The sequence below is a fragment of the Mirounga angustirostris genome, unplaced genomic scaffold (genome assembly GCF_029215605.1).
Source record: "Mirounga angustirostris isolate CCGP_5_RB_7025 unplaced genomic scaffold, mMirAng1.0.hap1 SCAF_12, whole genome shotgun sequence".
Taxonomy (NCBI): Eukaryota; Metazoa; Chordata; class Mammalia; order Carnivora; family Phocidae; genus Mirounga; species Mirounga angustirostris.
The window spans coordinates 45747000-46199308 of record NW_026991720.1 but is presented as its reverse complement, the minus strand read 5'-3'; the positions used below and the strand labels follow the sequence as shown (position 1 = coordinate 46199308).

The 452309-nt window shown below is 43.7% G+C and overlaps 6 protein-coding genes, 1 long non-coding RNA gene and 1 pseudogene across 11 annotated transcripts; 5 read left to right on the top strand and 3 right to left on the bottom strand.

Annotated features, from left to right (window-relative positions):
- Nucleotides 1-76046: 76046 nt before the first annotated feature.
- Nucleotides 76047-159314, top strand: WIPF3 (WAS/WASL interacting protein family member 3). Of its 2 annotated transcripts, XM_054505246.2 has the most exons (9): nucleotides 76049-76322; nucleotides 94897-95061; nucleotides 132825-132957; nucleotides 135040-135171; nucleotides 140155-140901; nucleotides 143032-143181; nucleotides 144147-144248; nucleotides 154887-154963; nucleotides 157010-159314. In XM_054505246.2, exons 2-9 carry the CDS (start codon nucleotides 94954-94956, stop codon nucleotides 157031-157033), a joined length of 1473 nt encoding a protein of 490 aa, XP_054361221.1. In that variant the 5' UTR covers nucleotides 76049-76322; nucleotides 94897-94953; the 3' UTR covers nucleotides 157034-159314. The 2 variants fall into 2 exon arrangements, with proteins under 2 accessions (XP_054361222.1, XP_054361221.1); XM_054505247.2 differs by lacking the exons at nucleotides 154887-154963; nucleotides 157010-159314 and adding an exon at nucleotides 146876-147494 and having other exon boundaries at nucleotides 76047-76322.
- A 4276-nt stretch (nucleotides 159315-163590) lies between these two features.
- On the bottom strand, nucleotides 163591-243014 carry SCRN1 (secernin 1). 2 transcript variants are annotated; one of them, XM_064575106.1, is made up of 9 exons: nucleotides 242898-243014; nucleotides 207709-208053; nucleotides 202476-202635; nucleotides 188185-188366; nucleotides 184351-184553; nucleotides 180845-181039; nucleotides 178468-178633; nucleotides 168955-169135; nucleotides 163591-166415 (listed from the first exon to the last, which is right to left on the bottom strand). In XM_064575106.1, the coding sequence occupies exons 3-9, from the start codon at nucleotides 202632-202634 to the stop codon at nucleotides 166257-166259; spliced, it is 1245 nt and encodes a 414-aa protein (XP_064431176.1). In that variant the 5' UTR covers nucleotide 202635; nucleotides 207709-208053; nucleotides 242898-243014; the 3' UTR covers nucleotides 163591-166256. The 2 variants fall into 2 exon arrangements, with proteins under 2 accessions (XP_064431176.1, XP_064431175.1); XM_064575105.1 differs by lacking the exons at nucleotides 207709-208053; nucleotides 242898-243014 and adding an exon at nucleotides 226551-226684.
- Nucleotides 206064-206950, bottom strand: LOC123835441 (MICOS complex subunit MIC26). The gene has a single exon (XM_064575109.1). The coding sequence runs from the start codon at nucleotides 206877-206879 to the stop codon at nucleotides 206283-206285; it is 597 nt and encodes a 198-aa protein (XP_064431179.1). The 5' UTR covers nucleotides 206880-206950; the 3' UTR covers nucleotides 206064-206282.
- Nucleotides 238026-250606, bottom strand: FKBP14 (FKBP prolyl isomerase 14). 2 transcript variants are annotated; one of them, XM_064575107.1, is made up of 5 exons: nucleotides 250126-250606; nucleotides 249719-249939; nucleotides 246567-246718; nucleotides 242898-243025; nucleotides 238026-240465 (listed from the first exon to the last, which is right to left on the bottom strand). In XM_064575107.1, the coding sequence occupies exons 2-5, from the start codon at nucleotides 249913-249915 to the stop codon at nucleotides 240307-240309; spliced, it is 636 nt and encodes a 211-aa protein (XP_064431177.1). In that variant the 5' UTR covers nucleotides 249916-249939; nucleotides 250126-250606; the 3' UTR covers nucleotides 238026-240306. The 2 variants fall into 2 exon arrangements, with proteins under 2 accessions (XP_064431177.1, XP_064431178.1); XM_064575108.1 differs by lacking the exon at nucleotides 250126-250606 and adding an exon at nucleotides 250092-250110.
- Nucleotides 250607-251589: 983 nt separating this feature from the next.
- Nucleotides 251590-308126, top strand: PLEKHA8 (pleckstrin homology domain containing A8). Of its 2 annotated transcripts, none has more exons than XM_045864499.3 (14): nucleotides 251590-252292; nucleotides 269074-269190; nucleotides 270179-270334; nucleotides 271714-271838; nucleotides 275290-275448; nucleotides 276483-276523; nucleotides 278017-278174; nucleotides 280039-280198; nucleotides 280578-280663; nucleotides 285864-285922; nucleotides 286307-286437; nucleotides 287058-287128; nucleotides 297130-297191; nucleotides 302225-308126. In XM_045864499.3, exons 1-14 carry the CDS (start codon nucleotides 252253-252255, stop codon nucleotides 302420-302422), a joined length of 1563 nt encoding a protein of 520 aa, XP_045720455.1. In that variant the 5' UTR covers nucleotides 251590-252252; the 3' UTR covers nucleotides 302423-308126. The 2 variants fall into 2 exon arrangements, 1 of the variants encoding a protein (XP_045720455.1); XR_006788739.3 differs by having other exon boundaries at nucleotides 251835-252292; nucleotides 286307-286396; nucleotides 302225-302303.
- LOC135362091 (uncharacterized) lies at nucleotides 252323-258529 on the top strand. The gene is made up of 2 exons (XR_010406447.1): nucleotides 252323-252788; nucleotides 252878-258529. It is a non-coding gene; the product is annotated as an uncharacterized LOC135362091 (long non-coding RNA).
- Nucleotides 308127-340231: 32105 nt separating the features above from the next.
- MTURN (maturin, neural progenitor differentiation regulator homolog) lies at nucleotides 340232-367501 on the top strand. The gene is made up of 3 exons (XM_045864498.3): nucleotides 340232-340629; nucleotides 350049-350171; nucleotides 362095-367501. The coding sequence occupies exons 1-3, from the start codon at nucleotides 340468-340470 to the stop codon at nucleotides 362203-362205; spliced, it is 396 nt and encodes a 131-aa protein (XP_045720454.1). The 5' UTR covers nucleotides 340232-340467; the 3' UTR covers nucleotides 362206-367501.
- Nucleotides 367502-447791: 80290 nt separating this feature from the next.
- Nucleotides 447792-448730, top strand: LOC123836140 (peptidyl-prolyl cis-trans isomerase A-like; annotated as a pseudogene).
- The last annotated feature ends 3579 nt before the right edge of the window (nucleotides 448731-452309 follow it).

The window sequence follows — 452309 nt, the reverse complement described above, 5'->3', positions numbered from 1 at the left end:
ATGATCCTGGAGTCTCGGGATTGGGTCCCGCATCGGGCTTCCTGCTCGGCGGGGAGTCTGCTTCTCCTTCTGACCCTCCCCCGTCTCATGTGCTCGCTCTCTCTTTCTCATTCTCTCTCTCAAATAAATAAATAAAATCCTAAAAAAAAATAAAAAAAGAATGCGGTATTCTGACATCATTCTATAGATTCAAATAAGCAGCCAAGAGAGCACAGATAGTCGAGGTCCATGTCTCTGGAGAAGAGTTCTGTAGTGAATAAGAGCAAGGAATCTGGAGCCAGATCATCCTGGGCTCAAATCCTGTCTGTGTAACCTTGAACAGCTTATTAACCTCCTTAAGTTTCATTTCCTCATATGTAAGTTCTGGATTCACTTGAATATCCAATGGCCACCTAAAACTCAGCACATCAAAACTAAATGCTCTATTTTCCCTCACCCCAAAATCAGCTCTTCCTCCTCTGTTCCCAATTTCATTAAATGCCAGCCTTGCCTCTCCAGAAATCAATAGCTGGTACTTGGCAATACCTTTCTTCCTCGCCCTCCCTCACACTAACACCGAAGCCTACCACATCTGCATCCTAAATGCCTTGCCAGTCAAATCACATTTCATCCACTGCCATGTCATTCCCCAAGTGTCGGGCTAGCATCATCTTTTTTCCCAAATGACTGAGAGCTAATTTGTTTTGTTGCCAACGATCTCGCCCCCTCCCATCATTTATCTGCACAGAAACAGCATAATCCATCTAACATACATGTCAGGTCATGACACTATCCTCTCTGATCCCACGTTTCCACTCCTCAAGCGTGGCTTTGATGAGCAACCCCAGCCCAAACTTCCCTTCCAAGCTTGCGTTTCCTTATCTCCATGTTTGCATTCTCTGCTTCTCCATATTGAAAATTTCTCAGTCCTTTGAAAAAGTCATGCCGATTCTACCCTTTGGACATTTCTTCATGCTTCAAGATTTCTTCTGAGAATGTTCTTGACCTTTTTGTGGCTAACTCATACTGTTTTGATATCAGTTCATCCAGAGAGTCTTGTGTGACCCCCAGCTTCTCCTTATGCCCCCAGTAAAATCTGTGCTTCCACGACAGCCTGTCCTTCCCCATCACATCCCCCACCACCCCATACCCTAATTGTTGATCTGTCTACACCACGTCACTACCCTTCACCTCTGTAAGTCCATGGACCGCGCCTCCTACATGCGCTTTTGTACCTCAGGTGCCCAGCAGTGTTAAGCACATAATAGCTGCTTAACAAATGTTAGCTATTCTCATCATCATCACTACAGTGATTGAATAAACTCATGGTTTTACATAAAACGTTAAGCATGATGTATAGTTGATAGTAGCAAATAATAGTTTTGACTACTTAATATTTTTCCTCATTTCTTTCTCCAAAATTTAACATTTCTGAGCACATTTATTATAATAGAACTCAAGGCAAAACACAATCACATGTCTTTGGTATCTTATCATAAAATGACAAGTAATAACAATAGAAAATACTTAGCATCCACAGGTATACATGGATGTTCTGGTGGCATTTTCTCCCCAGATTCACTGATGTTCTTGAGGAGGAGCAAAAAACTTACTGGCAGTTCTCTGGTACTTGTTGACTCAGTCTAGTAAAGGTCAAAGATTATGTGTTTAAAAAATTCTTTCTGTGAACAAATCATTTAAACTTCAACCACACCCTAACTATCCCAAGAACAGAAACATTCTTAGTCAATAAAAAGCTGATAACAGGCATCCTTATCTTCCCTAATTCCCTTGTTTGAAATACACTGAATGGCAAAGGTCTTATTGTAAGTATTGTTCCTCCTTCTATAAAGTTGGGAGAGGCAAGTTAATTACAATTGAGTTTTAAGATAATACAAGATCACACATACTAAGGGACTCCATTTAAAATAATAATTCTCTGAAGCAGAAAAAAATCAGCTAAATTGTTCAGCAAAATCTTGTTTTCTTTAGACTAATTCTAGAAATATACTTAAGACAAATCATTTTGTTTCTGTGGGGGATAAAAACTTGAAAAGACTATTAAGTTTCCTTCTGGATAAATTTTAGAAGGAATTGTTGATTTTGGATTCACAGTGAATGTCATAATGGGTTTTTTTTCCTAATTAGTAAAATTAAATGAGAACCATGCATCATAAAAAGCCATCTCTATACAAAACTTATTTAGTTTCTTTCACAAGAAAAAAAATAACATGTTGAATATTAATGTTACATTTTTTATTAATGTGATTCCATGAAGTAAGGTTACGTAGATATGTGGTCTTGTTCTTTAATACCTGGCATCCTAAGCAATTAAAATATTTCTTAACCTCTGTATTTCAATACTCCCAGGAAACATTACTTATCAAAGCTGTATATTTGTAGATATGTCCCAATGTAATACACTGTAAGTTAGAGAAAGGTCTGAATATACAAAACAGATGACTTATGGACAGAAATTATTTTTTATTACCAAAATATTCTACAAAAAGATTTGCCAACAATATTCTTGAACTCAGAAATAAGTGTTTGTAAGTGCAAAGAAAATGAAGGGGAAAGACTAAAGATTTGGAATAAAATTGAAGGTATATTTATGAGCAAATAAAAATGGTTTGACTTTACAATGTAAACTGATGGAAAAATATGATTTGCTTTGCCAAACACTGATTTATATAAGAGATAGTATAAAATGTAATAAAAGGAAACATGAAATTCTTTACTTAGCAGATTATATATTTGGAAGATTTTGCCTCTCAAAAAAAGAAACAACTTTAGTCAGGGTAAAATATAAACAGACTAGACAACATTAGCTAAATTGGTGCATAGAAATGCCACCAATGTTAATCAAGCTAATCATTTATTTCTGCCTTATCTCATTTCACAGAGTGTTGAAAAGCTTACAAAAATAACAAAAAACAATAAAGTAAATGTTTAGACACCCAAAGCAAAAGAAATTACAGCTTTATAGTAAGTTACCTAATAAATATTTTAATAAATGTTTTAAACTTAATAAACATTTTCTGATGTATTTGATAATTAATCACCAAAAAGAAAAAGAAAAGCCTATAATCTCCAGGACAGAAATGTGGGGGTGAGCTGCTTGGGAGGAGGGGGAGTCGTTTTTATACTCCCTAAAATATCTCTAGAATAACTAAAAAACGTGATCCCAAATAACTCAGCTTGCCACACACAATTTCTTGTGTGGTAAAATATAAATAATTCTATATCTTTGAATTAAATAGAAAACCATTTCTCGCATTGCTTAAAATGTTGGGCATATTTTAAAATAATATAATTTGATAGGGTATTGAATTATTAACCTCCTTAAAGCACAGAGTTATCAAACTCTGGACACCCCCCTATCTTGGTTTGGCTTAAGAATGGGAACTATATCTTGTTTTCTATGTGCCTACAACATCGTAGGGCCTCAATAATATTTATTGAGTGCATGATTTAACAAATTAACAATACTTATGATCTCTGAGGATGACATGGAGGAAAACTAACATCTTCAGCCAACTGAGACTGAACGGGACAGTTGTCAGGTTGAATATGATGTGTAATGTTTGTTTATGCATTTTTCGGGGTCTAAAGCACATAGAAATCTTTCTCTTTTTTTTAAGATTTTATTTATTTATTTGACAGAGAGAGACACAGCGAGAGAGGGAACACAGGCAGGGGGAGTGGGAGAGGAAGAAGCAGGCTTCCCACAGAGCAGGGAGCCCGGCGTGGGGCTCAATCCCAGGACCATCAGGACCCGAGTTGAAGGCAGGTGCTCAACCAACTGAGCCACCCAGGCGCACCCACAGAAATCTTTCTAAAGTCAAGATGATCTGGAAAATCCTAACATTATCCTGAGGAGTCCAGCTAGAAGCATAGAGTCTAGCTATTGTTCACCTAAAGGGGAGATTTTACAATCTCCACGTTTGCAGATAAGGAGATCTAGGCCTAATTGAGTCACTTGCCTAATCAACATAGGTAATCAACATTATCAGTGGAAATAATACCTTGTTTCCCAGTCCAGGGCTCTTTCCACCACACTGGCCGCTTTTATAATTTAATTAGGGAGATGATCAAATAGGAAACATCCATGTTGTCTTAGTTTGTACTGTTTTTACTTGATTTCTTTCCTAAATTCAAGATGCATTGAAACTGGATCTGAGCATTGAAACTGGAAAATAGGGAGATGCTGGGAAGCTCCTGGGAGCAACTGGGGCAGTAAGATAAATGAAACTGACCAACACCTTGCTTCACTCCCACATGGCAGCAGGAGGGGAGTGGATTTGGGAGGATTCAGGTTTGTCTTTGATAGGGTCTGACGCAGTCAGTTGTTGTTGGTTGAGGATACTGTCTATGTTGACATAGCCAAAGAGATCTGGACAGAATATTATGTCCAAAAATCCATTTATCAACTAGATAACAAACTCTTGGACAGATTTCTGGAGTAAAAATGTTGCTTGGAATGTAGTCTGTATTCCAAGTAAGTGCTTTTGCAGTAACATTCACGAACCGTTATAGCCCACGTGTGCTCACTCTTCCAAGCAGTAGCTCAGCAACATGATCATGCCGGTGCGATCAAATCATTGCTGATCAAAATTAGTGCTCACAAAACAAAAGATCAATTATAGGACCGTTGAGCCCCAATTCAGAAAAATGTACTTTATTGTATGGTAACAGTTTTCTCCAAGTATCATTTCTCACTAAACTACAAAGTTGTTTTCAGGGCCTCAGTGAATTCGGATAAGGCTCTGCACAAATACACACACACACACACACACACACGCATGCACATACATAATATGTATATAAGCATACAGTGTGTTCTTGTTCGTCACAGTAGTTATGGTCTATAAAGTCACATGAACACTGGGTTAGTATATATTGACCCATTGCTCCTTAGGGAAATAAAGGGATAGGTTCCTCTGTGCCTCTGGGCACAACACTTTCTTGAATTGATCAATGCATAACCTTGTTTTCTGTGTGATTCTGTTTAAAGACACTTTATTTAATATATACTGTTGCTTCATTAATATTGAACTCATGACCAACAGCACTACGAACTCATGCCTGAATGAAGCTTATTTAACACATGTATTTTCTCTGGAGGTCAAACCATTGCTCCATGTGTGCTCGGGAACACTAGATAGCACTTCAGATACTTGGAGGTCATTATAAACAGCAAAATCATCAACAACAAAAAAAAAGGGGGCACTAAATAGACCATGAAAAGGACACTGGTTTACCAGACGAGAGCTGAAACAAGGAGCCAGCACGTCGCCATGTTCAGCTCAGCTGGGAAGAAGGCACATATCAGGGGACTTGAATTTTTCACTGCTCTCTGCCTACCTGTGAATCACTGCCAAAGTGCCCCGAGTATGGATTTGGGGGGGTGGGGACAAATACATTGGAGCAGATAGGTGGATTCACAAATACAGATTCTGTGAATAATGAGGACCGACTGGACACATAAACTACATGCATCCATGTGTATGTGTATGTATTCGTGTGGGCGTTTCTCTGATGATCAAGTAAGTTCAGTCCAGTGTTGTTGGCAGTTGTGACTATTTGCAGTCACAGTGTCGTTTCTATAATGTAACAAGACCATGCTTTTCCTACAGAGCAGGTTGAATATATAGGTAACCCTGTGTTCAGTGTGTGGGGGGGGCAGCTCTAAATTTCCCATCCTTCTTATTTCTGCAGAGTTAGAACTGTACCGTTTCTTGAGCCTTTCAAACACCACCCTATTTCTCTTTGTTATGCTTGAATGAGACAATACTGAGGTTCCTATTTTGTTGAAAATAGAAGGAAATTGGAAACTTGGAAACCTCCCCTATCTTTCTGGAGGAGGGAAGAGTGTGAGCCTACAGCTTTGCCCCTGTTCAAGAGCAAGCAGGCCTCTTGTGTTACTTGGCACAGATCCATGTAGAGAGGAAGGGGTATAGAGACTTTAGATCTATTTATTGCCTGGCTCTCTTATTTTCTGTGTGATCAGCATCTGTAAGATGAAAATAATAGTGTCCACATCGTGGTAGTGTTATGAGAAGTAGAAATCATTTCTGTTAAAGACTTTGCATTTTGTTCTCATTATCATTAATAACAGCAACAATAATCATTGTCATCTTACACATGGAGAATATAGCAACTTCAGCCCCAGAAGAGATACGAGGCAATTTAACGAAATAAACATCTCCCTAGTCATACTAGATTTGGGTCTGCTGATTTGAAAATACAGCACAGCTGGTGTGTGTCCCTAGAGAACCTTGTCATGATAAGCCTGGGCCTGTGGCAGGACTGCTTTCTCCAACATGCTTGTGTGCCCGTCACTCCGGGCTGTCCAAGCCGTCAGTTGTCCCCAGAGCATTCATGGTCGCCCCACCCTCCGCAGAGCTCTGGTGTTCAAGGTCCATGTAAATGATTCCGCAAGAGAGACCTGATCTTAGCTGAAGGCCAAGGGAAGGAGTGCTCAGCGCTAGTGAGGCTTCTGTGCCCCTTTTGTCTGCCCGTCACTCTTCTGGGTTTTGCTGTATCTTCTGCCTCCTCATCCCAGCTAGTGAGTCTCATCTGCTACTGCTACAGCATAAAGAATAGTAGAAAATTCTGAGGTTAAGGCGCTGTGATAGGAAAAGAAAGTTGCCTGAAGAAAGATAGAAATCAGAACAGAAATGTATATCATAGACATATGTTAATACATATATTACATATCTAATACGATATGTGTAATATATAGAGATCCAGACATTTGCTATAAGCAGTTTTCTGGAAACAAAAGAGTAAAATTACTAAAAGTCACATTTTTCTGCACAAAAAATGGGAGAGGTCCACAAAATCACCGCAGCTTTACATGAGAGTGAGTTACCTAACACTTGAGATGACCAGAAAAGACCAGGTGGCAGTTTGTCAAGTAAGCAGCAGTGAGTGTTGGCTCGCTCTCTCATGGAACTGGTCACCAGTTCAAAGATGCAGAGCGTCTGTGGGGTGGCGGGTACTGCGGGAAGCGTGGCAGTCTTTGCTTCTGAGGAGCTCGTTGTCCAGAGGAATCATTCAGAAGATCTCCCAACTCAGGGATTCTAGAATTCTATATCTCTACATTCAGGGCTGACACGTAGCAGGTACGCTCTAGGCTATTAAAATATTGAAACCCTGTTGGCTACAAAAATACTAAAATATTTCCATTCTGGTTGGTAAACAGCCACTGTGGCAGCAACTTGAATAAAGGACTGAATGAGAGGACTCTGTGGGCTCTAGAGGAGGAGTGGGAGAGCCTTACTGTTTTAAAGACTCTTTGCTGCTAAGGAGTCGATCCCATTTACAATTGCACCCAAAACCATAAGATACCTGGGAATAAATCTAACCAAAGAGGCAAAGGATCTGTACTCAGAAAACTATAAAATACTCCAATGGAGGAAGACACAAAGAAATGGAAAAGCGTTCCATGCTCATGGATTGGAAGAACAAATATTGTGAAGATGTCAATGCTACCTAGAGCAATCTACACATTCAATGCAATCTCCATCAAAATACCATCCACTTTTTTTAAAGAAATGGAACAAATAATCCTAAAATTTGTGTGGAACCAGAAAAGACCCCGAATAGCCAGAGGAATGTTGAAAAAGAAAAGCAAAGCTGGCGGCATCACAATTCCGGACTTCCAGCTCTATTACAAAGCTGTCATCATCAAGACAGTATGGTACTGGGGCGCCTGGGTGGCTCAGTTGGTTAAGCGACTGCCTTCGGCTCAGGTTATGATCCTGAAGTCCCGGGATCGAGTCCCACATCGGGCTCCCTGCTGAGCAGGGAGTCTGCTTCTCCCTCTGACCCTCCCCCCTCTCATGTGCTCTCTCTCATTCTCTCTCTCAAATAAATAAATAAAATCTTAAAAAAAAAAAAAGACAGTATGGTACTGGCATAAAAACAGACACATAGATCAATGGAACAGAAAAGAGAGCCCAGAAATGGACCCTCAACTCTATGGTCAACTAATCTTTGACAAAGCAGGAAAGAATGTCCAATGGGAAAAAGACAGTCTCTTCAACAAATGGTATTGGGAAAATTGGACAGCCACATGCAGAAGAATGAAACTGGACCATTTCCTTATACCACACACAAAAATAGACTCAAAATGGTTGAAAGACCTCAATGTGAGACAGGAGTCCATCAAAATCTTAAAGGAGAACACAGGCAGCAATCTCTTCAACCTCAGCCGCAGCAACTTCTTCCTAGAAACATCGCCAAAGGCAAGGGAAACAAGGGCAAAAATGAACTACTGGGACTTCATCAAAATAAAAAGCTTTTGCACAGCAAAAGAAACAATCAACAAAACCAAAAGACAATCGACAGAATGGGAGAAGATATTTGCAAATGACATATCAGATAAAGGGCTAGTATCTTAAATCTATAAAGAACTTCTCAAACTCAACACCCAAAGAACAAAGAATCCAATCAAGAAATGGGCAGAAGACGTGAACAGACATTTTTCCAAAGAAGACATCCAAATGGCCAACAGACACATGAAAAAGTGCTCAATATCGCTCAGTATCAGGGAAATCCAAATCAAAACCTCAATGAGATACCACCTCACACCAGTCAGAATGGCTAAAATTAACAAGTCAGGAAAGGACAGATGTTGGCAGGGATGTGGAGAAAGGGGAACCCTCCTACACTGTTGGTGGGAATGCAAGCTGGTGCAACCACTCTGGAAAACAGTATGGAGGTTCCTCAAAAAGTTGAAGATAGAGCTACCATATGATCCAGCAATTGCACTACTGGGTATTTACCCCAAAGATACAAATGTAGTGATCCGAAGGGGTACATGCACCCCAATGTTTATAGCAGCAATGTCCACAATAGCCAAACTGTGGAAAGAGCCAAGACGTCCATCAACAGATGAATGGATAAAGAAGATGTGGTATATATATACAATGGAATATTATGCAGCCATCAAAAGGAATGAGATCTTGCCATTTGCAATGACGTGGATGGAACTGGAGGGTGTTATGCTGAGCGAAATAAGTCAATCAGAGAAAGACATGTATCATATGACTTCACTGATATGAGGAATTCTTAATCTCATGAAACAAACTGAGGGTTGCTGGAGTGGGGGTTGGGGTGGGAGGGATGGGATGGCTGGGTGATAGACACTGGGGAGGGTATGTGCTATGGTGAGCGCTGTGAATTGTGCAAGACTGTTGAATCACAGATCTGTACCTCTGAAACAAATAATACATTATATGTTAAGAAAAAAAAGAAGAAGAAGAAGATAGCAGGAGGGGAAGAATGAAGGGGGGGAAAGTGGAGGGGGAGATGAACCATGAGAGACGATGGACTCTGAAAAACAAACTGAGGGTTCTAGAGGGGAGGGGGTGGGAGAATGGGTTAGCCTGGTGATGGGTATTAAAGAGGGCCCGTACTGAATGGAGCACGGGGTGTTATGCACAAACAATGAATCATGGAACACTGCATCAAAAACTAATGATGTAATGTATGGTGATTAACATAACAATAAAAATTATAAATAAAACAAACAAACAAAAAGACTCTTTGCTGCTTATGCTCCTTACTTTAAAGGAGTAACTGCAGAATTTTTCCTTGGAAGTGATTTTTCTTTTTTAATGGGAAAACGTTTTAGTAGACTTTAGGCTTACACTCAACCTGGGCGGGAGTGGTTTGGACAGAACAAGGCTAAAATTTCTCTATGGAAAAAAGCTACCTTCCTTGGACAGTGATGCACATTTGTTGTGCCGTGGGCTCTTGGGGTTTCCCCCAACTGGGTAAGAGGCAGCATGGGGGACCAAGGAGCGGGGACTCAGTGAGAGGCAAAGATGGGAGAAGAGGCTCTGGTTTGCGGGAAGCAGATGCCAGTGATTTGCAGAAAAGCCCACCTGGGCCAGGAGAGAGGCAATATTTGTGATGGTCATATGCTGAGACCACACTACCTTCTGCCAGTTTTCCTTTTCTGCATGCAAAGCCCCATGCAAACCCCAACCTTCAGTCAAGTCTCTTAGGCCAGCTGCCTCATTTAGTGATCCCTGGAGGGTTAGGAAGGGACTGGGGAGAGAAGTCTTCAGCTCGCAGGTGATGGCAAGGACGCCAGGGGTAACCAATGGGAAATCAGGAGCCGCTGAGCAAAACAAGACAGGATGGGCAACAAGCAGAAGCTCCAGGGAAGAACGTCTAAGATGAGGGCTGAGGCACTGTGCTTAGATCTCAAAGGCTGGAAAATGTGTGGAAACTTGACACAGTCCCCTTTTCTTGGTAAATATCAAATTGTAGTAATGTTTAATAATTTATTTAGGAGGTTATCTGTTGTACATAACTACAGTCTTACATAAACATGAAATCTTCGGGAGTATGTATCAGTCACCCAGAAATACCAAAGCCATAACCCAAATCAAAAGACTTGCTTTAGTTTGTGTCGGCCAGTGGCCACCAGAGGACTCTTGGGGCCTCCCAGAGCAGCGTGGACTCCACAGGGACCGCCAGCTCCCTGCCTGCTTTCTCCTCACCCCGTGCTCTTATAGAGAGTTCCATCCTGACTTAGGGAGCCGTTGTGTTAACATATCTCAGGGGCTGACCACCAGCACCCTTGAAGGCACAGAACAGGACCACCGTTAGAGGTCAGTCATAATCACAAAACTATAGCATCTTTGTCCATTCTGACTACATAAGGAACTGTGCTTTATAGTAATTCCAGAAAATATTAAAATTTACCAAGAAAGTTTTAACATTACCTATAATGTCACCTCCTCAAATCACACTAATATATGTGTGCATTTCCATCCGCCCAGGCTTTTGTCTATGCATTAAAAAAAAAACCCAGGGCACCCGAGTGGCTCAGTTGGTTAAGCATCTGCCTTCGGCTCAGGTCATGATCCCAGGGTCCTGGGATCGAGTCCTGCATTGGGCTCCTTGCTCCACAGGGAGCCTGCTTCTCCCTCTGCCTCTCTTTGTCTCTCATGAATAAAAAAAAACCCAGTATGATATATTATATACAATTTTATATTATTTTATTTTCACTTACCATATAATGAATGTTTCCATCATTAAAAATCCTTTGAAAATATAATTTGTAATGACTACATAATATTTTTGTATGAAATTTACTCAATGGGGGCACCTGGGTGGCTCAGTCGGTTAAGCGTCTGCCTTCGGCTCAGGTCATGATCCTGGGAATCCTGGAACCCAGCCCCTGGGGTCTCTCTCCCTCTGCTGCTCCCCCTGCTTGTGCTCTCTACTGGCCCTATCTCTCAAATAAATAAATAAAAATCTAAAAAAAAAAGAAAGAAATTTACTAATCATAATGGACAACTCAGTTATTTCCAAGTTTTTAGTGTTATAAACAGACCCAAAAGAAAAATAGGCAAATGCCTTGAACCAGGAGCTCATAGAATTTGAAGTGTAAATGGCCTACAAACATGAAAAGATACCTCAATTTATTAATATTAAAGAATGGCAAATTAAACAGAATAAGATATTATTTTTCCTTACAAATTGAAAAGCATTTAAAACACTTGATAACCCCTCACGTTGGTGAGGACACAGAGAAATAAACATTCTCAAAAATAGCATGTTCTAGGGCATTATGACTATTGCAGTATCGTTTGTAACACAGAAAATTGGAAACAACCCAGATGTCCATTAATAGAGGATTAATTTGATAAATTATAGTAAGTTAATACAAAGAAATATTATGGAGCCTTTGGAAAAAATGAGATAGATTATAAGATTATACACATGCCAACATAAAGATGTCCAGAATGTATTGATGTTTTATGAAGTTAAAAATTAAAATGATACTGTAAAATAACTTTGTACTCTATACACATACTCTGTTTAGTGAGGGGGACTGATTAGTTTCTGGAAATGGGAGCTCCTGCTGAATCAGCCGGTTATGCAGGTCATTACAGCCCTGAGCTTAGGGGGTTGCATTCTTACATTCAACACTGGCAATTGCTTCTCCCTGCTCCTTAAATTCCTTGAAATAGTTGCACAATTCCAGCTACAGTTTATGTAATTGGAGGCCCATTATTCCAGGCTAAGGTGTTGTTTATGATGACCTTCATAATGTTAAAGTGTTCCCACAGTCACCAATTGCCTATTAATCTCTATCCTGTTTCCTAGACCATTGTCATTAAAAGTACCACGAAGGTTCAACACTTTCATTTTAACTTCTAGGCCGATTCTCTTGTTTCTTCGCGCCAGGTGCAGCACCATATTACCAGCAAATGTTTCAGCATTTACTGTAAGTGTTAAGCACCAGTAAACTTTCCGCTAGCCAAGAGTAGGTTAAAGTTTCTTCCAGAATTCAAAACAAACAGCACAAAGAAAAGCCACAGGAACACAAATAACATGGATTGCGTAACAACCTGTAAGAGACCTGTGGAACTCTCACTGGTTAAGGGCATTTGCAATATGGAACATAAACCCTTACTGGCCAAAAATGTGCAATTGAATCTGTTCTATTGGCTCTCATTAGGGTGAGAACAGTACACAGTATAGAGAAAATAGAAAATATATGGCAGTAAACTGTAATAGTATGCTAAATGAGTATGTATTTTGGATAATATTCAAGAGACAAAAGATGGAATTTCAAATCATCATCATTTAGGTGAATTAAATGAAATGCTTCTATAAGCCCATTTTTGTGAAAAAGAAAAAAGTATCGCATTAGTAATAATGCAAATATATGCAAAGAAAGCTATTTGGAGGAAATTACAGCAACCAGTTAGCAACGTTTATTTCCAGAATATGAGAATATGAGACACTTTTAGCTTTTTCATTATACGTTGACGTATGTGCATGCATGTCAGGACCATATCATTTCTGTATCCATGGAGAAAAAAGTTATTACAGTGGAATGAATCAGACTAATCCGTCTTACTTCTGCTGAACTAAGTATCAATAAACAATAGAATTCCTAGAATTTTGAGGTTTTGAGTTAAAAAAAATGTGTATCTAGACAAGTTGTCATTGGTCTGGAAAAGCAATAGATATGCAAGGATTCAGAAAATGTCTCACCTGAAACAATTCCTTAAAAATGATGCTCTGAGAGGTCACAAATTGAGAATACAAGAATAGAAACTCTTAATATCAAGAGGTTAGTGGTGGCCTTTGAAACCCTTGAAATATATCATTGAATCTAAATAGTCATTGTACAAATTGGTTAAAAACAAACACAAAGGCCTAAATCAGTTCTTCATAAAAAAGATATTTAAAAGATAGTTTAATAACAACATTTAGGTTCGAAATACCAGTATATATGAACAAATAAAACATGACGGAGAAGAAGATGATATGAAATAAAATGGTAAAATAATGACATGTTTTGATAGACCCAGTGTCAAAAAGTTTCATTTCAGTAAGGAAGTTAGTAATTCAAGAGATATAAATTAAGGGTGCCTGGGTGGCTCAGTTGGTTAAGCAACTGCCTTTGGCTCAGGTCATGATCCTGGAGTCCCAGGATCGAGTCCCGCGTCGGGCTCCCTGCTCAGCAGGGAGTCTGCTTCTCCCTCTGACCCTCCTCCCTCTCATGCTCTCTGTCTCTCATTGTCTCTCTCGCAAATAAATAAAATCTTAAAAAAAAAGAGATATAAATTAAGTAATATTGCTATAACTGCTAAAATTCAAAGATGCTAGAGTAGATAAAAACAAACAAGATACAGTTTGTATAGTAAAATGGCCATAAAGAACAAAGAAGTATTAAAGAAAAGCATAAAACAGTATGATAGAAATAAAAGAAACCTGGATAATTGCAACAATAAATATAAATGAATTCAATTTCTACATTAAATAACAAAAACTGTTAGTTTGAAATTTTTTTTTAAGAGAGAGAGTGCAAGTGGGAAAGGGAGAGAGAGAATCTTAAGCAGACTCCACATCCAGGGGAGAGCCCCACTCAGGGCTCGATCTCATGACCCTGAGATCATGACCTGAGCTGAAATCAAGAGTCAGATGCTTAACCGACTCAGCCACCCAGGCACCCTGACAAAAACTATTAGTTTGAGTTTTAAAATGCAATCACAGTTACTGCTTCTAAGAGACTCAAAACAAAATGACACAGAAGAAAGAAAATTTTCTAAAACAAAGTTAACAATAGAGAGGAGGCAGTATTGTGGATGCTGGTTGATGTTCATAGTCCCTGCCAAATTTCTCGCACATTCTGTGTATTTTTCGTGCACAGCACTGCCACCTTTCTGGCTATCAGGCCTTATCTTGACTCTTACTGTTGTTCATCAGGTAATAATTGTGCAATAGAGAGATGGCTGCCTGAGTTTCTCCTTGGTAAAGACTGTTTTTCTGAGTGGAGGGCAAAGAGATGGGACCCTACCCAAAGAAACTTCCTGCTTCATTTTAGGCTTGCTGGTTTACTCTCCCAAAGAGCAGAGCTCTAAGAGCCTTTAGTTAGTGTGTATTTTGGCCATTCTGTCAATACTGAGACTAGTATGCTTGGTTTGGGGTCATTTTCTAAGTTCTTTTCTTTCTTTCTTTCTTTCTTTCTTTCTTTCTTTCTTTCTTTCTTTCTTTCTTTTCTTCTTTCTTTTTTCTTTTTGGTCTGGGCATCAAATTTCTTTATTTGAAGGATGGGACAAATGAAAGAACTTAAGTAGATGTTTCAGGATGGTCATTTCCTAAGTTTTAATGAGTAATGGAGCAAGGTGGTATCAAGGATTTCTAGGCATTTTAAGTCAACAGCTCTTTTCCTTTGTTTTGAAAGTGAACTGACCCATCCTCTCATCTGACTTTCTCGTATCTGTCCTGTACGCCCACCCTCTACTCCCCGCCCCCAGCAGCCTTAGAGTGCATTGGCATCCGTGGATCTAATAGTCACAGATTAAATATTGGTAGTTTCAGCCTTTCTTCAGCTATCTCAATGGTACATAACACATAGAAAGCTGTCATTTGACTGGGGCACAAATGTAAATTGTCTGCCACCAGGCTGGCGTGTGGGAACACTAATACAGCTACTGAATGAACTGGGTGACTGCCCAGTCCTCACATGCCTGTGACTTGGCTGTCTGCTACTCACTAATGCACACCCAGCATTTCTGCTGAAATGACCTTTTTCGTTGCTTTTCTTCATGGAAAAAGAAACTGCCATTAAGTGAGAGAGAATTTTAGCAATAATTGAAACGGCCTGTGATATGAAGTGTGCAAACAGAATATATGAAGGAAACAAACTGCATGAGAAAAATAGGAGGCTGCATAAACATCTTTGTATGTGCAAAGTTAGGTATTATAGAAAATGTCAGGCCCAGCTAAACCCCTAGGGCCCAATACAGTGTGTAGCATAGATCAGTTAAGTTCCTGATTAGTTATTTTGAGTGGAGGTTATGGGAACTGTAAAAATCTCTATCCAGTTCCACAGTTGAAGAACTAAAGCTGCAGAAAATAACGTGTGAACTGAGCAGTCTTTACCAGTATTCTCACAGCTACCCATTACTGAGCCTTTGCTAAGCCCATGGCATGTGTTAAACTCATTTTATCACTTAATCCTCAAAATATATCCATCGGGTTTGTATTATTATCTGCAGTTACACAGAAAGAAACAAAGGTTCAAGCAAGTTAAGTGTCTTTCCAGGGCCACCCAGCCTGACAGGAGCAGAGTGGAAATTTGAGCTGTTCTAACCGTGACACCTCATGGCCTCCCTCCGGGGTACTAACAAGGCCCCTTAAACTATACTCCTACTTACTTATGGGAAAAGTCTCTAATGGGGGATCCATTTTGTCTATAGGTCCAATAAGAGTAGGGTAACATGTAGTGCTTCCTAAGAGTAAGGTAGTTCGTCCTGTTCAGGCTACTTTGCAAAGACCAAGAGAAGGAACCAGGCGACAACATGGCCTGCAATGATGCTGCCCTGCAGTGCTGGACTATGTACAGAGCAAAGTCTTTTACTCTCCCTTATCCTATCACAGAGCTGCACCCAACTGTTGGCCCTCTACACAGATGTTGAGAATTACAGAGCTGGGAGCAAATTCAGAGCTCCTCAGGTAACACTACTTCATTTTATGGGTGAGAAAACTCAGGGACAGAAGTACTAAGGAGCAGGTCCAAGGCCACAAGACTGTTAGTGAAACAACCAAGACTAGAATTCAGGCCCCCTGACTCTCACCAGGGCTTATCCCACGGTCCCATGTGAACAGCTGTGAAAAGTAACCCCTTGCTCTGTTCTACTTTTGACGTTTTCATGAAATCTGTGTCAAGTTAACAGCTGATCGGTTAATTCTTCTTTGCATGTAAGGAGCAACATTCTACTAGGACTACTTCCCAATCTCAGAAGACGTAAACGAAAGCCATATAAATCAAATGCACTATTTGAAATGAGACATGTATAGAAGCTGTAAGGAGCACACACCTATAGCACACAGGGTGACTCAGAGGGCGTGGTGAGGGAGGAGAAACAGAAAACTGATGATCACCAGGCAGGCCAAACAAAGCGAATGCCATAGAATCTCTATTCTTCTTGCTCAGGGACAAAGGCTAATAGGCATCTGGTGTTCCGAGGCTGGTAGTACATCCCCTGCAAGGAAGAAGTCATGAACAGAAGAGCAGAGTACACAATGCTGAACACATTGCACTCACACCCTCTGCTGCTCTCCTCTCTACCCTTTGGCCCTGCTTTGGGGTAGGCCTGGGCTCTCTCAGTTGGAAATGGCCTCCACATCATTGACGGCAGGTAGGGATTTGTCAGATCCGTGCTGATTTGTCAGGTCAAGCCAAGTGGGTAATACCTCTCTATATCTTACAGGACAAAGTCCAAGCTCTCTAGCTTAAGACCTGACGTCATCCAGACCCCGGCCAGGCTGACTGAACTCCCGTTTTCCCCACCATGAGTCCCCATCCTATTGGTTGGTCTTCTCGCTGTGCCCCAAGTATGCATTATACATTCCTACCTTTACTCCCGCTACCTGAAATACTCATTCTTTTCTCTCCCTCTTCTCCATGTTTCTCTGCCCTTCCTAAACCACCAGACCCTTCATGAAGCTTTCCTTGAGCGTCCTAGTACACCATGTTAGTGACTCTTGGGGCTGCCGCTGCTGATGGAAACAGATAAGACACATTGCACGTTCCTATGCCAGACACTGTCCTAAATGCTTCCCCCTGGATTATCCCATTAATCTACACAACAGTGCCGTGTAGTAAGCATTGATTTCTTGGTGGTGAGCGGTAGGAACTCCAACTCCAACTCCAACTGGATTAACACATGAATAAGTTATTGTCCCACTTAAGTGAAAAGTCGAGGGAGAGAGATGGCTCCGGTGATGTGACCAGGAGCCAGGCCTTTCTCCGTGTCTTGCCTCAGCTTCTACAGAGTGGCTCCTTTGTAAGGCTCTGAGAGGGGACGCAGAGCTTCAGACTCTCATCTCTCAAAACCCAGTCCAGAGGAAGTAGGAATGTCCAGAATGTGCCAGAATGTCCCGCAAAGGTCTCTTACTGCCTCCATGCTTTGAAGAGGTGATTTGGCCATCTCTGAGCCAATTGTTGTGACCAGAGGAATGGGATTTGAGCCTGACTTTGCCCAGTCTCACGTGTCCCTTTTACCAACCCCTCTAAGCACACAGGCCAAAACTGGGGAAGAAATGCTTATGTGAAAGGAAATAGAGTTGCCAGGAAGCCAAAAACCACACATCATGTGAGTCCCATGAAACATTTTGACAGTGAAAAAAAATAACTGCACATTAAAAATAAAATGGGTCCCGCTTATCTAGACAACATGGGAAATATCTTTATTAGTAAGTCCGAATGACAGAAAACCATTTGGAGGTTGGCCATCAGCAAGTATTTTCTGAAAGTTGTCTTTGGTTGGACCAGAAGATGAAAACCATGAACTCACTTTCCAAGTCAACGCACAAAGAATTGTCTGAAATCTGCTAGCATAAGATTGCATTTTATTATTGGAACTAAATGGACTTAAAATTTGTTCATCTTTCTCAAAGAATTATTAGGCTGGTAATCTGAGTAACTTTGCTGTTATTGGTTCCAACTGACTCAGATATTGTGGTAGCCAAGTGCCTGCTGAACATACATTTTCATGTGGAGCATGGCTACTTAGCATACGGTGGTTGAAAAGCAAATTTACACGCCCGTGTTTTGCTGCTTACTCTTACCATGAGATAGCAGCTCTTTCTTCTCTTCTTGTGTGCACTTTAGCTTCCAGCTAACCCAGCACCATAGCAGATCTATGCTATGCTTAAGCCAGTTTGTATCTCACTGTACAACTTCTTATCTCTGCCTTGTAAATTGCCTTTCGAAATTAATAGTAAATTGACTATAAGAAAGCATACAAATTCATTCACATGTTCATGGCCTGGTATATTCTCTAAGCCTCCTTTTGAAATATTGCAGAAACGCCAAAGAAATTTCCTACATTATAATAACGTAACACTAATAGGTCTGTGTCAGACGCTGGACTGAGTCGTTCGTGTTCTTTCATCTACTTCTTACAGGTGCTCTGTGAGGCATGAAAATAACTTGGCTCCATCGAACAGATGAAGGAACTGAGGTTTCGCGAGATTAGCAAAGTCAGTTACCCAAGGCCACTGGGCCAAGATTCAAACCCAGACACTTTACCTTCAAGCTCCTTAACAAACATTCTAGAGAATGTGTTATTGACAACTAAGCAGGCTTTCGCAATAATGAACATGCACTAAAATAATAACATCAGTATAATGGTGAGGATAACAGTGAAGGAAAGAAGCACTTTGATTATTCATGCACTGGCGCAGTGAGGCATGTATCCCCCCCAACCTCAGGAGAATAGGTACTTCATGCTCTTATCTTAGACTGAGTCAATTGCAAATATTTAGTTAGACTCACATTCTCAAAGGGGCAAGTTCACAGTCTGGCTCCCTTTTAGTTTTTCCCCTCTGTGGACCACGCAGTAAATGCCAAGCCCTCCTCCCCTCTCCCACCCCAACACAGAGGAGGTGAAATCTGCAAATGTTGGCCTCAGAGGCAGGAATGTTTACATCTCACCTTAAATGGTTGTTGCCTCGTTCCCAATGCCCTCCTGCAGCCCCAGATTCAGACAAAGTGGGCGGGATGTGGGTAAGGAAGGCTAGGCAGCCTGCCACAGCTAGTCCTGTTTTTCTTGTTTTTGAGAAACAAGGCGGCATCAGAAAGAACTCTGAGGGCCATCTGGGAGACCCTCTTGCTCAGTGCAAGGCCCCTTCCCATCCATCCCCAGCATCTGAACAGGTCAGTATTTAATGTGTGCCTGACTCCTCCCAGTGACAAGCAGTTCACTGTCTTTTTTTTTTTTTAAGATTTTATTTATTTATTTGAGACAGAGAGAATGAGAGAGAGAGAGCACATGAGAGAGGGGAGGGTCAGAGGGAGAAGCAGGCTCCCCGCCGAGCAGGGAGCCTGATGTGGGACTCGATCCCGGGTCTCCAGGATCATAACCTGAGCCGAAGGCAGTCGCTTAACCAACTGAGCCACGCAGGCGCCCCAGCAGTTCACTGTCTTGAAGAATTAACTCGGAGCCTAAAAAGTGCTCATGTCCCATGAATAGCTTCTTCCTGAATGTCAGAGTGAAAAACCTCAATGATGGGTACCTTCCCTCGTACTCCAAAGCTCTCAGTAGCCCTGAGCTATGTTCCCCCTTATCCTACTTCTGCAACTCGGGGAGAGGACTCCTTTGACAGGCAGAAGGTAAGTGGGCATAGTGCCAGTCTCTGCCCAGTTTTTATGTATCCCCCGCATACAGAAGCTGGGCAGCCAGGAACATTCACCTGCTCCGTGGACACAGCCCTCAAAGCCTCTTGGTTTACAGAGGAAAGGACGGATCTCTTGGCTTCAACATGAGAAACAAAAGCAAAGCCCTCCCCTTTTTAGTCAAATATTAACTCACTTCCCCTTTCCTTCTCCCAGTCTCAGGTAAACATTGAGGAAATGCGATGGTGGTGAATGCCCAAGTGCTTTTAAGTGGTTGCTGCAGGAGTCTCTAAATTAGCGCCATCTGCTGGTTTGCTGGAGTACCACCCAAGTTTCTCCCAAGCGTCTAAGGGCAGAAGGGGGTTGAGAGGATTAAGGTAGTGTTCACTCACTGTGCAGCCCAATGTGTGCTGGGCAAGATAATGTTCGTCATTGTCTTGTTTAATCCTCACAACCTGGTGTTGGAGGTGGTATAATCTCTCTGAATGAGGTTCCAAGGGATTAAGAACCAACTGGGGCTGGGACATTAATCCTCACCTGTCTGACACCAAAGCCAATACCCTTTCCATAACACAACCCAAGGAAACCATAAAGCCGCCTAGATGTGGTTTATAGGATTCGGACACCAGAATTTAGTAGCGGTGATATTGACTTTTTCATGATTTTGAGTAGACTTTCTAGTTTAGTGGGGGGCAGGGAGGAGGGTGTTTTGTTTGTTTTTCTTAGTTTAGACTTTCGGTTAGACTTTTAGATTTAGTATATCTTTAGTCTGGAAGAGGAAAATTTCATAAATATAAAGTTGAACAGTAATACACATTTTAGATATGTGGCTTTCTGTTTCCATAGTTGAACTGATAGAATTTATAAGATCCACTTCTGTTTCTATTAAGACTATGCCTTCCCTAATTCTTCAGTTTTCAAATGGGAAGCGTGTTTACATTTTGGTTCCCAGAACTGTGTTAGGTTCATTTTTTCATCAACGATAAAGAGAATGCACCATCTTCATCATCGTGTTCTTTGAGACTACCAAGTTCAATTAAGTGTCAACATTTCCCACATTATAACCAACCAAAACCAAATTTGGGGCTGTTTTTGATGTAATATCATTGAAGTTTATTACATTTAAACAGCAGAATCCTCTCATGGAAATCCACAGAAACAGAACTGAAGGTTGCCTCAGAAGAGCCTCCTCGGGATGTGTAGGCGGAGTCCAAGGTCGCCGTGGTCGTTGAGCTAACCCTGATATTCATTGATCCAGGGGACTGACCTGAGTTGAAAAGGGACACTACATACCTTCTAGGTGCCATCATGGTCTCTCAAGGGCCTTTACCTTGAGGGCCTGTCTCTCTACGACTGTGTGGAGAAGCACCATTCTGTGTGGCTACCAACAGCTTGATGCCTATGTCCCCAACCTGGGAGACAGCAGGAATGGTTCTTTCTCTCAACCAGCATCACACAAGCCCTGCTAGGTTCCCAGTATATATTTATGACTGTCCCTTCTCCCACTATGGGGGGGGGGAAGAGACGTCTTCCTCGCCGTATTTTTCTTTTCTTTTCTTTTCTTTTCTTTTTTTAAGATTTTATTTATTTATTTGACAGAGAGAGACACAGAGGGAACACACGCAGGGGGAGTAGGAGAGGGAGAAGCAGGCTCCCCACTGAGCAGGGAGCCCGATGTGGGGCTCGATCCCAGGACCCTGGGATCATGACCTGAGCCGAAGGCAGACGCTTAACCATCTGAGCCACCCAGGCGCCCTTCCTCGCCGTATTTTTGTCAAGAGAGCAGAGCACCGTGGTTTTTCTTGGAATGGAGAGTCACTGTCAGTCATGTGGAAAGTACTTGTAGATGAACTTCTTTGGGGCTCCAGGTTTTCTAGGACTCCTACCCGAGTGACGAGAAGGTTCTCTGAGAAGACTTTGTTATGTAATGAAACAGAGGTTATTAGCTAACTTCATTTTTCTAAATTCCTGTGAAACTCAGTCCTGATTTATTAATGATCCTGCAATGTCTCATTTCAAATTAACTATAATATTTGAAACAAAGCTCTCCAATTTCTCGCCGATGTATCAAAGAGAGAGAGAATCCAAAGACAACAATCCAACTGACTCATGAAGTCCAAAAAAAAAGTCTTTGCGGGAATGAACAGAAAGAAAATGTCTTGCACTTTCCCCCATCCTCTAGGCAACAACTGATGCATGTTTGTGTTGAGGACTCATGGAGACAGGTGCATCTACCCGGACACTTGGTAAGTCAGCAGCTGGTTGGGAAGCCCTTGAGCAACTTTTGCCTCCACGTGCAGAAGTGGCAGAGAGAAAGAGAGCAGAGGAAGAACAGACACAAGTGGGAGACATGGGGGAATGGAGAAGGGTAAGAGGGAGAGGGGTTAGGAAGGAGGGAAAGAGTAGAGGAGAGGAAAGTATGAAAGAGAAAAGGAGGATGGGAAGGAAGGGGGAGAAAGAGAGAGAGCTGAGAAAGAAGACAAAGGGGAAAGGAGAAGCAAGAAGAGAGCCAAGGCCCATGGCATCTATCCTTCCAGCCTCACTTGACGAAGAGACAGTCTCCTGAGGGGAGGGCAGGGCAGCGCCCTAGTTGCATAGTAATGAAGCCAGGGGGCTGAAAGTCTCTGTGTGCAAGGCTGGGCTGTCTCTGGTTTCCAGTCTGGCTGGCCAAGCCTGGCCACTGGGGGCCTCTGGGACCAGGCATGTCACCTGGTACCTGCTGTCATGGCCTTCCCTTACTCTGTTTGCAGGCAGGATGGACAATCCATGGGAACGCGGTGGAAAATCCCCCCGGGAGTGGATGTGGCTTCCCGTGACACTGTCAATGTCATGAGAACCTCAGTGCGAGGGTCGGGTGTCTAGCCCTTGGGAGGACAGCAAAGAAGGGGAAACACAATGGTGAGGCTGGCTAAAGGGAAGCTTCTGTGCTTGGCTGTTTCTGTTTTCTTCCAGGCAGTGAGAACTCCTTTCCCCCTTTTCACTTTGCTTTGTTCAAATCGGGGACAGATGCCGCTCCGTGCTGGTGTACATGGAAACAAGAACTTTTCTTTTTCTTTTGGCTTCCCATGCCCTCCCCCTGAGAATTTACAAGAAAGGTTGACTCCAGCCTTTTAGAAGTTTATAGAAACCCAACGTTGGCTGTGAATCAGAGAAAATAAGACATTAAAAAGGAGAGAGTTTAATTAGAAAAAGAAAGAGAGACTTTTGGAAGGGTCAGGAGACATGGGTTACTTGCGTTTCTGGTACCCCTTTAGCCACCTAGAAAATGAAGCAAGAATCGAGGGGGCACATTTTCCTCTATCTGTCTCCTGTGTGCATGACATCTCCAGCAACCATCCCGTCGGAATCATAAGATTCCCAAACTGAAAGCGATCGGAGATCATTTATTTGAATCTTTTCATTTTCAAGACATAACAACTGAAGCCAGTGAATTAAATCCCCTGTCCTGGGCTGACCAGCTTGTCCGTGATGCTGGCAGTGGCCTGGGATGCTCCTTGAGTTGCACAACGCACGCAGCTGAATGGGTCACTGTGCCAGGGACAGTGGTGTTGAATTTCTACAGAGACCACTTCCTGCATTTGATACAGGCAGAGGGAAGAGGGAGAGGCTGGTCTATTCACCATGGGCTTTTTATTTAACAGCGGAACAGCATGAGAATCTGCCTGCACTTTTGTAGTTGAACTGGATTATTTTACCCAGCGCCATATCTGGTGCTGATGGAAGTACAAAGAGAAAAGAGCAAGCATCCCATGCTCTGTAGACCCCTTCCTTGGTGGCAAAGAAAATACTAGCACCACTTTCTGCAGCATCTGACCTTGGGGAAGGCGCCTAACCTGTCTGGGTTCAGTTTCCTCATCTGTAAAATGAGCCCACTGGAATTCCTGCATGGGCTGGACTTCTTTAAATTGACATTAATCCAGGACATGGCACTCTAACTGTTACGTAAATACTAAACATTTAATCTTGGTGCTGTTAATGTGTATCAGTGTTGTGAGGGCTGTTTTTACCTCCTGTGACCAATAAATGCTTGTGGAATGGGGGAATGAATGAACTTTAAAGTTCCTAAGGCCAAGTCACTCCAAATCGTACTCTCTTGTTTTTAGAGACGTTGAATATAACTAGTACTCTGCTTTCGCTGTGTCCTCACAGAACAATTTGGCATATGGCAAAAATTCTTATACTATGGAAGAAGATGGAGGTCAATGCAGCCTCCACTGACTCCTTTTCCACTGGAAATAAAAGCTGAAGCCGTGAAAGTGACTTCTAAGGCCCCGCATGACCTACAGTGCCTCCACCCTGACCTCCTCACCTGCTGTTCCTCCCCTGCACTCTCGCTGTTCAGGTGACTCTGGCTCCTTGGGCACATCAAGCAGGCTTCCACCACAGGGCCTTTGAACTTGCTGTTCCCTCTGCCAGAAATTCTGTTTCCCCATTCGCTCTTCTCTCCCTCACTTTCAAGTGTCACCATATCAGTAATGCCTCCCAGGAACATAAGATTTAAGATGGTTCCACCTTATGCCTGCCCCTGGCACTTTATTTTCAGTTGTGGATCTCATCTCTATCTGATAGACTGTATATTTTACTTATTTATTTTGTTGATTGTCCCTCCCACCCTCACCTCACCAGAGGGCAAAGAATTTTGTCCATTTTGTCACTGCCATTTCCCCAGCACACAGTGGGCCCTTAGTACATATTTGTAAAATTAATGAATCTGGTATTTAAATACTAATTTATGTCTCACTCATATCCTTTGGGGATCCGGTTGGTAAATACGTAAGTAAGTAAATAAATAAATAAATAAGGCTCTCATTTACTAAGCCCTTCCTAGGTGCTTCTTCTAAATATTTTCCATGTGTTCATTTATCCCTTAAGACCTATGAATTAAGAGCCCTCTGAATTAAGGTCTGTTATTTCCATCTTCTTGGCTGGTCCCTCTTAACGCTAGTGGGTCTCAAGATCAGTCTCCGAGCCTCTTCTATTCTGAAACTGTACTCACTTCCTAAGGCCCCTCTTTCCTTCCTGTGGGCCTCAAATATCTCTTACATTTTGTCTCTTATTAAATGTACATCTCCCACCCGAGACCTCTCCCCCAAACTCCAGAGCCGTTTATCCAACTGCGAACTCAATACTCCTGTTTGGCTATCTAGTAAGTATCCCAAACTTAACATATCTAAATTCAAACCCTGGGACTGTAGCTCTTCTCTCGCCCTGAGAAGGGCAATTCCATTCTTTTGGTTTTTCAGGCAAACATTATAGGATGGTGGCAATGGGTTTAGAACTGCATGAATTGGTCAAAACTCTTAGTGCTGTACAGTGAAAGGGTGGATTTTAGTGTATGGAAATTAGACCTCCGTGAGCTTAACTTTTAAAAGGGGGCTGTTGAGAAGCTATAACTGAAAGACCTTATACTGAAAATTTTGCTCCCATCTTACACCGATGGTGGTTTCTGTTGTCCTGGAGAGCGATACTCCAGTGTGTCTCCTCACTTTTGTGGTAGGAGGGAGTTGCGATCAGGGCCGCGTTGTGACTCTCGTGGGCCCCCTCCTCCATTAAAAAGTTGTTAAAGATGGGGCACCTGGGTGGCTCAGTCGGTGAGGCGTCTGTCTTCGCCTCAGGTCATGATCCCAGGGTCCTGAGATCAAGTCCCACATCAGGCTCTCTGCTCAGTGGGGAGCCTATTTCTCCCTCTGCCTGTCACTCCCCCTACTTCTGCTCTCTCTCTCTCTGACAAATAAATAAATAAAATCTTTAAAAAAGAAGAGTTGTTAAAGATGATATTTTATTACTGTGTCAATGTAACTTTTTCTTCAGATTTTAAAAGAAATTTAAAATTTATTTTATTTCAATTTTATTTCAATTTTTAAATTTAAATTAAATTTAAATTAAATTCGAATTTTAAATTTTATTTCATAGATTTCCTTCAGATCTTAAAAGAGATTAAAACTTTTTTGTGGGCCCTCTGCCTAATGGAAAAGTTGGCCCTGGGTGTGACCCAAGCCTGCCGGAAAGGAAAATCAGGCTAATCATTTCCCACAAGTGAATGACCAGGAGTAGAAATTATGCATTTAGTTCCTACTGCAGTCATTGATTTTCCAACAGTTTCAAACAAGCGAGTTACTCTCTCTGGGTCTCAGTTCCCCAGTGTGTGAAAAAAAGGATATCTAACTCAGTACTCACTTAAAACCTGCTCCTAGGGTCCTAAATATTAAAAATTCATTCAACAACAGTTTATTCTGTACCAGGTACCGTGTGGAAGATGAGGAAATCTGGATAAATCCCCATACAGCCCCTAACCTTGGTGCGCTGCTGAATTCCCATGAAAGAACACTCATTAAATATGCACAAAATAGGAGATTCTTGAAAAGGCACTAGCTTTTCCTTTGTCTGTCTTTTTTTGGGTTATTATTTCAAATATCGATTACTCTGCATATATATCCAGGGAATGGCTTGTAACCACAAGGGTTTAGTCACAAATAAAAATTTTGAGGAAATGATGCATTTCCAGTGGGAGATTTCTATCAACAATTCAAGTGAGATTCCTGCAATGTATGCGTCTCTCTACTGTTCATGAATGTCTCCCTAAGTCAGTGCATGCCACTTTGAACTTTTCTTTGACTCCACTCCAAGAACTAAGTTGACGATGGTGGTGGTGGGCATATATAACACGGCATAATTACCGGAAAGACCCCTAACCAAGAAACATTTCCCCTGCTACCCTTCTACCCATGCTTGATGACCTCCTGCTGACTGTTCCTTCCTTCAGGTTAAATGTTGCCTTTCCCCTATAAGATCTCTTTAAATTTTCAAAAACTCCCTTTACTTGTGAAGTCAAATGGTTTTCCACTGAGGCAAAGCAGGCACTAGGAATCAGGTAGAGAGAGCAAGACTGAAAGAGGAGAAAGTACATGGGAGGAATCCTCAAGACAACCTCCCACTCCACTCAACCACCATTACAATTTTACCCTAGTCTTGAGAGAAATTCCCTGCCAGTAAGTCAATAAATATTTATCTAGTAGCTCCTGTGTTGAAGGCCTGGGCTGTGAGGGGAAGTGTCTGTGTAAATCTTGATTAAAACTCTGCTGTCAATGTCACCAATAACAAACTATCTCAAGTGTCACCCATAATACGTTGGTCTGTTTTTGGAAATGTACTATGGATGTACTGCTTTCCCCATTTCGTGTCTGATTTTGTTCTGGCAATCATGGCCTCCGAAATACTTTGAGTAACACCACTCAATTTCCCAAACAGGCAAGACCTTGAATAGTACCCATACGGACTCTTTCATTATCCTAATTTTCTATTTAATTATGTTCCCCTTGATAACTGATCCCTTTTAAGCTAATAACTTGAATGCATCAATCACTCATTTTAAAAATTATTCTTTTCTCTGCCCACTAGTTCCTCCTTCCTTGACTCCGAGAGGTAAAATGGGATGTTGCTGATGCCATTTTGGAGAGTTTCATTACACTTTCATTTCACTGGGACTACATGTTGAAACTTTTAGCAAAAAAAAAAAAAAAATTAAAATAATATTTCTCATCGAAAGAGTTTTATAAGCCTAACAACTACCAAGAGTACATATTTAGCTCTTTCTCCTTAATATAATGACGCTTTATATTTCTCTATGCTCTTCTTGATTTTCAGGCATATGCATACTTTTTGCTTCTGTAACCTGAGCTTCCCAGGTCATACAGGACTGGGCAGACAGTTCAGAGGGTGTGACTTACTCTTACAATAGAGCCCCTTACAATCATATCCCTGATTTTGAGCTTCTTCCCATCCTGTTCCCTCCCCAGCAGAATAACCTGATACTCCAGCCCTTTTCCCTAAATCCGTTTGGTCTCTTAGAATTGTCTAGTGAGTGAGGTTGACCTGTTCACGGGCTGCCAGTGGAGGTCTCCTTTCTAGGGCTGGTGGCACCAATATTTGTTCTCTTGGTCAGATAACTATGAAGGGGAGCAGATAATGAAACTGTCAGCTGCTATTGAGGGTCTCATTGACTATTGAATAAGACCAAAATCTAAAGAGGTAAGTACAGTCAATGAGGGAAAGCCTAAGATCACATACTGGAACAAAGCAATGACGTGAGCTTGGGGGAGGAAGGAGATAATGGCTTGGGGATGCTAGAAGGCTGAATAGAGGCACTAGGTCATTGAGTAGACCCTAGTCAAAAGGATACACTGGGAAAGACCACTGTAGGCCAATAGTTCCCAACCCTCTCTGAACATTAAAATTACCTGGAGAGTTTAAAAAAAAAAAAAAAACAACCAACGGAGGCAGGAGTTTCTGATTTAATTGGCTTGGGTTGGGGCACAAATAAGGACATTTTAAAATGTTCCCCAGGGTTACATGAGTGTGTTCACTTTATGAAAATTCATTGAGCTGTACAGGTAAGATTTGTATACTTTTCATATCTGTTTTATGCATCAATAAAAAGGTTTAAGAAAATGAAAAAAAATGTTCCCTAGGGGAGGCTAAAATGAAGCTTGTGGTGCTGGATTAGAGTTGAAGATATTAGTATGAATTTGTGTTTATTTTCCTATATTTACAGATAGGAACATAAGAAATATAAGTATGTATGTATTCTTGGGTTATTATGCATCCATTCCTAGATTTGTCCACTGGGAGGACCTAGAAGCAATGATACACCAATAATAATGAACATACCTAACATAGGACCTTAGGTTCTAAACGCCATTCTCCAATAAAAGGAAACAGGGCTCCCCAGAGAAATGATGAATTCTAAGGCCTGAAGTGGGGAAAATACAAGATAAACCTGGAGCATATTTGTAGCACCAGAATAAGACAGTATTGTTTAAAAAAAAAAAAGTGGGGGTGGAGGATGAGGGGAGCACGTCCCAAGGACAAAGGGGCCAGTCTGAAGTAGCCCCCAGTGGCCAAAACTGGAATAATTTGAGCAACAAAATAAAGATAGTATTAGATTATAACACAAAGCATGGATAAATATCCACCAGTTCATACACAGTTGAATCATTAAATAAGCAGGGAGAAGGGGAAAATCGGCTTTACATAAAGAAGTCCAAATAATAAATACGGAAGAAATGAGGGATACAGAAAATCACTCAGAGAACACCAGAGTAACAATTGCTGGGGCTAAGACCCATAGATGGATGTTAAAATCAGTGGGCAAAACTGGATATTTGCATAGCCTCAAAATAATCCCTCAAAATATTTCTTATTGTGGTGGTTTTAATGTATGTCCACATTTTTAATGTACTTTTCCCTCCAAAAACTGAGGCTTAATTCCCTTCCCGTGAGTGGAGGCTGGACTTAGTGACTCTCTGACTAAAGGTACAGAGAGAGAAAAACAGTAACTGTATGGTGGAAAACTCTGGTGGGATACCACCTTGACCGAACGATCAAGGTTAACATCACCAGAAATAAGTCATATGTGGCGCCTGGGTGGCTCAGATGGTTAAGCGTCTGCCTTCGGCTCAGGTCATGATCTCAGGGTCCTGGGATCGAGTCCCGCATCGGGCTTCCTGCTCCTTGGGAGCCTGCTTCTCCCTCTGCCTCTCTCTCTCTGTCTCTGTCTCTCATGAATAAATAAATAAAATCTTTAAAAAAAAAAAAAAGAAAGAAGTCATATGTGCTATCACGTGTCCCCTGATAGGAAGCAACAAGAAAGGCACACAACCTCTGTGATATTCTTCCCCCAAATCCATAACCCCAGTTTAATGATGAGAAAATATCAAACAAACCTTAGGAACTTTCTACAAAATACCTGACTAGTGCTCTTTCCAAGGGTCAAGCTCCAAAAAAAACAAAGAAAGAAGTTTTTGCAGATCGGAGGAGACCAGGGAGACATGTTACATAAATACGATGTGATTTCCTAGTTTGGATCTTTGAACAGACAAAGGCCATTAGTGGGAAACGGATGAAATCCAAATGAAGTCTGCATTGAGTTACTAAAGAGCCAATGTTGATTTCTTAGTTTTGATAAATGTACTGTGATAAGATGTTAACACTAGGGGGAGCTAGTGAAGGGCATATAGGAACTTGATGTACCATCTTTATAATTCTTCGATAAATCTAAAATCACTTAAAATTAAAAAAATTGAAATATAAACACATAAAAATTTTTTTCAGTGTTCTCCAGGTGATGTTCATGGGTGGTCAGGGTTGGGAAACCCCTACTCTAGGTAAAGGCAGAAACTTCAGCTGAGTCACAAAGTGATAAAATATGAGCCATTTGAGGGAAATGATGATATGGAAATATTTTTCTATAGTGTACGTAATAAGGGATGGTGGGGAATGAGAGGAGAGAGGTAGTTGGGTTAGATTATAAATAGTCTTTTTACCATACAAGATAAGAGATCGGTCCTTTACATTGTAGTTCTTGGGAAGTCATTATATTTTTTAAGCAGAGTGAACTTAGAAGTCGTATCTGGGGTTAGTTTTAGATAACTCTACTGTCACTTAAATGCTTTATAACAATAACAATTACTTAAAAATATCTTGCAAATTTATTATTTGAAGGATGTGGAATTATGTGTGGATGCCATACAAAAATTGTATTTTTTTTTTTTAATGTCCTTGTGCTTCCCTTTGTGCATTTCTGCATTATGCAACACACTCCCTAGTTAGGCTTCCTAGGCAGGACCTGGGAAGAGCTAGGATCGAGTAGCAGAAATACAACGGGAAAGTAAGAGTTAAAGGTCAGCTTCCAACATGTAAAGTAGAATTTTACAGGAGGTAATTTGCAAATGAGGCTGAGCCAAGCCTGATGGGACAGACCATGGAGTTCCTTGCAACTAAACTCCAGACCAGAAAGAAAGAAAAAAGGTAAGTTCAGCCCTCCAGCCCCAGGAATGACTCTTCAGTAGTTTTAAATTTTTCCAGAAATAGATCTTTATTAGAGGTGGCATCTTCCTCAGAATCTTCTGGACAATGTCCCTGTAGGGAAAGACAGGCAGGATTGTCTGGTCAGTGACCCTGTGAGCTCAGGTTGCCCAGAGTGGGCTCACTGGGGCCAGGCAAATTCAGCTTCTGGAAGGAACAAGGGCTCCCTTTCCTCAGGCAGCTTGAAACCTGTTTCTTCAAGCTGAAAGCTTACAGTTGGTGATGTCAGACAACTCCTTGCCGAGTTGGGGTGTCACCCAGAGTGCTTAGTGCCTATGTTCCGAGAGCTTGTTACCTATATGCAAGGTGTTCTCATCTTTGTAGTGTAAGAAAATAGGCAGTCAGGGGGACAGAGGATCTCCCCTAAAAAAAAAAACCCACAGCTGCATTTGCCTGGCCCTGTCTAGTTGATAAAAATATCCATCAAAAGGGGAGCCTGGGTGGCTCAGTATGTGGATTCTTGATTTTGGCTCAGGTCCTGATCTGAGGGTCATGAGATGGAGCCTTGCGTGGGGCCCTCACTCAGTGGGAAGTCGGCTTGAGATTCTCTCCCTCTGCCCCTCCCCTTCACAGGCAAGCTTGCTCTCTCTCTCTCTCTCTCATTCTCAAATAAATAAATATTTAAAAAATATATATCCATCAATGGAAAAACAGTTAACTACCTTTTGGGGCAAATATGCAATAGAATACTATGCAATCATTACAAATGATGACTGGGTTGTATAATTTTGACTTGAGAAGATGTCTATAAATATCTTGAGTGATTAAAAAATAAATTCAGCTTGAGCATGCTCTAGTCTATGAAAATAATAGTATGTAAGTCTATGTGTGAGAGGGCATGTCTGCATGGATGCACAGAGAACTATATGGAAGGATATTCATTAACTTAACATCTTTTATCTCTGGCAGCTGGTGTTCTTTTATTCTTTTTTCTTTGGGTTTTCTCTGTTGCTTCAGTTTTTTAATTTTTAATTTTATTTTTATAATCAGAAAAATAAATTATTTTCATTTTGCAATAAAATAAAGTATTTGTTACACCTCAAAAAGCTCATTGTTCTCTCTGGGTATTCCTCATGTTGCTAATTACAGCTTCAACTATTACATTTTGGAAAATTAAATTAATAATTATGTTAAAAATAAATAGCTAAGAGATAGTATTCTTCTGGCTATACTATAATTTATGCAAGATGTCTTTCTCTAAGTGTAGGGACATTGGGGTCATTTCAAATTTTTGATAAATTAATGAATAAATATCTTGATATATAAATCCTTATACTTCTGACTAGTTCATTAGTATATGGAGGAAAATTTAATGAAGCAAAGTAAACTTTGACAAATATCCCAAATTGCTCTATCCAATGATCAGAGAGTCTTTATCGAGTTACATTTGTGTCTTGTCTTTTTAAAAACTCTTTGCCATTTAATAATTAAAAGGAAATAATCTTGGGCGCCTGGGTGGCTCAGTTGGTTAAGCGACTGCCTTCGGCTTGGGCCATGATCCTGGAGTCCTGGGATCGAGTCCCGCATCGGGCTCCCTGCTTGGCGAGGAGCCTGCTTCTCCCTCTGACCCTCCCCCCTCTCATGTGCTCTCTCTCTCTCTCAAATAAATAAATAAAATCTTTAAAAAAAAAAAAAAGAAACAATCTTGTTTTCATTTAGATTTAGTTAGTTCCTAGGGAGACTGGGCACTTTAATATATTACTTGCTATTTTCATAAAATGTTAAATTTATGAATTGCCTTTTCATGTCCTTTGTTCGTTTTAATTTAATTTGGGGGGAGAGGTCCTTGTTAACAAGAACAATGAGTTCACCTCAATAATAATTTTGTAAATATTCACTCACTTTTATAGTTTTATTTTGTTTGTGGTGGTTGTCAAATACATATACAGAGTAATACATATTTTATGTGGTCAAATCTATTACAAATGTTACTTTTTAAATATTTTTCCATTGATTTTTGTAGCTGAAAAGTCCTTCCCCATCCCAAACTCAGATAATCTGTTACTGAATTCTTTACTTTATAGCTTAATCATTTACATCTAATTCTTTTAGTTCATCTGGAATTTAGTTTGATGTATGATATGAGGATCTAAATTATTCTTTTTCCCAAATGGCTAACCAACTATTGAGATACTAAGTTATGACATCCACTAAGATCTGCTACTTAATTGTTGAACCAGTTAGAAAGTTCGTTCTTCCAGAATAATTTGAGGCAGTTTGTAATTCATTGTTTGCTAAAAGTAAGTATATAGAAATTAAAACCTCTGGCAACTACCACTCTGCCCACCTTCCCTGGTTTTACACCTGCATTCCCCCACCCCACCCCCCAGCCCTCCTCCTCCAGGGGCATTGCCTTACTGAGATTGCAGCCCTGCAGTACAAGGAGAGAGAGAGGTGTTGGTCTGGGGTGAAAGGGTCTTCACTGCCTCACAGAGCTGTCTCGGTGCTGTAGAGAAGTAACCGCCAGGTGCTCACCTGTGAAGGCCCCATCTCTCTGGAGCCTCGGGATACATGGAAACTTCCTTACAGCATCCTGATCAGGAGCCTCTTAAACACTTAGTTAATAAAACTTCTCCGGTTTCACCTTAATAAAACTTCTCCGGGAGTGAGTCAGAGAGTTGACCAATGAGTTTAATCCCCAATGCGTTGTAATTTACAACTGACTTCATCAATCATTTTCAAAAGTGTGTATATGGGGGGGGGGGTGATAAATTAGGTATCTTGCTGCCTAGCAGCCTTCTTAACCCAAAGTCTAGTAATTATTTCTATACTTAAATTATTTATTTCATTGGAATCAACCCCTTAAGGAGGACTTCAGACTTATCAACCCACTGATTATGTAATAAATTTGTAATGTATATAAACCATGTAAAGCATCTTACAGTGCTTTGGCTCACTATCTTTAAGTTTGGATTTTTTTACTTGGTATTTTTACTTAAAAGATAAGTTCATTTTAATACCTACAGCCATTGTAATTATTATAGCAAAGAGAAAAAGGAGAAGAGTTTCAAATCAAAACAGTAATATGTTTTATTTCCGACAACCTTCTCTTACCCAAAAACTCTTCACCATCAACTTTCCCTACACTTTATATTTTGTGAAAAAATGTGTGTTCTATTTTAATGCAGTTCTAATTCTTCATGTGTCTTCAATAATTATACCTCATTCCAAAATACATTGCCAAAAATAACCCATTAGCAGCAGCCAAAGCTTTGTCTCAGCAGGATCTCCCATACTTTATGGCTACTTTTACTCTGAGAATAGCACACTCTTCCTTAGTGAATTAATCTTTTAATAGAATTTCTTCTGCATTATTTAGTGAAACGACCCCACTGGGGGCTAACCCACCCTCTATAAGTAATTAGAGGTAAGTATGTTTAATGCATTTCTGAATCTTTTACTCTAATATGCTCTTCAGTCACAAATAAGCGGCTGAATCAACCTGCCTTTGGGGCTGTTGAATCCAGATTTAGAACTACACATATAATTGTGTAGCACCTGACCCACCCGACTGCACGGTGACTCAAATTTACCTTCTAAAGGGACAGGAAACAAAACAGCCAACAGGCTCTCCTGACATTTCAGATCAGTGGTGAGTTTCCTTCTTCCTCACACCAAATGTTAAGAAACTTACCTGAGTTAGAAAAGTTGCTTCAGCTACTCCCTCCGGCAATGTTCTGTCCTCCATAGCTCCATTTAATTAGGGCTCTACTTGATTTTTTCCCTGCTCTGGCTCAAGTTGCATGTCTGTGACTCCATCCACCCCCGTTTAGCACATGTATCCCTGCCTCTGTTCCGGAGTCTGACTAGTCATCCACCCATGATAGTCTGGCTCCTTCAAGGTCAATCCAAACCCTGGTAAAGAGGCCAGAGATGCTAATGGCCTTGCTGAAGCTAGATTAGGATTCATTTTTTTTTTTAAAGATTTTATTTATTTATTTGACAGAGACAGAGACAGCGAGAGCAGGAACACAAGCAGGGGGAGTGGGAGAGGGAGAAGCAGGCTTCCTGCTGAGCCGGGAGCCCGATGTGGGACTCGATCCCAGGACCCTGGGATCATGACCTGAGCCGAAGGCAGACGCTCAACCATCTGAGCCACCCAGGCGCCCCAGGATTCATTTTTTAAAAATAGATATGTTTATTTTCTATTATTTAGAAAAGAAAGAAAATTCAAAGTGTTTCTCAAAAAAAAAAAAAGTATACCCCAGGATTCTCATTAAAAGAATCCATAAAACTCTGTAGGACTAGACTTGCGTCATTTTCATTTTCTTGACCCAGGGGGAGCTTTGCATAGATCCTGTTGTTCTGGTCAGGGATAACCAGTGTGCCTCACCGTTTTTCAAATTACATTTGGGATCATGGACATATTCCTGTGAAAGGCTTGGAGTAGTCCTGCTCAAAGTGTGGTCCACAAACTTGTGCTTGTCCATGTTGAGAAACGTATAGAAATTGAGACACGATCTACCCTGTTGTCAAGGATGTGGAACTCTCTCTCCTACATTGCTGGTGGGAATGCAAAAATCACACAAACATTTTGCAAAACAGTATGACAGTTTCTTATAAGGTTAAGAAACTTTGTACACTTACCGTACAACCTGGCATTCTTACCGTGAAGCAAGAGAATTCACATGTGCCCACACAAAGATTTGTGTGTAGCAGCATTATTTACAGTAGCCAGAAACTGAAAACAACCCAAATCTCTATCTGCTAGTAAGTGAATAAACAAACTGTGGTACAAACATATAATAGAATATTATACATCAAAAAAAAAAAAAAAAGAATGGACCGATATATACAACCACATGGATGAATATCACAAATACTATTTTAGGGGAAAGAAGCCAAACACAAAAGACGACCTACTGTATGATTCCATTTAGGTGAAATTCTATTAAAGGTAAAACTATGGGGATAGAAAGCAGGTTCATGGTTGTCTGGAGCCGGGGATCAGGATGGAGGGAACACTGCAAAGGGACAAGAGGGAATTTTCAGAATGATGGAACTGTTCTATCTGACTTGGGTAATTTTAATGACTTAAAATTTATCAGTGTGCGTAGAGTGAGTAAATTTTATTGTATGTACATTAAACCTCAATAAAATGAGAGAAAGGGGAAGGAAAGAAAGAAGGAGGGAGAAAAAGAAAAAGAAAGAGGAAGAGAAAGGGAAGGAAGGGAGGGAGGGAGGGAGGGAGGAAAGATGGAAGGGAGGGAGGGAGATAAGGTCAACAATAAAAGGTCTTTATTCTAGATGTGGTACATATATACAATGGAATAAGCCATCAAAAAACACGAAATCTTGCCATTTGCAACAACGTGGATGGAACTAGAGGGTATTATGCTAAGTGAAATAAGTCAATCAGAGAAAGACAAGTATCATATGATCTCATTGATGGGAATTCTTAATCTCAGGAAACACACTGAGGGTTGTTGGAGTGGTGGGGGGTGGGAGGGATGGGATGGCTGGGTGATGGACATTGGGGAGGGTATGTGATATGGTGAGTGCTGTGAATTGTGTAAAACTGTTGAATCACAGACCTGTACCTCTGAAACAAATAATACATTATATGTTAAAAAAAAAAAAAAGAAGAAGAAGAAGAAGATAGCAGGAAGGTAAGAATGAAGGGGGGGAAATTGGAGGGGGAGACGAACCATGAGAAACTATGGACTCTGAGTAACAAACTGAGGGTTCTAGAGGGGAGAGGGGTGTGGGGATTGGTTAGCCCGGTGATGGGTATTAAGGAGGGCACGTTACTGCATGGAGCACTGGGTGTTATACGCAAACAATGAATCATGGAACACTACATCAACAACTAATGATGTAATGTATGGTGACTAACATAACATAATAAAATTTAAAAAGAAATCATATACATATGTTTATATATATATAAACAATATAAAAATAATATAAAAATAAAATTTAAAAAAAGAAACTATGAACTAATAAAGGAGTGTTGTTTGAAGTTAAAAAAAAAAAAAGATCTTCATTCTGAAAGTAAATAAAATGGTTTGAAGGGAAGAAATAAAATTTCATTTGCCCCCCCCCACACACACACAAAAGACAAGTTTGAGCCACAACCAATGACTCTGAAGTGGAGGTATTTTTATTTTATATTATTCACACTGAGTTCTGAGATTCCTCTGTAAGCGGGGTGCAGAGGGACAGGACCAGCATCCGCTGCCAGTCTCGCTCCGTCACATCAGCCGCTGAGTCAGGAAGCAACTTAGACCTGGGGTAAATCTGAATCTTTGCTATACACACCTTCAGATCAAGTCTTCAGAGTGTGGTCCATTGTCTCTAAAGACAAAATGTCATTCTTTTTTTTTTTTTAAAGATTTTATTTATTTATTTGACACAGAGAGAGTGAGAGACAGAGAGAGCATAAGCAGGGGGAGTGGCAGGCAGGCAGAGGGAGAGGCAGGCTCTGTGCTGAGCAAGGAGCCCAATGTGGGACTCGATCCCAGGACCCCGGGATCATGACCTGAGCCGAAGGCAGACGCTTAACGACTGAGCCACCCAGGCGCCCGACAAAATGTCATTCTTACTAGAACATTTATTTTGTTTTTCTTTTTACCAGCACCTCAGAGAATAGCATCAACAGCTTAATGTTTACTTCAATGAATCAAGGCTGTTTCCATAGCAACACCTCTAATTCTCTGGAACTGCCATTTTATGTCAATTTACTATTAATGGAAGATGAAACAAAGAAAGCACACAGAAGAGAGAAAGCTTAGTGCCTAAGACTGACAAGCAGAACGAGGCGGAAGGAAAGTAAATGCGTCATTGGAAGACTTTCAATACTTAGTGAGCTCTGATGTTATTCAACAGATAACCATTTCACACTGAGGTTTATCTAATGATTTCATAGGACCATAGAGTCTTTGAGCTAGAATGGCCTTAAAAGCCACCTGCAAACCTTTATTTTAGAGTCCAGAACACTTAGTCCCAAAAGGCGTAAGGGATTTAACGAAGGTCATTTGGCTGGTAGAACCAAGAGCAGAAGGTCATTTGGCTGGTAGAACCAAGGTCATTTGGCTGGTAGAGCCAAGAGCAGAACACAGGATGCAGAACTGATGTCTGGGGCTCTTTTGGGGCACAACATGATAATGTGTCTTTTACCTGATAGTCCACTAGCTTAGGCTCAGCTAAATACTTTTTTTGTAGAATCCATTGTACTGAATACCAAGAGTTGCACTACCTGGCCTACCAACAAGGAAGGTGAGGCCATCAATTGTGGTTACCAAGGCCATTGCTTGTAACTGAGAAGTAAAATCAGATGTCGTGTAGCAAGCACGTCTCAGTCAGAATCCAGCTGCAAGAAGTAGAGACCACCCTAGGGTTTTTATGCAGAACGTTATTTAATACAAGGAATCAGGTGCTTCAGAAATTGGTAGAAGGAACAGAAGACTGTGCTGTAGGCTAGATCTCCAAAAATGATGCCCAGAACCATGTGGAACTGACCCACCAGGGAAGCTTTCACGTCTGTCCCAACCAGGAAGGTGGAAAATCAAGAGGCTGCCACTGGAACTATTGGGTCCAAGAAAATGTCAGCATGAAGAAGATCCAGAATCAAGTAGCTGGTATCCAGAAGTTACTGGTACTCTCACCATACATAAATCTGGAGATTGGACACTGGACATAGGTTATGACTCAGTAATCCCACCTATCCTTTTCCAGCCCAGAGAAACAGCTGCACACGTGCATAAGGGGGTATGTATGAGGATTTGATTTAAGATCATGTGTAACAGTGCAATATTTAGAAGTACAATCATATTCATCACCAGGATAATGACTGAATAAGCTATAGAAAAACCTTCCTAGAGAATTAAACATAAAAGTTAAAAAAAAAAAAAAAGGATGATCTGTACTGTCATTGAAGGATCTTGAGGACATACTGTAGAAAGTTTTCTGGGTGCATAATTTAGCTGCTGGAATGATTGAGAGATAATCCCATATGAACAAGAAATGGTCTGCACCAAATTTCTAGGCTTTTGACCCCCTCAGACAGTGGAAGGGTATAAAAAGAGGTCAGAGTGATGAGAAAGGGGATTCCAGAGATGTCTTCGGGAAAGATTTCCAGGAGAGGGGAGAATTCCTGTTACCTTCTATTCAGGTCTAATGAGAGGGGCTCTGAGGGAAAACCTGGTAAAGTTGAGGAGGGGACAGCACGGATGGGGCCAGACTCCTCCCCAGGAAATCTAAAGGGTGGACAATGGCTGGTTTAGTGCTTTGTGTGGGAGCCAGAGAGCACCACTGTGCTGAGAAAGGCCATCTCTCCCAGCACGCAAGAGGTAGAGGATGGGTAAGGTCTTCTTTGGGCTAGGGCAGCCATGCAGGCCTGACACCCACAGTTAGGTGGCCTCCTAGGAACTACAGTTGGAGCAGGCATCCCAGGGGATCAAACACATTTGCAGCAGAAGGGGAGCATCCCCAGGTTGAGGGTTAGGACTTCAACATATTTGGGGGTGGGGGTGGGGCAGAATTTAAACTACAACACAAGGGAATTGACTAAAGCCATGAATAATCTGTTTTAGATCAACCAGGGAAAGAGCCCAAGATGTCCCAGCAGGTGAAAGCTGTCTAACCTTTCCCCCCATTCTCACTTCCTCTCTTCTGCCTTGGCCTTGGGAGGCAACAGCTAACAGTTAACTAACAGTGGGTAGGGGAGGAGGTGGGCAGCAAGGAGAAGGACACATCTTTCCTCAAAAGCAGACAGTCACTACCTAAGTTTAAGCTCTAGTGGGGAAAAGAGGTCCTATCTTTGAATGAAGATTAAAGTGTTGATTGATATCTTGGACTGAACATTTTTTTTGAAACTTACTATTATGGAAACTCAAGCATACGAAAAGTAGAGAGAATAGAATAATGAATTCCCTATGTACCCACGGCCCAAATTCAATGAATATCAACTCAAGGCCAGTATTTTTTTTTTAATCTACACCTTCCCAAGCTCCCCCTTCCCCAGATTATTTTAAAGCAATTCCCAGATGTTGTAGAATTCCATCCAGAGATATTTCAACATGTATCTCTGGAAAATAAAAACTTTTCTTAAAAATAAAACATAACCACCATATCATTATCATATTCTCAAAATTTAAAAAGAATCCCTTAATATCAATTATTTACTAAATGTTCAGCTTTCTCCATTTGTTGTATAAAAATTTTCACATACTTTCTTTATTCACCTGAGTAGCCAAAAAAGATCCATACATTTCAATGAGTTACTATTTCTTCTAAGTCACTTTTAATCTATAGGTTTCACTCTCCTCCCTACCTTCTTTTTTCCTTACAATTTTTTGTAAAGTAACTGGGTCTTTGTCCTACAGCATTTCCTCTGGCCTGATTTTTGCTGCTCACATCCCCATGGTGTTTTTTACCATGTTCTTCTGGCTCCTGTATTTTCTGTAAATTGGAAGTTGGATTTAGAGCTGTGGTTCTCAAAGGTAGCCCATGGGGATCATCCAGGAGATTTTAAAAATCCTGAAGCCCAAGAGAGTTCCAAGTCAACTGCATCAAAAACTCTGGAGGTGAAACAGAGACACTGGATTTTTAAAAACTTCTCAGATGATCCCACTATGCAGCCAATACTGAAAATCACTTCTCTAGAGTTCTACTCATATTTAGCTTCAATATTTCCACTCTTTGACAGGAGATGTTTGTTGTATACTTTACACTGGATATTCAAAACTTCCAAAGTGACCTTTTATTTTACAACCCCGTGAATGTAGAAGTGTCTATGACCTCGGACTGATCAGAAGAGTCTTGAGAATGGCCCTGTTTTTCATCAGGCAGCAAGCGATGATTAGCCCCACTGAACAAATTCTAAAGGGACAACAGGAGGAAAAATAAAGGATGTTGGATCATGTCACAAATTGTCCTTGAGGAATGAGCCAGTCACATGTAACTGGATAAGAAGATATCTAGGAGAGCACCCACAAAACTCATAGCCAAGGTTACCTCTGGGAAGTGACTGAATCTGGTGTGGCAGCAGAGTGTTTGTGTATGTGTCCATGACAGATTTTAGTCTTATCCCCAACATTTAAATTTTAGATTGAAAATAAAATCATGTGTTAATTGTGTAAGCCAAGTTCATGAAAAGGGAAATGATAGTGAACTTTTTAACATTAAAATTTCATACTTTTCCATTATAAAAGTATTATATTTCCACTAGAGAAAAATTTTTAAATGAAGGAAGGAGAAAAGTAAACTATAAACTATAACTTCCCCACTCCGACTTATTTTTATGTATTTTCAAAATTAGTTTGTTATGGACAAAATGTCTTCCCTTGATTTTTAAACTTCCTCCCCCTGGCCTGGACATAGCCACCAGATGCCCATCTATTAATGTTTTTTTCTGCTTGAAAAATTTCATATTTTTTAAATTATAAATAAATTACATATTATAATAATTTATATTTATCCTAAGCACTCTATCAGCTATTGTTCTCACAAAAACTGGATAATGTGAATTCTTTTATTGTTCTCATTTTAGAGATGATAAGGGGTTTAGAGGAGATAAAAACTTTCCCAAACATGTGGTGATGTCTAATCTTTTCTTAGCTAAGAGGCTGGGATGAAGCTGGCTAAGAGAGTGTCTTCTCTGTGAAGTTGCAAATATTTCAAAATCAAGAAATCCCTACAAAGTCTTCAATTAAGCAGTGAGCCAACGGTGATAAATCAGAGAAATGGGAGAGCTCAGAAACTGATCTGGAAGCCACAGAACAGAGCCAGGGAATCTGCAAACTATAGAGATACAGGCAGGGATGAATGCATGGAAGGGGTGGACGTTTCCAGGCTGACACCTGGGGGAGTGATGCACTCATGTCTATATTTAGTTTGCTGAGATGGGTCAGGTATGGGAAGGCAGTCAGGATCTGGGACCAACCGGGTTCATGTACAGCTTAATACAGAATGTCAAGCCAATGCATCCTTGATTTTCTTGAGTCACTGATGCCACAGAGTTGTAGGGCATTGACTGGTCTGCTCGCCCCACCCCACCCCCTGACTACTGTCCCCAGAAATAGCCAGCACAGTTGGTTGTAAAGGTCAACACCTTTACTTTTCCTGGGTGCTCTGGAACAAATAAAGCCATTTCCTCCTGCCACTGTAAAGAGTTGTTCTTGATCGGGTAGTCATAGCCCCTGACCTACGGATTTGTGAATCTAAGGAGGGATTTATTTTATTTAGCTGAGTTTGGAAGAAATGCTCCTAATTGCATATTACATCATTATCCCATGTCTCTGTTTCTCAATTATATTTGTATTATAATTAACCACTGAAAAAATAAAGTTAAATTGAAAGATGTAGCAACATGGCTTTCTACAACACAGAAAAAAATCTTAAAGTTATTTGAAGAGACAAATGTGTTATTTATTCAACTATAGTTTTGTTTTTTTAATGTGATTTTTTTTTTTTTTTTTTGGTAATAGACAACAGCCAGACAACCTAAGAGCCTTTTTAACGTGTTTTTCTTGGTATTGACAGAAAATCTATTTTGTGCAAGTGGCAGCAGAGGGCGCTCTTCCTACAGATTCGTTTCTATCAGACCTTTTCTTCCTAAAGGAAAACTGTTAAAAATGTCTGTATGTTAATGTTTATGGCTTCTCCTAAATATAACACATATAATTTTATTTATATGTATATGTATAATATCTGTTTATATAAATATATATTTATAAATACATTTTAATATGTAAATCAATGTATTTGTATATTTCAATTATGTATATATATGTTTAGAAAGAGCCATAAAAGTAACATACACAAATACAGACGGATAAATAGATTACTTTTATGGTTTCTCCCCATCCATTAATACTAAAACCACATGTGATTATGTTCCCTTAAGTAATTACCACTTTTTTTTTCCTTAGGCATGTTAACTTCCCGTTTCACATTGGGAACTCAATCTTGAGCACAAAAAATTGGGACTTTGGGGTACTGCCCTCTCATCCTCCAGTTTATGTACTTTTTCTTAGGGTCCTCTCTGGAGAAGCAGAAGCTGTTTTGGGAACACGTCCAGAGAAAAAGGAGGCACGTTTAGTTTCTCTTGTGATGGCTTTGGTTATGCTCTGCTGTGACTGGGCTGCAAACTCTTCCAACACTCCTTCCTTCCTTTCTCTTTTGTCTCCCCTCCTCTCCCATATCCCTGCTCCTCCAAGCCTTTCTTCACGATTACATGCTTCTATCATTGTCCTCCATCTCCAAAGCCATAGGCATCACTATCTGAGCTACTCACTTGTAGCCAGTCTCCCGGGTGGCGCCAGTGATCCCTGCCTACCTCGTATGTGTAACGTTAGTGCCCTCGGGCATCCAGCAGGGCTGCCCTTTGTACCCACTAGGATACTGTGGGAATGCTGGTGTGGGACTTGCACAGCTAAGGTCACAGAAGACACATGGCTTCCACCTCTCCGTGTCTTGGATCATTGAGCCAGCTGCCATGCTCTGAGAGGCTCAGGTAGTCCCATGGAGGGTCCTTGTTTCAAGGAACTGAGCTCTCCTGCCAACAGCCTGCAGGGGTTTAGCCACGGGAGCGAGCCACCTTGGAAAACAAATCCTCCAGCCCTAATAAAGCCTTCAGAAGATGCAACCCTGGTGGCCACTTGACTACAGCCTCATTAGAAACCCTGGGCCAAAATCACCTAAGTCACTTCCGAATTCCTGCCCCATGGGAAATGTGAGATCATAAATGTGTATTGTTTTAAGATGCTAAATTGGGGGTAATTTGTTATGCAGCCATAGAAACGAATACTCTCCTTGTGCCTGATGACATGTTCAGCACTCCTGGCTTGTGATTTCACATACTGGTGGTGTATGCTCTGCAAAGGCTCATCACTGATTTCAGGATAAAATCCAAATCCCTGACACGGCCTGAGATTGAAAGACGACTTCAACCACCTCCAATTTGCCCTCAGTCTGTACTTTCAAACTGATTAAATTCTTCTTTCCAGCTTATCTCTTAACTTAGGCAAAAGACCCTTCAGGCAAAGCAACTCTTGAGGAGAATGGAAACTGCCCCCTCAAGGAATAAGGGCTACGCTGGCCAGCAAGACCCCAAGACAGCGATCGCCCGACCCTTACGCCCACCTGCATGTACCCAAGAACATTTGTCCCACATTTTCCTTATACAAACCTGGAAATAACTTTCAGCACTTTGGAGACAGTCTTTAAGACGCTAATCCGCTGTCTGCCCATGTCAGCCTCACTGAAATTAATTCCTTTTTGGTTTCACCACCACTCATTTCTCTGCCTTTGGATTTTGTCCGCAGTGAGTGGCTGAACCTGGTCTGTTTGGGACCCCAGGGCCAGGTGCTCTTACATCCCTGTGCCCTGGTTACAAGATCTTCTACGATCTGGTTCCTGCATGCCTCCCAGCCTCACCCTCTCTTCCTTCCCTCCCCCCCCCCAGGGCCCGCTACACAGAAATACCTTCATCTCCCTACATGTGGATGGATACCATTGACAGATAAAATACAGATTGCCCAGCTAAATTTGAATTTTAGATGAACAACAAATAATTTTTCTTGTTCTACCCTATTTGGGACATACTTATACTAAAAATATTGCATGGCACATACTTATTCTAAAGGATTCTTCACTGTTTATCTGAAATTCAAATTAAATGGGTAGGGCATTCTGTATTTTTAGTTGCTAAATCTGGCAACCCTACAGATGTGAAATGCTTTCTCTGAGCTCCTGCCTGGATCACTGCACCTCCCTCTAACTTGCTGTCCTGCAAGACTCTCAGCCCAGACATCCATGCCTCTAGAAAGCCTATGCTGACTGCCTCCACCATGCACACACCCAGAATGGGTTAGATGTGCCTGCTGCACATCTCAGGTCAAGAAGCAGCTTTGCTTCTGGATGGCTACCCCAGGAGAAACCATGGTGCCCTCCAGGAAATGATGCACGCTCACTCTCAGGCTCTGCAGCCACGGATATTTTATAAGATTTCTCCAAATGAATCCAGTGGGCAGCCAGAGTTAAGAACCAATCTCCTGAGGGACATTCTTAATGGATAGATTAAGCTTTAAAAAGAAATTCCTAAGACTCTCATATCAGAAATCTATCTGGATTAGTGTTTGCTCCTCCCTCTCCAAGGAACAATGTGCACAAATTGGAGGTGAGGACAGCTCATGGAAGGTTTCAGAAGTTTTTGTTATTCATCTACGATGCCTGCATTATAAGATTGGTTCACTTTAATGTAGAAGTGTTTCCCTCAGGCCTTAAGGGAAAGACTTTCCCTAGGTGCCTGCCCTGCATTTGCATGAACCCGAGAGTGAGCGCCTCCTTCAATTTTGCCCCCGAGGCATCACCCTTGACTCATCCAAGTCTTGACTCTGGGAGAAGTTCTTAGCATACTCTGTAATGTGTAAGACAAGTAGGAAAAATATAAAGTGGCTCACACCAATGTATAATAATAATAATAATAATAATAATAATAATGATTGCTCTTTCCTCTGTTCTTTGCTCACTTCTTCAGCCCATTCCATCCCCCCCTTCTTCGACAGCAGAATGTGAAAATCCCCAAAGGTGATCCGAGATGACAGTTCACAGTACAATCTGCTTATCTGTGAAGATCAGCTGAGAGCCAGCTAATGTGACCAGCTTCTTCTGCTTTTGTCCTTTCGTGACTTAGAAGTACAAGTACCCTGAGTTACCCTGAGGACTACGTCCTCACCTCTATCATTGCTTGGCCCAAGTTCTTGCCCAATTTCTTCATCTGCTGACAGTGGCCGTTTTCAGTGAATGGAAAGACAGGATACCCAGTTAAATTTGAATTTCAGATAAACTGTGATTCATTTTTATTTGTTGTTTATTTGGAATTCAAATTCAACTAGGTGTCCTGTATTTTATCTGGCACTCCTACATCCACCCACTGTGAACACACTTGCTGCTAGGCTTCCTAACAGCAGCCCTGTCTAGCCCAACAGGACCCAAGATGTGAACAGGATTGCTTCTGTTGAGCCATATATGCCAAGCCAAACACAAAGTACATTTCCTGGCAACATAAACCCACAAGATGCTTGCAAATTACAGATCTGTGCTCAAATACATTGGGGAAACTCTGCATTCCCTTCAACTCCAATCATGTCCATCCCAGTTTAGAGATTATTCTTGTCTAATATTTTGGTTCCATCTTTTTATTATCTATATAATAATATTATATACATTACATGTAATATTACATATAGCACAACATATGTAATATCTATGTAATAAATGCATATTTCAAATATTAACCTTATACACGAAAGTTTATTTAGATTTATCACCTTTTTAAACCAATTTCCTTGCTCACCACTTATATCTGAGACCTTTCCTCTGGGATCAGTTTTCTCTTCCTAAAGGACACCCTTTTTGTGAAAAAGAACTAAAAGTTCCCTTTAGTGAAATCTTCTGATGGCAACCTCTCAGTGTTTGTGTGTCTGAAAATGTCTTCCTTTTACCTCTTTCATGGAAGATGGTCTGATTGAGGACAATCCTCAATCCTGGACGATTACTTTCTCCCAGCATGCCATTCAACATTCCACTGTTTTCCAGCTGTGGTGTTGTAACTAAGAAGTCTACTGTCATGCCATCAGTCACAGACATTTCTCTGTATGTAATCTGTCTTTTATCTCTGACAAGATAAAGGATCTTTTCTTTGTTTTCATAGAATCATTACAATAGGTTTAGATATGAATTTATTTTTACTAATTATGCTTGGAATTCATTGTCATTCCTAAACCTATAGATTTAGGTTCCATACTATTTCCTGCCATTACCTATGAATATTTTATCTCTTCTCTATTCTCTCCTCCTGGAACTCCTATTAGACATAGTAACAACTGCACATTTTCTGTTTCTTTTAAACTCTCCATATTTCTCTCGCTATGCTGCCATCTGAATAATTTCTTCAGATTTACTTTCTGGTTTACTAATTCTGTTTTTAACAATATCTTATCTGCTACTTAATCTGAACATTGAATTTTAATTTCGATAATTGATGTTCTTATTTCTACAAATTCTAGTTATTTCTTTTTCAAATCTACCTGTTCCTTTGTAGAAGCATCTTATTCTTCATGTTTTTATTCCCTCTTTCCTTTATTTAAATAATTTAAATACTTTTATTTTACATTTCATATCCAATAATTCCAATATCTGAAATCCTTGGAGATAAAATTCTGATGTTAATTGTTTCTGCTCATAAACTCATAATGGTTTATTTCTTTACATGTTCTGTAATTTTGAATTTTGAACTCATATTCCATGGACTTTATCTATGGAAATACTGGAAGGCTTGGGTAGAGAATGAATGCCTCCAGAAAGGAATTTTGTTTTCCTCTTCAAGGAACACTGGAGCATTATAATCTGAAATTATAATAAGTTAATTTTTTTTACCTTGTGATTTCTCAGATGATAAAGGGAGTCTGTTATTCTGAAATATAACATGAGACTTTTCCCACATAAATAACATAGCCCAAGTTAGAAGTATCCCTTATCATCTCCCTTTTCTTGAATGGATTTTTTCTAGTTTTTCCCTTCATCTAACAGAGTAAACATTTGAGGATCCTAGCTTAATGGCAGTGTCTCAGTTCTAACTTTGGTCTTCCCAGCAGCTGTTAAAACTCAGAGTGCTGGGTTTCCAAGATTGGAAAAATGCTTCCAGTTTACGTGTGGCTTTAGCACTTGCTTACTGGCCTGGTTTCTCCTTTGTATTTTTGCCCCTGAGGATTTCCCTAACTTTGCATAGCTATGCATTTTACTTATATATTTTACCCAGAACTTCTAGGATGTCTGGTTCACTACATTACTAGAAAATGGAGTCCCAAACTGCATTCTCTAGCTCACTCTTGGAGATTCACATTGCATGTCAATCAGCATATTCGGAGTCCTCACGTAAATAAACCAATGAAGACTTGTTTAAATCAGTGTTCCCGGATTTTTTTTTTTTTTTTTTACCCTGAAACCCATTGTTCAAATAATATTTATCCTTTAGAGCTAGTAATTCCTGGAACACTCTTCAGGAAATAGTGGTCTAATAATTTGAAGAGTGATAGTGAGTGAGAGTCTGTCTGCTGGTGGACAGAAGCCCTTCTTGATAAGGTTGGGGAGTGGCCAAGGAAAACTTTACCAACTAATCATTCTTGCATTCCTGGGGGCTTTTTTGCTTTTTGTTTTGGGTCCTATATGGAAGCAGAAACACTGTATGTTTGCTACTCTCTCTGCCAGCACACAAGGCTAATGTTGTCTCTCTTTTCACAAGGAAAAAAGGGAAGAACTTTCCATTCTAGCCCTTGTTTTCATGCCCAGAAATTTCCATGTTATTATTCTGGATGCTGAAATTTTCCAAACCCAGTGATATGCAGTATTTCAGTGGAACAGTTGTATAAAATCTGTTCTGCCATTTTTGAATAAGAAAACTTATTATATTTATTTTTAGACTATAAAGTGTCTATTTTTCTGACAGCTCAGGAACAACCAACATTGAAATACAACTTTGCATAGAGCTGCTCCTGACTGAGGGACAGAAGTTAAACTAGTTCTCCAAAAGTTGAAAAAAGTTTAAATGAGCCGCCTAAATGGAACATAATCCTATGATTATGTTCAATTGAGTCACAGTGAATTAAATGGACATGTCATAAAATTCTTTCACACCGGATTATAGACAGTCCATGTGTTTCTGGAACAATATTTTCCTAAGTTGTGGAGTTGCATAGTTAGGAAAATTAAGTATGTGAATATTTTCAGAGACTGAAAAGTAGAGCATTGTTATGGAAATTATAATAATGCATTGTTAAAATCAAACTTTATACAGAAAATAAATAGGAGAAATAAGATTTCTCTAGGAAATATTTTTATTGTTTGTCTACTTATAGTAAAAAATTTATCAGAAGACTGGGGTAAAGAAGTGAGTCTTTTTCAGCCCTAAGGTCTGTCTTTAAATTTCCTTTACTGCCTTTAGTACTACAGACTTACTAGACAGTCTTCTAAAACAAATAATCCAGAACAAACAATGGCTATATTATTGGCAATATCTTTCTAGGGTGACTGGAAGACATTGTACCATGTAATTGGGAGGAAAACCTGGGTAAAATGGTTAAAACTGTGTTTTATCTTCCCCAGAGAATTCTTGACATTGATAGCAGAGGCTGAGGATGTTGCTGTTGCCATTGGGGCTTGGGGCCTTGCAATGCACCATAGCTTATTCCCAGGGAACAAACAATTTTAGGTTCAAGGAAAAGGCAGGAGTGGGCTCACCCACCTCACAAAGAAAGAAAAACCAGTCTTGACGTCATATAGTGCCAACCTGAGTCCAGTTCAAGGTGGACCGTCTGCATCAATCTGACATTAACATCATTTACCCAGGGGATAAGAATATGATTTTTTTTTTAAAGATTTTATTTATTTATTTGACAGAGAGAGACACAGCGAGAGAGGGAACACAAGCAGGGGGAGTGGGAGAGGGAGAAGCAGGCTCCCCGCAGAGCAGGGAGCCCGATGCGGGACTCGATCCCAGGACCCTGGGATCATGACCTGAGCTGAAGGCAGTCGCTTAACCAACTGAGCCACCCAGGCGCCCAAGAATATGATTTTCTAAGGCAAGGGTAAATAGTTGTACCACTGCTAGGTGGAATCGACTCCTGTATCATTGTCTCAGGGAGTAGAATATTGATAAAGTCCTTTCTGTCCAGCCCAAGTTAGGGATGATATAGAGATAAGTTGACACAATAGGCCATTGCCTGAGACACCCATGGAAGGCTATTCTCCATTCCCTACCCATATCTGGAATGGAATGGAAGAAAAACAATTCACCCTCTAGTCCCACCATCTTCCTGGGTCAGACATGTTCACGTCCAACCCTACTCTTGGTTGATCCAGACCGTCTGAACTTTTCCCTCAGCAAAAGCTCCATGAGAACAGGGAGGCATCATTTTGTTATTGGGCTACGTTCACAGACCTATAGAGAAGAGGGGATCTGCTACATGTGCTTATGTCATAGCCATGTCCACATCACAGAAGAAGAGAATGATGGAAGCACAGAAAACTCAACACAAACTGTCAGAGTTGCCTGCCTTGTGGCAATAACCTTGAGATGACTTCACAGGGGCAGAAAGCACCCAAATTCACATCCATGAAACTGTTCCCAAACCAGGCAACCCCAACTGCCAGGCCACCCAAAAGGATCAAAATGGGTATGAAAAAAAGGAGGGAAGTGATTAGGTATAGAGACTCAAAATTTCTAACATGCCCAATGGGCTCTTCACACCTTCATTGTTCCTTGTACTCAGCTTCGTGAAGTTCATTCACCAGTTGTGAGCTGGTCTTAATGTACATGACATTATGCCACATTCATCTCAAGCTCCCATGTAGGAGCTCATGGTGGGTCCTGACTGCCTTGGACATATTCTCATGACTTAAAGTCCTACAATCACCGGAAAAAAAAAGGTAAAAATAAGTAATGGAAAGAAGGTTTACTTTTTTTTTTTTTTTTAAAGAAGGGTAACTTTAATTTGTTTGCAATTCTTAATTCATGAAGATAATGTTATATTTACTAAATTTTGTGAAGAAAAATCTCGGTAACTGTCAAATTTTATAGCCAAGCAACAGAAAGACATTTTCCGAAGCACTTTGAAGTCAACATTGGTAAATGGAATTCATCGTTTCCCCCTCAAAATCCCACCCTTCTCTGTGTTTCTCTTTCGTGAGTGGCATTACCATATATCTATTTTTCCAGACCAAAGATCAGAAAAGCTTTTTTCTTCCTTCCCCTTCCTCATGCCCCACATTCAAATACCAAGTTGTGTCACTTCTACATTCTAATGAACCCATTCCTTTTCTTTATCCCCAATTCTTCCTCCCTAGTTCAGGTGAACATAAACTCTCACCTGGATACTAGCATGGCCTGTTAGACTGTCTCCCTCCCTACGCTTGCCTTTCTTCCATCCATCAATGCAACTAGTCTCTTTTCTAGCCAAGAACCTTTCAAGGACTCCTTAATTTTCTTTAAGGAGTATCTAAACACTTTTTCTTGGCCAATCAGCCCTGCAGAATCTAGCACCTGCCTTCCTCCCTAGATACTTCTCTTGCCCCTTTTCTGCTCACTCTGTATCTGCCCATGCTGTCTTTGAGTTTCCAAACACACTGTGCTCTCTCCCATCTTTGCACAGGACTTCTGGCTAGTTTCTCTTCAACTTCTGGTCTCTACTTAGATATTCCTTCTTTGAGGAAGCTTGCTTAAGTCTAAAAGTCAGGTTAGATGGTACCCCATGTAATTCTATAGGACCCTGTATGTCTAGCAGAACACAGCATTTTTGTTGTAGGCTACTGGCCTAGAACTTTTCCCCAGAAAGTAAGTGCTATATAGCACCAATGTGTAGCAGAGTGCTTCTATATGGTAACCTAAACAAATATTTTGAATGAATAAATAAGTAAATGAATGAATGAATAGATGTTCAACTACTTATAAGATATACCTCTTCTATACTCTTTTTGGAAATAATGATTTAAAGATATACCTAGGCTGAATCAGAGATAATAAAGATTAGCATAGCAACAATGGGAAAATTGTAGTTCGAGAGGATAAAAAAATCTCTCCTTATTCAGTTTTAATGCCAACCTCAGGAACCCAGTTGAATTACATATTTCCAAGTAGATCCTGCAGTCTCAGGAGAAAGTTTGACCTATGTTCTTTTAATTAACTAGTCATCGTATTCCTCTCTTCCTTCCCCAGTGTAATGCTTCTTGAACCATAATCTCCACCCAACCAATCAGATGGAATCTCTTGACTTGTTTGATGACTATTTAAAACAATAACTGCTGTTGTTCTTCCAGAACTTGCTAACAATGGCTAAGTTTTAAACTCAGTTGAAACACTATGCCAGAAGAAATACTTCACAAAAAGTCGCCCCTTCCCCCTGCTTTATAAAAGCAGACTTATATGGAAAAACCTAATGGACATTTTTATGGCTGAGCAATTTGAATAATGACATTTTGGATCCTTAAATCTTATTTTAAATGATTCTGAGAAGGTTTGTTTTTTTTTTTTTTAATTGGGAAAATCTAATAAACTGCCCAGGGGTAGATACTACTCACCAGATCTCTCTTCAGAGCATCAGGATCTGCCAAAATTCCTGGGTCAACTGGACTTTAAGATACATAAATATGATCTTGACAACATGCTCTTGCCCATGTAAAGTGACATAGGAAAAAGACTATAAAGAAATATATAAAAATATAAGGAGAGATTATTTCTATATATTGGGAATCCAGGAGATCTGAATTTTCTTTTTTTCTACTTTTCTGTATTTTTTGAGTGAGCATTTTTTGTTATCATTTAAGGTGGACATTACTTTTACAAAAATCAGAACAATTTACATATGTCCATAATATTAACTAAATGAAAAAGAAATGTATAAAGAGAAAAATGGCTGGGAGGAAGAATACCAGAATTTAACACTTTCTGTATGATTTCTGTTTCCTTGCTTTTTATGTTTTCCAATTTTTTTATACTTAACAGAGCACATACTAATGCAAAAAAAAAATCACTCTATTTTCTTAAGTAAAAGGCAAGTGATTAATAGAAGGCAGTAAATGCCACTAAAAAAAAAAAAGAAAAGTTCCAATAGTAAGCAAGATTATTGGAGGGGAGTTCTCTGTGAACCATGTGAGAGGAATGGCCTCATGGGAGACAGAGCTTTTGCTAAGCCTTAAAGTATGGCAGGTGTGATTGGGCAAAGAGGAAGTGGGGAGGCATTTTAGGCCAGGAAAGGAGCCTGCTCATAGAGTTGAGGCAGAACATACTTACTCTAAGGGAGAGCTCATATAGGGCAGTGGTGGGTGATGAGTATGAAGTTGAGTTCCATTCAACTGGGGAGGGCTGTGAGTATCCAGTGAAGTACCTTGAGTTTATTCTGCAAGCAGAACATCAGCACTTTATACCATAAATGCCCAAAGCAGCCCAGGAGATGATTTGCAATTACAACTGACCATTGAACAACACAGGTTTGAACTGCATGGGTCCACTTATACATGGATTTAAAAAAAATAAATACAGTACAGTACTATAAATGTATTTTCTCTTCCTTAGGATTTTCTTAATAACATTCTCTCTTCTGTAGCTGACTTTATTGTAAAAGTACAGAATATAATACATACAACATGCAAAATATGTGTTAATCAACTCTTTATGCTATTGGTTAGGCTTCTGGTCAACAATAGGCTATTAGTAGTTAAGTTTTGGGGGAGTCAGAAGTTATATGTAAATTTTCAACTGCACAAGGTGGGGTCAATGCTCCTAATCCCTGTATTGTTCAAGGACCAACTGTACGTTCAGGTGCTTGTTTCCACCAACCATTGGCCCAGTTCCAAAGTCATCAAGACTTTCATTGGTGTCATCCCATTTCACTTTGTGACCTGTGTTCCACCTACTGCTGCCTTCTCTTTAATATTCTTCCCCTCCCCAAAAGCTCTTGATTTCCTGGCTACTCTCCCAACCTCCCCCATGTAGAGAGTTCCCTACTCTACAAAACCATTCCAAGTTCTTCCTCCCATCCACCCCATCCAAGAACATTGCTCTTCCCTTAATGTTATTGATAGTCGATGGAACTTACCTAGCTATAGTAATTCATAATAAAGGAGAAATTACTTATAAATTTTAACATTTACTTTCAAGGGGTATTGACATTTTAATAGAGGTCCTTGTTAACCCATTGTAGTAAGAACAATAGAGGAAGGGAGGTAAATTTTTTGAGATACTTGCCTCATTCTCAAACAAAGCCAATTCAACTTCCCAGAGCCAATAACTTTGGAAAAGTTGTCAATCCTTTTACGTACTTGTAAATTCAAGACTGAGAGCTGCAGGAGGCAGAGTCCAGGTGATCATCTGCCTTCAGGCCAATGTCAGGGAGTGTTGATGCTCACAACAGGTGATATTCTCCTCTTACTACACAGATAGTCAATGCAGGTGAGTGATGCAAGTGAGTGGTGGTTTGACAAAGACATACCTGCAATCTAAGGACAGAACCAGGAATTCCTTTGACTCCTGGAATTGGATCATATGTTTTCCTGTTTATCCTACTGCCCTCCTATTCAGGGCACACACCACCTGAGCCTGTGCCCACATTCAGGAAGGAGGAGAGAGGAGATATGCATGGATAGCACTCTGTGAGCTGGAAAGGGGGAGGGAGGGAGGTGATGTGTGGAACAGATGCAAGGGTTGGTTATTATTAGTGCCCTTGGTAAACAGGAGAGCAGCTTACCCAGGGATGAAATCAGCTGTTTTTGTACTGGGGCAAGTTCCAGAGATGAATGCCTCTGCTCTCTTCCCAGCTTGATTTGACTATCCCTGAACTCTGAAACTTTTTCCTGCTTCTAATTTCTTCACTCTCAATGTACTTGCTGAAGCCAGGTACGTAATAAAATAATAATGATGATGATAACAACAACTACTGTGACTATCCATCCAGGAATAGTTCTAAGACTTCATATATGTAAACTCAATTTTCCTTATAACCACCCTCTGATAGAGGTGCTATTGTTGTCACTGTTTTAAAGATGAGGATTCAGAAGCCCAAAGAGTGGTTCAAAGACAAAATTCAACTAAGTACATATAAATATCTAATTGGCTCTATTGAATCAATACATGAATCCAGCAGCAACACATCTAGCAAACAGAAGGGCGATCTGAAGAGCTGTACAAAAGGGAAGGTTTAAAAGTAGAAAGGAGCTGGGACAAGGAAGTCATAAACAGAAGAAAGGAATATTTCAGGCAAGGTCACCTTCAGTTGTGGGGAGGGTAGGGATCTATCGTGTAGATTACCTCACTAGTGCTGATCAAGTAATTCTCCATTGACTGGCAAAAGGTCACATCCCTGGGAGGGGCTGAAACTGCAATTAGGTTAAGTATTAAGTCTTGAATTGTTGACGTGTGGCTTAGCATAAGTGACTCCATTTGGAGTCTGTAGTTTCTTTGTTGACAGAGTTTAAGTCATTGTCCAAGGTCACCCAGCTGGTAAGTGGCAGGGCTGGGATTTGAACTATTCCTAAACCATTCGGCTGCACTACCCTTGTTTACCTGTCATCCAATCATTTTGGTTACTGGCTTCTTTCAGTAATGACTCTTGGTGTCTCAGAGTAACCCACATTATAAGCCCCTCTGCCACCTGTCTGAGTGTCCCCTTGGTCAGTGTTTCTCAACTTTAAATGTACTTATGGATCACCTGAGGGATCTTGCTAACATAAAGATTCTGATTCAGTAGTTGGGTGGAGCCTGTGATTCTGCATTTTTTAAAAAAAAAGATTTTATTTATTTATTTGACAGAGTTAGCGAGAGAGGGAACACAAGCGGGGGAGTGGGAAGAGGGAGAAGCAGACTCCCCCATCGAGCAGGGAGCCCGATGTGGGGCTCAATCCCAGGACCCTGGGATCACGGCCTGAGCCTAAGGCAGACGCGTAAAGGCTGAGCCACCCAGGCGCCCCTGATTGTGCATTCTTAACAAGCTTCCTAGCCAATGCTGCTAGCCGGTGGGCCAAACTTTCGATAAGCAAACTCAACATAACACCTGACTCAGAATAACAGATAACAGCTCTGTTTTCCTGTCTGCCAGCAGGGTTGCCTCCAAGGCATGTCGGTCCCCTCCTGGAGCCACCTGATACACCTATGAAAAGCCTCACATTTGCAAAAACAATCTACAATCCCAGTTACTGCCTCACCCTTCTCCACCAGCTGCTTATTTCCCCTCTCTGCCTCTCTCTCTCTCTCCCTCCTTACTCATTCCCTCTCCCTTTCCGCTTTGTATTTCTTCTCTCTCTGACCCCTAACAGCTTCAGCTGAGTAAACCTCACTACAGTTCTTGGTATTGGAGACTTCTCAGTAAACAAACACAGCATGTGCTTCTTGCCACCCAGAGAGTCTGTGATTATGATAATAACGTCTACGACAATCTTTAACCAGCCTGAAGGCTGCTCACTGCCGTGGGATGTGAGCACAACACAAAGAGGAGAAACGTGGGAAGAGAATTGGGAAAAAAAAGCTTGGAAGAACATTCTGTACTGTATATATGATTTACAAGGGGCCTTGATTATTTATTATGAACATTATGCTTCTTCCCTATAATCACAAGAGAAAAGAAAACATATTGTTTCACTTGAGGGATATTACCTCTAGGAGTTCACCAACCACACAAACAGGACGGCTGTCACGCTCACAAAGCCTGAGGAGCTAAGGAGGGCACGAAATGCTCCCATCACTAAGCCAGGCTGCCCACGCCTGACAGCCAACAAGGCCACCTCAGGGGCTCCGGCTTTATCATCATCCAACACTGTGACTTTTTTATTTCGTGGCAACTTTCGATAATTGGAAGCTGATGAAAGGAAGGGCCTTTGTGCATATAATGGCACAACCAAACACCATCTCCTTAAAATTTCAAGCCTTCACAAAAGCATGAAAAGGGGACCCTAGATTAAAAACTACCCATATGTTATGGACTGCATGTTTGTGTCCTCCCAAAATTCATGTGTTGAAGCCTTAGCTTCAGTGTGATGGTATTCGGAGGTGGGGTCTTTGGGAGGTAGTTAGGTTTAGATGAGGTCATGGGAGTGAAGCCCTTATGATGGGGTTGGTGCCCTTATAAGGGGATGAAGGGAGCTCTACCCCCTCCCCCATTTGAAGATACAAAGAAAAGTCAGCTGTCTGCAACCCAGAAGAGGAGATGTACTGAACCCAACTCTGTGGGCACCCTGATCGTGAGACTTCCAGCCCCAAGCCTGTGAGAAAGAAATTGTTGTTTAAGTCAATTATGGTAAGACATCATCTAAGAGAAGCATATTAAGAAAGACGAGTGCTGACGAAATTGTACAGAAATGAGAGGTAGTATCGTTTAGGGCAAAGGAGGACAAAGAACATTCAGTGTGGAGTTAGAAGGTCTGGATTCACACGCCAGCTCTGCCATCTTTAGGACCGCGAATTTGGGCACGTTACTTAACCTCTCTGAAGTGCTACTGCTCACCTCCCGGGTTTGCAGCAAGAACCTAACAGACTGAAGCGTGTGAAGGTAACTTGCAGGAAGCAGGCACGCAGTAAAGATTGGAGGAAGGTCCCACTCTGCCTTGGAATGCAGAGGGGCTTCTAGAAGGGATGGTTCTTTCTCAGAATTAGAGAGATCCACTTATCTGGGTCCAAGAAGAGAGGCCTTGCCCCCGCTCTTTCCCATGGCTGCTGACCAGTTCACAAGGAGGCCTGTCTGCTTCACCTGACAGCACATCCTAAGAAAAACACCCCCGTAGTTAGACTGTCCTCGGGGGCATCAGGGAGCTGAAGAAGCCCAAGGAGCCTGAGAAGTTTGCTCACAAGCACAGTTTGAAGCCCTCGGTAAAAATGCAACTCAGGACAATAGTATTTCTACCCTGAAGTGTTTTTAAAATACTTAAAATCAAAAGGTCAAGGCTTCGAGGTGCATAATGACTGGCTGTTTATCTCCATTCCCATCTGCTTCTGGTACTTTTGTGAACATGTTCTGACCTCACCCTGTGGGTGGAAATGCAGGATGGATGCTGTCTGTGCATTAATGTGAGCCTTGAAACCTGTCTAGAGCACTTCTGAAGCCCTGCCCAGATGACATAAATAGACATAGACTCCTTCCTGTCTCAGCTTGAAAATGGCACTGTAATTCTTGGAATTAAAGGATTTCAGTGTGCTTTAAGTCATGTGTCAGGTATTACTAGAAAGAGCTCGTGATGCTTAAAAGAGAAAATTTGAGGCCAATCATAGACTTAAAATGAAAGTAAAACCAATCAAGCTTCTAGAAGAAATTAGAGATCATCTTCATGACCCTCAAGAAATGCAAAGATTTCGGGATGCCTGGGTGGCTCCGTCGGTTAAGCGGCTGCCTTCGGCTCCAGTCATGATCCCAGGGTCCTGGGATTGAGTCCTGCATCGGGCTCTCTGCTTGGGGGGGAGCCTGCTTCTCTCTCTTCCTCTCCCCTTGCCTGTACTCGCTCTCTCTCTCTCTCTGAAAAATAAATAAATAAAATCTTTAAAAAAAAAAGAAATGCAAAGATTTCTTGAACAGAGCATAAAGAGAACTAATCATAAAAGAAAAAAATGATAGAAACATTTCTCTTTAGTAGTAAGACCTTTCTGTCCATCAAAAGACCCCACTAAGAGATAAGAGGCAGGGGCGCCTGGGTGGCTCAGTCAGTTAAGCATCTGCCTTCGACTCAGGTCATGATCCCAGGGTCCTGGGATCGAGTCCTGCATTGGGCTCCCCACCTGCTCAGGTGGGGAGTCTGCTTCTCTCTCCGCCTCTGCCAATCCCTCTGCTTGTGCTTTCTCTCTCTCTGTCAAATGAATAAATAAAATCTTAAAAAAGAGAGCAAAAGAGAGAGGTAAGAGGCTAACTATGAAGTGGGAGAAGATATTTGCAGTACATGTATCTGACTAAGGACTCCTATCCCACGGCGATAAAGACTACTACAAATTACGTTTTAAAAGGCAAAACCAAAAGTTTAAGTGATCAAAAGTCTGGAGCAGGCACTTCATAAAGGAAGATTCCCAAACGTCCAATGTGTATATAAAGAGGGTTTCAACATCACTAGTCAGCAGGGAAATGGAAGTTAGAAATTGCAGTGAAACACCACTGTTCAGCCATGAGAATGGTTAAAATAAAAGACTGAGTGTGGAAGAGGAAGCGGAGCAACTGGTACCCCCATATCCTTCTTGTGGGAATGTAAATTGCTTCAAACATCTTTATGGCTGACCCCTATGAAGATGGAGACTCCTGAGATAGAAGACACCTAGGGGTAGGGATAAAAATAAGGTAAATGTGGCCGGGGAGGTGATGAGCGAATCTCTCTTACACTTGAGACCACACTTATCTCCTGGTTGGTGCCCTTGGGGACTCCAGCTGGCCTTTCCACAGTTCTCCTCTCCTTCTTACACCTTTCTTTCTCTCTTACCCTTGGGCTTGGATCTCTAGGTCTGGGACCGTTGATGTGATTCCACTCTCACCATCCGCTCCCCCACCCCCCCAACCTCCCCAGTTCCAACAGTGTTTTACTCCTTCAGGGGGATAAACAAAGAAATAAGCAGCAGTTTCATAGATTTACTTCCTATTGCTGCAAAATGCTTGCCTATACAGCCCATTCTCGGGCGGATAAGGTTTTGTCAAGATACTTTGTCAAGGGCGCCTGGGTGGCTCAGTTGGTTGGACGACTGCCTTCAGCTCAGGTCATGATCCTGGAGTCCCGGGATCGAGTCCCGCATCGGGCTCCCTGCTCGGCGGGGAGTCTGCTTCTCCCTCTGACCCTCCCCCCTTTCATGTACTCGCTCTCTCTCTCTTTCTCTCTCTCTCTCTCTCAAATAAATAAAGCTTTGGGCGCCTGGGTGGCTCAGTTGGTTAAGCGACTGCCTTCGGCTCAGGTCATGATCCTGGAGTCCCGGGATCGAGTCCCGCATCGGGCTCCCTGCTCAGCGAGGAGCCTGCTTCTCCCTCTGACCCTCCCCCCTCTCATGTACTCTCTCTCATTCTCACTCTCTCAAATAAATAAATAAATCTTTAAAAAAAAATACTTTGTCAAGATACAGGCTTACTGTAGAATGAAATGTAGTCTTTTACTGTAATTATTCTTCATTAAGCATGAATGCTTGTGTTTATCATCGTATTTAGTAAATTATCCTCGATCCTTCTTCACACCCATTGCTTGGTAATTCTGTTGTGTTCCTGGTGCCTGATTCCTCCTCCCCCTCCTGAAACCCAGCCCCCCCACTCTGGCCTTTTCAACTTAACACTGTTCAGAGTTCCATGAATTTCGCATTTTGCCAATGGCATCATTTTCCAAGAACAATTTGGGAATATTGGATCACAGCCTTCTTTCACAGCCTGTGAACATTTCTATGCTTGAAGTTACGATACAGTTTTAGAGTGAATGTTTAAATCCAGACTAATCTCACTTTAGATTTAGTTCATAGTGCACTATAGTTCATGGGAATTATTTTTCTGGATGGAGCCTGATATTTGGGCCACTAAATGCTTTCATGTGTTTAATTCAAGTGGTCAAAGGAAGGACAAATTTGCAGGCAAGACCATTCCTAGGAAATTGATCCCTGAGGTTCTCATTAATTTTTTTCAATGTCATAAATGCTGCTGATCTCCATCAGTAATTGGAACTTGCAGTACAAGATGGAAGTTTCTTTTGTTTTGTTCTAGCCAGAATTATATGGATGGGTTCTCCTTCTGTGTGGCAGACACCACTTATTGCCTACTCAGTAGTCATTTCCCACTATCACCACCCCACTCCTTTTCTGAATGCAGAACCCTGATTTTGCTCCAGAGAATACTCAGCAATGAATCTACATCAGCCATGAAGAGCTCATTCCCCTTGGCCTGTGATTGGTCCAGGGAGGGCCATCTGCCACAGTTCAGCCAATGAGATGTAAGCAGACCTCTGGTTGGTAGAGCTTTTAAAAAATGGCTGCCTTCCGGGCGCCTGGGTGGCTCAGTTGGTTAAGCGACTGCCTTCAGCTCAGGTCATGATCCTGGAGTCCTGGGATCGAGTCCCGCATCGGGCTCCCTGCTCGGCGAGGAGCCTGCTTCTCCCTCTGACCCTCCCCCCTCTCATGTACTCTCTCTCATTCTCGCTCTCTCAAATAAATAAATAAATCTTTAAAAAAAAAAAAAATGGCTGCCTTCCTGGTAAAAAGGCACATGGCCCTTTGGCCCTTTGCCTTTACTCTCCTCCTTCTTCCTTCTTCCTTCCTGGAACACAAAATGTGATAGTAGAAGTGCAGTAGCCACCCTATGAGCAAAAGGAAAAGGCCAAGAGAAATGCAGAGACATCAGCCTTAATGTTGTTTAAACTGTTGAATTAATAGCAAGCAACTGCCCACCTCTGACTTAGTGTTATGTGAGAAAAATAAACCTCTAAGTTTTAAGTCTCTTTAATTGGTCTTCTGTTACTTGCAGCCCAAAGCACTCCTAGCAAATGCTCTCCTTTATCATGGTGAGGTAAAGAGGAAGTAATAACTATTGAGCAGCTTCTGTACATCAGGGATTGGGCTTATTTAAATATGCTAGCTCATTAGCTCCTCAGACAACCCAATAAAGTTGCTCTTAGCATCTCTATCTACAGATGAGAGCCCTGAGTTCAAAGAGGTTTAAGAAAAGACAGATCCAGGATGAAAGCCAGGCCTGTCCAAGTCCAGTGTCCAGGTTCTCGTCACCCCACCACACTGGCTGTCAGCCGTTGGGTCTGGCAGATGGAAGCTCCTACTTGGATGCTTCCAGATGGAAGCTGAAGTATGAGCCCTTGGGTAGTTTGAAATAAGAGCATCTGATTGTTTGTTTGGATTTGTTATTGTCTTTTTTGTTAATACCCTTAAAACAGTGTTCTACAAAGTGCTGGTCTAAAAGAGGTTTACTATCCTGCCACTCTCTTGGTTTTGTGTTCAAAAGTCAAGTAGAAGAATGTATGCCAATAAAAGTAGGTAAAGCCATAGGCTTTCCACTTGAGGAAAAATGACACAATTGTGTGTCACTGACTACTGTTTCAAGGAATTCTGTGGGAGAATGGAGGAGTCCAGTTTATTAAACAGGAGTAGAACTAGCCCTCCTTCCCCACCTACCCCACATAGATAGAAGGTAGGATTTAGGAGGTCACAGCCCAGAGATCTTCCCCACAGCCTGAGTGTCTCAAATGTTCACCATTAAAGCTACAAAATGATAAGACAGAAAAAACCCAATTAGAAGAAGCACATCTTATTTTAGGAATTTCACGACCCCACCCCTCCTCCGACCCCTGCTCTTAACACATTGCCAATTGATTATTCAGTTGGTAGTCATAAGCCTAAAAGGAAAAACAGTGGGCAGGAAATAAGAATGTGTCACAGTGAACTGAGGTACATGTGTGTAAGGCCACAGAAGAAGGAGATAAGAGATGGAATTAAAACACCGTACCATTAATAATGCTTTTATTCATTCATTCATTCAACAAATATTTGAGGCACTATTCTAGGTGATGAGTACAGAGCTGTGAATAAGATGGAGGTCTCTGTCTTCTCAAAGCTTCCATACTAGAACAGAGATATATATTTATTAAAACATAGGTAAATTTATTTTATCCATATCTTTTTTATTATCTCAGTGATAAACACCATGAAAAAATTTCTAAAGGGTTACAGATAAAGAGTGAATGGAGAATGACACTAGTAATTTCAAATAAGTCAGAAGAGCTTCTTTGAAGAGGTAATATTTGAGCAGAGTCCTCAATAATAAGAGTCAGGCCACAATGCAAAGATTGGGGGTGGGGTGGGGTGTTTCAGACAACATGTGGGAACAGCATGTGCAAAGGCCCTAAGCTGCAAATAAACCTGATGTGTGACTGATTTGGGCATAATGAACCAGGACGTGGGAAATGAAGTTGGAGAGACAGGAAGGCCAGACTGTGTAGGGGTCTGTGGGCCTTGGAAGAGGATGGAAGGCATTGGAGGGTTTTACACAGGTGAGTGACCTGATCTGTTTTACCTTTTAAAAAAAAGACTACTTTGCAGCTCTCTGGAGAATGGACTGTAGGAAGGCCAAGCATGGAGGCAGGGAGGCCAGTTGGGAGGCTGTTGCAGGCATCTAGGTGGAAGATGATGGTGGCTCAGACCCTGGGAGTAGCAGTGGAGATAGGAAAAGTTATGGCATTTGGGGTAACTTTTGAAGGCAGAACAGGGCTTGATTTGGATTCACTGTAGGGGTTAAAGGAAAGAGGAGTCAAGATAACCAGGCCCCTTGTGGGATGGTGGTTACCCTTTGCTGGGAGTAGAGAAAGCTAAGGAGGATCATTTGGGGGAGGATACTGTTGAAGGGGGTGGGACTTGTGAATCAAGAGTTCTATTTTGGACAAGTTACATTTGAGAAACTTATGAAACATCCAAATGGACTTGCTGAGTGGGCAGTTAAATAATATGGCAACAATCAACAATAACCGTGGTCATTAATTAGGCACCTGCTATGCTCAAGTGTCTTTATAAATGTCATCATGCTTGGTAATCAGTCTTACAATATAGTGTTAATACTCTCATAACCCCGAAATCCAGATAAGGAAAAGGAGACTTTCCCAAAGGTCAAGCTACTTGTCCAAGATCCTACAGTGGGTAGGTGAGCCAGGCCATGAACTCAGAGCTTGTAGTTCCAAGGCCCACGTTCTTTGCCCTGAGTCCACCCAGGAAGAGGGTCCCGTGGGGAGCTTTCAGGACCCTTTCTGAAGCTATTGTGCAAATCCAGGGAAGTGGGGCCTGCTTTGAAGGAGTAGGGTTTCCCTAGGCCAGGCTACTAAGCTTCTTTAGGGCTCTTTCCCTGGGCAGCCCCAATCCCCTCTTGAAGAGAAAGGGAAGAGATTTTTCATGGACTAATGAGATGTCACCTTCCGTCTAAGTTTATTAAATCTGAAAAGCTCTCAATTTTAGTGCAAAGATTGATTCTTTCCCATCACCTCTCTCAGGGCTTTTTAAAAGTCTGACATTACTTGACCACACAGAAAATATTCTCCAATGCACTTGTCGGAAGGAGAGAGGGAACTGCTCAATTTCTGGACTAGAGAAAGGGCAGCTGCCAATAAGAGTGCATTAAGGTCTCTGCCTCTGGTTATTTAACCTATAACGATTTCTTTAAAAGCTCCCAGAAACCTGCGTGGTGGAAAATGGTGAATCCTGTCATTACTCAAACTGAAAATAAACCATGATTCCATCTTCTGCGGGCAGCCAAGCAGTGATATTAGCAAAATAAAGATGGATGGCAGAGCGGGGGCCTCTGCCAAGGTCCTCAGAAGGAGAATAGGACTCCCAGGAAGAAAGAAGAAGGTCAGACTCAGTCATCTTATTTCTTCACACAAGAGGGTGCATGCAGGTTCTTGTGATCTTGTAGGTCTATCAAAGGATACCGGGACACACTATATACTGACACAGTATAGTAGATATTCTAGCCTTGGGGATGGAAGACACCAAATTGGGCAGCATTTGAAGCTGAGTCTCAAGGAACATTTTGCTTTTTCAAATCCACATGAGGACACAATCCAGATTTTCATCCTCTACCTCTGTCTTTCTCTGTTTTTTTCCCAGATAATTTCCAAGAGAAAAAATCTGGCTCCTCTAACAGAATGCAATAAATGGATGTTCTGAGCTTGAACAGAGCTTTGCTTTGCATCCCCCCTCCCCCTCCATCTTGCCTTTTGAGTTATATTAAACCTGACATTATCCAAGGGCTTTTGCATTCACTGATTTTTAAACCTGGTGCAATTTGTGGACAATTTCAGTAATATGTCCAATTCATTTGTGCTGGAATCATGAGAATCCAGCCCACTAGACAACCCTGAGGCTCTGCTCTGTCCATCTTTTCTCTTCTCTTCCCCCGCCCTATTTCCCTAAGAAAAGGGATAAAGAGTAACCCTGACTATTTACTGGGTTACATGTCTTATTTCTCCCCCCTCCTTCACCCGCCAATGAACTTCAAACCCAGAAACAGCCAAGCAGCTTACAAAATCACTTGCCACTGTTGGCTCAATCAAATAAACCTTCCTCCTGGAAGGGGAGTGAGTGAGGAGTAGACAAGCCACCTGGATTCATTGATTTCAACTTCCTAAAGCAGCTGAGCTCATACCGTGTGCAAATTATTATTCACAAATCGACAACCCTCAAAACAACATCGGTGTGCTATTAAGATAGAAGCCTAGAAGTTTCAATCCTAAGTGAGCACTCGCACTTTAGAAAGGGCAAAGTGGGACTATTGGTTTGGTCAGCTAATTAGCTGTTGCCTCCTCCCCTGCTTAGAATTTTCTCATGCCACTAATTCAATAACCTAATTAACACAAAGACCTTCTTTTTCTGTATTTCACATACAGTCTCTCATTTCTTTATCATAACTGTACATGAGCTAGCTTTATTATTACCCTTATTGTCTAAGTGGGGAAAACAAGGTTCACGGAGGTACTGCAAATTAAGGCAGAGACCAAATTTTAGGCTTTGACATTGAATTCTACATATGCTTATTCATTACAGGGGATCAGCCAAATATGGTCTTAAACTTGTCTTAAGATTTTTGAGTGTTTTTAAGACTTGTTAAAAGCTCAAACCAATAGCATGATGGTTGGTTTTAGTCTTTAACAGGGGGAATCCTCTGATTGCATGCCTACAAACTATTAAACACTTAAAGACAAGGAGAGGAGGGCTATTGGGAGGCTTATCCCACCTGGAGATAGCACACTTCCCTGCATAGAGTTGGTGATCTACCAATATTTAATGAATGAATAAATTTCTGGGTAGTCATTACAAACTACAGTTAATTTATTTTAAAACAAAGTTGGGATAAAATTATATCCCAATTTCAAAACATGTAAGTATTAGCAAATGCATAAGGAAAATAATCAAGAAAAATACATACCACATGTTTAACGTCTGACACAACATAATTAAAAAGAAAAAATGAATAAAAAAAACACATTATAGCATATTTGCCTTATAGTTAAGAGTGAAGCCAAACAGATCTATTTATAAATTCCAGATCCTCCACTGTCCAAGGTATGATTTGGGGCAGGTTACTTAACCCCATTATGCCTTCTTTTTCTCACTTGACAAATGGAGGTGATAATAATGTGTACTTCACAGCACTGCTCTCAGGATTAAAGGAGATAGTGCCTAGCACTCAATTAACTATTCTTACTATCATTATCATTCTTATTATCATTTCGCCCTAATTCACATTTCTGTGAGCTGAAGATCAGTGTACCATGACCCCCTTTATCAGCAGATACAATGCAGATCTGGCTGCAATTGCAAAAAATCAATAGCATTCATCACATGGAATGTGGAGCTAGAACTTTGTTTTCCCCACCCTTCTCTCTCAACCAGCCAAAAAATAAAAATAAAAATAAAAATAAATAAATAAATAAAGCAAGCAAGCAAGCAAGCAGAGGAATTGCTGAGACAATAGTTATATGGAAGAAGAAAACAATGCAACCTGCCTTCAACCCATCTGGCATGTACCAATGGCAGATGGAGGGATGGCATAAGTGCCCTTTTCTATGAGTCTCCAACCCTGTCTTATTTTCTAGCTTAGTATTGGGGGAGGAGAAAAAAGCTGCCTGCATTTTACTTACCGGGTACACTCTGGGTATTTAATGGTAGATCATTGTTCACTAACTTCCAGAGGCAAATCAGGAGAGAGGGCAGTAACAAGATTCAATATTTTTAAATAACTAAGAAAGTCAACCAGAGACATTTCAGCCCTGAGACAATAGACCCCATGGAGGATAGGGCAGACAGTAAGGGGTGGAAAATTGTAGGATAATATATAAATCCGCACACTGAACAGCAACATTCCCTTCCCCTACTCAGATCCCAGAATTTCCACAGCCAGGTTTATAATCCTCACACAGGAGGTTGGAAGAATTCAATAAACATAGACCTATCTTCAAACTCTGGAGATCATCCAGTGGATGGGCTGCCTCCTTCCCGACCTCCTGCAAGGGAACCCGGGGTCAGCAAGTCTCATCCATGAACATGGAGCTTCTGATCAGGGATGAACTTCTAAAACAGGATCTGACAACTAAAGATCACCCGGTATTTGAGGAAATCTTCTAACATGAAAAAGAGAGACTCAAACGAGCAGCAAGAGGACTTGAAGACAGCAGAAACAGTGCCAAAATCAGAAGAAAACTTCCCCTCAAAGTACAGAGATAAGAGAAGACGTTGCATCCATGAAATAAGATCACAGAAAAAGAAAGAAAATTTAAAAATTGGAAATTAAAAAAAAATGAAAGCCAAAATTTAAAAAAAAGTCAAGTAAGACTCCAAGAAAGTTTAACAGAAAACAAATAAGAGAAACAATATTAAACTTAGAGTATCAATCCAGAAGGTCTGTATCAGATGAGATCAAGTTTGGCTACATGTAACAGAAAATGTAAATGCTAACGGCTTCAATATGCAAGGATTTATTCTTTCTTAAGTGGAGGTAGGCATGCTAAGGGCGGTATGGCAGCTCCAGAGAGACTCCCATCTTTTTACTCTGCCTCTTTCAGCATGTGGCTTCTATCCTCAAATTCACATCATGATCCAAGACAACTGCTGGAGCTCTGGCCATAATGTCTGCATTCCAGCATCAGGAAAGACAAAGCCAGGAGGGACAAAGGGTACGCTTCTCAGCTGAGTCAGCTCCAAAAGCAGTGTTCCAATAAATCTTACCAACACTTTTCAATTATATCTCATTGGCCAGAATTTATTAACTTGGTCTCATCCAGCTACAAAGGAATCTAGAAATGTGTTCTTTTATCTAGGTTCTTTACCACAGCCAACCAGTAAGTGTTTTCCTACCAAGGAAGGAGAGGATGCAAATATTTAGGTAGGCAACTAGCAATCCTTATTACAGGGTCCAACTTCTGATTAATAGGAAGTCTATGAAGGGTAAACAGAGAAAATGAATCGGAGGAAATAATTCAGGGGCACCTGGGTGGCACAGTCAGTTAAGCATCTGACTCTTGGTTTCAGCTCAGGTTATGGTCTCAAGGTCCTGGAATCCAGCCATGCATCAGGCTCACGCTCAGTGGGGAGGCTGCTTGATGATTCTTTCTCTCTGCTCTTCCCCCGTCCTCTGTTTCTCTCTCAAATAAATAAGTAAATAAATCTTTTTTTTTTTAAAGGAGGAATTACTCAGGATTAGTACAAAGAAATCATGTCTCCATGTTGATGAACTGCCAATTACCACGCATAATGAGTGAGAAAGGACCCCACCAAGGCCCATCAAAAGATTTCAGATTACTGGACATAAAGAGAAGATCTAAGGTAAGTTCACAAACAAAGGATTGGGGCTAAGAACAGCAATGGATTTGTCAACCGCACCACTGGGAGCTGGAAGACAGGGAAGTACCATCAACATTTTCAGGAACATAATGTTCATCTAGAGTTCCATACCTGCCACAACTAACAATTAAGTGTGTAAAGTCTCAAGCACTAAAGCATGTGCCAGGCAAAAAGCTGAGAGAGAAGAAAATATGGATTCTAAGCACTGGGAGATCCAGCATGGGAGGAAGGGTAGGAGAATTCCCAGGAGGGCAGCTGGTTAGCAGGCCTGAGGAGGAACCAGCCCAGTTTGGAGGAAGAGAATGGAATGGATAGATTATCTGAAATTTGTACTGAGAACCTCCGAGAGGTGTAAGAAAACTTAGCCATAGAGTCAAAGAAAACTAAACAAAAAAATGAAGCAATTACAAAAGCTAAATCCTTGGGCGCCTGGGTGGCTCAGTCATTAAGCATCTGTGTTCGGCTCAGGTCATGATCCCAGGGTCCTGAGATCAAGCCCCGCATCGGGCTCCCTGCTCCACGGGAAGCCTGCTTCTCCCTCTCTCACTCCCCCTGCGTGTTCCCTCTCTTGCTGTGTCTCTCTCTCTGTCAAATAAATAAATAAATAAATAAATAAATAATCTAAAAAAAAAAAAAAGCTAAATCCTTATCCACCGTAATAGAAGTTAGATGATCATGTCTAAAACAGATCGAGCAATAACACGTAATGCATATTACTAACATGTGGACAGAGATAAAAAAAAAATCTAAAGGAGTTGGGAGTGGTTGCTTCTGCAAAGGAGGGAAATTGGAGTAAGGAAATTCTTTTTCATAAGCTTTTTAGCACTATTTTTAAACTTATGTGCATTATCACTTTGATTTTAAAAATCCATTTTTAAATCATTGTCCTTTTACTAAATCATCCAAACTACTTCAGTGGCATCCTTCACTGTAATAATTGAGAAATAAAATATTAAATGAATTAATCAATAGATTAATCTGAATTAATTTATCTTTACTAGGAACTCAATACCTCTATCAACTGATACTGTGGATTCTAAAAATCAAAGTTTCTATGTTCAAAGTCTATCTATCTCAATCTCAGCACCTATTAAAAAAATGCCATTTTATTCAGGAAGGTCAACACCAGACAGATAGACACACACACACACACACACACATACACAACACACACACACACAGCATTTCTGTCCATGTTTCATTGATTCAATTTGAAGGCTTTAGAACAAAAGATCCACAGGAATGGTTTACCAAGTACCAAACTGTTAAATTCCTGGGTCCTTATTTTAACTGTTTAACTACTGATTTAAAAAAAAAAAGCCAAAAACGTTTATGAGATAAACTGTGGAGGGAAAGAATCTGTCAAACTGAATCAGGAAAGGAGACAGCTAACATAACATCTCTGCAAAGATGAGTATTATTTGAAAACTCACTGTGCAAATTTTTCACAAGAACTCCAGCTAAAGCATTTTCCTGGGCTGATCAAGACAAGAGAATGTGTGTGTGCTCTGTTTACACATGCCAAGTAACCGGGTGTTCCCTTTCGTTCCCTTGGAAAGAGAAGTTGGTTGAAGGGTCCCAGGAAGCTTTTCTCTCCTTGGAGATCAAAAAAAACTGGAAGACTGTTAATGGGCCTTTAAAGTGTGATTGACGAGGTGAGCAAAATAAAAGTCATGTCAAGCCTCTCTCCTTGATTCTGTGCTGTCCCCAAGCAGGAGAAAGGAGGGTTTGATTCTGGCATACCTGAGTTCTGTGCCTTTCCTCTCTTGGCTCACTTGTGATTTCACTCTTAGGGACATGACTTTTTATTTTACAGGTGCAGCTTTTCTTCCATTAGTGGCTGCTAGCCCTCAATCTCACTGGAATTGAAACCCAGCTGCCCACAAGGGTCATGTCACTTTCGGGTTGACCCATCAAATGAGGAGTGAACCACAACCAAGCTTCAGATGCCTGGGTCCCTGCACTCTTGCTACTGGACTATGTACGCAATGACAAGGAAATTCATTCATGAGGTAATGTTAAGTGAGAAAAGGAGAACATTGGGGTACATATGTTATATTACATGGATGGGTATATTTGTTTCAGAGAAATACATTAAAATATTACCTCTGCTTATCTGTGTTGTAGAATAATTATGGGTTATTTGCAAATTTTCTTCTTTGTGATTTTCTAAATTTTCTCTATATGGAGCCAAGAGCATACATTACTTTATCATTAAAAAACAAAGGAAACCTTGAATAGAACTCGTTCTTTTCCCTATTTAAGGCAAAAGGAACTTCTAGCATATTTTCCACCTGTTTGCATCTTCTATGTTATAACATCACCTGGTTGGATGTGTGGAGATATACTGGGAGTTACATTTTTTTCCAGGCTAGACCACATGGCCTTTGATATCATAATCTGGCTTTCCTGCTGGGGTTCTGTTCTTCAGCAGACTTTTCCAGCTAAGTGCCTTCCTGCACCTTCACCAAGTGCTTCCTGACTCTTTACTTGAACAGCCAAGAAGGATAAATATTTCAGGCTGATTAAGATGAACTTTGATTTAGAAGCATCTCTTTTCAAATGTTTTCAGGATGCAGTTTTTTATTCTTACTAAGCAGTAGAGAGCTGGTAGGCAAGGCCCTTAGACAAGTGTGCTATCCTTTCTTTCTGCATGACATAATATCTTCCTTCAAGCTTACGTTATCTCAGATCAAAATTTACCAGTGCTGGAAAAAAATAGGAATATCAGTCTTTTTAATGACAGGGAAACACGGCTAATCCGATATCTGAACTTGCTACCTTACAGATGTGGAAAGAGGAAGACTAAGATTTCTTTTTCTGAGAAGTGATGGACCAAGACCTGGCTGTGTCATCTGGGTGACTGACCTTTCAGTCAGAGAAGCTGTCCCTCTCCTTTGTTGCCATTAAGTGAGTTTAACACCGTGTCACATGCCACCCTCTTGTTAACATCTTAATATGCAAAATTCCAGGACTTTCGAGAACAGTTGATTCTTAATCATCCTTGAGAATAGGGTGTCTCTATTTAGGCAATACAAATGCAATGAGCCCAAAATGGCAGGAAAATTTAAAGCATGTCTATTTACTCTTGGACTACTTTTTGGTTTGAACATCTGAAATGTGTAGCTGTTGTACAGAAGTTTGCACCATTTTAAACAAAATAACAAAGCCACAGAGTTGAGCTTTGACTCAGGAATTGCTCTGAGACTGTCTTTCTTATCCTACCATTCTGTTCCAACCTGCTCCATAATGTCACACCAGGAGGGTTAATCAGAGTCCTTTCTCACCAAGACAGAAATAAAACATCCACTTCAGATGACTTATTCCCTCTAAGCTGTTATTTTTCTGGTGCAGATTATTCCCTGGACAGATGAGAAAAGGAAGGCTAGATATTTTTTGATAACTAATTAATCAATTAAACATTTATTGAGTACTGACTTATTATACGACACCTAATGTGCTAGGTGCTGGTGGTATTGAGAAAATGGCACCATTTCTGCCCTTAAGATGTAACCAAGAGCTCCGACATCATGATCGAAGTGCTGCAGTACAGAAGGAGAAAGAAGGTGCTAGATACTCAGAAGAGGGGCCCCTAGTCTACACTGAGGGCTCAGAAAGCTTTTCTAAAGTAAGTGGGCACTGATATTGAAGAATGAAGAGGAGTTCTCCAGGTAGCAAAGAGGGAAAAGGTATTCCGAGACAAAAAAAATGGCTTGGGTGAAGGCAGAGTCAGGAGCACAGATGGTGAGTCCAAGGGGTCCCAGGTCCTTCCGGATAGCCAGAGCACAGCGTAATACGGAAGGGAAGATGAGGAGTGGAAGATAATGTGGGAGGGACAAATCTCGGAGGCTTTATAGGCAATACTAAGTTATCTAGGCCTTATCTAGAGATCAAACAAGAGTAATTGAAGGATTTTGAGCAGGCGAATTAGATGATTAAATTTTCCCTTTAGAAAAATCACTATGGATACAGAATAGAGAACAGTTGGGAGGAACAAGAAGAACACTGTAGTCAGAGACACCAGTTTGGAGATGGTGGCAGTAGACCAGGTCTGCCACTAAAGAAGGTGTCTGGGAGGCAGAATGGACAGGGTTTTGTGATGGACCAGGGCATGGTGGTGGAAGTCAGGAAGAAGGTTAGGATGAACCAGGTTTTTGCCTTGAGATAATCGGTGAGTGATAGTACCATTAACAGAAACCAGTGATCCAGAAGGAGGATAAATTCCACTTTACACGGCTTCTAGTATGACATGGTGGCTCTTATCAGGATGGAGGTTACATTGGCACAACCACGCAGAGATGGTGACGAGTCATTCCTATAGTCATGCATTCACTGAATCTGCTTTGTACCAGGCACTGTGCTGGGCAGAGGGACAAGAGCCCTGTGGCACAGGAGTCATTTCCTCTCACAGTTCTACTCCGTACCAGCCCGGAGACTCTCAACAAGCCCATCACGTTTCCATGTCAAAATCTCAAATATGGCGACCACACCCTCAGCTCGTTTGGATGAGCATTGTGATAACACTGGGTAAAGCCCTTGGTAAATTGTAATCACTAGAACCTGAATGACAATTTCAACAAAGAAGCTGAAAGTGGAATTTGCCTTGTAGATAATGGACCATGCTGGCTACAGAAGAGCCAAGAAACAAGAGGTGAAGAAAAACGCATCTTCTTAGCAGTGTGACAGATCTGGATAGAAGTGAGGAAGGGACTCACAGGGTCCATCACGCCCCTCCTACACCACATTGACTGCCCCTTCACCCGCAGTGTAACTTGGATAAAGGGAAACACTCTGAAATTAGCATGGGGGAGTCTGTAAAGCTGAGAACAGTTATCAGTAACATCGTTCATTTTAAATAATAATTTCTTTTAGTTGGTGTTTCCAGTAAGTACAGATTAATTTCAAATATGGTGCAGTAGAACAGGTAAAGTTCCTTCCATTCCTATAGCCCTTAGTAGTGAAACAAAGTGCTTTCAATTTTTTGAATTTCACAGAATTCACCTCTTGGTATTCTGATAATGACTCTGAGGCATGGCAGAAACTATTACACTCATTTTGTAGATAAAAAAATTAATATTTGGGGGATCTGACAAGCTAGTGAACATCACACAGCTAGTTGATGCAACCTTGAATCCACATCACTGGTCTCTGAGATGAAGACTTTTTATGTTATTTTATATATTTACATAGAAGGGTCCATAGTTTTGAAAACTTGGTGAAATGTTGTTCAGCAGATTACTTCTCAGTTTCTCAAAGAACAGGTCTGTGAAGGTACTTCGGAGAATTCCTGGCTCCATTTCCTACTCCCTCTCTTTCCTAAATCTTGAGACCCTTTTCTCTACTGGTTCTTTTTTTTTTTTTTTTTTTTTTTTTGGCCCTTCAATGTGACTTCCATGCAGTCACATTGACCATGTCTTCTCTCTGCCTGGTTTCTGTGCCCCCTTGCTCTGAGCTCTTCCTCTGCCCTCTCCCTTCTCCCCCCATCTCCTTTGTGGGCTGGCTCTTCTTTCTCTGCCTGTTCAGTAAAGCCCTATGTTCTCCATACACCTTGACCTTCCTCTCTTCTCATCCCACAAGTGAGGAAGGTAGATCTCAACCTTTTTGTGTGTGCAGCACCTTCTGGAACAGCAGAATTTGTAGAGGCAGCATGATGGAATTTAACTGCATCGTAGATGGTGAACTATCCCCTTGTTGCCCTTTGGGACAGTGTGGCTATTTAAAGGCATCGTTAAAACTGTAATAAATGCTGCAACAGAAAGTTACACAGGATTATGAGAGCTTATAATAGGAGAAGTTGACCTAGTCAAGATCCAGGCGAAATTTAGTTGAGATCTGAAAAATGAAGAGGAGGTCATTTGGGTGATATTCTCTACAAAGAAGGAATAGCCTGTGCATAGGGCCTTTGACAAGAAAGAATGTTCCCTGCTCAAGGATGTGAAAGCAGGCCCACAGGGCTGGAGAAAAGAGACAGGGGGAGAGGCTTGAGCAAGTAGTGTTGGAGACAGTGAGGGCCTTCAGACAAAGCTCAGGATCTTTGTTGTTATTATCAGAGCAAAGGGAAGTCACTAAACTACAGATAATAAGGGGTTAATAAGATCAGCCTGGGTTTCAATATGATCTCTCTGGCCACACTGTGGAGAAAGGTCTGGAAGAGAGAAGCAGCATGTTGCAGAGTGACCAGCTGGGAGGCTGCTGTGGAAGCACTGGGGAGAAGGGGCCCTGGTGCCGGTGGGTAAGACCACACAGACCCAAGAGACGAAATCCACCTTGGGGAGGAGTGATGAGGGAAAGGCAGCTGAGGAAGTTGCTGGGTGAGCCAGGTGGACAGGTGGGCAGACGGGCAACACTGAGAACAGGATAGGTTTGGGAGGAAGACCCTGAGTGTGGTTTCGGACATGTGGAGTTTGAGGCTCCTGGACCGCCAAGCTCTGTCAGACATTCTCTTCTCTGAAATGGCCTCCCTTCCCAAATTTCTGACAGGGAAAACTCCAGTTCCTCCATGGAAGCCCAGCCCAGGTATTACTGTCTCCCTCCTTCCCCACACCACACAGAGCTCATCATTTCTTCTCCTGTATTACCTCTCTGTCCAAGGCAAACTCCTCTCTCGCACAGAACTGTAAAACTCTATTTGCAAGCTCATGTCCTCTACTAAGCTGTTTGCTCCCTACAGGCAAGGCTGTGAATTCATCTTTGCAGCCTCAGAACCAGTATATTATCACCATCTAATAGCTGCTCATAAACACTTGAAGAATTGATGTGGATACATGTATAAAACATTTACGATGCCTCTAGGCCTTTCTTCTGGCAAGCTTAGGAAGTCACAGCAGATGGAAATACATGTTTACAAGTAGAAGGTATGAAAGGTGAGCTATTTCAGGCATTTGTGAGCAGTGGGAGGAGAAGAGATGTTTGCCCTTCACCAGGTCACTGTATCAGCTGGGAGTCCGTTTGGCTGCAAGGAAGAGAAAACCCAGTCTAGTGGCTTAAACAAACAGGGACTATTTTTCTCACATGGCAAGAAATTCAGAGATGGGCTGTTGCTGGCATTGCTTCTAATGCCCAGCAGTACCATGCTATTTTTCACTCAGTCATCCTAGTCATATTAGCTTTGTGGCTTCGTGTTCATTGTCTCTTAGTTGTCACCTGGTTGCAGCATCCCTAGGCATCCCATTTGTGTTCAGGCATAAGGAACATGGGAAATGGAATAACAGAGCCAGCAGCCTGTTCATTCAACTAGCTCCTGTTTGGGCCACTCAGCAGAAGCCCCAATGGGAACTCTCTGGCCTTATGGAAATGTCTTCTCTGCTAACTTATCTTTTCTTCCCTCTTGAAAGATTAGAATTCTAGCCGTTACGTGTTTAATGAGAACAAGCATTAGGGATTCGGAGGAGTGTCTTGTCTGATTATATTTCAGGTTTTTTTTAAATAGTGTTCACCTGTGCAAAATTGTTTCTGAATTTTAGCTTGAGCACAATTTTTCAGATTTTATACCCATGATCATTTTATTGGTTCTAAAGGAAGAAAGGCAGGAGGAACACAGGACAAATATGCAGGAAGCATGTACCTCATTGGCTTCCACTGACTACACATATGCCCTTATTCACCTAAATCTAACGGAAACCCATGTTCCTGACAACCTAGGAGTGAAAGACATCCGGAGTGAATTATTTATCCTTGCTATGAACATGAGTAATTAAGAAACCAGCTAAGGGTTGCGTGGGAACATACTTTGACAGCAGCTCCTACAGAATCCGAACCTGAAGATGGGTTGCAACCCATGTGTGAGATCCTTCCTGCTGGTATTAACTGCTTCTTTCCCTGTGTTCCCATGCATTTCATACAAGCCTTGGCACAACGCTGAGCACAGGTCTCTCCTCTGCTCCAGCCCAGTAGTTCCTTTAGTGTTAGAGACCCTGCCTCCCTCACCAGCATACCTTAGGGACCCTGCAGAGGGCCTGGCTCCTAGTAGATGTTCAAACACTGCAGGGCTGAGTGAACAGTCCGTGAGTATCCTCTTAGCTCCTCCACCAGTAGGAAGGTCCAGGACATGGGAGGTAGGAAATCCTCACCAAAGGAGCACTGCACCTAGAGGAACACATCCAGCCTTAGACACAAACTTTCTGCATGTTCTAGGGGGCCTGGACATGAAGTGTGATGGGGATGTGCCGGCCACACCAAGTCTTTCCGGCTCAAACATTTCAGTTTTCAAAAACACAGTCCGCTTCCTCTGCCCCTTAGGCTCCACCTGGGACAGTCTACCTCCCCACGCCCTCCTTCATCTGGCTAATTCATGCTCATCTTTCAGTTCGCTGATGTCTCTTAGACATCGCCTCCTGAAGAAGCTTTCCCTGACCTCCCCCAAGTCTGGATCGGGTGCCACCTCCGCCACCGCACCCTCTTGGTTCTGGACTGTAGTTGCCCATTAGTCTCCCTTTCTAGACCGTGAACTCTGAGAGGGCAAAAGGTGATTTTTGTTCTCTCTTTTGTCACCACAGCTGAGGACGCCTCCTGCAGCATAAGAGGGAGTCCCGATGTCGTCGAGTAAACTGGTGAAGCAGTGGCGTGTTCCCAGCGTGGCGGTGTCTCAGGCCCCCTCCGTCCGCGGCTCGGACTCGGGACGCGCACCGGGGGAGGCGCGCCCCTGCCGCTGGGACCCGCCCCCCGGCTCCAGAGCGGCCCCGCCCGCCGGGCCGCGTCCGTGCGCGCTGGGCGGCGGCGGCAGGGGCAGGAGCCCGCGGAGCAGGTGGGGCGACGGCCCCGCCTCCGCGTCCCGGCAGCCCCAGAGCCGGCGGCGACAAGGGAGCGGGGCGCACCGGGCGCAGGAGCACCGAGCTCAGCGGCACGGAGCGCAGCGTGGCCGCGGCGGCGGCGCCTGGAGCACCGGGGCTGCGGGACGGAGCCCGGAGCCTGGAGGCGGCGGCGGCGGCGGCGGCGGCGGCGGCGGGGACGTCGGCCGGAGCTTGAGTCCTGTCCGGCCCGCGGCACAGCTAGCTGCAGGTAGCGGTGCGCGCGCGCGTCCGGGTCCGTGCCGGGCTTGGGGGGTTGGGGGTGGCTTGGGGGGTTGGGGGTGGCTTGGGGGTGTGGTGACGCGCTGGGGCAGCGGCCGCTCGGGCCGGTCCCCGGGCGGAGTGGCCCGCGGCGCGGACAGGGGTGCCGAGCGCGCGCCGGTGTCCTGGGATCCCCGCCCCCCCGCTGCCCGCCGTGCCGCGCCTTCCGAGCCGGGCGGTAACGCGACCGCAGAGGGAACGCGGTCACCGTGGGGTTGCCTGGTGACTTCCCCTGACCCGACTGTCCAGTGAGCGCTCCTGGAGCCCAGGCTGCCCGGCCTGGGCTTCACCGAGCTCTCCCTTCCCTGCTTTACCCCCCCGCCCCGAACAAAAGGCTGGGGTCTCCCTGAGGAGGGGGCAGTCTCAGGAAGAGCTGGGGCGGAGTAAAGAAGAGCTAGGACATGGCAGGACTGGAGATGGCTTTGGGGATACAGAAGCCAGTCCCCCCAACGAGGAAGCCAGTCCCGGAGGTGTGAAGTGACTTGCCCAGGGTCACACAGCTCGTGCGTGGTGACCTAGCTGGCACCTAACAGAAGGTCTCAAGACTCCCCTCCCAGTGCTCATCTCCAGGCCCCTGAGGTCAGTCGCTGGCTGTGCTCCAGAGATTTAGATGTGGCCACACATGGGCTTTAAAGTCCCTTGAAGGAGTCCGAGAAGGTGGCAGAGACTGCCCCTCCCCCCAGACCCCGGAGGCGGAGGGGAGCAGGGGTGTGGGAGCGGGCACTTGGGAAGGGGGTGTGAGGAACAAGCCCTGCCCCTGTGGGCAGGCAGGCACAGGCTCGCAGGAACAGTGCCTTCTGAGCGTGGCGTGCCAGCCGCGTGGGTGTGCCTGCAGCGGGAGCTGGAGCTGGAGCCGAGTAGGGACCGAGTGTACGCTGCTCCCTGGAAAGTTCTACCGGGAGAGGCCCGGAGAGCTGTTCCCGGCTCGCTGGGATGCCCCGGCAGCATCCCTCACATTCGGGATGTTTTTGTGTTTTGTGACAGCAACATTTGGAAGCAGAGTTACTCTGTAGCAGGAAGTTGGGCTGTCACTTCGCCTCCCCGGGAGTCATTAGCTACAAAATGAGGACCTTGTTCTGCATGACCCCTGTGATTTAGAAAGTTCAAGCCCCTCTCCTTATTTCCAAAATCTTTTATTGTTTCAGAGGGAGGGTTGGAAGTACATTTCTTATGGTCAGCTGTAGGAGTTATCACTGGGACCCCAGCCTTCCCTGAGTTGGTTTGTTGTATGTTTGTTTATTTTTGTAACTTTAGGCAAAGCTAATCATGGCAATACAGGTTAGCAGTGGGGTTGCCTTTGGGCCTTGTAATGACCTGGACAGGGCATGAGGGGGGTTTCTGGGGTATTAGAAATGCTCCCTCCCTTGCCTTACTAAGTGATTCCACAAGTGTACACATATATTTATGAAGTCATTCCCTTGAGATTTGTGCACTTGACTTATGTGTTACCTCGATAAAAAAGTAAATAAAAATTTAATGCTAAAAATTCACTCACTGTGGTAGCACACAGATTAGTGCAGTTTTCCAGGCAGTGCATTTTAGAGATACATTTAAAAACTACAAAAACCCAATCAGAGAAGGAAAAAAAAAAAGGACAGGGGAAGAAAAGAAAGTTGAGAAATAACGGGAAATGAAACATGCGCTGCAGAGGGCTTTACCAAATGCCTGTATGAACATCACCTCGTGGGAGTCACAGTTCTTTAAGGGAGATATTGTTATTCTGCCAGTTTTACAGATGAGCAAATAAAAAGTCACACGCTTTTAAAATGCCCTAAATGCCTTACTTGGGGGAGCCAGGGTTAAGTACCTGGTACACAGACTTCAAATTCTGTACATACCACCATAAACAGACAATTTTCGGCTACCTGAAGCGGGGATAAGAGACTTCAGGGTTGGCTTCCTGCCCTGCCCCCTCTGTGTTCCTTTCCAGGAGTCTCTGTTGTTTTCATATAATTGTGCATGTGAGATTTTGTCACAGACTGAAGTTAGCCAGCAGCAGAAGGGATGGAGGAAGCGCGTGTGTCTAAGAACATACAGTTTTAGAAGCAGGAGAAAGCCAGCTGGCCTAGCTTGCCAACGCTCTTTTTAGGAGATTTATTGTTCAGAAACCATATAGAACAGGTTGTGATTTTATGGTTACTCAAACACACACACACACACACACACAATGAATAATATAACCTAGCAAAGGTATGAGAAACCAAAATATGATTAACTCTAGTAGAATTTTCTCCAGGGAGGAACAGTCAACTTTCCTACATCCTAGAATTTACAAAGATACTTTTCTTAACGCGTAAGTAAAAACAAAAACAATAAAAAACCACACACTCTACAGAAATAACTCGGCAGAGGAAGGAAAGTTGTTTTCTAGCCAGCATGTTGTAAATATACATTAAATCTGGTGCAGAAATATTTGAAACTTTAAGGTACAGTAACATTGTATCTAGAGAGAAATCTTAATGTGTGGTCTTCTAAGGATTTTATATTTCTGCCAAAAATTCAGACCTTAGAGAAGTAGAAACGTGTTTGTTTTACCAGCCAGTTTCATATTGCAGGGTTGAATGTTTGCCTTATTCTTGGAATTATGAGGTTTTGGTGTAAAGAACGTGGGTTAAGTGGGGCAACTAAAGAGGTATCTCTGGGTGAATCTGCTTAGCCGGGTGCCATCAAGCATGATTATGCATCATGAAGTTATCTTTAGGCGAGTTTTGCCTTGTCACAGTAGTGTTCCTGCCATCTGGCGGCTGGAATATTTAGAAAGGAATCGTAATGTTTGACTGACTTTGCTGATAGCATGACAAAACAAACTAGGAGAGGGAACGATTAACTATGAGTTAGGATTGGTGAGAAAATGATTAGTTCCTTCTTATTTAGCCACTGCACAGAACTGAAGAGACGTACTGTTCCCAGCTGATGCTGAACAGGTGCAGCACATGTTTTCTTACCAGCTTCAGCCAGTAACGCACTTGAGACTCCCGTTTTGCAGTTCTAGTTGGGTCTTAAACCTGTTCAAGTGGGAACCTGACCTGTTATGCAGCAGGGGAATCATGTAGTTACCCGCCGTGTTGAAGTGCCAACGAGATAGAGTGAAGCAGAGCAAATGTGGGGAAAATGCTGGGCGGGCATTGTGTGGACCAGGTACCGTGGAAGATTTTCAAGCACAACTTGAAGGAGTATTCACCATGTGGGGGTGATATATTCCAGGAAGATGCTGAATCTGAGATGATGACATCCGGAAAAGAGCTCCTAGGGAGAAGCTCGGAGGAAGCAGTAGCCAGCCTCAGTTCTTGAGCTTCTGAGAACATGTGTCCATATGAGTATGTGTGTGTGACAAAGCAAGATGGCCGAGCTGCTGTCCACTGTGCCTTAGGAGCTAAATGCTAACACGCACTGAACACACAGTACATGCCAGCCTAGGCTAAGAGCTTTATATGTACGAAATCATCACAATAGCCCTACAAAGGAGCTGATTCTTCTTACTCCCATTGTCAGCTGTGACACAGAGACCAAGGACTAATCTGGTCATAGAATGATCATGTCACACCCTGCTCTGGTCTGCTATCAGCCCATTTATAACCCCGAGGTACCCTTTGCCTCCCTGACTCTCGCTTATTGCAGCTGAGCTTCTGAAGGGCAGGTACTTGTCTGCTTCATCTCTGTTCCCAGAACCTGACCATGCCTGGCACATGATGAGTACTGCATGAACAAGTGAGTGAATGAATGAAAACCTCTATGTTCTAAAAGCAAAAGTCAATTATTTTTGGATTATCTGCCCTTTTGACTTTTACTGTCTCATTCCCCTCTGTTGATATGGATCATCAGGCATGACTTTAAAGACAAGATGTATAATAGATATCTCCTTTAAAGCTGACGGATGCTGAGCTCAGCCTATAAAATCAGAAGGTCTCTGCTTCTTTGAGAAATTCAATATTATTATTTCTTTTTTTGTAGAAATTTTGTAATTCAGAGTGCTTATCTCATATTGAGGGTAAATAACTTAAGATAGGTTCCATGCTGAGAACAGTACCTCCTTCATAGCAATGGTCAATAAAATAACTGCCACTATCTGATGCTTTTAAAAGTTGTTCGCCTAAAATATTTCCTATTCCATAAAGCGTTTGAGGAGTTTACAAAAACAAATAGTAAACATAAAATTAATAGAGAATGAAACCAGGGTAAAGAGAACACACACACTGGGAAGCAAGATAAAATCAAAGGTAATTTAGAGAATAAGACTATATCATAAGGTGCAGGGAGTTTCTAGAGGTAAGTTCACTATAAAGTCTAGTGTAGTTTCTGGAGAGAGGATTAAAAATTTGTCAGAACCTCCCAGTAGCCAAAACAAAGAGGACAACACAAATAGTTACTTGATCCACAGTGGCCATGAGATAAAAACAGATCAGTTGCACAGCTTTTCCAGGTCCTAAAACCTGGGATAACTTTCTCCTGGCAGGTCTTCAAAGCAATCACTGTTGCCATAGAGATCTAAGTGTTCCACGTGGTCCCTGCCATGAAGACAATAGAAGTTTTGTGGTAGAAGGCAATAATAAATGTTTCCTAGAACATTATGGACTGCAGTTCCGGAGACATAATCCCAGAGCACAGTCCAGCCAAAGCTCTTCTGTGAAGGGCCAGAAGCTGTGGTTTGAGGACATGCTATTCTCTTAGCTGTGTTCACTGAGGGCCTGGGGGAGTAGAAAGATTCTTTCTTCCACAGATTATAATTCTTGTGAGAGTCATGTGAACAATCCTATCTTTAAGAACATTCATTTTGGCTAAAGCCGTTTAAATATGCCAGCTCAGTTTACCTCATCCAGAAGGGTGTTTCATGTACATATGCTCATTAATAGAGTGTGGATTGATGAATTTTCTTAATACGGTAGTCCCATATTAGCTGCAAATTTTATCACACTATTTGGGAAAAGAAAAATCCAGTGTTCTATACTACCTCTTAAGCCCCTTAATGCTTTCAGGACTTCTTGGTAGTAAGAATCAATATTTTGGGGGCGCCTGGGTGGCTCAGTCAGTTGAGCATCTGCCTTAGGCTCACGTCATGATCCTGGAGTCCTGGGATCCAGCCCCATGTCAGCTCCCTGCTCAGTAGAGAGTATGCTTCTCCCTATCCCTCTTCCCCCCCCTCCCCCTCCCCCTGCTCTCTCTCTCTCTCTCTCTCACAAATAAATAAAATCTTTTAAAAAAAAGAATATTTTGTTTTTAAACTTCCTTTTTAGTAATTGAAATGGTCATGTCTTTATAGTCTCACTATATGTGTGTTATATACTAATATAATACTAATGTATACAGTAACACTAATATATATATTCAATATATATTAGTTCAAATGTAACTTATATCAGTTAGGATTGCATTCAGCTACCCAAAACAAACAAAACAAAAACCACATATACATCAGAATCTGGCTTAAACAGATATAAGTTTATTTGTCTTATGGAACCAGACTAGACTCCCAAGAAGGGCAGTCCAGGGCTGATACAGGAGCTCAAACAATGCTTTCTATCTTCCTGATTCACCGTCCTTAGTCTGTAGGACCTCATCTTACATCTGATTGCCTCATGGTCACAAGATGGCTGCTGTATCTCTGGGCTTACACTCAGGACGAAAAGGAAGGTGTAAATATCCAGAGTGAGCGCCCTTCCATTAGGGAGGTGTTACCTTTTTATTCAGAAAGAGATGCCCTCCCTAGCTATTACCACCTACATCTTGTTGGCCAAGATGATGTCACAAGGTTGCTGAAAATATAAAGAAGTCTGAGAAATCAAATATTTTTAGCTGGGTAAATTGCAACTGCCATCTCCCCACCCACAAATTAGGGGTTTTGCCATAAGGAAGAAGAGGGAATGGTTATTGAATAGGCAATTAGCAGGATCAGCCACCTGACTAACTGCCATTATTAGCCATGTCCCTGACTTAATTAGAAATTACAGAGGGCAACTCAGTGGTTTAAAATGTTATGCATTTCCAGATCTTCATACAATTAGCATGAGAGAATGAAACATACCCAACTGCCTTATGTAAAGATTCCTGAATCACTATCACCAGTCCTGATTCTTTCCTAAATTTCAGATCTAAATTTCCATTTGCCAAAAGCACCTCATAGGCTTCAAATTACACCCACTTCTCCCTGCCCGTCTGTGCCCCTCCCCACCAGACACACACTTTCTCCCGTCCCCCTTATTTAACACTAACTAGCTTGTCTTGGCAAGGAGCAGTGGACTTATCCTGGGCTGATTCTTCTCCCCTATTCCAGACATCCAAACTAATAGTCTTGGTTCTATCCCATTTACTGTGATTCTAGTGCAATAAATATGCACCCTCACTCCTGTGGATCCCCAGATTGGTCTACCTATTTGCTACTTCTCCCGATAATTCTCATGGGTGGCACATGTGCTGGTGGCAAAGCTTGGCTCATGCCCTCCTCACTCCCTTCAACCACGGAAGGTCTGCTTCAGAGGCTTCTTATGCTGTTTACATGTCCATTACCCATGGAAGCAATTAATTCACATTTCCAGAGCCACCATATATTTCTGTTAATATTTTTTGCCCTGGATTCTGTTTTGCCTGAAACTAATCATGTTGCACCAGTTGTTTTTTGTAACAACAGCCTTCTTGGGTTATAATTCACATAACATAAAATTCACTCTTTTAAATTGTGCAATTCAGTGGTTTTTGGAATATTCACGCAACCATCACCATCATCTAATTTCAGAACATTTTCATCAACCCAAAAAGAAACCCATTAGCAGTAACTCCTCATCTTCCATTTCCTCAGCCCTAACAACCACCAATCTAGTTTTTACTTCTGTGGATTTACCTCTTCTGGATATTTCATATAAATGGGACAATATAGTATGTGGGCCTTTTGCAACTGGCTTCTTTCACTCAGCATAATGGTTTTTGGGTTTTTCGTGCTATAGCATGTATCAGTCTTTCCCTCATTTTTATTGCCGAATAATATTTCCTCCCATGGCCATTTTGTTTATCCACTCATTTTGTTTATCCACTTATGATGGACATTTGGGTTGTTTCTACATTTTGGCTCTTACGAACAATGTTACTAGAAATACTCACATGTAAGTTTTGGTGTGGGCATATGTTTTCATTTCTCTTGGGTAGATACCTGGGAGTAGAATTGGTGGGTCTTATGATAACTGTTGGACATCTCGAGGAACTTCCAGACTTTTCCAAAGTAGCCACACCATTTTACATGTCCACTGGCAGCATGCAGTTAGCTCAGCCAAAGGGAGGAGGAACGCTCTGCAGAGAAGCTGGGACCTGAGTGTGTTTTAAAGGATCAGTAGGAATTTCTCAGGTGGCAGATGCTATAATATGCAGCCTGAATAACATGGACAAAGAGATAAATAGAAAAGGTATGTAAAAAATGTCGCAAGTGTGGTGTGGGTAAGGTCTCGGTGCGTAGAACAGAGTGGAGGATGAGATGTAGAACTTGCTGCCACCGAAAGGAGCCACGAAGGGAGCATGTGTGAAATGGGGGAGTGATGCCCTGAGGCCTGAGAGGTGGGGCCTCATGTCACTTGGCTGTCACTGAACTGTGCTTGCTGCCATAGGACAGGATCTGCCTGGTGAGAGATAAGAGTGGCTCCTTGCAGCAGATTGTCTGAGGTTCTAGCAGAACGTCGAGGTGGACAAGAGACTAGAGGCGCCAGAATCTGCTTGGTCCTTCTCTGACCCAAGCTGGAGCAGTACAAATAAGGCGAAAATACTGTCTCAGAAGTGAAACTTGAAAAGGAAAGATTTGTCTTGTAGCCTTGAACCCTGGGCCACCTCCTGTCCTCACATTATTTCCTCAGTGATTCTCAAAATATCATTTTCAGGAGGGCTCACCATCCTAAGTCAAAAGTTACCACCTTAGCCTTAGAAAGTAAAAAACACCCTCCTCATAAAATCTAACATCCTCAAATAAATTAATTAAAGAGGTGGCAATTAATTGTGTAAAATGACTCATTATTTTATAACATTGATTATGGGTTTCCATTGCATAATAAACTCCTTTTGTATACTTTTTAAAAAAATTTATTTATTCAACAGAGAGAGAGAGAGATAGCGAAAGAGGGAACACAAGCAGGGGGAAAGGGAGAAGCAGGCTTCTCGCGGAGCAGGGAGCCCAATGTGGGGCTCGATCCCAGGACCCTGGGATCCTGGCCTGAGCTGAAGGCAGACGCTTAACAACTGAGCCACCCAGGCACCCCCTCCTTTTGTATACTAAATTTTCCAAAATTAGAGATGCCCTTTTTCAGAAGCATAGCTGTTATATAAAATGAGGCTTACTTATAAATGTGTGATTAATATCATGTATTTTTAATAAGCCTAGTTCTTCTTTTAGTTCATTCAAAGGCAGCAAAAAAAAAAAGAAAAAAGAAAAACAGGAAATCAATGTTTTCTCCTTTCACCCTTGGGAATGGCACACGCAATGATTTTCATGGCATTTAGCTATAATTTAAATACCCAAGTCAATGATAAATATTACCAATAACTCCATTTTTCCCTTTGCCAAATACTGTCCAAATATCATAACAAATTCGATGAATGATCTGGGAACAAATTTGCGTTTCAGTAAGAGTCTTATAAAAGGAAACCAATTTATGAGTCATTGTAGGCGTGACTTGCTAGGTTTCATATTAGATTGTGGTTAAAGTGTGTCTTCATTTTAGAACTCGCATAGGCAAGACTGCATTAATCCTTTCAGCATTTCACCAGACACTTTTTTTTTTAATTTTTTTTCTTTTAAAGATTTTATTTATTTATTTGAGAGAGAGAGAGTGAGAGAGAGAGCCCAAGAGGGGGTAGGGTCAGAGGGAGAAGCAGACTCCCTGCTGAGCAGGGAGCCCGACATGGGACTCGATCCCAGGACTCCGGGATCATGACCTGAGCAGAAGGCAGTTGCTTAACCAACTGAGCCACCCAGGCACCCTCACCAGACACTTAACTACAATGTCTGATCAGGGCCGAGTAGATTCAGCTTCAGGAGCTGCTCTCATCAGGGCGGTGTTTCCCAGATGTTAGAACTCCTTCCCATCACCTAGGCGAGACGTGAATGGGCACTCAGCGTGGTTTCCCTTTCACGTTTGTGTGTGAGTTCCAATTCTAAGTACAGTATGCCATTTTCATGGATCCAGCCTGCTGAAGTTAAATGAATCTATAGAAAAGGAGCCTTTCAGTGAAGGACACAACTTCCAATGGTGTGGGACAGAGAGTTTCAGCATCCTAGATATTCTGCAACAGAGCTTTTCAAACTTTAGCAGGCACAAAAATCACTTGTTGATAAGATAATCCCAAAGATTCTAATTCAGGAGGTCTGGGGTGGACACAGTGCCTTTCTTACATTCTAGAACTACTTAAAATGTGGTCCCCAGACCAGCAGTGTTGGTCTCACCTGGGAACGTGTTAGAAATATAGAATCTCAGGCCCCACTCAGACTACTGAATCAGAATCTACATTTTCACAAGATCCATACTCCCACCCTCCACTGTGATTCATTCTCCATTAAAGTCTGGGAAGCATCGCTCTAGATCACTGTTTCCCAAAGCACAAAGTTTTAGGTATCACCAGGGAAACCTGAATGAGTTTAGATGGTACATAGATAGCATTTTATTTTAATAATTATTGCATTCATTTTTATTACTACCTTCTATTTATGGCAGATGATATTGGTTTTCCATTTATAGCAATAATTTAAAGTTTCTTTTGCAAAATAAAAGTATTTAATTAAAAGTAAGTTCAGGCGGTATGTGAATGTGACAAAAACTATAAAAGCCATGTGTTTTTTCAATTTTTAATTTTTTTATTTTAAATTATTTATTTAGATTCAGTTTAGTTAACATATACTGTATTATTAGTTACTGGGGTAGAATTTAGTGATTCATCAGTTGCATATAACACCCAGTGGGCTCATTATTACATCATGTGCCCTCCTTAATGCCCATCACCCAATTACCCCCACCCTCCACCCACCCCTCTCCAGCAGCCCTCAGTTTGTTTCCTAGAGTTCAGCATCTCTTATTGTTTGCCTCCCTCTCTGTTTTTATCTTATTTTATTTTTCCTTCCCTTCCCCTCTGTTCATCTGTTTTGTTTCTTAAATTCAACGTGGGTGAAATCATATGGTATCTGTCTTTCTCTGAGTGACTTAATTTCACTTAGCATAATACCCTCTAGTTCCATCCACATTGTTGCAAATGGCAAGATTTCGTTCTTTTTGATGACTGAGTAATATTCCAGTGTGTGTGTGTGTGTGTGTGTGTGTGTGTGTGTGTGTGTCTATCTCTCTATGGAGCTCCACGTTGGACTCTCTGCTTATCGGGGAGCCTACTTCTTCCTCTTCCTTTGCCTGCTGCTCCATCTGCTTGTGCTGTCTCTCTCTCTGTCAAATAAATAAATAAAATCTTTAAAGAGCCCGATGCAGGGCTCAATCCCCAAACCCTGGAACCATGACCTGAGTTGAAGGCAGACGTTTAACCGACTGAGCCATCCAGGTGCCCCTGTTTTCAACTTTTTAAGGAGCCTCCATACTATTTTCCAGAGTAGAAGCCATGTGTTTTTAAGTGACTTAAGTTAGCATGGTGCTTAAGAGCATGGACTCTGGAGCCAGATATCCCAGGTTTGAATGCCAGCTCCCCTACTAATTCCCTGTGTGACTTTGGGTAGATTTCTTAACATTTCTGTGCTTCAATTTCCTCATCTTAAGAATGGGGACAATAGTAGTATCTATCTGATTGGGCTGTTGTGGGGCTTAAATGGGTTAACATACAAAAAGCCCTAAGAACAGGATCCGATACATAGTAATGGCTGTATCAGAGCTAACTTGTTTTACTATTCTCTAGAACACAAATGGTCAAGGGTTTTTTATCCTGTGCTTTTTATTTCCCCTCCCCCTGTCCCCTGCTTCCCTGCTTACTCAGCCCAACATGCCCCAACTCCCCCAAAAGGCTAAAGATTTCCAGAACTTTTATACCATTGAGGATACATACCAGTGAGGGTATCAACTTCCCTTTGGCCTAAATGAGGACAGTGTTAACTGGGAGAGGTGGTGTGTGGGAAGTGAGATCTTGTAGGTGGGAAGCCCCAGGAGAAGGCGATGCCCAAAGAATTCACTCATCACACAATGAGGAAGTGACAGCAGAAGTGAGCACTCATAAATCATTTTCACTGTCACCTGGAGAGAAGGTGTTTTTTTTTTTTTTTAATTTTCTTTGTTATTTTCCTTATAGCTTTGGCAACTTTGCCACGTATATTTTTCGAGGAGTGTTTTATTTGTGCCTTGTATGCTCATGGGCTTGTGGATTGTGATTTCCTGGCCACAAGTCACCTTCGATAAATAAATGACTGATCTGTAGGACCCTGCTGAGACCATAATGTGAGCAATGGGTTGTCAGTCACATGGGGCTCGATTGCCTTATTAAAAGTTCAGAGGTGGGGCGCCTGGGTGGCTCAGTCGTTAAGCATCTGCCTTGGGCTCAGGTCATGGTCCCAGGGTCCTGGGATTGAGCCCCGCATTGGGTTCCCTGCTCAGTGGGGAGTCTGCTTCTCCCTCTCCCGCTCCCCCTGCTTGTGTTCCCTCTCTGGCTGTCTCTCTCTCTCTCTGTCAAATAAATTTAAAAAATCTTAAAAAAAAAAAAAAAAGTTCAGAGGTGAGGGCACCTGGGTGGCTCAGTTGGTTAAGCGACTGCCTTAGGCTCAGGTCATGATCCTGGAGTCCCAGGATTGAGTCCACATCGGGCTCCCTGCCCAGCGGGGAGTCTGCTTCTCCCTCTGACCCTCCCCTCTCTCATGCTCTCTTTCTCTTTCAAATAAGTAAATAAAATCTTTAAAAAAAAAAAGTTCAGAGGTGAGAAATCTCTGCTCGCCTCCCCCATTTCATAGTCAAAGAAATAAGAGACTCAGTGGGACAGTGACAAAACATAAAAAGTTATGAGTGCACAGAGAATTTTATTTTCTAATTCCTATTGAAATGTATTTTAAGAACCAGCAAAAGAAGCTTTTGTCAAATAGTAGCAGTAATCCTTCTTGCTTATATTTTTAAAATAGGCACATATTCTACTTGTGACCAACTGTAATCTGACAAATTACTCTTGGAAAAAAAAAAGGAGCGCATAGTTTTGACAAAAGCAACTGGTGTGTAAAATTGTTTACCATAAGCGATTTCTCTCTGAAATCACTCTGAAAAAGCTCAGTTGGTATATATACCTATAGAACTTTTTATAGTAACAAGCTGGGCAAGCCCAGTCCACATCTATTTCTGGATTTGGTGGGGAAGGAAGGGGAGCAGAGGAGTAGGAGGGAGGGTTCATCACTCACTCCCACACCCTCAACCCCACTAGCTCCTGATAAGAGGTTGCACTATGGCAGTCTTTGGATCCTGTGTGACCTGCAGGGATGTTCTGTTGGCCCACTGATTTTTAAAAATGCTTTTTGAATTAGTTACCCACATTCCAAAACTGGACTTCCCACAGAAGTCTGGATTTGGGGCCTTTGGGGGAAAACTGGGAGGATGGGGCCAATACTGGGCTTGCATTCCTTCTGCAGGGGGAGCCTCCCGCTGCAGACCCAGACTGTCATTCCTGTGAGCCAGGGCCCCTCCACACCTTGTCCATGCACTGTTTCCTCACCTCTGACTCAGTGGTCGCAAGTCGGCTCCCTGCCTGCAAGGAATGCTGGGAAAAGGAGCTCCTGGCTTCTGGCTGAGGGAGGTAGGACTCCTGTGAGAAATTCCTCAGGCATAGGAAAAACGTTTGAAAGATGGTGGATAGCCACAATGAGACAGATGTCCACCCCACCCCACCCCCGCCAAGAGAAGAGATACTTGCAGAATAGTGTAGTGTCCTTTCGGCCCCTCTGTGATTCTAGCCTTTTTCTGTCCTCCAACCACACACACAGAGCCTCCCAGGCTGCTTGCATTCTCCCCCTTCTGTATCTCTGCTTATGTGCTACTCCCTCTAACTAGAACAGCCTCCTGTAGCCACATTTTCACCTGCTGAAGAATGCAATAGCTTCTACCAAACATTTATTTACTGCCCCTCCCCCGCCCTCCTGGTGTTTGAACTGATGGCTACATTCCTTAGCGCCCCACAGCCCTCTTGGGGCAGGTGTCCTACTCCACCTTTTGTTGTAGTTATTTGTGGTGATGCAGGTGGTGGTGTGATGATGATAAATATAGCTTCCAGTTAAGGGTCTGCTGTGTGTCATGACCTCTGTAATAATACTCTTCATGTACAGTCATTGTTTTAGTCCTGATGACAAACTAGGAGTTAAGCATTCTAGATAGTTTACAGATAAAGAAAACGAGACCCCCTGAGGCTAAGTGGCTTGACCAAGGCCACACAGCTGGGAAAAGCAGAGGCACAAGTAGGACGCGGGTCTGACTCGAGGAGCAGCGCAGTCCCCTGTCCTCGGGGTCTCACGTGGAAATGGCATTAGTTCTGTTATCCTGCACACCTTCTAAGGGTGCTTGGATATCTAACCTGCATCTCAACATTGTTTTTCAAAGTTACTTCCTGAGTCGGGAGAAAATATAAAAAAGCCTTTGAGAATCTGGCTTTTTTTATCCTAGGCATTTTTTTTTAATACATTACAAAGCAGAATAACAGTTTTAAGTGTGTTGGGAGAGCAAAAGCTTCAAAGAGCTCATGGGTACAGCCTGTGACTTCCTGGAGCTCTGCATTCTTAACTGTCAGATTTTAACAAATACTTCTCTAGGTAATTGCTTAATTATTTTACCTGTCAAGAAAAAGCCTTCACAGCCATCAGTCCCACACGTAAAAATATCCTTTAATCTTAGAGTTTGAAAAATCATTCCGGTGAGTTCAGCGAGACAGAAGCCCAGTGACACCTAATTCCTCTCAGATTTCTCAAGATAAAATTAAATGGACAGCAAGGATGCCTCCATTCAGGAGAAGCAAGTGGAAGAATTATACTTACCTGTATGAGGTCCCTTTCACTTGAAGGTCTCAGAAATATTTAAAAATCTTTGCCAAATGGAAGCAGACAAGTTATATGACCTGAATGATACCAAGTTATTAAAACAAAGAAATGATGGGGCACCTGGGTGGCTCAGTCAGTTAAGCGTCTGCCTTCAGTTGAGGTCATGATCTCAGGGTCCTGGGATCGAGCCCCACGTTGGGCTCCATGCTCAGCGTGGAGACTGCTTCTCCCTCTCCCTCTGTGTCTCTCTTTCTCTCAAATAAATAAATAAATAAATAAACAAATAAATAATTTTTTAAAAACCGACAACAAAGAAATGAGGTTTTGGATCAGAGAGACCAGAGCCTTAATTCATCTCTCGTACTCTTTCTGAAATTTGGTAGAAACGAGGTAATGTCTCTGAGACAAAATGCAGTTCTCCATCATAGGAAATGCCAGTGTCTACTGTAGAGTCGTTGAGGGCATTAAACAGAACACTGTATGATAAGTACCTAATGCAGTCCTGAGCCCATCTAGGGGCTTCAAAAAGTTATAGAGTCCACCCTCATTATTCACAGATTCCATAGTTTGCTAATCACCTACTCCTGGAACTCTGCAACCCCAAAGTCAGTATTCACGGGCACTGTCATGGTTGCTGGAGGAAACGTGCCGAGAGGGGAAAAACTGGAGTCGCCCCATGCACATGCGCATTCCCAGCTGAGGTGGAACGAGGCAGGACTCTGCAGTCTTGTTCCAGCTCTTACACTGTAATCCTATGTTCTTTGCACATTCTGTTTAGTGCCATGTTTTTCAAATTTTTATGAGTTCGCTGTTTTAAATGGCCCCTCCCAAATATAATGCTGAAGTGCTCCCTAGTGTTGTTGAGCACAAAAAGGCTGTGACGTGCCTTACAGAGAAAATGTGTGGTAGAGAACCTTCATTCAGGCATGAGGTATAATGCTGTTGGCATGAGTTCAAGTTAATGTACCAACGATATATATTAAATCAGGTGTCTTTAAGTAGAAACACACATAAAACAAGATTCTATATTAGTGAGTTTACAAGAGTCTTGTGACTAGATGTCCAGAGGAGTCTGACCCTGTCTTTCTGTGAAGAGCAGTGGTTCAGTATTTGCTAGCTCAGTGTCTGTGGCAACTTCATAGAATATAACTACCACAAATAATGAGAATTGGCTATATTCTATTAAGTTCCTGTATTGGGTAACTTCAAAATTAGTGGCTCTAATAAATTAACTCCAAACTCTCCCTGACTTAACACAGTAGAAGTTTATTTTTCATTTTTGTAAAGTCCAATCGAGTGTTTGGCAGATGGCCTTAAAGAGGTGAGTCAGGAACCCAGATTCTGTATACCTTGTGGCTGAGCCCACACATCGGACCTTTCCTTCCAGCCAGTGGGTGGAGGAAGAGAGGAATGCTGTGGGTAGAAGGTCTTTATGGGCCAACCTACACGTGGAAGACATCACGCCTACCTTCATTCTCTTGGCCAGTGCTCAGTCACATAGTCACATCTAACCACAGAGGACACTGGGATATATAATCCAGTTGTGTGCTAAGGGGTTACATGAATCGTTCGGCCACAGTTTCCCTTAATTACTTCCTGTGGTCATTTTTCCTTCAATAATTGACAAAACCCTTAGGGCAGTGACCTTTAAGTTTCTAAAGTTACTTTTCTAATCCCTTTCCAGTTCTTCAAGGGAAGCAGCTCTGTCTCATCTATCTTGCTTAAAAGATATAATCCTTACATAATGAGACCTCTGTGTTTTCTCTTGTTCTGTGATACTTCAGCCAACCCTTTAATCCCTATTGTAAAGTTTTGACTGAAATTATTTTTCAGTGCCTTTTATGAAAGAAATTGTTAAAATACAAATAACTGATCATTCATATTTTTTCCAACTGAACTGTGGGCTCACATCCAACTTGCTTTAGCATTCAGCCAGTAAAACGCCAGCTTTATCTGATTCTACGTATTGTCTAATACACACAATTCATTTTATTGTATAATAAGATAACATTGACACTACTTAGAAGAAGTATCTACTACCACCTGGGACCTCTGCTCAATTTTAGTATAGTTTTACTCTCTGGACTCTGATGAGTATTATTTTTTTCTGTCTTTCTGTTCCTGTTTTACTATCAAGGAAAGAAACAGTGACACAAAAATTATCAGGTGCTAGTAACTTTGAGAGAAATACTTTATAAGAAAATCGTGGTCTCCTATAGTGATCAGCTCATGAACCTCTTTGGAACTCTTATGAAAACTATCATGGACTCTTTCTACATGAAAGTTGAACTTACATGTATATCTTATACCACTTTAAATTTTTTAAAAAGATTTATTTATTTATTAGAGAGTGAGCGCGTGAGCGGGAGGAGGAGCAGAGGGAGAGGGAGAGAGAGAATCTCAAGCAGACTCCCTGCTGAGTGAGGAACCCAATGCAGGGCTCGATCTCATGACTCTGAGATCATGACATGAGCCGAAATCAAGAGTCGGGTGCTCAACCGACTGAGCCACCCAGGTGCCCCACCACTTTAAATTTTTGTACAATTTTAGGGGGTTCTTAACCCTGCTGAAAACAGGGTAGTACCATATGATCCAGCAATTCCACTCCTAGGTATATGCCCAAAAGAATTGAAAGCAGGGTCTTGAAGAGATATTTGTATACCAATGTTCATAGTCATATTCACAGTACCCAAAAGATGAAAGCAACCCAAGTACCATCAACAGATGAATGAATAAACAAAATATGGTGTATACATACAATTAAGGAAGGAAATTCTGGCACATGCTACAAAATGAATGAAACTTGAAGACAAATAAACCAGACACAAAAGGACAAATATTATATTTAAGGTACCTAGAAGAAGCAAATTCACAATAATATAAAGTAGAATAGAAGTTACCAGGGACTAGGGGAAGGAGGAATGGGAAGTTATTATTTAATGGGTACTGTTTGGGATGATGAAAAATTCTGGAGATGATAGTGGGGATGATTGCACAACATTGTGAATGTACTTGATGCCACTGAATTGTACAGTTTAAAATTATGAAAATAATAAATTTTGTATTATGTTCATTTTACCACACACACAAAAAAATTATGTTGAGAAGAGGCTGGACTTTAGAGCCTGATAAGCCTGGGTTCCAGTCCACCAGGTCCACCCATTACTAGCTGTGTGGGATTTGGGGCAAAGTACTTAGTATCTCTGAATGTCATTTTTCTTACCTATAAAATTGGGATTAAACTACTGACCTTAGAGGAAATTAATGTGATTAGCCGGTCACATGGCAGCCACGATCCACAAAGGTAAAGAGAACTTGTTTGAAGTAAGCAAAATCCAGGGGACTAGGTTAAGAACAAAGTACCAGGTTACGTAATTGCTTTTTGCCTCTAAGAGATAAGAATATTACCATGGAATAATACAAATGCCACAGGAGTTTAAAGCTAAAGAAATGGGCACAAGCCTTGTTCTACCTTCCACTAACTACAGAGACAGAAGTTCTGAACACAAAACCACCCTTGCCTAAGTTTGATGTTTATTTCTGTTTCCACTTAAATTGTTAGATTCTCATATAGGTTTTCCTCATTCTTGTAAACTGTGGGGTTTTTCTTTAGTATATATTTTAAGCTTTTTCAGTGTGTCTTGATGTGGATTCTAAGACACACACACCCACACACACACGCTCCACAGAGAAAGACCACATTTATTTGGAGATCAGACATCCTGTAATATTAACTGTTTGAAACATAACCATATTTGCAGAATTGTGCCCCAAAGTCCTCTATGTAGCAAATACCAGATTGTATAGAAACAGTAGCACAGCAACAGCAAGCAAAGTGAGAGCTGAAAGAAGAGAAGGAAGCAGGAAAATGATTAATGCACTTTGCAAGCGTTGTTCAAGGCTGGCATCGTGAGTAACGTTGAGCCTGTGACATTCAGAAAGGTTAGATTTCATTCCATTTGCTCTGCTTAGGAAAATGGGAGTATGTACAGAATATTTTTAAATTGCATCGGAAATGGTAAAACTGAAAGTTTAATGCTAAAGAGACAGAATGCAGTTATTTGGAAAGATTGTTACGGAATGAGGTGTAGCCATTGACATATTTATATATTCTATTTATATTGAGACTAATAGCTAATCAGTTTTATCACCTAATTCTCTCTAAAGTCTAGCTACTTCTTTCTTTTAAAGATTTTATTTATTTATTTGAAAGAGAGAGAGCTAGCGAGAACACGAGCAGGGGGGAGAGGCAGAGATAGAGGGAGAAGCAGGCTCCGCACTGGATCCCAGGAGCCCGGGATCATGACCTGAGCCGAAGGCAGACGCTCAACTGACTGAGCCACCCAGGCGCCCAAATCTAGCTACTTCTTTTGTTCCTAGCACTTGACCCAATGCCTGCCTCACAGGGGGCCTTCAGTAGTTATTGCAAGAATGAATGAGAGCACGAATGAGTGAGTGGACAAGTGAAAGAAGGAAGCTATCCATTAAATGCACGTGTCTGCATGACACGTATCACCGGTGCGTGAATAAAGACATGCAGATTTAAAACTATCTCTTTTCTCCCTTTCAGGGCAGAAACGATTCTCCTGGGACCATTCAGAAGCAAGAGCCACCAACGCCGTGACATATGCCAGTGCCCCCGCCACCACCACCACCACCACCGCCGCCTCCTCCTCTGCCTCCACCTCCCCCACCCTTGGGGGCTCCTCCCCCTCCCCCACCGCCAGTGCCCCTGGTAAGCCCTGTTGTCGTTCAGTCTGGTTTACTGTTGAGCATAAGTTGCTTTGAATACACTTGAGCAGGTTTTAAACGTTGAGAACCAGCCACCACCCAGCTCCCCTATGGCAGGGCGAATCTTCGGAGCTGACTCTGGGGGCACCAAGGTCTGATTCCAAACCACCCTGGCCAGGTAGCTGTCTCCCCATTGCTCAGCAGCTCTCACCCGCTGCCTCGGTGTTGTGTACGAACGCCTGCATCATTTCTCTTCTCCTTCCTGCTGCTCTGTGCAGGCTTCCCGAGCCTAACTGCCTCTCCCATCTCACTGGAAACCTCAGGTGAGAGGCCCCGGGGAAGTGCACAGTCAGCAAGGCGTGCTGTGGAGTCTGCTCCCGGTGGGTGCTGTGGATGGTGGTCACAGTGCTTGGGCTTCAGAAGCCTAGTTCTGGGTCCACACGAGCCAAGGGTCATATGAAACATCGCAGTGAAACGTAAATCTCAAATGTAATTTCCCTATCTACACAAGACTGAAGTCAATCCATTCCAGTTTGTATTACTGGATACTCTTCTTCGGTTTAATAGTTTGGGCTTAGGAGAGGCCCAGAGGGCAGCTACTTTGCTTTAGAACAGAGATTTCTCAACCTCGGCACCACTGATATTTAGGACCAGATGATCATCCTTGTCGTGGAGGGCTGTTCTGTGTGTTGTAGGAGGTTTAGGAACATCCCTGGCCTTGACCCGTTCGATGCCAGTAGCATCACCAATTGAATCTATCAGAAATGTCTCCAGACTTTGCCAAATCTTCCCTAGAGGTGCAGTCATCCCCCTCTTATCTTAGAAGGGTATTTGTGCTTAATGCTGACAACAAACCTTTCTTCTGAGCATCTTCTAGAGCATTTCTTCCCCCTCAGCCTGACCTCCACGGGCCACCGCAGAGAGCCGGGTCCAGCACTGACCACAGCTCCTGTTTCTGGTGGAAGATGAAAGATACAGACGCCGTGTTGACGTGGCATGCAGAGGCAGGGCTGCCTAGGGATGATGAACCAAGTCAGCAGAAGCCAGCCCTCCTCCCCTGGAGAGAGTGAGGGTGTGCCTGGGTGCCGCCCCCTCTGACGTTAGCTTTGCACGCTGACCATATCTGATGTGCCAGGGACACAGACCCGCCTGAAACTTGGCTCTGGCCCTTGAAGAGAGTGGAAAGAAAACACATAATGTGAATTATATCTAAAAGCTCTCCAGCCAGTGTAGAAAGAATAGAAGTCAGTGTTGGAGTTCCACTGCTGAATCTGATCCCACAAGGGATAAAGGAGATGAAGTTTATAAGTGAAGGAAATATACATGGGACAATCATGGGGCTCTTGCATAGACTTGCCAGCAACAAGGAAGTGCCATTTACAATAACTTCAGAAACCACAACCCTGTAAACTTAGCCAGAATAAATAAACTTAACAAAACCCATGTTGGAGATTTGGGGAAAAAAGCCCTTTTAAACACTGCAGGTGACACTCAAATACCTGGGACTCAATACATGTTGAATGAGTCATTCTGGAGTGTTCTCTGGCAGAGATCAGTAAAAACCTAAATGTATCATGATTTTTCCTCTGGTTATTGAGTAGTTTTATTTTTGAGACTGACTTAAGAATTTAACCCTAAAGAAACCAAAAAGAATTTATACAAGGATGTTCACAGCAATGCTATTTATTCCAGTGAAAAAATAGGTCTTAAATGGTTTATGAGAACTAAATGAAATTTATTAAGTCATGCTGTTAATCAAAAATTGCGTTATGTCATAGACTTAATTAAAAATTATATATATAACTGTGCTGATTATGTAAAGCAGATATGGAATGATGGATTAAAAACAATGCATGTTTTGTGCATAATGAGATCAGCTGTATAATATGCATATGTAGCAAAGATCAGAAGAGAATTTTGAGTGCTGATAATAAAATTTTAAATTTCATTAGGCAGTTCTTTTTCTTTAAAGATGCTTAAGTTCATAGTAAACAAAAATAATTCTACACTTGGTCAATTTTTTGCCTTCCCTCCCCATTCCTAAATTTTTTTGAGGAGGAAAATAACCATATAAATTTTAATATTTTTAAAAAACACATTTTTCTAAATCTAGGAAAAATATGCACAATGCATATTAGAGGCAAAGAATTAACATCCTTCATATATAAAAAGCTCTTACAGAGCAATATGGAAAGGATGAATAGAAAAACGGGCACAGGATATGACCAGGTAGAAGAAATACAAATGTTCCAACCTCACTATAATTGAATAAACACAAATTAAAATAATGAGAAACCATTTTCATCTGATGATGGTGATGGTACTCTTTAAATGTTGGCTCAGATATCAGGAACAAAACACTAATAATTCTTAATAGGAACAAAACTTGGTATAATTCCCTAAAGTACAATTTGTTAATATAGATCAAAACCCTTTAAAAAATGGCTATACTCTGTGACCTAGTTTCAGTTCAAGTAATGTTCTTTAAGAAACTAATCATAGATGGAGGCGCCTGGGTGGCTCAGTCAGTTAAGCATCTATCTGACTCTTGGTTTCGGCTCACGTCATGATCTCATGGGTCATGAGATGGAGCCCTGTGTCAGCTCCACACTTTGCGGGGAGTCTGCTTGAAGATTCTCTCCCTCTGCCTCTTTCCCCCACTCAATCGTGCACTCTCTCCCTCTCTCTCTCATATAAATAAATAAATCTTTAAGGAGAAAAAAACTAATCGTAGATATACAGAAATATTTAGCTATAGGATATAAATGAAAGCATTACGTGTAATAGCAACCAAGAAAGAAAGAAAAGAAACAATCTAAAATTTCAATCCCGGGAGATTCCCTAAATAAGTGATTATGTAATCCACACAATGGCATACTAGGCAGCCATTTAAAGTCATATCAAAATTATTTTGTTACTTCCAGAGTAATGATTGGCTCAGGCAAGAATCATCCATGAAAGCTAAAACCACTCAGTGAAATGTTTTTGGGGAACCGGATGTTCACAGGATCCTAAGTATCATCCGGATTACTTCTAATTACAAAGGGGAAAATGTACCTTTAAAATGGTGATCTTAGGAGCACCTGTGTGGCTCAGTCGGTTAAGCGGCTGCCTCTGGCTCAGATCATGATCCCAGGGTCCTGGGATTTAGCCCCACATCGGGCTCCCTGCTCAACGAGGAGTCTGCTTCTCCCTCTCCCTCTGCTCCTCCCCCTGCTTGTGCTCTCTCTCTTGCTCGCGCACACGCTCTCTCTCTCTCTCAGGTAAATAAATAAAATATTTTTTTAAAAAATTTAAAAACGGTGATCTTCGTGTCACCTATAATGGAATGACCTTATATCCCAAGCCTTTTGCTGGGATGAAAAAAGAAATACATAGCATCGCCCTGTAAATATCACCTGCCAAAAATGAATGTACTCTGAGCAAGCAATGAGACATATCTAGATGTGGGATCTTCCACAATAGACGTTGGCAAACAAGAGGGGGACGCATGCTCCAGTTTTTGTACAGCCTACAAGCTAGAATGGTTTTTACTTTTTCAAATGGTTGACAAAAGTCCAAAGAAAAATACTTCATGACACATGAAAATGATATGAAATTCAAATTTCAGCTCATAAGTAATGGCTGCTTTAATGCCTCAGTGGCTGAACACCAATTAGATAACTTGTTATCCCTCCCAAAAAAATAATTTCATTTTCTCACTAGTCAGCCTGTATTTTTAAAATTATACTCAATTACTATTATTATTACATTTTTGAACTTCATCAGTGAAAATTTTGTGGACATGTGTTGTCCTTTTTTGTTATGTTGTACTTACATAACATCAATGAGTTTGCCTCTCGGCCCACACTGCCTAAAATATTTACTCTCTGGCCCTTTACAGAAAAAGTTTGCCAACACCCGTCCCAGAAGCCAGGGGCTTCCTTCAGCCTTCCTTTGGTCACCAGCAGCCAGAGATGTTGATACGCCCACCTCAGATCTTGTCCCTCCCCTGCATCGCTTTGCAGGACTTCCTGTCCCTCTCTTAACTGTCGCCCCTGCCACCTCTCACACCTCTAGTCTTTCTCCTCCCTTAGGATCTCAGCATTGCTCTTCCTTTTGTCTGGAAAGCTCTTTCTGGGCATCTCAGCTCAGATGTCGCTTCCTTGGAACATCATTTCCTCACGCTCATACTGGCATTTAAAGCACACTTTCAAAACCCTCCTTTGTAGCACTTACCAGTTTTTAGTTTTGTTTTTATTTGACTGAGGGCCACAGTGTGTGTTTTGTGATCTTTTAGTTCATACATAGGCACTCCACTCATTGAATGATGAATGAAGGAATATCTGTGTAAAAAGGTTAAGAAATGGCGCTGAACCTCTTCCTAACCAGTGTTCAGGACTTTGCACATCTATGCTCACGGAGCAATGTGGCAGGGGGTACTATATGGAACCTTTGCAAGGAGGGGGCACTTTGTGTGTTATGTCCGCTCCCTTGTAATGAAAAGCATCCTGTCAGGCTTCAACTTAGCTCTGGAAGATCTGGAGATCAGACCAGGGCTGAAAGTTTCTTGGCTTCTTCCTCCCATCTCTCACTTCTCCCCTTCCTGTCCCTCCCATCCTCATCTCCTCCTCTTGTCTGATGTGCAGCTTTTCTTTTCCCAAGAACATTAGCGTGGAACCAGGGAGAAGGGCAGATGGGGCTTGCCAAAATTTTGAAGTAGGCTTTAATTAAAAGCCAGACATGGGGCACCTGGATGGTTCAGTCAGTTAAGCATACGACTCTTAATTTCAGCTCAGGTCATGATCTCAGGGTCATGAGGTCGAGCCCCATGTCGGGCTCTGTGCTGGGAATGGAGTCTGCTTGGGATTCTCTCTCCCTCTGCCCCTCCCCCACCTCTCTCTCTCTTTCCCTCTCTTTAAAAAAAAAAAAAAGGCCAGACAGCCTTCACCAGCTTGTTCCCCTTTTCTTGCCCCTTATTCCCCTGTCTTTTGAGCTCTCCTCCTTTGTCTTAGCCCTCTAAAATCCGGTAACAATATCAAAACTGCCTGTATGGTGCATTGATCCACTTATAATGAAATTATTATTGTTGCTTTGGTTATGGGATGTAACTTTTTAAAAATCTAAAGAAAATATAATGGATTTGATTTGTGAAACACAGCAGACTTTTACTGAACTTCTGTTTTCAAATCTACTTGGACCCTTTGGTAATGTCCGAGAGAATAAACTTCTTGAGGGCCCGTGATTTCTGTTTTCTTGCCATAATCCCGTAACACTATCTACCCAAGAGGAAGGAGATACATATGTCTCTGACCAACTGATAAACTCATTGGAGCTGGGTCATAGCCACAGCACGGATGTTTATTTAAGAAGTAGATTTGTACATTTTTACAACATTATTTTGTAACGTTGCTCTTCAAGCTTAAACATCCTAAGGAAGAAACAGCGCCCCAAAGAGAAGTTGTATCTTGTTTAAAAACAAAGGGGAAACTGGTTTGACAATCATTTTTTTTACCACAAAAAGCAAAACTCTAAGTAGGAAAACACCATGGTGCCATATTTTTCTGCCTGCCTGTTCCGTGTTTAATAAGATGCTGAGGGGAAGTTACAATGAGAAGCATTTTGTGGCCCCTCGCTCTTCTGTTCCTTCCTTACCATTTGCAGAGTCTTTGCATTCAGGGAAGTCCGTAAGATCATTTTTCTGCTTGTAGGCTAAGGATTGTGTGATTTACAGGCGAGGTAGACTTTCCAGTGTCAGGAAATAATCAGCTGTGGCTTACACTGGGAGGTTTTCCCACCATCTCTAGGATGCAGGGGCTCACGTGGTATAGAAAAATATGTCAATCTAAGAAAGAAATTGTGGAAAATGGAGTGGTGTCTGAAGTCCCATGAGAGCCTTTTTCAGAGTTTTGTGTTTGCTGTGGTTAAAAAAATGCACTAGGTGGAAGGGGGCTTTAGTAGAATTGCATATTACCCTATATTCTGGAAAAGGTCATTTGCATGTTTACTGGTACATGTGGAATAACGAGAGGCTTAAAAAAAATCTTAAACACTGCCACTCAGATTCTCGTGACACTCTGTCGCTTCAATTAGTGTTGCTAATAAGGGATTGGGAACACTTACCCAGAACTGACAGTGACCATCGGGATAAGGAGAAGGCTTTTGCATTAGGCCAAGCTATTAAGAGAGAATTAAGTTGACATTTGGTCGCCACTTAACAGTTTGCAAAACTACACCTTTGTCTTCCGGTAATTTTAAAAAACCTGATTCCCTCTCTCTTGCCCATGTGCACCCACAAGCAGTAACCCTGCTTCAGTGAAAAAAAGGAGCCAGTCTTTGCAACAGATTCACTGGGTCTGTAAGCAAGAGAGGTGTGGCAAGACCTGCCGGTCATCCTTGCAAAGGGCCATTCTGGATGGTATTGAAAATGTGTTTCCTTTTTCCCAGCTGTGAGGTGGGCGGAGTGGTGGGAACAAAAAGGAAAAGGCTTGCAGTGGTGTGCTGGAGGCAAAGATTATGCCCTAATAATGCCTGGGACTTGGCTAGAGAGCCTGCAAGCTCTTGTTAAAGGCTTTTATCAAATTTCATAGGAGCCCAGGAGCGTAAGCCACTCTTCGTGCCGCGCCCGAGTCAAGGGATAAGGAAGGGCAGGTGCCATGGGGTATGAGGCCAAAGGGCGATCCTCAAAAGCCTCGGCCATCTCTTTAGCAATCACTAACCAGGGATTTATTTTACACCCAAGTCTGCTAGTTCTTTGCCTTTGAAATCTTTTAAAATTACAGTGTAACTAACAATTCCTAGAAAACTGCGAGCAGACCATTATCCCTGCACCAGGGTTGTCTTTTCATATGTATGTTGCACTTCGGGAGTGAGCACCACTGTGGTTTGGAGCCTGGGATCCTTGGTGCCATGGACCCTGTCCCCCAAACTGCTCTTTCCTTTCTTGCCATAAAAGGCAAAAACTACCAGTGTCAGGTGATCGCTGGCGGTTAGATATCCAGCCCTGACTGCGTAGAGAAAGCTGCAAGAGGGGAGGGGTGCTGGGACCCGCGAGCATATCTGTCCAGCAGGGTTTTGGCAGCCAGTAAAAGTCATGTTTCCTAGAACATGTAATGAAAAGACAGGTAGCGTGGCATGAAAAAAGCGGCTACCTAGAAGTAGTATGGTCCCAACTGTATAAAACAAAACAAAACTGCGTCTGTACGTGCTTACCCATGGTCTAACTGCTCAAGGTCTCTGCTGCTAGCAATGCTGGGCGCACAGGACACAACAGCTGGGACTGTAAATGCCTCTGAGTTCAGTGACCGCAGACTGTGCCCTTCACCTTGACCAAGCCATCGTGCAAATTTACGGGCCTTTTACTGCACAGACTTACCCAGTCTCTGCCTCTGAAGCTGGGACTGTAAATGCCTCTGAGCTCAGTGACCGCAGACTGTGCCCTTCACCTTGACCAAGCCATCGTGCAAATTTACGGGCCTTTTACTGCACAGACTTACCCAGTCTCTGCCTCTGAAGCTGGGACTGTAAATGCCTCTGAGCTCAGTGACCGCAGACTGTGCCCTTCACCTTGACCAAGCCATCGTGCAAATTTACGGGCCTTTTACTGCACAGACTTACCCAGTCTCTGCCTCTGAATCTCGGACCTGAATCCAGAGAAGTCTGGGCTTGTCATTGATCACTGCTCAGTCGTGATAGTACTGAGGGTACGAATGGTTATTGCCAGCTCAGAACTTTGTACCTTGGGTTGCTGTTTCATTATGTATTTCCTACATCTGGGATCCTCAAGGCCTCATCTCTTAAAGAGCCCTCAGGTCCTCTGAATTAGTCACCTTTCCTTCTCCTAAGCTTGCTTCTCTGAGCATCAGGCATCAGCTGTGTCTCGCTAATGCTTTGAGATCTCCCCGGAACAGACAAGTCGAGGACTGAAAGGATCACGGGGCCGGTGAGCAGTAGAGTGAGTGACTTTGAGACAGGGAGTCTGTGCCTAGGTCCGTACTAGGCACATAGTAGGAGCTTAGTGCCTAGTACTACTTCATTCGCAAGGTAAACCCACTGGGAGCTAGGCAGCCACTACTTTACATCTTACACCTGCTTAAGCCTTGGAAGCTAGAACATGTTCTATATTGTGCCAGAATAGCATCAGCACATTCAGATTTTAGTAAGAATATTTCATAAAGCAAATAGAGTTCTTTCAGAAGTAACAAATTTACGGATAGCAAAAGTGAACACCCAGGCATTACTTGAAAAGCCCTAAAAGGGCCTTTGGCAAACCGTACCCATTCCAATTTGTTAATGTTTTCAAAGAGAATAGACCTTGCCCCTTTTCTTTACATAAACACATTTGAAAACTCCAGGAAGGCAACATGGTGTACCCATTTTGTACATGAGAGCAATAGATTTCCATTTTAATAAGGTCTATTCACAACAGAGGACCGTGAATGTGTTTTCAAGCTGGTGAAAGCAGGAAGGCACCTGAATCACATACAGTATTTAAAACAGAAAGGTGTAAAAACATGCTTGTGTTCTGCATCCCCCGTCAGCACTCGTTGTGCCAAGCCGTCAGGTTAGCAGGGATCATGCGATGATGCAGCGTGGTGTGTTAAAAAATATGTATATATGGGCTTTCAAATTATACAGATTGGAAACTGAATCCCTATTGTACCACTTACTAGCTATATGATGTCAAGAAAATTCCTTAGTAACTCTGGGCTTCACTTTTCTCTCTGTAAACGGGAAAAATAATCATTCCTTCCCCGGGCACACTGCCTCGAGAGCGGAAACTCCATTTTTGTCTGTTTTGCTTATAGCGCCTCCTCAACACCTGAGCCGTTCCTGGCATGGAGTAGGCATTTGGCAAATACGCGTTGACTGCACAAATCACGGGGTTATTGTGAGGATCTAATAGGATATTGAGAGAAGCTGTTGTTTACTCTGTGCCTGCACAGCCAGTGGGAGCTACTATCATTTCAGGGCCCGGGGACCAGATCCGGGACTGGTAAGTTGAAGGCAGAGGCCCCTGTGACCAGTGTGGGGCAGGAGGTTGGACACCAGAAGAAGTGAAGATCAAGGTCGGAAGCCTGAGTTATTTCAAGTGGGGAATTAGGCCCGCGGTGTGAAAACAGTCCAAAAACAGAGGGCAGACTTGACCACTTCTGAGTTTTCCTGGGTTCCAATCCACCGTGCCAGTATCTGGTCCTGTAGCATGAGTCCAAGGAGGTGAATGGTTGGCCTTCCCTCCTCTTTTGTGCCTCCCACTGAGCTGCGTGGCCGGAGTCTGTGGGTATAGCAGGAAGTACCTAGATTCAGGGCTAGGGCTGTGGGCGAGGAGTGAGTGGAGATGTGAGAGTGTCCTTTTAGGACCCACCCCGGCGGAATGGCAGCCCGGGGCAGATATGGTAAACGTGGGGAGGAGGCTTTATTTTCTCAGCTGCTGTTTGGTTCATCCCTGTGCAAGCAGCTGGGCAGTAGCAAACCAAGCGGCTGCCGGGGGAAGGCACACGTTTCCCTGGAAGATTTAACGGTGATGCTCATGCAAGAATTCTAGATCACCTGGCTGACTCTGGGCCCCTATCTACAGCAAAGAAAGATGTTAAGATGTTCTTTGGGCTTTGTGGCAGCTTGAGGAGACTGTGATTCAGATGTTATGGCTTGGTCTCTGCCTGGCCCAAACTTTCATTTAAAACTCTATTGAATGGGGCGCCTGGGTGGCTCAGTCGGTTAAGTGTCCAACTCTTGATTTCGGCTCAGGTCATGATCTCAAGGTCCTGGGATGAAGCCCTGCATCAGGCTCCGCGCTCAGCAGGGAGTCTGCTTCTCTCCCTCTCTCTCTCTCCCTCTGCCCCTGTCCCCACTCATGTGCTCGAGCACGTGCTCTCTGTAAAATAAAATAAGTAAATCTTTTAAAAAATAATAAAACAAAATAAAGCTCTACTGACCAGGAGAATTTGAACACTGATGGGATATTGGTTGATATAAAGACATTATAGTTAATTTTACTTAAGAATACTATTGTTGCATTTTTTTCAAGATTTATTTATTTATTTGACAGAGAGAGAGAGACAGAGCACAAGCAGCAGGGAGCGGGAGAGGGAGAAGCAGGCTCCCCGCTGAGCAAGGAACCTGATGCGGGGCTCGATCCCAAGACCCCAGGATCATGATGCTTAATGACTGAGCCACCCAGGTGCCCCTATTATATGCTTTTTAATTAAGAAAAATAAAAGCCATGTAGGCACAGAATGTCTTTTTAAAATTCTGTGTGCTCACCCGCCCCCACCACCATGTAATCTGGCTCCTGTTTTTCCGGGGATTAATGTTAAAGTTTTTAGCGCCACTTCCGTGCGCCATCTCTGATCACTGGGTTATGGAATGTTTTGGTTTTTCCCTCCTCAGACTGAGCACTGATATGAGTGACTCTGAAGGGGAGTGTCAGAGAAGCAGTGAGCTGAACATCCCAGTCTCCCTTGCTACTTTTTATTTCAATCAACCCGGAACCCTGGTGGGAACAGCCAGATTACACACGGGTTTGTGATACTGTTGCTTTTACCGCCCCTGCCCTGGTACGAGGACACCCTGTGCTAGCTGGTGTTTTCTCCTCAGACAAAGCACAGAGGACATTGTGGGAATCGCTAAGGCAGAACTTTCCCAGCCAGGCAGCCCTTCTAGGCACCAAGGTCGCCCCACCCAGATAGGGAAGAATTTTCACCTTCAGCCTTGTCCTCCCTCTGCCTACATGCCACTTGTCATTGTGTTGCTGAAGGATTCTGGAGGGTGGGGACGGGAGAGGAACTTTAAAACTTTAAAACCAACTCTGAGGCAAAAACTCTGGGTGTGGAGGTAGCTTGGAAAATGTGTTAGGGCTTTAAAAAAAAACCAAAAACACCAAAAACCAAAAACCGTGTGGGTCCCCGAGCAAGTGAACAGCGCTTCTCAAGAAATCAGATCACAGGCATCCGGGGACTTCTTTAAACCTCGCAACTGTGAAATACAGACTTTTGCCCTTTGGGCAATGGAGACTGTCACATTTTTTAGAAACTACCGTTGTTTTGACTGGAAGAAGAAAAAGTACAATAGTGCTGGGCTGGGGGTCAGATCTGTGGCAGGAAGAGAGTGCAGCTGTCCCTGGAGGCTTGGCACACACAAGAGTAGCCCAGTAAAACCCATTCCTTTAGCTCAAGGGCCCCTCGTGCAAACCCAAGTGAGGACTGGTAGGTGAGCTCCTTTTTTTTTTTTTTTTGCCATTAGTTCATAACTATTGCTAAAAAAAATGTACACCGGGGGCGCCTGGGTGGCTCAGTTGGTTAAGCGACTGCCTTCGGCTCAGGTCATGATCCTGGAGTCCCAGGATCGAGTCCCGCATCGGGCTCCCTGCTCGGCAGGGAGTCTGCTTCTCCCTCTGACCCTCCTCCCTCTCATGCTCTCTGTCTCTCATTCTCTCTCTCAAATAAATAAATAAAATCTTAAAAAAAAAAAAAAAAAAAAATGTACACCGAAAGCACTTATTATATCCACAGAAAGGATTTAAAACAAAAACAAGCCAGTTGCTAAGGGGGGAAAAGCCCCACTGGAAATGTGGCATGTCTTTGCTCATCTCCTCAAAGGCCAGATTTGGACTTAGCTAGGGGAGGATGTGCCCTTCTTTCCCCAGCTGAGAATAACCGTGGAAAGCTAGGGTTAGGAGGCGGAAAAGTGGAGACTCACCACGCATGGTAGCGGTGATTTCCTGGGGGGCAGAGAGCACTGTGCCCGCTGGACACACAAGTACTCTCCCCGTGCAGTGGGAGGACCCCTGAGCAGGGAGGGGAAGGCTGCAGGCTTCCCTATCAGACGGACCTGACCCCAAGCTCAGCGGCTACTGGAACCTGAACATATCCTTCTAGACCTCAGTTTCCTCACCTGCAAAATGGAAATACCACTGTTCTATGGGTGGTAAAGGATTAATGGGAATGATGCTTTGAAAACCTTAGCCCAGTGCCTGACAAAGGCAGGCGTGCAGTTCTGTGAGTGGCAGCCCTTCCACCGCACCCCCTCCCCCACCCCCACAGTCTGGGTTAGAGCACAGTCTCACTGGCTTTCACGCTGGTCTCTCCAGGAGGACAGTAAACCCTCCTGTGTCAGTTCAGCTACTTTGTTGTCAGTCCCACCTGAGCGGGATTTGGTCCAGGAGCCTTCTGTTTCTGTGCCACGGAATGCTGCCCTCGGGAGGATCCTGAGAGTAGGGGTTGGGGGACAGAGATCATTGATTTTCCTGTCCCTGGGGCCCTACACAGCAAGATGTGAAGGTCATTTCCTAGCGTCCAGAATTCCGCCCTTGGCATACTTGTTTTCCCCTTTCCATTCCAGTAATTTCTTAGCAGCGTGCAAACTCACACATCAGTTCCTCTTTCCCTTCTTGGTGATGTCAGTTTATCCCAACTTCCCCTTCCCTATTTTGACCAAATACTTCCTTGAATCATCAATTCCTCACCCTCACCTGGGAAAAACCAAGGCTGCTTCTCCTCGCTAGGACCACACAAAAGCACCCCCTCCCTCCATTGATTTTTATGTTAACATGAATAATAGGATTTTGTGTTCAAGGCATATAAATTTTCCATTAGTAACAGGGCCAGACTTGGCCTGTTTGGCTTGGATAAGAGTAGTAGTCAAGTGACTGACATGGAAGGCTCGGTGAACTTCATGAAATTCAATGGTGTTCCTTCCTGCTGCACTTTGGCATGGAGAAGCGTGTTGGTGAGACCAGCCACGTGTCCGCGCTGGTTGGGCTCTCCCTGAGCAGGGGCTTCAGGAGCCCCGCACATCTGCCTCACCTCTGCCCTGTGTGTCATCTGGGGCTTCCCTGCCCTTCCCTTCTCAGGCTGCACAATGGGGACAGTCCTATACGGAGAGAGGTGGGGTTGCTCGCTGTTGATTGTATTTCATTTGGCTTCGTCAAGGACTTGTTTCATTTCGTTTTCATTGTTGCTAGATAATGCCTAAAAAGAAAGGCTCTTCTAAATCTTTAAACATGTTCTTCAAAGGCTGTAATACTAGGGGAGTGCAATACTAGGGGAGGCTGGACAAAGGGGACCAGTGTCCTGGAGGGGATATGAGGAACCAATGAGATTTCCTATGAAAACTCTAAACTCACACAAAAGCACACCCTCCCTTAGTTTAGCTTTTAGGTGAAATGAACAGCTCTATTAGGATACACTATTCTGGAATGTGTTCCTTTAAAGCCTAGACCCCAGGAGCACCAAGACCAGCAAGAATCACCCAAGCACCCAGTTCCTTAATTCTCTTTGATGTCCAGAGCACTTGCCCTCAGGGCCCCTCTGACCTGCTCTAACTTCTTGTATGTTGTCCCCTCCTGGCAGGGGGCCCCTTTACCCATCTTTACTTGAGGAATCAGTGCATTCCACCAAACCTCTGGTTCTGTTTGCTGCCAAAGGTAGTTGAAGTTTCTGCCACAGACCCATCATGATGGCTGAGTTACAGGTTTTGAGGACAAGCTTGGAAAAAAGGGGTGCATCCAAAGATATCTGGCATAAAAACTTTTCCAAGGCAATTATAATAGTACCTTTGTATTATTATTCAAAATAGTAATCCTCTAACATATTACTGTAAACAGCTTGACTATTTAACAACTTCTCATAGAGCCTCATTGGATCTTTCCTCATCTCCTGTGAGACTGATAACAGCATTGTCTAATTTGGGTTTCCCTAGAAGTAGACCTGGAGACACGGGTCTGGGTACAAGTAGTTTATTTGAGAGGTGATTCCTGGAAGCCCCAGCAAGGGAGTGAGGAAGCAAAATAGAGGAGAGAGGAAAGCAAGGGAAGGGTGTGTGGGAACGTGAGGCTCCATCCCGCAGGGGACCCCCGAGAGACTTAGAATCTGCCTGGATTGCACTACTGAGGGGCGAAGGGCTGGGGGCTTTATGCACCCACCCTCGTCACTCTCTGGCACTTTGGGCAGTCCAACAGGAGCATGCGTGCCCGTCCAGGGAATTCCTCTGGCAGAGACCAAGCAGCAGTTAGCATGTGGGGGGCTGTCTGGTGTCAGCCTCTGGGCTAGGCCAAGCCGAGCAGGCAGGTGTGGGGGCCCAGCAGCGTCTGCTATAGTCCTCACCAATTCATGGGGAAGAACTGAGGCCCAGAGAGGTGAAGTACTTGCTCAGAGTCACACAGCTGGCGGAGTCTCTGCACTCCTTCACCTGCATGCTGTCCCTCGCCCCGCACGGCCTCCAGGGCTGCGGTGATGACAGAGGTGGCTGGGACATCCCCTAAAAGCCCAAGGCAGCCGGGGTTAGGAGGCCCGAGAGCTGCCCTGGCAGAATGCCTTCTCTGATGTGCTTCTCACATTTCCGTTTCCACAGGGAACTTTGCCTGACCAGTTTAGCCCCTTCTTTAGAGGCAACACAGCATAGTGATGAAGATTTCTGAGCCAGCCCTCCTGGGCTCCTGTCCTGGAAATTGAGTGGCCTTGGGCAACTTACTTAAACTTTCTGTGCCTTTGTTTTGTTCTCTATTAAAATACCATCTGCTTCTTAATGGCTGATGCAAGGACTAAATGAATTAATACACGAAAATTGCTTAGCAGGGAAGAACAACCCTAAGAGTGTTAGTTGGTGTTGTTACGGTGCATGTGGATGCTCTTTTTCCTGTCACTAGCATTTCCCTGGCTGTAGGATTCATGTGGACTCGTTCTAAAATGAAAGCTCACATTTCGTCCTGTGCTCATGTCTGGGCAGCATCTTGCCAAGTTTAAACACCACGGCACTTCAGACAATTTGTTTATCGCCTGTCTTCGCCCCGCGTTGAGAAACTCCCTACCGAGGGAGCTCATGTCGGCCTTGCCCTTCACGGAGCAAGCAGTGCCAAGGGCAGGGCCTGGCCCTGGGAGCTGCTCCGGAAATTGGTGTTCGGTGAATGAGAGCGCACCCTCCCAGGGGTTCACTGGTGACGCCGAAGCTCATGTTACCCAGGCAAGCCACCTGCTGGTGGTGACATCAGTGTAAAAAGAATTTAAGAGGTTGAACCAGAGATGGACTCCTCCCAGAATTTTCTCTATATTTATAGAACACTATTCTGAGGCCCTCAAAAGAATTTTCAGCTGTGGCTCAGGTCTTTAATCCTCAGTGAGATGAAATTGGAAGCTGAGAGATGGAGGGGGGCATTCCAAAGTGCTGTATTAACATCTGCCAGTAATGATTGGTATTACTGTGTCGTTACAGATAACACTGTGTGGCAACAGATGGACTAATTTTAACATCTCTTTGACCCTGACGCACTGTTGAAATGGGTCAGGGTCAAATTGGGGGTCCTGTTTTATGTAGGAGGAACTCGGACCCGCTGTGCCGTGCGGAGGGCCCTGAGGCAGAACCGACCTAAGCCGCGGTGCTTGTTCACAATTACCAAGTTCTTGTAGGAGGTGCCCAGTAGTGGGAGGTGGGTTATAGCTGCACAGCCTAGACACCAAGTCACAGATTCAGCTTGTTATGGGCTGAATTGTGTCCCCCTCCTATTCATATGTTGACGTCCTAATGGCCAGTACCTCAGAACGTGACTCATAGGGTCTTTAAAGAGAAAAGTAAGGTTAAATGAAGTCATCAGGGTGGGCCCTAATCCAATAGAACTGGTGTTTTTATAAGAAGAAGAGAGATCAGGACACAGACAGGGAGCAGAGGGGTCTCAGAGGAAACCAGCCCTGCCCACACCTTGATAAATTGCCAGGCCATGGGACTCTGGTGGCAGCCCTAGCAAACGAGGGTGCCTTCATTCGTAGGCCCATGCAGAGACCTCTCACCGTCTCCCCCAGCTCAGGGACCACCCCCGCGTAGCTACTCCACCACGCCTCGAGGACGGGTCACCTGGGGCAAATCTGGTTCCAGAGTCAGCCAGCCCCAGACAGAATCTGCAGCTTATTTCTTCAACCCCTGCTGCATGTGCACATCCTTGCCCCCAAATTTTTGAGCTTTTTTTTTTCTTGGTTTGACTGTTTTGTTCTTGCGTGCTCTGTTTTGTCTTATTCTGTCTACTGTTTAAAAGCACACAGACTCTGATTAGAAGGGGCCTTCTGCCCCCAAGACCTTGTTTAAAAGCCTCTATAGCCTTTGCTACAAATGACCTAAACTGCTGAGGTTGCAGCAGGAGTCATGCATTTCAGAATCCATGGACCGATAGCTTCTATTTCTGGAAGCTCAGATGGAGAGTTGTGTCTATTCCGTGCAACCTTAGATCGTTTTAGCATCCATTATGGGACGGTCTTCCAGCCATCACAGAGCAGATCTCTCTGCTTGCTCGCGGCACAGGCACAGCGGCTGCTGGCTCTCTGCTGGGATCTCCTTGATCCTAGCCGGTTCTTGCTGCAATGGTGGAGGGGTTCGGTTAGGTGTAAACCTGGGGTAAGCCTCGGGAGGTCCTAGTGTAGACCTGGCTTTGCAGAAGTGCAACATGATTTCAGGTCTTTAATGGTACCAGAGAAACCACAAGAAGTGAAAGTTAATCTTTTTTTTTTAAACAAATCATCTTACTTTCCCTTTTTTTGTCTCCTTCACTTGTTCTCACTCTACCTTCCCTGTGTTACTTTGTGTCTGTTGCCAGAGTGAGCAAATAGAAGTACAAGATACCTAGATAAACTTGAATTTCAGTTAAATAGCTATACTACAACTAAAACAAATCACTGTCTTAGTATAAGCAGGGAGCAAATATGGACATACTTATACTTATATTTTTTATTGTTTATCTGAAATTCAAATTTAACTGGGCATCTTGTATTTTATCTGGCAACTCTTTGTCTCTGAATATGTGTTCTTTTGTGTATTTCTCATATATACAGGTATGTATGTACACAGAGATTTAGCTAGATAGAGATAGATATCTCCCTTGCAAGTTTTCCTTATGTCTTTTTCCCCTATAAACCCACCACACACACTCCCCTGCCTTCATTCATATGTACAGGAGTGGTTACACATATTTTTTTCCACCTTTTTTCGTTTCTCCGCATCCTCTCCCCTGTTATATTATCTCCTTTATCTGTCCTTAAAAACTATAGTTTTCCTTTCCCTAAATGATAGTCACACTTAATAAATAACTTTTGTTTCCTTCCTACTTTAACCTTTTGAGAAGTAGAATACTTGATAGTTCTTTGTCTAAAAACCAGTAAAATAAGGTCATGATCAGCCTAGATATTCTACTTTCCTTTTTGTTTTCTTATTTATATTTATTTTGCCTTGCTGGATCACTGGCTCTTTTTTATTTATTTATTTATTTGTTTGTTTGTTTATTTATTTATTTATTTTTTTAAGAGAGAGAGCACATGAGAGGGGGGAGGGTCAGAGGGAGAAGCAGACTCCCCGCCGAGCAGGGAGCCCGATGTGGGACTCGATCCAGGGACTCCAGGATCGTGACCTGAGCCGAAGGCAGTCGCTTAACCAACTGAGCCACCCAGGCGCCCAAGGATCACTGGCTCTTAATATGAAAATGGGATCATACCCTTGTACAGATTGTGGTAGCACAGGATACAGGTCATGTAGGAACCTCGTGGGCAGCATAAGAAGTTTGAGGATTTTTTTTTTTTTTTTTTTTTACTTTTGTTACATCTCATTAGTAAGTCTTAAAACCTCCCAGTCAATAGGCATAAATCCCTCTAATGTCATCTGTTTTTTTAACAAACAATTATGTAAGGCTGTGGGATTCCTAAATCAGTGAAACCCATTGGTCTTCACCCTAAGATAAGACACATGCAAAGGTAAGAATACGAAGGAATATGTATTCCTTGCAGCAGAGAATAAGGAGTGTAGGTTGAGCCAGAACTGAGTGATGACAGACCTTCATCATTAAGGGATTGGGTTAAAATGGCTGCCTTGCTCACCAGGTAGAAGACAGAGCGGGAGCACCCAGGGCGCTCACTCTGGGAACTTCCACCTCTTCTCATTTTGCACCCTACGCACCTCCCTCACTTCACTTTTGTCCTGGCTCTATCACATAGTGCAGTTAAACTTTGCTCCCTCATAACCCAGCACTTAAGAAGCTCAACCAAGGTATTTCTCTTTCAAAAAGAATCATGACACCATTTTTTCCAATTTGAGAAAAATAAAAGTAAATGAATTTATTTTTCTTGATTCTTACTTCACTGTGTTCCACCTCATGCCACAAAAAAGTTGACACGGGCATTTTTTATAATTCTGCCTCCACAAACTTTTCCTAAACCCTTTTCACAGTAGTTGGCCTCTGTGGTTTGTTTGTTTTTCTTTTCCGGTTGAACAGTTGTCTAATTCACTTGTTGACAAAAAAAATTCAAAAAACTCTGTGAGGGCATCCACCAATGCAGTCCTAAAACACACTTTCCAGGCCTCCAACTCTTGGGGACTAGCTGTTGGCCATTGATGGTTGTATCTGGGGCTTCACCACTCCTTGACCCCACCTGGCCCCCATGACTTTGATGACTAGAGTGCTTTACTATTATGATTTTCTTTAAAATAGTTCCATTTGAACCCTGGAATCTGAAATGTATCCGTGTATGGATGTGATTTATTTTTAACTGACTTTTTAAAAGCAGTTTTAGATTCCGAGCAAAATTGAGTGGAAAGTACAGAGAATTCTCTTACACCTGCTGCCCCTGCACATGCAGAGCCTCCCCCAAATCAACAGCAGATTTTTCATCAAGTCTTAAATCCTGCGTTTAAAAATTCATCATCTTTAAAACTATCTCTTTGAGGGCACGGCGACTTAAAATGAACAGAATAACCAAAGATTGGTAGCATTTTTTAAATGTGATTTAAAAAAAAAAAATGTTCATGTACTAATATTTTACAGGGTCTTACACATTTTCTGCCTGTACAAGAATTATCGGTTCCTAAACTGGAATTCAAGGTACTAGAGATCAGAGCAATAGCTGAACATCAAAGGCAGCTGATGTTTGTTGACTATATTGATATTCTCTTCCTTAAAGCGTCTTGTGACTTCCAGATGCTTTGTCATCTGAACAGTCTTTGGCCTGGGAGCCAGTAGGTGGGTGGTCTTTAAATGGCTTTTCCTCGAGCCAGGGGTGTAGCCCCTTCCTTAGGGTGCAGGGTTGACCTCACTGAGATGCCAAGGAGTGCAAAGGAAGGACAGTGGTTGGAGATACATCTCAGTTTGCAGGAGCAATTGTTACAACAGCCTACATCACTCTGATTACATATGGCCTCAATCAGGAGGCCTAATTTTAGGAGGTGTAAGACAAAAATACAGTTGAGAGAAGTGAACTAAAAATAGCCCTCCCCCTTTATTCTGTTACAATTCATTCCCTCAGATGCTGAGTCTGTTCAGTTTATGCAAAAGTCTTTCCCTGTCATAATTGTCATGAAGACTTTTGACAGTTATTAAGCACAGTGAAAGCCCACATCTTATTTCGATTCACTGCAGCTGTCAGGACTTGCAATTTATTTCTGCTGTCCTCTAGAATTCCTGGCGTTCTGTCAAACAGATGCTACTGTATTTTTAAGGGAGGGTTTGAGGTGGCCCCATTTTATTAAAAATACACAAGAAGTGTCATTAATAAGAGTATGTTGTGTGAGTCACACTTCATGAGCTCAGATGGGCCCCTTCTGTGATTCTCATGACAAAAATACTTTTGTAAAAAAAAATTTACACCAAACTTTTCACATTAAAGAACTAATTTTACCTTAGTGAATATTTGGAGTGTTTATTATATAGAAGACATTGTGCTGAGCACTAGAACAGTTGATGAAGACATCATTTCTGCCTCAAGGAACTTACTTGGGGAAGACAGACAGACGTATGTCAAGATGTGAAACATGCGATCTTAGCAACTGATGCCAAAATTCTTCCCAAGGCAGGACCTGTCTGGGGGACATATCCTGACAAACTGTGGAGGGCTTGATTGGGAGGGTGGAACTTGAAAGTAGGAATGAGGCAAAAAATAAGAATGGCTACACTGCACCACACGAAGCAAGGAGAAGGATTTGCTTCATGCATCTGTAGCTGGGCAGAGGGAAAAACAGTTCAGAAGGGAGGTGGGGGAAGGGGCCAGAACACTGGTTTGAGGAAGGTGACTAAGGGGATGCTGGGCCAGATGAAATCCTCCCGTGGTGTGATGAGCAAAGGCCATTCGAGGGCCAGTGATGGCCAGTGCTCAGCGCAGGGGTGTTGGTTCTTAGAATGGAAAGCCCTCCAATTCTCCACCCACATTTCAATAAAGTCTCCTGTGCTCATGAATGATTCGTGTGGGTGTTTAGGGGTTTTCCTGAGGGGCATGGAGGAAGAGGGGAAAGGCTCACAGAAGGCTTTGGCTTGTGTTTCTGAGACCATAAGGAGTAGAGCAGAGACAGGATGTGTGAAAGAAGGAACATGGAAGCATATGTGCCCACGAGACGTAACTTCCCCTGAAACTGCAGAAATCCTTGGGAGGCTTTGGGCTTCCCAGGGGCATCAAGAAGGGCTCTGAGCCAGTCTCCTCTAGATCTGAAGGGCTCAGGAACCCCCAGCTGATATCTGCTTATCTAGGTTAGACTGCCAAAATGTGTGGCTATTGTACAATAAGTGGATAAGAGTTGAAATTCTGAGTTGAAATTCTGACTCTTGGCGTGATATAGGCTTCTCTGTGAGAGGCTTCATAGCTAGGCCTTGGAAGATGAATGTGACTTTAGTTGGCAGAGTTGGAGAAGAGCAGAGCCTGCAGAGAGAATTGCATGGGTATTGACGTTGAGATACCAAGTGCATGACCAATACAGGGAATGGGGGATCAGGCAGGTGTAGACATTATATAAAACGTGTGGGGTGGGAGGTGGAAACATGGAATGTGGTCAGATTCTGGACAGCCTAGAACACCAGGCCTAGTGAGTTTTGTCCAGATTCTCTGGATGCCTCATCTAGATGTAAAGAAAATTGGAGAAACCACATGAAAGTTTAACTAGAGAGTGGAGATTTTGAAAGCAAGGGGCCCATCAGGAGACCGTTTAAATTTGTAACTCTCAGACTTCCCACCTCCATCTGCACACCTGAAGATTGACCTCCTCCCATTGCTGAGAATGGAGCAATGGGTTAAGTGGTGCAGGTGAAAAGCAAAGTGTGAACACAAAATGTGGTGGTGGGACTAGAAAGGGCAGCAGGAATTAGAAATATGTCCTGCAGGTAAAGTTGGTAATAGGCAAATTTGACCAGCTATAGAATATCAAGAGTGTGATATAGGGAGTTCTTGGCTTTGAGCCTACGTGACTCAGAGGATAGTGCTGAGATTCATATCACAAGAGGTGTAACAGGAGTGCAGTTGTGAGTGTGTATGTGTGCACGTGCGCTCACATGCACACACTTGGGGAAGAAGTGCATGAAATGGGGAAAGAATGAGTTCCTTTTGGATGTGTTGAGTTTAAGGTGCTAGTGGAACGCTTACATGGAGATGTTCAGCAGCAGAAACATAGGCCTGGGACCACAAATTCAGCACATTCTGAAGTGACCTGTCTATGTTGCGTAAATGCCAGCAAGGGCCAGAGGTGGATTGAGTAGATTCCAGGTGTTTCTGCTCTGCTAGCACATTTCTGAGTCTTATCCAGCCAGTAATATGTAGAAGTATCTGGCTTCCCCTCTGCTCTGTTCCTGCCCAGAGGAGATGCTCCATGATTTTTTTGTTGCTGAATGAGTGAGAGCACTAAGCCTCATTTTGACAAAGCTAGAAGAACAAGAAGGGTTTATACTTTTCTTACAGATTATGGCATGGAGATAATTTCCTAAATTTACTTACATTTGGCTTTTTGTCCATATACATGTAAATGTAACAAATATCTTAATAAAAGAAATAGAACTTTACAAAAGAGGTTTAACTATATATATAAGAAAGAAGGTGGGGAGTGAAGGCCAGATGGTCTTAATTCTGCCTTCCTGCCTTATTTCCTTTTTTTTTAATTTTGACCTGTTAGTGTCATATTTTATGCCACTTGCTGATTGTCATTTATTTTATTTTATTTTTTAAAAGACTTTATTTATTTATTTGACAGAGAGAGACACACACAGAGAGAGAACACAAGCAGGGGGAGTGGGAGAGGGAGAAGCAGGCTCCCCGCTGAGCAGGGAGCCCGATGCGGGGCTCCATCCCGGGAGCCTGGGATCATGACCTGAGCCAAAGGCAGATGCTTAACGACTGAGCCACCCAGGCGCCCCAATTGTCATTTATTTATTTTAGATATTATTTGTTTATTGTTTATTCATTTTAGATATTGTCCTCTGAAAGAGCAGCAACTTGAGGCTGTCTTTGTAGGAAACCTTGGACCACAATGTTGTGCTTTATAGTCAGTAAAGTCAAACAAAACGAATTGAATTCCTGGCATACAGCAGTCACTAGGTTTAAATGGTGAAAAAGGAAGGCATTCACATTTACCCCTCAGGGTTGCTGGGAAGCACACATCGTAATAGATATAGAAAGGCTTGGGGCACCTGGGTGGCTTAGTTGGTTAAGCGTCTGCCTTCGGCTCAGATCATGATCCCAGGGTCCTGGGATCTGGGATCGAGCCCCACATCAGGCTCCCTGCTCAGTGGGGAGCCTGCTTCTCCCTCTCCCTCTGCCTGCCACTCCCCCTGCTTGTGCTCGCTCTGTCAAATAAATAAAATCTTTAAAAAAAAGATATAGAAAGGCTTGTAAGCTGTAAATGTTTGTAATTACAGGACTGTATTAGGCAAAGATCGGGCAGATGAAAGACCCACGAGGGTTTTCAGGAAGTACTTGATGGAGGAGAGCCTGGCGTGGTTGCTGAAATGGGAGAGGGATATTATTCGGGCACTCCGTGGTTTCCACAGGTCCCCTGGGGATTGTAACTCAGAGTGGTTTCTTCTTCCCAGGACATGTTCATGTTCGCTTCTTTGCCAACAGTACCTCCTGGCCCACCCACTTTGTTCTACGAAGGCCCCGCATACATCCAGACTAGACAGTTCGCAACTCAGTTGAGGCTGGGGGAAATGTCAGCCTTCCTTCTTAGAAGAAATGTCAGACGTGGTTGTTTCTGGGTGTTCAAATTGACTCATATTGTAAAAGACTCACTCTAGGGCCATAAAGTGAAGGGTCAGAGAGACCCTGGGGTAGTAGACAAGCATGGTCACTTGGGCTGGGCAGGACCTGGTCACTTGTTGCCCTCAGGATATGTTACCTCTGTTCTGCAAATGAACAGAAATCAGCATTTGGTGAGCAGCCCAGTGGGCACGTCAAACTAATACATGCCCATGGTTAAGAAATGAGCTAGTACAGAAAGTCAATGATAACAGAAGAGCAGCAGTGTTGAGTCTGAGTATAGTTTGAGCATTTTAATGGTGCTCACTCTATGGGTGGGGGACGTAGTCTGTTTGTTTGGGATGTGTTGAGTTTAAATTACAATCTCTAAATAATATACCAACACTCTTATTTATTTGTTACATTGAGAAGTCATCTATTGACTTACTGTTACGAGAGATGAGAATTTAGCTCCCTTCTATTACCCCTTACCTCCCCTTCCCCACCGTCTTCTTTGTTTTTGATATTAGTGGCATTATTTGTACTTCCTTTGGTCATTACCTTGTGTATTAGTCAGGGTTCTCTAGAGAAACAGAACCGATAGGAGATACATGTTTTTTACCAATAGGATATATTTTTGAGGAGATTTATTATAGAGATTGGCTTATACGATTATGGAGGCTGAGAGTCACAATTTCCCATCTGCAGGCTGGAAAACCAGTGAAGCTGGTGGTATAATTCATTCTGAGTTCGAAGGCCTGAGGACCAGGAATGCCAGTGTCCAAGGTCAGGAGAAGACAGATGTCTCAGCTCAAGCGCAGGGCAAATTGGCCCTTCCCCTGTCTTTTTGTTCTATTCCAGCCCTCAGCTAATTGCATAATGCCCACCTGCATAGTGAGGGCAATCTTTACTCAGTCTATCAATTCAAATGCTAATCTCTTCCAGAAACACCCTGGAACACACACCCAGAAATAATGTTTTCCCCAGCTAAATGGGCACCCCTTAGCACAGCCAATTGACACATAAATTTACCATCACACTTTGTAACTTTAAAGAATATACTTAAACCTCTGTTGCCTTTGGTCAGCATTTGACATTGTGCTTGAACTCCCTCTGTTTTGTGAAATGAGGTCATTGGTGCCTAGACTCTTTAGTCCCATCTTTTTTCTCTCTTCCATTTCCCAAATTTTCTCAGCTGCATTTTTAATTTTGTTTTTATTTTTACAGTAACATATAACATGATTGACTTTTCTTTAGGAGAGGGTAACACCTCTCTAGATTACAACACACATAGAAATTGTTTAACCCTGACCACAATCAGGATACAGTATGGTTCCATCACCCAGAAAACTCCCTGCTGCTACCCCTTTGTAGTCCCAACCTCCCCTATCCCTAACCCCTAGCAGCCTGTGAGCTAGTCTCTGTCATTACAGCTTTGCTTTTTCCAGAACATCCTATAAATATAATCATACAGTATGTAATTTTATGAAACTAGTTTCTTCATTTAGCATAATGCATTTGATATTCATCCAAATTGTGTACCATCAAGCGTTCTTCCTTTTTAGTTCCTTTTTATTGTGCTATTGCTGGGTAGTATTTTAAAGTTTAAATCCAGGGGCACCTGGGTGGTTCAGTCAGTTAAGCATCCGCACTCTTGATTTTGGCTCAGGTCATGATCTCAAGGTTATGAGATGGAGCCCTGTGTCAGACTCCAAGCTCAGCGCGGAGTCTGCTTGAGATTCTCTCTTTCCTTCTCCCTCTACCCCTCCCCCCACTTGCATGCACTCTAAATAAATAAATAAATAAATAAAATCTTAAAAAGAAAGTTTAAATCCATTCACCCACTGACAGACATTTGGGGTGTTCTCAATTCTTGATGATTATGAATAAACATGATCTAAACATTCATTTACAAGCTTTTTGAATGAACATAAGTCTTTTTCTCTAGGGCAGATCCCTAGCAGTAAGGATCATATGTTAAGTGTATGCTTACCTTTATGTGAAACTGCCAGACTGTTTGCTCAAGTGGCTATACCTCTACTCAGTCCCGTCAATAGTGTGTGAGCATTCCAGTTGCTCCTCATTCTCATCAGCGTCTGGCACTATCAGAGTTTGGTTTGGTTTTGTTCTATGTAGCCATTCTAACAGCTGTGAGGAGGTGTCTCATCATGGTTTAAATCTGTATTTCCCTAATGGCTAATGACATTGAACATCTTTTCATGTTTTGCCATATGTATATATTTATATTTATATATCCTCCTTGGTAAAATATCTGTTTAAGTCTTGTGCCCTTTTTTTAAAACTGGGGTTTTTATTTTCTTACTGTTGAGCTTTGAGAATTCTTTAGATACTCCGGATACAAGTCCTCTGCTGCATAGGCAATTTGAAAATATTTTGTCCCAATCTGTAGCTTGTCTTTTATCCTCTTAACAGTGTCTTTTCCAAAATGAAAGTTTTAAATTTTTGATCAAGTCCAATTTGGTCATTTTTTGTAATGGGTGGTGCTTTTGATGCCTTTCCTAAGAACTTTTTGTCTACCTCCGGGTCACAAAGATTTCTCCTCTGTTTTTTTTCTAAAAATGTGATCATTTTAGAGTTTGCATTTAGAGCTATGATCCGGTTTAGACTAATCTATATATAAGGTTTAGTTTCATTTTTTTGCATGTGGATGTCCAGTTGTTCCAGCACTATTTGTTGAAGACTATCCTTTCTCCATTAAATTACCTTTCCAGCTTTGTCAAAAACCAATGGTTGAGCCTAGTTGAGGTAAGGTAACTTGCCAAAGTTATGCCACTAATAAATGGTGGATCCAGGATTCCGTTCAAGGTGAAGAGACTCTGGAATCCTCATTTTTAAGTAAGGAAGGGCTGTCTCCCACTGATAGAAGGCTAATGGTTTCCTCCTTGGGTGACTCACTCTATCAAGACCACTTAGCCACTGGCAGACTGGACTCAGATGCTCCCTTAAGTGTTAACTCAGCCAGAACAGAACTGTAAATTGTAAAACTGACCCTTGAGCGTAGCTTTTCCCACTATACCATACTACCTTCTTGCCAACTGGCCATTGAAGATGCTTTTAGCAGCCCAACAGCATAAAAGAAGTGGCCCAAGGAAAAACAAAGGATGTGAGCGGCATGGACCACAGAGATATCAGGCAGGGTGCAGAGAATCACCTGCAGGCCAAAGAAGGATCCCTTAGTTGCCAGATAGGGCGTTCCACTCTTCATCAACAGGGCCCAGAACTAGAGTGAGGTCCCAGGGTGATGACAGAACTATAGAGCACATGCACGAAGCACCCAGGTCTGGCATCCTAGGGGCTAACCAGAGAGGTGTGGAAGCAGGTTCTGGAAGGATGAGAGTATCACCAGATCCAGATGTAAGATTCTTTTAGTAGACTTAATAGGATCCAATCCACATCCAGATCCAGAGGCTTCCACTGGCCTCTAGGGACCTAGAAAAGTGACTATGAGCAAAGAAAGTCGAGATCCATTTACATTATCATCTATAATAGGTACAATACTTTGGGAACATCTTGAGCTTTCTAGAAATTTTGGAATTTCCCCCTCTTGGTTATTTTTGTTGCTTTTTTGTCCTTTCCTATTTGAGCAATGTTCAAAATCTTAATCTATTTCAGAGTCGAAAAAGGGAGGCCATACTCTGAAAACCCTGCCTTGTGCCCTGCAGCGAGCAGGGAGGTGTAAAAGGAGAATAGGGGGCTGACACTTGGAAAGAAAGAGGTGGGCCATCATGGTTGCCCCGAGGGAGGTTCCATGTTACCTGACGAGGGAGTTTCAGGTACAAGCTGTTTACAGTTGAGGGTATCAGCCTCAGAGCTAGGGTTACTCTCTGCAGTTTCCATTTTAAGTGTTTTCAGTCCTCTTCCTGCCAAGATGGCTGCTGGCTCACGTTTGAGGCACTAATCAGACTGGTCTCAGAGTCCGTCATTCAGCTCTGGCTGTCCTTGCTGGCCCTGGCAAAGGCCTAGCTAGCACTTAGCTCCTTGGGCCCCAGCCATCTCAACAGCAACATCCTCCCATCCTTTTCCTTCTGATACCCCTTCACTGCCCCTCCTTCCTGCTCTGGCTGTCACCCTCCTTGTGAAGCAACAGTTACCATGGTCCCAAGCCAGAGGATAATCAGACCATTGCCCCACCCAGCTACGGGCTGGCCATGTATTCCTGGGTTTTTGCCTGCACTATTTTCCCAGGTGATGTCATTACCAAGAGGCTGTCCAGCATGGTGACAGAGGGACCCTGAACTTACTTGCCTGGCCTCACCTTTCTGCTCTCCCCTCACTAGCAATGAACAGCACGCTTCCCCTCTGAAGCTCATCTGTAAAGTGGACATAATACTCATAACTAGTACATCCATCATGGGGCTGGTTGTTCAAGTGCCCCCTATGTGAGCTCAGACACATCGAGTACTCGGAACAGTGCCTGACACACACGAATGCCTTCCCATCTCTTTGTCTTATTGCTCTCTTTGTCTTATTGCTCTCGTCATTGTCCTCAGCCTTTGCATGTCACAGCCTCTGTACCTAGACTCCAGAATCATTTCTGTGCATCGTAGAGTAAAAAGAAGGAACCAAGTCTCAGGAAAAGCTGGTTATTTGAAATGAAAGAGAGGAAGGAATCCTAGGGGTCAGCTCGGGGAAATGAGACAAAGCCTTTAACAGAAATAGTCATGCTGCAATTGACAGTAGTGTTATTTCATTAGTTTGCAGATTAATCTGCTGGGATGAGAGCATGTTTCTTTTTGGTAGTAAATTTTTGTCTAACAAAAATGGAAGATATGAAACCTCAGCCAGTTTTTGAGACACTGTTCAAACTATGTTTTATTTATTAGCAATTCCTAGTGGCCAAGCCCTTGACTCCTAATGCTGGCCTTTTTTTTTTTTTTTTTTTTTTTTTAGTTTACAAGGTTATTCTTTCCAGGCCCAGCATAGGTTATAACTCAGGTTTTCTCCTCATTTAAATTTTAGTCTTAAAAGCCTGGGAATATTGGCATCATTGAAAAAGAGAGAAGGAGAGAAGAACCGAATTCCCATCTCTAGGGACAGGGTGACCAGAGGTGAAAAAGTGTGAAGACAGCCTGAGGAATCAGGACTGTGGCATAACCTTCAAGACAGCAGCTTCTCTTCCCACGCCTGCATATTTTGTCAGAGCAGATAGATGTCAAAGACCCAGGGGCTAAGGTTTACACAAAGTTCATTTTAATAAAATACTGATAGATTGCTCGTAGACTTAAAAAAAAAAAAAAAGGCTGGATATGCTGGTTATTAAAAGTGGAATGGCGGGCACCTGAGTGGCTCAGTCATTAAGCATCTGCCTTGGGCTCAGGTCATGATCCCAGGGTCCTGGGATCGAGCCCCCCATCGGGCTCCCTGCTCGGCGGGAAGCTTGCTTCTCCCTCTCCCACTCCCCCTGCTTGTGTTCCTGCTCTCACTGTGTCTCTCTCTGTCAAATAAATAAATAAAATCTTTAAAAAATAAAATAACATAAAAGTGGAATGGCTTAGTTTTTGCATGTTAAGAATTTCCACTCAAAAATAAGGGGAAATGATCTCACTTTCCAGAGAAATGACGGTTGGCCTTTTAGCTCTTTTGTAATTAAATCTGGATCTACCTCAAAAGAACCTTAAACTGTGGTGATAGGATGCTTTTCTCTGGGGAAAGGGGGTGGGGGAAGCACCTGGAACTCAAGTCTTGAACTTCTCTGACCAAACATGAGGTGTCCAGATGAGGAGGTTGGGCGAGTTTCATGGCGCTGCTCTCCAGTAGCTGGAACGGAGGTCTGTCGATGTAGCCACGACATGGACCCCAGATTTCCAGAGTTTCAAGAACTGCCCCTGGGACCTGAAGAGCTTAGCAGGATGTGGCAGGAACTCTGGAGCTGGATATTTTTATTTTTTAATTTGGGGACTGTTGACCTGGCTTTGAGGAAGGAGACAACCACCGGGCAGGGCACTGCCATGAGCACCATGACTGGGAATTCGGAGACTCAAGTTTTTGCCAGCGCAAACTCTGGCGACACTCTCTCCAAAGGGAACCACGTCCTGTGCCTCCTGATGACTGCCTGTTCATCTGGGCCTTTGGATTTTTTCTTCTCGCTTATCCTTAACCTCCTACTCCAACAACGAGATGCCTTACAGCCACCATTTGTCACCTACGAATTGTCCCCATTCCAGGACACCTGAATACCTGGATAGCAGTTTCAGAATTGTAAGCCAGTGCCTCTGTGGGAAATAATAGGATCATACAGAGCCCAGGGTTTCTGTGCAATTCCTTTGCCTTAATTCTCAAAAGTTTTGACTCATTTATAAATTTACATGTATCCGTATCTTTTTCTCACACAGGGTGCAGTGAGATCATTTCATTCGTTTGTAACACGGTTTGATAATTTTGTACATTCTGCATTCTTTCCTGGGAGATAGCAACTTCCTAAGTGATTATTTTTATTCATGTGCATAAGGTTTACTGTTTATGCTATAAAGTTTTATGGCTTTTGGCAAATGCATAGCGGCAGTTGCCTGTCATTGAAGTATCTTGGGAAGTGTTTCACTGATTGAACCTCCCTGCTCCAAAGAATGCCTGATATGTTTACCTTATCTCTAGTTTTGCCTTTTCTAGAACGTCATATGAAGGGAATCCCAGAGTAAAGATAAATAAATAAGCAGAAAGAACAGCATATAAAAACTTTAATATTTGAAAGACCTGAGTAGTGCTGTAGAGAATTACAGTGTGCTTTGGAGGAGGTGTGTGGATCATATAAGGAAAAAATTAATTTGAAGAAGTTCAAAAGAAAAAAGATTTTGTAAAGTAAACAGTTTTTGATGTAGAGCTTGAAAGAGAAGTAAAAGGTTGGGCTGGTAGGCAGGGCTGGGGCCAGGGGAGCATTCCCAGAAGAGGCAAACGCGTGAGCATAGGCTTAGAAGGGGAAAAGAAACACGGGAGACATCCGGAGCAGTTTTAACTCATCAAGAAATACCAAAAAAGGTTGAAAGATTCCTTGGGAAATTATCACTAGATTCCTTGATTTGGTACAGAATGGAGAGTCACTGAAGCATTTTGAGGAGAGTCAGACAATGGGTGCCTCCAATACAGTTATCTGAGGGCAGCCTTGAAGATACATTGGGATCCTAGTTGTGGAGACCAGTTCAGAGGCTCAGGTCCAGAAAAATCAATAACAAGGAATGCAGGTTTACCCCACTATCTGACAGTAGAGTTCCTAGGAAGCCTTTTGTAAGTCAAAATGTTGTAAATCGAGGAAGCTATTACCATCAATTTATATAGAACCACTTTGAGCATTCCCAAACCCAAAATATAACCACTCTCAGGCTTTTCTGGTACCTTAGGGCACATCTTGCTAACAGGTGCACAAAATAAATCGAGATAGAGCACAGATGCCCACAGATACAGTTCTGTGGGATGCTAAGATGCTAAGATGGATGCTAAGATGCTGAGCGTACTTCTCGGCGAGGAGCTTGGTGGCGCTACTCTCGCTCCGGAGCCAGGCTGCCTCTGCAAGGCTCACTGCCAAACAAATGCTGAACGCTATTTTCGCTTTTTGCCTTTTTTTGCAAAAGCAAAAATCCTTTTCTGGTTTCTTGTGTTTAGTAAAAATAGGTGCTAATGTAGGTATTTTGTAAAAGTGAAATAACATGAACTTTCAAACAGCAGAGGATCCCTGTATGTGTATATGTACATGTGTGCAATCCATGTATACACCACATATATACATAGAGAGAGAGACACACACATAAACACACACATAGATACAGTCCCTGAGAACAGGATCCTCACAGTCTTGCCCATACCGTATCCCCAACTCCTGATCCAATGGCGTAGAGTCAACACTCAAATCTTACATATTATTGAGTCATATTAATAGCCAAACAGGTTTGCCCTGCTGATTTCTATTTGCCCTCTTTTCAGGGTCCCTCTCTCCAGCAGTTTCTGTGAACTACTTACAAATTCATTTTGCTATGGTGCAGATAAAATAACTATCACATGAATTTAATGGTGTGCTTTTGTCCAGTGTCCAATCCACTATCCATCAGTAGACCGCCTTTTTAAATTCAAGGCTCTGGCAGAGTTAAGCCTAATCCCTGCCTCTAAAACCCACCCATGGTCCCTGTTTATACCCACGTCAGATCCTTCTTTCTCTGTATTTCTTTATTGCTGCTCTTTCCATTCCCAGCCTATATTCTTCCGTTTTCTTCTGATTATTCCCTACTGAAGAGACTTGGGAATTCATATTAAAATCAAAATTCTCAGTATTGCTAAAAATGAGTACCCACAACTACAGCTTGTAGTTAGGGAGGGACTGCCATACAGTGGAACTGCTTTATAACACTGGTGTGGGTAGAAAAATGCTGGCATTGATAGGTAAACTCAGGGTAGCATACGGAAGTACAGTTAAGCCCAGCAGACCATATTAGGGAGGGCTTTGCATTTTTTATCCCAAGTGAGATGGAAAAACAAACACTGCAAGTTTTGAGCAGAGTGACATGATCTGGGTGGCAGGTGCTCTGCTAAGGGCGAACATGTTGCTCTAGGAACAAGAAAGGGCTCTTTACCTGGCCTTCCAGGACTGGAAGTCTGATCCAAGAGACAACTATAAAAAGAGCAGAAGAGATTACCTCCAGCTAAGGTCCAGAAGTGAGCTCCAGCATAGAATGCCTGAGAAGTAGAGGGCCTTGCACTGTGTGCAGGGATTTGAACTTGCTCCTGAGGGCAGTGAGGAGCCAGCAGAAAGTTTTATGGTGGGGAGGGACATGACAGGTGATACGGCCCTATACAGGTCATTCTGAGAGCCGAGTGGAGGAGAGCAAGAAGATGGGAGGCATGAAGGCCAGGTGATGGAATCCCAAGGTGATTGTGGCCTGTGGGGCGTGGGGGGAAAGTTTTCCCTTTTTCCCCCAGTTGGTTCTTTGGCTGGTCTGATAATTAAATTGACGAAAGACAGAGTAACAGGAGAAAAAATGTATTTTGTATGTATAGGAGCTCATAGAAATAGGAGACTCAAAGAAGTGACCAAAGCAGGCAGCTTTTAGACCTTTTAGACAAAGAAACAATTAAGTTTGTAAAGAGTTGACAAGACATTGGTGCCTGTGGGGCTCCGTTGGTTTAAGTGGCTGACTCTTGATTTCAACTCAGGTCAAGATCTCAGGGTCGTGAGATCCTTAAGATTCTCTCTCTTCCTCTCCCTCTACCCCTTTCCCCCCACCCCGCGCATGCTCTCCCTCTCTCTCTCTCAAAAAAAAAAAAAAAATTTGGTTTTTTAAAGTATTGAGAAGACAAAGAAGTTTGGGTTTGGAATATTAAATTAGCAAAGAAGTAACAAGGTTTGTTTATACAGCCCTCTCGGCCTTGAATTCCTATCTCTGGGGCTAAGAATGTCTCCTTTCCTCCTGGTACAAGGGGTTACTTTTCATATAGGAAATTTCTTTCCCACTAACAGGGGGACAAAGGATAGTCAGTGTCCTTGCATTGGCTGTTTCTTATGTAACTTTAATTCAAAATAATCAGTATGCCCAAATGGTATATTTGGAAGCAGCCTGTGCTGAACCCCACCACCTGCATTGAGTCAGCTTTGCAGAAAAGGAGCCAGATTCTGGAGAAATCACTCAGGAAGAATCAATAGGAGTCTGTGATTGGCTATCTGTAGGGAATGAGGAAGAGGGAAGGTCTGAGATAGCCTCCCGGCCCTTGGGCAAGGAGGTAGCTGCCCGCAGACGGTAGCCAGTCATTCCAGGGGAGGAGATTACTCCAGGGGATGGACTTCTCTGAGGGTGTAGAGCATAGGAAACAGACACACCTAGAGCTCCAACGAAAGGGCCCTAATTCTGCTTTGCCGTCTGTTAAAACACAAAATTCAGCTGGGTAAACTTAAAGATCTAATAGACTTTATTCAACAGTTCAGGAATCGAGGATCATCCCATCTAGCAAATAGAAGGGAGGTCTGAGGAGCCGTACCAAATGGAAGGTTTTTGTGTTTTTTTAAGATTTTTATTTATTTATTTGACAGAGAGAGAGAGAAAGCAGGGGGAGGGGCAGAGGGAGATGCAGACTCCCCTGCTGAGCAGGGAGCCTGACGCGGGGCTTGATCCCAGGACCCTGGGATCATGACCCCAGCCGAAGGCAGACACTTAACCCACTGAGCCACCCAGGCGCCCCAAATGGAAGGTTTTTAAAAGCAGAAAGGGGCGGGGGGCGCCTGGGTGGCCCAGTGGGTTAAGTGCCTGCCTTCAGTTGAGGTCATGATCTCAGGGTCCTGGGATCGAGCCCCACACTGGGCTCCCTGCTCAGCAGGGACCTAGCTTCTCCTTCTGCCCCTCCTCCTGCTCGTGTTCTCTCTCAAATAGATAAATAAAATCTTAAAAAATAAATAAATAAAGGCAGAAAGTGGGTGGGAGAGGGAAGTCATAAAAGAAAAGAGTATTTCAGACAAGGTGAAGGGCAGGGGTCAGTCACACAAATTATCTCACTAGTGCTGGTGGGGTCAACCCAGATTGACTGGGTAAAGGTCACTCCCGGGAGCAGCTGAAACTAAAATTAAGTCTTGGTTTGCTGTCTTGGAGGGGCAGGTGGCTCCATTTTGGGCCCGTTGTGCCGCTTTCACCCTCCTGGTAAAGGAAGTGGCTCTGTGGGAGGTGGCTGGGTTCTCAAGGGAACGTCACGGTCTGTGTGCAGTTGTTCAGGAAACCAGGCTATAGAAAAGGAGGTTATAGGGTCTGTTCTTTTTGCTGTGGATTTTAATTGCATAGTTGGATTTCTGAAAATGAGACCTAACACTGTTAGACCCCAGTATCCTTCATTCTGGAACAGTCTCACTTAAGCACATTTGGGGTGTAGGGAACATTGTGTCAGTTTTCTCTGAAAATACTTCCTGTCTGTGTTTCATATCCCAGGCTCCCCGTGTTCTCCTCCCGCAAGCTGGTAGTGGCCGGGGGAGGCAGTGCTATTCAGGCTGGCCTGGGGACTCAGGTTTGGTCCTGAAATCCAAGTACCCTGGCTGCTGAGAGCTGTCTGCCCCCAAGTGTGGAAGGCAGGAGTGGGCTGAGGGCCAAGGGAATGAGCAGGCTGTGTGCCTGGAAACCTGAGAATTAATTTTAGGTTTAACAGCCCCATTGGAGAATGTACCTTTCAGAAGCTGCAAAGCTGAAATTGTATGAAGATGGTAGGGTTTAGATCATCCTTGAGACGAACAACCTGCTAGATTTGGATTAACCGACTGGATTTTTTTTTTACTAATGTTTCTCACAGAAATCAGTATGAATCAGATGCAGGAATGGCATATAATGGCAGCGTGACAAACAGCAGGACATGCGTTTCTGGGCTGGACTGCCATTCCCCGCCCCCCACCCCCAACCACACCGAACCCGGATCAGCTCATTTGCTGGGATGACAAAGGGACATGCGAAAGCTTTTCTGATTTATCAGGATGGGAGAACAGACCCTTCACCACCCTTGGCTCTGTTAGAACTGTCCGTCAGTTTTTGTCTTTGTGATCTCACTGGTTCACTTCAGTTCTTCAGCCTTTGGATGGCTCAGGGTGGGTTCATTTGCATTGCTCTTCTGCTGCTTTGCATCTTTTTGGGAGCCAAGCTATTCCATTTGGAGCTCACTATGGGGAAACTGAGTCCACAAAAGGTGTATGTGCGACTCAACAGGTTGTCACACTCAATAGCAATGTGGAGAAAGAACAAGAACAAACGTGGAAGTAATGTTTTGGTTTGCTGAGTGAGTGTGTGTGTGTGTTTGCACACGCACGTGCACACACCGTGAGGGAGGCATGTTTAGTGGATATATTACCACAGGAGAAGTGTCTAGGAGTGGCTTTTTCTCTGTTGATTATACTTTTCGTGACGTTGCTAGTAACCAGGATTTGCATAGAATAAAAGAACGAGTGAATATCTGGAAATCTCTTTTCTGTTTCTGTACCCTTGTAACCACAGTAACAAGACTTCTTGGGGTTTTTTAAGAAAGCAAATTATGAGTGAACTGTTAAAAAATATTGCAGGTGGAGTAGAAAAGACTGTCACAGTGTAATACAGTTTTCAGTGTGCAAATGGATATGTCCTTAGATGTCCTTTTGTACAAAGCCCATTCAGCCTAAATATCTAGGGTCACCCTAGCCCTGAAGTTACTGGTTCTTGACCTCGAAGGAGAGGCTTGACTGATACCATCTCAGTATCAGGGGAGGGAGAGCCCTCTAGTGGAAAGTCATCAGGGCCAACAAGTGCAGCGGGAAAGGAAGCCAAGAAGTCAAAGAAGGAATATTAAATTTAGTCCAGCAAATTGAACTGCAGCATGTACACGTGATATGACTTGCCGTATCCTCCTGCTGATTTGGAAGATGTTTATCTACACATCTGTGATGTGGAATCGTCAAGAACCTATTGAGGCCTGTGCTAAGTAGGTACTCAAAATAATTAGCCCAAGGACATATAACCTTCTTCATAGCCCTCACCTAAAAAGCTTGGGATGGGCAAGTTTGGGGAGTAGGGGATACATTTCGGTAATAAACAGTCAAGTTTAAATTCGATGAGATGACCCACTCCCACCCCAGGATTATTAGCTATAAGGTTTGTTCATGGGTCAAGCTGCTTCTTTAAGCAGAAGAACGCACCGTTCTAACCTTTGCCTTCCCCAAGGCTATCACCTGAGTTGCACCATGACTATCATCATAATTCAGTGTGTGATTTATCTTGTAACTAGGAAGAAAGCTACAAAGCACTCTGTCCCTCTAATCCCTGACCATAGTACATGTCTGAGATTGTAATGCTAGATTTTTGCAAAAATGTTTATACCCTCTTGACTAGAGTCATGATATTTCTGTTGGCTCTTTATTCTTGTCATTAACTACTTATAAATAAAATGAGAGACTTTAAAGATCTTAAAACTTTGCAGTTTAAAATTATTTATTGGGGCACCTGGGTGGCTCAGTTGGTTAAGCGACTGCCTTCGGCTCAGGTCATGATCCTGGAGTCCCGGGATCGAGTCCCGCATCGGGCTCCCTGCTCAGCTGGGGGTCTGCTTCTCCCTCTGACCCTCTTCCCTCTCGTGCTCTCTGTCTCTCATTCTCTCTCTCAAATAAATAAATAAAATCTTTAAAAAAAAAAAAAAATAAAATAAAATAAAATTATTTATTGATATTGTTTATATAGAGAGACTTTTTAATAAAAGCATGTTGTATGAGAAATTCCCTGTTGTACGTGTGCATTAATAATGCATTCTAAAAACCAGGTAATCATTAGGGTTGGGGCCCTTTGCTGATTGCTCTATTATTGACCATGGTCCATGAGCCCCCCTCAAGGGTTCAAAAGGCTTGTTTCCAGGCAACAAGAAGCGTATGCCCTTCAGAGCCTGCGGAAGATGCCTTACCATGCAGTAGAGTCAGCCAGTAGAAATGCACTCTTAGTACACTTTAGCTAAAACCGCAATTGCCCTTGTTTCTAGCCTGTGACACGGGAGAGTCTCTGACCTTATAGTCGACAAAGCTGAATTGTCCTTTTCTGAACAGAAATGGCCAGAGCAAGGATTTGTAAATCTTATCTATACTTCGAGGACCGTCTTAAAGTCTCGTATCTTCCTTGTGGCCTGACGAATATGGCCATTTCTGAACCCTTGGTGGCTTTCCTCTCTGTAGGACTTACGTCATGTGCCGCATTATGTAGTGGCTTAATTCCATGCACGTGCGTCGCGTCTTCCTGGCACGCACGCATGCCCTTGAAGGCAAGGCCAGTGTATTCTATACACCCGGGGTCTAGTTCACTCACTCCTTCATTCGTCTGGTAGTCACTGCAGATATGCCTATCTGCGGACAGGTCCTGTTACTCTCTCTAGAAATGCATTTGTGGGGCGCCTGGGTGGCTCAGTCGTTAAGCGTCTGCCTTCGGCTCAGGTCGTGATCTCAGGGTCCTGGGATCGAGCCCCACATGGGGCTCCCCGCTCGGCGGGAAGCCTGCTTCTCCCTCTCCTACTCCCCCTGCTTCTCCCTCTCCCACTCCCCCTGCTTGTGTTCCCTCTCTCGCTGTCTCTCTCTCTGTCAAATAAATAAATAAAATCTTTAAAAAAAAAAAAGAAAGATAAAAAAAGAAATGCATTTGTGAACAAAACGAATAATATCTTTTTCCTGACAGAGTCCTGTGTGGGTGGTGAACCTTAAACTCGTAACCGCGAATGGCCATTTTCCACAAGGAAAGATAAATTGATACAAGGTGATAAGAATTGCAGAGGAACAAGGAAGATGGTACCCGAAGAGAGAACACTGGGGGGCCTTCCTTAGACTGGAGGGTTAGAAAAAGCCTCTGAAGTCATGATATTTCAGCTGAAAACTAAAGACACATGGTACCTCCTATACAGCAGGTGCTAGGAAGTATTTCTGGCTTTGAGAACTGTTTAACCAGGTCTCCGTGCACATGGTATAAACCTTCTGTGTTTCCTCCTGGTTGTGTCTCCCAGTGCAGTCCTCCCCTTCCCCTTATTTGCCGCCAAGCTGCATCCGTTCTGTCTAGTGCTCCCTGGTTCTGCGATCCCATGGGCACCCCTACCATATCAGCCCAAGCTACAGCGGAAATGTTTAAAAACAAAATTCAACTGAGTAAATTTTAAAGATCTGATTTTATTCAGTGAGTCATGAAATCGGGCAGCAGCCCATCTAACAGAGAAAAGAGATAGAAAGCCCATCTAACAGAAAAGAGCCCCCAGGAGCTGTACAAATTGAAAGACTTTCGTAGGCAGAAGGGAGTGGGACACAAGGAAGTTGTACTAACAAAAAGGAGATTATGATACTGTATGTGGTTATACTCACATCCCTCTTGTTCCCTTACAGGTAGGTACAGACATTTCCAGCTTGAGAAAGGCAGACCCCAAAGATCGGAGTGCACTGTTGGCTGATATCCAGCAAGGAACTCGCCTACGGAAAGTCACCCAGATCAATGACCGCAGTGCCCCACAGATTGAGAGTAAGTGAGCAGCTGGGCCGGGCCTGCCGTGAGTCAGGGGCAGGCCATGTGGGGCTCAGCTAGGCACCGCTGACTTGCTCAGGGCAGGGGCAACACTAGTTACCCAGGACGCACTTTGGGCCTTCGCAGACTTGCATGATGTATGGGCCACGTGAGTGAGAGAGTCAGAGCTCCTTTCCAGGTCTACAGATGGTTTAGAGCATATCTTCTACCACTGTTCGAATGCTAAACAAACAAACAAGCAAAAACATGGTGGGATACTTTTTTTACATTGTGACAAAACACACATAATATAAAATTCACCATTTTAGCCATTTAAAGTGTCCATTTCAGTGGCATTTGTCATTCACAAGGTGGTTACAGCCATCACCTCGGTCTAGTTTCAGAACATTTTCGTCACCCCAGAAGGAGACCCCACGCCCATTACATGTCACTCCCCATTCCGCCCCTCCCCCAGTCCCTGGCAGCTGGTCTCTGTGGATTTGCCTCCTGGGGATATTCATGTGAATGGAATCATACAATATGTGGCCTTTTGTGCCTGGCTCCTTCACTTAGCATAATGTTTTCAGAGTTCATCCATGCTGTAGTACACACTACAGGTCTTTACTCTTTATTGCTGACTAATATTCCATCGTCTGGATATTCCACTCTGTGTTCATCCACGGTGAGATACCTTCTAAAGATCGCTTACCCTGCATCCACCTAGTCCTCAGAGAAAAATTAAAGTCTCAACATTAAAGTATGCCAAATTTTTGTGTTAGCTAGGAAAAAAGATGTATTCAGAATTCTCTCATAGGATCCCATGACTGCAGCTTTCTACGTACAGAGTAAGAGGGGCCCTGTGCTTGGGTCACATGACCCAGGCTGAGTCCCGAGTCTGCTACCAGGCGCATCTGGGAACTTCTCAGAGATTCGGTCCGCTCATCTACAAAATGGGGGAGGTAGTAATACCTGCTTTTTTTTTTTTTTTTTTTTTTGGTCAAGATTGCCGAAGGTTGAAATAATCTATGCAGAACTATTTATCAATGTCATCTGTCTTCATATAGTTTTCAATGATGCACATGATGGTAATTCTCAAAGATAGTCCTAAAAATATAATTGTATCTAGTATCTGTAATTATATATTTTAGTATACAGGGATAGATAAATCATTTTAAGAAATATTTTCAACAATTGCAATAAAAATTCGTTTCCAGTTAGACCCACTAATTGGTTAAGCCCAATTACCAGATAAACCCATTTGATTGGAATACTCACTCCCTAATCATTCCAGTGGAGAGGTAATATATATTAATACTCAGAATAATCTAAATGTATTCATCCACCAGTGGGCACTGTGCCCTGATTCCTCTGTGCAAGTTAGCTTCAGGCTGTGAACATTTCTTGCTAGAAATTCTTGTCTAAGCCGAATGTCTTCTCATTGAATGGAGTTGGTCATCACACCCACCTGGAAGGCTAGAATTAGTGACACCTCTCCCCCAGGGTTTCGCAAGCTTTCTCTTCTATAGAAGGAAAGACGCAGGGGAGGGTGCGGGGTGTAGGGAGTAAATGCTGGGGAGACTGAGAAGGAAAATGCCAAAGCACCAATCATTGCAGACCTTCACTTCCTGCTTGCAGTCCTGGGCCAGACTCTGTGGACAAGAAGTTACAATTACTGACTGAACTAAATCTGTGGGTTTTCTCTGTCTGAGCCTCCCACAGCAACAGTCGAGTTGAAAATAGGGCCAGCACTCCACCTATTTTGGGTGTTCTCATTTGAAAGGTGCTGCCAGTTCCCTCACAGGCATCTGGGGAATGGCAGCATTTAGGTCCCTTTGTTTGGGTCACTTTTCAGGGTGCTCAGCTACCGATGGTCATCGGTTCCTGGGTAGGTCCACAGAGAGTAGCAGACAGGCGTGAGCACATGAGTCTGCGGGGTGACCAGGCAGAGGGGTTTGGGAAAGATGCCCACTGGAAGGGTAAGGCTGGAGGTGGGAGGATGGGAAGGCTGCCCCAGGCGCTGTTGGATCACTGCCCCGGGCTTAGAACGGGCTGCTCAGCTCTGCTCGCAAGTCCTCATTTACTTGCCTCTTCTCTGCAAAGGTTCTAAAGGAATCAACAAAGAAGGAGGAGGGTCTGCAAACTCTCGAGGTGGAAGCACACCCCCAAGCCTGGGAGACCTGTTTGCTGGTGGCTTTCCTGTGTTGAGACCAGCCGGCCAGAGGGATGTGGCAGGTAAGAGAGAATTCAGACTGGCTACCTCGTGATCGTTTGCTCCTCATGTGTCAAACCAACTGGGCAATGCTTGTGAGCCATGAGGACTGTGACACGTTTTTAGTGAAAAGTTGTATAGCAGGAGATCTCGGATTTGGGCGCATGCCCTGGAAGTATCCATAAATCATCATCCTGTTTAAATCATCCCATTGTAATAATTGAAGAATGACTTGCCACAGTGTGTAGTGTTTAGCAGTGGTGTGATTGGGGCCCAGACTGCAAAGTACAGACAAAAGGTATAAAGCACTTTAGAAAAATCTTAGTGATGTCACTGTAATGTATCAGTCATTCTTATCAGTTGGGTATTGTTATCAGTAGGGTATTTCGTTATTATACATAACAAAATACCCTAAAACTTAGGGACCTTAAACGACTATGTATCTAGCTTATAGTTCTGTGGTTGGCAATTTAGGGTGGTCTCAGCTAGGCTCCCTCTGGTACGTACAGCTTGGTCAGATGGCTTTTGCTAATCTTGTATTTCTTTTATCTTTGGTGCCTCAGCGGAGATGACTGGCCTGACACATCAATATGGTCTCTCAATGTCTAGCAGACTATTTGGGATTGTTTTTGCTGTTGGTGGCAGGGTTCCAACAGAGAGGACAGAAGTATATAAAGTCTCTTAAGGCTTAGTCTTGGAGTTGGCACAATATTACTTCCTACCACATCCTCTTGTCCAAGTCACAGGACCAACTCGGAAACAAGGGTGGGAAAAGACACCTCACTTCTTGATGGGAGGACTGGCAAAATCGCATTTCAAAGATTACGGAATCAGGAGTGAGTGGATAATCAAGGCCATTTCTTCAGCCAATCTACTGCAGTCATTTGTGTGTTAGTGGGTATCAGATATTTTGAAAGTATCACATTAAAATTGGGCAAATATATATTAATTATGTGTAATAGAAGGGTTTTTCCTATTATTGTTCTCTTTAGCCAGCAAGCTGAAATAAACTCCAAGAATTGCATTAATCAGGGAATATCGAGCCCCAAACATTGCTGGTATACAATCTTCTGCCATGGGGTTTGCTAACCTTTTCAATGGCTCTGTGGCTGTTTGACATAATGGGGTGCATTTGCTGCTGTCTCCTACTGATAAAGTCCAGCAAAGATAAGAGCTCTAGGATGCTTTGAGATCCAATCTGAACCTTCTCAGAGGCCATTGCATTTCCTCTTTTTTTGCTAAGGGTTTAGCAAAGAGGGTTGGCATTTCCCAGTGCCGCCTTCTTTTTCAAAATTCCTGAGTGGTATCAAATAAACATCCTGTGTGATATAAAATGTCCACTAGTTTCTCTTCACTGAAGTACAGGTAGGAGAAATAGCCCCCAGTCAGTTTTAACAAGGACCAGCCAAAGGAAGCCAGCTCGTCTGCATTCCTGTCTGTCAACACTAGGACACAAATGTCCGATGCTTGAGCCACTCTGTTAAACAAGGATTAATTTCTGTAGAGGAGATGGAAATCCATAATGCAGTGGCTGATGATGCCTGCTACAGGATGGTAGCTCAAGGACAGAGCCAATAAATAGATGCATGGACTGGGTGCCATGTCAGAGTAAGACAGACCATGGCTGTCCTCTCTCTCCTTCCATCAGCTTCCTGTCATTCAGAGAAAAGGACTTCCGCCTTTGCTCCCTCTCTCATGTTGTTGCCTACCTGACTCTTGCTAGCATACACCCTCCCTTCCAGCCACCTGGCCCTCCTTGCTGTTCCTGCACACACCAGGCATATTGCTGCCATAGGGCCCTTGCACTGACTGCTCCCTTGACCGGAAACACTCTTCCTCAGCTGTCCACGTGGCTCATTCTCTCCCTTCCTTCAGGTCTCTGTTCAAGGGGCACCTGATCAACCTATCAGTGAGGCTTTATTCATCAACCCATATAAAATATCACCCTCACTCCCTTACTCCCTATCCCCTCTACCTTTAGTTTCCTTGTATTACTTACCACCATCTGACATATATTTACTGGTTTATTTGTTTATTTCTGTCTTCTCCCTCTAAATGTAAGCTCTGCAAAGGCAGGAACTATGTTTTTCTCACTGCCTTAAAAATGCCTGACGCATAGTAGGTGCTCAGTAAATATTTGTTGAATGGAATGTGGGAGTGGGTAGCATGGTTGCTTAGAGCCATTAGGCCCAGAAAGCACAGAGGCTAGTGCTCACAGTACTTCTGGCGGTCCATGAAAATGTTTGGGTATCTTTTTAAATCAGAAAAAAAAACATGAACTTTCAGAGTCAAAGATTATATTTGTCTTTACAGCAATGCAGCCATAAAATGTCTTCAAAAGTCATAATGTCATCCTGGCTTAGCATTCTGAAGGAGTGATAATTAAAAATAAGATGGGGGCGTCTGGGTGCTTCAGTCAGTTAAGTATGTGACTTCAGCTCAGGTCATGATCCCAGGGTCCTGGGATTGGCCTGGGATCACCGGGTGTAGGGCTCCCCACTTACCAGGGAGTCTGGTTCTCCCTCCCCCATTCTGTCCTTCCCCCAATTCATTCTCTCTCCCTCTCTCTCTCTCTCTCACTCTCTCTCAAATAAATAAATTAATTAATTAATAAAATCTTTAAAATAAAATAAGATAGGATGAGTAACACTACTCAGTTCTATGGAATGTGTAATGAGACATCCATGCAGTCTAAGGTCTTCTGGAAACATACACAGATTAAAGGAAGAAGACGTATTTCATCTTTTGATAACCCTCAGGCTCTTGATGCACTCGAGCTGGCCTTTCCCCACCTGCTTTGTGGTCTCCTTTTGTGTTTCTCCTTGGATTTCTAGGGTTAGCATTTGTGTTATGAAGGAAAGCCTCCTCCCTTCCCTTGGCACTTCCTTCCCTTGGCTCTGTCCGCTGGCCCCGTGCTACCGGGCTTCCTGGCCTGCACTTGACACAGTTAGTTCCTCTGTCTGTGGGTCTCACCTGAAACGCGTGCTGCCAGCCCTCTGCCGCATCCTGGAGTGGGCATGAGCGTAAGCCAAATGAGGACTTGTGCCTACCTGGCCTCTGCTGTTCATGTCATAGGAAAAATAGGTTTGCCCACTTCTCATTTGCTTGGCTGCTTAGTAAACAGAAGCTTCTGCACTTTTAACTGACTCATTCTAAGAGTTTTTGAGTCTTGGGTACATGGTGTGTCCTCAGTCACTTCAAAAGTCTGCAGTGGTTACTCAGGGGCTGATCCTGCTCCTCAAACTTGTTAGCCCTTTAAAGTTCATGGAGCGAGTAGGCATATAGGGAGGCATCGCCTTGTTAGGGACTGCCTTGGTCCTCCATCTTCATCTCGTGGACTATGGAAACAGGCTTGGAGGCAGGAATCTCTGAGCCTGACACCTGCCCTAAACCTCACATAAAATGTCTAACGTTAGAGTTGCGGGTGGTAGGTCGGTCCTGTTCTTGGAAAGGCCAGGTGGGGGGCCTTCCCTCCTGGTCACGGTCAGCCAGCTGATCCCAAGGGAAATCAAGTCAGACAGAGTGGAAGACATTGTCTCTTCTGGAACGGCCGCAAAGAAAACCCTCCACAGAGGAATGGCGACATTACCGCCCTGCCCCAAGAGCAGCCATTCCGTAGCTGAGACTTGCAATGAGTAGTGCTGCCAAGAACTGTCACCTCTTAGCCAGATGAGGGCCATCCCTGGGGAAGGCCAGATGCTGCCATCCTGCCCACTGAATTTCAGCCCCAGCGTCCCCTCCGCCACACCTCACTTTGATTGGCCTGGCTTTCGGCATCAAGTCCTCCGGGGTACGATCTTGCACCTGGTTGGGTAAACACAACTGGAGACTCATCAGCTGAAAAGCTCAGAACCGCCACCAGATGCTGGGGTTTATAACCTGATTTGAAAGCTGTGTTTTTTATTCTGCAACACCCGGGAAGCTGTAGATAGGAGAAGCAACCATCTTTTCACGTGTTCTCCACATGTTTTCAGAGGGGTAATAAAATATAAGGGTGGGAGAACAGGAAAAGACGGATTCCCCGGAATTCCATTCGGGAGAGCACTGTAGTTGTTTGCAAGGGGTATTTTAGCATGCCTCCTGGGTGGACAGTGATGCAATGATCGCAGAACTTCCATGCTTTAGTAAACGGGGAGAGGAACATTCTTCTCCATGCGAGAGAGGGACGAAGGGGCAAGGGGTAACAGTACAGTGAAGGGGCTTTGTGCAAAGAGTGACGAGGCGCCTCCTAGGGAGCACCTCCCCCCAGTCTTCCGTGAAGCACACCGAACACAGATCGCTGTGAGGAGTGTGCCATTGTTGAGTTCCAAAGAGGCATTGGTTTCAAGTTGGGGTTCGTGGATCTGTGGGAAAAGGAAGCCAGGACACCAGGAGACAGAGAACCTGTTGGAAATGGGCATGTCTTTCAGAAAAGAAATTCGGAACTTCCAGAGGCCATGGAACTGGGAGGTTCGAGGTCATTGGACCTGGATCCCCAAGGCAGGGTGTCTTCCCACTGACTTCTGAGTGACCTTATACAAGGAATGATTCATCTTCTGATCTTGACACAGAAAATGAATGTTCAAGTAATGCTGGAAATGAGGAAAACCTCCCTAGCAAGGAGCTTCCGGTTGGTACACCTGAAGATCCAAACCACGATGTGAGGGCTGGGTCTCCAACTGGATTGACCCAGTGGGTAGTGGTGAATAAGTGTGAGGGTGGCCTTGAAAATGAGGAAGGGCGAAGGAGGTCAGAGCAGCCCAGTGCCCTGGGCCGGGAGATTCCTGGGCCCTTGGCAGGTGAGGGCAGAGGTGGGATGGAACAGGAAAGTGGTCCTGCACCACAGTCTGGCGGCCTGACCTGGGCTGTGAGCTGCTGCCGCTGAGGCTTTGGGTGAACCTGCAGGATGAGAGCGTCCGCCGTGCAGTTCACGGACATCATGCTGGACGGCGTCTGTCATCACTGCCCGCAAACTTGGGTTTCTCCTTGCTGTCTCTGAGCTGACTCAGAACTTGTTTCACTTCCAGGTGGCAAGACGGGGCAGGCCCCTGGCTCCCGCGCACCTTCTCCCCGGCTTCCCACGAAAACTCTCAGTGGCCCACTTAACCCTCCTGCATCTCCCAGGCTAGGCAATGCCTCCGAGGCTCATGGCACTGCCAGGACAGTCCCTCCTCGCCCCAGCGTGCCTGCCCCACCGCCTCCCACCCCGCCTCCACCTCCTCCACCCCTACCCCCACCCCTGCCCCCTTCCTCCCCCACCAAAGCTCCACTGGTGTCCCCACCTGGCCCGCCCACCAAAGGGAACCCCCCAGGGGTTGCACCCCCTCTCCCCTCTGCACCGCCCCCGCCCCCTCCACCCCCACCGCATCCCGCAACGCCACCCCCACCCCCCCTGGCCTCTGTTCTCAGTGACAAGGCCATGAAGCCTCAGCTGGCCCCCTTGCACCTGCCACCCATCCCACCCCCACTCCCTCTCCTCCCACCTTGTGGGTATCCCGGGCTCACTGCCCAAGATGTTCGGGAGCCTCCCGCCCCACCCCCTCCGCCACCCCCACCCCCTCTTTATGCTTCCTGTACCCCGAGGTCCTCTGTGCCCATGCCTCCTTTGCCAGGAGCTAACAACAACAACAGCGAAGCCCCACTCCTGCTGCCCCCCAAGTCTCCCAGCCTCCAGGCCCAGTCACCCAAGTCCAGCGTGCAGGCCTTGCTGGTGCCACCAGCCCCTCCAGGATCCCAGCCATTCCTGCAGAAGAAGAGGCCCAGCCGAGGCCCAGGTAAGTACCAGTCTTCTGGTCCAGGGTGGCCGCATCCGAGGATCACTGAACCCTTGCCAGTAATTATGAAGGTGCTAGGGACACAGCCAGAGGCCTGCTCCTAGAGCAGAGCCACTTGGGAACACCTTGAGATGTCTTAACTCTTGGATTTTGTTTTAGAACAGAGCTATCAGTGCCCCTCATGGAGCCCAGTAAAACTTGTATGGGACTTGATGTTGTATTCGTGTTAGAGACAGGAAACCAAGGCGCAGGGAGGCTGAAAGACTTGTCCAAGATCATGCAGACCACAGGCCAGGCATTCTGGCTTTGATCACCTTGCAATTACTAGCTGTGTGACCCTAGGCAATCACTTAGCCTCTCTGTGCTTCCTTCTCCTCATCTGTAAAATGGGGACAGCAATATTTCCCACCTCTTGTGATTGCTGGAGCAGGGCCTAGCAGCACTGAGCTCTAGAGAAGGGTTATTTATTCTGACTCTCATCATTCATACACCCGAATCTCCTGTCTGCAGTGGAGGGGGCTGTGGGTGCAGTTTGTTTCCAGAACCAGGTGTCTGGTGTACTTTTTGCCTGAGTTACTACAGCCTGGCTCCCAGCCACAGTCTGCACTGGCCCTCGGCAGATTGCAGCAGCCTTCTGTCTTCTTTCTGGCATGTTCTCGTGCTGACTCAAGAAAACTAAGGGTCTGTATTTCGAGCCAAATATTAAGAATAATTCCTTTACATACCTAGCAGAGAGGATTTTGGATTGAGCATGCATGCCCATAACTGATTTCCACACTACAGGGAAGCTTCGTTCATCTCTGGTGTCCTTCCAAATGGAAAGTATACAGCCATACACACATATCCACGCCCACACATCCACACGTGCCCATAAACACCACATCCACACACGCACACCCCAACACACATCCACACTCACATGCACACATATTCCTTGGTCTTTAAGAAAATCTTTTCATGCAGAAGGTTTCCTAAATGTATTTCCTCAAATTAAAAATAGCACAAGCTCACTGTAGAGCAAATAGAAAGAAACTGACATCACCTACAATAACATCACCCAGAAATAAAAGCTGTCATATTTGGGGGTATTTCATTTTTTTTCAAAAATATCTACAGATTTATAAAGTTACTACTATTTTTGAATATACAATTTTCTATGTTGTTTTAATTTAATATTACATTATAAGCAGTTTTGTCAAGTTGTTAAAGTTTACTCATAAGCATATTAATAGGATCATCGGCATTTACCAGATTACTAGTATTAAACTGATTCTATTTTTTGTTATTGTGACTAATATTTCAGGAAACACTTTTGTAGCAATTGTCATCCACTTTTGGATATTTTGAAAGGGCAGGTTCCTCAAAAGGAATTCCTGGTACAAAGGGCAAGGATATTCTTAAGGCTCCTGGTCACAGGAGGTAAGGTTCGAGACATTCTCTTTTCAATGGACTGGTGGCCATAAGGGCCAGCGTTCGTCCCAGTGAGCCGCCTGTGATTCTGAAGTGTTCATGGGGTGGTGAGAAAAAGAAAAACAGTGCCTTAGATTTGGGGGGGCGGGGGGAGGCAGAAAGAGGTTGTAATGGTGGACATTTTGTGGTGGGTGGGGTGGATTTAGGCTGACTGGAGGGAGAAGAGAGGGTCTGCAATGCAGGGAACCCGGGTAAGCAGAACCCCGGGGACAGGAGCAAGCCCCACAGCTTGTTCGCCTCGCCTCCCTCTGCGCCTCACCTACAGACAGCCCTTCCCTTTCTGCTGACTCTGCAGAGGTTCCCCTCTTTGAGCTGTGCCTTCTATTCCTGAAGGTTGCTGTCATCGCTCATATTGTCACAGCAGCTCACATTGACTGAACCCTACCGCGTGCCACTTCACTTTACTCATTCAGCCCTCTCAACACCCCTAGAAGGTGTGTGTACTGTTTTACAGACGAGGAAACAGAGGCACAAAGAGGTTGTCATTATCTCAGCAGGAGAGCTGGAATTCAGTCCCAAGCAGCTTAGCCCCAGAGGCAGCCCTTTTATCCACCAGATCCTATGACATCCAGAGACCTCAGTACCTCACCTCTCCCAGGAGGTTATAGCATCTGCTGTCCCTGTTCCTGTATCTGAATACACTGGCATCTTTTCTATAAGGGACCAGTGGGGGGAAGCTAAATCCACCCCCAGCACCCCCTGCGAGATCACCCACCACGGAGCTTTCAAGCAGAAGCCAGCAGGCCCCAGCCTGGACCCCGACACAGCAGCCTGGGGGTCAGCTGCGGAACGGAAGCCTGCATATCATTGGTAAGTGAGCCCACCTTGTGCTGTGCTGGCTGCCGGTAAGGGAGGGGTTTCCCCTGGCCCTTGGAGGGAGTATGCCAGCCCACCATTTCAGGGTGCGTGCTTTACAAGAACAGGAAGCTCACTCTAGGGCAAAACATCCTACAAGTTGTGTTAAATAAGGATTCTCTTGAGGCTTTCTGGAAGGTTCCAGGACTCATTCTCTAACTTTCTGATTGTGATGAGAAAGACGGAAGAAAATCAACATTCAAACTGTGTATGTGTGTGTGTGTCTCTGTCCCCATGGAGAAGTCCATGCATATTGGATTACAGTAGAAAGAATAGAGTGGTCTGGAAAAGGTGAAAGGATGAATAGAAGGCCCACCAGACAGAGGGACGGTTAGGGCAAAAATACAGGGATAGGAAGGAAAGTTCTCTGGGGTCAGACCCAAAGCAGGGACTCAGCTCATAAAGAGGCCACAAGTCTCCTCTTGCAATCAGGAGCACAGGGAAAATCCTGTTTGCTTTGGGGAGCCCAGGTCCCCCACTGGACATAAGCCATGTTCCTTCCCACCAGCCAAGGTGAGGACTTTTCATCTGCTCACCCCTCCCAAACAAAGCCCTCCCCAGGGGCTCAGGACTAGCTTCAGGCCACAGAGACTCTGCTGGTCCCTTATTGCTGTCACATTCCCCACCTCTGACTCTGGACCCTGGATAGCTCATGGCACTTCTCCCTTCAGGAGTTTCCCTAAGATGTTGGTCAAAGCAAGGTGGGGGGGGGGGGTGATAGGGAGAGTCTGTTGAGTTCACGTTTCCTGATTCCCCTTGTCTGAGCTAAGCAGTAAAAATTGAGAGGTAGATGGGGGTATCTTAAGGGGAAGTAGCCCAGCCATTAAAACTGGGCAGGCAAACCTGGGTGCTCCTGGAAATTTTCAAAACTTGGGTCATCACAATAACCAGAGTAATTTTGCTATTTTCCACGTGTGCAGATGACTTTGAATCTAAATTCACATTTCATACTGTGGAAGACTTTCCTCCTCCAGATGAATATAAACCATGCCAGAAGATTTACCCCAGCAAGATCCCCAGAAGTAAGTACCACCTTGGGAAGCCTCTTGGTTTTCCCTGACCCTCCAGAATTGTGTAGTGTGCATTGATTGGCTACAGGCTGCCTAGAAGATGATGTCATGATTTCACTGTACTACTGGGAGAATACAGTGCTGTTCATACTTCTGGAAGTGTCTGAACACTTACTTGTCCTGGCCCCAAGGATTCCTTTAGAAGCTTCTTACAGAACTCCAGAGTTCATTGTTTGGCTTTGGATTTGAGTGCCTTGATTTACCACTTATCCCTCCCCTCCTAGGGCTTTTGACAAGGGAGCTAACCACCCCAGGACAACAGCAAAATGGGATACAGGAGCTTTGTATTAATAACTAGAGAAGAATCTGAAAAACCCCAGTTCCGAACCCTGGCAGACTGTGAAGTGGAGAATGTCCTTCAGTGGTTCTCAACCTTGAATACACATTAGAATGACCAGCAGAGCTTTTAAAAATCCCAAAGGGCAGGTTGCACCGAGACCCACTAAATCAAAATATGCAGGAGGGACCCACGTGGCAGTATTTTTGGAAGCTGCCAGTTGGGCGCCTGGGTGGCTCAGTGCGTTAAGCGACTGCCTTCAGCTCAGGTCATGATCCCAGGGTCCTGGGATCGAGTCCCGCATCGGGCTCCCGGCTTGGCAGGGAGCCTGCTTCTCCCTCTGACCCTCTCCTCTCTCATGCTGTTTCTCTCTCGCTCGCTCTCCAATAAATAAATAAAAATCTTTAAAAAAAAAAAAAAAAGAAAGCTGCCAGTTGATTCCAGGGTCCAGCCAAGTCTGAAAACCTCAGGCTGCTGAGAGCCTGACTTCTCCCAATTTCATCATGTGGCCAGTCTCCAAGTAGAGGCCTTCACTCTGCTTACCTACTTAGCCCCCGAAGAGTGGAAGAAGAGGCGGGCGTATCCTTCAGGACCGAAAGGGCAGGAGGCAAGTACTTTCGGAAAACAGAAAGCAAAGAAAAGCAAGGTTGTTAACCACCCAGCAGAGCTGCCTCTTAGTTCACGTGAGGCAGTTCTGGTCCAGCGCTGAAGCAATCCAGTTGGTCAGTAGCTGGTAAGCAGGGACAGAGGCAACAACATGGAGTAAGGGTGTTTCCCACCCAACAACAGGAGTCAGGCCCCCAATCCCAGACATCTGTGCGCTAGCATGGAAAATCGTCCGTGTCCTGGGATAGCCCAAGAATATGAACTGGGCTCTGCGACCCTTTCCCTTCAGAGGGACTTTGGCGAAGTCCCTCCTCCAGGGTTCAGCTTCCTGCAGGCAGACCAGGGAGCTTGAGCCTTCTCCCTGCTCAGCTCACAGGTCCTCTTGGAATCAGCCTGGGCAGGTCTTTTTCTGCTGGCCTGTGGGGTTGCACATTTAGAGAGAAGTGACCCTGTGTGCTTTTTAAATAATATGTAAAGACTACTGCTCTGAACTGAGACAGAGGAAGGAGAGAGGAGCAGCATGAGATGGAGGGCCAAAGATAGCGTCAGTCTTGTCAGCACTCCTGCGAGGCTCATTTCCTTTCCCTAAGCAGGTGTTTGTTAATTGGCCACGTTCATGCCACAAATCCCACCGTTCTCTGTTATACCCAGACTGTAACAGGTGAATGTGACACCTGGTCCCTGGAGGCTTTTCAGTTACTGACTCCTGCCCTAAATCAGAGGTCAGCAAACATTTTCTCTATAGGGCCAAAAAGGATATATTTGAGGCTCTGCGGGCCATATGGTCTCGGTCACAACTACTCAGTTGTGCTGTTTTGACTGGAAAGGAGCCATAGACAATACATAAATGAATGGGTATGGCTGTCTCCCAATAAAACTTTGTTTACAAAAAACAGGTGCTGGCTGGATTTGGTCTGCTGGCCATATTTTGCTGATCTCAACACTAAACCGTTGCAGAAAAGCAGATTCTTCAAAATCTCACTTCTGTCTCAGTAGTGTGCTATGCAGTCCTTCAACCTTCAGACTCAGTAAATTCTAAAGTTCGCTGCATTTTGAGCCCATGGTGCCCAGTCTCCTCCCTGAGAACGTAAGAGAGGCCATGCCTCGCACAGCTCACCAGGAGAGCACAGCTGACAGTCTGTGCTCTATTCCTCTCATCTCAGAGAAATAGTCAAATCAGTGTCCACACACACAAAAATAATCTGATGCTCGGGAAGATACAGTTTAAAAAAAAGAAAAGAAAAGAAGGGGTGCCTGGGTGGCTCGGTCGTTAAGCGTCTGCCTTCGGCTCAGGCCATGATCCCAGGCTCCTGGGATCCAGCCCCGCGTCGGGCTCCCTGCTCAGTGGGAAGCCTGCTTCTCCCTCTCCCACTCCCCCTGCTTGTGCTCTTTCTCTCTCGCTGTGTCTCTCTCTGTCAAGTAAATTAAAAAAATCTTTTAAAAAATAAAAGGAAAAGAAAACCTGCTAAGTGAACTGACATCCTACAGACCAGAAAGGGTATTTGCGATTTCAAAACTAAAATGTGGTTTTAGATTGATGCGGCATTGGAGGGCATAAAATCCTCCTGTGGCTTCCGAGCACAATTACATTAGCATGTTCCTGCCGTCCCTGTGAGCCGTAGGGTAGAACCTTGGTAATTCTATTAGTGTGAGGCTGATACAGTTCATGCCTGTCTGATTACATTTCTTCTTACAGTTTTCCTCCTGCTCCCCATTGACCTGGTTCCCCGAGACTGGAGATCTTCATGGTCTGGTTCTGTCGGATGAGTGTGTTCTCACGCTGTCTTGTCGCAGTTCTGCCTTTGTCTCCTCCCACTTGCTCGCTTTCTCTCTCTGCTCCTCACACACACACAGCACAAACACTCTAATGCGTGGCTTTTCCACTTCTTCTCTTCCCTGTCTCCACCCTGCACGTACTAGCTGTTTTCTTTCTTTGATAGGATGATTTTACCTAATTTTTTTAATGTTTTAAAAATGCGTTAGGTTCCTCAATAAGTCAATTGTAGAATTACCATAGGATCCAGCAATTCCGCTCCTGGGTATACACTCAGAAGAATTGAAAACGGGGGTTCAAAAAGAGCTCATGCATAAACACAGTAGCCGAAAGGTAGAAACATCCAGTGTCCATCCACTGATGAACGGATAAACAAAATGTATAGCCATGTGATGGAATATTCTTTGACAAGAAAAGGGAATGAAGTACGGACACATGCTACAACGTGGATGAACCTTGGAAACATCATGATGTGTGACAGAATGCAGACACAAAAGGCCACCTGTCGTATGATTCCATTTACATGACGTAGCCAAAACAGGCAAATCCTTAGAGACAGAAAGAAGATTTAGCAGTTGCCAGGGGCTGGGGGTGTAAAGAATGAGGAGTGGCTCCTAATGGGTATGGGTTGCTTTTTGCGGTGATGAATATGTTCTGAAATTAGACAGAGGTGATAGCTACACAACACTGTGAATGTATTCAAGGTTACTGGTGGTAGATTTTATGTTATGTGCATTGTGCTGCAATAAAGTAGGAAAAAAACACCCTATCAGGAGGAATCTTTGGGAATAATTGCATAGGTTGCAAATACTTATTAACATAGTGATGATAGAAAGAGTGAAGTTATCATCATATTGACAGATACTTACTGAGGCCCTTGCCCACTGGAGAAATTTAGATAAATGATGCCCTGACACAGCCTCAAGAAATTCACCTTTTGGGGGAGAGAGGGAGGAGAGACAGACACCCAAACTTAACATTTCAGTCTGGTGTTCCCAGCGAAACCTGATCCTGATCACAGTCAGTTCAGTGGGAAAGTGGCTGGTTAGAAATCTGTTTACATCCCAACTCCTTTAAAAATAGAGTTTTAATTGTGGTTTAAAAATGCATAACGTGAAATTTTCCATCTTAACCATGTTTAAGTGTACAGCTCAGTCGTGTTAAGTATATTCACACTATTGTGCAGCCCGTCTCCAGAACTCCTTTCATCCTGCAAAACTGAAGCTCTGTACCCATTAAACCCGTGAAATAGCAACCACCATTCTACTTCCTGGCTCTAAGAGTTTGACTACTCCTGGTACCTCATATAAGTGGAATCATATAGTATTTGACTTTTGGGGACTGGCTTTCTTTCATTTAGCCTAATGTCCTCAAGGTTATCCACTTTGTAGCATCTGTCAGAATTTCCTTCCTTTCTAGGGCTGCGTAATATTCCCTTGTATGTATGTATGACATTGTGCCTATCCGTTCGTCCATCAGTGGACAGCTGGCTTGCTTCCACCGTTGGCTACAGTGACTAAGGCTGCTACGAACATGGGTGTGCAAGTATCTCTTGGAGTCCCTGCTTTCAGTTCTGTTGGGTATATACCCAGACATGGAATTGCTGGATCATACGGTAATTTGATTTCTAGTTATTTGAGGAACCACCATACTGTTTTCCATTTTGCACTCCCACTGTTTGACATTCCCATCAGCAGCACACAAGGGTTTCTCCACATCATCACTAACACTTGTTGTTCTCTGTTTTTTGTTTTGTTTTTAAAGATTTTATTTATTTATTTGACAGAGAAAGACACAGCAAGAGAGGGAACACAAGCAGGGAGAGTGGGAGAGGGACAAGCAGGCTTTCTGCCAAGCAGGGAGCCTGATGCAGGGCTCGATCCCAGGACCCTGGGATCATGACCTGAGCCGAAGGCAGACGCTTAACCAACTGAGCCACCCAGGCACCCCTGTTCTCTGGTTTTTTGATAGTAACCATCCTAATAGGTGTGCAGTGATAGCTTGTTGTAGTCCAATTCCTATTTTAAAATAGTTACTTTACACTTATGGCAAAACTAGCCACCATTGTTCCCACTAGCAAAGAAACTTCTCCAGCAAGTGCTGCAGTCACTTTAACAGTACCGGATGGTTCATGTCATGAAATCAAAGGATGAGCTCTCCCAAGACCGAGAGAATCCGTAGACACTGCCAGTGGCCGAGCATTTATCTCTGCCTTTGTGGAGGGCAGCAGGGCAGGAAGGACCTCTGCCCTGTACTTACCTTAGCCGTTCTTCTTCATAAGCTGTCTTCCAGCATCCCACTCTCTTACCGTTATTCCTGTCCTTCTAGATTATTCCTTTATTCCTCTGAGCCGGCAAAAGTGTTGTCACATCTGTAAATCATCTCCCTTGACCTACCCTGGCCCCTTGGCCATTTCTCTGCTCCTCTCACAGCCAGTGCCGTGTCTACTTCCTCTCTTCCTGTCCTCTCAGACATTTTCCCCCCACCACGCCATGGAAAGAGCCCTTAGCAAGGCTGCCAGGGGACCTCCATGTTGCCAAAGCCAGCGGTCAGAGGTGTTAGCTAGAATCCATCACTCCCTCCCATGAAGCACTTCTTCACTTAGCTTTTCTGACAGCCCTCTCTCTCCTCCTCCTTCCACTTTGTGCTCACCGCTCCTCCATTTTTTGTTACACCCAACACTTTGGAGTCATCTTTGGCTTCTTTCTCTTCTGCTCCCACATCCAAGTTACCAGAAAAATCTTGGGGCTCCTCCTGTGAAATGTGTCCCCAGTCTGCTCTCTCTCATCTCCTCTGCTACTCTCAGCCTGGCTGAAACCACTGTCATTTCTCATCTGGAGGCTGCAGGAACCTGCTGACAGGCTTCCCTGCTCCATACTACAGGCCCCATGATTTGTCTAAAGCCCAAGACCAGTCAGACCACCCTCTGTTCCAAATCCTCCACTGAGTTCCCATCTCACTGTGTGTCAGTTAGAAATCCCCACCATGGCTCATAAGACCTACCTGAAGTGCTCACACACCCAGCCCCACTCTCTACAAAACCTCATTTTGCTCCAACAGACCACGTACAGCTTGTAGACCATTCCAAACACGCTCCCACCTCTGGGCTCTTTGCACTTACTATTCCTTCTATGGAACACTTTCCCCAGATGTCTGTGAGACTCATGCCCTGCGTCCTTTGGGTCTTTGATCTAATGGCACTTTATCAGAGAGTTCTTCTCTGACTGCTCTTTATTTAATAGTAGCCCTTCCTGCCCCATCACTTTTGTTCTCTTCTTTCTGCTTTCTCACTTTCTTCAAAGCATTTATCACCTCTTGACATACTATATATTTGCCTGTGTCTTGTCTGTTTCCCCAGTACAGTGTAAGGCCCAGAAGGGAAGGGATGACATCAGTTTTCACTCACTGGTCTATCTCCAGCTCCCAGAATGGGGCCAGGCACGCAGTCACTCGATAAATACTTGTTGAATTAATAGACAAGAATGTCGGGGTGTCTGGGTGGCTCAGTCTGTTGAGCGTCTGGTTCTTGATTTTGGCTCAGGTCATGCGCTGGGTGTGGAGCCTGCTTGGGATTATCTCTCTCCCTCTTCCTCCGCCCGCCCCCCAGCTCGTGCACGCGCATGTGCTCTCTCTCTCTCTCTTTCTCTAAAAATTGATAAGAATGTCCGTACATATATACATTGCTAAACCATTTACAGAATAAAAAATGTGAAAATAGCACAAATCCCCAACAATTAAATAAATTAAGGCATTAATAAGGGGTTAAATAAATTAAGGCAGAGCCACCAGATAGATTGCTATGCATCCAATAGTGTTGTTGAATATTCAGCGACATGAGAAAATGTGAACACAACTCTGAGAAGTAAAAGCAAAAACACCCAGTACACTAAAAGTACATAAAATAGAACTGAAATTTAATTTAAATAAAGAAATGATTTTGTGAATGGATAGAGAGGGAAAAGGAGAAGTTGACCAAATAGAAAAGAGGCTAGAAGCACGTATGCTAAGGTGTTCAGAATGGTTAGGGCTCAATGGTAGAATGCTGGGTGATTTTTATTTTCCTTATGCTTCACCATTTTGTTCAGGTTTTCTATAGCAAATATATATTACTTCTAATAATCATTAAAACTAATTTTAAAATTCTAAAAATTCCTAACTATTGGGAGAGAGACTCTGATTGGCCAACACCTGGTCTGAGCACGTGTGGAGGGCAAGTGTGGCCCCATGGTATGCAGGGTGACCCCACTAAGTTCTGTACAAGCAGGATGTGGTCCAGGAAAGAAGGAGTGGCGAGCAAGGCTCATACCAACCTCAACTATGACATGACAGTGGGGAAGGAGAGGAAAGGCCACATATGTACTTTCTAAGGTCTAGATCTGACAGATACCAGAATTATAAGTTCCAGTGAAACCTGTCATTTCCTTTGGTTAGGGACTGTGAGACGTTCCCCGCATTAGAACGGAAGGGCTCTTTGAGGTCGTCCCGCCCAACTCCTTCATATACAGCTGAAGAAACCGGGGCAGAAATAGGGTGGCTGCCCCTGGTCACAGCTGGTGGCAGAGGGGGGGCTCGGGAGGGTATTATGCTCAGTGAAATAAGTCAATCAGAGAAAGTCAATTATCATATGGTTTCACTCATATGTGGAATATAAGACATAGCACAAAGGATCATAGGGGAAGGGAGGGAAAACTGTATGGGAAGAAAGCAGAGAGGGAGACAAACCGTGAGGGACTCTGGACTCCGGGAAACAAACTGAGGGTTTCAGAAGGGAGGGGGGTTGGGGATGGGGTAACCAGGTGATGGGCATTAAGGAGGGCACGTGCTGTGATGAGCACTGGGTGTTGCACGCAACTGATGAGTTATTGAACACAGCTTCGGAAACTAATGATGTACTATATGTTGGCTAATTGAATTTAGATTTTAAAAAGATCTGCTTCCCCTAGGAGTTCAGTTTGTGCTAACCCACGTCCCCAGCCCACAGGAGTCGCACTGCAAGGCTGGCAGGAGTTGTGGGAGGCTTTCAGAGAGACCCGGCTTGAATGGCCAGCCACGTCTGTGAATCCTCTCCGGCCCTCCTCCTCGTCCTGCAGTGTCTGTCCCCCTGGTGGTCGGCTACAGAATGGATTTGTTTTTTCCTCTGACATGAAAGTATCTCTGTGCCTGGATAAAGGCACGGGCTGGCTTGATTTACAAATGACAAAAAAATAAAGTTGGAAGCCGGCTTGGCCCTCAAGCCTCTGCTCCTTCAGTCCCAGCACAGACCTTCTTCTCTAAGCCCCGCAGTTCAGAGAAGGCTTTCATATCCGGCTGCTCAGTTCAGCACCGGGGCGGCGGGGCCATCCGTGTGCCAGAGGCCGCAGCTGGGGTCACTAGGGCTGCTCTGAGGGTCCTAGGCGCGTGGGAGCGGGTAGGGAGGTAAACAGTATTTCGTAGTACAGGTTGGTGTTGGCCAAAAGTTTGAAAACCAGTGTTTTAGTGAACCTGAAACACTCTTCTCCGGAAACATAGCCCGTGTAAAGGACTGTTTCAGCAGAAGAGCTCTCTTTTTTGAATTCTACTGATTCTAGTGACATCTCATTGCTGGGGGGAAAAAATCCCCTAAGGCAGTATTTGTATTAAAAGGGGACGCCTGGGGGGCTCAACTGGTTAAGTGTCTGCCTTCAACTCAGGTCACAATCTCAGGGTCCTGGGATCAAGTTCCACGTCAGGCTCCCTGCTCAGCAGAGAGCCTGCTTCTCCCTCTTCCTTGCCCACTGCCCCTGCTTGTGCTCTCTGTCAAATAAATAAATAAAATCTTAAAAAAAAAAAAAGAAGCACTCTGAGTAACCCTAACCCCTGGCCACCCACTTCTAGCAGCAGTGAAATTTCTTTTATAGTAAGATGCGAAGTTTTCCCTCCTGTTTTACTGTTTTATGAAGAAATTGATTCTCCGTCAGCTCTGCTGTTGTTTCCAGTTGTATTTATGAAAACTAGCAGGCACCACTTTCCTACAGAGAAACATGTCTTATTGCCCAGTGGTTCTCCAAAGGGAGGATTTTGCGCACCCCCGTCCCCAGCCATGTCTGGAGACATTTTTTTGTTGTTACAGATGCTCTGGGGGCTGGGGGAGGTCCTCCTGGCATCCGGTGGCTAGAGAGCAGGGATGCTGTCCCACAGCCTGCAGCACACGGCCCGCCCCACAACCAAGAGTCAGCTAGCCCACAATATCAATAGAGCCAAGTTAAGAAACCCTGGCCTAGAGGAAGGCCTTTCTGTAGTAGACTGGAGTTTCTTACATCTAAGAAGTAATTTCAAGGCCATACTGCAGCATGGCATTAAGTCAGGGGCTGTATATCAGTGTCTTTTTACTTTTTTTAAAAAAAGATTCTATTTGACAGACAGAGAGAGAGAGCACGAGTGGGGTGAGGGGCGAGGGAAAAGCAGACTTCCTGCTGAGCAGGGAGCCCGATGCGGGGCTCGATCCCAGGACCCTGACATCATGACCTGAGCTGAAGGCAGACGCTTAACCAATTGAGCCACCCAGGCTCCCCCATGTCTTTCTACTTTTAACTTAGTTAATAAACTGGCTAAAAATCTAGCACTCCCTATGTCATTTGCCCAAAAAAGCATTTTAATGAAAATTTCAGTGTCCATTGGATTAATGTTTTACAAGTTGTAGAGACCCTTCTATGTGCTAGTTCATTTTAAAAGCTATATCTTACCATAACAGATTCTTAAGATGACTTACATGTTCATTGTACAAAGTATTTTTAAGAGACTTAAAAAAAACAAACAAACAATAAATCCAGGAGGAATCCATTCAATATATTATTTCCGTTTTTTTAAGTATTTGAGGTCATCCTATTTATACAATTTCTAGCCTGCTTTTTTCTCCTAAGTTTCAGACATCACCCCAAATTATTTTGTTTTGTAAACATTCAAACGGCCACTTCATAATCTGTCACATAGAGTTCCTAAATAGTTTTGTTGAACACAGGGTATTATCAACTTACACTATCGTAAATGATCGGAGATGAGTCGTTCTGCTTTTCATGCTGCTCTGTAAGGAACACAGCAGCCTGGATTGTCTGGAGGGCTTTGGGACGTGGCTCTTTAATTCCCGGTCCGTGACAGAGGCAGGACAGAAAAGCCTTGTACTGCAATGGTGTCCCCCCACGAGGGACACCATTCAGAATACCTGACCCACAGGAAAAGTTCTGGAATGCCTGGGAATGTGGATTTAAAACTTGGCTAAACCAACCAAACCACATAGACGCATATACACACACATATAAGTAAATGCCAGGAAAAAAAAAAAGTCTGGAGGGATAAACAGCAAGCTTCGAGTACTGGTGACTCTGGGATAGAAACTGGGATTAGGCGAAGACGAGGCACTTGAGGTTGTTTTGGGTTTTTATTTCCTATTGTCTTCTTCTATATTCTTTGAACCCTTAATTGTGAGAATATATTTATATGGAACTTGTGTAATAGTTAAGCAAAATACATTTTAGAGAATGAACTCAAGAATGAATTCAAGCTCCTAGAACAGAGCGTGATTTATTCAGCATATAATTACCTTTTACTCCCTTTTTAAACCAACCCTAGCATGGTGCTTGGCACCGTTGGGGTACTGGACAAATGAGCGAGTCTGGAGATGGTGGCTTGTTCTGAGCTAAGAAGCTGTCACATGCATGTAGACGACAGGCCTTTATAATAACCTGATCCCCTTCCGGCTGACTGGATGAGATGCCTCTGCATCCAGGCTGGGCCAAGGAAGAAGTGGGTGGAAACTCTCAGCCGAGGGCCGGGAGCTTGGAGGTTTCAGGTTGACCGGCTCCTGTTACCCTTGGTCCCTTTGCTGTTGATTTAATCGCTGGTGGAGTCTGAGTTTCCCCGCAAAGCGCACAGCGGTTCCTGGGCCAATAGATGGCAAGATCTTTCCTGTTTCTTTCAGGCCGGACACCTGGTCCCTGGCTCCACACCGAGGCGGCAGGGCAGAGCTCGGATGACATCAAAGGCAGAAATTCTCAGGTAACACCTCCCTCGGGTCTCCGAACGTAAAAGCAGGAGTTCTCCTCAGGGAGCCAGAAATGCCAAGAGTGTGCTTTCTCCTTAAAGCTTTACATCTTTTGCACAGATTCTTTTGTCCTCAGGGAAAGCCATTTGGTGTACCTTTGTTTCTAGCTAGAGTGAAACGTGTACAGTTTCAAACTCTGAAGAGGGAAGGGGGCGCTTCCCCCAGAATCCCCACCACATCCAGAAGCAAGGTTGGCCGCCCAGAAGCCCTTTGGAGTCCTTCTGCAACGGTGACCCCACTCCCTCCCCGCTCGTTCTTCCCTGGTTATGGTGGCTGGAGAGGCCTGAGACAAGGCTGTGTAATGTGCCCCACATGTAGGTCAGGGTTCTGTCTTGTCTGCAGAATACAGGGTATCTTACTGCTCCCGTGGGGGTTTTGCTCCCATCAGCACCATCATTTCTTTTGGCCAAATGTAGTCACGCTTCAAGTCCCGGTGGCTGGAGGAAGCTGGGAGGGGAACCAGACGGGTTCTTGTGGGATAAGATGGTCTTTGAAAAAATGCCCTCCTCACACTGTCTCCTAACCTGGGCCAAGATGACATCTCTCTGCCCACGACAGGGTCTCATCTTCAGAGGCCCTTTGTTTCTTCGAAAACAGGCATTTAGTCGTGCCCTGGCTTCCTCCTGTTTCAGAGTTCTATGTGGCAAAGGGGGTGGCCTGCCATTAAACTGGGCCCTCCTGCAGCCCCCTGGGACAGCACAGCAAGGGACGTGAGAAGGGCGACAAGGCCCTGGACGTTGGGGATGAGTTCCTTGCAAGAGGACAAGTACCCCCTTTTCTAACCATGACTAAGCTAAGAATTGTGATAACCACTCAGATGATCACAGGCTCAAAGGTGGCTGTCTGTTTGCAGTTAAGGGAGAAGTATATATGCATAGGGCAAAAGAAAACAGGGAGAATATACACAAAATTAACAGGCATCCACTCTGGGAAACGAGAGTTGATTTTTTTACTTTCTTCCTAGTGCATTTCTGCAATTTTTGAATTTTCTGTAGTGAATATGTTACTCTTGTGGTCAGGGAAATACAGCGATAATCAAAATAATAGTCCCTCCATTATACAGTTCTTTACATTTCTTCAGATAACTTGCAAATGTGATCTCATTTGATCCTTTTAGTAAGTCTGTGATGTAAACTGGAGCGATACCTTTAATGACCTTTTTTTCAGACAAGAGAACTGAGCTCCAAGGGATTAAGGAACTTGCCCAAGGTCACATGCCCCAACTTCTGACTTCTTGTCCAGTGCTCCTTCCCTATACCGCTCTGCTTTCCTCTGGCATTTTCCTATTACCAGGACAGGAGTCATTCTTCCCTTCAGACGTGGCAAGAACGGTCAAACATTGTGCCAGGTCTGGTCTTTGGCCTCATGGCAGGCACATACCTAAATCGCCGGAGCCTATAAAAGTCTAGTCGAGGATGGATTGTAAAGTCTCTCTTGGGCATCCCATAGTCAAGAAGATCTTTACATCTAGCTGGACACCCTCTTAATTCATTTTCACGTCAGTGAGACAAAAAGCAGTCTCCCAGAGAGATCACAGGGCTCTACACATCAGAAACTGCCCCCAGGGGGCACTCTTCTTTTACAGTGGAGAGAGCCCCAAGTGATCCGTGCACTGGTGGGAGTCCTGGGGGGGTGAAATCTGATGGCCTGAGGCCCTTTCTCTTTTCCTTTGCCTTGTCTTAGGATCTCCAGCAAGTTCTTTGTTTTTCTTGAGTTTCTGTCCAGTGCTGGTGTTTGGTCTTATGAATGTTTCCAAGGTGGTGGTAGGTCGTGGTAGGTCTTCAGATGCCATCAACACTATATGTCCCATTACATCCCTTTTCCACCTACAACCCCCTGGGTCAAAATCAGCCCCTTGCATCTGATGGGACCCTCAGACCCTGGCAGCCTCGTATGAATCACAGCAGGAAGGCTGTGGCGCCCAGCCCCAGCGTGGGTTGTCTGTGTGTGTGTGAAGAGTCTTCTAAACCCCCCCTGGTAATGTTACTGTCTCTCCACAGTTATCTCTAAAGACACTCCGGTGAGAAGACAGATGAAGCCAATATCCTGTGAGCCACCTGGGGGTCCATATCGCCAGATGGGCATCCCCAGGAGAACGTGTCTGGCCTCGCCATACTTAAGTTGTAATTCAGTTGACATACAAGCTCTGAGTGGAGCATTTATTTATTGTAAATATGTGGTTTGCACAGGCTTTAAATCAGTATGATCATCGACTTCTATTTGCATAATTACAAAACCACACCCATATTATGTTTCTCCATTTTCTGAAGATGCATCTTGGCATTCATCCGTCGGTATAGATAGAGCTCTGTCCCCACCCCATGGTGTCCATTCCATGACTGTACATAATGCCTGCGGGCTGGCCCTTCCTAGATTCTGAAACATTTTGAGAAGATTCCTTCGTTTGCAAATAGTCCCAAAGTCAGAGTACCCACAGCCGCTTCTTACTGGCATGATTCTATATTCTCATCACGCACACTGCAAAATCAAACCAAATAATGCCTTATAAACAATGCAGCTCAGAGAGAGTAGTGTGTCCCCACACCCAGACAATGCCACACAGCCTCCAGTGAACGAGATGTCATGTCTCGCTTCTGTTTTGCAGTACAGGGATTTTATTTTATTTTTGCTGCCTAATGTAAATATGACGCAAAAGAAAGGCAAGAGTGGGCTCAGCCCCTCCAATGCCAACCACAGGGCCCTTTTGTAACTGAATGCTCCTACAAGTAGCCAATGTTCTTCCTGTTTACAGTGCCCCTGGTGCCCACGTGCCCGTGGCTTTCCTCCCATCCCACCTAACTTCCCAGCTCCATCCTGACAGCCAGGGTAAGGCGAGATTCTTGAGATTCGGGTACTTTTTTCTGCAAGTTAGAAACATCCGTAACTCATTATTATAGTCAATTACATATTCTATCTCAGAGATGGGTTGTTTTTTTTTCCTCCCGGAGAGCAGGATTTTCACAGTAAATATGACACGAGGAAGTGTAGACCGAAGCCTATTAGCAAGTATCTGCCTCACCTACCTGGTGCCTCACTCCTACCCTTAGGAACCCTGGAAGCACCCGCCAGGCGAACCTAGCTCCCTTCTAAACTACAGAGAACCTGAGGGGTCTGAGAGCTCCGCCTTCCCTGTGGGGGGCGCACTTCTCTGCAGGGAGAAGTGCCCAGGGCCAGCCCCCCCGAATATGGAACTGGTCGGGAAGGGCTCTGGCTACTCTTCTCACACCCTTTTTCTGGAGCTGGCAAGGAAATGGAAGTGTGTGTTTGCTTGCACCTGACCGCAAATGCTCCCCTTTCTTGGAGGGGAAGCTGTAAGAGAGGAAGGAGAGAAAATAGAAGGAAACAGACTGCCCCCAGGTCTGTGCTCAAAATAGGTGGAGATTAAAGGAAATAGGCTGGGGGGGGTGGGCAGGGAGGTGGCGAGAAGAGCAGTGGAAAAACAAGTGTCCTTTGGAACAACCCACTCATGTGCTCAGACGTGAAGGACACCGTGCCCGGACCAAGCCATCCAAAACAGCCGGTTAGGAGGGGCTGGGCAAACGCGACTGCACACACTTAGCTGCTGTCCAGAGTAAAGACTAGGATGGCATCCCACATTACTGTCATGCTTTGTCATTCTGGAGAGGAGCCACTGAGCAAGGTCAAGTGCCCTTCTCTGGGGAATCAATCATCCCAAATTATCACTGCTAAATCAATTGGAAAAGAAGCTTTGCAGGTCATCAGCTCTGAGCATAGCTGATTTGTTTGATTGGTTCTGGAAGGTTTCCAAAAGGTCAGGGTTTTTTTTTATTATAACGGGATCCGCTCCATCTCCCTCCCAGTTGTAGGAAAATAATTACAAGGGCTTTAATTATCATGATGAAGAAGGCCCAAGACAAAGGCAAATCCACCTTCAGAGGAGACTGGCCGCCCCGATGAGGTGTTGATGCATTCACATTCCGCACCACTGGGATAGAAATTAAAAATAAAACCTATCAAGGACAGAGGGAAGGGATGAGCAGAAACCAAAAATTGCCACGAGGTCAGAAATCTCAGGAATCTGGCCTCCCATCTCTCCTCGAGACCTGTCACTGAATCCACGCCCTCGGAACTCAGGCGGTGCCCGCCTCTGGCAGGACAGACCGTTAGCCCCTTGACCATAAACTCCCACAGAGGCATCGAGTTCCAGCGCTCTTACCGCCCTCAAGTGTTCTCACTGACACCGTCTGTGGCTCCCCCGTGTTTCATATGTATTTTATATTTATTGATGTGCCCTCTGCAGACTCATTTCTTTGTATCTAATAAACTTGAATAAGTGGAAATGCTTCTGCCCGTGTCCTTGTTAAAACCCATCGAGGGTCACCGGTGCCAAAGTAAGCCAGATATTTTTCAGGGTTAGACGGGCTTCTAAGAATGATGGGACACAAAGGATACTCACACAGGACCCAACACGTGCTGTGACATGCTGTGTTCAAAGTGGGGCCTTTCTTTTCTGAGCTGACATTACTAACTAACCTACATAATGTTTTTCTAGTTTTGGGGCACCTGGGTGGCTCAGTCAGTTTTCATCGGCTGCCTTTGGCTCAGGTCATGATTCTGGGGTCCTGGGATTGAGCTCCTTGCTCAGCGGGGAGTCTGCTTTCCCCCCCTCCTTCCCCTTCCTCTGCTTGTGTTCTCTCTCACTTACTCTCTCAAATAAATAAATCTAAAAAATAATAATAATGTTTTCCTAGTTTTTGTAGCTAAACTGAACTGATGGGTATTTGGGAAAAACCACCAAAGGAAAATCTTTCTCAAATGCATTTTCTTAAAAAAAAACCCCACAACTATATCTTTCTATTCATAGAAAACAGAGTATTGCTTATAGAATGCCTCTAATTTGTGTTAAAATGAAACAAACAGCTTTCGACCCGAAGTGCAGTGATCACCTGCCCCAGCTTAGCAAACCCCTCAAAACATCTATATGAGGCAGTGTCCTCTCGCTCTCCATTGTAGTATTTTCAAGTGGCCTCTTTGGTATGTGGTGCAGGGGAAATGAGGATCAGCTGCGAGGTAAGCTGGCTTAGGGGCAGACGGAGATCTGGCTCTCTATTTTGCCTCTTACAAGTCTGGGGATGTAAATTACATAACCAGTCTGTGCCTCAGTTTCCTCACGTGTAAAACAGGGACACAAATATGGACCTAAGCATGTAGTGGTAAAGATGCAGTGATATAAGCCCTAGACAAGCCCTTCACTCTTGGGTCCCAACAGACGCAGGTATGAGCGCACGCCGCACTCTCGGGTACATCACGGGCTGAGCACCCAACAGCTCACACTGGCTGCCCCCCGCCATTCCACCTCGATGGCTACAGAGCGGCTCAGAGCGCACCCCACTGGCTCTGCTGCAGGGAGAGAACACTAATTACATTTCGTAGATGTTCCCGAAGGAAGTCTCATCTAGAAACTAATTTCAAAGTTCACTGCTACTTTGCCTCCTATTTAGTGAAGGACCTGACTTGTTTTATCTTCACTCTCATTAGCAGAGGTAGAGAGAAGCTCTTTCACGACCAAAAGGGCCAGTCTGAGTGGAGAAGAAAAACAGTAGCCCAAGATCACTGACGAAGGGGCCGATGAAGGTCAAAGCCATGGACTGTGGAGATGAAGGAGCCATAGTTTTAGGCACCCCCGATGGAGTGAAGAGGGGGGAAGGTGGTAGCTACAGGGCTGAGGGAAGCAGCTTCACGGGGAGGGCTCTGACCTGTGACCTCCAGGAGTGAGTTCCGGCTTCTCACAAGGGGCCCCAGAGGTTTGGGCGTCCTTCACGAAGCTGCTCTGTTACGGGTTGAATGACGTCTTCCAAAAATGCGTCTGCGGAAGTCCTAACCCCACACCTCAGTGTAACCTTCTTTGAGAATAAGGTTGCAGATGTAATTCGTTAAGATGAGGTCATACGCAATAGGGTGGGCCCTAATCCAGTCTGACTGGTGTCCTTGTAAGAAGGGGGATTTGGACACGGACACAGGGACAGTGTGTGAAGATGAAGACAGATCGGGGTGCTGCTGCAGGCCGGCAAACCACCAGAAGCCAGGGGAGAGGCATAGGACAGAATCTCCCCCACAGCCCTCAGAGGGAACCAACCTCGCGGACACCTTGGTTTTGGACTTCTCGCCTCCAGAACTGGGAGACGATCCATTTCTGCAGTTTGAGCCAAGCACTCTGGTATTTCACGGTAGCAGCCCTAGCAAACGAGTGCGTGCTCTGTCGCCGTGGAGCTTTGTGGGAGGACGTTATGTTTCTGAAAGAAGAGTTGGAAATAGGTTTACAGAGCTAGCTGGTCCTTGTCATATAAATGCGGCAGTCCCCTTCTCTGACCTTGACCTGAGTCACTTGTGACCAGTGACGAAGTCCTCTCGTCATGAACAAGCTACTCAGTTGCCTTTTGCCTGTCACAGTGGCGACCGAATCATGGGAGCAATCTGGCATTTCTAGGTCATGAAAGTGGGGACAGCTGGTCTTTCTCTCTAGTGGCATCTTCAGTGGCCGTGCCACGCAGTTAACATAAAGATGCTTGGCACGGATGGCACCAGCTGTTCTGGGGATCAAGACTTCCGTCTCTAGTGTGGTTTTTGTTTAATTGTGGTAAAATACACATGACATAAATTCACCATCATAACCATGTTCCAGGGTACAGCTCAGTGTGGTTAAGTATAGTCACAGGATGGTGCAACCAGTCTCCAGAATTCTTTTATCAACTTGCAAAACTGAAACTCTCTACCGCCTTGACAGCAACTCCTCGTTCCCCAGCCCCCCAGCCCCTGGCAACCGCCATTCCACTTTCCGGTTACTACTCCTGGGACCTCATCTAAGTGGAATCATACGATATTTGCCTTCTGGATACCGGCTTATTTCACTCAGAGTAACATCGCGGACACTTGGGTTGCTTCCACCTTTTGGCTACTGTGAATAATGTTGCTAGGAACAGGGGTGTAAAAATACCTCTGAGGCCTTGCTTTCAGTTCTTTTGGGCATATACTCAGAAGCAGAATTTCTGGGTTATATGCTAATTCTATCTTTTCAACTCTTTGGGGGAACGGCCATACCGTTTTCCATACCACCTGCACCATTTTATAGTCCCACCAACACTGTACAAGGAAGGGCTCCAGTGTCTCCACATCCTCATCAACACCGGTTATTTTCTGCTTTTTTCATAGTAGCCATCCCGATGGGTGTGAAGTGGTGTCTCATTGTGCTTCTGTGTTTATTTTTAAATATGAGTTTAATTCTGAGTTATCCACAGAACGGTATGCCGTTCGCCAAAACGCTGAGCTGATTGGGTTTTCTGAAGATGCCAGTCAGAAAAATATATCCCCCTTCGTACATTTTCTGTTTTGTGATTGATGCCCACATTTATTCATGAAACACAAGGACATTTATTTGTGTTGTTTTTTGTTTTTTTTTATTGTATGCTTGATGTATTTAGAGACAATTCCAAGGGCAAGCACTGGATAGGGAAGTTATCTGGTTCATAGATATTTGTACAAAAGGCTGTTAAGACTACACGGTCAGTTCCCACTGCAGGAAACAGAAAGATTTTCGTTTTTATTATTCCCTGCCCGTAGCATTTTCCAGCTCACACATTTAACTTCTCACAACATGACTGCAAACACGTACATACTCATTCCCATGAGAAATCTGCATGTGCCATTTCGGAATGTCTGAAGTCAGCCGGATCAGGCACGTTTGCCACAAGCCGTGGGCGGGGAGCTGGGACTTGGGACTGTGCAGAATGAAAGGTCACAGCCACAGGGAGGCACAGGGTGGTGCTGGGACAACACGTGCATGTGACCCGCCACACAAGAATGGCCCAGGCTCCCCTCCCTCCTCCTTCCATGTGCTTCCTTCCTAAAGCTGAGAGCTCAGCTGAACACCTCCCCTACAAATGACTTAACTGTTCTTTAGGCAAGAATGCAGTTCGTGGTTCCCTAGCAGACACATTGGTCCCACCTGGCTTCCCTGCTGGGCCAGCCAGAGCGGTGTAACACCTGCACTAAGGTGGGACGATGTAAGTTAGTGAGCAAAGTGGTTTGGCCTGGTTGGTAATTATTTTTTATACCTAACCATTCACCCAGTAGTGAAGGAACTTCACTGCTAATATCTAATAGGCATACACCTGCTCTGTTAGCTTGTAAGAAAGACGCTTCCGAATAATAACACTGGGTCTTATGTTACTGGGCACTAAAGAATCACCATAATTTCAAGTATATCCTTATTCTACCTAGAATTCTACCTAGAATTCCAAACCAACCTCCAAGAATGAAGAGCACTACTCTGCTTTGCTAATTTACTTTTATTGCAGCCTCTTTCACCTTTAGGGGATGAGGGCTGTCTTCATCTATGGTAAATCCCATCTACTAGACAAGACTAAGTAGCTTATGTTTGGTTATGGGGCATGGAAATAGGGGAGAAATTCTATCCTGGCCATGTCTTCTTTCTGCACAAAGCATGCACAGCTCCCCCATCCAAGTCTTAATGGATATTCCAATGGTATTTCGGGAAGCTTATTTACACACTGACCTTTAAACATTGCTTTCATAGTTCATCTTGAATATTCATTTCCCCACACTGTCTTTAGAAAAGCAATCCCTGGTAAAGAAATCATCCACGTAATGATAAGCATTTTTCAAAAGCAGAGTCTGTTAGGAGCATTTAAAAAGAAACATCTCGCCAACAGCCTGCTCAAAATCCAACAACATATTTTAAGCAGTTGACAACAGTAGATAAAAGTCACTAGAAGTGAGTCCAGCCGCATCAGCAGGTTCCTTACTCTCTTCTTGTCTTTCCCTACAACCCCCAAGGCACAAAGAATTCGTCCACTGCTATTATTGGGGGTTTGACTGTACACAGACCCCGTCCGAGCCGGATGGAAGCATCCCAGCCCCATTTAACTTCTGCCAGGCTGTGCCACGGAGGGCTGCCACGCCCCCTGGTGGTAAGACAGGGGCATCACAATTGTGACGTACAGTGTTAGCTAAGACAATTCTCATTTAGGGTTGACCCTTCTTTGAGATGCTGGACAAATGTCCCCTAACGGAAGCAGCCATTGTATTTCCCACTTCACAGTGGCTAGGGAACGGCGTAGGCTGGATGGGTGATCCATGACCTTTGTTTGGCCCATAACAATGAAAGCAGGCCTCTGTGTAATTTAGTCTCACTAGACTTCTTTTGGTAAAACCCCGAATCACCTTGGTACCTCAGACGTGTCCAGTCTGATGAAATGTTTCTGTAACAGGTGGAGGTGAAGCCACGTGGTGAGATTTTAGGGTGGCTTTCCACATCACCTTGTCTTAAATAACCACTGAGCAGGTGGACTGAGGAGCGGCGAAGTACCTGTGTTACGAACCCCCCGAGCTTAGCATCTGTAAACTGATGCTCTGGGGATGGCCGCTCCCTCTAAGAGGAGAGCCTGTGTTCATCAACAGGGAAAGCCCTGGATGAGACTCAGCAACTACAGGTCACCACCAACGGCTGTGGTAACTCTGTCGGCCCAAACGTCCTTCCCATCCGCTAGCGCTCACCGTCTATGCTTTCACAGACAGAATTCGCAAAGCTGCTGGCCCAAAAGCTCGTGGCGCTCTGATACCCACACCCTTAAAGGGAGGTCGGTAGAGCAAGATGTGTTCGGATAAGCCCCGTGGCCCTCCGTGCCCACATCCGTGTGTGAGACCCCGTCCCTTCCGGCCCGCCTGGCCTGTCGCGCACCGCTCTCGGCGCAGAGTCACTGACCCTAGGTCACTTCAGAGATGACTGACGCTCACAATCTTTCCACTTGCAAATTCCTACCAGTGACGAAGCATGATTGGGCCCAACTGGGTACGGGTGAGGCCGGAGTAAGGAAAGGGCCGTCCTTCCACCAGCGGCCACACCTGCTTACGCGTCTATTCATCATCTCCGCCCCCGGAGCATTTCACAGTGCTTGAGAGTTTCCATGGCTGGGGCGAAGCCCCCCTACACCTGCCCCCTGCAGCTACCTTCATTCCAAGAGCAGCTACTGGGAATAAAGGGAAGGGCGGGGAGAGCCAGCTGCATCCTACGCAGCTTTGTGGGATTGAGCAAGCTGGGCAGGAAGGCTGGGGTTGGATCGCCACCCTGCAGCGAAATGCTTCTGCATCCATCTGTCACCTCCTTGCCCTCTGTCTTCCCAATGCTGAGCCCATCTGGCCCTCACACGCCCGTCTATGCTCTGGTGGTAAGTCAAATCCTCCGTGTGAACACGACGTTGGAAACAAATCAGTTTAATTAAAGTCTCTGCTGAGATCATGTAGTCGCTGCTCAGATTCCAGCTACTTTAACTGAAATCTAAACAGTCAGGAGTTTCTCCTTTTCTTTCCCTCGCTAGCTGGGGAAATTCGCAGCCCCGTGGGGTGGAACTGTGCCACGGAGCCATTTAATTCATCCTAACGTAGATGGTCATCACCAAGCCCGAAATCGTTTCTACATGAAGCCACATCCAAGGGGGGGGGCGTGTGCAGGGAGAGCCGCAGGCCTCTGGGGAGGGCCGCGCGGTGAATCAGGGAGGCCCCGGTGTGGCTGCCTCCGAGTCTCTACCGTGGGCGCCTCCAGCTGACTCCCCTAACCAGCTCTCCTGCACAGGGGCCGTCTGTGGGTCCCCCGCACACGAGGAGCAGTGTAGAGAAGACAGGCTCTTTGGGATCACGGGGATCAGGATGAGCTGGGACCACAGAGGGGCCCCCTTTGTTCCTCCCCATTGGCTGTGTCCCTCAGCAGACACATCTGGAGAACTCTGCATGACAGGCATGCACCCATGTGAAGGGAGGCCTGGAAGCTTCTCCCTCAAGTACACACACGAGAGCCCTGGCCCTTTGGTTAACCCGGAAGAAACCAGTACTGAAAGAAAGAATAAGACCAAAAGATTTTGCTTTTCCTGCACACTTAGCACTGTGGAGCCCCCTTCCAAGGCCTGATGAACCCTTGTCCTCCGTGAGAAGGCTAATGTGTCCACGGTCACTGAGATGCAATGAGAGCAGCTGAAAATCCACAATTAGTCATACAATCGAACGACAGGCAAATGGAGACGCGTTACATTGCAAAAGAAGGGAAGCTACGTGGCAGGAGAAGGGGTTGTTGTTGAGCTTCAAGGCAGAACACAAGAGTGTGACTTTAACACATCTGAACTTTCTCATTTTACTCACACAGGAGAGTGGCTTGTTTTGCTGGTAATTTAGTAAGGTGGGAACGTTTAAATAAGAAGGGGAAAGGGAATGCTTACTTCACTTAAAGAACTTAATCTCCGTGTCAACACAGTCATAGAAAAGATCCCCCACTTCGGTGGGGTCCAGGGGGTCAGAGCTGGTCAGGATTTCTTCCATGGCCTCCAGGCCTTGCTTCTCTAGTTCCAGCATGGTCTTTCTCAGCTGGCGACCTTGCTCCTGAGGAAGGACGGAAACAGCGCGGGTCACTACAGTGGACAAGAAAGCCTCCCAGGGGCCCACCCACCCCATTCAATCTCTTTCCCCACAACTGCTACAGGGATCATTCTAGAATGCCAGGGTGGTTATGGTACTCCTCTGCTTGGCGTCCTTAGGTCCTCACTGCCTTCAGGATAAAGTCCGGACTCCTGAGACACACTCAGGAAAGGCCTTGTGTAACATACGAGGCTCTTGCTTGCTTCACCCCCTGCCATGGCCCCCACATCTCCTTTCCCTTCAGCCAGACTGAATTAACTGCATTCTTCCAACCCACGATACTGCGCCCTGCTCTTCCTCGGCACTTGTCAACTTGTACCCATCTCCAGGCTTCTCTGAACCTTTCCTCTGGGCTCCCTGTCGATGCCTTTACTTCGGCCATGGCTGTTCTTTTTCTGCCTTATGCAGGTCTGTCGACTTGCCTGCGTCCGCCATTAGACCATGATCTCCTGAGAGAACTGAGCTCATCACTATGCTCCAATGCCTGGGTCACAGCAGACATTCCCAATAAGTGTTTGTGGAATGAATAAATGGATCAGCCAATAAACACGAGCCACACCCATCCCTCAACTCACTCTCGTTCTGAGGTGGGGAGCTTTCTTCCACTCACACACGGTGGATGACCGTGAAAAGCGTTCATCCACCCAGTTCGTCCCAGAATGGAGAAGCTTCTGTCACCACACGCACCACTTCCTAACACGGCTTTGACTTGAACCAACGGTCATTTCTCAATGTCAAAGCCCACCCAACCTCATCAGTCTCATCTCTTTGACATATTGTGTAGAATAGTTCAAGCACACGGGCCTTTCTCCCTCTGCCTTCTAGTTGCCAAACAGCCATAAAACCATGCACCAAGGGGCATTTTTCTTTCTTTTTTTTTTTTTTAAAGATTTTATCCATCTTTTAGAGAGCGAGCGAGCGAGAGAAACAGCATGAGAGGGGAGAGAGTCAGAGGGAGAAGCAGGCTCCCCGCTGAGCGGGGAGCCCGATGTGGGACTCGATCCCAGGACCCCAGGACCACGACCCGAGCCGAAGGCAGAAGGGGCATTTTTCTTTGGGGCTTGCTGTCCTCCGCCTAGAAAACATGCACAGTCGGGAAGCGAGGTGGACCGCCCCGAGCAAAACCCAGTGCAGCGTGGTGGCTGCGCTCACACTTCCCGGGAAACGTTCGGCAGGCAAGGTGGACGCGAAAACACCGTGACTTTGAAACGTCCCGACGGTCGTTTCTGTGGCACGGAAAAGCAAATTCTAGGAGTAGCGAGGCCACCTTCTCTGAGATTCTTTCTGAATTCCCCTGGATTTGCTGTTGATGTTGCCCTTCTTTCTGTGCTTTTTAGAGTCCACCATGCTAAGCAGGAGAAAAGAAGCTCACCCAGTCCACACAAATGCAGGCACCAATTTCTCTACAAGGTGTCCCTTTCTTCAGGACAAACGGGACCTGTTTCAAGTTGTTAAATACATGCGTGGGAGGCAGATGGGCATTTAACCGTGCTCTTCAGCAAAACAGAGGCTTGGGTTTTATAGGTGACCCATCACTAATGGCTGCTGTGGGCAGAGACAGGGCGTGTGTCTTGTTTGAACTGAGGTCTTATAACTTCATTTACCAAAGCTTGGGCAAGGGTGGGGTGGGGTGGGGAGTTGCACACTGAAGAATAACTTTTTTAAAAAACTGGAAATTTGAGAATCTTTTTTTAAAACTTTTTTAAATTATAGGGGCGCCTGGGTGGCTCAGTTGGTTAAGCGACTGCCTTCGGCTCAGGTCATGATTCTGGAGTCCCTGGATCGAGTCCCGCATCGGGCTCCCTCCTCGGCAGGGAGTCTGCTTCGTCCTCTGACCCTATCCCCTCTCATGTGTTCTCTCTCTCTCATTCTCTCTCTCTCAAATAAATAAAATAAAAAAAAAATCTTTAAAAAACTGGAAATTTGAGAATCTTTTTTTAAAACTTTTTAAAATTATAGTAAAATACACATAACATAAAATTTTCTGTTTTAGCCAGGCTTAAGTGTACAAGGTCAGTGGCATAAGGACATTCGCCTTGTTGAACACCCATCGCCACCATCCATCTCCAGAACTTTTTGAAAGGATTACTTTTTTTTTTAATAACATAGGATTGCACCTTTAAATAAAATTTTGCCAGCTTGTACAACTTTCTACCCCCAAAAGTATACAAAGATTTTTAGACAGCAGGAAAGAAGTTATCCCTACTAGAACGGCACATTTCTGTTATTCCCAGGTAAACAGTAAATGAAAGAGGGATATTTCGAGCCCACTGAGTTCTGGAACAACATCACAAGTGGAGGCTGTTTCATTTGGATTCTAGAGACTGGCTGGAAAAATTAACAGCAGCCTTCTAGGAAAGGCCTTGGGTATCTGGATTTCTGGAAGGAGGCAAGCTGGCGAGGAGGAAAATGATGAGCTCCATAACCGCTCCCCTGCCTCCCCTCTCGAGGCCTTGCCCCTCCCCACCCCACCCCACCCCTGCGGGCCCGTTGCCAAGCTCACCTGGTCGCTTTCAATGACAGCACGTGCCCACTCGTGGGCCTTGTACAGCTCATGCCGGCGGTCTGGCTTCTCCAGGAACCGAGGCTCCTTTTTGGCAGGGTCGTTGTCCCCAAAACAAGGAGACTGTGCTTTGGGGACAAGTTTTACATCATCAACAAAGATGAAAGGCTTGAATATGGACCTGGAGAGAAAGGAGGGGTGCTTCAGCTAAACTGAGCTTGAGGCTTGAGGACACCAGACTGTCCTTTCATTCAGCAAACACTGCCTGAGCCAGCTCATGGTGGGTGGTGGGTGGTGGGTGGTGGGTGGTGGGTGGGTGCCAAGACAGAGACACCACTTCATATTTTAGTAAATATTTTAGTAAAACTGTCATTTACCAGCTGCAAGTTCTTCTATTAACAGCAAGGAGACATCAAAACAGACTTGCTTTGTTCTGGGAAGACCATTTGAGAGGCCCCTTTCAGTTACGTAAAGTCAGGCAAACAGACACATAGTGTCCAGAGAAGAGGGTGCAGTGGGCCATCTATCGGCATTGAAAGAGGTCTGCCTTTCTCTACCACGGCTCGCTGGACAGTGGCCTCCTGGAATGGAACGCTCTGAGGCCCCATCTCTCTCTTTCTTTTTAGGTTCTACCTTTTTTGCAGATGCCACAAATGTTCCCAGAGTCCCCCGAGAGGACACACTGCAGAGAAACAGAAGCCCAGCTGTGTGAAAGAGGAGCTCTGGGCATAGGAGGTGACTAATGCAAGAACTCATTCAGCTCTCTGCCACGATGGTATACCTTCGGAAAAATGGCTGTGTGCGCACACACATCTGTGCATAGCTGGGCACATGTCCACACACACAAACACACACACACACACACACAGACCCCAACAGAGCCATGTTTCTAAAAAACGGCATCCGGGGATCCCAAGCCAACAGGGCACGCGGAGACCACAGCTGAGTGTAACATAAGGAGAGAGCCTCCTCCTCTCTGCACCCAGAGCAAACAGTGCCGGATGAAAGCAGCGCTCCCGGGCCCTGAGGGTGGGCCACGTCCGTTCAGCCGCACCGTGGGGCGGCGCCGCGATAACAAGAGGAGGGAGAAGACCCCACGCAGACTCCCATGGGTACTGCTGGGATTGGGGCTCTTTTCTCCCCCCTTAGCGGGCGCGCCTCGGCCACTCAGGTGGGATGCTGACCCCCGGGCCTGAGGGGGCTGGGCTGAGGGGACCACAGCAGCCGTGCCGTTGTGTGCCACACAAACACTTCCAGGTGCGCCGTGATCTGCAAGGAGCCAGGAACCGATGACCCGCACTACCCACACTGTGTCGTCGGACGGGAGACATCAGCATCGCCCTCGGGCCCCATCCCCATCCTGCCGAATCAGAATCTGCATGTGAACAAGGTCCCCCGGGGACTCCTGACACCCCAAGTCTAAGGAGCACAGCTGGGTTTCCCCAGCTATCCGAAGGCAGAGTGTTCCTGAAGGTAGAACATTCCTCGGAAACCTCTCATAAGCCAAAGTGGTGTAAGGCAAAGAAGCAATTACCATTTCCTAAAAGCAAAAATCCTCTTGGGATTTCTTGTGGTTAGTGAAAACAGGTACCGTACTAAGTCCCTCTCTCCTAAAAGCGAAGTGGGGTAAAGCAAACTTACGGATAGTGGGGGAAACCTGTAAGGAGAAGTGACCTCTTCGATTGGTTCCCTGAGGTTATCAAGGGAAGGAGGGCTCAGGAGAGGAAGGAAGAGCCTGAAGTCACTCTGTCAGACTGGGCTCCGGCTAAGGTAATGTGAATATTAAAAGCAGTGAGACCTTCATGCCTCCCGCTGGTAAAGTGGATGGCACTGATGAGGGATAGGTGCCAGGTACCCGGCTCTCGCAGGGGATGCGGACACTCACAGGAGACTAGACCCATCTCCTGGGAAGCACACAGCACGCCAGCTATTTCCACCAGGCCAAGGCCGCCCAAGGACCCGCCCCGCCCAGGATGGAGTGGGGCTACCCCGCACAGAGGGATCACAAACTGCCAATGGCCACCTCCTACAGTCTCTTGAACATACATCGGTCCTTTTCCCTTCTACTCAGTGTTGCATGGATGACCCTGAAGGTGAAAGCAATCGATGCAAAGCTTTAAAGGGTCTAAAGCAATTCTGATTATATAACGTTGAATTATCCAATGAGTCACGCGGTTGATTCTGCAGAAGGGCTGCTATGTGAGGGGGTCACTGGAAAAGGGTAACGGAAGGGGGAGAAGGAAACAGGAGGGAAATGGCAGGAGGAAGGAGAGTCCCGCACAGAGCCATCCAGAACTAACTGCCTCTGGGTCCTTCTGGTCTCTGACCTCACAGCAGACAAGCACCCCACCCTTCAGGGCTAACAGCACGCGGGGCTCTTGAAAAGTCCGTGTGCATCATACCGTCCACCAGCTGACATTCATCTGCAGCCTCCCCGGCCAACGCAGAGACCCTTCTGTGGGAGACGGGGCCGGGCACAGCCCGGAGCCTGTGCAGTGCACATCTCAGCTGCAGGGCCTGGGCTGGCCAGAAAGGGCCAGAGCCATGACTTCCATGGGCTAACACTGAGCGATGGGGCTGGCACAGGCTCGACCTCTGGCAGGGCTTTACTTGACCATGCCTCTCAGGGCCACTCTGGCATAGTGGCCCCGTGGGCGAGCACCATGGCTCTGGGTACCCCGAGGGGCACAGTCTGGGAGATCCCAGATCTGCCTGACTCATGACAGTGAGGCCCACTGGGACTGAGGATGGGCTGGGCTCAGGATGAGGGTGGGCGTCCCCTCTCTACTCTGACCAAACATGGGGACACTTGTGTTCCCTCTCTGTCCCTCATGACTAAAATGATCTCTAAGGTCCCTTCCAGCTTCTAAACCTGTTATTTAATTTCTCTTTGTATGTTGTGCAGCCCATGAACTTGTGAGTCTGACTTCAAGAAGTTCATGGTAAGCACAGTCGTGGTCTTCCACATCCAATATCCAAGATAATAGTGTAGTAGAAGTCAGAATACTCCATGTAACTTCAAACCCATTCCACACCCGCTGGAATGTGGAGGTTAGTTTAACATCATCAGTAAGGGTGTCTGGTGGCTTTCTTAAGACAAGAGGCGCCATATGTGTATCCTTCCCATCTATCGGTTTTCTTTTTTAAAATAAGTAGTAAATATGAGGAGGTTCCCATAATACTCTAAAGCAGCCAAAGCTCTCCACGGATTTTTTTTCCCAAAGTCTGTGAGGAAGCTGGCATCCTCAACTGCTAAAAACATGAGGCATAGATTTGTCAAGTGGTTAAAGGGAGATATTTTGAGATTGAATAAAAATTACTGCTCATGTCAAACTGCAATGATACTAATATTTATTTAAGTCAGAATGTGGGAATTATAACTCAGTCTTGATTATTTGTGCCTACGTATCCAAAAAAAGCAGAATGTGGATAACTCAGTGGTCCCCAAACCTTCTGATTTCTTGCCAAGCCTTACAGAAAATCACACTAAACTTCCAACTAGGTGAGGAGAATCTCTGCCATTTTCCCACACTTAAAGCTCAAAGGGTAGCTTCTTAAATGCCCCTTGATCAAATGTATGTTCACTAATGGCCCAGAAAGTAAATGACGTGACCAAGGTCACATGTCCAGCCAGTGGCAAAGCTGAAACTGCCACCGGGGTCATGAGGCACCACCCCTCCCAGGCCACCTGGACAGGGCAGGGCACACTTCGTCATACTGTGGAGCTCTGCCAGGCTGTCCCAGGGATGGCTCTGAGGCAGGACACAGCTGAGGGGGCTCCAGAAAGCCAGTTCTGCTCTGTCCTCGGTTTCGGAGAAGCCACCTACCCCGGAATTCGCTCCGGTCACTCAGCCCCTCCACAGTGTACTGTGACAGGAACACAAGATAATTGGCCCAGAAGGGGGGAGCCGCTTCCAGTGGCAAAGGGCAGCCCCGCAGCCTGGTTAATGAGGAGGTTTATAGCTGGCTAAGCTGCTCTGAAGGGACAATCCAGCCTCATGAGGGACAATTAAACAAAGGAAGCCATGAGCAACACAAAAGAAACCACATGACCACAGCCGTCAGCTCTCCCTGAGACAAATCTCAGGTCTAAGATGCAGTCTGATGACAGGAAACACAGCAGGGGCTTCCATGGTCTGGCTCAGAGGTCTGCAGAATGTTAGCCTTGGGTGACACTTGGAGCCAAAGCCAAGAAACACGCTCCCCTAGAGGCATCTTTGCCTTATCCGTCCTTTCTGTCTTCCAAAACCTCATGATAGATGCACTGAGCCAGTGTTAAAAAAAAAAAAAAAAATCTGTTTCCCTTTCAAAACACGATTACCATGAAAACCCCTACCATTTTATAGTGTATCATAATTTTCAAAGTGCTTGCATTCACTTCTCCTGGTACTCCTATTTATCCATTCATTTACCAGTAAATATGTGTTGAGTGATGACTGAGTAGCAGACACCTGCCCTGGGTGCTAAGGATACAGCAATGAACAAGGCCGGGCAAGAATTCCCATCCCATTTTACAGATGAGAAGACTAAGGCTCACAGCAGCTAAGTGCTTGGTGCACAGGCACGTTCCCAGTCAGTGGCAGATGGAGAACTACATTCAGATGTCCAAAGCTGAGGTCAGTTTTTCCCCACTACTTCTCACCATTATATATCCTTCTGTTGGGTTTTTATACACATTGTGCAGAAAAACAGAATAGTTTCTGTGCTTTGGGGTTTGGAATTTTTATTATCAGCGGCCAGCCAGCACTTCTGACCTCAAACATGGCTCTTTCTCACCGAAGGTGCAGACAGTCCCGTGGCGACTAAGCCAGGCTTATGCGGCGCCCTGGAGTCCCCGGCAGAGCCGCGGAGGGGAGTCAGGCACACGGCGGGGAGAAGCACAGGCTCCCGCTCAGATGAATCTGCTAAACTTTCAACCAAGCTCAGGAGAACCCAGAAGAGCCAGTTTTCTCTCAATTGCAGGTGTCCCTGTGCATGGGTCATTCTGGCTCTTCACTGCGAGTCACTGTAGTTACACAGTCACAACCACACCTGGCTGAGAGCAGGACCTACCAGTGAAGAGCCTTTCTGTTGAGAGGAAGAGCGAACTAGTACTTTCGGAGCATGACAAGCTTAGGGCTGGATCCAGATACTCTGGAAGGTTTTGAAGTCAAAATTGTAGGGTGGGAGAGAGACGGTGCTGGATGGATCTGGGATGAAACTGCGGGGGGTGGGGGGGTGGCTATTTTACACGGGGGCCTCAGCTCTGTGGCCGTCTGAGCCCTGCATGGCACCAGAGCTGTATTTACATAGGCTATGGAGGGTGTTCACCAACAAAGAGGTGCCACTGGTCGCTACATTTGAATTAACCAGATGAGACAGTCTCAGTTAATCCAATTTAGCCTCTCAAGCTTAGTACACCGGGAGAAGAGGAGGAAACGCATGTGCACGCACACGTGTGCACATACTCCAGGTCCCTTGCATCTCCCCTGCTCTTTGCCACTAGTTAAAGAAGGCCAAACACCGTATTTTCCTAGAACTTTCTATTTTCTATTTCCTAGGCTTAAGTACACAGCCTAAAACAATGAGAGAAATGGGTTAGGAAATAGCCTTCTAATATTTAAAATGGAAAATTTTTAAATTTTCTCCCCCTCCTGGTTGATCCATCCAGTACGTTGAGTATTTGTGGGCTTTCTCAGAGCTGGGGGCCTCTGGGTGATGTGCCGGTCGGACAACTGTATCTGAAGCAAATAAGCCCTGACCCACGATGTCTGCCAGTTTCTGTGGTGTAACCCATGGCAAGTTCCCAGTGTGATGTCACTGAACACAGGGGTTGGCAAGAGAGGCACATAATCAGCTCTCGCTGGCTCCAGCACCCTGCGGGACTCCGAATGTCACGGTCTCAAAGTGCTAAGGGGCCTCTCTACTCTTTCCCCTTCCAATTCTTCATGTCGCTGAAACTTTGGCAAGTGCCGGCTTCCACCAAGGAAATGGCTTACAAAGGTCAGAACCAGAGTGCTAACGCCAGTCGGTGTCACAACGTGGGTGACAGAGGCACCGGCTGACTCAGCAGAACATCAGTGTTACAGAATCTGCCTTCTCAGTAAAATTAACGAAAGGTCTTTTGCATCTCCCTGTATCTCTCAATCTCTGACTTCTGCATCTCCATCCAGCTCTCAAACTTGCACAGTACCTGGTGCATACTGGGAAGGAAGGAGAAAGAGAAAAAGAGAATGCGAGAACAAATTATTTCAAGAGAAGGATCTGTAATGAATGCAGTGAGCAAAGGGCAGAGACATGCTGAAGCAGACAGAGTAGTCAGATCATATCCTTTGGTTCCAAACATGAATTGGGAGGGATAAAGAACACAGTCTTGCTCTAGGATCATAATCTTCTGCAAGCCCCCTGCTCTGAAATGATTTCCTGAAATCATCTCTCTAATGTTTTTAGCGTCAGCAGAAGCCAGCTAAAATTTCCCCGGTTTACCACTTAAAAACCCAAGAGTAGGTAATTATGTTTCCTGCTGACAAAATACAAAATGTTAAACATGCCCAATTAGAGAGACACATGGAAATGTTCAATATGTGACAGTTCTCATGGTCACAGTAAGAAATGCCGCTCACTTAGCCCTGGAAGATAGAAATGAATGTCTTCCGGAAAGCCCTTAATCTTCTTTAAGGTCTTTTCAATTAATTTAACCATGAATAATTTTCTTTTAAAAATCACTTGACATTTTCCATATGCAACAGAAGGCTATTTCCCAGCCCAAGTTTAGAACTGTACGAGACCATGTACTTCAGTCTAGGAAATGGCATTCCTTATATCAGTGCCCTGGCCTCACAGAGCCCCGTCTTCTAAGCACAGTTGGAGCAGGTGCCTGAGACATCAGAAGCAAAAGGGGTGGTACAGGCCTTCTTTGGTGCAACCCACTCCCTCAAAGGCACCTGGTCCCCAATGAACATGTCCAAAGACATTGGCAGAGCATTCCCGTCACTTTAAAGTAGGGCTCTAAGTGCCCACATGTACCCCTGTGAGCCAGCAGAGTGTTCTCAAGACGCGGCTGATCCACCAGCGATGGGAGCATGCTGAGTCAGAGTCCACGAGGGCAAGCCCAGACGACAGGGGAGGACGAACCCCAGAGCTGGTGGACCACAAAGGGGGCGAGAGCGGGGCCATCCATGAGACCAAGCATCGAGCACTGGGAGATAAGATCAAGAGGAGGCAGCTGGGATCAAACAGGAGCACATCCTGGGAGGCTGGCTGGAACACCAGGAGCTGAGGCCAGCAGAGGGGCCATGCAAGGGTGGCTGGGCTCGTTTACTGGAGGAGTGGGGGGTGGAGGAGAGACGGAAACCTAATCTACAATAGGACACTGCTTCAGGGCTCTCTGCATTTGCGCATGTTCCCTCTACCAAAATGTCATTCCTGCTTTTTGTACCCAACAGACTCTTCCTCTTTCCAGAATGCCTGGCACTCAAGGGATCCTTCCTCCGTGAAGCTTGCTCCTTCATCATCTCCTCCAAGCCACCTGTTACCTTGTACATACTTCATCCCTAGTACCCAACAAGCATGATATTTGGTATATAGTAGGTGCCTAATAAGTTCTGTTGAATGAATAGATGAATGAAGGAAAAACTAATAGCTTATACTGAATTTAATAGTCAGGTCCTGCTGAAATTGATATTGGCAGTAGTTTATTTTTATTTTTTTTTAAAGATTTTTATTTATTTATTGAGAGAGAGAGAGAATGATAGAGAGAGAGCATGAGAGGCTGGAGGGTCAGAGGGAGAAGCAGACTCACTGCCGAGCAGGGAGCCTGATGCAGGACTCGATCCTGGGACTCCAGGATCATGACCTGAGCCAAAGGCAGTTGCTTAACCAACTGAGCCACCCAGGCGCCCGATATTGGCAGTAGTTTAAAGGTAAGGCTGAGAGGCGCCTGGGTGGCTCAGTCAGTTAAGTGTCTGACTCTTGATTTCAGCTCAGGTCATGACCTCAAGGTTGTGAGACAATGCTCCGCGTTGGGCTCTCTGCTGGGTATGGAGCCTGCCTAAGATTCTCTCTCTCCCCCTCTCCTGCTGCCCCTCCTCCCCACCCTACTTGCACACACGCTCTCTCTCGCTCTCTCTCTAAACATAAAAAAAGAAAAAAAAGAAAAGAAAAAGTAAGGCCAAAAGGTCAAGAGAGGTACTGGGCTTTCCCCTGAGTCATCTAAGAAACAGTCCCTAGCTAGACACCATCACTGTCTTATATTCCTGGAACAATAAGAGAAGAATAAATACGTTCGGCTGGAAGGAATGAAATTGAACAGCTACAGACTTCCTGGTAGCAGTCAAAGATTTGACACCCAATATCCAAACAGTGATAATGGTTTTCAGCCAATGGAACCCCTAAAAATTACCAGGGAAACTACTGGAATAGAAAGTCTTCTAGAGTTTTCCAGGCTGAGGATCAGTCTTAGTTGACAGATTCCTGAGCCCACCTTAAAGATTCTGACACAATAGGTTTGGGTCAAGGCACCTGTACTTTTCAAAAACTCCCCCAAGTGATTCTGATAATGAACAGAATCAGAAACCATTGGATGGTTGTGTCTAAGCCACTGACGATGTGACTTGTGGTATACGGGACTGAACACTACCAGGGAGAGGGACTGCTGTCTGCCTGGCAAATCAGAGATAGTCTTAATAAAGAGAAGTTAAACCTACTGTGTATTTACTTGGATTATCTCATTTAATCCTCCCAACAAGCATACAAAGTAGGAGCCAGTGATAACCTCATTGCACAGTCCAGACACTCAAGCTTACAGAGGTTAAGTAACTTACCAGCCACTAAGTGAGACACATGGAATTCAAAATCCTGGCAATTTATTCTAGAGGCTGTGTTCTTAAACACTGAACAATACAACCCCTTTGCTGAAGTATGTGGGCAGAAAGCAACCCCCTGAAACACAACGTCTTAAGGAAGCGGCCAATGCACTTGACATTGCTTCCATCTGCACGGCCTCTGGACCATTTTGTCCTCTAATTTATAGGAACTGACTGCTTTGATAAATCTTGGGCATTTCTGCATCTGTCTCACTGTGTGGTTATTTGTGTTTGCATCCCTCAAATATAGCACAACACCTGGCCCATGATATCAACTCAATACATATTTGCTGAATTTAAAACAATTTGATTCCATGAATGTCATAAAAATGATGTGACTAAGGGCACTTGGGTGGCTCAGTCAGTTAAGCGTCTGACTCTTGATCTCAGTGCGCGCGGATCTTGATCTCAAGGGGCATGAGTTTGAGCCCCGTGCTGGGCTCTATGCTGGGAAGGGAGCCTACTTAAAAAAAAAAAAAAAAATTGATGTGACTAAAGCCAAGAGCTTCCCTTAGTCAAAGTTCTTTGTGCTCATCGGCCACACTGACCACAACTGAACAATGTGACTTAGCTACAGAAGGGGACATACAGTAACATAGTATATACTTATTGGATGAGCTTTCAGGGGAAGCACATACTTTCTGCCAGCACAGCTGTGTCTCAGACAAACCTGGAAGGATCTGGGGTCCCAGTGAAGTAGTGAATGCATGGCGAGCTTCTGTTCTGAGGCAGAACAGACACTACGCTGGCTGTGGTAAGGAAAGACTCGGAGTCTACACAGACTCCACTGGCTTTGTCCCGCAAGATGTCGATCATAGTCTGCACAGTGATGCTTTCTGTAAAGAAAAAATAAAAAAGACAGAAAGAGAGAAGCTATAACAGTGGCAGGTTGTTAACCAAAATCCATTCATTCCTTTTCCATTTTAGTAACAGAACCCTTGAATGGATAGCTGGGAACATTAACTGCCCAGCTACAGACTACATTTCCCAGCTTCCCTTGCGGCTACGTGTGGCCACATGACAAATCTTGACCAATGGGAGATGAAATGATATGTGCAACTTTCTCGTCACCCCCATAAAAAGGACAGTTTGCCCTTCACCTTTCCCTTCCTCTTGCTGCTGCCGAGGACATGCCTGCAAGTGGACCACAGAGGGAAATTCTGTGTTCAAGCAGAATAACCCACCAGCCCTGGACTATCCATATACATCTAGACTGTAACATGGGAGAAAAATAAGCTTCCATTGTCTTTAAGCCATATTATTTTGGAGTGTCTTTGTTGGAGCACTTAGCAATTCCTCAACAAAGGCAGTACGCAATAGAATGATATCCATAGGAAAGTACATGCAATCTATGCACACCACTAAGCAAGCTCTCTTGTACACTCTTGCTGGTTAGAGTTAATACGATATTTGGAGAATGGCCTCTGCAATGGCAGAGATTCACACAGAGAAGTATTTAGAATATTCAGAGCCATTATGACTATTGGCTCTGACTTCAATTAAACGTGTCAACAATTCCTTAACTACACAGGACCCCAGCTTTACATTTTCTCTCTCTGATTATAATTCATTAAAACACTATTCTTACGGTCTGTGTTCAGAAAGATGGAATCAAAGCATCACATAGGGAAAAGGTGTCTTAAACTTCACTAACACAACTCAAATCCTTTTTGTAAGTTTCTATTTATAATATGTCATACCTAAAAATATTAGCTATAAAAGCCTTGATTTCTTCAACTACCTAGTGTTCAAATGTTCTCATTGTCTCATAAATGAGTTTATTGATTTAAATCAGGATCCAATAGGTTAATAATGTCTCAAATCTCCCCTAATCTCTGCCTCTCGCTTTACTTCCTTGCATTTTATTTGTTGGGCCGTTTCTCCTATAGAATTTCCCACAGTCTGAACTTTGCAGATGGCACTCCCTGGTGTTTCATTTAATGTTCCCCCATCCTCTGTATTTCCTGTAAACTAGTAGCTAGATCCAGAGGCTTCATCAGATTTAGGTTTGATGTTTTGGTGGGACTATGTCACATCTGGTATTATATACTTTTATCAAGCTAGTTTTCTTTTTAACTCTTAGGGTTTTTTTTTTTCAGCTCTCATTTTAAAATGGATACTTTCTTACCTTCCTACCCTGAATCCATTAATTAAGCTCCAGGGCAAAAGTCCTTGAAGTGTTCTTCTGTATTAAGTGTCAGCAAACTTTTTCTTAAAGAACCAGATAGTAAATATTTCAGGCTTAGGGGCCACACCATCCCTGTTGTAACTCACTGTGAAACTGTGCTCCTATAACATGGAAACACCCATAGACAATTCCTAAATAAGTGTGTATGGCTGTGTTCCAATAAAATTCTGGCTGCCAACGGGTCATAGTCTGCCAACCCCCGTTCTGAATGATTACAGGTTTAACTTACAAAAGACAAAACACAAATATCACTGGCAAATATAACATGTGGCCACAGTGGCTTCTTTGGAAGGGTTTCCACTCAGACACCAAAGTAACAAGCTATCCAGTCACCACATTTACCTCAATTTGGATTCTGATTGAGTCAATAACTGGAGGGAAGACAGAGGGTTTGGGAAGAGAATTCAGGTCAACAGTTCAACTCAATACATGTTCACGGAGCAAAAGACTATATAATGGGCACCACAAGGGGATCCCACGATGAATAAAGGACAGCGCCCCACCCTCAAGGCCCAGCAAGCTAATGAGAGAGGTAAACACAGAAGACAATAAGTCAAATATACAAAGGCTGAGGTAGAAGGAAGCCTGCAATAAGTATCATAAAGACACCGATGTTTAAAGGCAAAATAATGTCAGAAGGAGAAGAACCTTCAATGGATAAGGAAGCGTCCTACAACAAGAGATACATGTCGTCACCCTGCCAGCTCCTCAGGGGCGTCAACACAGGTTGGTCTCTATGTACAGGGTCTATTGTCATCTCCTCCTCTTTGCTCACCCTCCTAAGATCAGACAAGTTCTCTGAAATAGCTACAAGACAACAGGTATGAGAGGGAGAATCATAAGGGATATGCAAACTCACCTTCTTTCTTGTCTATGCTGTCTTTGCCTGCACAGTGGTCTAGATGGTCATCAGCTGAAGAAAAAACTTGAGAAAAATTGAACTCATCCTCTCCCGTCCACCAGCCTTGACTCTGAGCATAACTCCTGAGTTCAGGGTGCTCTGCATCGATCTTAGTGGTGAGTGAAAGCTGATTGCAAATGCACTTCACTCCCTCTGTAGAGAGTACAAAGCCCCGTTAGTTGGAAATGTGCTTAGAAAGACTTAGTCAAGAAATGGAAATTTACAGGGAATCCCTTCTCTGCAATTCAACTTTAACTACAGAGAGGAATCGATTCTATTTTTGAAGACAGAAACACACAATCCTTGGTCCTCTTTTAAGGAGACCTCCCAGAAGGTTTGACCAGTCCTGACAGGGCATTACCACATTTTAAATGAGCAATGGTCACTTGATCTACAATTCACATTCAAAAGGAAATATGTGAAGCCCTCATTATGGCTAAATAAGCCCCGAGCATTTATTACTTACAAGAGAAGCGAACGGTTTCTTGAAAGAGACATGGCACGACTAACAAGACTTATGAATGTCACAACTGTAGAGTTCTCCTCCCCAATTCAGCCTTCCTCCACTTGAAGGAACACTCTACACCACCACCCTCTGCCCAAATACATCATCTTTGGAAAATACAAATATGAATACTTCTTCATTCAGCTTTTTTTTTCGAGCCCCAACATTTAGAAAAACACAATGGCACTGAGAATGAGTGCTTCTAAAAGACTGGAATGCACCTGTCAATATATCAATATACATGTCTCTGAGTCTATCAGGGGTGTGTGTGTGTGTGTGTGTGTGTGTGTGTATGTGTCCATGTATATAAGCATGGAAACTCTACGGGAATATTTTTCTCATAAAAATATAAGTATGACTAAAGAAGTCTAGAATCAGAAACACCTGCACTCAGAGCACACTGGGCTTGATGGAGGAGGGTGAGGCCAGAACTTCTTGCTCTGGCTCCTCCCAAGCCTCAGCCGCAAATACCCTGAGGACGACTTGGCCTTCAAGCTCCCAGATGTTGTCTAGAACACTAAGAAGTTATGAGTTGTAGTTCAAAAAGGCCCTCCATATTTGCTGCTTCCAGGGAGCATGCTGATCTTCTAAATTCTTGGAGAATGAAGTGGAGAGCTCAAACCACAAGCTGCAATAAAGCCATTACTGCTGAAAACCAGTTCCTAGAGACAAGGCCAGTACTGGACTGAGTTCTTCCAGTATGTTCTACTTCACTGACTCATTCTTCCAAAACAAGTATTCCTAGCGGATGGGCATTGGCCCTCTGCCATTCATCTTCTCAGAGGACAACACAAGAAGAAAACTACTTTAAAAAATTAAAAATAGGGCGCCTAGGTGGCTCAGTTGGTTGGGCGACTGCCTTCGGCTCAGGTCGTGATCCTGGAGTCCCGGGATCGAGTCCCGCATCGGGCTCCCTGCTCAGCGGGGAGTCTGCTTCTCCCTCTGACCCTCCTCCCTCTCATGCTCTCTGTCTCTCATTCTCTCTGTCTCAAATAAATAAATAAAATCTTTAAAAAAAAAAAAAAGAGTATACTACTTTCTTTTCTTATCACAAAGACAAAATATTCTAGAGGCGGGGCACGTGGGAGGTTCAGTAGTTAAGCGTCTGCCTTCCGCTCAGGTCATGATCCTGGAGTCCCGGGATCGAGTCCCGCATCAGGCTCGGCGGGGAGTCTGCTTCTCCCTCTGACTTTCCCCCCTCTCATGCTCTCTCTCATTCTCTCTCTCGCAAATAAATAAAATCTTAAAAAAAAAATTAAAAATAAAAAGTAGCTTTGGCCTAAATAAGTGATTTTGGCATTCTTCACACGAAGCTATCAAAAAAGTCTTGTGAACAACTCCACAGACAATATTTTCCTCAAGGGCTGATTTATAGTAGACGTTTGCTTTCGGGCATGTGAGCACTCAGGGGCCAGACTCACGAAATCCTACTGCTATCACACTGCTGTGGGGGGCGAAGACATGAAATCAATGAGGCCGAGGAATGGCTGGGGTTTTATGTCAATAGTTGGTGAAAGACAACACGCATTTTGAGGAGATGGATTTTCTTAAGCTATATCTTGAAGGGAAGCTAAGCTTTTGAAAGGCAGGTATAGATCATAAAGTTTTAAGTTCTACTGAAAAGCAACCTATGACGGCCTTATCCGCATGGACCACTAGCCCTCTTGATGGAACCATTTGATAGTAAGGCTTCGTCCTAGGAGGACGTTTTTGGGAAAGGAGTTTGAAGCTCTTGCGCGGCAGGAGGCTTGGTGACCCGGCGGCCCACCCGGGCCCCAGCAGTCCTGAGGGCACACGTGGGTGGACGCTGGGCACGCGGCGGCGCAGAAACTCTCCACGATCGTTGCAAGGGCGCCCTTGTGAGAATGCGGAGAAGCTGCCCTCCTCCAGGCAAGCACCGCAAGCCAGCCTCGTTCGGGACCCAACATACCCGTCGTCTGCCGCAACCCTGATCACCGCACTGACTTAGGCCACAGAAAACAACGGGCTTGATTCTCAACTATTGCAGTAGATCTTCTGCTTCTACCTCAGGTGCGACTTGGTTCCAATCCCCCCTAAGGCAGAGATGGAAAACAGGTTTCATCCCTAGCATCGATTCTGAGCAACTGGAAGAGACTGCCTTGCAAATTCAGTCGAGAAAAATACAGAGGCCAAGTATAGGTCCCATACGGGAGAGTGTTATGAACGGCCAGCTGTGTCTGCCACGAACACAGGCGGGGAGAAACGGCAGCGCCCGGTCCATGTGCTTGTCATTCAGTCCTAAGGAATGTCAGCGGGGCTTCACTGGCCAATGCGCTCCTAGAACGCCTTAGTCCTCTCGGAAACCCTCTAGCCCATTCTGGGACGCCAGCCGCTCCCCGATATGAGGGTGCTAAGTGATGAGACAGGACAACCACAGCCCCCTCTAACATGTCCTCCCTCAGAACCGTCTCAGAACAAATGCTACAGGGAGCACGGAGCAACCACTGAATGGGTACTCCACCCTTCCGAGTGCATTCCCTAGTCCTCTGCTTTTCTAGAAACACTGTCTCACAGAGAAATGAGCTTGTCGGCCCAGAGGCAGTCAATGGTCCCCACACGGATCCAAATTCCTCTTTCGGAGGAACATTCCAAGCACAAGGAGCTACGGGGCTGGGGGTGACGAGGGGCAGCTCCCTGTCGTAGTGGTTCGTTGACTGAATGGAACGGGAAAAATCACCATTCCTTTGGCCAAGTCAGAGTAGCCATTTAGGTCACGAAACTGCTGGTACTCAAAATTGGGTCCTGCCCAGAAAGCAAAGACAAAATAAGAGATGTCAAGGGTGTGTCTCCCAAGGGCTGACATCCCCGCGCCCCAGGTTTCTCCCTAGAAGCAGAGCCCAGAAGACAAGGTCGGGCACAGAGAGGGTGTGGGTCAGCGGCGGGATTCCTACGCGCCCGGGCAGCACCCGCCTCGGCCGCCACACCCACGCGGGCTCACCTGTGATCTGCTCGGCAGCCCAGTACTTCCCCACGGTCTCCAGCACCCAGGCCTCCTCACGATCCACGATCAGATACGCGCTTTGGAAGCTGTGGCAGGAGTCTGCGTCTTCATAGTAATTCCCACCTTGCCCGTGTTCTTGCAACAAGGCGACGATGACATCTAAGGCTCCTTTAGCTGTCGTTCCTCTTTCTAAGCCAAGCCTGGAGCAAGAAAACCGGAGGTATACCTCAGTCCCTTCCTACCATGTGCTTTTTGCCACGCCAACCAAAGACTGGGACGAAGCCGAGGGACAAAGCGCGCCAACACGCGTCAACACGTTCGGTCCGCGGGCCGAGACGCAGATCACGCCGCTTGAACGCAGAATACATCTCTCCCACGTTCGGCTCAAAACCATGGGGGTGTTTTCTGTCTTTGGGCACCCCCCTCCCACACAGACGGAAGAGTCAGGAACCCAGCGGCTTCTCCCTCGTGAAGGGCAGCTCGCCTGCCCTCTCTGTTCCTTTTCTAACTCTGGCTCCCTTGGCACTGGCCAGCTCAGCTCCAGCCTTATCAAGACCCCCTTTCTGGGGCTTATCCTCCCTCCTGCCTCTGGGCAAAAGGAAATCTCAGACGCCAGGTATGTGGGTTGGTAATAAAAGTGTTCCATAGCCAGCCACTGTCCTCGGTGCATATAATTTACTCAGAGATCTCACTAGGAATGGGTGCCTGGTTGGGACATCCGTGCTTTTCAACATGTCTCTCCTCCGACCTATCAGCCTCCCTCTACTGCTGTGGCTTACAGCTTCACTTATCAAAAAGTACATCCTTCTTCTGAAGTGACACAGCAGTCTCCTCCCAGCCTTCCAATTAGTTGGCCCCCTAAAGAGGGCACAGATATTGCCCTCTGCTCGACCCTGGGCGAGTTGTGTACTATATTTGAACTCAAATTTATGTCACCTGTAAGTACCTACATCATCAGGTTGCTCTGAGGACAGGTTTATGAGATAATGAATGTGAAAATATAAGCACAACTGCCCAGGCCCACGTAGGTGGTGGGTACGTTCGAGAGGCAGCCCCCTCTGGCAGAAAAACAGTGACTCAGAGAGAGAGAGAGGGAGCCAGCTTCCAATTCTGGCTGTGCCACCCACTGGCAGCATGACCGTCGGTAACCTAACCTTTCTGAAACCTGATTTTTTCATTTGTCAAGTCAAAAAGGCAGTACGTCCCTCTCAGGCTGATTCGAAAGAGGATGGCACATGATACGTGCTTAGCACACGTCCATGTATCCATCTCTTCCTCCACATTATAATTCTGGGGCCAGGAGCACAAGAACTTCGGAGCAGAGGCAGCGGTGCCTGCTAAGATGGTCGTTGTCAGCCAGTTCTCGGGGAATTGACAACAGACCAATCGTTACTAAAATTCACCCGGCTTGATTCTTTTTGAAGAGACTTTCCCCGTGCTGCCAGGGAGAGGAAAAGATTATGCTATAGACGTATTCTTGTAACAGGCTTATTTTCGTAGTCAGATCATTATATATCAATTCATTGGGCATTTCTCAATTTTAGTTTATTTAGGAAGACTTGGTGACAAACCCACTGATTTGGAAAGCTGAACCCTAAGACCTTAGGAGAGTGATAAAAAATAAACTCATGAGAAGATCGGATTAAGTAGACTTTTCTGTTGGTCAGTGTCGTCTTCTCCAAAGAGGAATAGCAGAAGCAAGCACTCATCCGATCTTGAAGATCCAGAGCAAAGAAGTGTGCTATGAGCACCTCTACAGGTCTGCCCAAGCTGTGCCCCCTTCCTCCCTCCACAGGTCCCTGGGAGCCTCTGGTCACATTGCCCCATGCATGCATTCCAAGCAGAAGCCTGTCCCCAGGGCTTCCGTAGGGCTCCCGATTTGGCCATGCAAACATGTGCTAGGAGCATGTGCTACCTAGCCAGGGGCACCCCGCCTTTGGAAGCTGTGACTTCTTTTGTGCAGTGTCTAGCTCACTGTCCCGCTGTTCCGCCTGCCGCGTTCCACCCTGAGACGCCCAGTACATGCACTTGCCCTCCCACGCTGACTTCTGTGCCCTCCACGCACAACATCTGCAAGCAGGACCTCGACACTCATCCACAGACACGACTCTGATCTCACTCTCCTACCCCCGGGCTGGGACCACAGGAAACAATACGCCTTTGTCCACCCGGCCCCTCCCACCTCGCCTCGGTGCCATGGGGCGAGGACAGGACAGCCTGCTCCACAGACTGAGAACAGCAGCGGGGTTCCATGCTGTCCGGCCCCGACGGGGGGCAGAGGTGCTAGGGCTACAGCAGTCTAGGGTCATAAGTCACCCGATGTCAAGACGTCTGTTCCAAAGCCTTTCACAGTGGTCTGGCCTCTTAGATGGGGCAGATTCATGCGATTCAAAACCAGAACAGCATCTTTCTGGCCCCCATGCCTACTTCCACACTGGCTGCTTCACCTCATTATGGGCATGACCAGGGCAGGCAAAGGGATGAAATTTACTGGGCCAAGGTTAGAGTCTCGCTCTGACATCTACCTTCGGTACAATTCAGATCCTTCAAAAGTGTGTGCTTGGTCCAGGTTTTTCTGGGTCTTGGATTTAGCTGCTCCCAAATTCAAATTCTTGTTTCATGGTAAATCCTTGGGAGAATCCCTATTTGCAGCCCATGACTCTCACACACGTATGTCAAGCTCACTGGGCCCTTTCCTGAAAGGTTAACAGACCTGTCCATCGGTTGGTGGAAGCTACAGACCACAGAGGTCTCAGCGTAAATGTGCACTTCCTCCCTACACAGCCTACAAAGGGTCAAAAACCTCTACTCCTCTGCATTAAATGTTGGCTTTGGGAGGTTCTTTAGAGGTCATCCAATCTAAGGCCTCCCTTCAAACAAATGTAGAGACTGTGGGCCAGAGATGTGTTATAACTTGGTGTATTCACACTGAAAACCAAGGCCCCTGGCTCCCAGCCCAATATTTTTTCAACTTAGTCATGATTCTATTGCATTTCACGATCCCAGAAAAAAGAAAGTCATTTCAGAATGTCATTTTATTCCAGCCCACCCTCTCCTTTGGTCATTCAGTCCAAACCCAGTCATTGATCAGCCAGCACAGGCCAGGCACACAACTCTTGGTGCTTGTGACGCAACAGAAAACGAGCAAAGATCCCCATCCCACCAAGCGCACACGTCTGCTCCCCGCTGTAACACAGAGCAGGGAAAGGGAAACAGACGACGGAAATAAAGAGGGGACAGGAGGGACATCTGTCTCTTCTTTTTTCCTTTATATCTTATGTATTTTATATGATTCCTTTCTTCTTTCCTATACTTCAGATGTATTTCAAACCATAAACTTCACCCACTTAAAACATACAGTTCAGTGATTTTTAGTATATTTGCAAAGTTGCACAGCTATCACCGCAATCTAAATTTGGGACATCTTCAACACCCCACAAAGAAGCCCCATGTCCATTAGGAATCACTCTCCATTTTCCCATCCCCAACCCCAGGCAACCACTAATCGACTTTCTACTACTATGACCTTGCCTCTTCTGGACATTTCATGTAAATGCAATCATACAACATGCGACCTTTTGCGTCTGGCTTCTTTCACTTAGTATAATGTCTTCAAAATTCAAGCATGTAGCACTTGGCTCGTTTTCATTGCTTTAATAATATTCCATTGTAATCTACTCTCTTTTTGTCCTATCACCTTGAACTTCGTATCAAAAGGCACACGTCTTCTTTGGGAGGCTTGTGTTACAAAATATGAGGTCTGGAGGAACATAAATCCTGTCCCCATTCCCCGCCTGTTGTGAGCAGTCATTCCAAAGAATCACCGTGTACCTGACCAGATCCATCCCCAGTAAGGCTTCCGTCTCTGCGGCAGGTTCTCTGGCATCGATGGCTTCATTGGCTATGCACACTCCGTGCTCGTTGGCCCCCATTTCTGCCCCCCAAAGCCAGGCAGGTCTGCTTATCACAATGGCATGGGTCCTGGGGACTTGGTCGATTGAAATGTAAGTGCACTGAAAAACGAAGACGGGAAAGAAAAGACCATCACCTGCCAGGATCCACTTAGTTTCCACCCTGGTACTTACACTGACCCACCACATGAGTTACAAACAGAGCCCCCAAAAATGAAAGGCCTCAGGAACACCAGACTTAAAAAACACCCCAAGTCTCAACGCAGCTCAAAGTGCGTTGCCAATCTGGTGTCGGTCTCTGGCTCAAGCTCAGTTTACCCACAGTGCTCACGGATCCAGCAGTCATCTTCCTCAACCAGGTGTTCAGCCAACCTCTGCCCCAAATATTCTGTCTGGTCAATTCAGTAGGCACAGAGGGCACCGGAGTTTCACACATACATGGCTATTTATTCTCATAGGCAAAAAAATCCTTCTGGATCAGTGGTTTTCAAACTTCTTTAAAGTTATAGAGCCCTGGGTGCCTGGGTGGCTCAGTCGTTAAGCGTCTGCCTTCGGCTCAGGTCATGATCCCAGGGTCCTGGGATCGAGTCCCGCATCGGGCTCCCTGCTCTGCGGGAAGCCTGCTTCTCCCTCTCCCACTCCCCCTGCTTGTGTTCCTGCTCTCGCTATCTCTCTCTCTGTCAAATAAATAAACAAAATCTTTAAAAATAAATAAATAAATAAAGTTATAGAGCCCTACTATAGAAGGAACTTTACCTGGAGGCCTAACATAGAAAGTGGATTGAAGGGAAAATGTGTTGCCTGAAGAACGGGGGTTCTTATGCCCCTGGCAATGATCCCAAGGGCTCCCTGGAACCCAGTTTGACAACCTCCACAATTGCTCTAGTGGTAGAAAAGGGAACATGATGATAATATTTAACATTTAACGAATGCATTAAATGCTCTCCTATACACTGTGCTTCCCTGTCTGTCTCATTTGATTCACACACTAAGCCTGTGCAGTGGACACGCAAGGAGACTGTCCTGAAAGGGCATGTCTCTAACTGTGGTCAGGCCTGCAAGACATACCCCTTGGTGTTGTATATCCAACCTTCTCCAGGCTGCCGTGTCTTTACCTGGAAAACAAGTGAGCTACTCTAGATCAAACGATCTTTCACCTCAGAAGCCTGCCTTCACACAACTTCTTACATAGAAGCGTGAAGACAATAAAAGTAGTCAAAGTGTGTTGAAGCAAATGGAAGATGGGGCATGGGACGAGCTCACTCAGAGCCTGGCCTGCTGGTTCATCCCTCTGCCTCCCCACATTGGGCCCATGGGAGAGCTCCCTTGGAGAAACTGGAAAACCACTAAGCTAGGTTATCCGTAAGGGGCCTCCTGACTCTGGCACTCTATCAGTCTAGGACATCCTCCGTGTGGTGGATGCAGCATGGAATTCAGGGCTCTAAATTACACAGAGCTCTTTGGCTCTCGGGGGAGAATTTTATCAGCGGCAGCAACCGTTTACATTTTAAATTGGGCACTGAAAAGCCTTGGCTCAACTGGGGCCTTGGATCTTTTTCTGCTTCAAGACCCAGTTATATCGACTGAATGCAGCCCAGAAAGTTATTTTGCATTGATTTTCCATAATCTCTAAACCTTAGGTAAGAGCTGAAACGAGTGTGGCATGCACACTCATTGATGAGGTGAGACACGTATCCTCATAATCCCTGTGGGGTGTCACTCTGCACTGGGATAATGTTGTTTCACTTGATAAATATTGGTAAACTTACAGCTAATTCAATCCAGAGACTCTCAAGAGACTCTTGAGTTTTTCATGGCAAACTGATAATAAAATACACTCTTGAAATGTTCTCCCCTATTCAGTTCCCAAAAGTTGTTTACTTTGAAAAACGATTCTGTTAGAGCAAAAACCTAGCCAAAGCAGCAAACTATGGTCCTCTGTGCTCTTCTAATTTGTAATTGAAATTTATATCTTATAATTGTGTTTTTTCATGTAAAAAGCAGTTCAGGCATTTGACCAACATTTTCCAAAACCCCTGTGCACACTGAGCTCCAGTGACAAATTCTGTCTTGAAAATAATGAGGAAATATGGAAGGAATTTAAGATTTTTTTTTAAGATTTTATTTATTTGTTTGAGAGAGCGCACGCACAAGCAGGGGGAGGGGCAATAGGAGGGAGAAGCAGGCTCCCCGCTGAGTGGGGAGCCTGACAAGGGGCTCAATCCCAGGACCCTGAGATCATGCCTGAGCCAAAGTCAGACGTTTAACCGACGGATCCACCCAGGCGCCCCTTAAGATTCTTTACAGATTTATCGTAAAGGTTTTTTTAAGGGAAGGAAAAAAGTAAAAATAAGAATGGGTTTATTTGGGGCGCCTGGGTGGCTCCACCAGTTCAGCATCCGACTCTTGCTTTCGGGTCAGTTTGTGATCTCAGGGTCTGGAGACTGAGCCCCACGTTGGGCTCCATGCTCAGCAGGGAGTCTGCTTGAGGTTCTATCCCCCTCCTTCTCCCTCCCCTTCTGGCCCTTCCCCGGCCCCTCACACGCACTCTCTCTCTCTCTCAAATAAATAAAATCTTAAAAAAAAATAGAATGGGTTTCCTTATTTGTCTTCAAATTCGTTTTTACACATTCATTTCCATATCACCATTTACAGAGCACAAACCACACACAAGGCATTTTGTGCTAAGTGCTACTGGCAGATAAGTCAGTAAGGATGCCCAATTCCTGTCCTCTCAGTTGGGAAAGAAGGAGAAGGTACACATGCAAATTACCACGGCCACCAGCCCAACCTCAGTAGCTGTCACTGAAGCTGTAACGCCTATGTCACCTAATGTAGACTGCATCTTCCCCTTCCTCCCACCTTGTACATCTGATCAATCTGATCCTGCTTTTTTTTTCACATTCCATTCCATTTATCCCTCTCCAAAATACTGTACAATTGACTCATGTACTGCATATGCTGTTCATTATGTCATCTCCCCCAGCTCCAAGATAAGCGCCGTAAGGGCAGGGAGATATCTCCGTGGTTTAGTTCACTGATATATCCGAAATCTGGTACACACTAGGCATCAATAGATCTTTTTTTGAAAGAATGAATGAAGGAATGAATGAAGGAATAAGTGAGCAGCAAAGATCAGAGGGACATAATACAGGTTCAAAGAAAGAGGAAAATTATCCAAGTGACAGAGGCTTTATCAAGTGGTGACATCTGAGTTGATCTTGAAAAATGGGCTAGACATCAAGGTATTCCAGAAAGAGGTAAGAGCCAGAAAAGAGAGAGAGATGGGGATGTCAAAGGTGTGTTCATGGTCCGGGGACACCCTCCTCTGTGACGCTCAGGGTAGCTACTGCGATGGCATTGAGTAATAGGACTGCAAGAGCTCAATAAGTACTGACTGATAAAAATGTTGAAAACTGAATCCAAAAGACCATATGGTCTTCGTAGGAGTTCAAAATATTTGCAGCCAACTTGACACTTTTTTGCCAAACTCAGAATGAGGAGGAAGAAAGGAGATGCCCAACTAGCCAGATGGGCCAAATCAGCCCCTCCTAAGCACTCGGCTGAAAGCCAAAGCACCAGATCCCCTCATATGCTACACAGCGCGTGGGTAGGGAGATGGGGAAATGGGGGGGGCAGTGCGCCCAAGCCTCAGTGAACCTGTAACACACCCCCCTTAGGGCATCTCTGTCATGGACTACAGCAGCCTGGGCCTAACAAGGACCCTTCTGTGGCTGCAATTCACACACACTCCATTGTGTTTGGAATGTGACTGATCACACCCAGGTCAAAGCAGATGGTCATGCTTGTCTCATGTAGATTGGTTATCTAAGATCCTCGTCTGGGGGCAAACCTCATAAATAGGAAACGTTTACACAAGAGGTAATTAGCTAAAGTTTGTAAAGTCAGCCATCTAGAATGTGAACTCTGCAGGCAGTCATTTCTTTTTACAATAAAATTCACCGACCTTCACAATTGCCACCTCATTAATGAGGCAGACAGTAAATGCGATTGGAGGCAGCAGGGAAGGTCTCACCAGGAAAAAAAAAAAAAAATCCAAACAGCACCTGAAATCTTCTTTCAGCATGACAAAAACAATTTAGTATCAAGTCAAAATTCATAGTCAGATTTCTAGCAGAAAACAGAAACAAGAAAGAACACGTCCACCACTCAAAAGATCAATCTTTCCAGGGATGGTTCTGGCCTCGGCTTTGGTGATGAAGCTGTTGAAGAGGTCTGCAGAGAAAGAGGAGCAAACCGGCTTGCTGCCCTACGGCCACTCCCACCCTGCCTTTAATAAAACAAATCCGTCAGCTAGCACGACTTCGGGGGCCAAGGCCACATAACAACATAAGAATGTCCAGAGTGGGGCACAAGGTGAGGCATGCTGCTCAAGGTGGGCACTGCCTAATGCTAATCGTCGAGGTTTTAAAGGGGCCGCCTGCACTGAGCCTGTCCCCCTCCCAGGGGACCCGTGCCAGGTTGGAAGAGAGAAAAGATGAGCCTTGACAAAGCCCTAGAGACAGAGACAAAAGACAATTCTTCTGCAGAGCAAGCCCTTTCTTATTTTGTGTGATTGTGTCAAAAATGAAAAAGCAAAATCAGCTTCATGCTGTCGCCTACCCTTTGCACATTCCAGCACACTCTTTCTGGACATCACCCAGTGAAAGGGGAATAGAGACACTGACACAATAGATGTTTCAATTAAAGAAATGCAACCATTGTGCTTCCTACTGTACTCAGATGGTGAACACAACCGTGGCACCACCAGTGAAAACCGCTCTGAAATGAGTTGATGAGTCAGCCAGACTTCCTAGGGTGGGGGGAAAAAAAAAGAGCAGGGAAAATGGGACGCTTTGGAGGAATATTTTTAGTTTTAGAAAATTTGCTCCTAAGGCAGCATTGCTAATTATCACTGAGGTTTTGGGGGGGTTGTTTTTGTCTTTTTTATTCTAGTGTCTTGCCTGCTACTTGACTGGTTTTTGAAAAATGTGCCCTTAAGGTTCATATGATTCCAAATAAAGACAAAAAAAAAAAAGAAGAACGTCAGCCACATTTTAGAAGAGCTGCTTTTTTATTTCCCTGAAGCCATTAGATCTTTGAGAATGGGCGGTGCAAAGGCCTGGGGTCGGAAACAGGGTTGGAAAAGGGGACACAGGAAGGCAGGCCCCTGCTAAGCCACGCTCCCATGAGGTGAGGGAGACACGTCTGGCTCCACACCAGGCTGGAGACTCCTGCCACTCCTGGGGCCAAAGAGAGCCGACAGGAAGACTGGCACATAGTCTGCCCACAGCCCTGGAGCTTTGCTTGGCTCTCTTTTATTCCAGAATAACCTGTGCTCTCCTACTGTATAGGAGAATCTTCAGAATGAATATTCAGACACTCTCCCCCGCAAAACACATGTACATCCCACAAACCACAAATATAGCTGCCATCTGGACAATGTTACTAACAATGTTACCAACTCTCATTAATGGGTAATTTTCTATTCTTCTTAAAACTATTTTTATCCAAGAAGAAAAAGGAAGTGATCTACCAAAAGACTGCCCCAAACTCTGAAAGTTATATAAAATCTCACTGGGGATACTGAACTCATACAGAACTTCATGTGGAGGAAAATATAAATAAATTAAAACACACTTTCCAAAAAAAAAAAAAAGGAAACAATGAAGACTTTAAACTTTAAAGGAAGGGGTAAAATGGAGATGGGGTTTATTATATAATAATAAGAGACTCTTTAAAGAAGCATTATGTGTCAAACCTGACTTGGCTATCAAGAATTCTGTCTCGGGGGGCGCCTGGGTGGCTCAGTCGTTAAGCATCTGCCTTCGGCTCAGGTCATGGTCCCAGGGTCCTGGGATGGAGCCCCGCATGGGGTTCCCTGCTCCGCGGGAAGCATGCTTCTCCCTCTCCCACTCGCCCTGCTTGTGTTCCCTCTCTCGCTGTGTTCCCTCTCTCGCTGTGTCTCTCTCTGTCAAATAAATAAATAAAATCTTAAAAGAAAAAAAAGAATTCTGTCTCAACTGAGGGTTGCTGGAGGGGTGGAGAGTGGGGGGATGGGCTAAGTGGGTGATGGGCATTAAGGAGGGCATGTGTTGGGATGAGCACTGAGTGTTGTATGGAAGTGATGACTCACTAAATTCTACTCCTGAAACCAATATTACATTATATCTTAACTAACTTGAATTTAAATTAAAAGAAAAAAAGAATTCTGTCTCCACAAATTGGGATATAATTATTCTCTGGGGGTATAAATGACGTCAACTTTACCTGAAATTCATTGTTTTCTGGGACAGTATTCTAATGTTGGATCCCTTGTTTCTTAAATAGAAGATTCAACCATATAAGAATAGACACACATACCCATCTATAGGCATACATGCACACACACACACATGCACACGCACACGCACACCATGCACTCACAGAACATCACAATCCAGGAAATTATTCATCTGCTTCCTTGACACTCCTATCTATAGGAAGGAGCAGGGCTTGAGGAAAAGTTGAGATGAGTTCTGTTATGCACAGTGGTACAGCATCCTCAGAGAGGACAGAGGGCCTTTCACAAATGTTTATCTATCCTACTCCGCATCCAAAAGTGACGTTGTTAAAAAAAAACAAACTCAGAATCCACAAGAGAAAAACTAAAGAACATAAAATGCTCCGATCTTCTAACTGTGCAGCTAAGCAAAAATGTGCAGTGTAATTTTAGAAACTGAGGAACTCTCCTAAAGGACCCTATTTCTTATTCTTCCAGCCTCAAGCAAAGAGAACTTGCCATAGAATAGAGGATCGATGGACAGAGTGAGGGAAGGAGGAAGGGTGGGTGAGTGGACGACCTGGAAGGGAAGACTGCCTGGAAGGATGGGCCAGCTGGAAGGGGAGGCGAGTCAGTGGATGAGTAATCAGGATGACTTTTAGCACAGAGTTATTCCCAGAAAAAGAATTCTTGGAACGTCAAAACTCAAGTATGAGGCTTCTAGGGAAACTGCAGAATATGTAAGTTTAAAATGTCGTGAAATGGCTGAGAAATAGATGGGGTTTTATGGGAACTTCTCACTCTTCATGGTTTAGAAAAATAATTTCCATATGCTAATGAGAGCTTTTATGAAAGTTACATGATACTTGTTGTGGATCATAAGCCCAGCTATGGAAAAGAACCCATCATTCTGTACTTGGGAAAGTTACAGGTGTAATTGTAAGGGAACTAAAGGGGTAAGAATAAATTTGAAAAGCAGATTTAGAACCATATGCTAAAGACAGGAGTTTGGGAACTGAGACCTGGAGTCATAGAATCTCTCAACACTAGTCAATTCTTTAAAGAAAAAGAAAAAGAACTCTTTTCACAATGTTCTCCTTAGAGTTTACAAAGTACTTTTTTTTTTTTTTTTTTTAGATTTTATTTATTTATTTGACAGAGAGAGACACAGCGAGAGAGGGAACACAAGCAGGGGGAGTGGGAGAGGGAGAAGCAGGCTTCCCGTGGAGCAGGGAGCCCGATGCGGGGCTCAATCCCAGGACCCTGGGATCATGACCTGAGCCGAAGGCAGACGCTTAACGACTGAGCCACCCAGGCGCCCTACAAAGTACTTTCAAATGTCAGTTCCCATGTGCTTCACAAAAAACTGTAAGGCAGACACAGTGGGTTTTATGATCACCATCTGGCAAATGAGTAAACTGAGTCTCAAAGAGGCTCAAAGACCCACGGTGCAGGAAATGGGGATGGCAAGATCGGAAGCCAGGACCTCTGCATCTGGGGCCCGACTCATTCCACTGGTTTCAGGCAATCGTAAATTTCCATTGATTTATAATGGCAGAACATGCATAAAGTACTACATGTTCATAGAAGGATGGCAGTCTAAGGGCACCTGAGTGGTTCAGTCAGTTAAGCATCTGACTCTTGTTTTTGGCTCAGGTCACAGTCTCACGGGTCATGAGATAGAGCCCCAAGTCAAGCTCCACATTCAGCAGAGAGTCTGCTTGAAGATTCTCTCCCTCTGCCTCTCCCCTTATGCTCTCGTTCTCTCTCTCTAAAATAAATGAATAGATCTTAAAAAAAAAAAAAAGGGAGGGGGAGGACAGACTAGAGGGAGGTGGGGATATTGGTATTTAGGCCTTGAAGGATGCCTAAGAGTCTACCAAGTAGATGAGAAGAGGGGAGAGGAAGGACATTCTTAGCAAAGGACAGAATGAACAAAAGCACAGAGAAATGCAAGTGTGTTATTTATTCAAGAAATGATGAGCAGCTCAGTGTAGCTGGAACCTATGGTACAAGCTGAGAGGGGAAAACTAAGAATGAGGATAGAAAAGTAGTAGGAAATTGTACAACCCTATGGAGGGCAATTAGTACAAAAACTTTACCCCATGACCCAGCAATCCTGCATCTGGAAGTGTATCTAGAGACTATACTTGCACGGATGTAGGATGACTCATGTTCAAGGTTCTTCAGGGCTGACTTTCTGGACTAGCAAACAGTCCCAGTGTCTACCAACAGAGGACAGACTGAAAAATTATGGGATAGCTCCACAATGGACTACTGTGCATCTGCAAAAAATAGTAATAAGGACAATCTCTGTGTACAGATGTAGAAAATATCTTTAGAAATTATTATTAAACAAAAAAAAACATTGTAGACCTTTTTCGTGAGTTTGAAATTTTATATTTAAAAAATCAAGTTTCAGGGCGCCTGGGTGGCTCAGTTGGTTAAACGACTGCCTTCGGCTCAGGTCATGATCCTGGAGTCCCGGGATCGAGTCCCACATCGGGCTCCCTGCTTGGCGGGGAGTCTGCTTCTCCCTCTGACCCTCCCCCCTCTCATGTGCTCTCTCTCTCTCTCATTCTCTCTGTCTCAAATAAATAAATAAAATCTTTAAAAAAAAATTAATTAAAAAAAATAAAAAATCAAGTTTCAGAATAGTATATATAATGTACTACTTTCATGAAAAAAGTGAGAAAATAAGGCTAAGTATTCATATTTGTTTGCATTTGCATAAAACACTAGAAGGATGTGCAAAAAATTAATAAGAAGGGTTATATGGGATGGGAATCAGAGTGAACAGCAATATGGGGGAGTAAGACTGCTCACAGTAAACCTTTTCAATATCACTTAATCTTTGAACCACATGAATACATTACCTATTCAAAATGTAAAATTACATTAAAAAGCATCTTTACTTTTTAAAAATATTCCAAATGAGTTAAAAACTATGTCCATACAAAGGCTTGCACATAGGAGGGAAGCAGGGCTAAGAAACAAAACAAAACAAGAAACCAAAAAGAAAGCAAAAAAAAAAAAAAAAAAAAAAACCCAAAAAACCTGCACACAAATGTTTACAGCAACTTTGTTCATAATTGCCAAATCTTGGAAGCAACCAAGATGTCCTTCAATAGGTGAACGGAAAACTAAACTGTGGTTCATCCAGACAGTGGGATATTTTTCAGCACTAAAAAGAAATGCACTACCAACCTGGAAAAGATATGGACGAACTCTGAAAACATAACTACTAAGTGAAAGGATCCAGTCTGAAAAGGCTACATGCTATAGGATTCCAACTATATGATATTTTGGAAAAGACAAAAACTATAGAGACAGTGAAAAGATGAGGGGTTCCCAGGGGTTAGGAAGAGATAAACGAATAGGCAGAGCACAGAGGATTTTTAGGGCAGAGAAAGTATTTTTTATGATGCTATAATGGTGGATACATGTCATTATATACATCTGTGAAAACCCATTAAAATATACAACACATAAAGCTAACCGTAATGTAAACGATGGATTTTAGTTAATAATAATGTATCAATGCTGGCTCATGGATTATAACAAATGCACCACACGAAGGCAACATGTTAATGATAGGTAAAGCTGGGAGGCCTCAGGATGAAGGGTTAATATGGGAACTTTCTGCTCATTTGTCTGTAAACATAAAACTGTGTTAAAAAAGAAAAGCCTGTCAAAAAATTTTTTCAAGATTTGATTTACTTATTTATTTATTTGACAGAGAGAGACACAGCCAGAGAGGGAACACAAGCAGGGGGAGTGGGAGAGGGAGAAGCAGGCCTCCCGCAGAGCAGGGAGCCCGATGCGGGGCTCGATCCCAGGACCCTGGGACTATGGCCTGAGCCGAAGGCAGACGCTTAACGACTGAGCCACCCAGGCACTCCAGAAGCCTATCAATCTTAAAAAAGAGAAAGGGAAAGGGAGCCCAGTGCCAGTCAGGACGAGTTCCAAATGGCATACAAATCAGCCCGGACTCTCCTCCTGTAAACACAACCGTTTTTAAACAAGGCAGTGACAGAATTGTGCTCTGAAAATTCTGGTGACCCCGAAGGCTGAAGGATCTACGAAAAAGAGAGCCAGCGACCAATAAGCCGATGATAGCAGAAGGGAGATGGGGGTGGTTCTGAATGAGCAGGGGCCCTGGGAGGAGACAGGAACTTGGGAGCGTAAGCAACAGGACTGGTGGCAGCTGTCTTCATGCATCCAGGGATGCGTGGGAAAATGAGGGTCCAAGTTTCCCTCTGGTTTCTAAATTAAACTATGTGGCAGACAATGGTGCTGACAGAGGCAGATGAACAAACGAGATGGGGAAAATGAACCTGGTGTTTGACCTGTGATGCTATTTTATTACCTGCAGAATACGGATGTGGAAATGTAGAGAGTCAGCTCCAAACACAGGGACGGGCAACTCAGAATGGAGGTCAGGTTGCCTTGGAAACGAATTCCAGTAGGTATCAAACTGCACTTGTTTATGCCAGGGGACATCACTGAACCTCCCCAGTGTAGGTGAGTGATAATGTAACATGCGTTAGCAAGTGAAAGAAACCTAGTCTATTTTCTACCCTGACTATCCGTGAAAGTAAAATGCTGAGTTATTTAGCCTATCCCTCCCAAGAGAAAACACGTTTTTCTAAAATATCTATTTCAGACATATTTATAAATGGCGCTTGTATGATGCTGTGGTCACTATGGCTACTGACAAGGGACCCCAAAATTTAGTGGTATAAAACAACCATGTATTATGCTCATGAGTTCGACGGCTCAGGAGTTTGGACAGGACGCCACAGAGATGGCATGTCTCCACTCCACAGTGTCTGAAGCCTGGAATTGTCTGAAGGGACATTCACTCACACATCCGGCAGTTGGCTATGGGCTGACACTGGTTGTTGGCTGAGGGACTTCGGTGCCTGTCCATGTGGGCCCCTCCCTATGTTCTTCGTATGTGGGCTGGGTTGGGTTCCTTCCAGCACAGTGCCTGGATGCTTAGGGTCAGATCCCGAGAGTGAGAGACTCCGTGCTGAATTCTTTTAGGACCCGGCCCTGGAGGTCACATGGCATCATTTCCACCAGCCTACACTGGTCAGAGCAAACACAAGCCCTCACCAAGATTCACGGGGGCGGGGGGGGCCTAACCCTCCCCTCTCCACGGAGGAGTGTTCATCACACTGTAAGAAGTGCATGTAGGACGGGATTGGCTGCAGCTATCTTTGGGAAATTAAATCTGCCCACATGAAAATCAAAGTATTGTTTCAGTCGGCATGACTCTGAAAAAAAGCAACATTAAGGGAAGACAGACAGGGAAAGTCGAAATAACTCAAATCTGCAAACTTCACCTACGCCCAGTGCACTCGGTTCTGAGAACAGAGAAACATTCAAACCCAAACAACATGGACATTGAAACATTAATGAATACCCACTTAAAAACCAGCACGATCGAGCACCAGCACGATCGAGCACCTGGGTGGCTCAGTCAGTTAAGTGTCTATCTTCGGCTCAGGTCATGATCCCAGGGTTGTGGGATCGAGTCCTGTGGTGGGCTCCCTGCTCAGGGGGGAGTTTGCTTCTCCCTCTGCCCCTCACCCCGCTTGTGTTCACTCTCTCACTTTCTCTTTCTCTCTCAAGTAAATAAATAAAATCTTAAAAACATGTATATTTAGGCGTTGCTTACAACATTAATAAATAAATAAATAAATAAATAAAATAAAATAAAATAAAACCTAGCATGATCACCAGAGAACCTAGCACTCTTCTCTGCCTCTACAAAAGAAAAGTCCTGAAGTTTAGGGGCTCGGACCCAGTTAGTGGTGCAACAAGAGAGGAGAGTGGTGCTGAGAAAGTCCTACGGGAGACAGGCTGTCACTGCCCCAACCGCACACAATCCATATGCCAAGTCACACTCCGTGCTGCCTGGCTGTGTCACCGCCTCTGCTCAATGCACCTAACAGCAGCTCCTCACAGAGCTCTGTTGCTCTTTGGTGCTGCTTAGTTGCCTTTAAAGGACTGAAACAGGTAAAGATTCAGATAAGAAAATAAAACACACGTTGATGAATACCCCTTTAAAACTTAGCACAATTACCGAAAAAAATCAGTTTATCTCAGAAAGCACAGAACACCAACGAGTAGAGGTTTATGTCAGTGGAAAGAGCTCATTAATTTACCCACCCCCAATTTTTTTCTCTATATTCTTCATCCTTTAACAAACAGCTACCACTGAAACACATACACACAAATAAATACACCATAACCAAGAAGTTTATTCCATGAATGCAAAGATGGTTCAATTTATCAGATAAATTGAAAGAAAAAAAAATTAAGTGATTATCTCCGTATCACTAAAAAAAAAAAACAAAAAAAAACCTTTAACAAAATTTAATACCTATTCTTGAGGGTTTTTTTTTTTTAACCACGAAAATAAAAATTGATGTATATTTTTAACATGATAAAACTATATAAATCTCAGCCCTAAAGCCGATATCTGAATGACTGGAGAATCACTAGAGGCTGCCGCACTCAGGTCAGGAACAAGACAAAGATAACCACTACCGCCACTAAATATTAACACTGAATCCAAGCTATCGGCCAATCAGACAAGAAAACAGAGATGTAAGAACAATCAGACTATCTCTGTTTGCACGTGTTGATAACAACAAACCTGGAAAACCCAAAAGGATCAATGATAAAAGCTGACACAACCAATGAAAGAATTTAGTAAAATAGCAGACGATAGAATTGACATAAAATAGCCATCGCAAAAGTTTGACAGTACACTCTGGGAATATGGAAAAACAGGCATTGTTCCATTGTTAGTAGAAATGCAAAAGTATACCACCTGTGTGAGGAAATAAGATAATATCCCAAAAAATTATACACTTATTTACTCTGTGGTCCAACAATCCCATTTTAGGTATCTATCCCAGAGAAGGATTGACAAAAACTGATTTATAAGTACTCAGAATAGGAATTGATGGATAATTTTTTAACATGATACATTACACAAACCAAGGCCAGATATTGTGACAGATACACCGGGCTATCAGTCCCTTCAAAATACAACAACGTGGGCACCTGGGTGGCTCAGTTGGTTAAGCGACTGCCTTCGGCTCAGGTCATGATCCTGGAGTCCCAGGATCGAGTCCCACATCGGGCTCCCTGCTCAGCGGGGAATCTGCTTCTCCCTCTGACCCTCCTCCCTCTCATGCTCTCTGTCTCTCATTCTCTCTCTCTCAAATAAATAAATAAAATCTTAAAAAAAAAAAAAAAATCAAAATACAACAACGTATCTGTAACAACAAAAGACTGGAAAACAACCCAAATGTCCAGCAACATGGGACTGATGAAACCATGATACATCCATAGAATGGAACACTCTGTAGCTCTAAATGAGGAATGAAGAATAGTACCTCTATTACCATATGGAGTGATCTCTAAGATATGTTTTAAGTTGAAAAAAGCAAAGTGGACAAAAGTGTACATGGCACGCGACCATTCATCTAAGAAAAGGGAAAATGGGATAAATGAGTGTGTGTGTGTGTGTGTGTGTGTAGTTTATTACATACATAGGTAACTTTTTAAATGGAAGGACAAACCAAAAGAACTTTGAAAACATGGAATATCTATAGGAGAAAAAGTAAGTAGAGTAAATGAGACAAAGCTAGATACCAGACTTCTATGAATACACCTTCTTTTGTACATTTGACTTTGGAACCATGTAAACGTTTTACTTAATTATAAAACAAGGACTATAGCCATGAGTGTAGTATTATTCCCCATGTGATCCTGTTTTTAAGGCCGCGAACAAATCTGCGTGGGCTCAGGAATCAAGAGAACCGACAAGCCAGTTCTGGCCAGTGAGCCGACTTAGGGAGAGGTGCGCTGGGCCAAGCCGGAGGAAGGGAATGCGCACCAAGGAGAGACTGTAACATGGGGCTTACCTCAACCTTGCTCTCGGGTTCATGATCAGCAGCTGAGAAATACATGACCTCCTGAACTTCATCCCTGGGCCGAGCTGAATTTTTCCCAAACACCACCAGCCCGTCCTTAGCACGCGGTGGGAAGGCCACGAAGCAGTAACTTGGAGGAGGGGCAGCCATCCTGCAAAGAGAGAGAGAATGCCAGGGGCGGCCTGGAAGCAGCTGTGACGTGGGACATTCCAACAGTGAGTTCTTCAAACACACTGCACCAGTGAACATCGTCTTCGTATTGAACTGTGTGCAGCTAGCGCATTAAGAGACACCAGCTGGGGGGCGCCTGGGGGGATCAGTCGTTAAGCGTCTGCCTTCGGCTCAGGTCATGATCCCAGGGTCCTGGGATCGAGCCCCGCATCGGGCTCCCTGCTCCGCGGGAAGCCTGCTTCTCCCTCTCCCACTCCCCCTGCTTGTGTTCCTGCTGTCGCTCTCTCTCTCTCTGTCAAATAAATAAAGTCTTTTAAAAAAAAAAGAGAGAGAGAGATGCCAGCTGGCACGTGAAGCTGGGCGCCCGGAGTAGAGTTACAGAGCCACCGAGACCAGATAGTGTTTAGTACTCCACGGGAGTAAACGAGCTCAGATTTGCCACAAACTGCAGTCAGGGGCAGCCAAAAGCTCAATGACGTAAGAGAAAAGAAAGGAGGTTATTGTTCCCGGCAGAAAACACAAACAGACTGCAATCTGTCACAGTAATAGAAAAATAAATAAATACACTTGCAACAGTGTCCCATGCAAGTGTCTCGGATCTAGAGTTGTGTGGCTTCCACCTAATGGATTTGGGGGTAGTGATAGGGAAATGGGTCTAGAGAGAAAGTGAAAGGATACTCCCCCTATTTTATATATTTTTGCTCTACCTCACTGACATGACGCTCGGGGATCTCTTGGTTTTCCTCCAACCTCCTCAGTGCTCCTGGGCTGGCTCGTTCTCTTCGACCTGGCCACTGAGCTTCCTCACTGCTTTACTCCTCTTTCCTCGTTTCACGCTCCTTTCTCTCTGGGAAAGCTCATCCATGCCCATTGGTCACTCATGTGGCTGTGACCTACACAGTCAATCCCAGCTCAGTTCTCTCCTGGAGCTTTGGACCCATAGATCCAAATGCCTTCCTGATACCCAAAGCTGATTTCATCTTCTCCCCCAAACATCCAGAACTCAAAAACTACCTTTATCATCTGCTTCTCTGTTACCTAGCATACCACCAAATTCCACCTGTTGACTTGATCTTCTAAATCCCTTTGGAAACTCACCACTTCTCCCCATCTCCACTACCACCACTCTGCACCAAGCCGCCATGTCTAGCCTGGATCCCCACGGTAGTCTCTTAAGGGGTTACTGCATAATCACTATTATGCTCCCTCCAAAACACTGGCACACGGCAGCCAAAGCGATCTTTTTAAAAGAAAAATTTGATCATGTTAGTCTTGTCACTCTGCTTAAAATCCTTCAGAGGTTTCCCATGGTTCTTAAAATTAAGACCAAAATCTGATCAAGCTCATGCCTCCTCCCCAACCTCAACTCCTGCCACTTACCATTCCACACTCTCAACTGCAGCACCCAGGCCTTTTTCCAGCCCTTCTGATCCTCACAGGGCCTTTGCACATGCTTCACTCCTCTCTCTGAGCACTCCTCTCTCTGTTCCCTATACCAAAACCATTTTTCCTAGCTAACCCATACTCCCTCATGTACCAGCTCACGTATCAGTCGAATTTACGTCACCATACTGTATGCTCTCATAGAATCCCACCTTTTTCCTTAATAGCAAATCCCAATCTGAAATATTTGTGTGATGATTTTATTACCAACAATCAATACTTGGTCTTTCCCCCCAAAGTCTAAGTTATATGAAGGGGAGAGGACCATGTCTCTTTTGTACGCCACTGTAAACCCAGCTATACACAAGGTCTTCTGCAAGGTAGCTTTTCAAAAAGCAATAAACAAGTGCTCTTTTCTTCTTTCTTAGAACTGAAGCCAACCATGCCTCTGTACCCAGGTAGAATGCCCTGCCCTTAGTCTGTGCATATCCTTCAGGATCTGATTCAAAATCCCTTTCTTTCAGGACACCTTCTATAAAGGAATCTGCCATTTTCTCAGCATCCATATGCACTAAAGCATCCAGTTTGTTCTAGGATGATGTGCATGTGTTTCTTGTAAACGTACTGCTTCGAATGTTTCAAACAAAGACCCCTGAGGGCAGGGCCCAGACCACCCAACTACAGCAGCCCCTTTCCCAACCCCCTATCATGGGCATTCAACAAACATTATCTATTAAACCAACTATCATTTTTGTGTCATCAGTTATCCGACTTAGGTGTGTTTTATTTTACGATTCCAAAATATGAATGAGAAGGAAAGCAACATTCTCAGCAAAGCCACTGGGGTTCAAAACTCACCCTCACCACCTACTACTGTGTGACCTTGAGCAAGTCACTTCACCTCTCTGGGCCTAGGTTTTCTCTTCGGCAAATGTTTGGCCCCAGCCCGTAAGTTTATCATCAGTATCAGATGACATGATGCTTGAGAACAGATTTTGCAAACTGTGGAGGCTACATGAGTATAAGGTATTTTATTTGGGTTTAGACTGTTCAAGCAGAGCAGCATCTCAACATTTCTACAGGGCAGGCAACCAAAACCAAAACATCTCATTCATAACTGGAGCAGTTGTCATTCTGAGTTTGGAACCATTTTTTCGAGGGGCCCTATTGCTATGTCTGCATCCAGGCTGCTTCATGTTAGTCTGTCCCTGCACACACACATTGTGCAGGGCGGGCCCCTCCCAGGGTCCTGAGAAGCGGGGGAGCCCATAACTCTGAAAATCACTCCCCATCTCAGCTCAGAAAAATGTCCCCCCGCCTTTGTGAGAAAGAAAAGGCAGGAAGATCAAGAAACTCCAGTTCCTTCTCCCATTATCCTTTCCTATTTCCACAAAAACGCCATTATCTTCAGACTTGAGGGGTAGGAAGCGATCAACCAAGACTCTGCACGTGTAAGAAAAACCTAGAATAATTATAAGATAAAATGCATTAATAGCGAGTTCCTAGAATTTCAGGGTGGGAAGAATTGCTGGCTGAGCCAGATAAGGTGAAAACCCAGACAATAAGGTGGAGAAAGGGTACATTCACCTGTGTCTGTCTGCCTCCCATGTGTGATAGGACTTCCCTTCCTTCTCCATCATTGGGTCATTTCAAAAGTGCTGGTGTCTCATCTATGAGCAGAACCTTACTTTCCTTGGCCCTTAAAAATAGTAGCAATCCACTGGTCTTGCATTTATGAGATATATCTATAGAAAATAAATAAAACTCGCAGGGTTTTTGACTAGCACCTATTCTATTCTTCAGCCAGGACATCTGCCTGGTTAGCAAGTCATATGAATCACGTGATCATGATCTGGATGTAGGCAATAGAAGCCCAGGGATATGTGGGCCCAGGGAGGCTGGCTTTTCCATTACATCTTGAGAAAGACTGGGAATACCAGAAGGGAGCAGAATTTTTTTTTTTAATTTGGAATTTTAATTATGTACATAAATAGCAACTTGAGAACAAGGAGTTCTAAGGCTAGACATTATCTCTAGGTGAAAGGATTTCTGATTAGTCCACTTGCAGTATGGCATCACCCAAGATAACAAAGAAGCCTAGTATAGTTTGTCCTGAAGAAGAAAGCCAATTTACTATATTCAGTACTGACTTCTCTGCCATTTCTCTGTAGAAATACTGGTTTACTGCATGGAGTTTCCAATGTTTACCTATAAGTGATTAAAATGGGCAGAGCATGGAGCATTCTATTTATTTCCAGGTGAATTCTTCACATTTCCTGGCTTTTGAAAGTTCTCCTTCCACAAATCTTCTATGACTATGTATCCTCGTAAACCCCAGTCATATAATTTCTCCCCACTGACCTGGACAAATACGATGGCTTGTTGTGGATAATAAAGAGAGGCAGCAAGTCCCATGAATCCAGGTGGATACACCAGCTTCTTTATTTTTGAACCTCTAGCCAAAAGAAGTCCAACAATGCCAGCAAAACCAATAACACCAAGTCTTGGAAAAAAACCAGGAGGTGCATTTTGGAGATATTCATAGCTGCCTAACCCCCATTGAACCAAGCTCTGCATCCTGGGCTTAGTTTGTGAGTACATTTCCTGACACCAACTTGTATATGGCTCGCAGTAATGTCGGAGATGTGAAATGCTTTCTTCAAGTGGGGTCCTTGGCTCCTCCACATATTTAGATTGACCCTCAGGGACGGAGTAGAGTGAAAGCTCATTAACTTTCACAGAAGTTTTGTGAGGTGAGTCCTTTTTAGGTGATGCATAGACTCTGAAGGTGAGCAGACTCAGGCTGGCTGGCCCCACAGACCTCTGAATTACCTTGAACATGCTGCTGGCAGAGGTGGCTCTGGCGGGGTGGGAGCAGAATTTTAATGTCTATTTTTTTTTTTTAATGCTAAATGAACTAGCAAACTGTGTAACACATCCAGTAGCAAACTAGCCAAGGATAACTGTCCCTTTATTTTTCCTGGATCACCATTCTAGACACTGACTAGCCTCAGAGATGACTTGGATCCTTTTCTACTCTCTAGATCAGTGCTGTCCCAAAGAACTTTCTACCTTGATGGAAATGTTTGATCTCCACTGACCAATATGGTGGCCATTAGCCTCATGCAGCTATTAAAGTATAGTTAGTATAATTAAGGAACTAAATTTTTATTACAAACTATAACTAGCTTAAATTTAAATAGCCACACATAGGTAGTAGGAATGCTATTGGACAGAGCAGCATTACAACTTCCCAATAAGCCCAGAAATGAAGATTTTCATAGCCTTCCAATGATCCCCAAAGTGTTTCTTCGTGAAGCCCTCCACAGATTCTAATGACAAAATATGCTACCATCTATAAAACTGAATTAGCAAAGAGGAGGTAATACACTTCCAGAAGACTGAAAACAAATGTTAGGAAGTAGCTACTAACTCACCAGGTGGACTGAGTTTAAGTAAGCTCTTTTCTCCAAAAGCTAAAGGTAGTCATAGCCCTGGATGCCAATTCCATTTCTCTTGATGTGAGTCTCATATTCCTAACTCTGAATACACCATGAGCATGTTCCCCATCGCTGCCTGCAAATCTTGGGGGTACCTCTCCAGTCAATTCCACTCTTTACCTCCTGAATGAACTTTGGAGACCTTCACTTCTCGTCAAACCTCCACCTACCTCCTCTAAGTGGACATCTCACCTCCTCCTGCACAAAGAAGAAATGGCCAGGGGAGGGAGACTGTTTCAGAGGTACGATAAGCAGCTTTGAAGGTCCTGTGGCTGGAGGAAGGGCAAGCAGCCAATAAATCAAAAAGCCAATGCAGCTGAGGCCAGAGAGAATGGGGAAGAGGCCGGAGAAGCAGGTAGACAGGCCGGTCCACGTTGAGCCTCGCAGACCACGGCAAGGGCTGTAGCGTCTATCCCGTGATGGACATGGAGGTCTAACCCCACTGAAGGCTTTTAAGTCAAGTGTTAGGTAGGGACTGGAGCCGGTGCACAGAGACAACTTTTCAAAGAAGGTGGCTTTGAGAGAGAAGAAACAGCTCATTAGATGTAAAGGAAGGGGTCAACAAGTAATTGTATTTCTATGTATCTACCCTAAGAAAAGATCAGGAACATGGACAAGTTTCGTGCACAAAAACGTTTATCACAGTGGTATTTATACAGGTGGAAAACTGAAACTTAATCGTCCAGCATCAGAGTCATAGCTTAACAATTCATGCTACAGCAATGCTATAAGACCATTAAAAACGTTTGCAAAGAGTTTTTAATGGCATGGCAAAATGGCTGGGAAGGAAGATCCAAAATGAATTACTTTAATTATGTAAAAATACACATAGAAAAGACTACAAGGAAATGTGCCCAAAATATTAGCCTGACCACTGAATTCTAATTTTTTCATATTTTCCTTTGATTTCCAATTTCCCTACAAGTATTTATACTTACATAAACACAAAAATGATTTTTTAAAATAAACGTAGTGGATAGCACCAATTTGGGAATTTTTTTATTTTTTTTAAAGATTATTTATTTGACACAAAGAGAGACAGATAGAGAGAGAGCACAAGCAGGGGGAGCAGCAGAGGGAGAGAGAGAAGCAGGCTCTCCGCTGGGCAGGGAGCCCGACGCGGGGCTCGATCCCAGGATCTCGACATCATGACCTGAGCCGAAGGCAGACGCTTAACTGACTGAGCCACCCAGGTGCCCCGGGAATTTTATTTTTTTAAAGATTTATTTCTTTATTTGACAGAGAGAGAGAGAGAGAGAGAGAGATAGGGAGGGGCAGAGGGAGAAGGAGAGAGAGAATCCTCAAGCAGACTCCCTGCTAAGAGCGAAGCCCAACGAGGGGCAGGACCCAGGACCCTGAGATCATGACCTGACCTGAAATCAAGAGTCAGACACTCAACCAACTGAGCCAGCCAGGCCCCTGGAATTTTATTTTAAAGAAAACACTTTGGCTCTACTTCTATGTCCTCATACATCTAAAGTTTCAAAACTGGCCAATTCTTATGAGTTATAGTTAGGATGACACTTGCTATTGAGCTCTAACTGACATACATTATATTAGCTTCAGGTGCATAATGATTCAGTATTTGGATACATTGATTCAGTATTTGGTTACACTGCAAAATGATCACAGTATGTCTAGTTAACATCCATCACCACACATAGTTATAGAATGATTTTGCTTGTGATGAGAACTTTTAAGATCTACTCCGTTAGCAAGTTTCAAATATGCAATATAGTACTATTAACTATAGTCACCACGCACTGCCTGACATCCCCCAAGACTTATTTATTTTGTAAGTGGAAGTTTGTGCCTTTTGGCCACCTTCAGTCATTTTGTCCATCCCTCACCCCCCCAAGGATGAAATTTTTTATTCAGCATTATTACAGTTATTCTCTGATACTTTCTTCTACTTTTTTCTACAGCCTGCCTACTTCAGTGTTGCTAAAGGAGTAATTTTCATGACTATTATGCACACAAAGGGCGGGCAGGCCTCTAACTGCGCTATCTCCTCTATTAAGGTGAAAAAAAAAAAAATAGGCCCTTCAGGAAGTCAATTCTCTGCTGACCCCAAGAGGCAATGCTTCTGAAAGTGATTCAGGGAAACTCCATTTTGTTCCTATTATCTGTCAAAATACTAGTTACCATACCAGATAGTTACACTACAAAAGAAAAAAAGAAATCTGACAAGCTGACACATCTATATACTGTATAAAACATGCATTTTGAAATCTTTGTTTACAAGATTTTTATAAATTATTAAATTGTTCATGCAAGACACCAGAATAAGATCTTTTTCCTCCCTTTCCCTCAGTAACCTGATATAGTATTATGATGCGATATCCTCCTCCACAAAGAAAAGTAAGCTAAAATTCAATGAACTCCCAATCGCACATGCTAATATAGAAACGTACTGCATGAAAAAGTGTTCACTGTTTATATTCGGCTTTGGAAAACACAGTATGACCATTTGATAACGGATTTTCTATCATAATACTCTCTACTTAAACCAGCATTAAAATGAGTAGACAGAACTCATTCAGAAATAAAGCTATGATCGATGGCTTTTTAAAAAACTTGCCTGTTTGGGGGCACCTGGGTGGCTCAGTCATTTAAGTGTCTGCCTTCAGCTCAGGTCATGATCCCGGGGTCCTGGGCCCCAGCTCAGTGGGGAGACTGCTTCTCACCCTCCCTCCCATTGCTTGTGCTCTCTCTTGTGCTCTCTGGCTCTCTCTCAAATAAATAAAATCTTAAAAGAAAAAAACCCAAAACAAAACCTTGCTTGTTTTGAGATGCAATTCGTAAGCCATTTTCTGAGTCATGGGGACCTGAGGAGGGGGTGAGGAGCATTACACTCCAGGCCTGAAATGGAACCTAGGTGGATTTAAAACCGTGTTTTCCAAACTGCATGTTGTGGCCCTTTTGAGGGTTACGAAATCATTTCAGTGGATAGGATCAGCGGTTTTTTTTGAATAGGCAAGCATTTTTTTAATAAAAGAATACAGGCATCACACTTAATAAGGGTAAGTGTTGTTACAAGAACCTTTAAGTTCGGGTATATACACATACACATGTAAGTGTGTGCATGAACTGGGTTGAGATACAACATCTCTCTTACTGTGGGTCTCATGCAAAAATCTTTAAAAGCAACAGCTTAAAGGGTAGGTCTACTGAATAAGGCTTCTTTGTGATAAATACCAATTAGGATTCTTGCCAAGTTAGCGATCAACTAATAGTTCCCATTCATGAAACACTCCAATTCAACTCCCATAGATGGTTAAACCGACAGACATTTCCTAAGATGTACTTGCTAAGAATATTTTAAAGTACATTTTTCTGTAACCTGTACTGTATATTTTCTCAAACTGGATTATTTTTCACGTTCTATGCTGCTGGAAGACTGGAGGCTGGGAGAAGGATGTGAGTGGCAATTATTAAAACATCAGGTAGCCAGTACTGTTTCTGTGGTGGAGAAAAGGAGTCAGATTATTCACCAGTTGGAATGGTAAGAAAAATTCCTTCTCCCAGCCCCCGCCTCCAGCCACATCTCTGTATAAGCCGCCCGGCTTCCTTTAGGTGAGCCCTGTCCAGGAGAAATTTCTGCGATGATGGAAATGTTCTTTGTCTGTGCTGCCCAATACAGTGGCCACTAGCCCGATGGGGCTACTGAATACTTCAAATATGGCTAGTGCACATGAGGAGCTGAATTTTTAATTAATTTAAAATTAAAGAGGCAACATTATACTAAGTGAAATAAGCCAACCACACAAAAACAAATACTGTATAATCTCACTTCTTTGAGGCTGCTACAGTAGTCACATTCATAGAGACAGAAAGTAGAAAGGGGGTTGCCAGGGGCCGGGGTGGGGAGGGGGAATGGGCATTGTTGTTTAACGGGGACAGAGTTTCAGCTTGGCAAGCCAAAAAAGTCCTGGAGGTTGGTTGCACAACAATGTGAATATACTTAACAAAACTAAACTGTGTACTTAAAAATTGTCGTTAAGATGATAAATTTATGTTATGTGAATTTCACCACACTTAAAATTTTTTTTTTTAATTAAATAGCCACATATGGCTAGAGGCGGCGGAACCGTAACCCCACAGCTTTAGAGATGGTGCTGTCCTCTGTGGTGACGTCCCCCTACGCTGTTTCTAACCACCACTGTCCTCCTTATCAAGCTGCTTTCAGGAGTCGTGGCTCCTCATGGGAACAAGATGTTCAAGCATCCCCGGGGCTCCCTGCACAGAGGCTGCATCTTCACGCTCTGGCTGGTGACTGCAGGCTGCGTGCAGGCGTGCAGGGCTGGAGCATGGTACCCCTGTAACTAGGAGACCACTTAAAGAATGTCTAGACAAGGAGGGAGGAAGCCGCAAGCGAGAGAAGGTCTTTGTCCTCAAGTCCAGTGAGTTGTTATTGCAGGGCATGAATGCTCTGCGCCTGAGTCAAGCAGGGGTTTTCTTTGCCTGACTGCCAAACCGTCTTGCCCTTTTATCTCCGTGAAGCTCCCGAGGGTCTGTCCCTCATCAGTCACCTTACCCAATAAGAAGAAAGCCTTCAATTGCCTGAGAGGAAGAAAATGACTGTCTCTATAAGCTAGAGGCTTATTAACTGTCTCGCAAGGAACTGTGACAAAGTGCTTTTACTTGCACACAAAAATGAAACCCAAATGTCCAACAAGGCTCCCTTACTCTGCAAGCTCCCAGTTTTACCAAGCGGACTGGGTAAGCTTAAATCCAGGCTGTGTGAATTACCAGCTTCCAGAAAAGCCAGGGAGACATTATTTTATACTATTTATTGATAAATTCATTTAATTATTGACATTCCTGCTGAAGTGAAAACAGGATAAAGGGTAGTCAGTTACGACTTGGTTTTTCTGTCGTAGATCTACTGTTGGGATTGTAAAGAATATATAAGGTGTTTGGGAAAGGAATTATCTAACTAGAAATTGGATGTAAATGCTAACTGAAACCGATGAAAGGGTCCTCAAAGGGTGCCTGGGTGGCTCAGATGGTTAAGCATCTGCCTTCAGCTCAGGTCATGATCCCAGGGTCCTGGGATAGAGTCCCGCATCGGGCTCCTGGCTCAGTGGGGAGCCTGCTTCTCCCTCTCCCTCTGCCTCTCCCCCTGCTCATGCTCTCTCTCTCTCTCTGTATCTCTGTGCGTCAAATGAATAAATAAAATCTTTAAAAAAAAAAAGTTTTTAAAAAAAGGGTCCTCAAGCTCTGCCTCAAAGAAAGAAAGATCCTACTAAGTGTTTTGTTGAAAGCTCAAGGTAGTAGAGCATAAGGCTTTGGGAGCCCACAGCCAGGGAATTCCAGTTTCTAATACTCAATGCCTTGAATGAGGAGCTATTTCACAGAAGAAAGACCACACAGGGTAGTAAGTAAGTAAGCAGGCTTTGGAGTCAACCTAGGTTCGAATCTCAGACCCATCACCTTTCCATGGCAGGATAATGATGAGGCTGTGGTGAGGCGAAAATGAGCTGAAACTTGCAAATATGTACCAAGTACTCAGAATACATCCGGAACACAGTAAGGACTCAGTCCTCAAGAGGATGAGAAAAGGTACGTGAGGAACGCTGTTCCTTTGTCAAGGTCTGATCTGTTCAGACTTCAGAAATTGGCTTTTTCCTTGACATATCTAAATGCTCTGTCACCTTTTGAAGATTTGGTTCATTGTCACTTGATGTCTTGGCCCCTTCTCTAATTTCAGGGGCAACACCTCCCTGTGACAGTTAACTGCCTTGGTCATCAGCACAGTCTTCAGCTGACACACCTCTGAGCAGCATGAGGTGGGACAGGGGTGGCAGGCTGTATGGTGGTTTGGTTTGGCCCAGAATGTTGTCCTAGGTAGTGTTTTTTAAAATCTGAATTAGCAGCTAGCATTTTTAGATCTAGAGCTTTTTCATAGAAATTCAGATACTTGACTTTAGAAAACTCAAAAGATCTGGCAACACTGAGTCCACATTCCTGCATGACATCAAGACTGGAGCTGAGTAGGGGCTCCTCCCCACAGTCCCCTCCACGCCCTGACACTGAGGCCAAAGACAGTGCCACCTAGCCTCATCCTAGGGCTATTGCTTTTCTCGTTCTTTCTTTTTTCAGTGTTGGGTCAGCTGTACTCATTTACCATGCCTACTTGGCCCTGCAGCCCCGTGTGTACAGAAGCAAGAGAATGATACACTTTAAGACAAACAGACTCTTGCTCGTGTCTGACTCCACCCTCCATCTGCAAGAAATAAGCAGGTTATGAACTCTCTGCACCAGAATTTCCACATGTGAAAATGGAACTAATCCCCCCTACACAACATAGCACTTGCATTTATGTGAGAGCATATGGAAAGCACCAGGTCCTGTGGCTGTATACAGTGGGCAATTAATAAATGTTTACTTTCCTCCCTCTTACTCATTGGTGATGGTTTGCCATCATTAACACCAATCCCTACTATGGCTCCTCGCCCTTTCTCACCAACAGTTTACACCTGGCACATCAGACACATGGTCCAAAGTGTAACTAAAATGTGCATAAAGAATCAAACTGGAGTGATAGAGCCTCCAGATCTTAACCATCGGTTTACAGAGAATGCAGATGACACCAGAGGGAGGCAATCAGGAAAGTCTAGACTGGGAGAAACTATAGGACAAATCTGATTTCTTCAGTAACAACAACAAAACCTGCAAGGAAAGAAAGATTAAGAGACAAAGTTACTTAAGATATATATCAGCCAACTGAATGGAATTTATTTGGATCCTGATTTAAATAAACGATACAAAACCTTTTAAGACAACTGGGGAAATGTGAACACTGATTGAATATTCGATGATATGGAGGAATTCTTGTTTTAGATATTCTGACATTATGGTTATGTCTGAAAAAAGAGCCCGTATCTTTTAGAGATACATAGTGGAATATTTCCATGTGAAATGATATAATGAAAGTAATCCAGTGTGGGAAGAAACAGTGAAAGTCCAGATGAGACAAGTTTGGCTATGTAATAAAAATGGCTGAAGTTGGGTAATGGGTACACAGTGGTTTAATATACTGTTCTATACTGTATATGCTTCTAATTTTCTATAATAAATAACTTTTTAAAGCAAAGCACACGAGGGGTGCCTGGATGGGTCAGTTGGTTAAGCGTCTGACTTTTGATTTCGGCTCAGGTCATGATCTCAGGGTCCTCTCTCTCTCTCCTCCTCCGAAATTAAAAAATAAATTTTTTTTTAAAGATTTTATTTATTTATTTGAGAGAGAGAGAATGAGAGACAGAGAGCACGAGAGGGAAGAGGGTCAGAGGGAGAAGCAGACCCCCGCTGAGCAGGGAGCCCGATGCGGGACTCGATCCAGGAACTCCAGGATCATGACCTGAGCCGAAGGCAGTCGCTTAACCAACTGAGCCACCCAGGCGCCCCTAAAAAATAAATTTTTAAAAAATAAATAAAATAAAATAAAGCACAGCACATGATGAGATGTTCAAATTTCTTTTAAGGTTAGAAATAGCACTGGACTGATCTAATACGGGGAATGTTTTCTTGGAGTTATTACTCGTAACTTGTTTGGGGCTTAGATACCTCTTTGAGGGAGGATTATTGGAGTAGGGGGATGGAAAGGGATCTTAGTTTGGTTTGGTATGTTAGTGCAATGGGGAAAAAGGTGAGCCTCTGGTTCCCACTACCCTGCCGTATCTCTTTCCCTCAAGTTTCAAGATACCTGTCTCTGCTCATCAGACTGTAATTCCCATGAAGGCAAGAACTCTTACATAAACCCTTACTTCCCTGGCACCTAGCGCACAGACTGGCACATAATACCCTGAAAAATGTTTGTTGAATAAATGAAGGGGAAGGGACATATCTATATTTTACCTTCAATGAGAGAAAAAGAGCAGGAAAATCTCATTTTGCCGACGGGCTCCCATGCTGTGGTTCCCTGCATGGTACTCATATTTGACCACGCATCAGAATCACCTGGAGAGTGTTAAAGTGGCAGATTCCTAGGCACACCCTCCTTGTAGATTCTGTTCAGTACATCTAGGCTGAGATTATAGGCAGGAGATTTCTAACAAATGCCCAGGTGATTCTGACGCAGCCGGTTTAGACTGGTATGCAATACCCACAGGTGCAGGTTATTTAACCTCTTTGCTCCTCAAAAGCATTACTCATTTTTTCTGCCTGGCTCTTTGACTGTGGAAATTTGCAATACACACGTAACAGTACCATGAACCCCCTTAAGGCATCCACCAGCCTCAAGGCCGTCAACTTTGTGCCTTCTTCTTTCTCAATTCTATTTTTAAGGAAACCATTTAATTTTAATTGAATGTTGCTCAATTCAGCAACAGCACTGGCAGCAATACTCTCTGCCTTCAGGACGGAGGGTGAAACCCATCTCTGGTTAACCTGAGAAAGCAGGGTTTCTTTTCCCTAATATGACAAATGGAGGAGTAGGAGGCTATGCTTTCCTGGTCTCTAGCTTTAACACAGGGAAATCAGAGTGCATGATAATCAGGAAGATTTGGATTGTTAATTGGTTATTTCAATGTTTTGCATTTTTACTACTTTAGAGAAGTAAAGTTTCATCCAACTCTTTAAAAATGCCTTTAAAAAAAAAAAAAAGAGTTCTTCATTGAACAGATCCAAGATTGGGCAACTATCATGACTCCTCTGCCTTGGATAGAAAGTGAGAATTTGAGCCAGAAAAAAAAGAAGAGTTAAATATAATCTCAAGTAGCTGAATATTTCTAAATCAGTAAGACGGCTAAGAAATATCCTCTGTATACTTTTTTCTTAATGATTGAAATGATCGCAAACTTAGTCGTTACTCATTCCAAACATACTATAATAAAGGTTATTAGCTAGAAGAAATGAAAAGAGTGTCTATTTAAAAACTGCAAAACTGGGGTGCCTGGGTGGCTCAGTCAGTTAAGGGTCTGACTCTTGGTTTCGGCTCAGGTCATGATCTCAGGGTCATGAGATCGAGCCCCAGTGTTGGGCTCCATGCTGGGCATGGAGTCTGCCTGAGATTCTTTCTCTCAGGTGCCTGGGTGGCTCAGTCAGTTGGGCATCAGACTCTTGGTTTCAGCTGCCGTTGTGATCTCGGGGTTGTGGGATTGGGCCCCGCGTCAGGCTCTGCACTGGGCACAGAGACTCTCTCTCCCTCTCCCTCTGCCTCTCCTTCTACCCTGCCCCCCATTCTTGCACTCTATCTCTCTCAAATAATAAATAAATAAATCTTAAAAAAAAAAAATTCTCTCCCGCTGCCCCTCCCCACCCCGCTCGCAATTTTAAATAAATAAAAATTGTAAAACCAAAATTCCAGGTAATTAATGACTATTCAACTTCATCATAACCCCTGATAATTTAATGGGCCCTGCTGCTTCATTCGCCTCCCCCAAAATACAGCATTTAGATGACAATAAGAATCAAAAAACAAAACAAAACAAACATATGATATGTAATTGGCTATCTATACATATCATGGAAAGCTGGAAAATATATAAAACACAGAGTCAACCTGGTGAAATGAGAAGAGGTCACACAAATTAAACATGGTATCATTCAAATTATGTATATTATCTAAATAGATGATGCAAAAAGATCATAAGGAAATGCAACAAAATTTTTAAGAGTGATAGTATCTCTGGGTTGCAGAATCACGATTTCTTAACCTCCATATATTCAGGTATTTTCAAATTTCCCAAAGCACAGAATTTGTAATGAAAATATTTAAAAAGAAAAAAAAAAGAAAAGGAAGAGTTGCAATCAAAATAATCTATTATCCTAACTCACTACAGGTAATAAATATAGTCTTGCAATAGGGCAGAGACCCGGGAATTGGGGAGAACCGTATAACTCAGTCATGGCAAATGAACTCATGTTTACCTTTGGGCCAAATCTGATTCTGCTTCATTTGCAATATATGGTCACAATGAGAAATATGAATAAGGCCAAATGTCTAACTTAATGATTCATGTCATAAACTAAGGAAATGTAGAGAGAGCTTTCTATATATGGTCAAATGGAATGCTGTACATCAAAATCTGCATTTATTCATAGAATAAGTTAAGTGGTAAATGGTCACTTCACAAAAGTATTCTTCAAATCACTCCAGGAATTTCTCTATAATGCAAAATATTCTAATATGATGTTTTCCAACTTATAAATGTCAAAAACTTTTCATGGAAACCCCCACATAACAGTCATTGTAGTTGGCTTTGGTAACACTTCCAATGGATTTGTATGTACTAAATGGCAAGACAATCCTACACTATTTGAAAAACAGTAGTGCAGATATATATGGCTCATTATTTAGTTTGTGTACATTCAAGGTTGGGACACATGTGAATTTAAGGACCATCTGCAAAAACTCCACCACACCCAGTGGTCTGTCCATCACTCTGGGGTATTTAAAATATGGTATCACTTACAAGAATACTCAGGGCTGCAAGATTGGCAACCATCATGACTCCTCTACCTTGGATAGAAAGTGAGAATTTGAGCCGGAAAAAAGAAGAGGCTTTTTAGGAATTTTATTAGAGTGAAGGAAAGAAGAGAGATTAGTTGAATGGCATCCATTTCTCATGCATATAACAATTTTTTTTAATTGCAGGAAAGAGTAGATAAATAGCACAAGCAAGATTAATTTTCCACTCAAGCTTGCCAAATTAGAAAAATATAGTCATATCAAGTTCATTGTAAGGAAGATGTTTCCCAATATGTGGCAGGTTGGAAGACATTTTCCATCTTTCACAGTAACACAAAGAAAGCAAACGACTTGCATCACATTAATGATATAGGTTAGACTGTGCAGTTAAGTTAATCTCTCTAAAAGGTTACATTATAGCTTCTTAAGAAAGGATCAGGCAGGCCCCAATTCCATGTACAGTTGCTCCACTTACTAAATTCTTCATCTATAAAGTGTAGCCATGATGTCCACCACGAACTATTATGGGGATTAAATGAGATAATATATATAGCATATACAGAATACAGAAACACTCAAGTCTTGCTCCTTTAACTTGTTCTAAAAAAAACAAAGTTCTTGAGACATAATGATAATGGAGACAAAGGAAGAATGTGTTTGAGGTAGGCAGGTACGTGGCTAGCTGCCAAAAGCATTCTCTGTGGGAAAGATCTGGAAGCTACCAAGCAAGCCACATCTAGGGCCCTTTCATTTCCTTCTGTTCTCATTTCTGACATTGCTGCCATGGTGTCCACTAATTTGGCAAGGTTGCTTTGAATTATGACCTTCTTATTCCCACCATCTGCTTTCATCTTCCATCTAAATAATGCATTGTCTATTCTGATCTTTTCCCACAAATGTGATTTGATACGTACCTGTTAACTCTGCAAACCGGGATTTCAAAAACTCTTCTCAATCATTCTTAAAATGTTGATTCACATTCTGTCCCTGTAAAAAAATTGGCTAACTATTCATTTCCTACAGAAGAAATAAAGTAGTAAGACTTAAATCTTGCTGGTAACCAGAGGATAACTTTATTACGTCTAGCAAAATTTGACTTAAAAACTACTTTGTAAATACCCATTAATGCTAGAGCCATTTGCTGTGTTTTACCATCAGAAAATGTATCCCATTTTATTATCAAAATAAACCTGTATTCGTATATGTGAATATATGCAGGTATATATGTATATACATATATGTATGTGTATTCATACACTTATGTAAATATAACTATATACAAAAGGGGGGAGAAAGAGAGAAAAGAACCTTGAAGGATTACTGGATTAATATCTAACTGAGAATTGGCAGTGAAAGTAAGGATGGGATACAGAGACAGAAACTTTAAATTTTACTTTATCTAGTTATGTCATTTTAAATTTATAGCAAGCTCATATTACTTTATTGGGTTTTTAATTATTTAAAAAATCCGATTCCTTTAGTGCTTAAGAAAGACATTTTAAGACATTTCATTTAATTCTTTTAGGTCACTAGGGCACTTCTAAGTGTAATTTTAAAAATACACTAAGGTTTTACTTCGAGAGGAGAAAAAGATATTCAGAGGAGCCTCTGATCACTACCTTACTTTAATAGAATTTTTAAGAAGTCAGATCAATTACCAATACGTATTTTGAGCCCCTAACCACCTACAAACACCTGTTCAACCCAAGAGAAAATGGAACTAAAACGGTGTTTTCAAGGTCTTTACCACCTAGAAGAGGTGCTCATGAACACAACCAAGAGAGAAGGGCAGCAACCCAACTTAAAATAATGATTGGAAATGCTTATAGGAGCTTTCAAGGATATGTAGCTCACCTTAGGGGAGTATATTAAGCACTGGGAGATTTAGGCTAACTATTAAGAACAGAAGAAGGGAACATTAACCTGTCTCTGCTTCAGATGAAGCTCAAGCTGGTTAGCCCTCAGCCCCCTCCCCTCCCAGTCACCCTGACTGAGTGACCTGACATTCCCTCCAGTTCAGCTCACCACCATCCTAAACATGAGGAGCTTCTAGAAGAGGGTGTGATTAATGCCTACGTCACTCTTGCTTTCTTGGATGGCAGGTTGCTCCTCCGTCCCAAAGGAAATGGGACATGTGATCTTAGCCATCTCTTTCACTACAAGAGCTTTGTAACCATCCTTAAGAGTTGCTGAGAAGACCATTCCATATAAGGCCCAGACTGGGGGTAAGGATGACAGTGAGGGTAGAAGAGACCCACAGAATGATGGGAGAGGATGTGCCTATCCCTGGTACAGGGCAGGAACAAAGTGCTAGAGGGTTGTGGCTCATCTACCTCAGAGACAAAGCAAGTACAGATCCTACCTCACCCCCAATAACTGTCTTTTACATTTCTTGGCTCTTCCATCCATTTCTTTCCCAAGTTCCATTGAACTTTTTAAAAACTTGGTAATATGTTTCCAGAGTCTCTCTGGACCTATGATCCAAAAATGATACTGGCTTTATAGATTCATTTGACAGGAGTAACTAAAATAATTAAAATCACAAAATCTTACATTATTATACATAATAATGTAAAATATGTAAAATCTTACAATCCTACATATTACTATTATTGTTAAAAGTATGAAGCATTCACTATGTGCTTAGTAACATGCTAAGCAATATATATAAATCTATATAATATATAAATAATATAATAATTTAATCCTTATAATAACCACATCACAAAGGTATTATTATTCCCCCCTTTTTTAAAGATTTTATTCATTTATTTGAGAGAGAGAGAGCACGTGCATGAGCGGGGAGAGGTGCAGAGGGAAAGGGAGAAGCAGGCTCCCTGCTGAGTGCGGAGCCCAACACAGGAGTGGATCCCAGAACCCTGAGATAGTGACCTGAGCCCGCTTAACTGACTGAGCTACCCAGGAGACGCTTATTATCCCCTTTTCAAAGATGAGAAAATTGAGATCAAGAGTGATTAAGTCTTATCCAGAGTCATATAACAAGAAAGTAGGAGAAAGAGAACCCAGACTCCAGAATGCCCTAACCATCCCAACTCTACCTGCTATCCAAAGGCAGGAAGCATGTCTGTTGGTGTGAGCTTCTAAGCCCATCAATAGAGTTCTGTAGTTTTCTTTATAGGGCTTCTGCCCATTTTCTGATAAGTTTACTAGAGAGAGATGTACAACTCCTCAATGAAGAGAACTGTAAGGCTTTATGGGGACATAGAAGATCTGAAGGGCAGGGAGAGATGACTGTGCTTTGCTGGGAAGATCCAATGCTATATGGAGGTGTCAGTCTTCCCTACAGTAATCCATGGAGTCACTAGGCAGCAATCAATCTTGGATACAACCTGACCAAAAATGATCCTGAAGCTCACCTAGAAAGGATGTGGGACATGCCAAGAAGTTTCATAAATGAAAACTAATGAGGAAAAAGTAGCCCTGCATGGTATTAAACCATGTTATGAAGTTTCAGTAATTACAACAGTTCAATACTGACAAAGAATAGACAGATTAACAGAGTAGACACTACTGAAATATACCCATATAATGTAGGAAATTAATGTATGATGAAGGCTGAATTTGAAGGCAAGGTGAAAGGATGTCTTGAACAATAAATGTTGTTGGGATAATTAACTATTTGGGATGAGGAAAGCAGGGGAGAAATCTGTGCAGATCCCCAACTCACTCTTAATCCCCCCCAAAATATTATTACTCAAAATTTTTAATTTTTAGAACACATATTGGTAGAACCACAGGAAGGCTGGTCTTTTTGTTGTTGTTGTCCTCGTATGCACATGTGTAGAAGTAAAAGTGATCTCAGGGTGTAGTGTTGTAATAAAGCAATATAAATTCTAATAAACCCTTATGTTTTAATGCCATATCTCATTCCATGGAAATCACCTAACAAGTTGGTGGACAGCTCTTGTTCATCCCATTTTAAAAAGAAGGAGACTGAGAAGTATCTTGACGAATGACTTGCTCAAGGTCACACCCTTAATTAGAGGCAGAACCAGAGCTGGGACCCTGAATGAGATGTGTTCATCTCATTTTGATGTGTTAGATATATTTGTGAAACCAGACATCTCAGACTTGGAAGTTACTTTCCAGTTGTGTCCATGCTGCCTTTCCAACACTCTGGTTCCTGTCCCACCACCACAACCTCTGCCAACCACAATTCCATTGACTTCAAACCCTGGATAACTGCACACTCTGCTTTTTCCACCTCAGAAGTCTCATAACTCAGCAGCCCTAGCACACTTCATACTCATGCTCTCCAACTACCAAGGGACCCTGAGCACTCCCTCCTGGTAGTCCTTTTCCATCCACTCTGTCTCCCTCCAGCTTCTATTCAAGTGTCTCTCTCCTTACACACCCAGTTCTGTGCACAGTACCACACACCTTGACCAACCTCCACTCTCTGTTAATGATCTAGACCGATACAGTCTAATGAAAGATAGATGCAAACCATATCATGTAATCTTATGTTTTCTAGGAGCCACATCTAAAAAAATAAAGAGAAACTGGTGAAACTATTGTTAATAATATATTCTATGCAAACTGAGTATATCTAAAATATTACTTCAATATATAATCAATACACAAATTATTAATGAGGTATTTTAAATTCTTTTTTTTCATACAAATTTTGAAATCTGGGGGTAGTTCACACATCTCAGTTGGACTAGCCACATTTCAAGTGCTTAAGAGCCACATGTGGGTAGTGGCTACTGGCTATTGAATTGGACAGCACAGACGTAGGCTCTCATTCCAATGAAAATGGCCCCAAACTTTCCTAAGGACTGATTATTGCTGGATGAAGAGATCATGGGTGACTTTCTAAAAATAACTTTGGATTATTGTTCTCCAACACAAATTGCACATGGGTAAGTATTTCCAAACCTTGTGATTTTAAATATCTTTGGCATATCAGGGGAATTTAAGTGACTGAATCTTCACATTCATGTCCTAATGCAAGTTCTTTTTTATTTTTTATTTTTTTTCAAGTTCTTTTAAACAGCATGTGTGGCATCATCATCAGTCTTCCCTTGCACATAATCATCCATACCTAGCTCCCATCCGCTTCACCATTGCAAATTATTCTTCTATTCCCTGCAACCTGCGTACCTTCTCCTTTTACAGATCATTGGGCTGAAGAAATGGAATGCCCAGAAGAAATATTTTGTATCCTCACCACTTCTGCGCAAATATTAACCCATGCACACTTTCCAGTTTGGCTGTAGTAGATCTGTGGTTACTGGTATATGACCAAGAGAATTCAAATTAAATTCTAGAAAAAGCCTCTCTATCCAGTGCTGCTTCAGAGTTATTTTATTTTATTTTTTTAAGATTTTATTTATTTATTCATGAGAGATAGAGAGAGAGGCAGAGGGAGAGGGAGAAGCAGGCTCCCCGCGGAGCAGGGAGCCCGATGCGGACTCGATCCCAGGACCCTGGGATCATGACCTGAGCTGAAGGCAAACGCTTAACCGACTGAGCCACCCAGGCGTCCCTTCAAAGTTATTTTAAAATAGGTTCCTGGGGCGCCTGGGTGGCTCAGTCGTTAAGCGTCTGCCTTCAGCTCAGGTCATGATCCCAGGGTCCTGGGATCGAGCCCCACGTCGGGCTCCCTGCTCAGCGGGAAGCCTGCTTGTCCCTCTCCCACTCCCCCTGCTTGTGTTCCCTCTCTCATTTTAAAATCTTAAAAAAAAAAAAAATAGGTTCCTTGTTTACCTTTTACTTATAATTCGACATACTCAAAAGCTATTACATATCCCACTTGGTTTCTTTTAAAAAGAAATTGACCTAATGATTCTCCACAAACACAAGCCACCCATTTTTTAATCAAAGAATGTGTTTTTCACCTTAAAGAATATGACTAAAATTATGTTTTTGGTGCTTAAACATAGAAGCAGTCTAGTCACTGGAAAATGTGGATATGAGGTGCACACAGTTTAAGAAGTTAAATGGTTTGGGGGCGCCTGGGTGGCTCAGCCGGTTAAGCATCTGCTTTTGGGTCCTGGGATCCAGTCCCGCATCTCATCAGGCTCCCTGCTCAACGGGGGGCATGCGTCTCACTCTCCCTCTGCTATTCCCTCTGCTTGTGCACGCTCTCTCTCTCTCTCTCAAATAAATAAATTAATTAAATCTTTAAAAAGAAGTTAAATGGTTCTGAATTTGGAAACTAAGATGTAGTCACTTACTTTAAATACCCATTGATTTTTAAATTCATGTTACAGTTTGCTTTTGAATTACTCTGTTTGCCATCCTCATAATGACAGGTTTGTCCCTTTTACCCAGGCTGTGAAAGGTAGCATGTGGAACCCTGACCTGGGCAGTTACGAGACCCGGATTTCGATCCTCACTGCCAGTTGCCAACCAGCTATATGACCTTGGGTGCAGCCCAGTCACCCAGATGGATTCAGCCTCCCAGGCTGTAAAAAAGGGTTGACAGCAGAGTGCTTCCAGCTCGCCATTCCTGACCATAGCACTTATCATCCTCTATTCCATTATCCCTGAAACACTTGCCTCCTCATGCATCTCCCCCTTCCTAAATGAGAAGATGGCTGGCAGACAGCAGCAAAACCAGAAAGAAAGGCTGTTAAAAAAAAAAATCCTAAAATGAGTCACCTTTCAAGAATTTATCATTCTCTGATGCCTGGGTGCTTGATCATGGAGCTATATCAGTTCTTCCATTGAAACTTGCTCTAAGAACCTGGTATTTGTTATGTACTATTCTCGGGTGAAGTTTACACTAGACACTCATTTTTTTTTTAAGATTTTATTTATTTATTTGACAGACAGAGACACAGCGAGAGAGGGAACACAAGCAGGGGGAGGGGGAGAGGGAGAAGCAGGCTTCCCGCGGAGCAGGGAGCCCAATGATGCGTGGCTCGATCCCAGGACCCCGGGATCATGACCTGAGCTGAAGGCAGACGCTTAAGGACTGAGCCACCCAGGCGCCCCGATAATCATTTCTTTTAAGAGCCACTCGTAGGTATAAAATAAACAGAAGTTATGCATCAAACAGACACAAGCAGCCACACAAATCATCCTTAGTGGAGCCTGGAGAAAATCAGATCAAAATCACAGAGAATTCTAATTAGGTCTTACACCAGCTTTCAATAAATTAGAGAAGATAATTACAGCTCCCCAAACTTCCCACTTCACCTCCCCACGACCCTACTGCCCCCTAAAATCTAGCCTGCTGCAAGAACCACTCCCTACCTCTTAGGACCAGCGGCAGCAACACCCAGGACAGCCTTCCTGCTGCCGATTTCCTCACCAAGGCTTAAGTCAGGGGGCAGCTGATGTTAACTGTGGTTTGTAGGGCTTCCGCCTGGCCTGGTTTTTTTCATGCTGCCATTTTGAATTAACATAGGTTTCCTCTGCAACCCATGGCATCTTCTGGTCAGGCTTGGAACACAGTTGGCACACACACACACACACAGACATACACACACACACACCAGGGAAGCTGGACACAAGTGTAATTCCAGACAATCACAAGTCAGAATTAAATAGCAAATCCGGAAAGCCCATATGTAAAACCCTACCAACTCAGTTTTGAGTCAGAGCGAATGACGGCTTCCTTAGATGCACTTGGGTTTAATGTAGATTTTAAAGCCCTAAATCCGAGTTCTCGTCAATTCCCTAAAAGTTCAAGCTTCCCCCCTGTTTTGCAGACCACACTAGTCTCAGACCTCAGCAGTGATGACGCCAAATAATCAGCGCCCGGACATTCAAGCGAACCGAGGACTGAAGTGCATAATCATAGGCGAAATGCACGAGTACCTTCTACCAGTAAGTGTCCTGGCGCCATGGCGTACCTGTCCTGACACCCCCCCACACACACACCCAAGAACCTCCCCGAGTGTGGCTGGGGGCGGGGAGGGGGGGATGTTGTGTCAAGTCCTGCAGCCCGCATAGATGACAGCAACAGCCCTTAGGGGAGGGCAGTCCCCTGGACAGGATTCGCGATCGCAAACCGGATGGACGTAGGCGCAGAGCCAGGTCAAGGACAGCGGGCCCCACCAGGCAGCCATGTTCGCGCTACCCGGGTGGCAGGTGCGCTACCTCCCGGCAAGGTGTCAGGCCCACTCCACCACCAGCGGTGCCACCACCGAGCGAGCTGCGAACCCCGGGAGCAGCCCGAGAGGTGGCGGGGTTGGGAGAGGGGCACAGGCACACACGCCAGCGGGGCAGCAACTTGGCTACCAGGAAATGGAAACACAGGAAAAGCACCCCGAGGTCAGGGCAAAGGATGGGGTTGGGGTGTACAGCGGGGAGACGGGCTCAAACCAGGCGGCAGTGCCCGCGCCCCGGGGTGGGGCGTCCCTCTCCTGCGCCCCTTCAACCTACTAGCCCGAGTCACCCCCACCCGGGCCGAAGCCACCTCTGCCCCGTTCCCCCAGAGACCCCAGTCTGCCCTAGCCACCACCCGCCGGGTTTCGGCCCGGGGTAGCGCTGCCCGCGGGTTCGGAGGCACAGGGGTTGGCAACGAGGCACAGGGGACGGCGATGGCGGACGCGGCTGAAACGCTCGGGGAGAAGCGGCTGCGGGCGCGCCGCGCTCCCAGCCGTGGCCGCCGCGGCTCACCTGCGGGGCGGCGGGCTCCGGGCTCGGCTCTGCGGTGCTGATGCTGCGGCCGCCGAGGGTGCGGGTGCTGCCGCGGCGACGATTACTGCGGCGACATCGGTGGCTGCAGCTGCAGCGGCGGAGGCGACCGTCGGGAGCTTCCCCCTCCCCAGACTCCCGGCGCTCGGGCCCGCCGCCCCCCACGAACAGCTGGCCCGGCTCACGTGACCGCGGGGCCCACCCCCGCCTCCCCCACCCGGGCCCCGGGGCCGCGCCGCACCCTCGGCGTCTGGGCGCTGGGGCTGCAGCGCCGCCCTCGGCCTGGTAGGGGACGGCGCCTGGGAGCAGGGGAGCGGCCGAGAGGACGACTGTCGCCGCGGAAAGTAGCTCCCTCTCGGCTCGATTTTTAGCTCTTGGTCACGGCCGGGATTGCGGCTCTCTCGAAAGGGAGAGCTCGGCCTTTACGGAGCCGGGCCCCACTTCTCCCCTCGCACTCCCGAACTCCGCAGTAGGCTTGCCACGTGCGGGCCTCGGTGCCTAAGCAAAATTTCCCCACGGAAAATTGGACTTGACTCACACACAAGTCCAAGCCGACTCCCTGGTTTTAAAGGTGCTGTCCTGCGCCATGTTGCTAAGCGAGACCCTATGCTGAGTTCATGTGGACATCGAAGCCCAAAGAGGTTAAGAAACTCGCCCAAGGTCACACAGCAAATAGCAAAGCCAAGATTCCATACCCGGGTTAATAAATCCACAGACAGGTGACAGGTGTGTTGGTGCTGGCATCGAGGTCATTGGTCAGGACATGACCATCCATCTGTTACCAGATCACAGACTCTACCTCTTACAAATGGACGAAAAGACCAACTCAAAGGATATGAAGAGATAGTTCACAAGAAAACAAACGCAATACCGCTCAGGCACATGAAAAGATATTCAGGCTCACTTAGCTGCAAATAAAATATACAAGGAAGCATTTTCCATCTATAAGATCAGCAAAAGTAAAAAAGTTTTTATAACCTCCACGGGAGACAATTTTGCAGTATGTCCTCCAATAACAAATACATATATAGTCTTTGATCCAAGGATTCCACTTCTGTAATTTATCCTACGGATATACTGATAGAGGTGTGAAGTGATATGAGTACAAGGTCATCCATTGCTACATTATTTGTGCTAGCAAAGACTGGAAGCAAATGTCCATCAATAAAGGACTATTAAATATATTACAGCACATCAATACAATGGAATGCTATCCAGCTATAAAAGTTTAAAAAGGGGGAAGATCTCTCTCTATGTACTGATATGAAAGATTTCCAACCCATATTAAGGGAGATGAGAGGACAGAACCATGTGCACAATACTGTGTGTGTTATCATTTGTGGGGGAAAAATATGACCGTACTCATATTTGCAAATGCATGGGATATCTTCAGCAGAATACAGAAGAAACTGTAATAATAGATGCCACCCAAAAGGAGAATTGGGAAACAGAACTCAGGGGAGGCAAGGAGGCTTTTTTTTTTTTTTTCATGTCTTTTGAATGTTATCCCTGTGCTTGTGGTTTGCCACATGAGTGAATGGAGAGTGGGAGAAGGCTGAGGGAATCAGTGGAATACTGCAGAATGGAGCAGTGGTCACACACTCTTGGAGCACAAAAGGACCTTATTGTGCAAATAGTCCAACCACGGAAACCGCCCTTTTACTTTTAACCTATTTCTCTCTTTATGTTGGCATAGGTTTTGGGTTTTTTTTAGAGACTGAATATAATTGGGTCCTGCTTTTCATTCAGACACTCTTTGCCTTTTAATTAGAGTGTTTAGATCAGCATCTCTTAACATTTGGCAATGTCTGGAGATATTTTTGGTTGTCAAAATGGCAGAGGTGGGGGAGGTCTCTACTGGTATCCAGTGCACAGAGGCCAGGGATGCTATTAACACCCTAGGATACAAAGCACAACCTCCCACACCAGGAATTATCTGGCCCTAAATGTCAATAGTACTGAGGTTGAGAAACTCTGGCTCAAACCACTGATATTTAATGGAATTATCAAGATGGTGGGTTATAAATTAACATCTTGCTACTTCCATTTGTTCCATCTGTTCTTTGTTTCTCTCTCTCTTTTTTTTTCCTCTGCTTTTTACTTGCCTTCTTTTGAAGAACGGAGGGTTTTTTTAGTATTCCATTTTATATCCATCATGGGTTTATTAATCATACTGTGTGTTTTACTTTCGATAACTCTAGGATTTACAATATGCACTTAAACCTATCACTGTCTACCTTCAAATAATATAATTTCAGGTATAATACAAAACACTGTCAACAGCATCCTTCAAAGCCCCACCCCTCCTCACCTTCAATGTCATTGCTGTCATTTTATTGGAGGTGCAATTTGATGGTAGTGAACTCTCTCAAGTTTTGTTTGAAAAAGTCATTACATCCCTTTCATTTTTGAAACATTTTCATTGGGTATATGATTTTTGGCTGAGAGGTTTTTTTCTCTCAGCACTTTAAAGGTACCATTCTGTTATCATAAAACATTGTCACAAGACTTGCAAAGTTTCTGAAGAAAAGTCTGTGTTTGATTATCTTTCTTCCTCTGTATATAATCTATCCTTTTCCCCTCCTATGACTGCTTTTAAGAGTTTTCTCTTTAACACAGGCTCTGGGGGAAAAAAAAAAACAGGCTTTGAGCAATAGGATTATGATGTACCTTAGTCTGTTTTTTGTTTTTTTTTTATTGTGTTTATCCCACTAGGGTTCATTAAGCTTCTTGATCTGTAGGTTTATAGTTTTCATCAAATTAGGAAAATTTGGGGCCATTATTTCTACACATATTTTAACACTGTACACTGCCCCTCCCAAATTCAGGGACTCCAATTATATATATATATATATAAGACCACTTGATATTGTCCTACAGGTCGCTAAGTTTCTGTTCTATGCCCCCAACCTCCATCAGTCTTTTTTCTCTCTGTGCTTTATTTTGAGTATTTTATTTTAAATAATTAGTATTTCTTCGAGTTCACTTACTTTTCTTCTGCAGGCTCTAATCTACTATTAATACCATCCGTGATTTTTTTTTTTTAAGATTTTATTTATTTGAGAGACAGAGAGAGAGCACAAGTAGGCAGAGCGGCAGACAGAAGGAGAGGGAGAAGCAGACTCCCCACTGAGCAGGGAGCCCAATGTGGGGCTCAATCCCAAGACCCTGGGATCATGACCTTTGCCAAAGGCAGATGCTTAACTGACTGAGTCATCCAGGCGCCCCAACCATCAGTAAAATTTTTATATTGGATATTTTATTTTTCATCCCTTGGAGTTCTATTTGGTTCTTTTTATTTATATCGTTCATTTATCTCATATATATTTTCCTTTAAGTCTCTGATCATACTTATATGTTAATAGCTGTTTTAAATTACCTTATGCTAATTCCATCACCTGTCAGTTTTTAATCTATTTGTATGTATTGATTTATCTCCTGCCTCTTTGTGTCTCTTGCAATTATTCATTGGATGCCAGACTTTGTGAATTTTATGTTGTTGAGTAATGGGGTTTTTTTGTATTCCTTTAAAGGTTGTTGGACTTTGTTCGGGCAATCAGTTATTTAAGGATCAGGTTGGCCCATTTAAGGCTTGTTTATAAACTTTAGGACAGGTCTAGTGTAGCTTTAATTCTACGGCTACTTTAGCCCTTCTACTAAGGTATGACTCCCATAGGGGCTCTAATAAATGTTCCATGAAATCCATAAGTTGATCCTGGCTGGTAGAAATGTGAACAAGTCCCAGTTTTGCTTGAGCTCTGGAAAGTTTTGGGTGCCCAGCTCCCAACAGTTATACTTTCCTCAACCTTGTGGAGATTCATCATCTGCATGCATAGACTGGTATTCAATCGATGACTAAAATGCAAATGTCTGAATTTCTTTTCCATTTAGTTTTCTGCAGAACTCTGACCCACAAACTCCAACTGCTTGGACCTTCCTGAACTCTGATCTGTTTCTTCAACCCCACAAGACAACTGGGCTCTGTTTTGTTTCCCTTCTCTTTGCCGTTTATGGTTCAGGAATTGCCTCCAAGCCAAAGCTGAGGTAATTGTAGGTCTCATCTCATTTGTCTCCTTCCTCTTGAGAAACAATCCTGTTCTGCCTGCTCTCCAATGTCTGACCCAAGTTGTCTTGTGTATTTTGCCCAGTTTTCCAGTTGCTTACAATAGGACGGCAAGTCTCATAGCAATTTTCCTTCATGGGCAGACGTGGAAGGCTAGGAACACTGATCTTAGTGCCTGTAAGGAACCAAATATACTGATATAGAACCAACTAGGCCCATTATTTTATGAACTACAAATGCATAGTTTACTTACAGAAGTTCTTCAACATGCCTAATTTAGCAAGAGACATTTATGGAACACCTGTACCAGAAATTGCATTTTTGCTACAAAGATGTAAAAAGCATATCATAGCCTCTTCTCTCAGAAGTCAGAGGCAAGCAAGGAAATTAATTAAGTAGAAAGGTAATATATGCATATATTCCATGTTCCTGTCAGGGTAACCTAAGAGCTATGCACAGATAAATATGTTGATCTAGCATACTGGGAAATGTGAACAAGTGTGAAAGATGGTCATAAATGAGGGTTATCCAAAGAGACCATTTAAAGAAATTATTGATGACAATGTTGCCTTTTCTTCTAACTGGAGTTATTGTCTAAAGAACCCTACCCTGGGCAATGATTTTGAGAAGCCGAAATACATGTGTAATTGAGAAATCTTTAACACATTACTCATGGAGGTATTTTCCACTTAGTGCTTCTTTTAGTGTATAATTGTAGCAGGAAGAAAAAGATCTGTCACTGGGCAGATCTCATGGGGATGAACAACAGACAGTATTATGTGAACGAGACACTCACAAATGGGTAAGAAAGCCTGTGTAATTGCTTTGTATGTAATCTTATGAGACCCACAGAAAGAAGCTGAGAGAAAAGCCATGGGAAAATGAGAAAGAAAAGCAGTAGTTAAGATTAGTCAGCCACCTGCTTTAATCCTATGACAACCATCTTTAAGAGGTTAGTTTTCTGAATTTGGTTGCCATAGAAACAAACCTTTAGAATGCTGTTAAATCAATTTACAGAATTATTGCCCATATCGAGTATAGGCAACACCAAGAGATTTTAAGTATTAAAATCTATTTTTAAATTATTTTTAGAATTTAAATAATCCAATCAAGCCTTTTTAATATGTAATTTAGATAGCCATAAATTGTATTTTGGCAAAAGGTACAAAATCCTATTTACTATAATCAAGTGATGGGTTTTTAAGTTCAATTATTCAAATGTGTCATTTCAATGAATGGCTCCTATTTAATTTGAAATAACAGTTCGTAAAGTGTTCTGGACCTGGTTTTAAGAACAAATGATTATGTATGTTTCACACTCATTGCTGTACCTCTAGGAGTCATTCATGGGTTTAGTCAACTGTACAGGTAATTTAAAGGAGAATTGCTGAGACCTTGTCTTGTGATCATCAAAGAACAGACTAGAGGATTCTATGATCAGACTGGGAGTTTCAACCTAATTCTGTCTTGCTGATGTTTTCCTAGTTTATGTGTGTGGAAAATGTCCGAGCTTGTTTTTCATATTCTAGTGACACCTGAGGCCACCTTTTAATAGGTGAAGCTGATCCAGAATTATAGAAGTTGAGCCTCCTATATCTGCAATTTTAATACCGCTGATCACTTGAGATAATATAGGACTTTAAACAGAAGTTATTATTTTCCAACCTTCCAAGAACTAAACAAAGTCTGGCTAAATTGCTGTAGAAATTTGGGGTTCAATTAAAGGAAGACTTCCTTCATGCTTTCAGTGATTAAACAATGATTTGAGAGATTGAGAGAATGTATAAAATTTCTGATTCCAGAGGAAGAGTATTTTGTTTTGGACATCCTTCTATTTTCCATGAAAGAGCAGAAAATTGGTATCACTTTGTTTCCTGTTGGATTAATTACCTGGCTTTCAGAGAATTGGGAATAATCTAGGTATATGGAGATGTTTTAGTTGTTAAATTCCTAATTATTCTTCACTCTCCTTTCCATTGATTTTCTACTATTCAGTCATAAACCAAGCTCTAGGTTTTTACTATTATTACATCCCTTATACCATTGATTCCAGCTCTTACATGTGCAAAAGATTTACTTTTTGTGTACACAGAGTGATTTATTCCGTGGAGTTGGAATCTGTGTCTGGTTCATTTTGATTTTCAAAAAACACCTATCATATTTTTGAAAAATTTTTGAAACAAAAATTAAAAGCAGAAATGTTTTACTGTATGAATTTCTCAGATAATCAATTTTTTTTTTACTATGAATATAAAGAAAGAATTGAGCTTTAGGAATTATTAGGAAATTTCTAGAGTAGGCAAATAGATAAAGTAGTTTGGTAGTTGTTTAGGGAGTTGGGGAAAAGGGCGGATTGACCACTAATAGGTATGGGGATTTCTTTTTGATAAGAAAAATGTTTTTGTTTTGTTTTGTTTTTTAAGATTTATTTATTATTTGACAGAGAAACACAGCAAGAGAGGGAACACAAGCAGGGGGAGTGGGAGAGGGAGAAGCAGGCTTCCCGCAGAGCAGGGAGCCCGATGTGGGGCTCGATCCCAGGACCCTGGGATCATGACCTGAGCAGAAGGCAGATGCTTAACGACTGAGCCACCCAGGCACCCCAATAAGAAAAATATTCTAAAATTGTAATGGGGGCACCTGGGTGGCTCAGTCGGTAAGTGTCCAACTCTTGATCTCAACTCAGGTCTTTATCTCAGGGTTGTTGAGTTCAAGCCCTGAGTTGGGCTCCACACTGGGCATGCAGCCTACTTAAAAAAAATATGTAAAATTAATTGTGATGGTTGTATAACTCTGTGAGTATACTAAAATTTATTGAACTGGGCGCCTGGGTGGCTCAGCTGCTTAAGTGACTGCCTTCGGCTCAGGTCATGATCCTGGAGTCCCAGGATAGAGTCCTGCATCGGACTCCCTGCTCAGCAGGGAGTCTGCTTCTCCCTCTGACCCTCCCCCCTTTCATGTGCTCTCTCTCTCTCATTCTCTCTCTCAAATAAATAAATAAAATCTTTAAAAATAAATAAATAAAAATAAAATTTATTGAACTGTATAATTATTGTATTACATACTAATTTAATTTTTTAAAAGTACCCTACCTAAAAAAAAAAAAAAAAAAAGACAACCACTGGACATTGCCCAGATTAGAAGAAATAGGTCAATGATAAAGAGTGAATACTTTTGAAGAATTATTGCCGTAGTAATAAAATGTTAGGGAAAAGGAATCCAAGGAGCAGAGTTGATTTACTGTTCAGTCATAATGTCAGTAAGAATCAATTAACTTTAGTAGACTGCTTAATTTTCTTAAAAATTATGATACAAAACAGAAAACCTTGAATACTAATGCATGTGGCAAGAAAAAAAAGGCACGTGACATTTTGTAAAAGATTATATACCTTATAAAATTTAGCCAAAACAATGCAGGGAAAAACAGGAGAGAACAATTATATTGCAGGGAAATTTGACAATTCAAGTGGGGATTTCATAGAAAGATCCTTTTTCTTCTTCCCTATTTTCCTGCAAGTAAAATGTTTCTTATTTTATAGAAAATTTCCTGTATTTATGGTAGTCCTCTTCTTATTCTACGCAAGTATATTACCCATTTAATTTAATTTAGCTCCTAACTTAAGAGCTACTTAAAAAAAATCTAGAATGTCTCGGGGTGCCTGGGTGGCTCAGTCATTAAGCATCTGCCTTCGGCTCAGGTCATGATCCCAGGGTCCTGGGATCGAGCCCCACATCGGGTTCCCTGCTCAGCGGGAAGCCTGCTTCTCCCTCTCCCACTCCCCCTGCTTGTGTTCCCTCTCTCGTTGTGTCTCTCTCTGTCAAATAAATAAATAAAATCTTTAAAAAAAAAAAATCTAGAATGTCTCAAGCAAAATGCGTTCTGCACAAAATAGCTGCTCAACAATTCAAGGAGATATGATCATAATAGGAAAAAAACCACTAGTATGTGGTTGAATGTTATAATATCCTAGTCTCCTGCCTGGAGGTAAAATTATAATCAGTTATATTAACATAAGATACACTCTGGCAGAGTAAGCCTAACAAATGAATGAGAAAGTGCTCTACGAAATTGGAATTAAGGTCTAAAGGGTCTCCCTACCCTCACTTCATTCTTTATAGTAATGAGAACTGTCCCTCAATGCCTCAGTTCACATCGTGTGTGGCATTGTCTCTACTGCAACTGTTTACTGGGAAGGAAATTACTTTTATCCTATGGCCGTGTGGAAATTTAAATTAAAGAAATGACTTGTAAATTCCCAGAAATCCCCAAGTGGGATATAATTTAGCTGTTACTACAGACCAAGGGGACAGCATTCACTTTACTCTAGATTTTTAGAGTAAAACCTCAGCAAACATCTCATGCAATTTGTGTTTAGATCATAAAATAAAATCAATGTTAGTCTAGCTCCTAGGCACTTAGATTGGCTTTGTAAATTATGGGCTGACTCACACTCACTGAAGTCATCTATTTTATGCCAGAGGTTCTATTAGCAGTACAGGACCACAGAGCACTGGTAAACAAAAGAATCCATGGAGACTGTGCTAGGTGTTGCAGATCTCCTGACTCTGCCAAATGTTTGTATCTGTTTCTTTTCCTTAACAATAACCAATAACCTATAACAATACCTATATCAAAATGAGTCACTTAATCTCCTTGGTAAACCAAAGTTGAAGGGATTAAAAAAATTATTGTTGGTTTTACATGGAGAGCTACTAGGAAATTTTCCCTAAATTGTAAGTGAAACATAGAAATGTAGGCAAAGTACAGAAAGATTCTAAATTGACCAAATGGAAGTTTAACTGCATGGTAAAGATAAGTCTTCAGAGAGGGGAAATGATGTACTACAGAGAGCATGTCAATGACGATCTTCGATACAAAACTGCATATATACATACACACATATGTATGTATACATATATAATTCATTCATTATGTATGTATATACACAGCACGTAGTTTATACACTATACACACATACATACATATACATATATTTATGTTTTTAGGAGAATAGTTTTATTTTTTCCTAAATCTCTTCTTTTTTTAAAGATTTTATTTATTTATTTGACAGAGAGAGAGACAGTGAGAGAGGGAACACAAGCAGGGGGAGTGGGAGAAGGAGAAGCAGGCTTCCCATTGAGCAGGGAGCCCGATGTGGGACTCGATCCCAGGACCCCGGGATCATGACCTGAGCCGAAGGCAGACGCTTAATGACTGAGCCACCCAGTCGCCCCTATTTTCTCCTAAATTTCTTGACCATATGTTCCTCTCAAGGGATAGGCTATAGATAATTCTGAAAAAATAATATAGAACAATAATTTTGGGAAAGTCTGGGACTCTCTTCTCTCTTCTAGTAGGAAAGATGTTCACAAAAACATATTTACTGATGATCTAACTTTTTGCTGTAAGAATTCAGAGTCATAAAAAAATTTCTAACTCTAGGGAAAATACTATCTCCACACAACTTATCCTTTTGACTGTATATTCAGTTTTAGGCACAATTCGTTGCCCCAATGACCAACACTTTACAGAAGACAAAAAAAGACTAGTAAGAGAAAAATATAGGAGACTGTATATTCAAGGGCAGGGAAATAGTTAATTTTCTCTCAAATTAAGATTCTTAGACCACCTGCATCAGTATCATCCAGGAAGGGGGTTAAAATTCAGATTCTTGGGCCCAATCCAAGAATTAATCAGAATCTCTGGGGAAAGGGTTCAGGAATCTGCATTTTTAACACATATCCCATGCAATTCTGGTGTACACTAAATTTGAGTGACTGCTACATTTCTGCAACATTTAGGAACCAAAGCATACCTCTCCTTGTATTTGAGGGTGGAACTATGAAACCAAGATTTGTAAGGGTCTTTCTCTGCTGTCAGCCTGGAGCTGGAGGTAGAAGAGGCAGGGCTGAAAGCAAAGGCAAAACACTATTTTTTTTTTCAAGATTTTTTAATTTTAGAGCAAGAGAGTGAGAGCACAGGGTGGGGGTGGGGAGGAAGAGGGAGAGAGAGAATCTCAAGCAGACTCCCCACTGAGCACGGAGCCCCAAGACCCACGGCTTGATCCCACGACCCAGAGATCTTGATCTGAGCGGAAATCAAGTCTGACTTAAGCCACCCTGAGCCCCAAGGCAAAATAATTTTTTTTTTTAAGATTTTATCTGTCAGAGAGAGAGAGAGAGAGCACAAGCAGGGGAGCAGCAGGCGGAGCAGGGGAGGTAGAGGTAGGCTCCCTGCCGAGCAAGGAGCCCGATGTGGGACTCGATCCCAGGATCATGGGATCATGACCCGAGCCAAAGGCAGCTGCTTAACCAACTGAGTCACCCAGGCATCCCCAAAACAATATTTTAAAGAGATAAAAGAATTTACCTTCCAATAAAGACTCCAAAACCAGATGTAAGAATGTATGGATTTCATTGTACTGAAGGGAATATGCAAATCTTACTAAAAAGAAAGCTACAGATATTAAGAGACAGAAGTACTGTAATTTTCAGGTTTTCAAATGGGCATATGAATGTATAATCATGTCTGACATTTTAGATTTCAATTCAAACAAAAGTGGGTAAGAAACAAAAACTAAACAAAACACCCTTATTACCAAGTGCTCTCCATCTCTTGAAAATAAGTTCCTTGTTATTTTTCCCAGGGTGACTATTACAATGATAATTCATTTTTTTAATAAAAAGGTGAGAGACGTAGTTTTTCCCATAATACTCCACCAAGTCCCTTTTTCTCCTCTTGCAATTTCCAAACAACACTGAGAAATCATCCGTACACTCAATTCAGTGGGGACAGATAGATAGCATGCTGATATCTAATAGCATTGTAGATGTACAGAATATCCTATAAATCATAAATGAGTACAAATTCATTTCCACAAGTAAAGATTCAAATGGCTAATTCCCCATCTGAATCAGAACTCATTGTTTCTTGTTATTTTAATGGCAACCCAACATTTCATTTAATTAGATAAGGTGTTTTATAGAGCTCATTTACTCACTGGGCATTAATCATGATAATGTCCACCTCTTACAAAATAAAATCCCAAACCAAAACAATAGTGATAACTACCACCAAAACCAAACCAACAAAACCCAACACATACACTTTCTCCAGTACCAAACATTCACTATTAACTACTGCCCATAATGCTCAATATTTAATGCTTATTTCAAAACAATTTAAAAGGAACCACAGCTTTCCTTCCAAATACATCTAAACAGGATAGATAATCAGAAGGACATTCAAAGTGTCACTATACCCCTCTCCTACAACAACTTGTCCATCTTCCCCATCTAGTTTCAACATAAAACCTAGAATAATAGGAACATCAATAAAGCTGCTGAGGCAACAGGCACTTGAAGAAGAATTTTTCACAAAACCAATTATTCCCCAAATAAAGTTTATTTTGAAAATACAACATAGTCATATAAATTTAAATAGGACACATCTAGCAATATTAATGAGTCAAATTATATTACAAGTGAGGTCGCCATTCATGTCTGATTATTCCCATGAATGGAAAGACATAAAGTTGCAGCTAAACCAAAGGCAGATACTTAAAAACAATCATAACTTATTTATTTACTTTCATTTCATACTTGTGTCTAAGTATTTAGATGGGCATTGACGTAAATTCACATGAGATAAAGAAATATGGGTGCCTGGGTGGCTCAGTCGTTAAGCGTCTGCCTTCAGCTCAGGTCATGATCCCAGGGTCCTGGGATCAAGCCTCACATCGGGCTCCCTGCTCCGTGGGAAGCCTGCTTCTCCCTCTCCCACTCCCCCTGCTTGTGTTCCTGTTCTCGCTGTCTCTCTCTGTCATATAAATAAATAAAATCTTAAAAAAAAAAAAAAAAAGAAATATGCTGCCCAAATAATCAAAATTCTTTTGACTTTTCCTGCTCAATCAGAGAAAGCATCACAGTAATGTCTATACAAAGTAGCACCACATGACGAGGTCATTCTTTCCCAATGAACACAGCATAAGGCTTTCAGCATTGTGGTTCATAAGTCCTCCAGGTTGAGGAAAATAGCAGTGACAATTTAAGAGTTTTCTACATATAGCTGACTTCATCAGGAAAAGGTGTTATATACGTTCTTCCCAAGACCTTTATGTTTTAGTGAGGGAAATGCAATATACAACTAGTGAAAATGGCCTGTATATGATATAATAATTATTTGTAATTCTCTAAAAAGAAAACCAAAAACCAAAAAAATCTAGAGGTAAACAAGAATGAAAGAACTAAGACACACCCCTGGACCCTCTCACAGTACAGGGTTTTTGAGGCAATTCAGTGCTAACCCCAACAATGAAACCAGAGCCATTTCTACTTTGAGGAAGAATTCAAAAGCACCCAAAACAGCCAGTAAACCATCTTCAAAGGATAAGGACCCAAAGACAAAAAACAGCATTGACTGTTAGAACAAACTGAAGACAGAATGAGGCCCAATGAAGTCAAAGGAGGGCAATTTAAGATACTGAACTTGGGGACTGCAATCTTGTTGCACACATTAGCTGTTGACCTCGGGCAAAACAATCTCTTTGAAGAATAATTTCCTCATCTATAAAATAGGTACACTAAAGATCCACCAGCCTTGTTCATAGGCTTCAGAACAATGAAAATCAAAGACAACGATGTACTTGAGATCACTCTGTGAATGATAAAGAACTCTTCTTAATAAATGGAGATTTGGGGGCTTTTTCAAAGTAATAAGGATAAAAGCCAATTTCAGGTAAAATTATAAAATCACCCATTTTTGTTTAACCCAGGACAGATCTCTATGCAACAGTAGCTGCTGTGGGTCTGTGTCATATTTTGATAAGCAGAAATGGGAAATTTTTGATTGGCTTATAAGTTTCGCTCATGATACAATGTTATTGTAGTATAATACGCTAGTTATAGATATTATTCATTAATAAACCAGGAAGGGTCACTGGCTAGACTTAAAAAGTAAGCACTGACTAAATACACTCTGTTTCTCAGTTACAAAATTTTGACACCTTATTACAAAAAACCAGACACATAAATAATTTGTCCTATTAATCATTATAGGTTATTAGTCCCTAGGAACGGAACCTTATACACCTTAAGTCCTGGGCAGAAGGTTTCAATGTATACATATTTATAAGTCATTAACTCTGTTACTCACTTCAGCATTGCACATCTCCTCAGTAGAGCAGTGTCTGTTCACAAGGCCAGTTCAACAACCATTTCCTCTTTGCTTAAACAGACTCAAAAGCAGTTACAGACACACTGTTTAAGCCTTGGGCTATTGCACAAATGTCAGTATCTAACTTGGAGAAAATAGAGGGAAGTAGAAATAGAGGGAGCTGATGTGTGCTATAACCTGGTCTTATGTTGGACATGCTCCCAGCTGCGATATTTTAAAATTACAAGTAAAACAAGTAAAACAGACGGCTTCATATGTGAAAGCAGAAAATAGTCCAGAAGTCTTCTATTCAAAGACAAATTAATTTTTTCTTCCCAATAACTCACCAGAAAGAAATGGGCATTTAGGAATCCTAAGGGCTTCTTCGAATAATATTCAGAAAAATATATAAAAATAAAAAACAGAACAAGAACAGCACATTATTTAAAAGTAAGACTTTTTTAAAAAATGGTTGCCCTGTCTTTAAGGATGCATGCCATATAAAATGGGAACATGTATCTCTATAACTCATCATGTTTATATGTAAATTCTCTGGCAGATATAAATCCATCTTTGTCTTCATCTTCTTTATCAAAAATATCCTCCACCAAAACATCATGATGACTTTCATTCACCACTGCACCATGCTTTTCAAACTCCTTCTTTAAATACACTTTAACCTACAAAATAATGGGTCTCATTAATGATTCTAATTCATAAGATACCCACATCAAGCCAGTTAATATCACAGAGTGGACTGGTAGTTCATTTGATTATATAGCACAATGACTAAACAACTATAATATATTTTAATGACAGTAAAAGAATTATAAGGAATTTTTTCCCCTTAAAAACAGTTGCTATACTGCTATAGTAGAGACACAGAATATTGCTCAGAGGCAAAGATAAGGCTTATATTATCTGAAAAACACCCAATGAAAGCATATTATCTATTCTTAATTTGAGTCTAAATAAAGCCAAGCATTTGAAAGACTGTAGTCTTTCACTCCATTGAATTATCCAGATCTCATTTTCTAACTAGGGTCAGCATTCCAGATATTTCTCTTAAAATAAGATTAAAGGATGGCATTTTTTAAACTTATATTTTAGAATTTTTAAAATTTTATTATTTAAAAAAAAATCCAGCATAACATACAGCGTTATATTAGTTTCAGATGTACAATATAGTGAGTGATTCAATAATTCTATATATTACTCACGGCTCATCATAGTAAATGTACTCTTAATCCCCTTCACTTATTTCACCCATCCCCCACCTGCCTCCCCCCTCCCCTAACGGCATTTTTTAATTTAAGTAAGTGTCTGGTAATAGTACATGCCGTGGACCTGACTATGATCATACCTCATGACCTTCCAATCTCAGAAATTAAAGCAAAATCCAGCCTAATGAGTGCTTAGACTGAAATTTTCCATTCTCGTTCAGACATTTAAAGATATAAACAAAATGCTGCTCTTAATTGCCCACTAGATTCACCATAATGCAGTTCAACCTGTATTTTCATTTTTAATCATATCTCTAGTACTCCTTCTGTTAGATCAGTAATTTCAAATCCTTCCCCCCTTATGATCAATATGCAAACATATGACATACATTTACTTTTAAGATTCAGGAGATTTAATGAAGTTGTTAAAAAAAAAAGGATGATTAAAGCTAAATGGATTAATATAGAATGTATCTCTAGGATATACTGTGTGAATAAAGCAAAATGCCAAATATTATGTATATCATGCTACTTTTTGTTAAGAAAAGGGGAAATAGGAAAATGTATTCACATTTGTTTGTATTTGCATAAAGAAACACTGGAAGGGTACGTTGGAACCCAATAAAACAGCATACAGAAGGCGGTAGATCACACAGTAGAAGAGGATGTGGGTGGGAAAAAGACTTCTTATTAAACACCTTTTTTAACTGGATTGATTTTTTTTGAACCATGTGAATGTGTTGTATATTTAAGATTTTTGTTTCATGAAAGGTAATTAAAATTTATCTTGAACAGAATAAAGTCCTATGACTGCTAATACTATGAGGTGTTATAAATTGAGTAACTGTAGATAATGACCCTGTGAGTTCATAACAACTGCACTTATTTAAGACTTAATCATTTCCTGGCCATTATAATGAAATCGATCAAAACATAAAAAGGGACTTGATTTCTGACCAGCCAAGGGAGGACGGAGAACATGGACAAACAGAAAAACACAGAGTAGATGTCTACCTCCACTTCTTTCCCCACAGCAACCAGACCAAGACAGGTATGGGTAAAAATGGCTGCAAAAGCCTAAATAAATTATAGAGAAAAGACTTCTTGCTTTCTCCTCACTCAGACACCAGGACTAAGAGGGGTGAAAGTTCTCCTGCTCTGGAAAACCCAGCCTGGAGTCTCCTTTCTCCAGGTGTGAACCAGAACAAAACAGCATGTGAGTTGTTTGCTGCTAATTGCTAGGAAATTACAAGCGCATTTAACAGACAGTTTACAGTTTACAGTTTTAAACAGAAACCTGAGATATTTCTCAGGACATCTATGTTTCTTTCTTTCTTTTTTTTTTTAAGATTTTATTTATTTATTTGAGAGAGAGAATAAGATAGAGAGAGAGAGAGCATGAGAGGGGGGAGGGTCAGAGGGAGAAGCAGACTCCCTGCTGAGCAGGGAGCCCGACACGGACTTGATCCTGGGACTCCAGAATCATGACCTGAGCTGAAGGCAGTTGCTTAACCAACTGAGCCACCCAGGCGCCCTAGGACATCTGTGTTTCTTATATAGCAACTCCAAAATGGGAATTGTCTTAGCAAAATGGATCTTTCAAAAACTCAGGGTGAGGACAAGATACAGTGAACCTTAAGCGTGGTGGGGGTGAGGGGGGGCAGGGGCAAAGGAATGAATGATGTTTCTTAAGTCTCAATATATTTCTCACCAAAACAAGGATTTCCTATTAAAAAAAAAAAAGCCAACATTCAAAGCATCAGTATTTTAAGAAAATTTATAAATAATGTTTTACCCAAGTAAAAATAAATTTTCCTTAAAAATATATTTTTTAAAAAGTGAGAAGAAAGAAACAAAGAAAGAAAGGAATATGAGGAAGGAAAGATCACCTCAGCTTTAGAAAGTTTCCAGTCATCATTAAGATCCATTTCTTGGAATGATTCATGAGATCTTGGTCCATTTCGAATCTCCAGGAGATCAATGTTGAATATCAGTGTACTCTCTGGGGGAATTTTACCTGATATGAGGAGAGAGGGAGGTTCAATTTTATTTAAACAATCCCGGAGTTTTTATGACACAAAACTTGTGATACTGAATAAAATATTCTTTTGATTGAATTAAATGAAGAGCCTTCCTAACATTATCACACGTAAATTACTTATAATCATATTTTACTCGAACAAATAGAACAGAGAAGGAATAATCCAAACTAGTAGATCAAAAGCAGTCTGTTCCTGGCTTTGCAATTACAAATTGCTTAGTGCACACAAACACACACATACATACAGATATACCTAATCGCCGGGTATTAAATTTCAAATATAATTAAGATAGTACATATTACATGCCAAGAATGACTTAAAGGGCTTTAGATAATTCAGAGTTAATTATAGTACAAGTGATTTACTAACTCTGGGGTCACCCAAAGTCCTGACCTAGAAATACAGTACTGCCATCCCTACCACCAGGAGGCAATATCTAGCTAAGTGAGATCTGGGGTCATACCAGCTTACTAGCTAGTGTGAGAGCTTACCCCGGCCCTTCGTTAAGCCTATTTCCTCATCTGTAAAATGCAGAATCTGTTGGGAGTACAAGTGATTTACTAACTCTGGGGTCACCCAAAGTCCTGACCTAGAAATACAGTACTGCCATCCCTACCACCAGGAGGCAATATCTAGCTAAGTGAGATCTGGGGTCATACCAGCTTACTAGCTAGTGTGAGAGCTTACCCCGGCCCTTCGTTAAGCCTATTTCCTCATCTGTAAAATGCAGAATCTGTTGGGAGGATGAAGGAAGATAAATCCATGCAAAATACTTAGCATTATACTTGATAAATAGTGAGCTCTCAATATATGTTAATAAGATATAATTCTCTCACAGGCTTTAAAAACAATACAGAAAGGTTCAACAATTTCAGAAAGGTAGGCAACACCCCCTCTGATATAGAACATTATACCCATTTTGAAGAAATTTCATTAGAGAAGAAATTAAAACAAATTTCTCAGAAGGGAGATAAAAATCTGTAAAAATGAAAAGAGCTTTGTTAAAGTCCCAGGGACCTTAAAAAAAGAAAACTTTCTGGGAAGTATGAACAATTTTTTTCAACTTGTTTCCTTATACTATATTTAACATACAGGTCTAGGTAAACATTACAAATATTTCTTAGTCCCACCACCACCACCCCACACCCAAATCCCACATATTTCCATGAAAGAACGTTTGTTAAATATTAAAGAGAACAAAACTTACACTGTGTGCCCAAGCTTACCGCTCCAGATCTAGACAGAGAAGGGGCATGCACTAGGTCGTTGACAAAACTGGTTGTCTTTCCGAAGGAGACATGCAAACATGATACCAAAAGACTACAAAATTAGTGTTTAATACACATTAGCAGAGTTAATTTCATGGCTCTCACTTTGGAGGAAATGACTCAAATTTAGATCTCTACTTGTTATAAAGTAAAATTGAGTTAAACACAGTAGGGAGAAAGAGTAATGGACTAATACTACATATACATTATAGGTGAGACAATAAAGATACAGCAGGAAGATAAAAGAATACATTTGAACATCAGAGAAACATTTTCTAGATACTTGATTTTCTTCTCTGAAGAGATTATTAAAATAAGAATTGAATTTGGTTAGTAAATTCCATTCTGTGCATAAGATTTATATAGCAAGTTCCATTTTAGAATATACAATGCTTCACAGATGGCACTTACTTTTTTCTCAGAAAACTGGGGCTAGGATTCTCACTTTGTAAATGGTTAAGCTTAGACCTAGGGATACTGTGAAGTCTATACTTCTACAGAATGAGTGGTTCCCTGTCTGGTTCTGATGACTACTTAATAATTTTTTCGGGGCACCTGAGTGGCTCAGTCAACTAACTGTCCCACTCGGTTTCGGCTCAGGTCATGATCCTCTGGGTCATGAGATCGACTCCTGGGGAGGGCTCTGCGCTCAGCGGGGAGTCTGCTTGAGATTCTCTCCCTCTGCCCCGCCCCCCCCCCCCACTCACTCACCATGTGTACTCTCTCTCTCTCTAAAATAAATAACTCTTTAAAAAATAATAATTTTTTTCTTCATTATGTAATACATGCCCATTATAGAGAATTTGGAAGAGATAGAACCAGAAATAAAAGTAAATTCCCAGTAGGGGCGCCTGAGTGGCTCAGTTGGTTGAGCGCCTGCCTTCAGCTCAGGTCATGATCCCAGGGTTCTGGGATCAAGCCCCACATCAGGCTCCCTGCTCAGCGGCGGGGACTCTGCTTCTCCCTCTCCCTCTGCTTCTCCCCTGCTTGTGCTCATTCTCTCTCTGTCAAATAAATAAATAAAACCTTTAAAAGAAAAAACATTTAAAAATAATTCCCAGCCGTCCATTGTTATCATTCTTAATTACATCCTTGTGATTCACTCTGTATGTGCATATAATTTTTTCTAATACTTACTCTTACATATTCTATAGCTTTATTTTCCAATTTTATATATAACATTATATCATACACAGTTGGATATAATTTTTTAATCTTTGAAATGCCATTTTTAAATAACTGGGGCCTATTTTATTTAGCTAAAGCCTTCTCATTATCCACTGAAGTTGGTTCCAATTATTTTTGCTATTAGGAACAATGTAGTAAGGGACATCCCTGTTCATAAATCTTTCTCCTGACACCTGATTATTCCCTTAGGTTAAATTAGAGAGGAATTATAGGACACATACATATCCTATATAGGAAACATCATCTGGCCTCTTGTAAACAGCCCTATGGAAAGCTGCAAGCCTTTCCACCCAAACAGCAGGTGTGCATGCCCATCCTGCAACAAACTAGCACAAAGTCTCCTGGAATCAGCTAGCCCATTTGCTACTGTTTTATTAAACTCATTTCATGTCACTCCATTCGTTTTTATACATGAATGATAAAAGAAGTTATAAAACAACTTTAAAACAAGAGTGAAAACAACCTCCAAAAAAAAAGCTTTGTTGTAGAAAACTTCAGTTTTGAGTCACCAGCAGCCCACATCTAACCCTCCTTCAATGCCTTAATCATCTATATTTTACATGTTCAACTTATCAAAACACATCTGTTGAATAATTTTCTTTTTGCATTGTTAAAATAAATTGATGAGTTTCAGCTGGGGAGGATGAAAAATTTCTGGAAGTGGAGAGTGGTGATCCTTGTACAACAATGTGAATGTTCAGAGTGTCACTGAACTGTACACTTAAAAAAATGGCTAAAGTAGTAAGCTTTATGTTATGGGTATTGTGCCACAATTTTTTTAAAAAAAACCCATTATTTGGGTTAATATGGTGGTTAATTGTTAATGATAGAGTTGAAGGTTCCAGAACTTCTTATCATTAGCTCAGTTGACTATTAAGATATGATGGCTTTAATTTGACCATTTCAAATGATAATCAAGACACAATCATACTTCCAAAAAAAATACACATCCTCTACTTACTTTTAGGGAAAAAAAAACACATAGTAGTTACTCTGATTTCGGTCTCCTAATCCAGAGAAGAACTCCAACGCTATAGTAAAAATGTAGAGTTGTTATTACCTTTTCCTTCTTTTCCATAGCCCAGGGCAGGAGGAATGGTGAGCTTTCTCTTCTCTCCTACACACATTCCCTTCAAGCCCTGGTCCCAACCTTTGAGAGCCTCCAGGATGCCCAAGGTAAACCAAATGGGCTGACCGTTGTTATGTTTGTGACTACAATAGAAAGAAAACACATTAGAACTGTTTAGAAACTCTATTTTTTTTTTTTATTGCTGTGGTGTATTTTTTTCCACCCATAAGTGATTCAATTTGGAAATTAACAAAAACAGCTATATACATACACACAAAACCAAGTCAATTTTGTAATTCATTGCCCATATTTCTTGATACAAACTTCACACAATTGACTCAGGTAGAGAAGAGCAGAGGGAGTAATAATAAAAACAGTTAATAACTATTTGCGATTTATTGTATATCAGGTATTCCCCTCAATGCTTTGCTTCTTTTAACTCTTGACAATAATCATCTGAGGTAAGTACCGTTATTTCCCTATTGTACAGAGGAGGAAACTGAGGTTAAGTGTGCCAGTATTTGATCCAACTCCAAAGTTCAAGGTCTTAACCACAGTGATGCTGTTCCAGGAAAATCTTAAGGGGGCAGAAGAGGGAAAAAATAATGGAAAATGTGAGAGTTTGGGAAGGAAGATGAGAAGCTAAGGAGAATTTACTGCCAAGACATGTGGGTCCATACCCATATGGACACTGGACAGTCAGGGACACAGCACCTTCTAGCCTACCCATGAACTGTCCTGATGTACAGCCTGGGGATGGCTCTGACAGGTGGAAAGGCTGTTCTTCAACCCTGAACCCCTAGATACTGGCCACAGGCATCTTCTGTGGGGGCTCTGCAGGGAAGCCTGGAGGAGTGGCCCCTGGACTGAGGGAAAAGGAAATAGTCAAAGTATCCTGGCTCATGAGCTGGAGAGAGGCCAGCCTAAGAAACCTAGCTGGTGAGCTACTAGGGAGTTTACAGGCTGAGTAGTGCCTGAGCCCCAAATAGCTCCCTTTCAGTGCAATAAGGAAAGTTTTCTCAAAGATATCTTATAGGTGAGAAAGAGAAATCACTCTGTTAGGTTTCATGGGCACTATGGTTAGTTACTAAATCCAGGTAAAGGCCATTATTTCTTCTTTTCCTTAATTTCCCCCCATGACTAAAGAAACAAATTACCAACTGTAAAAGACTTGGGAAGGTTAGAAAAGAATAAAGAAGGAAGAAAACAATCTGACACCCAGCGCTGACTACAGCTTTGACACGTTTCTTTCTTGTCACAGCTAAAGGATTTAAGCTCTTTACCACACAGGCTAGCGTTCTAGAAATGGCAAACATGCTTTACAGTGGACCATTTGATGGTAATTCTTCACAATACTCAGGGTAAGCAGTTTCTAACCATTTACACTGAGGCCGCATGACAACAGTCCCCTCATCAAGTACTAGAACTTTAGTAGCCAACTGCCAAATAATGTCTTATGGCTACCACCAAAGTCCACATAGATTCTGAGACCTTAAAGAAATTAGGCTGTGTCAACATCGGACTAAAAATAAAGATGTGAGGGGCGCCTGGGTGGCTCAGTCCTTAAGTGTTTGCCTTCTGCTCAGGTCATGATCCCAGGGTTCTGGGATAGAGCCCAGCAGGAAGCCTGCTTCTTCCTCTCTCACTCTCCCTGCTTGTGTTCCCTCTCTCTCTGTCTCTCTCTCTGTCAAATAAATAAATAAAATCTTTAAAAAAAAAATAAAGATGTGGTTGAAAATTTAAAACGCAAATCTTAATACTGTTTAACGTTCACTGCGGCACTGGCCTTGTCGATAAGGAGATAGAGCTGTTGAGAATTCTATGGCAAGCCACTGTTTTGGAAATCGGAAGGGCTAACAGAGTTCAGAGAAGGGTGCCATTCACTTCTCCAAAGACATACCAGGACTGAATGCTCAATGAAGACAGGTCATCAAAAACCAGATCTAGGAGGGTCCACAAAGTTTCACTACTTTGGTTCATGCCATTCTCTCTACCTGGAATGTCCTCTCTGCCCCCATTCTCGACCGGAAGGAACCCTCCACCCATCTTTCAAGGCCCACATCAATTATGATCTCTGGGAAGTCTTCTCTTTCTCCACCTCTCAGAGCATAAATAATTCCAGACTCCATTATGCTTTGTGAACATTTGAACATTCTGTACTATACAGCATGAGTTATGGACTTGTCTTTCTCCTCTGTAGATGATGGACTGCTGGAGGACAAGGATGCACTCTTAATCACTTTTGCATCCTCAAGGCCTGACTTGTGGCCACTCAACAAGGGTTTGTTAGATGGACAGATAAATGAATGGACAAGGATGGAGAAGCCACAATTTTTCAATCTCCCTAGTATCAAGCACAGGGCCTAACATAAAAGAAATGGTCAATAAATACTTTTGGAATGGAATGAAGAGAATCAATGCCTAATTAGAAATCAGTACACTTGTAGAACTTTTCCACGTTGCAATTTCTTTGTTTATAGAACAGAAAAAAATGATAGTGTAACCACCTGAAAATCCTTCACTGTAGGTATTGGATTAATCTTCCATAACCACACCCACACCCATCAATGAAGTCTTTGAATTTCTAGAAAGAAACAAATAATGAAACAAATCATGGTACTGTGCCTTGCCCAAAATGTCATCTGTAAGAACAATGATTAACTAGATCAATGGACTAGCATTAGTATACCTTACAACAAGCAAATAAATGATTGTGTATTCTTCTCATGAAGTCGCTGTGAAAAGTTTTAAGTAAATTTCACCTACACCAAATAAAAAATGGAATTGAGTCATTTTCCCTTGGGAATGGAGTTTGAAAAATGAGAATTCCTTTCAGTTTTTTTTTTTTTCTACGTATTGCCTAACTATGCATCTAGATATTTCTGGAGTATTTCAAAGATTCTAGCGCTATTTTTTATAATAAAAATTAACCCTTTAACCTTACCACATGTTTCCAAAAAGAACTTCAAAGGCCCCGTTATATAAGATTGTCGTTAAACGATTTCCTTTCCCAAAGAAGGAAATAATATATTGCAGTTTTTAAAAAGAGAGGTAAAACCTGGTACAGGCTACCTTTCCTGCCCGAGAGCGGGCATAGGTGGGTGGGTTCTTCACTATTTTACCTTCAAGGTATAATTACTTACGTAGAGTGAAATAAGGAGCCATCCTTTTCTAAGTAGCCTTCATAATGGACCAACATCAAATCCCCCCCTTTGGTCTTGCGATGGCAGATGAAAGGCTTCTGAAGCACCTCAATCTTCACTTCTGGTTCAGGGATCAGAGCCCCACTCAAAGAAGTGACCAACAGCGTCAGGACCGCGTTGCACAAGAAAAGCCTCATGTTGCTGGAGCAGGAAAGAAGTTCCTACAAAAACAGAGAAAGGGCCCCCGACCTCATAGAGCTAAGAATGTAGTTGAAGCCTTAAGGACAACCGCCTCTGGCACGTTCATGATTCTCTGTTCCTAGTAGACGTGGCACATTTACCACGACAACTTTCCCACGCACTGCGAACCCACCCATAAAGAGTTAAACTCCAAACCCGGGTCTCACTGGCTCTCACAGCTCGGCCGCCGGAGAAGGACGGCTTCCCATTGGCTTGCGGTGCTGTCCGCTGGAGACTCTCAAACCAATGATGCTGCAACAATTACAGCTGGGCGGAGCCGGGCACCAGTCCCGCTGCGAACCGCGGGGAGTGGTCCTAGAGTTCGGCGGATTAAAGTATTCCACAACCTCGGACTTCGTGGGACAGAGGGACGCGAGGACCTCACCGGAAACGCCTCCGGCAGATTTACATCTGTAAAATATGCAGGCTTAGCTTGCGCGGAAGAGTCCTGGGCCAGGTGAAAGGGTAGCGGTTTCCGGAAACACTCGTTTACTCTGGCCGATGCTGAGAGGCCGCCCCCAGGATTCCACAATCCTGCTACTGCGATTATTTAATTTACCGTATAACCGATAAAGACTTCAGTAGTTCTGTAGGGTTCGCAAAGCGCGTTCCGTTCCCGTGCGTAAACCCCACAACACTGCCAGTAAAGCAGGGTCTTTAATCCCAGTTAAGTGATAAGTGTATCTGGGCTAGGAGAGGTTAAGTGTCCCGCTTAAAGTTGTTCATCCTCAAAGCAGTTGAGCTCCGCCTTCAAACCAGGTCTGATTCATTCTACAACACCGCATAATGTTATGGCTGCTAATAATTTATCACTTAGGTGGTGACCGTAGTGATAGCTTCTATCGTGAATAAGGACGTACAGACCTCCACTTTAAAAAAGAAACAGTAATCACGCTTATAAGGTACATTGGTTCATCTTAGCTTAAAATTATTAGCTTTACCTCTTTTGCCTAATTTCAAAAGCAAAACATATTCATTATAGTCGATTTGGAAGAAATTGGAAAGCACGAAAGTAGGTTTTCCGGTTAAAATACAGGAGTCGAACTAAATACGTATTTCAGACAACGAATTCATCGTTCTGTATTTTATTTGCTAAATCTGGCCGTCTTATGCTAAAGAAAAAGAGAAGGGGAAAAAAGATCGTCTATAGCGCCACCATCTACAAATAATCACCTTAACATTTTCGGTGCATGCTTTTGTGACATATGACTAAAATAATTTGGACCAGATTGTACACTTGGTTTCGTAACCTGCTCTTTCCACTGAATCTGTTGTTAACATTTTCCCTGGCCAAATATCCTTAGCACAGTACTTTCTCCCACTTTAATATGCTTAGGAATCCCCCGGAGAATCTTGTTAAAATACAGATTTCGACTCAGGAAGCCTGGGCTTGGGGTGAGATCCTGCAATTTCAACAAGCTCCTAGGTGATGGCCAATGCTGCTGTCCATGGATCATACTTGCAGTAGCGAGGCCTTAGGGTTTAGACAACATGTTTACTAGCCGCACAGTATCCTATCGTGAAATTCCTATCAACTCCGTAGGCTCTATTGCTGGCTACCTCGATTTTGTGGGATCAATTAGCCTTGAAATAAGAGTTGGACCCTGGGAACTAGAACGCAGGAGGCACCCCCAAACATCGAGAGGTGGGTTCTTCCCAATCTACGGTACCATGAACAGTCAGGACTGTATCCCACCCTGGTCTCCACGGATCGCCCTCCTTCCCTCAGACCCAACGCCTACTCCCAAGTCCGCCTCCCAGGACTCAATTTCCCTGCCAGCCCCTCCCGCTGCGTCGGCCCCGTCGCCGCCAACGCCGCGGTTGCTGCCAAACCCCGGCGTGGATTTCGGGAACGTGCGCGCGGACGGCGCATTGGGCATGCGCAAGGGGGCCCCGGGCCGGGCGGGCTGAGGACTCTCAGGTTGCTCGCTCTTGCGCCGCCGGCCAGCGGCTCCCTCGCCAGCGGCAACTTGGAGGCTGCAGCCACCACTCGGTCCCACCGGGTGCCTTGGCCTCCTTGTGAACGGTGCGCCGGCTCCACAGCGCGGGCCCCCCGGCCGGCCGCGTCCTCACGTGCGGAGGCAGCCGCAGTGACCCCGCCCCCGGGCCGAGGATGTGAGACTGGCCGGGCGTCCCCGCACCGGGCCCGGGCGCCGGGAGTCGGCGGCTCGGCAGCGCTGGGCGATGGCCCTGCTGCCGGTGCTCCTCGCCTCCTGGGGCTTGGGGCAGTGAGGGGGCCGGCGGGCGAGGGGAAACGGCCCCGGCGCGGCGGGGACCAAAGGACCTCGGGCGCCATGGAGGGGGTTCTGTACAAGTGGACCAACTATCTGAGCGGTGAGTGGGGGGCGCGCCAGACGCCGGGTCCTTTGTTTGAGCGGCCGGAGGGCGGCGTCGGGACGCGAGTCCTTCGGGTCGGGGTCATGGTCCCTCCTGAAGCCAGAGAGGCCTGCACGGGCCGGGGGCTGTTCTCACAGGACCGTGTCACCCATGCTGTACGGACACAGCCCCTTGTTGGTGCTGGGTGAGGGCCGTAGCTGGCCTTTCACTTCAAGGGAAGCTATGAAATACTGAGCTTTGCGGGGACTTGAAAGGCAGGATGGCCTCGGTGTCCGAGGGAGGGGGGCGCTGACTCTCGCAGTGGGGTCTTCTGGGAGTCTGTCGAATTCTGGCGAAGGAACCGGTCTCGCCTGGCCAGCAGATAGGTCGGAGGGTTTCAAATGAATGCCGAAGGCGAGCTGGAATTCCAGAGGTGAAAGGTCCTTTTTCAAGCAAAGTCCCCGCTGCAAACACTTCCCTTTTGTCACCTTCGGAGTCACCTGTGCGGACCAAGGTATCAGAGTTCCATCTCAACAGTTTCAAAGCGCCGAAGTATGTACACAGTTTTTGCTTTTCTCACTGAGCATTCTTTTTGTTTTACAGACTCAGAAATTACCATGAGATGAAACCGTGGCAACTGTTTCGTTGCACTTCTGAGCAGAATGGCTTAAAAATAGTACCCCGCCCCCTTTCCAATGTGTGGAAGTACTTTGTTTCGTATCTTGGAAGGTCATAACTGTTCTCCAGCTGTGAATATGATTCAGAACGAGCTTTTTTTTTTTCATTTGTGCAACCAGTGTTTAGTAAAAGCCGCCTGCTTGCTAGAAACTTGTGTTAGGCACCTTTTGGGAACTAAACTTTATTATGGAAGATGAGCTGGACACTTAATTTTAATAGCAGTGTATTTGAAACCAGAAATATTCCCATTATCTCTTATAGTGGGAGAGAGATATTGTCCCATCCTTTCTTTGATAGAACAGTTTTTTAAATGTTGTAGTGTGGTGTAGTGTGCTCTGGGGTGGTTTAAGGACTGATGCATCTGGGAGGACCAGTTGGCATAATGACTTTGATGAGATTACGTAGCACAGCCAAAAGTGCACCTGTTGGGTGTACCCAGAATCTCTTCCTTAGGCAAACTGTGGGTAGAAGTGAGTTCTATTTATTTTTCTTATAATCATTAGTAGAGACTGAGTGAGAAGTGTTTTAGAAGATCTGGCCTTTGCTGTTGAGGATTAAATTGGGTGTGGATAACTTGTGGCTGGGCTTTGGTGAATGTCTGATGCTGGTTAACACTCTACTAAGCTAAAGGGAACATGCTTGATCAGGTAATTTTTCCTTTGAGGTATCTCTAAGCCCTGAGATGTATGGATCTTATGCCCTAGAGTAAAATTTAGTTCCTGGTCTTTCACCCCTTTCCATCACACATGCTATTTAACTTTTTTCTTTCAACCTGAACACTCATTGTTCTTTTCTTCTACCCACCCCCCCACCTTTTTTTTTTTTTTTTTTTTTTGCTTCACCTTTCTTACTCTCCTTCTCCTTTATATAGAAAGGTTAGTCTCTGGGTACAGTACCTGCTTCCTGTTGTGAAATGCCTTTTTTCCCCCTGTTTTTATGTATCCTTCAATAAAGTAAAATTTCTCTAAAAGGATCTTTTGGAATCTTTATCATGTGATGTCTGTACCATCTGTCCTGTTGGAAAAGTCTCTCTTTTTTTTTTTTTTCTGCCCCAAGTAAGAGAAGTCAATTCTGTGAGTGTGCCAGGGTGGAAGCCCTAAAAAAAGGTGGCTGGAGCCATTGCCAGAGGCAGCTGTCCTTATATCATGCTGCTTGTTCCCTTGACCCAGGTGCCTCCTCATTGTGGGCACACTGTTCATAGAAGCCCATCCCACCGCTGGGTACTTTTCCTGGATATACTTACAGTTATGTTTCAGCACATTGTCTTTCGTTAGGAGATAAATTTACTTCAGAAAGGAGCAGTATAGCCTAGGAGGAACAGATGCATTCTTGTTTCTTTCACCCTCCTATGTGAGTTAGTCTCCCAAAAGAGCATAGTGTGACTGTTAATGACAAGCTTTGATGAAAACATTGTTACTTCTTCTTTTCTGAAGCTTGTTTTTTTTGTTTGTTTGGTTTTTTAAAGATTTTATTCATTCATTTGATAGAGCACAAGCAGGGGGAGCAGGAGAGAGAGAAGCAGTCTCCCCACTGAGCAGGGAGCCCAACACAACAGGGGGCAACATGGGGCTCTATCCCAGGACCCTGGGATCATGACCTGAGCCACCCACGTGCCCCATGAAGCTTGTTTTTAAAAGTAATATTTTTTCTTAGGGTTTTATATGTCATAATTTTAAAATATATATAATCCCAGCCCCAGTTTGTGTTCATCTGAATTTTTCTCTAAATCATACCTGTTTGTATAATTTTGTCATGCCCACAGCTTGATATGGGAAGCCTTTTGTCAAATTTGAGTGGAGAAGTTAGGAAATCAGTTTATTAGCTGATCCTTTGACTGTTTGGAGGATATTGTTAATTTCACTTACCACCTACTGCATCCTGGGCACTATGTTAGCCACAGGGCAAGCAACATTGAGTAAGACGGACACAGTCCCAGCCTTCCTTGAGCTTATAGTCTAGTGGGGGAGAAAGACATTCGTTGAATAAGTACTTAGAAACATGTTCCAAGTGTGTGTGATTTGGGGGAAGGTGAAGGGGAGAAGCTAGTTTGGGTCATTGGGGACTGCTTCTCTGAAGAAAAGATTTAAGCAGAGCCTAAAGGATAAATAGAAGTGAGTGAGGCCAAGGCAAAGCTGCAACTGGAGGTTGCAACGAAGAATTTTTAGCTACAGGGAATGTCACTATGAAGGCCCCAAGGCGGGATAGAGACAGGTGAGTGAGGAAAGGAAAGACCCACATGGCTGCAGAGTTTAGAGTGAGGCTAAGCCTCCAACAAGGCTGCAGGGGTGGGTAGGAAGCTTGATAGGCCCCTGCAGGGTCTCTTACGCTGTTAGAAACACCGTGGAGTGGTTGGAGTGTGTGAAAGAGAGAGAAATGATGAGATTGTTTAAAAGCTTACTTTGATTGCATTTATTGTATTTTGCTAAATACTGTATTTATTTTGTGAGTTTCTCTTGCCTCTTGAATTAAACTGGTAGGTATCAATTACTGAAAGTTGGAAGCATCATCAAAGCCCGAGAGTAGCATCTTAATTGCTTACATGAGTGTAGTGCTAAAATACAGAAATACAAGCAGTCCCTTTCCCTAATACACTAGGTATTATACTCAGGTACCCTGTGCTCCTTAAAAGGAAAATGAAAAAGAAAAAAAAGCGAGAGAGAAACCAAGAGCGTATGTGTATTTTCTTCAACAGCCCTGAGCCATCCCACTTTTTAAGCATCAGAACATTGGACATTCTGGGATTTAGTGTCAAGCCCTCTCTTCAAATATTAGATTACACCTGGAATGAAAGGGAAAGGATCAGACACTTCACAAATACCTATATTGTGTGAGACCCAGAGCTAGGCATTGTGTTTGTTATTTGTATCTTTCAAGCCCTAAAAGTTGGTCAGGGAATATTATACATGCTCGGTTGTAAATTAATGCTCTACAGTAGAACGCTAGTTGAGGAATCAGTTGATAGCAGCTCTGTCACTGCCAGCTTCAGAGTCACTTTATCATTCTGAGCTTAGCATCTTCCTCCATAAAAATGATGAGATTTACCAGTTAGTAATTATAAAAGTAGTAACTCAATAATGTTCCAGGCACTATTCTAAACATTTTACATGGATTATCTCATTTAATCTTCACGGCAATTTTAAGAAGCAGTTGCCTTTATTATTCCCATTTTCCAGATGAAGATATTGAGACACAGAAAGGTGAAGGAACTGGCCCAAGGTCACACAGTAAGTGGCTTCAGAGTCATTGCTCCATTACATAATACTTTGAAAGGTCCTTCCTGCTTGATCATTATATAATTCTAGCTGATTCATAATGCACCTATATTTAAAGTATGTTGACCTAGAATAGCAGACTCTATTTGGGGGTAGGAGGAAGGGAGGAGTTCAGGAGTGAGGAAGAGTTTGCTCAGCTTTGTGCATATGTTTTGTCACAAGGAAATTTTCTGAGCTGTGCTATGAGCTTTCTGCTTTGCAGTTTTAGGTCCCTTTCCTGCTCACTCAGCAAACAGGAGGACTGCTGCCCTGAGCTCTATCCAGCTGCAGGCTTCATGGGCCCAACCAGCAGGTTAGGGCACAAGCACATTGCAGTATGCATTCCAGAAATAACAAAAGCTTGCATAATACTGACCAGATGGTTGTCTGAGGAGGTGCTATAATTTTGCTTACTAACCCCCCCCAACCCAGGTGGAGGAGGGTGACTCTTGCCTGTATATGTTTGTGCTGTATAAACAGTGCCAAGAGGACATCTAGAATGTGAGTGATCCAGAGCAAGATTCTCATGGTCTCATAACCACTGGCCAACCTTTTTGTTGTTGTTGTTTTAACATTTTTATTGAGATAATGATTCACTTATCGTAAATTTCACCACTTAAAGTATACTAGTTAATAGTTTTTAGTGTATTTAGAGTGTAACCATCACCACAATTTTAAAACATTTGCATTATCCCCAAAAGAAACCCAGTTTGCAATCATTCCCACCCCACCCCCTCTTGCCTTTGACAACCACTAATCTTATGTCTGTGTAAACTTGTCTGTTCTAGACATTTCATATAAAGGAAATCATACATAATGTGGTCTTTTGTGACTGACTTCTTTTACCTAGTATAATGTTTTTTGGGTTCACGAATGTATAATATGCATCAGTACTTCATTTCTTTTTATTACAAATAATACTCCACTGTACGGATATACCATATTTTGTTTATCCATTCATCAATTGGAAATTTGAGTTGCTCTATTTGTTTGGGTTATTATGAGTAAAGGTTCTGTGAATATTTGTGTCAAGTTTTTGTGTGTACATGTTTTTGTTTCTCTTGAATGTAAACCTAGGAGTCGAGTTGCTGGGTCATATGGTAACTCTGTTGAATAATTTGGGGGAGCTACCAAGCCGTTTTCCAAACTGGCTGCACCATTTTACATTCTTAACAGTAATGAAAGAATGTTCCTATTTCTCCACATTCTCACCAACCTCCTTATTATCTGTGTTTTTTATTATATCCATTCCTGTGAGTGTGAAGTAGTATCTCATTGTGGTTTTGATTTCTCTTTCTCTGATGACTGTGTTGATCATCTTTTCATGCACTTATGAGCCATTTGTATATCTTCTTTGGAGAAATGTCTATTTACAGCCTTTGCCCACTTGTTGACTGAGTTATTTTGTCATTATGGAATTGTAAGAGTTCTTTATTCTGGATATAGTTTCCTTATCAAATATATGATTTGCAAATATTTTTTCCTGTTCTGTAGATTACCTTTCACTTTCTCGATGGTATCATTTGCTGCACAAAAGTTTTTAATTTTGATTAAAATTAATTTTTATCAATTTTTTTTCTTTTATTGCTTGTGCTTTTACTGTCATAGCTTAAGAAACTATTGCCTAACTTAACCCAAAGTCATGAAGATTTACTCCTGATTTTTTCTAAGTTTTTATAGTTTGAGCTCCTGCATTTAGGTCTGTGGTCCATTTTGAGTTAATTTTTTTGTGTGATGTGAGAGTTAAGGGTCACTTTTATTTTTCACATTCTCTGTGGTATCCAGTGTTCAACTCTTTATTCATGATTTCAGTGACGGGACCATGGGCCAGTATATTTGAATGTTTTAAATGCGAAGGTTTGAAGTCAGAAAGCCCTGAGTTCAAAGTTCTCCTCTGCTACTTACTAGTGCTGACGCCTTGAGCAAGTTACTTACTCTCCCTGAGCCTCGGTTTTAAGATGACAGCAAGAATAATAGCCATACTAGGTTTATTATGAAGGTGAGATGGATAATATATATGAACCTGCCTGGTACATAGTTCACTTACTGTTAGGTTAATTGGACAGCTGTTTTCATTAACGATGCCAGAAAAATTCAGTTGTTTATTTTGTCTTTGTGCAAACTGTGGCTCCTCATGGCTTCTGAGAGTATATGTATCCTGAATTCTTTCAGTCCTCCTTTTGGAAGTTGGAGTGGTATAATTTATAAAGGAAAATATTCAAATGAACCATCAGAATCTTGGAATTGACTGTGTAGTCCTATGACAGTCATTCTTTTGAATGAATGCTGATTACAGATCATGTAATTTTGTGTAATACTGTACTTTTGCTTCTAGCAAAAATTAATAATCTGGTAAGGAACATAAGAGATGTTAGACCATTGCCTCATTGGCACTCCATCAAAAGCCGCACAGTCTTTCCATTGATTCTGATGTGTGATGTGGTTGGCAATGTTAGGGGTGACCGTGGAATCTTATGTCATTGAAGTGGTCTGTAGATTGAAGAGGGTTGGGGACCTTTTTTCTCAGACTATACTCTCAGTGTTTAATCTTTGCCAAATCCTGTTACCATTACTTTCATCTTGTTTAGAATTGAGCAAAAGCCAGTTAAATTCCATTAGGAAAAGATTTTAGACAGATAAGAAAACAGGCAATGGAGCTCTGTTGGACGCAAGACAGATGAATGAGACAACAGGGAGGGTGAGTCCAAAAAAAATACCATGATGCTTGGGCATTTCTCTCCCTAGATCTATTTTCAAGTTCGTGGAGTAGGTATGACAGTACCAGGAGAGATGGAAAAATGGATAACTTAAGTTAGCCAGAGAGGGCTGACCTTTCTCAGTATTCCTATTACATCAAAGAAGGCAAAATATCATTTGCTTGAGAATCTATTCCACGTCCTTTGGATAGAATTGTTCCTGTATAATCCAAGACAAGGATGGCTCTGTCTTGATTTTTAAATACCTGAGGAATGGGCGCCTGGGTGGCTCAGTTGGTTAAGCGACTGCCTTCGGCTCAGGTCATGATTCTGGAGTCCCGGGATCGAGTCCCACATCAGGCTCCCTGCTCAGCAGGGAGTCTGCTTCTCCCTCTGACTTTCCTCCCTCTCATGCTCTCTGTCTCTCATTCTCTCTCTCGCAAATAAATAAAATCTTAAAAAAATAAATAAATAAATAAATAAATACCTGAGGAATGGTCTCAACAATCTACTTTTTAACACAGTCCAATAGCCAGTCAATTATTCATTCACTGAGAATGAATGAAACACTAAGTATCAGCTTTTTACTAGACCCTGTGTGGTTATTAGGGATACTGTTTTGAATAAAACATGATCCTGTTCTCAAGGAGATCATAGTCTAGGGGATATCCTTCTTAACTACGAAAAATGCCCTTCTAAATTCATGATGTTGACCCTTAAGCTTTTACATGGTTGTTTCAAGGCTGTGGCTTGACAAGGCTTAGAAGAACCACATTGTGCATATAGCTGGTCCCTAGGTGTAGTTAAGCTATTACCTATCACCCTCCAGTGTCTTTCTTGGAATTTTAAAGGCAAATTTGGGGCAACCCTGACAGGCTGGAATGTTGAAGTCTTTGGTTGTCCAGGTTGACATCACACATGTCCTTTTGTTTTTCTGCCTCTACTGGCCAATATATGCAACTTGGGTGGAGACCAGCCCTTAGTCTTCTGAGGCCCTTGTAAGCAGCGAGAAATGATATAGAGAAGAAAGAATATGAGTAAGGTGTAAAACTGGTCCAAGGAGACAGGCATACCTTTGTTAAGAAAAATGTAGGAATCCTAAAAAGAGGGAAGGAAGGAAGGAAAGGTGAAACTAAGAGAGGGAGGAAGGAAGGGAGGGAGGGATGGGAAAGGAAGGGAAGGGAAAGGATAGGAAAGGAAAGGAAAATGTAGGAATCCTTTTTCAGGAGTGGTCAGGGAAAACTTTCTTCAAGAGGTGGGACCAACGGGTGGGTGAAATTGACCTGGACAGAAGGGGAAGGTAAGGGAACAGAAGTGAACCTCAGTGAGGAAACCAGCAGTACTAAAAAGGGGAGTTCTGTCCTGAGAGCAGGAGGTGTTGTTGGGTTAAGCCAGGTCAAGCCTGAGAGTTTTTAATTAGTAGGGAGTCACTTAGGGTTTCTGAATAGGAGGGAAGAACAGGTAAAAACAGCACATAAGGAAGATAGAGCTGGCTAAAACATGATAAGGGAGGAGGGAAAGCTGAAATACATGACAAGATGATAATGGAAGGGGAAAAGGGAGGCAGTATCCTCCATTTCACAGATGAATAAACCAAGGCTTTTAAGATAAATAATTAACTTAGAATCACACAGCATGGGCGCCTGGGTGGCATAGTTGGTTGAGAGTCCAGCTCTTGGTTTCGGCTCAGGCTCATCGCAGGGTCATGAGACTGTGTTCTGCGTCAGGCTCTGCGCTCAGCGAGAAGTCCGCTTGGGTTTCTCTCTCTCTTAAATAAAGAAATCTTAAAGAAAAAAAAAAGAAAGAATTGCACAGCAAATAAGTCTTGAGCCAGGCCTGCCTGACTTCATGTCCTTCCCATGATTTTACACCATATACCTCTGTGGGCATGGTATAGTGTTGAAGCCAGGAGTGAAAATGAGGGCAATTGGGAAAGACGTAGGGACTGACCTGGAGGGATGGGGCCCTCAGGTTTGGAGCTAGGATAGTAAGGGATGCTGGATTTGTAAAAAGTGACATTATAGTCAGAAGGAAGATGACATGTTAAACCTTAGATATTCAGTTTAGTCCATCTCTCTCATTTATAAATTGGAAAATAATGCCCAGAGAAATTAAGTAACATGCTCAAGATGACACATCTAGATGTTGTAAGTCTGAACTTGAACCAGTTACCTGACTGTTTTCTTGAGTAAGGTGCTGGTGGGACATATATGAGAAGCATTAACCAGAACAAGTAAATATAACAAATATCCAGTTTGATAGCCCAAAGCACACAGCAGAGGTGACTTACAGCAGGCTCAACAAGAGAATTTGATATGATATATTATAATTATAGTCTCACCATCTGCATGCCTGACTCCCCAGTAGACTATTACTCTTTGAAGGCTGGGATCTTCTTCTCTAAATCTCTAAGCCTGGCAAATTATAAGTGCTCAAAAAATGCTTTGTGAATTAATTAATGGTAAATTGAGGAACCTATAATTTAGTTAATGCTTGGTTATTATCTCTTACTATTAGGGATATCTCTTCTTCCCTCCTTCCCAGCTGCAACAAAACTCTTATGACTGACCTGGCAGAGGAGCCCACAGCCTTGTTATCCCCTGTCCTGTCTGCAGCTCCCAGAGGGAAGCTGAGTTATGGGGGAGGACTCTGATGAGGTGGAATATGGCTGCGTACCCCCACAGCTGGACATGGAAAACACCAAGACTGTAGAGGTCAGGGTTCAGTAACTGTGCTTTCCTTCAGTGTAAAAATGGTAGGTTTTCTCACCTTTAACATATCTATAAAACATCCATAATATACTGTATTGAACCATCATATAATATATATGGATTATGAATACAGCAACCATAATTTATGGTGACTAAATTAAGTCTTGACTCACCACTTCAGAAAGATTATTATTCCTATGAAGAAATTTAGTCTCCCTTTATTTTCTTGACATTACTTTCTCTTGAAATAGATTATGCAAAAGAATTGACTTTCCTGTTACTTTGAATTAAGATAGAGGTTTACAGAATTTGAAAGCTGAAAGAGACTCTTAGACTCATGCTGTAATTCTGTAGAAAAAGGAAATTAAAGTTGAAAGAAGTTAGAGGCTCATTCAGCTTTTTTGCTTCTTCTGTTCCTGTTTGATTATGCTCACTAGTTTTTACCTCTTATGATTGATGAAAAAGCACCTTTCCTTCTTTTTTTTCTTTACGTTTAGCTTAATTTTCTTTTTTTTTTTAAAAAGATTTTATTTATTTGAGAGAGTGAGTGAGAGAGCAGAGCAGGGGCAGAGGGAGAGGAAGTAGCCTCCCCGCTGAGTGGGGAGCCTGACATGGGGCTCGATCCCAGGACCCTGAGATCATGACCTGAGCGGAAGATAGATGCTTAACTGACTGAGCCACCCAGGTGCCCCTTAGCTTAATTTTCTATAAGAGATAAGTAGCCCCTTCTCGTGTTGTTCTGCTTTTCTACTCAGCAGTATTTCATTATGGACTTCTAAAAATTTGCAACATGTTAATTTTTTTATCTTTTTTTTTTTTTTTTTTTTTCCTGTTAAACAATAAGATTGTAAACTTCTGGTTTCCCATAACCCCTAATTGGCAGGAGCTCTGAAGAAACTATGATGGGTTTATAAGCAGAGTGATGTACCTTAGCATGAGGTTGACATTTCACTTAGTGGGTATCCTACTAGTTCTATTTAAGAGTGTTGTTATTGGGCTAAGATGGAGTAAGTTCACTGTAGCCTCTTTCCCACTGATTACACTAAAAACTGAACGAAGTACTCAAGCAACTACCTGAGAACTCTGAAAAGTAAATAATACCAAGCAGACTGGGGAGGGAAGACAAAACAACCACCATGGTAAAGATGAACACTCTTGAAACAAATGGAAAGGTATAGATTCTTAGCAGAGAAATATAAAATACTGAAAAGGACTAAATGGACATTTTAGAACTAAAAAGTATAATATAATTTTTTTTTTTTAATCACTCAGTACATGGGCTCAGTAGAATATAGATGACACAGAAAAGAAACAGTGAGCTTGAGGATAAGTCAATAGAAATTACCCAGTCTTAAAAACAGAGAAAAAAAATTGGTAGAACTGAAAGGAGAAGTAAATCCACAATTATCTTTGGAAACTTCAACATTCTTCTCTCAGTAATCCATAGAACAAATGGACAGTAAATCATCCAAAGATACAGAAGATCCGAACACTATCAACCAACTTGACCTAACTGACATTTATAAAGTAATCCCTCAAACAACAGCTGAATACTGCATTTTTTTCTTTTTCTTTTTTTAAAAGATTTATTTGAGAGAGAAAGTGGGCATGAGCAGGGGGAGGGGCAGAGGGAGAAGCAGACTACCCCTGAGCAGGGAGCCGGACATGGGGCTGGATCCCAGGGCCCCGGGACCATGACCCCAGCGGAAGGCAGATGCTCAACCGACTGAGCCACCCAGGCATCCCTACTGCATTTTTTTTTGTTCAAATGCACATGGGACATTCACTAAGATTAACCATGTTCTGGGCTGTAGTAGAAACCGTGCCCAATTGAAAAGAATACCCTTGTCTTTAACAGAAATAAACTAGAAATCAATGACAGAAAGATGTGGGAAATCCCCAAATATTAGGAAATTAAACAGTATACTTCTGAGTAACCCGTGGGTCAATGAAGAAGTCTCCAAGAAAATTGGGAAATATTTTCAACTTAAAATGAAAACACAACAGTGGTTGGCCAGGGATAAAGTGTGGGAAAGAGGGCTTGATCTCAAAGGAGCAGCACAAGGGAATTTTGAGGGGAGGATAATGGAATTTTTCTGTATCTTTATTATGGTGGTTGTTAGAAGATTATGCATTTATCAAAACTCAGAATTGTTAACCAAAGAAGAAATTTGACTACATGTAAATTTTAAAATATTTTTAAGAATTTAAGTGTCGGGGTGCCTGGCTGGCTCAGTCAGTAGAGTGTGTGACTCTTGATCTTGGGGTCGTGAGTTTGAGCCCCATGATGGGGGTAGAGATTACTTAAAAATAAAATCTTGGGGGAAAAGAAAGAAAGTGTCTTTTTAATGGAGTACCCTTTTTTTTTTTTCTTTAGTGAAATGTTTGGATGAGTTACTTGTCACAAGGGTGCTGAGTAAAAGAAGCTACAATATTTTTTAGACATAGGTATGACTCACAAATAATCACTTTTTGGTTTGGATCTTTAAAGGAATAAGAACATCTCTAGAAATTCTGATTTAAAAATGGTAGTTGTGAAATAAAAAAGGAAGAAAATATGTATGAATTAACATGAGCTATGCTATTTTAGATCCAAATATATGTACATTTTTATCAAGAAAATTATCCTCATTGAAAAAATACACATTGTTCAACAATTAGTTGAGCTGAAAAAAGTGAATTTTGCAAACAGTTGCTGTCAATTAAGTATAGAAAGATACTGCACTGTGTGAGAAAAGAACAAGCTGGTAACAGTTTTGGAATAATGATGTTCAGATCTTTAATTTCTTTGAATAATGTTTTACAGTTTTCATAGTATAAGTTTTATACTTCTTTTGTTGAGTTTATTCCTAAGTATCTTATTCTCTTTGTTGTTATAAAAGGAACTGTCTACTTAATTTCATTTTCAGTTCATTGCAAATGTAATAGAAATATAATTGATATCTGTATAGTGGTCTTCTATCTTGCAACCTTGCTAAACTTATTTATTCCAGTAGTCTTTTTTATTGGACTCCTTAGGTTTTGCTTCGTTTTGTTTTGAAATATACAAGAGTGTGTCTGCAAATAGAGGTAGATTTGCTTCTTCCCTTCCAATCTGGATACCTTTTATTTCATTTTGTACCCTAATTGCCCTGGCTAGAACTTCCAATAAAAGGTTGAATAGAAGTGGCGAGAGGAAGCATCTATATGTTGTCTTGGGGAAAAGCATCCATGCTTTTGTCATTAAGTATGATGTTAGTTGTGGGTTTTGTTTTTGTTTTTGTTTTTTTTTAGGTGCCTTTATCAGGGTGAAAAGGTTCCCTTCTATTCCTAGTTGGTTGAGAGTTTTTATTATGAAAGGTGTTAGATTCTGTCAAGTGCTTTCACTTTTTCTACATTTAGTGAGGTTGATCATGTGATATTTAATGTTCTTTTATTTAGGAAAAAAACCAACTCAGGCTTGAAGTAAAAAAAAAAAAAAGATAATTTATTGGCTCACTTTTTTTTTAAGCTCACTTACCTGAAAAGTTCAGTGGGTATCTGATCTATGGTTATAACATGGTCTTATTGTGAATGGTGTTCAGAACTGTCATCTGGATTTGCATCCTTTCCCTGCCTCCCTCAAGTCCTCCCACACGCATTCCCTTTATGTGTGAATCATGTTTAGGTCCCGTGTGATGGCAGAATGACTGCTGGCAGCTCCAGGCAAACATCTGCAAGACCAAAGAAAAGAGAGAGTCTCCATTTCTTTCTGCCTTTGTCCAGACCCAGCAATAGTCCCAAGTTTATCTTTGGTTGGGTCACTTGCCTATTGTGTATCATTGAGGACAGGGGATGTGAAGCTCCATTTAAGCCTGAATCACATGTCCCCCCTGGAGCTGGTCAGCCCCACCCAACTACATGGATAGAGTGTGGAGAAGGAGATTTTTAGTAACAGAAATGTGAAGGATGGATGCCAGGTTGCCAAAAATAAATGTCCGCTCTACCTTCTGTAGTGAAATAATCCAGGATAATGCAGTGTGTGAAATTAGCATTTAAATACTTTTATTCCCCTACCCCATCTCTGGCAGGGATAGCTTATATAAGCTAAAACTTTTCTCTGCTCATCGAAGTTTCTTGTCTAATCCTTCCAAGTGGGGAGTTTGGCTGACACCACATTCCATCTCCAATAGAGAATGGCCAAAAAAAGGAGTGGGGGTTGGACAGGAAGATTAATCTAATGGTAATCTAAGAGAGCAGGGACTGGTTACACCCACAGTTTTCATCTGCTCTTTTGTTACCTTGAATTATTTTATCATTTCCAAGTGTGTTAGTAAGGGTTCTCTAGAAAAGCAGATCCAATAGTATACAGAATTGTATACGTATTATGTATATACATATATATGTGTGTATGTATAAATATAAATACATGAAGGGTTTTATTGTAAGAATTGTGTCTTGCAGTTATGGAGACTGAAAAGTCCCATGATCTGCTATTGGCAAGCTAGAGAACCAGGAAAGCTGGTGATGCAATTCGGTGTGAGTTCAAGGGCCTGAGAATTGGGAGAGGTGGATGGTATAAATCCTGACCTGGGTCGACAATCCGGAGAACCAGGTGCATCAGTGTCCTAAGGCAGGAGAAGATGGATGTCTCAGCTCAAAGAGAGAACAAATTCTCCATTCCTCTGCCTTTTGTTCTACTTAGGCCCTCCGTGGATTGGATGATGCCCACCAGCAATGGTGAGGGCAATCTTCACACAGTCTACTGAGTCAAATACTAATCTCTGCCAGAGATACCCTCACAGACATACCTAAAAATAGCATTTTATCAGCTGTCTGGGCATCCCTCAGCCCATCATGATATATAAAATTGATACATAAAATTAACTACCACATCAGTCAAGGTAACTGCAGATTAATTTAAAACAGGAAATGGATTAATGGCCTCTTCATTCTTGCCTCTTTTCTCATACAGTTATTTCTGAGCTGTATCTGAGCTTCCTAGGACAGGACATCATGAAAGAGGAGTGTGTCCCAGTCCCACTCTAGACTCTGCATTGCTCTGCCTGTAAATGTCATATAATGGGAATGAGACCTCTGTGGTTTCTTAATGTGCCTTCTGAAAATCCAGTAACTTTATGCTTTAAAGAAAAGTTATTCTTGGTCATGGTTTTTATAGTTAAAAACTATAGGATAAAATAACGATATATATAACTTTTAGGTAAATGTAGAACCCATTATAGGGAAGGTGGTGTTTCAGTTGTTATTACAGTTTACCAGCTACTTTCAAAACCTAACTGCAGCTGTGCTTCATGGGGCGGGGAGGGGGGGCAGGGAGCTGTTTAACTTTTTTCAGATTACTGTAAGATAAACCTAGTCTAGGGGCACATTTTTTTCATTTTGTACATATTTTTTCACATTTCAACAACTGAAATCGGGAAGCATCTTAGAATCAGCACCATGTCATATTGCTTAATGGGCAGGTGTTATTTTTTTTTTCCTTGTGTTACATAAAATAATGGTATGTCTTAAAATTGATGGTGTGTGATGATTAATTTTATGTGTCAGTTTGCCTGGGCCATGGGGTGCCTGGACATTTGGCCAGACATCTTTCTGGGTGTCTGTGAGAGGGTATTTCTGGATGGGATTGACATCTGAACTGGTAAAGTAGATTGTCTTCCCTAATGTGAGTGGGTCTCATCCAATCAGTCAAAGACCTAAACAGAATAAAAAGGCTAAGAAAGAGGGAACTCCTCCTGCCTGCCTGAGCTGGGACATTGGTCTTTCCCTGCTTTCTGACCCGGACTGAAGCACAGCTCTTCTTGGGTCTCAAGCCTCTTGATTTGTGTGAATCAGGCACCAGACATCTGTACCTAAGCAGCGCACAGGGCTGTGCTCGAAGCTCCTACTGGCCCTCTCTCTGTCTGCCTCAGCCACAGAAGAGTCTCATTAGAAAAATGTATCCCTAAAGGGCTGTAGCATTTCAGAGAAAGAAAAATATATATCCGACTGAGGACTCTGACAAGGCTATGCAGAAATAGTCAGAGATGACATTTTAGAAAGAAGATCCAGCTCAGGCAACAGCCCAGAAGCAGAAAGTAAGTTTGGTTTGTCTAAAATATAGATTGGGTAAGAGCACTAGATAAGATATATATTTCAACTGAATATGGTGTGTCCCCTGAAATTCTCCAAAGTAAAAGTAGTTAAGCCCTTGAATGTTTTAAGATTATTTCATTTCAATGGGTCAATACTAAGTAGTGAGTCAAAGTTCTTTTCTCCTATGGCTCATATGCCCCTACACAGGCTTATTAGCACTCTGTAACTCTGTATGACGTCGAAAGGGCTGTAGCCAGGCCACAGGGGCACAAGAGCACCTGGCTCAGTGGGGGATCCACACAGACCAGGTTCAGCCACTCGCTGCTGACAGAATCTAAAGACAGAGTTTCTCCAAGTGGGGAATTTGGCTGACTGGTGGTGGTGAAACAAGAAAATAATGTATTTCAGGGCGCCTGCGTGGCTCAGTTGGTTGGGCGACTGCCTTCGGCTCGGGTCATGATCCTGGAGTCCCTGGATTGAGTCCCATGTCGGGCTCCCTGCTTGGCGGGGAGTCTGCTTTGCCCTCTGACCCTTCCCCCTCTCATGTGCTCTCTCTCTCTCATTCTCTGTCTCTCAAATAAATAAATAAAATCTTAAAAAAAAAAATGTATTTCAGTGAAGACCAACACCAAAAAGTCAGCGGACTAACGTCTCAAAGATGGCCTCCAAAGTGCTGAAAATACTCCTGGGTTTAGATAAGGAAAATGTGGGCAGTAAAGGTCAGGTCGATCGATCACTGTCTTAGGGTCAGTTGTGCAGGGTCTTGCTGAAGTCATGGCAGTGGTTAATGCTTGAGGGAGTAGTTTCAGTTCCTATCAGGGAATGCTTTGCTTGTGGGGTCTTTTGCCTGAGTTCAGAGATAAGCGGGAAAGAAGAACTTAATCAGTTAAGAAAGTATAGACTGAGGTCAAAATGGAGGTGGTTGAAGTCCTCTTTCAGAGCAGTATAATGTTCTGCCTCATTTCTAAGTTTGGGATAATCTTTCTTAACCAGAGGAGAGGAGATCAAGTGTGTGATAACAGTGTCCAGGAGATAATAATCTTTTATCTTAAAAAAAATAAAAACCAGAGATTACTAGTACCATATTAAAGGAAAAGGAAATAAAAATCATCAGTAATCCTGTTAACTAGAGAATCATCCCTATGTTCCTGATCCTTGCAGACTTTTTTCTATACCTATGTGACTAAAAATCTATGCCACCCACTATGTGGGTGTTTGTTTTTAATTTAAAAAATGGGATCATGCATACAGGTATTTACTAACCTACTTCTTTCCCTTAGAATTTCCCCTGGAATTTAAGCTCCTTGGAGCTGGGACCCAGCCTCCTTTGTCAGGTCCCATTCCTGTGTCCTGGGAGGCACCTCCCATGCAGGCAGTAATTGAGACCATGCTCTTGCTTCTGTTTACAGGTTGGCAGCCTAGATGGTTCCTTCTCTGTGGGGGGATATTATCCTATTATGATTCTCCTGAAGATGCCTGGAAAGGTTGCAAAGGGAGCATCCAAATGGCAGTCTGTGAAATTCAAGGTGAGAAACCAAGAGATTTGCAGGTTTTCTTTTTCTTTCTGTCTCTCCCATAAAATAAAAAAGCACTGGCCTCTGCGTGTCTTTCTCTGACGTTCTTATGGTACAAAGATACACAGTGTTATGTCCCAAAGAAAGCCTTGCAAATAAGACCTAAAACCAGCCAGTTTTTACAAGGAGGTTGTTGAAGAAGTAGTCAAAATAAATGAGAGCAGTGTGCTTCACCATACATCTAGTGCTCATTTTTTAGTCACTTGCTCACCTAAAGCCAGCGACTATGTGCAAAGCTTAGTTAAGTTTTTTACTGCAGCGTCTAACACTTCTATGTTTAGATCAGGACACACACACACCTTCTCACCACCACCACATACGTAAAACAAGCAAACACATAAAGACCTGCAAATAGCCTTTACTTCTTGGTTTGGGGACATCTTGAGACATGCTGAGAAGATGTGGCTTTGAAACAGATTAGAAGAGAAACAGATTAGAAGGGTATTTTGCAGCCTGATGGGAGGTGAAGGTCAGAGTGTGGTTTTCTTATTTCTTCTCCCAAAGGTCTCACACTTTTGCTCTAACTTGTGAAGGACAGTAGAAAAGGAGAAATAATTGTGTTCTTGATTGCTTTCCAATAAACCCAAGAAGGTAGAGAGGCACACTCTTACTGTTGGCATGCAAGATTTTGGCCTCAGAGCAGTATTACTTTATACACACAAGCCAAAAGAGATTCTGTCTCTCTTCCGATAAGGAGAATTGAGTGCTTCTTTTTAGTCTTGGTGATATGTTGGAGCCAGCCAAGGTTTTTCCTCTTCATCAGCAGAAGCATCGAGGAAGAGATAAATAAACTAGGGGAGGTGATAAGGGCTAGCTAGCATCCTCCCTTGGAAGAAGCCTTTAGTGACTTGCACCAGTTGAGCTTAAATATTTGGGTGGGGTGGAGGCTACCCAGATAGGGCTCTTCTAGCTTTCTGACCTCCCTCTGCCTTGCTCCCAGTTCATTCTGTAGATAATACACGCATGGACCTGATAATCCCTGGGGAGCAGTATTTCTACCTGAAGGCCAGAAGTGTGGCTGAGAGACAGCGGTGGCTGGTAGCCCTGGGGTCAGCCAAGGCTTGCCTGACCGACAGTAGGACCCAGAAGGAAAAAGGTTAAGTATTGATTGTCCTCTGGTCTGGGAGCCTTGGGAATCACCCACTGGCATCTCTGGGTTCTCATATTTGTTATCTTGCCTCTGACCACCCAGCCAGCTTTTTGTATCGTGCAAATGCCATATACCTCTGGAATTTAAACCACAGCCTATATCTAACTCTTCTCTCTTAGCATATCATAATAGAAAGAGCACAGGCTTTGGAGCCAGATACAACTGGATTCAAATCATGGCTTTGTAGGTTACTGGCTTTTTGACCTTGGCATAGGTCACTTAATCTCTCTAATCCTCAGCTTCCTCATATTTTAAAAAGAGGTAATAACCTGCATTAAAAGGGTTGCTATGAGGATTAGTAATGATATGAAACTGTTTAGTACCCAGTCTGGCACAAAGTTGATCTTCGGTAAAGAAGCCTTGGAGCAGGGTACTTTCTGTAGTAACACCCCACTTTCCCCTCCCTTTCCCTGGGGAGGGATGGATACTTAATTGTCAGGTTGCTACTGCTTACTGCTCATTAACTCAACCTCATTAGGTCTCCTGAGAACCCTGGCACAACTTTCTGTGTGGGCCAGGGGAGAGTGCCAGGGCTTCCTGCCTGAGCCCTAGCGCCACCTTCCCAGCCCCCGTCCCCAGGATGTACACCTGAAGAGATTGGCGGGATACGGGGGCCTCTTTCTCATGACAGGTGTGGTAGATGTGCTTGACTCTTCAAATAGACACCGGAAAATGGCCTCTGCCTTGGTTTTTTTTTTTAATGCTAAATCGGGAGCATATTCCAGACACTGTCAGCTTTGACTCAGGTCAGGTTGTAACGTGCAGCTCTTTCATGGGAACAAATCCAGAAGTGATAATGACTAGCTGAGCCCTCAGCGCCAGAGTAGCTGGAGCACTGCTAATGAGGGAGCAGCATGTGCACTGAGGGTGCCGTTAGCCTTGATGGGTGGCATGCTGGACCAGTTCTGTGAATTAACGAGCCATCTTATTAGTGATAATTGCACGTTACGGAACAGTTTCCCAGTTTGGGGTACTGTTGGCAGGTAGATAGCTATGACCCCATTTTACAGATAGGGAAAACTGTGCAGCAGATGAAACCAAAACTCTGAACCCTTGACTCTGGGTTTGAAAAGTATGCTGTATCCTTCTTCCTATACTGGTGATCATTTAGTATGTTGGCCCAAGAAATAATATAGATTACAAAAGACTAGAAATCTCCTGTTTCTGTTTTTCTTGCCCCCATTATCTTCATATATATCTTATCTATAACCCATACCATAAACATCTGACTTTAGGTATAGGTTATATATGCCACTCTATGGTATGCTAACTAGTAAATTCCTTATTCATCCTGGTAATTACATTATCATCATTTTGTTATTTAGAGTTTGCTGAAAACACTGAAAACTTGAAAACCAAAATGTCGGAACTAAGACTCTACTGTGACCTCCTTGTTCAGCAAGTAAATAAAACAAAAGAAGTGACCACAACTGGTGTGTCCAATTCTGAGGTAAAATATTATTTGTCTTAGTGACAGGAAAAGTAGCACCAGATATTGCTTGCAGGTAATCATTACTCTCACACAGTCCTTGACTATTTTGGAATTTACTATTTTTCGGAGAAAAAAAGTAACAAAATTCAACAAAGAGAAGAAATGTGTGCGTTTCAGCATGTGGAAGCATTTGTTTTCCTTCATGGAATGAATTCAGGATTAATTAGTTGATAACATTTGGAACCTTTAACATTGGCGCCATTAGCCTAGCTGATGTACTAAAATACGTTTTTCCCCACTTTGCATCACTTTATAAATACAGCCTTATCTGTCTAGCTGCTTCTATAGGTATGACTACTAATATGCCAGCATCATGTCTATTAATAATGTGTACCTGTCATCTTTGATGAGACTATAACAAGATTTTATTTTATTTATCTATCTATTTATTTTTTAAGTAAGCTCTACACCCGGCATGGGGCTTGAACTCACCACCCAGAGATCAAGAGTTGCGTGCTCTATGGACTAAGCCAGCCAGGCACCCCTGTAACAGGATTTTATTGGTGACATAATAATTGTGCTTTACTACAGACTAATGCTTTCAAAGATGGAGACACAGCTTTTTTTTCTGCCCATTGTCAGTAAGGATTGCAATTTTTTTTTTATCTTTTTTTTATTTTTTGAAGATTTTATTTATTTATTTGACAGGGAGAGACACAGCGAGAGAGGGAACACAAGCAGGGGGAGTGGGAGAGGGAGAAGCAGGCTCCCCGCAGAGCAGGGAGCCTCATGCGGGGCTCGATCCCAGGACCCTGGGACCATGACCTGAGCCGAAGGCAGACGCTTAATGACTGAGCCACCCAGGCGCCACCAGGATTGCAATTTTTAATGTTTATTAATGAAGTTGTCATTTACTCATCCTAAAACATGTATTAAAAGATCTATCTGGTGTTAGGCTGTGTGTTGAATGGCTCATACCACCCAGGGAGGGTCTCTCTCTCCTCTCAGAGTAGTTATAATCTGAACAACAATGCCTACAAAATGAAGAATCAATAGATTCTAATTAATGGTTTTAGTAAAAGAAGATTATGCTACTAGTGGTGCTTTCAGTTTTTCTTATAAGGGTGATTTCATTCACTTCCTTTTGGGCTCTCTTATTCATTCAGCAACTGCCTGTTGTGTACAAGACACTGTGCTGGGACAGGGCGGGAGGGAGGGATACCGAAAAACATCTCAGTCCTGCTCTTGGGATGCTTACCGTTCATAGCCGTGATTCTCAGCCCAGAGCAGTTTTGCCCCTTAGAAGACATTTGCAGTGTTTGGAGACATTTTTGGTCGTCAGGGTCGAAGGAGTGCTATTGGCCTCTACTGTATGGAGGCTAGGATGCTGCTTCACATCCTGCAGTGGGTAGCAGAGCGCCCTCACCGACTTCCCCCACTCCAAAAATTCGTCAGCCCCCCATGTCAGTCTTGCCACAGGTAGGGAAACCCTGGCCTAACAGGGAAGGGAAAATGTGAACATAGCAATTTTTAATCCAAGGAGATGTTTAGAGTGCCCTGGGAACTTGCTAATGAAACTGTGGCTGTGATACTCTGATTTATAATAAGAAATATGTATATTTGGTCTTTATAAGAGAGATATATTTGGCAGAGCTCCTAAAACTCTTAGAATTTCCTGTGATGAGAATGATAAAATTGTCTTTTGTTATGGTAGGGAGACGACTTTTGGAAAGTGCCTAAGGATGGGGGCTGGTTGACCCAGAACCCAACCAAGTGATTAGAGGGTTAGAACTCTCAGATCCACCCCACTCTCATCTCCTGGGAAAGAAGAGAGGCTGAAGATTGAGTTTAATCTCAGTGGCTAATGATTTCATCAGTCATGTCTGTGCAGTGTAGCTTCCATAACCCAAAGAACGGGGTTCGGAGAGTTCCTGAGTTGGCGAACACATGGAGATTCAGGCAAAGTGGTGTGGTCAGAGAGCATAGAAGTTCTGAGCCGTTCCCAGCTGCCTTGCCCTTTGCATCTGTTTCTGGGTTGTATCCTTTTATAATAAACTGTAGTAAACTGGCCATCTGGTAACTAGTAAAATGTTTCTCAGATCTGTGAGCAGCTCTAGCAGATTAATCAACTGAAAGGAGGAGGGGGTTAGAACCTCCAATCTGTAGTAGCAGATCAGTCAGAAGCACAAGTGACCACCTGGACTTGCCATTGGTATCTGAAGTGAGGGGTGGGGAGCAGCCCTGTGAGAGCTGACACTGTCTTCAGGGAGATAGTGTCAGAATTGAGTTGAGTTATAGAACACCCAGCTGGTGTCAGAGAATTGTTTCGTGGTATGGGAAAACCCACACATAATTGATGTCAGAATCATAGTGGTCCACAACCAGTAACATCGACTAGCTTGTTAGAAATACAAAATTGAAGAAAATATAGAGGCCACTCTTAAGGAGAAAAATTTAACTGGGTAAATTTTAAAAATCTTACTGGCTTTATTCAGCAACTCATGAATCAAGCAACATCTCATCTAACAGATAAAAAGGAACTCTGAAAAGCCTTATGAGGCTAGGGATTGTTACAGATAAAGTGAGCAGGAACAAGGAGGTTCTGCTGAGCCTTTACTGATTGATTAAAGCAGGGTTACTTCCTTCATGTGGAGCAAAAGGAAATCTTGGAGCTGGGTCAGGTAACTTGTGCTGATTGGTTGACCTAGGCCTGCCTTTTTTGGGACAACCAGGCATAGGAACTGAAGTTTTTGGTTTGCTGATGTGAGGCTTAGCATGAGCGACTCCATCTTGGGCCTGGTCTGGTTTCTTTTATACCATTAAGATGTGTTTACTGTACTCTCTAGTCAGGGGATGGCCTCAGTTTCCTGAACAACTTATTAATATCAGTATTCAGGGGAAAAACATCCTGAACAGGTAAAATAACTGGGAGAACAAGTGATTAGCTATTCAAAAGAATTCCATTTGCTAAAAGCTCTTAAACTCATCTGTACCGAAAGCCAAAAACCCCATTCTGAAAGTAAATAATGATTTATGGTTTCTAATTCTTCTATTCTAGAACCTCATTTTTACTCAGGCAGTGGGAGACATTTTTCTATTGATTCCACTGATCTTCAATCTGTGTGATTCCCTGATTCATACCTGCCACCCCTTATAGACCGGAAACTCCCTGAGGGCTTTGTGCCCAGCACCTGGCACAGTGCTAGCATATAATACTTTTGAATTGAAAGAAGTTGTTGCCTTCAGCTGGAGCGGTGGGGGGAGAGTGTGAAGGGTCAGATGGAGGCTTATAGGGCTAGTAGATAAAGTGGACTCAGTATTTTCCTTTTGTAAATGATGTACATATTTGTCCTTCAAAATAGGTGGGTACATTATTACTACATTGTGGATAAAAACCTCTAAGGACATTCCACCATTGGGCTCTTTCTTTTTTGGCAAGGTAAAGGAATCTTCCACTCTTGTTTCGTAGGAAGGAATTGATGTGGGAACTCTGCTGAAATCCACCTGCAATACTTTTCTGAAGACTTTGGAAGAATGCATGCAGATCGCAAACACAGCCTTCACCTCTGAGCTACTCTATCGCACTCCCCCAGGTTCACCACAGCTGGCCATGCTCAAGTCCAACAAGGTAAAAGCCAGCTCAGCTTGGCAGCAGCAGGGCATATGAAAAGATGAAAAGTTAAAAAGTGATGTAGTGAACCATGTTATCCATCACCCTTTGGTGACTGAGAAAGACATTTTTTTAGTGGCCCTCCCTTTATGTCCACTTAACATATTTCTGCCGTCAGTCCTCTGTATCCATTTATTTTTAGCAATTTTACCATCTAAACCTGTGTCTGATGTAACTAGGCTCTTTTCAGCCTTCTTGTCCAGCAAATCTTGCCAAGATTTGTGGTGACCTTCTAACTAGTTACTTTCAGCCTAACCCTTCCAGGCAGCTGATGGTATTTCTATTCGTGAAGTATAAACTGGACCACTTTACCTAAACTTCTCAGTGCCTCCCTCATTGCCAAAGGTTAATGTCAAAACTTCTTAACCCATTCCCACACCCCCAGCCTTGTGCTCTGTCATTACCTGGCTGAACATACTAACTGCATAGAGCTCCCCTGACATCTTCACACCATTTCCCAATGCCAAGAATGCTGTTCTCACTTATCTTCCCCTAGTTTGCACTTCCCCATCCTTCAATATTTAATCTCTCCTTCCCTGAATCCCTAAGTTGGGCTAGGAGCTTCTCCTCTTTGCATACTCCTATTTTTTAGGGTTACTCTTTATTGAAATTACCTTAAGGGTAGGAACCTCATACTGTTTATCTTTATACTTTTAGTGTTTGAAACAATGCTGCATCATAATCTTTAATGAACATAACTAAAATTATGAGAAAGCCAACCACCAAGGGTTTGGCTATGGTAATTAGATCCTTCAAAAGAGCCATCTTCCTTTTCCTTAGAAATATGGGTACACTTATTTGAAAACATACAAAGGACCGGTTAAGATCAATGACTCCCTTCTTTTGGGAGGATCTAAAATTGTTCCTGTTGAGTGGGGCAGTTATGTTATGGTCATATTTACCACTTTTATATGTGATGAAACTCTAAATATGCTCTGTTGGAAGTTTAACATGAAGCTTTCATTTTTTTTTTTTTTTTGCTTCTTTTAAAGATGAAACATCCTATTATACCGATTCATAATTCATTGGAAAGGTACAGTAACTCTTTTGGTTTTTTCTTCTTTCTAAAAATAAATACGTTTTTATTGTTTGTTTAAAAAAAAAGAGAATATTTTGATCATGATTTGAGATAATACCAGAAGGAAACAGTATCTGATTTTCCTCTTTGGGGTGAGCTTGAAGCAATGCAGACCTTTCACTTAGACTGACTACCTGGGAAGATGTTTGCATTTTCCCTCAGGTATGGATGGGCCTGCCCACCACATGTGGTAACTTTTAATTGCTCTAGTGTACTGAGAGGTTGGAACCTCCTCTCTTGTGGAGGAGCCTGGCATTAACCTAAATGTGCTTTTATTCAGAAAAGACAGTACTATTTTGTTTTATTTAAAAATAAAAATGTTAGGTAGCCTTATAGGTTATAAAAAAACAACAACTTAATATCAAAATCTAAACTATTTCTTCCTCTAATTGCTCCTTCAATTTTAGAAAAAGTACACATTTACATAGTTGTGTTCCTATTATTTGGGGTCTTTATTCAGTTATTATTTTTTATAAGCATTCCCGTATTTTGACATACTCCATATATTTGTCCTTTCAAATTGTTATTTAACATTTCATCTCTTGTATACTATTGTTTGCTTTAGTACAAGGATTGTTCCAGTTTGGTTAACATTTTTATCTTGTTCTGAATATTTCTACTAGAAAAAATAGACTTTTTTCTCATGACATTTCCTTAATAAACACCTACATTTTTAATTGCTAAGTTGAAATATGGCATTTCTTTAGAGAAAAAAAAAAATGCTTTTCCTGGAGTCACCATATAGCTTGGACCCTTTCCCTTTGTTTTTATTAGGAGAAAATATTTTTGTTCTAATTCGGTTGGATCTAATCACTTACAAGATATTATGATTGTCCCTTCAACAGAATTAGCTGTTCCACTTGCATGTTAAAAGCCCTGAAGAGCAACAGATCCTCAGGAGGTATCCTGTGTCCTCCTGGGTTTTTTCTGTCAGACATACTTTGCAGGGAGTATTCTCCCCTGACCACAGCATGTAGCTTCTAGACAGTTAACTGATAGGCAAACACATAGGAGTGACCAGTGATTTTGATTGCTGAAGAGAGAGAAAAACTTCCTAGGGAGGAGCTGAGGAAAGTGAGAAAAGTGTTAAATGTGTACGGGTAGAAAGCCGATTGAAAACCAAAGAGCTGTCAATGAGTATTTCCTGTTGCTGGTGGGGAGCAGGAAGTTTAAGTCACCTGAGGGTCCTTGAGAAGCCAGGAATGGCTCTTTGATTTCAGAACCTCAGTTGGGAGACAGGCCTGCTCCCATCACAGGCGGATACCTGTCTAGGAGGCAGGAGGCTGAGAGGTTTGGCTGATTCAACAATACTGGTTTTTAATCACTGTTAAAAGGAGTTGGTGCTTGTGAACCCCTCCCTCCTTTCTCAGAATAAGATCTACCTGAGCAATCTATTTAAGACCAAATAACTGGACTTTTTGGCTTTTCTCCTTATAAAAAATTTTCAGGCAAATGGAGTTAAACAGTTGTGAAAATGGATCTTTACATATGGAAGTAAATGCTGATGAAGAAATCCTAATGAAAAATAAGAGCTCCTTATATTTGAAACCTGCAGAGATAGATTGCAGCGTACCAAGTGAAGAAAATACAGCTGATAATATAACAGGTGAAAACAAAAGTAAAGTATGAAGCAAACCATTGAGCCCAAACCATTGATCTTGGGAGTTTGATTGTATATCCATGAAGTGATACTTGACAGGGGTTGGCCTCAAGATGGTATACTAGTAGCTAGTAAGGCAGACATTAGCTTGGTAACACAGGTCACTTGACCACATTGTGCCATCCCATCTGACCCAGTGTTGAAAAGGCAGAATGGAGAGGATTTTTCCCATTCACTGTTCTTATCTGTAATGTCTGTGGGCTGTGGTGAGCAGCAGCTGTCTGTGCTGACTTTGTAGAAAATATGAGTGTTTCATTGGCCTTCTACTCTATGTCTCAAAATCCTTTGAACTTAAACTGTGATGTCAGACTTAACAGAGCATAAAGTTGTGGCAGTTCAGGTTGCTCTCCTCCTCGTTTCTGGTAAGGCCAGAGAATGGCAGAATTCACCAACCCACCCATCAGATTTTCACCCAGCCTTCCCTGTGTCCATCAAGCCAGAGTCCCATGTTTCAGGTAGTAGCTTGTAGTTGAAAATGCCACCCTTTCAAATTTGCTAATTCCATTGGCTCTAACCACTAAAACCAGCTTCAGATCAGTCTGAGACAACCGTATTAGAGCTTTTATTTGTGTTGCAACTGTTTAATAAATATTTTTGAAAATAAAATTTTAAACAAGTTTCTTGCTCCTCTCCCCTGAAATAAGACCCTGTTTTTTCCAGATGAGTTGGGGAGAAAGAAGATGCATTTCATAGCTGTTAATCTGAGGCAAGCAATTCACTGAATCACTGAAGTTTTATCCCTTGAGTAAATAATAAAGATAGAATTTCTGTGGAAACAGACTGTTGTTTGACCAATAATTTTACTTCTAGGAATTTGTCTCCAGGGAATAGTCAAGTTTAAGGACAAATACATGTGGACAGGGATATTCTTTATGACATTACAGTGGATTCTCATTATTCATGGCTGTGTCCTATGAAGTTACTGCAGACACTGAACTAGCAAATACTGAACCATTGCTTCGAGGGGAAATACAGAGTTTGGTTCCTACAAACCTCTGTTCACATTTTGGTTAGCTGATCAGTATACAGACTTGTTTTATGTGTGTTTCTGTTTAAAGACACCTTATTTAGTATTTAGTTGATTCATTAACATTAATCCCACGGCCAACAGTACTATCACTCGTGCCTGAATGAAGCTTACCTGACACATGTATTTTCTCCATAAGGCACATCACAGCCTTCTTACACTTAGGACCAGTAGACAGCACTACACTTGGAGGCATCTGTAAACAGCAAAATCAATAACAAAATGCACAAAGCATGACCCTACATAAACACACTTGTGTATGGTATAAGAACCGAAGCAAGAAGGCAAATTGTTACCTTGTTTGACCTTAGCTGGGAACATATATGTCAGGCGACTCAAATTTTTCACATCTACATGTGTCTAGAAATGACTGCAGACGTGCCACAAGCATTGACTTTTAGGATTGCAAATAAACTATCCTGAGAAGGCAAATTCACAAATACAGAATATGCTGATAATGAGGATCGACTGTATTTATAACACTAAAATTTTAGAAACCACCTAAATTCCCTCCACATGAGCTTGATGCAATATATATGGTCATTAAAATCACATTTTAAAGAGTATTGAATGATAATGAGAATATTCCTGATAAACTGTTGAGTGAAAACAAGCAGGATACAAACCTGCATATATTTAAACCTAATTTTGTTTGTATATATAGTATTTCACTGATTTTTATTTCTGTAAACTTCTCTGTTTTGGAAATATTCAACAATGAATATATATTAATTTTTGTAGTATGTAAATAATAGTTTAGTAATAGGTATTTTCTATGTGTAGTCCAAGGTGAGATCATGAAGGAAGAAGGAGAGGACAACCTGGGAAATCATGACAGCAGCTTAGCACAGCCTGCATCAAACTCCTCAAGTAGCTCTCCGGAATCCCACTGGGAAGAAGGCCAAGAAATCATCCCAACTTTCTTTAGTACCATGAATACCAGGTATTCTGTACTTTCTAAAATCAGTGACAGTTGGATACCAGCTTCCCTTCTGGAAAATCAATCATGGTGTTCCTTTCAGGTGATGGCATATTTTAACAGAACAGAAGATATGGTATACTAAGTATCTGCTTTACCTTTCTGAAGCAGTGAGGAATTGGATTGTGAGACTATACCCTGAACACATTTTAGCTTGCTTTGGTAGATTATCTTTGGAAAATGATTTTATTGGACCATATTATAATAGAAGAACAATCACTGAAATCAGGCCAAGTGACTTGCTCTATAGAGGGGCAACTGTTTTAATGACTACCTCTGAACTGCAGAGAGTGTTAATGTTGTATTTTCAATCTTTCCCCTTCTGTATCACCAAATTGTTTAGCTTTAGTGACATTGAACTTCTGGAAGACAGTGGCATTCCCACAGAAGCATTCTTGGCATCATGTTATGCTGTGGTTCCGGTATTAGGTAAGATTACTGCATTTGTCTTAAATTCATTAGTCTCTAGAATCTGTCTCACTGCTGTTACTTTGTAGTAGAAATATCCTGAACTATATGTACAGTGAAATGATCCTTCTTGGCTACCTCTCCATATCACCAGCCACATGCAGTTAAAACTGTATGGCCTTGAGCATTATTGCATATTTGCTTTTTATTCCTACCTAGAATTAAGTATTGACCACAGAGTAGTATAAGGAACAAAGGGAATTTTATTTTCAAGAAATCATACTTAAAAGCAAGAGGAAAAGTAGTTGAGGAACAGACCTTCAAATCCATTGGTATAATGATACCAGTTAAAACATTTTTTGCAGGGGCGCCTGGGGGCCTCAGTCGTTGGGCGTCTGCCTTTGGCTTGGGTCATGATCCCAGGGTATTGGGATCGAGCCCCGCATTGGGCTCCCTGCTTGGCGGGGAGCCTGCTTTTCCCTCTCCCACTCCCCCTGCCTATTTTCCTTCTCTCGCTGTGTCTCTCTCTGTCAAATAAATAAATAAAAATCTTTTAAAAAAAAATTTTTTTTTGCAAAGATTTAAAAATTATATGTATAAATTTAAGTTCAAATTACATTTACTTTTTATATAGAGTCAGTAGAACCAGACATCACTAATGTGTTGAGATTTGTTTTATGACCTATTTAGCTATGCATCTTTTTTTAATTCATGTTTTAAAAATTTTACATACCTTTTTTGAAATTGAGATATAACTTACATAGAACTTAAGTGTTATGATTCAGTAAGTTTTGACAAACACATGTACCCCTCTGTAATCCATATATATCCCTATTAAGATGTGAAATGTTTTCATCACCCCAAAATGTTCCCTGTGCCAGTCAACCCACAACTATCACCCAGCCCAAGGCAACTATTTTACTGATTTCTGTCACCATAGATTAGTTTTGCCTCTTCTAAAGTCTCATATAAGAGAATCATACTATCTACTCTTTCACATCTGTTTTTTTCTCTCAGTATAATGTTTTCATCCTTATTGTTAAATGTAGCAGTAGTTCATTCCTTTTTATTGCAGATAGTATTCTATTAAATGAATATACAATTTGTTTATTCATTCTTCTATTGATGGATGGACATTTGGGTAGTTTCTTATTTGGGGCTATTATAAATGAAATTGCTCTGAATATTTTTGTGTCTGTAGGCATATTTTTTCATATCTTGAAAAAATACCTAGGAGTAGAATTGCCAATTCACTGGGTTCATCTGTTTAACTTTATAAAAAGTGATTACACAGTCATACAGTTCCAACAACAATGTATGAGTATTCTGGTTGCTTCACATCTTCACTAACACTTGGTTGGTATTGAGGTTTTTTTGTCTGGCTATTCCTCTAAATGTTTAATAGTATCATTGTGGCTTTAACTTGTGTTGGGGAGGAAGAAATTTACTCGGCCCCCAAGATCCTTCTGGCTGGACCAAGAATCAAATTGACATGAGATAGAATAACAGGAGAAAATCAAATGTAATTCTGTACATACAGAGAATCCACACAGATGTGAAATTCCAAAGACAGGGAACACGAGGCTTATATGACATCCTGACCTAAGGAAAGGGGTTAGGGGCCTAGAGGTGGGGATACAAAGGGGAGGAAAACCATTAGTAGGAAGATGAGATGGTTGGAAAACCAAGGCTGCCCTGTTAATGCACATAAGTCTCTTAAGTAAAGAGGAATCTGTTAATTGCATTCTTCCTGGGACAGGCTTTCCTTTCCAATGTAAATTTAAGCAGTCAAGGGGAAGGTAAAGAATTTTTCCTGAATCTGCTGGGTTTTGGTTGCTTTTAACTCAAAATAATCTTCACATTCAAGTGGCCCACCTTGGGGTGCCCTTGCCCTTTACAATTCCCCAATGACTAATGATGTTGAGCACTTTTTAATATAATTATTGGCCATTGCTGTCTCCTTCATTGTGAAGTCTTTTCAAGTCTTTAATCCATTTTTAAAAGTTGGTTAATGTTCTTTGTATTGAGTTGTAAGCATTCACTATATATTCTCAAAAGCATTCCATTGTAGACATCATTATGAATATTTCCCCCCAACTATGGCTTTCTTTTCTTGATGTCTTTGAAGAGCAGTTTTTCATTTTCATGAAATCCAGTGTATCTGTTTTCTTTCTTTTATGTACTGACTATAAAGTTAGCACATCTAATGCCATAAGAAATCTTTGTTTACACCCACGGTCATGAAGATATTCTCATGTGTTTTCTATTCCCTTTAGTCTTGATTTTTTTTTAAAGATTTTATTTATTTACTTATTTGACAGAGACACAGCGAGAGAGGGAATACAAGCAGGGGGAGTGGGAGGGGGAGAAGCAGGCTTCCCGCCGAGCGGGGAGCCTGATGCGGGGATCAACGCAGGCTTGATCCCAGGGGGATCATGACCTGAGCCGAAGGCAGATGCTTAACGACTGAGCCACCAAGACGCCCCTTTAGTCTTGATTTTATGTTTACATTTATACATCTTGGAATTAATTTTTGTATATGGTGTGAGGTAAGGGTTGAGTTGTTTTTTTTTTTTCCTTTTGATATCTGGCTGTTCAAAGACCATTTCTTGAAAAAACATTATTTTCCCTTTTATACTGTTTTGGCAGCTGTGTTGAAAATCAGTGGAACTTTTAGGTGTGGGTCTGTTTCTGGACTCTGTCTTCTGTCCCAGTGGTCTGTTTATTTTTTTTATGCTAATACTTAATATTGTCTTAATTACTGTGCCTTTATAATAAAGCTTGAAATCAGATAATGTAAGTCTTCCAATTTTGTTCTTTTTCAAGATTTTGGCAATTGTAGGTCTTTTGCATGTCCATATAAATTTTAGCTTTCCAGTTTCTATTTAAAAACCTATTGGGATTTTGATTAAGATTATATTGAATTGGTAAACCAATTAGGAGGAAGTTTACATCTTAAACAATGTTGAGTCTTCTAATCCCAGAGCTTGCTATATCTCTCCATTTACTTAGGTCTTCTTTATTTTCACAATGTTTTGTATAGTTCTTAGTGTAGAGGTTGATGTAAGAAAGATGTTAGGGTTCGAAGCCAATGGCTAAGAATTCTTGAGACATCTTTGGCACAAAAAGGTGGTTTTATAAAGCACGGGAACAGGACCCATGGGCAGAAAGAGCGGCACTGGGGTCATGAGGAGTGGCCCATTATATACTTTCAAGTTGGGAGGGGATAGGGATAGCGTAAGTCTCTAAGGAATTTTGGAAGCAAGGTTTCCAGGACCTTGAGGGGGCTAGCTATTGTTGGGAAAAGGTCATTTACATCTGAAGGGTCCCATGACTAAGGTTTTATTAATCATGTATATCGGTGGGCCATATGCTTGGGGATGATTGCCAACACATATCTTGGGGGGTTAGAGATAAAGGAAGTTTCCAAAGGAATTTTTATATGTTAAAGTAGACTTACAGGATCTTGGGGGGTGGGTTCAGGCTAGGATTGCCTTTTGCCCTTAGCAAGGTATTAACATCAAGGCAGTTGAGTCCCTAGAAAAATGTACCTCTGCCTGTTTCAAGGACTTGTCAGTGGGCTCTAGGTAGTAAGGAAATTTAATAATTTTTCTTCTGCCTTTGTTTCCCACACCAGAGGTCTTACACAGTTTTTGTTAGGGATACATTTTAGAATTTTATGATTTTTTTTTTTTTTTAAGATTTTATTTATTTATTTGACAGAGAGACAGTGAGAGAGGGAACACAAGCAGGGGAAGTGCGAGAGGGAGAAGCAGGCTTCCCACTGAGCAGGGAGCCCTATGCAGGACTCTGATCCTGGGACTCCAGGATCATGACCTGAGCCGAAGACAGACGCTTAATAACTGAGCCACCCAGACACCACAGGATTTTGATTCTTTTTTTTTTTTTTAAGATTTTATTTATTTGACAGAGACAAAGCAAGAGAGGGAACACAAGCAGGGGAGGTGGGAGAGGGAGAAGCAGGCTTCCCGCCGAGCAGGGAGCCTGATGCGGGGCTCGATATCAGGACCTGGGACCATGACCTGAGCTGAAGGCAGTCGCTTAATGACTGAGCCACCCAGGCACCCCCCAGAATTTTGATTCTTGATGCTATTGTAATAAATAAATAAATACTCTTTATTTTTCCAGTTGTTTGTTGGTAGCATACAGATACAACTGACTTTTGTGTTTGAGTAGTTTTTTATAATCATGAGTGAGTTGATTTTATAAAATACATTTTCAGCATTTATTGAAATTGTGGGTTTTTTTCCTGTACTTTTGTATATAGTGAATTACATTGTTTGAATGAATTTACACGTATTATCTTACTATTTGTTTCTACCATCTTACTATTTATTTTCTATTTGTCCTATCTGTTCTTTGTTCCTTTTTTTTCTTTTTTTTTTTTTTTAAGATTTTATTTATTTATTTGACAGAGAGAGACACAGCGAGAGAGGGAACACAAGCAGGGGGAGGGGAAGAGGGAGAAGCAGGCTCCCCGCAGAGCAGGGAGCCCGATGTGGGACTCGATCCTGGGACTCCAGGATCATGACCTGAACCGAAGGCAGTCGCTTAACTGACTGAGCCACCCAGGCGCCCTCCTTTTTTATTTCTTTCTTAAATTCTAGCCAATACTCAATTATTTTTTATTCTGTTTTATTTCCTGTTTTGGCTTTTTATTTGTTCCTTTATATTTGTTCCTGCCTCAGTTCCCCCCCCCCTTTTTTTTCCAATCAATCAAGTATTTTTTAGAATTCCATTATTTTTTCTCTTCTGGCTTTTTAGCTGTACCCCTTTGTTATTTTTTTAGTTGTTCTTGTCCAACAGAAATATTTGAACCATATATATGATTTTGAATTTTCTAGCAGGCACAATAAATAGTAAAACAAAACAGATAAAACTATTTTTTAAACTAATTTCAATAATATATTTTATATAACCTAGTATATCCAAAATATTATTTCGATATGTAATCAATATAAAGAAATCATCAATAAGATATTTTGCATTATTTTTTTGATATTGAGTCTTTGAAATCTAGTATGTATTTTGTGATGACTGTATCCTAGAAGCCTTTGAAAAACTTATGTTTGGAAAATGATTTAAAAACAGAAAATAAAAGTTTTGGGGAGAAAAACATGCTAAATTTTTTGTTACTATAAAAATATTTGCCATTTAAGAAAATTGCTTTTTCAAAGATGTTTTCAATCTTTTCCTCTAGACAAACTTGGCCCTACAGTGTTTGCTCCTGTTAAAATGGATCTTGTTGGAAATATTAAGGTGAATATACTAGCATATCTCTAAGGAGACCATACGTTTGGAGGGAGTAGTGCATGAAATCTCATTCAGAAACACGTAATTGTTGAGTTTTATACTCAAGATGAAAAGTATAGGCCAGCTGTGAGAAAGGTTCTGAGGCAGAAAAAAATACTTTAAAAACAGTATTTTAAAGCCTTGAGACTATTTAATTCTAGCTTAAGCCTCATAAAAATTCTCAAACAAGAACACATTACCTTGAAAACAGAAGAAAAAAGATAATAGAGGCTTAATTTATTTTGATTTCTTAAAGGCCTGCTTGACAAGCTTATCAGTCTCAATACTATACTGATTTACTTGATAGCTTTAGCATTTTTAACTTAGATTGTTTCCCTGCCTTTCCTGCAGAAAGTAAATCAGAAGTATATAACCAACAAGGAAGAGTTCACCACCCTCCAGAAGATAGTGCTGCATGAAGTGGAGGCCGACGTAGCCCAGGTTAGGAACTCAGCTACAGAAGCCCTCTTGTGGCTGAAGAGGTGAGGCAGCTGGGATGGGGCAGCAGTTGAAATCCAGCTCAGTTGAAATGCTACCAGCAAAAAAAGTATTATGCAAAGACTACTTCTGAGTGGAGGATCTAACACAATAGCCTTTTCTAGAAGGCCTGATGAATAGAACACCAACTCTTTTTTTTCTCCCTTCTGATGAACATTGTTAATATTAACAGTATATATAAGATAGGAATCGTAAAGGATAATAGAGTTGACTGGTTTTCTGTAAGTCGGTAGATCACAAACTTTGGTAGCGTCCAAATCACCTGAAGGGCTTTCTTAAGAACACAGATTGCTCCACTCCAGACTCAGACTTTCTGACTCAGTAAGTCTGGAGTGGGAGCCCAGAACTAGCATTTCCAAGTTCCCATTGGTCCCAGGACCACTTTTTGGAAACCACTGTTTAGGTAGATCAGATGAGAAGGGTCTAGAGTAAACTAAAAGGAAATGACAGGGAAGAAAGTCAGAAAGGACTGCCATGTGACTTGACCTGTTTGCTGCAATATTCAAGATATTATTGAAAAAGACACTGATGTCTGCCATTTCTTTATACCCATTCAACATAAGTGAACTTTGAAAATAATATTTCTTCCTCTTTTTTGTTTTAGAGGTCTCAAATTTTTGAAGGGATTTTTGACAGAAGTGAAAAATGGAGAAAAGGATATCCAGACAGCCTTGAGTAAGTATCCTTTACATTTTGATCATTCCATTGAATAGGATATGGAATGGAGACCCCTAGAGGCAGCATATAGGGGAAAATTTCTGCTTTTCTGAAGTTGATTTTGTTTCTTTTCTATTTCATTATTATTGTTTGTTTCTTATATGCTCTGTTAAAAAAAGAACCCATGAGATAACGACCTCGTAATGTAGATCTAACTTATTAAAAATCAGTATATCTTAAAGAAGAGCTAAATTAATGGAGAGCCATCTCTTAATAGGAAAGCCTAATATTTTTAAGAAGTGAGTTCTTCCTAAATTAATCTTCAAATACAGTGCAGTTCTCCAAAATCAATATCCCAAGAGAAGCTAGTTTTAGAGACCATAACAGGGAGGGTTTGGGGAACCCTAGGAATTTGCTCTGGAGTGAGAGAAAGGGTGGGTCATCATCGTCATCATCTTGTACTCCTTAAATGCCTCGTGTTTGTAGTGGTAGAGCTGAGACCAGGATGAAGGCCTTGATCAAAGGTCATCCTGTATCTCCAGCATCTTTTAGCAGGGACTGGAACCTCATAAGGTTTTTGGTAAACACTGGGTGGGTGGGTAGATAGATCAGTTTTGGAAAACATTAACTTGGGAGCATCCTCATAGTGCCCTTGACAGAGTGCCTGAACTCTCACTCTTCACCTAAAAGAAATTCTCCCAGCATGGGCCTTGAGGCATGAGGGGTAGGGAGTGGGTATTGAAATTCCATATTCCTTTGAAGCCCTCTATTATTGTGATGTAGAGAAGCACATGGTCAAGCTCTAAGTAGCCATAGTTAAAAATAATGAAATGAATGAATTAGATGCTTCTGCTGTGGAAGAGGAGCCAGTATTCACTGCAGCATTTTGTTGGTGTCAGGACTGAGCTCTTCCCTCTGGGCCATGAGTCCTGAGGGATTCTGCCCCAGTGTGACTTTCTCAGGCCTTCCTCTCTAGAAACTTGCTGATGTGCCGTGAAACAATAAAAATTGGTTTTTCTGTAACACTTTATGAAGAATTTAGACAACTTAACCCTTACATCAATCCATTTTTGCAGGTTAGGTATCCAAAATTTAGAGAGATTAAAATACACGCTAAGGCCACAAAAGATCTGAAGCAGAGTCACTTTGAGCCCCCTGCCTCAAAACTCCTCATTTCAGGGCACCTGGGTGGCTCAGTCGGTTAAGTGTCTGCCTTCAGCTCAGGTCATGATCCCAGGATCCTGGGATGGAGCCCCGCGTCAGGCTCTCTGCTCGGCGGGGAGCCTGCTTCTCCCTCTCTCTCTGCTGCTCCCCCTGCCTGCCTGCTTACGCTCTCACACGCATGCGCTGTCTCTCTCTTTCAAATAAATAAACAGAATTAAAAAAAAAAAAAAAGTCCTCATTTCTCCCACAAAAGGTCTTCTCCACCATTCCTGGGCTACCTGTATTTTCTGGGCTTCTCATACATCCCTGAATTTCTAGGACAGTCTGTTGTATTCTCCCCATGTGTCCTGATTTCAGTACTAAAAGTATTTTCACTGTAACTATTCATGCCCTCTAATCAGTATCATGGAACTTTATGACATGTGGACTGATGAAGATCTTGGGCGCTCTGGATTCCACCACTTGATATAGCATTGTGTCCTTAGGCAATCTACTTACCCTTTCTGTTTCCCGGTTTCCTCATCTATAAAATGGGAATGATGATGCCATTTCCCTAAAAAACGGTTTTTGTAAAGATTAAATAGTTCATGCACATAAAAAGATTAGTAAAGTGGTACATAATAGATACTTAATAGAGACTAGTTTCTCTTGTTTATATTTCATCATTATGACATAAGAAGTTGATAACCTGTCAGAAAATGGAGCTTATTTGTTCCAAATCAGAAATGAGAAGTTTACAAAGCTCTGATGCCAAGCCAGAAATTTCTCTCCATAAACTTCTTAGTGTGGAAATTTTACACGGGGATGAAGACTCCTTTACTGCAGGAAATACAGAAGCTGTGGGATTCAGCGGTGTGCCTGGTGGGCTCCACGGGTCACATGATGCTGTTGCTTTGTTATGGCTGTCTGTGTGAGGGACCAGGCTGTCTGTGAGCGCTGACCTCATTCACCCCTCTGCTGGAGTGGAGGCAGAGTAGAACCCAGCTGCTTACTGGACACACAAGTGAAAAAGAAAAGCTTAGCCCCTGGAGGTACGGAGGAAATTGAGGATATCCCCTTTCTGCTGTACCTCTGCCCCTAATTCTGTCCTTTTTCTCACCTTCTTTTTACTTGATTTGGAGTCTGGACCCTTCTGAAGAGAGAGGAGACTAGAAGGGGAAATGCTGCTTCGAAATCAAAATAAGCACAGTCAGTCTCAGCTTTTCTTTCCCTCTCTTCCCCTTTCAGCACTATTTTCAATGGGAAGGAAACGAGGGCTATAAACTTGAGATTTTCATCCTGATGTTCAGGATTATTTCAGAAATTTTCATGATTTAAATCATAGTTTTACTTCTAGGGGTCCCTAGGTTCCTGCCATTGTTCAGTGTAAAGAAAAGTTCTCCTAACCACCCACCCTCCCTTCCAGTTGTAGACACAACAAGCTCTATGCAAACAAATACAGCTTTATAAGAAGTGTTTGCACATTAACTACGTAGAGCCCATAGGCTCCTTGATGTGGATTTCTCTGGGTCAACAGCTTCTCTTCTCGTTTTGAAATCATAGCCTTTATAAGTAGAACCGATACCTCGTCTGAAATGAGGGAGTTTAGGAATGTAGGTAAAACAAAGGGTTTATGCCTATATTTATATAGGCAAATTAGCTTGCATGTTTTAGATTCTAAAACTGAATTTGAGTTATTGTAATAGCAACTACCGTTTATAGAGCACCCAGTGTAGAAATGACACTAGGTTCTTGAGGAACATTTCATTTAATCTTACAAATACTCCTTTTTGACAGTGAGTAAACTGAGGTCTAGAGAGGATAAATACCTTCCCAGGGGTCTCAAATCTAGAACAGTGGTTCTCAGAATGGTCCAAGGAGAGCATCTTCATTACCTGCAAACTTACTAGAAATGGAGGCTGCCAGGCCCCACCCAGCACCTGCTGATAAAAGCTCACCAGGGATGGGGCACAGCAATCCATGTTAGCAAATCCTTTGGGTGATTCTAATCCAGGTCAAAGTTTGGGATGCACTCAGTAGAGCTAGGACATTGAGGCTAACCTGTACTAGGCTACATTTTGATTATTTGGGAATTTTGATTGCTTCTGAGTGATTAATGAATAAACTGGAATAAAAGCACTGAGATTAGTGCCACAGCATCAGTTAATTTTGCCTCCTTTTCAGGATAATTAGCTAGTTCTCCAGTGACAACATTTTTCCTAACTTAGAAACAGCAAGGTAGTAGGGATAAATTAAGGATAAACCTTAACTGGCATTCCCAAATTTGAAAACACTGCTTAAAAGGTAAATGTTCATAAATGTTGATAAAACTTGTGTAATCTTAGCGGCCTTGAAAATGAGAGGTGATAATGTAAAAAATCCGAAATGACACAATGGAAACCTTGACATCTATTAAATCTCTGGAGAATATATGTATAGTCATTGTATTACTGAAGTTCTGTGACCTAGAATGAGTTCCCAGCATCTGGAAAGAGGCCTTAGGCTTTATACTGCCCCCTTTTGCATTTGAACCACCACTTGGATTTCCTGTCATGATGGTCAGAGTGGACTGTTTGGGTGGTCTTCTGTCAAGAGCTGCTCTGAACCCTTAAATGTCCTATGGCATTCTCTAGAGTTCATTCTAAGGGAAGAGTTAGGTCCACAAGGCAGATATGTTGAATGGCCTACCCTCTAGCTGAGCCCCTCCACTCGCAGACGCCACATCAAAAAGAGATTTTGGAAAGCCTCCTTGTAAGTAGAAGGCAGAAAGGTTGTTCTGGCATTTCATGCACCATTGTACTAAGTGTTACGTGCTCTGCATGGTCCCCTCAGCGGGACAGCATATTGCCGCATCACTCACCTCAGAATGATCCCATAAATGTCAGGTAAACACTCATCCAACCAAGATCTCTACCACAGAATGGGAAAATTGGTAATAAGATGCTCAGTTATGTATTTAATATAAAAAGCTTTCCCAGACAAGGAGGGCTGTGTGAGAGAGCTAAAGTCAGAACTCATGACCTGATACTGACAATCAAATCGTAACTTGACTAGTTATTCTGAAAATACTGTGGAAAAGGAATCAAGTCAGGCCCTCTCCCAAACTACTCACCACATGCACCTTTCTCGAATGGCAGACTCGTCTTATAACAAATGTTTTTGTCTTGATGACGCCTAAAGTTAACAAAGGGTGTCTCTGGATACTTGTTTCACTTCTGTCCATCGGTTATTGATTTGGCTTTTCTTCATACAATTCATTTTGCTTGAAGCTTAGTCACTATTAAAGAATTCAGTACTTTCCTAGCTAGCTCAGTTTTTTTGTTGTTGTTTATTTTTTTGTTTTATTATAAATATTTCAGATATTTAGCAGATATCTACCACTTGACCAAATATATAAAACAGTTCAATACTGTACCCATGTACCACCCCTTAATCCTGTTATTCCTTCTATTCTCCAGAGAAGATCTTCATCCTGAATTTGCTATTTATTATTATATAATACATGATTTTATACTTTTACTATATATTTATGTATCTATAAATAGCATCTAGAATTGTACTGCATATTTTAAACTCATACATGGTGTCCCATTGTATACATTATTTTTCACTCAGTTATTATTTTTCAGATTTATTCACTTTCCAACCTCTCCTGGTTCCTAATTCTTGCCAAGGACTGGCTGCATAGTTCATTACAGAGCTGGGGTGATTGTCATCTCCTAAACTCAGTGAATGATTGACTCCACCTTTCCCCGCTTTGCTTATCTACTAAGCTCACTCTTAAAACTTAGATTGGCATTTCTCCTTTGTCTTCTCTACAGCCCAAAGTAACTTGACAAATTCTTAGCAATTACAGATTGACAATAGAGAAACACTGTCATATATGCAGTTCCTGGACAGAACAGTTATCTACCAACAGTAATTGAAAAGTTGTTCTCTCTCACGTGCTACAACAGGTTTAGGCATAATCAATCTCTAAATACCTCAGCAAATTTCTGGGGTGCCTGGCTGGCTCAGTCCGTGGAGCAGGTGACGCTTGATCTCAGGGTTATAGGTTCAAGCCCCACATTGGGTGTAAAGATTATTTAAAAATAAAATCTTTTAATACATGTATACATACCTACATACCTCAGCACATTTCTGAGTTACCAGTAAAGAAATCACATTTATTTTGTTCCCATAAATAGAATAAGATTCTAATTCTTCTGGAAAATGGACATTTATCATTTTCATTATTTTGTCTCACAAAGAGTGAACATTAGTTTTTTAGAATGGTTTAATGTGACAAGAATACCCCAAGTTCTCATTGTTTTTAGCTTTGTGACCTTGGCCAAGTCACCATCTCTCTGGGTCTTCGGTTTCTTGTTTTGTAAAAGGAAAAGAATTGGGCAAGGTGATTGTCAAGGCTTCCTACTCAGAAATTTGGATTCAGTCTCTGAGGAACTGACACATCTCAAAGATCTGGGAGAAGGGGATGGGATAATTTATGTCTTTCAGAGGCCAAAAATACTTACAAATTATAGAACACCCGTTATGATAATGAATGGATATTACAGTGAAGATTAATGTATTTCATTATCTAATCTTCTCTAGGTAACCAAAATAGGTCATGCTTAGACTTCATTTTATTTTAATGTAGCCTCATGTGGCAGGGATATTTGCAGCCCTAGAAGTCAGCTAAGGACTTTTGGCAAGTTGCGTGCGTGCGTGTGTGTGTGTGTGTGTGTGTGTGTTAACGAGTTTTCTCTCATTTGTTGGTTTTATTTTTTATTTATTTATTTTTTAAAGATTTTATTTATTTATTTGAGACGAGAGAGAGAGAGAGCACATGAGACGGGGGAGGGTCAGAGGGAGAAGCAGACTCCCCGCCGAGCAGGGAGCCCGATGCGGGACTCGATCCAGGGACTCCAGGATCATGACCTGAGCCGAAGGCAGTCGCTTAACCAACTGAGCCACCCAGGCGCCCCTCATTTGTTGGTTTTAAATTGTAAGAGTGGTCTTCCTGGACCTGAGTCAGGACCTAGCCCAAATTTTCTGATTGATTCCTTCTTCTGTTAGACTTGCTGGAGCACATTTTGCACTGTGGCAAACTTGGCAACGTGCAGGCCCGGCAAGGAATGGCTGCCTCATCTAGGAGGGCCAGGCAGGAGTACACAGATCATGCTGCTGTACAAACACTCGCCCTTCCTTAGACCAGACTGCCCACATTGTTGGGACTCACAGCACCCTTCTTTTCCTGCTCTCCTAAAGAAGATGGCATGGAGAAAGGTTCTGGGCTTTTTTGAAAGGTTAACTTAAATAGCAACATGTAGGAAAAGTACAGAGCCCCTGAGGTTGGAGTAGCATTGGATCCAGAACCTCTGTAAACAGGTAGATTGTCCAGCAGGAGCGCTTTGGAGCTGAACACTGAAGGACCAAGACAGCTGCATTTGCTGCATACCGTCAAGAAATGTAAATCTCACCTTGTTACTTCTCTACAACAGTTCCCAACCAAATGATCATGACTGTTAGATCATAGTACAGACTGTGTAGGAAAAAAGACTAAGAGAATACACCCCCAGAATGCCCACTGTGGTTATCTCTAGGAGGCATGATTATAGGTTTCTTTAGTTCCCTCCTTTTTGTGTTTTCCTTACTTTGAACAATGAGAATGCATTACTTGTGAAATTAGAAAAAAACAGTTAAGTGTTATATTTTTTAGAAGTGCCACTGGGCCTCCAGTGGGAATTTCAGAATTCTTGGCATGGCATATAAAGGTCCTCACCATTTGGCCCCAGCCCCAGTGATCTTCAGCCTCAGTGAACTAATCCCCATGGCACAGCATGCCCCCATCTCTCACAGCTCCTTGGTGCTTGCAGGCTGCAGCCCCAGCCACCACCCTTCTCTCTGCCCTACCCAGCCTTTGAGACTTCTTTGTCCACATGTCTTCAGGCTGGGTTCGTTTCTGTCTTCTTTTTATTCCTACAGAAAGCACTGTATACACATCTTCAGCAGTTGTCAGTTTACATAATATCACTTTGTTAAATGGCTGGCTCTCATAAGCCCAGGACTTCCTGAGGGCAATGGACTGACTGATTTTAAAGTCACCCAAGGATCTCCACCACCTTGCACAGTATGGGGTGCGTGGTAGAGCCTCCTTCCATCGTGGATGTCTGCCAGATTTTAATGTCATTGAATTCCATCTATTTATTTATAATGTCATTTAATACTTCGCCTAGATTAAGATCACAAGAAATAAAGTATTCCCACTGTCTTATCTCTGTGACTCACTTCAGGAGTTGGCATCCATGGACCTGTACAATATCTTGCCAGCCCAAATGGCTTCTTGGAAAGGATGGGTGGAAAATTGATTGTCTTCCAGATTTACCTCAGAGGCGGTGCCTACTATTTTCTGCCCATCTGCACTATCCACTTAGTGGGCCAGCAACCCTTTCTTTGCTAAGGTCTTATACCGCCTGCAGTGCCCCTGATACCATCTATCCCCTTGGAGAATCAGATAGACTGTAAGTGTGGCTCACATGGAAGACTTATATCTATGAGCACACCCTAAGTCTATTCAGACTGTTCTAAGAAAAAAATTAAATTGACTCTTGAGTTCTCCTTTAGGCTGTTTGTAAGAGTCTTCTTCATACTTCTTGGGTGCTGCCATTTCCACCTGTTCCTAAAACCTTAGATAACCAGAGAAATGTTACATTTCAAATGTATAGTCTTCTTTTATATAAAATACAAATTGTATTTTGTGCAAAGTTGAGTTATGTACAATTGATAGTGGGGTGTGCTAAAAGTATTAATAAAGCCTCATCCAAATTTTAAAAAGAAAAGTTGACAAGAAGTACATGATTTCAAAGCTAGAGGGCTTGAGTAAGTTGTAAAATGTGTTTAAGCTACAGCCACGTGGCCAGTAAAATGCAGATATCTGACATCCTTTGGCAGTATTCTGTGAGCCACATTGTTGCTAACTGCATAAACTTGTGGCTGTGGTTCTGGTGTCTGCTTTTCTGTTATCTTAACATCTGCTCAGGGCGCCTGGGTGGCTCAGTTGGTTGAGTGACTGCCTTCGGCTCAGGTCATGATCCTGGAGTCCCGGGATCGAGTCCCACATCGGGCTCCCTGCTCAGCAGGGAGTCTGCTTCTCCCTCTGACCCTCCTCCCTCTCATGCTCTCTGTCTCTCATTGTCTCTCTCGCAAATAAATAAAAAAATCTTAAAAAAAAAAAAATCTCTTATAATTTAAAATACTTCTATATCCTATTATAATGTCACTTAAGCATTGATTAAATGGTGGCACTTATACTGGTCCTGAAACAAGCACAAGAAAATACTTAAGTTTGGAATAAAGTTTTTGGGTTTTTTTTTTTAAGATTTTATTTATTTGACGGGGGGTGGAAGCATAAGCAGGGGGAGCAGGCAGACGGAGAGGAAGAAGCAGGCTGTCCACTGAGCAGGGAGCCCAATGCGCGGCTTGATCCCAGGACCCTGAGATCATGACCTGAGCCAAAGGCAGATACTTAACCGACTGAGCCACCCAGGCGCCCCTGGAATAAAGTTTAGATGTGATAAAGCATGATGAAGAAGGTCAGACAATCCCTGTGATTCCCTGTGCTATTATTTAGGAATGAGCACTCTGTAAACACTGAAGATGCCGCTTAGAAATGAAATGGAGCATTGATACACATGCACTGTGGTGATATAGATCTGTGCCTCTGGAGAATGCATTTCTTCCTGTGGAAAAAACAGTTTTGAATTTTGAATTGTGTTATTCAGATCCTTCAGGAACACATCCCTTGCATAAAATGCAATTATTTTGTTCTTGAGATTTTTTTGTAATTAAAATTATCATATGCCAGTGTTTGAATCTCATTTTAAAACACATTGGAACAAAAATCATGGGTTTTTATCTTTAAAGTCCAGAATATGGTCAAGCAGAGAAAGTCAATTATCATATGGTTTCACTTATTTGTGGAACATAAGGAATAGCATGGAGGACATTAGGAGAAGGAAGGGAAAAATGGGGGGGGGGATTTGGAGGGAGAGATGAACCATGAGAGACTATGGACTCTGAGAAACAAACAGGGTTTTAGAGGGGAGGGGGGAGGGGGGATTGGTTAGCCCGGTGATGGGTATTAAGGAGGGCACGTACTGCATGGAGCACTGGGTGTTATACGAAAACAATGGATCGTGGATCACCACATCAAAAACCAGTGATGTATTGTATGGTGACTAACATAACATAATAAAATTAAAAAATAAAAATAAAGTCTAGAATATGAATGATTTTCATTAATAGGTCTCACAAAGTCCTTTATAAGTAGCTTAGTAACTTCAAGCCATTCTTTCCATAGTAGTTTTAAAGGTTTCTTGGTTTAATACTGCATATCCAGGGTCATAGGGACACCAAGGACAAACATTTGACATCCCAGAATAGAATGTTAGAATTGAAAAGACACTCAGAGATCAGGTTACAAAGAGGGAAACCGAGAGGACATCTAAGGGGACTGACTTAGGGTCACACAGCATTCAGAGAACTGCATTTTTATATTCTTATAGTGTATTTTTTTCCAATATTCTCCCCCCCCCCCTTATTTCCTGATATGGATGGGACTTTTCCCACCATGGTAATAAAGAATTTCAGATACATTTACAAAAGGTAAGAATGGAATTATCTGTTTTTCTTAAAAAAAAAAAAAAAAAAAGATCTGTGTAGGCTTTTTCCCTACTCAGGACTTTTAGGGGCACATAATCTTGTAATTAGACTTTTCTTGTCAGCTCGTAATACCAATAGGATCGTGCTACCATGTACTTGAGAAAGGAGATGCTACAAATAGCACATCAGATTCTGGTGAAATCGTGGTTCATGGAGTTCTTCTTCTTTTCAAGATAACGCATATGGTAAAACATTACGGCAGCACCACGGCTGGGTGGTTCGAGGGGTTTTTGCGGTAAGTAATCCTCCTGCTTTCTAATGTTCTGATGGTCACAGCAATATGTTTTGTTTGTTTCGTGTGCATGGCATTTCTGTTTGCTTTGTTCTCAAGAATAAGAACACAGTGTTGTCTATTTAAGTCTGTAGGTCTTTGTTGTATGGAAATGTTGGCAATAAAAAATGTCTAGACTAGAAAAGTCTGTTAGCATGCTTTTCCCTGTCCAGCTCCAGTGACCGTGTGGAGGTTTTGGTTGCCTTTCTGATCAGTGCAGAGATAGGCAGGAAGCTGCTAAAATTCAGCAGTGATGAGAGACCAGTGGTGCCTTCAAGCTCATAGCTTCCTCTGCTGCCCATTGTATTCGGTCCTGTTAATTCTCAGGTTTTAGTTGATTTTTTCTTCCGCTTAGTCAGATTTTATCTTTGCATATTAACTCAATTGGCTGCGCCAGCAGCTAGGGCTCCTAAGAAACCTCGTTAGTCAGTTTTTTTCATTGTTGGAGGTGTTTGTCTTCATGTGTTTTGGCTCCTGTTACCCCGCTACTCCTTCCTTCCCAGCATGTTGACCTAAGAAGAACACATACCTGGGAATCCTAGTCCCCCGCACAAATCAAGTAGCCTGCTTTGTAAAATAGCAGGAGTAGAGGCCTCTTTATGTCAGCAGTCCTCGGTGATTCTCCCGTCATCTGAGGAGAGGCCAGCCTGAGGTACAACTGTGAAAAGGTAGAGTCTTGTGTAGGCACACTAGCAAACGCCACAGAGTGAGTGTTCCGTGGAAGGTCTTAGGGTAGAAATAGCCTGGCACATGTCTTTCACTAATTTAAAGGATAGGAGACATTATTTGCCTGAGGTAAGAATGTTTAGGTCATGATTTATTAGGGGGTAGGTAAAGAAAGTGGGAAGAATTGACAGTGGAAGAAGTAAAGTTCAGGGAAATGAAATGCGTTTTGAACATGTGGAGATGACTAGCTCCATACCCTGGCGCTCATTGCGGTAGGAGCCAGCGCCGTTGCAGCTGCAGAGTGCCCACGCTTACCTTCAGTACATGTGGCATGATCGTCACGAGAGCTGCCACGTGGCTGGTGGACAGCTTTGTGGACCAGGCACAGTGCGAGGTACTTCCACATTCATTATCTTAGGTAATCCTCAGGATGTACTCTCACTGTTCTGCAAGTTCAGAACTGTTCACTCGAGTCCTAGAGTGAAGCTGTGGCAGAGCCAGGGTCTACACCCAGCTCCTCTGTGGCCAGGGCTGGTGCGCATCGCCCGCATCGCCATGCTCTGCACTGCAGGCCGTGATGGAGAGGCTGCCGCCGAGGAGTTAGGCAGTGCAGGGGGTACATTCAGTGATCCCCGAGTAAACCGATTGCTGGTAGGTGCCTGAAACCCAGCTTCCCTGGTGAAATGACAAAGCATAAAAACACTGAATTGCCCTATTTGCAAGAAACATAAATGTCTTGTTGTAGTTGCTGTGGTCTAGAAGTCAGAGTTTAATCCTGAAATAGTAATGATCCAAGAGATGTTGCCGACAAGAATGCAAGTGTAGCAGAAAATTTAACCTAAGCAAGAGTCTTTAAGAGGACTTCTTAATTCATAGCGTTTTCCCCAGAATATAGTAATCTAGACTCATAAAAAAAATATAGAAATCATGGAAGAATAGAAAGGGAAAAAATTAAAATGTCCATATTCTCACCACTCCATAATAACCATTTTTAACATTTTTGTGTTTTACCTTCTTAGCTTTTATTTTTATGTATATTTATGTATTCTTTTAATATTGTTCTATTTAATTTTATATTTATCTAAGTATATATCTCTATAGGTGTTTATAGTTTTATATCTACATGTTACATTTGTAAAATTATTTTGTATACTCTATATGTATGTAAATTTTTTGATATTAGCTTGTAGTATAATTTTGTATTGTTTTCCTCCCACCACAGATTCTATCATGGCCATTTTTAAATGCCATAAGGGTCTTTGAAAATAATTGTTTTTAGTGACTGCATAATATTTCCCTAGTATGGAGGTGCCATGATTTATTTGCCAGTCTTCTGTGTTAGAAATTTAAGCTGTTTCCGAGTCTGTTGTTACAAATACAGCAGCATTCATTTACATACATTTTTTACTAAAACTCTTTTATTTCCAAAAATAGGTTCCTAGAAGTGGAATTATTATGTCTAATACCAAGAACTATTAGAACTTAGAATCTTGAGCACTTGCCATGCACCAGCTGTTACGTGCTTTATATACAGTTAGTAATCTCATAATTGCAAAGTATGTTCTCTTACCTACCCTGTCATAGACAAAGAAACCTGAGATACAGGAGGTGAGGTAATACACTCAAAGTTAGAGAGGAAGAACATTCTGAAGACTCTTGATATTATTGCCAATAGTTTTTAATAGTTGTTGGTTTTTAAGAAAATAGATTATGTTGAGCATTTGCCAACAGCCATATGCATAGAAGAGCTAGCTTGGCCCTTCCAGCTTCTCTTCTGTTACTCTGCGAGTCATCCCTACTGTAGAAAGTAGACTGTTGCCCAGTGTGCTAAGTGATCAGCAGGGGGCAGAGTCTTTAGCTGCTCTCAGTTGCTCCAGGAATCATCTTCTACACTCCAGGAATTTGAGTCATTTACCAGCCAAATAGTGAACTTTTATCTTCAGGCGGTTGTAATTCACAGGACGGAAGCCCAGTCCAGGCTGTACCTCCAGCATGCATCCTAGCCATTTGTTATTCGACCTTTTGGTTTCCTCTTCAGTTGAGTTCAATCACTGGTTCCCAGGTAGACTTGACTGGCATCACAGTCCTCTGGGAACCTTTGAGAAATACATTCTCGAGAAAACTTTTCACAAATTATTTTGTACCTAAATACACGTGCAGAGGGCTTGATTTTGTTGTTCTATCAAAAAGTCCAAAAAGGTTATAACAAAAAATAGTCCCTGCCTTCTGGCCACACCTTCCCAGACTCACTTCAAAGAAGCTGCCACTTTCAACTACTGTGACTATTTCTTCCAGTACCTCCATAATTCTAACAATGTTTGCTGTTCTTTTTGGCCTCATCAATTTTAGTCAATAATGTTGACTTTCTGTTATGATTAGAATTTAGCTTTCTTTAGACCTCACTATCACTACCTCCCTTCCCCTGCCTCTACCTTCCCAATATAATTATATCACAAGTTAACATGATGAAGATGAGCCAAAATTCACCATCATTGTGAACCCATAGATGTATCATGTTATCTCTGTTGGTTTTTGTTTTGTTTTCTTGGAGACTTCCCTTCCAGAACTTTCTAAACTCAATGCCAATCTTAATTAGCTATTCAGGCCTGTTGTATTGCTATGACCTAGGACTCTTCTTTACAAGTTTTCCTGTGCTGAATCCCCATCTCACACTAACTTCCCAGGTTTTTTTACTTCCTATTTGTTGATCTAATCCCTTGTTTTAGTGGTGTCTTCTAGTAGCTTCCTAAAAATGGTACAAGGGAGCTAAACTGAGTTCCTGCATGCCTGAAAATGTCTTTATTCTGCCCTTCTTTTCTAGAGCGATGCGTTGGTTTATGTAGAATTCTAGGTTAATAACAATTTTCTCTTAGAATTTTGAAGGCAGTCCTCTGTTGTTCTTTAGCTTCCACTGTTACTGCTGTAGAATCTAATGACATTCTAGTTCCTATTCCATTGTATATAAACTGCCCCTCGCCCCCTTGATGCTTCCAGGATCTTTATCCCCACAATCTAAAATTTCATGATATTCTCCTTTTAGTCTTTATCATTCATTATGCTGAGTACTGGGTAGGTCTTTAAATCTGAAGAGTCATATCCTTCAGTTCTAGGAGATTTTCTCACATTTTTTAGATAATCACCTTCCCTTCATTCTCTGCACTCTCCCATACACTTCTACCATTATTTGAGTATTTGGTACATGTTAGAAAGTGGGCTAAATATGTCATACGTATTCCATTAATCTTTCAAATAAGGAAAGTGGCACCAGTCCTCTTCTACAGATGAGGAAATGGAGGTTCTAAGAGGTTAAGCAGCTTGCTTAAATTTCTCAAGCTAACATGTGAAAGATTTGGGATTCATGTTTAGGTCTCCTTCACCCAAGCCTGTGCTTTAACCACTGCATGATCATGCCAGTCACTCTCCAATTGCAAAAGGGCAGTGGCTTGATTCTCAAAGACTTTTAAAGAATAAGGAAGCTCAAGAAGAGTGTAGAGTAAGTAATTCAAGATTCCAAAGTCTCCAGAGCTGTCAGCAGAGCCAAGCCAGTGGATCCCAGACAGCAGATTTTGGCAAGCTTAGGGAAGAGCTGGCCTACAATGGGAAGAGAGCTATCCAGAGCCTAGGAACTATTCCACCAGGAAAGTGGTACGGTGTGGCAACATGGTTGAAAAACACACAGAGTCGCTCCTAAGTTCAGACCCTGGCCCTGACACTCACTAGCTATATAATGTTCATCTGTAAAATAGGGATATCTACTGCACACCGTCCTTATACACATTAACTGGGATAAAATATGTTACAGCATCAGTGCACAAACAAACAACAAGTGTGAGCTCCCTTCCCTTTTAGAAAATATTCAAGGGTGCAGAGGAAATATCCATGTGGGGAAAAAGAGAGATAGGCAAAGAAACCTCTATGGAGATGGGACACAAATGAGTGAGGGGCCCTGGAAGGCTGGCCACGTGGGAACATGACTGTGGGAGCAACATGCATGTGGTGGATTCTGAGGATGCAGAGGGAATAGTCTGGATCACACTGGGCATGAGGAGGGAGCTTTCCTCAAACTCGTTTCTCTCAGCACTCCCTGATTTGTTGGCATCGTTCATCCCCAGGATGGCCCAATACACACTTGCTTCTTCCAGCCTTAGCATTTGTTGTGTTGGTGTTTGAAATATAATTTTAGTGTGCATGGATTGGAAGGGTATATTCCTTGCCCTCCTCATCGCTGTGTATGTGTGTGAGTGTGTGTGCACATGTGCACTTGTGCATAAGAGGACGGCGGGCAACAGCAGGAGATGTGCTGCGGATTCTCACGGGCAGTTCTTTTGCAGTTAGCTCTGAGGGCAGCTCCATCCTATGAAGATTTTGTCGCCGCATTAACCATAAAGGAAGGCGACCACCAGAAAGCAGCTTTCAGTGTTGGGATGCAGAGGGACCTCAGCCTTTACCTCCCTGCCATGGAAAAGCAGCTGGCGATCCTGGACACTTTATACGAGGTCCACGGACTGGAGTCTGACGAGGTGGTATGATGCCTGCAGGACCGCGCCGCCTCCTAACTTCAGGGAATAAAGTCTGCTAAAGTGTTTTGTTGCCCTGCTTAATTTCCAGCAGCAGCTTCAGCCCTCTCCAACCCCTTCCCTGGGGGGATGGAGAGAAGGAGGCAAAGCCTAGTGCTTTTATATATAATTTTTTTAAATGCGTATGTCTTTTGTGTGTTTAAAAATCAAGGTGCTATATATTTCAGTTCAAAGGGCCTCCTGGAAACCAAATCATAACTGTTCTATTAGAATTGAACAGCAAGTTGTAAGAGCAGATTTAACAAATGAATTTATCGGTATTGTGTTTTGTTTTTACCTTTTACTTTTAATGAGCCTCCCAAACCCAAGCTGAAGATGAGCAAATTCTGTATCAAGGAATATAACACATAGCCAGTGTTTCAGTCAACTTAGACTAAAAACTGGGGGGAAGCTAAGTCCACTTGTTGAAGCTATTGAAATGTAGAGTCTGGTATTCCTAGGCATTCAGAGAATACTCTTCTCCATGGCTTTGTAGGCAAGAAGAGCCTGTGTCGTCCAGGTGTTCGGGGCACTGGTGTGGGCCTGTCAGTGTGGGAGGAGGAAGACACAAGGAGTGCCATCCCTGTTTATGTGAGGGGAGACTCTGGCTCCTAAGGGATGAGTGGTGCCCTAACCCCAAGGCAGCGAAGCGACATGTCATCTGTGATGACCCCTATCTAGTGCCCACACTTTGCCAGCATGCTTTCCCGTGTGTCATCTGAATTGGACATTACAGTGAAACTGTGACATCCAGGCTTGTTATCCATTTCAAAAGTAAGGTTGAGAGGTTGAGGGATTTGCTCACAGTCACACAGCTTCTAATTAGAGGATGCAGGTCATTGCAGAGTGTGATCTGGACCACTTCTGCATCAAAATCACATGGAGTGCTTCTTCAAAAAGCAAATTCCCCAGCCTTACCTCGACCTGGAGAACCAGAATAGTGGGGGTGGGACTTAGGAATCTGCATTTGAATAAACTTTACGGGTGATTCTCCTGCACCCAGGGTTGAAGAACCACAAGATTGAATTCTAGTTTAAATTCTAATTTACAGGACTCCCCATCTTCTGCCTGAACTAAATGATAGGTTCTTCTTTTCCCAGAGAGGAAGAGGCTTTCATCGAAATAGTTAAAGGGAGAGCGAGAAGTGGAGCAAGTTTACTCACAGTTTTCTTGATTGCATGGGCCGCAGCACCCAACCAGCAGGCTTGGACGTTGCACTCAGGGACCATGGTTTTGAATGTGCCGTCTGACCAATCTCGGGATGATTGCCAGTCGTGCAGGGCAAGCCAGCTACAGCTGCTTATCAAGCTCAAAAGCTTTGGGACTGTGTCTGAATTGAAAGGTGGGATTTAAACTTGCATCCAGCAGTGCTGGGTAGGCATTCTCCTGAAGAGTGTGTGATGCCAGGAGACTCTAGTAGGCCAAGCTGCCGTGAGTGGGTGTGGGCGGGAAGTCATGGTGGCTGTCCCACCTGGGGCTGCTTCCTTCTAGAAGAGAAGTTCCAGCAGGAGGTAGTGCCCCAGAGTAGAAGGGGAGCTCCTTCGAAGGGCACAGGTGAATGCTACCTGAACAGCTTCAGGTGATACTTTTCCTAGGGCAAAGAGAACCCTCTCTTTAGGCAGAGGTTGATGTAGAGAGGGGTTTTGATTTTGTCTTTTGTTTGTCTTTAAACAAATTAGCATTTATTTAGCTCAGGTTAATGAAACAGGTACTCCAGTCACTAAGGACTTCCGGAAAATGCTTAAACTTAGAAAAACAAATGTTTTAAGGCTGGGGGAAAAGGTGCTAAAATAATATTGATTCTTTTGTATTTTAGCACTTGCTGTTGGTGTCATTCCCCCTCGCCCCCATGAGTAGTTAGCATGGATCTCCTCTGGTTAGTATGAGTATGATGGCAGAACTAGAGGATAATTCCGACTTCCTGCCCCTGACTTAGCCTTCTAAAAGGGAAAAAGAAAAAAACAGCCAGTTCTTGCTTGATCCTTGGATGGGGACACTTTAGGCATTGTGCGGTTGGGAGGGGATGCCCCTGGGAGACTCTAAGTATCTGTCCTGAGCAACTGCTGCTGCCCCCTGTCACCTCAGGTGACCTTGCGTGGGCTCCTGGAGAAGGGGCTGCCACACTGAAAACACCACAGATTGGCCGCCAAGGCTCCCGATACACACAGAAAGCTGCTCGGCATGGCCCTTTCACATTTATTAGGTACTGCCTTGGTTTATAGAACTCCGTTTTCTGGGGAAGAAGGGTTTAATATTCTCTAGGATCCTTGGGAACCCAGATCAGGATAGCTTGAATAACTTGAGTAGCTTGTATTTTGTACTCCACCTTTTCGCACTCCTGTAGAAAGGGGGTAAGGTTTTTGAGAGGTATTCTCCTAACTGGAGCATGTTCAGTTTGCCTGAGATGTATAAAGCTCGGAGGGTCCTAAATAAAAGCTTAGATTAGGTGATATACTAGGTGATCAATGCAACTTGGCCGGAAGTTTGGCACAGTCTGACCTTCCTCCTGGATCTACGGCGGTAGCTTCTAGTTAAGTACTACTATGCAGGTACTGCCTAAGATGGGAACAAAGAGAAAAGATAGGTAAGACCTTTTCTCTGTGCTCCTCCAAGATTTCTGGGACATCTCAGCTTTCTTTCCCCCCAGACAGTGAGAGGAGATGAAAATACTAGTATGCTTGTGGACAGAGGAATCACCTTGCTCTCATTGCTCAAAACATTTTTAGGAGTCCTTTTTTAGAGTAACCTTTAGAGAGATCCTGAAGAAAAAGGTAATTTGTCTTCTAGGTATCAGTAGAAGCTAAGAAGTAACATTTGGATAATCCCTTACAAAGTGCTTGCAAACACAGCATCTCATCATGTGTGCACCTCTCCCCACAGGAGAGGCCAGACTTGACACGTAGGAGGGATCAATGTATATTTGTCCAACGGGACAAAATCCTTTCTGTGATGGCAATTTTTTTGTCCTTTGAAAGTAAATTTGATTCATTATAGCTAATCCTAGTGAAAAATGTTAAGTTGGAGGGATACCCTTTGGGGGCAAAACCAACTTATGACTGTGAGATGGAGATGATTTTCTTGTCCCCTCTTGATCCGGCCCTGCAGGGAGTTCTAGAAGCAGGGCTCTCAGGATGTGGAACATCTCAGTCCCTGGGGAATGGACTTTGAAAGGTGGTGTTCATTAGGATGTATAAGTAGTGGCTTGAGGCACCTTGTCATCACTATATGCATGTCATTCCGAACATAAAGCTTCCTCAAATGTCGGTTTGCACGAAAAGGGATAGCTGAGCCTCACTGCTTCCCTCTCCTGTTTTCTTTTACGAAAGATTGCCAGCAGAGCCCCTTCTGAGCACCAAATCCATCGCCCATCTTAGCTGTTTTGCCCCATTCCTCGGCAGCATCCCCTAATGCGTTTGGGGAGCACCTGGTACAGACCTAGCCCCGGGTGAGGTGTCCAGTCAGTGCAGATTCTGTTCCCCTCTTGGACTTCCGGAGCTTCTTTAAAGACCCTCCGTTCCCATTTGTAGCTGTAAAGCAGGTGGCTGCCGTGTGCGGAAAGTGACCTCTCTGATGAGCGCTGCTGGAAAAGTGTGCAGGCTTCTCTTCTTGATTCTTAATTGGATATATGTATATTTCCCAAAAGTTAATGCTTTCAACTTTATATTTTCGGAACAGTGCTTTTAATTAAGAAAAATACATGGTAGGAGCCAGTAAATAGACCACACCTTTCTTTATTAAATTTGAGATAAGGGAGCTGAAGTAAGAGGCATCATATTAAGGAGATTTAATCTGATGATGAAAGTCATACATGTGAAGAAACATCTAAGGCAGTAGGAAGAGTCGGAAGGTCATGAGCAATATAAGATGATGTGAGGCAACTTTCTGAAAGAAAACGATTTTTATGGGTTTTTTTTCTATTTAAATGACTACATCCCACGAGAAGTTGTTTACTTAATGGTGCATTTCTGAATCATTGACTAAAATCAGTTGTTCTGGTTTTAGTCCTAGGTTTTACAACTCTTCAGCTTCCCTCTTCTGATGCTTTGTGGTGTTTTTTTTGTTTGTTTGTTTTTTAAGGTAACCTACCAACCTTTTTTACATTTTTAGATTTAGAATTTGTAAGTGAAGTATTTTTTAAGCCATCGTTCTGTTAGCTGAGCTGAAGTGTTTGGTCTTAGAGGGCCTGACTTCAGATGCTCTCTGGGATCTGGTACAGGCTGTACGGCAGCGTCGGTGTGTATGGTAAATGTGTGTCCCTGGGAAGCGTCTATCGAGGGCTTTATTTAGAACCACGTTCTGCTTCTGGATGTCCCTTTGTAACCTGCGGTTGCTTACTCAGGGCTTTCATAGTAATGACAGAAAAAGATACTCAGTAGCTGTCTAATGGTATTTTAAGACTGCTTATCAATTATAAGGCTGTTAGGGATCCATTCAATAACTCCACGAACATACTGTTCACTAGACCCTCTCTGTAAACGCTCCGGTCCCCTCCCTGTCGCAGCCAGTAGTCATGTGTGCCGAGGCCATTTGCGTGATTTCTCGCTGCCCTGCTGCACTGAGGGACTCCAGGGCATGATTCAGTGGTCAGTGGTGGTGCAGTTGACGCATGCATGGGTCTTTCTCCTCCACTGTTTTGATATAGCCTTTCATTAAAAGGAAAAAAACCTACCACTACTCTGTAATGCAGAAGTTTGCGAGATTTTTTGGTTTCCCTTTTTAATCACTTCTCTTCCAGAGTGAACAGATGTTTTCAGCTAAGCTATGTGAGAACACAAGAAAGAAATCCTGCTTGTTTTGAGCACCATTCTTTCTATTACATAGATTTTGAAGTGTGGTCAGTATTTCCTCCCTGTACTTTATAAACAGCAACCACCCTGGGATGGCTGGCACTCCTTGGGAAATGGATGACGTCACAGACTCCTGTGTACATGTCTCTCCATAGGTGTGTGTGGAGTCAGGGATGACAGGAAGGGTGATAGAAGTATTCTGTTGCTTCCCAGAAGGCTCATGAGCCAGTGTCATGGCATGTTTGATGTCTGAGTCCCCAGTGTCATGACAGTTCCACTAGAATGTCAGTAAACAGCCCAACTACCTCACGTGAAATTGGCTGTGGACAATCTGTGTCAGATGAGACATGCATTTAAGGTTGACTTAGTCTGGTTAGTAGATTGAACAAAATGATGTCTCTATAAAGAAGAAAAACATTAGACCAGATGCCAAAGGCTACAATGTACATAGATTTCCTCGGATTAATTTTGTAAGTCGGTGTTGAATTCCAGCCCCAGTATTCTTATCTCGAGTGTTTGTGGTCTCATAGATCCGTGCACTTTGAATACCTGCCCCATGCAGTCTTGTGTTAACTGTCCTTGTCCTGAAACATTTTGAATGAGCAGCATAACGACAGGAGAAAGCAAGTGTCAAGTAGTTTGCTGGTTTGTTCATTTTAATGGGCCTTTACTTAGAATATAACGTGTTGGAGCCACTGGGGACCAACCAGTGAATGAGAATGTCATGTTTAGTGTTCATGTAAAACTCTGTCCACGTTCTTACTCTATATCTTGCGGGGAGGGTTTTACTTTTTTTGCAAAAATGTTTGAAAACATCTGTCAGATTTTATATTCGTTAGTTATAATAAACTTATTTTTAAAGTATTTTATCAAGTGCTTCTCTTAAAGATGTTTGTGTGCATTTCTGCTTAATTGAATAAGCCAATTATAAGTATCATTTGTGGGACACATACTGTTTGCCAGGCATCATTTTAAGCCCTTTACAATATATTAACACATTTAATCGTCCTACTCTCTCTCTAAGGCCAGTACTGTTTTATCTTCAAATCACAGATGAGAACACTGAGGTGCAGACTGAGGGAAGCCCCTGACCTAAGATCCCACACCTGTTAGGGAGGAGAGCCAGGCTACAAACTCAAGCAGCCTAGCTCCAAAATCTATATAAAACTGGTTAAAACCGGGCGCCTGGCTGGCTCAGTCGGTTAAGCGTCCAACTCTTGGCTTCGGCTCAGGTCGTGATCTCAGGATTGTGGATCAAGCCCCGTGTCAGGCTCCGTGCAGCAGGAGTTTGCTTGGATATTCTCTCCCTCTGCCCCTCCTCCCCACACTCGTGCTCTCTCTCTTTCTCTCTAATGCAAATAAATAAATATTAAAAAAAAAAACTGGTTAAAACCTAAACAAAAATTAATTTTTGAAGCACCGAAAGACCTCTGTAATGGCATTGCCCTGGGTGTTCCTAGCATTCTAGAAAGACTAGCTCCTTTCACGGTGGCTGTGTTCTTTGGCCTGGTTTAATTCTGTTTTCAGAGAAACCACAAATGCAGAAGAGAAAGATGAGTTTGCTATGCATAATATTTGAGTGGCTTTGTGATTAATAAGTTTCCATTCCATAGTCAATACTTCTTGGCCTAAGTCATTCGATGCCAAAGTAGGGTTGAACCTGTTGGGTTTTCTGTCTCATACACTTGTTGGCGGATGTTAAGATACCTGCAGATATAGATAGATCTGCATGGCTGGTGATGGGGTGCTGCCTTGTCCACGGAGAGAAGCTTCCCATGTATTGCCCATATGAGGCCTCCTCTCCAGCCACCTCTTTAAATACATGAGCCAAGCCAATTAGAAGTGGAGGAAGCAGGACGGAAGGAAGAGAAGAAAGTGAAGAAGTGAAGTGTGGTGGGTACTTGAGTGCAAGGAGTCAGCTGGAGTGGCCATGTTGAGCCACACGCAAGAGAAGCAAGTCCCACTGAGGAACTGTGTAGTCGCCAGGGCACCCACAAACTTTCTCTGAAGGCCGCCTTTCCCTTTCTGGAGGCCTACTTTCCTGCCCTGGGATTCCTCCCCTGGAGAAACCTGGACCTTCACCACACAGCCCCAACCCTTTTGCTTACACCACCTCTGGTGGGCTTCTGTCCCTTGAAACAATCACTATGATGAGCATGTGTGTCTTTGTTCCACACCGAATATGGGCAAATCTTAAAGAAAAAACAAAGTGACATTCGTTGAAGAACCACCACCACTGTCCTCCTTGCTGTATAAAGTGGGAGTACCTGTCCATACCTGAAGTCAGTCTGTACAAGCTCTGCTTATAGTTATAGGCACATCCCCCACAGAACCCTAGGAGCCTTCTTGTAATGGCTCTGTTCTTGGAAATCTTAAATGTCCGTACTGCCAGAGATGGCTGTGTGAGGACCAGCTATCTCTCTTCTGTCTCCACCATACCTACCAGGAGCAGTGCGCTCAGCTCCACACTCTGGAGTACTTGGGAGCCATGAAAAGTTAAGCTTCCTGGAGGATGAACAAAGGTGTGTTCAAAAAGAGACCATGTTTGAGTATCTGTCCTGAGTTCCAATGGGTAGGAGAGTAGAGCAGCCTCGATCATGAGGAACCAGCTACAGAGAGGCTGCATCTGCTGTTTGCTATTCCAGAATCTGAATACCGGTAGATTTTCTGTCTGTTCTAATATTCTACAATAACATGGGTTCACCTGGAAAATCTGTGCTTAGTGGCCATGATGAAGAAACCAAAAGAGGAATTAGGACTGGTACCATCCTAGAGTTGATATTTTTATTTGTTCTTACATTCGTATGTGTCAATCAGATGCCTGAGACCTTTTATACAAGCACACGTCATATGTGTATTTGCATTTTCACACACACACACACACACACACACACACAGTGACACTCATCATCACCACCCTTCTATCCAGAGGCACAAAATGGAGAAATGGAGATGCCGCCTTTGGAGCAGGGTGGTTCAAGTTGATAGAGAATTGATGAGTGTGGATGGTCTGACATCAGCACTGGGGACACAAACCACATTTGGGCGGTTTGCTGGGTAATCACATCTCCTTTTTCAGAGAACAGAACTGTCACATCATTGCTAACACTGAGTGTGTGGCCAATTTTAGGGCTTTTTGCTTTGGCTTGACAGTCTAAGTTGTCGAAAAGTTTTTAGATGTTTTAAAATCTTGCTTCAGGGTTCTGCATGAGATCACTTTCGACAGTCCCCCTCACCTTTCCCTTGACCGTTACATGTCACTGACCAAAACTTCCCCTGGGGTTTGTGAATCACAGGGGCATAGGGGGTGACTTTCTGCCTGGTTCTTCCTGATTGAGACCTGGCTCTCTACTCCCTTTCTTGCATACATGCTAAATGCGTTCATCTCCAGATAGCAGCCTCCTTAAATTACATTTCAGGTGCAGGTCGCTCACCTGGGCTGTGGTCTTGAGCTCCAGCCAGACTTGATCTTCCACCCTTGGATGTCCTACGTTCCTCTGAAAGCCCAGGTCAAACTTGGTTGCCACTTAAGCTTTGCCATTTAAGTCAGTAGCATCACCATGATGCCAGTCTCTCGGGCAGGAAATTCAGACACCCTGAGCTCCTGCCTCACGTCCGCTCTCTCCACCCAGTTGGTTATGAAGACCTGCCTCAGCCTCCGAACTCCAATGGCTATAGCCTCGACCTCTGAGTTCGGTGATCTTTCAGCGTGTCTGCTACTGCCTTCCAAATCTGAAAACATTTTACTATGACTCCATGCCGTGGTTCAAGTTCCTTCACAAACTTGGAATGCCTTTCCCCTGGCCCCTTCCTCAAAGCCCAGATTGAACCTCTCCTCAAAAACTGCCCCCAACAATAAATCCCAGCCATCAATTTCACCTCAACACCTCCTGCATTTTTAAATAATACTGCATAAGTTAGAACTTAGGGATGGAAAGCGTGACTCCAGGGGAGTTAGACTAATTCTTTGGTGTCTGTTTTTGTTTATCGGTTGTAGCACCTTCCTCACTAAATCCTGAACTTCACCTTGTCCAAGTCAGAATGCCAGCACCCGACAGTGCCTTCCTTGCCTATGGGAGGATTCTAGAACTGTCTTTGAAGTTGGGCATTACCTCACACAGTGCTCACCTGGTTCCTCCAGATGTCTTAGTTCCATTATCCAGCTAGATAAAAATACTTGAAGCAAAACCATACACATCTCTTCTTTCCTTTGCTACTCAAGAAATACTCTGAGTACCTGACCACTCAAAGTATAAATAATTTGTTTTTTATATTTTGCCTTTGTTAATACAGGTATAAAATGTTTTCTAAATGGTGCTTATGTGTATCAAATTATGAACAATTAGAAGACAAAATCCAGCTCATGGTTTTCAGCTCTGCTTGTACGTTTAAATAAATCACTAGAAAGACTTAAACAAACAAGCAAGTAAAAACACTGATGTCTAAGCCCCTCCTGATCACTTAAATCAGGCTCTGAAATGCAGCCTGTCACTAGTATTGGTAAAATCTCCCCGGTGATTCTGATATGCAGCCCAGATTGAGAACCCAGAGCTTCTGGTTTAGATGTTTAAAATTATGCTTTGGGGAGCACATGGCTGGCTCACTCGGTAGAGCATGTGACTCTTAATCTCAGAATCCTGAGTTTAAGCCCCACATTGGGCATGGAGCCTAGATAAAAAAAAATTTAAAGATTTATTTATTTATTTTAGAGAGTGTTGGGTGGGGGGAATGGGCAGAGTAAGAGGGAGAGAGAGAATCTGGAGCAGACTCCCTGCTGAACGGAGAGCCTGACGCGGAGCTGAATCACATGACCCCAAGATCATGACCTGAGCCAAAATCAAGAGTCAGATGCTTAACCAACTGAGCTATACCCGTAATTGGTGACCAATTTTTTTTTAAAAAATGTTTAATAAAATTGTGCTTTGGGGTTTTTTTTTTTAAGGATAAATAAGACCACATCACAGAATCTCCATCCCCTAAAACCTGACAAAATGAACTACCAAAATAAGTAAAAATTTTAAAGGTGAAAATCAGTAAAAAAATTTCACAATTGCTTGCAATGAAGCAAGAGAAGGAACCCGACCTTGTCATTAAGCCCTAAACATCAAAAGATGATCACCAAAGAAAAAGACCAGATTTTCTGGCAAGAATGAAAAGAAATCCTAATCCTGCCACCCCATTGGTGGAATTTGCAAAATCCAGAATTCTCATTAAAATCTCAGGTTTTAGAAAGAAACTGATAGGAGAGTTGGGTCAAGATGAGTAGACATCTCTTCCTTCCTCTGAGTGGGGCTGGCGTGTGTGTGTGTGTGTGTGTGTGTCGGGAGGAGGGGGTTGTTGCTGGAGAGAGATGGGTGAAACAAGGGACAGGAACAACCAGCGCATCCCTGAATTAAGACAAAAAAACGCATCCCAAAGGTCTCCTTCCCCGTGGTACAGTAGCTATGTCTCCTCACCATTTGGAATTCACCGTGGCACAGGACTTGATGCAAGTATCAGAAGACAGAGCGGAGTCCAATCCCGCCAACAAAACGTGTACCCACAGCTCGTCCTTTCTTCTGCATGCAGACACAAGCAGGTTGGTTTGACTGGTCCGCCCTGGTAGGCTGTACTGGTCATTAAAATATCAAAATACTTCCATACCAGGAGGTAAATGACCACTAGCTGAGTATCTTCCACTGCTCTGGCCACCCCAGCCCCTCTCACAAGATACCCCCCAACTCCAGACCCCCCCCCAGCAGTCTGGCAACTAAAGAAGTAACACGTTGGCCCACCACGGAGCCTTCGGGGGGCCCCTGCCCCAGAGCTGTGGCTGATCTCTCTTCTGCTTGCTCACTGTCTGTGTCATGCCGGCTGTTAAGGACTCTGATATCATTCATGCCAGAAAGTACACAGAACAGAAGCCCACAGACGAGAATCATTGTCAGATAAGATGGGAAGTGTGCCAAGGGAAATGCACCAACAGTATACCAAAGCAAACGAACGGTCTGCACAGAGCCTCCACCTTACATGTGAGCAAGTTTAAATAAAACGACCCGGTGACTACACAAATGCACAGCCAGCAAAAGGAGCGGCAGGGGGAACAGATGAAAGCAACTGGGAAGAAAAGCTAACCTAAAAAACAGGTATACTGTGTTCTCAAAAGAACGTGAATTCAATAAGACGAGACCTGATATATGAGCTGATTAAACAACAGAATGAAATAAAAAGGCAGATTGCAGAGCTCAGAAAACAACTTGGCCAAAATAACACTATTCTAGAACAAATAAGTGAGTTAGAAATAGCAAGAAACGTGGTTGAAAACGGGATAATAAGGGAGAAAAGGCTTGAGAGGGCTGCAAAGACCAAAATAATTCTTGAGAGAATAATTGTGGGAAGACAAAGCTAATCTAACATGTATATGCATAATTGGTGACCAAGAAAAGACACGAAGAAAGTATTAAAAGATAGAATTCAGGAAAGTTCTCCTGAAATGAAGGAATGAGTTTTCCAATTGAAAAAGTGTCCTATATTCTAGGAAATCTGACAGAAAGCCCTTGACACCAAAACATAACCTGATGGAGTTAATGAACTTCAAGAATGAAAAAACTGAGGCAGAGAAAGCAAGTCATCAAAAGGTCTTAAGCTTCTTTACCACAAGATTCAGTGCCAGGAGGTAATAGAGAAATGTCTCCAAAATTCTAAGTAGGAAAGAGTGACTAAGTATATGGTCACCAGCCAAGTTGTCAAATACAATGTCAAGTACTCGGGCATGCAAGAGCTCAGGGAATACAACATCCGCAAGCCCCTTTTTTTTTTTTTTCCTTATTTGAGAGAGAGAACACAAGCAAGCACGAGCAGGGGGAGAGGCAGAGGGAGAGAGAGAAGCAGGCTCCACACTGAGCATGGAGTCATGCAGGATTCGATCCCAGGCCTGGGATCGTGACCTGAGCCGAAGTTAAGCAACCAACTGAGCCACCCAGGCGCCCCCGCAAGCCCTTCTTAAGGAAACCTTTTGATAGGAGAGTCTAACCAAATAGCTCAATGAGGCAAAAGGGCTGGTGGTGAGCATTGAATTTATATAAAGAACCAAGACCAAGCTGGGAATGATAGATACAGGTTGTACATATTATAAGCCTTAATAATATAACTAATATAATACAATATAATATAACTAATAAACTAAAACTAAAAAATAATATAACTACTAATAATATAGTAAATTGGGGGTGGGGAAGGAAAGTATAAGACTGTCAATCTCTTATTTTCATAGCAGAGAGTTGATATTGTCTAAAAAAAACAAAAAAAATATGACTAACCTCTTTGTTGGTAACTTTTTAAAAAATAAGCTTGAATAGATTTTTAAATAGCTGTTGGGGAAAAAATGTTAAGTTTAGTAATTGCTTCAGTTTACTTTGGTTTCTCGTCTTAAATGCAAGCAAATTAGCTGAGTGCTATTTTTTTTTTAAATAAATGTAATTAGAAATAAATATGTTAAATAAAAATGAGCATAAACCTATGTTTATAAAAAGATCCTGTAGGGGCGCCTGGGTGGCTCAGGCGTTAAGCGTCTGCCTTCGGCTCGGGTCGTGATCCCGGAGTCCTGGGATCGAGCCCCACATCGGGCTCCCTGCTCTGCGGGAAGCCTGCTTCTCCTTCTCCCACTCCCCCTGCTTGTGTTCCCTCTCTCACTGTGTCTCTCTCTATCAAATAAATAAAAATCTTTAAAAAAATAAAAAGATCCTGTATCCTTTTATTTCTGTCTGCATAAAAAGTCAGAAATGATATCCAACTAAATAAAGTTAATGATGGTTATTGTTAGATGGGTATTTTGTTTTACTCTCTTTTTGTACTTTATTTGCTTGATTTTTATTTGAGAACCATGCTTTTTATTTTAAAATAAAGGGAAGGTATTTTTAAAGCAAGTTTAAAAGCACTGTATAGTGAGGATGGACACCTGGTTTATGCTGCTCCTTGTAATGACATTTGCTTCGTAACTTCTAGCAAGATACTTTAAGTTTTTAACTTAATCTCACCACTGTTTTGGTTTTTTGGGGTTTTTTTTGCACTGGTTATTTTTCACTCATGAGCCACTCTCCCTTTAGGCACACAAAGATATTACTCATCTAAAACTCCCATTTTATGCAACTCATAAATGTTGTATTCTTTTGAGGCTAACCAGAAAAATCAACCACCAGGATGATACCTAGTGACTGGCCCAGTACATCTGAAACAAATGAGAAGATGGAAAAAGAGGCCATTTGGAGCGGCTGACAGTAAATCTCACGAGAGGAAGCCAGAAAGACTCAGCAACATAGGAATTTTGCACATGCATTGGCTGCAGTCCATCAGAGGAGCTGAGAGGTTTCTATCTCTGTGCCTCTGTGAGTTTGGAAATAAAATGTCAACCCCTCCCCCACCCAAGTGAAGTGCTGGCCAGTAGAGCTATGCCATGCCAGTCGGGGTGCCATGTGGCACCCTGACCTCGGGCCTCCAGCCCTGGGAGAAATAAACGTCTGCTGTTTAAGCCGCGCGGACTGTGGCATTTTGTTAGGGCTGCCCGAGCTGATGAAGACAGTCGCTTTTCTCTCGGGTTACAAACTGGGATGGCACGAGAATGACTCATCCGCAGCCTGCCCTCCCTCGTCTGCACTGGGAGGTGATGAGGGCAACAGAGGAGCTGAGAGATGGCAGCACCGAGGGGCGGAGAGCAAGAGCAAGAGAGAATGTGGGGTGCTGGATCAGACCCTGCCTGGGGCCAGCTCCACAAGTAATACCTCCCCCTTTATTTAGATCTAATTGGAATTAACCTGTCACTTGTATCTGAGAGAAGCTTGAGAAACTTTTTTTTTTTTTTAAGATTTTATTTATTTGACAGAGAGAGACACAGTGAGAGAGGGAATGCGAGCAGGGGGAGTGGGAGAGGGAGAAGCAGGCTTCCCGCGGAGCAGGGAGCCCGATGCGGGGCTCGATCCCGGGACCCTGGGATTGTGACCTGAGCCGAAGACAGTCGCTTAACCGACTGAGCCACCCAGGCGCCCCGCCTTGAGAAACTTTTAAATAAATCTGAGACATTTGCCTTTGGCCGGATTTTCGTATTTCTCTCTCGATGCTTTCCGCCTCCACAGAATATATGGACGTGTTCTTCTGTGGTTAACAGAAGAAAAGTGAGCATCATGCCGAAACGGGAGCCGCCTGGGGGTCCAATTCCGTCCGAAGGATTTGGTACCGCTGCAGCACCAGGACGCTAGTAGAGGCTGCCACTAACACCATTAATACGTAACGAACTGAGACTTGGCGATGTGGCTCCGACTGGCCCAGCAGCATGTGTGTGCGAGGTGCAACGGAGACGTGAGGCCACGCGGCTGCCCCCGGGGCCCCCGTCTGACCGCTGCATGTGTGATGTGGCCGCCGAGACTCTGGGACCGGCCAGAGCCGGGGTCACTTCCCAGTCGTGGCACACCCCACCTGCCGGGCTCTAAGTGTGCTCCTTACCTTCCTTGAGCTTCACTTTCTGCCCTATAAACGAGGAGACTGCACGCCCTGCTCAGAAGATCCTTGCAAGAACTGAATGAGGCCGCGTGTGAAAATCACTTGGCATGTTGTCTCACCCATGTGGACAGGCTCGGTGGTGTTTTCGTCGTGGCCCACGTTCAAAGCTCCTCTGCATGTGGGGGGGTGCTCCCCCTCTGTACAGGTCCTTCTGCACCCTTCTCATCCTCCTGGGTGTGAGGGTGGAAGCTGCACGGGACTTGGAATGGACAGATCTGGATTCTGGTCCTGCCCTTGCAGTTTGCAGTCTGGGCCACCTTGAGTGAACCATTTATCCTCTGGAGTCTTTGTTTCCCCATCTGTAAGACTGAGATGGTGTCGTCATGAGCGTTGCGTGAGGTGAACGTGTTTCTAGCGCGAGGCACTGTGCGGGCACATCAGAGATGATGGTGGAGTGGTTAGAGAAGGTCCCCGTTTCCTTCTCAGCTCACACCAGCTGCACCTCGACACCCAGGAACTTACATCCTCGGGAGGGACATCTTTAGACTGTTCATAAACGCCATCACTTATATTATACTTCAGGCTTTTTAAGTTCCTTTTAGTTGATTGGATTTAATCTTACTCAGGATTGGCAGGAGAGGAAGTTTCTAGTAAAAGAATATTATTTAAAAATCTCGCATTTTAGAAAATAAGATATTTAGGGGTGCCTGGGTGGCTCAGTCATTAAGCGTCTGCCTTCGGCTCAGGTCATGATCCCGGGGTCCTGGGATCGAGCCTCACATCGGGCTCCCTGTTCCGCGGGGAAGCCTGCTTCTCCCTCTCCCACTCCCCCTGCTTGTGTTTCCTCTCTCACTGTGTCTCTCTCTGTCAAATAAATAAAATCTTTTAAAAAAAAAAAAGAAAAGAAGATATTTAATCAGACATCAAAACAGAGGTCTCTAATAATACAGCTTCTTGCCAGTGCCCACATTGTAAGACTGACTGTGTTTCCACGCCCGGGCAAGAAACAAAACGCTGCATCTATCTCTGTGCCCATGGTATTCAGGCATTGTGATAGGTGCCTCGTCGACGCAGAAATGACTCAGATACACTTCCTGATCTCCAGGAATTTGTAATCTAGGAATGGAGATAAGATATGTTCTTGAATAACTGTGCCGTAAAACAGAATGTAATACACGCTCTATAAGAAATATAAACAGGGCGCCTGGCTGGCTCAGTAGGTAGAGCATGTGACTCATGATCTAGGGGTTGTGAGTTCAAGCCCCATGTTGGGCATAGAGCCTATTAAAAAGAAAGAAAAAAAAAGCATAAGTAAAATGCCTTAAGAGCCCAGAGCAAGGAGTATGTCTTTTTAGATGAGGGCATAGGACAAAGGCTTCCTAGAGAGGGTGGCAGTGAAGTTGAGGACTAGGAATGGTGTGCCAGTGAGCATTCTTTTGGTTGCAAGTGACTGGAGACCAGACAAACACTATCAGCCAACTCACCTCACTGACATGTGTAGAACATGGCATCTGTTTGCAGAATACACATTCTTTTCAAGTACACGTGGGACATCCACCAAGTTAAGCCATATGCTGGACCATAAACCATTTAAAATCCCTGATGTGAAGAAAGATTCTGGGAAGATGAGAGTGTAATAGTGCAGTCTCTGAACTCTCACGTGAGAACAGAACAACTAGACAGCAAAACCAAGAGTTCATGAACAGCTACAAAATGAGGTGTATTCATTCCCTAGGGCAATAGCAAGTCACCACAAACATGGTGGCTTAAAACGACAGTCACTTATTCTCTCCGTTCTGGAGGCTAGATGTCTAAAATCAAGGTGTTAGGTGGGCCATGTTCCCTAGGCTCTAGGGAAGAATCGTTCTTTACCTCGTGCTGGCTTCTGATGGTTGTCAGCAACGCTTAGTGTGCCTTGGCTTGTGGCAGCGAAACTCCGATGTCTGCCTCTGTCTTCACATGGCTTTTTCCTGTGTATCCAAATCCCTCTCCGTATAAGAATACCAGTCATTGGATTTAGGGTCCATCCTTACTCTGTATGACCTCATCTTAACTTGCTTATATATCTGCAAAGACTCTATTTCCAAATGAGATCACATTCACAGGTACCAGGAATTAGAATTTAACTGTATCTTTTGGAGGGACACAATTCAACCTGTAACACTAGGTGGCAATATACCTAAGAATATGGCAAGGAAGCCTTTCCTGCAAGATCAGGAACAAGGTAGGGATGTTTGCTCTCAGCACACCACTCCTATTCATGAAGCAATGCAGTAGGGCAAGAAAAGAAAAGAAAACATATACAGATTGAAAAGAAAGAAATAATACCTTTTATCTGCATGTGATATATGTAGAAAACCCTAAGGACTCTACAAAGACTAATAGAGTAATAGCCGAACTTAGGATGCTTGTAGGACACAAGATCAATATATAAAAATAAATTGTATTTCTACATACTAGCAAAAAACAGAAAATGAAATGTAAAAAATAATGCCACTTAAAATATTATAAAATCTATAAAGTAATCAGGAATAAATTTAATAAAATATGTACCAAACCTCTACACTGAAAACTATATAACGTATCTAAGACCTCAAATAGATTTTTAAAGGTATGCCACGTTCCTAGGTTAGAACATCTGATAACAATAGGATGTCTCTGATATGTTGGTTGGTTGTTTTTTTCATTCCACCAAGCAATTCTCCAACAGCAGGTGGGTGTCCTACAATTCAACTCCATTCAGTGCTGCTACTATCTACCCACAGAAAGCATCAGATTCCACCAGTTAAGGGCTCAGTCCTACAGGATTGCCAACCCCCCTTCAGATGCCACTCACAAGTCCAGGTTGTGTTACGGGTCCAGCTATAGCTCAGAGGTTCCCACAGCCTCCTTCTTGAGTTTGATTAGTTTGCTAGAGTGATTCACAGAACTCTGAGAAACATCTCCTGACACTGAACAGCTTATTATGAAAGGATATAACTCAGGAAGAGCCAGATGGAAGTGATGCATAGGGCAAGGTACCCGAGAAGGTGCAAGGATCATCCATGTCCTCTCCAAGTGTATCCTCTCCCAGCACTTCCCTGTGTTCAGCGCAAAAGGTCTCTGAACCTCATCCTTTTGGGTCTTTTATGGAGGCTTTGTTACTGATTAAATCATTGGCCATTGGTGATTGGACTCCATCTCCAGCCCCTCTTGCCTCTCTGGAGGTCAGGGGCAGGTACTGAAAGTTCCAACCCTCTAATCACATGGTTGGCCCCCTAGCAACCAGCCCCTGCCGTAAGTGCTTTCCAAAAGTCATCTCATTAACATAAAATCAGGTGTGGTTGAAAGAGATTTGTTATTAATATTAAAATGCCTTAATCACTCTTACAATTTAGGAAATTCCATGGGCTTTATTATCTCTGTGCCAGAAACAGAAGACCAAATATAAATTTATTCTAAATTGTAGTACCACATACCATTTATTCCAAAATTCATCTAAAGATTCAGTGCAATCCCAGTAAATATACCAGCATGTGGATATGACCCCAAAGGCATGAACAACAAAAGAACAAAGAGATAAATTGGACTTCATCAAAATTTAAAACTTTAGTGCATCAAAGACATTGTCGAGAAAATGAAAAAATAAACCTAAGAATGGGAGAAAATATTTATAAGTCATATATCTGACAAGGGACTCATATCCGGGATATGCAAAGAACATGTAACTCACAAGACTAACAATCCAATTAAAAAATGGACAAAAGAGAAATTCTCCAAAGAAGATACACAATGGCCATTAAGCACATGAAAAGATGCCCAACATCATTAGTCATTAGAGAAATGCAAATCAAAGCAACAGTGAGATCCCCCTTCACACCTACTAGAATGACTATCATGAAAAACAAAACAGAAAATAACAAGTGTTGGCGAGAATATGGAGACAATGGAACCTGTACATTGCTGGTGGAAATGTAAACTGGCCCCACTGCTATGGAAACAGTTTGGCAGTTTCTCAAAATTAAACATAGAACTACCATAGACCCAGCAGTTCTGCTCTCAGGCATAGACCCGAAGGAGTTGAAAGCAGGGGCTTGTAGAGACACTTGTATGTCAATATTTATTGCAGGTTATTCACAATAGCTGAAAGGTAGAAATAACCCAAGTGCCTATCAACAGATACATTGATAAACAAAATGTGTGTCTATAAAAAGAATGGATTATTCAGCTATAAAAAAGGAATGATGTTCTGATACGGCCTATCACAGGGATGAATCTTGAAAACATTATACCAAATGAAATAAGCCAGATACAGGGCCCCTCGGTGGCTCAGTTGTTAAGCGTCTGCCTTTGGCTCAGGTCATGAGCCCAGGGTCCTGGGATCGAGCCCCGCATCGGGCTCCCTGCTCGGCAGGGAACCTGCTTCTCCCTCTCCTTCTACTGCTCCCCCTGCTTGTGCTTTCTCACCCTCTCTGTCAAATAAATAAATAAAATCTTAAGAAAGAAGCCAGATACAAAGGATGTATACTGTATGATTACAGTTATATGAAATATCTAGATTAAGCAAATTCATAGAGACAGTCGATTAGAAACTACCATGGTCTGGGAGGAGGGAAAATGGAGAGTTACTGCATACTGGCTACAGAGTTTCTGTTCGGGATGATGGAAATGCTCCAGAACTAGATATTGATGATGTTCATACTACATTATGGATGTACTTAATGCCACTGAATTGTTTACTTAAAAACTATTAAAATGGCAAATTTATGCTACATGTATTTTACCGCAATCTTTAAAAATTAATAAAGTAATATGCCAAAAATCACTTGTGAATTGTATAATTTGAATTATATACTTGAATTTTACACTTGCACACTTTAAATGGGTAAATTGTGTTTTGGGGGAAAAAAACACTAGCAGGATTTTGTAGAAAGTGATAGACTAATCCTAATGTTTATGTGGAAATGTAGAGGACCTAGAATAACTGAACAATCTTGGAAGTTAACACGTTGGAGGACTTATATTAGCTTAATTACAAGATCTTCTATAAAGGTGTGGTAATCAAGATGGTATGGTATAAAGATCCGTGGAACAAGAAAGAGTTCAGAAATAAAGCCAGACTTATACAGTCAAATAATTTTTGGTCAAAATACCAAAGTAATTCAGTGGTGAAAGGAAGATCTTTTCAACAAAATGTTGAAAGGAACAAATGCCTGTCTATATGGGGAAAAAATGAACCTCGACCCATATCCCACACCACACAAAACATAATTCAAAATAGATCATATAACCAAGTGTAAAAGTAAAAAGTCTAAAGGTTCTACAAGGAAACATAGGGCAATATTTTTGTGAATTTGGGGTACACAAGATTTCTTAGGACACAAAAGCACTAATTATAAATGTATGTAAATCATATTCAGATTTAAAAAATTAAGTAACAATCATGTTCTCAGGAACAACAAGGTTAAAAACAGCAGGGCCAATATTGTAAGCAGTGAGTTCAAAACAAGGTATTCCCACACATCAGTTAGGAAATTACACAAACACCTTAGGGAAAGTTACAAAGGATATGACCAGTTAACTCACAGCTGAGAAAATACAAATTGGATTAATAAAGGGAGGTGGCTCGGCGCCTGGGTGGCTCAGTTGGTTGAGCATCTGACTCTTGATTTTAGCTCAGGTCATGATCTCATGGTCCTGGGATGGAGCCCCATATTGGGCTCCATCCTCCACACCAAGTCGGTTTGAGGATTCTTGCCTTCTCCTTCTGCCCCTCCCCCAGCTCTCGAATAAATAAATAAATAAATAAATCTGTAAAAAGGGGGGCTGGTGAGCATGTTTTCTTATGTTCACTGGCCATTTGGGGTTCTCCCTCTGGGTATTGCTGATATTGATACTGTTCATCATTTTTCTCTTGGATTGTTGCTTTTCTCTTGAATTCTAATTATATTGTTTATATGAGTAGCAAATCTCTTCTCTTGGATAGTAGCTTGTCTTTTCACTTTGTATCTCATGACTTTTGTTATAAAACAAGTTTTTAATTTTAATATAATCAAATGTATCAGTGTTTCCTTTATGATTAGGGCTTGTTGCTCTAATTTGGTTTGGTTTGGTTTGGACATTTGGTTTGGCTTAGAAAATAATTCTGTATGCAAATATCACTAAAACATCATGGGATATTCTTCCCAATAATTTTGTAAATTTTCACCTTTAGGTCTTTAAACCATCTGGAAATTATTTGTATATGGAGTGTGGTTTGGATTAATTTTTTTTTTTAAGATTTTATTCATTTATTTGACAGAGAGAGACACAGCGAGAGAGGGAACTCAAGCAGGGGGAGTGGGAGAGGGAGAAGGAGGCCTCCCGCGGAGCAGGGAGCCCGATGCGGGGCTTGATCCCAGGACCCTGGGATCATGACCTGAGCCGAAGGCAGATGCTTAACGACTGAGCCACCCAGGCACCCCTGGATTAATTTTATCTTCTCTTTATGGACAACCACTTGTCACAGCACCATTGGGGCTATCCTTTTCCTATAAGTTAAATGCCACTGCTGCCATATGTAAATGAGTTTAATTCTAGGCTCTGTTCCATTCCATTTGCCTAATTATCTCTGTCTGGGCCAATACCACACTATTATTTAAAGAAATTGGTATCTGTTTGGAATCTGTTCCCTCCATTCTATTCACATACCTCTTGTGTGTTTGTTCTCTCAAAAAGTGTTTTGATTATTCTTCACCCTTTAATTTTCTGTATGAATTTATGGATCATCTTATCAAGTTCTGAAACATACCCTGTTAAAATTTTTATTATAATTATACTAAATTTATTAGACTGATTTGGGGGGTTACAGATTGTTACTGTTATTATAAAATTGCATCTTCCCATCAATAGTTTATATTTTCATCTATTTAGCTATTCTACTATGTTCTTCAATAAAGTTTTGTATTTTTATTTATAAAAGTCTTGTATACATCTCTTGTTATATTTATTCCTAGGTACGTTATACTTTATCTTTGCCATTGAAAAATATATCTCTTTTAAAAATCACATTTTATAATTTTTGTTGCTGGTGAATAACAATGTAACTGATTTTACATACCTGCTTTACACTCAACAACTTTGATAAACTCTTATTTCTAGTAGTTTGTAGATTCTTTTTATTTTTAAATTTTTTTCCTTTCCAATCTTTGTAACTTTTATTTCCTTTTTCTTGTCTTATCACACTAGTGAAATGTTCCAGTACAGTGTTGAGTAGAAGTTGTGGTAGAATAAATCATTGTGTTCCTGATCTCCAAGGGAGTGCTTTCAACATTTCACAATTATATATGATTTTTGCTATATAATTTTGAAAATTGCTATAATTTTGGTAGCTACCATTAACCAGGCTAAGGAAGCTGCTTTTCTTTTCTAGTTTGCTATGAATATTAATTATGAAACAATGTTGCATATATTAAAAGGTTTTCTACATTTATTGAGATAATCATATGGTTTTCTCCTTTAACCAGTTAATACGGTAAATCTCACTAATAGACTTTTTAATTTGAACCATCTGTGCATTCCTAGGATGAATCCAACTTGGTAATGATGTATTTTTAATAGGCATTTCTGAATTCAGTTGACTAATGCTTTATTTAGGATTTTTGCATCTCTGTTTAGAAGTGAGATTAGCCTTTAATAATTAGTTTCTCATCCTGTCCTTATCTAATTTTGCCATCAGGATTATTTTTACTTCATAGAATGAAGTGGGCAGTGTTCCCTCATTTTATATTCACTGGAACAGTTTGTTTAAGATAACGATTATATGTTCTTTGAACTTTGGGTCTGACTGGTAAAATCTTCTGAGCTTAATGGGTTGTTTTATTTTATCTTTTTTTTGAGGGAGGAGGATGGATTTTAAAACTTCTGATTCAATTTATAAATGTAACCAAAATTCTATTTCTTCTTGAATAGTTTTATTGTTATATTTTCCTTAAAAACTGCATTGTGTGTATGTTTTCAAGTTACTGATTGTGAATGTCAAGTAGAATTGTGCACAAGTGACCCTGAGAGCTTACTCTGGGTAGGCTGGACGACGAGCTGGCTAGTCCTGGCCCTGCCTTCTCCTCGAGGTAGAGGCTGTACCCAAATTCAGCTTCCCACAGGACCAGGAGCCCCCTTCCTTTGGCTCCCCACAGCACCTGCCCCCAGGTCTCCAGGTGCTGGACAACTGCTTTTCTCAGCAACTGCTGTAAATGTCACTCTGTCAAGCAGTCGGTTTGCCTCCCATTGACAAGCTCATCACCCAGGTCCTGACATGACTCCTTACCGTGATAGGACAGTGACCCACATATCTTGTCTCATCTTGCTGGCCCTTGTGTTGTCGTTTTCCCCCCAACAGAACCTGTTCCTTATCTCAAACTGTGTCACATTGTGGAATTCATCCTGAGCCCAGACACCTGACAGGTGGTGACGGTGAAGGAACCTACCTTGCACAGCACTAGTACATAATTATCCTTAGTATTATGATTACATCTCCACTGTTTTGTAGTTTATATTCCATATGTCAGTTCTAATTATTTATCTGTGCCTCCTCACTCCTTTCCTCTTTCTCTCTGATCCACTGCATCAAGTACACTAAAGGTTTGCCATGGTGGTTTTTTACTTATCTTTTAGAGTAATTTCATATTTACAGAAAAGTTGCAAAGATAATCCAGAGTTCCTGTATAACCTTCAACTCATCTTCCCTAATGTTAGCAACTCACCTAACCATGAACATTTGTTAAGAAGTTAACTTTAGTACAGTTACCTTAGTACAGCACTATTAAGTACAGTACAAACATTATTGAGATTTTTATGAGTTTTTTCACTAATGCCTCTTTCCTGTTCCAGGATCCAATCTGGAATACCACATCGCATTTAATGTCATCTGACTTTATTTTTCAAAATGCAATTGTACTGGGTAAAATTTATACACCATAAAATTTACCCATTTGAAGTGTACAGTTCAATGGTTTTTATTTATATTTACAAAGTTATACAATCCCCACCATAGTCTAACTTTAGAACATTTGCATCACCCCCAAAAGAAGCCCTGTACTCATTAAGCAGTCACTCCCCATTACTCCCTCCTCCAACCCTAGGCAACCACTGATCTGCTTTCTGTCTTTATGAATTTTCCTATACTGGGCCTTTCATATAAATGGAACCATGTGCTATGTGGTCTTTTATGACTGGCTTCTTTCATTTAGCATGTTTTTGAGGTTCATCCATATTGTAGTGTATATCAATACTTCATTCTGCTTTATTGCTAAAAAGTACTCTGTTGTATGGATATACATTTTGTTTACCCATTCATCAGTGGTTGGGCATTTGGGTTGTTTCCATTTTTTGGCTATTATGAACAATTCCGCTATGAGTATTCATGCACCAGTCTTAGTGTGGCACATATTTTTTCATTTCTCTTGGATGTATACCTAGGAGCAGAGCTGTTTGGTCCTATGGTAACTCCATGTTTAACATTTTGAGGAACTGTCAAACTGTTTTCTAAAGTGGTCACACCATTTTTTTAATCCACCAACGTATGAGGGTTCCAATTTCTCCACATTCTCACCAGCAATTGTTATTACCTGGGTGGTTTTATTTTTAATTATTATAGATATTTTCGTGGGTGTGAAGTGGTATCTTGTGGTTTTGATGTGCATTTCCGTAATGACTAATGATGTTGAGTACCTGATCAAGTGCTTATTGGCCACTTGTGTATCTTCAAAAGAGAAATGTCTATTCAAATCCTTTGCCCAGTTTTTTTAGTTATTTATTTTCATATTATTGAGTTATAAGAGTTCTTTATATATTCTGGATACAAGTCCCTTTTCAGGTATATGACTTTTAAATATTTTCTCACAGTCTGTGGGTTGTCTTTTCACTTTTTTGATGATATAATTTGAAGCACAAAATTTTTTTTAATTTTGATGAAGTCCAGTTGATCAAATTTTTTATTTTATTGCTTGGGCTTTTGTTATTGTATCTAAGATCATGAAGATTTACTCCTGTGTTTTCTTCTAAGAGTCTTATAGTTTTAGATTTATAATCCATTTTGAGTTAATTTTTATATATGATGTAAGACAGGGGTCCAATTTCATCCTTTTGCCTGTGGATATCTAGTTGCCCTGGCACCATTTATAGAAAAGACTATTCATTCCCCATTGAGTTTTCTTGGCATGTTTGCCAAACTTCAGTTGACCATTAATGTCACAGTTTATTAATGCCGCACTGTCTTGATTTCTGTCACTTTGTAGTAAATTTTGAAGTTGGAAAATCTAAGTCCTCCAATTTCACTCATTTTCAAGATGGTTCTGGCTATTCTATGTCATCTTATTTTCACTTTTTTGTTTGTTTGTTTGTTTTTGGTCTTGTGGTTTTTCTCTATTGCTTCTTGCTTCTTGGTTTTCTATTTTACTGATGTCTGTATTTATTTCTATATGTATTTATTTATTATTTCCCAGCTTCTACTTTTCCTGGGTTTGTCATATTTGTTTTATAATTGGAAAATGGACATTTACTATTTTTCAGGCTTTCTTCTGTTCTAACATATACAGTTAAAGCCATGAATGACTCAAGTCCTACTTTGGCTCCATCCCATATGCTTGACTCTGTATTGTTGTCATTGTCTTTTGGTGCTAAATACATACTTCTGGTAAGGGTTCTTTTTTGATGCATGAACTCTTTAGAAATGAATTTTTATGTTTTTTGAGGGGTAATCTTTTCATTAACTAATTTCAAATGGTAGTACATTGTAATCAGAACACCTTGGCTTTTCTGGTGCACACCGAGTGAGGTAAATTATGTTGTTCAAATCTTCCTTATTCTATTTTTGTCTGCCACATTCTGAGCGTGATTTGGTCTGTTTTACTACCTCAGTCTTGCAATTATGCTATGTGATTTGGTGCCTAGAACAGGGGAACGGTTGAGTATTTCTGGGAAATTCCTTGCGTTTTCATTTTGCACCTTCTTACCCCTAAAAAATTTTAAAACTGTCATCTTTTTTTCTCAAATATCAACATAATTACACTGTCTTCTGGCTTCTGCTGTGGCTACTGAATAATGTGCTGCCAGTTTATAAAAATGTGTATTTATATGGTATAATTTTTTTGCCATTCCATCATTTTCAGTCTTTCTGAGTCATTAGATTTTAAGTGTGCCTACTGTGAACAGCATACGGTTGGGGCTTTGTGTCTGATATTTAAGAGCCTATCTTTAAATTAATGGATTTAGAACATAGATACATACATACGTGTGTGTGGGTGTGTGTTATTTATTGTTTCTGCTGACTGTCATGGAGAATATTTCCTTCTGCATCTCACCATTGTTGCTTGTGAGCTCATCTTCACAGGAGTCTGTTTTCTCCGTGAGAAGCCCCTGTGGCCCGAGTTTTGGGTGTATCCCTCAAGAGCTGTTTTGCATTTGCCCCCACAGAGGGGGCATACCTGTACTGCCTTTTTGGTCATTGATCATCATGTTCCTGGATCATCTGCAAATTTGAACCTCCAAGTTTGGGGTAAAACACATCTGGAGATTTTCTTTCTCAGATGGACATTTTTCCCATGGAAGCAGAAGCACACAAATACCTTTTTGTCTCTCTATGCCGGCGGATCGGTGTTTTTCCTAATCTACTCTTCTGGGAAAGCACAGCCCTTTAAAAACTGCTTTATTTGGGGATCCCAGACCTAACATCACTTGCAGCAGCATCTCACACCCAAACCCTAACTTTCCTCTTTGTTGCTGACATGCTTAGGCCTTCCTTTCTCTCTTGCCAGTTCATTCACACATTTAAAAGAATGTTTGCTGTATTGTAGCAAGCGTTTCTAGGCAATGTGGCAGGAGAGTTTTTAGATTCTTTTTTCCTCTCATCTTACAAGAATTGGAAGTCTCATTCCACCCTTTTAAAAAATATGATGTTAATCATTTTCTCTTTATAAGAATAATAAAAAATCGATGACGTGTATACAAGTGTTAGGAGGAGGGGCGCCTGGGTGGCTGAGTCAGTTAAGTGTCTGCCTTGAGCTCAGGTCATGATCTCAGGGTCCTGGGACCAAGTCCTGCATCAGGCTCCCTGCTCAGCAGGGGGTCTGCTTCTCCCTCTGCCCCTCACCCACCCCACTCATGTTTTTTCTCTCTCTCTCTCTCAAATAAATAAATAAAATCTTTAAAAAAAGTGTTAGCAGGAAAATGGAAGCTACTTGTGATACCACTACCTGAAAGTGACCACTGTATAATATATGTGCTTAGATACAAACACACATATATGTGTATGTATGTATGTTCGTATTACACAGCTGTATTCGTGTGTGTCCATCTGTTTATTGCTTTTTTCACCTGATATTGCATTAGATTTTCATTATATCATTTAAATTCATTAAACTTACTTTTTGATATCCTTCGACCTAGAAATGAAAACTAGAATACCTACTTTAAGAGCCCTATAATCCTAATTCACTTTTTGCCACTGACAAATGATTTGCATTTAAACCAAGGTAATGTAACTCTCCTACAGAACTGATTTTCATTGACTGTTCTGAATAACTAGTTATATTTGAATATATTTGCTGCAATCCAATCTTAGACGCTCCCCCTTCTAGGTTTCTTATTAAAATTGCTCTCTCACTGAAAGTTGGAATGTCTGAAGCGGCCCCCCACATAGTTGCTATATATTACTAGCAAGACTCTCCCTGCCGGGGTATAACGATGATCCAAAACCAAAGTTGGGGAATGACAAGTATGCTTGATGGAATGCCATTCCCCTCCTCGCCTTCTAAAAGTAGGCTGGCTTCGGGAGAACGGGCATTGTGTTCCACTTGGCCTTGCAAATGTAGGTCTAACTTTGGCATAGCCTTTCCAACTGCCCTCCCAGCATCCATGCCCCAGCTGACATGATTGTGGAAGGCAGGCTGCACATTACAGAGGAGACAATCCTGGAAACTGTAAGGGGCAGGCGGGGTCGAAGGATGGAAAGCATTCTTGGGAGACCAGGGTTTTCACCTCACAGCAATCAAGAAATCAACTCACACTCATGCAGCAAGAAGAAATACACATTTCCTGGGCCCTCCCCAGTTATGACATGTCTCCGCCAAATGAATTTCAGTTCCAAATTAGGTTCTTGAAACTCAAATTAGTTCCAAGTTAGATTCGTTGTATTTACAGTAGAAACAATAGTCTTAGAACCCAACACTTTTGATATCCATCAGCCAGGATTTATGAGGGAAAACAGCATTTTAAGTTTCAAAAGGCTGTCCCCTAAAAAGACCAGTGCACAAAGTCTTTGTGGTAAACAGGATATTAGAAATAAATTAGAGGGGCGCCTGGGTGGCCCAGTCGTTAAGCGTCTGCTTTTAGCTCAGGTCATGATCCCAGGGTTCTGGGATCGAGTTCCACATCGGGCTCCCTGCTTGGCCAGAGGCCTGCTTCTCCCTCTCCCACTCCTTCTGCTTGTGTTTCTGCTCTCACTATCTCTTTCTCTCTCTGTCAAATAAATAAATAAAATCTTTTTTAAAAAAAGAAATAAATTAGAATAATAATTGGACAGCTTGGGGCGCCTGGGTGGCTCAGTCGTTAAGCGTCTGCCTTCGGCTCAGGTCATGATCCCAGGGTCCTGGGATCGAGCCCCACATCGGGCTCCCTGCTCCGCGGGAAGCCTGCTTCTCCCTCTCCCACTCCCCCTGCTTGTGTTCCCTCTCTCGCTGTGTCTATCTCTGTCAAATAAATAAAATCTTTAAAAAAAAAAAAATTGGACAGCTCTATTTCCTGCAGATTAAAGATTGCCCAGACTTTAGTCAAAAATATCTTTTTATTAAAAAAAAAAAGATACAAAAGACTCGGATGCTGGTTGAGTTCCTAAGAGGGGCACAGAAATGTCTGTCAGTGGCCAAAGAGCTGTGGAGGGCAGCCATGCAGAAGAAGGTGGGTGGAGGGCGGCCTGCCAGGACTTGGCAAGCTGGGGAGCTGGGATGGCTGGAATTCATCACGTCTCAGTCACACCTCTCTTCAGGGGGATGGGCACAGACTAAATGCTTCCCCTGAAGCCAGGGTGTAACAATATGGAGAGTCGGAAATGTGTGAGAATATCCTGAATTGAGTGAAACCTAAAAGGCCTGGAAAATGCCAAAATGCCTGAGTTTACCTGGAGCTACCTGACTGCTTTTCTGCCAGCAGGTGGAACGAAGGCTCAAAATTCAATTGTGCTACAGGAAAATAAAGTTCAACAGCTTGTGCATTTGCGTTCATGGCCTATGAAAGTCTTGCCCACCAAACGCTGAGGAGCAAAATAAGGGAGTTGATTATAAGCATGCAGGTGGGTGTCTCGTGGAATCCAAGGGGAAAAGTGTGAGCTGGACTCAGAAAGGACTAGAAATGGGAACTGGCAAGTCATCGAGGTCCTTAGCTCCCATTCTGCTTCTCTCTGCATATCTACTTCCCTCTTCTCTCTTTGAGCATCAGCTTTCTCCAATACCCCCATCCATATGCCAGAATATAGTGGCATCTAGATCTTAAGTTATGTGGCAGTTCTAGCCATATACGGATTCTAACTTTGTGTCTCTTGGTCTCAATTCCAAATTCTTACACAAGAATCTAAATGGCCTACTTTAGCCCCATGTCTGTCTCCCTCAGTTCAATCCACAGTGACTCAAAGGGCAGTGGCGAGGGGTACAGGGATGACTGCAGGGGGTCCATCACTCTGATTCAGACCTCAGTCCCCAGGGAGCCGGAGGTGGTTGTGAGCTGGGAAGACACCCCAAAAGATGATGACTTCTCATTCACTGTGAGGCTTATGCCTCACGTTCCCCACCTACAAAGTAAGAGGAAGAATATCTATAACATCCCTACTTCTAGTGAAGGCAAAGGGAACTCATGTACTGACTTCTCTTCACGTACCAGCCACTGTAGTAAGTTAACCGGGTTATCTTAGCTGATCCTGGAAACAACCCTAGGAGATGGGCAGTTTTATTTCTTTTTAATAGATAAGGGAATTGATGCTCACTGAGTTTAAATCTCCTAGCTGGTCAGTTGCAGGGCTCAGCTGTGAACAGAGACACCACCAGGGCAGCTGCAGGGGAAAGGGCTGTTAGTAAGACTGAGAGGACATCTGGAAGCTGTGCATTACACTCCCAGCTATTAGTAAATTGCATGGGACAGTATCTTACACGTAGTAACTGCTCAGAATTAAAAGTCTCATTAACGAGAGCACCCAACCCTCCAATTACAGCAGAAGTCTTATCATCATGGAGTGTTCAGCTCACATTTATTTACCAGACACTTCTGGGAAGTGGGCACCCATCTGCCATTGGGGCGCCTGGGTGGCTCAGTCTAAGCATCTGCCTTCGGCTCAGGTCATGATCCCAGGGTCCTGGGATCGAGCCCCGTTTCGGACTCCCTGCTCTGCGGGAAGCCTGCTTCTCCCTCTCCCTCTGCTGCTCCCCCTGCTTGTGTTCTCTCTCTCGCTGTGTCTCTGTCAAATAAATAAATAAAATCTTAAAATAAAAAAAGAGGCTTCTGCTAAGACACATTTGATTAAAAATGAAAAGAGAGATGCAAACAGCAGCAGATACCTGTTTTAACTGTAATTGATGTTCAGCCGCCATTTGGTGCAATGGATCAGAGGTTCTAAAGCTTCCATTGCTGCTCCTTGTTGAGGTGTGAATGTCCCAGCTTCCTGGACCTATTTTCACAGCCTTTAGAATGTGCTCTGATCTGCTGACCTCCTGAAGCTAAATAGAACTCTTTTTGATTGGTGCTGAGCAGATACACAGAGCTCAGGCTCTCTTTGTAAATGTTTGCTGAATGAAAGGTTTGTCAAACCGGTAATGATTAATCACCTACTGTATTCTCAGCCCTGAGAATGTGAAACCTCTAAGATAACAGTCCATGCCTCTGGGAACAAACAATTTTCTCTGTGCAATAAAAAAACCTAAGAACCTAAGTAGTAGGGAAGTGCAAATCAAAACCACAATGGATACCTCTTCATACTCACTAGGATAACTATACTCCAAAAAAAACCCAAATGGGTAATAAGTGTTGGCAAGGATGTAGAGAAATTGGAACCCTCATACACTGCTGGTGAGAGTGTAAAATGGTACAGCCGTGGTGGAAAACAATTTGACAGTTCCTTAGTAAGTTAAACATAGGATTACCATGTGACCCAGCAATTCTACTCCCACCCGGGTATACACCCAAAAGAAATGAAAGCAGGGTTCAAATAAGAGCTCACACACAGATACTCAGAGCAGCACTATTCACAACAGCCAAGAGCTGGAAACAACCCAAATGTCCATCGGCTGATGAATGGATAAACAAAATGTGGTTTTATTTATATATACTACAGAATATTATTCAGCCTAAAAAGTCATGTAGTCCGGATACATGCTCCAACACAGACAAAAACGCTGTGCTAATTGAGAAAAGCTATCTACAAAAAACCACATGTTCTATGATTCTGTTTCCATGAAATGTCCAGATTTATTTCTTTATATGCACAATATATACATTTATATTTCTGTACCGAGAAATGTAAAAGCTATGACCAGACATGAGAATGTCAATGTCAAACGCCCTGTGGTTCTGCCTGGGCATTCCATCAGGTGGCCTTTCTTCTAGGAGGTGGAATCAGAACACGTGAGCCTAGGAGCTACTGTTAGAAATTGGTGCACCTGCTTATTCTAATTGGGTTCAGAAAAGAAATACCACCAGATCCATATGTTGATATATCAGTAACCTCATTGCCAAATATATACATAAATCTTACAAGACCCTAAAACTATTTATGTTTTATACTTTGGGTTACACTTCCCACTGTGTTTTTTTAAATACTGTTATTATGACTCATATGCAGTTTCCTATACTCTATGAATCCACCCACTTCCAAGAAGATTGTTTAATCATGTTCATCTGTCTTCAAGCCTTATAGGTGGGAAGTTCTTTTTTTTCCTTTTTTTATTATTAAGGTATAATTGATAGATAATCTTACATTAGTTTCAGGTACACAACATACTGATTTGGTATTTGGATATATTGCAAAATGATCACCACAGTATGTCTAGTTAACATCTGTCGCCACACACAGTTACAGATTTTTTTCTTGTGATGAGAACTTCTAAAATCTACTGTCTTAGCAACTTTCAAATGTACAATACAGTATTATTAACTATAGTCACCATGTTGTACTTATATCCCCAGAACTTACTTATCTTATAACTGGAAGTTTGTACTTCCTTTTTTTTTTTTAAGATTTTATTTATTTATTTATTTATTTATTTATTTATTTATTTATTTACGAGCGAGAGGGAGTGAGTGAGTGTCCTGCCCTTGGGTTCTATGAAATTCTCTGGATTTTTATCAAAGTTCTCTTGGCATTTTATTCTGTTGCCTAAACTAACATGAATGAGTTTCTGTTATTGATGAACAGAAGACCATTGCCTAAGACTGCTAGAATCTACTTCTCTACATTGTTTTGAGCCCCAAAACAAAAGAATAGACCTTGACTCTTTCTGAATTAATGAAATGCAGTTATGAGACATTCAGATCTGGAATCATCTAACCCAAACCATTTATTTTATAGATGAAATAGTGGCGTGTGAGGAAGTGAAATCACCCAGACCTTTCCACTGCATCATGAATCTCAACTGCACTCTGTTTAACAGCTACTTTCCCTGCATCATAGCTGAGGATACACACATGCTCCCAGGCCAGGCTCGGGCAAAGCTCACTGTGCTGTCATCTGGATCATCATATCTCATAAGAGATCAGTCTGTAATATGATGACAGCAGCTTCTGGTTTAGCAAATTACCTGGATACATGCCTTTTCCCAGAGGAAATCTACACCCTCATGGGAGTTCTGGAGTAATGCCGTTGGGACCCCTTTCTAGAAGATGAGCTATCTAATCGGGTCCTAACAAGCCTCAACAGACAAATTAAATAGAAGCAGAACTATACTCTTGATCAGAAATGGAAAAGAGAAAAATGTTAAAACAACTGTTTTGCCACCTTAGAGTCTGTGTTTCTCTCTCAGCAGCACCAGTGAGATATTGCTGAAAAGGAAGTTTTGTGTGTTTTACTGAAGGAAGGCAACACAACTGCTTAGAAATAGGGAGTGTGAGAAACCATTTTAGTTGAAAGTAAGGGCAGGGAGGGGGAATGATTGAACAACATAGAATATTGAAATGTCTTGGAAAAAAAAAACTTAAAAAATAACCTCAAACTGTTTGTTTCTTTGACATATATAAAAGGAAAATATCTACCAGGTGAGTTTGATCAGATAGACATGTTTTGAAGGCAAATGTAGCCAAATTGTGTAACCCAGAGCTTCCTCGAATTTTAGATGCACACTTTTTAGAGGGTAACAAAAAAGAAGGGATTTTGGAAAAATTTAAGATTGACAGAATCAGAAACAAAATTTGGAATGAATTTTCCTGGCCAGAGGGCAGGAATGCTGGAGCAAATCTTTCTCCTGAGCCTAATGGGATATTTGGGTCACAGTGACTCATTTATGTAGATTTTTTAATTTTTGCTGATCTTCCAATTTAACTTTTTTTTTTCCAAACTCTAGTTACAATGAAACAAACTTTGGCACACGTGTGTCTACCCTCCATCCTCCCCAGCCCACTGCCCGGGCGTCCCTCTTCCTGAGTGTCTTAGGAAGGAGCGGGGACAGCTCTCATCCCTCCTGGGTTACCCTCTCCAGATCCTGGGCTCCTTTGACCTCCCCCATCACCACGGTGACAAATCACACACTTCTCTACTGTCCACCACCTCCTGAACCTTGGAGTCAACTGTCCCTCTTGATACCGTGTGACTGCCATGGGCTCAGAGGATGAATGTGGAACCAGCCCCACTCCCCTCTCTGCCTGATTCCTCATAGCATAGAACCACAAAGCTGTGTGGATGAAGCAGATTGGCTAGAGGGGAGGGCTCATTAAATGGACTTACACTGTGGGAGTAAATAAAAGGTAAAATTATATGGTAAAGTCAGCCATACTCACACTAGAATAAAAGCCACAGAGGACTTCGAACAGGGGTGGGTGGAAGAGTCGGCTTGAGCAGGAGAAATCTAGGGTGTTCTTGGCAATTCCAAATTGGGCTCCTGAGACCTCCCAGCCAGCATGGGGTTTGCATATGCCTTCTCGTCTTACCAACACACATCTCCCAAAGACAAACAGCGGTTCAGAGATCGAAGTTGGGCTTCGAGCTTCGTATAAAGAAAAGAAACATTTCTCTGCGTGCAATGAGCGCTACACAACTCTCCACCCACCGATGGGGATGTTTTCACCTTCTCTCTGCTTCCAGACGCAGAACAAGAAGGGGGCTTCAGGAGACCCTAATGTTTCTTCACCCTCAGGCTACATGAAAGACCTGGCTGAGGTTCTGGAATGACCACTGTCCTGTACCTGGAGCCTGAATACATCCCTACATGGGAGGCCTCCCAGGACGCTATCCAAATGGGTGGGAGGCAGAGTGATTTATCATCTTCTGGTCCAAGCAACTGACTTTCCAAGTTGCATTAGGGAAACTAAGGTTCAAGCGACTTGTGTGGATGCACTTTCCAGGACTATTTACACTGCTTTATGTGCATCCCTTCCGTTAATAATAATAAGGCTTGCTTCAGCCTTGTGCAAGACTTTTCTCTCTAAATCTGTAGTTCTCAAAAAGGGGCAGTTTTGCCCTCCAGGAAACGTTTGGTGATGTTTGGAGACATTTTCAGTTGTCACGAGCTGGGGAGGCTTGGGGGAGAGGCTGCTGGCCTCTCTGGGTAGAGGCCAGGGATGCTACTAAATACCCTATGACACACAGGCAACTCCCCACAAGAAAGAATTACCCAGCTCCAAATATCCAAAGTGCTGCTATTGAGAAACTCTGCTCTAAGTTCTTGGAAAAAACGAGGTTTTCCTTCATCTGTGACCACTATTCACTAGCTACTCACCCTCATGTCACTCCTGAATTTTACTTTTAAAATTCATCAGCCAGGGGCACCTGGGTGGCTTAGTCGGTTAAAAGTCAGACTCTTTATTTTGGCTCAGCATGATCTCAGGGTTGTGAGTTCGAGTTCTGTGTCAGGCTCCCTGTTCAGCAGGGAGTCTGCTTCTTCCTCTCCTTCTACCCCTCCCCCTCTGCTCATGCTCTATCTCTCTCAAATAAATAAATTCTTAAAAAAATTCTTCAACCAGTCTTCCTACAAATCATCTTCCAGAAGCAGATTAAGAGTGATAATGGCATTTACTGAGTTCTTACTGTGTGCCAGGTTCTGGAACAAGGAGTTTACATACTTTATGTCACTATTGTCCCCATTTTTCAGAAGAGAAAATTGAGGCTCCAGGCACTTGAGTAAGTTGCAAATGTCTATAAAACTGAAAATCTCAGAGGAAATCAATCCAGAATTCCAAAGTTTCTGCTCTTTAACTCAATGCCTTTCTTTCTTTCTTTTCTTTTTCTTTTTCTTTTCTTTTTTTTTTTTTTGTTTTTAATAAGCTCTAAGCCCAATGTGGGGCTCGAACTCATGATGGCATGATCGAGTCACATGCTCCACCAACTGAGCCAGCCAGGCCCCCTCACTCAATGCCTTTCTAAGGAAACCAGCAGTATTCAATTCATTAAGCAATTGCTTTATATGCAGAATTCTATTTTTCATCATGAGAATTTTTCTTCTTCTGACAAAAAGTATTTGTTACATAAATATGACTTCGTAATTATGGTCATCCATCATTTAGAACAAACTTCATAGATAGATTTAAAAGCACAGGTATTTTTTAAACTCCCTCCTTTCCAAGAAAATTTATGTATTTTATATATTTTTTTAAGATTTTATTTATTTAGGGACACCTGGGTGGCTCATTTGTTAAGCGTCTGCCTTCGGCTCAGGTCATGATCCCAGGGTCCTGGGATCGAGCCCCGCATCGGGCTCCTTGCACTGTGGGGAGCCTGCTTCTCCCTCCCCCTCTGCCCCGGCTTCTGTTCCCTCTCTGTCAAATAAATAAATAAAATCTAAAAAAAAAAAAAAAAAGATTTTATTTATTTATTTTTGCGAGCGAGCGAGAGAGAAACACCACACGAGAGCGTGAGCAGGGGGAGAGGCAGAGGGAGAATCAGACTCTCCACTGAGCAGGCAACCCCAGACGGGGCTCGATCCTAGGACCCTGGGATAATGACCTGAGCCAAAGGCAGACGCTTAACCAACTGAGCAACCCATGCGCCCTATATTTTGTATATTTTAGTCTCAAATTTAAGGAATCTTTTCATTTTTGGAACTTTCAGACTAATGCATATAATGCTTTCAATGGCAGAACCAGAAGCTTGCTCTATCCTGAGATGCCTGTATTAAAAAAACAGAAAGGAAAAAAAGCAAATTTTGTAATATTTACAAGAACATACTGAAATTTTTTTTATTCACCTGCCTGTCTCCTCCCTTGTCTTGTGTACTGGTTTTCGAATGCTACATAACAAATTAAAACAAACTTAGCAACTTAAAAAGCAGCCATTTATTAGCTCACAGGTCTGTAAGTCAGGAGTTCCTGCACAGCCACTATGGAACTGTGTTCTCTGCTCAGGGTCTCTCAAGGCTTACATCATGGTGTCACTCAGGCTGACTTCTCATCTGGAGACTGCAGAAAACCCACTTTCAAACCCATTGAGGTTATTGGCAGAATTCAGTTCCTTGAAGTTGTAAAACTGAAGGAAGTCTCATTTCTTTGCTGACTGTTGGCCAGGGGTTGCTCTCAGCTCCTAGACTCGGCTGTGTGGTCCTTGCCAGATGGCCCCTTCCATCTCCAACATCATTAGTGGAGAATCTCCCTGTTGATGAATCTACCTCATGCTTTGAGTCTCTCTCCAGGAAAAGCCCAGTCCCTTTTAACGTCTCACCTGATTAGGCCAGGCCCACGAGGACAATCTCCCTATCTTAAGGTCAATTGATTTGAAATCTTAATTACATCTGTAAAATCCCTCACAGCAATACCTTGATTAGTGTCTGAATAATTGGGAGAAGGTGCGTGTATATCAAGCAGGCATGGAGCTTGGGGATCAACTTAGAATCCTGCCTGGTTTATAGTCTGTAAATTCCTTGGTGGCAAAAATTGGGCCTTGTATGTCTGGTACCCAATGGATGCTCCATAAATGTTCACTGAACTGAACTGTTTTAAAGGAATTGGGAAATTCTGAAGTCAGGAAATTGTTACATGGGAGCATTAACTTCCAGGTGAGGACAACTCCCATCAGGAAAAATATAATAGGCAGTGCTCAGAATGCCTTTGGGCTGATCACCATCCTGACCCAGTCTGCCTCTACCAAAAGATTAAGTGGAGTTTCTACTTTCAGTATGGGAATGCAGCTGCGATTTAGTAAGGGAAATCAAGGGAAAAAGAATTCCTATCCCAGAAATGTACAATAGAACAATTTTCCAGAATCACACCCATTCTATTGAGTAAAGGGTGTGTTCAGAGGGCTGATGGTGTCATGAGCTTACCTAGGCTAGTCTGCCAGCATTTTCAGGGTGGAACTACACATTATTCATATTTATATCCCTAGGGCTAGCACGGTGCCCGGTTCAAAAGACCAACTTTAAAGACAAAAGCTGATTGAACGCGTGTAGAATGAGTGCTATTTAACGTGTCTCTGCTAGTAGTCATTCAATTCCTGTGGGCGAGGGCTCTTCCAATGCATTTTTTGCAATCCGGCAATGCCTGTCCCATTCCTGGCAACCAGTGAGCATTCAACAGGTGCAATCATGGGGCTGTGCACACTTGTACACTTATGTACTTTCTCCTCTCCAAACTAGTAGTTGGTCATTTTAAGTTATGCAATATGAACTGAAGGTGAATAATATTCAAGCTAGTAGTCTTACTAGGCTTATTTCTAAGAAATATTCAGCTTTATGGTCACCCCCCCAAAAAACCCAAAATCTTTCATCTTCCTTTCAAATGGATACTCATATCAGTGTCTAGTAAATGTATTTAGGAGAGGCATTTTTTTTTTTACATCAATCAGAGGACAGAGCTTTGATTTCTGAAAAAGAAAAGCTCCGTTTCCCTTAGATTTTCTCAGCTCCTCCATTGCTAGCCTCAGACAAGATACAAGTTATCAGCAATTCTGTGGGCGTCCCCGGCACTTAAATCGCATTCGGGAAAACACTTTTGCCGACAAGGCCTTCTAACAACAAATAAACGCTAGCCAGGACTAGGTGCATTCCCCGCTTCACTGTAAACTGGAAAGCCGCGGATTTCGGGTCCGAGCTGTGACGTCACCGGGCTGGTGGACCGCGGCGCCCGTCTCAGCCTCCGGTGATTGGCTGGGGCGCATGACGTCACGGGACGAGGCGGTGCCGGGCTCGGGAGGACTCCGGGATGCTCCGATGCTCCGGGTTCGCTTATTTAAAAAAAGAGAGAAAGAAAGAAAAAAAAGAAAGAAAGAAAAAGGGTGGTGGGGGCGAACCGAGGAGTCCGCCCCGCCCCGCCCGCCGCAAACCGCGCCGCCCGAGAGGGGCGGGCAGGGAGGCGGGGCGGGGCGGAGCCGGGCGCGGCGCCGCGCCGTCCAGGCCGCCGCCCACCCGGTACACACAGCATGTAAACAGTCCCCGCCGGGAGGAGCCCCGGGACCGGAGGGAGCCGCGCCGTCCGGCCCCGCCGCCTGCCCGAGAGCCCGCAGAGCCGCGCGCTGCCCGCCCGGGAGGAGGGCGCCCGAGGAGAGAGGAGGGCGGGCGGGCGGCGGAGGGAGCGGGAGGCGGGCGGCGCGCGAGGAGGCTGAGCGAGCGGCGGGCGCGGCGGGCCAGGATGGATTTCCAGCAGCTGGCTGACGTTGCGGAGAAATGGTGCTCCAACACGCCCTTCGAGCTCATCGCCACCGAGGAGACCGAGCGCAGGATGGATTTCTACGCCGACCCCGGCGTCTCCTTCTACGTGCTGTGTCCGGACAACGGCTGCGGGGACAATTTTGTGAGTGCCGCGGGGAGGGACGGCTGCAGCGAGCGGGAGTGGACGCGCGGCCGCCTCCCTGCGCCCGAGCTGCCGCACGCCGGGGAGGCTGTGGGCGCGGGGTGGAGGCGTAACCGGCCCGGCGTGGCGGTGTCAGCGCTGCGTGGGGCGGGGGGAGGCGGGCGCGGGGGGTGGTGGGCAGGGGCGCCCTTAGAACCCGGGAGCCGGACTGGGGCGGGCTGTTTCGGGGACGCGACCCTGCGGCCCGTGCTTGGTGCTCGGCAGGGAGCTTCTGCCGAGCGTCCCCGCCGCTCACCAGCCCGGGCCGGGGCGCACGGACCATCCCGTAGGGCCCGGAGTCTCGAGCTTCCTACACCCAGGCGTCCCGTCGGGGTGAGGCATCCCGTTCCCCTCCCGATGCGCAGACACAACTCCTCGAGTTGTCCCCGCCCGGGAGAGCCCCCGCCCCCGCGTGATCCCCTGCGCTGCTGGTTTGGACACAAAGCCTCGGTCCACACTAGCGATGCCCCATCTCCTGGACCTTCTTTGCGGAATTACACCCCGGATCTTAAAAACGCACACGCGCGTGCGCGCGCGCGTGCACACACACACACAGGCACGCCTATCCCCCCCTCTCCTATGCTTCCATTGCTCCTCTGGGAGCTTCCAGCGAGGTGTGCGGGGCCCGAGCACGTTCGGTCCGGCGGAGGCGGCGGCCGAGGCCCTGGCGAAGCCCCCGGGTTTTTCCAGATGAGGGGAACCCCCCTCCCCCACCCCACTCCCGCCCCGAGCTGGAAGGGACCGGGACCAGGAACTGCGGGGTCCACCTCTTCCACTTTGTATCCTGCGCCCACTTGGGATCTTGGCGCTGGCAGTTTAGGAAGGGGATGCGGCGGGCAGGGGAGTTGGGGTGGGAGGTGCGCAGAATGGGCGAGGATGGCGCTCCATGAAGTGTTTGTAAGGCCGGGGGAAAAAATAATGGTCCCCAAATGTAAGATGGAGGCGGCTGTGGGCTCGGGTTACTGTGTGGTCGCCGGCTGGAGCCTGGATCTGGCGCTGCTGCCGCCCCTGCGGACCGAGGTGGGGCGGCGCCGAGGCGCGGCCTGGCGCTGGCCCCCCAGGTGGGGGAGACAAAGCCGGGCCCAGGTCCCGGCCGCCGCGCAACCCTGCCCGCCGCGGAAGTTCGCAGAGGAGTTAGAGAGACAGCAGGATCGCCTTCCTTGGCCCCCGAGAGACGAAGGCTTGTGTGTGACTTGCCGGGAAGGCATGCCCGTCCCACCACCGGCACCCTAGCCCCGCGGACGAGAAGAACACACCTGGGCCCCAGAGTGGGGCACTAGAAGAGAGATGCCTTGGGTGCCAGCCAGATTTGAGTTCTGCCTGTGTGACTCTGGTCAGATGCCTTCCGGCAGCTCAGTTTACACATCAAAAAAATGGGCATAATACCAGCACCCAGGTGATGCATAGATAAAACACCTAACCTCTGGGCAAAACAGCAAAGGCTCCTCAGAGACCTGGGCTTCCCCAGAGTTTAGAGCTTGTCTGTCTTTCTTAAGAGCCTCAATTTTCTCGCCTGTAAAGTGAGGTTAATCAGAACACCTCCATCACAGGGACTTGCGAAGAGCAAGTAAACTATAAATATATGTAAGAACACTGTTACCTGTAGTTAAAATAAGTGTTATTTGTTATTGGGGGGGAATGGAAGATCGTTAAAAAGGGATTTACTCCACTGCAAACGTGTGAGAAAACCCCAGGGTTATACTGGAAAGAGCACCAGTGTCCAACTAACTGCCACATTAGGGTTTGATTAGGAGTCCCTCCTAACCCTAGTCTGCCAAGTGGCCTTTCCCACTCCTTACTGTGTGAGATAGAGCAAGAATCACCCAAGGTTCTGGATTTTATGGGGGAGAGTTCCACACAGCCTTCTTGCTGGAACTGCTGGAGACATACCCAAAAAAATTACTCCACGGAGAACCATTGTTGAGAAACATTATGTATATCACAACTTTTTTCAAGGCCATACAAAATATATTTTAAATGTTCTCCCACCTGTGTGAGTAAAATGCTTGAACATATTCACTCTCTAACAATTAAATGAAATAGATAAGGAAGAAAGTGGATGGAAGGAAAAAGTAATTCCTTGGGTAGATTGGAACATTCTTAAAGTTTCTGGAGGCCATAATGGACAGCATGCCAACCACCAGAGATTTCTTAGCCCAAATCTCTCCTCAGATCTGTCCCAGGCCAGGTTTGTCAAGCTGCCATTTGCCCCTAGTTAAAGGGACTCAGGCATGAAGTAAGTGTCCTGCCTCCGTCCTTTTCCTTTTCCCAGGAAAATCCTGTTAAGTATTAGAAGAAATCTGAGATGAATGGAACTCCCGTAATCCGAAGGATTTATTAATAATAAGAATATTTACATAGCTTTTCTCAATTTACAGAATGTTTTCACGTGACTCATTCATTCATTCATTTATTCATCAAACATTTATTGAGGGCTTGCTTTGCACCAGGCCAGGGCCACCTAGAATATAAATAGGATCTCTGCCCTCACTTTCTTGGGGCCATTCTCCCCATCTAAGGGGCAGTGTGGCACAGTGGTCAGACTACGTGGGCTTGCACCCCAGCCCCCATGTCTAACTGTGTGCACTGGGGAAAGTTCTTTAATCCCTCTGTGCCGTGATTTCCACATCTGTAAACAGGGGAATGATAACATTAGTACCTTTCCAGCAGGCTTGTTTAGAACAGTGCCTAAAATAGAGGTGGTGTTATTAGTGACTCTCTGGCAGTCTCCATACAGCAATCACTCTGGATCTATTTAAAATATAATCCAGGTCATGACCTATGACTCTCCACCTCACCTAAACTGACTTCCTATAACTTTTGACCCTAAAACCTGAGCCCTTGCCCTGGCTTCAAACCCCCACACAGTCTGTCTCCTGCCACCTCTCTGACCTCATATTAGACCAGTCTTCCTCCTTGCTTACTATGTTTGTGCCATGCTGATTTTTCTCATCCTCAGACATGCCAAACTCATTCCTGCCTCAGGGCCTTTGCATTTGCTGCCCCCTGTGCCTAGAACATTCTTCCCCCACATCTTCGCATGGCTAGCTCCTTTATGCCATTCAGGCCTGGGAGAAAACTTCCTGACCACATATTCCCTCATCTCACCCTCTTTTATTCAAATCACAGCACTCATTAGTACTTTATACTCTCTTGTTTGTTTTCTGCCTTCCCCATGAGGCTGTAAGCTTCATAAGAGCTATGGCCTTATCTGTCTGATTTATCACTGGATCCCAGAACTTGGAGTAGTATCAGACCCGTGATAGGTGCTCAGCCCATGTGCGTAAGTCACTATCATACCACCATGCCTTCACCATGAGAGTGAAGAAGGCAGATGTTAAATTTCAAGAATGCCAGCTTCAAAGAACAGTAACTACCACTTATGTGCAATTGACTATGTATCGGACACTGTTCTTTGCGTATACAGTAGGTACTTTGTGTATATGTGCTTGTTTAATCTTAGTAATCCTACAAGGTCCTCTCTGTGATTTTCTCCATTTTACAGACGAGGAAACTGACACATAGCAAGGTGTACTAACTTTTCCATAGCTAATAAATAGTAGAGCAACTTGAACCATAGTCCTATACTGAAAACATAGCGTCCCAGGAATGACACCTGCAAGGGCGGCTTCTTATTGGGCCTCACAAAAAGTCTGTGAGTTAGGTATGAACCCCATTTTGTAGGTGAGGAAACAGGCTCCATTGAAGGGACTCTATCCAGGACTATGCCTCTAAGAAATGACAGCCAGGACTTGAGCTCAAGCCCAGAGGCCTGTCATTTGCACCATGCAGAGTGTCAAGCCAGGAGCTCCAGAGGGCCTGGGGAACAAGGGCTTCCTTTTATTTTCCTTCCACTTTGGCAGCTCCTCGGTCCCTTGTGCACTGTTTCCTCTTCTCATCTCGCAGGCCACCCTGTTTACACCATCCCTTTCCGCACTGCTGCCCTGATTCAGGCCTGTCTCTGTGGACAGTGCACAAGGTCAGCTCCTGGGATAAAACGAAGCTGCCTTTGCCCTCTATGTTGGGCAGTCGGGGACAGAGCCAGCCCTGGCTTGCTCTACAGGTGCGATAGGGAAGGGCCGAGAGCTCACAGACAGGTGGCATGCTCCCTTCTGCCAACACAGAAGGTCCGGAGGGTTTCGTCAGGCTGCAGGAGTGGGGTGTTGGCATCCACTAAGGTACCAGCCGGACAGACGGGCACGTGTGCATGCTCTCCTGGGCATGGCAGCACCAGCTGCTTTCCGTCCTTGTCGTAGGCCAGGAGAAAGGAGTTCTAAACCAAGAACGCTGCCCTGCGGCTCCCTGGCGCCTGGGTGCTCATGACTGGAGAAGGGGAGGGCTGCCTTATTGTCCTATTTTTTCTGCCAACCCATCAAAAACATGTTTGGATCTAAAATTTGGTACAGTTTATCCCTCCTCGATGTGAAAACAAAGATAGCAGTTGTCACTCTATTGAAGAAAAAAGGCTCTATTTATAGAAGGACCATGTGATTTAATTTTAAGTGTGTGTATACATATATTTGTATATATTTTCCCCCATTTTTGTTCTAGGCATGTCTCTATTCTTAACTATGTGACCAAATAACAACGTTTTCATTTTGGAGAAGAAAACAGAACTTGTCTAAATGAGATTGCATCACCTCATGTGGTGGGACAGTGGAGAAAAAGCACCTTCTTGTCCAATTTAAACTCACCCTCAGTTTCCTCCTATGTCAAATGGGGATAATCATACCTATATTATGGTATTATTGTGGGGATTAAATGAGAGGTGGTGGTAACTGTAAAGCTTACCACAATGGCTGTGCATTATTCATATAGAGATTCTTTAGGGGAAAGCGTATGTCTTTAGTATATTCATAAAGTGGTCATCCTGAGGAGAGTGAAGTTATGCTAATATGAATTTCAACAGATGGGAAGAAGCACTCTGGGCTCCTGCTAAATGAGAGGCAGTCTGTAGGCTATCCCCTATCATCTTGCTAACCACACTGTATTATTATTTTCTGTGACTTACAAATGAAGGAGCTGAGGCTCAGGTTGAATGTGTGCTCACCTCTGTTGATATCTTGGCTTTGCCCCTTGCTCTCTGTGTGACCACAGACAAGTTGCTTAACCTCTCTGAGCTTCAGTTTCCTCCTTGGTAAAACGTATCAGTGGCCGGCACAAAGAGCAGGTCATAGGTATGGCCAGCCACACTCTTCTTACCCTGTGCAGAAGTATTTTGGGGGGGATGAGATGGCGTGTAGCTTTTCTCTTTTAGCATCTCTTCAGTGGACAGCAGTCAGTTTTGGGTTAAGCCACACTAACTCAAAATCGACTCCCCAGTACTAATGATGGCAGAAACCCCACACGGCAGTCCTACAGTGAGAGTGAGGCCCCTGGCAATGAATTTTCACTCCGATGACTGAGTCCAGGGAGGAGAAACAGGTGTGTTCTTTGCCCCCCAGCCACCCCCCACTCTGCCTAAGCACCAGGAAGCCAAGCGCCATGCCCGCAAGTGTTAGAACAGTAGGATCACACAGACTGTGCTCAGAAAGATATTTGCAAGATTGAATTACCATAGTGGTCTAAGACCATTTTTGGATGAGCTGGGTGTTCTCATCTATACTATAGAGAACAGAAAGGTGTTCATTTTCCTGTGTGCAGATGCCACGGTTCTAATGTCTTAAGCTGGACAAACTTTGATGCTAAACTCTGGTCCAACTTAATGACAGAAGGGCCACAGATGGCCTGTTCTAAAATCAAAAGTTCTCATCAGGGATTTTCATCCCCGCCCCCAAATATGATTCGTCGAAGTTCTGCTCTGGTTCTGGTTCTCACAGTGTGGGCCCCAAACCAGCAGCATGAGCAGCACCCAGAAACCGGTTGGCAATGCAGATTCTTAGCCCTGCCCCTGGCAGTTGTGTCTTAATAAGTTGAGGGATGGGGAAGGGGGGGTGTTGTGGTGCTTGCTGAAGCTGGAGGACCACTGCTGTCCTCTCCTTCAGAAGCCTTCCCTTGGTATTCCTCCTATTATAAGGTGCCTCAGCTCTCACTGCATGGTTGGAAAGTCAATACATTCTGTACCTAGATTTATATTTGCCAGAGAGTTACATTGTTCAAAGCCACAGGTTCTCTGACCTCTGCTATAGTTTTTTCATGGCCAAAGTGGCTGTTTGGTTGAATTTCCAAGTCGGAGTCATTGTGGACACACCCGGTGGTGCAGGGTTCTGGGTCTTCAATCACCCATTTATCTTTGTTTAAGACTAGACCCCAGGATCTGCTTTCAGGAGCATCAGCCCAGCCACCAGACATTCTGTCTGCCCTCTCCGGGTTTTAGAATGGGCCCCTCTCTTTTTCCTAAGAAATGACCCTCAGTCCATCGCCTGTTCTGAAGAGCTCGTCTGTTTTTTCCGGGGGCACTGCCTCGGGCCGCTGATGGAACCTCCTTCTCTGCATAGGCCTGTAGAAAGCCATAGAGGCAGTCTGTGTCCCATCCAGAGCAAAGGGCCAGGCCTGTTTCCCTGGCACTGTTGGTCCTAATCTCACTTGGTTTTATATTCTTCTCCTTCCATTGTTTGCTCTCTGTCCTTATTTTCCCAACTACAGACTCTTACCTTGTCTTTTATGGGTCTTTAATGACTGCCTTGATTCATTTCGGAAGGAAACCGTTTCAATAAATAAACCTGAATACTTTCTGTGATGAGCTCCTGTGGGTATGAAACAATTAGCATTAACTAAGGGATGTCCTTTAAGCGGCCACGAGCACCTGAGTTGGTCTGACTCCAAACCCCACGCACCCTCGTGTTATCATAGGGGCAGGGATTTGCTTAAAACTTTTTTAAACCCACAAAACCAACACAACTGAGAGTTAGACAGCCAAATCAAGGAGATTTAGGCAGACTAGACAGAAGGTTCTTTAGCAGGTGGTAAGTCTTCCTGCTCCAAAATATATTCATAAGTCAGCAACTCCAGAAGCGGAGCAATGAAAATTGTGGCCTGAACACTCTCCTCACGAGGTTAGAAATGCCCTAGAGACACTTAGAGAACCTGTCTGATTTCCAAGCAGTAGTGGATATGAGGCAAGTCTGTTGCCTGAGTGATATACTTTCCTTAGTTTACTTTGTAATTTAAAGCCCAAATATACTTTCAAAAGTAGATATCCAAGGTTCTCCTAGCTACACCAACTGGTGAATGAACTAGAACTCAGGTTGCCTTGGGCACTGTTCTCCGTGAAATCACAGTAGGTGTCTCATTTGCTCACCGCGTGCCCTTCGGCTTGGGGCAGGTGGAAAGCCAGCCCATGCCCTTCCTCTCCCTTCTCCTGCCCACACAAAAGAGGTGAGAGGGTGCTTACGCCCACCGCCCACCATTTATTGAACATCCACTACATGCCAGCCAGGCACAGTGCCAGGCACTTAATGAACTTTTTCCTTTTTCTCTAATAGTTACAAGCCTAGGAAAGGCAGGATTATAGTTTTCTATTGTGCGGTGCTGGATATTAATCCCATCTTTCACTTGGTTAAGAATTTGAAACATGCTGGACCTTTAAAAAATGTGAGCATGAAAATGGGTGCTGAGCAGAGCTTATATGAAAGCAGGACTTTATTGTTCTTGCTGAATCCCTGCCGCTTGAGAATGAAGTGTGGTGATGGATCTAAAAGCACTTTGTGCTATTACACTTTTGTACAATGTAAGAGACTATTACATAAGTGGCATTTCGGTGGCTCGACAACTGTAAGGGTCTCTAATTAATAGGGAATTGTGTTTGAGCTATTGTCTAAAGTGAGGGAATCTAGAAGTTATCTTTGTTAGGTCGGGGCAGAAGTTCCTCCAGAAGTCTGCTGGAATTAGAGCAGTGCGTGTGTCAGAAATGGAACTTTACTTCTACAAAACACAGATAATTTGGGGGGGAAATGGCACATTAGCACCTAGGTAGTCTCTTGGACCTGAGCAGTATTTTAAGTCTGTAGGTCCCGTTCTTAGAAATGCTGCCAAGGAGAAGGAAGGAGGTGAAATGTGTTTCTCGAGTGATTGACATAGAACTTTCTGGGGTGATGCCCTAATCATTGTATTAATGGAAGGGAGCAAGGGCGTGCTTGGCATAGACTATTTCTCCAAATAGATCTCGTCTCCTGCTGCCTTGTTTCTGCTCCTTGCTTTAATTTGCCAGCTGTCTTCCTCCCTCCCACGCCACTACACTTTTCCACCAATGGTGGAGCTGTCATGGATTGGTCCCCTCTAAGCAGTGACTCTTGGTCAGATACCCTGACGTTACCCTGGTAGCCCAGGGCTTCTCCCTAGCTCAGAGATGCCGAGCAGGCGGGGGCGGGGGGGGGGTCTGCACTTGGGATCCCTCAAGCCTGTTTCTTGGGCTTATTCCAGATCTTTGAACATTATGGGAGAGACTTGTCTGGTCTTCAGGAGGTGCTAAAACAGATATCCTCATGCGGGAAAACAAACAAACAAAAAAACCAAACCTTGTCTAGCCTTAAGAAAAAATAAACCCTAAAACCGGTCTCCTCTTGGTGCATGTTACCATTGGGAAGCAAGCCCTCTTGGAGCATTTGTAAAGAAGGTGAGCTTTCAGAGAGCCTTTGCTTCTCTATGACCCCGGCAATGGCTTTTCTGGGTGTTCTTGTAAATTCATTTCATTTTTGTTTTGTTTTAATTCATTTCATCTTAAAGTAAATATACCATCACCCCCACTCCCAGGCTCATCTGAGTAAAGAATCTCATTGCAAGTTCGTGGTTACAAACTATGCTTAATTAACCCCTCAGCTATAGTTGAAAGCGAGGTTAGAGATCCTGCAGGCTCTTGGTTCTTCCTCCCTGCTGCTTTAAAACCCCCCTTACCCAGCTCAAGAAGAAGGACTGTGGAAATTGTGGGTGGGGGACTATTGATCCCCCTGCCTTTTTTGCTACTGCTGAGCAGATCTGCTGGAGAATTGAGCGGGTGAGATTATGGACGGAAAGCACAGGGATTTTCTACGGGGTAGGCATTTTCTCATCCCCTTCAATACAAGCGAATCAAGAATGAGCATCAGGGGCGCCTGGGTGGCTCAGTCGTTGAGCGTCTGCCTTCGGCTCCGGTCATGATCCCAGGGTCCTGGGATCGAGCCCCGCGTCAGGCTCCCTGCTCGGCGGGAGGCCTGCTTCTCGCTCTCCCACTCCCCCTGCTTGTGTTCCTGCTCTCGCTATCTCTCTCTCTGTCAAATAAATAAATAAAATCAAAAAAAAAAAAAAAGAATGAGCATCAGAATTTTACTTGGGAACAGAGGCCTTCAAATTTCTGTCATTCAAAAAAAAAAAATCTTTTGGGCTTTTCGAATTTCACACTGAGGGTAATGACTGTGTGTCTTTTTTTTCCCCCCCTCCCCCCGCCCCTGGCTGTGGGCACATAGCACGTGTGGAGCGAGAGCGAGGACTGCCTGCCTTTCCTGCAGCTAGCACAGGATTACATCTCCTCCTGCGGCAAGAAGACGCTCCACGAAGTCTTGGAAAAAGTCTTCAAGTCTTTCAGACCTGTAGGTGCCTGCTTGGCTTCCACAGCCATCTTGTTTTCTACAATGATTGTGCGCAGAATTACAGGGACGGCGGGGAAAGTGGGCAAAACCTGGGATGACTAATTGTTTTTCTCTTGTCTGCTTTGTGGCTTAAAGATAGCAGCGAGGGGAAGGAGGGAGAGGCGGGGAGGGAGGGGGGAACGGGATGTGACACAGCTGTTTGTTGCAGGAGTGATGGTTATTTCTAGCATCACTTGAGAATCTCTGATAGGGTGGGAAGCAGACAGCCTTGATGAGACTTCTGAGTATTCCTGCTCTTGTCCAGTAGACTTAAGGCCAGAATGCTTGGAAGCGCCGTGGAGGTTCTCTTACCATAGTGAGGCCTATATTTGGGGAGCTGCCGGAAGGCTATATACAGGATGTGCTTCCATGTCTATGGGTACGGAGAAGGATGAAAGTGGATACTGGTCGTGTTCTTCTCTCTTTTTATAAACTCTCTAGTAGAGAGCTTGCTTTCTGCCCGCCACCCACCACCCCCCCTCCGCCCCACCCCAGTGTAGGATTTAAGAATCTGTATATCCGGGGCTAGCTGACAGTTTGTTTTCATTCTAGCTGAAAAACGTGTAAAGTGAATTCTCACCCCTATTTTAAGATGACCTATTTCCCTTTATCTTTACTGGGAGGTAAAGTCACATTACTGGTGTCATGATACTCCTCCCCACCCCCCCTCCAAGTTCAGTTCCCTGCCCACCATAAATTCTCTACACCTTCAATGATACTCGCTCTAGAATTTTTTTTTAGATCTTTTAAAAGAGTATCTACTTCTCTGTTGCAATTTTCAAGCTTGCCTTTCAGTGCTCTGAACATAGTGGGCATGATTGCATGGTCGTGTGAGAGACTGTCTGACATTCCAGTATTTTAAGGTGTGTAAGTCTGTTTCGTTGCCTTTTGTTTCAACTGGCTCTCACTCTTGGTATCTGGTCTCTTTGCGTCTTGGATTATCTCTGTGTACTGGTTATAGTATTTGAAAATGTGTATTTAGGAGTAAATCGAAGTCTGAGATGATGGTACCTTCCTCCAGAGGGGATCTTGATCTATTTCTGCTGGGGCTTGGGAGGCCCTATCAGCCTGAGATCACCTTCAAACGATTTAAGACATGTGGTTCTTAGAACTCTCCAGGTGATGAAAAACCAGGCTGCACGTCTGCTTTCTAGTCCATCCGTGTCCTGAGAGCTGTCTTTATTAGTCCATTTAGGCTGCTGTAACAAACTATCAGAGACTGAGTGGCTTATAAACAACAGCCATTTATTTCTCACAGGTGCAGAGGCTGGGAAGTCCAAGATCAAGGTGCCAGTAGATTTGGTGTCCAGTAAGGGCCCACTTCATAGACAGACAGCTGTCTGTTCACTGTAACCTCACATGGTGGAAGGAGAGGGAGATGTCTCTAGGGCCTGTTTTATAAGAACACTAATCCCGTTCATGTGGGCTCCACATTCATGACCTAATCACCTCCCAAAGATCCCACCTCCTAATACTGTCCCCTCAAGGGTTAGGATTTTAACATGTGAATTTTGCAGGGACACAAACATTCAGACAATAAGAGGTCTTTGGGATCTCAGCTTAAAGTGGGGATGGCTTATCACGGTGTGCTCCTTTGGAAGACCCTGGGTTTGACTTTGGTCCCCCTAGCTCTTAGAGTAGGCCAGGAATGCAGTAAAGTTTCTAGCTGTTTCTTTCTAGGTCAGCAGATGCCCTCAGGACAAAAGCAGCTTTTTATGTTTACCTCTCTAGGTTCTAATTCTTCAATATATTTAAGAAGGCATTTTTCACATTTAATCCAGCTTTTTTAGTTCTCTGAGCAAGAGTTGGTCCCAATCACTCAATCCACCATTACAAGAAATAGAATTTCAGTGGCTTTTCTCACTCTCTCTGATCTGTATCATTTGTCTAGCCAATTTGTTTTTTCTTTCTTAATTTTCTAAGCCTGCTTGGCTCATTCAGAACAGACTCGTGACTGAAAAGTACTGATCTATCCTTCATGCATTCCATATATATTTATGTGTACCTGACTACTCTGTTCCAGCACTTAATTCAAACAGATGAAAATCTTATCCTTATATTCTAGTGGCGGTGGGGGGACAAGGTAAATAAGTCCAGCACATAAAGTATTAGTGATAAGTGCCAAGGAGAAGAAATGGGTAAGTCGGGGTAAGGCAGTAAGGAGTGTCAGAGGTACTGGATTTTTTTATTAGGAGACCAGAGGAAGCTTCACTATGAAGTTCACATTTGAGTATGACTTGAAGCGTGAATCATGAGGAAATCTAGGGGAGAGCTTTCCAGGTAGAGAGAACAGCAAATACAAAGGCTGGGAGGGGGGCGGAGGTGGGTGGGGAGAAGAAATCAGTGTTCAGGGAATAAGGAGGGGCTTATGTGGCCCGAGTGGAAGGGTGGTGGGGAAGAGCAAGAGAGGAGCCAGAGGTATTTCAGGGGTTTGCAGGTCACAGAAGGATTTAGGTTTTACTCTGGTGTGACGGGAGCCATCGGAGGAGTTTGAGTGCAAGAGGGATCTGGCTTGGGGTGCCTGGGTAACTCAGTCGGTTAAGCATCTGCCTTTGGCTCATGTCATGATCTCATGGTCCTGAGATCAAGCCCCGTGGTGGGCTCCCTGCTTGGCGGGGAGTCTGCTTCTCTCTCTCCCTCTGCCCCTTCCTCCGCTCCTGCTCTCTCCCAAATAAATAAAATCTAAAAAAAAAAAAAAAAAAAAAAAAGCCAGAGGTATCTGACTTCACATTTTGAAAAGCTCCCCTGTGACCAGTTGAGAATAGGCAGCAAGGGGCGGGTGGGAGCAGGGGACCAGTGCGGAGGCCGTTGGGTCGCACAGGTGAGAGGATGAGGGTCACAGTGAAGGTGGAATGAAGGGGTCAGACTCTGGACTTGCTGGCGGGGCCACAAGTGGGGAGTGAGAAAAAGAAGGCAAGGATGATCCAGAGTTCCTTGCCCGCGCAATGAAGGGAATGGCGCTGTTCTTTACTGAGATGGGGGGAGCTGCAAAAGGAATAGTTGGGCGCCTGTACTACCAGGAGCTTGGTTTGGGGCACGTCACTGTCAGAAGTGCCTATTAGACATCCAAGCAGAGATATCAAAGTAGGCAATTTTTTTTTTGAAGATTTTATTTAGTTCCTTCACAGAGAGAGACACAGCGAGAGAGGGAACACAAGCAGGGGGCGTGGGAGAGGGAGAAGCAGGCTTCCCGCAGAGCAGGGAGCCCAACATCAGGCTCGATCCCAGGACCCTGGGATCATGACCTGAGCCGAAGGCAGATGCTTAACGGCTGAGCCACCCAGGAGCCCCCAAAGTAGGCAAAATTTTTAAAAAATTGAACCCCCCCAGGAGCACCTCGTGGCTCAGTCGGTTAAGCATCCCACTTGATTTTGGCTCAGGTCATGATCTTGTGGTCCTGGGATGTAGCCCCCCCGCCCCCCCGCAAGGCTCTGTGCTCAGCGGGGAGTCAGCTTCAGATTCTCTCTCCTCCTGCTCACTCTCTTTCTCTCAAATAAATAAATAAAATCTTAAAAGAAAAATTGAACCCCTCAAGTCTTAACCAGAAAAAAAATCTATTCGCCAATGAGATCCACTTTGCAGTTGGTGTCCTCATGGGGGTTGCATTCATGTCCCCACCACCTGGTTTTCTTCCTGCGCCCCTTCTCCTGGATGGCAAGCAAAATTCCTACAGAATTGGCCTCACTGGAGAAGGCGAGCTCCCGCCAGAACTCGTTTTGCTGTTTTTCTTTACCAAGAAGACCTGGCCGCGTTTCGGCAACCAGGCAGCCACATGGAGAGGGAAAGAAATGAATGCAGTCCAAGAAAATCCAGGTGCATAGCTGAACGCAAGTGGGTTGTTTGAACATTTTCTTTCAGATTCTGCTGCTGCGTGCCCTGGAGATACACAGACTGGATCTGATGTCGGACTTCCAGGGTTCCCTTCTAGAGCAGAGCCTGACATTCTAGGCAGGGCTGTGCTCCCCAGGAGAGGAGGCTCCCCGGTACAGCGCCCCTCTGGTGGGGGAGTTGATAATGTGCCAGGCGCCCTCTGGCTGGGCTATTTTGCCCCTCAGGGAGAGGCGGGTGGGAGGGCCGGGCAAGGTGAAGTGCAGGCAGGGCTTTGGGTTTCCTTCAGCCAGGATGTGCCCCAGGTTGGATGGTTCGAGGAGCATGACAGCCCACAAGGACCTTCTGCTGGAGGCCCACAGGAAACTTTCCCCGCTCTCCTCCATTCACGGGTGTGGTTCCTCCCACTGCTGCTATTTGTCTGTTGGTTTCATGTAAGGGAGCTTTGTGTTTAGAAATAAGACCCAGAGGGGCACCTGGGTGGCTCAGTCGTTAAGCGTCTGCCATCAGCTCATGTCATGATCCCAGGGTCCTGAGATCGAGCCCCGCATCCGGCTCCCTGCTCAGCGGGGAGCCTGCTTCTCCCTCACCCCTCACCCCGCTTGTGCTCTCTCTCTCTCAAATAAATAAATAAAATCTTAAAAAAAAAAAGAAGATGACGACCCAGCACAAGGGCTTGCCCAACTTTGCACACTGTGCCTTCCCCCTTCTCCTCTCGGGTGTGCCTTCCCCCCACCGAAACGAGCAGTATCACAGTCAGAGTCCTCCCCCGACACGTAAAGAAATCTGTTGTTGGATTTGAAAAGCAAAAAAGGTTTTTCTTTTCCTTTTTCTCCATCTCACTCCTCCTCTTTTTTCACTATTTCTTCATCCCATTTTCAACAAAATATATTGATCATTTGCTATTTGCCAAACACCACTTTGGAGAGTGAGGAGCAGGATGCAGTGCCCAGTTCTTGCCCTCGAGGAGCTGACTTTCTGGTGGGAGAGACAGCCGCGAAAACGTATGTGTTACAAGGCAGAGTCCAGACACTCTCCTAGATACTGTGCAGAATTAGCAAAGGAGTTCCATTCCCCGCTGTGCTTACTCCACTTTGGGGAAATATTTCCTAAGAGGACGTTAGTGACCTTGTACCGCAGGGTGTTGTTGGTAGTCTCTTTACCTAGTTGTGGAGGCTCAGGATATTACATGTTGAGGAACCCAAGCTTGGTGGGCAGGCCGCTCTGGCACTTGCTGGCTGTGTGACCTTAGCCAAGTTACTTAACCTCTCTGTTTCTCATTTTCTTAACTTGTATAATTAGGAGACAAATGATGATCGTTCCCTCAGGGATCTGTGAAGATCAGGTGATGTGGTTCTTGTCAAGTACTTAGTACACTACACAGGCTCAGCACTGAATGAATGCTGGCAGTGATCTGGATGGGATGAGCACACGAGGCAAAATACTGTTGGGAAGTGAGTAGGCCTTAGTGAAACCGTTTGCAGGACTCTTAGATTTTTGTTGGAGAGAGAAAACAATTGCTAAGTGATTTCCACACACGCTTTCAACATGTGATTTCAACACATGATTTCAACAGAAGCATCCAGCTAAGGTAAGGGATTTTTAAGGAAGTATTATTGGGGTATTATAGGCAGAAGTTTATCAACACTGGTTTTGGCAAAATAATAAACATCCACATTCAGTACCTCATCCATGCACCTCACTGGTTAGAGGCTGGTGCTGCAGAGAGGACAGAAGCAACCATCCCCTAGAGGGGCATATGAGCAAAGAGCCTCTGGGCGACGGGCTTACGGCTGATACTTTTTTTCTTCTTTTCTATATTTCCTAAATGTTCATTGTTGTCACAGAAAACAGTATCAGAAACTATGTTGTGTTTTTTTTCAAACCTATATTGTCTACAGTGTGTAAGAAGGGCTAGGGGGGCTCCTGGGTGGCTCAGTCATTAAGCGTCTGCCTTCGGCTCAGGTCATGGTCCCGGGGTCCTGGGATCGAGCCCCGCATCGGGCTCTCTGCTCCGCAGGAAGCCTGCTTCTCCCTCTCCCACTCCCCCTGCTTGTGTTCCCTCTCTGCCTGTCTCTCTCTGTCAAATAAATAATAAATAAAATCTTTAAAAAAAAAAAAAAAAGAAGGGCTAGGAATATCAGATGTGAGTGGGCTCACCGAGGAGCAAAGTGCCGGGCAGTGGCTTCCTGAGAAGCTGAGACCTGGAGACATGGCAGGATCCAGACGGGCTCAGAGGGGAGGAGAGCTGGCCAAGAAGGAAGTCCAGAAGGGCCCATCATGGCCCGGCGGCTCAGAGTCCTCAGAGATGCCCCCTGGGTGGGGGAAGGTGGCTCAGCCCTGCCCTGGCCTGTCAGGCTCCCCTGCCCTTGTGGCCTCCAGCAGGTCACTTGACCTCAGTGTCCCCGTCTTTAAAACGGGGGTCATGCCTGTCTTGCTATCTTGTGGATTCTTGCGGAGCTTCAAAAGCAGACTGAGAGTGCAAAGGACTGTCAGAGCCCGTTCACACTGCTGAGGTTCGTCTCAATTTCTGGTTCCCTGGGTGAATTCATGACTCTGGATGCAGCCGGGCAGCTTCCCTCCCAGAGGGACACACCTTTGGCTCCTCCTCCAGGGGCCTCCCAGGTTGGACCTCATTCCTGCTGGAACGTCCTATCCAAACGTACCTGTATGTAAATGACAGCGCCGAGCAGGCTGTCACTGGCATCCACGAGCGGGCAGGTTTCTCCCTGTCATGCAACCAGTAAAGGCCTCAGAGATACCCATCAAGAGCCTTGATAAATGCGAATTGGAGAATCACTGGAGTCTTACATTTTTCTTGTTTAAGTGGCCCTTGGTTGACAATTGCTGGTCATCACATGATTGAGCTAGGTAATAAAATAGCGGTTATGGATCTAAATAATGGTGATTGTGCCATTTATTTTTTTCCTCAGTGTTTTCATATCTTTTATTTACTGACAACTGAAAGGCTTCCCCTCGTTAAAAAACAGTTCACAAGAGAAGAGAGAGCTCACTGTTTCCAATTGAGCTGCAGAATCGAACCTTATCGTTGCCCTTTCAGTTTTTCTCAAAGCTTTATTTTATTTTATCTTGGACTATTACTCCTCCTCCTCTTACTAGCGCTGTGGACATTAGGGTCGTGAGGCATCTGTTATAACAACATTGTGTGCTGTTCGGTTGATGTTGCTTTGATGGCCCTACGTGGAGTTAGAGCCCATGGTTCCCCATGGTTTCTTGCTCTCTTTGACCCTGGTCCCCTCCCTGGGGTTGCTGTTCCAGCTCCATGTTTTTTCTCTCAAAAAACAGACACTTCTTTCTACCAGCAAAATTCCCCTAGTTCTAGCTCGTGGGCCTGAGCAAGATTAATATTTTCAGTTTACCAGTAATGGGTGAGGAACCAGGGATTAAACCCCACAGGAAAACCCTTTGTGACCCAGAAAAAGTCCAGTTCTTGCTTCTACTCTTATCGTCTGGTTAAGAGCCTGAAAGAAGAGAAAGAATCCACCTGTGGGAAGCCCCAGTGGGTCAGAAAGTCTGATAAGAAAAGATTATGCACTCATGTGGGTTTTAGTAAAAGACATTGAATGTTGATAAGCTTATCATAGCTTTTGTTTTCTGCTCACGTATGAAATTTCAAACGTGTGTGTATTTTAGGAAATACAATGGCTCCTGAAAGTAAGAGAGTACTTACTCGTCTTGCCCATTTGGGTCTTATATCCATCTTGCCACCTACCCCTTTTTTCTCCTTTTTTTCGGACTGACTGACCAGGATCTCGTTGTAGGTTTCTTGGTACCCCCAGCATCATTGATCATTAAGATAAACAGTGGCAAATTCCCCAAAGCTCTAGGGTAATACTTAATATCCAGAGTATGTTTTTGGACCAGTGTATCCCCATCACCTGGGAGCTTGTTAGAAATGCAGAATCTCAGGTCCCACCTGAGACCAGCTGAATCACAATCCACATTGTAAGTAGATCTCTGGGTGAATCACATACATAGTAAAGTACTCCAAGGAGTCCTCTGGAAGGAGCTTCCAGGGACCTCTGAAGTCATAAGACACTTGCTAAAAGCACCCTAGCTAATTGTGCCCTCCAAAACAGAGACGTCCTCTCCCTTTCTTCCATAGACACACTCTAGCTCCCTGTGCTGAGCGAGGGCCACCTTTGGAGACAGCAGATGCGAAATGCCAACTAAATGTGTCCTCAGCTAGTTTACCCCACTTTCTCAAAGACCTGGAGTGAGTCCTGAAGATCACTGATATTCTCCTGGGTCTAAAGAACTTTCATTCTCAAGCATTGGCATTTCTACCTTTCAAGTACAACCCTGTTTGGGTGGATGGGCCCCAGAAGTTTTTATGTGATCATAAGTTGCCCAAAGGCACCTTCATGCACAGCAAACCCCTGGAAATGTCAACACCATTGTTCAGGGTTAGCATAAAGATTTTCCAGTCAAGTGAAAAAATTTTACTGAATAGAATTAATGATTATGACTATTAAAGTAATTTAAGTATATCAGATAGGATTTCTTGGCCTGTATCCTTTTCTTTATAAGAATGTATACATGCAGTAAAAGCAAGAACCCCAGAATCCTTACCAGTCTGTTTGTATTCCTGTGTTTGGCATATCTTCTTGACTCTTAAAAATTTGGATCCAAGAGCGCCTGGGTGGCTCAGTCAGTTAAGCATCTGACTCTTGATCTCAGCTCAGGTCTTGATCTCAGGGTTGTGAGTTCAAGCCCCATGTTGGGTTCCACGCTGGGTGTGGAGCCTACTTTAAAAAAAAAAAAAAAAATGGATCCAGAAGTTAAATGTCAACTTAACCTGCCATAGATGGGACTAAAGACAGAGGTGGGAATGCTGGGTTATTACTTGTCTGTATAGTATTCTTTGCAATCCCAGGCAAATTATAGTTCTAGTGCTTTTTCTGTTCTCCTCTGTGCTTTTCTCAATTGTACATACTTTAAATGTAGACATTAACGTTGCGCACTGAATTTTTTAAAGGGTGTGTTACTCAGTAGAAGACATTGAAGCCTCCAGCTGTAGGAACAGCCCTGGCAGCTGGAAAGGAATCTCCCGGGTACCTGGTGGGTGAGGTTGTAGTCTGTGATCTGGTGGCCTGGGTTTGAATTCTGGCTCTGACGCTAAGGGACTCTATGCAACTTACGCAGCCTCGCTAGGTCTTATCTGTAATAGGGGGATAATACCTACCCCATAGGGCTGTCATGAAGACTAACGGAATTAGTATATGTAAGGCTGCCTAACTCCGTGCCTAGCAGACAGTAACATAACCAATATTAACTATCATTATTAAATCTGAAGTATGACCAGGTTGATCTGTTGAATGGCACGCTGGCTGTAAGTCTGAGAATCAAGTGAGGAGGCTAATAGAGTTGAGTTTCTTACTCCTCTTCCTGCTTGTTGTATACTGATTAACAGTGAGCTTGTTCAAAAGCAGCACAGCCGAAGGGAGAGGGAGAGGCAGGGGCTGGAGGCCATCTCCCCTTGAATAACTGAACTGCTGTGCTTTAAAACGAGAAGCCAAGATAATAGGACCTAACTCGCGAATTCACCTAAGGCTCTACAGCTTGCAGCCCATGGCCACATTCACTTTCTCATTTCCTCTCCGTAGTTTCTCTGGACATAGAGCAGGTGTCATGGTTCCCACTTTACAGAGAGGGATGCTGAGGCTCAGCAAAGGAAGTGGCTTGGCAGAGGTCCCCAACTAGAGCCCTGGCTTCTGGATGCCGGGTCCAGTGCCTTTTCCACACAGCCTCTCAGTGAGTCTGCAGACCCTGCACTATGATGCCTTGGAAGTGGGGAAGGCCAGAGAGAACTGCTTCTGTTCTTTCGTCCTCCTGGAAGGGTCAGGAGTGGGCAGTTCTGGAAATCGCATCCCAGGGAAGGGCTTTACACGTGCTGATGCTCTAGACCTGAAACTATGTGCTTTGGGTTCACAGCAAAGGGAAGGGGAGCTAGGCAGAAGAGAAGTGGTAATGGTTTCATACTTGGCTGACTGGGACCTCTTCTACAGAGCACCCTAAGCCAAGGAGAGGAAGGGTGTTCAGGGGTACCTATGGTTGGGGCCCGTGTGAATTACTCAAGTGTATCATGAAAAAGAATAACCAGTGGTATGTGTCTTTAGGACAGGACGGCAATTGTGTAGATGTGTGCCTCGACTGTCCTCTTTACCCATGGCTGCATGGCGAATTGACCACAGTCTTTCCCACTGAGCCTTGGAATCCTCAACCCAGGGCTCCAGACAGCCGCTACCCCTCAGATCTGTTAAGTGAGAGGGAACCCATTGGCCATTCCTCTTTTAAGGGGTATCCCTTCAGTGCAGTGAGGAGTCACATTTATTGTTGAATTAATGCGTCCTCTCTTGGCATCTAGGTGATTCTGGGGTTCTCGGTAGGGGCAACAATATTTCTTGTTTTATCAGCAATTTGAATATCATCACTCATTCGACACTTTCACCTTGCTGTGTCACCAAGCAGCTCTTCAGATAAAAAATGGAACATCAAAATACTCGCCATCTGTGTTCGTTGTAGCCATCTTTTCTCTCTCTTCAGAGACGAATGTTACCTTGTGCTCATTCCACCGAGATGTGAGAGGGTGACAGCAGGAGGAGAAAGGGGCTTCTCGCTTCCCCCAAGCACACATGAGATTGCTCCACGCTGTCCAGGCTAGCGGAGATGCGCTCCTCCCTCCCCACCCCTCCGAGTCAACAGTGGCCCTTTGAGACAGCTGCGGTCCTCTGGGCTCGAAGGGGAAAGCGTGTGTCTACAGCTGGTCATGCCTGGCTTGCCAGGCCCCATGTAGAATATGACCAAGGGCCTGGCAGATGATCTTGTCCGGAGTGTGTTCATAGGGCTCTGGGAGACCCGCAGGAGTTGGGGTTGGAGAACTTAAAGGGAAAAGCATTATTTCGATTGGGACCTAGGGTTTCCTCATGTCAGCATTTGGGCAGGGGATGGGAAGAAGGGGAGGGGTCGCAGGGCACTGGGGAGGCAATGCAAAGCAAACAGAATGGTCCATCTTACTGTAGGGGCTTCAGGCAGTTAGCTTGGGTCCCAGGGCCATTCAGTGAAGTTGCCTGAAAGTGACCAGTCGAGGGGGCCACCATGTGAGAATGTCAGGGCCACGCGCAGACTAAATCGGATGGAGGAGCTGGCTTTTCATTCATATTGATCGGGCCCAGCAAACGGCACTTTGTTTCCAAGCAAAGACCAATCAGTGCTTTAAGAAAATGTTTCCTGGGTATTTGTTGTGAATTTCCCCGATGATAATTATAGAGCCTTTGGAAAATTTTACAAAAAGATAAAAAGGAAAAAATTTACCCATAACCACGCTGCCTGAATCAATACTCTTAAAATTTGGATGTATCTCATTCAAAGTCTTTTTTGCTATGGAGTTGTGTATAAATTTTAAGAAAATCTGTATCGTAATGAAAATGCAGTTTTTACCATGCTCTTTTTACACTTATGAGCATGTTTTTAATCAAATTACTCAAAATTCTATTTTAAATAGGTATATAAGATCCCATTTTACAGATGCACCGTAATTTAACCAAAAAATAAAACATTTCAGTGGTTTTCACATTTTTACATATGTGTTATAAATACTAGCAGCACATGTTTTTTGGGAAGAAAATATAGAGGGGGATAGATTTTTGACATCTTGATGGAACAGTCAGTACTGTTCATTGTACTATGGCTGACATCCCGTGTGTGTGTGTGTGCGCGCGCGTGCGCGCGTACATACTATATTATTCTACGTTGGTGGTCTGTGGGGCCATGTTTTGATACTTAAAAGTAGAGAGTCTCCAGGCTCCCCAATAAAACCTGGCCCTTTGGGCACCAATCCATTGAAGGATTGACATTTCCCATCTAATATGTTCATAAAAATAGTTGTAGGGATGGTTGACTCCCGTGGGAAATCCACAGCTGCTGTGCTAAGTCCTGTTAAATGCTGTTGAATTTAGATCCGATGTCTTTGGTTATCTTGCTGCCCATGGGCCATTTGGCACTCATGGCTGGTTCTCTTCTCTCTCCTCTATAGTTACTGGGGCTTCCGGATGCAGACGATGATGCGTTTGAAGAGTACAGTGCAGATGTGGAAGAGGAGGAGCCCGAAGCAGACCACCCCCAAATGGGGGTCAGTCAGCAGTAACCTTCCGAGGGCTCCCACCTGAGAAGGAGAGTGAACCCCCTGGTACCTGAGGTGGGGTTGCGTGTTCCTGGGTTAGCATTTTTGCATTAGCACTTCGAAACAGGACGTCTGACTCCCAGCATCCAAATTAAAACTAGGTACCTTTTTATTGACCGCAAAATATCTGGGATGAGCTTTGCTCAGAAGTGACCTGAATTTTACTCCCGTTTCAGTGGGTTTCTATGGGGTTGTCTCGGTAGCCTTTGCCATTTTGAATTTAGAGTCCATTTTGTGGCTGACTGTTCTCTCTTGAGTTTGTGTTGGAGAACTAACATTACCTGACTCGAATGTAGAGAACTCTGAATGTATTAAGGATATGTTTTGAGTCCTCAAAGGTGACATTATTGAGGGAAAGCATGACAGAGAAGAAATGCAGTCTGCACTTTTTATGTACTTTTTAAATGTCCATGAGTGAAGGAATTTGCTTATAAAGCATGAGTTTTAATATCTAGTCATGAAACGGCACAAGTGCAAATACAAGGGCAGAAAAGGATAATCACTTAGCTTTGGATGAAGAGGGGAAGAGAGGCAGAGAAGCCTTTGTTGAAGTGTCCTGCCATTACTAAGTTACCTGGATAGATAGCAGCTGGTTCATGGTTAGTATAAACATTACTTTGCATGTTCAGTTATTTTAAAACATGCTAATTCCAAAGCCTCTTTTGAAATCTAATAGTGGAAAATATCAATGGGGTGACAAATGATTGATTTCTTTAAAATCTCTATAAACTGTCCCACATGTGAAATGAAACATTTACATTCTCTCTTTATAACCGGATGGCAACTTGTTAAATCATGAAAACACTCAGAATCCAAGTGCCACTTAAACTTTGAAGCCGTAGATAAATTTAATGGGGGAAATAAACCAGGATAAAATTTTTTCAAACATATGATGGAATTCTTTAATTTCTTAATTTGTCTTTTATTCCTTAAAAAAAAAAGGTCAAGAAAAGGATCCCACTGTATAATTTATTTAAAAAACTGTAATCAAGTCCTTGGAGGGACCTAACTGTAGTGAATTTTTAAAGCGATATGAAAGTGGGAATCTTGCAGTCGTGGGTTAGCTTGGTTCAAATGGGAAGTTTCAATGATCAAAATACTAAGACAACTCACAGAAACAGCTACTTAATAATTGGAAACACTGTTGTCGTTACTTAGCCAACAAATACTTACAAGGGAAGTCCTTTGTAATGCTAACGTGGAATTATTTAAAGTATTCATTTTCTTGGACCCTTCTGGATCTCTCAAAGCGGAATGCCTCTTTCACAACCCTTGACTAAACATAGCATCTGGGGCGGGAATGTTTTTAACATGCATACACATGCCTGTTAGGTTGTCATAGTTTGGGACTTTAAAAAACAAAAAACAAAAAAACAGCAGCAGCGGGCACAGAGTTTCTGGGAGTCTTGTGGAGCTTCCAGGCATGTCAGTATTAACCTGGTGATCTCTCCATTTTCTGCTTGATTGATTGGTGCCATGGAGAGTGCGGCTACTTGTGGTAGAACAGGGTACTGGCGTTTTAAGTCATGGTGGGGAACGTACAGTGGTTTCCATCCATGCTTCAGTACCCACATTTTTTCTTTTCTTGGCAAAGCGTATTGAAGGTTAATTTCAAGTGAAATGAATTTCCTTCCGAGTAGCCTATTCCCACCGCAAACCTTGATGTTTCATCCAGCGGGGTGAGCATATTCTGTGCTTTGCTCCCTTGCCTGTGTCCCCATTGGCTCCGTACCTGAGCGCAGGTAGTTGTGAGCTGCATTCTGTAGATAGCACTCGGGTTTGGTAACCTCTGTTTTAACACAATAGGCTGAAAGAATGACTTCTGCCACTGGGATGAAGAAGCTTGACTAGCTTGCTCCATTTGAAGGTAAACTGGAATTTTATACATAGAGGCTTAAAAGCTCAATTTACATATGTTTGCAAATGGAACAGACATTAATATAAAATGTATTTTATGAAAAAGCGTTTAGGCTTTGACCAAATGCATTTTGGTATTATTATGTTAATGTTCTATTTATAAAAATTGAACTGAGATCAACTCAGCCATTCAGTGGGCTGAGGAGAAATCTCGTCTTTGTTCTGCCCCAGGGGTTGAGGATAACAGTACTGTGTGTTGCTTACTTTCATGGCAAAACCCCGGAAGGCATTAGCAAATCGCACCGTTTCCTCCAAAACTTCCTTGTTTTCTGACGGTGCGGGCACCTCCCCGGCTGCCCTTGCTGCGGCACATGCCCGTGCCCGCGCTCCCTCCCACCGGCCGTGGGTTCGCTGTTCGGCTTGTGGGTGGCATTAAAGCTCGCCTGGCGCAGAGCTTCCCCCCTCCCGTGGGCAGTGAAGCGGGCAGCCGGCAGCCGGCGTTGTTTGGGAAGAGGTTCCGTGGTTTGACAAATTCCTGACTTTCACAAACAGATGAACACTTACAAAGAGGCAGTGTGGTGCGGTGGGAAGAGCATGGACCCGGGAGTTGGGAGAGAGACTTGGGTTCCAGCCCTGGCTCTACCAGGGACTGCGTGACCTTGGGCAAGTCCCCCAACTCCCCTGAAACAAGGGCTGTTTGCCCTTCCTGCTTTCACCACTGTCGTTCCCTACCTGCCTTATGGTGTGTGTGTACTAAGAGCAACAGTCAAGGAAACTTTTAGGGAAAGGAGAAGGAAATACGTTTTGAATCTTGCCGGGAGGCAGTCCTGAGCGTGCTGGCCACAGGACTACCTTAGAATATGTTTCTGCTGGTCTGTGAGTGTCTGGACCCCCTCGAGCCTGATCCTGAGGGGCTGATGACTTCCCGTTCCTTAGGCGGAGGACAATGTCAGGCCTCAGAGATGCAGAGACAGACTTGTCGCAGAGGTGCAGGCTCTGTCTGCTGAAGGCGTGGCTTTCCCTTGTGCCCCGACAGACTGCGGCTTTGGAAGTGGAGGGAGTTTGCATGAAGAAGAGCTGGGAGAGAGTGAAAGGGGAGTACTTTGACTTTCTGTCATGTCATCCAGGAGAGAGAACGAGGAGTGAAAGAGAGAGACTGTGTGTGTGTGCGAGAGCGTGTGAGTGTGTGTGAACGTTGGGGGGAGGGGGATGACTGATGGCCTGTTGATCACTGTGGGCCAGCCGTGAAGTCCTGCCTGTGATAACCTTACCAAACCTTGATCCTGGGCTTGAGTGAATCACAGAGACATTTTTCTTATGGCCGCCTAGTCACTGGCTCTGCCTGAGAGTCATACTGAGCACACTTTGGGGAACCGGAGGATGAGTTAGGGAGCGAGGTGGGACCCCACACGACACCCGCCACCACTCCGGCTCTGTTACACTCACGTCTCCCAGGCTCGTGCAGTACGTAGGACTTTGGGTTTTTTTCTTTTTTTTATATGACTAGAACATGAAAAGTCTCATATTTAGGAATTTTCCCTGTGTCCTGGTGCCAGAATTAGGTTTCCGGGGTCCTTAAGTGAAAAATTTCTCTCCTCTCATGGCTACGGTCATTTTTCACATACAAATGGAAACTTTTCCTCCAGCACAGCGACATCTCTAAAGATTGTGTCTGTCTCATAAGAGCACAAAGTGTGTGGACCTCGGGGAGCTATGCTTCCAGAGCATTGCTGGAATTTATATTTTAGAAATCTACCTTGCATATTAAAATTCACAAGTTGGGAAACTGATATGAACAAATCTGATTTCCCATGGTTCAGGAGGCAGGAATAGGAATAGGCAGGACTTACTCTGGGGTGGGAGGAGATGAGAAAGGGAGAATGGGAGAGTTAGGGTCTAATTCTTTTAAAAAAGAGAGAAAAGAAGAAGCCGGAAGACAGGTATTATGTACGCGACAGGAGAACTGTTTTCACGGCTGTCCCGCTAGGAGCTGGCTTTACTCAAAGGGGCTGCCTGCACTTTGAGAGGCAAGGCCCGTGTTGGGGATGGATTTGTGGCTCTACAGATGCCCCACAGCCAAGGACACAGCAGGTGTCCCGCAAATCTGGTGTGGTTTCCCTCAGTAAACCCGCTGTCAGCCAGAGAAGCCCGTCTTTCCCAAGTGCGACCACGTCTGCGGGCTCCAATCACCTGGCAGGTGGCAGGTGAACCAGACTTGAACTTGCTCTCAGTGTGGTTGAGGCCATGGGTCAGGAATGCCCTCGGGGGCTGGGCGGCAGAGCCCGCCTACTCCACTTGCTTCAGGGCTGTAGAAAGAGCACAGTTAAAACTCAAGTGGATCGCAGATCCCTCTTCCCTATAGCGACTGTCAACCCCAAAGAGGGGCTCTGCCTACTAGTCTTCAGATTACCAGAGAAGCCTAACATTTTTATTTATTTATTTTTTTTGAATGAAACATGAATCCTCTTCCACAAAGAGCCAATTAGTTATCTTGGTTTTGTGACACCAGGTATGACCTGAAAGGCTGCAGTCTTTTAGATGTTATTTAGAACATCTACAACTTGCCGGGATGCCCGTAGCCTCTGGTGTCCATGGCAACGTGGGGTCCGTGGTAAATATCTATAGCTCCCGTCCCCCTGGGTAAACCGTTAAACAAGATGGTGTCATTGATATTTTTATTTAAATTTGTATTACAAAAATAGAGGACCCATGAGCATCACATGTTAGAAGCCTCATTTACGGCACTGTGTGGCTGAATAGACCCAAGCCATTGGAGGCAAGCGCCAAGCCGCATCAAAATAAACACTTCATTTACTAAGAACTGTATTCAAGTGATTCAGGCCCACCGAGAAAGCAGATAGTCTGTTCTTTGCACAACTGCCTTTCCCTGGTTCTTTCTTTTGTTTTTGTTTCTTAAGAGTCATTTTTTACATTTTTTACTCTGAGTACCTTCTGATAGCCAGGCAGATAAAGACGCAGCAGTCCTGCGTACACACGTCACCTTTCTAGAGGAGAAAGCAAATTGTCAGTTCTTGGGAAAATCGGAAACGATCTGTGAGCCAGCCTTCGTTTGTGTATGAGAGCAGAGTTGAGCCATCCATGTGAGAAACAAAATCAAGGAACAGTTTTGGGGTTCTTTTTCCTTAGGCAAAAATGTTTCATGCAGGGTGTGGATGTTTTCTTTGCCTTTATATTTCCTTTCCAAGAAATCTCTTGTAAATGACAAAACTGTGAAATGGGTTGCCAAAAAAACTGTTGCCCTTTGTTTTAGATGCCTCAAACAGTGTAAATCCTAAACTGAACCCTGTCCACATCTGCTCCATCCTCCCTCCCCAGAGAGTGAGGATCTCATCCACCAATGTAATTACCATACGCTTGCTATTAAAGAGCCTTCCAAACTCTGGTGATGTTTGCCTCTTTTTTACTCCGTCCACAGTGTTTGGTCCAGAGGGTGTCTCATGGGATACAAACGAGGGACAGAGAATGCGGACCGCCAGCTAGTTCTGCGGTTGTCTGTGTTGGGGTTGGGGGTGGGGGCGGCCAGCGGGGGAGAGAGGGAGGAGGTCGTTTCGGGAACCACTGACATGGTTCAAATGTTAGTAATTGAAGACATTCACATATCTGTTCTGATGTGGCTGCTAGTGAGTGATTTCCCAGCCTTCCTTCAAACCAGTACTTGAGGTGTGTATATGAGGAGCCTATTTTTTCTCCCATAGGGAGGTGCCATGTGCATTCTGTGGCACCAGTTAGAAAGCTGTGGTCACTCTGTGGCAGTGTGACACAGTTTCCCCGTAACTGTCCTCCCAGTGATTGTTATTCGGTAAACAGTGGCATCTAAAGAATAAATCAGGAGTTGGTGGTAAGTCCCATTATTTGATTAAGAACAAGTTTCTTTCCCCAAATGAATAGGTCTCCGCAGATTGTTAGATGAGATTTGAGATTGCCTTAGCAGACGCAGCATAGAGGTTTGTGTGTGTGTTACCCACCGTCATTGGTGGTTCTCGGTTTGGGACGTGGCTCTCGTCAGAGATTGGACCCGAGTGGTGGGCTGTGTGCAAGCCTTCCGAGCCTCACTCATCAAAGATTCTGGCTTCAGCAGGGTGGTGGCATGATCTTCCCCAGACAAAGCCTTTCTTCTGGGGGAATTTCTTTGTTACTGTTATTTGATCACTTGCACAGATAACCTTTATAAAATATAGCTTGACTCCTTTATCTAAGCGCAGGGCTGGTGTTAGAAAGACCCACATTTTCCCCCTTTGCAGTGAATCACTCTGAAATAGGTTGGCTGGGGAAAATGGTTCTAGCCCTTGGGGCGCCTGGGTGGCTCAGTCGTTAAGCGCCTGCCTTCGGCTCAGGTCATGATCCCAGGGTCCTGGGATCGAGCCCCGTTTCGGGCTCCCTGCTCAGCGGGGAGTCTGCTTCTCCCTCTCCCACTCCCCCTGCTTGTGTTCTCTCTCTTGTTGTGTCTCTGTCAAATAAATAAAATCTTTAAAAAAAAAAAAAAGAAAGAAAATGGTTCTAGCCCAGTCTCCCTCCTGACCAGCTATGTGGCCCTTGGCGTGTCACCTCTCCCCATCCCCCACCTTTGTTCCCTCCTCTGTAAAAATAAGAGTATGGACTCATTTCCAAGTTCCCTCCAGGCACTAGCGTTGGGGGAATGTATCTTGTCTTGGCTAGTGCGGTTAGGGAGGGTGGGAAGCAAAGTTTATAAGGAAAATGCTGTCTCGTGAAACTGGGGCTGGACAACCGACATTAGCAAAACTATTTCTCTGATTTTGAGCCCATCTTCCTTAGAATCCCTTTTAGAAATAAAAACCCCAGCCAAAATAGTGGGTGTATATTAGCCCAAATGCTGACATCCCGGAGTACTTTCTCCTGCCTTCCTACACTTTTCTTCTCTTTGTGATCAATGATATGGAATAAAGAGCTGTAACAAAATAGGAAGATTTGGAGTGTTTTGCTTAGGGATGTAACAAGCAGTCTCATTTCCTTTAGAAATGAATCTTGTTTCCATAGGGAAGTCAGGTCGGGTGGGACGCTTCATTGTTTCTCGTGTTCATTGTGGACATGAATGGGTCGAAGTCAAACAAAGTAAACCAAACTAAAGCCACTACCCAGTGCTTGGACCCTGCGCCGGGGCTGGAGGGGGCGGGCTTGTGCCTCTATGCGGGGGGGTTGGGGTGTCTCTGGGGGCTGGCACATAGTTTTGCCCGGTGCCCTGCCGAGTTGGGGTGAGCGAACATTCCTTTCCCTGTGGCAGGCCAGGCCATGCATTACTTTGGAAACTCAGGAAATGGTCGGCAATGTACTTTTCCTCTTAGAGCCGCAGTACGAAAGTAACTTTGAAATACTTTGCCTATCTCTGACCCACTTTTTTCCCTTTGGGAGCAGAAAACATTGACATTTATTAAAAATCTGGGCAAGCTGTAGTTAGGCAGCCTAAGAATGGGGTAGGCATTTCCTATTAGGTAACATTTAAGGGAGCCAGAGACATTTTCTCCTCCTGATTTTCTAGGAAAACATGGCAACCGCACAGATGGAGGAAAAACAGCAGTAAAAGTAAGTTGGTCCTTTGGGATGCTTTTTAATTGGAAGCCTCTAGAGGTCAGCACTGCATAAAAAAGGGCTTTCTAGTTCTGGGTCAACCTGGTGCCCATTTCTTGGGGGGAGTGTTTGGGAGAGGAGGGCCAGCAGGCCCCCAGCAGGGAGAAAGAGGGTGAGCAGCCCCACCGTGCATGGGGGAGGAAGGTGTAGGGTCCTTTCCTTGATACAAAATTCTAACATTTGTCTTGGGTTGGTTTTTTGTTTTGTTTTGTTTTGTTTTTTTAATCCCCTTCTCATCCATCTTTCTGCACCGCTCCCACACCCTGGTATGCACACCCTGTCAGCTCAATAAACACGACTTATTGACCGATCGGTGAAGCATGGCATTTAGCTCCCTCGGAGAAGGGCTGGGGAGATGCCAGAGAGGAGATGGACGGCACATTGCATTTTGCTTCGAGCAAGGGGAGAGGCCCCTCTGTTCCCAGGCAGCCTGGGCCTTTCTCATTATCAGCCAGCAGGCTCTGCCAAGCCCCGCAGCTTCCAATCAAACTTCAGGATGCCATGGGCAGTGCTGGGACCCCAGGTTTCTACTTGGAACCCACATCGGGTGCCCTGAGGCTCCCAGGTCGGGGCTGGGTAGGGAAGGCTTTGAGTATCTTTAGGAGATCTGGCCAGAACTGAGGTTGTTGGGAGCCCCTGAAAACTGGTGGGACACGCCTGGGGCTGGGGTGCTCCAGAGCGTGAGATGCAGCGGCGGTATGCCGCGGTAGCTCAGACTGCATGGACCGCTGCAGGCCAGGGGCCCCCCGAGGTGCCCCCGGGTTTCTCTTTAGCCCAGCAAGGAACAGGAAAGCCTTTCCTCCCCCCCCCCCCCCCCTCCTGCTCAGGGTTTTTATCATTCCTGTCTATTGAGTTCGGCCTAACCCACACGACAGACAGCGTCTGGTGCTGGGTGATTTGATGGAGCCTGGGACCCACTCACTGAAAAGGGACATTGGTGAAAAGAACAATCCACATGTCACAAGCACCATGGAAGCCCAGACTCCCCCCCAAAATATCTTAACACTTAGCAGCTTACCAGTATTCTCACTGCTACCATTAGGTTTCAAATGATGTTTTTTGATCCTTTTAAGTGTGGACAAGGCCCAAGGTACCCTGCTCCCTGGTATCAGCTGTGTTCTGTGCGAGCATGGAACGGCCTGATGACCCTTCAGTCGTCTTGTCATGAAGCCCACAGTGCTGAGTATGTCCCAGCTGTGTATGCCGTCACCTATAAACATCTATTTTAACAAACTTTCATAAAGCCCCTTCTAGGTACCAGGCACTGTACTAAGTTCCTTTTAACTCCTGATATCCTTCCAACATGAGGTAGATGTTATGAGTGATGGCCCCCTTTTACAGATGAGGAAACCGAGGCACACAGAAGTTAAGCAAATTTCACAAGATCACACAGCTAGTAAGTGTGGGAGCTGGGATTCGAACCAAGGCAGTTTGGCTTCAGGGCCCTTTTAAACTACTCTGCTGTGAATAGGTATCGGGGTTGGTCTTACTTTTAATGAAACCTCTGGTTCTTTTTGTTCAGCACGGCAGAGGCCTGCCCTTAAACTGTGCAGTGAATGCTGTCCGTCTACCTGGTTGCTGTGCACAGGACAGACTCAAGAAAACGGTTCATCAGGTCTCTGCCTTGCCCAGGATCGGGTTGGGCACGCAACCTGGTTGAGTGGATTAGGACGATAACTGATACGTTTTTTCCAGTATCCATGTGCTTGCAAAGATTTGAAAGTGATTGGAAGAACTGGAGCAACAGGTTTGTTAGAATCATTTAGTGACTGGTAAAATAAGATTATCTCTAGGCAGTGGCGAAGCTGTGGAAACAACCAGTAGGCCCCCCTTTCTGTACCCTTCTTCTAGGTCTCGCCCCCTGAACAGCCCTTTCTGAGGCCATTGCAGACTCTTCTACTAACAGAAGAGGCTATTACGGACTCGCGGTCATGAAGGGCCTTTCACCCAAGCTTACCCGGAAATAGCCGGGAGCCCAATTCAGTCTGTGGTCAGGCCAGGACCTGAGAGCGGGGAGAAAGTTCTCCTCGTCCGCTCCCACCTGATACCAGTCAGCAGTCACCACTACACACTGGAGACGTGAGTCTCCATGTATGTCCTGGAGCCATCCCAACACACGTCCAGCCAGCCCTCCAACCCCGGCCTTTCCCCCTCGGCGCCCCCTCCACCCCCTGCCCCTCTGCTTGTCTTAACACAGCTTCACGCAGAAGGAGTGCCTGGCAATCAAAGAACACGTTCAGAGGCAAAGGGAATTTGCTTCGAAGCTCATCTGCTTGTTTAGATGATCTCTACCATAGTTTCCTGCACTAATGCAGGGGAAGAAGAGCCGACCAGATCAGAGCCCGTAAGCATTGTTGGTGTCCCAACCCTACTTTCCTTGGTTCTGAGATCCCAGGGCTCATCACATAGATCCCTCATGATGGGGACCCTGTGGTCTTGGCATGCCAGCGTGGGCTCGTGGGTAAACGGCTGCAGGGAGAGCGTGCCATACCCCAGGAGCAGTGCTTTTGCATTTTCCAAATGATGCACAGATGAAAGGAAGGAAAGCAGAAAAGGTGAGGCCCTTTAGGGGCGTCTGGGTGGCCCAGTCGGTTAAGTGTCTGACTCTCGGTTCCGGTTCAGATCATGATCTCAGGATCAGGGGGTCTAGACCCGCGTCTGGCTCTCTGCTCAGCATCGAGTCTGCTTGAGATTCTCTCTCTCTCTCCCCCTGCCCCTCCCCTTGTTCGCACTTGCTCCCCCCAACTCAAATAAATAAATCTTAAGAAAAAAAAAAAAACAGCAACAAAACCCAATCCTTTAAACCTATCAATTGCCAAGGAACATGAAGCTACACAGGTTTGGAAAGAGAAGGGCACAGTGTCACAGGGTAATGAAGACAAGTTGGTTTTCTGGATCTGGCTCTTCCTTCCTATATGGCCTTGGTCTTTTAAATCTGTAGTTTCTTCTGCTTCGAAGGGTTAAGGGCCACTTTGAGCCTTGGGCTGCAAGGGGCAATAAAAATACAAACTGTTGTGGAGAATCAACTTTAAAACGGGTCTGGGAAGTGTCAGAGTTGACCAGTTTCTGACTCCAGGATTCCCTGTTATCAGAAATGTAAATCTAATAACTAGAGAGGATAGGAGCGACAGCCTCGCCCCAAATCTCGCTCTGCGATAGGATTTCAAGTGGAATGCACCCTTCATTAGGTGCACTGAGGTGAGAGCTGTGTCGGGGTCGGCCTCTGCCCCCACCCACCCTCCTCCATTCACTCCTTCCCCACCTTGCCTGACACTGAGCACTTTGTAATTTGCAGTCCGTCTACATTTAATATGGGGGTATAATTACATTATCAGACAACACTATGTCTTCAGAAGCATGTCCTTTGTATTTGCAAGTGGCCTTAGCTTTTAAACCAAACTCAGAGGAAAATCTGTATGAAACATAACTGCTGCGTAGTCTCTGCTGTCCACCAGCTGACTGGTACCGCGTTGTTCGAACTGGTGCTTGGCTGACAAGTTGGGCTGGACTTCGTGATGGAGCCAAACTGTCCTGATCTCTTTTCTGACTCTTTCTGACTCTGGCCAGCTCCTAAAGGACTCCCGTAACTGGTTATAAGAAGGGCGAAGCAGGATGACAGGACTGGTTTGGGCTAAAGCCCCCGCTGTGCTGGAAACGTAAACCAGGGCTCTCCTCAGGGTGGGTGGGAAGCCTCTTCACATACAGCCTTTAAGCTTTTGAAAAAGATCTCTTATCCACACGCAAGCCAATAATGTCATCTAAGTCTGTGCTAATGAACTCATCAAACCCATCCGCAGAGTCTGCTTCAGAAGCGGGGCCAGCCCTCTGCTTGGTGCATGAAAGCGGGCTCCCCGAGCTGCCCTTCAAACCTTGCTCTGTCCCCGTCCTCTTCAGCTCTAGAAGAGCCCACACAACATTGGCCACGTGCTCTTGAAAATCGCATTTGGAAGCTAGCGTGGGTGAGTCTGGGTAGGATTTTGGCGAAACAGACGCTGAATCAGGTATGGTGGTGGCTGCTTGGAGTCCGTCTCCCCGGGCCGGGGACGGGGGTGGGGTCCCGCCTGCTGCTGAGGGAGAGGGTTCCAGATGTGGAGCGGGGCCGAGCAGCTGCTGGGAAACACAATGACCACAGTCTCTTGGTCTGTCATCAGGACAATGGCACTTTTGTAAATCTGCTAGAAATAGAACTTTTCATCTGGCACCACAGTGTGCAACCCTCTGGAGCAGTGATGTCACAAGGAGGCAGAAACTAGGGAATTCATCCTCTTGGGCAGGGTGACGAATCTTGTTTCCCAACCTCTGCCCATGTACTTAGCCCACTGAGCCACCCAGGTGCCCCTTCTGCCCATGTACTGATGTCACCCATTTTCCCCAAACCACACCAGCCGGGGGTGAGCAGAGAATCACGACTGCAGACAAATTCTCATTTCTCTGGTGCTGACACTGACTTTGGGGATTCCCAGCCCTTCTTAGATTCCTCCCACCTATTTTGGCAGAGGTTGGAACATCCTCCTGAAATCGGGTGGGTAGTTCCCTGGGGTAACCCCTGTGGTGCTGAGTAGGGGTGGTTTAGCCAGGGCAGGAAGGCTCAAGGTCCTGGGGGATTTGAAGTCTCCTTTCCCATCCAGGAAGTACTTTACTGAAGATGTGTGCATCAGGTGCCTCCACACTATAAAAGCTATTATGCTTGGTGTTGATCATTAAAAAGTGATTTCTTGACCTTCAAAGTAACAAAAGTCTGGGCTGCCAATCAAAGCTGTAGATAAGCGAGTTTCCAACTTCAGGCTCTTAAGGGAGCCTGTGAAACATGCAGGTTCTGATGGACACAAATAGCTGTGTGTTTGCAAATACCCCAGGTGGTGCTGTCTCAGGAGGTCCGTGGACCACACTTAGAGAAACGCTGACGTTGAGCTGGCCTCAGGCTAGGAATCATTCACTGTGTTGAGAGGGAGCCAAGATTCACCATGCAGTTCCTGAGTGCCAGGTGCTGGACAAAATGCTTTCATGGTCCTAATACATCTTATTCCACAAAGAGAAAATCCTTACAGAGATGCCACAGTTTTGTCTCCATTAACATCTCACGACTGGGAGGAAAAAAGTCACTCCTCTAAGCTCACATGGTGGCAGAGCTGGGAATAGAAGCCAGCTCTGTCTGATTGCAAAGCCTTAGTCTCTTGTCACAAGGCATCATGCTGCTCCTGTGGCATTTGGGGAACAATAATGGGCAGAGGCCAAGTTGTGTTTGGCAACAGTGCTTTATTGCAGCTAAAAACGATTACACTGCCCTCAGTACAGCTGTCAGCCCCACAGCAAAGAAATGGGAGTATTGTAAAGAGACCAGGATGCTTAAGAATCAGAGGACCCCCCCTTGAAGTTCACTACACTTTCCATGATATAAATGTACCATAAGGCTGGCCAACCGAAGGTGACCCTTCCCAGGAGAGGACAGAAGGCAGGAGACTTCATTATCTAAGTATGACGTTATCTTCTCATTTCTTTGTTTACTTATTTATTGCCTATCAGCCCCACTGGGATAATAAGCTACATGAGAGCAAAGATGCTATCTGTTCTGCTCTCCACTGCATCCCTTGTGCTTAGCACCGTCCTGGAATGTCGAAGGCTCTCATGAAACCTTTGTGGAACGAATGAATGAATGAATAAATGAGGTATGGGGAGAAGAAAGAAATGCTACCCTTTCTCTTGGGAACATAGGGAGACTGCTTTGCTCTGAGATTCACCGGCTCTCATTCATTCGTGTGTTGAGCGGCAAGCGTGGAGGTAACACAGCCCCCAAGACAGAAGCTTCGGGAACTCACCTTTGTCCCTACATCTCAGGGAAACCATTTGTGTTCAAGAGTTGGAAATGTTGTTGGTAAATCTCCAAGACTTCTGCATTTTCCCAGGGAATGGGAACAGGAGTGGGTGGATGACACAGGTGTCTCTGCCCCGAACCCCATGATCCCTGGATGACCTTTAGGGAAGTGTCATCAGTAGACAGGAAAGTCAGAAGGCAGATGCAGCCCTGGACACATCCTGGTGGGAAAGCAGGAACATACACTTTCTGCACGATTTCTAACCAAGGATAGAGGCTGCTCAAGACTCAAGACACCCACTTTCTGGTGCTCTCCTAGGCTGCCTGCCTATACACCATCTCCGAGAAGACTCAGAAACTGCCCCATTCCAGCAGGACAGCCTGGGAGCAGAAAAATGCCCTATAGGTCTCCTAGGCAGCAGTGAGAAATCAGTATGACGTTGCTCTGTCAAAGAGTCTTAATCATTAAGTTTGAGAAGATTGAAATCATATCGTGTATCTTTTCCAGCCACAATGGTATGAAACCAGAAATCAATCAGAAGAAAATATTTGGAAAGAACATAGTGTCCTAATCAGTTTGGGCTGCTATAACAGAATACCATAGACCGAGTGGCTTATAAAAAATGGAGATTTATTTCTCACAGTTCTGGAGGTCCAAGATCAAGGCACCAGCAGCTTCAGTGTCTAGTGAGGATCTGATTCTGGGTTCATGTGTCCTCACATGGCAGAAGGGTTGAGCTCTCTGATGTCTTCTGTAAGCGCACTGAGCCCATTCAGGAGGGCTCTGTTCTCATGACCTAATCCCTTCCAAAGGCCTCACCTCCAAACACCATCATGTTGGAGATGAGGTCTCTACATATGAGTCTTGAGGGAGCCCATTCAGTTTATAGAATAAAGTCACCTAGGTTTCTGCATCTAGAATAACATACGTGGAGCCCCCAATCGCCTGTTCTCAGAGTCACAGAAACACTGGAACTCTAGGGTTTCTTTTTCCAACTCTCTCTTTAAGAAAAAAATCTTCCATAGGTACTCACCACCCTCCATCAGATCCCACAATTTCATGATCACCAAGGAGGTGGGGTGGGTCCCTAGGCCTCACAGGGCCAGTCCACCAGGGCAGGGCCACTGGTTCTATGAAAGCCATTGGCAGCCTTTGAGAGTCAGTGTCCTCAAACCTTATTTGTTTCTCACTTCCATTTTTCTTTTCCTGTCGCTTAACTCCATTTGGTTCCTCGTTTCCTACTCCTTCCACCTCCCTTCTCATTCCTGCGCTGACACTCTTCCCATGACAGGCCTGCCTTTCTCCCTCATGACCCTTTGAGCAGGCTGGGCTACCAGGTATAGATAACCAAACTACAGACCTGACCCTTCTGCTGCAGACCCCACAGAAGACTGAGGGCCTTTCCCTGCTCTTTCCAAAGATGGGAGTCGGGAGTTTGCCTTGAGAGCATTGCATTAGAGCTGACACCTTGTCAAAGCGGGGCCACTGGGTGGCAGAACTGAGTTCTCACTGGGACCAGGTTCCACCTGTAGTATCAGCCAGCAGTATCCGTGTTGACCTCAAGGAGCACCAAGTCAAGGATCAGTGAGTGAGTCTGGAGTGATTCAAGAATCCGGTTCATTGACTTGCCAGTCAAACAAAACCCCTAAGCTGCCTGGTTTCCCTGCGACAGTAATGGCAGCCACCTTCAGGAGGGGTCGCCTGGATGCTGGTCGGTGACAGCCCCAGGCTATGGGGTCCTCTGCCCATCCTCTGCCCAGATTATCTTTCCCACCATGCCTACAGCTGGTCCTGGGCAGAATGTATAAACATGGTGCGAGGCTCTTAAGGCTGCCAGCCCATGGAAGCCCTGCAAAGGACTTCTATTTATAGGGAAGGCATTCCGCGGGCACTGAGGCGCTCTCCGGCCTGCTGAGAAGTCGGCTGACAGATACCAAAGGGCAGGGCTGCAAACCGCCTCCACCAAGGAAAGGCATTGTTCTGCCACAAACAATGGCCGGGTGGCCCTGGCGTGATGTCAGCGGACTTGACAGCAGCTGCTGGTGCATTCTCTCTCCACGTTTGCAGCTGAGCTCCGCCAGATCCAGAGTAGTCTTGGATTTGGATTTTGGAGAATGAATTGCACCCAAAGCCAAGGATGGTCCAGCTCCAGTTGGTTTGACTAAGGAAATGGCAGTAAGCCAGAGGTTGTTATTTCTGGCTCCCTATGTCTTTAGGGGCAACGTAATTGCCAAATGTGGTAGAGTGGGTGGCCAGGGCCAACGTGGGCCCACAGGCACGGTGGTCAGCCAGGCGGCCCCGTAACCTCCCCGAGGGCCTTCCCGGGGAGAGCTACAGCATCGAGCCGGGCGCTTTCGGGCAGAAGCAGAAAGGGCCACACCTCTGCAAGTGAGTGAGACTCCTGTCCTTATGCAGGCTTCAGGTTTTCATTCATCAGTTAACCTTGACCATAGCCGAGAAGCAGACTCCCTGACCTGGTGGTTGAGAATGTGCCCTTTTGAGAAATAGAGTCAAGCTCAAGTCCAGCCCAGCCATTTACTAGGTGTGAGACTTTAAGCCAACTAACTTAATTTCTCCAGTCCTGGGATTTTCCATTAGTAATTTGGGACAAATAACCCATAGAAAAACAAACCAAGGATACAGAGTGGCAATTCACTGAAGAACGAATACAAATGGCCAATAAATATGTGAGAACGTATTCAAGCTCTGGTTATCAGGAAACTGTAAATTAAGACAAGACCTCCTTCTTGGAAGTTCTTCAAAAGATTGATAATGTCCAGCATTGGCACAGAGGCCCTGTCGATCACCGGTGGTGGGAATGTAAACCACATTAAAGGGTCATTTGTCAGTCTCTACCAAACGTTTTATGTGCAAATCCTTTGACTTCGCAGTCCCACTTCTAGGAATCTATCCTGAAGAAATAATTATGCATATGGATATGGATGTTCATTATGGTATTGCTTGTAATATTCTCTTTTAAAAAAGGGAAGGAAGTGATCTGTTTGGCAGCCGCAGAAAGGTAGTAAGTCATAGGCAGGTGACTGCAGGTAGCCCTGTAAGTTCTGATACAGAAACAATATGAATATACATGGTGAGAGAGGAGTGAGGACAGCCAGACAGCGGGAGGAAGATGTTCACTTTTTACTCTTTTTACTTAAATCTAGATTTTTGCATCTTTTACAGTATGCATTCTGAGGTCATCCCTGCTCACTCTAGAGTGGTCAGAGCAAGACTGAAATGGGCAGACTGCAGTGCAGCAGAGCTCCAAGGAAGAGTTGGAAATCAGGAGTTCAGATCTGGGCATGTGAAATCTCAGATGTCCCTTAAATATCCCAGGGGAGATGCTGAGAGGACAGAGCTAGGCAAGTCTGATGTGGGGCTTGGGAATCACATTTGGCATTTATGGGCAGTATGGAGAGGAGTTCCATCAATGGGGGGTGGTGCTCAGAGCCAACCATAGTGGGCACCTAAGCCCTAGATTCCAGTGTCCTTGGCACAAGTTGACTTCAGCTATGCATTTAAACACTTGCTGTGGCTTAATCGCTTCTTCCCACCCATTGGCATCACTGGCACCTTATAAAAGGCTCCCTCCATCTTAATGTTAGCACTGTTTCCTGCTTTTCCTTTGAACCTCCAGCTCTGTCTGCCTGAACTCTTTTGATGGTCTCAGGAATCCCCAGCTTTGCCTTCACTTGACACCCTGTCTTTAGCTCCCCGAGCTCCAAGCTTTATAGCTGCAGGGAAGCCCTTCCCACTCTTCCCACTGAGAAACTCCCCCCATGGCTCTTACCCCCAGTCCTCAAGATCCAGCCGAGGCAGAGCCCAGATCCTTTACTCACTCAGATGTCAACATTTATTTACACTTTTTTTTTTGCAGTTTCTCATTTAATTCTCCAAAGGCAGCCATATTATTCTTATCATCATCATCACTTTTATTATTATCCTAGCCATCTTGACAGATGAGAAAATTGAAGTTTAAAGGGGAAATAACCTGCCCAAATCCACTCAGATGAGAAGTGTCTTAACATTCTATTGCTGTGTGAAAAATTGCCACAAACTCAGCAACTTAAAACAGTGCACATGGACTATTTCATGGTTCCTCTGCTACCAGAACCCGGGTGCATCTTAGCTTGGTCCTCTGCCTCAGGGGGTCTCCTGTGCTGCAATCAGAGTATCATCCAGGGCTAGGGTTTCATCCGAAAGCTCAACTGGGCAAGGATCCGCTTCCAAGGTTCTCAGCGGTTGTTGACAGAATTCAGTTCCCTTGAGCTGTTGGTCTGAGGGCCTCAAATTCTTGCTGGCTATTGGCTGGAGGCTACTCTCCTCTCCTTGCCGTGGGAGCCTGTATGATGTGGCTGCTTCCTTCATCAGTGTCTGAGCTGAGAAAACAATAGAGTCTGCTAGCAGGACAGAGCCTATAATCTCTTATAACCTAGCCTCAGAAGCAGCATCCCAGCACCTTTGCTTTATTCTGTTGCCTAGAAGAAAGTTGCTAGGCCAGCCCACACTCAAGGGGAGGGAGCATGTCAGGAGGGGGATCGCTGGGGAACATCTGAGTCAGGCTGCCACAGGAAGTCACACCTGAGGTTTCAGATCTGTGAACCTCTGATGTTTGGGTTCTTCTTCTTCTGCATGCCTGGATCCTCATGGTTGTTCCCTGCTATGGTCTGAACAAAAAGGTAATGGTAGTATCACTTTGCCCACATGACTCCATCAACTAAAAACTCTTAGCCAGTGATATTGAGTAAGCTGATTTTAATAAGCAAGACATGGGAGTTTCAAATTAATATACTTATCGGAAACAAAGCATGATTTAGAGCTGAGTAGCTTAAGTGGTGCAGAGAGGAGCATGTGGTGCCCTGTTAAAAAGGCGGCTGATCCAACTGTTGGCCCTTTCCAAACCAGTCCTGAAACCGCAGACCACTGGTAAACAATCTCTGTATGCCCAGCTCAGCAAATTGGCCTTTTATGAAATGCTGCCACTCTGGAGAGGGAGGTGGGTCAGAGGAACAGGAGAAAACCAGCCATGACATCATCACCCCAGCCTTCTCTGTGAGCCATCTTCTTCCAAGCCACTCAGCAGACACAGATTTCAGTCTGGATGATGAACCAGCCCCTGATGGACAGCATGGTCTTCAGTGGTGACAGCTGGGACAGATGGTTAGTGTCTGCCCTCTCTGCCCATCTCCCCGACCAACACCATCGTTCCCTGAAAACTTCTGACGGACAGTTTCCAGCATGGCGGCTTCTTGGCAGCCCTTATGACAGTCTCACACCCCTCTGCTCCCACGCCTATTTCTAAAGCTGCTGCTGGGTGGGGCTCTCTCGCCACTGCCCCCACCCCCTAGAATGGTCACTTGGTTTCCACCACCCCCATTCGTCTCTTCATCTGGGACTGTCTGTCTCTAGCTTGACCTAGATGGGCATATTTAATTAATAACTCTTTATTAAGAACTCACTATAGGGGCACTTGGCTGGCTTTGTCGGTAGAACATGCAGCTCTTGATCTCAGAGTCATGAGTTCGAGCCCCACACTGGGCATAGAGATTACTTAAAAAAAAAAAAAAAAGAAGAAGGAGAGAAAGAAAAAGAACTCACTATACGTGGATAATCTTCCAGGCACTCGAAAAAAAGATATTCCTTGTATGTGGACATACATGCACACATTCCTATGATATAGAGGCTAAGGGTGTGGCTTATATAATCAGATCCTGCCACTCAGTGGCAGTGGACTCCACTTTGGCAAGCTACTTGAACTTTCTGAGCCCCAGTTTCCTCTTCTGTAATGTGGAGATCATTATTCCTACCTCGTAGGACTGTTGTGAGAATTCAGTGAGATAATTTGTGTGCAGCACTTAATACTGTGCCGAGCACCTCATAAATACTTAATAGTACTTCTGTGTGATCAGCGCAGGACCATTAACAGCAATTTCCCATCGCCACCAAACCGTAGGCTCCACGAAGGCTGGGACCACATCTGTTGTCTTTACAGTTGTGGCTGGCCTCGATACCGAGCAGGACACCTGGCACCTAGTGAGAGCTTCGTAAACGTTTGTGGGATAGGTTAATAAATGAATAACTAATACTGCAATTAGTGACAAAATATTTATCTAGTTCACCTTTCCTGGGATAGGCTAATAAATGAATAAGTAATACTGCAATTAGTGACAAAATATTTATCTAGTTCACCTTTCCAGGGAGCGTGAAGATCTCTCAATATCGTCTAATTCAGTTTCAAAGTCCACCTGGGATGATAAGTAGCAAGTTTGGCCACTTAGTTAGGCAGCTGACTAAGGTCTAAAGGAGTAGCCTGGGACTCAGCTTCAGACTCTCAGCTCACTACTCCTGCATGCTGAGTATGCTGACATCATCTTCGCCGCCTGATTTAGCAAAAAGGGAAAAGCCCCTCTGAATGGGGACTTTCTAATTTGTTGTGATTATGACTCATTTTGAAAGAAACCAACCAATTGGCCCAGGCTTGGTGCTGAGCAAGTGGTAGAGCACAAGCAACCTGCCTTCTACTTGTAAGTCCAAGAGTATGATCTGAATGTCCCTGCAGAGTTCAGCCAGTACCCCTGTGGGTAATTGTCCTGCATGGTGAGGTTATCTGCTCAAACGTGACCAGCAGCCATTCTTGGAGATTGAGAGCAAATCTCAGTATCAGGTGATCTGGCTTCTAGTCCCAGCCACACTACCTGGGTGACCTTGGACACATTTACTTAATGTCTTTGCATTTTCATTTTCTCCCCTGAAAAGGAGGGAGAATAATACCTTGTAAGGATTTAATGATTCGATGTAAGACAAAAGGTAGTCTGCACAGTTCCTAAAGCACGCTTGTGGAATTTGGGATCTGAATGCAGGGCCAGCATTCATCACCCCATGTGGTGACAGGCCTGGGAAAAATCTCCTAGTCCCCTGAATCTCCCCCATAGCTGGCTATATTTCCATTGGTACTTGGAGCAAAGTGGTGATTTTCCGGATTTATTTCAGAACAGAACCCTTTTGTCCAGCAAACTTAACATGGGATGGAATTGAAGTATTTGAAGCTGATGAAGTGGAGTCCCTTGTCAGAGCAGAGCTGGGGACAGCCTAGATCTTTGCTCGTGACCTGTCCCTTGAGATTCGGAGGTGGCCTACGTATCTCCCTGAGCCCCAAAGCATCCCAGAACTTGGTTTGAAAACAACTTCACTGAAGTATTTTACATGGCCCCTGGCAAAGTACTAGTCATATCAATGCATTGTGATAATATAAATGCTAACTATTATAATACAATATTATTATAATTTATTGCTGACATTTGCCGCAGTGGTTCTCAAACTTCAGCTTGTGTCAGAATCACCTGGAAATCTTGTTAAAACACAGGTTATTGGGCGCCACACCCAGAGTTTCTGATTCAGTTGTTTTGGGGTGGGACCGAGAATTTGCAATTCTAACCAATTCCTAGGGGTGCTGATGCTGGAGTCTGGGGACAACACTTGGAGAACCTGCTGATTTAATGTGTGCTTTCCATGGGACAGGCACTATGCTGGGCACTTTACTTGGGTAGTTTTACTTCCTGCTCCCAAGTAGGCTGTGAGGTAAGGATTGTACTATTTATAACCCTTATTTACAGATGAGGAAATGAAGGCTTAGAGAATCTAAATAACTTTTTCAAGGTCTTACAGCTATTGAGTAGAAGATTCCAGTCCAAGTGTGATTCCAAAGTCCTTGCTCTTCACCATAACATTAAAATTAAAATGTGTTATAAGGAGGGATGGGCACACTTATTGCCATATATTTATTTTCACTCATTGACCCAGTACAAACGAGTTAATGAAATGAACTGGCTCTGTAGAGGGAGGGTTCCAGCATAGTTTGAGGTTTGATGGAGAGCAGAAAAATGAGACAAAACAGGACCGCTTGAAGAACAGACCACAGTTTACTGAGGTCTGCCCATCTGGGGCACCTAGGAAGCTACCAACTTCTCAGGATACCCTGGAGATATTTGACCAAGAGAGGCGGTACTTGTGACAAAGGAAAGAAGACAAATTTCACTTGATTGATTGGTTACTTCATTGATTACTTCATTTCACTTGATTGATTAATTACTGAATATGCTGGGTGCTATTTGGTGCTGGAGATACAATGGGAAGTAAAAATAGGCATGGTCCATGATTCTCAGAGCCTACAGTACACTCAACGTTATTAAGTCTAGTAACGATTTTGCCCAGGTCTTGAAATCTTGAAATTCAGCTTTGGCCATATGATTCTTTTATGTCTCAGCCAGTTGGTTCTGACTCTTCCAAGTCTTATTATCTTCTATTATTCACTCTGTCTGTTGACCTAATGACTAATTTCCATTCTGACTCACTCATGCAGTTCAACCCAGCTCTGACATCATGATCTCAAAAGTCTGCCTTCTCAGTAGATCTTTTTTAAATTCTTGATTATGGACAAAATTTGGCTGGTGTTTGGTAATTGGTAACTTGCGAATGTGACTAATAGGTGGAGGTTTTTTAACTGGTCTGCTCTTGTCTTCTTACTCATCACTGCTAATTACCCAATGTGTCTGATTTGCCAGGTGGATGCTTAATGAACGGTCTCATTACTGGGGCTGGTACACCATATTCAGGTCCAAGAGACCATGGTCCTGGGAGGCAGGCTCTTGCAGTTCTCCGTTCTGTCATCTAGGACTCTTCCTTCTAGAGTAGGTTTAAGGCCACCTCTGATCCTGGAGATCATGTAACACTGTTTGATTGCAAGGAAATGTCCTCTGCATCCTGGGCCTTATTTGGGAGGACGCTCTGTGTTACTTACCCCAATTTGGATTTGCTCAGTCCAGCAAAGTTATGACCTATAAAAAAAAAAGTAGTAGTGTAAGTGGTCCTGATGGCTGGCATGGCAAGTTTCAGAGGCTCATGTGAAAGAAAGAAAAATTATAAGGGAAGAAAGGAACGCTAGGAAAGAAAGGCTAGCAAGAAATTCATGGCTGATGTGAAACACAGTTTTCACAGCGAGCTCAAGAAAACCTCCAGGCTGCCTCCCAGAGACACAGTTTTCGGCCCTCTAATCTTGTAGATTGGTTTGCATTAAAACCAAAACTAAATGTACGCTTCAAAGTAGGAAGTCAGCGTTCAGGGCAGACATATGGACTGTTTGTTTTGAACAAGTGGCTGTGGCCAGTCTTCTCATAGAGTTGGCCCGGAGGAAGTGCGTGAAACACAGACTGTGATAATAGCTGGCCCGGGGGGCCCGTGGAAGGAAATAAGTGTTCTCCGAAAGAAAAAATGAAAAAGGGAGTAATGAGAAGCAGCAACCCACGCATTCGGTTCTTTTGGTTAATGTCAGATTTTACTCACCGCTCCTAACAGACCCACTGGTGATTTTTCTTATTTGGGTGCTTCCAGTGGAAAGGTATCCAGATTCTAAAAAGCCTCGGTAGTTGCGTCATAAAGGACAATACCTCCGTTATGGCAAAAAATTAGCCTGGGCTCTTCACGCCACCCAGACACCCCCATGCTGCCTCCTCACGTCCTGCTCTGCTCTCGATTTTGGCAGGGCACCCCTCCAGCATGACGTAGCCAGGCCCACATCAGCATAAGGGGCAGAGGAAAATGAGGGTGAGGAGCTGGGATCACTGAGTGTTTGAGAGCTCAAGCTCTAAAGCCAGAAGAACATCGGTCAGATCTCCAATCTGCCTTTTACCATGGGGCCCTGGGCCTCAGGTTCCTAATAAGTCTTGATAATAACACAAACGTATTCTAAAGATTCAGTGAGATAGGATAAAGTAAGGGCTGACTTGGTTCAATGCAAGGCACGTGATATATAACCAGCGATTGGACCCTGAGATTACGGGAGTCTTGGTCTTGGTATTAGTCTGGGTGGTTTAAAAGAAGAAAGTAGGTGGGTCAAGAGCAGTTCTCAAACGAATCTGTACCAGTTATGAAGTTTGTCCAAATTAGTTTCTAAATCCATTATACAGCGCTAGAACATTCTGCAATAGAACATTATGCAATAATTAAAAAGGCCTATATCTGTGCTGCCCAGTATAGCCATTGGCACATGAAATTGGGCTAGAGAAAGTAAATTTTCAAATCTAACTGATTTAAACTTTAGTGACCATATGTGATCTGTGGCTACCATGGGGCAGAGCTCCATAAGATGAAAATTGCCAAGTATGGGGGCGCCTGGGTGGCTCAGTCGTTAAGCGTCTGCCTTCGGTTCAGGTCATGATCCCTGGGTCCTGGGATCGAGCCCCACATCAGGCTCCCTGCTCGGCGGGAAGCCTGCTTCTCCCTCTCCCACTCCCCCTGCTTGTGCTCTCTCTCTCTCTGACAAATAAATAAAATCTTTAAAAAAAAAAATTGCCAAATCTATATGAGAAAGGGCAGACATTGTGAGGGAACAGTTAAATGTGAGTATGAGGAAGCATAGAGCTCATAGGATTGAAAATGTCAGAAAGAATCAAATGTTTAATGAGCAATGGACATAATTCTTATTACGGCCCCTTAGCACAAAAACAAGTAAACTATGAAACATCTGTAAACATAAGATGTCAAACAGCCCAGTTTCCAGAGCTATGTGACAAACTGTAATTCCACTGAAATGAAAGAGATTGAACTTTGGCTTGGAATGGAGAATCGCAAAATGTGCCCCACTTGGGAAGCAGCCCCTATGAGTAAATGAGGCAGCATCAGGTCTAATCGCAAACCCCATTAGGCGGAGGAGCTTCCTGAATGTCCTTCTTGCAGGCGTGTTGAACCTGTGCAGGTGAGAGTCATCTGGGGGAAAGCTAATAGAGGAAACAGTGCTTATATAATCACTGCTGAACTGGCAATGAGCTTGCTCATTGGCAGCCTAATGAAAAAGCCCATATGGGGAGAAGATAAAGTTGGCATGTTTTCTGTTCCTAATGGCACAACCCAAGATATAGGCATAAATGGTGTTTGTTCAGTAATAACTGTGTCACAGATGTTGTGACAGAATGTCTAGTGTCTATAATAAGTTTAAGTATTGGGTGCCTGGGTGGCTCAGTTGGTTAAGCAACTGCCTTCGGCTCAGGTCATGATCCTGGAGTCCCTGGATCGAGTCCCGCATCGGGCTCCCTGCTCGGCAGGGAGTTGCTTCTCCCTCTGACCCTCCCCCCTCTCATGTACTCTGTCTCTCATTCTCTCTCTCTCAAATAAATAAATAAAATCTTTAAGAAAAAATAAGTTTAAGTATTAGGAGAATTATAATCCGGAGCGTCAAGGGTCTAAGATGAAAAAAAAGTCTCCAGGAGCACTGGTTTCACATAGCACTGAATATTCACATGGAGATCCCACAGAGTTGAGGCAAAAGTGGCCCTACCTTGAGAATGAAGATACTCGGTTTTGAGACCTGGTTTCTGCTGGTTACCATGCGAGGGTCCTTTAGCAAGTTACTTACATACTCTTTGCCCCACAGTTTCCACGCGTGTAAAAATGGGGTTGGGACCGACTACCTCCTCAGATTCTCATAAGGGTCAAATAGAAAACAATTTGGAAAACTGCAACGCACTTTGCAAGTGTTACCGTCATCACTGTTGTTTTGACTTTCTCCATGGTGTTCCGAGAGGCGAATGGTGCAAGTTGATCACTTTACAGATGAAGGAATGAAGCTGAGAGGAAGGGGTTTAATGACCTGCCCAAGGTCACACAGCTATGTGGCCAGCACTCTCAGGGGGCTACGAGAAACCAGGCGGGGTTTAGCTGATGATCACAAAGTTTTCGTGTTTCTTCAGAATCCCTTGCTTTAGGAGTGCTTAAACTCATGAGATTGTGGGACTGGATGGGTCAGACGGCCTTGAGATTCAGACAAGAGAGGCCCTGCCCAGGGCCCCGTGTTTTAGTTAGAAAGGGCTGCAAGCTGGACCAAATCCAGCCTGTTTGGGTAAATAACATCTTATTAGAACACAGTCGCGCTCATTCATTTATGAATTGTCTTTGGCTGCTTTTGTATTATGATGGCAGACTTGAGTAATCTCAATAAAGACCAAAGCCAAAAATATTTACTCTCTGGCCCTGGACAGAAAAGGTTTGCCCACTCCTGCTTTCCAGGGCCCCAGTATCACAAACCACACAAAAATAAATGTATTGAAGAGCACACGGGCCTTCTCTCCCTGGGGATCTATCTGATCAGCACCTGGCAGAGCGTGACCCATACCCCCAAATAGCCTCTGTCGTTACCAGCCCCTCCTCAGGTCTCAGGCCCCAGACCTCCACATCTGCACTGTGTGCACAAAAGAGACCACATCTGGATGCCAAGAAGGTTTAGGGCTTCTACTGTTCCTGACTCAGGTGGGCATGGAGGGCTTTGGAGTGCAGGGAAGATTTGAGATGCATAAGTACTCAGCTAACCGCAATGACAAATCGATCAATGCCCTTCCCCTCAGTTAGCATAAATGTAGTAGTAGGCTGTTGCTTAACCAAGTGTCAGTTCCTGGTGGAGCCGGGCATCCTTGCTTCTCTTTGAGTTTCAATTCCTGGTTCTGGGTCTGGGGGTGCTCACAGATTGGTGTGGTATTTACAACAGATGCACGTGGCAACTGGGAAATATTTTGCAATATTAACTCATATTACATTTAAACGATTTTCGTTTACATAGATCTTGATGTAACATGAGTAAAATGTGATGCATTTCTTATATTGGCAACTCAATGGACGGGGAACACTAGAATCATGAACAACTTTATTTTTCTAAAATGATTTTATTTAAATAATTTTGATTGAAACTTCACATATTATATGTTATATTTTGCCTTTTAATTTTAAAGATAAATTTCTAATTTTTAGAAAACAAATACATCTTTGAAAACATGAACATTTAAAAATGTTTCATGTTTTTCACCTTTATTTTCATTTGCATTATTTGATGGAAACATATTCAAATTTTATATACTTTGAATACTGTTTTGACTTAATTTTATAATCCTTTGAGCATTAATGTCAATGAAATAAGATCTAGGTTTCTTATTTATGATGGTAGTCATGCCTTTTGGGTTTGGCAAGAGCAGGAATAACATGCCTATCTTTGATTTTATTTATTTATTATTTTTTTTAGACAACAGATGGGAAAGTGACTGAACAGAATCGTTAATAGTGTTATTTGTCCCCCATCCCCCAACCTCCTGATAGGAATTCTCTCGTTGGAATTATCTTGATTACCTTCTACCTTAGTATTTCTGGGAATCTGTTTTTCAGGGAAAAAAAGTTCTCTTCAGTATTGGAACTACACAAACCCATGGGACTGCTTTCCTGGTGGGTTCAGGTCTCTTTCTCGAGTGGCTAATTTACTAGGAGTCTGCTTCTGAAAGGTTCCTGCAGCTGCCAACGCCGAGCTCCTTGAAGTCCCATCCGAGGCTGTCTTGCCCAGGAGGAGGAGGAGGGAGGACCTGGCCAGGAAACTGGAAACAAGGTGGCCTGCGTCCCTTTGTCCTGTAGAGAGCTGCTTCCCCTGGGGTGCATTAGGACCAGCCATTCAGGGAGCTAACCAAAAGCCCACTTCTCTTGTGGAGGGGAGAGACACACTTCCAAATCCACCCAGGGCTCTCCTGGAAGACTGGCACAAGCCATTTTTAATTATCCAAGGGGCTCCCAGGCCAGGGCTCAACTCTGGCACCCAGCGCCTGGGGGAGCTTCTCCTACACTGCAGAGGAAATACGTATTCGTTGGTTAGCTCATTCACTCACTGAGCAAATGTTGCACTGTTGTGCACTGGGCCAGCCACTGTGCGAGACATAGGACACAACTGTGAAACATGGTCTTCTTGTGGTATAATAAGACATACATTTGGCCTTTGTCTCTGATTCCTGGTGCTGAAGTTCCAGAAGCCTTGGAACTTCATCATAAGGCTGTCTTTTGTGTTTCATAACGAGCTCCTTTCTATCACACTTGACTTTATGCCAGGGAGGTGACTTCAGGTGGGGTCCCTAGAGAGCCTCGGATGGCGCCGATCACCAGAAGGACCCGAAGTTTAGAGGGTTGGTAGTTTCAGCCCCATCCACTGTCAGGGAGCAGGGGGGCAGGTTGCTGGAGATTGAAGTCCACGAAAACTCTTAAAACGGGCAAGAGAGAGTCAGAGCAAGAGTGTGATTATAGGACTTGAGCTACTGGGTCCAGCAGTACCTCATCTGAGGTGGATGGATGTCTCACTTTGCAGTCAAACACAAACCAACACACTCCCTTTCTTGTTTAAGTTCATTGAAGGTGGGGTTTTCTTCACTAACAAGCAGGAGTCTTGACGAATAGAGCAGACAGGCAGAAAATCTGCTTCCCCAGAATGTGCCGGATGCCATTCTGAGAGACAGAAGACGGGAGGCATGGGCGAGTAGCTACACAGTGGCTGCTCTCGGGGCCCTGCTTATCCCCTTGGCCCACCCTGGGCATCCCCACAGCCTCCCGGGCCATTTCCATACACATCGTCAGCTTCCTCCTCAGTGCCTTTGTGTGGCTGTCTGCCATCAGTGGGCTCCCACTCCTTCCAATCTGCTCTCCAAGCACAGGACAGACTAAATCACAGTCTCTTAAATAAGAGAGTTGATTTCTTTTTCACGTGACAGTTTATGCTGGAATAGCAGCCTGGCCCGGTGACGTTGTCAGAGGTTCACGCTCCTTCCACGGTGTCTTCTCCTCATCCTTAGGGTGCTGACATGGTCCTAGGGGGTCCCAGCTGTGCCTGTGTCCTCATGTCTGTTGTTCTGGTTGTTGATTCACTGCTGAGGTACCCCGCGTTCCCTTCCGTCTCCGTTCTCTCTCTGTGCGAGTTTAGTGCCACTCTTGGGCACCTAGTGGCCCGCTGGCTCTCACAGAGAACTTGGTAAAGCCTGCAGACATCTTCTCTGCCATCTTGCCACTTCCATACATCTACACACTCCAATTTCTCCCACCTTCCAGATCCTTCCATCATCCCTTGCCTTCTCTAAATCTCAGTGTGGAGTAGAAAGCAGGGCACAGCACACCTCCAGAACCCATCAGTGGTTTCCCACTCCTTCCAATCTGCTCTCCTTCCCCCACTGGGAAAACTCCAGTTTGGATGAGGGAGTGGGGATCAGGGGAGTAAACCATGCCCCCTCATCAGGTTTTCTTACAAATCTATTTTTCACACCCTGGGCTTTTGTTGTTGTTCCTGAGACTTAGGCTTTTGACAATCAAAGGCCAAGAACTGACTTCTTCAGGTATTTCTCAGCTTTTCGCAGTGTCTCCTCATCTCTGAAGCAAGGTGGGTGTCAGGCCGACCAATGGGCAAGGGACACAGCATAGAAGGACAGGGGGGAGGAGAGAATCTCATCAGAGAAAACTTCGGTCTAGCCCCTTAACACCAGGAAAACCACAATGCTGTGACTGAATAGGACGCCTTAGCTTCCTGTCATCAAGATGGGAAACCTGTCTCACACACCAATGTCTGGTACATATTTTTGCCCTGGAAGCCTGAATAACCCCTGGGACTATTTTAATTTTGCAAAGAAAATTATGCACATTTCCCCATCTAGGCTGCTAGGTTGTGGACCTATTTCAAAGTAATAATAGCAAATGCCATGAACATGCCCTCAAATCTCATCTTTGTAGGAAATATGCCTGTCTCTGATTTGCCACTGACCTAAGTGTCAAATGTGTTTCCATTGTTGCGTCTCCAGGAATGAGACCCAGGCTGGGGGCTGGCAGCTCTACCCCATGGTGCCAGCCTTCGCAAGGCTGTGCAATCAAGTTGCCCACTTTCAGGTCTTTCTGGTCTACCTGCCAAGCCTCGCTTGCAGGGTGTGTAGCTACATGTAACTCCTGTGGCAGATGGTCAGGGTCACCTTTCAGTAAAATAAGGGAAACGTGTGTTGGTAGCCAACGACCTGCCTGCCATTTCTGGCACAAACATATTGCAGGTTGCAGATCCGTGCTCCACCTGCATGAAAACACGTCAACAAAACTTCAGGGGGCGCCTGGGTGGCTCAGTTGGTTGAGCGACTGCCTTTGGCTCAGGTCATGGTCCCGGGGTCCTGGGATCGAGTCCCGCATCGGGCTCCCTGCTCTGCGGGGAGTCTGCTTCTCCCTCTCCCACTCCCCCTGCTTGTGTTCCCTCTCTCACTGTGTCTCTCTCTGTCAAATAAATAAATAAAATCTTTAAAAAAAAAAAAAAAAAAACTTCAGGCAACGATGTCTTTCTAAAGTGTGTTCTGTGTAAAAGTGATAGATGTTATATGAAAATAGGGCTCTAGGATCAAATATATTTAGCAGGCCCACTTCCCAGAGTCTTTAACATACAAGTGCACATTGTAATGCCTGAGATGGGGGCATAATGTGTAATGTTGACCAACTCACTTGGCCCCCGAGCACTTTCTGGCACAGGGAGCTCCTGAGACTGTGGCTGGTTGGGACACACTTTGAGAAATGCTGTGGCAGTGTGCCCTTCTCTTGCCATAGTATATTGTTCTGTGGCTCTGACCATTGTGGTTTGGGGTCAGAAGACAAGATTACCTTGTAGAAGCTAAGGGACTAAGAAGCAGCAATTTGGAGTCACTTTATAAAGGCAGCATCTCATCATTCCTGCAAATGTCCAGATATGAAGAAATCAATGGCTGGACCATTGCCACTGCTCACTTCAGGGCTGGGTTTGTCTGGCTTTGTGACTATGTGTCCAAGGTCCAAGTTGTTTCTCTTATTTATACTTTTTTGGGGGGGGAGGGGCAGAGGGAGAGAGAGAGAGAAAATCTTAAGCAGCTTCCATGCCCAGCACAGAGTCTGATGCGGGGCTCGATCCCAGGACCCTGGGATCATGACCTGAGCCGAAGGCAGATGCTTAACGACTGAGCCACCCAGGTGCCCCAGAGAGAGAGAGAAAATCTTAAGCAGGTTCCATGGCCAGCGCGGAGCCTGACGCGGGACTTGATCGCACGACCCTGAGATCATGACCTTACCCCAAATCAAAAGTCAGATGCTTAACCGACTGAGCCACCCAGGGGCCCCATACTTTCTTTTTTGACACAAGCACAGTCTTCAATAACGCTGAAACATGGTAGGGATCATACAAAGCCATGCAGAGTTTTTTTGGGTGATAAAACCAGTGGCTTTTTTATTATTAAATTCATTCATCCACCTACTGTTCAGCGCCTACCAGGTAGTGGGCCCTATAGAACATGCAAGGTTGAATAAGGCAAAGTCTCTATTCTTAAATATCTCCTGTGCCGGCTCTATCTGATGTCTTCAGCCATTTGTGTTCTAGGAAATGTTACAGTAATGCATTTATAGATAAAGGAACCCATCTGGAGATGAAGTAAATAGCTGGTTCAAGTTTTGGTGCCATGAGAGGAGAGGCTGTTCCAAGGCAGCTGAAAAAGGAAGGAAGATCGTTATTTCACTTCCACTTAATTTTAGTGAACTTCTTGGAAGAGGTGGTATTTTGACAGATCTGAAATAAGAGCATTGGACTGATCTCAAGACAAGTCGTTCAATAAATGTATGAGGATCCAGGCTTGGAAATGTTAGCACTGTGAATGAAACGAGGCCACCTCCACTGACAGCTCAGAAGCTGGGTATTCGGAATGTCTCTGTACACTGTTGAAGAAGGTTCTTCTGCTTTCCTAATTCCCACCATTATGAGCTGCCGAGCCAGTGTTTCATCATAATCTTGGCCCTTAAATGGTACAGTTCATCCAAAGATGACAGGGTTTTATGAATAGAAATTTGGCCTTGGACCCAGTTTGTAATAAATCATACGCTTCATTATACAGGTGAGGAAAAGGGACCAACTGCTGGATAACAGATTTGCCGTGCGGCAAGAGGGCAGACTCCATGCGGTGTTTCAGAAAGGGTCCCTTGTGAACTTTGACCCATGAGGTGACTTTCTTTTGGAGACAGTGGTGTGGAAGGAGGACCGTAAGAGGCCCAGGAGAGAAAGAGGGAAAAATTGGGGGTGCATGTTCCCTCCAGCCACTACTCCATCAAAATCATTTGAGGCCCCCAGAGAAACGTTAGCATGGTATGGTGCTCCATAAATATTAAAGGAGAAAATAAAATGCTTTTTCTATTCAAGCCCAATCAAGATCTACATGAAGAACTGGAGAATTTTTCCTCTCACTCACAATTAACAAAAGACCTATTAATAATGTTAGGATGTGACCTCACTGTGGTTAAAAAATATCTGTGTTGCTGTTATGTGAAATGGCAGGTAAACCATTCGGGACTAGGGTAGGCAATGAGAAATATAAACATAAGAGAGAAAAGGAAATAAAAATGCGGTGGCAATAAAAGACTTGGATTGACACCAGTACTTTCTTTTTTTTTTTTTAAGATTTTATTTATTTGCGAGAGAGAGAATGAGAGACAGAGAGCATGAGAGGGGGGAGGGTCAGAGGGAGAAGCAGACTCCCCGCCGAGCAGGGAGCCCGATGCGGGACTCGATCCCGGGACTCCAGGATCATGACCTGAGCCGAAGGCAGTCGCTTAACCAACTGAGCCACCCACACGCCCCGACACCAGTATTTTCAAAGAAGCCCACACAACTTCAGATTCAATAGAAGTCCCTTTGCCAAGGACTCTGACACATTGCATCTATCAGCAGGCTGGCTGCTTATTCCTAAGGAACATCCCTAAGACTGCCCTTTCCCATTGGTCCTCTGAGCCAAAGCCCACCTTGTTCTCGGCTCCTAATGCTGCAGCCATCATTGTACGGCCCTTAAGCTCAGTCAGGCTGCTCCATATGCTGCCTCAGAGTTATAATCCACCTTCTCTGATTTTGCCACACTCACAGACGTTCATTTTTTTTCTCCATCTGTAACGGAGGAAATAACAGATAATTAATTTGGTGACTAATTAAACTTCAACAAGGCACTCGGACTTGTCTTGGTTTGTTTGGTGGCCTGCTGAAGCAGTGGACCCAAAGCTTTGGTTGATTTCAGTGGCCTGGAATCTCTGCATTTGACTACAAGTGAGAAGTGGTACCTGGTGTTGGAGAGGGGACAGGATGCAGGTGACTTTGCCTCTCTTTGGGTTCCACAGACAGTTTGGGAGCCCTTCTAAGAGAGAAAAGTTAAGAACAAAAGCTAGAGAAGTTGTTTTTCTAAAGAGATCTGTGATACTGGGGTGAGATTGTAAGGTGGATGGTGAAGGCAGGATGCCCCAGCAAAGCTGCTAAGTCCTCTCCCCACTGCCCCAGGTGACAGGAGGTCGCAGAACAGGGGAAGGGCTACTTTCCCCCCCTGCTGCAGAAAATGGCCCCTGGAGGCCTGGCAGCTTTGAGAACAGAAGCCTGTGATAAACAACCACGGGCTGGCCAGAAACCTAGTGTAGATTTGTGAGTGGGCCATTATATGCTCTGTCGGGGGAGAATAAAGGAAAACGTTAAAAAGAATAAGCCAGTTCATTCGAGATAGAAGCTGCTGGTGCCTGCCAATTATCTGTGTGCTCTGCTCCTCCTGTGGGCACTGCCAGATGACATCTCCCAGCCCCCTTGCATGCAGGGACAATGTGACAAGTCTTGGCCAATGAAATGTGAGTGGAGCGATGGACACCACTTCCAGGCCTGGCTCCCAAAACCTTCTGTGAGATCCTCCACACCCTCTCTCTTCGTTGATCTGCTGGCTGGATGTAGAGAACCCAGTAGAGGACTCTAAAACCCTAGGTGACAAAAAAATTAATTAAAAAAAAAAGAAAAGAAAAGAGGGGCACCTGGGTGGCTCAGTTGGTTGAGCAACTGCCTTCAGCTCAGGTCATGATCCTGGAGTCCCGGGATTGAGTCCCGCATCGGGCTCCCTGCTCAGCAGGGAGTCTGCTTCTCCCTCTGACCCTCCCCCCTCTCATGCTCTCTCTATCTCATTGTCTCTCTCAAATAAATAAATAAAATCTTAAAAAAAAATTAATTAAAACCCTAGGTGACAACAGAGCCACAAGATGGAAGGAGCCTGGATCACTGAATGACAGCGTGGAACAGAGTCTCTCATACACACCACACCCCCATCTTCACTGGATGTGATGTGAGCGAACATGTAAACTTTTTTGTGTTAAACTACTGAGATTTGGAGCTTGCTCGTTACAGTGACTACCATACTGGCTAATACTGAACTGAAGGTGAGAAGTCATGACACTGAGAGAGGGGCCGAGGCTACCTAGTACCTTCTCAAATGTTTTTCAGTGAAGTTTCCAGAAGTGCAAACAGGAGTACATGCTTATCCCCAGGTCCTGGGGCTCATGACCCAACTGGTTCACTTCAAGTTTCAGTTTCCCCTTAGCCTTCTGAATGGAAAATTTGTCTTCTTTTCTATAAGATATTTGTGTTTATCTTCACATAAAAGTAATCTTTTCTGAGTGTTAGCCCTCCAGTTGAATAGCCTTTTAACCTGGCCTCCCAAGTGGCTGCCTGTTACAGTTGGGCTCCAAAGATCCCTTCCCCCTCCCTTTGCCCTGGTTATTTGGTGCAAAGCAAAGCTCCGTCCGGAAACCCCTGTGCAGGCTTTCAGTGAGTTAACACCCATCAGATTTCAGATGTTTGATTTAGTTCTTTAAAAACAAAAATGAAAATCGCTTCTCAGCCTTTTGGCTAAGATCAAGTGTAAAAACAAAAATGAAAGCAAACTTGGTCTCATTTTTTGTTAATGCTGAGGCTATTCAGAATGTTTTAATAATTTGGTTTGACCAAAAAGAGCTTCTTATGGTTTTGGTTTTAGTTTTAGACAGAGCTAATTAAAAAAAAAAAAGAAGAAGAAGAAGAAGAAGGAAAAAAAGTCTGGAGACGTTTACTGAAGCCATGTCCCTCTTCGAGGTGGGGTAGCCAAGGTGTAAAGATAGCTAATACCATTTTCCCTGCCTTAGTGGGTTTTCCTCCTGTTCTGATTGAGGTCACACTGCCCAGATGGTGACAAGCCAGAGATGTAGCCTGGGCCCTGGAGATTCACCTAGTCAACACTTGATTTTCAAAAAGGAATCCTTCAAGATTACCTTAGATCGGGGAAAGGCACCTGAGTCCACTTCTGGACAAATTGAAAGCGACCAATTCTCTTTATCTTTTCTCAGTCTTATTTTCTTATCTTCAGTGATTTGTCTGGGAGAATCACTGAGAAATTTGCTGCCAGAGACAGAGCAAGCTCACTGGGCTGCCATCAGCAGAGGTGTGAGCATCAGAAGGAGTCACGCTTGGACCAGCTTCTCCATATCTTACTGTCTTAATTTTACCCTATGATCTTCAACATAGACTTAACAACCATTGTGTCAATATAGGACCTTCAAAAAAGTTGTTGAAACAGAAAGAATGGAAAACAGGGACTTGAAGCAATATTTATGTATCAATATTCATAGCAGCATTATTCACAATAGCCAAAAGATTGGAAGCACCCCATGTCCATTGATGGATAAACATGGATAAATAAAATGTGATATACACATACAATGGAATACTATTCAGCCTTAAAAAAAGGAAGGAAATTCTGACCCATGTTATAACACGGATGAACCTTGAGAACATCATGCTAAATGAAATAAGCCAGTCACAAAAGGACAAATACTGTACAGTTCCTCTTATATGAAGTACTTAGGGTAGTCAGATTCATAGAGACAGAAAGTGGAAGGGTGGTTGCCAGAGGCTGTGGGGAGGCAGAAATAGGGAGCTAGTGTTTAATGGGTCAAGAGTTTCAGTTTGGGAAGAAGAGAAAGTTCTGGTGATGAACAGTCGGTGATGGTTGCAGGGCAATGTGAAGGTGCTTCGTGCTGCTGAACTGTAATTTTAACATGGTGAAGACAGGAAATTTGATGTTCTGTGCATTCTCCCACAGGTAAAATGGTTGAAGGGACATGACATTGGAGAGTATGTTTAGGTGACAGTCCCCTCGTGGTTCCCTTGCCCTCAGATACACCTGGGCAGTTGGAGTAATTTCTTTAGTTACACATTTTGTTTGCATATAACACCCAGTTAGTGATTTATTTTGCTGCTTTAGACTCCTGAGGAAAAGAATAAGACAATTTCCTCCCTTTCCCTCATAGCAAAGAGCCAGGCTTTTGTGTTCTTCAGTTCTGTGCCCACTTCTCCCACAGAGAATGATTGGCTTTTCTGTGTTTTAAAAGCTGCTGAAAAGACAACCCCACCCAGGTCTCTATTTAGTCATTCTGGACCGTTCTAGGGAGAGTTGGGAGTCACCCAAGATGGGGAAGGGTTAGAGCAGGGGGGGTGGAGCCCGGGAGTTTGAGATGGGGGCTTTGAAGGACTGGGAGGGGCTGCAGCCTGAATACTAAGAGGTGGGTGGGAGGTTTTGGATTTGGGGGGGGTGGGCCCCCAATGGAAAGTTATGTTAACATTTCAGAGAAGGCGCCACTGATTGCAGCAGAGGGTTTCAGGGCAGGGCCTGTGTCAGTGAGGAGGTGGCCATATGCCCACACTCTGGCAGCCTACGGCTTGGAGAAGAGCCCACCAAAGGCATAGAACCAATGCCGGAGGCAGCGGCAGGTAGCAAAAGGAGCCTCATGCCCAGGACAGCCACAGTGGATTAAGGAGCAGGCACCACCTCTATTTTGGAGGACCGCATAAGCTTCCCTTTCAAGTGCCAGTCACTAGAGGGAGGGGGGAGGGCCCCGGCTTGGGGGGGTGGGGAAGGAGAGAGGAATAAATGCTCAGCTGGATAGGAGTCAATGGAGAAGAAACAAAGAAGTATGTCAATGCCTACATCTTTTTTTTTTTTTAAGTCCTGATATTTATTTATTTATTTTTTATTCTTATGTTAATCCCCATACATTACATCATTAGTTTTAGATGAAGTGTTCCATGATTCATTGTTTGTGCATAACACCCAGTGCTCCATGCAGAACGTGCCCTCTCAATACCCACCACCAGGCTAACCCATCCTCCCACCCCCTTCCCCTCCAGAACCCTGTTTGTTTTTCAGAGTCCATCGTCTCTCATGGTTCGTCTACCCCTCCGATTTCCCCCGCTTCATTCTTCCCCTCCCACTACCTTCTTCTTCTTCTTTTTTTTTTTTCTTAACATATATTGCATTATTTGTTTCAGAGGTACAGATCTGAGATTCAACAGTCTTGCACAATTCACAGCGCTTACCAGAGCACATACCCTCCACAGTGTCTATCACCCAGTCACCCCATCCCTCCCACCCCACCCCCACTCCAGCAACCCTCAGTTTGTTTCCTGCAATTAAGAATTCCTCATATCAGTGAGATCATATGATACATGTCTTTCTCTGTTTGACTTATTTCACTCAACATAACACCCTCCAGTTCCATCCACGTCGTTGCAAATTCACTGCCTACATCTTTAACAAGTGCCTTGGCACACTTCCAGCCATCACGATTGTCCATATTTTACTCCAGATCCAATCTGTGGCTCCTATTGTCTTCTTACACTGGGGGACACTTCGGAAAACATAACAGATGGCTGTGTGTGGCAAGAGCACTCCTTCCCGGCTGCCAGGAGGGAGTTTTGTCATAAATGCCTTTCTCTTTCATCCCCCAAATATTTTTGCTTCATATCAAAAGCAATATATTGTGTTGATATTGTAGAAAAGTAGAAAGAAGAAGACGTAAATCTCCCATAATGCTACTAGCCCAGAGACAACCACTCCTAACATTTCACTGCATTTCCTTCACTGTTTTCCCCGTGCATTGTTTCATGTCTTTAGCCAGGTACGTCTTTCAGGTCCCACTGCCCACGTGTGCTGATGAGCTTATACTAAACGCTTCTGATTCCAGGCCCTTCGTGAAGTGGCAGACAGAGCCGGGAGGACAGCGTCACTAAACAGAGAACGCTAACCCACCCATAAAGGACGCAGACACCACCTTCTCAGCAGATTCCTCATCAAACAGACTTGATCTGAACATAAGCAGTTTAGATTATATTCAGCTGGTTCCAAATGTTTGTTGGCACTTACATGATATTTACCCATAAAAACAAGACTGTAAATGCTGGTTAGATTGGCAGGCCATAAAACCTGAGGTGACTGAGAGGTCGTTGATAACTGCTCTGATCACAGATTCCTCCCAAGCCTTTCTGAATTCTAGGTCCCTCCGAGACCCAAATCCCAGATGTCCAAGTCTTGACCCCTCACCTGGTCATGAATCTCTAAACTCTCAGAGTGCGTAGATTTGGCTGGGCAGATGGCAATGGAAGGTCAAAAGCAAGGTAAGAGGACTCAGGTGGGAGAGACACACACCATTCACAAGCCCAGCACTGCTAATTAGGGAGTCAGCATTGAAATCATGGGCTTTGGAGACAGCCCTGCCTGGGTTCAAATTCCGGCTCTGCCTTTGATTAGTTGTGTGTGAGTTTGGGCAGCTCACTGAAACTCTTCGAGTCTCAGTTTTCTCATCTATAAAATGGGAATAATAATACATATTCTTAAGGATTTATTTGAAGATTAGATAAGATAGGACATGATTTCTCAGACTTGAGAATGACAGTATCTTATAGATTCCCACCGCTGATTTGAATTTCTTAGATAAGGACATTTCCTAAATACTGACAAATACACTCTTTACAACTACAAAACCGAAGGCAAGATTACAAATTAAAAAGACCCAGCCAAATTAAAATGGATTAGTGTGATTAATGATGTTATTTTGCCAAAATTAATTCTGCTTCTTGAAATACTAGTTTCTAGGACATGGTTCTTTTGAACTTGGCATCCCTAATCCACCATATGCTATGCAATGGTTCAACTTGCCTCCAACCTTTCTCTAGTCTAGGAGGGCTGGAGGCTGTGTGTAGCCCTTGACAGGTCTCATTTGACCCTCACAGGACTCATTTTTTTTTTCCAATTAGTTGCTGTTATAAGAGAATTAAGACATTACCCATAAAATCTGTCCTTCCAGCTTCTCTTGAAAAGCTGGAAGATCTAGCCCCACAGGGCTGCAGGGTCTGGAGCTGAATGGCAGTCCCCTCTCGCCAGAGCTGGGCTTCCCGGTGGACCCCACCTCCACCCCCCTGGCCGTCCTCATTTGGGTTAGCTGCCAGCCCCTGTGCCATTTGGGTCTGTGACCTCTTCCTATGGGACTTACTGAAAAGCACGTATTCTTTCTCCACTCGTTTGTGACAATTAAACAGCACTTCAAGACACCAACAAAAGGTGAGAAGCACAAGAGCAAAAAAGTTCTGCTGAAATGATGATCAGTATTCAATTCTAAGGTGCCCATCCAGATGACCTGGCCAAGTGTCTTTATGTAAATGTGTTAGAAGATTATTATTGAAGTGAAAATACAAAATGTTTAAATCCTCCTAGGATATCTTTAGTTCCTCCAGGATCCCTGAACCCCAGTCTGAGCACCGATTCACTCTCAGCCCTCAGCAGGAGCCAGCACTGCCGACATCTTGATTTCAAACTTCCAGCCTCCAGCGCTGTGAGAGAATAAATTTCTGTTGTTGTTGTTTTTAAAGACTTTATTTCTTTATGTGTCAGAGAGAGAGAGCACAAGCAGGGGGAGCGGGGGTGGGGGGGAGAAGCAAGCTCCCCGCTGAGCAAGGAGCCTGACGTGGGGCTCGATCCCAGGATCCTGGGATCATGACCTGAGTCGAAGGCAGATGCTTAACCGACTGAGCCACTCAAGCACCCAGATTTCTGTTGTTTTAAGGCACACAGTTTGGAGAAATGTGTTAGGAAAGACTTACGGAACTAATACTGTCACCTTGCATAGAATCGGACCCCAGAAAAGAATGAGCTGGATGGGACTGTGACTGAAAGGAAAGAAACTAAGGAGAGGGAACAGTATCCATCCAAATATGCAGTAGGTGGTCTCCCATCCCTCGCCCCCAGTGGACGCGCTGGTGGAGTAGGGCCCACTCTCCCCCAGGCTGCCCTCTTCTGTCTGTTGCTTCTTCAAGGTATACTCTCCACTCCCATGCACCTCCTCCTCTCTCTACATTTGTGGGGAGCCCTGGGTGGATTGAGCCACCAAAGCAGGTGCATGGCTGGGAGAGAAGGATGAGAAGCAGGGTCCACCTTGGGAGTGGGAGGTGGCTGCTGGAAACGGGGAAGGCCAACAGGGCCGGGAGGTGGGTAGCATCTGATAAACGTTCTGTCCAAAATTTGAACCAGGCAGACCGTGATACACAGCATCTAAAGACAACGCCGTTAGTATCTACAGTGAAGTCTTTGTTCTGGCTTAGCCAATACAATACAAAACTTTTTTCTTTTAAGGAAAAAAGAAATCTAAATAGCACTCCATCTTCAACAAAGCTGTGTATGGAAACAAACCATCCTTACAGTGTGCTTTTTAAGGAGATGTTCCAATTTTCTGCACACTCTTCCAGGGCTGGTATGAAACCTTTCTGTGCCACACAGGGGAGCTCTCCCAGCCAGTGTGTTCCCACCTCACACATCGCTGCCAGCCATGGCCATGGCCATGGCCACGGCCACGGACAGGATCTCAGATGGACTCTGACCATCTGGTCCTTACACCCACTTAGCCTGCTGCCATCTATCTGTTGTAACATTTCTGTCTGTCCTCAGATCTTTGGAATGAGCTGAGTGTATTTTATCAGACCTTTTGTCTCCTCATCTGTGACCTTCATGCCCTTCACACTGACACGCTGTGCTCAACTTTCAACCAAGTGTTTACTGCTGGTGGCACTTTCTCCTGCATTCATGTCCTACCATCTTGGTATTTGCATTGCATTAATATGCAGATTAAATGAAATGAAACACTTCCTCTTTGGTTGAGAATTCACAGTTTTAGGGCTGGAGATCGGCGGGTTTAGTGTTTCATAAGTACGGCTCAGTGGTATTTAATGCATTCACTAACAAGTCAATTTTATAGATACCGACAAACTGATTCTAAAGTTTATATGGAAGGGCGCCTGGCTGGCTCAGTCAGTAGAGCATGCAACTCTCAATCTCAGGGTTGTGAGTTCAAGTCCCACATTGAGCATGCAGCCTGCTTAGGAAAAAAAAAAAACAAAAACGAAGTTTATATGGAAAGACAAAAAAACAAAAAACCATCCCAGAATAGCCAATAGTATATTAAAGGAGAAGAACAAAGTCGGAGAACTGACACTCCCTTTCCTTCAAGACTTACTATAAAGCTACAGTAACTGTGGTATTGTCAAAAGAATAGACAAATAGATCAGTAGAACAGAACAGACAGCCCGGAAGCAGACTCACATAAATACAATCAAATGATCTTTGACAAAGGAACACAGCAATACAATGTGTAAAAGGTAGTCATTTCAACAAATGGTTCTGGAACAGCTGGACTTCCTCATACAAAAAAAAAAAAATGAATCTAGACACAGACCGTATTTCCTTCACCAAAATTAATTCAAAATGGATCAGAGACCTAAATGCAGACTGCAAACCTATGAAACTCCTAGAAGATAACATAGGAGGAAATCTAGATGACTGTGCATTTGACTTTGACAATGACAACACCAAAGGCAAGATCCATGAAAGAAGTCACTGGTAGGCTGGACCTTATGGAAATTAGAAAGATGTGCTCTGCAAAAGACACTGTTATGAGACTGAGAAGACAAGCCACAGAACTGGGAGAAAACATTTGCAAAAGACGTATCTGATAAAGGACTATTAATCAAAATATACAAATTCAAATTCAAAATAAGGAAACAACCTGATTAAAAACTGAGCAGAAAAACCTGAAAAGACACCTCACCAAAGAACACATACAGATGGCCAGTAAACATATGAAAAGATACTCCACATCTTTTATCATTAGGGAATTGCAAATTAAAACAAGGTACTACACACCTATGAGAATGGCCAAAATCCAGAACGCTGACACCACCAGCTGCTGGTGAGGATGTGGAGCAACAGAATTCTCATTCGCTGTTGTGGAGAATGCAAAATGTACAGCCACCTTAGAAGGTCACTTGGCGGGCACCTGGGTGGCTCAGTCGGTTAAGCGTCTGCCTTCGGCTCAGGTCACGATCCAGGGTCTGGGATCAAACATCACATCACGTTGGGCTCCCTGCTCAGTGAGGAGCCTGCTTGTCACTCTCTCTCTCTCTCTCTGCCCCTCCCTCTGCTTGTGCTTTCTCTCTCTCTCTCAGATGAATAAATCAAATCTTAAAAAAAAAAAAGAAAAAGGTCACTTGGCAGTTTACTACAAAACTAAACATACTCTTACCATATGATCCAGCAATTGTGCTCCTTGGTTATAACTCAAATGACAAACACTTGCACACAGATCTTTATGGCATCTTTATTTGTAATAGCCAAAACTTGGAAGCAACCAAGAATGTCTTTCAGTAGGCGAATGGATATATGAACTGTGATATATCCAGACAATGGAATAGTATTCAGTGCTAAAAAGAAAGGAGCTATCAAGCTATGACAAGACATGGAGGAAACTTAATGGCATATTACTAAGTGAAGGAAGCCAATCTGAATAGGCTATATACAGCATGATTCCAACTATATGAGTTTTTGGAAAAGGCAAAACTGTAGATATAGTAAAAAGATCAGTGATTGTCAGAGGCTATGGGGAAGAAGGGATAAAGAAGCAAAGCACAGAGGATTTTTAGGGCAGTGAAATTATTCTGTATGATATTACAGTGGTGCATACATGTGATTATACATTTGTCAAAATTCATAGACTGTACAATACCACAAGTGAACTCTAATGTAAACTATGGACTTTGGTTGATACTGATGTATCAATGTAGGCTCATCGATTATAACAAATATACCACCCTGGTGAGGGATGTTGATAATGGGATAGGCTGTGGGTGTGTGGCTGTAGAATTATATGGCAACTCTCTGTTCTTTCTGTTCAATTTTGCTAAAACTGCTCTTAAAAAGTCTTAAATAAACAAATATTTTAAATAATTCAATATTCACTTACTGTATGACCTTGTCATTCCATTCCTAGGTATTTACACAAGAGAAATAATAACATATGCCCACATAAAGACTAGGACACAAATGTTCAGAGAAGCTTTATTCATATGAACTAAAACCTGGAAACAACGCAGATGTCCATCAGTGGCTGAATGGATAAACAAAATAGGGCATATCTATGAAATAGAACGCTGCCAGCAATAAAAAGGAACAAACTACTGATACCCATCATTACGCTGAGTCAAAGAAGCCAGAAGCAAGAGGGTACATATTATATAATGCCACTTATATAAAGTTCTAGAAAATGTAAGTTAATCTGTGTGGTGACAAAAGACAGATCAGCATGCTGTACCCAGGGGTTGAGGAGGAAATTACCATAGGGGGCATGAGGAGACTTTTGGGGGTGATGGAAATGTTCTATGTCTTGATTGTGGCAGTGATTTCACAGGTGTGTGTATTCCTATTAAAAGTCATCAAAGTGTACACTTTAAAAAGATGCAGTTCATTATATGTAATTGATCTACTTGATTAAAATCTAATTGATTAAATTAAAAAAAGGCCTTCACTTGGATCAGGTTTGTTGAAAAACTGAGCATGAGACTAAAGAAAAGCCATGTCTGGAGAAGAATATATATTAAAAATGATTTTTGGTACGGTGCCTGGGTGGCTCATTTGTTAAGCGTCTGCCTTCAGCTCAGGTCATGATCCCAGGGTCCTGGGATCGAGCCCCGCATCGGGCTCCCTGCTCAGCGGGGAGCCTGCTTCTCCCTCTCCCATTCCCCCTGCTTGTATTCCCTCTCTGTCAAATAAATAAATAAAATCTTTAAAAGAAAATGATTTTTCGTCCAGCATTTCTAAATCAGGGAATTGATTTTAAGGAAGTCACAAGAATTTTCATCCTAATATTACTCATAAAGGACAGATTGAAATTACCTAAATGGTTAATAAAGAGTGTTATGGCATATACATATGAGATTCCACCATCCAACGTGAAAAGTCATGTTATTTAAGTGTATTTATTGACACAGACTTTTACAATACACTAATGGGGGGGGGAGATCTGATTACCAAAACATATATATGGTATGATCCCATCTTTTAAAAAAAATCATATGTCCCTAAATACATACAAGAAATCTGGGTGTAGTAGTCACATAGGTGGGTATGACAGAGAATGCTAGTTGACCCAACATCTGTTCTCTCTTCCATGGTGGTAGAATTTTTGACAGGATTCATGGCAATCCAGCTAAAGACTACATTTCCCAAGGATGCCTGGGTGGCACAGTCTATTGGGTGTCCCACTCTTGGTTTTAGCTCAGGTCATGATCTCAGGGTTGTGAGACTGAGCTCCATGTCGGGCTCCATGCTCAGTGAGGAGTCCGCTTGAGTTTCTCTCTCCCTCTCCCTCTGCCCCTTCCACTTGTGCTCTCTCTCTCTCAAATGAATAAATAAACCTTAAAAGGGGGCGGGGGGGCACCCGGGTGGCTCAGTTGGTTAAGCATCTGGCTTCGGCTCAAGTCATGATCCTGGAGTCCTGGGAGCACCCTGCTCATGCTCTCTCTTGCTCTCTCTCCCTGTCTCTCAAATAAATAAATAAAATCTTAAAAAAAAAAAAAAAGACTACATTTCCCAGCCTCCATTGCAGCTAGATAGGACCATGTGACTATGTTCAGGCTAATGGGATCTGAACAGAAATGCTGTTTGCAACTATAGGTGATTCTCCAAAAGAGAAGGGGCATGTTCTCCCCTCTGTATTTTCTCCTTTTCCAGTGGTGGAATGAAGTAGTGGTGAAGAGCCATCTTGGACCACACACACAGGTGGAACAGCCAGGAATTTTGGAGCAAGAAGATGGAAAGAACCTGGGTCTCTGACAGTGTCTCAGAGCAGAGCCAAAATACTGAGTCCAGTGCTTGCATGAAAGTGAAATAAAATCCTATGCTTTTTAAGCAACTATTTCTTTAGGTCTCTTAAATGTGGCTGAATCAGTATTTATCCTACCCAATGCACACAGGGAAAAGCAAGTTACAGAAGGGAATGATTAGCAGAGAAATGCAGCTGATAGGTCAAGTAAGGTGAGGGCTAGAAAGCATCTGCTTGGTGAAGCAACAGTGAAGTCACTGCTGACCCCAGGGAGAGCATTTTCAAGGGGTAATAAGATCGAAAGCTCAGTTCTAGGAGTGAACTCCAAGTGAGGAAGGATGGACAGTAAATGGAAGCACATTGCCAAGTTTAGCTAGAAAGGAGGCAATACCTAGGTGATCACTGGAGAGTGCCATGGAGCTGGAGAACAATCCTGCCTCACATCTCTTGTCCTCTCTCATGGCATTCTCAGAGAATGGGAGCCTCTCCTAACAATAATCGCTAACGTTCTTGGCCTGTCTTACTTACTGGCAATTGTGTAACGAGTCACTCCAAACTTAGTGGCTGAAACCACTATAATGTATTTATTATTTGTCAGGATGCTGTGGGCTGGCTGGGCTACCATGCTTCCTGTGGTGTGGGCTGGAGCACCAGCATGCCCAGAAGGTCCAAAGCACTGGTTATTGGTGGACCAGAGGTCTGTTCTACATGGTTACTTGAGCTTCCCCATGGCGTGGCGGCTAGGTTCCAAGAAGAAACATTTCAAGTGTGCAAGAACACGAGTTGCTAGTATTTTCCAGGGCTTAGCCTGAGACTAGCGTGGTGTCAGTTTCATCACATTGTATTATTCAAAGTGGATCACAGGGCCACCCAGATACAAGGGGAGGGGACTACCTCAGGACACAGATACCAGGAGGCACTGAGGACTACCGGAATAACAGTCTATCTCACGGAAATGACTCGGAGGGGAGGGAGAGATTGCCAAGGGGCAGGAGGAAATTTTGGGGGGAGATACGTATATTTCTATATTGATTGTGGTGAAGGTTTCACAGGTGATACATGTATCGAACTTATCAAACTGTACCTTTTAAACTTACACAATTTATCGTATACCCATTATACCTCAATAAAGCTATTTTTAAAAAGAGAGCAATCTACTTACAGAATGGAGGAATATTTCAGTAAATTATGGTATATCCATTAGGTGGAATCTTCTATAGCAACTACCACTGATAAGAAGAGTCTGAAGGGAGGCTGGGAAATGTTTATGACTGAGGACAAATGGGAAAAGTGGTATGAAATTCAGAGCACGCTGAAAATTTCATAAAAATGTGTATGTGTAGGCAAGGCTAGAAAAGCTTTTGCAAGATGAAAATATCTTCATTAGGGAGGTAGAATACCATGGCTTTTCTCCTTTAATTGTCGACATTTCCTGCTATGTTGCTGTATTTTCTTTATCATTAACGTCCCGGTCCTTTCATTTTGTATTCACTTGGTTGTGGACGTGTCAGGCCTCTTCAGCTCACGCTCTGACAGTGCAGATCCTGCGTCTGTCTACAGCCCTCTGTTGCTGCATGGACCACTCCTGACACAGGGACACTTGCCCTGGGCTCTAGAGGGGGGGACAGCGGCGCTGCCTGGAGTGACACGGCACCTCTGTGTTTGTCAGCCCTAATAACAGGCTCTCTCCCTCTCCACCTGGAGCTGTCACACAGGCTGCCAAACCCAGACAGGTTCTATTTCATAACGACTTCCTTATTAGTCACTCTCTTCCCACTTCCCTTTCCTGCCACCTTCTTCTAAAAAAGCTCACCGGCTCAGCAAGCTCCAGCTCCCAGAGTGAAGTGTGGGCAGCAGGTCCCTGATAAAGGATTGCAAGCCGGAGCCAGAGAGGCCCCTGCCGGGTCCCTGCCATCTGGCTGCATGCAGGAGCCCGACGGCCAGGGTGCTCCATTTGCATCCAGCTCCAGCCATGGCTTCTGTCGGGGAAGCTCTTTGGTCGTCAGCCGCCAACTTGATGTCTGTTAAACTGTTCCTCAAGGTGGCCACGCTAAAACTCAGTGCAACACAACAGAAGGACCAGCGTGCTATCTAATCGATTTGTTCCTAAAATGAGACTTTTTGCTTTGGGCAGAAGACCCATCAGTTTCCGGTGAGGCCAGCCGAGGCACTCCCAGAGAAAATGTAGGTCCTCGGCAGCTCGTGGGCTGTCTGGCCTCCAACAGCTGTCTTCTGGGTCTCACCGGTCCTCATGTCTACCCTAAAGCAGCCTTTCAGAGCCATCTTCTCTCATATTTCCCCCCCTTACCCTTAGCCTCTCTCACTGTCTTTTTGACTCTCTCCTTTACATTTGCACAACACTTTTGGCAGAAATACCTTTTGCAAGCTGTAGTCACCATGTAACGGTAATGCCGGGGTGCCGTCTGGGTGGGAGATGTCAAGGGACAGGTGATGACGTGCTGTGTTGCAGCTGGGATCCTTTGCCCTTTCCCTCTCCTCTTCTGCCTTTCCCTGAGCCCCTACCAGGCAAGAAAATGCAAGCATGGGAACAGGTGCACATCCGCTCCTCCCTCCCCCACATTCTGGAAGGAGAAAGAATACCAAGAAGGCTTCCTTTTCAGTGTTCATGATTTACATGATGAAAAATGTTTCCTGTCTGTGGCCATTTCATTATTATGGTAAATATACAGGAAAACAGTGGGGAAACGTAATCAAGTTGGGCCCCCAATGATTTAAAATTACATTTATTTATGCCTCATCCAGAAAGCTTTTTTTGATAAGAAACTGGGTGACTTGAGGGAGCTAGGTTACTTTTTAAGGTTAAAAAATGCTAACTGTAATATTAAAAAAAAGGGATGGTGTTGGAAATCCTTCAGACATCCTAAGTACTGGGAATAAAGATTTTAGATGTTATTTCCATTTTCACAGATGGAGAAGCTTGAAGCACTGATAGGACTTGATTGTCCCGAATTGCAGACCCTTGCCAGTCCCCACAAGGTGATGATGTCCTTGAAGGTCGACTCTGCCATGTGAAGACATTTTTGCAGCCCCATTAGATCGGGCACGGTAGGGATTCAGCAACTATCTATTTATTAATAAACAACTGTTTCCTGGAAAGGACCAACAATATCCATATGTTGAACATGGTCACTTTTATTAGGACAATTAGTTATTTAATAAATGTATCAATTGTGTATGCCCTCCATATTTCAGTCACACCAGGGGTATTAGCTGAGCTAGCAGGTGTAGCTAGGAATGGACAGCAACAGGCAAATTAAGAATGCCTTAGCTTCTCAGAGGGATACTATTTTCACATATGGCATCGATTCCTGGGAGTCTGTGGGACAGTGAGGACTATTTGTGCAATTTTACAGAGCTGAAGCTGCTTGCACGAGCTGCATTACTCGACCTGCCTGAAGCCCTTGAGGATATAAGTGTTTACCCCGTCACATGGCAGGACTGAATGAGGCCAGTGTTGGGTGTTGGGCTAGCCTGGGACTCTCTGCCCAGGCTGTATGTTAATATCACCTGTGGAACTTCTTTAACTCTACCTGTTGCCCGGGTTCCTCCCTGGACCAATTATATCAAGAGCTCTGGAGCTGAGTCCAGGTATCCTATTTTTAAAGCTCTCTAGAGGGATCTCAGATGGAGCCAGGGCTGGCACTTTCTGGAAAGCCATAGGGAAAAAGAGGCACAAAGAAGGAAAGGTAAGAGGAAAGAATCCCTTTCTGCTCTCCACAAGCTCCCAGTTTGCTTCCCGCCAGCAATCCTGCTCGAACTTGACTGTGTACACAGACCACATGGGGGTCTGGCTGAAATGCGGATTCTGATTCGGTAGGCCTGGCTGGGGCTTGAGACTCTGCATTTCTAGTGAGCCCCCAGATGGTACAGATGCGGTTGGGTAGCAGGCCACACTTGGAGTAGCAAGGATCTAGAGCTGCAAGGTCTAATAATGTGCCCGTGAGCCACGTGTGGCTACTGGGCATGTGAAATGTGGCCAGTCCAAGTTGTGATCTGCTGTAAGTATAAAGTAAACACAATTTTGAAGCTTTATTATGAATAAAAGAATATAAAATATCTCAATAGTAACTTTTATAGTGATTACATGTTGAAATGATATCTTAGATAAAGCAGATTAAATTTAATATATTGTGAGATTAATTTTACCTGTTCTTTTTTTTTAATGTAGGTACCAACAAATTTAAAGTTCCCTATTGACTTGCATCATATTTCTGTTGAACAGGGTTGGTCTAGAGCACTGTTCACGGCAACTTTGCGGTGGCGAGAGCATTTAAATGGGACGGGATGTGAATGCAGTTGCAGGGTGGGTGGTTTCCTGCTCAGAACGCAGTCTGTCGTTTACCGAGGGCTCACTAAGAGCTCTCACTGTTCTAAGTGCTTTGTATGAATTTGCTAATGTTTGAGTGCTCACAACAGCCTGTGAGATGTGTTACTATTATTTTCATTTAACAGATGGGGGCTTTGAGTCAGAGATACTGTAAGCGACTTGCCTACAGTTAGCAAGCATAGTGACTTTTAGACGGCTCTGCTCCAGACCCTCTCTGCCTCTGTACCTCCTCCATGGAGCAAAGAGACCAGGGGGCCAAGAGGATGTGCCACCTGGAGCTCATCCTCCTATGCCTATTCTAGAACATGCCCTGGTTACCCACAATCTCAGAATTGCCTGCAGGGTTAAAAGGTAATTTGCAAGGCCTATGTGGATCTCTTCCCTAGATCCATCCTCCTAAGGATGGGTTGCTCTCTGATTGACCTGGGCTGTGGCTGAGGGCAGCCTTTTGTGGGGGCATGAAGGAAGCTTCAGTGCAGGATGGAACTAGGGGTGGGAAGAGACGTAGGGCAGGCTGAGTGTTGGGGGCTTCCAGTTGCGCCGTTGCTCTGGGCCCCACTAATGTCAAGAGCAGGCCTAAGGCCTGGATCCAATGCCAAGGACCACGTGCTGAAAGGGCTGACAGAGCTGAAGGTGGGCTGCATTCCAAGACTTTGCAGGTGACTCTGGGCTTGGAGACTCACCCTTACATACAACAGCCACAAGGAAAACATTGCTACTGCAGTGATTATAGGCCAGTGGGTTTCTGATCTTCAGAAGTCCTTGGTATAAGCCAACTTAGACTTTAAGGGTGGCAATTTCCCATGCCCGTCTCCCAACCCACCATTTTCTCAAACTCAAAATGATCCACCTTATGGAAAGCAGCCCTTTTGTTCTGGAAAGCAAAAAATAAAAGTCTCACTGTTGAAATCACAGGGCTGGAACTTATTTCAATACTATAGCACCATTGGGAAAACAAACAAACAAACCCCTGAGCTTTGATAAAGAGTTCATTCATGTAAATGCAGAAAAGATGCAAAAAAGAAGAACAAGAGTATATTTGAATTTTTCTTTCTGTAAAACACAGAGGGTGGGAATATATGCCCCTGAGTCTTGTTTGCTGAGGGCCATTAGAGCATTCTCAAAGGAAGATTCCGAAACAGAGCACTGCTGGGTCCCTACCCTTGCTGGGCTAGTGGCAAGAGACCTTTCAGAACTCTGGTCCGATGCCTCTGTGACGATCGCTGTGAAACACTGGTTTCTGTTGTCTGCCTTGCCCGGGTTCTTTCCCGGGCACTAGACTGGAATTCAGTGATCAACATTAGGAGGAGCCCTTGTGGTATGTTGCTTTGTTAGCAACACGCCAGTATTCCTCTTATCTAGAAGCCCATCCTCAGCCTCATTCTGAGTCTTCTGTTCTTGCAGGATCATCTTTTGAACTGCCATAGTAAATAAAGTCTTGACATTCCCCTTAACAGCATCTACAATAAATTCTTGCTTTTCCTTCACTGGAGAGAGAAAGAAGAAAACACAGCAGCAGGGGAAGAATCTGAACAGCCTTCAAGGTCAGGCCAGGGTGAAGGAGATAATCTTTATCTCCTCTGAGATCAAAGTAAGAGGCAATTAATTCACTTGGCCGGGCGGGGGGTACTTTGAAACAACTGCCAGATAATGACGATTTCTGAACTGGGGAATGAATTACCTGGGTGGGATAGAATCTCCTTCCCTTGAGGTACTTAGGAGCGGGAGCAAGAACCAGCAGGACTTCAGGGCTGATTGGTTTGTGTGGACAGAGAAGAATTAGCCTTGTGTCTGCTCAGGAGGATGATGGGAGCAGGGATCGGAATAAAATCAGTCTTTCTCCTCCCTTCTAGATCTTCTCAGGCAATTCAAATAAACCAGGCCAGCACTGGTAAATACCTTGCATTGTGTGTTTCCAAAATGCTTGGATGTCACTTCAGTTGGTTCTTACAGTGGCAACTCCATGAGTTAGATGGAAAAGGCTTGTAGTGTGGCCCTCGGGAGGGGACAACAGGGTACTGTGAGCTGCCCCAGTCCACACAGCTGGTTAGCACTGGCGCTGGGACGAGCACAATTTCCCGATGCATTGCTCTTTTCCACCGAAGTTTGCAAACCGTGAATCCGGTGAAGTATTAGGGATGGTGGAGATTCTGCTACAGCTTACACTGCATTTCTGAAATTTTTCAATGCGTTTAAAAATGAAAATAATATGGACTTCCCGCCTTGTCTCCTTGTTAATGTTTGGCTGGAGGTTGCATGGCTTGAACCTTATTAGAATTGACACAAACCGCCGATGCAACTACATTGAAAAAAACAGAGAGAGAGAGAGAGAGAGGGCTATCCTCTGCCTAATGCATGGTTGGCTTTCACTGTGAGGCATTGTCCCAGGGGCTTGACTCCAAACAGGAAAATTCTGGGGAGTATATTGTTGGGAAGAGCCCAGTCTCACTGGAGGCCGATAAAGCAGATGATCTGATTACAGCTTCATCCCAACTGGAGTCCTGCATGGCTCCTTTTCCTAAGAAATTTAGAGTAAAACTGAATTAAAAAAAAAAAAAAAAAAAGAAACCTCTTTATATGTCCCTGATGTATAGGGCAAAGGAGGGAGTAGCTGAGTTTCTATGTCCTGAGGGTTTTTTCAGGGAAACAGAGGGTGGGGCCGTAGACCTAAGAGGGAAATCCGCAGCAAGTACTCACCTTCTAATCACGTGCAAATGCCCGGCTGGCTCCCTACCACTTCTGCCCTCACCCAGTCTGGTTTTAAGGTGCAGGCTTGTTACAAAAATGTCACATGTAGGGGCTCTGGGGTGGTGCAGTCAGTTGAGAGACTGACTGCTGGTTTCAGCTCAGGTGGTGATCTCAGGGTCACGAGATCCAGCCCCGCCTTGGGCTCTGGGCTCCATGGGGAGCCTGCTTAAGATTCTCTCCCTCTGCCCCTCCCCTGACTCCGGTGCTCTCTCTCTTTCTCTCTCTCTCTCTCTAAAATAAATCTTTAAAAAACAATGTCACATGTAGATCAGCAATGCCTGTGAAAATCAGAAAAAAAGTATTTAGTATTCCACAGTATTTGTAAACATGAAAAAACAAAGGCTTCTATAGGAAATGTCAGTCTGGGGCTTGAGAAGAAGGGGTTATAAGGGCGCCTGGGTGGTTCAGTTGGTTAAGCGTCCCACTCTTGATTTCAGCTTAGGTCATGATCTCAAGGTCATGATCTTAGGTCATGATGGAGTGCAGCATCAGGCTCCTCGCTGGGTATGGAGCCTGCTTGAGATTCTCTCTCTCCCTCTACCCACCCCCCAACCCCTCCCCCTGCCACGCTCATGATCTCTCTCTTTCTCTAGGAAGAAAAAAAGAAGGGGTTATATTTTTCTGCTTTACATATTTGGTCACATATATTATGTATATACATACATGCATGAATGCACACACATAGGTAGACATGCACATATTTGCATGTGTGTGTAAATCCCTTAGACACATACCTCTTCTATATAAATAATCCAAATCTGTATTTGCCTATGTGCAAAGATACCATATAGATCCAACACACACACACACACAGGGCTTTAATGTAGGAGGATTCAGCAAAACCGAGTTCCAGCAATTTTTGTATTGTTTTCAACTGATGATGGCACCTTTAATTTTACCCCTTTGTAACAGAAGGTCTGGGGTTCCTGGCTATGACACCGAACAGATTCTTTTAATCTGAGGAAGGAAGGAAGGAAGGAGGGAGGGAGGGAGGAAGGAATGTAGGAAGAGTTGTAGCAGAGTTAATGGGTGGTAGAAGTCTCTAGAAAGTACCTGGCCTCTCACAGGTAGCAGAGAAGGAAGAACAAGAAACTGGAGGGGAGACTGCTCTACAACCGTTTCCCACACAAAGAACCCCGCTCTTGAAGTAAGTTGGTACAATGCATCTGCAGGGTAGATTCGTCTTATCCATCCACTTTGATCCCATTCTTCTTTTAGGACTTTATCCTTAGGGGGCAACTGGACAAGTGTGCAAAGATGAGTGTGTTGGGATGCACATTAGTGACAAGCCAGACAATGATAGACAATGTAATGTCTGTCAAGACAAGACCGTATTTAATGTGTGTTAAATACATCTTACTACATGCCCACAATATCATAATGAACTGCCATTCAAATGGTGATCCATATTTCTTCCCCAGAAAGGTAATGAGAATTGCTATTTAATGAGTTGACCATGTGGCAGGTGTTTTGTATATATGGTGTGGTTCGATGCTCATAACCACTCCTTAAATTAGGTATGATGATCCTCATTTTACCGATGAGGAACATAACCTGAGGTTAAGCTGCCCCAAGTCACAGATTCAGTAAGCAGTCGGTTAAGAGTTAAACTTTACAGCCCACTGCCTCACCATCTTTGCCCACAGCACCTTTTTGAATGAAATAAATAAAGGAAATAAAGGGACTCCCTTTATACAACTGTGTATACAGAAAGAGGAAAGCAGGAGAGTTGGAGAAATCATGTAATGGTTGAGACTTGCAGGCTTGGGGATAAGTATGAGTCAGGTCAAATCCCAGCTCCCCTCATACCAGTTCCATAACCTTGAGCAAGTAACTTGACATCTCTAACACTTCAGTTCCCATAATCACAAAAGAAAGGTAATGCTGCCCATCTCATGAACTTGTTGTAAGATTAAACACTAATCGGGAGGCGTCGTATAATGCAGCGAGGCATCTGGAAGGATGTTCACCTATGTATTAACAGTGGTGGTATCACTGGGGAGCAAAATTTGGAGGTGATTTTTATTTTTTTCTTTCTCCTTTTCTAGATGTCTTTTAAAATCACTTCAAAGGGTTTATATCATTTTATAAATAGAAAATCCAGTAAAGCTCTATTTGTTTTGGAAAAGAATAATCAGATGGCGAAGAACAAGAGTGAGCAGGAAAGGGGAGAGAAGATGAACTCAGAGAAGGAGAGGGATGTGGCGCTGTCCTCGCCTGAGCGAACTGTTCCAGCCGGACCGGGAGCTTGAATTGGAGCGTTCTACTTGGGAGTGAGCATCTCCATCAGCTCAAAGCACATTCTGCAGGAGTCAGGCAGGTCTGATCTTGGAGCAGGACTTTTGCTAAGGCTGCTGTTACCAGGCCTGGCTCATATGTCTGTGCCCTTTGCCAGATTCCCTCCTTCTTCAGGAGCTCTGCTCTTTCCTCTGGGGAGGAACGCAGTCTGAAAAATGATTCATGTGAAGATGTAAGTGATTCATCAAGTTATGGGAGTCCTCTCAAAGTCCTTATATTAAAAAAAAAAAAAAAGAATTCAGGGAACTCTTGGCCTGCTAGGAGGAGACTGAATTTGTCTAACCACTTAAAGTTCATTTAGATTTGTACCCAAACTCTTAGAATTGTATATACATTTTGGTCTAGCAATTCTACTTTTAAGAATTTATTCCAGGGGCGCCTGGGTGGCTCAGTCGTTAAGCGTCTGCCTTCGGCTCAGGTCATGATCCCAGAGTCCTGGGATCGAGCCCCACATCGGGCTCCCTGCTCAGCAGGAAGCCTGCTTCTCCCTCTCCCACTCCCCCTGCTTGTGCTCCCTCTCTCGCTGTGTCTCTCTCTGTCAAATAAAAAAAAAAAAAAAAAAGAATTTATTCCAAGGAAATAATCGTAAGTATATAAAATGTTTAGCTATAGGAATATCCATTATAGTAGCTCTTTATAATAGTGAAAATTAAGGCCTGCCTACATGTCCAGCAACGGAGGACTACAGAAATTACATAGCTCCGTCCAGTGGAATACATGGTCGCCTCTCAAAGTGTTGTTGTAGGAGTGTATTTCTTGTCATGGTGAAATGTTCACAATGTGATATTAAGTGAAAAAAATCAGTGGAAAAAAAAGTAATCCCAATGTAAAAAAAAAAAGTATATTTATATTAAGACTTTTGGAAAATGGCAACATGTTGGTAATATTTGTTCCTGAACTATATGTGATCATTTTCTTTTGTTCATTCATCGAATGTATGTCATTTTTAAAATAAGACATGATGTTATTACAATTTTAGTTTTTTAAAGGCAAAGGAACCCAAAGTATACCCACCTGACACTGCATCACCCTGTGCTGCTAATTTCACGGGTATATTTATCACATCTGCTTCAGTACGTCAGTGTGATTCCAGCACTTGGCACGATGCTGGACATGTGAAAGTTCTTCCTAGATGTTTGTTGAATGAATGAATGACCGAATGGAAGGGCGAATGCATGAAAAAACAAAGCAGTGGTAACAGGGGGCCCAAGAAAGAGGAGAAACTCAGAACAAACTCAGTATAGAGCTGCTTGACCTCCTCCGTGTAATTTGGTAGTTGAGCTCCATGTTCATCTTTGAACCCCCATGGTGCCTTGCCTCAATAAATGTTGCATGAAATTTTAAATGATGGTTTATATTTTTCCTACTAGGATCATTTCTTTTTTTTTTTTTTTTTAAAGATTTTATTTATTTATTTGAGAGAGAGAATGAGATAGAGAGAGCATGAGAGGGGGGAGGGTCAGAGGGAGAAGCAGACTCCCTGCTGAGCAGGGAGCCCGATGTGGGACTCGATCCCGGGACTCCAGGATCATGACCTGAGCCGAAGGCAGTCGCCTAACCAACTGAGCCACCCAGGCGCCCCACTAGGATCATTTCTGTAGGCTTTCCCGCAGCAGGTAAATGCATGCCTGGTGGCAGATCATGTGCAAGGACTGTACTAATGGCCATTGCAATAGGAAGCTGTGCTGGTTGGGCTTAGGTTTGTTATAAAGTAACAACAGCAACAAAAAGGATGATTTTTTTTAAATGAAAAGTTTCTTTCTTTCTAATGTTCTGGGCAGGCAGCCCAGGGTTGGAGGAGAGCTCTATGATGTGAGGGACCCAAGTTTTTTCTTTTTGCCCTGCCACAAGTGGCTTCCACTCCCAAGGTCAACTCATGGTCCAAAATGGCTCCTGGCACTCCAATCATTTCATCAGAATTCCAGCAAGAAGGAAAGAGTAAGAGAAGAAATACATGCTCCCTCTCCGGAAGTTGCATATATGACCTCCATTTTCATCCCATTGGCCAGAACTTTGTCAAGGGAGCCTGATTAACGTAATTTTTATTCTGGGGTGTCTTGTTCCCAGCTCATGATTGGGAGTTCTCTAACTGTGGAAGAAAAGAAGAACTGACATTGGGAGACAACTGGCAGCTTCTGTCACCGAGGTGTCCTCAGCCATCCTATCACCAGCCAACCAGAGTCTCATCGAATGTGCAACATCTGCTGTAAGGATATAGGGAAAATCACCATCACCTCTGGCTTAGGGTTATCAGGTAGTTGGGGTTGCTGCTGATAAACACTTCTTTAGTTGCCCCTTAACGGCACACTTCCATTTCTAGCACAGTCCCTGCTCTTGTCACAGGGGTGACATGGGTCACTGCTTTCTTCCTAGCAGAGCTGGACCAGAAACTGCAAGTCAGCATCTTTCCTGCTGCAGCAATTGCTCATGTCCTCTGGATCATGATTGGCTGCACCATTCAATCAACAGAGAAATCAAGAAGTGCTGTGAGGGATTCTGATTATATAAATGAGGAAAGAAATAGAAGAGGCTAAAGTTTCTGAGTTTATCTTTAAGGGTCACTCTTGTGGGGCCACGGGGTGCTGCCCTTTCTGACATCACTGTGGATGGCACTGGAGGGCCCCTAGATGTGCGAGTAGAAACGCAGTGCTCAGCCCTTTAGAGCAAAAGAAAAGGAAGCATTCTTTCTTTGCGGAAGTGATATGAAGCAGAGGATCATAATCCTCTTAGGAGCTACCATTTAGCGAGGTGCTGTGTAAGCCCTTGTGGTCACCAGCATTCAAGGCAGCCCTCAGCGATCCTTGCTTCCTGGTAGGCATGTGCTCGTAAGGTCCCCTCCCATACTGAATCAGGGCTGACCTGTATGACCAATAGCATACAGGAGAGGTGGCAATATGCGACTCCCAGGGCTACATCATAAAAAGGCATTGCAACTTCTGCCTTGGTCTCTTGCATGGATTGCTCTTGCATGGGGGAAGCCAGCACTTGCATGGTCTCTTGCATGGATTGCTCTTGCATGGGGGAAGCCAGCACCATGCACCAGGGACACACTAGCCATCCCATAGAGAGGCCCATGTGGAGAGGAGCCAAGCCCTCCTGCAAAGTGCCACTTATCCACCTAATGCGATGAGCAACCCTAGAAGCGGTTCCTCCAGCCGTCCTATGACTGCAGTCCTAGTTGCCATCCGGCTGGACAGTCTGAGAAATTCCATCCAGAACCACCCAGCTCAGCCACTCCTACATTCCTGACCCTCAGAAACTATGAGATGAGGAATGCTTATTGTTGCTTTAAGCAACTACGTTTTAGGGGTAATTTGTTATGCAGCAGTGGATAACTAGCACATCCTTTCTATATAGTGTATTTATCACAACAACACTCTGAACTAGGCATTAGAACCCCCATTTTACTGATAAGGAGACCAAGGCTTAGAAAGGCGAGTTTATTTTGCCAGGTCAGAGCAGCTGGTGGAAGCAAAGCTGGAGCTCTGGGTTAGCTCCGCGTGCACGAAACCCATGCATGGAAAGCTGCTCATTGTGCTCAATGCCGTGGGGACAATCCAGGACTTCCAGAATGCCTGGCAGCAGAGAAAAGCTAACTGTTCCTAAATGAACTGAGTGGTCTTGTTACAGTGAGGTTTGCCTGCTAACATTTGGGATTATACAGGCCCAGTAGGCAGTTGCGGATCTGTGCCCTAAAACGCACAGCCAATTTGAAACTCAAGGGCATGACCGCCCACCACAGGAGCCCACATTTAGGTCCTTGGGATGCAGAAAGGTTCCTAAACTCCCAGCTGAAATTTAAACAGCTTCAGAACAATGATGGGGTCTCACTATATCAAGTTTGAAAGTGTTCTGAATACAGAGGCAGGGATGGGGTGTATGGCAAGGAATGTGGAATGGAATGATCACTGGCCCTTCACTTTTCTCCTGTGATGGGTCAGTTTCCATTTAACAGTGTGGTCACCTGCCAGCATGCTGATGGGGCCAAATTCAGTCCGTGCCTGCTTGTCCGCAAAAGAACGTGAGCGTTCCTCTGAAGTCACATCAAGTAATGAGCTTCTGAGCTCCTCTCTTGGACTAACTGGTTGATGTCTGTCTCATTCTGGCCAGAGCCGTCACTGAGAGACCTGCAGCCACTTGATGTCCAGTGGAAACTTCTGGTCCTGCTGTCCTATTGGCTGAGAAATGTGGAGATGTCCTCGTTCCCCAGGCTTCTCCATCGCTCTCCAGATGCAAAGCTGCTCGGCAACCACACGGGCAGCCACGTAAATCAATGAGGAAGGAAGGTCTCTTTCTGAAGGATGAAATGTCACTTCTAAAACAGAATTCATTCTCTCTTTTCAGCTCTCTCAAACTTTCCTTGCCATTCCTGCTTTGCCTTTGGGTCATCACATACATGGGTACCTGGGCCCGATTCCCTCTCCCCTTCAGTGGCTCTAAACGACCCACTGCAGTGCTCCTCAGTGTGGATCCTGCATAATTGTTTCCTACCTTACTTTATTTTCCACAGCTCCCCAGCACTAGTCCCTGTACACAGACATGCACACGTGTATGCAGAAGCATGCACACAGGTGCATGGACACGCACACCCACTCCCGTGTGTGGACACCATGCTGTGTATCATCCCCCCCACCTTTCTCTTGGGCTGCCTCCTCTGCAGTCTGGGATGTTCTTTGTAATCCCTGCATTGTCTGTTGTAACCCAGCCCGGGAGGAAAATTCGTTGACCACCTCAGACACCAGCCAGTCTCCCATACTCTCTCCTTCCACCACCTCCACAGGCTGTTCTTTTCAGAGACAAGCACTGCCTCTGCACTACCCCCATTTTCCGGATCCCTCGGGCTTCTGGAATCCCTGGAGACTCAAGAAGTCTTCGAGAGGATAGACAAGGAACCGATGGATAGTAAAGCACCGCCCCGGGGGCCAGCTCACCAGCACCGCTAAGCTAAGGGACCACCGCTAAGCTAAGGGCCGGGATTCGTGGCCTGCTGGGCTGAAGGAAAAGCACAGGCTAATTGGTTCAGACCACAAAGGTCAAGCCCACGAACACCCCGTAAGACAGGCATGCTGAAAGCCACGGGAGGCCTGCAGAGATGAGAGCCGCCATGGTAAGTGGTGCTGGATGTGATTAGAAGTGGCGACAGGAGTTATGAAGCGCAGTGGAGAAGCGAGGGGATGAGGAAGTGACAGAAGACGCCAGCTCTGTGGTCTGTGGGGGTGGCAACAGGCCCACACTCGCTCGTGTGCTCTCTCTCTCTCTCCTTAGAAACCAGGAAGATTCTGGGAAAGCAGCAGCTTCCTGTCCTGCCTACAGAGCATGGGTCTGCCGCTGCCGGGGAAAGGGGGGACAGCCGTGTGAAGCCCCCGGGCAGCAGCGTGAAGCCCCCTCTGCATCGTCTGCCAGAGGCTGCCACTCACGGGCCTCCAGGGACCAAGCAGGTGGTGTAAGTGTGCAGAGCAGGGCAGGAATTAGCAATCGAGAGGGGCAGGGGCCGTGACTGATGGAAGAGCACGCACATCATTCAAAGGCCTCCCGATGCACATCTTCTTAAGATATCATGGGGGCTGAGCAACACATATATTTGGCCCAGATGTGGTCCACGGGCATCCCACCTATAATCCCTGGGCACCACAGGTGTGTGCACAACACACCACGAGGACTGATGATGGGAATGGTGGCCCTGAGTTGCCAACATGTTGGTTAAGCTCTTTCGGACTGCCTAGAGGGTTATAACTCTCTCTGGGGAGGTCAGCTAGAGGAGCGGCTTCACCAGCCACAGAGTATGGTCCACGATCCATCAGGAATCACAGCAGTTCCCATGGCTGCACAGAACTTTAGAAGGTCAACCGGGGAGAGGCCCAGCATCTCATGGTTCCCTCAGTAGCAGCCATTGGTGGCCTCCCGCCTTTGTCATGGTTACGATTCTCCTGTTGTTACCCTATAACTTTTTGTCTTTCCTTCTCTCTACCTCTTGGTTCCTACGTGTTCCTGACTTACACTGCTTCGTAGCAACTGCTGGTTTGTGACTTGTCTTGCTTTATGGCTTCTGCCTCTCCTTGCATGACTCAACTTCTGTTCCATAGGTGAGCCAGTCAACCGCTACACAGTACCTTTGCTGGAGAGCTCCCATGCCAGACCACCTCGGAGGCTCCTCGCTGACCAGCAGAGGGGTGCTTGCAGTGAAGTTCCAAGAGTCAGAATCAACTTAGCTTTTTTGGCCGGAGAATCATGGTCACTTGGTGCAAAGCAAGGGACTCATTCATACAGAACCCCGGATTCTTGCTCTCAGAAGAGGCAGTAGGCATAGAGATACTTGGAGTGTCATATCCACAACACTAAGATATCTTTTTTAAAAAAAGATTTTGTTTGTTTATTTGAGAGAGAGAGAGAGAGCACAAGTGTGAGGGAGGGGAGCAGCAGAGGGAGAGGGAGAAGCAGGCTCCCGGCAGAGCAGGGAGCCCCATGTGGGGCTCGATCCCAGGACCCTGGGATCATGACGTGAGCCACCCAGGTGCCCCTAAGATATCTTTTTTTTTTTTTTTTAAGTAAGCTCTACTACCCCCAATGTGGGAATCGAACCCATGACCCCAAGACAGAGAGTTGCATGCTTTACCAACTGAGCCAGTCAGGCACGCCTAAGATATCTTAAATTACATATAGGATACCATCTTTATTAGGGCAAGGGAAAAAATCAGTTCAAATAGGCATAGAAATCAAAGGTTTACTTCTCAGGTACAAGGAAAGTGAGGCTACTCACTTCCTTCTGAATCAGTTAAGGTTGTATCTGCTGCAAGTGACAGAATACCCAGTTAAGAGTAGCTGAAAGAACTATGGACTTTTCTCCCACAGAAGTAGAGATAGGTGGTCATTGGTATTGCTTTAGCAGCTCTGTGATATTAGGGCAGCCATCTCTGAGCTTCCTTTGTCTTGTACCTCATGGTTCCAAAATGGCTGCTGCAGATCTGTGTTCAGGGAAGAAAGAATGAGAGAAGGTCCCTAACAGCTGAGTCTGTCCCTTTTATCAGGAGGGCAAAAGCCTTCTCAGGGCCCACCCACCTTCACCAGTGGACTTCCCCTCAACATCTCACTGGCCTGGACTGCACCACCCTAGCTGCAAGGCAGGCTGGGAAGTCAAGTGCCTCGCTCTCCAACTGGATTGCCAGCACCTTGTCTCTTACGCATGGGGATTTTCCCATATTGTGTGTGCGCCTATATATTTCTGGTTCAATCCACCGGACAGCACTGGGTGCCTTAGGAAGCAAGTATGAGATAACAAAGAAAGCACAGAAGAAAGTATAGGCTCCATCATTTACTCTATAATCAAAAGCAATTAACTTGCTGAATGTCATTCTCATGCTGGGTAAAAAGGGGTACAGAATACTTCCTTGCAGGGCTATTGTGACGATTAAATAAGATAGTGTGTTTTTAGTTCTTGACCCCAAAGAGATACCCCCAAATGATTACTGTTACACTGTGGTGTGTTGTCTTCTGTTTGATGGGCACATGGTAGGTGGATACAGAGTTGGAGGCAGTAGACCTCAAAGATCAAGAGCACCGGCCTTAAAGTCAGGCTGTTGGGCCCAGACTCATTCTCTACCACTTACTAGCTGTGACCTTGGGGAAGTTAGGCGGTCTCTCTGAGCTTCAGTTCCCCTCTTTGAAACTAGAGATAATAGAACACATCTCACAGGGGTACACTTGGAAGGAAAGCGGAGATAGTGTTCCTAAAGCACTGGGCACTGGGCCTGGCACAAAACAGACATGCAGTAAGTGTTGACTATTATTAATTAATCACATTTTTTTTCTCTCTTGGCTCAGAACAAAAACCTATGGAACCAGAAGTGCAAGTGCCTTACTGTCAAAACTCTTTAAAACCAAGTAGTCTTCAATCCCCTAAAATACACAAACTATTATAAGCAGAAGGAACAGCATATCAAGAGTAAGGTGTTGGAGTGAGGCGGGGTGGTCTGCCCTGGATTCAAGCAATAAGAGGGTACATTGTCTGTAGAGAACTTTTTTTAATAATTATTTTAAAAACCCAAATAAAATAAAAAATTTATTAGCTTTTTATGATCACTGTGTGCCAACATTTCTAAACAATGTAAGTGATCAAACAGACTCCCCAAGCCCCATCATGTTTGCCTAAGTTCTAAAGGATGGCCACAATTACTGTTGAGTTTTAATGACAGATAGGCAAGTTCCATATGAGCACCTTTTTATTACTTACCCCTTAATAAATATCGTGTTCTGCTGGAGAATTCCCAGCTATGTAGTCAGTCTCTGACACCCGCCCACGACTCGGGCCCTAACTGTTTGGAATCACGAGAGCCCCCTTCAAATTGTCTGCAAATCACTACCCCCGCCCCCCCCACCCCCAGTCCTTCACTGTCTTGCGTGTAAACCGTAGACTGAGCCAACAGTGAGATCTCAGGGCCTCTAGAGACAAAGAAAGGAAACTGGAGTTACTTCAATTCTGTGTGATTTCTGGGAATTCTATTTGGATTGAAAATTAAAACAGCTAACAGACTGTGAACCGAGAGGTGTGATATTTTTGTTTGGCAGATGCAAATTTTCATTCGTACATGATATGTTTTACCACAGCGGAGTGAACCTTTAAAGTAAAATCATTCTTTTAAATTATGTATCTGTTTTTAAAATTAAAGAGCAAATCAAGGAGAGAGTGCTAATTTCTGATTACTACAGGATTATTGCTGAAAATCATTTTGTTATATAGAGGAGAATGTTAAAAATTATTTGCTCTCAGGGGCGCCGGGGTGGCTCAGTTGGTTAAGTGTCAGACTCTTGATTTCAGCTCAAGTCATGATCTCACGGTCCTGGGATCGAGCCCCATGTCAGGCTCCGTGCTGGGTGTGGAGCCTGCTTAAGATTCTCTCTGTCCCTCTCCCTCTGCCCCTCTCCCCTCCGCCGGCCCTCGCAAGAGTGCAGGTGCTCTCTCTTAAAAAAAAAAAAAAAAAAAAGGATTTGCTCTGATTAGATCAAGTTTTGCCATCCTGGTGCTGCTATCAGCAAAGATGGGAGAAGGCAGAGGAAGGTGAGCAAACTAAATTTGTACATTTTTATTCACATCTCAACCTATCTGAAATCATATGTCCCCATCATCACCGGCTGGGTCGTAGTCATGAAGTATTGTCCCTGCAGAGCCCATGCATCTACACCAGCAGCAGCGTGGAAGAAAATCCTGGGGACAGTGGTGACACACTCTTTAAGCCATGCTGCAGGCACGACAGCGTTGACGGAAGGAAGAACAGTAATACCGGGCAGGTGGAAGGGAGGGACACTGAAGTAGGGGTGGCTTAGAAGAGTCAAACTTGGAAAAGGAAATGTTAGAAATACTTGAACCAATTTCTTTCTTTCTTTCTTTCTTTCTTTCTTTCTTTCTTTCTTTCTTTCTTTCTTTTCTTTCTTTCTTCTTTCTTTCTTTCTTTCCTTCTTTTTTCTTTTGCTGTGTAAATGCCTGTGAGTGATAGAAGATAAATGTATAAAGATGCTCTCTCAATAAATACAAAATTTTAAAATCCTAAAAAAAAAAAAAGATCTGCTCGGGTAGCAAACATGCTTAATATGACACTGCACAGGAGGGGCCTCAGAGAGGATCTAGCCCAAGCCCCTCACTTCACAGCTGCCCAAGGGGAAGCTGTCCGGGGTCACCCTGATGGTCAGCAAAGATAACTGGAAGGAAGTCGCCTGGCCATTGTCGGACTGCTTTCTCCTTTATCCGCTCCCAAGCTAACCAAGTAGCATTATGATGTTGGTGCTTTGCAAACTGTGATAAAGAAGCAATTTTTTTAAAAAAAAGTACAGTCAAATATGAGTACACAATTCAGGCCACTTGTGACTCACTGTGCAAGTTCTTATCCAAACGGCCTCACCCTGCTCAGGGAAAGAAGCCTGCTCGGTGAGGCACATGATGATCCCGTGTGCTAGCAGCCACGTCAAGTGGCCACGGAGGTTTCAATGTTTACTCTCAATTCTGCTCTTGTCTATCATAGCTGGTCCCGCTTTTCAGACCAGCTTTGAGGAGCTCTGTACCACCATCTTGCAGAGTCTGTAACAAAGACTGATGATGGAGAACATCCCTGGATATTTCTGTAAGCAAGTGCTTAGTCTTTGGGTTGCTTTGTTTTCATTACATTCCTGAACATATTCTGTGGGGGTTGGGAGCACATCATTGGATGAGAGTTACTACTAGCTGTGTGGCCTTGGGCTGGTGTCTCAACCTCTCTGAGCATGAGTTTTCTCACCCATAGAATGAGGGTACATTAGTACCCAGCTCAAGGTATGTGTGTGCAAATGCCAGGGGGCCTGCTGCACTGTGGGGCTCTCATAAGCATTAGCTATTATTAGTGTTATTCCTCCCTCCCCCACTGATGGGGAATGTCATCAAGAAGACCTGACTGCCAGTCGACCCATGAGCTGGACCTGGGCAATTAGGGGCTCATCCCCTGTCCTGGGAACACAAGTTCTGCCTACCTTTCCCGCTCCCAGACGCTGCTCCAGGAACACAGAGTTGAGATCATGATGCGGTGTTGAGAACACCTGCCCCGTCCACGTGACTGCACCTAATTAAAGCCTCTATATAAACATCTAAGATCTGGCGAGGGCAGGTGTGGGGGGCTATTCGCTTTGCTGCCGCCCAAGACGAGCCTCCCGTGTAAGTTCCTTTGCTCATTAAAAGTGCCACCTACAGTAACCTAGAGTGGCCCGTCTCTTTCTTTGGTCCCTCCCTGCCCTCCATGTGTGGGGGCTGATTTTAGATTACACCAGGGAGGCTCCTGAGAGAGTTGTGAATCGACACCTACCGTTTGGGCCGGGGAGGAGACACAGGTTATGTGTCACCGTGTAGCTACCATTGAGAAAGCATAGCGCAAAAAGGGAACCAGGCCAGGAGACCGAGGTGTGGCTTCTGGCCCCGTTCTCCGGTGGCCAGGGATGAGTCACCATGCTTATGTGCATTCAATAAGCATTAATAGGGCCTTGTGTGGTGCCAGGCCTTGCCCTGGGTGCTGGCTGAGAAACGGTCTCCGACCTGGAACCTCTCACGTTACGGAGGAGACAGACACACTGATAGCACAGAGTAGGTGCCATCCTAGAGGTGGCAATCCCACGCGAAGGAACTGGCTCCGGTGCGAGAGCAGGAGCCTCTCCATCCCCTGGTTCTGTGTTCAAGCCTGCAGAGGGAGCAGGAGTTAGAGTCGAGCTAGAGGGGGACGACTTCCCCTCCTCTGCCTCCCTTGAGGAGAGACTTTGCGTTAAGTTATGCTCTTTAAGCCCCTTCCCAATCTGATCTGGAGTGGGAAATCTGGGAGAACAACTGGGTGCTGGATGCTCTGCTTAGTTCCTGTTGCCCCTTGGGAGCCTCCTCTTGCAAGAAGTTGAGCTTCAGGGGCGGGCTCCTGCCCATCCTCAGGCCCTCAGGAGAGACCCTCCCGGGCCAGCTCTGCCTGCGAATGGGCGGAGGGTTGGCCAGTTTGGGGTTTCAGTTCACGGACCCCCGCTGAGCCCTCCCACGGAGCCACATCCTCCTACTTCACTTTTGTCAGTAAGAAAAGATGATACATGTTGGGCATCAACTGCCATTACTCTTGGATTTATTTCTCAGTAAGTGTGGAATTTGGTCAAGACAGAGGGCTGTTATTTCTCGCACCCCTCAGGGACCCCAGGAGTGAGGCATTACATATCACTGGAAGGACCGCAAGCTCCTTGCCACAGGACCCACGGGTGGGTTGACAGAGCTGCGTCTCTGCCTGGGACACGCATGATGGTTCCTCACTGATACTGGTTACATCAATTCACAGTTTGCGGGGGGCAGGCAGAAGGGAACAGGAAAAGCTGCAGAGAAGGGGAGATGTTTTATTCAGGCTTCAAGGGATAAGAAGAAATCTGCCAGCAAGGCAAGGTAGAAACAGGTGCTGGGCGGGGAGTACCAGGGAGCGGGCAAAGGGGGGGGGGGGGCTTGTTCTGTGACCATCTGTGAGTTTCCTTCGTTAGGACACCCAGTTTCATCTGTAGAATGAGGATAAGACAACTGCCCTCACCTCCCTCACAGGGTCCATGGGAGTGTCCTGCGATGTACTGGGGGCAGAAATGTTTGAAAACTATGAAGTGCTGCACAGATCATTGTATATAATACTCAGCCCCCAGCACAAGCATCAACTGTCCGCAGAGAGGGTTAGAACAAAATTTTTTTCAAGTTCGTGAATTCTTTTACTCTTTTATAAACTGAACCCTCCTAGAAGCAGTTTCCGTTAATGGCCAATGCCCACCACTGAACCACCAAGCCTCCCGTCTTTTTACTGAAACATGGGTCCCACACAATCTGGCTTGCCTTTATGGATGTGTTCAAAATGATATTTTCAGGGAGAAAAACAGACAGCGTTGTCAGTTTGACATTCCTGGCTGGGATCTTTCCAGGCTGCTGATGTCTATATGCAAACAATACATGTAGAAACCAAATGGGTGCCTTACGAGTTTCTTTCTCCCCGCCCCCCCGCCCCCCCAAAGCTAGCTTGGAGTAGAAAATGTAATGGCAATCAAATTTCTATGGTGATGAAACAAAGAGACGTCTTTGACTGCGGATAGGTATTTAAATGATCATGAGAGTAGCAACTGGCTCCTTTCTTGCTTTTGTCCAATGAGGAGGCGCTTTCTCTGTGAGGAATACTCCGTGGCAATCATACCTGATCCTCCATGTGTCCAGAGTCTGTCTGAAAGACTGACTTCTCCTCAGACAAAGCCATTTAGAAAAGAAACAGCGCATTTATTTTTCTGTCTCGGTAGGATGCCACCTCAGAGGAAGGTTGCTAGCTCTGAGCAGAAATCTTTCATCCCTGGTGTGTCGGTGAGGGCTGTTTCTTCTAGGGCTTGGAGAGGATTGTGCCAGGCGAGGTAAGAACCCAGTAGAGCCAGCTGCTGTCAGCAAACAAAGGGTCTCGGTGGGACAGATGAGACAAAGTGTGCATTAGGGCGAAGAGGTTTGGAGTTGCCACATATCAGCAGCTCCGGGGAGAGAGAAGCTCTGTAAATAACCTGCTTGCAGACAGTTTAATGCTTTGAGAATAGTAACAGCCCATGGGCAGAAACCACCCAATAGGGCAGACTGCAAATTTCACTTCTAGCAATCTGGATGTGCTTTCGCTGCAAGCAGAAGTTCTGGCGGCCTGGGGAGGAGGAGGGATGAGAAGGAGGAGGGCTTTGAAATACAGCCCAGGTGGTCCTCTGCTCTGTGGTGCTGCAAGGAAGGGGCTCTGCCACAGAAAGGATCCCAGCTACTGATGAGAGCCAGGGTAATTTTTTTTCTAGACCGTTCTCCAGTTGCTGACAAACTTCAGAGAGTTGGTGGTGTTCACTGGCCACTGCTTGCCTGTCCAGCTGAGTGCTAGTTCTTCTGGGGGATTCAGAAGCCATCATCATAATCCCTATCTTCTGCAGAACGGTGTGTGGCTTACACAAAGTGTTTTTCACTTGAGGAGTTGTATGTTTTTGCTTCCCAGTAATCATACCGGGTAAAAGAAGGGATTTGGAAATTATGTCCCGGGGAAGAGGAATAAAAGAATCAGACTTCATAATACTACTAACTCAGGTGTATCAAGCACTGCGGGAGTTATCTTCTGAATTTTCACATTTAATTTCCACAAGCACCTCATCAGGGAAGGACTATTATCATCTCTAACTTGCAGATGAGAAGTGAATATACAGCTCCTACCACTAGGAAGTGGCAGAATGAGGCTTCCGGCCAGGCCAGCTGAGGGAGTCCCTGTGTGAGGCTGCCTGGGTCCCCTTCTCCCCATTTTTGACACTCAGTCCTGTTCCTCTCCCAGGGAGCAAGCTTCCACAAGCATTAAGGGCCTACTGTGTATCAAAAATAGCTCTAGACACTATTCAACAGAGATTTCCTGAGTTCCTACTGTGTGCCAGGCAACTTTTTTGTGCTTGGGGCACATCACTGAACAGAGTTCTCTGCCTTCCTGGAGCTTATATCCTGATGGGGCAGGCAGACACTAAACAAGATATGTTCGAGGAGATAATGTGATATATTAAAAGTGATAAGCTCTATGGAAAAAAAAAGAAACTTCAGGGCACAGGAAAGGGGACCAGGAATGCTGGAGTGGGGGTAAAGAGACAGGATATACTTGTAAATAAGGTGGTGGGGGAGGTGTCCTTGAGAAGGTGACATTCAAGTATAAACACTGACGAAAGTGAGGGAAGTAATCATGCCCTCACATAAGGAAGAGCAATTCAGGCGGAGGGAACAGGAAACGTGTGGTGTGTTCAACGAACAGCAAGAAGGCAGTGTGGCCACAACACTGAGCACGGTGGAAAGCAAAAGGAGATGTGTCCCAGTATAATGAGGAACCAGGCCATGGCGGGCCTCCCAAGCGATCGTACACACTGACTTTCGCTCTGAGTGAAATGGAAAGCTCTGCTAAGCTCTGAGCAGAAGAACAACCTGTTCTGACTTCTGGACCACCCTGGTTGCTGTTTGAGAATGGACTCTACGGGGGCAAGGGTGGAGGCAGGGAGGCCAGCCAGGAGGCTACTGCAGTGATCCCGATAAGAGGGAATGCTGATTCGGCCCGCGATGGTGAGGTCTGATTCTGCATGTGGTGTGAACAGGGAGCCCCACTGCAGGGCTACCAAGTTGTTAGACCAGCTGAAACCTGGTGAAAAGAGAGTTTTCATAAAAGAGGAATAGAACATAGGGATCCTGAGTGGTAACTTAAAAACACTGAGCAACTTGGGGTGCCTGGGTGGCTCAGTCGTTAAGCATCTGCCTTCAGCTCAGTTCATGATCCCAGGGTCCTGGGATCGAGCCCCACATCACCTGCTGCTCCCCCTCCTTGTGTGCTCGCTCTCACTATCTCTGACAAATAAATAAAATATTTGAAAAAAACAAAAAACACTGAGCGACAGAGCCAGCTAGGAATGAACTATACTCATAATGACCCAACAGAAAGTGCCAAATGGTAAAACTAGAGAACATAATAAAGTCTTTGTTTTTATTCTTTATATCATTGAAGTCAATGTATTCATGCAAATTAGCAAGCCTGGCTAGCAAAACCACGTCATTTATGACTTTCTCCTCGTGATGGTGCCGTGAGTGCAGTCATAGAAAGAGTGACGGTATTTTAGGAACCATCACTCCTTTGTTTCCCAAGCTGAACTCTTAGCTATTTTAATCCACTGGGAAATGCAAATAAAAGGAGAATAGGAAGCAAAAGAATGCACGTATTATTGAACTGCTCCTGATCCCTAGGACTAGAACATCTTGTGATTTTGAGAATTCAAAGGAGATTGGGTTTCTTTTCTTACAGGTTTCATCGCTAAGGTTCTAATTTGGAAAACAAAAGTGGCCAGATGGACCGAACATCCCTATCTCATGAGAGGAAGGTGAGTTGTACATAGTGAGGAAGGCAGTCATCCACAGCTTGGTGTTTTTATCCCCTGTGAATGTAGCAGAGGAAGTGTTTTGCTGTTAACACAGATTGGATCATCACTTGATCTCTGTGTCACGAGTGAGTAGGGGTGGGGGGATGGGCACCGGCAATATTTTCTGGTTGACTCCTCTGTGTCAGCACGTTGCTGTCTCATTCACCTTTGTGTACCCAGCGATCGGTCTTTTAATTCAGCCTGATGTTGTTCTTTATTGAGGTGCACACCATCTTTAACAGTCACAGCTGAACGAAGATCTTGCTTTCTGCTCAACTATATGCTTTAATGGTCTCCTATTAAGGGAATATTACTCTTAGTGGAGCTCACTCCAGAAAGTGGGCTCTGATGCTAGATTCAACTCTGAGCATCAGGAACTAGCCTGGAAGATCCATATGTTCCTGCTTTGCCAGGGGGCAAACTGTACAACCAATATCAGACTGTGGGTTAAGAAAGCATGATTCAGGTTTCCCATCAGGAAACTACTATGGATAAATGTCTAAACATATTCTCTTCCAAATATGTTTAAGTATTCAGAGCATTCTTATTAATCAGGATCACTATTTTTGGAAGTTCTAGCCACCAACAGACAAGAAAATGAAATAAGTAAACAACATGATTATTCTTTGTGAGAATTCATCAGAAAAAAAAAAAAAAGTTCAGTAAGGAGCCACTGCTAGAAATCCTCTGTGAGGGAAAGCTAAGAGCTCACCCCTGGCCTGGCAGAGCCTCAGACATCAGCTTGCTCACTTAAGGCAAATGGACATTTTTTCTTATATTAAACTTTGTCTACACTCAAAGGTGAGATCACAAGAAAAAGAAAATGTGCGAACCCTATGTCCACGAATAAAAATGGAGGGCTAAAAACTAAGGTTCCCTTACTTTTTAACCGTGTCGAAAGGAAGTCAGACATTCCAGACCAAGGACTATGGCTATAAGAACTTTGGATATACAGCCAAATTTCTCACATTTTTAAAAACTCCATGACCAGGGCACCTGGGTGGCTCAGTTGGTTGAGCATCTGCCTTTGGCTCAGGTCATGATCCCAGAGTCTCAGGATAGAGCCTCGTGTAGGGCTCCCTGCTTATCAGGAAGCCTGCTTCTCCCTCTGCCCCTCACCCCACTCATGCTCTCTCTCTCTCTCTCAAATAAATAAATAAATAAATAAAATCTTAAAAAACAAAAGAGATTAAAAAAAAACACAAAACCTCCATAATGATTCTTTGTATCCCTCTCCCTATTACTATACACAACACACACACACACACACACACAGAGGAATTAGTGATAAACGTTTAGTAAGAGAGGAACCTATGAGTTTGTTCTCAGCAACAATGACTATATAAGATCTTTGTCCTATCCCACAGCCAGGTTTGAGAAACTCAAAAGGGATACAGTAGATGGTAGCAATGATTGACGTTGTAGCTAAGCTGGATTTGGGGAAACGGAGAGCCATGTGTTTAAAAATGTATCCCAAATTCTGCTGGAGGTGGCACACAGGTCCAGCACACGACAATGGCTGGGGAGGCAGGGATGCTAGCCTGACCTCCTGGGGGTTATCTCAAAGAATATTAGCATAATGTTTCTTTTGGTTTCAAAATATCTCCTTCACAGCTTTCAGTACATGGATCTTTCTAAGTGTGTCTGAATCTAAGAAGATTGCTTCCTGGCAAGGCATACTTTTCCCCCCGTTGCCATGGAAACGGCACTGCGCTCGTGAATTGGCAGCATGCGTGCACGCACACACACAAACACACACACACACACTGTATATTCATATATTCTCAGGGAAATGCTTTTTATGCCTTCTCCTTCTGGTGTTCTTTATAATTCTAAAAGATACATTAAGAGCCAAAAATTTTAATTTTACTAATTCTTGCCATCCTGTTGTTATTGATCATCTCCTTTGTTTTGACGTTAAAAATTCTTTTTTAAAAAGATTTATTTATTTATTTATTCTGGGGGGAGGGGCAGAGGGAGAGGGAGAGAGAGAATCTCCAGCAGACCCTGGAGCTGGATGCGGGGCTCAATCCCACGACTCTGGGATCACGACCTGAGCTAAAACCAAGAGTTGGATGTTCAACTGATTGAGCCACCCAGGCATCCCTGACATTAAAAATTCTTTTTTTTTTTTAAGATTTTATTTATTTATTTGACACAGAGAGAGAGAACACAAGCAGGGAGAGCAGCAGGCAGAGGGAGAAGAAGAAGCAGGCTCTCTGCTGAGCAAGGAGCCCGATGCGGCACTCGATCCCAGGACCCCAGGACACTTAACCGACTGAGCCACCCAGGCATCCCAACGTTAAAAATTCTAACGTTAGGTTTTTCTTCAACATAATCTCTCCTGGGTGTGGAATAATCTCTTATTTGCCCCTTCATCTACCTCCAACTATTCTACTCCTTAAACGAACATGCTGTCGATCTCAATACATTTAGTTTATCAGTTCAAAAAGAAACCTATTTTAGATTTTACTCAACTTCTCTGATGGGCAAATGATGCATTTTGGGTACTTCATTGCCATAAGTATTCTCTACCCAAAATATTGTTTTTAACTGGCAAACCAGCAATTCTTCGGAACACCAGTTCATATGAGTGCGGGGCTGAGGTTGTCTGCTTTAGTGCTTCAATCTGTGTCAACTAGAAAAGAAACTACAGGAAGCTCTGATGCAGAGAAGTAATTTATTCCAACAAGTATGTCTTGGGCCCATACCCTCTGACTGTATATGACCCAGTTCCACCGAGAGCTGATCCCGACGACATGGAGAAGCTCAGGAACAACATTAAGGCTGGTGGGGCAGCACAGGGTGTGAGAGCCAGGAAGCTGCCCTCGGATTTCACCACCTGCTCTGGGCTTTCACTTTGACTGAATTAGGCTGTAGAATTGTAACCTGTAAAATGAACGACCTGAATTATACCATCACCCTTGTCCTTTTAGCTCTAAGACGCCGTGGCTATCATTCAGCTTCAGAGCCAGGTCTGATGGAGGTGCATGGTTGATTAGGCAGCCTTAGCAAGGCCCACGGGCCAGGGAGTGACTCAGCTGTGCCGTTGGGTGAGGTCTGACACCCCATCAGTCTTCCTGCCCCTTGTTGTACCCATCTCTACCTAATGCCTTGGCCTACATGGTGGGATGGAGCTCCTTCTGGAGGGTCCCTCCCAGAGCAGACTTTCTCTGGCTTTCATCAGATCCGACTGTCCTTTGTCACTCCCCCACTGAGCTAGTCAACCTGATACATTCATTCACCCCAACTTATGCAGTGGCCTGCAAGGCAACAGTCTTTAATTATGAAGATCCCAGACCCTGCTAGTTTCCGGTTCAGTTCCTACAACTTGGTCTCTCACGTGCTTTGCTTTAGCCTCAAGGACAATTCCTAGAACTCACCAAGCTCTCAACTGCCCCGGGCCTTGGCCTATGGCCAATGCTGCTGCCATGGCCCAGAAGAGCTCCTCCTGCACTCAGCCCTCAGTTAACTCCTTCCCACCCTTCAGGCTCACTTCAGAGTCCCTCTTCCCCAACTGAGCTTTTGCTCTCCTCTTTTCCTTCTTAGATCATTCCCACCGAGGACAACCAGTTTGTAAGCCTTTCCTGTCCATCTCCCCCAGTCGATGATAAACTCCATGAGGGTGCTGCACCACCAAAGACCCAGTGCCCGGCCCACACGGGGCTTCAGTGCAGGGACGAGCAAATGAATGAAAGCTCTGTCTTAACCCAAAGATGAGACAAAGGGTGGAAATTTCTGGGCCCTGGCACATGCTGATGGGGGAGAGACATTTTTGAACAGGTAAGACTTGCCTCTCATGTCTATCTGCGGCGCTCACCTGGCCCTTGCTGAACAGACACCAGCAGAGCAAATATCATCACTCTCAAATGTACCAGCTTAGCCTGCAACTATTTGTCAACAGAAAGGCTTTGACTCACTGTGAAACCTTTCTTTACATAAATCCAAAGCATTTTACTTTTCGTTTGGTCAAACAGATTGGTGACTCTAGCCCTTAGAATATGAAGCACAATGGTAGGAACAACAGATCAAGACTTTCTCCCATCTTATGGCAAACTATTAGCAGAATGAGGACCAGAAGTTTTGCTCCCGACCCCGCAAGTCACTGTGCCTCTCTGGGCCTTGGTTTTCTTCCTCTATAGACAAATTTCCTCCCTTCCCCCATGTCACTCCTCAATGGACACAGGAATACCTTAATTTAAATGCAACTCTTCTGAAAGCAGTAATGCCCAAACCCCTCCCTCGTAAAAAAAAAAAAAAAAAAAAAAAAAGGAGTATAGAAGTATGTCAAGTATTAAATAATACACATAGAATATTTTTTAAAATTTTGTGATGTTTGTGATTTTGTCAGCTCTTAAAAATTTGTTATATTCTCGGGCGCCTGGGTGGCTCAGTTGGTTAAGCGACCGCCTTCGGCTCAGGTCATGATCCTGGAGTCCCTGGATCGAGTCCCGCATCGGGCTCCCTGCTCGGAAGGGAGTCTGCTTCTCCCTCTCCCACTCCCCGTTTGTGTTCCCTCTCTCGCTGTGTCTTTCTCTGTCAAATAAATAAATAAAATCTTTAAAAAAAAATTTGTTATATTCTCTAAATAAATATTCATGCTTATAACTAAAAAAATCACTCACATGTGAACTTTTCTTTCAACAATTGGCTTATAGAGTACACATATTTTTGGGGATACAAAAAGGCATTAGTGCCATTTTTGCTGCCCAGATTGATGCTGGCAGATTTACAACTGCCCCACTTGTTCAATTTGTCCTGCCTGTGGAATGGATAGGACTGAGGGATCGCCCTCAGATCTTTGGACATTTGTTCCAGCTTTAAAATATGGTTTTGCGTCCTGTTTTCACCACCAAATCAATGTGAATTCGAAAAATCATGGAACCCCTTTACGTCTTAGCTTTTTCACATGTGAAATGGAAAGAGTGCCTGTCTCTACTTATGTCCCAAGAAATCTGGCAAAGGCTGTTGGAATTTGTCGCTGTGGTCATGCAGATTCCGTGGAGAGGTCTGACCTCAGGGCAGCACAATGACATTGGCTTGCCAGGGATTTGTGGCACTTCTGTTACTGGGTGCCACAGAGGATTTCTAGAGTGAGGTGCTAACTCACGGAGTGCTGTGTCATGAGAAGACAGATTTGGTGTTACTTCTGGAATGGTGGCTCCCCAGAGAACCAAGTCCCATTGGGTCTGACCTACAGCCAATGAGAACAATACGGATGAGCCTATTGTATGCGTCTGTGTGCGAGGGTGAGTGCGTATATTATTGCCAGCTGTTCTTTCTTGGGAGGTAATTTCCTTCTTATTTTTTGCATTAAATTGGTGTTTTTAACATCCATAAAATGTACTCACCCATAGATTCCAAAGTCTGCTTAGAAAAACTGAGCTGAAGGACAACCCTGTTACTGTTTCTTGGATCTTCTGTGACCTGGTTTTGTCCATCAATGATTAACTTACTTTGGCTAGCAGAGATAATGCTAAGCTTTGGAAATTTACCTAGCTTCTTCAGTGGAAGGACAGTAGCATTTACTGAACGTAAACTGTGTGTCAGGAACTGCGTTTGGTGCTTCCATTTCCATTATTACATTAAATCTTCTTAGTAACTCTATGAGGAAGTATTGTGCCCATTTAAAATAGGTGACATCTGAAGCTCAGAGAAGGCAAGTCCCTTGATCAGGGTCCCAAGTTGTTAACCAGCAAAATCTGAATTTGAACTTAGTTCGTCTGAGCCCAAAGTCCATTGTCTTTTCACCTCACTAGCTTAATTCCCAAAATAAAACCACAAGATACATATTTTAATCTAGAATATGCTTGTTCTTAATTGCAGTATAGTCAATGTGCAATGTTATATTAGTTTCAGGTGTACAATATAGTGATCCAACAATTCTGTACTCATCAGAGTATAGTGCTCATCAAGATAAGTGTACTCTTGGAGCGCCTGGGTGGCTCATCCGTTAAGTGTCTGCCTTTGGCTCAGGTCATGATCCCAGGGTCCTGGGATGGAGCCAAGTCCAGCTCCTTGCTCAGCGGGGAGTATGCTTCTCCCTCTCCCTCTGCCCTTCTCCCCCGCCCCCACTTGTGCTCACCCTTTCTCAAATAAATAAAATCTTAAAAAAAAAAAAAAGATAAGTGTACCCTTAATCCCCTTCACCTATTTCACTTATCCCCTCACCCACCTCCCCTCTGCTGTTAGTTTGTTCTCTGTAGTTAGGAGTCTGTTTTGGGTGGATATACTTTGGATGTCAATTGAAGGCTATTTCCTGTCTGTGGAGTGTGTGACAGAATCTAAAGGGGTCCCAAGGCCAAGCACCGGGTAAGACCAAGTGCCCAAGTCACAGTGTGGTCTTGAGTGTACTCCAGCACTAGGTGCATTCTGGACTATCTTTTCTTCGGTACCATCTATCCTTGATTCTCCCTCTATCCATAAGAATTACCAATGTAGGCTGGATTTCATGACATTAAAGACAAATGATTCATTTGCCCTCCAGGGTCATAACCAGCAATTGGCCTTGTATTCAGTGATACATGGGCCAGTGTTGATCTCGATATCTGATACCTTATTTTATCCATGGTTAAATTCTACTATAAAGATGACAAAGGCAAATGTTCTGAATTTTAAAGACTTCATTGTGAAGAAATCAGTTCAAGAAAAGGCCAAGTCTTTGGGCTGAATGACCAAAAATCTCTAAGCCTCAGGTCTGCAAACCTTAGTTTAAAATGTAGAGTCCTGACCCTCCTGCCTGAAGGTTCTCATTCAGTAGATCTGAAGTGGGGTCCTGGAACCAACATTTTAACGAACAAACCAGGGGACTGAGTACAGGCAAAAGATTCAAGGAACACACATTGAGAAACAGTTCTAAGGTACATCTCATCCAAGGGGGTTATAATTATTCACTTACTAGATGGAGGTTTCTTCTTTATTATTTTTCTTCTCAACTGACAGAGATGAAGGACAGCACCTCTTTTCCCTAAATGCTGAGAGGGGACTACACGAACCTCCACAAAACACCTCATTTTCTGGGCATGTTTCAACATAAAAAATGGGCCAAAGAGAAGAATCCTTGGCTGTGGGGAGAATTATGGAGGGCTGAGGTGGGGGAGGGGTGGTAACCAAGGAATGCTAAAGATCCAAGAAGAGGACGCCCTCACGCATACCCTTCATAAGGACAAGGAATGTGCTGGGCCCAATCAGCATGAAGGCCATAAATCTGGACTAAGCAGTCACACCAATTCAAAAGTCCTTTGGAATTTCCAGACAGTTCTGTTTTTATCGAGTATGCAAGTCAGCATATCTTTCAAAAGCTGCCTGAAAATGCCAACGCTCTGGCTGCCTGCCATGCTTCTCCAAGGTGATGCGTACCATGTGTAGGGCTGTCCTAATGGTTGTTTATGGGCAGGGAGCCCTTTTGGTTGACCAGCACCTGAGCCAAACCAGTTGTTAAATATACTAAATGTCTCCACAACTGTGCTAATGCCTCTTGGGAAAGTTGTGACCATGGAGGGTCACCAAGAGTGAGGGGCATAAAGGGTGCCTTGAGAAAGGAGAGCTAGAACCTGAGGCAAGGTGGTGGGAGGAGGAGGAGGAGCAGGGAATGCAGTTAAAAATACTTAGCTTGCTGTCCCCTGCTAACCGGGCTGTCAATCTCTTTAGGAGAGTCATGGCTGAAGCAGAAGGAGTGGCTCCTGGAGATAATGGTCTCAGCAGTGATCATCTCCAGTGACTGATTACCGATGTCTGCCAAGGGCTCAAGAAGGGCGGTGTGCATGTGGCATGCTCGTTAGCCGGGTTCTAGTTGACGTGGAGCTACGTTTTGAACTCCCTGGTTTTTTGCTGATGTCTCCCTTCAGAAACACATACGAGATTTTTCCTTGTCCTCATGAATATACATAGCCATCAGCATGCTGCTTGAATATGAGATTTATAGTAGCTTAGGCAGACTCTCTCAGAGGTATCCGGGCTAATGAGCAGTAAATGCCACTCAGCATATGTCTCTAAAAACTATGAACAAGGAAATCCCTATAAGATGGCTTTCCCTGTGTAGTCACTTACTCTCCTTGCAACAGATGTCCAACACATCAGGTTCTCTCATGCCCTGGAACCAACTGTCACCCTCAGATCCCCTGGAGTGGATCATGACTGTGGTAGGACTTATGACATCTGTCACTGGGCTTCACATAGAAGACATGGTAGATTATGAATTATGAACGAATTATGACTGTGAGTCCAGCAGCGCTTTCCGCCACAACTGAGCTCTCTGGAAACATCTGCACCACTTGATGGTGTTGATGTTCCCAGTTGTGTCCTGCTGAATGGATAGGAAATGGTACTGATAAAGTATTCATCTCACTTCCTTATCATACTCCACAGCCTGGCTTTTAGCCATTTTTTTTAATTAAAAATAAAATACCCTTAAATATTAAATAATCTTGTTACAAGATTTCTAGAAGGTGTGTTTTCATTGGAAAACACCAGTCTTTGATGATGTAACCAAAGTTTCTAACACCAAAGAGTTTGCTTTACAGTTTGATCTCAAAGTTTTGTGCTTTGGGCTTTTTTGAGATTTTTTGGTGTGCTTGTGGTACTGGGTTGGTTGAGCCAGGATTCTCCAGAGAAACAGAATCAATAGGATATATATGAGGGAACCTATTCTAAGAATTAGTGAATATGAAGGCTGAGAAGTCCCACAATCTGCGTCTGCAAGCTGGAGAACCAGGAAAGATAGTGGTATAACTCAGTCCAGGTCTGAAAGCTCGAGAACCAAGAGCACTGATACGCCAGGGCAGGGGAAGATGGATGTCCCAGCTCGAACAAAGACAGCAGATCCTCCCTTCCTTGACTTTTCTGTCCAATTCGGTTCCTCAGTGGGTTGGAGAACGCCCACCGGCATGGTGATGGCAATCTTCTTTACTCAGTCTCCTGATTCAAATACTAATCTCTTCCAGAAACACCCTCATAGACACATGGGGAAATCATGTTTTACCAGCTATCTGGGCATCCCTTAGCTCAGTCAAGTTGACACATAAAATTAACCATCATATGGGTTGAGAGCAAAGATCTTAAAAATCATTATGAGAACTAACGGTATTTTTCCAGTTTGAAAAAAAGCCGTGAGTTGTTTGATTGCCAATGCTAATTATAGAAAAATGCCATTGAGAAACTCTGTGGGGAAATACAGAGAGGAAACAGCAGTAGGACGGGGGAAGACAGTTTGGGTCATTTAACCTGTGTTCTGTTAAGTGATGTTAAGAGACAGTTCTGCTTGTCGAGTTATCAATGTAATGTAGACCTCAAATCCTAACCCACCACTTATTAGTAGTGTGACCTTGGCCTAGTTTTGTAATCTCTCTAAGCCTCAGTTTTGCCAGCTGTGAAATGGGGGTAATAATTCCTACCTAGCACGGTGTCTGGAACATGGTAAGTGTTCATTAAGTGCTAGCCATTATTAATGTCATTTATTATCAGCACTAGGAAGCAGGAGTCCTTTCCTCAATTACTTACTTAAATGAATAATTATGGCAACAACAATAGTAGCAAACACATATCCCAGGTCCCTAACAGGCATTCAACTACAACAACCACCCTATGAGGAAGGTACTAGTGCTATTATCATCCCTAACTTACCATTGAAGAAACTGGGTCACAGAGAGATTAAGTATTTACCCTTTTGTGTCTAGTTTATTTCGCTTAGCATATTTCTAATGTTCATCTGTGGTGTAGCATGGGTCAGAATTTCATTCCTTTTTAGAACTTTTAAAAAATTCATCCATCTGTTGGGGCACCTGGCTGGTTCGGTCAGTAGAGCATACAACTCTTTATCTCCAGGTGGTGAGTTCGAGCCCCCCATTTGGGTGTAGAGATTTCATAAAATATTAAAATAAAATAAACTTAATTCATCTGTTGATGGACACTTGGCTTGTTTTCACTTTCTAGCTATTGAGAATAGTGCTGCTATGAATATGGGTATGCGAGTATCTGTTTGAGTCCCTGCGTTCAATTCTTTTGGGTATACACCCACAAGTGGGATTGCTGGATCCTATGGTCATTCTGTGTTTAACTTTTTGAGGAACCACAGCATTATTGAGCCCACAGCTGCGCCACTTTGCATTCCCTCCAGCGATCTCTCTTCAAAGACAGATTACTATTTTCTTTCTCCCCCTCCTCCTCCTTCTCCTTTTCCTCCTTCTTCCTTTTTTGATAATAGCTATCTTACTGGGGTTTTTTTAAAGGTATGATAGCTAACTTTATGTGTCAACTTGACTAGGCCTTGGGGTGCCCAAGGATTTGGTCAAATGTTATTCTCCATGTGCCTTTGAGGGTGTTTCTGGATGAGATTAACATTTAAATCAGTAGACTGAATAAAGCAGATGGCCCTCCCTAATGTGGGTAGGCCTCATCCAATCAGTTGAAGGACTGACTAGAACAAAAAGGCTGACCCTCCCCCAAGTAAGAGGAAACTCTTCCTGCCTAACTACGCTTGATCTAACTGACTTTGAGCTGGGACGTTGGTCTTTTGCTGCCTTTGGACTCAAAAGGAAACACTGGCTTTTCCTGGCTCTTGAAGCCTACTGGCTTTCAGGCTGGAACTACGGCATTAGCTCTTCTGGTTCTCAGGCCTTCAGACTTGGACTGGAACTACCATCAGCAGCCCTGAGTCTCCAGCTTGCCAAATGCAGATCTTGGGACTTTTCAGTCTCCATAATCATGTGAGCCAATTCCTTATGATAAATCTCTCAACAGATAGGTAGGTAGGTAGGTAGATGAGAGAGAAAGAGAGAGGAAGGAAGGAAGCACGGAAGGAAGGAAGGAAGGTTGGAAGGAAGGAAGGATGGATGGAAGGATGGAAGGAAGGAAGGACGGATGGAAGGAAGGTAGGAAGATACCTGTTATTGGTTCTGTTTCTCTAGACAACACTGACAAATACAAAAGGAAAGAAAAAATAATAAATAAAATCTTGGACTCTTATGTACATGTAACCTGAAATAATCAAAACTGACACAGTGTTGGATTTGATTATGCAATCCAAGGAGAGACAGGCACATCTGAATGCTGAGATTTCACTTTGCTGATGCTTAAAGTTTTAAACTGAAATCTCTAAATTCCAACTAGTTTGAACAAAATGTTTCTTCTTAGAATCTCTAAAGATGGGCTACAGAAAACTAAAACAAGAAAGATCATAGTTAAAAACACCACAATGAAACATTAAGGAAAAGAAGAATGAGGAGCACCACAGAAGGACGAGAAGAGACAAAATCTTGGGGCAAATATGTTTAAATGAAACTTCCTCTTATATTAACACTCCTAGGTCCCATAGAAGAAAACACCATGTATATATATTGACAGCTCACTAAAAAGGAAATATAAGAGATACATACACATTTGAAAAAAAATGTTCAACCTCATTAATGATAGAAATGCAGATCAAAGTTAAGACTGGATGCCATTTTCAAAGCACTGAAATAACAATGTTTTGTTTTGTTTTGTTTCAACAGTGTTAAATCTCACTGCTGGCCAGGATGTGGTATATATAGTTTATATTATACACCATTAGCAGGCAGATAAATGGATATGAACTTTCTAGACATAATTTGGCAGGACATTTTAAGAGGCTCGAAAAATGCTCATCCTTTTGATGCTAACCTTTCATTCTTAGAGAAATATTTTTCTTAGGGAGACAAAGCTTTATATGAAAAAAATGTTCACTGCATCATTGCTTAGAACAGTAAAAAAGAAAAAAAGAAGAAAAGAAAAAGAAAATTGCTAAAAACAGCTTAAATGTTCACCAAGGTAATGATTCAATGGATTATGATGTATCTATGAAGTAATCCATAAAGTAGTTTTTAAAAACTGTGTTCATGAAGTGTTTATTAACATTGCACAGACTTGTAGTAAAGTTAAATGAGAAAAAAAACCCACAGTATCTAAACATGTATATTAAGCAGGACCTAAACTGCCTAGGATAGGCCTTCGAATGCCAGCCATTCCTATGGTTCTCTCCTTCAGGTCTCCTACCTAGTGACCTTTCCAGCTGACCACAGCTGGGCCAGGGGCAGAAAGCTGCCCAGGGAAAGCCAGTTTATCTACAGAAGGGCAAGCAGGGAAGATAGTGATTAACTGAATCATGCAGAACTTTCCTTGGCAGGACCTAAAGCTGAAGCCCAGAGAGAGAAAAGCAGCTGGATGCCAGGGAGAGGTTAAAAAGGCACTGAGTCTCCCTCATGGTAGTGATGAAGCTGTGTATCCATTATCTATTGCTGTATAACGCACCATCCCCAAACTTGGTGTCTTAAAACAGCAATAAAAATTTACCTTGCTCACAGATCTATAATTTTGTCAGGGCTGAGTGGGGACAGTTAGTTTCTGTTTCATGAGAAGAGTCATCGAGGGAAGTTCAGCTGGGGCCAGAGGGTCCTGTTTCAGTACGGCTCACTCACATGGCTGGCACATTTGGGCTGGCTCCTCGCTGTGAGCCGTGGGCCTCCATTCTTCTCCACGTGGTCCTCTGCATGGACCTCCTCACAGCATGGTGACTACGTTTCCAAAAGGACAAGGTTGAAGAGCACGACTTTCTTTCTTTCTTTTTTTTTTTTTAAGCACATGGCATTTTTATGACCTGGACAGAGAAGTCAGAGTGTTGGGGGTGCCTGGGTGGCTCAGTTGGTTAAGTGTTTGCCTTCAGCTCAGGTCATGATCCCAGGGTCTGGGATCAAGTCCCACGTCCAGCTCCTTGCTCAGTGGAGAGTCTGCTTCTCCCTCTCCCTCTGACCCTCCCCTCTACTCCTGCACTTTTTCTCTTAAATAAATCTTAAAAAAAAAAAGAAAAAGAAAAAGAAAAAGAAATCAAGGTTTTCATGGTAGGGAGATTTGTCTTATAAATGGGCCTTCTATCAAGTTATGTCCAGTTGCTTGGACCTGGTCCTCGTACTGGCCCTAACTATACCTGGTTCCTTTCTAAACCTCATTTTTAATAATCCCGGCTTGGGGTTTGTGATTTGCCAGAGATGGTTTTTTAGACATTCTCATGTGTAATAATGAGCCTGAAATTGGGAGTTCAAGGAAATTGTAAGAGGCCTCTCATCTGGTCTGCTTCTCTTGCTCTTCACCACCTTGAGGCAATCAGTCCCTCTGAAAGGGCAGCCTATTAAGGCTGCTCACTAGAGAATCCCTGCATCTAGTTGGCCAGCCAGGCCTGCCGGGTTCCCCAGTGCCCTGTTGCTTGTCAGGGAGAACGATGACATTGCACCACAGTAAGATCCTCATAGGCTGAGGACTCCATTTCAAGTCAAATCCATTGGAGTGCACCCATTTTGTTGTTTCTGCTTTCCCATGACTGCCAGTTGGTTCAAGGGTAGTGAGGAGGCAAGTTCAGGCCCAACAGCCTCCATTTTAGAGATCGCCTGGGGCTGTCTCCGCCCGCTCACTCCCTTTCACATGGTCAGGTGTGGGGAGGAGGAGACATAAAGTACCGTGGGCAGCAGGCACGGCCCCTCGACATGGCGGGAAGTCAGCTCGGCTCCCTAAGATGGCGGGAGCATTCTCTCTCGTCCCCACCCCCACTTCCTCTTCCCCTATCTTGCTCACCCCACTGCTACTCCCTTCCACCCCACTTACATGTGTAAGCGCACACGAGCACATGCACACACACACACACACACACACCCTTTACTGCCACCTCACGCAGATCTGTTCACCAGAGGATGTTTTACTAGGCTTCCACAGAGTCTTTGTTGTGTCTTGGTACAAGGTGGTTTCCCCTCATTCAAAACCCAAACCTGTTTTATCCTCTATGCTCAGTGCCCACCTACTCTCTCAGTGCCTGCAGACAGGCGGTGTTTCCAAGCCTCTGTAAGCTTTGTAAGTTTTGCATTTGCTGAGAAGTCCCAATAGCCTGGTGTTTTCATGGCCAAAATGGCTAGGGGAAAAGGGGCTGAGGGTCACGCTGACAGAGGGGATCTGTGACATTTGGTATTCTGTGCGCAACCTCAGGAGGGGCCCGGCTACTGACTAGTGAGACAGGGCTTTAAGATTTGCCCTGTTTTTTGGGGCGCCTGGGTGGCTCAGTCGTTAAGCGTCTGCCTTCGGCTCAGGTCATGCTCCCGGGGTCCTGGGATCGAGTCCTGCATTGGGCTCCCTGCTCCAAGGGAAGCCTGCTTCTCCCTCTCCCTCTCCCTCTCCCCTGGCTTGTGTTCCCTCTCTCGCTCTGTCTCTCCCTGTCAAATAAATAAATAAAATCTTTAAGATTTGCCCTGTTTTTATCCAGAAACGGGGAGGACTTCTCAGACAAACAAGATTACTATATCTTGGATGCAGCTCAGTAGGCACGTGTGCTTCACTCATTTATTTTGGCAAGAATTCATCTTTGCTGTGACCTATACACATGGGTCTGAGGGCTGGTGTGGATCAACTTCAATGCATTTCTCATAGGCCGGTTGACAAAAGCCAGAGTGTTAGCAGCAGCTCTGTAGAGTCATCTAGATCACCCAAGCGCAGTCTGAAAGCAGCAATTAATTTTTCTTTGGTCACTGCCTCTATGAAGAAGCTTCACCTGTGAGGTCTATGCCCGCTGGCCCAGCATAGAGACAGCTATGCCAGAAAGAAGTGTCCTTTAGTAAGATGGTGCTTTGCAGGCCAGGAATGCTGAGATTCAGTGCTGAGGTATTTTAGTCCTTTTGAAATCCGTGGGGAAAAATTAGTTGGAATCGTTTTGTAGCAATAAATCCAAAGACTGTCTGATGAAGGACCAATCTCTTCCTTGCTTTTTGAAACAAAACAAAACAAAAAAACCCATTACCTAATGCAATATGCAGCATGAAATAGAATTTGGACTTGAACTACAATTCAACAAACCTTTACTTAATTTCAACTATTTGTTCTAGGCCCGGAGAGGCAACGATCTTTAAGATACAATTCCTGCTCTCAAAGAGCTCATTTCCTAAACAAAGAAATTAAAGCTGTGTGATAAATACTAGAAGGGTGTAGGAGGGACAGAGAGGGTACAGAGGAGGAAGTAATGAACTCTGGAGTGTTCAGGAAGGCTTTCTGCAGGAAAGCAGTGCCTGTGGTTTTGCAGGATGAATAGGAGTTAGTCTTGCAAACAAGGTGGGAAAAGGATGTCGGTCCAGAGAGAGGGAATACTAGAGCTAAAGGCATAAACAACCAATCTGTATGGGGAAGGCAGTGAGTTGATAAGATAAATTGGGAGAAAATGGTGGAGTCAAGAGCCTAATGGGGTTAATGAAGTCTTTTTTTTTTTTAATTGAGATACTGGGGTGCCTGGGTGGCTCAGATGGTTAAGCGTCTGCCTTTGGCTCAGGTCATGATCCCAGGGTCCTGGGATCTAGCCCCACATCGGGCTCCCTGCTCAGAGGGGAGCCTGCTTCTCCCTCTACCTGCTGCTCCCCCTGCTTGTGTTCTCTCTGACAAATAAATAAATAAAATATTAAAAAAAAATACAATGGACTGGATGTATGGGGACAGAAAAAGGGGGAGAGAGAATATTTAATGACTTGGCATTTACAGACGAGGTGATATGAGGACTAAGGAAGACAAGAAGAGGAGCAGGTTTGGGGAGGCATGTTGAGTTGAAGACACTTGCTAGATATTGCTGTCAATGTCAGTGTGCCACGGCAGGCAGTTAGGGCTCCAGGTGTGGAGCTCACAGGTGGAGATTGGAGGCAGAAACTGGGTCATTATAGAGAATGATACTAGGAGGAAGTTGCTGAAAATCACCAAGGGAGAGGAGGTAAAGAGGGAGAAAATATGAAATATGAGACCTAGGGTACACTTGCAAGGGGCTGGTGGGAGAAGAGGAGCCGGGGAAGGAAGATGGAGTCAGTGCGGTAGAAGGAAAACTAGGAGAAAGAGTGCCCAGGAGTGATAGAAGGAGCAGATTTGGGCAATGAGGACCAAGGTACTCACTCAAGACCCTCAAACAGGTAGAGTGCGATGAAGACTGACATCATTCTGGACAGGAGGGCATCAATCATTGTCAGACTTTCTGGAGTGGTGAAGGTGGAAGCTGGGCTGCCAGGGCCTGAGTCCTAGACGGCAACTCTAGACCGCGCTTTCCTGGGGGGCAAACCATGACTGGGAGGAGAAGAGGCTACAGCAGCTCCCCCGGGAGGCAGTTTCCCTGCTTTCACTTTCTTTGCGCTGTTTACTTCTGAGTCTGGTGTGAACACGGAGTTAGCAAACTAGAGACAAATAACCTGCATTTACCCCTGGTCCCCAGGGCCTCACTTTCACAGTCATGGGAGCAGAACTTGAAGTGCTTTTCCTTGTCCAGAGTGATGGCGCTTCAAGCGATTGTGTTGAGGATGTGTTTTCCAGCCCCAAATCTTGATGTCTTGGCTTGTATTCAGATGTAACTTGGTCATGGCCCAGTTAGGACATCACAGTGTCTAAAACTTCTGTACATCAGTGTTGTAGGCCTCTATGGCTTAGCTGTTACAAACAGTGAAAAAAATCAATTAAAAGAAGTTTACTTAGTGAATATTCATGATTCTGTGTGTAAGACCAAAGATGGATGAATCTTGGGCCCTGAGAGCAATTGGATTATTTGCCTTATTATTGAGTTGTAAAAGTTCTTTTTGTATCCTGGAGAGCAGGCCTCCCAAGACACATGATCTCCAAATATTTTCTCCCATTCAGTGGGTTGTCTTTCCACTGTAATCGTGTTCTTTGAAGCATATTGATAAGATCCAGTTGATCTATTTGTTGGTATACCATTGTTCATAGCATTCCCTGTAAGACTGGTAGTAATGTCTTGATTTTAGTAACTTTCTTCTTCTTTCTTTGTCAGTCCAACTAAAGGTTTGTAAATTTTATGATGTTTTCATCAATTGAAAAATGGGCAAAGGATTTGGATATACATTGCAAAAGAATATTTACAAAAGCCAAGACACACATGAAGAGATGCTCAACATCACTAATCATCAAGGAAATGCAAATCAAAACCACAACGAGCGGTCCCTTCACACCCATGAGGATGGGTAGAATAAACAAGAAATAACATGTGTTGGTAAGGATGTAGAGAAATCGAAACCCCTGTGGTTGCTCACAGAAACGTAAAATGGCATGAACTCTCTGAAAAACAACTTAATATTCCCTCAAAAAGTTAAACATGGGCCTTGCAGATGCTGCCACTCCGAGCCACCTACACTGTCCACCCACAGTCAACCCTGCCATGTTCTTCCACGTCATTGTGGATAGCGAGCCTTTGGTCCGCATCTCCTTCAAGCTATTTGCAGACAAAGTTCCAAAAACAGCAGAGAACTTTTGTGCTCTGAACACTGGGGAGAAAGGATTTGGCTGTAAAGCTCCCTGCTTTCCCAGGATTATTTCAGGATTTCTGTGCCAGGGTGGTGACTTCACAGGCCAGTGGAACCAGTGGCAAGTCCATCTATGGGGACAAATCTAATGATGAGAATTTCATCCTGAAGCACACGGGTCTGGCATCTTGTCCATGGCAAAGGCTGGACCTAATGCAAATGCTTCCCAGTTTTTCATCCACACTGCCAACACTGAGTGGTTGGATGGCAAGCCTGTGGTCTTTGGCAAAGTGAAAGAGGGCATGAATATTGTGGAAGCATGGATTGGTTTGGGTCCAGGAATGGCAAGACCAGCAAGAAGATCACCATTGCTGACTGTGGACAAATCCAATAAACTTGACTTGTGTTTTATCTTAACTACCAGACCATTCTTTCTGTAGCTCAGGAGAGCACCCCTGCACCCCCATCTGCTCCAAATATTTGTGACCTCGCTGCAGTTCTTTGGGCTCCATATTTTCCTTCCTCCCCTCATGTCTAGCTGGACTGCAGAGTAAAGTTTATGATTATGAAATAAAAACTAAACAAACAAAAAAATTAGAGTAATTGTGAGACCCAGAAATTCTATTTCTAGATATATACTTAAGAGAATTGAAAACATGTGTCACACAAAAGGGTGTAGCTCATAGCAGCATTATTTATAGGAGCCAAAAGGTGAAAACAACCCAGATGTCCATCAACTGATTAACAAAATGCGTGTGTGTGTGTATGTGTATGTATCTCCATACAATGGGATATTATTCAACCATAAAAAGGACTAAAGTAGTGTTACATGCTACAAAATGGATGAAACTTGAAGACATTATGCTCAGTAAAAGAAGCTAGATGCAAAAAGCCATATACTCTATGATGCTCATTTATATAAAGTGTCCAGAATAGGCAAATCGACAGAGACAGGAAGTGGCTGAGTGTTTTCCAGAAGCAGGCCAGGAGGAGGGAAAAAGGGGGGGAGGGGACTACTGATGAGTACAGCCTGCCTTTTGGGGTATTGAAAATGTTCTGGAATTAGATAGTGGTGATGGTTTTACAACCTTGTGAATGTACCAAAAGCTCCCCCCCCCCTTTTTTTTAAGATTTTATTTCTTTATTTGAGAGAGAGACACAGCTAGAGAGGGAACACAAGCAAGGGGAGTGGGAGAGAGAGAAGCAGGCCTCCCGCCGAGCAGGGAGCCCGATGCGGGGCTCGATCCCAGGACCCTGGGATCATGACCTGAGCCGAAGGCAGACGCCCAACAACTGAGCCACCCAGGCGCCCCCCAAAAGCCCTTTTTTAAACGATACTTTAAAAGGGCGAATTTTGTGGTTGTGAACTGTATCTCAATTTTTAATTAATTAATTAATTATATATATTTTTTAAGATTTTATTTATTTATTTATTTGACAGAGCACAAGCAGGGGGAACAGTAGAAGGAGAGGGAGAAGCAGATAGCAGATAAGCCAAAATAGCAAAATCAAACAGACCTGAAAGACAGCAAAGGTAGTGGCCAGGCATGTGGTTTTGGAGCAAATTGCCTGGCACCATTTCTTATTAGCTATGTGACCTTGGGCTATTTACTTAAAGGTTTTCCCATCTGATAATGGAGTATGTTAACTCATAAGGTGGTTGTAAGGTCCAAACAGCATGCTTCATAAAGACCCAGGCACATACATGTGCATTATTAGTATTATGATTATGTATCCCAGCTCCACTTAACAGCTTTGTGCCCTTGGCAAATAACCTTGCTGAGCTTCAGCTTCCTCAAATGTAAAATGGGAACTCATAGTATCCATCTTACAAGAGTGGCTTTCCATAAAGAAATGGCATGGAAAATTCGTAGCACAGTAATGACCTGTGTACATGATCAATAAATGGTTATTCTCCAAATTAGTTTAATTCAAGTTGGGATGAATCATTCTGAGCTCCCATAGGCACATTCTCTATTTAACCATCTGCCAGATCTCAGAATCTTCTCCTGCCCCCACCCTCCACAGGCCCTAGGCTGAGGGCCAGATGACAGGAGATGGAAGGCTCATCTCCGTCTTTATTTCAACATGTTATACTTCAACAGCAGGACTTGTTTTTATATCCCTACTGAGTTCACATGGGTAGATTTGGGCGGCAGCAATTATTCTCCGTATTACTTTATAGATGAAGAAATAGACTTGGCTCTGGCATGTTGGATTTTCTCTAGCAAGTCCCCTATGGAGGAAAAAAGCTCTTCATTCTAATCAGAGCCAGAGAAAATGCTCCTGACTTTATGATTCTTTAAATCCTCTCTTTCAAAACACTTGGAAGACCTGCAATGGGCCAGGTTGCACCAAATTCAAAGTAGAACCCATAGCAGAGGTTTGAAGCAGAGATTGCTGCAGGATCCCAGGCAGGGGCCTGGGGGATGGGGAGAGGCAGGTTCTGACAGGTGGAGATGTGGGCATGGAAGAGGTGCTATTTTGGCTGGGCAGTGAAGGTTAAGGAGGAGTTGATAAGTGGGAAATGGAAAAGGTGTTCAGGAAGAGAGAACAGCATGGACAGTGGGGACAAGGTGGGAAACTGTTTGGGAATGGCAGGTGGCCAGAGTGGAAGAAGATAGAGCTAGAAAGTTAGCCTGGGCAGGATTGTAAGCCAGATAAAAGAGCTGGAATTTTATCCTGTTAGCTGTCATAGGATGACCACATATTTCATCCCCCAAATAGGTCACTTATGAGAACAAAAGGGCATGCTAACCAGATAAAATCACAGAAGACCCAACACAAGACTGCCCTGTTTCAGGCTAACAGGGACATCCAGTCACCCCAGCTTTGGAAAACCTGGAAGGCCTGACACTGTTCAGATTTGTGTATATCAGAGGGGATTCTGGCAGCAATGCATACTGGAAAGGAGAAGGGGTGTCTACAGTCAAGCAGATAGCTAGGAAGGCAGTGGGGATGGAGAGGAGAGATGTCTAGGAATAGGTTTTCTCAGAAATACAATGGACTGCACGCCTGGGTGGCTCAATCGGTTAAGCGTCTGCCTTAGGCTCAGGTCTATAGGTTTATTCTATATAGTCAGCGTCCATCAGATACTCTTCTCTTGTTCCTCAAAATGTAGTCTGCAGACCAGCAGCATCAATATCACCTGGAAGTACATTAGAAAGAATCTTGGGGGCACTTGAGTGGCTCAGTTGGTTAAGTGGCAGACTTCTGATTTCCACAGGTGGTGATCTCAGGGTCCTGGGATCAAGCCCTGCGTCTGGGCTCTGTGCTCAGTGTGGTTCTGCTTCAGGACTCTCCCTTTCCCTCTGCCCTTCCCCTCACCCCCTGCTCGCTCTCTCTAAATAAATAAATCTTTAATAAAAAAGAAAGAAAGAAAGAAGGAACCTTGAACCCCACTCCAGACATAAGGAATCAGAATCTGCATTATAACAAGATCCCCAGGTCCTGGTCTACACCAGTGGGTCTCAGCCTTGTCTGCATGCTGGACTCCCTGGGGAGCTTTAAAGAGTCCTGATGCCCAGTCTCCACCGACAGTGATTCTGTTTAATTGTCTGGGTGTGGTGTGAGTATTGGGCTTTTAAAGAGCTTCCCAGGGGATTCTGATGTGATGCTGGGTCTGAGAATCACTCCTTTAAGCAAATACAGCTGTTGGTTCCTTCCTTCACTCATTTCTCTTCTGTGCAACAGACCTTGCTAAACACAGGCACAGCTTGCTGGGGAGATGGGCAAACAGTTACAATATCGTAGAATAAGCACTATGAAAATCATTATTCCAGGGCCTGGAGAGATCCAGAAGAGGGCCCAGAGTCTAAGTGTGCATGAAGGAATCAAGGCAAAGTGCTCACAGGACAAATAGGAACTCTGGGATTTGTTGAAGGTAGCGGTGAGCTGGTGTGAGGATGAAGGAAGAATTCTGTTTACTATGAAAGTGAGATTTATAGAATTTTAAGCTATAGTAGATTATAGAGATCATTGAATGAATCCAGTGATTTTCTAACTTTTCTGACTATGGCTCAATTTAGGACAGACGTTTTATGTCTCAGCCCAAAATAT

Coding starts and splice junctions, on each gene's coding strand:
- WIPF3 (XM_054505246.2), top strand. CDS start 94,954: ATGCCAGTGCCCCCGCCACCACCACCACCACCACCGCCGCCTCCTCCT. Junction 140,902..143,031: donor GAGGCCCAGCCGAGGCCCAG/GTAAGTACCAGT, acceptor CTTTTCTATAAG/GGACCAGTGGGGGGAAGCTA. Junction 144,249..154,886: donor CCCCAGCAAGATCCCCAGAA/GTAAGTACCACC, acceptor TGTTTCTTTCAG/GCCGGACACCTGGTCCCTGG.
- SCRN1 (XM_064575106.1), bottom strand. CDS start 202,634: ATGGCTGCCCCTCCTCCAAGTTACTGCTTCGTGGCCTTCCCACCGCGT. Junction 184,554..188,184: donor CTGGGGATGGATCTGGTCAG/GTACACGGTGAT, acceptor TTCTTGCTCCAG/GCTTGGCTTAGAAAGAGGAA. Junction 166,416..168,954: donor CTGTCATTGAAAGCGACCAG/GTGAGCTTGGCA, acceptor GTCCTTCCTCAG/GAGCAAGGTCGCCAGCTGAG.
- LOC123835441 (XM_064575109.1), bottom strand. CDS start 206,879: ATGTTCAAGGTAATTCAGAGGTCTGTGGGGCCAGCCAGCCTGAGTCTG.
- FKBP14 (XM_064575107.1), bottom strand. CDS start 249,915: ATGAGGCTTTTCTTGTGCAACGCGGTCCTGACGCTGTTGGTCACTTCT. Junction 246,719..249,718: donor GGCTCCTTATTTCACTCTAC/GTAAGTAATTAT, acceptor TTTCTATTGTAG/TCACAAACATAACAACGGTC. Junction 240,466..242,897: donor GGAAACTTTCTAAAGCTGAG/GTGATCTTTCCT, acceptor ATTATTTTGTAG/GTTAAAGTGTATTTAAAGAA.
- PLEKHA8 (XM_045864499.3), top strand. CDS start 252,253: ATGGAGGGGGTTCTGTACAAGTGGACCAACTATCTGAGCG. Junction 276,524..278,016: donor ATTCATAATTCATTGGAAAG/GTACAGTAACTC, acceptor AAAAATTTTCAG/GCAAATGGAGTTAAACAGTT. Junction 285,923..286,306: donor ATCTTGTTGGAAATATTAAG/GTGAATATACTA, acceptor CCTTTCCTGCAG/AAAGTAAATCAGAAGTATAT.
- MTURN (XM_045864498.3), top strand. CDS start 340,468: ATGGATTTCCAGCAGCTGGCTGACGTTGCGGAGAAATGGTGCTCCAAC. Junction 340,630..350,048: donor ACGGCTGCGGGGACAATTTT/GTGAGTGCCGCG, acceptor GTGGGCACATAG/CACGTGTGGAGCGAGAGCGA. Junction 350,172..362,094: donor TCTTCAAGTCTTTCAGACCT/GTAGGTGCCTGC, acceptor TCTCCTCTATAG/TTACTGGGGCTTCCGGATGC.